The 576,716-nt window shown below is 45.1% G+C and overlaps 1 protein-coding gene and 1 pseudogene across 1 annotated transcript; both read right to left on the bottom strand.

Moving 5' to 3' along the window:
- Positions 1-54,204: 54,204 nt before the first annotated feature.
- Positions 54,205-55,108, bottom strand: LOC147724538 (large ribosomal subunit protein uL18B pseudogene; annotated as a pseudogene).
- A 150,669-nt stretch (positions 55,109-205,777) lies between these two features.
- Positions 205,778-552,964, bottom strand: BAALC (BAALC binder of MAP3K1 and KLF4). Its single transcript, XM_086967031.1, has 3 exons — positions 552,530-552,964; positions 233,645-233,817; positions 205,778-208,364 (listed from the first exon to the last, which is right to left on the bottom strand). The coding sequence occupies exons 1-3, from the start codon at positions 552,711-552,713 to the stop codon at positions 208,254-208,256; spliced, it is 468 nt and encodes a 155-aa protein (XP_086823157.1). The 5' UTR covers positions 552,714-552,964; the 3' UTR covers positions 205,778-208,253.
- Positions 552,965-576,716: the final 23,752 nt, after the last annotated feature.

Raw genomic sequence — 576,716 nt, 5'->3', positions numbered from 1 at the left:
CTAAATGTATTTTATTCTTAGGTGGTGGTGTTTTGCCTAGTATAGTTATACTAGAGAGGTTATGTGTCCATGCGTGATCTAGGCCTATGGTTATTAGTATTGCGTAGTGTGTACCTACCTTTTCCAGTAGTTACTGGTTGTGATTTATAACTGTTATCTTGTGCTATACTTATTCTATTTCTAAAAGTGTTGATTCTGACAGTGGCCCATGTGGCTCTGTCCTGTACATAATCCCTTGTGAATATTGCCCGTGCCAGTTGGCACCATGTATTTTGTGTGATACTATCTGATGTGTTTTTACAATACAAAAGTTATTTTATAATCTTGTGTGGAGTTCCTTTTGTGGTGTGCCTAGGATGTTGTTGCTGTTGTGTGCTGGCGCAAATGCTTTACACATTGCCTCCGAGTTTAGCCTTACTGCTCGTGCCAAGCTACCAAGGGGGTGAGCAGGGGTTATCTTGGCGTGTGACTCCCTTGCCCTGACTAGAATGGTAGTTTCTGCCTGGCTTTGGCGTCAGCCTTAGCCAACCAGAAATAGCCAGTTCTAACAGGGGCAGAGAAGATTTTGTGGATGGCAACAAACATACACGTTTGTGGGCGTTCACAAACTGAAGGAAGACATCTCCTTAACCTCCTGTGCCTCACCCTGTCATGGCGTTTACTATTGCATAATTTACTCAAACGCGTCATTCAATTGTGCAGTTGTAAAACCATTTATGCCTAGCAGGTAGCCTGTATGAATTTCTAATGATAGTAAATGGGACAATTCTTGCCCTAAACGCAAGTGCATGGCTATCAATGGCTCTGTGAATGGGGGACCCTGGCCTTCACACAAGGTCTCCCTTAGTCTGCCCCCTTCCCCCCGCCCCCCCCCCCCCCCCCCCACAAACCCCCTGCCCCCCCTCCAGCAATTCAGGAAGGGGCAAACGACCGTCCTTGTAAAAAAAACTCCTGCACCTTATCTCGAACCCTTCCGGCTTGACCATTGATGTACGAGGCTTCTGTAAACGACCCTGTGTGTCCTCCATAACCAGTCACCCCTAGGCCTCTAGCGCCAATGATCTTTAAACACCTGCACTGCTCCCCGGACATGCCTGCTTGATACGAATAAGTTGAAATACAATACATAACGTCCGTTTTGTCACATTTGTGCTGTACTTTCGACTACAGGCTGTTTTTATTTCCGTCACTAACCTGTGGGAACTACACTTTCCATTCTATTTACCTACCTCATAAAATAATTTCAGTTGTTTACGTGTAGTGCAAACTGAAAACGTTACAAATATATTGTCTGGCAGTTGTAAATTACCCTGCAGACATTTTGACATGAAGTCGCATGTCTGAACCAAGCGTTAAAACGGTGACAATATAGAACCGAAAGGCAGGGTTGTTTCCGCGGGGCTGGCATTTTATCATGTGGGGAGTCGGAAAGAAAGTTAGATTAGAGCGTTTCAGCAGCTGAGCGGGTTTACATATGACAACATGATGATACATTTAGCGCGAAGTAACTGAGCGATAATAATGTAACTGTTTGTGCAGTGTTCACTACTCTTTGGAAGAAAACTCGCTAGCCAAACAAGCAGTGATAGCGGTAGAAGCAGGGGCGTAGGAGACACTAAAATTCTGGGGGGGACAGGGACAACCTTGTGGATTTTCCATTGACCCTATACAAATCACCACCCGTTAAACAAATACATTCGCATCGTTTTGAAGTGAAATATTGAGAAAAGCAGGCATGTAGTCACAGTTTGCATGTATGCTTTATTGTTGTTTACATTCACATAGTAATCAGACCAAATGTTAAAAAAAATGTATATAAATCTTGCATCTTCATGCACCAAGCAAAAAAGGATGCTGACATCGGGTGAGGGCGTCATGGTTTTAAGTGCATTATGGCTTGAAAAGTACCTGCTGCTGCATTCCATTTCCTGGTCTCCAGAAATTTTCAGGCAACAATAAAAATGTGAAGATAACTTCGGTGATTAATGATCTTTATTGAGAGAGATCAGAGGTCTGAGTACTGGAAGTTTTGACTCATGGTAAGGTAGCCACAGTGGGGTAATATGCCCGCTACAAAGATCGTGTACCACGCAGATCACAAAATGCATGTAATGTAAATAGGTCAGTGAGTTACTGCTTTTGTCTGAGAGATTCTTTTGCTATTTGCAGTTTATAAGTTAAAATCCTAACACTGAACAGTGAGATATTAACCGTCATCAAAGAGCTGCATGAAAACTGCAAGGTATAGATTAGAACGTTATGATTTTTACCCAGTCTTTCATTATCCTAAAGTTTGAAAATGGGATCATTAGGATGGAAATCAATTCTGATTATTAAAGAGAACCCCCAACCATGGTGTTATGTTTTAAATTCTGGGTTTGTGCTTCTCTAGTGTTGCAAAGCCATCTGTGCCCTGGGCACTCCCCAACTTTTTGCTGACTGGTACTGGTGGTACCTGACTCTGACTGACCCTGGCCTCTGACTAACCAGGCCCAGGGCCAGTGCTATGTTGAAAGAGACGCTTACAAATACAGTAAAAACACCTACATACACTAGGGTGCACTATGGGTTAGGGTACCTCCATGATTGACATGACCTCCCCTATACGGCCCTAGTACATAATAGGACATGGGGATTGAAACTACCTTTAAGTCCCTAGTATATATTAGGGCATAGTGGATTAGGGGCCAGAACCCCTTCCTGCTCTTGCATATGTGCACTGCTGTAGCCTGAGGTCAGTTTAAAAGCAGACCCGTGTTGGAGGACTCCTTTTAAAATGCAAATTGTGCCCAATCTTGACTTTTGGGTTTAGGGCACTTACAAATTGATAGACTACAATGTTGGGCCATATTAGGTATCCCCAGGGGTTCCCCTAGGTGTCCTAGGGGTTAGAGGTCAGGAATCTACAAGGAGGGCCCTTATAAAATTAGTGTTATATGCCCTGGGTTTACTGAAATTGCACATTTCACTGCCTACATTGTAGTATAGTGCTTCCCAAAATCGGCTTTTGTGCTAGGAGCACTGTGAAGTGAGGATCTGCAATATTTTGATATAATCAGAACCCCTAAAGTCTTTCCTATGTATTCTAGGGGTGGGGGTCCTGTAGGTATAAGGAGGATCCTTATACAGGCCCTGCTATTGGAGAAATTGGCCAGTTAATTTTTCCATTGCAGATCCCCAGCCCATAGGTTAACATTGCAAGAGGTTATTAATTAATAACTGGAGAAAGGAAAGCCATACAACTAGGATTAACCTCATGCGCGCTAGCGGAATTCCGCTCGCACGCTGAGATTTTTTAAATCGCATGTTACGTGACGAGCTGGGCTCGTCATCAGCGTGCGAGGAGGCTACGCCATGATGAGCCCAGCTCGTCATCAGCGTGGAAAGGGTTAAAGGACTCAGAAGAATGTTAATGATAAATGTAACAATGTGGTATTGTTGAATTTATTCTAAAATGTACAGACAAGAAGTTATAAGATTTTCTTGTCTGCAAGCCACAATTCAGCCCTTAGTGCCCTGCCTTGATTTGTCAGAGGTAAATGGATTGGACTGGCTGTTTGAAGAGGTGATAAATGACCCCTGGAGTTAGGTGGCCTGTCTGAGAGTAGAGGTTGCTGGGCATAGGAACGCCAGAGCCAGGGGGAGTGGTAGTAAACTCTTCAAGAGAAGGAGACAAGCTGCAAAAATCACTTTCATTTACACCTCTCCCACAGCCGGATGGGGGGATTAAGGAGGAATTCCCAGATGTAAGGGGAGTGGACCTAGGTATATGAAGCCATCCTGTAGGCTGGTTGAGTTAGTTCTGCTCCCTCTGCTGGAAAACCAGCCATGATGAATTTTGGAGAAATGATGCTCTCTTTGGGAAAATAATGCCCCACTTTAGAGGATGTGGTCATACCCTGGAGCATTGCCCTGCACCTCATTGGACAAGAGTGTCCTCCTTCTTGACCCAGAGAACTTGGAATAAGTATCTGAAAGGGACAAAGCCTCTCAGATGATGCTGCTTCAAACTTGGGAGAAGAAGGGCCCCTGCTGAGGAGTTTGATTTGAACCAACCAGGCTCTGGACTGAAGATTGTGCCTGTTGCACAATCTGTAATTACAGTCCTATGTACTACCTTGCTTCAAAAGGACTAAAGAGTGGACTCCCTGCAAGCTGAAGGTTAACAGAGCTAACCTGGCCCACCAAGAATCCCCAGCCTAGAGAACTACCAGTGAATTTGAAAGGGTTTTGTCCAAGTGGATTGTGGTAACTGAAGTCCATTTCAAGGACCATCTTGGAGATTCCAGACCCGTGGAGTAAGTTTTGGACACTTTGAGACCCTTTGGAAAACTTCAGGAAGAAGTTCCAGAGGTTTGGAGAAGTTTGAAGCAACTTTGGTAAAAAGCTCTATAAGTGGACCGACTCACTCTGGCCAGCCAAGCCGACAACCATCAACCATGAGTTAGCCTGTCACCCAGGTTCTTCTGGCTGAAAAGCTTCAGGGGTCCGACTTCCAGAGTTTGATCAGGCATAGGTAGAAACCCAAGCTGGCGAACCCTCACCGAATCCGGCCTAGTGAAAAGCATTGAGGGACCCTGCAAGAAAAAGGTCTGCAAACATTTCTAATTCTGAACTTAGAAAAGGTGACCGGGCCAACCATGAGATCCAAGCCACCCACCCTCAACTGTGTGCCAGCCTGCATCCCTAGCTCGTACCGCTGGAAAGCTCCGCAGGTTGGACTTCCATAAGTTTGACTGGGAGTTCGTTGCAAGACAAGCTGGCGTACCCTCACCGAATCAGGGGTGGCTGAGAGCTTCGACGGACCCCGTGAAGAAAAGCTCCAGAAAAGTTTCTAAGTCAGAAGGTAAAAACTTTGACCGAGACCTACCGCAAGGAGTAGCCCCTGCAAGGCTTCATCGTGGTCGGCCTGAAACTTTGACTTCGAGCAGGTCCAGCATGACCAGATGTACCAAAAGGGGATATACGTTTCTATGTGCTATATCGTGCAAAAAATGTTAAAAGTCATATTCCCGTTTCCCTGCATTGGATTTTTTTCATTTTAAAGAAAAAAATATTTTTTAATTTTATAAATTGGTGTTGGATTTTTATTGTGTTGTGTCTTAATTATTTACTGAATTGGTGTTTTTAAATGCTTTACATACCTGCTAACAGCCAAGCTAGCAGGGGTTGAGCATGAAAATAATTTTCAAAGACTGGTATGGAGCTACATATTGAGGTAGTGTCCTTATTGCCGGGGATAGATATACATTTGCCCCTACAAAGTCCAGGGGCCTGAGCTGTGGTGTTCCGCAGGGGTCGGCACTAAGCCTTTTATTATTAATATTTATTTGGCCCGCTCTTCACATTAATTGCTAACTGGGGGGTCACTGCAATATCTTATGCAGATGTCACCCAGTTGGTTTTTCCCTACTCAGAAGTGTCAGAGGCAGCCTTTGCCAGCTTTAAGGGCTGTCTCGGTGATGTGGCAACCTGGATGAACACGAATAAATGAAAGTTAAATCCGAATAAAACAGAGGTGATCTTTTTCGGGAAAGGTACTCCTCCCGCGGCAGAGCTATGGTGGCCCACGGAGATGGGGCCTGCACCTCTCCCTAGCCATTCAGCAAAAAATTTAGGGGTTAAATGGGATGATAGTCTATCCTTTTCTTCCCATATTCAGCAGGTGACGGGGTGCTGCCTTAGTAAACTGAGGAACCTGCGGAAAATTCTTAAGCTGCTGCCAGAGAATTGTCGGAAAACGGTGATCCATGACACACAATTACATCTAGGCTGGATTATGCGAATGGCCTTTATTTGGGTCTCCCGAAATACCTGATCCAGCGTTTGCAAACCGCGCAGAATGCTGCGGCTAGGCTGCTAAAGCATATACCGTTTAAAGACCACGTTGCTCCACACCTCCGTTCATTGCACTGGCTGCCGGTGACCAGTAGAATAAAATTTAAGGCTCTCACGCTGGCTTTCAGAGCTTTGCATGGAAACTGTCCACATTATTTAAGATCTCGGCTGCCTAGATACTTCCAGGCCCGCTCTCTCCGTTCGAACTGCCGGGTCCTGCTGCTCGATCCACGAGTGAGAAGGGCTCGACTGGGGGGCTGGACGTTTTTGGCAAATACGGCTCGGCTCTGGAACACTTTGCCTCCGGGCCTCCAGAGTGCATCCTCGAAATCCAGCTTTGGAAAGCAGTTAAAATCTTAGCTCTTCACACAGGAAAGTTAGATACTTTTTTCCTGGGGCTCTTAGCTCTGCTCTGCTCCTACAGCGCCGGGACACCTCCTAGCTGAGGTAGCTGTTCGCGCTATACAAAAGTCTGTATTATTATTATTACTATTAACCCACTTTCCAATATCCAGACCAAGCACTCTTAAACAATACTGTCTACAAGTATGGATGACATGTGACTCCTACACCCTGTAGTTTTATTTAACATTTCCTATACACAGATTTACACACCTATGATTGACTGCCTCTGTGTGGTGTGAATGATGTAAAGTGTTGACACCCTGCACTGGAATGAGTGGCGCCATATAACTAATTGAATGCTTCTGAGAGAGTAGGTATGGAGACTTGGGCAGCACTATTAAAGGGTGGTAGTGAGTGAATCTGTGTCGGAGCTGGGTTGTTGAATACCAAGGCTGTCTATCTGATTTCATCTCCTGCCTCCTTTATCCACCAACATATTCTCCCTCCACATTATCTCACTCTTCCAGGTTCTTTCTCATCTTTGCTTTCTCCTTATTCTCTGTTTTCCATATTTCCCTTCCTCCTTCTGCCAACAACTCTTGATGCCTTTCTCTTGTTCAGTTTTACAGTCTGATGGTTTAAATAATGTACCGGTCTCTAACAAAGAATACAGTTCGCCTCACCTGCAGACACCAACTTAAATAAAGCATCATTAGCTTGCAGCCCACAAAGGAAATGCCAGAGTGGCTATTCCGGCCCTTTCTGCATTGTATATCCTTCCTGAAAAGCAGATACACCCTTTTCTCTCCTTTCTGCAAGACACAAGGATCCTAGCCTTCTCCCTTCCCTATGGAAGGGAGAAGTGTGCGTGGCGATCGGTCTCTCCGAGTGCCAGGGAACCACCCGCCATTGGATTATGGCGGGCAGTAATACAGTCATCAATAGTGGTGGGACTGTCAACGATGCGGTGATGTGGCAGTCCCACCACCATTATAATCACCCCCTGAGTTTAATGTGCATGCAAATCCAACATTACCAACCCCTGGTAAGTTGCACTACTAGTGCTGAAAAAGTCCAATGGAGGTACCACTGGACGAGGTGGACTGACCTCAAGGGTCTTGTGACCTCAGTGACAGAGTCACTGTCGCTCTAGTGTGTGCCTCTTCGTAAGCCTGCTCGCAAGACTGGAGATGAACTGCATGGATTTTGGTGGACAGGCCTTCAAGGTTGACCCACACTTGCCACCGTTAGGGTCCACCTGCTGGTGCTAAGACACCAGGGCTTCTAAGGTCTATCGGGCCTTCTAAGGTGTAGCATCGGAATGAGCTCTGTCCGGAGTGTGGACTGGTGGACTGGTCATGAAGGCTGAAAATGGTGCTCCAGTTCCAAATTTGGCAGCTCTGGCCAGAGTGCCCATCCTGTCCCCCACTGAACACCATACTGCCCCACTGGGTTAAACTGGCACTGCCTTCAGCTACAACCCAATTGTGCTGAGACTCAATTCAAATTATGCATTGGACAAGAGTAAAATGCTGCCTGAAAAAAAGTAACAACACCCTGTAAAAAGCAAACACTGAATGCAAGGATGAGCAAAGCATGTGAAATGTAAGCAGGAACAACAAGGTTACCTTAAATGTTTTAAACTCATTATTCAGAAATCAGTAAGTGATTTTGCTTGAAAAGTTTTGGACGTGACTACAGGACTAGGAAGGGCCGTTTCAATGTCCATTGCTTATATCATTATAAAATATAAGCAGTTTGGTTTAAAAAAGACCAAATCCCTCAACACAGAGCTGTGGTACACATTTTATAGGCTAAAATAATTAAAACAGTTGAAAACGCTCATATTAAACGTTTTCTTGTCCACCCCTCAACCAGGTATTGCAGTCCCTTTATGAATGGTGCACTTCCCCACCCTGGGAAAACAATGTTGTTCAAAGAAAGAAGATAAAAAGAAAGTAGCGCTTCACTGGAAAACTCTGTAAAGCAGTGCTAAGGTGCATGGGTGTAAATACCAATCTGGCCTGTCTGCTGACCACTCTGTATTGCTTTATTTGGTTACTAGCAGCCCACCCCAGCATTGCCTGGGGCAGAAAGAGGCTTGGGGCAGTACACCCGCTCCCGCCCCGACCCCCTACCGCACCGACTCCCTTCCCGCCCCGACTCACTCGCGCCCCCTCCCGCCCGACTCACTCGCGCCCCCCTCCCACCCCGACTCACTCATGCCCCCCTCCCGCCCCGACTCACTCGCGCTCCGACATTTTCATTTACTGCTGCCTCCTTCTTGCCTCCCCCTGCATCACACAGTCTCACTTTCCCTTTCCTTACCTGTGCCGCCGCTCCTCACTGCACAGCTGCTCGTCACTGCACCGCCCTCCTCCTTCGTCATCACGCACGTCGCGTAGCGGCCAGCGCTAGGTCCCGGCCGGCGCTACTTTCAGGGGACTACTTTGTTTACAAACGTAATTTTTTAAATGTACTTTTTAAAAAAAATTATATAGCCTATGTCCATCTACACACCCTGAAGTAAATCAAAAGAAGACTAGCTTAAAAGGGAAGGGTTTATGACCAAAAATAATAAATTTTTATTCAAAGGACTCGAGTATGCTTTGTCAGGGGTTAGTGGCACCTTGTGAGTGTGCTCATGAAGCCCTCACCCACCAACCTAGTTGGTGGCATGCTTCATCATCGGGCCCACCCAGTGACACCTAGCGTGTCCCGGGTGTGCTTCGACGCCTGAATACAGCGGAGCAGGTATGTCGCTGAGTGTGCGGTGAAGAGTGTTATGGTAAATGAGATTAAAACGGCTTGGCCGTGGTCCCAGTACCCGAAGGTAAATTAGACTTTAATACCTGGGCCACCGTCAGCGGTTAAAAATAAGGCTGTGGGATGTTAGAGGCGAGTTACGACCTCCTACATCCTTTGTGGGTCAACATGTTTCAGCCAGTGCCTTATGAGTGTTCTGGCTTTCTTCAGGACGAATTAAAAAGATGTGTGTGTGATTAAAACTAGTGGTTGTGTATTACACACTATGTGTTTTACACGCCCTAAAGTGTTTTTCTATGTGTGAGAGGGGGATTCCCTTCTCAAAAACACGCTAGTTTAAGCAGAATTCTGCTTCAAGGTTGTGAAGTGGCAAGGGTTGGCCAGGATTACTGGACAGAGCCTGCTTTAGACCTGTAGTGCCTCCTTCGCAGAACCGCTTCTAAAACACATAGTCTGTAATACACAACCACTAGTTTTAATCACACACACATCTTTTTAATTCGTCCTGAAGAAAGCCAGAACACTCATAAGGCACTGGCTGAAACATGTTGACCCACAAAGGATGTAGGAGGTCGTAACTCGCCTCTAACATCCCACAGCCTTATTTTTAACCGCTGACGGTGGCCCAGGTATTAAAGTCTAATTTACCTTCGGGTACTGGGACCACGGCCAAGCCGTTTTAATCTCATTTACCATAACACTCTTCACCGCACACTCAGCGACATACCTGCTCCGCTGTATTCAGGCGTCGAAGCACACCCGGGACCCGCTAGGTGTCACTGGGTGGGCCCGATGATGAAGCATGCCACCAACTAGGTTGGTGGGTGAGGGCTTCATGAGCACACTCACAAGGTGCCACTAACCCCTGACAAAGCATACTCGAGTCCTTTGAATAAAAATTAATTATTTTTGGTCATAAACCCTTCCCTTTTAAGCTAGTCTTCTTTTGATTTACTTCATATAAACTTGGGGATTTGGACTAGCTTTCTGGTCCTCTCTCTCCCTCTTGATACACAATAACATCTACACACCCTGACATTTTCATAGATGTATCGGGTGTGTAGATTGGCGATGTGGTTCCCGAGTTTACCTGGCCAAAAGGTGCAAGTTCTCTCTTTATAATAGTAGTATAGATTTAATAATTTTTCTTATTTTGATACTTTGTTCTCTCCGTCCCAAGGTTGTACTTTGGAATAGAACCAGGTCAGAAAATTCGGACATTTCCAGCTTTGTTCTGCTCATTTTTGGATCCATTTCCCGGGGGAACAAATAAAGAAAATGAGAGGCAAGAGAGAGTATGTAACAGCTGTCTTTTGAAAACTGCACATAAAGATAAGCGAGACAGCGACAGAAAGAGATGGAGGAATAAAGATAGAGAGAGAGAGGGGGGAGGAGGGAAGCTACCAGAGGCTGAGCAGGAGAAGCAGACACTGCCCTTTCCTTCTCTGGGAATGACGGAAAAGAGACAAGAGTTTTTTCCCTTCTCTGCCCTTCCCAGACTGGCCAAGCCTTACGGCAGAATAACAAAGGGCAGAGGGCGGGTGGCCTCTTTTGACTGCAGGCAGGTGAATCACACGTCAAGTACTTGGCCATTAGGTAGCGCTTTCGCACGTTAATGGCCCTGTGCATAACAGAAGGGAGAGGGGAAATTCTTTTGTCCCCTCGTCCCCCCCACCCTTGTCCCCCATGTCCCCCCCTCCAAAATCTGGGGGGGATATGCCCCCCACGTCCCCCACAGTTCCTACGCCCATGGGCAGAAGCTAGATTGTTAAATTTACATCTGTAGACTTGCAACTGAACGCTTCACTGTTGTAGGGGGCAACATATACTGAGCCACTGGTGTTGACATTTCAATACTAGTACCACAGCTTGTATTCTGAAATGTTTTTATTGTTATTCAGCACCCAACATATAAGGAAAGCATTTGACACACATGTAAAATGAGCACATGGTGAACATAAACCCCCAGACCACCGATGCCACATTGGCGTCTTCAGCGTGATTGCCTGGAAGACCCCGTCTTCCATGCCAGGCAAGGCACCCAGATTCAAACGTACCTTGCTGACAGCCACACCGCGGCATCCACTAGACCGGTCGAGTGGCATGCATTTGAAGTGATGATTAGAGGGGAACGCATGCAACAGATAGTGGGGGTCCGAAGGTCGCTCGATAGGGAAATGACAGCGGCCGAACCACAGCTTGCAGAAAGCGGGGAAGGCAGCAGACCCCGATCCCGTGTTGATTGTACAACTCCATACAGCCAAAACATCATATGTTGAATTATTGGAGCGACTCTCGTGGTTTCATTTTACCGCTCACGTGGCAAAAGTACTCAGGGAGAGCGACAAGTCCAGTCGACTTCTCGCCTGGCTGATACAGCAGGATCGCATGATCACCACAATCACTGAGATAACATCCCCTAGCGGCGACATGGTCCGCACACAGGAGCAGATCCGCCAGTCCTTTTACATAGTGCTTCAGCACACTCTCTACATGAGCACTTGCTAAGCTTCCTCGCCAGGATTTACCTGTCTCGGGTTCCCACCAATACACGGTCAAGCCCTTGATGCTTCAATCACCATGGAAGACGTAGTACAAGCTATAGGAGATCTTGCCTGCAACAAAGCACCTGAGCTAGACAGTCTACCTCTAGAATATTGTAGCACCTGCTCGACACTCTTGGTCCCCTGATGTATGAGGTTTCGCTGCCTGCAAGGGAGCTCCCCACTCACTGCGTGAGTCCCTTCTGGTCTCTCTGTGGAAACCAGGCAGAGATCCCTTGCAATTAACGTCCTATCGTTCAATAGCAACACAGAGTGCAGATTACAAAATACTTGGGAAACTCCTTGCTTAACTGGAACTGATCAATGTCGACCAGAATGGTTTTGTCCCTAAGCTCAGTACATTACAAAATATGTGCAGCTTTTTCCATGTCCAAGACCACATACAGGGTCGGTTCCCACAAATCACCTGCCTGATACTGGACCTGGAGAAGGTGTTTGACATGCTGACATGGCCATACCTCTTCCTTGTACTTACTCATCTGGAAGTAGGCCTCAGACTCTTGAGCTATTCCTGAATACTATACACTAGGCTGAACTCTAGAATGCGACTGGGTCGAGCCATCTTGGCCTTCTTCCTGGTACACCAGGGAACCAGGCAGGGGTGTCCTCTATCATCTTTGTAATTTCCTCTTGCGATGGAGCCCCTGGCAATCTGTTTGCAGTCAAAAGGGCGAGACTGAGGTATACCACTGGCAGATGAACCCATTCTGTGTCATTATATGCGGACAACCTGCTGATGTACCTTAGGGACATTACATTACATCACTCCCTGATATGAAATACCTTGAACAAGTTCACTGTGGTCGCTGGATTGAACCGGGAGAAATCTGCCATATACCCCCTCAATCTGGCCCAACCTGCGTGCTCTTTCTATCTAGACGAAACACCCCTTCGTTGGCAAGGAGCGGCAATCCGGTACCCTGGAATATGGCTCTACCATACCTTGCTAGACTTGTACAAGGGTAACCTTCATGCTGCCTCACCTGGTATCAGAGCCAAATACTTTTCTGGTATTTCCCTCCTTTAGCCCCTATAGGCCGGATAGCCCTTGCTAAAATGGTTCTTTTACCTCAGCTAATATATTATTTTGTTAATCTGCCAGTTGTTCTATATCATCCATTCTTCAAAGAATTAAACACACTACTATGCAACCTTATTTGGAGTACCTCGAGACACCAAGTTGCTCTTTGGAAACGGCAGTTACAGGTGGACTGCTGGGGTTTCAGCGTTTCTTCCCTTGAAGCCTACTTTTTATCAGCTCAACTTCAATGGTTGTCACGAAAGACTGTCGGTTGGTTTACGGGAGAGGCTAGTGGTGAAAAGGGAGTTCTTCCATTTTTCGCTTTTGTCTCCTCTGTGTTTGCTGGTGTTAGATGCTCTGGGCACTGTGCCACTGCCATTCAGGTACATTGTGCATCACTGGGTCGCGTGCACCCCAGCCTCGAACTAAATTTGTTCCACACGCTTTTTGAGTGCCTTGATTGCTTTTGAAGTGAATCTGTAATTATGTGCATTGTAGTTTCTTTAGTGCTTTTAAGCCTCGTATTTAGTCTATATAAAATTAACTATTTTTCTATAACTACTTGTGGTGTCCGTTTGTAGAATCCTTTCTGCGTTATTGTGTATGGTCATAAATGCTTCACACACTGCCTCTGAGATAGGCCTATCTGCTCATGCTACGTTACCACAGGGTTGAACAGGGTGTAGCTCCTTTACTCTGACTTAGGAAGAAGGATCCCTGTTAGAAATGGGGGTCTCTAGTTGGCAATGGCTGGCCACTGTCCTAGTAGGGACCCTTCTTCCTAAGTCAGAGTAAGTGGGCTACACCCTTTGATAACCCCTCCTCAGCCCTGTGATAATGTAGCAGGAGCAGCTAGGCTAATCTCAGAGGCAGTGCGTAAAGCATTTATGACCATACACAGTAACACAGTGAGGAACACTACAAAGGGATACCACACAAGTAGGTATAAAAAATACGTGTCTTTATATATAGACTCAACACAAGACCAATAACATTAAAAAGCCATCATACTGTTACATATGGTTATCCTTGAAATGCTGTAAAAAGAGTTCAAAGAGTGCAAATAGGAGTTCAGTTCAAAGCAGTGGTCTCTGCGACCCTTTTACTTACAAAGTACCTGGATTTTCGTAGCAAATCAAACAAAATTTCGCAAACGAGCTGTAGCGCTGATTCTCTTCACACGAGGCCGGTGATGCGTTAAATCCTTGCCGCAAGGGAGGATGATGCGCCGATCTGGGGATGTGTGCGGGACACAGCAACAAACTTCTTCACGCAAGGCCAGCGATGTGTTGAATCCTGGCCGCAAGGGAGGGTGATGCGCAGAGCCTGTTGCGTGTGCGACCTTCATCCCCGGAACCCCTATTATCCGACTCCCATCTATAGGGCCTCAATGCTTCCAGTGTGGTGGGATAGGACATATTGCTCGGTTTTGTCCCCAAAAGGAAGAGCCAATGAAAATAGGGGTGGCCCGTAACTACTATTGTTCCCCCTTGGAAAGAAAACCACCTCCCTATCGCTGCAGAGTATCCGTGTAATAATTGGTCCAATCGATGGAACTGTAGCCATACGTTGTGTTCATGGTGATACAAAACCGTAACCCACAGCACAAGTGCAGATACAACATCCACATGACCCGGGAACCACTCTGACGGTTGGACTCATACCACGTTTACCCGAACAAGCCATCCTCGGAAACGATTACCCAAACTTATCAAAGTTGTTACAAGATACCACAGCCGAGGAAGAAGAATGGTGGTCCATGGCACCTTTTTCACAAGAAGTAGACAAGGAATGGCCACCGTAAAAATCCAGGAAAAGCAGAAAACAAAGGAGGGCTGAAAAAGGGAAAAATATTTACCCGTCCTACAGGATGAGAATCCCTGGAAAACTGCTAGACGTTTCCATGCAGCACAAAGAGAAGACCCCGTACTACAAGAAGCCTGGAACAGGGCCCTAGAGGGCGAAGACCCACACCATGTAGGTCCCTACTTTTTAAAAAAAGAAATGGGTTGTTATATAGAAAAGGGAGCCCCACCCAAAACCCCCAACTATTGATTCCCAGGTCCATTTAGGGAGAAAGTGTTATATCAAGCACACAGCAACCTATTGGGGGGACACTTTGGTACAAATAAAACAGAAAAACAGATTATGGAACGTTTTTATTGGCCCGGCATATACCAGCACGTGAATAAATACTGTAGAGAATGCCCGATATGCCAGAAAAACAACAGGTATCATCCTCCCCAAGCACCCCTTCAACCACTTCCCATCATAGGTGAGCCATTCAGCCGAATAGGTATGGACATAATAGGTCCTTTGTTACCATCACAAAGTGGGTGTCATTATGTTCTTGTTATGGTCGACTACACCACCCATTTTCCAGAAGCCATACCCATACGTCGTCTGGATGCCTCTAATATAGCCAAGGCCATGATAACCGTTTTCTCACGGGTTGGATTCCCGAAGGAGATTATAACAGATCAGGGGACTCCGTTTGTATCCCGACTAATGAAGCATGTCTGTGTGCAGTTAGGGGTTAAACAAATAAGGACCGCTGCCTATCATCTCCAGAGAGATGGGTTAGTCGTACGATACAATGCCACCATTAAAGCCACCCTCAAGAAGCTCCTAGCCTTAGAATCGAGGAAATGGGAAGACATGTTGCCCTTGGCATTATTTGCCATCAGGTGGAAAGAACAAAAAAGCACTGGTTATTCCCCCTTCGAGTTGTTATATGGTTATCAACCACGTACATTTCTAGAGATGGCCCAAGAGAAATGGGAAACCAAACCAAATGATTCCAAGCCTCTGATAGAGTATGTCTCCAATCTACGTACACACCTGGGACAAATCAGGGCTATAGTTAGGAATAACTTGGAGGAAGCCCAGATAGCACAAAAGGGACAATACGATAAAGGGGAAAAAGAAAGATCCTTCGGTGTAGGTGACTCTATGTTACTAACGATGGCTTTATCAGGACATGAGTTATTAGGGCAGTGGCAGGGTCCCTATACGATAGTTGAGAAGGTAACTCCTATGACCTACCGCGTCGAAACGGCCCCAACTAGGCGTACCTCCCAGATCTATCACATCAATTTGCTGAAGAAATGGGAGGGGCCCTTGCCGGCGCTCGTGAGCGTAGCGGAAGCACGGATTCCCTTATTCAACCAGTGTATAGACCCTGATCTCCCCCTTCTGAATTGAGGTGTACCTTGTCGGAGATACTCAGTCCCTTTCAGGATAACTTCTCTACCTTTCAAGGTAGGACCAAGCTCTTTGAACATTCCATAAAAACTCCACCTGGAAAATGGATACGTCTTAGACCTTACCATATTCCTGAGGCTCACTGCCAAAGCATTAGAGAGGAAGTCCAAAAGATGTTACACTCACCCCATGTTCTTGTACCGAAGCTGGATGACTCGATACGTTTCTGTATTGACTTTAGAGAAGTCAACAAAATCTCTGAATTCGGCACATACCCCCTTCCTAGATGGATGAAATGGTCAAAAGAATATGCCGGGCTAAGTATATAAGTACTCTGGATTTGTGTAAAGGGTACTGGCAGATTCCCTTGAGAGAACAGGATAGAGAGAAGACAGCGTTCTCTACTCCTGATGGATTATATCAGTTTAAAGTGTTGCCCTTTGGGTTACATGGGGCCCCAGCCACGTTTCAGAGAGCCGTGAATGTGATACTACGACCCCATGAGAGATATGCCGGGGCATATATCGATGACATAATCATCTATAGCGATACCTGGGAACAGCACCTGTTACATCTCTCCCAAGTGATACAGACCTTAGGGCGACATGGTCTCAAGATAATCACAGCTAAAAGCCACCTAGCAGCCCAGACAGTTTGCTACCCTAGGTATCTGTTAGGGGAAGGAGTTATAAGACCACTAAACACTAAACTTTCTCCCATCTCCCAGATACCCCTATCTCGTTCAAAGAAAGACCTCAGAGCTTTCCTGGGTTTGCTCGGTTATTACTGTCATTTTATCCCTAAGTTCTCACAAATAGCAGCTCCTCTTATCAATTTACTCCAGAAAAACGTTAACACTGAAGAGATATTGAAGCATCCGCCCTCTGAAATAGTCCATGCCTTTGAGTCCCTAAAAACATCTCTTACGTCTGATACTGTGCTAGTTAGTCCTGACTATTCTCTTCCTTTCATCCTTCAGACAGATGCCTCAGATCAGGGACTAGGGGCTGTTTTGTCACAGGCAACAAAACAGGGAGAGAAACCTATCCTATATATCAGCTGTAAGCTTTTCCCAAGAGATAGGAATAATGCCACCATAGAGAAAGAAGCACTAGCCATCAAGTGGGCCATGGACACCTTTAGATATTATCTTGAAGGTCGTGGATTTACATTATACACAGATCAGGCCCCCTAGAATGGCTAGCCAGGAATAAAGGCAGCAATGAGAGATTCCTTAGATGGTCAACCATACCGGTTCCAAACCAAACACCGGAGGGGAAGCGAACAAGGGAATGTGGACTACCTGTTTAGGTTTCCCCAAGACCAAAACCCTAGTAGAAAGACAGCAGAGGAAAAGGGAATATGAGAAAGTGAACGTAGGGTTCACATTATTACCTGCATATGAAGACCTTCCCCCTAGAAACCTTGGTTCTCTCGACACCCAATTCCCAAGAGGTGCATTTCGAAAGAGAGAGGCCAACGTAAAACTACGAAACACACCCACCTATCCTGACTCTCCACAGGAGGCTACAACCCGAGAACGGATGTAGGCGGAGATGAACCAGGAATTCTTTCTCCGAGTCCAATGAAAGGAGGGCGGCACGAAGAGTGTAGTGTAGTTGCTATATTCCCAATAGGCTCTGCGCATTGGAATAACATACACTATAGATTAGACGTAGGACTGAGGTCAACTAGGTCTCTAACGTATATATTAAACTTAATTGTGAGTGCCAGCTAGCTCAGAGGTCACTAGAAACTTTCTCGAATAAACAAGAAGGGATTCGTTTCTGACAACCGCATAAACATGACAACTTTGTTTCCCCAGGATAAGAAACGTATCTCTAGAGTCGCAGAAACAATAGATAACTATTTTATTCAGTCAATCGTGCATGCTTCGTTTCACCAGAGGTGCTGAGAAAATAGAGAGACAGGCGTTTTTCAATAAAAAGTATTTATTGAACAGTCTTCTTCTCAAGCATTAGAAATGTACTGCTACAATCGTAATACTGGTTATAAAGTACAGAGTATATAATACGAAAAGTATTCTAAAGTAGTACTGTAAAAGCATGATATGGTTTCTAATCCATAAGTTGCCTAAAACGTATAAAATACATACAGTAATAAAATAATGACTAAAAGTACTCAAATGGTGCTTCTAAAATACGCCTACCCCGGTGTACCTAACCTAAGTCTAGTACAAGAGAAGAAGTAAGTGAGGTGTAGCTTAAGTTTAGTATTCTTTGCCAAGAATCAATTCCAAGAATTCTCTAAGGGTCCAATCAGCTCCGTACCTTGGTTTTAGAATGAAGGAGGTCTTGTATCTCTCTCTCAGGACTCGATTTCCCAGCAACCCGCAAGGGGCAAGCTGGATTTCTCGGCAGGAGAAAGGACAGCGTCTCTCAGTGCGTCAGATGGAGGGTCGGCTTCCTTCGGCACTTGCTGCTGAAGGGCGTCGGGCAAGTAGTTAGTTGATCTGCTCCAAACCACTGTGTGTCTGTCTGGGCAAATGTAGGCAGATTTATACTTTGAAGGTGCTGAGTTTGCTGTATGATTGGACTTAATAACGTCACTCAAAGACCCAGTTCTGTGAAAACTCCATGATTTCCTAGATAAATTAGTATTCAGGTGAGGGGAAGTCCCTTGCTGCTGAAGGCTGGTTTCTCTAAGAAATCGTTGTTGATTCTTGGAACTTAGTGGAAGTGGACATGCCGTATTTGGGCTGCATAGGCTCAGTCTAAATATGGTAATGATTTCTATGCCAATATAAGGATCGGGTAATTTATACCTATATAAGGGCATGAATCAGGAAAATTACACTAGGGTCCTAGATTCATTTACAACACCCACTCCACGATATTAAGTTCAATAAACTAAATGTATAAGCACTGAACATATTTAAGGCATGTGTTTACAATCCCTCCCCAAAATACATGAAATGCACTTGAAATGGTTGTACACAGAAAAACTAGCATTTCTACTGTACGCATTTAAGGAAAATGATGTCATTCTAAGCTTAAGGTATGATATCTGAAATGCAAACTGAATGAATCATGTAATTACATTTTTGAAAATGGCTCTTAAATACAGAAGAAAGGTTGAAACCATTTCATAACATAACATAGCATATCAATAGTTTATAGTATTGAGGACAAGGCCAAATATTTCCTCTAGGAAGTGGTCAAAAAGAATTTCTTGTACTCTAAGAATAATTCTACTTTAATCAGATTAGTCTGTGCCAAAAGTTCAATGTTTTGGCGGAGAAAGAAAATGCAATCGTTTGAGAAAAATAGAGTTCCAAAGTTAGAAGTCTTTGTTTTGAAAACAGGAAGGCCGAATTTCAGAGTTCAGGGAACGCTGTGTGCATCAATCAAGAGTTATTCTTGGTGTCAGGAGAAAACATCAGATCATCTAGGCTGGCAAAGAAATCGTCTACCACAGTAGGTGAAAGTGGAACTATTTCATCAAGTAGATCAAATATGCACAGATGAGAATTATTGCCGTCAGCGCCAAGTGCCGCGTTAGCAATGTTCATATCAGATGGTGCCTGTGTGCCTGTTGATCCTCGTATCTCACCATCAGTTAGACTTACTAGTGAGACCTCAATGAATGCCGTCATCAGGATTGGTAGCCGTTGGGGACAACACAATGCATGAGTCGTTACCGGACCTAGCAAGGCATCGACATCCGATGGCAGGACTGATGGAAGTGTAAGACAAATGTCCAACAAGCATTCCTCTCCACAAAGCAGGCATCGTAGAACAGGTAAGATGCAATCTTGCCAGATTTGTCTGAACGATAGAAACCAATTTGTGTTCAGATCTCTTAAACGAGCCAAGCCAAGAATCTGTGTAATTCTCCCACGATACCTCATGGCAAGGAGGCATTGTTCCATGGTTTTCTGGGTATCGCTGGTGACCGGACTTGCCATATCGGAGCAGAAGGAATAAAAATAGAATTCATACTACGAGTCCCAAAATGAGAGGCAGACCGCCGAACACAGAGTGCACGAAATTTGGAAAAATCCAGAGGACTGCTTCAAATGCTGTTAACAGTCCCGAAAAAATCGTCTTAAATACATGTGTGATGCCACTGGTATCAGACATGTTTAAGATTTGACTTAACATTTCTGCGAAATGTATTGGGCAGTTTGTTGATAATAAGGCATGTATCTCTGCAGAAGCCCTTGCAACTTGCAGATCATACGTTTCTTTAGATGAGGTCAGTGGCACAGTCTTTTGAAAAAGAATGACTTTCATTCTGCTAAAAGTATCAATTTGTATAGAAGAGATATTCAGTGAAGCCCATAATGCCGTCCCACTGCTGTCTTGCTCTTTGGATACAATACTTGCATACAACAAGTGACCCTGGATGGCACACTAACGAGATAAAGTTTTTCTGGCAACATGCCACAACAGCTGTGGTCATTGAGCATAACGTAACTGCCATTGGATAGCTGCCTGAAAATGTGTTCTATCACTGTGGAGGGTGTACCGTGCAGGTGGCAAGAGAGGTTATTTGCAGAATCTTCGCAGACTCCATGTAAATTAATACCTTGGCATAAAAGTGTACCACTTAGTGAGTTCTTACAATTTTTACCACTAAGGAATACCTCCTTTCCCTTATTCCAACATTTGTGTGTGTAAGGTAAAGTCCAGGTCGACTTAATGTATTCTTTACCCAACCTTTCATACAGGCCCGCTGGTATATGCTGTAGACAATACTGAAATTGAAAAATCGTCACTGGTATCGTATTGGTGCCATGCATTATCCATTTAATGACAGGCTTCTCAGAAACTGTCAATGGTAATCTTTCCAATTTTTCAATGCTCAGCACTGTATAGTCTGCTCCTCTTTGTGCCAAAGAGATTTGTTTATCTGTAAGGTTAAATACAGCAAACAATGACGTTGTGTTGATTAGACGCCATGGCACATAGCCTGAATGAAGATTTTGCAACGTCCTGCCTAACTGCATTATAGAACCTAATTGAGACTGGCCATGTTGTAACATTCCAAAACAATCAGGGAAGTGTAGAGGAGTTGATAGAATCACCCTCCAAAGCAATATATCTAAACAAAGAGATTCTATCAATGTGTGGACATGTATTTTATTTCTTAGTTTTTCAGTGATGAAAAGATGGTGAAAGTACTCTCTCTTAGGGTGATAAAGATGAGAGCACAATGTGCTTTTTAAAATACCCCTCACACACTAAAAAAATCCAGTAGTGTCATGCTTCATCATTGGGGTCTTCCCGTCCCTCTACGGGGCGGGGCGTGCTACGACCTGACCGACTACGCGGGAGCACTAAAGTGGTGACAGGACTATGTGATGGTGCAAGGTGTCAGTGAAAGTGTAGGGACCTAACAATGTGTGTGAGTACAAAAATTAAAAATCCTCTGGCTAGTAGAAAAAAACAATTTATTAGCTTCTCTAGCTGGGGACATTAAGAAGGGGGTTTTGGGGTTGAGCCGATCGCTACAACCTGGTCTACATGTTTCGTAGGCAGTCCCCTACTGCCTACTCATCAGGACCTTCTACTGGTCCCTACGGGAATAAGCTCAGTTGCTAAGTATTGTCAGCCTGTCTTCCTAAAAACTAACAGTAAAATTCCACTGCTAGTTTTATGCTTCAGGGCATGAGCTGGCCCCCTAGGAAGCAAAAATTGTCAAAAATAGGTGACCCAAATATGGTCCCTGTAAAGAAAAAGGGAAAAAGAGGACACAGATATTTACATTTATAGCTGTGAATTATGCGCTTTCATTCTTGTTTGCGCCACAATTTCACTCATCAAATCCATTCACCCATTATACAGAGAATGACTTTTGAACTTTTATGGACAGAGTGATGGTTCAATCTGCCATCCCCTGGCTGTACGTAGGTGATACCTAACAGTGGACAAAAAACACACAGATGTTCATAGTAGGAACTGTGGTTTGTCACTGCGCTTACATAATTATCTGCGCCACAATTCTTCATTTCAAATTTCATTAGACCATTGCCTAAAGCCCTAATACAAGACTTTATGGACAGAGTGATGATTCAATCTTCCATCCCCTGCCTGTCCGAGTAAATTCCCGAACTTGTACGCGCCCACTGTAATTTGGGCTGGTTCTATCTCCACACACACACATCAAAGCGACTCAATGCATACAACAACATTTCACAGGATTAAAAAAGAAAGAAGAGGAACCCGATCTTTCATATTAGTCATAAGGTTGCGGTCAATGAGACAAAAAAAAAAAAAAAAAACAAACAATGAAAGTCCCCACAGACCAGGGCGTACCCCTGCGTTAGAATGGTAACTATACATACTGTTGTGGCAAGTACGTGGTGCCCCATGAGCTGACAATCGGTAGGATTTCACCGCGGCGCTCTGCAAGAAAGAGAGCCACGCCCTTAGCGTTTTGGTCGAACTGCTTGGGAAGTGGAAAAAAAGTGTCTCAAAACCCACTCGTTTTGAGACCTGGGGTAAGGGTCTATAACTTACTTTGTCCGCATAATCACTAAGTCTTACTTCTACCGATCCTGCCGCTCTGCTGAATGCTCGCGTGTTAGGAGCACTGGATCATTTAAGCGTCAATGCGCGCTGGTGCCGGGTGTGTCTAAACACTAGCGCGCTAACCCAAAATGGCTACCCGTGATGGGACATTGGAGGGTCAAAATGCGGAAGTCTCCCTTCTATGTCTATCGTTACCCACGATGAAGTTAATTTGATAGCTGTTCATGAATTATGGCAGGGAATTTCGTAATTATACTGCACATGACAATCTTAATGCAGGACAGATCACTATTCATAAATAATGACAGAGGAAATTATTCAACTAAAAAATAAAGCGGAAATCATAATATTATAAAAGGGTCACTAGTGGTGGACCTAGATTGGGAGGTATTGAAGTTCTGGAAACATGTATGAAGAGTAATAAAATTTAGCTTCGTGTTTTTACGCAGTTCTCTACCTTGAGTTATTAAAGGTGTAAAAATTAATTAAACAGCGAAATTCGCTGTGGAATATCTTTATGAAAATCATAATTGTTAGGTGGGTTGACAGTTGACCCCTGTGCTAAGGTTAAGCACAGTAGTCATACACCCCTAGTACTGTATTCCAAAGGGGGTGGGTTCCACATACCAGTAGAGGACCTCTGTTATTATCTTTGCCACGGTTGGGGGTGCCTTAGAGAGTGGGGGTTCTTTAGAGGTACGGGGGTTCTATAACTGACCCCACGGAATTTCATCGTTCAACCCATTTTTGTTGGACTGGACACGAAAAACCCATCTCTGTTCTTTTTCAAGGAGATGTCTTTCGTTGTCAATCTGTTCAATTACAGTCCACAGTATGTCTTCAGGTTTGTGACCACTTACCAGGAAGTGGTTTGTTAATTTGGTACTGGATTTCTTGCACTTGATTGTGCTTTTATGTTCACCTATTCTTAACTTCACTGCCCTGCTCGTCATGCCAATGTATTCAAGTTTGCAGGGGCATGTGATAAGGTACACAACATTGGAACTGTTGCAATTGCTGAATGTTCTTTGTTCCCATGTAGTCCCGTTGTTGAAGGTCAATTTCTTGCTTTTCCTGGTCAGGCAGCATACCTTGCATCCACCGCAGGGGTAGTGCCCTTGTACAAAGTTAGGATTACCAGTGTTGTTCACCCTGTTGGCCTTTGGCCTAGTGTGGACCAAAATATCCCTGACACTCTGTGCTCTTTTGTGCGAGAACATTGGTTTTGGAATTTCCAGGCCCCCGCTGTTAAGGATCTTCCAGTTTTTGTTAATTATTTTGCTCACCTGGTCAGAGTTGGTGTTATACGTGGTCACACATATGGGTCTCTGCTCTTCCACTTTTTTGACTTTCTCCTCCAGGAGGCTTTCTCTGCAATTGTTCCTTGCTCTCTTATAGGCTTGATCAATGATCCTTGATGGATAGTTCCTCATTTTCAATTTTTTCTTTAGCTCTTCTGACTGAGTTTTGAAATTGGCAACTTCCGTACAGTTCCTGCGAAGTCGCAAGAACTGGCCGTAGGGGAGGTTATCCCTCAGGTGTCTCGGGTGAAAGCTCTGATACATCAAGAGACAGTTCTTGGAAGTACTCTTAAAGTGAGTTGTTGTCATCAATCTGCCATTCTTGGGGAAGATGTTCAAATCCAAGAATACCAGGTTGGTTTTTGTTGTGACACTGGTGAATTTGAGGAATTCATCCTGATAGTTGAGCCATGTCAGGAACTGTTGGGCACTCTTATCATCGCCATCTGGGATGGCGATGATAAGAGTGCCCAACAGTTCCTGACATGGCTTTCACCCGAGACACCTGAGGGATAACCTCCCCTACGGCCAGTTCTTGCGACTTCGCAGGAACTGTACGGAAGTTGCCAATTTCAAAACTCAGTCAGAAGAGCTAAAGAAAAAATTGAAAATGAGGAACTATCCATCAAGGATCATTGATCAAGCCTATAAGAGAGCAAGGAACAATTGCAGAGAAAGCCTCCTGGAGGAGAAAGTCAAAAAAGTGGAAGAGCAGAGACCCATATGTGTGACCACGTATAACACCAACTCTGACCAGGTGAGCAAAATAATTAACAAAAACTGGAAGATCCTTAACAGCGGGGGCCTGGAAATTCCAAAACCAATGTTCTCGCACAAAAGAGCACAGAGTGTCAGGGATATTTTGGTCCACACTAGGCCAAAGGCCAACAGGGTGAACAACACTGGTAATCCTAACTTTGTACAAGGGCACTACCCCTGCGGTGGATGCAAGGTATGCTGCCTGACCAGGAAAAGCAAGAAATTGACCTTCAACAACGGGACTACATGGGAACAAAGAACATTCAGCAATTGCAACAGTTCCAATGTTGTGTACCTTATCACATGCCCCTGCAAACTTGAATACATTGGCATGACGAGCAGGGCAGTGAAGTTAAGAATAGGTGAACATAAAAGCACAATCAAGTGCAAGAAATCCAGTACCAAATTAACAAACCACTTCCTGGTAAGTGGTCACAAACCTGAAGACATACTGTGGACTGTAATTGAACAGATTGACAACGAAAGACATCTCCTTGAAAAAGAACAGAGATGGGTTTTTCGTGTCCAGTCCAACAAAAATGGGTTGAACGATGAAATTCCGTGGGGTCAGTTATAGAACCCCCGTACCTCTAAAGAACCCCCACTCTCTAAGGCACCCCCAACCGTGGCAAAGATAATAACAGAGGTCCTCTACTGGTATGTGGAACCCACCCCCTTTGGAATACAGTACTAGGGGTGTATGACTACTGTGCTTAACCTTAGCACAGGGGTCAACTGTCAACCCACCTAACAATTATGATTTTCATAAAGATATTCCACAGCGAATTTCGCTGTTTAATTAATTTTTACACCTTTAATAACTCAAGGTAGAGAACTGCGTAAAAACACGAAGCTAAATTTTATTACTCTTCATACATGTTTCCAGAACTTCAATACCTCCCAATCTAGGTCCACCACTAGTGACCCTTTTATAATATTATGATTTCCGCTTTATTTTTTAGTTGAATAATTTCCTCTGTCATTATTTATGAATAGTGATCTGTCCTGCATTAAGATTGTCATGTGCAGTATAATTACGAAATTCCCTGCCATAATTCATGAACAGCTATCAAATTAACTTCATCGTGGGTAACGATAGACATAGAAGGGAGACTTCCGCATTTTGACCCTCCAATGTCCCATCACGGGTAGCCATTTTGGGTTAGCGCGCTAGTGTTTAGACACACCCGGCACCAGCGCGCATTGACGCTTAAATGATCCAGTGCTCCTAACACGCGAGCATTCAGCAGAGCGGCAGGATCGGTAGAAGTAAGACTTAGTGATTATGCGGACAAAGTAAGTTATAGACCCTTACCCCAGGTCTCAAAACGAGTGGGTTTTGAGACACTTTTTTTCCACTTCCCAAGCAGTTCGACCAAAACGCTAAGGGCGTGGCTCTCTTTCTTGCAGAGCGCCGCGGTGAAATCCTACCGATTGTCAGCTCATGGGGCACCACGTACTTGCCACAACAGTATGTATAGTTACCATTCTAACGCAGGGGTACGCCCTGGTCTGTGGGGACTTTCATTGTTTGTTTTTTTTTTTTTGTCTCATTGACCGCAACCTTATGACTAATATGAAAGATCGGGTTCCTCTTCTTTCTTTTTTAATCCTGTGAAATGTTGTTGTATGCATTGAGTCGCTTTGATGTGTGTGTGTGGAGATAGAACCAGCCCAAATTACAGTGGGCGCGTACAAGTTCGGGAATTTACTCGGACAGGCAGGGGATGGAAGATTGAATCATCACTCTGTCCATAAAGTCTTGTATTAGGGCTTTAGGCAATGGTCTAATGAAATTTGAAATGAAGAATTGTGGCGCAGATAATTATGTAAGCGCAGTGACAAACCACAGTTCCTACTATGAACATCTGTGTGTTTTTTGTCCACTGTTAGGTATCACCTACGTACAGCCAGGGGATGGCAGATTGAACCATCACTCTGTCCATAAAAGTTCAAAAGTCATTCTCTGTATAATGGGTGAATGGATTTGATGAGTGAAATTGTGGCGCAAACAAGAATGAAAGCGCATAATTCACAGCTATAAATGTAAATATCTGTGTCCTCTTTTTCCCTTTTTCTTTACAGGGACCATATTTGGGTCACCTATTTTTGACAATTTTTGCTTCCTAGGGGGCCAGCTCATGCCCTGAAGCATAAAACTAGCAGTGGAATTTTACTGTTAGTTTTTAGGAAGACAGGCTGACAATACTTAGCAACTGAGCTTATTCCCGTAGGGACCAGTAGAAGGTCCTGATGAGTAGGCAGTAGGGGACTGCCTACGAAACATGTAGACCAGGTTGTAGCGATCGGCTCAACCCCAAAACCCCCTTCTTAATGTCCCCAGCTAGAGAAGCTAATAAATTGTTTTTTTCTACTAGCCAGAGGATTTTTAATTTTTGTACTCACACACATTGTTAGGTCCCTACACTTTCACTGACACCTTGCACCATCACATAGTCCTGTCACCACTTTAGTGCTCCCGCGTAGTCGGTCAGGTCGTAGCACGCCCCGCCCCGTAGAGGGACGGGAAGACCCCAATGATGAAGCATGACACTACTGGATTTTTTTAGTGTGTGAGGGGTATTTTAAAAAGCACATTGTGCTCTCATCTTTATCACCCTAAGAGAGAGTACTTTCACCATCTTTTCATCACTGAAAAACTAAGAAATAAAATACATGTCCACACATTGATAGAATCTCTTTGTTTAGACATGTTGTAACATTAGCAAGTCCTGTTCCATTATGTCAATTGCAGAGAATACAATGCTGTCCAATGAATATATTCTAGAGGACAGAGTTGTTAACCCATTGTCCACTACAGAGAGAGCTTTCTCTAAATGAATACGACCAGTTTCTCGTATTCTTTCTGCAGTTTCCATTTGCGTTATTTTCCAAGCTTCGTTGTACGCAGCGTATATACCGGCGTATATGAAACGTTTTTGACGGGGTTTGCATGGCCCCATTAAGAAATCTCGCAAATCATTGCCTTCTTTAAGTAAAGATAAGTGTTGTTTGATTTCTGGAAGTGTGGATGTCTGTAGCCACTCAAGGCATAGTTGTCCTACACTGTATGTTGTTACTATCCCTGGATGTTGTCTCTGGGAATATATTTGATCTGGCCTGTTCATTTTTATCCCCTGTGTTTTGTTCAGGAATCTATCATGACAGTTATTAGTGTCTGTGGGCCAGATTAACCATTTTCTCCAATCAGGATAAGTTCTGTTTTGTTTTAAAATATATGGTACGTCTACCTCCTTTTCTGTAGTATCATTACTCTCAGATGTGGGTTTAGGTATAGACGGTTTATTTAAATCTTTTATCTTAGCCAGGCCAAGACAAGAAGTCTGTTGAACAGTGTCATTCAAAAACATTATTTGTTCTGGTATACTGCAGGCTCTGAACAGGGCTTCTAACCCTTGCACCTGCCAATCTTTCGTGCCCCAGACAGTTTTTGTCTCAATGTTGTCTTTCCAAAAGTCAAAACCTAAAGTAGACAGCTGAGCATAAAAGTTTGCAGAATAAATTTGTTTAGTATTGGTCAACATCGTTTTCATTCCTATCTTATTCATATTTTTGAAATAAAACATTTCTGGATTTGTAACATTAAACCCTGAGAAGTACGGAAAATTTTCATAAAATGTTTTTGAGCTGCCCTTTGGTGGCGTTGGACAATGTTCCCATTGATTATAAGTAAAAACATTCCTAGGGCTTGCAGATTTATGCAAATAATGGTAACCATAGTGATTAAAACAATACATTTGTTCATAATCTGATGAACCTTCTGAGTAATCATGTTCTGTAAATTTTGCAGACATTTCTAAATCTGACATTATATTATAGTCTCAAAGTCCCAATCATCAGAAAACGTGCTGGGTGATACAAAGTCACTCAAAGAAATCTTGAACTGGTGTGGAATCTTCAGCAGCTCCACCGGGCCATAGATATCATACTCAGTTCTGTCCCATGCTATACCACCAGGTATAGGAACGGCTGTGATGTTCACTGATGACAGGTCTCTTTTTTCACGATGGGATGATTTGTGAGGTTTCAGGACCAAGGTGACTTTCTGACTTGCTGTGTCCATTGTACTGTATTTTCCATCTATCATTTTTCCCAAGCCTAAAACCAGAATGAGCCAGAACAGGAGGAAAAGTACACCTAACACAATCCAAAATTCAATCCATGGTGAAACCAGATATGTTTTTTCAAGTTGATGAAAGAGTTCTGTTATTTTTTCTTTGAAAGTTTTATTTGCTGGTGTTTCTTCAGGTTCACTGGGCTCCTCAGAAAATGTATCAAAGTTGATAAAATAGCCAGAGACGGTTCTGTCAATTGTTGGAATTGCATCAGGATTGTTATTAATCATTGGAGTTGCTTCTTCCTATGTCATATTGGTATAGTCGGAGGCTACATCATTGTAGACAGGTGTTCCTCGACGAACTGTTATTTGGGTCTCAAGAGGTACGAGTTCCATGGCTTTGTTACATAGTCCTTCTTTTCTTCCTGCAGCTTTATCAAAGATGATAAGTCTTTCAGTTTGAACCTCTTGGATAGTAGCATATTTTGGTCTTCTGCTACATCTTGGGAGTCCACTGGGCCTACTACGTATTTTGGCCACATGTTGTGGTTTGACCAGGTTGATAGACACAACTCTGGTCTACCTTTTACCAGCAAGGGGCGATAGTACTACTGATCTTGTTCCTTGGATTGCCAAGACAGGTACTGCTTTTCTGTAAGAAGGTCCAAATTCCTTCTTTACCGCGATCTTTTCCCTGACTAGATCCCCAATCTTTGGAATCCAGACAGGTCTTGCTGGGACAGGTGGTTTTTCTTCAGTGGTCGTTGGCTTCTGTATCGTGTTACTCAGACTTCTTCTTGTTTCATTTAAGTCATGTAAAACAGCCAAACGATCTTTGACATCAAAGGGTTTTTGTTCCACCACTGAAGTTTGACAATCGAGGTCTTCGATTATCATTCTAGTACCAAATAGTAATTCATATGGAGTGATTCCACCCAGAGAATTTCTTGGGAGATTGTTAAGACTATGTTTGACACTTATTAGATGTTTGACCCACCCATCACCCGAACTTAATACCTTAGCTGTTATGGATTGCTTTATGTCACGTTTTTTTCTTTCCACTACCGCATTACCCTCAGGATGGAAGTGACTAGAATACCGCAATGCAACGCTCAAGCTAGCCATGGCCTCTTTGTAAGCTCGAGAGCTAAACGCATGACCCTGGCCAGAATGTAGCGTGCCGATTGCGTATGTGCCGATAAAGACTCGCAAATCCTTTATAACAGTTCTGGCGTCAGCCGAGCGCTGGGGCCACATCCAAATAAATCTTGTGCAGGAAACCACTGCGACCATGATATATTTATAGTTGCCGTCCCTTGTTAAGGGACCACAGTGGTCCAGGTAGATGCACGCTAGAGGTTTATCTGAAATCAGAAGGGGCGTCTGTGCAAGACGTTTTACTGTAGAAACTTTCATTTTTTGGCAGATCTCACATTCTAGAACTATGGCCTAGATTTAGGTAATAGCAAATTACCGAATAGTAAATACCGAATTTTACCGATTCGGTATTTACGATTCGGTAATTGCTATGTAGGTAAAAAATTCGGTAAAAATACCGAATCGGTAAGATTCGGTATTTACCGATTCGGTAAATACCGAATCGGTATTTGCTATTGAATCCTATGGGCCTTGAAGCCCATAGGATTCAATAGCAAATACCGATTCCGTATTTACCGAATCGGTCAAAATACCGAATTGCAAAGGGGGACAGGGTGTCACTTTGACACCCTGTTGCACCCATGTAACTGGCTTGTGCGCCATGTGGCACACATACATGCCCTTAAGGCATGTCTGTGTGCCACATGGCACAGGTGTACATGCACAGATGTGCATGTACACAAGAATTCGTTATTTACCATGCAATTGTATTACATGGTAAATAACGAATTCTAAAGGCCCGGTAGCACTGTTAGAAGTGCTACCTACATAGGAAAATACAGATTCGGTAATTTTACTGATCGGTAATTTTACCGATCTGTAAAATTTACAGATTCTGCAATTTTACAGAATCGGTAATTTTACCGATTTGGTAAAATTACCGATTCGGTAAAATTACCGAATCTGTATGTTTTCAGTGCCCCTACATACCAATGTCAAAATACCGGTCGGAAACGGCCGAAAATCTGTATTTTTGGACGATTCCGACCGGTATTTTGACACCTACATCTGGCCCATAGTTTCTAGTTTGTTTCCTCATGCGTGGCCACCAATATCTCTGTTTTAATAAGGATACTGTGGCGGAAACTCCTGCGTATGCAGAGGCCAGTCCTTCATGTGCTGCTAAGATTAGTCCTAACCTATGTTCCATGTTTGGACTTGCCCTATCCCCCACTCCAGGGATTTGAGCAAAAGGAACATTATTCGCATCAGTTATATATGAGTTCTTTACTGGAAAGCCTTTCGGGAGTGTCTTACCACTGTCTTTGGCTGAAGCAGTGACAACTTGCATTATTTCGCTGTCTATTTTTGTTTTTGACCTAGTGATTGCTGCTACGGAAGCCGTTTGCACAGCTGCCTTTGCGGCTTCATTAGCCAATGAATTCCCTGCAACATGAACGCCATCACACTGATGACTCAGTGTGAATCACATGAGTCTTTTGTAGTTCTTTCTGTAAAAGAACTATTTGTTCCCAAAGCGTTTTATGCTTAATTGTGCCACCTTTTGCGTCTTTGAAACCGTTTTGAACCCAGTTCTGCAGATACTCATTGTAAGATTGTACGCAGTAATAGGAATCGCACACTATTAGTGTGGGGAATTCGCGATCAGTATTTTCAAGCGCCATCTTGAAAGACTGTAGTTCAGCTCGCAGAGCTATACAGTCTCTGAGTGATTGAGTTTTAGTGACCATAGGTCTAAATTTGCCTTCGCGCCAGCGACATTTAACAATCGCGCACGCAGCACTATAGGCTTGTTTACCCCCAATTGCGGGCTGTGCTGAACCGTCTGTATTTATTATACAGCTGTAATGTTCTAGAGGCAGAATCTTGGTCGGCATAGGACGTGTTCGTATTGTAAAAATTCTTGTGTCTTCAAATAGGGGTCAAAGACGTATTCAACGTCTATTGCAGCAAGAGAGTTAACTCATTGTATCCATCTCGGATGTAAAGCTTTTGCATTTGGAATGCTCGCTTTTGTCACTGCCTCTAAGGCAGGTATAGGTGTAACGATCATTATTCGTTTTCCCTGTGCGAGAGCTCTCTCTTTTGCTACTGCAGTTTGAACCGCTGTCAGAATTTTTTCTGTAGAAGTGAATTTTATTTCAGCTTGTGTGTACAAGTGTGATTTGTATGCTATTGGTACCTTTTCACCATGATTAAAGGTCAGGTATGTGAATCCACATCTTCCTGGGATGATTCTGATCACAAGGTTGCGCACATTGTCGCGTGTTTCTAACTGTGTTTTTGCTAACATGTCTGTTTGCACTGAACGCAAAATTTCTGTATGGTTTTGAGTCCAATTAGTTGGTTTGAAATCATGTTTGATTAGTTCGTTGAGAGGTTTAACCCTTTCTGCGTAATTCAGAACATAAGTTCTTCCAAAATTCAGAAAACCTAGAATTGACTGTAAGTTTTTCAGCGTCTTTGGAGGTTGGAGCAGCGCACATTGCTCTAGAAAGTTAGCTGCCAGACTTTTGCCTTCACTTGATAACTTGTAGCCTAGAAATAGGACGTTGAGGTGGGTAATTCGTGATTTCCTAAAATTTAATTTATACCCTTCAGATGCGAACCCATGTATTATGGTGTTCACTCTTTTCAAGTGCACGTCCAAATCATTGTCTGTAAGATAGATGTCATCGACATAAGATAATGCCTCATCATCATACATTTGTAGCAACTCTGTTACCCTGGCTGAAAATAACCCTGGACTATTCTTGAATCCCTGGGGGAGATGGCAAAATTGTCGCTGTGTATCCATAATTGAGAAAGCGGTCAAATGCCTGCTTTCAGTTGCAATGCTTTGACAGAAAAACCCATTCAAAATATCTAATGTGGTTTTATATTTTTCCGCACGATGTTATTCATCAGTGCTGCACTATGTGCATTTTGTACTGCAAAAGTTTTGCAACTAGAAACTTTCTCGAATAAACAAGAAGGGATTCGTTTCTGACAACCGCATAAACATGACAACTTTGTTTCCCCAGGATAAGAAACGTATCTCTAGAGTCGCGGAAACAATAGATAACTATTTTACTCAGTCAATCGTGCATGCTTCGTTTCACCAGAGGTGCTGAGAAAATAGAGAGACGGGCGTTTTCAATAAAAAGTATTTATTGAACAGTCTTCTTTCTCAAGCATAAGAAATGTACTGCTACGATCGTAATACTGGTTATAAAGTACAGAGTATATAATACGAAAAGTATTATAAAGTAGTACTGTAAAAGCATGATATGGTTTCTAAGCCATAAATTGCCTAAAACGTATAAAATACATACAGTAATAAAATAATGACTAAAAGTACTCAACTGGTGCTTCTAAAATACGCCTACCCCAGTGTACCTAACCTAAGTCTAGTATAAGGGAAGAAGTACGTGAGGTGTAGCTTAAGTTTAGTATTTTTTGCCAAGAATCTATTCCAGGAATTCTCTAAGGGTCTAATCAGCTCCGTACCTAGGTTTTAGAATGAAGGAGGTCTTGTATCTCTCTCTCAGGACTCTATTTCCCAGCAACCCGCAAGGGTAGCCTGGAAACACTGGGCTGGATTTCTCAGCAGGAGAAAGGACAGCGTCTCTCAGTGCGTCAGCTGGAAGGTCGGCTTCCTTCGGCACTTGCTGCTGCAGGGCGTCGGGCAAGTAGTTAGTTGATCTGCTCCAAACCACTGTGTGTTTGTCTGGGCAAATGTAGGCATATTTATACTTTGAAGGTGCCGAGTTTGACATATGAATGGACTTAATAACGTCACTCAAAGACCCAGTTCTGTGAAAACTCCATGATTTCCCAGATAAATTAGTATTCAGGCGAGGGGAAGTCCCTAGCTGCTGAAAGCGGGTTTCTCTAAGAAATCGTTGTTGATTCTCAGAACTTAGTGGAAGTAGCCATACCATATTTGGGCTCATAGGCTCAGTCTAAATATGGTAATGATTTCTATGCCTATATAAGGATCGGGTAATTTATACCTATATAAGGGCATGAATCGGAAAAATTACACTAGGCTCCTAGATTCATTTACAACAAGAGGAGAGTTTTTGACCGATGTCGGAGTGGAAACAGGCGAGAAGGTGGATGAGGGTGTGCTAAGGAGAGAAGACGGCGACTACAGAAGAAAGGACAAAGACGACACGAGGAACGAAGACGCCCTTGGAACTAGACGAGCGGTGGAGCGAGGAGTGGTGGTGCCCACCGGAGGAGGCTGGAAAGTGGCCGCAACTCAGGAGAGTTGCAGCAAAGCCAGTGAGTGACAGCGTCTCTGGAAACAGCGGGGAGGGTTCAAGGCAGGTGGTAGGTGAACACAGTAAAGGGCACGGGTAGAGGAAGTAAGGATCTCACGACCCTCTTTAGTATCGGCACATGTCCTGAACATCGTCGTCTGCACTAAGTCTAGTTTTCTTTTGTATTTGTAGCGCTAATCCTGATTAAAGGTCCAATTGCGTTTGTTGTTTTCCCTCACATACCTAGAACTCACATCCTCTGAACAAGTGGTTTAGACAGAGTTGTTGAACCCTTAAAAAGAAGCAAGCACTTCCTGGTGGGGTGACGGTTAGACTTTAATTACATTCCCACCACTGTGATTGACAGCTACCTTTTTCTCCTCTCTTATGAGCCTCCGGGGTGACACCAACGAGACCGAGGAGCCAGGACCAACCACCTCCAATTCCCAGCCAAGCTCAACGAGGACGGAACAGAGAGAAGAGAAAGAAGGAATACCAGTCGTACCATCTACCGCCCCTATCACTGAAAATAAAAAGCACACCTTTGGAAAATATATATTCAGCCTCCTCCTCGTTTGTTTATCCGACCTGCCCTCCCACAAGCACTCACCTTATAGTGGTGCTCTCCAACAGCCCCGCCACTAGAGACCTGGTATGGAGCAGTACGTAAATGGGCAAAGGTGGGAGAAGATTCCCTTTGTTACGAAGGATTGCGACATTTGCAAAGACAGCCTATTTCCCCATAGTGGGTGACCCTCCTAATACAATTCATACAGCTCACCAAGATCGATGCCCCCCCCCCCCTGCATGGTACCCCTACTTCTGCTACGACTGGCATCTCCCACAATTACATCGTATATTCAACACCACTATTTGGCTTTCATACCCTTCCAGCTTAGTTGCTGGGTCTCTCCCACTGTACTCGTCTCATGTCTACCCCCCAACCAACTTCATCTACTGCTGAGGCCTGCCACCCATGCTTGTTGTTCCTCCTTTCCTTTTTTTCCAGTTAAAAGAGGTTTGAAAGTATATAGCCCCCTCTCGGTCAATTACGACAATTGTCATGGATAAACCAACAGCACAATCCAGCAACTTGTGGATGGGGAAAAACAGGTCTTTAATGTTCTTTTATATACATAATATTTTGGGAGCTCGATTCATAAAGCTTTCTTTGCAGAAGGTAGACCTGTGCATGAAAAACATACAGAAGCTCCTCGTGTAAAACAGACAGGTATTTTACAAAAACAGTTGTGCACGCAGAGGTGCCACTTGACCAGGCAGAAATTCTGCAACTAGAAGAAGAGCTGCATAGGGGTATTCAGGAAAAAGGAATGCAAATGAGTTGGGCACCCATATAGGTGTAAGGATAGGCGCTTGTAAGAGGGCTTTATGGGCCCATATGTAAGGTCCAACCTGTGGCTTGTCTGCACTAGAACTCTATTCTTAGGGTGAAATGTCATCAGTCTCCTGGCATTGGGTGTACCTTCTTGCACATAAACAATTATTAAACAAATGACGAGTCACAACTTCTATGTGTGCTGCAGAATACAGCACACACAGAAGTTACAAATCGCCACTCTGGATTGTTTATGTGCAGGGAGGAACACCTTCATGCACATAAAAATCATTCCATCAACGCAATCACCCTTGCACTATGGTGCAAGGGTGCGTGCGTTGGCTCTAGGCAGCTAGATTTAGGGCCAACGCAGAGTGAAACACAGAGTGCACCTTATTATTGTAAATATGGTGCATCCCTGCATTTCTCAATTGACGGAGAGTGGCATTAGCTATTTTAGAGCTAACCCGTGCTCCACAACTTTACTATAAATATGCCCCAATCAGTGTAATAATGTGTCTAACTCTAAACTAAAGGATGTTCTCCTTTACATTGTATTGGCATAGCTGAGTAACCATCCTGGAGCTTTCTTTAACGAGCTCCTCTCTTTACAATAGATTATTATTGAAAATAGACCCTTACACTTGCAAAACTGAAATTGCAATGGTAAATATTTATGGCCCAACAAGCTAATCAGATGGCACCAAAACGTGATTGATCTAACACACATTCATTATTTTCAACATCAAACATTTTTTTTAAAACAGTAGACTTTTGAGTCTTTTAAACTAAAGACAAGATCTCCTCTGGAGGGGTCTCTCTTCATTCCAGGCTTTCTGGCCGCTTGTTTCAAGGCAACATGTTGGCAAGTGCTTTATAACCTTCTTGCCTTTTCACATTTGGTTTAAAATACACCATTTGCTGCTTTTTTCAAAATCTTCTCAGAGGAGAACACCCCAAATCCACCCTTTGTCGGTTATGCTCACTCACTTTACTCGCGACATAACACTCATCCACAACTTTTACGCCTCACCACTTTCAAATGTAACCAGCCGCCACTGCACATCCACCATCTTATGTCATCACAAGCAACATTTTAGGTCCACACACTCACCATCATACTTGCATACAACCACTACTGTACACCAACAAAGCTACCACTATGCATCCGCACAATCAACGTAACACTCCACCACACCCACCATCATCATATGACCAAACCACAGCATTATACATCAATACCACCATAATCATACTCCAATAGTTATGGCATGTTATGGGTAAATTGATAACTGGCGAATGTGAGTAGTTTTACGTTTTGTAGACAGAACTATAACTCAGTTTTTAACTGTATTGTTTTCAGAAAATACACACACACATATCAAATCTTAACCTTTGAATATCTTAATACTCTTAGAAAGAGAAGGGGAAAAATAATGGTGTTTGTTTGTGAATTCTGCAAGCTGTTGCACCATAGCCTCCAATTCATTTTATTAGAAGAACAATAGTTCAGTATACTTTTCTCCCTTTAAAATTTTAGCAACCTTCTCCTTTTGTTGAATTTGTAAGCACAATTGAAATAAATAAATAAGTCTTTTAAAAAAACCAAATCATTATGTATATTTGAGAATTCATTGCTTCTCTTTAGTCAAAGTTTACTAAGTTTAGATTATATACGGCAGCCTCCGCTTCAGATAAGCGTGGTGGGGCGGCGGGGCGCGGAGCGGCAGGGGGAAGCCGACAGATGACAGAATAGGTATAATTTATTTATTTATTCATGCCTATTCCTTCGTCCGCCTACTTTCCCCCTTCCACCTCTCCCCGCTTCAATGCCCTTACCTGAGCCGGCCGCAACTGATTATATACAAACAAAAAAGGATGTGCATACCATATACTGTACTAGAACTTGCAGTATTCAAAAATAGCCAGACACAAAAAAAAATGTTAGGCAATACACAAGCAACCCAATATGTCCAAATAGAATCCTGGTTATAGACAGTGAAGATGTGAAAAAAAAATGGTTCACTAGGGACTTATTTAAAAAGAATTATTATTTTTTGTGCATAATAACTTAAACCAGTGCTTACTAAACTTAATATGACGTCCCAATTTTAAGAATGGCAAACGTTCGCCACCCACCTAGTTTTAATGGACATGAGGTGTGTGATTTCTTATTCCTAATTACAGTATTGTGTGATAGAGCAGTGTCATTTACAGACAGAACATTTTACATTGAAATGTCCACTAAATTTGCAAAGACATACAGTTTTACTGATACAACTATATTACATGCAAATGATAATGTTTGGAAATCGGTTACCAGTGAATATTTATCATTTGTGTATTTCCAAGTAAAGTATCTTGCTTTGTTTTGATCCTATTAACATGTTTGTTTCCTACACACTTCAGATTTTTACATGCTGTGTATTACAAAAAAGGATATTCTACAGCCTTATTTTCACTTTCCCTATACCATAGCAAAATTGCCACATAAATCACTAGGCTTTTTTTTAAACAGTAATTCCCATGTTAAAAAAGATAAGCAATAATTTGTTGAAAGACATAATCTGACATTTAACCTCTGTATTTGAAGTACAACTAATGTTAAAAAATAAATGTAGAATTTAAAGAGTTCTTAATTTATTGACTGGACTTTTGAGACCCACCAGAAATCAGCTGGCAACCCACTAGTGGGTTGCAACCCACAGTTTGGAAAATACTAGATTCCAAAATAAAATGCCAAACTATGGTCACTGACGAAAAACTAGGCTCTCACTTGATGCAAGTGACTTTTAATACCCATCAGATAGTTAAGATAAAATGTTCTCAGCATGTATACACATGAAATAAAGTACCAAAAATGTGCTCACTGTCCCTGTATTTACAAAAAATAAATAACAATATCAGTGAGTCAAAAAGTGTATAAACAAAACATACAGAATATGAATGTGTTGTGTATTATATTCAATCAAACAGTCAGTCAGTCAATATAACTTTTATTTGATTTCGTTAAAAATCATAAAAGATTGGAAAAAGCACATAATACATATTAGTTAAAAATAAGAGTCTATGAGGTATAAAAGAATGAAGCGTTACACAGTCCTATGCTTCAATCGTGAACACTGGATAAAACAAGAATATAAAAATTGTTATCAGTACAATTTAAAAAAAACTACAAATATGGTGTCAATGCAGATAAAGAAGGCCAGGCAGTCATCACGGTCATCACATGGCCATACAATTTGCTTATTTTTTTTTTGTCCAATTCTTTGGCTGCCCTTTTCCAAAAGCCGATGGCTCGACAGGACAGATGAATTGACAGGCCACCAATGCAATGTATGACTGCGGCTCTGCATGACCTCAAATGGTTTTTCCAAAAAAGCTCACGGAGGACTGTTTTTTGAAATTCTAATAACGAGGGGCAAATCCATAGAAGGTGAAGTAGCGACTCTTCTCCTTGTTCGCACAGGCGGCATTCTTTTGTGGGCCACGTAGACTTCCATTTCGGGGTCAAGTCCTTCGTAGGAAATGAACCCAGCCGCAGCAGCATCAAGTAGTGCTTTATGTAATGGAAGACGTGTTCAGACAGGTACGGTTGAGGTTTCAGAAGCTGATAAGATTGAATCACTGCCCATGCATGCTTTTTTTTAGTAAAGGCAGTTTTGTCCATTAACAGTGAGATTCGTTTAGTTGCACTGTTCTCCATATTTCTGAACCCAGAATGAAAGGATGTTGTGAGCCGGGCCTCTTCAAGGTGTAGGTCCTCAAGTGATTCTTCTAAAACTGCAACGATAGAGTTCTTTTGCCTTGCTTGCTTTTCAGTTTCTTCCCAGCGAAAGTGGGCTAAAGTATTGTCTTCTGCTTGCCTCATCCGCCAGTAATATTTGACCATCGCCCCTTGACTGGCAGGTCTCTGATTTTTAAGCCTGTATTCCAGTCGAATTTGTGCCTGAGAAATATGTTGAGGGATTAAAATTAGGCTCTTAAAGAAACTAGATTGGGCTAGGTTTAAGGGGCTGCATCATTTGTGTTTAAGATTTCCGACCCATACGATATGGTTGGTATAAATTTAGTGGCCATTACCTTAAGCAACTGACCTGTTGGGCAGCCTTTTAGCTTCTTCTGTAGGATTTTGAAAGCATAAAGGAGTTGTTTTGCTTTTATTTTTCCTTGGTCCAGGTGTTGCTTATAGTTGATATTATGGTCAAGTTAGAACCCTAGGTATTTATAGGAATCTACCTGGGATATTGGTTTATCGTCCAATTTCCAGGTGAATTTACCTTTTGACCCTGTTTTGTGATGTCTGGAAAAGCATAGCTCCTTGGTTTTCTTAAGGTTTATTATTAGTTGAGTGGAGATGGTATACGCTCCTAGTTGGGTCATTGATCGCTGTAGGCCTATGAGAGTTGGTGCTAGAAGAACAATGTTGTCTGCGTATTGGAGACTGGTGATTGGTGTTTTGCCAAGTTTTGGGGGGTCAGTTTGAACTTGTTGGACCTGTTTCTCAAGATCGGTGGTGTGGATATTGAATAGACAGGGGGCCAGCACGCACCCCTGTTTTAGCACGTTTTTAGTTGGAATCCTGTTCGTTATGGTGCGACCATCGCCTTTCCTTATCTGCACCCACGTATCTGGGGAGAGGTTGATTATCGCCTCCAGAGGTTTCGTTGGTGTCCCCCAACTTTGCATTTTGGTCCATAACTTCTCTCTCGGTACTTTGTCAAACGCCGCTTTGAGGTCGATGAAACATGCGCACAAGGTACAGGATTTTGCAAAAGCTTGATTAGCTAGGAGTGTCACCGTGGAGATGTTAGTGAGGGTATTCATTCCGGCCCGAAATCTGGTTTGCGTGTTTGGTATCAGATTTATATTGTTGACCCAGTTCTCTAGTTCTACCAAAAGGTTTGAAGCTTACATCTTGGCTTCAACGTCGATCAGTGCGATCATTCTATAGTTACAGGATCTGAACGAGCACCCGATTTATATATGGGATTTAAAATACTTCCTCGCCAGGAATCGGGGATCATGCGGGATGCTAACGGGTGTGTGAACAGCGGGGTGCGGATACCAGACCAGAATGGAGGGTCATGCCAGAAAAGTGCATTTGGCAAGCCGTTTGGTCCTGGTGCTCCCTCAGGTCTTAGGTTTTTTATTATTTTGAGGACCTGATCATGTGTGATTTGTGGCAAAAGTCTGGATATTCTGCCTTTAGTGTCTTATGGGCTATGCCTGGTATCGCCTAAGAATGAAGTAACATTATATGTATAATCGATATGGGTTCTCCAGGTGTCCTCCATTATTTCTGAGTTGAAATGCCGGTTCTTGCCATTTGATAACTGATTAATAACTTCCCAGAAAAGCTTTGAGTCTCTCTGTTTACTGGCATGGAGCAGTTTCGCCCAAAGATGTTCACTGAAGTCTTCCTTGGACACCTTGATACCCCTTTTTAGGTCTTTTCTTGTTTTTGATATTAAGGAGAGAATATCCTGGGAGGGTTCTGAGCCTCGAATTCGAAGTTGTCTTAAATATTTGTTTAATTGATTTTTTTGTTTCCTTAGGCTGTTGGTGAGCCATGCTGCCCCTACTGATCTTCCTCCTTGAAGACCGTTGCCTAGAGAATTCATTATTTAAATCTTGAGTGAAAGATGCCCAATCCTTTAGGCATGATGGTTCGATTTTAAAATTCTCAAGGAGAGCAATACATGTAGCCAGATTGTCTACAATTTTTTCCTTTTTCCAGGTGAGTCGTTTTAAGTTGTAACATTGTGTTGGTAGGGACATCGCATTATCTGTTATAAGGATTGTCGTACTTATAAGCAAGGTGAAGGTTTGCGGCTGATGATCACTTTCTGCCCTCTCTTTTATTAGGTAATTTGCAATGTATGGAAGAATTTCCTGATCTGTGAATGTTTAATCGAGGATTGAGCCTGTTTTTTGCGTAACCCTAGTATATGACGGAACTCGTCCATTTAGCACACACATTGCGAGTTCTTTCAGCAGGAGCGCACACCTGTTACCGTGTGTATCACGTCTTTTGCTTGATTGTGTGTGGCCTAATGGTTTTTATTTCCTGCCATTTAAAAGGTTCATGTTAAAGTCTCCTGACAGAATGATGTTAGCGTGTGGGTGAGCGAGTTTGAGAATGGCTAATGTTTCTGTGAAATTCTCAATACTTGACCTCTTTTGTTTGGACGAAGGATGAATATAGACGTTCAATATTATCAAACTAAAAGAGGACAAGGCCACTAGTTTGATGCATGACATCCAGGTTGAGTCTAGATCTACTTTGGAATCTTCCCATGAGAGGTCAGTCGAGACAAATATGGAGAGACCTCCTTTAGCTCTTACGTATATGATATCTCTCTGGCCAGATTGAAAAATTCTTTATATCCTACAATTGGTGTAAGGTTTGTCTGCCATGTCTCTTGTAAGAGGTGTAGATCGTACTGAGTGATGAATTCCATGAAATCAGGATCTTCCAATTTTGGGCTTAGGCCATTAACATTCCAGGAGCAGATGTTGCAACAGTTAGCTGGTTTTGATGGGTTTGTTCATGCCATACCATAGCTGGTTCTGGGTATGTTCCTCTGCCTGTAACCCGGGGACGTATCTGGTTCGGGGTGAGCGATGGTGATGGGGATTTTCATTCAATTTTGGGCTATACCATTGATTGAGCTATGTTGATCGGGACCTTTCGCACCTCTCAGCATGGCCTTCGTTGGATTTGTTTGTTGTAGCGGGGTTGGGTAACGGGGGGGGGGGGGGCAAGCTTTTTTATCTCTATGCCCCATTTGGCAAATGCATCCTGCTGCTGCTAGAATTATATTCAATTGATTTTCCCAACCACATGTGAGTGAAAATAAAGAATGTCTGGTTATATTAATGTATATGACGTTTCGACTTTCTATTTTAGACCTGGGGCCAAAGTGTCAATCACCAGTGAGGTACAAAAAGAACACGTACAAGCAGTAAGTAATACTGTAAGTGAAGGAAACAATAGAAGTTAAAATGGTTCATAAGTGGATTCCCAAGTAAATGGTATGATCAAAATAATACTTACATGTTTTAGGTGGAATCTGTGGGTAATAAAAACTCACATTGGGTAATATTCCGGATTAAATAATGAGATTCGAAGAAACATGGATCAAAGTGAATTACCCTTATCCAGAATGCTCAACCATTGCACACTGTCCCTGTCCGATACCTATTCCTGAAGTGAGTTAGAAAGTTCATCTTAAAACACAAGTGCAGCTGGTGCTCTGCTTTCACCTCTAATTGTCGCGTTTGGTGGGGTGCCCACACCGAAGTGAAGAATCAGAAGAGCAACAGTCATGGCCTCAGTGCAGACCGGCCATATATCGACTCTACAACAGACGCTATGTGCATCTGAAGGGTTACTGTCCTGAGAGTGAGGGGCTACACTGCGGACCTGAATGGTGGCAATATTTATTTTCCGATTCTGCTTCTCAGTGTCGGCACCCTGCCACGCTTGACGAATTAAGGTGCAACTGCACGTGCATATGTGCAAAGAACCATAACACTCTGAAAGGAAGATACATTCATTTGTATCAAGTGAGGGTTTAGTTATTTGTCAATTACCATAATTTGACATTTTGTTTTTGTAATCTATTATACACTAAAAGTAACAATTCTTTTTTAAACGAGACCATAGTGAGCCATTGTTTCTCTTATTACCAGGTATGTAAAACAAGCAGATGAAAATATTTATTTGAAGACGTAAAGCACAAATGCTTCAGACAGTTAACTAATGACAGGTCCGAAACAGAGATGTAGCTAGAGCTTGTGGCGCCCAGGGCTATCTTTCAGATTTCTGCCCCCTGGGATGCTGCTGGGGAAAAAGGGCGGCGAGCACCTGAAAGAAGTCAGAGAGACACGTAGTATTGTCGCTAATAGTTACCTCGGTCATGCAAGTTACATGCACATACATGACACGGTCCAGGACTAGACAGCCAGTCCCCAAAATAGTACCGCCTGGGGCGGAACCTCCCCACCTAGCTATGTCGCTGAAGGAAAAACAGAAGGAAACCCAAAACTTACATCAGTTCTACCAACCCTGTTTGTTACATCTCACTCATAACATCACAGCTTGTGCAGGGCCCATGTCCCCTGTCCCCTATCTGTCCCGTCCATGACCTCAGCAATGTCTGCAGACCGGTCCACCACACTGGGTTTGAACACGATTCCCCTGTCAGCACCTTCAGGATACTACAAGTGAGTTACTTACTTGTGTTCTGCAGTTGGGGCAGTACCAGGCCGGATGAGGGAGAAGAGGGCTGGGAGGGCAGTAAGGTAAAAACAAAGCTGGAAGGACAAAATATGTTTATTCTGTCCCAAGTTTCGATTGTCTTCACTTTCAGGTAACAGCTTATAAAAGAGAGGGACACTGTATGTTTAAAGATGAATCCAAGTTAAAGTAATCGGTAGAAAATGCATTTGTTTCCATTATGATATTTTATTGATTAATTCAGTCACTATAGATGAGCGTAACCAGACAGTAAAGGAACAGATTCCTGGTGGTGGTGGGTAAGGAGTGATGGTTAACGACTTCTGTATTTAAAGTGCTACGATGTCCCAGCCTATGACTTAAAGCACAATGAATATGCAACTCATTATTTTAACACAGTATAAAATGTTTTTGAAGTGTCACATTTTGCGGTGGAATGTCTTTCATAAGTCACGTTAGCCATGCGAATACTTGGCAGCTATGATATTAAACACCTTCGCTACCTCACACAAATGAAACCTGCCACTAGATGAAACTCCCATCTCTATCCAGCAGGTAAATTAATCACCAGAGTTTACTTGACACTGTGTGTTTCCCGAAAACTGCTCAATATACAAGGAACATTGTAGTACTTTTAACACCTCCGTACTGCTACAAAACTGTGAAACAAAAGTTCTATTACTCAAGAGAAGAGTATTTTGAAGTGCAGGCCCATTTAAAACACTGCCCCTGTTACTGTGACGGTTTGTCCCTGTGTCCAAGGGCCAGAGCCTGCAACCCACTCCCTCTACACATAACAGAGAAAGCACCATAGCTGCCAAAGTTTCAGACTGCTATGTGTGACGTTTGTGACATTTCAATGACAATGATCGACACCTTCATGAGAGTAACATTAAGCAATAAAGACGAGGGAAACACGCTGGGGTTGAATGAAAAAATGCAACATAAATGAGTAGAAATGTTTTTTTCCAAAAGCTAACGGGACTCCAACCGTAATGAAAATCATTAACTCTGACAGGTCTGTGCCCACCCCTCCCCCGGTTGGGGAACCTCTATCTACCCAAGGCACAGATCACACCATGACCCCCACATGCTGTCAGAGCTACACTAGGCTCTATTGACTTAGGTGACACAGTGTGGCTCTGATAGTCAACTCAGGGCGACATAACATTCCCCCGCCCCACATACCCAAACCCGCAAAGGAAACACAGACAATTTATAAGTTTGGGTAAAAACTGCTGCAGGATTTATTTACATACAACATATGTAAAGATGGTGGGTTAGCTTACGGGCGATCCAGGACAGGCCGCATTCTCGCCACCTGTCCGCCTGATTGAGCCAAACAGCACAGTGGCGAACCACCCAACTGCTGTATAACATAATAAAATACTGACACACCCATTTGCTGGGCGTGCCTAGGCAAACCCCCGGCTGCACAGGCCCACAACCGCCCGAAGGACTACTGGGGTGCCGACACGGATTCCTGCACCTCCCATGAGGTTACAGGTAGGCTCTGGCACCCCTATGTGCCCACTGAAGTACATCATTTGCACCTCTCTTCTTCCGGATCGCCCCGTAACTCCGCCTGCAACGATAAACAAACATATTACAAAAACCCCCCAACCCTTACCAATAACACTCTGGGTAAGCGGAAGGGAGGGAAAAGAGTGTTCAGCGAGGTCGCGACGGCGTCCGGGCGGCAAAGAGGATTCGGGGAAGGGGCGCCGCAGCATAAGTACACCACAAGCCCCTCCCCGCCGCCCGGACGAGATTCTCGGCCGGCCGCCTCCTCCAACCGGTGAGGTGGAGGTGCCGGACATTACAGTGGGGGGCGGGACCGCCCTCCTTGACTAGGTACCCGCCCTCTTGATGGCCACTGCGCGGCCTCGGGCAGGCGCATAGTCAACTCAGGGCGACATAACATTCCCCCGCCCCACATACCCAAACCCGCAAAGGAAACACAGACAATTTATAAGTTTGGGTAAAAACTGCTGCAGGATTTATTTACATACAACATATGTAAAGATGGTGGGTTAGCTTACGGGCGATCCAGGACAGGCCGCATTCTCGCCACCTGTCCGCCTGATTGAGCCAAACAGCACAGTGGCGAACCACCCAACTGCTGTATAACATAATAAAATACTGACACACCCATTTGCTGGGCGTGCCTAGGCAAACCCCCGGCTGCACAGGCCCACAACCGCCCGAAGGACTACTGGGGTGCCGACACGGATTCCTGCACCTCCCATGAGGTTACAGGTAGGCTCTGGCACCCCTATGTGCCCACTGAAGTACATCATTTGCACCTCTCTTCTTCCGGATCGCCCCGTAACTCCGCCACAGCCTGTGCGGTGGTAACCGCTGCCGCACAGGCCCCCCACCAATGTCACCTATACTACCTGCATCCTCTGCTCATGAGTGCCTCCTTCAAGTCCAACAAAAAGAGGTCTAAGCCCACAGGCGTGAGGTGGACACCATCCTCCTCGAAGTACCCCTTGACCCTTTCCTGAATCAAGTCATGTTTAATGAAACCAAACCCTCTGTGCTGTGTGAACTTTCTCATGGCCGCATTTACGCGTCTTCTAGTCCTCTCGATTGCCTCACTGGACTGAGCACCCCGCCAGTGCCTCCTGGGCACTAATTCAGACCACCAGACCTCGCATTCGCGCAACATGTTACCAATAATACCCAGGTCCGTTTTCATCCTGAGAAGCAGAGCTGACTTCCCCACTGAGGTAATGTCATTGCCACCCAAATGGATTATTAAATGCTGAGGAAGAGGCCCCCCCCGGGAAAGGATCTCCTTCAATCGAAATAGCAGGCTATGCCAGCGCATACCGGGGAACCCCCACCACACACACTCTATTTCTGCGAAGGTACCAGTCCACTGTCGGATGGCAGCCCAGCGCGCCAATCTGCTGACCATAGAATGCCCCAAGACCCACACGCGAGTACCTGTCAAAGAAAGACGCGATATGTTCAAGGGTGTTTATTCCAGACACATGTATACAAAAGTGAAGCACAGCAAACAAAATTGTGAAGCACAGCAAACAAAGTCAACAACACTGAAAAAGAGGGGGGGGGAGAGCTCAAGGCCTAACATAACGCCTATAACAGGCAGATTCCCAACGTCCCACCGACTGCACCTGCCCTGGGGACATCCCCGCGCGGAAAGCTGAAGTGGCCGCCCCTATGCGGAATGAGTGACTCGAGAACTTCTTCCCTTCAACCAACAAGCCAGCCCTGTCAAGGCAAGCCAACATAATCTTGTCCAGTTGGTATTTTGTTAAAGGGCAGGAATCGGCATGCACCAAGAGGTAACCAGGCCCCGACGGGCGTAAAGCCAGGAAGGCTTGCAGCAATGCCACGGGGCAGTAGCGGGGATCGAACAATCACTTGGGGGTATAGGGGGAAAGGGATAGGTAAGGCAGCCCCCCACTCGTACAGTATTTAAACAATTAGAGCCTCACCTATATGTGTACACATCCACATCAAAAACCACCAGGAGTAGGGACCCCTCCTTGTTAATGTCCCCAGGGATTTGTCAATGACATAGATCCAAAGGTTAGGATGTGTGTAAATACCAAAAATCACACAGGACCGCTCTTACTTCATCCACCAGAAAAGTGTGAAAGATAGAGAGAGTACCTCACGGTAGCACCACCCGAGGGGGTTCCCGGTTAGTAATTACCGGTATACCCACTTCTCATCATTGGCCACTCTCTCTATGTGAAAAGACAAAAGTGCACTAAGGAAGATAATAGTGCAGACGTGAGAATAGTGATGTGAAAAAACACAAATAGTGACAAACGTCTCACCACTAACACATAATTTGAAGTGTACAAGGAAGATGTACAGACCCCTAACCAAACACACAAATAATATATAAAAGTGTGGTAGGGTTATGCTTGCTTTACCGTTTTATTCTGATGCAGCAGAACCCCACTTCTTAAAAATGGTAAATATGTACCATAACTCTTTTCAATCTCAAGCCGACATGTTTCATCGCTGCTAGTTTAGCGATTTCATCAGGGCAATGAGGGGTACACAGTTCTCAGTCTTTTCATGAAGTTTGTGGACCTTGAGGGTGCTACGTTAGCACATACCAGCACCACTCAAAAGGGGGCACCGTGTTAAGCATCCACGTGTCCCAACATGTGACCGACAATAATCACAGCCACTGTCGCCGAGTCCCTCCGGCGCTTCCGACGATCCCAGTAGCGGGGATCACCAAGGGGGGAAAGTCTAATCAGGGCCCCCCTACCAGACTGGTCAGTTTTGGATCTTCTCAGCTTAACAGACAACCCACCCTCGAGATTGATATCTGCCACACCCAGGGCATCCATAGAGGTATCGGACTTAGAGCGCGCCACCAGCTCACTACTCCTGAATGCACCAAAGAAAGCTAGGGCGAATGCCGCCGCGAAGAGAGACTCCTCGTACCTGGAGTGCACAACAGCTTGCAACCTCTGCAGCATGGCCTGGAGGGAAGGGAAATCAATGGGGGACCTGTCATCTGGGGCCCTAGGATCCTCCCTCGCCCAACCCTTCAAGGCAACCCTAATTGCAAAAGAAGAGGTGGGGTCAAGTCCCCCACACAATCTAGCCTCATGCCCAATTGCCGCTAGGTGTCCGCACACCCAAGAGTGCGATTTCAACTGCCGTTTGGCCCACACTATAAAAGCATGAACTTTCTTCTCTAATGGCAATGTTTGCAGACCCAGGTCAGAGATCACTTTAGTGAACGTAGCACGATGGCTTGCGTAGCGCTTACGTGTACTCAGTGCTAATGATTTTTCGCCCAGTTCCCTCATGTGCTGCTCCACTCCAAGATGTGCCAAAGCCTTGGCGCAAAGGGGGTCATCTCCTCTCTCGCCTGAGGGCAGGCTGCCCGGAAACGGTCCAGCTGAAAACGAGAGAGAGCGTCAGCTGCGACATTGGTGACCCCCACAATGTGTCTGGCTCTAAAATCGACATTGCAAAACAGGCACCTGCTAGCCAGTTCCCGGAGCAGAGACAGCACCATGGGGCAGTTGGCGGACAAACCATTGATCGCCTGCACCACTGCCATGTTATCTGACCAGAACAAGACTTTCCTGTGGGACAAGGCCTCCGGCCACAGGTGTAAGGAAATGACAATCGGGAAGAGTTCCAGGACAGCAATATTGGAAGTAATGCCTCGCTTGCGCCAAGAGTTGGGCCAACGCTGCGCGCACCACTCATCTCCCAAAATGACCCCAAAGCCCTCGCGGCCCGAGGCGTCGGTGTACATGTTTAACTCTGGACTCCCCACCCAAGGGGACCTCCACTTCACAGTCCCATTAAATTCCGCCAAGAAAACATCCCACATCCTCAAATCCTTCTTGAGACCGGAGGTCAACCTGACAAAATGGTACTGTTTGTTAATTCTAGCGGTGGCTTTGGCCAGGCGCCTAGCAAAGACGCGCCCCACAGGAATCACTCTCGCAGCAAAGTTTAGCTTACCCAAGAGGCTCTGGATGACCCCCAGCGGCGCCTTGTCTTTGCCCAGCAAGGCCTGGATGTCCCCCCTCAAGGCCCCCACCTTCTCTGCCGGCAAACGGGACACCCCCTGTACAGTGTCAAGCTCAATCCCCAGGAAAGTCAGCACCTGAGCAGGGCCTTCGGTCTTACCCGGCGCTAAGGGCACCCCCAAGCGGCCAGCCAGCTCCACAAAACAGTCCAAGCCCTCCTGGCACTCCTGCGTGCCCTCCCTCCCAATAAACAGGAAATCATCCAGGTAGTGAGACACCGCATACACATTGTATTCCTCCTCGAGGGCCCACTGCAGAAAGGTGCTGAATGCCTCAAAGAAAGCACACGAGACAGCGCACCCCATGGGCATACATTTGTCAAAGTAGTACCCCCCTTTCCATTTGAATCCCAAGAGGTGCTGACTGTCGGGATGGACCGGTAGCAAGCGGAAAGCCGCCTCAATATCTGCCTTGGCCAGCCAAGCTCCTACCCCTGCCCTCCTCACCAAATCTATGGCCATGTCCAGGGAACAATAGGAGACCGAACAAGCTTCTTCAGGCAACCAAGAATTAACAGAGTCCCCCTCTGGGAAGGACAAATTGTGAATCAGTCTGAAGGCCCCAGGATCTTTTTTGGGGACCACACCCAAAGGGGACACAACAAAGTCGTGGAGGGGGGGAGACAGGAAAGGCCCAGCCACCCTCCCCAACGCTACCTCCTTGTTGATCTTTATGTCTACAACCTCTGGGAGCTCCCTTACTGATTTTTGGTTATCAGCATCTCTGCTGACTCTGGGGCCCTGATAGGGGATCTGGAAGCCTTCGAGGAAACCATGGGACAGGGTATCCCTATCTTTCACATTGGGGTATTTATGAAGGAGGGCAAGTAACCTGGGCAAAATGATTGGCGATGGACCTTTGGTCCCAAGATTGGGGCAATCGCAGACCGGCAACACAGGTGGACGATGGGGAGGGCTGAGAGGCTCGCGCTGCTGGGAGACCACAGGAGCTGGGGGAGGGGGGGTGGGAAGGTCCCTGGGAGTACTACTTGTCTTTGTTGGCAGCATTGGGGGCAGGGGATCTCTTCTCGCAGGAGGACTCAGGGTGGGGGCCACTGCACTTGCTGCACGCATGGGAGAACTTGCAGGCTTTCCCCCAAGTGCAGTTTCCCGCATTAAACATCCTGCAGGTGGCAGGGGCATATTTCTTGGCGAATTGCTTGTTGGAACCGCCCCCCCCACGCCCCCCACGAAAGGACTGGCGAAAATTACTCCTCTTCTGGGTGAACAGCTTCTCGTTATCTGACTTCCTGGCCTGGACCACACTGTTACCACTTTCTACTTTACTTTTACCCATATGAGCAATCCACAGTCTGACCTCAACCTGATCCCACTCCAGCTCGGGGCAGACAGACATCTTTTTTCGGAACTCGCAGTCATAAGAATACCACCCCATCCCAGTTGTTGCTTCCGCTTCATTAACTATGATGCTATTGTATTGAAAAAGACCCTGTGCTTGGTCCGGAAAACGTTCAGTTATGACTGCTGCCAGGATGGCAAAGGCCTGACGCCAGTTTCTAATAGACTTCTCGGGCCAGGACTGGAAGCGAGCTTTCTTCTCCTCCTCTTTAGACCCCATCCTACGCACATCTACCCCATCCGCCCCCAACATGAGGAGCGAGAAAATGTCAATGAACTCCCTCCTCCAAATGCCTTCCTTCGCCGCCTGGGGAACCTGCCAGGCCAGGGAGCATTTGCCAGATAGAAGGGGCGCCATGGTCATGAGGGCTGTGGGCGCAGGGATGGGCACCAATGATGTCGGTGGAGCCACCACACTGGTAGTCGGCAGAGGGGGGGGAGTGGCAGATAGCCCCGCTAGAGGCTGGGCAGCGACACCCGCCGGCAAAGGGGCCACCTGGGGCACCCCCTGTACTGGCGGCAAAACCTGCGGAGGAAAAGCACCCGGCACCTGACTGTCTATCACGCTGACCGTCTGGACAATAGGTAAAGTGACGGGACCCACAACAAACCCCCCTTGTGCAGGAGCACCACCCCACACTTGAGCAACATCTGCCTCCCCGGCAGAAGACAAAGGGGCCACTGGCGAAGATGGCAGAATAACAGGTAATGCAGAAACAGATGATCTGGACTGGGCAGGGCACAAACTGGCTCTTATTTCAGACATAAAAGAGGCCAGCGAGTCAGTAATCTTACCCAGGTCCGCCCGGGTAGCGAATTCCGCACTCGGGACCGCCAAACGTGGAGGAGAGGGGGGGCACACCCGGACCACCGCTGGGGGGGATGCCGGGGCATGTACTATCACGTTTCTGATCGGTTCAGGCGCCCTGGACTTTGCGGGGGGCTCCGGTGGGAAGTCTTTGACTGTTGGCTTCCTCGTGCGCTTGGACCTCCCTGTGGTAGTGTCCTCAGCCACCTCTATTTCAGTTATTAGTGGGGCAGGGGCCGGCCCCGGGGCCCTAGGGGGGTTGGCTAGTAAAAGTCCACTCGCCCACGCCACCCCATTGGTCTTTATCGCATCCAAAAAGGCTTTCATCTGGGGGTCCTGCGACGTTCCTAGCCCCGAATCCTCAACCTGAGATGTCTGTGAGAAAAGAGCGGGGGACCCCTGACTCTCCATGCCGCAGTCGAAAGAATCCTGCAAAAGAGATGACCGTGAGGACGTATTCACACGAATTTGATAAGCGAGCAGACATCACACACCCCCGAAAGCTCTCACCCAAATCACCCCCAATACACTCGACCAAGAGGGCGAAACACTTGTCCCGCGGGCAACTCCTCCTAGGGGAGGCCCACTCGTTTCAAAACATACCTCTGGAAAAATTCCTCGTGACCTTGAAAGTAACGCCCCGATGCCGTTCCTCAAAACGAGTAAAGTACCTGAAAACAACATAATGGGCTGTGAAACACATGCATCCCAACATTGAATGCCCATTCCCGGGACACTAAGAGCACCCTGATTCAAAACCACCGGTAAACGCCCCCGGGGAAGCGTGCCCCAACATGCAGAACGCGTGAGAAATCACCACAAAACAGCCAATTGCGCGCGCTTGTAAACGTACCTTGCACTATCCCTGCGTAAGCGTGTGCGCACTACGGGCGATCGGCGAAGCAGGGGGGGGGGGGAGTGGAGGGGGTGCGGAGGCTAGAAAGCGCGGCAAGATGCACCGATGAAGGCCTAGGTGCGAAAGCGACTTGCCCGCAAATGTCCGGAATCTGAAAGAAAAGGAACAGGGACATGTAAATAACGGGCCCCAACGAGGCCGCACAGCCAGCGCGTGTGCCAAAACAGCAAGAAAGCCCAAGCGCCGCCTCAACACGGCTCCTGCAAGGAAGAACGAAAGATTAGAAAATTACGCAAGAGAGGAAAGCCTGGCGTCCGGCAGGAACACCCCAACAGACCCGGGACCCCGGGACGCAGGCCCCCCCCCCTACTTCCGGCAGTGAATCACTCCGCGACCCCGGGGAGGGGTTACCAAAGATAACGGGCTAGCTGCGCGCCCGCCAGGTCACCCACCTTGCTCCTAACCCCGCCCATCTCCAAAAACATGTAAGCCACACGATGCGCCAAGGCATAAACAGCGTGGAACCCTACGTGGATGCCATCCCCCCCCCCACACTCTGCAAACATAGCAAAACCGCCTTGCTTAAAATACCAGCAGGCGTACGAGGGGGGGCGACGCTAAAACATTAAAACAATTATAAGTCATCATTGGGAAACATCCGCCGCGCGAACACGCTACATGCATTAAAACAGTTATACGGTATCGTACGAGAGAAAACATCCGCCGCGCCATCACGATACATACATTGAAACAGTTATCAGGCATCATTACGAAAACATCCGCCGCACAATCAAAACAAAGCAAGCCCTCGAGCATAGCGAATTTACTAGGCAACACGCGCATCGAAGTGCATAATCAGACAGTTGCTATGATAAAGAGACGAATGTGCCTGCAAAAATTGTTGGCTGGTTCCCCGCAACCCCTCGAAACATACCCCGCGCCATCATGAAAGGTAACACAATGCTTAAATCATCGGGGGATAAATTGCACTATACGTGAATATGGCATTCACTTGAACATGGACCACAATGCACAAACCTGAAATGATTCGACACTACGAACATGGAGAATCTGCACACTTAGAAAGAAAAGCGCTAAATGCACTTTGAACGGCAATCATCCCATGCGCGACTGGCAGGCAGTGGGGGACCGGACACACGAGGAAACCACACATTATACCGTAAATCCACGCGAACAGCCCCCCCCTCAACAAATAACACACCGATCAGAAAAAAAAATGGTCACCCCGACGGGAGAACTGGGGGGGGCGGGGAAGGCGAGCGGAGGCAATACACCCCCGGGAATACAGGCCCTGTCCCACCCGGCCACACAAATTACATCGATCACTATGGGGCCACATCAGGTACCGACCGATACCGCATTGGCCAGGGGACAGGGACCGCAACGGCCCCGGACGTCCTCCCCCCCATAGCAGCCCGCTCTCACGGGCCACCTCGCCAGGCTCGCACCTCGCCACGAGGGAGCCGGCGGAAACGCAGGAAATGGGGGGGGGGGGGGAGGATGCTAAAGGCCCGAGGCCACACTCACCTTAAAACGACGAGAGACGACGAAAAGAGTGTTCAGCGAGGTCGCGACGGCGTCCGGGCGGCAAAGAGGATTCGGGGAAGGGGCGCCGCAGCATAAGTACACCACAAGCCCCTCCCCGCCGCCCGGACGAGATTCTCGGCCGGCCGCCTCCTCCAACCGGTGAGGTGGAGGTGCCGGACATTACAGTGGGGGGCGGGACCGCCCTCCTTGACTAGGTACCCGCCCTCTTGATGGCCACTGCGCGGCCTCGGGCAGGCGCATACCCCGAGCGGCCTAACACGATTTTAGTGCGGCTGTATGTGGAGTGGCGCGTCTCGTGAAAACGAGTGATTCAACAGACACAGGCTGTGAGTGACAGCAAAACTACATCTTGTATCAGAGCAGGCAGCTGAAGATAATCATGACTGTGCACTAGGCACTGCTAGTTTAAAAGGCAAGCACATCTTTAATTTTATTAAAAACTAGCAGAGTGAGAGATACAATGACCTCACTCCAGGCGAGCGGTAATTCGGCACGGCCCGGCATCCTCGTGGTCCCACTGACTCCCGGGGCAAACCATGTCACCCAGGCATTATTCCGTTTCAGCAGCAAAGCTGGACAACGGTATGCCCTGGGCTGCGGAGGCCTCTGCGATCCTTGGCGTTCGGGTCGGGTGAGTCCGGTCGCAGAAACACATTTTTTTTTCTCCATTTTTTGTTGCATCTTTATTTTTCGATTGACAAAGTGTAGAAATGTGGGTAGTTCTGCGCTTTCAGTCCTCCGTGGACGCTCTTCAGTTTCCAGCCTCTGCCTGCTGGGCTCACAGGAAGCTAGCCTTTTTCTGCGCCACTCGATCTTGACACTGGCTGCGAGACAACTTTGCCTGATTCCAGCGTTTCACCTTCACCTCTTTCGGGGGTTTCTTTTCCATCACTGGGTTAGAGCTGATACCAGAGTGGGCCGTCTGGTACATTGCCTCCATCATGTCAGCAGCGATCCCATGCTTCATGTATTGTGAGAATTGCTTTTTGAAGAGTTCCTCTTCTTCGTCCGCCAGCTGCTTCATGTAGTCGTTCACATTCTGCCCGTAAATGTGGCACTGGTGCATGTCTGTGTGAAACTTCTTGATCTCTAAGTCGTAGCCAGGGAACCTCTTCATGCTGTGTGGAATGGAAAGCCCTACATCCACTGCCCCTTTCAGAACACTGAAGACCCTGTTCCCAGTCGAGATTCTGGTCAGCCCAGCATCCAGAAAGCAGGTAGAGGCACCTGGTTGGCCATCAACATTCTCAACATTGTACTCATCCCCTGTGATCTCCACCTGTCCCTCGTACACCTTGTCCAGTCCAAACTTATTCAGTAGCCTGCGGGCCAAGAGGAGGCTAGTGCAATAAGCTGCTGCATAGTTGGTCAGCCCAACTTTCACACCATATCTGGGGAGCTCATGGGAGTATGCAGTGCTTACAACCATGTCTCCCTCAATTCTGGCGAATGCTATATGGCTAATGATATCCCGGTTCGTGATCCGCACAATCAGTCTGTACTTAGGGGTGTTGTATTTGTTCTTGTCTTGAATGACCAGATGTTTCCGTGCATAGTAATCAGTCTTTCCCTCCCTGCGATGGCGGAACTTGACCTGGTACCTCTTGAAGTAAGCCTTGCTCTTGACAACTTTTACAAACCTCATTTTGCATGCTTGTACCGCTCTGCCCGGGACTCCTCAGGAAGTGACTTCAGCTGCGGGCCGTGGGCAGCCAAAAAAGGCAGGAACACATTTTTGAAAATAAATCCTGTGGTGTGAGGCGTGCTCATTGCCCCTGGAGCCTCCCACAACTTCATTCTCACTCAGGCACTGCAGACACCCGCTGACGCCGCATCAGGCAGCAGCAGGAAGTCACGTGATGTGCAGTGCTGCTGGGCAGTGCTTCCACTTCAAACGGCGGCCGCGCTGCACTGGCCCGTTGCAGCGGCCTTAATAATTTATTTGGGTACACTGATACGAGTGAGAAACTGACAAAAGAGATACGAGTGAGAGATGGACGAAGGAGACCAGTGAGAGATGGACGAAGGAGATACAAGTAGAGATGGACGAAGGAGATACCAATGACAGAGGAATGAAGGAGATATCAGTGAGAGATGGAGAAAGGAGATATGAGTGAGAGATGTATCAAGGAGATACTAAGCTGAGTAAAAAAGAAAAGCTGGGACCCCGAGAATAAAGGACTAACAAGGAAAGCAGGGACATAATATCATAATATTGAAAGCGATGGGATGGGAGATGAATAGAAAAAAGATATAAATAATGAAAAGCTGGAGGCAGGAGAGAGGGAGGAAGGAGGGTAATCGATCATAGCGTGAGAGATGGAGAACAAATGCAGAGGGCAGAGAAAGAAAGAAAATGCGAGACATGGAGGTGAGGAAGGAATAAGGGAAAAATAGAGAACAGGGTATTAAGTGAGGGTAAAAGGGGATGGGTGAGTAGTGGAAATGAGAGGAAATGGAGAGAGAGGAAGGGATAAGAAACAGGAGAAGGGACTAGAGAGGCAACATGAATAGAGGTAGAAATAAGGATGACGGAGAGAATAGAGGAAGAACACAGAAAGACTAGACAAGGTGCAAAAAGGAAAGGGAGAGGGGGGTTACATGGAAGTGGAAGGTGATAGGGATGAAAGAGTGAAGGGGTAAAGAGAGGAGAGACATCATCGCTGTGGTTAGGGCAGTAGGTGCTGTGGCACCGGTTCCAGGGGTGCCCAGTGCCCACTGTACCCCAGTCATGGCTGGCTTTTATTCCCGACCAGCGGGAGGTCAGAGGGATAGATTGTTTGTTGATTCGGTCCAATGCTATCCTTTCTACGTCATTGATGACGGGGCATGGGGGATCTACACAAAGCTGTCAGCTTACTGAGTGGCCGCGGCACGCAGGAGCCCACCTTTGTTTCACCTTATACTTGGCTGGGGTGGGGGCGCCCCATGGCGTCTCATCGCCCCCCTCTCAAGCCGTTTCGCCCCTCCTTGGTAGCCCCCTGAACAGTGATATTTCAGGTTCGCCCTAATGGCGCATTGCTGTCTCTTGTTTTCTGAGTTACGCCAACAAGACCCACCCAGCCCTGCTGCCAGCCACTTAGCAGCCATGAAGCTGAGCCTGCGCGGCGCTGCTCATCTGACCTCATCTGACCTCGGAGGGCAGGCCAGTCGCTGCTGTGTGAGGCCTGCAGACTCCCTGACCGGCCCCCTCTCCCCTCGTGCGGAGGCTTGTGTCCTTGAGTTAAGTGCTTGTTCATTCTACGGTACAGCGGCCGCCACCTTCAAAATAGTGCCACCTGTGGCAGAGACCGCCCCCCCCCCCCCCCACCCAGCTACGCCGCTGGTTGAAAAAATTCTATCTCTTTTCAAATCAGTTACAGGATTATAAAATCTTTCCCCCCTTCTATCTGCCATAACATTAAGGTTCTAATATGCGTTAATGCAAATTAGAACATTGGAATGTTGGGAGCTTCATTGAAGACAATGGAGTGCTCCCTGCTTGTACGGGCCGGTAAAGGCCTGCAGAGCAACATTCCAATGTTTTTCAAAGGCCTCTCGGAGCTCAAGGGGATTTAAATCTCTTCAAGCTTCGAGAAGCCTTTGTTTGATTTGTTAGAACATTCTGCCCTCTAGTGGCAGAATGTTCTAATAGCCTTATAGCCCTTCATAGCAGGGCTATACCGGCTATTAAAGGTCCCGTCTCTTGTTAAAGTCCCTCGCCTACGGCTTGGGCCTTTAACGCGGGAGCGGGCCTTTAATAGCCGGTATAGCCTGCTACGGCGGGCTCTAAGGCTTAGTCATTGTTCAGACGACTTGTTGTTGGGCTTGCGGGCTTCCAGAATATGTGGCTCTGGCTTTGTTGTTCTGGATGTTTCCTCTAATATGCAGTACCTTTACGCCCAAATTAATAAAAATGTATTACACTCCAAATGTTCTTCCTATCTTTCCCTAGTTTCCCAGAGGTCTGACAGTTGTATTGTAGACAAAAGTACATCGAGAGTCAGCTAAAACCATCCGTTGGCAAGGCCTGAATAGCAAATGGCTAATGGCAAATCATGGCCAAATCCTATGTAAGAGGAATTCATATCTTCTGCTTATGAAAAAAGAGACATTCTTCAAATATTAAAAAGCGAAACAATGTGTTGACTTTAGAAACAATTGCTAGCTCTTACTGGGAGATCTTAAGTTGCTCATTTCCCCTTATGAAGCCACCTAAATTAGGGCTCTATGTCCCACCAATAGAATGCAGTTTTGAGTAGAATTTATGAGCTAAATATTACTCATCAGAGACTTCAAGGCCTTCTCAGACAGAGTTAAACATATGAAGTGGGGCTTTTTGAGCACTGGCAGTAAAATGGACAAATAAAAGGGGTTCCCGCTCACTGCACACACTGACAATTGAAGACCTTGAAAGAAAGGAGGTGGCCTGAATTGAGAGATTGGCACGAACAGGGGAGATAAGAACTACCTCACTGCAGAGATGTGTAGGGGGGCTAGATTTTCCCCTGCTGCTAAGACCTTTTGGGGGTGGGAAATAACATGGTTTATAGACCTTGAAGGGCTCCTCAGGCAAAGTGAACTGAAATCAAACACAGCAATATACTATGTCATAAATGATATCATTTTAGTGGATAACAACATGAGCTATGTACTATAAATAAATGTTTCTTCATTCCCTAAATTTTGTAGAAGAGCCAATGGTTAATCCAAGCAGGTAAGCGATAACTATAGTAGTATCTGTTTTCTTAAATTGTAGCGTTTAACACTTTCGAAATTAAGCTCATGCTAATTTGTCAATTTTGTGCTTTCATTCTTTTTGGATGTAAAATCGTAACGTATCATGTGATCACTGTCACTGTTTTTCACTGTCATAAAGAATTGTGAACTTTACATTGGAAAGTCTAAGACTTTCCAAGTCGCATTCAACGTGATGTGCCTAATCAAGGACAATTTATCCATTTCACTGCTGCCTGTTTGGCTTCTGAGTAAAATGGCAGCTATTCTGTTTCGCAGTTAAACTGGGGGGAGGATTCCAGCAGGAGAAGTCTCCTGTCGGCTGTCAATTACTGAAGTGGGAGGGAACTCGCATAGCTGATTGTCCAAAGGTAAAGGGTTGTAAAGGAGTGTAGTGTGCTGCCAAGAGGAAATCACTGTCTGGCCTGGCAGTGAAACATCCAAAGGAACTAATACAAAGCTCCCCCTTCTGGGGAGAGAGCACCTCTGAGCACAACAAGGGGGGACCAACAGGTCTTATTCCATAACACGTAGATTGATCAAAAGTTCATGCGACAGCGACAAAATTATTCATCCATCTTTCAAGATTTATTTGGTTGGTATTCAGTGCATACTTTCAATTTAAATCATTGAATTAACTGAGTTCATAGAATGTCTTTGTCATTGACATGTTGTAACAAATAAATCACACATCCCGATGCATTTCGGGCTCCGCCCTTCGTCAGGGGATTATTCTACAACAAAATCAGAAAAAATAACTCACTAACTGTTCCTGTTACAAACGGCTAAAAACATGCTAAATCTGTAAGCATTTTTAAATTAACATAATATAAAAAGTGACAAAAATCAACATAAGATCATAGGGAATAAGCAAAAGGGAGAAGTGCGGGTAGAGTCAAAGAAATCAGCTGTATCCCGAGTTAGCCCGGAATCACCCAGTGTATGAAGCCATCGTGAGACAGAAACAAAGTTCTGTGATATACAAGCGGTAGCAGAAAAATGAAAAATGAGTAGGAGCGTTTACACATTAAAATGACGGTGACGTGACGGAAGTGGTCAAGTAAGTGAGGGCAAAGACGAGGTAAAACATGCACAGGTAACGGATTCAAAAACGTCCCCAGGTAGGGTACTTACATCAGCGTGACTACGCTCAAACTCCGCGGAGTTCCGAGCGGGAAAAGATCAACAGAGTGAACCGCTGGTCGACAGGGTTTAAAGCGTCCAGCGAGAGTAGACATGGAAAGAGGACTAAGAGGTAAATGGTCAAAGAAAGAGTAATAGTTCGCCATATTGGAGTGGGTAAAAAAGGAGGCAAAGTTCATGCAGAAGGAAGCAGAAAGACAAACGTGTTCAAAACATGGTAATGAAAAAAGTAGTGAAGGCAAGATACACGAAGGAATGAGAATGGAAAATCATGATAATGGTTACAGGTAGCAAAGAAATTCCATGCGGTCATTGAGCCCATGGGGCACCATCGTGGACATGTTATGTTATGTTATGTTATTTATTTGTTAAAGCGCAAACAGCTGCCCCAGCAATGGAGCGTCCCGGCGCTGACCTAACCAGTACCTGAGGAGAGGGGGGGAACCAACAGAGGAATTAGATGACAGAGAAGAGATGGGTTTTGAGTTCCTTTCGGAAAGCGATCAGATTGGTTTGGGTACGGATGTGTGGAGGTAGGGAGTTCCATAGCTTAGCCCCTAAGACTTTGAAGGAACGTCCACCCGTTCTACAGAGCTTAGTTCAGGGGACCATCACGAAGTGTTGTCCCAGTGAGCGCAGGTTGCGCTGGGGAGTATAGGGTACCAGAAGCGGGCGCAGGAGTTCAGGACAATCAGAGTTGAGAATTTTAAATGCCATGAAACGGATCCAAAAGTTCTCACCCTATTAAAAAGTTCTCTCTTTTTAATAGGGTGTTCTTGTTGTTAGAAGTAACTTTGACTTGCTCCAATATTTGGTATTTTAACCCCTTCCATGCTCATGACGAGCTGAGCTCGTCATGAGGCACAGTTGAGCTGTGCTGATGACGAGCTGAGCTCGTCATGAATAAAGCCAAATTGCAGTTTCCAGCACAGGGTAAAAATAACCACAGCAGCGATGTGGTTAACTGTGCCACAGTGTGTCTGTTCTCAAGGAAATGAGTAGCTACAGTGGATTTGAGGTTTTGGGTACAAATGTTACTCTTATGTTCTAAGATCCTGAAACGGATCTTTCTTTCAGTGTGGCCGATGTAACATTTGCCGCAGGGACATTTCAATAAATAGATGACATTGCTACTGTTGCAAGTTGCATTCACTCGAAGTTTGATCGGATGTCCTTTCATGGGGTGATTAGTGGTGTTACCAAGAATACAATTGTTGCAGTTACTGCAGTTGAAACAAGGTTTTAAACCCGTGTAGGTGATATGTGTGTCAAGTTTACTGGGTTGGCTTAAGATTTCTTTCAAATTCCTGCCTCTGGTGAAAGCAAACATGGGAGGTTGGTTAAACAGTCCCTTGAAGTCAGGTTCCATGGTCAACATGGGCCAGTGTTTGCGAATGATATGTTGAAAGCGATTAGATGTCTTGGAGTATTTGAAGACCACAACCATGCGGTCAGAATGTTTCTTGGGTTTGGGTTGCAATAACAAGTACTAGCTTCATCCGATTTGGATCCTGATTTAAAAGTGTTTTTGATGCAACTCACTATTTTTACCCTCTATCACAGCTATTTCACGGTGCTGGACAAATGGATATTGCAATTGAATTGCACGGCCATGGGAAATTCCGCAGCTCCTTGCTACGCCAACATTTACATGAAACAATTTGAGGAGTCACACATTTTATGCCAAAACAGCTGGCTGGAACATGGAAAACTATACTTGACCTGGCAGTTGAGAGATGTGAGAAGAGTATTAGGACTGCTTTATTGCAACCCAAACCCAAGAAACATTCTGACCGCATGGTTGTGGTCTCCAAATACTCCAAGACATCTAATCGCTTTCAACATATCATTCGCAAACACTGGCCCATGTTGACCATGGAACCTGACTTCAAGGGACTGTTTAACCAACCTCCCATGTTTGCTTTCACCAGAGGCAGGAATTTGAAAGAAATCTTAAGCCAACCCAGTAAACTTGACACACATATCACCCACACGGGTTTAAAACCTTGTTTCAACTGCAGTAACTGCAACAATTGTATTTTTGGTAACACCACTAATCACCCCATGAAAGGACATCCGATCAAACTTCGAGTGAATGCAACTTGCAACAGTAGCAATGTCATCTATTTATTGAAATGTCCCTGCGGCAAATGTTACATCAGCCACACTGAAAGAAAGATCCGTGTCAGGATCTTAGAACATAAGAGTAACATTCGTACCCAAAACCTCAAATCCACTGTAGCTACTCATTTCCTTGAGAACAGACACACTGTGGCACAGTTAAAATACCAAATATTGGAGCAAGTCAAAGTTACTTCTAACAACAAGAACACCCTATTAAAAAAAGAGAACTTTTGGATCCGTTTCATGTCCACGATGGTGCCCCAAGGGCTCAATGACCGCATGGAATTTCTTTGCTACCTGTAACCATTATCATGATTTTCCATTCTCGTTCCTTCGTGTATCTTGCCTTCACTACTTTTTTCATTACCATGTTTTGAACACATTTGTCTTTCTGTTTCCTTCTGCATGAACTTTGCCTCCTTTTTTACCCACTCCAATATGGCGAACTATTACTCTTTCTTTGACCATTTACCTCTTAGTCCTCTTTCCATGTCTACTCTCGCTGGACGCTTTAAACCCGGTCGACCAGCGGTTCACTCTGTTGATCTTTTCCCGCTCGGAACTCCGCGGAGTTTGAGCGTAGTCACGCTGATGTAAGTACCCTACCTGGGGACGTTTTTGAATCCGTTACCTGTGCATGTTTTACCTCGTCTTTGCCCTCACTTACTTGACCACTTCCGTCACGTCACCGTCATTTTAATGTGTAAACGCTCCTACTCATTTTTCATTTTTCTGCTACCGCTTGTATATCACGGGACTTTGTTTCTGTCTCACGATGGCTTCATACACTGGGTGATTCCGGGCTAACTCGGGATACAGCTGATTTCTTTGACTCTACCCGCACTTCTCCCTTTTGCTTATTCCCTATGATCTTATGTTGATTTTTGTCCCTTTTTATATTATGTTAATTTAAAAATGCTTACAGATTTAGCATGTTTTTAGCCGTTTGTAACAGGAACAGTTAGTGAGTTATTTTTTCTGATTTTGTTGTAGAATAATCCCCTGACGAAGGGCGGAGCCAGAAATGCATCGGGATGTGTGATTTATTTGTTACAACATGTCAATGACAAAGACATTCTATGAACTCAGTTAATTCAATGATTTAAATTGAAAGTATGCACTGAATACCAACCAAATAAATCTTGAAAGATGGATGAATAATTTTGTCGCTGTCGCATGAACTTTTGATCAATCTACGTGTTATGGAATAAGACCTGTTGGTCCCCCCTTGTTGTGCTCAGAGGTGCTCTCTCCCCAAAAGGGGGAGCTTTGTATTAGTTCCTTTAGCTGTCAATTACTCCCATATTCCCTAGCTTCGACTTTAATCCTATGGGGGACCTCGACTATCTGGTTACGTTCTCCATCAGATTGGGTGCTCTTATCACTCCTTACTCCTTCACCCCTGTCTCTTTCTGAGTTTTCCCAGGTTTCCAGGACCTCTCTCCAGAGCCCTGTGATCCAGCGGGCCAAAGGAAATTCAGTCTCATATGAACAACTCTACACCATGATACTCACCAAATTTAATATATCCAATACTAGGCCCATTAATGTCTGAGACATGAATTGACCAACTGAATCTTATGACTTAATTAATCAGAAACACTTTATATACACATTATTAAGTCAAAATCATAGGCAATGGATTAACTATTGGTAACTCAAGAAACAAACAAGACCAGCTTGTCATTTTAAAATCTATTTTATTATCTTTATTTACGGACAAAATGCATTTTTAAAGCTTAAATCTCTTTTATTAGCAATTTTAATAAAGCAAATTATTTATTTGAAAGGCACATTTGGCTGTCAGCTCAAATCAACATCAGCATGAGAAGTGCTCAAACATTAAGTAGATTCCCTAGACCCTATCCCCTAACTTTAACTAAGAAAACCTGAGGGGAAAAAGTAAGTTCCAAATGAATCTTACCTGAAACGAAAGTCCAACAGCATCTCTGGAGCACAGGAACGAGCCAACAGTGCTCTTTCCAAGGGGCCATTTTTATACCTTTTTCCTATCTAAAACTAACTAAAAGAATACAAATATCCAAGCAACACGAAGCATGATTGGTCAAGAAAATCGTCCGATGAAGTCATTTGCCTTTCGCATAGCAAAAATCATGTTTCCTCAAGAGCGGCATTGTTCATAGCCTAAGAGTGTCACAGGCTTTTCCGTGATTCGAAACATTAGGTAAAATTATCCATTTGCTTCCTCCGTTCAAGCTTTTCCGCCGCTGCTCATCCTGTCCTTGACCATGAAAGCTTTGTCAAAGGAACATTTTACTTTCACACAGCCTTGCTTTTACGAGCGACTTTCAAAGAATTATTGTAGAAAATATATTTTCCTTTTCAATATGGTGCTGTGCAAGGCCCAACTTTGACAGAACTTCAGACTTCCATTTTAGAAATAGGCCACAGGCCTCTTTTAGCATGACTCTAGTATGCAAGAAAACACAAGACAATAATTAATTCAAGAAATGATAATTATTCTGTTACCCACCCCCTTTGCTAAAGTTAACCCATTAATCTATGTTACCTAGCTTTGCATACAGAAGACAAACATAACACAGTCCCATAAAATGACACGACATAAACAAAAGCGCATTTAAAAAGAATGCACATGCTAATATTTGAAACAGCTACAATTAATTTTGGACAAAACGAAAGACAAGATAATATTATTTATAACAAAATGGCAAACACAACAAGAGCACATATAATTAAACCTGCGTGTTCGTGTAGGTGTACATTACTCTAGGTTGGTTTAGTATACAAAAACATGCAACACTCATTAGTACTTTAAAAATTATGGTAGTTTAAATCTGTGTGCTAAAACTAAACTTATCTTTAAAGTCCGCTTCATCAACTCCCTCATCTGGTGATTTTAAAATCACCAAATAAACCCAAAAATTTACTCATAAATTTTACTTTTTAGAAATGTCATATAATGATCTCTGTGTTAGTGATTCTAAACTCCTGTTTCATCAGTCTGTCCAGTCTGTCTAGAGCTCTCATATTGAGCCCTGCGAAATTCACCCATTTCTAGCTCCTTCTCCTGAGCCTTTCTGAGTTTGTATATGCGTCTCTTTTCCCTCACATGCTTCTTTCTCTTGTGAATCATGCAACTGATTTTTAACAAAAGTGTCACTATAACAATGATTATTACAGGATAAAGCACTTTGCCAATGATTGAACTGCCAATGTCTGCAAACCATTCTTTAATTGCCTCAAATCTTTTTGCCAAACGTTCAGAAAAACTGTCACTTTCCATAGGTTCTATTTCTGAGTGAAATTCAGTGATATTCCTAATCAGCAATTCTATGTTCTGACTTTTGTCTGGGATATATGTGCCCTACAACAAAAGACCCTGTCGAACGGACGTCCACAAATGTCAGTTACTGAGAAATAGAACAGTCTATATGTACTGATATCTACTCTAATCCCTTACAATTTATGAGGGGATAATTCACTGCACTGCGCCCAAGTTTATGTTAAAAAAGGCCCAACTTCCTTGTTGACAGTAAGGGGGTCATTAGGATCGCGGACGGACTTGAGTCCGTCCGCGACCCCTGTGTAGGAGGGAACATCCGCATGGGCTGCGGAGTTCCCTCCTGTGCAATTAGGATGTGACCGCCACCCTGGCGGTCACATCCTCTATTTTTAACATTGCGGCGGGTGCGGCTTCAAGCTGCACCGCAGCAATGTTAAAAATGCACGCATTGCATTTGTATGTAGTAAGTGGCAGGCACCGCGCAGTGCCTGCCGCTTACTGCATACAAATGCTGGGGGGTACCATAGGTACCCCCCATGTGCAACCCCACCCCCCCTTCACCTAGGCGGCCCGCAACGGGCCCCCGCAGTGAAGTTACACATGCTTTTCTACGGCGGAAAAGCCGCCGTGGAAAAGCATGTTTCCGAGCACATCCTAATCTGGCTGACAGTGTCTGAGAGACACCGTCACCATATTAGTGCTTTTCCGCCGTGGTTGTAAGCCAGCCGCGGCGGAAAAGCTGCGGACGGAAACCAGGACCCACCAGCCATCCTAATGTGGCGGTGGGTCTTGGTGGGTCCGCAGAGGATTTTCCGCATCCTCCAGGCCGGCGGTGGCTTCCCCCGGCCCGGAGAATGTGGAAAATCCTCCATCCTAATCAGCCCCTAAGTCTGGATGTTTTCGTTTTGAGGGTGTGAAATAGTGCATTCTTTCATGCTCCTAATAACGAGATAGGTTTTGAATTCTTTGAATATTCTGACATTGGAAACTCTGTTTGTTTACACCATTAGAAAGCTAATAAGCTAGGTGAAGGCGAGATCTCACGTTTGGAGTACTCCAGCATCCCTTTCAACCCCTGGGCAGCCGGTATGAGCAACTAGGCTGACTCTGGGTAAATATTGGTTACATATGGCATCACATATACGGCTGACAATAAGTGTGTTTACATGCTTTTAACTGTTTTCATGTGCCTTTTCCTTGGCAGTTAACACAGAACAAGTGTCCAAGAGTGGAGTGGCAGCATATAGTGCAGCCCTGATGAAACTGCCAAAATTAAGGTGGCAGTGAAACATGTCGGCATTTTAAATAGGTAATGGTATGCAGGAATAGCTACCAGCCTTTTTATATGTACAGCATACACCTATTTCCCTATGAATTAAATTTATATAAGGGATCTGGTTGCTGTGTTGTATGCACTGATTTATGTTGTGTGTTTGTCACTAGCAGATGCTTCTGCTTTCCACTGTTTGTTACACGTTTTTGGTTGTTTGTTTTGGACACTTTCTTTCTCATTTCTTTGAGAATCAAGTGACTACCGATGATGAGACAGGGGCTTGTCTGGAAATTACATACCAGTTACCCCGTTGGTGGTGTTTCCGTGAGGTGTCACTTGTCTCTCACACATTTTTTCTAAGCAGTTATTTGTCCAACATTGTTGGTGTGGATATATGTTATTGACCTAGATTGGTCAGACAAGTTGCACTTGTTGTTCTGTGTATCTGTCAAGGAAGTTGGGCCTTTTTTAACATAAACTTGGGCGCAGTGCAGTGAATTATCCCCTCATAAATTGTAAGGGATTAGAGTAGATATCAGTACATATAGACTGTTCTTTTTCTCAGTAACTGACGTTTGTGGACGTCCGTTCGACAGGGTCTTTTGTTGTAGGACTATGTTTGAGTGGAGGGCGACCCTGTCTGATTCCCTCTGAGCTCCCATTGAGAGTTTGACTGGGATATATGTGCAACAGTGCTGAACATGTAAAATCCCACAGACTCCTCCCTCTTTTCCTAGGAGAATGTCTAACGCAAGCCGGTTTTGCATAACCTTGCTTCTGGTGGCAATGAGCTCAGTGTTAACCAACTGGAATCCACTTGCAGTATCAGTGGACAATCTGTCAACAATCGTGGAAACTTTTCTGATTTTGATTGCATTCAGAGTGATTCCTACCATAGGAATTATCACACCAAATATATCTCCCATGATCTCAGAGAAGCTTTCTCTTTTATATCTATTCAGGTGTTTGCCAATTTCAAATGAACCTTCCTCATTTCTGTCAACATGAAAAATTTTAGGGAAGACAAGACCAAGATAACATGTACCATACCAGTGGTCTGGGAGACTGAAATATGCTTTGTTTCCACAAGCAAAATAGATTCCTGGGGAAATTGGGTCTTTTCCACGTTTAAATCCCCATCCCCCTACAATCCGATATGTGTCCTCACATTGGCTAGCACCGACAAAACAATTGTCGTAAAGCATGTTATCTCTTCTAATACAGAACTTTCCACTAACTGGATCATCTATATGAATAGCAGCAAATCTATTTTCACCTTTAAGCTTCTCATCTTCAAGCTGCCAAAACTTGGATTTAGTCTGTTTCAGCATCTCATTTCTTTTGTAAATCGCCCTCCTCTCCTCAACTTGATTGAGAAAAGATCAAGAAGGCAAGATGGCGGCAGCGTGAGCAGTCGCAGTGGCAGCGCTCTGCTGTGCTGGGCTGTTTTAAAAAACAGATGCTTTCTGCATGCTGCTGATGATGATAAAGATTCCACATTTCCGCATCTCGGACCCGCTGTTTTGACCTGCCTTTTTTGACCTGCTTACATCTGAAAATTTCTGGGGAACATCGGCCTGGACTTTGGCCTGTCAACTGCAGTTAACTGTTGCTACAAGATATCGGAGTTCTGAGTGTGCTGTTAAGTGTGCTGCTATCGGAGGAGAGGTGAAGTGAACGACGAGCTGAACCGAGCGGCGCCTTACATGATAGTGCACGACACCCATACTGGATCAGACAGAGGCCGCAAGTGATTCTGTATTTTTCTTACATCTGACATTGAATATACAATGTATGACTTTGCTTTGTTTTGCTTGCTTGCTACAAGTCGCGAAAAGTTTTTTTTCTAACAGCGTAGGAAGCGCTTTTAAAAATTCACCGGCTGGCCACATCTACGGCACCATCCGGTGCGCTACCCAGAGCTCTTCTGGACGACTGGTATTCAAGGACTATTCAGATACAAGACTTTCGGGCTTAACTTATCTATGCTAATCACAGCCTGTCCTTGCCGCACTGTAAGTCAACTCACCTCCCTTTCCTTTTTGCCGCTATACTACTGAAGTTTCAATCCATTGGCTGCTCATCTTAGGTCATGGGCGTCATCTGCAGACACAGAATTACGGGCCTATAGCTTTACAGTGTGTACCAGCGCGTACCACGTGTCCCGTTGCCAAGGAGACACCGGCACATAGGGAGAAATTGGCAGAGCGAATGGTCTTGCTTAGAAACAGAAATTTAAGCAGGGGGAGAGAGGTTTTTCTGTCATTTGTCCTTCGGAGGGGAAATCGGAACGAGAGTTGTGACTGGTCCATCGGTTTTATCTGCTTTAAATGTATTATCCGGATCTGCGATTGTCAATTAACAAGTTTCTCTAGCTGTATTTATACCTGATATACATGTAAAGCCTCGAATAAATCAAGCAAATCATCAAGTAATCAAGCGTCACTCTCGCGCCACTGGCCTCTCACATGGCGACTTAACTACCTCAAAGACCTCAGTGAAAATTACTTGCTTAAAAAAAACTTTTAGAGATACGAAATTCCGGAGGAGAGGTAACGCCGTTTTGAAAGAATTCTACTATAGGCACAAGAGTAAATCTCAAGGTGGAATTCAGCAGTGCTTACAGACGCCAGTAAATTGTATTGTGACGCCCTATATAGTTACAGGCATGGAAGGGGGTACCAGAGAGGATGAAGGGGCTACTTTACCGAAGGAACAGAAAGGACAGAAATCCAAAACGGGTGCAGCAATAAATGAGAAGGGGGGTGAAGTAGGTGAGCTTTCATAGGAAGAGGCACCGACACTAACCGAACAATATCTGGAGAATGAAGAGATGGAGACGACACCTGTCCAACACACAACTAATAGACATAAAGGGCCGGAAACTAGAGGGACCCGAGCAAAGGAGAAAGACCTGGTAAAAGATCTGGCACGAGTTGAGCACCAAGAAAAAGAAAAAGAAAAGGTAAAGATTAAAGATAAGAACATTGAAAAAAACTGGAAAAGGAAAGAGAAAAAGCTAAACGAAGAGAGAAAGAGAAAGAGAAAGAGAAAGCAACCAAGCATAAGGAGGAGAACGAGGGTGAAACAGAAGATAACGCCAAACTGGAGCTAATGGACAAAAAAGCACAGAGATTACAGACTATAAAGAATTTTAAAGCATCCGCAAAGAATACCGGCATACATGTGTCATCCCAACCAAGAATCTCAAACATATTTAGCCCTCTACATAAGGAAGGCCAGAATGATGCAATAACTAATGGAAAAACACAGATTGTAATCCAAAACAAGGCCTCCAAAGAGTGGAGTGGTAGCAAGAAAGATGTCCAATGCATGCCCTCAACCAACTCGGAGGAAAGGCAAACTACATGGCCCAGCGAAGGTACTAGGAATGCTGACCCAAATGTTGAAACAAATACAAGGGGTAAAGAGACAAGGGCATCCATAGAAATAGATGCAAATCTATCTAACCAGAAGGAGCATACTGAGCAATCTAATGAAAAAAATACATCCGATGAGTTGGGGGACCTAAACCCTTCTCCAAATCAGGTCGCATCTTCAGCTGGGAAAGAGTTGCATTTAGTAAACCATTCTCTCTCAAATGAAGACTCCGAATCTGATCTATACGAGACAGGGATGTCTATCTCAAGCGACTTAAGTGAATCGAATGGCTCCAGCAAACTGAGCGATTCAAGAGAATCTAGCCCAAGCGCATGAATGGACATAGCACTACAGGAGATCTCTGGCTCCAATGACTCGAGATTACTTAGCGAAATCAATGTAAGGAAAAAAAAGGAGTGGGGGGAAAAAACGGTCAAAAAACAAAAAAGAACAAAACTTGCTGAATGAGAAAACGACAGATCCTGGTAATAATACGGATTATACCAAAAGCAGACCCAATCCTCCCCGAAGGAGTCCAAGGAGCAAAACATCAGGAGAAACACCACGTCAAACTTCGAAAACACAGACAGATATCAAAAAACAACGGAGCCCACACTAAGCCAGGTGCTTAGCTCAATCAAAAATGTTCACACGGATGTGAAGAAGGACAGCCCAAAAAAATGTTTGGCCATTGAAAAACTACAAGGTGCAGTGAAAAAAGTGGGCAGTATCTGTTCTGAGATCTCTGAGAGAATGGTCATGGTTGAAACTCGCACCGAGAACCTTGAAACCGATTTCGTGATGCTTCAGAAAAAAGAAAAAGAACAAGATGGAGTAATAAGAGATCTTATGCTCAAAATGGAAGACCAGGAAAACAGATCCAGAAGGAACAACCTGAGGTTCCTTGGAATTCCGAAGAACTTGGAGGGTAGCGGCGCCAGAGGGGCAATGATTGACATTCTCAAAACATCATTTCCGGAGTTGGAAGCCTGGGATATGGAAAAGGGAAGTACAGCGGGTCCATCGTTTTCCCTTAATGCTATCAAAGCATTCCAACAAGCAAAATCAATATCCCAGGGCAATGTTGGTCTGCTTTGGTAATTTCCTTCTCCGGGAAAAAATTTATGATCTAGCAAGACCCACTGCCCAAAGAGACTACAAGGGGTTCAAATTTTTTGTAAGACCGGACTTTGCCCACGCTACCGTGGAGCGAAGATGGAAAATGTGTCAGCTATTTGAACCTTTTGAAAAACTTGGAGCAAAAGTATTTTTGCAAAATCCGGCACGCTTGAAAATAATATTGAAAGGCACAACAAGAAGCTTTAACAGTGAAATACAGGCAGAAGACTATCTAGGTGAAATTTCCGAGTCTGGCTCTCGGTACTCAGGGAAACAATCTTAACTATATTAAATGAAGCATGCTAGAAGGAGCGGCTAGCTTGAATTAACTATTTCAATGTACAGTGGGAAATGTGGGCAATAAACTGAATGGCTGGGCAGCCTTTGGAAACTAAGTACGAGACACTATCAGAATAATCAGGTTTCTTGGCTGAACTAGCAACAGATAAGCATGTCAGTTATATTTACAATCTAGCCCAGCACACAGGGCCCGCTTGCGCGGAGGTCACACCCCTGGTCCAGACAGGCCCAGGTAACCTTCAAAGGTGGTGGTGGAAGGCAGGACAGGTTAGACATACAGGGTAACAAATCTTATAGGGAAACATATACAGGGATCATAGGAAACCAGAAAGCCCAGGATAAATATTATGGCACCTTTCCATTAGCAGTATGGCTGGGATAAAAATATTATCTCTGAATATTTGTGGTCTGAACGATCCTAAAAAAAGACAAACAGTTGCAATTGGGCTACAAAACTGGGGAGCTAATATTATATGTATGCAGGAGACGCATATTGAAGGGTCCCAGAGCCAGCTGTTAAATACATTAGGGTATAAATTGGTGTGTGCTACCACACAAGGTGCAAAAATCTGGGGGGTTGCTATTCTGGCTAAAGAGAGTGGAATGTTGTTTAATAAATCCAAAACTGATAAGTTTGGCCGCTGGGCTATCACCGAATGCAGCTACCAAACAGGGCAGAAATTGACAATTTGTGCTATTTATGGGAGTAATACAGATGACCCTGGGGTTTTCAATGAGGTCTCCAATGATTTGTCACATTGGTCTCTCCCGGTGATGGTCTGTGGGGACTTCAATATAAACCTCCCGACAAACTGGTCCCTGAATGATGACTGGGTGTATAAAGGCCGTAAACCCAAAGTATTTCGTTCTCTCAAGGATCTGTGTCTCGTACATGGACTTGTGGATAGCTGGCAAACTTCTAATACTAATATTGGTGACCCTGGCTACACCTTTTATTCAAATCCACACCGTACGCATGCCAGAATTGATTACATATTACTTTCAAATTCACTAATTAAGAATTGCCATACAGTCAAAATGCCTAGGGTATTATCTGACCACAACCCCCTTTTTTGTACACTGACTATTTTACCAACTAAATTAGAGCCTAAGCATTGGACATTCGAAAAAGCATTACTGAATGATCCTCAGTATCGTCTCCATATGAAAGATTGGATCCCCAAGTTCCTAACCGAAAACATTGGTAGCATGTCAATAGAGGTTGTTTGGGACACCTTGAAAGCCGGGGTTCGGGGCGAGACTTTGTCATATTCACTTAGATCCAACAGGCAGGAGAAAGAAGAAATACGGAGGCTGCAGGATGAGCTTATGTTAGCAGAAGTAGGACTCGTTAATGCCACCGGCAATAGGGACACTACTGGGGATATCTCTAGCACCTTAGCCAAAGTAGCAATTGCAAAGGCAGCGATCACGAATATATTTATAGATAAGGCAATACGGAAAGCCACGGCACCTTTCATTTGAAAACGAAGACCCGATACGAACAGACGCTTTTGCTGTAGCAGGGGATACGATTATACCATTTTTTAAGAAACTACCCCAACGCTCACAAAAGTAAAGGCAGCTCACGCGCCTCTATTATTCCTTCTACTGCGAGATCTCTTTTTGACCATTATAGAGAGACTCGTTCTGGTCATTGAAGCCAACCGCCATTGATCTTGATATTCATCCCCGCTACAAGTCAAGAACAACTAAAGAGTAGTGACATAGAAGTGTCTGAAGATTTACAGACTTTGAAAAGTTTTCTAATCCTTATCGGATAGGAGAATCATTAGTAACCTCCAGATAGTTACCGCCCAATAAGAATATCTCCTCACATCCTGAAAGAATTTTTATCTCCTACATAATAAGGAATCCCACCAAACAGGACAACCATAAGGATCCATTAACACGACAGACAACAAATCAATAGTCTTGATAAAGGTGGCACATAATAATACGCAAACCACCGAAACGCGTCGACGCAATTTTCTGTACAATTCATCTTTTCCCCCCCCCGGTGTATATAAGATTGTAAGGTTATAAAACCAGGGGTCGTTGAAATTTTAATTGTGAATGTACGCTTTGTAATCTCTAATTTGTATGTTTTACAATTGAGTTTTGTCTGTCCTTCATTTTTGTGCTGGTCACAAAATTATATAGTATTTTAATTGTTTTTTAACATTTTTTCCAGTGTAATTGTAAATTGTCTTTTTATTGTTTCAATAAATTGTTATGTAACTTCATTTTTGATCAATTTCTTTAGTTAGTGTGTTTATATCTGATTGTGGTTATAGCTAATTCCAAGCTTCTCCTGTACACGACCCAAGGGAATCATTCTGTTTGATTTAGGTTTAACACCCCAATTCCCTTGTTGACTTCAAGGGGTTCCTCTCTCTTTTCATAGTAATACAGATGACCCTGGGGTTTTCAATGAGGTCTCCAATGATTTGTCACATTGGTCTCTCCCGGTGATGGTCTGTGGGGACTTCAATATAAACCTCCCGACAAACTGGTCCCTGAATGATGACTGGGTGTATAAAGGCCGTAAACCCAAAGTATTTCGTTCTCTCAAGGATCTGTGTCTCGTACATGGACTTGTGGATAGCTGGCAAACTTCTAATACTAATATTGGTGACCCTGGCTACACCTTTTATTCAAATCCACACCGTACGCATGCCAGAATTGATTACATATTACTTTCAAATTCACTAATTAAGAATTGCCATACAGTCAAAATGCCTAGGGTATTATCTGACCACAACCCCCTTTTTTGTACACTGACTATTTTACCAACTAAATTAGAGCCTAAGCATTGGACATTCGAAAAAGCATTACTGAATGATCCTCAGTATCGTCTCCATATGAAAGATTGGATCCCCAAGTTCCTAACCGAAAACATTGGTAGCATGTCAATAGAGGTTGTTTGGGACACCTTGAAAGCCGGGGTTCGGGGCGAGACTTTGTCATATTCACTTAGATCCAACATGCAGGAGAAAGAAGAAATACGGAGGCTGCAGGATGAGCTTATGTTAGCAGAAGTAGGACTCGTTAATGCCACCGGCAATAGGGACACTACTGGGGATATCTCTAGCACCTTAGCCAAAGTAGCAACTGCAAAGGCAGCGATCACGAATATATTTATAGATAAGGCAATACGGAAAGCCACGGCACAAAAAGAATTAATTTATGAAGTCAATGAGCAAGTGGGTCACCAACTGGCTGTGCGATTGAGACAACAGGTCAATGCAAACTTGATTAGGGAGATTTTAGATCCTGTGGTAGGGCAGCTGAAAGACTAATCAAGCATTTTGGAGGTTTTATAAAGAACTATATACGGAGAATTGCAAAGGGGACACAATCAAAATTGAAAGGTACCTAGAGAATTGTGAGGGTGTAAGCCTTGAGATAAATACACAGCAGACACTAGAGGAAGCTCCTAGTATGGAAGAGGTTCTGACCGCAGTCAAGAGCCTCCCTAAAGGGAAGGCAACAGGACTGGATAGTATCCCTTCAGAGTTCTATGCTACATTCATAGAGGAAATTAAATATGTCTTAAGGGATCTAATTATTCATATTTTCTCCGTGGGGGAACCGCCCAACTCTTGGTCCAGCGCCAAAATTGTAATTTTCGCTAAAAAAGGGAAACCCCCAGAACATCTAGGGTCATATCGCCCTATAACTCTAACAAATGCCGATTCGAAAATATATTCTAAAATCTTGGCAAATCGAATTGCACCTATAATACACCAGGTAATAGCCAAAAGTCAGCAGGGTGTTGTTCCTGGAAGGTCAACGATAAATCATATCCACAGGGTGCTTACGCTCTTTGACGGAACAGAAATTACAGGAGACCCTATGGCCCTAATTCTGCTTGATGCAGAGAAGGCTTTTGATAGGGTCTCCTGGCAGTTTCTCTGGAAAGCAATGGTGATAATGGGATTTCAAACTAAATTTATACAAGCGATACAAAAAATGTATATCAATCCTAGGGCTGTTGTATCTGTTAATGGAAGTTTAACCAAGGAAATTATTATTTCCAGGGGAACTCGCCAGGGGTGCCCATGCTCTCCATTGCTTTTTGCAATATACATAGATTCCTTTATTCGCTATCTGGAGAAAAACAACAACATAACACCTATCACATCACAGGGATATGCAACAAAAACATTAGCATATGCTGGTGATATTGCCATAGTCACGGCAGATCCCATAACAGCAATGCTGACTATCGAGGCTGAAGCCAGGAAATTTGGGCTGGTTTCTGGCTACGCGCTAAACGAAAGTAAGACACAAATTGTTCTGAACCCAAAAGTTGCGATGGATGATCCAAGGGTGGTGAAGGGAGCGATATACTTGGGAGTTACAATTTCCTCATATAGCCATTGTCTGACCTAGGGTGGTGTGGAGTGCAAAAAAACGATGGATTTAGGCCCAGATCTTTGTACTGGGGTGAATGTAAGACATTGTTCTGCATTCTGTCCATCAACTGTGTTTTTTGCAATTTTCACCCCTTGTGGGCTGGGTATGCTCAGACGTGAGTCTCAGGCTCTCCACATCACTGGAGTCAAGCTATCCAGGCTGAAGAAAGCTGATAGCCAGAAACCGGTCCTTGGATGCTTGATTCCGGTCTAGGAAAGACATGGCTTGGTAGTTCGGGCTGGCCTGTTCCCATGAGGCACAGGGTCAAGGCTGATTTGCATATAGCCATTGTCTGACCTAGGGTGGTGTGGAGTGCAAAAAAAACGATGGATTTAGGCACAGAACTTTGTACTGGGGTGAATGTAAGACATTGTTCCGCATTCTGTCCATCAACTGTGTTTTTTGCAATTTTCACCCCTTGTGGGCTGGGTATGCTCAGACGTGAGTCCCAGGCTCTCCACATCACTGGAGTCAAGCTATCCAGGCTGAAGAAGGCTGATAGCCAGAAACCGGTCCTTGGATGCTTGATTCCGGTCTAGGAAAGACATGGCTTGGTAGTTCGGGCTGGACTGTTCCCATGAGGCACAGGGTCAAGGCTGATTTTCATATAGCCATTGTCTGACCTAGGGTGGTGTGGAGTGCAAATAAACGATGGATTTAGGCCCAGATCTTTGTACTGGGGTGAATGTAAGACATTGTTCTGCATTCTGTCCATCAACTGTGTTTTTTGCAATTTTCACCCCTTGTGGGCTGGGTATGCTCAGATGTGAGTCCCAGGCTCTCCACATCACTGGAGTCAAGCTATCCAGGCTGAAGAAGGCTGATAGCCAGAAACCGGTCCTTGGATGCTTGATTCCGGTCTAGGAAAGACATGGCTTGGTAGTTCGGGCTGGACTGTTCCCATGAGGCACAGGGTCAAGGCTGATTTGCATATAGCCATTGTCTGACCTAGGGTTGTGTGGAGTGCAAAAAAACGATGGATTTAGGCCCAGATCTTTGTACTGGGGTGAATGTAAGACATTGTTCTGCATTCTGTCCATCAACTGTGTTTTTTGGACATAAACCTTAAGCCAATGTTGAACATAATACAAAAGGATCTACGACGCCTAGATAATCTCCACTTGTCCATTATTGGGAGGGCAAATGCAATTAAAATGGTGTACTTTCCCAAAATACTATATTTATTTAGGGCTATCTGTCTAGAGTTCTCTAGCCAGTGGTTCACTGCAATAGAACGTACCTTTTCTAGGTGTATATGGTCATATGCACAACCCCTCCGGGCGTATAAATATCTTACCCTCCCTAAGAATAGAGGCGGGTTAGCTCTTCCCAATTTAAGGAGATTTTACTGGCGATGTGTATTACTTTACAGTAAGGAACTACTGCGAGGGGGACAAAACTCAGAGGAACATACCGCTTCTATCTTTCAGCTACTAATGGGGAATGCTAGCTATGGCTATTTTTGGAGACAAATTCACGACAGCTATCACAAAAAGGTCAAATTTAAGACACTCTATAGTAGTTTTAAGGCATGGAAGGTCGTAAAGAAAATATTAGGAATAGGACCAATCTCATATTATACTCCGGTTCTGAATAATCCTATTCTTCCTCCAATAATTTTTAGGGATAACTGTGTAAACAAATGGTATAATCTAGGAATAACACAATTAGGGGATTTCTACACTACTCAGGGGATTAAATCTTTTAATACTCTGAAGGAAGAATTTGATTTAGATAGGCGGGACTTTTTTAAGTACCTCCAAATAAGGGATTTTTTAATTCATAAACTTAGGGCTAAAACACCTGTTGAAAAATGTACGGTAGTAGAGACAATTATACACTCCAAGAAAGACTCAATAGGTGGGGTTTATGGTTCACTACTGGATACGCTCCCGGACGATTTAGATAAAATTGTCATGAAGTGGCAAAGTAAACTTAATATCTCAAAGGAAGGTTTTTTATATTCCTATCAGCTAGCCCAAACCATTCTTATCTCCACCAAACTCCAAGCACAATTTTACAAAACCTACTTCCTTCTCTACTATACACCGGATAAGATTGCAAAATGGGGAACTGGCAAAGGGACTTGCTGCCCGAGATGTAATTTATTTAAAGCAGATTCCGTTCATATTTTTGCCTCTTGTCCAGTGTTATTACCTTTGATACAAGAAATAGAGAGGTTCTTAAGCTCAGTTCTTTGCAGAAATGTTACTTTGTCACATGAAGCAATAGTACTTGGGGCGGAAGATCCAGACAACCTTGAGAGTGGTCACGGTTTTATATTCATTGCCATGGCTGTTCTGCGGCTATGCCTAGCCTCGGCATGGCTTGATCCGCAAACACCCTCCTTTCAACAGTGGTTAGCCAGACTTTTAGCTGTGTATAACATCGAGATAGCTATATACAAACGAAAAGGCAGATCGCGACGCAAAAGAGGTATGAAAATCTGGACCGCTCTTACACAATGGCGAGACGCACAAACGAATTAATATCAATGCTGTCATGTATTTATGTTATTGTTTTTTTTTGGTTTTTTTCCGTGATGCTGGGAATATATTTTTTCAAAAATTCTTTATAACGATTATGTATGTATGATAAGAACAATGTAAAACACATGTTGTTAATGTGTAGAATGTCTACCTGTCCGGGGGAGGTGGGGGGAATAAATATGTTAAAAAATACAATAAAAATATTTTTTTTAAAAAGGAGAAAAGATCTTTCTTCATCTCTCATTTTGCAAGTTAAATTATTCTTGAAAGCATATTCGTATGTAAGTTCATTAGTTACCAAGAAAAATTCCCTCATCTGTTTGGCAGGCCTAACTTTATTAAGACTATGCACAACTTTTAAGTTAGCAAATATCTCATCGAAGTCTGAATAAAAATACTCCAGTCGACCTGTTTGATAAAACAAACTTGATATAACACTGCATGTTATTCCATAAGTAAGGGGAAGCATATTATACTTGACCCCTTCAGAAACTGAAGTAGGAAGCTTAACACACACGTAACAATCTTTAACATCCATGACTCTAACATACTCCGATAGGAGTCTGGAAAAAGAATTAGTAGAAAAATCTCCAACAGATCTGTCCTGATGGATCTCTGGTCTATGCTCAATAACCCTGTTAGTTTTGCCTGCAACATCATGAACAGCTTGTTTAGATTCAGCTTTGCTTGTCATGTTCACCTTGTAATCCTCTTTGTCAAAACCAAGAGGAAAGATGACTGCTAAAATTAACCAAACTAGAATGATTAGAATCACACAAATGGAAGACATTTTACAGCACCTCCTAAGAATAGCACACCTTGAATTGTCAGTATTAGGCATTTTTTATTTCTTTTTTTTTTACTTCTTTTTTTTAAAACAAAAATTTTAAACTAGTAACTAGTATTTAATTGAATTAATTAAAATAATACCCTCCCCTTTTAAAAATTTTTTTTTAGTAACCCTCTAACAGCTTTTCTTCGACCTTGCGTTCATAAAAGTGAATCCAGCTAACACAATTTCTTCGACCTTGTGTCACCTAACACAATTTCTTCAGCCTTATGTCAAAAATAAACCTCAACTTAAAGAAAATTAAACCTAATCGTTGTCACTATTTTCTTCCAAGTCTTCCTGACTGCTACGGCTGACCTCAACTACTGGTGGGATAATTATATAGGCCCACTCTTGCTTTTTCTGCTAATTACTTCCATTTTCTTTCCTCCTTGTTCTTTTTTGTCTATCTCATTTTTCTGACTAGATATCTCATTTATCTGCTCTTTTGATTTTTTCACTAACTTGAACTTCAAGTCTTCTTTTGGCCAAATATCACCTTTTCTCAAGAGTTTCTTCGTATGCTCAATTGATTACATTCAGCTTTCGAAGTCCTTTTTCTGAATTTTCTTATTTCAGATTCTTCATCACTTTCATCAGAGTCAGTTTCAGAGATTTCAATACTGTATCTAGGAACTTCTTTACTCGGCAGCTTCACTCCGTTAGGAACAACATCTCTATAGCTGGTACTTGGCAATTCGTCCTCTTCTTCCGGTATTGCTTTTAACTTCCCAGTTCCAGATTTCCCGTTCCTGCTTTCAGAGCTTCCAATCTGCTTTTCAATACTCTCCTGATCTTGAATCTCTTCCGACTCTGTCTCTTTTTCAGTTCTTTTTCTTAGAACATCTTCATCATTCCCTGCATCAGCAACAACAATGTCTAGATCTTTTTTATTTGATGCTTGATCAACTTCTGAATTTTCCAGATGTCGACTTCCCTGTCGATCCTCAGAATCTGGATTTTCAGGTTCACCTTTTGAATCTGAATCAGCTGTAGTGTCGTCACTATCTTCATCAGGGTTATAAGGTGCTGGTACACGAATTGGATGACTTGGATGCACCCACCTTTTCAGACCCTTACACTTGAAAGCATTTGTTGTCACTAATATCACAAACCTTGCCTTGTACCACCTGGGTACCAAACAGTTCCTCCTCCGATGAACCTTTGTCCTGACCCAATCTCCTGGCAGTAGATCATGAGCCTGCTCCTTTTCTTTTGAAATCACATCTGTACCCACATGATGGAATACAGAAGTCACGACATCATATAGCTGCTTACAGTAGTCTAAAATTTCACTATCATTTATTGCTAACAGTTTTCCAACTGGAACAAAAGCCTGTCTCATCACCCTTCCCATGAGTATGTCATGAGTGCTAAGACCTGTTCTTTTATCTGGAGTGCTTCTCAAAGACATCAAAACAAGTGGAAGTGCATCAGTCCACTTTATTCCTGTAGCTAGACACATTTTTGAAATTCTGTTTTTAATTGTGCCATTGATTTGTTCAACGACACCTGATGCTTCTGGTCTGTAAGCACAGTGCAGTTTGTGTTTAATGCCAAAGGCTTCACAAATTAATTCAATCAGTCTGGTTTCAAAATGTGTGCCACGATCACTTTCAATAGTTACTGGAAATCCATATCTAGGTATGATCTCCCTTAAAAGCAATTTTGCCACAGTAATTGAATCATTGTGACGTGTTGGAAATGCTTCCACCCATCTTGAAAACAGACAGACAATAACAAGGACGTATCTTAACTTGTTATGTGGTGGCATGTCAATGAAATCCATTTGCAATCTGGTAAAAGGACCACCCTCCCGTCCTATGGTTCCCATGCTTACAACTGTTTTTCTGTTTGGATTGATTTGCTGGCAGATCAAACAACGCTGGCAAAGTGACTGCAATAACCCTAAATTTTGGATTATACCAAGTCTCCCTGAACTGTCTGATCATTGTGTCTCTTCCTAAATGACCTGGACCATGGTACATCGGTGCCATATCAGCAACCATGCAACTAGGCATAACAGGTCTGACATCTTTGTACACCCAAATTTCATCTTCCTCTTGCTGTCTGCAACCGTCTTTGAGCCATGTGTTTTTCTCCTCATCGTCTGCCTCATCTTGTAAGTCTTTCACTCCCTGCCATGTTTCTACCATAGATATTAGCATGAGAGAGTTCATTATATGGTCCTTATTCTTTTCCTGATTAAGTGAAAGATTATTTTTCGCACAGTAACGTGCGGTTTCATCTGCAAAGGCATTTCCTTTAGTTATGTAATCTTGTCCCTTTTTGTGCGCTCCACTTTTAACAACAGCTATTTTCTCTGGTAACTGAATGCCATCAATCAATCTTTTGATCAACTTTGCATTCCTGATTGGAGTTCCCGCAGAGGTCAAATAACCTCTTTGAGACCAAAGCTGACCATAGTCATGGACTACGCCATATCCATACTGACTATCAGTCACTATGGTAACTTTCTTCCCTGTTGCGTTTTCACAGGCACAAATTAAAGCAACTAATTCTGCCACTTGTGCTGAACGAATTCCTTCAAGAGTTGAACCCTCAACTATTTCAAAAACTGTGCAGACTGAATATGCTGCTCTCAGAATGCCTTCATCTGTTCTTAAACAGGAGCCATCAACAAAGTAAACAATGTCTGACTCTGGTAAAGGCACATCTTTAATGTCTTTTCTGGGTTTAGTACAGTATTCTAAAACATCCAAACACTCATGATCAACATCATCAGCTTCATTATCAATTTCAGAAACCACAGTATCTGGTAAAAGTGTAGCTGGATTGAGATTAACACATCTTGCAATGGATACGTTATCTGATCCCAGAATACATTTTTCATATTTGGTCAACCTGTTACTCGACAGGTGCTGTGTTTTACTTCTAGTAAGAAGTGTCTCAACTGAATGAGGTACTTACACTTTTACAGGAAATCCCATTATGATCCCCTCACTTTGCTCAAGGCTTACACTTGTTGCAGCCACTGCTTTTAAGCAACCTGGCAATGCTTTTGCAGCAGGATCAAGAACAGCTGAAAAGTAAGCTATAGGTTTTCTCATTTTTCCATGTTTCTGAATGAGAACTGATAATGCACAACCTTCCCTTTCACTGCAATACAGCTCAAATTCTTTGTCGTAATCAGGCATGCCCAATGCTGGTGCTTCACAGAGACTTTTCTTTAGCTTCTCAAAAGCCTCCAATTCTGTTTTTGTTAAAACAAACGGGTCTTTTATGTCTGCTTTTGTTAATCTTTGCAAAGGTTTTGCAATTACTGAAAACCCACAAATCCATTGCCGACAATAACCAACCATCCCTAGAAACATTGTGATCTGTCTTTGTGTTGTCGGTGGTTGTATTGCTCGAATCATTTTTATTCTCTCAATTGTCACTTGCCTGATTCCCTTTGCAATTCTGTGACCAAGGTATTTAACCTCTTGTTTGCAAAACAGTAGCTTTGCAGGTGACACCCTATGTCCTTCATCTGGCAATCGATTCAAAAGTGTAATGGTGTCAGTTACACAATTTTCTCTTGTTTTCCCTGCAATAAGGAGGTCATCTATATACTGGACCAATGTTGATTCTCCAGGTAATTTTAAATCTTCCAGGGATTTCTTTAACAACTGATTAAAGATAGATGGACTCTCAGATACCCTTGAGGGATACGACACCATGCTAATATGTGATCTTGGAATCTGAACGCAAATATTTGCTGGCTATCTGGATGCAGTGGAACTGTAAAGAAGGTGTTACACGGGTCAATGACCGAGTACCATTCTGCATCATGTGGAATCTGATATAGGATTACTGCTGGATTTGGTATAACTGGACAGCAAGGAAAAACTATCTTATTAACCTTTCTCAGGTCCTGAACTATTCTGTACGTTCCATTTGGCTTTTTAATTCCCATAATCGGTGAATTACATGGGCTGCTTTCAATTTCTCTTAAAACACCTTGCTTAATGAATTTTTCAATCACAGGAATGACACCCTCAATAGTTTCAGGCTTCATTTTGTACTGGGGAATGTTTGGAAAATCCATTCCCTGTCTCACAGTAATTTTTACTGGGTCCACATGCTTCATTAAACCCATTTCATCACCAGTTAGATCCCAAATTTTCGGATTCACTGTTTCTTTCAATTCTTCTGGCAAGTTATTTTTATCAAAAACAGGGAGCATTTTATTTTCTTCATCAACCATTAGCAGTGTCAATTTATACAGACCATCTTCTTCGAAAGTCTGAAGCTCAATACCTTCCGGTGAGCAATAGATTTTGCAATTCATCTTGCATAACAGATCACGTCCTAAAAGATTAACAGGACTGCTGTTACAGACAACAAATCTGTGCTTGTCTTTGTAATTTCCAATTTCTACATCAACTGGCTTTGTCAGGTTTGTTTTAATCTGCTGATTAGCTACACCAACTACCTGGATGATTTCACCCGAGAGAGGAAGATTTTCAATTTCCACTGATCTAACAGTAGAACGGGTAGCACCAGTGTCCACTAGAAAAGTGATATATTTTTCATTCACTTTACCATTTACAAATGGACCTGATTGATCTACCTCAAGATTGGCTCCAAGCACACACTCTTCCTCCCCTCTCACGCACCGTCATGAGTAATCCTCTGAATCACTAGTCTTATTTTCTTTTAGCCAAAATTGCTGAGAGACATTTGACACATTTACTTTTTGTGATCTTTTTACCTGTTCAGCTCCGCAGAAACCCGTCTCTGGACTGTATCTCTGTGTATTCATGCAATTTGGCAAGGGTGGCTGTGGAATTTGGCTCTGCTGAATCAATTGGTTCTGCTGATTCGCTAACTGTCGCTGTAGCTGCTGCTGCTGACTTATTTCATTTAACTGTCGCTGTAGCTGTTGCTGCTGATTTTCCTCCCTCTGCATCTGTGGATTTAACGATTAATTTTTAAAATTTCTGGGCGGATTTTTACACTCCCGCTTCCAGTGTCCAATTTCGCCGCAATTAAAACAAGGTAGCTTTTGTTCTAGCTCTTCAACATTTATGTTAAATTTAGGCTTATTCGTAAAGTTCCCTCCTTTGAACCTTCCTGGATTCTGCTGAAAATGTTTATTTTCTGAGGTTGCTATCTGCTGTTCAGCTACCTTCACTTGTGCCCACATTGCCTTTTCCTTGAGTTACTTTTGCTTTGCATCCAACTCATCACTACAGTATTTTGCCTTTCTGAGGATGTCATCAACTGAGAGTGCTTGCCAACCAACAATTCCGTTCTTAATCATTTCCCCAATCTCAGGTCTTAAACCATAAACAAACCTGTAAATATAATGGCTCATGTCACTTTCACTTAATTTTTCATAGCCACTGTATTGTTTAAATACCAGGAGTAATCTTTCATAAAAGGAATGAACTGATTCTTTAGGTTCTTGGTTTGTCCTGTCTATTTTAACTCAATCTACTTCTTTTGGAGGAATCTTGTTTTTCAGCCAGACAATTACTTTGTCATAGAAATCCATGACAATGTCTGAAGGAGCATCTGTTATTTTATGTCGAGCTGGTTCTTCTTTGGGCCAACTGACAGAAATTTTACACTCTGTCCAAAGATCTGACGGGACAACAATGTCAAAGAAACCATCAAGATCAATCCACAGAACTTTTGAGACTTTAATGAACCTGTCAACCTGACGGTACCATTCCACCGGCTTTTCTCTCAGCCGAGGAAAATCATTTGTAAAGAGAAGAATATCCTGTCTTGTCCATGGGACGTGAACATAACCCCCACCAGCTATTCCCCTCATAGGAAATTCACCAAAAACTTCTCCTCTTTCTCTCCTTTCTTCTGCTCTTTTCTTTGTCCATTTAACTCTCCATTTACTTAAATCACCTAATCTTTTTAGAAACACAATTAATTCTTTTACATGGGTTATTCTGCCTGTGGTATTTAGGTTCTCAATATCTTTCTCTGTAAAATCCACTCTGTAATGTTTTTGCAATTGTTTTTGACGACTCAAATCTATTTCTAATTCAGCAGCCACTTCTTCAAACTGTTCATATTTATTCTTAGTTTTCTACAGAATGCTCTTGCAAATAAACAACAATTCGTCATCCTGATATTGCTTCAAACAGTCAGTACCAATTGTGCCAATAATTAATTCTTCTAAATCTGCTTTTAATCTTGTAACATCAAGTTGTTTAGACTCAGGAACTTGTTGAGGAATTTGTGTTAAATCTGTTTTATTCATGGAACCAGAATCTGAATCTGCAGCTGATGGTGTGACATTTGATAAACTTTGATTTAAAGTTAAATTTGGCATTGTTTTATCTTTGTGAATTTCTGTTAACTCAGAATAAAAATGTTCAGCCACCTTTTGGATTTCTGCATTTAAAGGATTTGCTACAACAGAATGTTTGTTTCCACTCTGGTCAAAAACTGGTACAACAGGACCAATTGTAACTGGAACTGCTTTCATGCCTTTTGTTAACTGTTGAATTAATTCTCACTTTGCTTTTAAATACTCTGAAATATTTGGTATATTACCAGGCAACTCTGTCTTTTTATCATTTTTCGGGAAATTATTTCTCGAATTCGAACTTTCTCTTGGGGTAGTTGTTCTGCTACCTGATCCCGCTCTTTCAGGTAATCTCATAAATCTGGGTGAATCTTCAATCTCTCTAGGTGCACTAGAAGAAATATCTGGAAGACTCCTTGGGGTAGAATGTGAACAACCTGGCTGATAAAGTGGAGGACTATTTAAGATATCCTCTAAAACTGCATCATCTAATTCTTGATAAAGATGACCCTTTTTCTGAGAATTCTTTTGACCTGATTGTCCTACAACCATTTCCAAAACCGGATACAATCCTTCATACATGTCTCCTTTCCCCCAACGATGCACTTTATCTTGGTGGGTTTCCCTATCTATGCCTCTTGGTTTTCCCCAATTTTCTCGCTCAAGTTCCATCATTTCAACTTCCCATTCAGCTAAAGCTTCAAATTGAGTGGGTCTGGATCTTGGTGAAAGAGCCATCATTTTATCTCTCAAGTTTCTCAAAACTTTAACATTAAATGATCCATCTTCTGGCCAGGCTAAAACACCATCATCTTTAGTATAAAGCATCCAGTTTTCAAACCAGAGAACAGTATGATAACCATATTCTCCTTCCATATATGCCGCGGGTGTCTTGTATTTATGAAGTAATTTTCCACCACGCGCTTCAATTTTCTTGTCAGGATTGAATACATTTTTCATTTTCTGAAACCATGAAGGCTTTTTCTCTTCTTTCTACCAATAACTCATGTTTCTAATCGATTCCGTACAATTTAGAAAAGATCGTAAATATTTCCTGTTGTTCAGCTACTCTGACCAATCCATGTGCGAAACTTGCCAACAAGCCAATCAGGTTAAGCCACGTCACTACCTTGCTCAACCAATGAGAATCCTGTTTTCAGAAGGGACCAATCAGCTAACAGCTCGTCACGATCACGTGAACCAATCAGTGCGCTCACTGTGACGTATGTCGACCAATCGCAGCGCGAACCCTGTGACGTATACTACCGCTGCAGCGAAGCTGCGCGTATCAGTATCACTCCGTAAACTCACCCCCTCCTTTACAAAATATTTTCACAGCGCCATTTTAAAACAATCCTTTTCAATGGATTTCAGTTAATAACTACAGAAAAACAAACCATTTGTCCGTTTCGCTAAGCAAAGTGATAGTTTTACCAGACATTCAGGAATTCCCTCTCGTCAAATAGACGACGCTATTTTCACAAAACAGTTTTACAACTTTTAAACGGAAAACCCTACTCATGCATACATGAAATCTTCGGCAGGACTCTAACCAACCAATAGAAATCCAGGAACGCCAGTAAGAATAGACGACGCTACCTCACCCTTCACACAAGCTCGGAAAAATCCTATTTCTCTTTTCGCAACGAGTTTTAAAACGGGCCCTTTGTCCCTATACTCAGAGCTACGATTTCATAGGCAAACCTCACTATTCATGCAATGAACTGTGTAATTTCACCTGTCACACTACTCTGCCGGCACATAGGATTTTTCTCACTGCTGGAAAAACCTTTCAACAACATATAACAACTAGACAAAACTTAACATGTTTTAAACATGTATCCTATGTAATTACCATGTAACATGTCAGTTACCATAGTAACCGAACTCTGCTACCAGAGATTTGATCCAGCGGGCCAAAGGAAATTCAGTCTCATATGAACAACTCTACACCATGATACTCACCAAATTTAATATATCCAATACTAGGCCCATTAATGTCTGAGACATGGATTGACCAACTGAATCTTATGACTTAATTAATCAGAAACATTATATATACACATTATTAAGTCAAAATCATAAGCAATGGATTAACTATTGGTAACTCAAGAAACAAACAAGACCAGCTTGTCATTTCAAAATCTATTTTATTATCTTTATTTACGGACAAAATGCATTTTTAAAGCTTGAATCTCTTTTATTAGCAATTTTAATAAAGCAAATTATTTATTTGAAAGGCACATTTGGCTGTCAGCTCAAATCAACATCAGCATGAGAAGTGCTCAAACATTAAGTAGATTCCCTAGACCCTATCCCCTAACTTTAACTAAGAAAACCTAAGGGGAAAAAGTAAGTTCCAAATGAATCTTACCTGAAACGAAAGTCCAACAGCATCTCTGGAGCACAAGAACGAGCCAACAGTGCTCTTTCCAAGGGGCCATTTTTATACATTTTTCCTATCTAAAACTAACTAAAAGAATACAAATATCCAAGCAACACGAAGCATGATTGGTCAAGAAAATCGTCCGATGAAGTCATTTGCCTTTCGCATAGCAAAAATCATGTTTCCTCAAGAGCGGCATTGTTCATAGCCTAAGAGTGTCACAGGCTTTTCCGTGATTCGAAACATTAGGTAAAATTATCCATTTGCTTCCTCCTTTCAAGCTTTTCCGCCGCTGCTCATCCTGTCCTTGACCATGAAAGCTTTGTCAAAGGAACATTTTACTTTCACACAGCCTTGCTTTTACGAGCGACTTTCAAAGAATTATTGTAGAAAATATATTTTCCTTTTCAATATGGTGCTGTGCAAGGCCCAACTTTGACAGAACTTCAGACTTCCATTTTAGAAATAGGCCACAGGCCTCTTTTAGCATGACTCTAGTATGCAAGAAAACACAAGACAATAATTAATTCAAGAAATGATAATTATGCTGTTACCCACCCCCTTTGCTAAAGCTAACCCATTAATCTATGGTACCTAGCTTTGCATACAGAAGACAAACATAACACAGTCACATAAAATGACACAACATAAACAAAAGCACATTTAAAAAGAATGCACATGCTATTATTTGAAACAGCTGCAATTAATTTTGGACAAAACGAAAGACAAGATAAATGTATTATTTATAGCGAAATGACAAACACAACAAGAGCACATATAATTGAACCCACGTGTTACTGTAGGTGTACATTACTCTAGGTTGGTTTAGTATACAAAAACATGCAACACTCATTAGTACTTTAAAAGTTATGGGAGTTTAAATCTGCGTGCTAAAACTAAACTTATCTTTAAAGTCCGCTTCATCACCTGCAATGGGGCTTTGCCTCAGCCCCTCATTTCTTCTCTGCCCAGGACCCTACCCTCCACTCCTGCCCAGTGAGTTACATCTCATTTACATGTTTCAACCATGGGTCCAGTTACAGTTTTCCAGGCCATTGCTATCTTCCACTTAGCTAGGACCAGGGCGAGATCCAAAAATCAATTTCCCACGTTATGTTTAGGTGGCCAGGGGAAGAGCCCCAACAGGCAGACATCAATTATGGGTTCTAGTGTACGCCCCACTGCTGCCCCTAGCAGCATGGAACAACCCTAGGTCAGTGTACAAAGTCTGCGTCATAGTAATTACATCTCTAGCACTTACGTATTTCGCCACAGTAGGTGATCCTGAGCTGTGAGGCGTCATATAGGTCATGTGTATATAATTAAAGTGCATATATTTTAGTCTATTGTTGCGGGAGACCTTCTTGGGATAAGATGTTACTCCACCCCATTCTGAGTTTGAAAGTTCCCTATATAGAATAGCCTCCAAACGCTCATGAAGTTTTGACTGGGGGCACGAAACACCTCCAACTGCGAGGTGTAAACCCCTTTTCCGTGGTGCCTCGCAGCCCCAGGTGTAAGTATAGAGTGCAGGACTGCGTGCGTCGTGGGTTCTTCCCGGCCTCCGCCCCACATCTCCCTGAAAGTCCACACCATGGCTTCATATAACAGAAACGGACCAGGCTGAAGGCCAAAACTCTCAACCAGTTCCCCAAAGGGGGCCTGGGCAGATTTTTGGTAACAGTCTCCTGCTGCCTCCAGCCCCACCTCGGTTTCATTTGTTCAAGTGTGAATGTCGTCTTGGGGTTGCAGTGCAGTAAGCCAACCAGAGGCAGGATTGGGGTATGCAAAGGGACCCTTGCCACTTTAACCATACAGCGTTTCCAGCATTATAGTGCTGTGGTCTGTACAGGGATTGCTCGGGGATGACCACCCCTGTATCAAGCATTTTGGCCAAAAGCAATCTGTTCGGGTTCCAGAGTTTGTCCTGTCTATCCCCATCGGGCCCGTTCCCTCCAGTCACTATCCTAGCCACTGTAGCTGGGAGGCCAGGAAATAGAGCTCGAAGTTCAGCACCCCCAAGCCACCCTCGGTCACGGGGCGCTGCAATGTTGCCAAGGATACCTTCCTTTTATCTTTCTCCCATATGACGTCCCGCAACAGCGTGTCCAACTGTTTAAACAACAAGGCAGGTATTGTGGTTGGAGGAATAATAAAAAAGTATAATGGGCATGGCAGCAAAACCATTTTAGATAGGGAGATCCGGGCAATAATTGGTAACCAAAGGGAGCACCAGAAGGGGACACATGACCGAAGCAATCTGAGAGTCCTTCCGAGATTTCCCTCATGCAGGTCATTAAAGAGTGGAAGGTGTGAATCTCCAGGTATCTAAGAGTGGAGGAGGCCTTGTTGAGGTCTACAGGGAGATCTAGGGGGCGGGGCAGCCCCACCTCTGCGGGGAATAAAGTGGTCTTACTCCTGTTAACTTTTACTCTCGATAGGCGCTCACATTTTTCCAGCAGGTCCAGTGCTGTTGCAGAGCCCGTTACTGCATCACTAGGATAGGTCAAGAGGTTGTCTGCCTATAGGGAGATAATGTGGGTCTACCCCCACACAGTTAGGTATATCCCCTCACCTCCCTGCCTCAACAGTGCCACGGGGGCTCGATCGCCAGAGCAAACACGAGGGACGACAGTGGGGAACCCTGTTGTGTGCCGCAGAATATCCTGTATTGTGTGGATACCATTTTTTCTGTCTTGTTGTACGATGTATTCCGAGTGGGATAAACCTGTTCTGATCTGCATGGATCAGAGTAGGCATGTAAGGGAGTAAACGGAGCGCCATGATTTTGCTAAGTATTCTAAAACTCATGTTGAGCATGGAAAGCTGTCAAAAGTCGGCAACCAGTGCCCCTGCAGTGGTCTTCTTGTTGACTGGGATCACTAATGTGTCCCATGTACATTCTAGAAGGTGTCCGAGCCTTAGAGATTCTGAGTATAAGGTTTCTAAATGAGGAGCCAGTTATGAGGCATATACCGAGTAAAATTCTGCAGGGCGGCCTACTACCTATGGCACCAATAATCTCTAGTACCGTCACAGGGCTACCCAGCGCCTCCCTCCCCTGCCGATCCAGTGCTCGAAGCTCTAACGCTGTCAAGAATTCTCTCTGTTCTTCCAGAGAATTTGGCGGGTGCCCCGTAAAGGGCTACATAATATTCTCAAAAGAGTCAATTAATCGCCTAAAGGTCATGGTCAGAGTCTCCAGTGCCAGTCAGACATGTGTAATCAGGGATCCACGGATCTCAGGTCTAATCAACCATGCCAACATCCTACCAGGCTTCCCCATCTCCTGTACTTCAGTAAGATACCCCTTATAGTCATGGCACTGCAGCCGTTCAAGGGTCTGGTGGCAAAGTACGTGCACCTCTCGTAAAGCATCCTGCACACCTGGTCTAGTTCCCTGTGCAATATTTAGCTCATGTAATCTATTCTCCAGTTCCCCCATTTCCTGGTGCAGCTCTTTCTGTGCCCCTATCATTTGTCCCAGACAGTGTCCCCTGATCATCACTTTGAATGCCTCCCATTCTACGTGCGCTGTGGATGCCGTTTGTGTATTATTTGAAAAATAGGTATCTATTACAGCGCCCGTGATTTCCGTAAAACAAGTGTCTTCCAACATCAATGGGTTAAGATGCCATAGTGGGATACATGGGTGTTTCCCCACATGTTTGAAGGTCAACAACAGGGGGCTATGATCTGAGAGCATACACCCCAAGTATTTCATGTGGATGACAGAGCTGCCCAGGCCGGAGGTGCATAAGAAGGTGTCCAGCCTTGTGTACAATTGATGTATGGGAGAGTAGTATGAGTAATATCTGTCCCCCACATGTTGGCCTCTCCAAATGTCCACTAGCCCCCAGTGTCTATGTCTATATCTATGTGGGAATATTTATAGAGTGCTCTGTTACTCTTAGGAGTGTTCTGGTGCTAAAAGCTGAAGGGTAGAAGCGGGGCAAGGAAGGGTACGGGCATGAATAGAGCCCAGTTTTCCATTTTGTCTGGAACAGAGGTGTAGATTCATTGTTTCTCAGATCGAGGGGCAGTTAGTTCCAGAGGGAAGGTCCAAGGAAGGAGAGAGCCTTACCCCCTGTCCTAGACTTTTTAATACGGGGGATGTTGGCTTGCAGCAGGTTGCAGGAACAGAGATTTCTTCGTGGGGCATAAAATTAAATCTTGCGTTTGAGATACCCTATATGGGTCAGGACCCATATAGGGCTTTCTAGGTAACGAGCAGAGTCTTAAAGATAACTCTTTTCCTTACTGGGAGCCAGTGGAGATTCCTCAGAAGGGGGGACACATGCGCATTTCGAGGGAGCTCAAAGATGGTACGGGCTGCTGCATTCTGGACAAGTCAGAAGCTGTCCAGCAAATAACTAAGCATGCCGATATAAAGGCAATTCCCGTAATCCAGTCGGGATATAATCAGGGCTTGAATCACCGGTTGTCTGGCAGCTCTAGACAAAAGGAATAAAAATTTCCACCGAAGATGCAACAGAGCAAAACAGGTGCCTACTACTGCGTTAACTTGGGCGCGGAATAACAGCTGGTTGTCAAATTTGAACCCCAGGTTGTTCACCAGCAAGTTGTTCGCCGTGGGGGTTGGACATTAGCTGTCCAGAAGACATGCAGCGGGGTCTCTGCACCCTTGCCAAAAAAGAGTAGCTGTGTCTTTCCTGCATTACATTTCAATTGGTTCACAGCAAAAAATCCGAAAACAGCTGAGAGGCAGGAACTAATTAACATACCAGGACAGGGCTAGTTTTTCTTCCACGTAAACAACAGCTGTGTGTCATCTGCATAGGACACAATTTTGACCCCCAACGATTCAACCATGGCGGCCTGGGGTGTGAGGTAGATGTTAAACAGTCTCGGAACCCTTCTGTTGTGTGATGAGCCTGGGCGCCTGACAACTGGGGATAGGAGTGATCCAGTGTGGTACCAGCGACACAGTTAAAATCACCCCTAATAGCAGATCTGTCACTTCCATCTCGGCCATAGGGGTGAAGAGGTCCTGGAGCAAGGACACCTGGTGCTGATTAGGGGCGTAGATGCTGCCCAATGTAATATCATGCCCGAACAGTTTACCCTGCAATAGTACATATCTGCCCTCTTTATCTATGCGTAGGGGTTTGAAGGATACTCCAGCCTGTATCCAAATTAACACTCACCAGTATGAGGTTGCAAATATTTGCCCTCTCCATCTTCTGCGCAGTTTCCCCACTTCATTGTTAGTCAGGTGTGTCTCCTGCTGCAATGCTATCTGAACCTCCCTCCTCCGTAAGTACCTATGCAGATTGTGTTGTTTTGTGGCAGAGACCATCCCTCTAATGTGCCACGTGAGGAGTTTCAGTGAATCATGTGGGGACTACATCAGCAGATGTCTTTTTTAGCATTGCATCGCCTCCCCCAACCCACCCCGGTACAAAGATCTAGCACCTCCCTTGCAGTTATAACATAAATGTGTCAACAGAAACTCCAGCAAAACAAAACTCCCTTTACCCCAGAGCGGCCTGGCAATGACCAGCCACCCAAACTGCAAACAAATCATTATGGTCGTCTGGAGACTCCAACCTGTCAAAGGTATGGCCCTCCCCAAGGGGACTGGCTGCAGTATGAGTACAGTCAGTTAGAGGTCATTTTGCTATAGCCCGGCCAGTAAAGTCCCCAGCTCGCTTTGTTCAAGTGGTAGTAAAATGTTTCATATCTTCTCGATGAGTGACCCCACGCAGGGGAGTCCTCGCAGTTAAAAGATCATCTGCTGTTCTTGGGGTGATCTTTGGCAGCGTGATGCTGTCAGCGCGAGAGGCATCTGACTCCGAGTCTCTGCTCTTCTTAGCTGCACGAGAGCCTTTCTTTCATTATTTCGGCCACTGCCTGTAATGCTTCCTTCTCATTGTGGGAGGAGCCTGGCTTTTTGGATGGTCTCCGTTAAGACTTGTTCCTTGTCCTCTGCCTGAACTCTGGTTCTCTGGTTCAGAAGGAGTTTCTCTCTTCCGAGGTGGTCCCCCAGTTTTGTAGGATACAAGCCATTCTCAGGCCGCATCAGGGCCATCACAGAAGTGTGCCTTCCCTCCAGGCATTATGTGGAGCCTGGCAGGAAACATAAAGGAGAATTGCAAATTCTCTTCGCATAGTGCTCTTTTGACTTCAAAGAACGAGGCCCTTTGCCTTTGCACTTCTGCAGTGTAGTTGAGGAAGATGGAAACATTGCTGTTGTCTATTACAAATGGGCCATCTGAGCATTGTTTTTGTAGGAGAGCATCTCTATCTCTATAATGAAGGCGTTTTGCCACCACAGGTCGTGGTGGGCAGCCTGGCGCAGGAGTGCGAGCTGGGATACTATGTGCCTTTTCGAGTGTGTAGAATGCCAAAAGGCTGGTTGGTGCCACTATATTATGTAGCCAAGGTTTTAGGTAGACAATCGTATCTCTACCCTCTGACCCCACCGGTATTTCAACTACTATAATATTGTTCCTCCTGTTTCGTCTTTCCGCATCTTTAGCCTAGCGTTCCAATATGCGGACCCGGTCAGTAAGATCTGTAATCTGACGTGTCAGTGTCTGTTGTGTGGGAGTAAGTTCTTCAATGAAGACTTCCACAGTTTTCACCCTTTCCGCCAGTTTGTGGTGCTCAGCTCTGAGCAGTCTCAGAGCTACTGCCACAGTACTAATGTCTTGGTGGAGGGTAGTCTTGATGTCTGCAATGGTTTCTAGAATTCTGGTCAGTTGTTTTTGCACCGGGTCCACCAGGACCGTCAATCCTGGTGGCTCCTGTTCTTCCGAGGGCACTCCTGTTGTCTTCACCTTGGCCTTTCCCATCTTGGCCAGGTAGAAATCTTCTGGACCACCGCCCGAGGCCAGGCAAGTCCCACGAAATCAGCGCAGTACACCAACCAGGGGGAAGAAGGGGCGGCCAATTGACACACCGCCAAGATCTCTAGATGATCCACACCGCACCCCGGATACGCCTGAGGCGTGATCAATTCTTTGCGTGCGCAGGGGGAGTACACCAACACGCCTGCAATCACGCCGCCAGTGGGGAATCACAATCAGGTCCTACCTAGGGCCCCAAGATGCAGTGGATATCCAGGGTGTCCTCCAGTGTTGGACGATTCCTGCCGCCCTATTTGCTGGGGCATTCCTGCCATCTGCAGCCCACAAGGCCTGCCAGGCCAGCCGGGGTCAGCGATCCGTTGTTGTCGGCTGCCAGCACCATTAGACTAGTACTGTCTGCCACACATCCAGTCAGGCCGGTCCACTGACAGTCACTTGGGAAAGTCTGTAGACTTACCCAACTGTCCTCTCCTGCAGCACTGATGGGTTGCAGCCAAGGCCAAGTTCTGGGCTCCTCCTTACAGTCTCGGCTGCACACGCAGATATGAGGTTTGGATTTCGCCCCCAATACTGGATCACTCCTTTGTCAATCTCTGTGGGGGCCCTCTCGTCTGCCCTCCGTCTCCGTGGAGGTTCCGGAGCCTTCCTCACTGTTCACTTCTCAACAGGCCCGGCTGCCATCTTGGGAGCCTGGCCCTTCGTGGAATCCATCTTCTCTGCTGCTGTCTTATGTGCTCCCTCCAGGCTTCCGAGAAGTATGATCCTATCCCCCGGACTGTCCCTCGGGCAAGGCCACCCATATTGCAGTATATCAGGCAGGCTGGACTGCTAATTTTCAGGATTTAATGCGGGCTGGTGCGAAGCCGACGGTTGCGATGTGCTGTCTGAAGCTTCAGAATTTCTACTTACTAAGATTTATGAAACCAATGACTCCTACCACATAACGCCCACACGTCGTCTCCCCACACAGCGGTACTGGGAAACATTCTCACAACCCAATCACAGGATTGAATATTTAATTAAACCAATTTAGGATTGATCTACTATTGGCTACTCACCTGACACATCCCTTGATGCCTCTTGTCCCCGTCCTGAGGAAAACCTGCCGCTGAGGACTACATTAACCCTTATGCAACAGGGTTGAAACGTAGACGCCCCCGAGTAGGCCGACACTCTATACCTGACCCCCTACAGATGAGGTTAGACTGTGAAAACAACAGTCTAACAAAATGTACTATATCTAACTGTGTATATAGGGGTAGGCCTGAATTTTTATGAGAGACTATTTCTACATGTACTGGATCTCATATGCTGGAAGTTATTTGAATCTTTTCTACTCTCTCTCACATGAGCACTGATCGTTCACACATCCCTTCCTTTCTGATGATAACCATGTGGATATAACTTTTTCTGAATATTTGTGTGGTTTCTTTGGAATAATTCCTAATATTATTGAATAATAAAAAAATTGTTATGAATCATTATCATAGTGACCTTGAGGATTACTGATTTTTCTATTGCCTATAACGCTGTATGTGCCTTTTCGGAAATATATTCCTTTAGCCATTCAATGCTACGACTTTAAATTCTTGCCACGTTAGTCTAGGACCATTGTTTCTTTTGTACCGGTGTGAAGCAACAGGCTTACGCGTCTGACATCGGACTGTTTACAGCTTCATCCAAATGTATGAAATGTTATTAACAAAGAGACAGGTCAATGGGGGAGCACCAAAGACTGTTGGGGACTACACAGCTCCCAGTCCAAGCAATCGGTGCACATGGGATGAGTAAATGAGCCACTATTTAGCACCGACAAATCTGTTAGCAGTGATGTTGGTTCCGAGAGTATCTGTCCGGTGCTGATTAGACCTAGTCAGATGAGGTAAATTGACCATAGAACCAATTACTGTATCTTCATGGTTCAGGTGTTTTTGCCCTGAGACTCAAACTGACTTAGCCCCGGAAAAACCCTTATTCCTGAAGATGGTAGGGAGACGAGGTGGCTGTCTCTGTAACCCAGAAAGAACGACCGAATAGGAATTTAGGTATAGGGATATGTAGATGTGCGGAAGCTGGATGAGAAGCGAGGTAAAGCAGTGCATGTTGAGGCTTGTAGTTTAAAAGGTTGTGGTGAAAGTTAGTGGATGGGCTTTGAATTCAACTGTTATGTGGCATAGGTTCTTGGACTTTCGGCTATTAGAGTTATTGTATTCTTAATTATGTTTTTGACTTTTGAAAATGACAGTATATGAATTATTTCAGAGGAAAGACATGTACAGCATAAATTGTAGAGAGAGGCAGGTAAGTTTGTTACGATTTTGAAGTTGTCTGCTAAGGTGAGGTGTACTGTGAGGCTCGATCAGTCACACCAGAATAGGGACATAACATTTCTGTTATGTGTATGTACTAAACAAGCTTGGTGGTTGTTCATTCTTTGGTGCACAAGAGTGAGCGCACTTGGTATGGTAGACACCCACAGGTGAAGGTTTTACTCTGTGTGAAAGTAGATAGTATTCTCTTTTTGTGGAGATTACTGTTTAGAAGAAGCAGGCAAACACTTACAGTGAGAATGGTAGCTAGAGTTTAAGAGAAACTGGCAATATACTGGTGCTTACGTCTTGAGGCGCCACGCAGGGATTGTCTGGCAAACGCTGTTATTGGTTGACCTTTGACTGAAATGCTCCGGTATTGGCAGGCGAATTGTGAATTCAGCACAGTAGAGGGTGCTTTAGGTTTGAACCAGGAGTGATTGAGAATATTGACAAAATGGGAAATTCCTTTTTGAAAAAAACAGAAAATGCGAACATGAAAGAGAAATTTCTGCTCAAAGGTACACCAGCTAGGAAAATGGAGGAAAAGAGAGGGTTACAGACGTGCACATAGCTCAGACAATGGCGTGGATACACAGCAAAAGATGGGAGATTACAGTTCCCACTAAGTGGCACTATCCACATGCCAAGAATATGAAACTTAAGAAGGAGATTGTATGACTTGAGACCCCAACCTAGACCTTCACAATTTGAGGCCCTGAATCTCTGAGAAAAAGTTGTAAACGAGAAGAAGAGAAAGAAATTTGCAGTAAAGGTCTTTGATAAGCCCACATAATGATGAGAGGCAGAAGAGATGGATGGAGGAAGTGATTGAGAAGCTTACCCTCTGATATTGTATTGTATTGTATGCCGATTTGTAGAGCGCGGTTGATGCCCGGGGGCGTCCAAGCGCTAAGAACCGTCATCATATCGAGAGGGGTGACCGGAGAGTTTATTGAGGGAGGTTGAAGAGGAATGTTTTAAGCTGTTTTCTGAATGAGGAGAGATTTGGGTTAGCTCTCAGATGGAGGGGGAGAGTGTTCCATAGCTTGGAGGCATTGTGAGCGAAGGTCCTACCGCCGGTTCTTGATTTCTTTATTCTAGGTGTTGTGGCCATATACGTCTGGGTTGATCTGAGGTTCCTAGTAGGTTGGTAGTGCGAGACTAGGTTGAGGGTAATAAGGGGGCCCGTTTTCCAGAAGGCCTGGTGGGCGATGCATAGGGCCTTGAATTGTATTCTTTGGCGGATGGGTAGCCAATGTAGTTTAGTCAGCCCAGTTTTGGCTGATTGACGTCGGGGGATCTGGAGTAGTGTGCGGGCGGCGCAGTTCTGCACTATTTGTAGTCTCCGCAGCGTATATTCTGGGGCAACAAGGTAAAGGGCGTTGTTAAAATCCAGTCGAGACTGGATCAGGCCCTGGATGGCAACCTGTTTTGCCTCCATCGGTAGAAGATGGAGAACCTTCCTTAACGACCTAAGGAGGCCGAAGCAGGTGGCTGCAAGTTTGGTGGCTTGGGTGCTAAAAGACAGAGATCTGTCTAGCCACACCCCAAGGCTCTTGATGTTGTCCTTGGGGGCTGAGGGTAAGCCCAGGCAGGGCGGCCATAGGATGCTGAGGGAGGTGGGGTTAGCAGGGCCCAGGAGCATTAGTTCTGTTTTATCCCCATTCATTTTGAGTGAGGAGGCAGACATCCAACTTTTGACCTCCTCTAGGCATTTCTTGAGCCCTCCCCTAGTAGTCAGGTTGGCTTCCTGCGCTAATGAGACCACCAGCTGAGTGTCGTCAGCGTAGGATATGATTTTAACTCCAAACTGACGAACAACCTCAGCCAGGGGCCTCATATAGATGTTAAAGAGCGCTGGGCCTAATGAGGAGCCTTGTGGAACTCCGCATCTTAATGGTCTGCTGGTTGATGATGATTCTCCATCAAATACCCGGAAGGATCTGTCCTTCAGGAACGAATTAAACCAGGACCATGCTTTGTCTTTTATGCCGATGTCCGACAAGCGGTTCAGCAGTATGTTGTGGCTAACTGTGTCGAAAGCCGCGCTTAAATCAAGGAGGATCACTGCCACTGATCCTCCTTGATCCAGGATGGTTCTGGCTTCCTCGGTGACCATGAGGAGCGCAGTTTCGGTGCCATGTTTAGGTCTGAAGCCTGTTTGAGTGGGGTCCAATAGGTGGTGGTTTTCTAGGTAATTGACCAGCTGGCTGTTGATATGTTTCTCCAGGATTTTGCTCAGCCAGGGTAGTATGGAGATTGGCCGATAGTTACTGAGGTCTGAGGGATCCAGGTTTGGCTTCTTTAATAAAGCTCGAACCATGGCTTGTTTCCATTTCGGCGGGACTATGCCGGTGGTGATGGAAGAGTTAAGGAGGTTCATTATGATGGGGAGGGTGATTTCAGAAGCTGGCATAATAATGTCTGGTGGTGATGGGTCGTCAGGAGACCCAGATTTAACTTTCCGTGCCGCGGACTCCAGAGTCGTGAGGTTGAGGGGGGTGAAAAGCTCCAGTGTGGGGGGAGGTTGAGAGGAGGGGGGTGTCGGGCCCGAGTCGCTCAGGGTGGGCGGGGTGCTGAGCACGGGAGGGAAGGATTCATAGATGTTGGTGATTTTTTGAAGGAAGAAGTCTGCCATCTTGTTGCAGTGTTCTGTGGACTTGGTTTCACCCAGGCTGGGTGGTAGTTTGGTGAGGCTTTTCACAATGTGAAAGATTTCTCTAGGTTTGGATTTGGCGGCGATAATTTCTTTTGAAAAATATGCTGTTTGGCTGGCCTTGATTTGTTCTTTATACTCCTTAAGTAGCTGACGATATTGCGTTTTGGTTTCTGGTGAGGGATCCAGGCGCCATTTCCTTTCAGCTTGCCTGCACTGGCGTTTCTTTGTCCTAAGGGATCCTGAATACCAGGGAGCAGATTTGTGGGGACGTTTTGTAGTGGTTTTCCTTTTAGGTAGGGAGTGGTCGAGTGAATGGGTGATCCATTCTTCGTATGTCAGGTTTGCGCGGCATGGGACCTCATTATGAGGAGGTTGGGTTGCTGGCCAATTTAGTGGTCCATTTCTCAGTTTACAGGCGAGACCAAGGTCTGCCTATTCTTACCGTGGGTGTAGCGGCTGGAGGTTTAGGAGTAGACCAAGAGAGGGGGACCAGTAGAAGGTCAGTCCATGGGAGGGGGTGTGGTACACCGGTTTTCAGGTTAGGACAGTTGCTGAAAACTGGATCCAGCAGATGGCCTTGAGTGTGGGTATGAGAGCTGCCCGATTGGTGTAATTGCAACGCCGCAAGATCGTCTACAATAAGGGTTGCCGTGTGATCTGCTTTAGAGTCAAAGTGAAAATTAAGATCACCTAGCAGAGTGAAGTTAGCGGAGGTGCTGACTCGTTCGGCCACGATCCGTGATAGAGAGTGAAGACACAGAGAAGGAAAAGCCTAGTGGCAAAAAGCAATCTAGGGATAAGACAGAGGTAGAAAGTGAGGAGGAGGACACCTTCATAGATGAACTCCTGAGTAAGACCACCCCCGTGTAATGTAGCACCGGTACCAAGTGCTGTAGCTCAGACAATTGCTGAGAACGGAGCGGCTGCCATGACCTCTCTGGAAGCTAGCACATCTTCAGTTTATACTGATACTACTGTGTCACCCCCCATCCTGATCTCGACACCTTTTACATTGGGTAAGTCACAATCTTCCTATAAAACAGATATCTCCCCCATTACGGCAGTCGCTAGCACGCCCCTTCTGAATGTCCTTCTCAAATCGGTAGATGTATTCTTTTTTTTTTTCAATTTTTTTTATTGAATTTTGTTTATACCAGCAGACAGACAATAAAAACTAAATACAAAAATACGCTATAGCGTCATAAATTATAACACATCCACAGCAAAGTACACTGTAATACATACACCAGTATAAGCAACAGAATCATTACTGCCCCAACCATTTCTCAATTGGTGACCATATTTTGCACCCAAACATTTTCCGTCTAATACCCTTTAGTTTGTACAAAGAAGATTCAAGATGATATATAGATAACAGTTTAGCTTGCCATTTTACAAAATCTGGTGGTTCCGGGTCTATCCATTGCGACGTAATACAAAATCTATATACAGACATGCTTAAAAAAACAAAAGCCTCTTCTGCTATCGACCATTTATATACTGGACTCTCTTCTACACCGAATATGACCAGTTGTGCAGTTAATTTTACCCCAATGCCCAGACTGTCCTTAAAAAATCTCTCAACTTCTGATATAAATTTAGAAAGTTTTGGACAAAGAAAAAACACATGAATCGTATCTGCAGCCACTGAATTACAACGGCTGCAGTTGGTCTCCCGTCCGGACTTCCATTTTGTTAATTTAGCTGGCATGTAATACAGATCAAACACCGACATATAATGTTGGGATTGAAGAGAACCATTTAGTAATACACTATTGGCTATCTCCAGACTTCTTTCCAGCATAATTCCCTCTACACCCAGCTTGTCTTGCCATTTCTTCTCTATCACCAAAAGATCATCTTCCTCCGTTGCCAAAAGCAGTTGATATAGAGGACCCATTTTAGGCCTTCTTTTGATTGCTTCAATAATCTCTATTTTGTCCAAAAAAAGCATATTACTTGACAGCTTCTCTTCGCAAAAGCTTCGAAGCTGAAGGTATTTAAAGAAGTCTGCAGGTTGTAATTTAAACTTGTCCATTAAAAAATCGAAGGAGACAAAACTTTTCTCCTGAAACAAATCGCCCAAGACCCGCACACCCTGCTCTTCCCATCTTGCCATCACCGATCTTTAAAAATGTCAGGAAAAATAGGGCAATTGGTGTATGCAATGTTAACTTAGTTATAATTCCGAATTTCTTCTTCATTGCCCTCCAAACAAAGCAAGCCGTATGAAATATTTTAAATTTGGTCTTTTTTTAGTAGCTTGGTTCCACAATACTATTCAGACATTGCTTAGCCTGCTGACCCAAAAGCCTCTCGTAGATGGAAGGGGCTGAAAATTCTTCAGTAGGATCATCTGGTAAAAGCAACACCCCCATATGTTGAAATAATGCTATCCAATGATAAAATTGGAAATTGGGAATACCCCAGCCTCCTCTCTCCCTTGGTAGCATGCATTTTATGAAAGATCGTCTAGCTCGGTGATATCCCCATAGAAATCTTTAGCACATTCTATGTATGCGAACAAAATAATGAGAGGGTATTAAAAAAGGAATAGCACGAAATATGTATAAACATTTTGGGAAAATAAGCATTTTCAGTATATTGGTACGTCCAACCAATGAGAATTTAAATTATCTAATCTCTCCAATATTTTATTTGAAGAGTGAATTATTGGATCCAGATTGGCTGCAATAATATTATCAACGTTAGCCTTGATTTTTACGCCAAGATATGTGGCCTCTTGATCGCAATTAATATTTTCTGGTCGGCCTGCTACTGAGTGTATAATTTGGGTCTTGGCTACATTTAGTTTATAACCAGAAATCCGGCCAAAAGTTGCTGCAGCTTCTATAATAATAGGAAGGGAACCTGTAATATCATTGGACACAACCGCAATATCATCTGCATAAGCGCAGATTTTAATTTCAAAATTTTGAATTTGAACAGGTTTGATTGCAATGTTTTTCTCTAATGTCAAAATAAAGGGGTCTATATATAAAGCAAAAAGAAGGGGGGAGCAGGGGCAGCCCTGTCTCGTCCCTCTTTCTATTGAAACCTTCCCTGATAATCTCCCAGCTATCCTAATAAAGGCCGCTGGATCTTTATATAATGCCTTTATTGCTTTAATTAAAGCATCTGGAAACCCCTTCTTTACCAGAACCTGCGACAAAAAGTTCCAAGAGACCCTGTCGAACGCTTTTTCAGCGTCCAACAGGGCCAGTCCCACAGGAGAATTTTCTCCCTGTGCCCAATCCAGCAAAGAGACAATTCTTCTAACATGGTCCTTGGTTTCCCTTTTTTGTATAAAACCATGTTGTCTCAAAGACACCAGGCCCGGGATCATAGCATTCAACCTATTAGCAATCACTTTTGAATAGATGTTTTTGTCCGAATTCAAAAGAGATATTGGTCTATATGACCCCATCTCTGTATCTTTTTTTCCCTTCTTTTTGAATACTTCTATAATAGCATTAGACCAGGACTGAGGAGGATTCCCTTTAAAGGCCTCTTGACATATTTCAACCAGCTCTAATTTCATACTATTCCTGAAAAACCGATAACATTCTAAGGGTATATTGTCGGGGCCCATTGCTTTCCCCTGGGCTAGTGCTAATATGGCACTCTCTATTTCCTCCCATCCTGGTGGCTCTTGTAAGCTATTCTTTTGTGTTTCATTCGGTAGATGTATTCAGTACATTAAATTCAGGCACCCTGTGGGGAGAGGCCATAGGAACTCCTATTACAGGAGGTACCATAACTACCTTGACTCCACAAAGGACCCCGCAACCTAAGGAACAGACTCTTCAAAGACTCAATGTTGCCCAACTAAAAACCGAGTTTGAAGAAATTTTAAAGGGCAACATACGGCTGGATTTCCTGGACCACCCTAATGAGAATGAATTGCTTTACCTGAGTAAAGAGGCTGCGTATGCGAGAATGGAAAGTATGTCACATGAATGTGGATTTGATGAGATGCAAAGAAAAAGACTGTGAAAGAACGTCGAGATGATGATTGGTCACAAAGAATTGAGACTGTTACAACTGAAGGGGTTGAAGGCGCACATGAAGCAACTGATCATGAGCGTCAGAGAGTGGAATGATGTGGAGAAATGTAGGGATTGTGGTCTATGATTGAAAAGTCAAAGGAAGAACACATCTACATGGGACTAGTAAAGGAATAACTTCTGAAGGAGATCCAGGGGCTAGCATATGTATATGTTTCCTGGTATCGGATAGATCTTTACCATTTCAAAAACTCCCCCCCAGACTGAGGGAGAATCCCGACAAGTGATACACACAGATAGAGCAACCTCTGGTGGACATCTAAGATGGGCAACCCTCACCCGTCTCTTGTGGTCAGAAATCTGGGGGTTAAATTCAATGCTGAGCTTACCTTTAAATCTCAGATAAAATCTATGTCTAGTTCCTGTTTCCTGTCTCTCAGATCTCTGAGACATATGTTGCATTTTATTCCAATGGTACAGCAGAAAATCATTGTACATCCCTCGATCACTTTTACTCAGGACCTTTCTTCAGATGATTCAAAATACTCCTGCCTGACTGATCATAAAACTTCCTCCCCAGTACCCTATCGCTAATCATTTGTGTTAGTTTCACTGGTTGCCGATTAGCAAAAGGATCCAGTTTAAGGCCCAAACTTCAAGATTTTTAACTCCAGGAGTCCTCTATATCTTAGACGCTGGTTCAAATTTTTATCCCAAGTGCGATCCCTTCTTTCGAACAATCTTAAGCTGTTTCAAATCCCTCGTATTGCCAGATCCAGAAGAGGTGGTCATCTGTTTGCCTATTTGACAGCCAGACTAAGGAATGCCTTACCTGTGGCCTTGAGAAGATGCCCATCTAAAACGGTTTTAAGGAAAAAGAATAAAATGCTTCTGTTTGATTCTGTAATAACCTCCTCCTAAAACATGATTTATAGCCCTGAAGAAGCCTGTATTGAGGGTGAAACGCGTTGGCTGTGTCGAACTGTCTATACTAATACACAATGAATAATAGAAGTACAAGACTTTAAAAAGAAAACAAGACCTCTCTCATCGTATTTTTTTGTTCCTTGACATTGATTTTGATTGTATTTACTGTCGAAAATCTTGGTTACTTGCCTCTCTATTTTTGTAAATAGACTGATTAATGAAAGGTCAATGATCGTAGCTGGCCTTTAGAGGTGGGCAAGAATCAAGGGTCTTAAAGAGTGATGTAGTCTTTTATTATATACAACACACATAGGGGTGCCGCACAGAGTTCCCTTGCTGCCACTGCCTATCGAAATGCCAAACGTGTTTTAAGCAACATTTCTGGACCAAAGAGACAGTGTTTTTGCATTATATGTTACTGGGGTGTAGAAAGGGGTGGGAGCGATATGTCTAGTGTAAAATCTAGAACACTATTGAAGTTGCACCCAAGTATACCTAGTATGAGCTCCAATGTTGTTAGTTGGCTGGAAAGTTGATGAAGAAAATCTTACTACTCAATGTTCAGGGCATAGATGGTACCAATAACTGGGCCACCATGCAATTTACCCTTGACCAAAACAAATCTACCCTCCTGATCTGTGACAATCGAGCCGACTTCGATTGGGAGTCCATCGCTTCTGGAGCCTCACCCCCTCAGCGAGGGTCAGATGAGATTTCTGGAGCAATGCACATAAGTAAGGATTGGAGTATGCATCCCCCTAATGTTACATGTTATCACAGGAAAAACTTTAAGGAGCTCTAAAGGGTCGATAATAACCTAAGTGTCTGCTGCTTTCAGTGCCTCCCTATCCCCCCTACCTCCTTGAGGAAGAGTTTGCATGTCCTCATAAAGGTAGACTCCAAATATTGTCCTTCAGCCCATATCGACTCTAGCCAATGGATCTCAATTATGGGAACTAACAATGATAATTTTAGGGACAGAAAACACATTTCTGACCCCATATAAACAACCTTGAAAACCCCGGAAAAACAGGGGCACTCTGAGTGACTAGTTTAAGACTGAGACTGTAGCACAAAGCTTTTGATCCAGGTCTCTAAGAGCTCAACTGTATCTTACACTTTGGCACCCTCTAGCGTTCCAGCAATCCTGATGTTACTGCAGCCACTCCAACCTTGAGGAAAAATATTTGGGGGAATATTACTAAGGGCTTTATATCCGCTTTTTTGGCTTTAAAAGCCAAAGAAGCGGAGATAAAAATATTTCCCTATCAACAACAGGGTGCTAACATGCAAAATCGCATGTTAGCACCCTTTTTCACTACGCTTCCCTTTGCATCTAATGAGGTGCAAAGTGGGCGTTCCAGAGCAAAATAATATGAGAAATGTCGCTAAGCTACATTTCTCCTATTATCAAGCTTCACGCTAACCCTGTTAGAGACAAAAAAGCAGCGCTAACCACGGATAACGCTGCTTTTTTACGTCTGCTAATTTTCAGACTTAGCCATATAATCCAATGGGAGGTAAATTACATGGCTAAGTCCACCATGGGCTATCAACAAGGATATCCCTATCCTTGTAGTTTTATCGCTGCATTACCAGTGATAACCTCCCAAAATGCCACTATCGTGGGATTTTTATTTCCTAGGCGGTTAGCGTTGTTAATAATGCGATAACCAGGCGATATTATCCAGCGATAGCGGGCGTTAAAAAAATTAACGCTAAGCGCCCTTACCGTTCATTTTCCCTGTTCCTTATTAATGTGCCCCATTTGGTCTGCCGGATCTTGTTACTGCAGTTCCTGAAGAGACTTTTCTGTTTAAGTAACCCTTTCCATCAGTTTCTTATGGTCATCTTGTACTAAGTAGACATCAGTGGTAATATCATCAACGTTTGCTTCTAAGGAAGTTCTAGATGTCTCACTTGCTTTCAGCATAACGTCTAGTTTGTCTTGTTCAACTGCTAAGGATTCTACTGCTGGGAGATCACCATTCTCCTTCAATGACTGGGCTTCTGCCCTTTTTGGTTCTGTTGGTTTCGTTCTGCCCATTTTGTGGAGATGTGTTACAATCTCACACGAGGCAATTGGTGTTATCACTCAGCTACGGACAACAAGCCAGCCATTGGTTAATTAGAGTAACAGTGAATCTATGTTGCAAGAATCGTAGCTTGAGGGTCTTCATAGTCCGCTAACCACCTACGTAACTGCAGGATGTACCAGGCTTGCGGTGGCAGCACAAGCAGCCTGGCCATGCAGGAAGGTGAGTAGAGCTCCGCGCTAAGAATGGTTGGTTGTTTGGAAGCTGGTGTCGAATCAAGACACCTAGTGGGCATCAAGTTCCCCAGTTCAGAAAGTTTGATGATGTCAGTGTCAGGGTACCAGTCTAGTGTAAACTCACTAAATTAGTGTGGAGAACCAAGGAGTCAAGGGGACCAGGCCCGCTTATGACCAAACCCCTGCACTTGCAGGCGTCCCAGCAGCGGCACAGCACTGTAGTTTGGACCCAGAAAATAATATGAGCACAGTTTGTCTGCTTATCTGTACCTCCGGCGTGCAGTGTACAGGGGTCGAGGAAAGTGCTACATCAGTGAATCATGCTCTGCGTGCCTCCAATGACGTCAGACCCTTTTGTGAGTCATAGCACTGTCAAGTCTTCATCCAATCCTAGTCCCTATGCCAGTGTGGGGCTAAGCCTGCACACACGCCTGAAGGGCACCTGTGGTCAGGGACGGAGATAGGGGCCTCCCTGAAGGAGACATTCCATTGTTATGTTATGTTATGTTATGTTACGAGCATTTATTACGCGCGCAGCTGCTCCAGCAAAGGAGCGTCCCGGCACCATTGAGTGGGGAAGGACCGCAATATTAAGTCGGTAGGCTCTCAAGTCTTCCCAGATATGTCTTGTGGCTTGCAATATGGTTGGGTACCATATAATCTCTAAAGTCTCCTCCAATTCCTCTTACTCAAGAGAGCAGAGATCAGTGTGGAAAACTGTACATTTTTTAAAGCATGGATAAGGCAGAATTAAGTACAGAATTATCAGATTTCACTCCTCTGGTATTGTGAAAGTCCTTGGTACAGTGCTTTCACTATCCCAGTTGCAGCAGAATGCCAGTTGGGAAGGTGAATTTATTTGTGATTATAAAATATATGTTAATTAAAGCTACGACTTCAAATATTGCATGCATTCATCTTATTTTAATACTATTCACTTGTCCACTAAACTCCACCAAGTCAACCTTATTGTGTATTTACTATATCAACTTCCATATAAAATGTTGTTGCAAAATCTAGGTACAAGTGCAAAAAGAAAGACATGCTCAAGCTTTCTGTTTGTATTATTAGGCCAGTGAGTAAGTAAGTAAATTTATTATGCATGATTAATTAAAACCGTTGCATTCAGAACATTAAAAGTACATTTAAAAGAAAATATTGTATTAAAACAATTTAAGATAGAATACAAGGTAAAAAATGCTTTGGTATTGTGTTTAAAAGACATACATATTGTTTACAACTCTATTAGTACTGCTGGCACAGACATGAAGGTCTGTGTAAGGTCAGTTATGGAAACTTTCTTGGTTGACCAGGGGTGTGGTCCAGTTCGACATCTTTAAATCTCTGTAATGGGTCTTAACTGTTGACAGCAGGTTTTTTCAATCTTAGTGCTGTTAGATCGAAGAATTTTGTAAGGCGGCAGTTTAGCTGCACTAAGGTAGGGTTAAAGCATAGCATCACTGCCTGCCTGGAGGACCTCACTCCATACTGGTTAAATGTTGGTTTTAACAGTGCCTTCCGAATGTCCTCTAGTTTCTTGCATAAGCATATGATATGGATCAGAGACTCAGTGTCTTTCGCACACAGACGGCAGATCTGATCGCTCCCTCTACCTTCCCATGGTGGCAAAAGCGGACTGATCGGTCCGACTCCCAATAGAAGCCTTAGGAATTTTTCTTTGATCACAATCTTGGATCCGACCTTGAGGTAGGGCTGGGGATTAAGAGGTACATAATTGTTAAGCACGACCCAACCAAGAGCACGCTTGGATACCGCTTCCTTATCCTCTATTACCGATATGAGTCTTGTAGTTTTTGCGACTAGTCTTTTGAAAACCAAGTGGGCCATTGGGGTGTTCCAGGCTTCTGTCAGACCAAGAGCCTGCAAGGATTTCTGAAGGTAGTCATTAGCTGACAGCTTTCTGGTACGGGTCAGCTCTTGCCAGAGCTGATAGTTCAGGGACCCTGTGTCGGCAGCTCTGATTTTGTGCTAGCTCTTTATAAAAAAGGCGCCCTGCCTTTCTACTTCCTGTTTTTGAAGACCGAATTCCAGTCTTATTTGGGCAGGTGAAACAAATTTGGGGAGTTGGAAAATCGCACGATAGGAGGTTGCAATTGTGCAATCGAGGATAGCAGCATCTCTTCCTGGCGTGGATTCGCTCCCATAGGTGACTGTTGTTTGAAGTTTCGCTCGCAGGACTTTAAAAAAGGGTTGAGTGTTAAGTCCGGAAGCAGTTTCTTCAGGGATTTTAATGCCAAGCAAGTCATTACTCCCTTCCTTTTTAAGGATTCTAGCTGTGGTTTAAAAGAATAATTTTTTTTTTTTTGTGTAAGATTTTATTGAAGTTTGCCATCATTACAATGTCAGTACGTCGCATCATAAATAATCGTTACACATTCAATCGTATTTCTGTACTGTTACACAGCTATTCAGCCGACAACCTTCCGGTCCGGCAGCAAACGTTTGGTATAGTGCAAAATGCAATAAGGATACAGTGATAGAATATATGGCATCTTACTTTTATGTTATTTTTTGTTTTAAAGTTAACAAGAACAGAAAAATTAGACTCCTGCATAATGTATAGTCACAGTGAATCATCACAGTTGAGTTCAGTGTCGTTTGCCGGTTCCAGGTTCCCAGGCTACTACCCCTCCCTCTCTGAGCACCAAACTAGGTGAAGCCCCCATCAGACGAATCCCATCCCCCTACACTCATCTACACCTATCCCCCTGTCTCATTCATCCAGCTCGTCATCATCTTCTGAGCTGTCGTCCTCTTCTTCCGGCAGTGGCTCACACAAATCTCCCCTGTATCTGTTCCATGCTTCCCAAACCTTGTTCCACTTGTGGGGGTTGGCCCTCATTTTATACACTGTGAGTTCGGTTAGCATAAGTCTATCCATCGTCCTACACCACAGTGCTAGAGTAGGTGTTTTTGCCACTCCCCATCTCTGTGCAGTGTCGCGTTTGGCCACCATAGTCCCAATAGTGACCCATTGTTGTTGTGGAGTGTCAGATCAGTCCCCTCCCACACATTCAACAAGCACATACGTGGTTCCGGTGTCAAGGAAGTGTCAAGGGTCTGGGAAATGGTGCGCATGACTTGCTGCCAGTAAGTCGAGATGGCCGGACACTCCCAAAGCGTGTGCAGTAGTGTTCCCTCCTCCCCACACCCCCTGAGACAATACGGGGTTTACGCCCTGTGCATTTTGTGAAGAGAGGTCCTGGTGTAATATACTCTATGCAGTATTTTAAGTTGTATGAGCCTAAACCGGGCTGAAACCCCCGCCTCCCTTGGTAATGCTAATGCGGCATTCCAATCTGTCTCGTCCATAGCACCTAATTCAGTTTCCCATTTCTCTTTCAATTGTTGTAAGGGGTCCGGGAGATTGTTCAGTAACTTGCGGTATGTAAGCGAGGTAGCGCGTGTTTGCATAAAGTCTGTGAGAAGTCTGTCTTCCAAAGGTGAGGACTCTGGAACAGTGGACCCTGGTTCAATTACTGCCATTAGTGCGTGTCTAATTTGTATGTATCTATAAGTTTCAGTGGGGGCTAATGCGTATTGTTGCTGCAGTTGCGGGAAAGGGATCACCCCTGTAGTGGTCCATAGGTCCCCCACCGTCGAGATTCCAATAGTATCCCATTGGGTAAAACCTTTACTGGATCTAAGACAGCCTAGTTGTTTAGTGTCCCATAGTGGAGTAAGCTTGGTTATGACTCCCTTCCATTTAAGCCGTGTCAGCGCCCTATACCATATTGTTACTGTGTGTTTGGTTGGGTAAAAGAATAATTTTTGTCTAAAAGCACTCCCAAGCATTTGTAGGTTGTTACCTGATCCAGACATTTGCCGTCCAGGTGCCAGCGAGGATTTGACTTCTTGCAGTGGTTTACGGCCATAACTTTTGATTTTTTGAAATTTATTTTTAAGGCGTTCCGGTGTGAAAAAATTTTGGGTGGCATCTCGAAGGTGCTGGAGACCTATCGGGGTTCTACTGATCAGCACTAGGTCGTCAGCGTAGAGTAGATTTGTCAGTGTCATGCCACCTAGCTTTGGGGCATGTGAGGAGCAAGCATCCAGTTCTGCCGGCAGGTCGGCCAGAAAGAGGCTAAAAAGCAGTGGAGCGAGAACGCATCCTTGCTTTAACCCCTTTGTGGTCATGATTTTGCTTGAGACGTGCTTTCCAGTGCCTAGTTTAATTCTTATCCATGTGTTAGTATGCAGCTGTATGAGTTGATCTAGGAGTAGTGGAGGTATCCCCCAATCCTTCAGCTTTTGCCAGAGCTTGAATCGGTCGACATGGTCGAAGGCTGCTGAGCAGTCTATGAAGCATAGGTATAGGGGATATTTACCTTGCTTTGCTGCGTCCATGAGCATCGTTAAGGCCATAATGTTGGTTATGGTTCCTTGCCCTTGCCGGAAACCTGTTTGTGTTATTGGTATTACGTTATTTCTTGTGGACCAAGCAACCAAGACTTTGAGTATAATCCCTGCATAGTATTTTGCCTCGGTGTCCCTCAAGGCTATCAGGTGGTAATTGTTTGGATCAGATTTTGCTCCTTGCTTGAATATAGGACTGATGATTGAGCCTCTCCATGACTTTGGGATTGCTGTAGTTCTTAATGCCTGTCCTATTACTGGGACTAGTGCATTGCTCCAGAAATCAGAGTCCTGTTTGTATAACCACGGAGGTATAGGTGTGAGAAAAAATCCTAGGACATCTGAGAAAATTGTGTGAACAACCAAGTCAGACCAGTGGTCAAGAAGGAATAATCAAAAGATTAACAATTTTTATATAAAACGTATATTTTTAATCAATATATTAAAAATCATATTGTGAATGACCAAAAAGTCAAACCATATGATAGGGGTAAAAGATGCCTCAATTACATACAATTATAATAAACAAATAGCATAAAACTCATATTCAATACAGTGAAAATTATACACAAAAGCACATATTTAATAACTCAAGTAATGAAAAAAAGCATAAAAACTCGACGCGCGTTTCGGCAGTGAACCGCCTTCTTCAGGAGACACAGATTAAGTCAACAGTGGAAGCTCTATCCATGCAGTAAAATGATGGAAGGTGAAATCTTCAGATATCTTTGGTAAACATAGTATGGTTTTAAAATTGAAGGTAATCCTGATCTCCACGGTAATATTCTATAAGCCGAAAATGGTGCTAAGGTCAAGCGATGTCTTAGACAGGGGCAGCGAGCTCATTCCTGTTCGAGGTTTAGCACTATTTAACTCCCAAGCGCACTCTCACGACTGAATATTCCCAGATGGAGCAGGCGATGTATGTTGTGAAGAAGTTAATTTTTCAAAAAACGTTGGTGGCAGTATTGCTTTGAAATAAAAATGTGGTATGTAGTATCAATCTTGATGCATATCAACAGGTAATGATGCCTTGAAGCAAAGATAAAAGACGCCTCTTGAATAAGTAGACGGTAAACGTACAGCAAGATGGTGCTGCTCCGACGTTCGTGGTGTGGGGACCCGTCCTCCACACGAAAAAGAAGAACAGGGGGTCCTTGTTGTTTTAACCACGGAGGTATGCCATTTGGGCCCGGTGCTCCTGCCCCTCTACCTCTAGATATTTGTTTGCTTATTGCTTCGACTAGAGTTCCTTTTTGAATGTCTTCTATACAGGATGGGCGATCATGACTTGAGGGGGGAGCTGACTCTAGCTGCGGCGGATTATGCGGTTCGATGCCCACAACATTTAGACGGTTGAAATTACTTCCCACCCCAATTAAATTTATTGTGTCCACGTAAGTCGATGAAGCCAATGCGACTACTGTTTCTGGTTCATGATTGTTGAAGTGTTTAAGTAAATAGTCTGTCCAGGAGACTTCACTGATATTGGAGTTGATCCCATGGTGATTGGGATGCTGCACTTTGTTTACTGTTTGCCAAAATTTGGCACTGTTTTTCAGGTTTGCATCGTGTATAAGTTTCGCCCAAAGATTGTTATCATTTGTTCTTTTTTTCTCTCATCTCCTACGTTTTAGTGAGGCCTTTAGCTCACGGAGTGTTCGTTGCAGTCTCAGATTGTTTGGAGATTTACGCTGTTGATTTAGAGTGCTATTTATAGTTTGCTTTAGTTTTTTAGTGATAGGACTATTTTGTGAGTCAATAGTTGCAGCTGCCGCTTTCCGTTGTTTCAAGCCATTGTTATGTGAGTATTTGTCACCTAAAGTTTTGAGAAATATTTCCCAGCTTTCTGTTGGTTGTGTTGAATTGACTTGACATTGGCACATGCTGCTATTTCATCTATATTGGTGGAGTTGCATCTTATTCTTTTAAGTTAGTTGTTTCCTCCAGCAAGATGGATTTGCTGATTTCAGGAGTTTGGCTTGGGCTTATTTGAAGACTCAATTCTTGTGGGAGGTGATCACTTAATACGTTGCTGCCAATCTTGAAAGTGGCGATTTTGTTCAACAAAATCAGAGTTGTGAAGGTGAAGTCTATGTGTGATGATATTGTAGATGAGTGATATGTGGCTGCTGGTGGGCTGTCGTCCTTAAACCGTTCGTTCAAAGCTCTCATATTTAAGGATTCTAGGCCCCTTAGTACTTTCTTTGCAACCCTAGGCGGCTTGATGGAATGAATTTGGCCTTGTGTTGGTATTCCCCATGCACTTGAGAGTTCCTGCGTTGAATCTTCTTCCTTAGTATACCCTAAGAGGTGGATGTTGAAGTCGCCAGCCAAAATTATGAGGTCTGTTGATTCTTCTTCCATAACTCTCTGCAACTCCAGTAGCAGCCCCTTAGCTTTGAGCGTTTATTACTATAATATCCTGTTTGGACTGATTAAGCTTGAGTGTTAACTTTGTGGCTTGGATTTCGCTCGGTGGTCTCAAATGTATGGTAACAGGAAGTAGCTCGCCTATTTTGGTTATTGAGGCAAGAATTTGTAAGCCCCCGAGTGGCGGCCAAAGGCGGATGCCTTTGTTGCCGGGAGCGAGTAAGTGGTGTAGCCTTGCAGGTCAAATGGCTTATCTTCCCAAGTCTGCTGTAGCAGAATTATGTCAAAGGAGGTCAGGTATTTTATGAACTCTTGGTCTTGCTTTTTGGAGGCTAAGCCATTGATGTTCCGTGCACATACCGCAATTCCGGCGCGTTCTATTTGTGAAAGCGTTGCTGTATCTGGCAGATGTTATTTTGGACATGCCAGTGTTGTTTGCCGATGTATCCCAGTCCAATTGTTAAGCGTTGAAGGGGACAGCGAGTCTGGGGGGGCGTGAGTCAATTGCAGTGTGATTGTCAAATTTTCCTTGGTTGTTGCGCCTGGTTCTCTGCTTCTTGCTCCTTTCAAGCCTGAGTAAGTCGTCTGGCGTGAGTTATTTACTTCTGGTTTAAGAAAGGGAGTTGGGTATAGCGATTTGGGGATTGATTCCAGGCCTATCTCCCAGTTTAAAAAGTTGTCTCTTTCCCGAAGGATTCTACCTGCAACCGCGGCTGTTCGCCATTTTGTTCTAGTTGCTTCGGTGCACTGACTGTTGTTTGTTGACAGAAATTCTACTGACAATAAGTCAGTGCTTTCGATGGTTGCTAAAGTTGTGGTGGAATGTAATAGCAGTAGAATATTCCCTCTATTCGGTGTGTCCACTCGGCCTCTGGTTTTATATTGAGGGTAAAATATTATTGTGTCTGTCCCTTCAGCCTTAGTAATGGCCTGGTCTTGTGGTTGTGTGTTATTGCTAGTGTTGACAGAAATTTTACTGACAATAAGTCAGTGGTTTCGACGGTTGCTAAAGTTGTGGTGGAATGTAATAGCAGTAGAATATTCCCTCTATTCAGTGTGTCCACACGGCCTCTGGTTTTATATTGAGGGTAAAATATTATTGTATCTGTCCCTTCAGCCTTAGTTATGGCCTGGTATTGTGGTTGTGTGTTATTGCTAGTGATTAGTCTATAAGCAAGAGGGTCTTGGTTTTGAGATGGTCTGCTTGTGTTGAAGTTTATGCTATTAAGAAGGAGCCCTTGATCGAAATGATTTACTGTGAATCTTTCAGTGTTGTCACTGTTGTGGGAATTTTCCCTATGGTCAGGTAAATTCCAGTCTGCTGCATGCGCTGTCACCTTTTCCTCGTGGTTATGACTTAATGATTGTTAGCACTTATTTATGACCACCCTGTCGATTGAGCCAGGCAGTTTACTTGTTTGATCTGATCCATTGATTAGTGCCATTCTTTCTGGTGGGGTGGTTGGCGACTCGATCCCTGTGTTTGCGCTTGTTTGTTTTTTCTCCTGGGCGAATGCAGTTGGTTGCGGAATCTTGTCAAATTGATTCCCTTTCTGTTAGGTCTTGTCCGCTTGTTTGTTACTAGGGCTAGCTAGGCTGCTATGTGTTTTTTGCTGCTGCTTTATGTTTTTGGTGTTTGCGATCAAGATCTTCGTGCTGTTTGCCATAACTAGCTCGTCTGCACTAGATGTTTTGTTGTATAGCAATTCTGTTGTAGATAAACCTGTCGGAGAGCGGTATGTTGAGGGCTGGGCCTGGACTGTTAGTTTCTTCTCCCTGCCCTTCCTATTTTGCTTTCGCCCTGGTCTTTTCGATAGAGCTTTGTTTCCGGAGGGTGTTGATTTTCATCCTTCGAGGGAACTGTTGCATTCCTTTAGAGTGTCGCTGTTTAGTGATGTTATCACTATTGGTTGTGTGGTCAATTGTGCCACGTCTTCCCTCTGGATGCAATTGTTGCCTGATTGCTGCGATGCGGTTATTGGTTTCAGAGACAACAACAGGTCAGCCATTGTTGTTGGTAGCGTTTGTAGCTTGTCCACGATTGGGGCGCATAGGCATTCTTGTTGCACATGCTGTGTTTTTATGGCCGCAGCCTGCCCGCTCTTTATTAGACCGTTCAGCTCGCCTAGCTGTTTATCGATCCCCGAAGTAAAGTCGGCAAGCGTCTGCAAAACAGTGAGCTGGAGGTCCATTTTATGGGATTGATATTGCAGGGCCACAGTTGAATATTGCATGGAGCTTAGTAGTGATTCCCAGATTATAATTTTGTTGTTGTGACCCGAATTACTTCCACCAGTTTGCAGGTCATTGGGGTGATCACTAGGACCGTGGGTATATGAGGCGACTAGGTCTTCCCACTCTTGGAAAGCTAGGAAGGTCATGTCGCAGTTGGAGGCAGACTGGTCATTGATTGGTGGGAGCTGCCCTTGCACTGATTGAGCTGATTGAGCTGATAGGTTGTCAACTAAACTGGTGATTGATAAAGTAGGTGATACATTCAATAGGGGGGGATTAATTGTTTGCTGTATCTGTTTCATCTGCTTTCGGGCGTCCGACTTGTCTGGAGTAGATATTGGATGTAGATGGAGTCTGGTCCCTTATCAACTATTGTTTGTTGAGGAGAGAAGCTGGCACCTTGGCCTAGAAGGTTCTCGGCGAAGAAACTGGAAAGATGAGCGTTCAGAGGATCTGGACCTTGTCCTGAGCATTCTTGCTGGTTAGAATTTAGTGATGGCAACGATGAAGCCACAGTTGTTACCCTAATTTGTTGAAGATTGGGGATGCTGATTTGGGCAATGTTTGTACTTTCCACTGTGTTGTGTTGTGATGGGTTAGAGTAGTCATTAGTAATATCCTTTTGGAGGTTTTGTGGGGGTTCCAATAGTCCCTGTTGTTCGGAGTAGTCAACCTTGGTTCCACAAGATAACTCTGTGTCTTTGGTTGCTTGTTTGGATCCCAGATAGTCTTGAGTTGTGGACTCATTTGAGACGTTCCTTTAGAGTGGATTTGTGCTACGGTATCCTTCGCTGCCAGTGAGCCTAGTTTATGATTTAGGCTGTTTGTAGCAAGTGGGAAGAGAGGTAGAAGAGGGGATTGCAGTCCTTCTATACTAGCGCTTTTAGAAAATATTGCTGTTCCAGGGTCTTTTAGGAAGGAGAACTTTGTGTAAATTTTTGGTTGGAATATACAGGGATTTTTCCTTTTCAATGCTCGTTCTCCTTCTAGCCCAGATAAGTCCTGGTCCACCAGTCTTGCGCTCATTGTGGTTTCTTCATCCCTTGATTGTGCTGTAATTCTGTCATCCTGGGGCAAAAGGTCGCTGTTGATTTGAGTAGTGATAGAGTGCGAGTTCTTCAGGAATCCGGTTACCTTATCTTCCATTAAGTAACTTTGTATATCTTCGTATTTTTCGCTGTTTTGGGTAACTTCAAGTTTTTCGCGTTTTGTCTTGTGGCTTACGTGGTCAAGATCCTGTGGGCTGCTGCCCCTAAAACATCTTGTGCCCTCACTCTTCCGTTTGATTGGCTTGGATTGCGGTCTTGGTTTGGGTTTTGGTGGAGCTTTTCTTACTCTGCCAGATCTCATGTCTCCTAACTCCTAATCCCGATGTTTAGTTCAGTTGATTCAGCCGATTCGATCGATTGGTCCTTGGTTCTTCACCCTCAAAGTGGGAGGCGAAGTAGTTGGAGAAGGAGAAAGTTGGAATAGAAACTATATGGATGGCACAAGTTGCTGGCTGTGATGCTACTGCTGACATACTCAAGCTCTACTTCTATGGGGAAAGACTGTTTACTGACTGCTGTTGAGAGAGCACGGGTACGCTAGTGCACTAATATATGTTGGGCTTGTGAGGGTACTGGATTGGAAGACCCACCTTCTGCCCTTACCCCTGTATATAGGGTGTGCGAGGGGTCTATAAGACGCATTCACTTACTCACACTGAATGGAGCTGGGGCGCAGTTGATACCGTTGGACCTGCTGCACCCACTCGCAGAAGCCACTGTTTCTGCTATTTTCTAGTTGCAGCAGCTTTGACACACCGAAGTGGGGCAAAATAGGGCGATGGTTGGTTGGGTGGGAGGGGCAAAGAGGGGACGGTGGAGCAAAATTGAGGCAAATCGGAAGCCACTCTGCGCCACACCCCTGCTGCACCCACCTTACTCCAGTCTGTAGTTGGGTGGTTAGGTGTTTAGGCAGTCCGCGGAAGGCCGATAGCAGCAGGCCAATACCACCACTAAGTCCAGGTGGTGAAAAGGAGATGGGCAATGCAGGCTAGCACTGCAACGCTGGCCAGATCGAGCCTTGGCCCTTTGGGCCTGCCTGCATCCGTCCTTACCTCCTCCTCGTCACAGGCCCCACAGGCTCCACTTGTTGCCCCTGCCCCTGCCTCTGCCCCTGTTCTCAGTTCCACTGTGCTTAGTCCTCGGTGCTGGCACATGCACAGGCAACTCAGCCCCCTTTTCAGCTCCTTACAGCTCCTTGCAGTGCGCGCGGAGCCAGTGCCGGTTTGACAGGAGCGAGGTGGGGTGAGACTCGCTGAGACTCGGTAGTGCTCTACACTTGGTCTCCCCCAGGCACAATTGTGACAGTATAGAGGTCGGGGGCGAGGATCAAAGAACGGCATGCAGCAGGCGTTAACCGTCAGGCTAAGAGCAGGGGGCAGCAGATCGGCATCCTCCTTACCTGCCTCCTTGCGCACACAAGCTCAGGGTCCGGCTGATGCGAAAACGCGGCAACTGGATCAAACCCAGAGGTTTAGGAGCTCAAGGCTTCCCCCGTCTCTTGAAATGAGCTCCGGCTGCAGCGCTCCTGGCCCTGGAGCTCACAGTACTGCACCCGGTACTGTTGGGGCCATCCAGAAGCTCCAAAGCGTCCAGAAGCACCCAAGCCGAGCGAGGCCGACCAGGGTTGCAGATTTCCAAGTTTCCAAGTTTTCCGAGTATCCAAGGCAGGCAATGCCGCGGCAGGACAACCAGCAACCAGCCGCCAGCAACAGGCAGTCGAAAGTGAACGACCGAGCTGAGCCGCCACTGCAAGCCACGGGAGAGCCGCGGATGAGTTGATCCCTCACCAACGACCCCGCCACTGCCAGAGCCAACCTCCAGGAAGGAATGAAAAACGTCACGGAATGGATGAAGCTCAGCCGCCTGAAACTGAACTCAGATAAGACGGAAGTCCTCATTCTGGGAACATCACCCTTGCCTGGGACGACTCCTGGTGGCCACCCGCCCTGGGCTCTGCACCCAAGCCAACGGACCAGGCTCGCAACCTGGGCTTCATCCTGGACTCCTCCCTCACGATGACCAAGCAAGTCAACGCCATCACATCATCCTGCGTAAACACCCTGCGCATGCTCCGATAGATCTTCTGCTGGATCCCCACCGACACCAGGAAGACGGTCACCCAGGCCCTCGTCACCAGCCGACTGGACTACGGAAACACCCTCTACGCCGGAACCACTGCCAAACTACAGAAAAAACTGAAGCGTATACAGAACGCCTCAGCACGACTTATCATGGACACCCCCCGCTTCAGCCACATCTCCCCCCAGCTGAGAGACCTAAACTGGCTCCCCATCAGCAGGAGTATCCCGTTCAGACTCCTCACACACGCACACAAGGTTCTCCACGACATGGGACCCGCGTACCTCAACCACGCCTCACATTCTACCCGCCCACCCGCCAGCTACGCTCCACCAGCCTCGCCCTCGCCACCGTCCCACGCATCCGCAGGACCACCGGCGGAGGAAGATCCTTCTCCTACCTGGCGGCCAAGACATGGAACTCCCTCCCCACCCACCTACGACTGAGCGGACCTAAACCTCCCTCCCCCAGCGCCTTTAGACCCCACGGGTGAGTAGCGTGCTTTACAAATTCCGTGATTGATTGATTGATTGATGATTGATGAGTGAGCCACAGTCAGCTGCAGCGGCGGTGGAGCGATGTCCGCTCACCTCTATCGATTTCTGCCACTCCTGCGCCCCTGTGTGTTTTCCCGGCTCCGGCACTGGTCGTGGCTCCTGTGTGGCTCCTGTGCGGCTTTTGCTGGATACCGCTACAGCCACAAACCGCTCTCCTCGCCTCGCCCTCTGCTTCGACGGACAGCGGAACTGTGGAACTGTGAATCGCGTCTCGCTCCTCCTCCCACTTCTGTGAGTCAGTGGATAATGGGCACCGTGTGTTATCGGCTGGTTTTGCATGCTTCGATTTCTGAAAGTCGTGTAATTCAGAATTGTTTGACATGTGGAGGGCTTGAATTAGCTAAAAGTGAGGGATACATTTAACGCGATGCCACAAAATATGTCATAACACGGGCCCCCTAAAAAATTAAGGTTTCACTGTGGCTGACAGCTCCTAACAAGGACGGACTGGCCATTCTTCCAATCTGGCATTTCCCATTGGGGGAAACGGCCTGTAGAACGAAGCACGTATCCCGCTGTGCCTTCACAGCATGAGCAATAGAACAAACACATCTTTAGTGCGCATTTGTTTAGCACGCAAGTCATTATAAGGACTTGCTTTTTGGGGGGCGTGTTGATGGAATGGTGTTGGATTTAAAGTCCATCACCTTCCCTAATGTTGATCAGACTGGAGTTGGAATTGTAAATTAACCTATTCCAGGGCACAAGTCCTAAAAAAAGCAGTGGGGGGATGCTGATGTCACAACAGGAAGAGACGTCACGAAAGGTGGCTTGCACCATCAGACTCATTGCCTCCCGTTGCTCACCCCTTAGATGTGTGATTGCATCAGAGAAGCCAGCGTGAGCAGCGTTCTGAATGAGCTCCGATCTCGCCCCAGAGAGGCCAAAGTGTGAATGTGTGGCTCCATTTGCTCCAGTTATCGAGCTCCAGGTAAAATAAGTGGGGGACGTTGTCCACCCGTGTAGTACCCCGAATCGAGCCCTGCCTATTCCAATATCCAGGCTGATTTTGGTTTCCATTCCCGCCCTCGTTCGTATCATCTGATTTAGCTGAGGCCTGGGTAGAGTGAAGCACTTAGTTGCCCTAATTGAACCACCATCACTGTGCCCTCGGTTCATGCTCGGTTGCAGAGTGTGTGGGAGGCTAATGTTGTCTTTAAGAGCCCTAGATTTAGGCCCTTTTCAGTAAATAAATAAAACGTGAACAGCAGTAAAATCAGGCAGGGCATTGTTCAGCTACACAAGGCGCATTAGCTATTGTTCTCCCACACCCCCATTGCTGCTTTTCACAGGAGTGGAAAAAGCAAACAAAAGAAAGCGTTGCTTAACCCAATCATGAGTTCTAGTTCTAGGACACCCCCGCGCCGCACGGCCACCAGCTGCTGCGTGTGCCTTCCCGCATTTGTGCCTCGTTGCCCGGCAGCCGCCGCGTGGCCACGCCCCCTCCTTCGAGCGGCGTGGTCCGCTTCTCTCCCTGTGCCCCTGCTGTCTGATTGCTTAAGAATTGTTGGATAATTGTATTTTTGCCTTCTGTTTCTCGTTTCTCGCTTAAGAATTGTTGTATATTTGTATTCTTGCCTTCTGTTTCTCGTGTTTTCTTCTGCCCGCGACTAGCCTTCGCCTTCCCTCCCCGCTCCCCCTTCCCGCCGCTAACCCCGCCCCTTTTTCTCTTCTGTACCCTCCCCGCTCCCGCCTCCCAGCTGCTCCACCCCCCCGCGCACTTGGCCATATATGGCGACCGTGCGGCGCAGGTGAGTGTGACCTAGTTCTAGGACACCCCCGCGCCGCACGGCCACCAGCTGCTGCGTGTGCCTTCCCGCATTTGTGCCTCGTTGCCCGGCAGCCGCCGCGTGGCCACGCCCCCTCCTTCGAGCGGCGTGGTCCGCTTCTCTCCCTGTGCCCCTGCTGTCTGATTGCTTAAGAATTGTTGGATAATTGTATTTTTGACTTCTGTTACTTGTTTCTCGCTTAAGAATTGTTGTATATTTGTATTCTTGCCTTCTGTTTCTCGTGTTTTCTTCTGCCCGCGACTAGCCTTCGCCTTCCCTCCCCGCTCCCCCCTTCCCGCCACCGCCGCTAACCCCGCCCCTTTTTCCCTTCTGTACCCTCCCCGCTCCCGCCTCCCAGCTTCTCCGCCCCCCGCGCCCTTCGCCATATATGGCGACCGTGCGAACGCGCAGCGGTCACGCGCAGCGGGCGCGCCGATTGTGCGCTGAAGGCGCGCCAAAGGTAAGCCCGTCTGTGCCCATCCGCGACCGGACCGCCCCCAGCGCCTGGACCCCTGGCCCCCGAGGACCCCGGCCGACCCGCCTGACGTACACCGCCGCCACCCTCATCGCACTCAACACCGGCCAATTCCCAGGATGCTACCGAGCCACACCACGATGCACCCACTGACCCTTCAGCTGCCACGCCTGCAAGTTCACCTACATCCGGACCTGCCTCGCACCAGCACCCGCCAAGTCGAACACCAGCAGCACCCACCTCAAGTGCATCCTGCTCAACACCCGCTCCGTCCACAGACACGCCATCAAACTCCGGAACCTCCTCGACACCACAGTTCCAGACGTTGCCTTCCTCACGGAGACCTGGATGAACACCTCTTCAGCTCCCGACATCGCCATCGCCATCCCAGAGGGCTACAAGATCACCCAGAGGGATCCCACCGCCAACCAGATGGGAGGAGGCATCGCCATCATCCACAGGAACACCATCTGTCTCACGACCAGCACCGGCAACACCCTGACCACCGCCGAACACCTGCATTTCCAGATCCACACCGACCCGAAGACCACCCTCAGAGGCACCCTGATCTACCGACCTCCGGGACCACGCACCCAATTCAGCAAGGACATCGCCGACTTCGTCAGCCCGCATGCCCTCCCCTCCGCTGACTACATCCTCCTGGGAACCTCAACTTCCACCTGGAGAACAACAACGACCGCAACACCAGCACCCTGCTCGACAACCTCGCCAATCTTGGACTCAGCAGCTGGTGTCCGCCCCCACAAACCTCGCCGGACACACACTCGACGCAGTCTTCTCATCCAGCACAGACATCGACTTCAGCCACGCCACAGAGCTTCAATGGACGGACCACAGCTGCGTCCACTTCACCTTCAAAAGAACAACGACCCACCACCACCAGCAACAGGCTGCCCGCAGAAGCTGGAACAAGATCACAGCCGACCAGTTCGCCACCTCCCTGAGCCAGCACCCTCCTGCCAGCTCAGCGAACCCCAGCCAGGCCGCCGACAACCTCACGAAGTGGATCAGCAACTGCGCGGACGAGCTCGCCCCACTGAGGACCCCGCCCAGCAGACCCGGCAGCAAGAAAGCCCCATGGTTCACCGACGAACTCAAGAGCTCCAAGAAGAACTGCCGAGCCCTCGAGAAAGTCTGGAGAAGGGAACCAACACCGGACAACATGACCACCTTCAAGCTTGCCACCCAGAAGCACCACCAGCTGATCCACGCCGCCAAGAAAACTGCATTCAAGGACCGGCTGGACAACAACGCACACAACTGCAAGGAACTCTTCAACATCGTGAAAGAGCTTTCCAACCCCAGCGCAGGAAACAACGACATCACCCCATCGCAAGACCTCTGCAACTCCCTCGCCTCATACTTCCACAACAAGATTGCGGACATACACAACAGCTTCAACAACCAACCAACGCACACCACGACCGAACAACCACCCCCCACCACCACCCTCCACGCCTGGACTCCGATCAGCACCGAAGACACCATCCGCACGATGAACTCCATCCACTCCGGATCGCCGACCGAACCCTGCCCTCACCACGTCTTCAACAAGGCCGACGCTGTCATCGCACCCCACCTGCGAGACATCATCAACACATCCTTCGACACCGCCACCTACCCGGAGAGCAGGAAGCACGCCGAACTCAGCGCTCTACTCAAGAAACCCACAGCGGACCCCACCGAACTCAAGAATTACCGCCCCATCTCGCTCCTCCCGTTTCCAGCCAAAGTCATCGAGAAGACCGTCAACAAGCAGCTGGCCGCCTTCCTTGAGACGAATGGATCCCTCGACCCCTCACAGTCTGGCTTCCGAGCCAACCACAGCACCGAGACCGCCCTCATCGCCGCCACCGATGACATCCGAGCCCTGATGGACAACGGAGAAACAGCGGCCCTCATCCTCCTAAACCTCTCCGCGGCATTCGACACTGTCTGCCACCGCACCCTAGTACAGCGCCTCAGCAACGTCGGAATCCAGGAGAAGGCTCTGGAATGGATCATCTCCTTCCTCGACGGAAGAACACAGAGAGTCCGCCTACCACCATACAAGTCAGAGGCCACCGAAGTCATCTGCGGCGTCCCTCAAGGATCCTCGCTGAGCCCCACCCTCTTCAACGTCTACATGAGCCCCCTCGCGGCCATCGCAAGCCAACACAACCTCAGCATAATCTCCTACGCCGACGACACCCAGCTGATCCTCTCCCTGACCAACGACCCCGCCGCCGCCAGAGCCAACCTGCACGAAGGGATGAAAGAGGTAGCCGAGTGGATGACGACCAGCCGCCTGAAACTGAACTCAGACAAGACGGAGGTCCTCATCCTGGGCTCTTCACCCTCCGCCTGGGACGACTCCTGGTGGCCCCCCGCCCTGGGCACCGCACCCAAACCAACAGACCACGCACGCAACCTGGGCTTCATCCTGGACTCCTCCCTCTCCATGACCAGGGAAGTCAACAACGTCTCCTCGGCGTGCTTCAACATCCTACGCATGCTACGGAAGATCTTCTGGTGGATCCCCATCGAGACCAGGAAGACCGTCACCCAGGCCCTCGTCACTAGCCGACTGGACTACGGCAACGCCCTCTACGCCGGTACCACCGCCAAGCTCCAGAAGAGACTCCAGCGGATCCAGAACGCCTCAGCCAGACTCATCCTCGACATCCCACGAACCAGCCACATCTCCGGACATCTGAGAGACCTACATTGGCTCCCCGTCAACAAAAGAATCACCTTCTGCCTCCTCACCCACGCACACAAAGCCCTACATGACCAAGGCCCGAGCTACCTCAACAACCGAATCAACTTCTACGCTCCCAAACGCCACCTCCGATCAGCCAACCACGCCCTCGCCGCCGTCCCCCGCATCCGAAGAGCGACTACAGGAGGAAGGTCCTTCTCCTACCTGGCCGCCAAGACCTGGAACTCCCTCCCGACCGACCTGCGCCTGACCCAAGACCACCTCTCCTTCAGGAAGAAGCTGAAGACCTGGCTGTTCGAGCAGTAGCGGCACCCCCCTCCCCCCACCGCCTTGAGACCCTACGTGTAAGTAGTGCGCTCTATAAATGTCGCTGATTGATTGATTGATTGAGCACCAGGTCAGTTAGTTGTTGTTGAAAGCACGCCAGATGTGCGCCATGCAGAGAAAATCACAGCTAACGACATCCAACACCTAGAGAGTTTATATAAGAAGGACCTCAAAAAGATCTAAAAAGCTATGTTATAGTTTCACTAAAAGTAAAAAAAAAACTTTAAAAAAACGGGAACCTGAATTGCTACGCTTGGCCGTAAAGCGCAACACTGATTGACTGGTGAGTAACCCGAGCAACAGATCATAATGTCTGCGTAAGGAGTCACATCTGTTATTTAACCCTTGTGAGAACTGCACCGCCTTAAGCGTTTCTTCACAAACAGTTTTTGTTGTGAAGACAATGTCTGTCCTTTCACTTCAACACTTACCTTTCTGATAAGCTTGTAGCTCCGTAAGACAGACTTGGAGCACTGAAGCGGAGCATGTAAAGCGCTGTGAGGTTGTGAGGACAGACTTGAACACTAAAACACTCATTCATTGCTCAACACTCATTCAAGGGGGGATGAGATAGGGATGTCATGTTTCTCATAGACACTGTACAAGAGGCAACACATTTACACTCTGATGGTGCTGCTAGGCGTAAGAGACCGCCTGGGGAAGGCACTGGAGTTGTATTGACAGGTATCTTATTCACAGAAACTGTACTGAATGTACAGAACTGTCTCGGAACAGAAGCCATGGAGATGACCCTGTAAATGAAACACGAAAGGCGCGTTTCAGCATGAGCAAACAGTAAGTATTAAGCAGGACTGCACGGAGCTCAATTTCAAGGTAAGATTCGAACGATGAGACATGTCCCAGAAACCAAGGCCCAGAGATGTCAGACAACTTGAACTTAAAAAATATGTAGTGTGATACATTGTATTTAATTAATTTCTACATGTAGTTCCTTTTATGCAAACAAATTAGAGGTTTATCGACGTAGCATGACCTCCACAATAGTGCATGTAGTAGAAAAACTTTTCACAATTTGACTAGTTTTGAACCAGACCCAAATTCAAGAATTGGAGTAGGCACGCTGACTGTTACGCTGGGGAGATAGCATGCTTTTCAGAATGGCAAAGCATGACGATAAGCAAACATTGCTAATGCTTCACTATTCTGAAGACGCAGGGATACGCTATATTCACAAGAGTGGGGGCCACCCTGCGTTTCCTCTAGCGCTGGTGCTAAATCTAGCTTCCTATCGCCAACGCAGGCACTGTTCCACCGCACTGCAAGGGTGTCTACATTGGGGGGATGTAATAATCACATGGCACTCTTGGTACACAAGAGGTTAATTCATACAGAGAGAAACCCCACACCACAGTCATGGCAAGCGCAGCTATCCACCAACTGTCAAAACGCCCAAAGAGTTCCAAATTATCATCAGGGCTCTGGGTTCTGGTATTTGACAGTTGGTGGATAGCTGCGCCTGGCATGACTGTGGTGTGGGGCTTCTCTCTGTATGAATTAACCTCTTGTGTACCAAGAATGCTGTGTGATCATTACAATTTTGGCCGACGAGGGTGGAGTAAAAGAATCTGCAGCCCCAGCCTAGCTGAAGCTGCCTAAGTACACTACAACAGGGGAAGGATTGTGTATGTGGCTGATAGAGCGCAATGGTGCTCTTTAATTTGTAGGGGTGCATTATAATCACAAAATAGTTTGCACCGGCATCTATTCTCTTGTCATGTTAACATTGGGTTATTAGAATGTGTAATGTAATAATGTGTAAAGTGAAGTGATAAAGACATTATGTGCAACGTGGAGAAATTAGCATTGTAATTGTGTTCTATATGATGTAGGTTTAATGTTTGATTTTATACATGACTAATGAGAACTTAATTTGCTGACATGTAACTAACTGATTTATATTTGCACAGTAATAATGTTCATGTATACGCGTGATTAATGAAGTTCATATTTATTCTTATGGTAGCCTAAAAAATTGTAGGCCTCGTGTATTTTTCCCTAGCTCTCTAGGCAGCTTGTTTGTAATGTTCATGTGTATGTAGAATCTTTTCTTTCTCACGTTTCTGTTGCAGGTTGAGAAATTCATCTTTGCTAGCTAGAATAACGCTTTAGTTTTAGGAGTTAGGTCTAGGTAGGAGAGGATACTTTTGAACAAGTGGTGCTGATAATGTGGGACGGTGTTCTTTCTCACTGGAGAAGGCCTGGGAATCAAGGTAATCAAGCCAGAGGCTTGGAGGATGGAAGCCGCCTGGAAAGTTACCTATGAGGAGGTGTCTAGTTGGATGAGTCGATCCCGTGATGTGATGATGGGTGTGTCCTGAGATTTGGTTCTGGAATTAGGGACATTGTCCCCAGAATAGGGGGAAGAGACGAGAGGAGACTGATGGAGAGGAAGGAGCATCTTAGATCGAGCTCTGTAGCTTTATGCTACTTGACCCATTCAACTTGAGTGCACTTCTTAGGAAGTCTTCACGCTCTGACACCTTTTCCTGAACTTGCCTGGGGAAATGCTAAGTAGGGATGTCACGTTAGTGGTAGTGTAGGAACAGACTAATGCTTTTTACTTTTGAACCTCCAATGAAGAAGACTCTTGATGTTGGCGCAGTTATCTTCCGCGTCTTGATTCTCGAACTGGTTATTCTTTGTATGCTTCACCGACTAAACTTTGCACATAGATTTGTCTATGTACTAGTTCCAATGTATTTCTAGACCCTCGTCTTGAGATATTTGTATGTCCATTGTTCTTGGCTTTGTAATAAACTAATTGAACTGAGAACCTCGAGTCAGTGATTCTTCTGAGTCATTGTTTATTGGAATTGAAAAATCTGATTGAACAAGATATTTCTCCTCTCTACTCTTTTATGCAGGAACGAAGATCCATCAACCAGGGGTTCCCGAGTAAATCTAGAAAGTGGAACCCAGCCCCATCAGTTTGTAGCAATGTCGGATGGTTTCCTCTTGAAGTGAAGAGAGAATCTAGAAAATTCTAGAAAGATTTACACACAGAGAGCCCCAAAAAATGACAGCCCAAAAGATCGAGAGTGGAGAACGATAGACTTTAGCGGAGACTGACGGTGCGGCGAGAACAGCTGTGACTGGCAGAGTGAGTATGAATAGAGATGTTGTGTGTTAGATTGCGGTGATGAATTGATTGTGTGATGTCTTGCGGAGTTGGAATGAGAGTTGAGTGAATGTGGTTTCAAGCTGAATGCGTGCGATCCATGAGTTTTGGTTTTGATTTGATGTCAGGCTCAAGAGTAGCCTAAGATCCCGGGATAGATTTGTGGTGTAGAAGACACTGATTTGTTGTAATTGTCTGACCAGTGGTTTGTTGGGAAGTCGTGAAGCACTATTGACAATCTGCCTGAGACAGGGAAGTTTGTGTGAGTGGACTTGTTAGGATCGTGTGTGAAGCCTTGTGTACAGGGGTGGAGTACAGCGATTCGAGTGGCCAGTGCAGGTCGAGGGTCATGGTGCTTGAATGTTCTTGAGTGATTGAATTCTATTGATCTTGAAGAAAGGCAGACAATTACTTGTTTATGCGGCTGTCCGGTCGTTTCGTGGATAGACAGTTAGTTGGTTTTGGTTTATGTGGCTATCCAGTCATTTGGTGGGCAGACAGTTACTTGTTTCTGTGATTTGCAACTTTGAATGCGCAAAATGAGATTGTGAAGGAGGGTAAACTGCTGTGAGGGGAAAGAGTGACATAGAAGGGTGCAATGCTGCTATAGGTCGGCTGGTGCAACTCCACTCTGGGATTGGTGGATTGACTTCAGGAAGTGAAAAAGAGGAATACCATTGGGAAAAAGAATTGGGGTAATCATGCAATGCTTTACAGTATTACAAGATCTTTGCAGGGGAGATAGAGGAGTGGTAACTCTGAGGATATGCCAGCACATTACATGGCAACAAATGTAGGGCTCCATACTATAGTTTAGCTTCAAAATTGGCACCAGATTACTGAAAAGGAGGGAGATTTGGCTTTTCCACACTTTGGGTCCTTTCGGTTGGAGGTTCTATATTAGTTGATGGATGCGATGTCTTCATTACGACCTCTGCCTAGGCCAACACAGTTCGAAGCATTAGATGCTTGGATGCGAGCAGCACAGGCGAAGAGCAGGGAAAGAAGTCAGGGGAGGATGAAAAAAGCAATGAAGGCATACCAGGATGTGCAATGGGACACACAGTTGAAGAAGTGGAGAGTAGATACCAGCAAGGGAGAGATATTGTACCCACTATTAGTGAAAGAGGGAGACACTCGGAACAGGAAGGAAGATGATGATAGTGACACAGATGACAGCCTGTTAGATAGATCACTAGCAGAGTGTCCTCCACCAGGATGTGCAATTGGACACACAGTTGAAGAAGTGGAGAGTAGATTCCAGCAAGGGAGAGAGATTGTACCCACTATTAGTGAAAGCGGGAGTCACTCGGAACAGGAAGGAAGATGATGATAGTGACACAGATGATAGCCTGCTAGATAGATTACTAGCAGAGTGCCCTCCACCATATAATCCAGATTCAGATGAGGGGAGAGGGGAATTGGCAAATGCAGAGACCAGGGAGTGAATAGGCATACCGCAGACAGACCCTAGTGAGAGGGTAGTGGGGAAGATTTCAACTGGAGTGCAAGGAACGGGGAGACCAACATCGGGAGATACAGAGACGAGTGGAGTTAACGCTGCTATGCGGTTACTGGAACCCCTTTGGTACCGGGCTCTATTGGACCTATAGTGTCCGTGTAGAACGCAAGCAAAGGAGAAAACAGCAGTCAGTCACAGTCAGCAATGGGGGAAATGGTCAATTTAGTAGGAAATGTTACCACAACCGACAGTGGTCCCTGTTTGGTGCAGGTAGAGGCTAGTACTCCATTACCAGCCACCACAGATCCTTCTAGGGTGTGTGTGGGGTCTTGCTATATACAATCAGTGTCATTGGCAAATTCACGTTCAGATTAGAGGATGTGGGAAGCTCCAGGTAGAGGACCCATTGGAAGGATGTCAAGTAGGAGTTGATCAGGGAGTTTCTGGAGGTCAGCATGCCTCACAGAATACAGCAACTAGAAATCATCACAGGAATCAGAGCAGCAAAAGAGAATAACAGAGTAGCATGTTAAGTCAGGGAACCATCAAGGCTGCAGTAAAGGCCAAAGTGCTGGACATTGTAAGGGTGGACACAGAGGTGGATGAGATAATCAGTGGAAGTCTGCCTTTGGAGAGGATAGAACTGTATGAGCAAGACAAGCTTTTGTTTGTGGCAAAGGATGTTACTCGTAAAGGTAAGATGGGCACACAAGAAACTGAGAGAATTGGCACAAAAGTATGACGTGGATTTGTCGAAGACGAAAATGTTATAGGGAAGTCACAGGTTAAATTACAGTGATCAGGAATTGGAGGAGAAAAGAGTCATACGTTTGGAAACACACATTCGAGAATTGGTTGTAGGGATACATGCATGGAGCATGCTTGAGAAGTGGCAGGAAATATAGTCAAAGAAAAAGAATGTCAAAACGGGGATAGGAGATACACCACCTCCGGGAGGGAGGACAGCAGGAATAGAGGCTAACCCATTGCGAGAGGTACAGAGTGGAGGCTATGTGCATGTGCCTTGGAGCAGGGGTGATTTGGCAGCATTTACAAATTATTTTCCTCGGCTGAGGGAGTAACCTGCTGAATGGTACAAAAAAGATTATCGTTTTGTGAAGGTTTCTAAGGTGTTGTGGATGGATTTGAATACTCTATTTGACATCGTAGTACCCAGTGATTTGTGGTCAGCTTTCAAAATTGCTGTTGACTGGCCGTCTTCAGAACCAATTGGAGACCCGATAATGCATGGTCCTTCACCCTTGGTTATGAAAAAGCTTGAGCAGGTAATCACATGGTTACAGTCCAAGATCTCACCAGAAGATATTGATTGGGTTAAGAGAGATTGAAACACTCAAAAGCCTAGGGACACAGTACACGCTTATTTTGAAAGGCTCTTGCAAGCCTTTTAGCAGTATAGTTGGCTGGATACCCTGGATTTTAAGGACATGGGACAGTTTGTTTCCAAGTTTGTTTTGGGATTGAGACCAGAAATTAGCTTTATGAGCCAGCAGCATTTGATTTGCTAGCAGAACAAGTCAGTGGACGAGATCCTGTTGTATGCCAGATACTGCAGTGACAAAGTGGATTCTAAGCATAGGAAAATAAAAGATAAACTGATGCTAGTCCAGATGAGGAATGCAGATAAAGTGGACCAAGCGCAGATGAGTCGGAAGCAAGGAAAAAAATCATGGAGGGACTCAGAACGAGTCGATTCACGTGGGTCAGGGAAGAGGAATAGATCTCTAGACAGGAATAGAGGTTGGGACCTTAAGGAAACCCACTGCATGTCATTATTGTCACAAATCGGGCATTGGAAGCGCAAGTGCCGATTAAATCCAGCAAATCAGCTTCAAGATGAGGAGATAGTGCAGGTATCTGAGGTAGCAAATACTGTAATGGACCCAGGTCCATGAATGGAGGGGGTCTGAGTCAGCAAGCGCACGTTCCCCAACCTCCCAGAATTCCACAAGGGAAGTGAGTATACCAGCAGATGCCCTTTATTGAAACAATTGATGAGTTTGATCCAGACCCGTTGCAATGACGGTACTTGAGGGGGGAGGAAGAATGTACCCTTGGAGCAGTCTTGGAGGTAGACCAGAGAGGACCGTATGTGGAGGTGGATGTAGATGGTCATCCTATTACATTTTTGATTGATACTGGTGCTACCCGTTCTACTTTGAGGTCCGCAATAGACCCACATCTACCCCTCTCAAGACTATCGATCCAAGTTGAAGGAGTTGCTAACAAAAGAATGACGAATACATTGACAGACAAGATACCCGTGAGAATAGGAACATTTCAGGACCTACACCAATTTATGGTGTGCGACTCGAGTCTGGTTTATTTGTTACTTTTTGTGTAAATTGAATTGTACTATCTATTGCACACCCAAAGGAGTAGAGCTGCAGACTAATGATGACGTCATCGCATTCAAATTACAGAATCAGAATCTCTGCATAGAGATGTTCCCCTTGCTAACGGTGGAAGACCTACCATATGACTTGAAGATCTCTGTCACTCAAGTGGTGTGGGATTTCAGGGGAGAAGAGATAGGACTGATTTGGGGGTTTGAGCCAGTTAAGGTACAGATGAGACCGAATGCTGAGTTTCCAAGAACACCCTAGTACAACCCGACACCAGAAAAGGTGGCAGGAATTACACCTGTGATGGAGTCGATGATCGAGCAGGGCATTCTGAAGGGAATAATTAGGCCTGGGCGGTAAAATCCACTCCACTTGCGGATTTCACAGAATGTTGGCAGTTCCGCGGAGAACGCAGAATTGCTGAAAATTCCGCAATCCGCGGCGTAGTGGAATTTTTTCTCTGTTTCCGCTTTCAAAAAGGTGCTCGCGCACGTGGTAGCAACTTACTCCTACCTATCCGTTTGCATGCATCACAAGATTTTGGTAGCCGGCTGCGCGATCCCGCGAGAGTGTGCGATCCTGAACACATCATTCAGACGCGCCATCGGACATCCACGTTGGCGAACAGGAAACAAGCATCGCGAATGGGCGGGACAAGTAAAACAAGATGGCTGCCCCAATTGGTGACCACATGGGCAAGTTTGTGAGATAACCCCCCCGAGCATGCAAGCAGCGTCCACGAACAGGAAAAATGCATCGCGAACGGGCGGAACAAGCAATTCTGGGAGCTTGCAGAATTCTGCGTAGCTCACAGAGATTTTTTACATCTTCAAGGAATTTTGGTAACGCTATTACGCAAATTCTGCCCAGGCCTAGAAATCATGGGAAGCCCATGAAACAAGTGGGAAGTACTGGATTGTACAGGACCTGCGAAAGGTCAACACAATCGCAGTTCCATGTTGTCCTGTGGTACTGAATCCATCTGGGATCTTGTTCCAAATTCCTTGTGAGGCTGAATGGTTTACTGTGATTGATCTATGGCAGTCGTTCTTCTCGATTTCCTTACACGAGGAAAGGCAATTTTTGTTCGCTTTGCGACTGGAAAATTGTGGTGTCATATCCCTCAACGGTATACTGAGAGTCCGTCAATCTTTAATCAGATCTTGAAAAAGAACCTTGAAAGTCTAGTACTACTGCAGGGTTCAGTGCTCGTGCAGTATTTTGATGACCTCCTGATTGCATCAGAGACCGAGGAGGTTTGTAGGATGGATACTGGTGCTCTGTTAAATCACCTGGCAGAAAATGGACACAAGGTTTTCTTAAAGCAAACTTCAGCACCGTTTGCCTGAAGTCCAGTATTTGGATCATGGCATTGAGAAAGGCAAGAGAAAGGTGTCACCAGACCGTTTTGAGGCGTTCATGAAAATGTATGCACCTACTATGTAGAAGGAGGTCAGGGTGTTCTTGGAAATGGTTGGCTACTGTGGTCAGTGAATTCCCAACTTCTCATTGAAAGCAAAACCTTTGCAGAGGTTGACACACAAGGGTATGAGTGATCTGGTGCCATGGGATAACAACTGTTTGGTTGCCTTCCTGAAGCTGAGAGAAAACCTGTGTCGCACACCGGCACTAGGAATGCCCGATTACAACTAAGCATTCTTGTTATTTTGCTGGGAATGGGAGGGTTGTGCACTATCTGTTCTCACATAGGCACGAGGGGGTGTCCATAGACTAGTTGCTTAATTTTCAGCTACAGTGGATCCTGTAACTTTAGCGTTGCCTGGATGTCTCAGATCCGTTGCCGGAATAGGTTTCAGCATTTAAAGGTGTGAAAGCATTGTGATGGGTCATCCACTTACTGTTTATGTTCTACACTCAGTTGAGCTCCTGATGATGAGAACCAAAACACAGCACTTGATGAATAACCGCTTCACACGCTATGAACAGGTTATTCTTGCCTCTGAAAATGTAATGTTGAAACGATGGGATGTATGACGTTACAACGCATACCATTACAACTACCTACCATTACAACGCGACCATTACAACGCATACCATTACAACGCATAGCGCTTAGAGGTGCTGGATAGTGGTAAGTATAATTTACTATTCCAACTCCAGTCCCCGTGGACACTAGGGAAGGTGTTGGATAGTAAATTAAACTTATTCCCTATCCTAGAGCGCCCCCAGCGCAATGCGTTGTAATGGTATGCGTTGTAAAAGTTGCGTTGTAATGGTAGGTAGTTGTAAAAGTTGCGTTGTAACAGGTGTATACCAAACGATGTTCTGTGTTGAATCCTGCTACTTTGATGCCTCTTCCAAACACTTAAGGGGAAGATTGTGAGGACCATGACTGTCTCAATGTGACTGAACTTTTCACCAAATTGAGGCCTGACATTGTTAATGAACCTTTGCCTGAGTCAGACCAAGTCCTTTTTGTTGAGGGTTCATGTCTAAGAGACAATGAAGGATGTTTGAGAGCAGCATTTGCTGTCTGTATGATTTCTCAAGTTGGTGTGGCTGCTTGTTTACCCAGAGTACACTCCGCACAAGTAGCTGAGATCATTACCTTGACACATGCATGCCTTGTTTCTGAATAAATCTGAGTCACCATCCACATGATAGCCAATATGGGTTCAGTGTGGTTCATGACTTTGGACAGCTATGGTCACAGAGGGGGTTCCTAATGTCATAAGGATCTCCCACCAGGAAGGTTTAATATGTGAGACAATTGTTGGAAGCCGTGCAACAACCAAAAGAAATAGCTGTGGTCAAGTGGGCCGCCCATGGGGAGGGGAGGATTTAATTACACTAGGCAATAGGTATGCAGATGAAGTGGCACGTTTTTGCGCTGAACAAGGTTGCATTTTTAATGGGAACTACACTGGAGAGAGCACAGAGGGAACTGAGTTCAGTATGATGTTAGCCATAGTCGACACTTGGGATGAGGTCAAGCGTCTGCAGGGAGAGGTATCAGACCAAGAAGAAACTGGTTGAATTAAGGCAGGATGTGTGAAAAGCAATGATGGCATTTGGGTTTCAACTGATGGTCGAGCAGTGTTTTCGGATTGTTTACTGAGCCCTCTGGCTAGGCAGATTCATGGAGCAGTTCATATTGGGAGAGATGCCATGGTGCAAGTCTTCAGACAAAGGTGGTTCAATCCACGGTTCAGTGTGTTTGCTGAAGCAGTGTGTCACAGATGTGTTACGTGTCAACAGATGAATGCTGAAAACAGTGGTTGCACTGGGTCACATTGGAAGGTCCGGGGGTCATTTCAACAGAACCCAACTCAACTTTTTCGTGATGCCCCGGTGTAATGGATTGAGATACGTGGTGTATGTTTTCTCACGGTGGGTGGAAGCATATCCAACATGAAGGTGTGGTAGTCTCACAGTAGCAAAGCTATTGCTCAGAAAACTCATACCACACTTCAGATTTCAAACTTCAATGTCGGATAGAGGAACACATTTCCACAGGGGAGATGATTAAGTTGTTGTGTACTGCCTTACAAGTTGATCAGAGATTGCACTGTAGTTACATGCCGGAGCCTTCTAGCCTTGTGGAGCAAGTAAATGGAACACTCAAAGCGAGGATGGCAAAGGTGTGTTCTTCAGCATCTTTGAAATGGCCTGATGCTTTGCCTTTGTTGTTAATGAGTTTGCACAGCATTCCTGATAGGGAGGACAGGGCTCTCACCCCATGAGATATTGATGGGGAGGGTGATGAGCTTGCCAGCAGTGCCATCTACAGCATTGATAAACATCACAGATGAGTTGATCCTTGATTATTGCAAGGGACTGGCTGACATGGTCCGTTCTGTGTCTCACCAGGTTGAAGCCGCAACTGTACCGACCTCGAAGAACCTTTGTCACGACTTGTGTCCAGGCAACTGGATACTTGTCCGGAATCATGTGAGGAAGAACTGTCTTGATGCTCACTTGAGAGGTCCGTACCAAGTGATTGTGGTGACAAATACAGCTGTGAAGTGTGGAGGCTTGCTGAATTGGATTCACACCTCCCACGCCCTCAGAGTTTCTTGAAAGAAACATCTCCTCTCCCTGGAGAAAATCCAGCCGTGGTTGTGAGGCCACGGCTGGATGCCAAGCCAAGCTGTGGGGATTCCTGACGAGGCTGGTTACCCACCAGAGCAAGCTGAGGGGGATTAAGCTACACTAGTTCCAGGTTTCGACTCTGAGGGAGACTGTAAGGTGCAAGTGGTACAGAGTCAGGCTCAGCTGAAGAGACTGGTGTGGAAAGTGGTCGGTTGCAGAGAAGTAGAGCAGAAGTTGCAAGAGAGTCGTGGCCTGTGAGACAGAACCTGAGACTTGCTCCTGAAAGAGACCTTGCTCCTATATCTGAAACATCTGAATCAAGTGACTCAGAGCAAGCATAGGAGGCCTTAAGGAGATTAAGGAGAGTAAGAGTGAGCGCCAGAGATACTTCGCTCTTGAGTGGACTTATCTGATTACAGATGCCAGCAACAGTGAGGACCCAGAGGGTGACGTCTGCATGAGTGACAAGCAGAGCTTCAGAACTGATAATTGAGATTGAACTATTGGTCCCTGTAATTAAAGTCAATGGAGTGCTGACAATCACTGTCTAAATCCTCCGATACTGAGCAGATTGCGAGGTTTGATCTTGCGAAATCTTTCGTTTCCGACTTTTGGGTATCAGCCACCACCTCAGGAGATTGCAGAAATTCGTCTTGAAATTCTACAGCGTATCATTGATGAAGTTGGCTCTGATCTTGTGAGCGATTTTTGATTGAAATGCTTTGATTTAAATCAGATAACCTAGGCCAGAGTGGAAGAAAAATACATTTGGGATTTACCACAGTGGAAGAAAGAGGGCTAAGGAAGTCTTTTTGAACTGAGTAAATAATTGTACAACAAACTCAAATTGGTTTCCAGGACTCCAAGGAACTGTGCATGAACTTTGTTGAGCGGCAGAGAAAGAGACTTTGCGTTGATTCTCATGCTGTACCAACCCAAACTCAGTCAAGAATGGAGTCTGGAAATCCGAACCTTAGAGCAAAGTGCATAATAGGTACTGTAATCATAGCAGTAGTTATTATCATGCCTGTAAAAATTTAACATGAAGCAGAATCTGATAGAGTGGGAATACAAGGGACATCCACACCTACTACTTCTAGTGTAAAAAGAGGGTATATTAGGAGCTAATAAAGCTATGATAGATCAAAGTAGTCGCTTGTTGCATGTGGATTTGTCTAAAAGTGATTATAGATGAATGCTTATGCATAGTTGTTGTATGAGTATGTGAACACGATAGATGTGTGAGACTGTTATGTGTGTATGTAGTTGCCTGAGTCAGTGGAGAAGGGGATTTGTTACCATCACCTGCCTCTGACGTATGGTATTACATGTAGCTTATTCATTATCATGTTTTATGGTAAGGGCCATTATGCATATTATTTCTCCAGCTACGATGTAGTGCTTTCAAAGGTTTCAGGTTACAAGCACCTGAAGAAGTATGATTATTATAAGGAGGAAGAAAGGATAGGGAAGTATTTCATACCTACTATAATATAAGACATAGCATTCGCGCACCACCACATTTTTTACTAGTATATTGACTGATATAGAGAAGAATTTTGTAGATCAAGTAGAGGAAAGAGATAGGCAATTGACAGTAATGCTTAATAGAAGAGAAGGTAAATTTCAGTAGACCAAGGAGGAATTAGAACACAAGGCGAAAGGGAGTTAGGGTCCAAAAGCTTTAGATTTTGAACAGCGAGGAAAACACAGGTACAGACCAACAATGATAAGATCTTTGTTGGACATAGTGTGTGTGATCACGGGGCGTGGCTTGGATGCCGAGGAGGTAGGCTGCGTGAGCCCCGAGCTCCGCGCCCGATCCCAGATATCATGCTGATTATCCACGCGAATTCCAGCGAAAATTGAAAAATCCGTGATTTAAAGGCACCACGGAGGCAGCGGCGTTCAGAGTGGGCGACCTGGAGCTGTTCCTCGTCCTGAAAATCGACCTCTAGCAAATGCATTGGGTGTGATAGACATTGATCTGAGATGGCGCCCTGAGGCCTGGACGATTGTAGCAGTCGGCGGAGGTGGCTTGAGGCCCGGTTCTCCTGTTGATCCAGTACTAGCGGTGATTACCGGACCGGAGGGCCTCTCTCAACCCTGTCAGCAAGTACGGGAGGCCTTTCCTCGCCCTGGTGGCGAGTTGACGGGGACACGAGAGCACAAGCAGATTCTCCGGGGAGGCCCCAAAATGGCGGCCGCTTTGTGACGACGACCCCGACTCTCCGCGCATAGATTGGCACCTCGAGACCCCGTTGTAGCAGTGGACTTCCGGGAATTGGCCCCACGGGTGAGGTCAGAGCAGTGTTCAGTGCCCTGCGGGTGTCTTAGATCCCTGCTCCTATCGTTTGGGGGGCTGTCCAGTGGCGAGGTCCTGCAGAGTGGACGACCGCGAGGAGATTAAAAAGGATCCTAGGAGCCAGTGCCTGCCGCAGCCAGGATGGTGAAACCAAAAAGGGAAGGGGGACGGAGCGGCTGACTCGGAAACGTTGGATGGAGCGGACCGTGACCACCCTGCTCTCCAGCGCATGCAGGACCGTATACTAGAGGCCATCACGACCACAAAAGACGCCCTGCAGCAGGACATCGCCCAGGTGGCGACGGGTCTAGGCCTCCTGAAAGCGGACCATGGTAAGTTTAAGGACAGAGTCAAGAGTATGGAGATATCTATTCAAGAATTGGCCCCGGATCACGCAGCGGTGAAGGCACAGATGGCGGATGCTCTGGACAGGCTGAAGGTGCTGGAGAGGAGAGCCGAGGATGCGGAAAATAGGAGTAGGCGCAACAACGTTCGCCTGGTGGGCCTTCCGGAAAAAATTGAGGGCGATGACATGGTGGGCTACCTCGATAATTGGCTACGCACCGAAGTTGCGCCAGAAGGACTATCTCCTTTCTTCTCCTTGGAGCGGACAAATAGGGTTCCGGCCCGACCACCGGCCCCGGGCCTGCCGCCTCGCCCGGTGGTGATTAAGCTGCTTCACTACAAAGATCGAGACTGGCTACTACAGAGGGCGAGGGAAGCAGGACCCTTCCAAGTTGACAATAACAAAGTCACCCCGTTCCCGGATTACACTTTTGAGACCCAGAGACTCAGGGCCAATTTCCTGTCGCTCAAGCGTGAGCTCCGTGGGGAGGGCATCAAATACTCCCTTCTCTTTCCAGCGAAGCTGAGAATAGTGGTGGACGACAAGTCGCTTTTCTTTACCACCTCGGCGGACGCTTGGGCCTGGTGGGACACATACAAGGCTGGTACGGATGGGGCTAGAGCCAGGGCGGAGGAGGCTCGAGAGAAACAGCCGATCAGGAAGTCACAACGTATTCGCAAAAATCGGCGGAGGACTGGGAAACCATCGGTGTCACAGACGGAGACAGAGAGGAAGGCTGCCCTACAGGCGGTGGTGGACCTCTCTGGTACGGCGAGGAGCCAGTCCGGGAAGGGCACGGACTCGGAGGAGCAGGGCACGGGATCGGAGACTGAACTTTCGGAATTCGGAGGGACCAAGGGCCCCGTCGTCACGCCTCAAACATCTGGGGAGATAGTCGAGGCCTGAGACGCTGGACTTGAGGAGCGGCCTGATGGTCAGACACTGGGGCGCTGTGCCCGTGTGCGCAGTTTTCCGCTATATGGGACTTCGTGAGTTATTCATGGGGGCATCATGGGGCGGGATATGCGGGACTGCTTTGTTTTGACGAACTCCTCTGGCAGCGTTCCGCGCCCTACTGGCCCTTACGGTCATCGCAGTGGAGACTGCGAGTATTAGTGCCTTTCTTTGAGGGGATATTTAGTTGTGTCAGTTTGGATGGGTTCACTTCCATTTGTGGGGGGTCCTGTCCTGGGGGGGGTGGGAACCGAGAGTAGTTGGGGGTGCTCAGGTTGGGTTCGGAGGGATGTGTTTTTTTTTTGTTTGGAGAGGGAGGAGGGGTCAGTGTTATGTTGGCATGAGCGCATGGTCGGCGGCTGTTATTGTTCTGTCTGTGGATGCAGGGGGGTTTGGCTAATACGGGGGCTCTGAAATGTGTAACCTGGAATGTGCGGGGTCTCCACACCATGGTGCGTAGACACAAGGTCTATGCGTATCTGAAACGCAGGGGAGTGCATATAGCTTTTCTCCAAGAGACACACCTCACCAAGCAGGAGGGAGTAGCGCTGCAGAGAAGGTGGAGGGGGCAGTTATTTCACATGACATATTCGGCCTTTGCGAGGGGAGCCTTGATTTGGATACGGGCTGGGGTTCCCTTCCAGGTCACTAAAAAGATAGTGGATCCAGAGGGTAGATTTGTGGCTGTGGAGGGGAGACTTAGGGGCCGAATAGTGTCTCTTTGTAGTGTGTATGCTCCGAATGTAGATTTGCCCGCTTTCCTGACAGTGCTCTCGGGCAAACTGGCGAGTTACTTGGCAGGGCCGATGGTTATGGGAGGGGATTTCAATTCGGTGGTGGATACTGTTTTGGATAGATCCCATCTCCCATTGCACTCTTCCCCAATACACAGAATAGCGAAACGAAGATTAGATTGGTAGGAGAGTTGGGACCTGGGAGATGCCTGGAGGACACTACACCCTACCACGAGAGATTACTCCTTCCATTCTACGTTACATGACCTGCATGTTAGGTTGGATGTGTTTCTGTGCTCTTCGCATGTGCTTTCAGCAGTGGGAAGCGCGGAGTATCTGGCCCGCACGTTGTCGGACCACAACCCTCTGTTGTTGTACCTGAACTGGATGGTGGAAATCAATTGTGTCCCAACATGGCGGCTACAACCTGATACCCTGGATGATCTGCTTTTTAGGGAGGCCTTGGAGGAGCGAGTGACACGCTATTTTGAAGAGAACAGTGGCTCCGCCTCCACTAGGGCTGTGGAGTGGGATGCGTTTAAGGTGGTGGTCAGGGGTCACTGTATTGGGAGCGTTGCAGGTGCTCGTAAGACTTTGTTGGATGACCTTGACAGAGCGGAGCGGCGGCTGAGGGAGAAGGAGAGAGTGCGCCCGAACCATCCTGAGCTCCAAGAGGGGGTTAGTGACGCCAGAGAAGCAATGGCGGTGGAACTAGAAGCGTTGCGTAGTTTCGACCACAAGGTCTATCTGACGAGAGCGCATGCGGAGGGCAATAAGGCGGGGACGATGCTGGCGTGGCTTGCCAATCCGATCAGGCGGGGTGCTCCAATCATGTCTATTCAGGAGGAGGGGGCGGGCTTTGCCACACCCAAGCCGGGATCCTGGATAGGTTCAGAGCGTATTATGAGGGTCTGTATGAGAGCGGGCTGACGGGCGGGGCGGAGGAATCGGACACCTTCCTTGGAGGGTTGCAGCTACCACAGCTAGAGCAATCGGAGGCAGAGGAGCTGGGTCGGCCTATAACGGTCGGAGAGATAGGGTGTGCAGTGAAACAGATGGCCAGGAATAAAACCCCGGGGCTTGACGGTCTGCCGATCGAGTTCTATAGCAAATATTTGGAGTACTTGGCCCCGCAACTGCAACTGGTTTACAACGAGGCACAGTCGCGAGGTAGACTCCCGCGATCAATGTGTGAGGCCCTTATGATCCCGTTGTTGAAACCTGGGAGACCGAGTGACGCCCTCTCATCTTACCGTCCATTATCTATGCTCACGACGGATTACAAGATACTGAGCAAAATCCTGGCGAATAGATTGTTAACTCACATGACGGGCTTGATCCATAAAGATCAGTGCGGCTTCATCCCAACGCGGAACACCACCCACAATATCCGTAGGTTGACTAGGCTGTTGGGAGCTCGGTTGCCGGAGGGGGCTACTCCTTTCGTGCTCTCCATAGATATCGAGAAAGCCTTTGATAGCCTTGAATGGGAATATCTATATGAAGTGATGAGGCGTTTCGGACTAGGGGAGGGCTATATCAACTGGACCAAAGTCCTATATACTGAATCCACGGCTAGAGTTAGAGTGGGTTCACTGATCTCGAGTCAGTATCCGGTGCGACACGGCACTAGGCAGGGGTGCTCACTTTCCCCCCTTTTGTTCGCGTTGGCAATGGAGCCTTTTGCAGTGGAAGCCAGGTCCGGCCGCTATTATAAGGGGTTGGTCTACAGGGCCAGGCGCATGCCATCTCGTTGTATGCGGATGACTTGTTGATGTTTCTGGCCGATGCGGAGGGGGAATTGCTGGGTGCGAGACGTTTGCTAGACTTATTCGGGCGGATGTCGGGCCTGAAGGTCAATTGGACCAAGTCTTGCCTGTACCCGCTAAGACGGGGAGAGCCATGCCCCCTCACGGCGCAAGAACTCCGGTGGGAGCTTCATTGCCTGCACTACCTGGGCGTCTATGTGTACCACACCCCAGCAGATATGTTGGATGGTAACATCACTCGGTGCATTAACGCCTTGAAAGGGTGTATGGATTTCTGGGCTACTCTCCCACTCTCATTGGCGGGTCGGGTCTCCTTGCTTAAGATGGTGGCATTGCCTAGGCTATTATATTATTTTAGGACTCTCCCGATATGGGTACCCGGCTCAGTCTTTCGACGCCTGAGATCGCTGATCATAGCGTTTCTATGGGGCACGGGTCGGCGGCGAATAGCGCTAGATACCCTTTTGCGACCCAAGGATGAGGGAGGCATGGCGGTGCCAGATTTTGAGTGCTATTACCTGGCGGCTCAGCTGCAGACTTTCACCCAGGAGGTCGCGAGGGTGTATCGCGGACCGGAGCACACTAGAGATGAGGGCACTCCGCGGCATGTGCTTGCGTATATCACGCTACATCAGAAGTTATTGCTCAGAGATCTAACAGTGGAAGAGCAGACGTTCCGACTTTGCTGGAACCAGGCGCGCAAACGGGCGGGAATCCGCCGCATGTATGCTCCGGAGATCCCGTTGGGAATGGTCACAGCCCTGCCTCATGGTGGGGACTGGTCGAGACTGCTGGGTTGGGAAGAGGCTGGGGTCCAGATGCTGGGTGATTTGTATGAAGACGGTGCTTTGCTTCCATTCCAAGAGCTGCAGGAACGCTTCGACCTTCCACGAGGTGACTATCTCCTACACGCGGCGGTAACGGGCGCCATGCAAGACCACTAGGGAGAGGGACTGCAAGAACCCGCGACCTCCATGGCGTGCCAATACGCGATGATGGCGGCGGGAACTTTCTAGGCGGTGACCTGTTTGTACTCCAGAATGTTGCGGGAGGCCCTGCAGCCGCTCACGGCTCTAAAAGCTAAGTGGGAACTGGACCTCCAAATGGAGATTCCTGACGCCACTTGGGGCCAACTATTACGGAGGGCGCGGAAGAGTACGAGAAACGCTAGATTCCAACTCATACATTTTTATATTATTCATAGGGCATACCTCACGCCAGGGAAACTACGGCAATACTTTGGAGTGGAACAGGCAGCCTGCCCTAGATGTGGCACACTGGGGGCGGATTTGGGACACATGCTTTGGGATTGCCCTACACTGGGGGAATACTGGCAGGAGGTCGGGAGGGCTTTAAACAATGCCACGGATAGGGAGATACAATACACTAAAGCAGTGGGGGTGCTGCACTGGTTTCCACACACGTCTAAGAATAAGACGACCAGCAGATTCATAGACATGGGGCTGATATTGGCGAAGAGGGAAATAACCAGGAATTGGAAATCGAAAGTGGGTCCCACATACAAACGCTGGTATGGTGAATGTCTGAGGTGGGCAGCCTGTGAAAGCACGTTACGATACCAGATGGCTAGGAGGTCTGCTGATGAGAAAGCCATGGAGAGGGCAACAGCATGGGAAATGATGGTGCAGGCCCTCCGGGATGATAACGATGAGGAGGAGGGAGAGGATGCAGACTCTGAAGCGGACGGCCCCATTAGCGCACCAGGAGCACACCTTTAGCGAATGTTTAACTCCTCCTTGCACACACCAGACCTTACTTTTCTCTAGGACTCTATTATAGCGCTGCCACGGGGGGGTGTTGGGGAGTATGGGGAGTTTGGGGGGGTGGTCGATAGGGGGTGGGGGAGGGGTGAAAACTTAAAAGCAGTCCGCGTCTTCCTGTGTTTCTGGAAATGGACATTGGACAATGAAGCAGAGAATGGACTCACTGTGCTAGTTGCTTGGTCTTCTACCTGGAGGCTCGAGTAGCATGTTAAGGGAGGCGGAATGATTATGTGCCATACTGCTGTACTGCTATGCTATTCACAAATGTGTTGTCTATGCAATTATTTTGGTACTGCAATAAAAACGATGTTAAAAAAAAAAAAAACAGTGTGTGTGATCACATTTTCACAATTGAAGCCACTGCAAAGACGTTTTTTCTGGAAGCGGTACAAGTGGTACCGAATGTGTATTTTGTGTGGGAAAAATGCGTATGTACGATTACCACTGAATTCGTATTGCAAATGTTATGTGGCTGTTGTGTTTGCCAAGATATACCACGTTGAAGATTTGAGACCCTTGGATGGGGGGGAGTCACACCAATCAAGGTACAAGTGTAAGAGAGATTGTTGTAGATGTATTTGGAGAAATGATACCAAATTTGGGAGTGTTTTGAATGAAAATTAGAAGGTTGTCGACTATCATGGATAAGCTGTCAATGAATACAGCTCAGTCCTTGTTACTTGTAGGCAGAGAGATGGTGTTGATAAGAGCTATGGTGATGCAGAACTGTCTTGCTTTAGATGTGGTGTTAGCAAAGGAAGGCGGAGTCTGTAAAATTCTGAGGGTTCAACAGTGTTGCACTTATATCCCAGATCATAGCAAAGATCTGAGGAAATATATAGGTAACATTACTGGGATAAAATGTAGTACATGGCTTGGCAACAGAAGGTGTTTGGGAGAAGGTTGGCAAGGGATTTGGAAAGATTGGAAATTGGTTTGCAGATCTTGGGAAGGGTTTCTTGGTAACATCTTAAAGCCAATCATAATAGTTGTGATTTCTGTGATTCTCTTGCTGGGAGTGATAAGAGCATATAAGTGGCATAAGGCAAGACAGGTTGAGAATTCTCTTAGGCAAAGTGAGCAGAGAATGGAGAGACTGCAGGACAGTCACTATGAGAATCTCAAGAACCTAGAAATCTGTTGACAGGGAAGACTGGCTACAACTTCTGTTTAGGTCGGTTCTTTCTACAGGAAGATGTAACTGATGGTGATAACACTAGTCATCGGGGGGAGACTGATAGAGCGCTCTTTAATTTGTAGAGGTGCATTATAATCACAAGTAGTTTTCACCTGCATCTATTCTCTTGTCGTGTTAACATTGAGTTATTATAATGTGTAATGTAATAATGTGTAAAGTGAAGGGATAGACATTATGTGCAACATGGAGAAATTAACATTGAAATTGTGCTCTATATGATTGAGGTTTAATGTTAGTTTTTAGACATGACTAATGAGAACGAAATTTGCTGACATGTAACGCACTGATTTAAACGTGCAAAGTAATAATGTTCATGTATACGCAGGATTAATGGAGTTCATATAGATTCTTATGTTAGCCTAAATTGTAGGCCTCATGTGTATTTTTTCCTGGCTCTATAGGCATCCTGTTCGTTAAGTTCATGTGTATGCAGAATCTTTTCTTTCTCATGTTTCTGTTGCAGGTGGAGGAATTCATCTTTGTTAGCTAGAATAACGCTTTTGTTTGAGGAGTTAGGTTTAGGGAGGAGAGGATAGATTTGAACAAGTGGTGCTAATATTGTGGGATGGAGTTCTATCCCACTGGAGAAGGCCTGGGAATCAAGGTCATCAAGCCAGAGGCTAGGAGGATCAAAGCCGCCTGGAAAGTTACCACAGAGGAGGTGTCTAGTTGGATGAGTCGATCCCGTGATGTGATGATGGGTGTGTCCTGATATTTGGTGTTGGAATTAGAGACAGTGCCCGAGGAATAGGGGGGAGAGAAGAGAGGAGACTGATGGAGCGGAAGGAGCATCTTAGAACGAGCTCTGTAGCTTTATGCTACTTGACCCATTCAACTTGAGTGCACTTCTTAAGCAGTCTTCACGTGCTAACAACTTCCTGAACTTGCCTGGGGAAATGCTAAGTAGGGGTGTTACGTTAGATGGTACTGTAGGGACATACTAATGCTTTTTACTTACGAACCTCCAATGAAGAAGACTCTTGATGTCGGCACAGTTATCTTCTGTGTCTTGATTCTCAAACTGGTTATTCTTTGTATGCTTCACAGACTAAACTTTGCACATAGATTTGGCTTTGTAATAGTTCTGATGTATTTCTACACCCTCGTCTTGAGGTGTTTCTATGTCCAATTGTTCTTGGCTTTGTAATAAACTAATTGATCTTAGAACCTTGAATCAGTAATTCTTCGGAGTCATTGTTTATTGGAATTGAAAAATCGGATTGTATAAGATATTTCTCCCCTCAACACCTTTAAGCAGGAACCAACGATCCATCGAACAGGGGTACCCGAGTAAATCTAGAAAGTAGAACCCAGTCCCATCATGCAGGAACGTGTCCCTTCCTGTACATAAACAATCCTGAGTGGCGATTTGTAACACCTATGTGTGCTGCATTGTGCAGTACACATAGAAGTTGCAAATCTTAATTTTTTTAATGATTGAGTATCTATAAGGAAGGTGTCCCTTCCTGCACATACACAATCCTTCATGGCGATTTGCTGTTTCTATGTGTGCTACAATTATTTATTTATTTATTAAAAGTTTTGTATAGCGTTAGCTGGACCCAAGGGTATCAGAGCGCTTCACAGCAGGTACAACAATGTGCCTTAACGGCGATGGAAGGTTGATAACTAGAGAACTTAAGGGCATTGCAAATAGCGTAATCATACAGATCATAAGGTCTACAAGGGTGAGGGGTACTAAGATCGAGAGTCATAGAGTTCAGGTGGCCTCAAGGAAGAGGGCTTTGATGTGGTGTTAGCAAAGGAAGGCGGAGTCTGTAAAATTCTGAGGGTTCAACAGTGTTGCACTTATATCCCAGATCATAGCAAAGATCTGAGGAAATATATAGGTAACATTACTGGGATAAAATGTAGTACATGGCTTGGCAACAGAAGGTGTTTGGGAGAAGGTTGGCAAGGGATTTGGAAAGATTGGAAATTGGTTTGCAGATCTTGGGAAGGGTTTCTTGGTAACATCTTAAAGCCAATCATAATAGTTGTGATTTCTGTGATTCTCTTGCTGGGAGTGATAAGAGCATATAAGTGGCATAAGGCAAGACAGGTTGAGAATTCTCTTAGGCAAAGTGAGCAGAGAATGGAGAGACTGCAGGACAGTCACAATGAGAATCTCAAGAACCTAGAAATCTGTTGACAGGGAAGACTGGCTACAACTTCTGTTTAGGTCGGTTCTTTCTACAGGAAGATGTAATTGATGGTGATAACACTAGTCATCGGGGCCCGGGGGGAGACTGATAGAGCGCTCTTTAATTTGTAGAGGTGCATTATAATCACAAGTAGTTTTCACCTGCATCTATTCTCTTGTCGTGTTAACATTGAGTTATTATAATGTGTAATGTAATAATGTGTAAAGTGAAGGGATAGACATTATGTGCAACATGGAGAAATTAACATTGAAATTGTGCTCTATATGATTGAGGTTTAATGTTCGTTTTTAGACATGACTAATGAGAACGAAATTTGCTGACATGTAACGCACTGATTTAAACGTGCAAAGTAATAATGTTCATGTATACGCAGGATTAATGGAGTTCATATAGATTCTTATGTTAGCCTAAATTGTAGGCCTCATGTGTATTTTTTCCTGGCTCTCTAGGCATCCTGTTCGTTGAGTTCATGTGTATGCAGAATCTTTTCTTTCTCATGTTTCTGTTGCAGGTGGAGGAATTCATCTTTGTTAGCTAGAATAACGCTTTTGCTTGAGGAGTTAGGTTTAGGGAGGAGAGGATAGATTTGAACAAGTGGTGCTAATTTTGTGGGAAGGAGTTCTATCCCACTGGAGAAGGCCTGGGAATCAAGGTCATCAAGCCAGAGGCTAGGAGGATCAAAGCCGCCTGGAAAGTTACCACAGAGGAGGTGTCTAGTTGGATGAGTCGATCCCGTGATGTGATGATGGGTGTGTCCTGATATTTGGTGTTGGAATTAGGGACAGTGCCCCAGGAATAGGGGGGAGAGAAGAGAGGAGACTGATGGAGCGGAAGGAGCACCTTAGAACGAGCTCTGTAGCTTTATGCTACTTGACCCATTCAACTTGAGTGCACTTCTTAAGCAGTCTTCACGTGCTAACAACTTCCTGAACTTGCCTGGGGAAATGCTAAGTAGGGATGTTACGTTAGATGGTACTGTAGGGACATACTAATGCTTTTTACTTACGAACCTCCAATGAAGAAGACTCTTGATGTCGGCACAGTTATCTTCTGTGTCTTGATTCTCAAACTGGTTATTCTTTGTATGCTTCACAGACTAAACTTTGCACATAGATTTGGCTTTGTAATAGTTCTGATGTATTTCTACACCCTCGTCTTGAGGTGTTTCTATGTCCAATTGTTCTTGGCTTTGTAATAAACTAATTGATCTTAGAACCTTGAATCAGTAATTCTTCGGAGTCATTGTTTATTGGAATTGAAAAATCGGATTGTACAAGATATTTCTCCCCTCAACACCTTTAAGCAGGAACCAACGATCCATCGAACAGGGGTACCCGAGTAAATCTAGAAAGTAGAACCCAGTCCCATCATGCAGGAACGTGTCCCTTCCTGTACATAAACAATCCTGAGTGGCGATTTGTAACACCTATGTGTGCTGCATTGTGCAGTACACATAGAAGTTGCAAATCTTAATTTTTTTAATGATTGTGTATCTATAAGGAAGGTGTCCCTTCCTGCACATACACAATCCTTCATGGCGATTTGCTGTTTCTATGTGTGCTACAATTATTTATTTATTTATTAAAAGTTTTGTATAGCGTTAGCTGGACCCAAGGGTATCAGAGCGCTTCACAGCAGGTACAACAATGTGCCTTAACGGCGATGGAAGGTTGATAACTAGAGAACTTAAGGGCATAGCAAATAGCGTAATCATACAGATCACAAGGTCTACAAGGGTGAGGTGTACTAAGATCGAGAGTCATAGAGTTCAGGTGGCCTCAAGGAAGAGGGCTTTGAGTAGAGTCTTGTATTTCGGGAAATGGGAGGTCATTCTGACGGGGGTTCTGCCTCAAACTGTATCCCTAGGGGCAGCTCTCAGCCACACGCTGTCAGGGTGAGGTGTTTACCTCTGACGTCTCCCTGTCTCCGCCGCTCCCCGGTCTTCCATTAGAGCTCTCCGGTGTGTGGACAGCTGAGGCACTTGATTGATCATTAGAGGGTCTCCCGGGGTGTTCTGCCGGGACTTCTTTAAACCAGGAGATGTTCCGGGACACCTCTTCCCCATCTCTCCGGGCAGTTACCATGGTTCCATGGTTTTCGGTGACTGTCCAGGTACATGGTTCATAGTTTGTTCTGAACTTCCCAACCATACGGCGGTCTTGCAGGAGGACGGTGGCCCCAGTGCGGAGCATCCTTGGGTGGCAAGGCGGATGCTTACTTGTTGGTTCCGGAGGGCTCTCCGATCCTGCTCGTCTTCTGCTTCCAGTGGGGGTGGTCACCACCCCGGGCAAGTCGGTATCAGGTCTCTTCTCGGACCATGGAGCATGAGTGCCCACAGGCTTCCCTGGGTTGTGCCGTGGGGTGTACTCCGGTATTCTCTCAAAAACTCGTGGAGTCTCTGTTCCGGGTCTGCCTGCTCAACTACTGCGATGCGGAACATCTTGTTGAGGGTACGCATGAAGCGTTCAACATCGCTGTTGGCCTGTGGCCACTTTGGGGTGACTCGTCGGTGATGGATCTCCCACTGAAACGTGGCGACCTCAGCACCTTGAAACGGTGGCCCGTTGTCGCTCCGTACTTTGTGAGGGAAACCAAACATGGCAAAGACTTTCTCCAGAACTGGTCCTGCATGGAGGAAAGCTGTGGACACGACTGGTTCTACTATGGGTTACTTTGAGACAGCATCCACGATCACTAGCGTGTGCTTCCCTCCAGGAAAACTCTTGAAGTCCACGCTTACCTTGGACCACGGGACAGTTAATGCTTCTTCGGTGATCACAGGGATTGGTCTCTCTGGGGCACTGGTCAGTTGGCACGGCGGACAGCGGCGGACGTTCACCTCGACCATGTCCTCCAGCTCAGGGAACCAGACCGTTTCCCTCATCCGTGCCTTCATTTTGGTCACTCCCTGATGTCCTCCATGGGCTAGCTGGACTGTCCTGTACTTGAGTGCTTGCGGCATCACCAACCGGGACCCTCTCAGCAGCATTGCGTCACTTGTCGTGCTAGTTCATGCCGTATACGCCACTTCTTCGTTAGGTTGTCACGATCTTCTAGGTCCCAGGAATTGGCCCGAAGCAGGGAGTTTGTCCACGACCCCTTTTGGACAGCTCGCAGGGTCCTGGTGTACACTACGTCAGTGGCGGCGGCCTCCTTGACGTCATCCAAAGTCATGCTCTGTGGGCATGCCGCTAGGGATATCAGGTGGGCGAAGTGTTCGACATCATCGGTGTCCTCTTGCGCCTCCGGCGGAAATGGGTGTCTGGATAGGAAATCAGCTGGGTTCTTGGCTCCTGGCCGGTATACTACCTCCATTTCGTACGGTTGCAGCTGAACCGCCCAGCGCTCAATGCGTGGAGGCTGGTGAGGCGCCGTCCCCATGAAGAGGGGAATGTGGGGCTGATGGTCGGTGACCATGGTGAACGGCTGTCCTTTGTGGTACAGATGAAAATGGTTGCAAGCCCATTTGATGGCTAAGGCCTCCCGCTTGATTTGAGCTTACCTCGTTTCGGTGGGTGTTAACGATTTTCTGGCTAAGGCTAGGGCCGCCCAGCGCCCGGGTTTGTGCTCCTGAGCCAGCACTGCCCTAAGTCCTACTTGACTTGCATTGACTAGTACCTCTGTTCGTTTTGCTGGATCGAAGTATGCGAGCATTGCTTCTCCCAGAAGGGCGTTCTTTATGCCTTGGAATGCCTCTTCTTCTCTTTGGCCCCACTGCCAAGTGGCATCGGCTCTCGTGAGGGCCCGCAGCGGTTCAGCTCGGGTGGCCAAGCCGGGGATGAACCTCCTGCAGTACCTGGCATTGCCTAAAAAGCGACGTATTTCCGTTGGTGGTGCTGGCACGGGGGCATCCTTGATGGCCTGCAACTTCCTCGGGTCGACTTGGATGACTTACTTCCTCTGGTCGACTTGGATGCCTTCCTGGTTGAACACATACCCGAAGAACTCAAGGGATGGCTGGAAGAACTGACATTTGTGTTTGTGCAGGGTTGCTCCATAGTCGCTGAGGCGCTTCAGTGTGTTACGGAGATGTTTGTCGTGGTCCGCAGCCGTCGCGGAATGGATCAGAATGTTGTCGCTCATGTTTAAGACTCCGGGTAGGCCCGACAGTAGTTCTCGTATCGTCTTCTGGAACACTTTGACTGCTGAAGATATTACGAAATTCAACTGCTTGTATCTCCGTAGTCCTAGATGGGTGCTGAAGGTGGTGGTAATGTAACAGCTTTCCTCTGATAGGGGACGTTGGTGATATCCTGCGTTCAAGACAATTTTTGAAAACCATTTGGACCCATTGACATCTGCGATTATGTAATCCATCATCGGTATTATATGGCGCTCCCTGCGAATGGCCTTGTTCGGCAGTCTCATGTCCATACAGAGACGTATGGCTTCAGGCTGCTTCGGCTTTTCGGCGATGAGCATTGAAGACACCCAGGGCATGGGCCCGCATACTTTTTCAATGACACCTTGTTTCTCTAGTGCCTCTAACTCTTTTTCTACCAGCGGCCATAGGTGGAACGGGACTCTTCTATGTCGCAAGGCGACCGGGGCGACTGTCTTGTCAATGTGTAGTTTGATGGGGTCGCACTTGATGTGCCCGAGCCCCTAGAAGAGTTCAGGGAATTGGCAGAGTAGCTCTTCTACCTGTTGATTCTGGATCCCCCTTGCGAAAGAGATGAGTCTGAGGTCTTCAGCGGTGTGGCTGATAAAAGGGTATCCGCCTTCCTGTCTATGACATAGATTGTCGCCGTTACTTCGAGATCATCTGCCTTGATGGGTACAGAGATTTTTCCTTTTAGCAGAAACGGTGTGTCTGCCCCGTACGCATAGATTCTGGTTTTGGATGGCATCACTGGAGGGCGTGGCCGCAGACGGCGATATTGTTGGAGGCCCATGACGTTTACTGTTGCTCCAGTGTCGATGACTGCCTTTACATCTGTTCCCGCGACGGGCACCATACACGTTGGTTGTGGCCGGCGGCGCTGTTTGAGTTCCCTCGCAAAGGATACTATGTAAACCTCTTCGTCATTGTCTTCTGAGGAGTCTTCTACTGTCTCCAGGTGGCTCCTGCTTTTTCTCTGGGTATCTCCGGATGGTGCGGTTTCTGTCACGGACAGTTGTCGTATCGCCCGTGTCGGAGCTCTTTGGTTTCGGAAGTCCCGGCCCCTGGTGTGCCTTCGGCATACCGTGGCAAAGTGGTTGGGTATCCCACAGGTGGTGCAGGTCTTTCCTTATGCCGGGCAGTCCTTCGCGGCGTGTGGTTCATGTCCGCAATATCCACATCTTGATTTGGAGGTATCTGGCTTTGGTCTCCTGAATGAGTCTCCCTTTTGCTTGGCTCTGAGGGCATCAGCTCATTCTATCTTGATGGCGCCAGACCTTCCTTCAGGCTTGATTAGTGCTTGGTCCATTTAGTTCCGGACAAGTCATGTGATCTCGCCAGTATTAGCATGTCTTCGAGTGCGATCTTTGGTTGGCCCAGGATGAGGCCTCTCAAGGTCTTGTCGCGGCATCCCTGAATTAACTGTGCCCTGATCTCTTTCGGTTGGTCATCTTCAGTGCCTGTACTGGCAAGTTTGCGAATGCAGGTGTATAATGTGTCCATAGACTCTCCCTCTCTCTGGCGGGCTTGGCGTAGCTTGAACCGTTCGAAATCTGGGTTGAGCTGTGGGTCAAAATGGGCATCTAGAACAGTCACCGCCACGTTATAATCTGTTACCGCCCCTGTGTTGGGCAGGTGCTTGAACAGTTTGAATATTTCGTCTACCGCGTAGTGTAGCAGTAGGGATATTTTTACTGCCTCATCCCTCTCTCGGGTCTTGACTAAATAGTTATTGAGGCGTTCAATCCAAATTTTCCACCGTGGAGGCAGTTGCGGGGTCTTCCAGGTCGCTGAACGGCGGTAGGACTCCTGATGCTTCGTGTTGAAATGGTATGTGGGCTGGTACTGCTGCCTGGTCATTGTCCCCCATGGTGCTTGGAGGCAAGCGGTGGTAGGTGTGCTGAGGTAGGTGCATCACCTTTTGTTTGCACTATGGTCTTGGCGGAGATAGTCTTGCACCTTAGCCCTCACATTATTTGAATGGGCCTAGCTTCTTTGCGACTCAGGGGTGCCCCCTTCTTGGCCTCTGGCACTTGGAGTGGTGTTCCTCCTACAGGGTGTGGTCCCTGGGCATGGCCGCCTCCTGCCAGCTCTCCTATGGGCTTCACGCACTGCTGGGGCCTCTTGCGGGACGTGGCCTAGCTGTGACTGCAGGCTTGGTTTAAGGCTTTATGTGAAGGGCTGGCGTGGTTGCTCACTAACCTCTGTGCCTTCCGTTGCAGTGTGGCAGGGTTTGTCTCCTCCCAAGGGGCGTTCGCGCACACTCTTCGTCGCGAGGCTGGCGGCCGCATCACGCAGCTCTTTGATCAGCCGCGGTGAGATCGCGGCGTGCAGCGAACAAGGGTTGAAATACCACTCTCAGTCGGCAGTTTTGTGTGGGGACATTAATGGCCTGGGCAGGCTTGTTGCATACGCGCGGGCAGGAGCAGAGCGCGCAAGGAACCAATCGACACTGGTGCTCTGTGCCGGAAGTGACGCCCCAAGCGGGCGCTTCCATTTATTCCGACCCCGCAGGCCACGATTGGCCTGCAGATGTAGCGCATGAACACCGCAGCATCTAGACCGCTAACTATTACAATAAGGATGCGAAAATAGCACGCTAGTCTCGGTGGAGAGGACAGGTGATGGAAGGTCAAGTTGACCCCAACTATAGTTAAGAAAGCACAAGAGGTGTAAAGATGCTGCAAACCCACCTGTTAAAATAGACATAGTTTAAACTGGTATCTGTTCATTGGTTGTATTGAGAATAAGCAGACACCTCAATAAGGTGACTTTGTCACAACAAGGAGCGTCTATGTGTCTGGTCTTCCTCCCATTCAAGGTAACCCAGGAGATGTAAGACCAACGTCTTCCGGGTTACGGTGCTTTGTAGGGCAGGCAGGAACACACAGGAGCAGGAGATGCAAGAGCAACGTCTTCCGGGTCACAGTGTTTTGCAGGGCAGGCAGACAGGAACACACAGGAGCAGGAGATGCAAGACCAACGTCAGTCCTTTCTGGCAAAAGTACAAATCTACAATGCGGACTTCCATCTGCCCTCCTGAATAACATAACAAGTTTGTCTGAGGAGCTTCATTACAGAAGGAGGGCAAGAAGATAGAAGAGAGAATGGAGATGTATGAGAAAATAGAAGATTAGAGAAGGGGGAATACTGTTGAGGTGTGAGGTGAAAGGGGCGAAAGTAAGCAAACAAAATGGACAATAAATATTGGGAATATTATGTTAATTGAAAGTTGTTGAAAATGATGTAATAAGGGTACAGAAATACTGCGCTAGTCTTGGGGGAGTAACATGCGATAATAGTTCAAGTTGATCGCGAGACTATAGTTAAGAATGCACAGGTGGAGCATAGACACTTCAACCTCACCTGTTAAAATGTGGACATTGTTAAAACTGGTTTCAAAGATATGCTGAGTGGTTGAATTGAGAATAAGCAGACACCTAAAAAAATAACCTTTTCGCAACAATGAGCCTCCATGTGGTTGATCTCTGCCCCCTCCAAATTTGTGTGCCTAGGACTGACACTAAATAAGCATGGGTAAAGCCAGAGACCATGTAAAAACTGTATGTAGGTAGAAAGTATTGTGATGAAGACTGGATGTATGAGAGGGATCTTGAGAGTTATATTGGACTGTAGTGTAAACAAGTAAATGGTGCTCCCACACCTGCCACTGGTTAAAGGGTCTGAACTTGAGATTCCCCTAGCAGGCTGTAGAGGTGGGCTGCTTTCCGAGCAGGATGGGCTTCCATGACCCAGCTGTGTCCCCCATTCTAGTTTCAGTCTCATGCAGTGAGGGACAGGATTGAGCATGATTGCAAGGGCTGATTTTGATTTTCAGTCCAGCCCTGACTGAGTTGTACAGGCTTTTTGGGTGTCTCACCAGCCTAAAACATCCAAGCAGCATTTTAGATATGCAGATTATAAACCTGTGATCTTTATTACTCTGAATTTGCTACTATGATACATGTGCCACGACCCTTACAGGCACCACATGATTTAGCTAAAGAAATTAAATGAAAATCTGCAGATATCTTGCTGAGATGCCCTAACAGACGCTGTCCTCAAGGCCACCAATCAACAAATGGCCTTAGCCTAGACAACACTGGGCAACCTGAGTAGCATAGATATGTAATTTGGCCCAATGCCTAAACAAAAAAAGCAGAGGCTTTACATCATTGCCTGGAGACACCAAGCACAAAAATAGACAAAGAGGGGAACAACAAAAAGGTGCATAACATCTTCCTTCTTGGAGGTAGTGAGTAGTGAAAATGAAGGAAGCAAGATTTCCTGTTTTTGATGAAACATTGAAACTAGTTTAGATTGAAACCCAGGTCCGAAAACGGTGAACCAACATGAAGGCAACCACCAAAAAGAAAGACTTTGGAGGCAAGGGCTTAGGATCTTCTTTCAACACAGGTTCAAAGAGTAAAAATTGCAGTGCTTTAAGACCATAAGGCAAGTTTAAAGAAGGGACCACTGTCTTGGAAGGAATCTTTTCCAGAGATAAACCATTTAAGAGACAGGCATCCAGAACCTCCATATTGGAAAGCCAACCCTTTAAATTAGACAGGGGAAACTGTCATCTCCGCTTTACCGGGGCTAACATGTACAAGGATCTAAAGCCTGACTCCAGGAGTAAAAAGACAAAGAGCCGTGTTTCTAGCACCGAGGCAACTCCTAAAATGAAGCAGTCAAGACTGAAGAAAGGCCTACCTGTTGATGGCCCATTCTTTCTACCGCCCAATCAATCAATCAATCAGTCAATCAGAGGAATTGTAAACAGGGACCAAGTGGAGGTTCCACGGGTGTTGGGTGATGTGTTTGTGTCGAGGGATGCAGAGGACAAGTCTGGCAGTGGTATTGTGTAAGGTCTGGAGTTTGCAGAGCAGGGACTTGTTGATTCCGGCTTAGAGGGCATTTACTTAGTCCAATCTGCTGGTTATAAGTGTGTGGGTGACATTCTCCCTTGATTCTGGGGGATCCATTTGAAGGTATTTCGGAGGATTCTGAGGGTGTTAAAGCAGCTGGAGGCAACGGCGTTGACCCGTCGGGTCATGGAGAGGAAGGAGTCGAGTACGATGCTGAGGTTTCGGACGTGATCCGTGGGGGTGGGAGGACTGCAGAGGCCGGTGGGCCACCAGGTGTTGTCCAATGCAGAGAGGGAGGGTCCGAGGATGAGAAACTCTGTCTTTTCCGAGTTGAGCTTCAGGCAGCTTCTGCTCATCCATAATGCAACGTCCTTCATTCCTTCCTGGAAAGTGAGTTTGGTTGTGACCGGGTCCTTGGTGAGGGAGAGGATGAGTTGGGGATCGTCGGTGTAGGATACTATGCTGAGTCCATGCTGTCTGATGACGGCGGCGAGGGGGGCCATGTAGATGTTGAAGACCATGGGGCTGAGAGACGATCCTTGGGGTACTCTGCAGTTGATTTTCGTGGGTTCTGAGAAGAAGGGTGGCAGTCTAATCCTTTGGGTTCTGCCTGTGAGGAGGAGCGGTGCCAGTCGAGTACGGCTCCCCGTATGCCGGCGTAGTGGAGTCTGGCGGTGAGTGCGCAGTGGGAGACGGTGTTGAATGCTGCTGAGAGGTCGAGAAGGATCAGGGCAGCGGTGTGTCCTTGGTCGAGGAGGGTGCAGATGTCGTCTGTGGTGGCGAGTAGAGCAGTCTCGGTGCTGTGGTTGCTGCAGAATCCGGATTGGGAGGGGTCGAGGATGGAGTTTTCTTCGATTAATTTTGTAAGCTGGGCATTGACTATCTTCTCCGTGACTTTGGCCGCGAAGAGGAGGAGGGAGATGGGTCAGTAGTTCTTGAGGTCTGTGGGGTCTGCTGAGGGCTTCTTGAGCAGGGGCCTTACTTCTGCGCATTTCCATATGTTGGGAAAGGTGCCAGTCTTCAGGGTGGTGTTGATGGTGCATCGTAGTTCTGTGGTGATGGTGGTGGTGGTGCTGTGATAGATATGGGCAACGGTCCCCTGAGTGGATTCCTTTCATGGTGGAGGTGGTGTCTTCGGTGGGGTCCAGAGGGAGATGGTGGACTGGCTGTCGTTGCAGGAGGTGGGCTGGTTTTGGGTTCGGAGTCAAGTGTCTGGTCGCTGAAGTGGTCTTGGAGGCCCTTGATTTTTAGGTGGAAGTAGGATCCGAGCTTGTCGCAGAGGTCCTGGGAGGGGGTGATGTCTGTGGTTTTGCTGTGGGGCTTGGTGAATTCCTGGATGACGCTGAAGAGTTCCTTCGAGTTGCTGAACTTGACGAGGATCTTCTTTTGGATAAAAGTCCTTTTGGTGGTTCTGATGCCTTGGTGGTATTCCGTCATGATATTCTTGTAGGTAGTGCGATTTTCTGGTGTTTTGCTATTTCTCCAGTTTTTCTCGAGACATCTGAAAGTGCGTCTCGATTCTAGGATGTCAGTGGTGAACTAGGTGGCCTTCCTGGGGCGCTGTCTGTCGGGGTTGTGTAGGGGTGCGAGCTCACCTGCGCAGTTGGAGATCCATCCGTGAAGTTCTTTGACTGCACGGTTGGCGTCTTTCGAGGTGGTAGAGGCGTCGGAGTTGAGGACGGAGTTGAGGTGTTCTTTAGTGATTTTGCTCCAGTACCTTCTTGGACGGCGTGGTGCAGGTTTTCGGGTGGTGGGTCTGTCGACGTTGAAGTGTACGCAGTGGTGGTCCGTGGTGGTGTTGCGTGTTGTGGCTGAAATGGATGTTGTTACCTCCTACGAAGATTGGGTTGAGGGTGTGTCCTGCCTTGTGGGTGTGTGGTGATGAGCTGTTTCAGGCCAATGTTGGCGAGGTTGTACAGGAGTGTGGTGGAGTTAGGGTCGCTGGGGTTGTTGAGGTTCAAGTTCAGGTCTCCGATGAGTATGTAGTCCATGGCGGCCATAGCGTGGGGTGCGATGAGGTCGGCAATGGTGGTGGCGAAGAGTCGCGAGGTCCGGGCAGTCTGTAAGCGAGGGTACTGAGAAGTGTGGTTTTGGGGCTGGTCTGGATCTGGAAGTCAAGGTGTTTGGTGATGTAGAGGGAGTAGTTTGTGGTGGAGGTGGAGAGTCGAGGGGAGCTCTTGTGTGCAATGGCGAGTCCTCCCCCTGGACTTTTGGGGTGAGCTTTACTCTGGATCTTGTATCCGTCTGGTGTGGTGGTGGCAATGTTGGGGCAGAGGAGGCATTGGTCTAGGTTTCCGTAAAGTAGGCGACATCTGGAGAAAGGGTGTCGAGGAGGTCCCAAGTCTCAACTTCATGTCTGTGCAGGGAACGCACGTTGAGTAGGATGCACTTCAGGGTGTTGGATTTGTTGGTGTTCGGTGCGGTGGGGGTGGGGTGGCTGTGGGGATGCAGGTGGTGTTGAAGGTCTGGTGGCAGTGACTGCAGGAGAACTGTCCGTGAGTGGTGCTTGGTGTGGATAGCTGGCAGTAGTTGTTTCTCCCGGGGTTGAGTGCGAGGAGGGTAGCTTAGTCGCAGCCTTGGATGCTTGGAGATCCAATGATACTGGCGCTGGTCGGGTCGTGGGTGAGCGCAGACAGGCTTGCCTTAGGTCGCCCGCTGCGCACATCTGCGCAGAGGCCGCTATTAACCCATTGGCTGCTTCGAACGTTCTGCGCCAGTGCTGAATCTTCGAAGAAACAGGTGGGGCCGCGTCGGCCAACGGACGTGCGCAGCACTACAGAGGTAGTGCTTGCGACGACCGTTGGCTGACGGAAGCAGCCAATGGGTTAAATAGGGGAAGGGGGAGGGAGGAGCATCTGGCTGACGGGAGTGGGCAGCTGGCGGGGAGCCACAGGGGCAGCAGCAGCGAAGAACAGGCAGGAACCGGGCTCAGGGTTAAGGAAGGTAGGGCAAGAAAAGGACAAGAATAGAGGATCAGGCAAAAGAACACAGAGTCAAAAAAGGCAGAAATAAAAATAATCACGGTAAATAAACAGATAGTGCACACAGAGAATGGTGAGTGCCACAGGGAACGATCACCTCAGAGGGACTCGAACCTCCGACAGGCGCTGAGGTGGAGGCACAGCAGCAGGGAGGCTGAGTCAGCGGAGCTGCACGGGCGGCGAGCTGGGTCTATGACCAGTAGGTCACAGGATCTGACAGGTGATGCCCCTTGCAAGACAAGCGAGACAGAAGAGGACTTTCCAGAGGTCAAGAATCCGATGGGGGCACCGCTATACTTGTGAAATTTTATCTGCATGGCAGAGGTATCCAGGAGTGGCAGATACTGATAGGGCGTGCACTACACATACATTTAGGGACACAAAAGGGTGGAGGTGCTTATTATTTTACCTGCCGCTCTCTATAAGTTTTTGAAATAGAGATGTTGGGGTCTTGGTGCTTGAAATTCAAATTTAAAGACTAAAAGTAGAAAAAGAAGGGACTATCAGTACTGGTCTTGATTGATCGTCTTTTCAGGGAAGACTAGAAAATTAGAGGGGTTTGTGCAGAGAATAATATTGAAGGATGACGACAATCCATGAGTTGTTAAGGTGAGTAATATGCCAATGGTAGTCAGAGAAGAGGTGATTGAGGAATTGAATACATTGAAAAGTGCAGAAATTAGTAGAGCCAATAGAGACATCTGAATGTGTGCCACCCTTGGTGGCAGCCTAGTGTGCTTATGGAAAAGTTAGATTATATATTGCCCTGAGGGACCTTTTTTTTTTTTTTTTTTGTAAGACGTTTATTAGTGCTTTAAAGAGCAGTACATATAGCAAAGCCTACAACCCATCGGGCCGGCTGCAACAATATGGTGCATCGTGAGGGTAAGGGAGCATGGGGATAAGTGCACCATTCTCGCGATTGTGCCCCCAGCGAGTGGGGTTAAAGTACCATTTTTATGTCCAACTTGCTCACTAGACAGTTACATCCGTAAGTGACGTCTCATTTTTCCATTTTTTCTTTAACTTTTAGAAATAAACAATGTAACTCTGCAAAACATAACAGTTCAGTTCTCATTGGTGTGTCCCTAACTTCGGCTGTGTTGTCGCGCATCTGACCAGTGTCCACAACACTGAACCCCATAGAGTGAAGTGTCAAGCCTTGGGGGCGCGGCATTGGAATGGGGCTATCAGTGCGTGTGCGCGGCTTGTCGTGGTTGTAGCATATAACAGCCATCGAGAGCAGTGAGGCCCCGCAGGCTGTCGAAAGAGTGCGTGACGCGCCTGACTGGGAAGTGGTGCAGCCATGTTGTGAGTTCGGGAGATGGCGCCCCAGTCCGGGCCTATGGGCGGTCATGGGGCCTGGCACATCTTCCAAGTGCGATTTGTAGTGCAGTCATAGCTGCATTCGGGAAACATGAGTCCAAAAACAGTGAACATGGGGATGTATGTGGGATGGGGGCGGGAAGGGAGAGTGTGCCTGCGGGAGCGATGCCTAGGAGAGGGGCCAGGAGTATGTTCCAGTCCATCACGGATGCGTCCGGGGGGGGGGGGGGGGTGGGGGGGGGCTGCTACTTACAGGCCGTGTGCGCTTCGCCTCCAATGCGCTCGGTGGGCGGGGGTCGTGTGAAAAAAGGGGGGGGGGAAACGGCCTGCGTGTCTCCGCCACTGCTACCCCAGCATTGCTATCTCATTCGTGGCGGTCCCTATGCGAGTCCTCTGGCCGTGCCCTCCCCCTGGAGGGACCTCAGGATGTCATCCCAGAGTTGTGCTATTGGGAACTGCCGTAAGCCCGCTATCTCCTCCCGGTGTAGTGCTGTACTTTCTGCTCGAGCCCAGTTGGTGAAGGATGCATACCAGTGTTTGGGGTGTGGCGGCTCCCTCCGTTTCCAGTGTTTGGTGAGCAGACGTTTTGCTGTGATGAGGCCTAGATCCCAGAACCTAGCCTGTGTCCTGTTGAGTTTGGTTCTCTTGTATAGCCCAAGTATACAAGCCTCCCACGTGTGTGGTAGCCCCGGGCCCGTTTTGTGTGTCAGGAGAGATGTCACCTCCCCCCAGTAAATGGCTAGTGAGGGACACTGCCAGAGCATGTGCAAGATGTCTGCGTCCAGCAGGTCACATCTAGGACAGGCGGCAGTATTAAGCGCGAAGTACCTGTTGATTCTATCTGGCGATAGATATGCCTGGTGCAGGATGTACAGCTGAATGGTGCGGAAGCGGGAGTTACGAGGGATGTTCACGGGGCTGGCCAGAACCAGTGTCCATTCCTTGTCCGTCCAGTCCCTCCCTCGGTGGGCCGCCCATTTGTCTCTAAGTGATTGTGTGGGTTTTTGTGTGTGCATGAGGAGGGCCTGTGCCAGCCAGCGAATGATGTGGGAGCCGTTGCCCATGACGTGTAGGTATTGCATGAGATGGTGAATCGGTGGCTCCTCCTGGATATCTCCCCAGGACCCCGTGTATTCCCGCAGTATGGACGCGTGGAGCAGGAATTGCCCCGCCGGCAGGCCCAAGCTCTCCGACAGCTCAGCAAATGGGAGCATGGCCCCGTCTGCATAGAGATCACCCATGGTTTCCACCCCAGCCACGGTCCAGCTCTCCAGAACCCGGGATGTCACTGTCCCACCCCTCCGGGGGGTGCCCATCAGGGGGAGTGCAGGGGCATATGGCCTGACCGCCCGGTCAGTTTTAGGCTGCGGATGAAGCACTTACGGGCCACGGCCATATGCAGGGGCAGAGGGCGGGGCCCCTTGGTCAAAGGATGAAACAGGGCGCAGACCTGCGCGTGGGTCCATTGATAGTCGGCAGTGGCCGTATCGTCAAGATGTGACCCACTGAGCCAGTGCGTCACCCACTGCAGCTGCGTAGCCAGGTAATACAGCTCCATATTAGGGACGGCCAGCCCTCCCTCCGCAGTCGGCGAGTACAGCTTTGCCAGGGCCACGCGGGGGCGCCCAGTGTTCCAGATCAGGCTGCGGAGCATTGATTCTAGGTCGCAGAATATCTTGACGGGAACATACAGTGGGAGGTTTGCAAAGTGATACAGGAGCCTGGGCAGAGCTATCATTTTGGATAAAGCGACCCTGCTGGGTACGTTCAGCGGCAGAGTTTTCCATAAGGTCATCTGGGCCCGGAGCGAGGAGACAGCGTGCACCAGATTGCCCTCCAGTATGTTTTATTATTATTATATTATTATTCCGAGTTTTGTATAGCGCCTGGTTACCAATAGGCATCCCCGCGCTTATTTTTGTGGGTCCCTATATATATACATCCCGAGGTACTTGAAGGCAGTGGGGTACCATGTGAGTCGAGCGCCTCCGAGGTGCACACTACACTCCCGCAGGCCCGGACTAAACGAGTATACCCCGGACTTGGTCCAATTGACCCTAAGACCCGATGCTTCTTCAAATGTCTGGAAGATGTCTGACAGTGTGTCCGGTACCGCGGTAAGATCCCGTACATACAGCAGCAGGTCGTCTGCGTAGAGTGAAACTGTGTGCACCCCGTCAGCCAGTGGGATCCCCCAACCTGCTCCCCTATCCCGCAACAATGCCGCCAGGGGCTCTATGGCCAGGGAGAAAAGAAGGGGTGACAGGGGGCAGCCCTGCCGGGTGCCTCTGCGCACCCTCACCGCCTCCGATAACAGCCCGCCCGTCCTCACTTGGACACTGGGCCGCTGGTAGAGTAATCCGACCATGTCCGCGAAGGCATCGCCCACGCCAAATCTGTCCAGCACCGCCCCCAGATAGGGCCACTCCACAGAGTTGAAGGCCTTCTCTAGGTCCAAGACTAGGCACCCCGATCTCGGCCAGTGCAACGTGGCAGCTTCCTGGACTCGGAAGAGACGGCGTATGTTACGGGAGGTGCTTCTCGCTGGCATGAATCCATTCTGGTCTTCATGCACCAGATTCGGGACCTCTAGGGCTAGGCGTCGGGCCAGCAAGGAGGTGAAAATTTTGTAGTCGGTGTTCAACATGGCTAATGGCCTGTATGACCTCATGCATGTGCCATCTCTGCCTGGCTTCAACAGTGAGACAAGATTGGCCTCATTAAGCGTGTCCGGGAGCGCCGATTCCTCAATAGCAGCGTTATAGACCTTAAGCAGTTCCGGGATCAGTGTGTCCGAGCATGCTTTGAAAAATTCGGCGGGCAAGCCGTCTGGGCCGGGGGATTTGCCATTGGATAAGGCGAAAATGGCCTCTCGCATCTCCTCCTGTGTGAACGGCACTCCCAGGTCCCCCTGTTGTGCGTCCGTGAGGGAAGGCAGTTGTATCTCTGCAAGGTAATCTGCAATGTGCGCCGAGGGGACCCCCAACTGGGACTTATAAAGGGCTTGGTAGTGTTTCACAAAGGCTTGGTGTATCTTATTCTGCAGTGTATACTGTCTCTCCCTCAGTGTTTCGGATGGCTGACACCGGCTCCGTGCGGCTCTCTTGCCTGACTAGCCAGGCCAGCAGCCTTCCGGGCTTGTCACTGTGTTGGTGTACGCGCGCCGAGTGTGCCGCATAGTTGATGTGTCTCAGTCGTTCTAGTAATGCCTCGTGTTCCGCTCGGGCCTCGTTCAATCTGTCACCTGGCCCGGCCACCGCTTCCTGTTCCCAGCGGAGCAGATCTGCCTCCACCCTGTCTAAGTCAGCTTCTAGCGTTTTCTGCATGCTCCCCTGTGTGCCCAGACAGTGTCCCCGTATCACCACCTTAAAGGCGTCCCATTCAACCCATGGGGAGGACGCTGTGCCCGAGTTGTCTATGAAGTATTGTGTTACGCAAGCCTGCAGGGAGTCTCGGAATGGGGCGTCCAGCAGTAAGGCAGGTTGCAAGCGCCATGTGGGGATGGGCGGGTGTGGGCGTTCCCATGCTATGTACAGCGTATGTGGATTATGATCTGAGTGTGTTCGGCCAAGGTAGTGAGAGTCTGTGATGTGTGGAAGCAGTTCTGATGACACCATGTACCGGTCGAGGCTGACGTGTAGCGTGTGTGCCCCCGAGTAATAAGAGTATATTCTGGAGTTAGGGTTGTGTGCGCGCCATGCATCTTTCAAATCCCACTGCGCCGCCCATTGTGTGAGTGCTCTCGTGGCCCCCAGAGACGCTGCGTCCGGCCTGGATCCAGTACCGTGTTGTAATCCCCCCCCCCCCAGTATCCAGGGGGCACCGTGCCAGGGCGCCAACTTCTCCGAAATACGCGCCAGAAAGCCCCCTTGATCCGTGATTGGTGAGTAAATGGACGCCAGAACTACTGGTTGCCCATCCAGGCGGCCTCTCACCAGCACGTATCTCCCCTCCGGGTCTGTGAGGACATCTGTCATTGTGAAGGGAGTACCCGGTTTCACCCACAGTAGCGCCCCACGGGCAAACGAGGAGTATTCTGTGGCATACAGCTGACCCTTCCATCTACGGCGCAGCGCTGTCACCTCCGCCCCGCTCAAATGCGTTTCCTGCAGGAGTGCAATGTGCACCCGTTGCCTTTTCAAGTAGGAGTGCATCTGGTAATGGCGCGAGGGTGTGTGCATGCCTCTGATGTTCCAGGTGCATATCGTTATCGCGGCCATTTGAGCAATGTAAACTCCCCCCCCACCATATTTACGAACAGCCGCCCCCCGAGGGCCCAATGCATCCTCTGTCCCAGCTCTCCCACAACCACCCCCCTCAGCACACTCTGCAATGTTCAGGAAGACATTAGGGAAGGGGAAAACAAATAACAACAAAAACCAGCTGTGGGTAGGTCCCACTAAAATACCAAAAGGGCAGTGGCGAAACGGGCCACCGTCCATACTCTCGAGCGAGAGGGACAACTCTTCTAATCTATGGGGTAACGTGTACTAAGCACAGTCTCGGCAGTTCAAATGTGCGGTCAAGGAGAGGGATCAAGTTCCTTCCCTGAGCCATATGAGATAGGCGACTGGCAGCCAATGTCAAAGTTCCGGAACGTGGCGCCATCCGATCCATGAGGGGCCTCGCTCATGCCGGTCCCGGCAAGGGGGGAATATGAGGCCGCCCAACGCGCCTCCCGGGCCCCCAACAGGAATGGTTCCCCATTGACCGTGGCCGGCGGTCTGTGGTGGCACATGATGTATACAGGTCAGGAGACAGCCCCACCGCCCCCACACCCCCGGGCCATCAGCACCAATTGGAGCAGTACTCACTGTTCTGGCTATCCTCTGTCCAAGCGGCAGGCAGGGGGGGGGGCGCAGGCGTCCCCAGCGGCGTCTGGCAGCAGCCTCGCCTCAGTATCCTGTCAGTTCCTGCCACCACCTCCGCCGCCACGGCAAGCATAGCACAGATGACTCCCACCGGGTCAATGAAACAGGTCAGCAGTTTGCGGCGTAACGTTCGGTAGGTCCACTGATATCTGTGAGTTCGGAATCACATATATGGCTTCATCTTCATCACTAGGAATTGTCTGTTGACCGTCTTCCAGGGCCGCTTCCTGGGATGGCGAAGCACTCAGCTGGGTGACCCTCAGGAGCGCGTCCCGCTGTTCCTGGAGCATTTGGTCCATTGGAGGAGAATGTCGGGACCCCTCTTCATGGCGCTGAGGTTGCTGCGCCCTAGTCCTGCGGCGGCTCCGCGGCCCGCGCGGCCTTCGCCTCTCCTCGCCCCCCCGTGCCTGTCTGGGTGTCGTGTCCGTGCCCTCATCCAGCCACTCAGGGACCTACTCGGGGGTGCTGAAGAAGTGAGTCTTGTCCCCCGCCACCACTCTCAGTTTTGCCGGGAATAGCAAGGAGTATTTAAGGCCCGCGGTGCGGAGTCGCCGCTTCACCTTCATAAAGTTGTGCCTTTGGCGCTGCACTTGGATGGTGTAGTCAGGGAAGAACATTATTGTGGCATTGTCTATCCGGATTTCGCCCAGGCGTCTGGCTTCCCTCAGCACCGTGTCCCGGTCCCTGTAATTCAGTATCCGGAAGAGCAGCGGTCTTGGGTTAGAGCCGGTTGTGTGGGGCCTCGTCGGCACTCGGTGCGCCCGCTCCACCACAAAGTGGGGCGAGAGCGTGTCCTCGGGCAGCAGGGTCCTGAGCCAGTCCTCGACATGCTGGGCAGGGTGGTTTCCTTCCCATTTTTCCGGGACCCCTACGAGCCTAATGTTGTTGCGTCTCGCCCTCCCTTCCGCGTCCTCGGCCCGATCCTCTAGGAACTCCACTCTGTTGAGGAGGTCCTGCACGTGCCTGTCCGTCTGGGTGACTTTGGGTTCAATTTCCTTCACCGCGCCCTCCAGAGTTTTGGTCCGATCGGACAGCTTCCTGTGATCATCTCTGAGGTGGGTGAGGTCCACGGCCACACCGTCGATCTTGGACTCCAAGGAAGTTCTAGTCAGTTGGAGCGACTGTTCCATGCGCTCCACGGCCGCCAGCACGCTGTCCAGCCTCGCGGTTAGTTGGTCGGTGGCCATTTTGTTTGGCAGCTTGTCCGTTTTTCCCTTCAGCGGGGCACCTCCGGTCCCAGTGCGGGTTCGCACCCCTCCGGACATGGGCAGGGTCGCCCGGTCTGCAGCACCTCCGCCCGGGCCGCCCCGGCAGTGCCCCGGGGATCACTCCGCCGCCAGGTGGGGGGTCTGTCTACAAGTGGCCGCCTCTCCGGTCGGAGCCCTCTTCGTCTTGCCTGGGGGGAGGGTCCGCCAAGCGGGTCCCCGTTCTCATCCGGCGTGGGTTCGCCGCCCCAGTCCAGTTGTTGTTGGGGATAAGGCCGCCAAGGCAGTTAGGGCGGCCCGCTGGTCCACAGTGTGCGGGTGCGGCAGGCAGAGCCGGCCTTCAGGTCTGGGCCTAGGACGTGGCCCCTCACGTGCCTCCCCGTCCCCCAGGCAGCCGCTGTCCCCACAGGGGGTCCTCAGGTGAGTCCGCTGCGGAGTGCGCTGATATGGGCCTCCTGCACAGGGGGGCCGGCCCGGCTATCGCTAGTTGTGACGCGGCGGCCAGTCGGGGGGGCCGGGCAGCTTCTGGACTGGCAGCGGGTGCGCAACGCAAGTCCCAGGCGGTTGCTCCGCGCAGTTTCCGTCACACCTGCAGCCGCGGGAGGGACTCACTGGGCGGCTCCGGTTCTCTGATCTGTGTCCCGGAGTGGAGCCCTCGTCAGCTGGATCCACCACCCCTCCGGTGTCTCGCCGGTGGTGGCCCCCGTATCGCGCCTGTCCCGGGCGCAGCTCCAGGAAGTCAGGCAAGGCAGTGCCGCTCACGGGGCCTTAGGTGCACGATGGCCGCGGCGCGAGGGCCGGGCGGCCGCTCCTCTCGCTATTCAGTCCCCCCACAGGCGTCCAACATCGAGGGGAGGTAGTCTCAGGGCCGCCGGAGGGTGAGTGCAGCCTGGCGGCAGTGGGCTAGGGGGCCGCAGTCCGCGTAGCAGGGATCGCCGGCCGGGGCCTGTGCGCTGGGCCCGGGCCGCGACCTCGCGTGAATGTCCTGCCGGTCAGGAGGCAGCAGGTCCCGCAGGAGGGCCGTGGGAAAGGTCGGGGTCGGCCTCGTCGGAGCCCCAAGATGAAAATCGGCCAGGATGCCGAGTAGTGACCCGGGAGGGTCCGCCCGCAGTTTCGGGCGGCTGCAATGCAATTTGGCGGAGAATCGGCTCAGGGAAGGGGAGCTTCGCACGGAGCTCTACCCTGGTGCGACTTTCGCCATTGTGTGCTTAGCCACGCCCCCTTGCCCTGAGGGACCTTAACAGAAATATGTTTGTACATAGGTTTTTACTACAGAAGATAGGTGTACTGTTGTCACAAAGAATTGGGATTACTGGTTCTTTTCCATAGACATAGGTGTCACATACCGCTAGTTATGGCTCCACACTAAAAGCAGAAGGTTAACAACATTTATCACTTCAGTAGGCTGCAACTAGTTCTTAAAAGTTCTGTATTGCCTGGCATCAGCAGTTTAATGTATTAGATTCTTGAGGGAGCTAAATGTGTGATCTTCTTTCAAGATGACATCATTGTGATTCGAAAATCTAGGAAGACACACAAATCAAAATTGAAGGATGTTTTGAGCATCTTGAAAAAGAAACAGTAACAGCAGAATGTTCTTGAAAAAGAAAGGACTAACAGCAGAAATTTCCAAGTGCAACTTGTCAGACAGAGCGTAATAGAGGAGGGACATGAAGTGGGAAGTGATAGAATAAATCCCAAAAAAATAACGAATTGAGGTCATCAAGCATGCACCAGCTCCCACAAATCTATTACATTGTAAGACCATTTTTAGAGTTAGTGGGCCTTTATTTGAAGTTCGTAAACAACTTTGCTGAAAAAGTATATTCCCAAATGCAACTATTTAAAAATATTTCCACATTTCAATGGACATTGGAATGTCAAAAGGATCTTTGTGAATTTAGAAAACAATATAGATACACCACTCTACCCCTTAGTGGACTTGATATGGCTAATATATCAGTGGTAACCACAGCTACCAATGGCAAGGGACTAAAAGCAGTCTCAAGTGAAGAAGGAAGTGAAAGAAGTCATCACTTTTGGTTCAAGATTATTAACTCCTGCAGAGGAAAAATATTGAGTAATCGAAGGGAAACAGCATATGTTTGGGGGTTAAAACATTTTCGGCAGCAGGTGTTTGGCTCACCAACTATTTTGAGAAGCGACCACACGCTTTTTACAAAAGTTTTTACAACCAGTGGTTTGTTGAGAGCATCTCATGGAAGCAAAAACAATCTAATACGGATATATAATATAATATGTTCCTGGTGTCAAAAACAAGGTGGCTTATTTTTTAAGCTGTATGCTGTATGGAAAATGAGTGGGATGACTGATCTGTGGTGGGATTGTGAAATAAAAGGTACATTTAATTAGTGAAGAGGAGTGGAAGAATGGTTGGAAGATGGCGCCAAACTAAAGTAAGTCAAGAAATTTGTGAAGGGAGAATGAAAACAGTTGCACACCCATGCGTGGGCGTGTCACCCTGGGCACAATCCAAACCCTGAATAGGGTTATTCAGTTTTTCATTCAAAATAAACAGGTTAATCCAAACTTCATGCTCGAGTTTCTTTTATACTTCTCATCTTTACTTCAGCCAAAATATGAATGGTAATATCAATCCAGAATTTCAAATTTGTTACAGAATCATCCACAATGCATTAATACATCCTTTTTTTGAATTTCAGATTCCCAAGGCATTTCGGGCACTTGGACCTTCATCAGGGGAAAATCTATGATATACACAAATTAAGACGCCATGAGGTTGTCGTCCAATAGGCAATATGTACATGCTTAGTAATCAATGGTGAAAACGACAGACAATAGTTATGATGACCAGTTAAAAAAAATCCAAACCAGTGTGTGAAAAATAACAATAAAAGATAATTAGTTAGTGTCCATTAACAATGTAGGAAAGGTAATTCACATAGTAGAGTAGTATTAGCAATGTGCATATCATTGCAAGCGTGACGAGATTAAAATGGCTGGTGTCTCATATGATAAAACGGTTATGGGAATGCTTGTGCTCACTGCGTTTAGGAAGGTGAATGTGACAAAATTAATAATAACAAAATTAAAATGGCCGGTATCTCAGTTGATAACACAGTTGAAGACATCCTTGTGCACACTGAGTTATAAAGGTGAAAAAGGTGTGTGCCCATTATTCGAAGCAAGTGATAACAAGTGGACTAAGGTGTACGCTTGTCTACGTGTAATGTAAACAAATAAATTGATGTGCTCCCCGGGTGGTAAAAACACCAATTTTAGCAATAGTGATAATTTGTTAGTAAAGATAAAAATAAAGGTGAAACCGACCCGGTTCCAAAATAAAAGGTATACCCGGAGTACCTAGAGTTGATACTTACTGTGCACTTATGCGCAAAGGCATTCAGTGTTCGGTGATGGCATGCTGCATTAGCCGGTGGTGGCGAAACGCAGTGTTCGCATGTTCGTCAATTATTAAAGTTAAAACATGAATATAGGACTATAACCGGAACGTGTGTGGATTACCAAGAGCGGCCATATTGGATTGTGGAATTGAAACCGTAAAAACATAAAAAAGTGTAAGAACCAATCACCATATATCATAGTGTCAAACGTATAGCTGAGTTGTGATCAAATATGTAGAAAATGTTTGAATAACGTGGGTGACTAAAAAAATTGCAGAACATATAACAACACAGTTTGATATAGGAATCATGTGTGAATAATGAAGATTATATAATCAATCAATCTATCAGTTAACAGAAGTACAATAACACAAAAATGTTTTAATGATTGTGTGGTCAATCAATCAATCAGTAAACAGAAGTACAATCTATAGATAACACTGGAATTCCATCCTTTCATTCATCCCATGTGTTTTTAGTGCATCTAGATGTCTAATCCAGAAATTCTCTTGTTTCAGCAAATAGTTACGGTTGCCTCTGCCCTTGTGTTTTTCAACAAATTCAAGAACAAGGCATTTCAGTTTAGTGATGTTGTGGTTCTGTTCTAGGAAGTGGAAAGTTACAACTGATTTCATGTGTTTTGTTCTGATATTCCTTTTATGTTCATTGACTCTAACCTTGATTTTTCTTTCAGTTTTGCCCACATATATTTTGCCACATATGCACTTTAATAAGTAAATGACGTTCATAGTGTCACACATGTTGGCGACCTTAAAACCAATTTTTGTTTCCCTCCTGAGGTGAGTAATAGTGGACCCTTGTATTATGTTATGGCAGTTATTGCAGTTATAACACGGAAGAGTTCCTTCGCGTTTAAATGGTTGTCAACATCTCTCCTAGATTTTTGCTTCTCTTGTATGCGAAAATGGGATTTTCACTAACCAATTGCTTAAAGTCAGGTTCCAGTAATAAGATCTGCCAGTGTCTTTTAATTATTCTCTTATATGGACCACTCATTGTAGAGAATTTGGATACTATAACCATGCGATTTTGTGCTGGTTTGGTTTTGCTGAAGAGTAATTCACTGCAAGTTTTCAGCAGGCAGAGGAGTTTGGCATGATCCAAAACTGTTTCAGGGTAACCACATTCTGTGAATTTCTTTAGCATGTCTCCCATGCGTTTAATGGATGTCTCAGGGTTGGAAACTATTTTTTCTTTTGTTTCTGTCTGTTTTATTTGGTGAAAATGTCAGTTCCCAACCCATGTTGTATTTTTTAAATGTTATTAATCTCAACATCCAACAGCCAAAAAAGAAATGTGGTGTTCCTGTATCTCATGTGTGAATTGAATCCTTTCATTGATGTTGTTGAGTTCACTTATTGCATTAGACAATTCTGTGTGAGAACCGTTCCATAAGATGAAAATATTGTCGATATACCTTAGGAATGATTTAATGGGAGTTTTCCAATGAGATAAGGATAAAATATATTCCTCCTCAAATTTTCTCATGAATAGATTTGCATAGGCTGGTGCACCACAATTCCCCATAGATGTACCAGTCAAGTGAAGGAACCACTGGTCCTTCCATTTAAAATAACTCTGATATAGGGTAAAGTGAAGAAACTCCATCAGGAAAAGTTGTAATCCAAGTCCAAAGCTGTTTGAAGAAGTGTATGTTCAATAGCTTTGATTCCCAAGTCATGAGGGATTGAGGTATACAAAGATTTTACATCAACTGTGCATAGTAAAATTGTGTCATCTTCCTTAAATGAGACTTGATGGATCTTAGACCAAAACGCAGTGGTATCCCTTACGTAGGTACTCATCTTTACCACACTTGGTTGGAGATATCTGTCTAAGAATTTTCCTATGGGTTAATGCATGCTTCCTCTCGTTGGTACTATTGGTCGGAATGGTGGGTTATACAGATCTTGTGTATTTTGGTAGCATGTGTATTGATAGGCTTTTGGGATTGCTGTGTATAAGAAATATTTTAGCTTTTGTATAAGAAATCTTTTAGCTTTCTCATTAAGCACACCCTTCTCTGCCACTTTGTTGACAATGCTTTTTAGCAAGTTCAAAAATTGCTCCATGGGATGAATGTCAAGTCTGGCATAATGTCTTCATAGTTGATGTGAGCCTCAACTTGAGTTTCATAATGAGTTGTGTTCAAGACGACTATGGCGCTTCCTTTGTTTGCTTTTTAACACATAATGGCTGGATTCCTAGCAATTTTTAACAATGTTCCAAATTCTTTGTTGGTTACATTCATTTGTTTTTCCTGAAGTTCAGTTTGTATAGGTCTTGTTTAACCAAGTTTTCGAAGATATCCAAGCTTTTGTGGCTTACCGTTGTCATGCGCGTTATCCTGGGTTTAAAACAACATAATAAATCTTGCCCAATGTTTTGACGATCTTCTAAAACGTTTTTAAAGAAATGTCTTAACTGTAAGTTTCTCATAAGTTTAAAGAATCTTATCTCCAGTTTTAAGCAGTTAGTTTGGCTCATTGGGACAAAAGAAGTGCCTTTCTATAAGGTGTTTAATTAAAAATCGGTAAAGTGGTGATCCAAAATATTTATCACTAGGTTCTGTTCTAGCTTGCTTTCTTCCCTTTGTCCTTCTTCCCAGTAGTGGTGATGCTTCGAGTTTGAGGATGCTCCTTTTCTTTGGCCCGTCCGGGGTTGTCTTTGTCTCCTTGGCCGGACACTAAAAAAGAGACACCAGATGTTTGAGGTAATTCAGAGGATGATTGCATAAGTATGTCAGGTCTTCTCCGTGATTGGTTGGAAATGTCGCGTAAATTCTTTTATTGTATAGGTAATAAAAACTATTACAAAAATAAAATGCAGTAATGTTTAAAACTGATCAAAAGATACATACATAATTAAGAATTAAAACCATGGGTAAAATATGATATCCTTTGAACTTCGAAAAGCCAAGTCAGTTATGGAAGAAACAGTTACGAAGATGCAAGATCAGGGTATGTGTTGGATCTTTGCAGAAGTTCCTCTTTTTTTCTCAAACTTGGTGATAAATTTAACTGATCTACAGATGAGTTGCGGGTTTGCTGAGCACAGGACTTGTATGATCGCAGAACGGCAGGTGCGAATTCCGTATTCATTGAATTTCGCTTTTAACCTGTTCTGGCGTTCCTGGTCCAATGCAGGACAAATGCAAATCAGATGGATAAAATCTTGTTTTGCGGCACCACATAAGTCACACTCCTTGGAGCCTTGGGACCTCCAATTAGGTTGATCGGCATTTGGTGGCAGGTTGCCCATCCTTAAGCTGAGGTATTTGAGTTTGACATATGATGAAAAAGCAAGTCCTAGATAGGCTGCCGGGGTGGACTTTTTGTATGATTGTATTGTCATCCAGGCATGTGAGCGATGGCTCAGGGTTGTCTTATCATTGATCAGTGAGTGCTTATTGGCCGCCTTCTTTACTGTCAGCTTGAACGTGGATACAGGTAGCTTGGTTTCCCACAGTGCTACTAGTTCGGTGGTTTCAAGGGCGAGTTTTAAAAACTTGGCGTACTGGGAATTGGGACTGTTTTGCATTGCTTCCCACATGGCGCGATTGACCTCAATTTCCCGATTCATCCAGAGGTCATACCAGAATTTAACTGTCTCATTTTTTTTTGCAGTACTTGAGACTGCAGGCCGAACTCGAGTCGGACCTGCGCAGGTGAAGCGTTGTGCGGTAAGCCGAATACACGCTTGTAGAGTCTCGTTTGAATTGTGTCTATAAGCTGTGCACTCCTTCCGTGATGTAGCACGCTGCCATAGACTATTGTTGGGAGTAGCTTGGCTTTGATGACGGTTAGGAGGGGGTTGAACAACGGGCCTTTTAGTTGGTTTGATCAACTGCTAAATGCGTGTAACAAGGCTTCTCCCTTCTTTTCGATGGCGTCGAAATGCAAGGAAAAACTAAGGCGCTTGTCCAGTTGTATCCCCAAGTACTTGTAGCTTTCCACTACTTCCAATTTATTGTTGTCTATTACAAAGGTTGGTGATGCTTTGCAGCGTCGAGTTATTATCATGATCTTTGTTTTCTTGCTATTTATTTCAAGAAGCTTCTGTTTTGTATATCTGGCCAATTCTTGCAAGAGACGCTGCAAGCCTATTTTCGTCTGGCTGAGGAGGACCACATCGTCGGCATAGGAGAGATGTGTTAGATGTAGTGTTCCTAGCCGCAGTGGATGAGCATAGATCCTGTCTAACCTTGACGTCAGGTCAGCCATTAATAAATTGAAAAGATGGGGGGCCAAAACGCAGCCTTGTTTTAGTCCGTCATAAGTACTGATCTTCCACGTTAGCCGCTGCCCATTGTCAATCTTTACCTGCATCCAGGTGTTGGTGTACAGGTCCATTATTGGGTTTAAGATTGAATCCGGCAGGCCCTGCTGCTTTAGTTTAGACTAGAGTAGGTGCCTGCTGACACGGTCGAACGCCGCCTTAAAGTCTATAAAGCAGGCGTACAGGGCTTGATGATTTTGCAGACTTTTTTCGGCTATTAAGCTTATCGCCATGGCGTTAGCCATAGTGCCTGTGCCGCGGCGAAACCCTGTCTGGTTTATCAGGATTTTATTATTGACTTCGGACCATTGTGCAAGGTCAGTTAACACCAGGGATGCATAATACTTGGCTTCAGCAACGATGAGTGCTATCAGGCGGTAATTAGCTGGATTTTTACGATCTCCGTCTTTATAGATGGGATTAATGATCGCCCCTCTCCAGCTTTCTGGGAGCCGACTTGTGTTGACCTAAACAAGAGGTTGAAGTTACGGGCCCAGTAGTGGGGGTCCTCCTTGCAAATTGCCTGGGGGACGCCATTCGGTCCTGGTGCACTGTCTTACCTACTTCTCTTTATTATTTGTAATATTTCAAGTTCCTCGTATGTCCGCGGTGTTTGGTCTGGACCTTGCTGTTTGTTTGTTTGTTTGTTACCTGGGGTGTTTGACTGAATACAGACAATGCTCTTCAGGGTCACTATATTTGGTGATTTATGTGCTGTAGTTGCTTTTGTTATTGGAGGCGTCAATGATTTTATTGAAAAGGTATCAACTAGATACTGGACCCATGCCTTTTCCGTGATACAGGTCATGCTTATTATTTGTGCTGGTCTGTTCAATGAATTTACTTGCAACCAGAATGCTCTGGAATCGGATTTTTTTATATTGTGTAGTATTTTGGTCCAGATGTCAGTGACTCGTTTTTTTTTTCAGTCCAGATTAGTTTCTTGTATTGTTTCCTTATCCATCGCACTACTTGCCAGACATTTGCATTTACGCTGTGACCCTGGGCTCGCGTCGTGAACTTTCGCAAACGTCTTCTTAAGAAAAGTGTGGACTTGGTGAAATAGACGTTGTTCTTTGGGTTGTGCTTCTTTTTATGGTTAACACCAGTCTAGGGTAGTTTGTTCAAGAAGGCAGACCATGTTTCTGCGTACAGTTCGTTTTCCTGAGTTAGCGTCCTGTGCTATTTGTGGTAGTGAATTACTCGTCCACCTTAGGCGCTTCAGATTGATTGTTGAGGTTTCCCCTGCAGTTGTTGGGGCTTGTAGGAATTTGAGCGGTGCCAATTTTATTTCGATGTACTGCATTGAGTGGTCGCTATCTAGAGAGCATATTATTTGGAACTTTATGATTAATCCTAATAGAGAAAGCAAGACTATGGTATAATCTAGGATTGTGCTTGTGCTATGGCCTATGTAGGTAGTAGAGGGGGGTTTGTCCTGCTTGGTTCTTCCATTTAGCACTCGCAACCCTAGGTGCTCGAGGTCCCACATCAACTGCTTGTCCAATTTTTTGTCTATCTTCTTTGCGGGCGGGATCTCCTGGGTTTCAACGCCCCAGAGTTCGTTAGCAGTGATGATATTGTCCTCATCTTCCGGACGATGTAAGAGATTAGCGTTGAAGTCGCCTGTAAGGATTATCTCCCATGTTGGTTGTTCAAGGCGGAAAACAGATATGACGTTAATAATGCATTTGAATAGCTCTTTTTTACTTTGTTTCTTGGGTGAGCATATATATTGATTAAGATAATAGTTCCAGTTTTTGCCTGTGATACCCTTTCAAGTTTGATGATTTGCATGTCTGCCGTGGGTGAGGCCAATTGGTCGGGCTATGCAGTGTTTGCATAGTCCGACAGACCCCCCCTTCGCACGCCCATGACGCTGAGTGCGGGTTGCACTGACATGAAAGCATAATCTGCCTGGAATGTCGATTGGCTCTATTAGCCATGTTTCCTGTAGAGCTATGATGTCGTAGGTGTCCCAAGTGCCTGTTTTTCTGTTGTCATTTAGGATTTCTTTTGCACCAGCGATGTTCCAAGAAAGAACTTTTACTGAGTTTCGATCGATTTTGGCTGCCCGGCTATAGATTCAGTCTTCGTTTGTACCGTGATTTTGTCTATTCAGGTGTTCGTTATTAACGGAATCCGCACCCCTGGCACCTTGCAATACCGAATAAGTAGGTTGACTTGCCCATGTGTGATCTTCTCTTTTGGCACGCTTCTCTAATAGGGGGGATGGATAACCTGGTGTTGCCTCTTCTTTGAGAGAAATTCCCCACTCTTCAAATTTGGCGGTTTCATTGAGTATTTTCTTGAGAATTTCCGCGTTCCTCCACGTTGCAAGGGTACCTTCCTTAGCTGTGTTGTTGCTGAGGTTGATAAATTCTATTGTTAGTAGGTCAGTGGATGTTATGTGGTTAAGGCTCGGGATTACAGATGTCAAGTGAAGGATATTTCCTCGGTTTAAATAGTCTTGTATGCCTTGTGTTTTGTAGTTAGGGATAAAGAGTAACCTTCCCACTTTTGCTATTATCGTATCGTACGATTGCTCACGAGTGAACTGTGTGTGGTCATTTGTCCGAATTCTCCTCATTTGGTTGCTTCCAATGTCCTTTTCATCATCACATGAGTATTTTGCTTTTTGGCTGTGGACATCGTTCTGTGGTTGCTCAATTAACATTCTTGCCTTAGCCTTTAATTTCTGACTGGCTCCTTTTTGACCACACAGTTCTATGTTGTGCGCATGTTCACTGGCGGCTATCGCGGGGTGAGGACCTATCCTTGTTGTTATTATTGGTCCTACGCTTTGTTGCTGAATATACTGATTTGTGATTATCTTTACTTGTAGTTGATCTTGAGTGCTCTTGTCAGCTTTTGCTGTAACTTGTCTGGCGTTTTTTATCTCTTTTGTCTGATGTGGGGTTGGCGCTTAAGGTTGTGTGCTGGATAAGAGTTATTTTATGTTTGTTATCAACGTCTTTGATGACCACCCTTTGGCATCCCTGCTTGCTTGCCTCGTGCTTACTGTGTTCCTGCTCCTTGGTACGGTGTTTAATATCCTGCTGAGGAGTCCGTACTTTTTGTTGTGACTTGTTCCCATTGTTTTTTGGTTCGCACTTTGGACTCCCTGGAATTCTGTTTGATTGTGTGAAGTCACAATCGGCAATTTCCAGACTCCAGTCTGCGCTACTTGAAGCTATGGATAGAGTCGCTTGCTCAACGTTGGTTGAGTCCTCAGTTCCTAAACTTGTTGCGTGGACAATCTCCTCTGTTAGTTTGGGTGTTTTTGATCTTACCATATAGGCTAAGTCATTTGCTTCTGTGATCGTGGGCTGTTGTCCTTCATATTTAGAGCTGCTCTTCAGAGTTTTACTTAGGAGCTTTGTCATTGTGGGTAACTGATGTGACCTCTCTTTAATATGGGTTTTGATGAAATTTTTGAACAGTTAAAGATTGGAAAGTTGTTCAAAGCCTGCTTGTTAGCAGGTATGCAGTTTGACAGTTGTTTTCTGTTTTTTCTTGCATGATTTTTCTGCCCTTTGGTTAGAACTTGCTGGTTGGATTTTTTTTCCAGTCCTGTTCAAGTTGTTCTTTTTCTGATGATTCGTGGCTGTTGTTATGCCTAACAGAGGGTTTGACCCCTATTAAATTTAGTTCTTCTATTAATTTATCGGTTCTTATTTTTATTAACTTATTTTGCTTCGTTTTCTGATCTATTGTTTGTTGTACTACTACTGGTGTTTGGTCTTCCTTCCTTCCTCTTTTCGAGTTTAGCTGTTTCTTCTTTAGGCGTGTCTTTGTAGTGGGCTAAGGTAATGAGATCACTTCCACTTAATATACTATTCACTGACCTTGTTGCTGCCTGAAGTTTTTCATCTGGCCTTAAACCCTTCGCTGACCTCCAGTAACCACCGCGGACCCGCCCGCCTGTCTCCCGCCGCCCGGCCGCTCATTTGTCATCCAGAGCGGGGCCGCCGAGAGGAGACCGGCGAGGGGCGGACTACACCACCCAGCAGCCCTTGCGGCGATCCGCGTCATCTGGAAGCGCCAGGAGGCGCTTAAAAACGTCACCAGCCCCATCGAGTGGGGGAACTTTCACTGACCTTGTTGCTGCCTGAAGTTTTTCATCTGGCCTTAAACCCTTTGCTGACCTCCAGTAACCACCGCGGACCCGCCCGCCTGTCTCCCGCCGCCCGGCCGCTCATTTGTCATCCAGAGCGGGGCCGCCGAGAGGAGACCGGCGAGGGGCGGACTACACCACCCAGCAGCCCCTGCGGCGATCCGCGTCATCTGGAAGCGCCAGGAGGCGCTTAAAAACGTCACCAGCCCCATCGAGTGGGGGAACTTTCACTGACCTTGTTGCTGCCTGAAGTTTTTCATCTGGCCTTAAACCCTTTGCTGACCTCCAGTAACCACCGCGGACCCGCCCGCCTGTCTCCCGCCGCCTGGCCGCTCATTTGTCATCCAGAGCGGGGCCGCCGAGAGGAGACCGGCAAGGGGCGGACTACACCACCCAGCAGCCCTTGCGGCGATCCACGTCATCTGGAAGCGCCAGGAGGCGCTTAAAAACGTCACCAGATCCGTCTCGCGGGACGCCGGGCGTGGCCCGGGCCAAGGGCGGGCCCGTTTAAGCCCGTTCAAGACCGGGTAAGACTGGACTGGGCTATGTTATTTGCATTTTTGTAACTGTGCTTATTTGCCCCATCCTGAAAATTGCATCACTTGACTGTTTGCCATCTTGACATTGACGACAATACTCTATCATTTGTTCCCTTCCCTGTTTGGCAATGACAAGAGGGACAAGAAGTAAAACTGCGCAGAATGCCGCACAGATAACTGGCCCCATAGACCTTTTTATCACTAGGACTAATGAGGTGATAGATCAGAGCATAATTATGCTTGAGCGCAGGGTTTCACAAGAGTTGGCAATAGCGAGAAGGTCCTCTATGGGCCCTCTCGCCTCCGCCCAAACCCCAATACAGCCAGGGCCGATTACTCCCCTCGTAATGCGAGCCGAAACCACAGCAGAGATCCATACCGTTCCTAGCACGGTTGATCTCTCTGTCTCCTAGTTGTCCCTTGATTCGCACTTATCTGATGACTTAGAAAAAACACCTGATTTATAGCAACGTCAAACCCATGCTGAATCATCGGAAAAAAATGCTGAAGGGGGGAGGGAGGGTGCCATAGCAAAACGGACAAAGAAGAAAAAAATGACTAAGTCCAACTCAAATCAACTCACACCTTCCTCAATTACTCACATATCTGGTACAAATCATTCCTTACAGTGCCCACAAAATGATAGTAATACCCCCGTGATTAATATCTCGGGAATTCCTGAGAATCTAAATAGCATGGGGCTAGCTGGGGGCACCTGTAATACATGTGCATCAAACGCCCAACTACTAAATAGCGTGGGAGAGCTTCTCAAACGTTATTTAACCAGTAGAAAAAAGCTTAATGAACATCGAAAAACAACTAGCAAAGCTAAATACACTACCTTTCACCCAGAAAACCCTAGGCCCCTTAAATGCAGGGGGGGGGTAAATCCAAAGCCCTTGGTACACCAGTCAAATTAGCCCAATCTGATTCCCGAATAACATCTATACAAGTACCAAAACCGCTGACGTGCATTCTGAACGGAAACCTACGCAAGTGACCACCAACACTACCGTAGGAGCCGTGAAGGCAAAGCCCAACACAACCCAAGACATCTCTAAGGCCACTCCAGGTTCAACAAAAGGCCCATCCAAGTTAGCCAAGCCGAAACCTACACCACATCTACCTCCTAATGGGTCGGCTTCGCAATCTATGGGAGATGACAAGAAGGGAGCAAGGGTTAGGCGTCCTATACATCTTCCCCCTGAGGCGACCCATTGTACTGTTATCCTTTCTGGGGTCCCAGAGTTGTTGGAAAATATGGACGAACCTCCTTGGTCCCTTCGTAATAAGGTGCTGCAGTGGTTAAGCATAAATAGACCTCTCCAATCCCCAAATTCCAGTAGAATCACCTAAGTTCGAAGAGTATCCTGGATTGGGGACTCAAGAAAAAACATACAGGGCGATTGCGTTATAGTCAGCTGTGGTGATTCTGCCACGGTTGATTATATTTGCTCCTGGCCTGCCTTGGAAAAAAAGGGGGGGATTGACGCTCATCGTCTCTCCTTTTTTACCCACCATCGAATTTCTACAACAATGGAGAACCCCCAAACTGGGAGGAGGTCCCAGACTGGTCTTGGAACCAAGTGGGTCACTGGAACAGTAATAGACACAGATTTAGAGACTGGGAACCACGGCCCTGGCCTCCCAGAAGAGAACAGTTTAACCCGGAAGGATGGAGGGGCATTCCCTTGAGAAACAGATATGAATGTCTAGATATGGTCGATTGACCATTAGGGCACTCACTAAGGGCAAAACAGGATCGTATCACCCTGTCCGCTTTTTCAACCTTAGGCAATACACCTGACTTGTGTAAAATAAAACTCCCCCACAGTTACATCAGCTCTACCCCGACAACCACGAATTTAGATTCTCCCTGTCCATTAGTTACCTTGGCATCCCCCCCTTTAAATCAATCAGCCACAGGCGCCACGCCTGAAACGCACGATGTTAAAATACCCCGCGAGGCATATGATACTTCCACACATGTTAAAATAAATAAAGGACCTTTAGATCTGATAGGGCATAACGTGGATATAATTACTAGCCCACACCATCCTGAAATACCATCAGCACAAACGCGAGGAGAGCTAGCTTGGCTCTAACCTCGTGGAACATCGCGGGCCTATCCAAGAAATTGAAAGACCAGACATTTCTATCCTTTGTAAATAAATTTGACATAATATGTCTCCAGGAGTGCTGGGACCAGGAGGAGTCGCATATAGAGGGTTTTAGTACCCTCTTTACTCCGTCTACCCAGGGTAATCGAGGCAGGGGCTCTGGCGGCCTTTGCACTTATGTTTCCAATCTGGCAAACGTGACAGTGAAGAAATGAGTATGGGAGGGGGCAAACAATAGTGTGTGCAAATCCTTGCAAGGCTTTTCTGTCAAAGGGGAAGGGATCAATCTTCTTCTGATTAACTTATACAATAACATCTTGAAAGAAGAAGCTAAAGATATCATAGACGACCTAACCCATATCTTAAATACGGGTTCAGGAAAGGCTGGTTGCACCCTCATAATGGGAGACTTTAATTGCCATTTATGCCCTCATAGTGGCTTGGATATCTGTGGCATAACCGACCTTAAGGGGGAACCTAGCACGCACTTTGAACATACCATCTTAGGCAATATGCTAAATCAATGAATGCATGACTGGGATCTAGGCCACGCAAATGAACTTTGCGAGCCTACGGTCGATTTTCAAACAACTTTCTACGGGCATGGGTCAGGCACCATCATTGACTTCATGCTGTTATCTAATAACAAATAAAACAGGTGATGGACCGAATGTGGATCAATGTCACACACTCATCCCAGTCCAAAGATCTGGGCCCAAATCCATCGTTTTTTTGCACTCCACACCACCCTGGGTTAGACAATGGCGATATGCAAATCAGCTCTGACCCTGTGCCCCATAGGAACAGTCCAGTCCGAACTACAAAAGCCATGTCCTTCCCAGAACGGAATCAAGCATCCGAGGACCGGACCGGTTTCGAGGTAACACCTCTCATCAGCCCGGCTAGCTTGACTCCAGTGGTGTGGAGTGCCTGGGACCCACGTCTGGGCATCCCCAGCGCACTTAGGGCGGAATATGCAAACACAACAGGTGATGGACCGAATGTGGATCAATGTCACACACTCATCCCAGTCCAAAGATCTGGGCCCAAATCCATCGTTTTTTTGCACTCCACACCACCCTGGGTTAGACAATGGCGATATGCAAATCAGCTCTGACCCTGTGCCCCATGGGAACAGTCCAGTCCGAACTACAAAAGCCATGTCCTTCCCAGAACGGAATCAAGCATCCGAGGACCGGACCGGTTTCGAGGTAACACCTCTCATCAGCCCGGCTAGCTTGACTCCAGTGGTGTGGAGTGCCTGGGACCCACGTCTGGGCATCCCCAGCGCACTTAGGGCGGAATATGCAAACACAACAGGTGATGGACCGAATGTGGATCAATGTCACACACTCATCCCAGTCCAAAGATCTGGGCCCAAATCCGTCGTTTTTTTGCACTCCACACCACCCTGGGTTAGACAATGGCGATATGCAAATCAGCTCTGACCCTGTGCCCCATGGGAACAGTCCAGTCCGAACTACAAAAGCCATGTCCTTCCCAGAACGGAATCAAGCATCCGAGGACCGGACCGGTTTCGAGGTAACACCTCTCATCAGCCCGGCTAGCTTGACTCCAGTGGTGTGGAGTGCCTGGGACCCACGTCTGGGCATCCCCAGCGCACTTAGGGCGGAATATGCAAACACAACAGGTGATGGACCGAATGTGGATCAATGTCACACACTCATCCCAGTCCAAAGATCTGGGCCCAAATCCATCGTTTTATTGCACTCCACACCACCCTGGGTTAGACAATGGCGATATGCAAATCAGCTCTGACCCTGTGCCCCATGGGAACAGTCCAGTCCGAACTACAAAAGCCATGTCCTTCCCAGAACGGAATCAAGCATCCGAGGACCGGACCGGTTTCGAGGTAACACCTCTCATCAGCCCGGCTAGCTTGACTCCAGTGGTGTGGAGTGCCTGGGACCCACGTCTGGGCATCCCCAGCGCACTTAGGGCGGAATATGCAAACACAACAGGTGATGGACCGAATGTGGATCAATGTCACACACTCATCCCAGTCCAAAGATCTGGGCCTAAATCCATCGTTTTTTTGCACTCCACACCACCCTGGGTTAGACAATGGCGATATGCAAATCAGCTCTGACCCTGTGCCCCATGGGAACAGTCCAGTCCGAACTACAAAAGCCATGTCCTTCCCAGAACGGAATCAAGCATCCGAGGACCGGACCGGTTTCGAGGTAACACCTCTCATCAGCCCGGCTAGCTTGACTCCAGTGGTGTGGAGTGCCTGGGACCCACGTCTGGGCATCCCCAGCGCACTTAGGGCGGAATATGCAAACACAACAGGTGATGGACCGAATGTGGATCAATGTCACACACTCATCCCAGTCCAAAGATCTGGGCCAAATCCATCGGTTTTTTGCACTCCACACCACCCTGGGTTAGACAATGGCGATATGCAAATCAGCTCTGACCCTGTGCCCCATGGGAACAGTCCAGTCCGAACTACAAAAGCCATGTCCTTCCCAGAACGGAATCAAGCATCCGAGGACCGGACCGGTTTCGAGGTAACACCTCTCATCCGCCCGGCTAGCTTGACTCCAGTGGTGTGGAGTGCCTGGGACCCACGTCTGGGCATCCCCAGCGCACTTAGGGCGGAATATGCAAACACAACAGGTGATGGACCGAATGTGGATTAATGTCACACACTCATCCCAGTCCAAAGATCTGGGCCCAAATCCATCGTTTTTTTGCACTCCACACCACCCTGGGTTAGACAATGGCGATATGCAAATCAGCTCTGACCCTGTGCCCCATGGGAACAGTCCAGTCCGAACTACAAAAGCCATGTTCTTCCCAGAACGGAATCAAGCATCCGAGGACCGGACCGGTTTCGAGGTAACACCTCTCATCAGCCCGGCTAGCTTGACTCCAGTGGTGTGGAGTGCCTGGGACCCACGTCTGGGCATCCCCAGCGCACTTAGGGCGGAATATGCAAACACAACAGGTGATGGACCGAATGTGGATCAATGTCACACACTCATCCCAGTCCAAAGATCTGGGCCCAAATCCATCGTTTTGTTGCACTCCACACCACCCTGGGTTAGACAATGGCGATATGCAAATCAGCTCTGACCCTGTGCCCCATGGGAACAGTCCAGTCCGAACTACAAAAGCCATGTCCTTCCCAGAACGGAATCAAGCATCCGAGGACCGGACCGGTTTCGAGGTAACACCTCTCATCAGCCCGGCTAGCTTGACTCCAGTGGTGTGGAGTGCCTGGGACCCACGTCTGGGCATCCCCAGCGCACTTAGGGCGGAATATGCAAACACAACAGGTGATGGACCGAATGTGGATCAATGTCACACACTCATCCCAGTCCAAAGATCTGGGCCCAAATCCATCGTTTTTTTGCTTTGCACTCCACACCACCCTGGGTTAGACAATGGCGATATGCAAATCAGCTCTGACCCTGTGCCCCATGGGAACAGTCCAGTCCGAACTACAAAAGCCATGTCCTTCTAATAACAGACAGGGATTTGTACAGGGCTTTAAAACTGAAGACCTAGCAATGAGCGACCATTTCCCAATCAGTATTAGTTTTCATATGGACAATCACGATAGCCATGCTTCGATTTTACCTGATAAATTATATTGTCACTCCATTGCTCTGTCTAAAAGAAATGGTTATGCCATCAAGTGGGCTAAGGTTGACCCTAAAAATTTTCTAAAGGAGATAATCATAAAAGATCAGAAGCACTTTATGACGTGCTTGGAACAAGATCTCAATCCCAATACGATTAAGATGGCTTACGGTAAGATAGTTGCTACCATAAACGAAAAACTGACTAGGAAACGTAAAGACGTGGAAACGATTAGATTGCCCCGTTGGTTCAACTCTGCCTGCACTAAAGCCCATACATCCCTACTGTAGGCTGTAAAGACTCTCCCGAAAGATATCAAGTTAGTCAGAGCAGCGAGGTTATCTTATAAACAGGCACTTCTAAATAGGAAAAATGAACTCAAAAACCATGCATGGGAAGCATTAATTAAAGCTAGTGCCCTTCGTGATAACATTTCTTTCTGGAGAGAAGTTAACGCCCCGTTCTTTGTAGAAAGAAAGACTGACTCCCTGGAAGTAGCCATAGCCGAGGACGTGTGGGTCAATTATTTCACGGCATTATACAAAAAGGATGAACTACCGGAGATAAACTATCGTGAAACTCCATTATACATCCCTATTGACCCACAGTCCGAAGTAACACATATCACAGATACGTTTCCTTTGAATATAGCCTTTTCCTCAATAGAAGTCGAGCAGGCCATACGAGAGAGCGCAAACTCAAAAGCTCCAGGCCCAGATGGTATCCCTATTGATCTATTTAAAGACAATATGGATCTCTGGGCCCCGCTCCTCACAAACGTCTTAAATGCCTATAGCCAAGTAGGCTTTCCTGTTACGTGGCAAGAAGCCATTGTAATTCCCATTTTTAAAAAAGGCGACATGCAGGACCCTAAATGCTACAGGTCAATCTCCCTGCTTGATTCCTTGATGAAAGTAGTTTTACTTACTAAACTACAATCATGGGCCAAATCTGAAGGGGTTCTTTCCAAATTCCAATACGGGTTTAAGAGTGGACTGGGTACAGTTGAGCAGGGCTTGAACCTAGCTTTAATAACTAGTAAATATGCGCTGGCCAAAAAAGGGAACTTATACATGACATTTGTCGATCTAAGCTCGGCTTTCGATTGCTTGAATCACAAATTGTTATGGACTACCTTGACTAAGATAGGGATAGATCCCCCCCATGTTGAATTTTATTAAGGAACTTTATAGAGGCGCAGGAGCAACGGTCCGCTATGGTAAAAGCAGAGAATGCACTAGGAAATTCCCCATAGAAAAGGGTGTTCGACAAGCATGTATCCTTGCACCCTTTCTTTTTAATTTGTATATCAACGAAGTGGCAGACTTTTTAATTAATTTGGAAGTTGACTATCCCAAAATAAACGGCTCGTCGGTACCAATACTATTATACGCCGACGATGCCGTAATAATGTCCCGAACCCAGGTGGGCCTTCAAAAGGCATTAACTGGTTTTTCAACTTTCATGGGGTCCAGAGGCTTGAAGATAAACGTGGGAAAAACCTTTACCATGTGCTGTACCTCAAAGAAAAATTCAAAAATAGACTGCAAAACCTTCATTAATCAGACTAAGATAGGCTTGACCAAAACCTTCTCATACTTAGGTATTACTTTTAATAATAGAGGAACCTGGACAACAGCTATAGCTACACGTAACCTGGCCTTCTCCCGCACCATTGGCGCAGTAAAACAATTTGCCAAACGTCTGGGAGGAAAACCTATAGACACCCTGATTAAGATCTACGCAGCTAAATGTGTCTCGACTGCGACTTATGGCACTGGCATATGGGGGACGGCCGACTGCACACAAATCCAATTAGCGGAAAATGCCTTTTTCAGATACCTGCTAGCTGTCCCAAGATCTATCTCTACTACTATATGTCACAAAGAATTAAACCGAGTGCATATCACAGATCTAATTAAGATAACACCTGTTATGTTGTGGTACAAGATATGGTCTTCTGAAGATACGGCTTTTAGCAGGGATGTGATCCAGGATTGCATGAACCAATCAGCGGCCATGAAGTTTATCTGGCTCCAATATGTTAAAAAAATCATGAATTCCATTGGTCACCCAGAACTTTTCGCAACCCCCAGCTCATGTACACTAATATCGAAAAAGTCCTAAAAGAAATTTGTCTTGAGTTGCTAGAAGACAGACGGTGGTACCTGTATGGAAACAAGTCTACAATCATCTCCCATCGTCGCATTCTACATGGTCCAGGCTTACATCCATACCTGGCCCCGGAAATCGCTAGTTACTCAAGAATGCTTTTAACTAGGATGAGAACTGACTGTTTTTACAGGTTGATAACATTTCCCACCCCAAATGACTGATCCGCCATATTAACAAAATGCCCTTGTGACGATATATCTACTCAGTCAAATATCCACAGCATCTTTTTTTGCAACTACTATGAGTGGGGGAGAAAGAGGATCTTGCTACCCCTTTTAAGGTTGTGGGGTCTGCGACAATGCAAACCAGCACTAATCAGACTTTACATGTTACAAGATGAACTTACTGTGGATGTAGCTGCTAAATATCTGAAATATGTGGTTAGAACCAGAGGTACTATGACATAATGCTAGCACTGGACTGTACACCACCATACTTAACAGTATATTTTATTAACCAGGTTTTCTCTGATGCTTTTTAACATGTTTTTTTTTTAATATTTCTTAACTTTTAATGTTTCCTTTTTTTGTAATATAGAAATACCAAATTGTATTATTCTATGCAACATGAATTTTTATGTGCTTTTATGGTCTTTTTAACAAATACCGAATAAAGCTATCTTTGATTTGATTTGATTTGATTTGATACTATTGGTGCCCTGGTTTGCGTGCTTGCATTCCTGAAGGTTGTCTTTGAGTATTAATGGCAAATCCTTCAATTTTTCCAGTATGAGGCTACAGGTACATTTCCGGGGCGGTACCCAAGGGCGAATCTGGTCCTGAAAAATGTCAAATGTGTTAACCATGGTGTCCAATTTTTTATTTATACTGGAAATATGATCAGCTATTGTACTCATGAGATGTATTTGAATGTCGAGTTAGTCAGACTGCAAGTTTAGAGTTTTAATTGAGGTTTCCAGTATGCTGCCCAGTGCGCTGTGTAGAGTAATTATAGATTCCAAGTTTTCATTGAGACCATGCTTTCCTGCTTGCTGGCTCTGGTTTACTTTATTATTGTTTATGGTGGGTTTCCGGTGTGAGTGTTCTTTGGGTGTCATAGTGGTTCGGTAATCCACATTTTGTTGGTTTGAGAAACATGTGTTTCCAGAGCTTTTTGCGGTTACTGGGTCGGACAGGGCTGACGCACTTGAGATTTCTATTACTGATGGTCCCTTACGGCAATCAACATCAGGGCCATTGGGTAAATCTGTATGCGCGTGGACTTCTACGTCCTGATTCGACCCACTGGATATCTCAATTAGGGTTTTGTTTACTAGCTCCAGGATCGATAGGTTGTTTGGGTGCCGTCCATTTAGGGTTTTTTCCTGTACCTCAGTTATAGTTGTTATTGACTTATTATACGGTTTTATTTGCTTGCAACCACTTGCACTTGTTTTGCTGTCTTGTTTTGCGTTATGTGATGTTGTGCTTTCTTTCTTATCTGGGAGGATTTGGAGCTCCAACCAGGAGTTACACACCTCACTCTTTTTATTGGATTTTAGCATTACTTGATTTAGACGTGACTCCAGCCTTGGGGTTGAATGATGGTTTGGATTTTCCCTATAAGCTGCGTCTTGGATGCTGATGTTATGAAATCACACATTATTGCCTATGACCTGTGGGCTTCCAGCCATTGAATGATCTAGATTTATGCCGCTTATTGATGGAACTGACGATATAGATATCCTTGTAGTTCTTTTTGGATTTTTGTGCGGTGTGCTTTTTTCTGAAGATTCTTCCCTGGGGCTGTCCATTGTTCTAATGATGACACTTGGCGGTGTTAGATGTTTTACTTGTTCTTGTACGGAATCATGACTTCTAATTTCCATGTGAACTTGAGCTTGTGTTTGTATTGTATACTTATTGTTCTCCTGAGCTGCTTGCATGCACTTGCCTGATTCTTCTGTTCCTGTGCCCTTTCCTGAGTTAATATTAAGACAGGGCAGGAGGGTCTGTGAGACTGTTAACTGTGTAACTACTTTGCTCGGGTACATCGGTTTTTGAAGTCCATTTGGAGTTACTGGCATTGTATAGATTGCAGATACAGGGTCCTTCAAAAATGAAAATTTGCCAGTAGGGTTCATTGAGCCAAAGATGGAATAGATTGGAGGTATTATTGTGGTGGTTGGGAGGTTGGCTGCACTTTCTTCGGAGGAGCAAGTGAGTGTTTTAGTTTTGGATTTTCTTTTCGTGATTTGTGGGGGATTCCTTCGAGTCCTCCCAGACCTCATCGTTCCAACCGGCTTGATGTCGGGCCCTCTTGCTGCCCTTTAGGACCTTTATGCTTATTCCTGTGCAAGGTGAGGTATCAGGATGGCAGAGACGGGGGGGCTTACCTTAAGTGTTAACCGGAACAAAAGGTGGTGACAGTTAGATTGAGAAGAAGGGTGGAAAAGGTGGAGAAGGTGGCAAATAGTGAGCACAGTGTTTCTGGCCTGAGCTGTGACGGAGGCCTGATCCTGTCGTTACACAATTTGTCCACTCACGGCCCCTCCACACTCCACTTCCACCCTAAATGGCTGCTGCACACCACCTCTACCTCACTCACTTTTGGTTGTGCCTGCTGTCGCTGGAAGCTGCTACTCCTTTGTTGGGTTTGGTATTGCCTTTGTCGCTGGCGCTGGCGTTGGTCGTTTCGGCCCACAGCTGGCTGCTTGCCACGCTCGGCTCCACTTGCCACCAGCCTCTACTCCATTTCAAGCCTCAGCCCCAACTCGAGCTCCGGCTTGGGCTTGGGCACAGCACGGCAAGGCGCCTTGGGCCTTTGGCCTCTGTCGGCACCACACCAGATCGTGTGCTCTTCGATGCACACTGCACAATGGACACGGCTTACTCCTGTGTGCTCGTCAACACTCGTCACTGCTCTTCTGTGCTGGTCTGTTCAATGAATAGAGATGGGAAGGAACAGGATAAGCAGAAAAGACACTCTCAATTGGAAGGAAACTGGAGTATACTGAGGCGATGATTGGAGGCGATCTACACGACGCAGAGGAGTGAATTGAAGTTCGGAACCACTCGCATGGGCTTGGATCCTGGTGCATTGTCATGTCGCTATCAGAGGATTAGGTTTCAGTATTCTGTGAATATGGTTTATTCTATCACCTCCTGGCATAAACTTCCGCCCAGCTACATACCTCTTCTAGTTTGAAGTCCACAGTGTCTCTGCGGAATTTCCTGATCTTCCTCTTGTTGATTTCCTGAGAATGTTTAGCCAATTGACTTCTCAGACACATTCATAGATCTGATAGCCATGTATGCCCTGGCAGCAACCAAATTTATAGTACTTGGGGATTTTAACCACCATGGGGAATTAAATTCCCTTCCAGAGGTCAACAAACTGCTCTTAGATATGGAACAACTGGGCCTGCACCAAAGAATTCTAGGGCCCACGCATGATGGCGGTCATACCCTTGACTTAGTCTTTACCAATATCGAGGACTTCAGATTTGATCATTCTCAGCCCCTGGTATGGTCGGACCATCTGATGATCAAGTTCACCTCCATCCTGTCAGCTCAGGTCCCCTGTAGACAGTCCACTAGCAGGTGCCCTACGGTACACAGGCAATGGGAAAAACTTACTCCCCATGCTTTTGAGAAAGCCTTCCAACTAGTTGAATGATCTGAGGACCAGGATGTAGATGGCAGGCTGACAGAATTTAATAGGGGGATGAAGGAGGTTCTGGATATCATCATCCCTTTGAAACATAAACCCAGAGCCACCCCCAACCGAAAGTCGGCAAATTGGTTCACCTCAGCTTTAAGCCAGGAAAAGTCGGCATGCAAAAAATTAGAAAGACAATGGAGATGCAATAAAACAGCGCAATCAAAACTTCTATATAAAGGAGCACTCCCCACAGAACACCGGAGAACTTTAACCCAGGCCCTAGTGATGAGCCGTATGGATTATGGTAACGCTCTGCTTGCAGAAGTGGGAGTGACTGCCTTGCAAATATTACAGGTCATTCAGAACACGGCAGCTAGACTGGTTTTGAACATGCCGGCAGGTACCCCCACTCGACCACTGTTGAGACAGCTGCCTTGGCTGCCGATCAAACAAAGAACCTTTTTTAAGATCTTCTGCCTCACTTTTAACACACTCCAGGGTCATGGCCCTCGGTATCTCCAGGACAAACTGGATAGATATGCACCTTCTCGCCTTCTAAGATCTGGCAAGCAGCAGCTGCTTCTGGTGCCTCGCATTAGACGCCAGCGTTCAGGAGGCCTGGCTTTCTCGTATATTGCTCCTAAGTACTGGAATAACCTCCCACAAGCACTACAAGAATCCCCTTCTTATCTTAGTTTTAGGAAACATTTAAAAGCATTTTTGTTTTAAATATGCTCCTGCCTCCATCTCCTCCTCGAGGAGGTGATCCAGAGTTAAGCGCCGAGATGCCCCCAGGTGATTCAAGCGCTATACAAAAGCGAATAACATAACATAACATAACAATTGACTGTTGATGTCATCTAATACTTTAGACCATTCATCTGTGGACATCGATTTGTAAGCTCAGTTTTGATGTTGGTTATTTCTTTAGATAGCTCTTCCAGGATGTTTGATAGGTCTTTGATGATTAACAAGATCAAATTGAGAGAATATTTATTTAGTACTGCATAACGCCGACCCTTAAATGTTTGAAAATTTTACATAAAGAAGGTTTCAAAGGAATCCCTAGGCCTCTTGGTATGCATTGTACTTGTGTGTAGCCGTTGATTGATCTCCCGTTTGGATAAATATAACAATTGTCTGATGTTTTGTTCTTTGTTGCGCTTGTCGAAAATTGGGCGGCCTCCTCGTGTATTATTGCTGCGTCGTTCACAAATGCCAAGGTATCTGCTTGTAAATCAGTTGAGTTCGATATTTCTTCATAGGCCATGTTGGCTCTCACTGTGTTCACTGTACAATGATCGGATCGTAGTATTAATTAACCCTGGGCGTAGTGGGGCTACGCCAAGCATCACGAAGTGGGGGGAAATCTACGCACACCCACACACTTCGTTTAGCCCCACTACGCGCTGCCCGCCTCCCTCCCACACTCTTCTAAATGCCCTTAAATCATTTAAAACATTCTAAAACTAATGAAAATGACTTACCTGAGACTTACCATGCGCATTTGTGAGGAAGAAGTCGACGAGAAACCAGGAAGAGGGAGCCCCGGGACGCCGCATCTCAGGTAAGTCGTTTTCATTAGTTTTAGAATGTTTTAAATGATTATAGGGCATTTAGAAGAGGGCGGGAGGGAGGCGGGTGGCAGGCAACTTCGCTCCTCCGTGGCGTGTGCGTAGTGTTGCCTACTTTGCGATTCGCGAAGTAGGCAACACTACGCACACTCCGTGGACGGAGCTGAGCACTACACCCACCCCTAGTAATAATAGTTATTGGCTTATTGGGAGGTTAAAGATGAATTGACTGTTGGGAATGAGTTGTATCACCAAGTAAATTGAGCAACAAGATTTTGGAAATATGTCGTGAAGGACACTTGGTATTTGCAAGACCAAGAGAAGTGTTAAGGGTACTCATTGGTGGCTGGGTGTTGATGGAGATGTTAAAGGGAGGTTAGAGACTTTGGGGTATATATAAAAGGCCAGTGCACCACCGTAATGCTAATTTTTGTGATGGTTCATTGGTGCACAGGGCTTAGCCATATTTACAAGGCCACGTAAAGCCACCCTGTGTGGCTTTTCATGGCCTTGTAGATAAGGAGTAAGGCGAGGCTGCGCAAGTCACTGCCTTGCTTTACTATGCATGAAACAAGCGTTCCATGGGTGTTGTTCTCGCTGTTCCCCCTCAACACAACAAATGTGATGCTGCTCCAGATTTACAACATCAGGTAAACCTGGGGCAATGCCAAAACTTTGCGTCTCCCTAGAGCAGGCGTAACAAGGAAACATTTTTACATTTTTCCTCTTTCTTTCCTCTTACCATGTGTGCTCTATTCTTCCCCTTCCTGCAAAAAAACAATTGTGGCAACAACACAGACACCCTTGCACCATGGTGCAAGGGTGCCTGGGTTGGTACACGGCTGCAAAACGTGCGCTGGCTGAAAGGACAGGAATGCACCATACGTTAGAAATATGGTGAATTCCTGTCCTTTGAAATTGGCGTATGGAAGCGCAGCAAAATTATTTGTGATGCTGCCCTATGCTAACTCCTTGTAAATATGCCCCTTTATTTTGTGTGAGAAATCTGACGTATCAAAAGTCACATTCTGACCTCCCTTCTGCCATATTACTAGTTGAATATGATGTGGGAAAGAGCAGTGCTTGATATTAAGGGCCTAGGGCAAGAAGAAGATTGTGAATGTAAGCGTCTAATTTTAATGGTTGATAATTTTTCGAACTGGCCAGATGTGGAAATTGTTAAGAAAACTGTCGCTAAAGCAATTACGTGGGTCTTAGATAAAGGTTTTTCGAGGGAAGTCCTGTTTAAGGGTACAGTGAGTGATAAAGAGCACAATTTAAGTCGAGTGTATGAAGATTTTTTTTAAGAGAAATAGAGTGACTCCTAAACCTAGATCTGGGTATTAGGATGAAGATAACATATATTTTTTAGATGTTTAGTAGAGTTTTTAAAGGAGTGTTTCAATTGGCAAAGAACAAAAGATTAAAATGGGAAAGTAAAGTACAAAAGATGGTATTGGCATATAGGACCACCCCTAGTGATGTAACAGGCCTTTGTCAATTTGGTGTAATGAGCGAAGGGACACCATATAATAAGGACAAATTAGGCTTGATGACCAAGACACCGCGATTCACAGGTCACCCGAAGAAGTTAGGAAGAATATCCTGAAGGCTCAAAAGATGTGCAAGATTTGGTATGACTGTAAATGTGGCGTTAAGGAAATTAATCTGGAAGATGGACAATGGGTCAGCGTTACGAAAGAAAAGAAAGGCAGGCAGGGAGAAAGTGTATTTTCTGGTCTATTATGTATAAGGGAAATGTGCAGTTCTGTGTTGTCGAGTGGTAGATAAGTGTGGCATTCGAGTAGCCTCTCAAAATGCAAACAAGAAGGGGGTTGTGCGCAGGAGAATAGGAGCTATGACTAACTGGAGGAAGCAGATGGTCAGAAAGGAGAAGAGTTGCACCTGGAACTCCAGGAGCTGCTTCTATTGGAGTAGGGAGGTAGAAGAGGAGAGTTGTGTGACCAAAGAGACTGGAAGATTTTGTGTGTAATAATAATATATGTTATATGAGTTGGTTATGATATTAACAGCTTAATCTCGGATTGGTATTGTCCATTCACTACTTCTTATAGTATGTATATTGTTTATTTCCTCTGCGTTCCATGCTTATGTCCTTTGTCATGTAAAGGAGGGCGTATGTGTTGTATTAGACTGAATTTTGTAGTTTAATGTTACACTCATGATTAGGTCATGGAGTTCTGTGTTCCAAGTTCTGGTCCCACATAGAGCCATCGGATGTAACCAACAGAAGAAGTGGTTGGAGCTCTGTGGGACCAGCAGTTCATGTAGTAATAGCTGCAATAAAGCAGTTACTTATATACAGTGGACCACCCAACATGTTGAATACGTGACGCAACCTCCAAGTCAGATCTTTGGAGCCAGACAAAGCCACTTTGCATGACTCCGAGTGTTTTCATAAATCTGGAATAATGCAACACAGGGCAAATCGATGTGTTGCGGCTTTTACCAGGGAAGGCGTTTTGTGGACGTTGTGCGGGTGTTCCCATGCAACCCAAATGGATTGTGATGCCTACTCGGATTTACAAGAACTTGTAAACCTGGGAATGTGCCAAAATCGTACACCTTCCCAGCTGAGGCGTAACAAAGAGAAATATGTCTATTTTCCCTCATTTCTTCTTATGTATGTTGCATTCTGCAGCACACGTAGAGAAAGGAATATGCCTCCCAGGATTGGTTTTGTGCATGAAGATGCCCTTCCTGCACAAAAACTATCGAGCATGCAACACAGGCAACCTTGCACCAAGGTGCAATGGCGCATGCATTCACAAGGGCGCCAGTGCATAGAAAAGAACAGAAATGCTCCATTTTGCCCTAAATACTGCACATTCCTGCCCTTTTCCTGTCACGCAGTGCAGCAATTTGACTTGCTGCACTGCACTGCTTGACTTCTTCATCAACTAGCAGCCTTATGTCTTGCCTTTGTGAGTGCACCTGCCCACAGCCCTGTAGAGGTTTCACTGCACATATTAAGACTAGGCCAGGGCTCACCAGACCTGGAATTAACAAGTCCAAAGTCACTGGGATACCTGGAATGGTGAAGATCAGTATCCTACCTGGAGTAAACACTCCAGATATGATACAACAACTTGTAATGAGTGCGAATCAAACTCTGGTATGTCTTCCTCTCGACCTACCAGAGTATCTTGGTTAAGGCAGATGCAAAAGCATAAGTGTTTCTGAGTGGTTTCACCTATTCTCACAAGTAGCCCCGGGAAAAGCCTGCAAGGAGACGGTGCTGCATGTCATCTACATACACAATGGCAACCACTCCAGGGGTGGCTCCTCCACTAAGGAGGAGGAGTGGCACACCACTGCTCAAAAGGAAAAATGAAATTATAATAACCTATTATTGTTAGCATTCAGTCAGTCAGTGGCTCTCGGGCGGGCTGGACAGAGCAGTGAGAGGAGTGGTTTGCACTCCTTAAGTGCGCATGACTGCGTGGCCGGCCCTCTTGCGCCGGCCAAACAATCCTGCTCACTTTGCATCTTCCCCACCAGGCTTGCTTTTCACAGCCTGGTGAGGAACATGCAAAGCCTCCCAGTCCCAGTCTGAGTGCCCAACCAAGGCGCTCGGACCAATCACAATGCTGCATTGCAACGTCATGATTGGCTATGGGGAGCCCGTTAAGTGGTTTTTTTTTTACCATTTTCATCGGCACCAGCCTTAGAGAGCTTTTCTATGAGGGGAGTAGAGAGCAGGGTGAGGTTCAAAAGTGCCTCATTGGTACGTCTTGCCACAAGGCCCTGCCCCTTTCTAACTCCCCCCCCCCCCCCCCGCCCCCTCAAAAAGTGATATTGGCCTTCAAGTTGGCAGATATGCTGTGTCAACCCAGCAAGATGTCTGTTACCAGTCTGCGTGGTGAGCAGAGCCTTGGCTTCAACCTACTGTCTGCTTAGCTTCATCTGTGTACCAGACCGGAGTCCTGTGTCTGCGATGATCACTTTTGATGTGCACATTCAGGGGCTTAAACTGTGCCGTCATCCTATCGTCAAAACATTTTTCCTCGCGCTTTTCGGTCTCTATAGGTCAAATTAATGATAGAGTGGGTAATTTGCTTCCCGGGAAAAGCAAATGTGCTATCAGCGGTCAGCTGAATGAATGTCAGTGGAAAGCAAGTGGATTTCCTCCAGATAGTTTTAACATCAATAAAGGTGGCTAATCCCGGAAGCAAATGTGATGTAAAAGGAAATGAGTTACTGAGGGCCACGTTCAGAGTAGTGGCAGGCGGCATGCAGCAGGTGGCAAGCTTTTTCATAATGGGAACTGTTTTCCTGACGAGAACGCAGAGCAGTACGCAGGGAAAGCAACTTAATTAATGTATCTAAAAGGGAAATGGCACTGGTGAACTTAAAAGGGTGTTACTTTGAATTTCTGGTGGGAAAATTACAGAAGCAATGAACAGGAGGTGATAATTACTTGGACTCATCTACGTAGTGATGGCCTGTAGTTACGAATATGTTAAGAAAAGTCTATTAAAAGTGACACTCTACTAGCTAGCTACAAAACAAGATACAGAGAAAATGAGTTGTGAAATAGTGTTTATTTATTTATTTATTGCTTCTGCATTGGGCGCCACACAGTTTGCAATCAGTGGGCAGGGTATGGAATCAGTAACAGGAAGATTTTCCATGGACACATGGGCAAATTTAGGAGGAGTCCCAGGGCTTTTCTTAAGGAATTAAGGTGCCTGAGGGATCTGATTGGTGTGGGATCTTGATCCATGGTCTAGGGTTGAGAACAGACAGACAGAGAAGCCTCTGCCGTCTCTGCCAGTGTACCTGGAGCAGGAAGCTCAAAGGTGAGAATGTAAGTGATCCTTCTGTGCCACTGCAAGTGTACCTAGTAAGCTGCTTACAGAGTGTGTGGGTGCCATTGTCTTGAAGCAACTGCATTTAAGGCTGTGGACCGTGAGACCAGTACTCCTACTGACTTGCAGCCACAGCTCGGAATCCATGAAGTGTTGTTCCTTCTTGAGTCGCACAGTGGTCCTACTTCCGTATTCCAGACTTTCTGGAGTCTAATCCTCTGGTAATCTGGGCTGGTGGCATACGGTGAGTCTTGGTGTTGACCAAGTTGCCAAAGACAGCAGCGTGCAGTCCTTGGCTGCGGTAAAGAGGGGTCTTACTAAGCTGTCAGAACTGGAAAGACTAGTATCAGAGAGAGCACCTTCTTAGAAGTTCAGTCAGTGTCAAAGTGTACTCTTGGGTTTTATGGTAACATGGAGGATGTCATTATGCATAACACCTTTTAATGCCACTCCTCAGCAGCAAATGCAAAGCCTCACCAACATAGAACATCAACGAAAAAATATTGTTCAAGCAGTTGTTTAGGTGGTTAAAAGAGTAGCCAAGGTCAGAGCGGTTGTTGGAAATGCACCTTTTTGCAGTGTTAACCTAAACTTTTTGCCTTCTTCCTTCTCTGTTTTTTACTTTGTTTTTGCTGGCTTTAGGACTTTGTGCACTTTTTCACTGCTGACCAATGCTGAAGTGCATGTGCTCTGTGTGTAAAATGTAATGGCATTTGGTTTCTCCATGATTTGCATACATGATTTACTGGTAAGTTCATAGTACAGTGCACTATCTGTGAATTAATTAATACAAGAGGGACTGCAGCACTGATTGTGCCACATATATGAGTAGCCCTTTACAACATATCTCAGCCTGCCACTGCAGAGACAGTGTTTGCAGTTTCAAACTGCCACTTCGACCTGGCAAGATTGCCTGCTTGTCAGGCCTAACCCTCCCATTTTATTACATATGTCACCTCTAAGATGGGTTCTGGGTAGCCCCATGGAGAGGGTGCACTGTATTTAAAAGGTATGGGGGTTTTACATGTCCTGGTAGTGAAAGACTCTAAATGTGTTTGTCACTACAGCAAGGACTTTCTCTCTCATAGGTCAGCATTGGAGCTGTCTTGTAACACTTTGCAAGTGTAACTTCCAATTGGGAACAGATAGGAATAATATGTTTGGTATTGCTGGAGTCACAATTTAAAACCACATATTTTAGTGGAGTTGGTTTTTAAATTGCAAGTCTGAAAATGCCACTTTTAGAAAGTATCTGGTTGTAATAGTTTGTTAACACTTATTTCCAGAGACCCAGTCAAATCAATTGATAACCTGTGTATTTATTTCACATTTAACCATACAAATATTAACACATTAATTTACTGTAGTTAAAGATATGTCCTGCAGAACAACTCTTCTCTTTTTTAATCAAGACATTGTTTTAGTAAAAAAGAATAACAAATATATTCAATGAATGTGAAAAACAAATAAATCAACATGCAAACAGTTATGATGATCATAAAAAATCAACCACTACTACCAAATTACAAACATTCACAACATAATAGAGTTGATAGAGCACAGGAAATGTGCTTGACTCCTCCACGGTGCAATAGGTGGGGAATAGCTGGCTTGGCGATGTCCTTGATGTCATCTCGAAGCACCTTCCAGTGCCTCTTGGTGCTCACTTTGCCGAGTCCCTTTCCTCCTTTGCCATTTCTAGATATGGCCTACACTTGCTTAGAACAGAACTAAGAAAGACAAGTGAAAGACTTATGTTGAAAGAGGTGGAGTCCAAGATGGACCTATTGAAAGCATTGTAAGAGGGAGGACTAGCAGAATTCCAGAGAGGTAGGGATTGGATTGTGAGCAGGGTGTCATTGTCCAGGGTCAATCTCAAGAGAGGTCAAGGAGGGTCAGCAAGAACAGTGCGTACATTAACATGGCACATGTTGTTGTCCCATATGTTTAGAACCATGGGAGAATGCAATTATGAAACGTTTTCTGCATAAATATGAGTTTGCCACCACTGACTCGATTATCAGCCACATAATTTGCAGGTTTTACCAGAGAAAAATAGTTTGTAGCTCAAAGTCTTCAACAAATATCAAAATTGCTGCATGTAGGGGTGCAATACCGTGAAAATAGTATCTAATGTGCGCAGTTGATTGCAGGTGGTGGGCACCCACACTTGTGTGGGAGCCTTGCCTGATTCTGCAATATTGGATTTTGACCCAAAGCAAGAGATATAATGGTTGAAAAGGGAGAAAACATGAGGAAACAAATATAGTTTAACAGTAACAAAGAAAGAAAGCAGAGATTAAAAATAACTTGTAAATTTGAGATAGAGAGACAAGGGGGCATATTATCAAGAACAGCAATAAAATTATCGTCGCTTTAGCAGTAATAAACTGCCGCTAAAACGGCGATAATAGGCTTGATAATATGCCCTTGTGAATTCCCATAGCAGCCCAGGTTAACACCAGAACCTGGGCTGCTTTGGGAATTCACAAGAGCATAATATTAAGCCCATTACCACCGCTTTGGCATCAGTTTCCTGCCGCTAAAGCGGGATAAGTTTATCGCCGTTCTTGATAATGTGCCCTAAGATGTTTAGGGTGGTGAAAGAAAGAGGCAGGAGGTGGAATTAAAACGAAGTAGCCTGGATACTTGGCAACTCCATCATTCAGCAGCACCAGCGACTGGCTCCAGAGAAAACCTTTGCGTCCATTCACTATTTTTATTAGGTACTGCATGCCAGACTCTGTAGGAAAGTTAGTTGGTCATCTTAAGTTATTGTTTGATATAATTAGCCATTTAAAGAGGTGATCATGCTGTTTAGATAGTGTAACCCCTACCCCATATGCAGGACTGGCCTATGGGCTTTTGTTTGTAGCTGGAATAAAACCTTCAGTGCTTAAATGTAAATCAAACAGGATGGATAGACAGGATTCAGATTTGTCATGAGTTTCTACAATTAAATTAAATTCGTTTGCACAGACACCTTTCTTAAAATTGAAATTATTTCAATAGAACATTCAAACTATAGAAGAACCTCAAATATGTGGCACCTCTTGCTTAGATCCTGTGTCTTGAATTTTAAAGTACCTTCAGGTGAGACGTAAGCATAATAATTGTGAAATGAATTATAGTTTTCCACACAGCTGTTTTCTAATGGAAAGAGGTGCAGTATATTTACAGTTTAATTTGCCTCTCATTATCACAAAATGTAGTCAACCCTACCACACAATTTGTTCCTGTACAGCTGTATAATTTATTTGACCTTGCATAGGGTGAGTAGAGTGGTTTTAATGATGTGGCACAATCAGAATGCTGATTGTCTCACGCCGGCAAGGTAAATTTTGAAGCTGCATCACTGTTGCCAATTTGAGGACTGTGGGAGGCTGCTTTTAGAGTGGTAGTTACTGAGGATGGCAGGACTCAATGGAGTTTTGTAAGAAGGAAGCAATGTTTGGAGAGAGAATGTATACAGCAACAGAGAGGGACAAGGGCTTTAGCCTACGTAAAAGGAAAGGCACTGGTGGTCACATTCAGGGGGCACAGAAAGTGCTGGAATGGTTTGGTCGGTGCACAGTTTTAAATATCGACCTACAAAAATATCGATTTGGAAATATCGAAAGTACAGAATATCGAGGTCAAGAATATCGTTGGACAGAATATCAACCCTAAGGTAAGTAATATCGATTTTTTTATATCGATGAAAGTAATATTGAAGTTAGTAATATCGATAGCATATATATCAATGTAACTAATCTTGATGTTACTAACATCGATATTTGTATTATTGTTATGTATTTATTATGTATGTTTAATATGTTTTTTGTTAAGTATTTTACTTGTTTTAAATTATATGTGTACTATTTTTATATATTAATAATGTTGTTTTTAAGTACATTTTATGTGTTAGTACCGTAGCGGGTTGTGGGTTTATAGGGGAATTGGATGGAAAGAAATTGAATTATAATTAATTAATGATTTTTTTTATTGGTATGGAAAATTATATTATTTTTAAATAATTAATAATTGGCAATTAATTGTTTTAATTGATAATAATTTTTTTTAATTGTAATTAATGTTTTTAATTGGCAAATAATGTTTTAATTTGTAATTAATACTTCAATTGGTAATGAATTTTGTTAATTGGCAATTAATTATTTTGGGGTGATTAATTTTTATCAATTGGAAACTATTTTTAATTAATTGGTAATCAATGTTTCATAAAAAGTATTATTTGGTATGAAAAATAATTGTATTGTTTAATATTTCTTAATTGTGAATTAATTTTAAATAATTAATATTTTTTTAATTAATTATTGTTCAATATTTATTATTTGGTGACTAATATTTATTAAGTAATATTTATTGGTATTTATTGTTAATTTATTGTTAATTAATCATTCAATTGTAATTATGTTTTTAATAATTATTAATGGGTATTTGTAAATGATGTAGAGTTATTTAAAAATGTTATTATTTATTATTTTAGATACAAAGTTTATTTATAAGTATGTTATATTTAAATTCTACGCTATCCAATGTGTCCCCTACTGTTTCACTCGCTGGAGTTGGACTAGTAACTTTTACCCCTATGCTAGCTAATGCTTTTCCTACTGTAGCACCCTCTGGAGTTGGAATAGTAATTTTTACTCTTAAGCTATCCAACACTTTCCCTACTGTTGCACCCTCTGGAGTTGGAATAGTAATTGTTACCCCTACGCTATCCAACACTTTCCCTACTGTTGCATCCTCTGGAGTTGGAATAGTAATTTTTACCCCTACGCTATCCAATGCATTCCCTACTGTAGCACCATCTGAAGTTGGAATAGTTATTTTTACCGCTACGCTATCCAACGCTTTCCCTACTGTTCCACTCTCTGGAGTTGGAATAGTAACTTTTACCCCTACGCTATCCAACGCTTTCCCTACTTTTGTCCCCTCTGTAGTTGCAATAGTAATTTTTACCCCTATGCTATCCAACGCTTTCCCTATTGTTGCACCCTCTAGAGTTGGAGTTGTAATTTTTACCCTCACACTATCCAACGCTTTCCCTACTGTTGCACCCTCTGGAGTTGGAATAGTAATTGTTACCCCTACGCTATCCAACACTTTCCCTACTTTTGCACCCTCTGGAGTTGGAATAGTAATTTTTACCCCTACGCTATCCAGCGCTTTCCCTACTGTAGCAGCCTCTGGAATGGAATAGTAATTTTTACCCCTATGCTATCCAACGCTTTCCCTACTGTTTCACTCTCTGGAGTTGGAATAGTAATTTTTACCCCTACGCTATCCAACGCTTTCCCTACTGTAGCACCCTCTGGAGTTGGAATTGTATATTTTACCCCTACGCTATCCAACGCTTTCCCTACTGTTTCACTCTCTGGAGTTGGAATTGTAATTTTTACCCCTATGCTATCCAACACTTTCCCTACTGTTGCACCCTCTGGAGTTGGAATAGTAATTTTTACCCCTACGCTATCCAACGCTTTCCCTACTGTCGCATTTTCTGAAGTTGAAATAGCAATTTTAAGTGTTACGCTATCCAATGTTATCATTACTGTAGTTTTTTGGGGACTTTGAATAGTATTTTTATTTATTTAGCTATTTGATAATGTTATTATTCTTTTTGATAATGTAGTATATTATTAATTTTAAAAATATTGAAAGTATATTTAATGTTTTAAATGTATTAAATATAATTATTTACTTTTTATTTATGTTATTGTTTTATGTGTGTAGATGTATTTGTAATTTATAATATTTTTTTATAATTTATAAGGTATTAAAATAATTATTAAAACGTATTATTAAGTAAGTACATATTATATATTGTATGTATATGTTTAATTAATGTTATATTATTGTATATGTATTATTTATTAATTTTAAACATTATTACATATTTTTACCTATGTTTATTTAATTTATAAGTATTATTTACTTTATTTTACACTTTTTTTATTAAAAAAAACGATATTTTTAATTATGATATTTTTAACATTGATATTTTGATTTCGATATTTTTGTACTTACCATGTTGTAGATAGGATGTCGATATTCTTGCCTTCGATATTCCAGCGTCGATTTTTCTGTAGGTCGATATTTTGTCCGTCGATATTCTGTCAGTGATCCGGTTTGGTCTGCAGGGGATGCTTAGATTAACCACTTGATTGCTAAGCCCTTTGAAGGATGCTTTGGGCAGTATCCACTTATATCTTCATATCCTTTTTTACACAAAAGAAACCATGCTAGATTTGCACCCTTTCTCCAATACTCTATGGATTGTAAAGGTATCTAGGGATTGTAGAGTACTCCGGAGGCGCTGAAAAAAAAGCCCAACTATAGCTAACTTACTTTTCTGGGTAAAAATGGTAAAAAGTGCTGTGCAGGAAAGTGTATGCTTTTTTCCATAAATGCATCAACAAAAGCTTTGCTGTGTTAGGATAACCATCGTCCCGTTCCTCAAAAACAAGCATAGCTGTATCAAAAACAATTTGCTTACCAAAGTTTATGATTTTTCTAAGAAGTAGTCAATTTTTCCTCATTTTTGCGGTTTCAATCTATTTGCACTTTGTAACGGAAAAATTATGAAGCCCTTGGGTAATCCCAGAAATTATACATTTCTGAACAGTAGACAAAGTTCTGAATTCCACACGAGGTAATTTGCATACATTCCTCAAAGTCTTTCAAAAGAAACTAATCGTCAAAATAAAAAAGAATGAAAACGAGTAGGAAAAAATAGAGATTGGTGACAATGTTGTCATATGTAATTTTTTGTCAAGAAGGCTGATTTAGAAAAGCATTATACGTGTGTAGGATTTCCAATACCATGCAAATCCCAGAGCCAACAACTAATCTGAAGCTTATAATGATTTTACGTCATGTACCGACCATGCACCAATTCTTATTGTAAAATCTAATTAATGAAAATTGTTATGAAGCCAGCCTATGTATTTCTGAAATGCACGTAAAATTCTGAGGTTAGGAATAGTGGTTATTTGTATACCACTGAATTTGGGGTCACCCATAACATGTGATTTGGAGTGCATTTTTCAAAATGCATTGTTTCTTGCACATAAAATCAAATGTTTTTTACCATTTTGTATTTCACACTTCCCCTGATAAAAACAAAACACCATTTGTGTGGCTATGCCTATCTCCCACGACACAAAAGCCCCAAAACACAGGAGAGAGTTTTCAAGTGGAAAAGGTGCTCATTTTGGCAAAGTGGGTTGCTGCTGTATTTGGGCCTGGGCTCTCTGCCACCCAGGGAAACCTACCAAACTCAGACATTTGTGAAAACTACAGTGAGAGTACCAGGGGGAACAGCTTTGGTCCCAATAGGTATTCTTTCCCAGAGTGCCCTGCCTACCTGATTTCACACGTTATTCACATGTTTCTGTGAGAGAACGTTCCATAATTTGTGAGTATCCACAAAATGTCTACCATCCTGTGGTTTCACACTTCTCCCGACTAGAAAGGGTACCCCACTTGTGTGGCACAGCCTACCGCCCATGAAAAGAAAAGCCTCAAAACACAATCTGGCGATATCAAACTTTTGCCTCCCAATTTGACCTTTTTTGGCAATATAGCTAACTGAGGTATTTGGGCCTGAGCACAGCCGCTAGTTAGGGAAGACTACTAAACTCAGACATTTCCAGAAAACTGAGGCCATGGGAATTGAGGGTGGTTAGCATGCATGGATCGCACTATATTTTCTTACCCAGAATGCCCTGCAAACTCAAATGTTGGCTAAATCATGCATTTTCCTTGCATTTCTGTGAAGGAAAGGTTTGTAATCCTCTGGGATCCCCAGAATCCCTCCCACCCATTGTTCCCAAACTTCTCCTGAAAGAAATGGTACCCCACTTGTGTGGCTGGGCCTAGCGTCTGCGATATGAAGGGCTCCAAAATGCAAGGTGGAGACATCAAAATTTCACCTTGAAAATTGACCCATTTTGGCAATCAATATTTAGTCTTGGACCTGCCCATGATAAACCTGATAAATTAGATACCCAAGGGAGTCCAGGGGGTGGGAATCAAGGGGCTGCCACATTTTTTTTTACCCAGAATGCCCTGCAAACCTCAAACTTTGGCTAAAATCATGAATTTTTGCTTGGATTTTTGTGAGGGAAACTTCTGGAATCTACAGTGACCTACAAAATTTGTACCACTCCGCGTTCTCACAATTCTCTTAATACAAACAGTGCTGGGATGAGTACCTGAGAGAAAAGCAGGCTAAACTATGGACCATGAGAAGACCACATAAACTTGGTTTTGTTACAGTTTTCATCTCTTCTCGTCACGGGAAATAGGCCCACTTAAAAAGTGGGTTACTTTTTCATCGTGAGAAGTGTGGGCCTGTGGCAAATGAGACATTCATGTCCTCTGCATTCCGGAGGTAAAGCGGAGGAGGTGAATATCTCATCCTTTGCGTTCATTTGGGTTACAGGTAAAGTAACAATCTTGTATTGACTGAACTAGTAACTAATTCTGTCTGTATGCCTGGCTGGCAGGAATATGCACACATTTATAAAGTAGTGATTGTAGAATATGTATCTTAAAAGAGTTAAATTGTATATGCAAGGCAATTTAAGGTATTGCCTAAGTAGTAGCTTACTACTACTTACTACTACTAGTTTTGTGTTAATTTGTTACAGCTAGGTGCATCATAAATTACTTCACATTGACTACTACTTACTACTACTAGTTTTGTGTTAATTTGTTACAGCTAGGTGCATCATAAATTACTTCACATTGACCCTCAAATGCAGCAGTATGTCAGTAAAGTATTTGATCTCTTCTGTACATATTAGCATAAAGTTGAACATAAAAGATGTGGGCGGTCATTTAAACCTTGGCGGGTGATCTGTGGGTCGTCTAGGGGATGGCCACCCTCGTGGAGAACTATTCATTCTCTTTAGACTTCTGGCTGGGGTCTCTATGCTGTGAAAGAATATTTAAAGAAACCTCTTATCAAATGATTATTATTTAGAGAAAAGAAGCATGGGTTTGTTTTCTCTAAACAAAAAAACAAATGAGCCCGAAGCACAAGGAGATATCTCTCTTTGCATGGGGCCATTCTGCAATTTCCCCACCAGTTTTGGCAATGCATTGCTTGGGGGACATGAACAATGAAAACCATTAATGGTCACCAGTAATTGGTGTCTTCTTGATGAAGAGGCTGCCATTTTAGAGGTTTACACTGCTAGAGCCAGCGGAGGCCCCTCCAGTGTTAACCTGGTGCTGCTCCTGATGCTAAATAGAGGGGAAGAAACTGCAAGTTTGATGAGGCCACAGAACAGCTGAACTCCCACTTTGTCAAAAACTAAATTAGTTGCATGGTCTAGAGATTTTGTTGCTTAGGGTAAAGTAGCCAAGTACATCCCAACAAACCTTCCCCTTTCCAACAGATATGTACAAACCCATACACACGCGCACACACACACACACACAGACGCATTCACACACACACACAGACACATCCGAACGCAACCATGAACACCCAGCAAGTTATTTATTTAACATGTACATTGCATCCAAAACTAGGTCGTACCCAGTAATACGTTTTGTAGTGCGCATAAAGACGTCATAGATCTTTACAAGGAAGCATATACCCAGATTCTCTATTAGGGTAAAATTCACAATAAAAGTGAACTTAAGAGTGAATTAGGTAATACTATTATATACACAGCAGATAATAATATGGAACGCCAGACAGAAGACAACTGCATGTGAGCTTTAAATATATTTTAATTATAACTGATGAATTTAATAAATTAAGGTATTAAGAAATTGTCCTTGCAATCTCAATATTTGAGTTTCACAGTCGACTTATCTCAAACAGCAGAGAAACATATATCAAAGGGTAAAGCAGTAAAGTAATTGAGAATGGCATGCATCGTGTAATTCTCAGCTAATTAGTGGTCAGTAAATTTAGTGGTCAGTTATTCATTTATTTCACAGTTTTGACTGCATACAACTTTGCCGAAGACGTAAAGCAAGTGGGTTTATATTGTGACTTAATCAGTGTGTTTCCAACAAAGGTACTGCTGACCTGCAGGAATGCATAATCAATGCACACAGGGGCTCAGAGCAGAAAGGAAAGTAGTCCCTTTCAGCCCAGCACATGCACAATAAAAAACAGACTATACATGCATTGTAAATAAAATTGAAAAGAGAGCATATTAAATAAAGATATCTTTAGAGTGGCCATTGATCATTTCTAAAGAAAGTGTAAAACAAACAAAGCAAATATTTTATCAATGCATAGATTTGCAGCATTAGTGCCCCCCCCCATGGAAAAGACTTCTTCTGAAACATGAACTGTGATGGGGACAGTGCGGGATACAGCAGTGAATCTTAACCAACATTTGATATACTGTTACTTGACAAGATATGATGGACTACATCTGATAAGTGATTGTACGGGTGCAGAGACGCTGAAAAAAGGCAAATACAAATATGGACAGTTGGTTAACAGATTCTGTACAGGTGCTAATTAAAAGACATTCACATAGGTGCTCAATAGATCAGTCATTTTGTTTTAGCCCTTTTGTGTCAAGGTGTACTCAGGTTTATCAGTTGATTCCTTAACAATGAATATAGCTGAGTTATAAGACTGTGCAAATCTTTGTTAAGGCCAATTTAACAACACATTGCCTGGATTGTTCATCCCAAAACAAAACCTGGTTGAGTTTTACATAGCCTTCTTAAAATTATACTTCGAAAATGCACAGCGCCCAGCAAACTGGTCAATTGTAGCATGGTTGTTACTTTAATATAGCAAAATGGATTACATTCAATAAGCATTTCCAAACAGTTGTAATTTCCTATTAATATAAACTATGAAACCATCTCTTAAAATTCCAGAAATCAGCCATGAGTGTAATCGCATTACTTTGGGCCTGCTCTGTGAGATAACCTACCATACTTTGCTAGGGAAAAGAACAAATGGCAACTGCAAAACTAAATATTTCACTTTCTTTAATACACGATAACCTAAAATGTAGAAATAAATGCTTTAAACAGCTATAAGGCAAGGGCAGTCTTTATGGAGTTCTACAGTTTAACTTGTTTTAGGCATAATTTGGAACATACCCATGAAGTAGCTTAACACTGCCATCAGTGTAATGATAGCATCTACACATCATGTTTGCAAACAAGGGAATACAATCTTGCTGATGGCCTCTCAAAAAGTATAAAGGCATTTGGATAGAGGGGCCTGTTTAACAATTCTACAAGGAAGGTTGGAAAGACTGTAAACTTACTGTCCCATTGCCAGCAATGGAATGGTTCTACAAGTGTCCCAAAATCAGTTAGGGACATGTACAACATAAATCAGTTTCTATATTTTTCTTAATGAGGTAAGGAAATGTTTCTATGCTAGGGTATAGAAGTCAGAACATCAACCTCGTTTGACTTAGACATAATTATTAGCCCTTCAGGAGAAGCTGTTGTACCTAAGTAAGAAATGCTGGGAATGGTCAACAGCAAATGCTTATAATCATTTAAAGCAGTTTGGACCAAAAGTTATTACACAATATTATTGGTTCTCAGTAACACAAGCTAACTGCGAAAGGCTTTTTAGAAAATCACCTAGTGGTATCAGTACTATTGCATGCAAAGCCACAGCCCTTTTGGAATTGAAATAGAATTAAAGCGGGAATTAAACAAAGACATTTGATTTAACATATATAATTACTGACATCGGAATACTTTAAACATCACAACACAATTTGAGATTTAATTTCAATAAATGCCACCATGGACGGGATTTAGTGAATTGAAGGTAAACAGAACTAGCAAGATAGTTTAGGCCAAAGAAATCAAATATCTCAAACACTTTTTGATCCATTGAGCTTCTTGACAATGATGGTTGGTGTGAATTGGATTTGCTGCTCTTTGATGAACTGAAGTAAAGCAAATGTTTTCCCGCACATCCAGAAGATAACACTAAAAAAGTAAAAGCCTGTCACAAATCCATGCTTACTTGTCTATGTACGCAGGTTGCACATGTGTGCCATCCTACTGGGTGTCAAATAGCGTTTGCAGCAAGCCACTGTTCAATAGAACAAGTCACTCAAGGCACTCAGCAGCTTATCATAGCACTCCTTGAAGAACATGTTAGGGTTTTCAGTTCTTCTCAAGTGAAATATAGGTAATAAAGTGCACACCAGTAATAAGTCCTTCTAGGCTTTTGAGATTCATGCTACTTGGCACAGTTCTCTGTTATTCGTCCGTCACTATCGATTTTTTGAAAGCTTTTCTGAACATTGATTGTGACTTCCTTCTTGGAGAGCCTTTTGGATTCCCGTTTTCCCTGTTAAAATGATTAAAAATGTTAAATAATAAGTGCATCAACATTACGTATTTAAGCAGAGATAAAGAGTGACATTTCAGAAAATATAATTTGAAATAATTAGCAAAAAATAGAACAAGACCAGTATATACTCTGTATTGGAGCTGTGTGCTCTCTTGTGTGTGCTCTCTCTGAATTGTTTGTTCTGTCTCGTGCTATAAATATATATATCATCCAAACACAAGGTTGCCCCAGTAAGATATATATATATATATATGTACGAAAATCCAGTGAACTCTTACCCACCAAGAATAGAGCAATCAGGAATGTTGATCTGAGCTACTCTATTGCACGACACTGGATGATATACCATAACAAGGATTTTAACAGCTTTTCCTTTTTTGGTGTTGACAGGATTGCAGCGTACCCCAGGGGGGAGATTGTGAGAAACAACTGAGAATTCTGGAGTCGCAGTATATTATACTCCTTGAAACTAACTACCCGTTCGGGCTGAATGAAGATGAGGAACTGTTTGTCCACATTGGATGAGTACCCCTACTGATTTATTGACTTTCATTGCTTTCAGTGTGATCCATGATTTTTCTGTATGTACTGTCCTGTGTGTCCTGGAGGAGGGCCCTCCACCTTGATGCAGTATCAGCAGGTTGGAAAACTTCACAGGAAGCATAGCCTGCATCCACCCCCTTACCAGTGTAACTTAACACTAATCATGAAGACTTTATCACATTTTAATTTGAACTGCACTTTTGGCTTGTACAGTACCTACTTTATGTCTCTATCCGCTCGCAACAATCCATTATATTGGTTCAGTGGCACCCACGAGGGAATCCTATAATCATGTTCAACCTTCCAGTTAGATTGCTGTGGCACAGTCAACTTGCCTTCCCATTGCCTTCCCCTGTTGTGTCTGTAATGTTATTTACACCTTTCACCCACCCATCACTGTGTCTGGAGTGTGGCCCGCTTGTAGATAACCACCTCACTTTTGAGTGTTTATATAGTTTTTATCTAGGGTTGATAAAGTGGTATGCACATAGGTCATCTTATTAGAGTTATAGTAAGATTGACCTATAGCACTATTGGTTGAGGATGTGAACTATTGGATTCATTAAAAATATAGGCCAGAATTTCAAGGTTTCATATGAGGCCACTTGGCCATCACCGCAAAGAGCGTACAAGCTTGCACCAGGCTTAGCGACCAAAGCAAATTGGAAACGTGTGAGTCAGATACCATCCTTCATAATCCACACTATAAAAAATTATTTAAAAAAAGATATATATATATATATATATATTTTTTTTTTTTTACTCATGTAAATTAACAGTTGTTTTACTGCATTTTAGTATACAATTTTATATGTTGATAAGGTGGTGTGTACAATCATGCATTATAATCAAACGCCAAAAGGTATCTCTCCTTTTATGTGCATAGCTCAGGGAGTACACACAAAATGTTGAAAGTCTTTCTTCATTGCCTATGCATGAATCAGTCCACATTGGTCCTTCTTCTATGTTCTGTAAATACATGTTAAATGGTGGATTTGTAAGTTGTAATGTTGGCTTGTAAAAAATACCATTCCAGGTGAAACGCATCGCCAATAACACCTTTTTTGCTTACACAGACCCTGGTGTGCGAGTCTTATTCTTTGTGGGGAAAGAGCTCACTGGATTTTTGTGCATTTTGAGCCAGGTTTCGACACTCGGATCTCGCACCGACCCAGGGAGCAGAGGAGCTGGTGTTTGTCGGAAGCTTTCTTACCATAGATATATATATATATATATATATATATATATATATATATATATATATATATATATATATATATGAACAGAACAATCTTCAAGTAAACCACACTCCTGTTGTGGAAACGAAGACACGGACCCAATGGATGCAGTCAAGGAGATTTTTAATAAAAACCTCGCTGGTTACGCGTTTCGAGCAACTAGTGCCCTTGGTCACACACCGCGCACCAGGTCAGCTACAAATTTATACATTTTTTTTACCAGTGATGCTCCACCCATTGACGTGAGTTACAAGGTGTAGACATAGAAAAAACACGTATTTCATTATAAACTACGTGCACACCTCTATTTACAATCAAAACAAATACCAGAGTTGGTGGCATTTAGGAAAAATTATATCTGCATGAATGCAATTATAATAACATGTTAAACCATAGCCATGTACAAAAAAATACATATATATATAATATATATACATATATCAGTCCTATACAAAAATATATATATATATATATACAAAAAAGGAGACAACTATGTGTAGTTCTCAAGTTTAGGTGGAAAGCAGCTCCTGTTAGAGCACTCTCAACACCAGCGACACTCTAGATCTGCTCACCTCAAATGTCTGTTTTTCTATCAAAGTCTTTAAGCATAAGATTAGCACAGTGCTATCCACGCCGAGATAGAAAAGGACAAAGTCTTTTGCCATTTCTACAGCAAAGTCTTTAAGCATAGGACTAGCACATTGCTGTCTTTCCCGAGCTGTAAAATGACAAAAGCCATTTATCACTCCAGGCACAGTATTACAGCTTTCAATTGGTAAAATATCAACTCAAGCCAACCTAAAATGAGTAAAATCAACTCCTGACACAGTGTTTCGCTCTAATTAGAGCTCTTCAGAGAGGTACAGCTTTGTACAGACAGAAGGGAGCACCCAGTATAAGTTAAAACAAAACCCTTTCAGGCATAGAGTGACGCATACATTATGCAAAAAAGAAGGAGAGAACTCTGGGTAGTTCTCAAGTTTAGGTGGAAAGCAGCTCCTGTTAGAGCACTCTCAACACCAGTGACACTCTAGATCTGCTCACCTTAAATGTCTGTTTTTCTATCAAAGTCTTTAAGCATAAGATTAGCACAGTGCTATATACACATACATATATATATATACACACACACATATATATAGATATTTATTCCACAACAGCAGCCTCATGATGACCAAGAATCGAGGCGCACACCGGGAATATATTTTGTATATATTAATTGTCAGCACATTAAAACAAACAGACTTGTTTCAGCACGTTCGCCTTCCACATTGTCCCCCCAAAAATTATATATATACATATATATATATCTCAAAATCTTTCTCCAATTCTATCCCCTCTTTCTCCGTCAATCTGTCTAGTTTATAAAACTTCTTGCCCCGAACCTCTTTTTCACTATACTCCTTGACTATCACACCCTCTCTTTTGCTCCCTGCCTGTCTTTAGCATGCTCAAAGTTTAATGAAGCATAGTGCCAGAAATTGTCCACCCACACTGCAATTGCATTTAGACATGGAAGTTCCACATAGAAACCTAAAACACTTGTAGTTTTCCAGGCATACGTATTTGTATCTTCCAACCTGGTGTGTTGTGAGCCAGTGTTCTAACCATTGATGCTGAAGTTCTCCCTTCTGTTCATCTTACTGATTGTTCTGGCATTTCTTTGCTCCCCTGAAACTCTGAGGATACATTGAAACCTGCCAAAGATGTATTATTTACTATTCCAACTCCAGTCCTCAAATATCTGTGGAAATTGAATTTTTTGAAACATATCCACACTTTCACTAGTGGGTAGAGTAACAATACAGCCCTGTCTGTACTCCTTCATGGAATGTATTTGCATGCACATCATAAGCTGTGAGGGATGACAGATGGGGGCTACTCCAACAGAACACCATCTCCTGAGAATTTTCAACACACGGATACCTATTTTCTCTGTTGGGGTAACACATGAAAATTGAAGGTGATCTCTGCATTTCCAAGCATGTAATCATACTTCTAGAAACGTGCTGTTTGTGAATGAATGAAATGTGACTTGTAAAGTGTATGGATACTCCAAGATGTTTTGCATTCCAGGGGTGCAAAATATTATATACTTGGGCTTCCTTTTGATACAGGCACAAACTGGATTTTGTTTTACTTAGCCTAGGAGTGCTCCAATTCCAAAGGTCCATTGTCTCCGTCTTTCGTTTTGCATCAAGACTAAGCCATAAACCAGTAAACGAGTTAGACAATATTTATAAGAGCAAAGTTGTTGCAGTAAGGAGCCATGGTGACGTGGTATGGAGGTATGCAAATGGATGCAAAGGGTGGAAAACAGTTTTATACAAAGACTGTACCATAATGTTTGTCCACCTTTATCTGTCATTCTGAGGTTGGATTGGGCTATGTGGAAGACTTTATTAATCTAAGTCATTTTTATGGTTTGGAGGAATGTACATTAGTGTACATTTAAACGTGTTTTCAGCAAGGTAACCTATTTGCACAGCCATCATGATTCTTATACAGCTATAGACGTTTCCAGAGTTCATTTGAGACCATTTCCCCTATCTTATTCCTTCCCATTTCATGCTCATACTCAAATGGAAATGTCCTACAGGTAGGCAGAGTTTCTAAAGAGTTTGTTTCTTAATTTTGTAATGATAACCTAATTAATTTACTGGAATATGTGATGAAGCAATTATATACCAAAAGAGGCTTCTTTGTGTTACCTGACAAAACGTCTGGCTAACAGAAACTATTCTGCTGCTGTATTCAGAAAATACATCTTATAAACAACCTGTCTACAAAGGTGGACGTAACCACTATGGTAGCAAACAATTTCAAGCAGTGAATCCAGCTAGTCAATTCAACTTTAGTTGACTAAAATAGCCATAAAAATGCATGAGTGTAGAACACATAGGTACAGTGATACATAAAAAACATTCTCATGCAGTTTTAAGATAAAAAACACTCAGGACACTCTTTCGGTCGCGTAACAATAAAAACCTACATACAACAATGAGAACCATTTAAATAATGGACAGATGCTCCGTACTTCTTCCTCATACTCAATGGGGATCTTATATAACTAGTCACCGCATGACATACTCGCGGACAGTCTAACTCTTGCAAGAAAATAATAGCTTGTTTGTATTGTCTGATATTTGCATCATGTATGAGAGGGACTAAAAAGTCTTACCAGTGAGATGCACACAAATAGCAAGGACGAGAGGCAAGATGGCGGCCGTGTGAGACGGCCGGAACGCAGCTCGCGTGAGGAGGGGTGCAATGTTTGAACGGTGACCCCATAATCCCCCTACCGATGGCTGAATCAGGGTGATGCGATCTAATGGCAAGCGCGAGGTAAAAGACGCGAGACGGAGGAAAAGAAACGCGCACATTAAGGTGGAAACGGCTTTATGAAACTGACCTGCCGCCAGCCGCTGAAGCAGCTGTTACTGGACGTGGTGCAGCTGACGCGGAGGCTTAGAGGCGAAGCAGCTATCGGATTGCAGGCGGAGGTGGAGGCAACGGAGTTCGCAGAGTCAGCCTTCAAGGACGAAGCGGTGCGGAGCCTGCTGCTAAGACGACGTTTTCAGCGGAGAAGGAAGTCCCGCGTTGGTGGGCACAGGCAAGCAGAGAAACAACTGCATCAGGAGACAAATCTCCCAAGAGACTGGGAGGAGGAGAAGCCTTACACTCTGGAGGGTGCTGGGGAGCTGAAGGCGGAGGATACTGAAAACGAAAGTATCCCAGGCGGTAAGGAGTTATTTGGGCCAGAGGAAAGGAGGAGGGCAATCATGGCCCCCAAGATGAGGGCTAGTGCTAAAGCGGCGGCTAGGAGGAGGGCAGCAGCGGAATTAGCGGAGTCAATGACAGACATTGATGGAAGTAAGAGGAAGAAACAAGGCTCCCCTTTGGCTAAAAAAACGGCACAGCAGCAGGGGGCTAGTAAAGGGAACCCTGATACTCTGGGCACTACCCCAATATCAGATATCTTCCAAAAAATGAGTAAAAACAAGGACTCCAAAGATCTGAAGATAGATAACATACAGGCTACTCAGGATAATGATGAGGCAACCCCCGACCTTACAGATGAGGGTCTTGCTGAACAGCTAAATACTGTCGTAACTATGGAAGGGGAAGAGCAGCAAGCCGAGAATCCAGCAGCGGATCAGGTGGTCAATAGCAAGGCAATACATCGAGGGTTAGAAGAGATCCTGGAGGATGATACTGGGGAGAGCAACTGCGGTAAAAAAGAAGCTCCAAGTGAGGCATTTTTCTCTGTATCTGAGGATGGTGAATGGTCGGAGGAAGGAGAGGATAGCTTGGATCAAGATATCAGTGACATAGACACGGGCAGCGATTTGGAACCTGAGGAAAATAGCCCCCCAAGCACAGCGGTAAAAATGGTGGTGAGAACGAAAACTCATAGCCAGAAAAGAGAGTTACCACAGTCGAATGCTACCCTAGACAGCCCAGATGGGGAATCAGCACAAATGTCCCTCCTGGAGGTTATTCACCAGGAGATACTGGCGCATAGAGAGGAAGCAAGACAAGAGAGCCGTAAGTCTCAGGCGGCAGTTAGAAAAATGCAAGGGGTGGTTAGAAAGCTGACTATGGCCTGTGTGAATCTGGGAGAGCGAGTTACCAATCTGGAAGACAGAGTGGTCTCCACAGAAGCTGAATCAGCAGCCGCAGCCAGTAAAGTTGATACGCAAACAAAACAGCTTACCGATATTCAGTGGAAACTGGAGTCATTAGAAAATAGATCACGTCAGAATAATCTTCGTATTCTTGGAATTCCTGAAGGGGCAGAGGGTACAGACATGAAATCATTTGTCGTTAAACTTTTTGAGTCTGCCTTCATGGATCTGAAAGACTGGGATTTTGACAGGGAGATTCAGAGGGCACATCGTACCCCAGCCAACATCTATAAAAATGCGAAAGAGGGAGACAAGCCCAGGGCAATTTTAATTTTTCTGGGCAACTTCAATTTGAGACAAGCAATCTCTGAGAGGGCGAGACCTGATAAAAAAAAGACAGTTGATGGCTATACCTTTTTTGTTCGCCCTGACTTCTGTCATATCACAGTTGAGAGACGTTGGAGATTACGGCAGATGATCAAACCATTTCAGGACAAGGGTATGCAGGCCTATTTGATTAACCCCGCTCAACTCAAGATAATTAAAGATGGAAAAACATTCTACTTCTCCTCGGAGATTAAAGCTAAAGAGTTTTTGATGTTGTAGATGGAGCAGTTGGATTGTTAAACTGTTAAGCCCAGTTGGGAATTGGGGCCGTTAATATACAATGTTTATATATATCTGAATCGAGTACAGGGGTGGTCTTGATAAATATTCTTATGTTTGAGTCTCATTAATGGTTGAAAATTTTGGAAAATCACGAGATGGAAAGGAATAGTTTTCGGGTTGATATCAGTCTTTTGGATAATAGTCAATGTAGGAAAGGTAAATACTCAAAATATGTCAGACATTAGAATTTGCACTATTAATGCAGGTGGTTTAAATGATTGGAAGAAGCGGCAGAGATTGAGCCATTTGGTTAGAACAAATAATATTGATATAGTCTGTATTCAGGAAACCCATATTCCCTGGAATAAAAGGAAGATCTTGGAAATGTATGGGTATACCCTGATTGGATGTTCCACTCAATCATCAATGATCAGAGGAGTGGCGATATTAGCTAAAAGTCATCTGGGCGGAGTGAAATGCATTAAAACAGATGGTTCAGCAAGATGGTTATTAGCGGAAATGAATATGGGGTTCACACTATGTGTAATATATGGTCCGAATGAGGATGACCCAATGATCTACGATAAATTAGAAGAGGAACTGGCTAACTGGGCTACCCCAATGATAGTTTGTGGTGATATGAATATTTCTGCAGACTGGCATCAGGGAAGTAAATATATAGGTCGTAAACGGAAGGTTAACGCAGCCATAAGTTCCTTGATCCGGTCTCATGGCTTGGTAGAGGTATGGGGAGAAAAGATGCCCGGTGATCGAGGGTATACATATTTCTCCCATCCAGCGCAAAAGTATTCTAAGTTGGATTATTTTTTTGTTACAATAGGGGAGATTGGTAAGGTCAATATTCAGAAATTACCAAGAATAATTTCCGATCATAATCCTCTGATACTCTCATATAAAGTTCCCAATGTACAAAGGAAAATATCTAGATGGACATTTGATAGGAAATTATTAAATGATGAAAGGTTTTTAAAGCACATGAAAAGATGGACAAAGGAATTTTTTGAATGTAATAGATATAGCGCCTCCAGAAATGGTGTTTGGGAGTCTTTTAAAGCTGCATTAAGGGGAGAGACGATTAGCTGTGCAGTAAGAATAAGGAAAGAGGATAAAAGCAAGATAGATAAGCTTATCGCAGATCTGGCAGAAATAGAGAGATGTCACATTGATGAAATAACATCCGGTAAAGATAGTGGGGAGACTATTAGAAATATGGCCAGGGTCAAGGGCGACGTCTTAAAAATAATCACTCAGAAAGAGATATGTGAATATCAGCCACAAAGAGCAAGGAGATATGAGACCGGTGAGCAGGCTGGTAGAGCATTAGCACTCCGTATTAGACAAGAATCGAACCGAAATAAAATTGGCAAGATCAAATATAATGGGAGAGAATATACTGACCCAAATTCTATAATACATGCGTTTCAGGAATTTTATCAAAAACTTTACGGCCAGGAGTGGTACCACTCATGCGAGACCAGTTTCTTATAACACCAAGGGTGGAGGAGGGGGATAGAGCTCGATTGGAATTGGATATAACAATCGAGGAGATAAAAAATGCTTTGAGTGAATTGGCATTGGGTAAAGCGGCTGGTCCAGATGGGATCCCAATCGAGGTTTATAGGGCTGTGAGTGATGAAATTCTTCCCATACTCGAAGATCTTTTTAATGGAGTTATCTGCTCAGGTATTATTCCGGATACGTGGAAACAGACCAATATTGTGGTATTTCACAAAAAGGGAAAGCCAGAGGAGAATCCCGGCTCATATCGGCCGATATCATTAATAAATACAGATGCGAAATTATATTCTAAAATATGGGCTAAGAGACTAGGAGGGATTATAGGTCAACTTGTCTCACCCTGGCAGCATGGGTTTGTCCCAGGGCGAGGTACTACTGAACATACAGCTAGGGCTATATCACTATTTGATGCTGTCACCGCTGCAGGGGGTGACATGGCTATGATTTTATTGGACGCCGAGAAGGCGTTTGACCGTGTGGTTTGGGACTTCATGTGGGAGGTGTTGGACAAAAGGGGTTTTGGAGAAAAATGTAGGAAAGGTATTAAGGCAATGTATATGGACCCAATTGCCAGAATCACTACAATGGGGCTTCAATCGGAGGAGGTAGTGATTAGAAGAGGCACACGCCAGGGTTATCCCTGTTCTCCTATACTTTTCTCATTATATATCGACCCGTTAATTAGGAAGATTCTTGCTTCAGATAAAATATCCCCTGTTATATCTCACGGACATACTACTAAATTATTGGCGTATGCGGACGACCTGGCAATTGTTACAAACAAGCCGGATATGGCAATACAGGAACTAATTAACTTGGCTCAGCAGTTTGGGACATATTCAGGTTATAAACTCAACACTGAAAAAACTATAATAATTTGTACAAAGAACATTCAGAAAAGGGATCAAAGATATGTTGACTCTGCAGTTTATTTAGGAGTAAAAATCAATGCTGATGTGGGTAAAATCATCCAGGAAAACTATTCGCCGGTACTAGCGTCAATGGATAAGGATCTGAGAAGAATCGATGTACTACATCTGTCTTTGATCGGTCGAGTGAATGTTCTTAAAATGACAATGTTCCCAAAATTATTGTATTTATTCCGCGCTATTCCCTTATTAATTGATGAAGCCTTGATGAAAAAAATGGAATCAGTGTTCTCACAGTTCCTATGGCAATACGGTAAAGTGAGAAGATCGTTAGCTAGACTCTCAATACCACTAGAGGGAGGAGGGCTATCGGCTCCTAACTTAAGACTGTATCATTGGGTTTGTTTATTGTTGCATATGAAACATCTATTGTGCTATGACACTCCCGCACTGTTGCCTGGTACTCTCAGAATTCCCACAATATACAAATTATTAATCGGTGAAAAAGCTATGGGGATTTTAACTCGGGAAGTTAACGTGCGGTATTACAAGAGGAGTAAAAGTAAAGTGATATTAAGTGTTTGGGGTGTATGGAAGTTGATGCTGAAATTTCTTAAGATTCCTAAGATCAATGGCACTTTAGACCTTTGGAACTCAAGCCCATTCTTACATCTTGGACAGAACAGGAATAGCGCCCTTTGGAAAAGTTTGGGTATCCGATGTTTGGGGGACGTTATGTGTAAGGATGACTTGTTAGGGTTTGAGGTCCTGCAACAAAGATATGGTATCCCAATGAATCACTGGATGTTGTATAACCAGTTAGAACAAACAGTGAAATCTTTAAGACCTAGGATTTCTATTCAGGAGTTAAACCCGATTGTTCAATATATAAGGAATGGGGGCAGAAAGATTAAAATAGGGTATGGTCATCTTTTACAGGGCATGGAAGAGGATGTTGTGCAAGTAGAAAACGCCTGGGCTCTTAGAATAGGGGATCCAAATGTAGATGTGGACTATGCCCTGGCATTAAATAAGAAAATATTAAGAGCAACCAACCTAAAAACACAACACTACAAGATGATCTTTAATCTCTATTACACCCCCGCAAAGTTGTTTCAATGGGGTAAAAGGGATACAGACAGATGTCCAAGATGTAACCATGGTCCAGCAGATCTAACTCATATGTTTTATTCTTGCCCAAATCTTAAACCTGTTTTAACTGAAATGGAGAAGTTTTTATCGGGGCTGCTAGAGTGCCAAATCTCTCTATCCCCAACTACTGTGTTAATTGGCAGGGATGAAAATCATAAAATCGCACATGAAGCCGAAGCTTTTATTTTTCTGTGTGTTGCAGTGTTAAGAATTCTAATAGCGGCGGCCTGGAAAGATCCAGTAGCCCCCTCATTTCAGATGTGGCTAACTAGACTGCTTGGGACCCATAATATTGAGGAGTGTTTATATAATTTCAAGGGAAAAAGAAGAAAGAGTAAGGTAAAAAAATCTGGGCACCTCTTAGTAACTGGAGGAAAACAAGATGATGAAATTGAAGAGTCCTTGTCCGTATGTAACGCACGTAAAGATAATGTCTTTTATCTTTTCTTATAATCTTAAATGTATTCTCCTTTAAGCTGATCGTTTTATAGTCCATAAGAAATATGTATTTTTGTATATGTGTTTCTTCTTAAATTCTCATGTCTGTATTTTGTCATGATATCTTTTTATCCAGCTGATATCTCAACTGTATTTATGATCTTTTTTGTATTCTAATCCATCTCAATAAAAAAAAAAAAAAAAAAAGAGATGTACACAAAGTGCAAAATTGCATAAAATGAACAGTGCTTTGCTTTGAGGCGTTATCATAGGGACACCTGGGGAGATTTGAAAACCAAGATCCCTGCATTGAAAATGCCAATAAAAAGTGGATGCTGGTAAATTGTAATCGAGTAATGATTAATCTGTACTTAGTGTTAGTGATGACAGTTAAATAAAGCTCTGGTGCAGGTGACAAATTTAGTAGCCAATGATAACATCCATACTGTAATTTAAAAAGCAGGTTTCTGACTATATATTTTGAATTATTTACAATACTATTTGTCTTAGAGTACAGTTCTGGGACCCCTGGTGTAGTAAATGCTTGTTGATTTATGCCAGCCATATTATCCAGAGCTAAACAGAAATAGATCTTGAACATTTTTGCTTCAGGATTCCCCCAAAGCACAAAAGGGACTTAGATTAATAAAATCTTCCAAATAATCCAATCCAACTTTAGGATGGCACATAAAGGTGGAAGACAATTGTGGGTCAGCCTAAGTATAAAGCTGTTTTCCACTTTCTGCAACTATTCAGCATATGCATACCCTCAAACCCCGGCTCCCTATTGCAGCACCTTTGCTCTTATAAATATGGACTAGCCCCTTCACTGTTTTATGGCTCAGTATTAATGCAAAACGAAAAACGAAGTAGATGGACCTTTGGATTTGGTGCAACCTTAGGTTAAGTAAAACATTCCAGTTTGTGGCTTTATCAAAAGGAAGCCCAGGTATTTAAAATTTTGCAACCCTGCAATACAAAATGTCTTGAATTTGGTATATTGAGGCCTACATTTCATGATGAATGATTTAGTTAGGTTGGTCTTAAGAACCAAATCATTCATGATGGTGCCTAAGGCATCTAAGAGGATTTGAAGCCTGTTCGTAAATCTTGGAATTAGAATGGTGTCATCCACATGTAGGGGTACTGGAACTGGGTGGTTCCCAAACTGAGGCATATCTTATGCAGGTAACTCTCTAGGCCTTTAATATATTAAAAATAGAACAGCGGCCATGACACAACTCTGGTGAACCCCTAAGGTGGAATAAATGTTGGGAGACTTGATCCAAAACTTACCTTGGCCAATGTATGCCTGGGTAGTCGTCAAAACCAATTAACCAGGGCTTTTTTCAATGCCCAGGTCCTTCGTTATGTCCCACAGTTTGGTGTGGTACACAGTGTGAATGGCGTAGGAGAAATCCATAAAAGCTGAGTCTCCTGGCCATGACCTATTTCTCAATAATGAGTTGTAGATAAAGGCATTGCTTCGCTGTTCCCAACCTCACACGGCAGATAAATTCCATATCGAATAAAACCTTATTTTTCTCTGCCCACACCTCAAGTCTTGAAAATAGAACTCTCCCTAAGATCTTTACTGTGTTGTCCAATAGCGAGATTAGATGGTAGCAACTTGGATCATTCCTATTGCCTTTTGTAAATATTTGGACTAAAATTGCCTCCTTCCATGTAGGGACTACTGAGCCTGCAATAGCAGCTCTTAAAACATTTGTTAGCAGAGGGGCCCAGAATGATATATTTTCCTTAAATTGGTCCATTGGAACTCCATCTGGGCCAGGTGCTTCGCCAGGGGCCTCCTATTGATCGCATGAATGACGTCCTCAACGTCACTAGATTCACTCAAACTAAAGGCAGCATCTTGGTCATATGTTACTTCTTCAATTTCAACTGAGTCTCGCTCAAGGCAAATAGGATCCAAAACCTTTGTTAAGTGTCCAACCTAGGTTTGAACTTGAATCATTCTTAGGAACATGGCGGTGGCAGGCTAACGGCTGCTGCGAGGCTCTGCACCTGAGCACCCCGAGACGAACGTTTTGGCCGGTCTTTCTACATTCAAACTATGGACGATTACGTTTAAACAAACGGTGAGACGGATGATTACCTCTTTTACAGATTCTCTGTATGTGCCGCTGAGTTTTCTCCCGTTTCTTGTTTTGGAGGTCAGGACTGTGGAGGCAAACACGGAAGCGTTAGGACCCTGCAGGGATGCGTGAAAGGCGGTACGCAGCGAAGTCAGAGACAGGGCAGCTGTGTCGAATCTCGAGAGGCGAGAGCGGTGAGTCACGGAAGCAGGTCAGCAGTAGCAGCCGTTTTGCGGAGGGGAAAATTGAATCCAGTGGACTTTGGGTAAGCTGTTGTGATCTATGGTTGAGCTCAAGGGCAGCGCTTCTGTTTCGAGTAAGAGCTCCAGTATGCCGGGAGACTTGCACAGCAGAGTTTAAAAGCGGTACGGTGGCATTCAGAGGGGAAGACTGCATGGAGGCAGACAGACATACAATAGTCCCCCAAAGCAAGTGTGTTAGTGCAATAGAAGATACTAAGAAAAGTGGAATTACAGAGGGGGTTGCTTCTGCTGATCATTCTATAAAAGAAGGCATAAAACAGGACACCAGCTGGGAGACGTAAGGAGCCGTTATCAATTGAGATCAAAACAAGACCTCAGGAAGCAAGGGGTTTGGAATCTAACTGATACTGCTGAGAGAAGTGGTCCGATACCCATTTCTCCCCATAAACAAAACAGGAAAGGAGGGGCTAAAAGAGGTAGGTCAGCCAAAGTGACAAAACAAACGCAAGTACCCAGAGGGACTCCTTCGTTAAAAAGCTACTTTAAAATTATGGAACAGGCGATGAACTCCAAGGAGGATGCCACAGGAATTGCGGTGGTTAATATAGGCTCTAAAGTAGCTGAGATACCCACAATAGACGAAAATACTAGGTCCACTAAAGTATCTGCTCCCTCACTCCATTCTACACTTCCTTTAAGCAATAAGTATGCTATATTGGATTTAACTCCTGGTGGGGAAGGCTCAGAGGTAGTAGCGCAGAACATCTCAAGGCAGAATTTGGAATCGGATATAGACATCCCATTGAACGTTGTACAAACTGTCCCTCCTTCATTGGAAGAGTCGGTGACTTTAAATCCTGTTGAAATTCCCCTAAATAGTAATGCTAAAATACAGTCTCTACCTCACCCAGCCTTTGATATACATGGTCCGATCCCTCATCTTGATGGGGCAGTTGGATTACCTGGGATGGAAAAAGAGGAGGATAGACTTGGCTCTCTATTTCATACACTGAGGGATGACTTGCTGGGAAAGTTAGAGATTTCTGAGAAAAATCTGAGGGGTTTGCATGATAGATTTGACCTCCTGGAGGCTAAATTCGAAGGTATCAATGCCAGAACTAGCGTCTTGGAGGGTAAAGTGACGGCACTCTCAGAGACCTCTAAAGGAAACTCTAAAGATATAGAAGCCTTAAAGGCGCAGAATCGCACCCTAACAATGGATCTGGAAAGGTTGGAAACCCAAAGTCGACGCAACAATCTTAGGATCCTCAAAATTCCTGAAGGAGTAGAAGTGGAGGATATAAAGGGGTTCGTATGCAGACTGCTCCGTGAGGATATTTTAAAGGACCGACCGGATATCAACCTGGAAGCTGAGATCCAGCGAGTACACAGGGATCCATTTAGGCTGCACCCTGACCGTAAAGCACCCAGGAAGATTCTGGTGTATTTCCAAACATATAGTGTCAAAGAGCTGATCCTTAATAGATGTCTGTCACGCACCTCTCTACATTTTCGTGCTAACCCCTATCAGATAAGATCAGATATAGGGGGGAAAACCGCTCAAAGACAGTGGGAGTTTGGCTCTAGGATGCCAGAATTGCGTTCAATGGGAGCGCAGGTACAAATGAAATTCCCAGCTCTGCTCAAAATAATGTGGAACAATAAAATGTTTACCTGTCCCTTCCCAGAAGAAGTTGATGAGTTACTAGCTAAAATGAAGGATTAGTTAATTTTTTTTCATCAATTCTTTACGAAACTAAATCCCTAGAGAGTGTTTAAATAATAAAATGGGGGAGAGAAGGGGAAAAAAAGGGAAAAAAATAAAATAAAATGAAGAAAGGGGGGAGAAAAAAGAAAAAAAAAAAGAGGAGGAGCCCCATCTCATCTCACCTCATCTCAAAAAAAAAAAAATGGGGGATTAAATAAAATAGGGGTTAGAGAGAACCATATAAGAAATAGCAGTAATTACTGATAAAAAGGAAAAAAAAAGACCAATGTTTAGCCACATGTAATGGGGGTGTTAAGGGTATAGGGCCTCTTAAGGCGTATCTATGCCAAACAGGAGGGTTGGGTTCCTCGGGGGGAGGGTTGGGAGGGTTCACAGGGGAGAGGGGAAAAAACAGATACAAATGTCCTCATATGCCATAAATCTTTATTCTTTTAAGTTCAAATGCAATCACAGGTCACTATTGGTTGTAGGCGAAGGGGTAGTTATATCACATGATGGCCTCGTCTAGCAGTAAAATCCTTTCCTGGAACTTGAACGGTTTGGGGAGCCGCAAGAAACAACAACATTTCAGTGAGTTTTTGAAAAATTCTGAAGCATGTATATCTCTCTTACAGGAAACTCACTTGGAAGCAAAAGAATGTAGGAAAATATTTGTAAGGCACAATTGGGTTCAGGAAATTCTGTGCTCGAAACAAACTGGTGTTACCAGAGGGGTAGCAATGGTAGTGAGCGCTAATGAAGGGATTAGGATCCATGACTGGAGTACAGACCAGTCAGGAAGGTGGCTGGCCGCAGTTGTTTCAATTGGTGATGATACTACATTTTTGTGTGGGGTATACTATGGTCCTAATCAAGACAATGCTTAATTCCTACAAAAGTTAGAAAAATATATGTTACAGCACACAATTCCAGTCATATTAGGGGGTGACTTTAACCTATTGTTAGATCCTCAAGTGGATCGCACCTCGAAAGCCAAGTATAACCCTCCAAAAAAATCCCTTTTAGCCTTAAAAAATATCATGAAAGACTACACATTACGAGATGTTTGGAGAGTCAAACATGGTAATACAAGAGAGTACTCTTTTTATAGTAAAAAATATCGCCAGTTTTCAAGAATAGATTTTTTTTTGTTAGATCAGTCTTTTGTAGCTAATATCACTTCTGTTTCCTACATCCCGGTGGGCCTGTCAGATCACTCTGTGGTCGAGTTAAAAATAACTTTCAAAAACAATATCTCAGAATACAGGTGGACACTAGACAGGACCATCCTACTAAATGATGAGCTTAGAAACAAAATTAAGGAAAGCTCAGTGGAATTTTTCAGGTTTAATGAGAACACCGCTTCAGACCATATTATATGGGACACATTCAACTCTTACATAAGAGGAATATATGGCTCCCAAATGATTTTAAACAGGAAGCTTAAAAAAGAAAGAGATATTCAAGAGCTCAACTTAATTAAAGCCAGATCTATCTCACACAAGAAATCACCCCGAGCACATAAAGAAGTCAAGGAGCTCCAGAAAATCGTAGGAAACCTGGCACAAAAACTCGATGAAAATATCACAGACAATTGGAAAAATCTGGGAGATGGCGATAAGTACGCACACCAAGGTCTCACACATTCAGAATCTGGTACTCAGACCCAACAGACCTAACAGGACCAAGCCCTTGTCAAATGAAGAAGCTCTGGCCTTACTCCGATCCTATGAACAAACTGCCCTTGGCAGGGAGGAGAATATCAAAATAGTACCTATTGACTCTAATAGAACGTCCAGAAAGAATGACAGGAAAGCAATTCACCAAAACCTACAACACATTCAGCTAACAGCAGCCGAATCTGATAATGGAAAACTCGTTAAATCACAGAAACCCCTGAAGTGCCTACTACTTAACTGTCGGTCTGCAACTAAACATGCATCAGACATAGCTGCCCTCATCATTAACAAGGAAATTGACCTGGCCATCCTCACCGAAACATGGCTCAATGAATCATCATCGCCTACCATGGATCTCTTAATACCACCACAATATAACATCGTCAGGTTAGACAGACCAAGGAATGTGGGAGGAGGCATAGCTTGCATTCACCGCTCAGAGATTGAGGTCTGCCAATTCCAATCTGACCCCCTAGAATCCTGTGAATACCTTGGTATTAATGTGAGAACACCAAATAATCAAAGCTGCAACTTGCATGCATTCTACCACCCACCAGGAGAGAACGCAAAGTTCACAGAGCAACTGATAGAGATCATAACGACCAACTCTAATTCAGATGCCAATAACATATTCTTAGGCGACTTTAACCTCCACTGGGACGACGGCAATGACAAACTGGTTAACTCGCTTAAAGACTTCCTCAGTGAGCTAAAACTTACACAAGCATGCAACCAACCCACTCACACACAAGGAGCGACCTTAGACTGGATTATTTCAAGAAATACAGAGACATCAATCCTCGCTATAGACCCATGTGATTGGTCTGACCATCACATCATAACCTTCGCGATACCTACAATGAAAAAGGGAAAGACCGTGCAACCACGCAAGCTCAAGAAACTGATCCGAGACACAAAAGAAGCTAATATTGAACTACTGGTTGAAAGGTGTGAGAAAGACCTGAAGCCACCCAACAATAAGCAAAATGTCAATGAGCTGACGGATCACTACATAACCTCGATCGGTAATATCGTCAATGACACCATGCCCCAAAAACTGAAAAAAGTCTCAGAGAAGCCAAAAAATCCTTGGTTTAATGAGTCACTGAACGAGGACAGGCGCAAACTGAGAATGGCCGAAAGGAAATGGAGACAACATCCCTCTTCCCCTGAGATGAAAGCCCTCAGAAAAACAAGAAAAGAATATAACAAAAAGATAATCAACTCCAAAAAAGAATTTTTCAGAGCTGAACTGGACAATGCCATAAACAGACCACGAAAACTCTTCCAGATCTTAAAACAACAGTCAAATAAACTAGCCAAAACGGTTCAAGAGAACACAAATACTCCCATAAGCTGCGAGGAATTCTCCTCATTTTTCACGGAAAAATCAAAAATGCTAGAAGTTGAACTCACAAATGCAGCAGCTAACCTTATGACCCTTCCTCCACCGAAAAATGAGGCCAATGTGTGAACAGAGGGTCTCCAAACAAAAAGCAATGCAAACTGGGACACATTTGAATTATACGACCAGGAAAAGATCGCCAAAACGCTGGTGGAACTCAGACCAAACAACCACTATCAAGACCCTCTACCGGGAAAGTGTGTAAGAGAAATCAGCCACACTCTAGTTCCAATCTGGACTGAGATAATAAATGCCTCACTGGCACAAGGGATCCTCCCTGACTGCCTAAAAACAGGGCAGGTAGTGCCCATCATCAAAAAACCGACAGCTGATGCAACAGACCCAAATAACTATCGACCAGTGACTAACATCCCTCTACTGGCCAAACTCATTGAGAAATGTGTGCAGGGCCAATTAAGCCAACACATCGCTAAGTTCTCGCTACTAGATGATTGCCAATCAGGTTTCAGAACAGGGCACAGAACTGAAACTGCGATTCTGCATATTGTCGATGACGCCCTGCAAGCCCTAGACCGAAATCAAACATGCCTACTGATCCTTCTAGACCTGTCATCAGCATTTGACACGGTAAAGCACGAAGTACTAATGACCAGGCTACAAGACAGGATGGGCGTGTCCGGAAACGTGCTGAAATGGTTCAATTCTTTTCTAAAGAACAGGACCCAGCGATTCCAGGTTAACCAAGCAATCTCTTCCCCGAGCCCCAATACAATCGGGGTCCCACAAGGCTCAACGTTATCCCCTGATCTATTCAACTTGTATGTAGAACCTCTCACAGAGATCCTTCAAAAATCACAGATATCCTATCATATGTATGCAGATGACACGCAAATTTACATGAAGATCGCCTCCCTTGAGGACATTGACCGAATAAACAAGACACTAAAGAGAGCCTTGCGATAGTTAACAATGAACCATCTGAAACTAAACGCCCAGAAAACAGAATTCCTGCTAATCTCACCGACAAGGAGCCAATCTGAAGTTAAGGAATGGACTAAACTGGTGACGGCGCTAAATTGCACCCCGACCCTAGTTAACTCAGCTAAATCACTAGGAATCACGCTAGATGAAAACCTCGACATGAAAGAACATATTAATTCAATGGCCAAGAGCGCCCGCTTCCACTTGAATTACTTAAGAAAACTGAAACCCTTTATCTCAGCGATGGATCTAAAACTGGCTATCCAATCACTAGTTATCTCGAGGATCGAATACGGCTGCACCACATTAGCTGGCCTACCGAAAACCTCCACAGCTCCACTAAAAGCCTGCCTCAACGCTGCGGCTAGACTCATCACCGGAACGAAGAAATTCGATCACATATCTCCTCACCTGAAAGCACTAAACTGGCTACCTTACGAGGCCAGAATTCAAATGAAGATGGCCTGTATTACACATAAAGCGGTTCACTACAACATGCCTAAATACCTAGCCAAGAAACTTAAGCTATCAGGAGGTAACAGACCAACTAGAAGCGCAAAAGAGTTACTATTGCGACCAGCCTTTTTCCACAAGATAAAGACCTACAACAGAGCATCCCCGGAGCTGCCCCCAGAATCTGGAACTCACTCCCTCCAAACATCAGGAAAATTCTAAATACAGTAACATTCAAACGGGAACTGAAGACTCACTTGATGAGTAAATACCCTACATAGAGAATCCGACGGATTACTGGGATGATCATTTACGCTACCAGAGGGTTGTCCTCTTCATAAAAATTGGAAGATCGATTACTGACAACTGACTGTTTTTCATGGTCAAGCCGAGGCTTGACACGTTACTGCTACCTCATATACCTGTGAACTTATAACTCTATCTCACAGACATAATCTATATAACCGCTACCTCACCATATTTATTTATCCATATTATCCTTGATATGCACTGAAATACTTTATAACCCTACCTCTCCGAGCTTGGATTATTACCATGACACAAGCTAAGCCTTGTTCGTCACCTAATGCTAATTGCACAGACATTAGGAAGTATATATCTAATCATGTCTATACAGTATATTACCTTCTACCTCATAACTATGTTTTTGTTACTTACTGCGACTATAATGTCTACATGTTATTCTTTCCTTGTTAAGCGCTCTGATACCCACGGGTCTTGTCCGCGCTATACAAAACTCTATAAATAAATAAATAAACTTCAATTTGCTGCCTTGGATGATAGAGCTAGTATTCCAAGACTTGAGAAGGAAATACTAGAATTACAAACAGACTTTAGAACAAGAGCTGAAAAAATACTTAAAGATAAATGGGAAGTAAGTAAGCTACGCAACTTTGAATACGGTGAGAAATGTGGGTCACTGTTAGCATGGAAGGCTAGGACGGAGAGGAGCAGGAACAACATTAAATCCTTAATACAGCGTGGGACTGGATTGCTCTTAACAGAGGATACAGAGATCAAAAGGGAAGCTAGAACTTTCTATGAAGAATTATATCAAGATAAGATCGAACCGGTCGGAGAATTGGATAATTGGTGGGCTTTAAGAGAGTTGCCGCAGTTGAGTGATTCAGTTAAAGCTTTCTTGGTCGCTGAGATAACACAGGGAGAGGTTAGGTCACAATTGAAAAAGATGACCAGAAATAAGGCCTCCGGACCTGATGGACTCCCGACAGAGGTCTACAAAGATATTGTGGAAGAAATTTTAGTCCCATTACAGAGACTCCTCAACAAAATATTCATCCAGGGAGAGCAAATTCCGTCTTCCTGGCTAGATGCCACAATTTCTTTGATAGCTAAACCAAACAAAGACCCGGAAAAGATAGAGTCATATCGCCCTATCTCGCTTTTAAATTCAGACTCAAAAATCTACTCTGGTATCCTGGCGTCCAGGCTTGCTAAAGTTATTAAGTCAATTATCCACCCAGACCAGAGGGGATTCATACCAGGCCGCCAATTGAATGAACTGACTTTTCAAGTCATCGGAGCAATAGATATTGCAATTGAAAAAAAGGTGCCACTTACCATTGTAGCGATAGACGCGGCTAAAGCGTTTGATCAAGTGATCTGGCTCTTTTTATGGAAGTCAATGATAAAATTTGGCTTCCCAGAGATCTTCGTTAAGGGAATTGAAACTTTGTATAGGGGCCCCAGAGCCAAGATTTCGTTTAATGGCAGTCTGTCTGAATGGCTGAGTATTTTTAGAGGGACAAGGCAGGGTTTCCCCCTATCTCCTCTTTTATTTGATATATATATTGAGCCCTTCGTATGTTCCCTAAGACAAGACCCAGAAATTAAACCGTTTAAAATAGGAGACTTAGTACTCAAGACAGCTCTCTATGCAGATGACCTCCTCCTCTATACATCTAATCCAGTGGAAGCAATACCAAGATTATTTAAATTGGCCGAGGATTTTGGTACAGTATCAGGGTATAGTATCAACAGAGACAAAACTGACATAATGAGCTGGAATAACCCTGTTCCTATCCCAGAAGCAAAATCCAAAATCAGATATCTCGGGATCCATCTCACTCAAAATCTGGAAGATACCCCTAAAACCAGCTGGTTAATAGTTGTAAAAGAGGTCAGAAAACTCCTGACTAGATGGAACACCCTACCTTTAAACATCTATGGTAGGGTGAATCTAGTTAAAATGATAATCTTGCCAAAGGTAACGTTTCTATTCAATTCTATTCCCCTAATCTTTAATAAAAAAGATATCTTTAACCTGCAAGGTAGGATAGGTTCTTTTATTTGGACTACAAAGTCTCCTAGAATAGCTTGGAAGAAGTTGAGGAGAGGACTAAAACTCAGTGGTTTGGCACTTCCAGACTTACTTCTTTATTGCTAAGCCTTCCAATTCAAAAATGTTAGACTTCTAGCTAATAAGCTGGACTCTACTTCACACGGCAGACTTTTTCAGGCTATGTTGTTAGACCTCCCATATAGTGCAGATTTTTTTTGTTCAAGTTTGGTGATCAAAAGTTTTTTTTTTTAATTCGCCTGAAGCTCCTATGGACAGCCCTAGATAATTGGCATCGGATACGGAAAATTTTAGGTATCCCTTACTACCACTCTCAAGCCCCAATTTGGGACTCCCCGGCACTCCGGAATGCTTAATGGATCAATTAGCTCTTCCATTGAGGCAAGCTGGCCTTACAAAATGGGGGGACCTTTGTGACGCTTCGACATTATTAAGTTGGGAAACCCTAGCAAGCTTAACAGAGGGTACCATCACAAGATTCAAGTTTTACCAACTGTCTGCCTGGTGGGGAAGTCAAAATTGGAATACAGAAGAAGAGAGCCTTCTGTTTGAACTAATAAGTAGGAAGAAGGGATGGAAGGGCGAGATTGCCGAGTGGTACAGAATCTTAGTGGGAAGCAAAGATAATCTAGAGGCTGAAATTATTAAATTATGGGATACCTCCACAGTTCAGATTTCAGATGACATAATAAAAGTTTGGACAGATTCTTTCATAATGTCTCAAAAAATTATTAAACCATCGAACTTGAGAAGAAACCACCTATTTACAGTGTATAGGGCTTATTGGACCCCGGCGAAACTTTCAAAAATTTCAACAGTACAGTATTCTTGTCCAAGATGTAAGCTTCCAGCAGCAGATGATGCACATATGTTTGTCGAATGCCCTGAAATAAGTAGTTATTGGAGACAGGTGTGCGGTTTTCTGGAAGAGGTACTGTTATCACCAATCATATGTACCCCCAGATTAGTCTTCTTTGGTTTTCTATCTGATTATGACATTAACAGCTATATATCACAGTTTATTTTTTATGTGGTTGTCATCGCCAGAAGAGAGATCTGTAAAGAGTGGAAGTCAGAACTCCCTCCAAAATTTGCTGACTGTCTCAAAAATATCATGGCGGTGAGTAGATTAGATACATTATGTGGAGGGGTAAAGTCTGTTAAGCTTTGGTCTGCCTTAAAAACATGGAGCGAGAAATAATAACAAACGTCCAATGATTATGCCAGAGGTTAAGTGGTCCTGTCCTCCCTATGTAGCAAGTAACATCGCGAGAGGGAGTTGGACTGGAAACAACCCTACCACTGGGCAACCTTCATCGGCTATCCACAAACACAAGGGCAGGAAAGGAAGGTTTGTGTCAGTGGCCTGAAGTACGCCCGTTTAGAGCTAATATCTACTGGTGGCATATATGAGGACAACATTTTTTTTTTTTTTTTAAAAAGGTTTGAACTTGAATATGGGACTCAGCCTGTGGCCTTTCATAATCAGAAAAAGGAAGATTGACAACTTTCCAGAATACCGTGCTGTCTTTTCGTTTCTCTGCAGATTCTAAGTGCGCCCAATCTTTCAACCTAATCTCCGCCTTCCTTGTGACTAGCACTTCCTTATACAGACCCCCCAGGATATAGCGGCATGCATTATCTTTTGTAAAAATGCTGCCATTTCTACAAAAGTGCCGATTTCGCGGGCACTTTTGTAAAAATTGTGGCATTTTTACAAAAGTGCCGATTTCGCGGGAAATCGCGAAATCTCGATATCCTGGAGGGTCTGCTTATAGACTAGCCTGGCAGTGACTATTTCACCCATGGAGCATGGGTATTTACTGAGCGCTAATTTAAGTTATTTGTGGGCAGCAGTGCACGCATGGTTAAACCATCCATTGCTTTACTCTTTGGGGCTTTATTCATGACTTAGAAAGAGGAGATGGAAGAACACAGTGAGTTTAACACGTTTAGAATAATCCAAGGGTCTTCTCCTTGTCTGGGCTCACTGTGATTGCATGCTGGTTAACTCCTAATAGCTCTCACATAAATTACTCTTTGTCAACCTTCTCCCACTTAACTCTAACCCCTTTGTTCTGTCTCTATTCAAGTTCCCCAATCATAGCCTGGGTGCTAGTCTCTGAAAGATGGAGCTTGAAAACTATTATAAGCAGGTTATGTTTAATAATGCAACTAGCAATCACATTTAACTCTGTCAGTAAGGATGCAAGATCAAAAGTTAACAACTTAAAATCATAAAAAGCAGTGAATTCAAAAGCATAGATGATTAGATCCTAAAAGCTATTGCCCCAATAGAGTCTTAGGGCCCGAATCACAGAACTAACTTAAGACAAAATCCTAAACTTTCTACTTTTGGTAGTCACAGAATGCACTTACTACTTTTGGTATTCACAGAATGCACTTACAACTTTTGGTATTAACAAAATGGATTTACGACTACTAACTTTACGTCCGCACTTGGGCTGGAGATTCCGTCCCAGAGGCGGAGATTCTGGATCGGAGGTGGGGCTTCTGGCCCGCAGGTCGAGATTTCGGCCATGGCTAAATCTCCGCCCCTGGCCGGAATCCTCACTTCCGGGCCGGAATCCCCACATCCGGGCCGGAATCCCCACATCCGGGCCGGAATCCTCACATCCGGGCCGGAATCCCCACCTCCGGGCTGGAAGTCCCACCTCCAGGCCGGAAGTCCCACCTCCGGGCCGGAATCTCCGGCTCCTGGCCGGAATCTTCGGCCCGAGAGGGGGCGTAAAGTTAGCAGTCGTAAATCCATTCTGTGAATACCAAAAGTAGTAAGTGCATTCTGTGAATACCAAAAGTAGTAAATTCAGGATTTTGTCTTAAGTTAATTCTGTGAATTGGGCCCTTACTTGAGCAGGGGAAACATGTTGAAACCTCGTCAAACAAATTTGGCTGTTGTCTAGCATGTCCTCCATGGCTAGGCAAATGTTTTTAATATAATGGTCTAAGATACCCGTGCAGGTAAGCCAATCTCTTAGTAATGGACTTGAGTTGATCAGTGTTTGCGGTGACTTTGAAGGCCTCAAGATAATACCAACCTAGTAGACGAGCTGCAAAGCAAGCATGGCCCCAGTCACCATGGTGAGCTTAGATCCCGGAAGAAGACGAAGAACTCATTTTGAGCATCTGTTGTTGATAGTGGCTGGCCCGTGTCTTAGATCTCATTTGCAGAGCAAATGAATGTTTTTCATCACTAAGAGCCAGGGTTTTCAAGGGAAGACCTGGTCTGGTTCAATGTCAAGGAAGACCGAGTTCATAAACCAACAGTTGCTTTTCACCACAGTAGAAGAAAACCATTTTGTTCCCATTAATGTTGTTGCACCCAATTCAATATAATATAGTACATATGCAAAGTAAAAATTGCATACACGTAGGTGGGTCACCATCTTACAAAACAATGAATCACATACCTCTGTGTTTCTAAAAAGGCCTTTCTGCTTCTGTGCCTTTGTTCCGGTCGAAAAGACGGAAGGTTTGCCGCACTGCGTGCCAGAGTTTGTCTTCTTCAAACCCTCAGTGCTAAGTTTTCTTGCTGTAGTTGAAGACACGGTGACAGCAGGTGGCTTGCCATCCTCCAAAATACCTGCACAGAAAACATCAGTTGTTACACATCTTATAGTGCTCATTTTGTAGTTACATCAATTTTTGGTTACTAACCGGTAGATGCATCAAAGTTGTCATTTGCGATTCCTTATTTGCGAAAAATAAGGAATCGCAAATAAGGAATCGCAAATGGCAATGCATCAATAATTTCGCAATTTTATTGAGATTCGGTAAAAATCGCAATTTTTACCGAATCCCAATAAAATTGCGAGTTTCAAATAGCGAATTCGCAATTCCCATTCATTCCTATGGGCTGAAATGCCCATAGGAATGAATGGGAATTGCGAATTCGCAATTTGAAATCGGAATGCAACAAAGCCTTTCAAGGGTGGAGAGGGGGGTCCAAAGGCCCCCCCCCCCTGCACCCATGAAATGCACTTTTACATGTGAGTTACATACACACATGTCCTAAGGACATGTGTGTCTGTAACGTAGACGTTTAAAAAATGCATTTTTATGCGTTTTTACACATTTTTGCAAATTACCACGAAGTTCAACTTCGTGGTAATTTGCATTTGCAATTTGTAAAATCGCAAATGTTGTGAGGATGATGCATTGCATTTAAGGAATCGCAAATTTGCGATTCCTTAAAAGCAATCGCATTTTTGGAACTCGCAAAAAATAGCGAATTTCCAAAAATGCTTGATGCATCCCAGAAACCAATTTAGGAAGTGCAAACGGCCGATTTTTGCGATTCGCACCGTTTGCACTTCCTAAAAAGGTTGATGCATCTAGGCACTGGTACACTCCTGTAATTGAATACATACATCTATGTTCCCATCTTCATCACTGACTTTCAACAATATGTTACAGTATTTCAATACTTAAAAAATCACACTGGCTAACAGTATTTGAAAAGAATAGAATTAATGTATTAATATTCATTATTTTCCTAATTGATATTGCTGGTTTGTTTGAATTTTGTGGCTACAGATACCCTGAGCCTCATTTGCAGAAAAATGATACATCTCTGGATATAAAGACTCACAAAGGGGTTTCATGTACACATTGTGTTACTTGCAACTTTTACATCTTACTCCTATTGTTATAGGGTTTCACATATATTTTGGGCTTACGCTCGTTGTCAATCTAGTTTTATACTGAGATTGAAGATTGAGAATATCAACAGCCATTATTTGGCAATCCTCAAGAAATACATTTGAAAATCATGACTTTGGTGGGAAGTGACAGGGAGAGAAATATTAAATCTAAAATACCAAAAATCTCAAAGTTAAAAGATAATTATTTTGTAATTTGTCATTTATATATCTTCAAAAAGCAAATCACAAATTCGTAACGTCCATTACAAATAATAGCTTTTTACATTTTAACCAAAATTCCAAACCTCTCTACATGGTATCCTATCCTAAGGCGTGAACAGGTTGCTGCTTATTCTTTTTATTTTAAAGTCAAAAATAAATATTGGATTCATAGGTACAATTCCTGGTACTTTCTGTTCCCCTCCGGCAACGCTCACTGTCCACCAACAACGTTTTATTTTATTGTATTTTATTGTTTATTATTTTAATGCCCACAGATAAATTATAGGGACCCAGCTCCTATGAATCAAAATCAGTAAAACTTAAATACAACTTCTAATTAACAAGACCTGGGAGGACAGGTTGTAGATGGGATTCCTCGTGCTGGCTTTGGTGCAGAGGCAGCGGAAGGCATTTTATTACTTAAGCCTGTACCCTAAGCATATGCTACTTTAATTTACAATTAAAGTCTTAGTCACTAAATTAGGTCTTTGATGACACTGTTCAAGAGTTTTGACCCTGACACATTCATGTTTGGACAAGTGCCATGTAAGAAATCTGACAGGCATTATGGGGCTTTCCCATTGCCTTCCAGTTCGAGCATAACACTTCATGTGGGATCTGGTGAGCCAAGTCAGGGAAGATCTCATATCACAAAAGTAATAATTTTTCCTCACGCCATAAATGATGCAGGTGAATGTCTCTTGCACGAATAGCACATTCTGAATTTTGTAGCGAAGACTGAAATATGCAACCATCGGATTTTCTAAAATGGACAAATCCTTAAGGCCAGTTATAGTACTTTGAGTTCAATTGTTAACAAGGACAGATTGTTTTTAAAAGCACCTATACTGAAACTAGTAGATTTCACCTGTGGTGTAGCAAGAGGAGGGGTCGAGGGTGGTCCGCCCCAGGCGGCACAGGTTTTGGGGGCGGCAGCCTCTTCCCCCACTCTTACCTCCGGCTGTTGCGGATTCACATAACACAGGTTCACATAATACTGAACCATAGTGGGTCACAATCCCACCTAACTCATAAATATTACTGAAACATTAATGAAATAGGACGTAAATTGTGACCCACTACAGTTGCCTACAATCACAGGTCTGCTGGGGTCAGCAGACCACCATGTCTGTGATTGATTTTCAGTAAGGCATTCTTTTTTTCTAAATTGCTAAACAGGATGCAAATATAAAAGGAAAATGAAATGTTTTACAAACATGTTAGTGGTCGCATAAACCTTTGCCTACCCCCTCCCAAAATGTTTTTTTAATCATTCATAAAAGGGAATATGTAGCTCGGGAACCACTTCCTATTTTTGAATGGGTTACCACCCCCTTTGAGGTAGTAGGGACTGTCATAATATGCCAGGGCACATCACAGGTAAACACAGGGCCACTGGAATTCGGCCGCTGTGCAAAATCAAATTAGAAAGCAGATCTATCAATTCTGGGGAACAGAAATGGCAATTTGTGCAGCATAATGAGGCACAGTTTGTTGCTGTATTATTTCTCTATTTGGTAATTTTAACAACTATTAGTAATGTCTGAGCAAAGTTCCAACACATTAGTACCAGTTTAATACCCGAATACACAAATAAGCAACTGAAAAGTGTCACATTAATGTTTGTATAGGGTCTACCACTGTGCAGAACTGTGAGTGGAACATTTTATTTAGTAGCCTTTGATCTGTTTCCACTAGAAACAATGTGGTTTGGTGAAATCTGCTAATTATTCAGCAGATGCTGGATTATGTGGCAAATACATGATTATATAGAAAACCGCTGCCGCAGAATTGCATAATCCCATAATCACATTTTCCCTGAATATACAAGTCCAATGCCCAAATATGACTGTTTGCTAACAATCATTATTCAGGATTCAGGTTATGCACAATGTGTCAGCCTGCCAGGGGTGATCGGTGCTGTATAAATTAGCTAAGCCTGCTCATTATGCCAGGAGTCTGCTCTTGAATGGAGTTCTGAGTGTTCAAGATGCGAGGAAACGCTCAGATTACTAATCCAAAAGCACAGGCAGTCGAATGATTCAACAAGCTACAGATAATGCTACGCTGCACGTGTGTACTGCAGACACCAGTGGCGGCTCCTCTGCTAAGGCGGAGGAGCGTCGCCCCAGTGCTCAAGGAGCAGTGTAAAAGAAAAAAATAAATGATAATAGTAGAAGTTATTATCATTTTATTTTTAGTATCACCAGGTTGGGGCGGGGCATGGCTTAGTTCCCGTGATGTAGGGGAGGAGCAGTGGTTGCTGCCCTCTTAAGTGCGCATGACGGTTTGGCTGGCCACCTCGGCCTGGCCAAACTGTTATGCACATTTTGCATGTTCTCCACCCAGGCTGCATTACAGCCTGGGTGAAGAACATGCCCAGGCTCCTATTCGCAGTTTGAACGCCGAACCACGGCGTTCGGACCAATCACAGCTCCTCGTTACAGCCTTGTGATTGGCTTAGGGGAACCTGGGTGCTTCCTGGTTGAGGAGTGGAGGTCAGACGACGTGGGAGAGACAGAGGGGAGACGTGGTGATAAGGTAAATGCTGGTCTATTCCTCATGCTCCTCTTTGTCGTCCTTTTTCACCTCCTTCTCTAAGTCCTCCTACTCCTGCTCAGAACCATACAGACTGAAGGAGAAAAGGAAATGTTGAAAGAACACCAAGTGCCGGACGCTTCAAATCTTGTCAAGGTCATCAGACTTCAGAGTATTCAAGACATGGATGTGGGGCTGACCTGCAGGCTGTGTGGTTTGGTCCACTCTTGCCTGCAATCTCTTACCAGACCAGCAGAATATCCTTTTTCAAGGTCATCTGGACTCTGACCTTGAAAAGTACAAGCCTCCTAATGTTGCAACGTCAGTGGCCCATATTGTTGAAAGGTTGCTGCCAATGACCGATCGCTGACAGCTCCTGGAGGTTCCACCATCGGTCAACAAGCAGCTCCCTCAGCCTAAATGGAGTGAGGGAACTCTACTTTGACTGAGCAGGTGTTCTGCCAATGTATGGCAGTTCCAGCTTAGTCAAACCCTAAATGATCATTAGGAACTTGATGTAGAGTTTGATTGTAAGACCTTCCATCTGCCAATGTGAGAGAATTTCACTCATGTCAAAGCTATGATTAAATTTAAAAAACACTACATTTAGGTATTTAAGGTGTTCCACGAGGCCAGAGGAGATTTGCTACCAAAATTGCTGTAACCTACAAGAGGAGTCAAATATTTCATTGAAGCTCTAATCACTGTGAGTGGAATTTCTGGCACTAAATGTGGGCACTGGAAATTCATCCCCAAAGAGAGGAAACATTTTCAGTGCTCACTTTGCTGGACTTCCTAACATTTTGGGTTCTTATAATGTGTTAAGGTGTTAGGGTCATTGAAAGTGAGCCACCATTTCTATGACATTTTTTTAGATTTTACTTTTCCAGATTTGGCTGCAGACAGGTTATCTTGTATTGGGGGGATGACCAGTCACCTTATGTGATGGAGTAAACTCTAGGACTTGGTCCAGCTGGCAGGGATGTCACTAGTGTTTCTGCTAGTGGCAAACACACCACTTGGCAAACAATAGAATATGGTAATTATACCAACAGAGTGACACTTACAGAATCCTGGGTTTTCTGGTTAATTATATGCTATCTGTTACGGTCCGTGCGATAAGCAAATTTTGCTCTCTTTAGGTGCCCCTATTCATTGCAGAAACATTCACTGGATCCGCCCCTCCCCATTCATTAGGTTAGAGACTATGAGTGCGATTACCTATTATGCCGTGTTCTTGAATGATTCAAGGGTGGTGAGCAAGTTTCACTTAAGAGTTCATGGGGGTCACCTATTTGTTTTATTTTTCTCCTCTCTGATTTCTTTCTGTGCTTCTTTACAGATAAAGTGCCGGGCCACACTGTGAATGGCGGCACGGAAGTCACATGGCTGAGATGCACGGCTACCAGGTGATCAAAGGTGCATCTATCAGGTGACAGGTCTATTTCAATTGCGTCCTCCCTACCCTAAACACTTGGCTTTTTTCCTGTTTTCTTATTTGGTAGGATTTCAACCCAGGCTCCACAGCTCTAAAGTTCTTGCCCGCTCTGCTTGGTCCGTCCCGTTCAGGTGGCCCAACAGAGTCTACCGCCTTGCTTCTCTGCGGAGTTCCGCTTTACCCCAGACGGCTTGACTGAGTTCTGTTTTCCCTGTTGATTGGACCTGCTTTACCCACCACAAATATGCAAAGAAGCATAAGAATGGTCAAGCATTTCTTCATTGCTTATACCTCCCTTTTACCAATCCTAGTCAGTGAACTGTACCATAGTCTGCCTCGCTCTTCATTGTTTGTTGCTCGCTCCTTCAGAGCTGCACTATAGCGATTCTCTAACCTATTTGTAAGCCCTTTACTCATTTCCTCCTTTTATTTTTTTTCCTTTGTCAGGTTTAAGCCTGTTTAAGTTCTCCTTTTTGATTGCCTGGTTGAGCTTGAGTGTTTTGGCATATCGTCCTAATTCCTAAGTATCCTACGCTGTTAATAGGGGCCATGTATGGAATCAACGCCTATGGATTAATTGGCGCCTGATGGTGATTGGCTTTTCCTAAGGAATATATTGAATGTTCTTTGGGAGGCTTTGGATTGCATGTCATGGGTGAGCATATTCCATTGATATCAACTTTTTGAGAGTCAGATGGCATTTATTTTGAAAGACAAATGCATGATTGTAGATATACACACTACCAATTTCGTTTTGTTTTCTTTAAAAGGAACACATTCCCTGTGGTTTAACATATCCTGAGGGAACCCATACCGAGTACCGATTGTGGTTGAGTTGAATCACGTCAGGAAAAATCCTTCCCCATCTCTACCCTTTTTCCCCCTTTCCCTCTACCACGTACCACCCACGTCTGTTCTCTAGTCAGTGTGCAGGGTTAGTTCTGAGGCGAGAAGACAGGCCATCGTCATGTCCATGGTACCTGGTCTATACTAAATATCTACACTTCTGTATGTAACTTTTTTCACTTGATCTTATTCATTCTCCCGATACGACCTCATGGACTTTGGACATGACATGGACCTCATGGACTTTAGACATGAAGCTCTTTTGACCAAGGTCCCATTAAAAAGGTTTTTAAAAGACCATTCATTTTACACTTCCCCATTGACGCACAGTGAATTACAAGTTTCCCAGTTTAAAGGTTTCTTCCATTGACTTTTCATTTGAAGGGTTCGCCCATTTTTTCACTTTCCCTTCAATAAGCAGAATGTAGTGTTTACCAAGGGCTGCCACTCTTGTTCATCAGTGCCCATACCAACATTCATTGAATTTACTTCAGAATACATTTTGGGACTGGGAAATGTAGAACAATATTATATTAACATATATGAGTACAATATCGACATTAAAATCAGTCAACTATTTATATTGACATTTTAGAACTGTAACAGCATGTTGTGCTGCCATCCAAAGACTACTGTGTTATATTCAAATTCAAGTGCCTTTATTCTGCTTACAAGTGTAACAAATATCACTAAGATACGGTATGGATTGGGTCTCTAAACCGGTCCTGGAGGGCCGGATCCATGCCAGATTTTTAAAATAACTACATGTATCTCAATGGGGATATCCCAAAAATCTGGCATGGATCCGGCCCTCCAGGACCGGTTTGGAGACCCCTGGATTAGAATGATGTGGTATGGTTTTGTATTGTATTGTATGGCACAGGCGAGGTGGTATGTTATGGGATAGAATGATGTGGCATAGCATTACATAGCATGGCATGGTATTGTGTGGTGCTGTGGTACGGTATGGTGAACTGTGATGTGTTTTGGTTTGATGTAGTATGGTATGGTATGGTAAGTAATGGTATAACAACCTGACTCATGGTCTTAGTGCAACTTAATTACCAATTGGGAAATGTTAGGTTTGAATCTAGGAGTACAATTACCCCACCTGTAGGGTGTGTATCTTTGACCGGATATTTGCGCCAACTAATTTATGTTCTGATAAACAAAAAAAAACATCAGGCAGATTTAGCAACACTTTACACTGCTGCAAAGTTGTGCAGAAAGTTAATAAAGTATTTACTTTCAAGGGCAACCTTTTTTTTGCCGGAAACTACCCCTCAAAGTAGAATAAATAGTGCTTAGAACTACTTTGCATCAAAGCGGAGTCTGGTGTATATTACATGGGCATTAGCATGCTACCACCCATGGTTTTTGATGCAAAACCCTATCTACTAACATGTTAGTCATGGCTTTGCCCCCAAAAATAATGGCTCCTTGAAGCAGGAGCTAGGTCGGAAAGGTTTTTTGAAATGTCCCAAACTTTTCACACATAGCCTGTGTATTGCGAACAACCAATGTTAGAAAAGTTTAAAAGTTTCTCTAATCAAGGTATTCTTTCAGTACAAAATGTTTACTAGACATCACACACATGCACACCTTAGTACTATGATGCATAGATTGTGTGGCGCTAGACAGAGTGTTTGTACAATAGAAGTGGGGAAGAGGGTAGCAGTGTCTTATCTATCACGTTGCTGCTCTTTGTCCTTGAGGAACACAGCACGGTAACTCTGGTTACTGCACTGCATTGTGTTGTGCTATTTGTTTAGTAAATCAATGTCTGCTAGGTAAGGATTATAAATAGAAAGACAGATATAGCTGATTATGTTTTACAGAGACGCAATGCCATATGAAATTTTTATTGCAAAACTACATAGACTTTGAAACTATAATAAATATTCCTTGTCCCATTCTCGGTCTTCCTCTTTTTTGCAATCTGTAGCAAAATGCAATATGCACTGCCATTGCTAGGCGACGCCATCTTTCATGGAAAAGACCCTCTGGCATGTGCAGGTAATACTGGAGACAGAGCCTGCTAGTCTGTCAGATGGGTAGGGTATGCAATGATAAGGTCGAGGATATTGCAGGGTCATATTTACTTCAAAGTGGCGGAGCACAGCGTTAGCCTCCTTGGCTTAATAATGAGCTCTGCCATTTCTGAAATGCAGGGCTGCACCATATTTACAACGGCCTAGCGTTTCCTCCTGCACTGGTGCTAAATTTAGCAGCCTAGCACCAACGCAGGTACCATAGTGCAAGGTTGTCTGCATTGAGGGGTAGATTGTTTGGTTTAGGTGCCACCTCAACACCCATTGACCACCCCTTTCACGCTAAGTATAGAGTGAAAGGGTACTTTGCTTACAAGGCAGTGTTAAGTCATGTTAAGTGGCTTAACGTTGCCTTGTATTTAAGGTGAAACCCCTATCACCACTACAACATCCTGAAAAGTGACATAGTGGTGGCGATAGGGGCTTGTAAATATGACCCTTTGAATATTAAATTTCACCAACCTTTCTACTTGAATGACTCAGCACCTACATGGTGAATGATCATGGGTGTAATAGAGACCTAAAGTAACCCCTGAGGTGCAGGAGTGGTCCGACACTTCAGGGGCCACCCCAATAATTTAGGGGTCCCCGTTCAGTCCAATACCAAAGAATATCTGTGAAATGTGGGAACCTCATGGGGCCACATTCTGCAGTGGGGGTACAATCACTTTGCATTACACCACTGTGCATGATTGTAGGAGGCACAATTCACTCAAATATAGGACACTGTAAGGTGTCTTTATTATATGTCCTGTATTGTAAAATAGAATATGTGGCAGCTTTGACATCATGGCACATTTGTGGTCCAGAAAATGGGCTCCACTCACCAAACACAGCCCTATAGGCATAACACAAAAATGTATTTAAAATGTGAGGTGATGGGTGGGCAAATCAACCCAACCATCAAGAAACATGTTAAAGGCTGTACACCCCAGTCAAGGTGCTCAGAGAACAGTATGAGGGTAGACGAGGTTAGACCAAGGATACCCATCTTCAAAATGGCAGTAACTTCTTCATATTACGCTTCCTGCACTGTACACTCCCAGAAGTCACCTCCTACAGCAGGCCTTGCAGGATTGTAGGATTGTAGCACACCAGTTGTTACACATGATTGAGAGTTTGATGAAAGCAGTTCTATTGACTTTACTTTATCAGTATATATGAAATGGTCAGCTTAATAAAGGAATAATATTGCTACATTGCCATGAACATGGCAGCCCTAGCCTTAAGTGGAGTAAGAGCCATGGGCACTGCTATTGTGGGATGTGGTCCTCCAAAGCTTCTTGCCCTTTTCAGTAGTTCCTGCTGTCTCTGAAGAGAAGACTCAGGACTCAGAAAGACCTCATTAATCACTCATTTAGGGTGACCAACTATACCACATTTTGCAGGGCTGTCCTGCAAGTGTGGCTTATGTCCTGCTACCCACAAAGAGGCAATGAAGGACATCTATTGTCCTGAATATTGGTTCTCAGAAGATAACCAACTCTCACTGTCTCAAATGTTTATAAGCTGCAAAAGAGGTGCCTGTCGGTGGCTGGACGAGAGGAGCCAAAGCACAGGAGGGGTCCTGATTGGCAGAGTTTCATTTGCAGGTTCATGCCACTTGCCTAAAAACAGCCCCAAATGTGTGAATGAAAGCCCTAGTGAGGGCCTGTATTGGGAGTATGCTCTTGGTCTTTATTTATCATTTTAAGCATTTTTCAAAGTGCTGACAAATTGTCAGATCAGTGGAGAGGGGGGTGGGGGGGGAGTATGATTTTCCCAGGATCAAGCAGTTTGTTAAAATTGTACACCTGAGACTGTGCACACTTCTGCTTGCTGCAAAGGTTATACATTTACCACCTGTTACACCAGTCAGCCGTAGAGTAGTTTTCCTAAAAAATGTTTGCCTTCGTCCTCCATTTTTACTGATCTCCTTTTTGCTGGCTTTATGACTCTCTCCTTAAGCATGGTAGAATTGGCGTATAATTAATATTTAATTTACTTTAAGTCCCTAGTAGTAAAGTGGCAGTACATGTGCCTACAGTCTGTAAATTAAATTATACCAGTGGGCCTGCAGCAAAGATTGTGTGACTCACTTAAGTAGCCCTTTAAACATGCTGCAAGCTTGCCATTGCAGAGCCTGTGTGTGCAGTTTAAACCGACATTTCGACCTGGCAAAATAAACCTTTTACGAGTCCCAAATCTTCCATTTTTATACATATACATCACCCCTATGGTAGGCCCTGGACTGTCCAGATGGCAGGGTGCAGTGCATTCAAAAGGTGGGTCATGTTCTTTTAAATTTTGCATGTCCTGGTAGTAAAAAAATCTTGAATTCGTTTTTCACTTCTGTAAGGCCCATCTTTCCCATAGGATAGCATTGGAGATACCTTATTAAATTTTATGATTTTAATTTCCGAATGGGAAGAGATAACCAGTTTATGTTTGGTGTCTTTAGAATTGAGGTGAAAAGCCCCATTTAGTGGTGAAATCAGGTTTTCTATCACAATTTTAAAAATACCGCTTTTAGAAACTTGCCATTTTCTGCCCTTAGCATTTTTGTGCCTATAGCCTGGCCTGGGTCACATGACTGGGTGTAACTGAAAGACCTTGTGATCATTGTTGTCCTCCCAGACAGTCACTCAAAAGAGGGATTAGGTGTGCCTGACTGGGCCATTTGTTGGCAAGATGGGGGGACGGAGCTGATTATGCCCCACTTACACCTGAATAGCCTGTGCACTGCCTTCACACAATTGGCCTAATGACACTGTATTCTCAATTCGGCCAGCTTGGAGGCAGGGCAAGGGAGGCAGGAAATTCCATGCACTTCAAAGCTAATGTCTAGAACCTTCTCCCACCTTCCAGAACCAGGGCATCAGAACATAAAAAAGACCTCAGACACCATCACTTCAGTGCACTACTGGACCTGTAGACATTTCTCATCTCCCCTAGGTAATATCCTGTCCATTTTGTAAACACACACTTGCTAGCAGCTATTACATTCATTTTAAATACCCACAAACTTCCCAAAGAAAGCAGAGAAGTAAGTTCAAAAGATGATTTCTCCAAGAACAAAAATGATTTGGCCAAATGGGATTCTGGCATTAAAAACTGTATCTCCTGGTTCCACATTATGAAACTAGTCCACTACACCAGGGTTCTCCAAAGTCGGTCCTGGAGGGCTAGATCCATGCCAGATGTTTAACATAGCTACCTGTATCTAAATGGGGATATGCTAAAAGTCTGGCATGGATCCGGCCCTCCAAGATCAACTTTGGAAAACCCTGCACTAGACCATGACTGGGGGCAGTGATTCTGTTACCAAGGTGAAGAAACTCATTTCTTAGGGAAACTCTATTTACCATTTGTGTTTCAAATCTTTATATTTTCTTAATCCTTGTGGATGCCAGAAATGTTCATTTCGAAAAGGTTCTACACCGCTCATAGCCTCCCCTAGTCCCCCAAAGATTTTCCCAGATGCGTGCAAAGTCTCCACGCACACCAGTGGCATAACAAAACTTGCAAAGTACATGGGTGGGGCCCCCACTCTCCAGACCCAGCCAGGAACTCTTAGGCCAGGAGCCCATCAACTGCCCGAGGGGGTCCCTTGGAGCCTGAGGCCCTCCGTAATTTGGGGGCTATTGTTATGCCACTGACGCACACTTTTCTACAAGTGCAAAGTGTCTTGCGAAGTGATGTCCATCCTACTCTCAACACCTGTAGTCTCTTCTCTTCGCACCTCCTCTGATGCCACACTGTGCTGTTAATAGGGTTCATGGAGTTGGCGTAAAGTGGCTCCGCTGGACGCTGCAGCCTGTCATTGTCCCTGAATCGTCGTTTCAAAGCTTTGCTTTTATTAATCTTCTTTGGAGAGTACAATTTGATTGCATTTTTTCCTACGTGCAAGCTTGCCAAGAATTTCAAACCAGCATTTGCTCACAATGCACCTTAATAAGCTGGCGACGGTGCTTTCATTCCAAGCCAAATAGTCACAATAAGCAGTTCTTGAAATTCAACATTGGTATTTGTTCCAAGAAACTACAGTAACTTGTGTAGTTTGTGCCAGCAGAAAAAGTCCACAAACAACAAGGAATAATCATCAAGAATTTCCTCCCCAAAAACTCTTTTGTAACCTCTGAGGACCTCCAGTATTTCTGAACTGAGACCATGCAAAAGAACACTAAATATTAGAACGCTTTTTGAAAATGAAATAATTTCTCAGCATCTCAAAGTGTTTTATTGAATCGCGACCAAATGAGTCAAAACACTTGAGCACGTGGTCCACACAGACATTCAATGTTTGTGAAAGAAACGTGGGAATGTTACCATGCTGAGGTGGTATAAAAAGCTTCTGAGAACATTGAAGAGTTGTTTGCCTCTTTGGCATAGTACTCTACTGCGCCGGTTGAGAAGAGTGTTCTCCTTCCTCCATTTTCTGCAAGGAGAACCTTGGTACAAGCGTTGGTCATCAGTTATTTGGATTATGGTAATATCCTAGTAGTTTGGCAAATTAGCCGTTACTTTCCAAACTCCAAGTAGTGTAAAACACTGCTGCCCATCTCAACTGTAATCTTCTATCCGGTACTGCCTCTTTACCTCTTTTACAGGCATTCCACTGGATGATCTTTAAAATTTGCTGTCTGATGCACAAGTCCTTGCTTGGAAAAGGTCCCAGTTACCTATCGGCTAGACTATCACACCATCGCCTTCCTGGACTGCTTAGATCCAGTGACAAAGCGCTACTTACAGTTCCACAAGACAAAAGGACCCGCACAAGAGGCGGATCTTTTTCCTACTTAGCCCCTATGTACCGCAATAGGTTACCTCTGCTCATCTGCGGGTGTACGGATCATCTCCAATTCCAAAATTGACTGAAGACAGTGCTCTTGTAATGCAGTAGTCTCTTGCCTGGCTTCGTGTTCTGTTCTTGGCACCGAGATACCCCTTTCAAGGTGATTCATCCACCATATATAAATTATTTGAACATAACATTAAATAGTGTGACTGGAATTTCCTTAACCACAGGAGATGTCATCAACACAATAAAAGCCGCCAGGATATAGAGAAAGTTGGTGCCCGAAGAACACGGGCGATCATTTGGCCTAGCCTGAAAATGCACTGGAGCCCCAGAAGCCACAACCTTCTCTTCAACAACCTTCCCCTCAACTACCACCACCGCCTATTGGCTGCACGGTCCATCCCACCTCCCCAAATCCTTCCGCAAAGGCACAAAACTGTCAGTATTAAATGCTGCACCGGTTAAGCCCCGTACGCTGTTGTCAGTCCCTCCTGACACCCCCTATCAGCCTCTCCAACTAAAGTCAAGTAAGAAACAGGAGTACAGATAAACACTTTATAAAATATGTGAACGGACAGCAGTATTCCGACTGCCGCGGGGGCAATCGCTCACAATTTTCAACAGGTACTTATATCACAAATGAAAATTTTTTGTCTGATGCATTCACTGATTTTGTTCTATCAAACAATGTAAGGCACCCGGTGGGTGGAGACATTTCCTTCCTTTTTCCCACACCTATGAATTCCTGAACTGTGGAAAGCCTTCAGGTTTTTGGGAATCTCCTACTAGTATTCTAGAAGACAACATGGGCCCCGTTTATGTGCGGGCCGGAGGGAAGGTGCACAGTATTCCACCTGATAAAATCCAACTCCCCGGTGTTTGGAATTTAACAATTGTGACAAAACTGCATCTATTTGTTTTTTATGCGGCATGACAGGAGGAGGTGGGTACTTATTACGCGCCACAGTAAATACTGTATGCTTTTCCCCTTTTAAATTCCGGAAGTTTTGGCATGCTGAAATTGAACTAAGAATGAGGATGTTATTGAATCTGGTAAAAACCAGGAGCAGTGAACCTTGGAAGTCCAATCCCTGTCCCTGTGTAACCAGGAGTGCGCACACATGGGTCAGAGAAATCATAACGAGAGCCATAGTGTCAATTCTGAAGTGTAAGCAGCTGTCAGTGGATCTGATTACCCTCCAGTGTTGTGCATTTCAATGGAGGGTTGAGCCTAGCTCAGAATGTTGATGTGTCAAACAAAAGCTTCGAGATTAGAAAATGTGGCACCGATGGACGTCATTGCGAGCGAGAAAGGCATAAGCGTGGGAGTCGGGCGCTTCTCGCCACATTTTACTTTTGAGCACATTTTCTGGTACAGCAAACTGTGAAAACTGAATTACATGAGGGCACTGTCCCATTTTGGGCAGGCAAGGAAATGAAATTGCAGAGGTATAAAGTGTTGTGCACAGGAGCACACAGACTGATCAAGGTGCTAGACCAGAACTCAAACCCTCCCTGCTAAACCACACACCTGCAACCAAGCACTAATGTTATTCATATCCAGCCAGTTTTTAATGATTACATATTATTGTGAACACAAAACCATGGTTTTCTGTCTCTGTATTTAGGTGAGTTTATTCTTTAAATGGATTTTGATAATGTTGCAATTTTATGTTTTACAGATCACTAAATATGGCTAATACTGGTAAGATGAGCAACAGAAATCAATCTGAATACATGCGGACAGGAGTGATTAAAATGTTATGATTGCAGGATCTACATATACTAGCTTGTTTAGTGTTTTTCGTCCAGTCACTCCATTGGTCAAGCTGTGTCTCCTCTTGTGCTAATGAAAGCACCCTGTCCAGAATGGGAGGGATCTTTTAGTCACATTATAGCCCTCCGAATAATGGGTCCTTCCCTTCCCTTCTCTAGATGCCTCTCTGCCTAGTGAGCTTAATTCGATCATTCTGGATGGGTGCTTGTGCCCGCTATAAAGGCGCCATGAATATACACATATAGCGTACAGATGACAAGCGAAGGCCAGAAATGCTCATTCCTGCCCGGAGCCAGCCCAAACCACAAGAAAAAGTGGCAACATCGCCGATTCTTCAGAAGCAGGCTTCCAGACGAAATCCGAGACGTCATTTTCATTGAATAAATACGGTTTTCTCAAAATGCTTGAGAAAGGATAATATTTTAAATGGAGACGCATTGTACGCTTTCACATCAGAGTCTACAGAACTCGACATGCCGCGCCATGCCGCAAGGCCCCGGAAGTGAGAGTCGATCCTCCTCGCAGCAGGATGCAAGGCAGGTCGAGCTGCAGCCACGGAAGAGTTAACGACGGGCCACGTCTGCACAATTTGTGCATTTGACGCGCTGGCAGACTGGAGCCCAGGGAAATCCCACAACACTTGGCAAGCTGACGTCCTAAGGAATACAGAGACGTCAATGGTATTGATGGCTTCACTTTCATACGAGCTTCCCATGGGGGAGTGCACGGACGCTGCGGCTTATTCACAGCAGAAAAAATAGCCGCTAAATAACAAGCCCTTTACTGCTTAGCCCTTCTATTATTTTTATTTAGGAAAACAGTTTCAAACTCTTTCAAGAGACGCAACTTTAAAAAAAATGTTTTACAATTCCTCCAGGTAGGTCTGGTATTGCACATTAACTTTGATGGTTTTTCTAGCATCACTGCTTTTAGCTGAGGGCATTAGAAGGTGTTCTTTCACGCAACGCAGCGCTGCGTGGAAGGGAGAGGGAAGGAATGTGCCATATACTATTAGTATAAGGCACATGCCTGCTATCAGCCTGCGCTCACAGGCACCCTTGCACCGTGGTGCAGGGGTGCCTGCGTTACAGGCTGGATTGTTTTTGTGCAGGAAGAAATCCTTCCTGCACAAAAACAATCCTCTATCCCACAGATGCATCAAGAACCCATTTTGCTATTCCTTAAAAGCGATAACGATTTGCTATTAAGGAATAGCAAAATGCAATGCATGAAGAAATCACAAAAAAATTGTGATTTCTTAAAATTCCTTTATTGCGACTCGCAAATTGCGAGTGGCGATTAAGGAATACCTCCCCATTCATTCCTATAGGCCTAGAGGCCCATAGGAATGAATGGGAAGACAATCTCAATTTGTGAATCACAATTAGCAAATCGCAAATTGAGAATGCGATTTCAAGGGTGCAGGGGTGTCCAAAGGACACCCTGTTGCACCCCCTGAAATTTATCTATGCACATATGTTGCGCACACACATGCCCTTTGGGCATGTGTGTGCGCAACATGAAACTTTGAAAAATGCACTTTAGTGCATTTTTCAAAGTTTTTGCAAATTACCAGGAAGTTCAACTTCATGGTAATTTGCGAGCCCTATTAGCGAAATCGCTATTTTTTAAACTTTAATGCATTGCATTTAAGGAATCTCAATTTGAGATTCCTTAAATGCAAGTAATCACAATTTTGCAATTTCTTAATTTGCGATTTTTGCATTTGGGATGATGCATCCCAAATGCAAAGATACCAGTCGCAAAGGGGCAGATTCTGAGAATCTGCCCCTTTGCGAGCTGATTTTACCTTGATGAATCTATGCCTATGCCTTTTTCCTCTTTCCAGAATGCAGCACTCGTAGAAAGAGGAAAAATAAAGATATTTCTCCTTGTTACGCCTCCTCTGGGTCGGCACAGCATTCTGACTCATTTCCAGGTCTACCACTATTTGTAAATCTGTGATCGCTTCAAATCCATGGGTGGATGGGCGGCAACACCCACCCTTCACCCATAGAACGCCTTCCTAGGGCAGAGTAACACAAGGCAGCAACTTTCACTACCTTGCATTACTCCAGATTTACTTGAATCCTTCCCTTCCCAACACAGCCTGCTTACACTTTCAACCTCTTGAGAAGGTCCATACAAAGAGCATCCTGTTAAAGTCCCAATGCACCTCCATGCAAAAGTTATGGTGAAATGTCAACTAGTTTTTGATCTGTCCTGTTCCACAGAAGCCCTCAAAATCAACAGCTCATTCTATGTCTTGAGGCACACGGCTTCGTGAATTTCATTCAGACCACTCAAACCTCCTTAAAGGTTGTCAAAGAAGAGCTGCTTCATGCCCGAACGAGGTTTCTGTCTACAATAATCTGACATACTATCTCTTACTTGACCTACCTTCGATCACCATATGCATTTCCTCCACCTTATATAATCCATGGGTATCAAGAGCACCACTGAAATTGTTTTTTCCTTCGTCTCTGGTCAAATCCACTAAGTGAAACTGGGATCCTTCTTGTGTTTTGTCACAGATATTCCACTTGGGTTACCCCTGACATCCACCCTTTCATCCCAGCTCTTAAAATTATATGTATACTTTATGAAGCAGATTTGTACAGAGAATTCAGAGAATTAACATCCCTGCATGTTTAATGCAAAAAATCTGTCCTCTGAGGATCAGTCCCAGTACTGATTTGCATAAGGCGGGACTTTGTATAGAGTGGCACAGTGAGTGACAAACCATAGGTTGGAAAGCTACTCAAAGAGATTGGCAGCAGTTTATAATATTTGCAAGCATTCCTCCCAACGCCTTTTGCGTGTGATGTAAAGCCCTTTGTGGCCAAGGGTATGGCCAGATGTGGGTCGCTGTGCCACAGGTTCCAAGCTACATCTCACTGATGAGACCCATCAAGGTCAAAACTGGTCTGGGGTTGGCTTTGGTCCCCTCTGGAAGGGTCTTTACCTGGCAGTTTGTGATGAAGTTTCCTCATGAGGAGCAGGCTCCGTATTGATTTGCATAATGCACGCCTCTGTATAAGGCCTGCCCTATGCACATCACAAATCCACAGTGGGTGAAGAATCATTGGTTTTAGTGTGGCTCAGAGAAATTGCCAGTGGTTTAGAATATTTTGGGTATTTGATGTAAGATCCTAAGCGGCCAAGGTTATGCCCAGAAGTGGGTCACTTGCTCGCTGTGCCACAGGGTCCCAGCTATACCTGTCTGACATGGCGGACACCAGGCTGGCGTTCCCATTGGTCCCTTCTCGACGGGGCCTTGAGGGGCAGTTCTGAATGGAGTCACTACTGACTTGTATAAGGCGCGCCTCTGTCGTGAGTGGCACAGGGGGTGATAAATGATGGGCTGGTATGCAGCCCAGATTTAGACTGTTTGTAAATATTCCTTCTATTCCGCCAGCGTTCGATTGTCTTGCTGTACCATAGTACCTTTAGATTATGGACCGTTCATCCCTAACCTCCTGTCTCCCTGCTGCTGCCTATCAGCTCACTGGTACATTATCAGAGGCACTGCTATGCCTGCCATGCCTGCCATGCCTGCCATGTGATGCATTCGAGAAACTGCACAAGCATTTGCAGAACACTCTAATAAACCCTTTCAAATCTAACAAGCCCTTCGGTGAAAGAAGTGCTATTTGCAAACAGACCAATGCATCAGGTAGTAACGGGTTAACCCAGCAGTGTGTTTCACTTGGCCAAATAAAGCGCATTACACATGAAAGCCAAACTCATTAGTCACGCGCGGCCTGAAATCCCTCCAGGGTCATACTTTGGAGGGGTGACTGATTATAATCCCGCGCTCGTCATGCATTACAAAGTACGTCTACCCCTTTTGCAGTTACACACTTGGGCTTCGAGTCAGCCATCACAGCTTTTTTGCTTTTTTTCGTAACATTCTGTAATTTGCATGTGTTCTTCTTCCCTGCTGGCCTTCAATCTGTTTTATTTTCATTTTTTTTTGCAGCAAGCATTGAGTATGCAGTCCCTAAAACATCTCAATCTATTTTTCTTCTTGAACACGGTGTTTTATTTTGTTTAATCTCTCTCTTTGTTCTAAGGTCCTGCCAGCATTCTTCTCTATACCCAGCTATAGTTTCTCGGTGGCATGCATTGCATGTGCTGTGCCTATTGATTGCGGGGCACCCTACCCTTCCAGAGGCGAGTGAGTACAGGCAGGGCACCCATAGCTCCTCCCACTCCTCTCCAGTTCTGGGCTCTGCGGGTAAATGTGTCATATGGGTGGGGGTGCAGGACTAGTCTGTTTATCCTTTGAACCTCTCCATTTAGAGTTCAGGAGACAGGCCACCAGTGGAACTGGGAACAAATGCACCATAGCATATTGAAATACAGGTATCCCGGGTACAGTAACTCCCACTTAGACATGCGGCCGGGGTCACTGGACCATTGGCTAAAGGAGTATCACATCGCAAAAGTTATTAGCTGGAGATCAAACCCTGAAACCCCTCCAAGAGCACGCCATCTGAATTCTTCAAACAGCCCTCTCTGAGCCAAACACCGGAGACAGGAGTCCCGGGTCAGGGACATGGGACTGGAGTAGTGTGGCTCACTGGTTAGAGGCGGCAGACCCGAGAGCAGAGGACGGCCCGGGACCAGGGTTCGATTCCCGACGCGGCAGGTTTCTGGACCAGGGTCAGCGGACTCGATAATTCTCTCGCCTCAGTGCCCACTCTGATCAGCGTTCACACTCGGCAACTCTGGGCATTAGCTTGCCTCATCTTCACTAACGGCCCCACCAGACCGCCGGGGATGCCTGGTCTCACCCTGGAGATACCCATTAAGGGACCATCTCTCAGGGAAGCCAGGAAGGGTTTCGCAGCGGTCGAAGCGCCTTGGGACCCTCCGGGTAAGTAGTGCGCTATATAAATGCCTATACATACATACATACATACATACATACATACATGGGCAATGGGTCAAGCACACACTGTCCAGACTCAGCTGCACAGAGCCTTTAAGAATCCAGCTGACAGGGACACATACACCACATGCAACAGTAAAGTCATTGAAGCAGCCAGCATGTTTCATCTCAGCGTGCTCACACTCGAAACAGCAGAACTCCACCCCATGCACGTATCTATGGTGATAACTAATAACTAAAGGGTGGCAGTCAGTGCCACAGGGACCACATGGAGAATGAGACTGACACACAGCCACCACGCGGCCTCCATTAAAGGGGCAGGTTGTTTTCACAAGGATATTAGGGACAGTCTCTCAAGATCAGACAGGAGCAATGCACAATTAAACCATGGGGCAAGAGTAGAACAAGCATTTACAATGCAACGGTTTCGCCTTCGGAAAAGTTTGAGCCATTGGCATTCTAAATGGCAAACTTTTTATTTATGTGTTGGTTTTGAAAACAGATAAATAAATGGCATTCTCATTTACAATGCCAATACACACACCCACACAAGAGCCCCCCACACACACACACACACAAGAGCCCCCCACACACACCACACAAGAGCCCCCCACACACACACACAAGAGCCCCCCCACACACCACACAAGAGCCCCCCACACACACCACACAAGAGCCCCCCACACACACCACACAAGAGCCCCCCACACACACCACACAAGAGCCCCCCACACACACACGCAAGAGCCCCCCACACACACGCAAGAGCCCCCCACACACACGCAAGAGCCCCCCACACACACACGCAAGAGCCCCTCACACACATACGCAAGAGCCCCCACACACACGCAAGAGCCCCCCCCCACACACACACGCAAAGAGCCCCACACACGCGCAAAGAGCCCCAAACACACGCAAAGAGCCCCACACACACGCAAAGAGCCCCACACACACGCAAAGAGCCACACACACACGCAAAGAGCCCCACACACATGCAAAGAGCCCCACAATTAAGAGTGGAACTACGGATAGATAGATTTTTTTTTTTTTTTAAACGAGATAGAAAATTACTTTCATATGTAAACCTAAGGAGGCATGCAAGACTACTCCCCGGTGACCTACGGTTATACTAACGCCCTGTATATAGAGTCTAAGAAAGGCTAACAAATCAAAGAAGCTGTCTGAAGGAGAACATTTTTTAAAGAAGCAATAAAGCTAAGGATAGAAACATGGTAAATGTTGACTCCATGGCAGGCATGTGGTATTGAAAATAGGTAGGGCAAAGTGTAAAATAATTTGACATGGCAAACATTATCTGCCCTAAATTTATCATACGTAATAAAAAGTAAATCATTAAATACCTGAAGGAAAAACTACACCAGTGTAAAAAAAAATATTTAGATAACAGAAAGCAAGGTTCCAAGTAAACCATCACTAAATGGGTGAACCTATGTGGCACAAATCAAATAAAATTGTTTCAGGAGCACCATTACATATCTCCTTGGCATCCCTTTTATGTACAACTCCCTTAAACATGTATCTACTCCATACATTTAATCACCTTATTATCTACTTAGACTCCTTTGAAACCTCAACCCTCCTGTCTGTTTATCGAAAGCAAAGGTTAAATGGAGGGCAAGGGAATCTACTTTCACTTGCTAGATAGACCTACATCTAATTTGACAAATAGCAGTAGCAAAACGTGGACATTATATTTTGTAGACTCTGGGGGGAGTTAATATCATTGAGGTCATACCAGAGAAAGATCTCCATGTTCAGCACAATTATTTTGGCATTATGGTACCCACCCTCAAAGGTACTCATCTGCTCCTTGTGCCAGCTCCGATTCTCTTGATCTAACCACGAATGTTTGACAACCCAACTACCTTCACAAAGTAATCACAGCACCAGATAGGTCCTTCTCCTCAACTACTACCTAAGCATCCCTGACATACTTACTGTTATTTTCTTCAGCTTCGTTCTCTGTTCTCATCGGAGATGTTTTAAGGCTGCCTTTTTCTTTAGTCCCTTTAGCGGACTTTTACATAAGTCCATTGACTACCAAAGGATTCTCCACAGGACGGCCTTACTTATATATCCCTCTGTTCTTGCAACCGCTGTAAAATCTTTTCCACTCTTCAAGACCACCGAATCTGTTTCCAGGCTCCTCTACCAACTTCATCATATTCGACGAAAATGTCTCATCGTCAGAGCGCCTCCGAAACTATTCACCTCCTTCTCTTGTGGCACCAATGCTTTATGTCTAGCTCAAGCCCAGCCCACTGCCCTCTGCTCCCCCGTCTCCTCATTTACAATGACCTCTCTTAACCTCCCAAAATGTACATTTCAGTTCACTTCACCTAATCGCCCACCCCTTCCCTCGCACTGTACACCATCAGCTGGCCACTTTTCTCCATGCTACATTTACACCTTCCCCTGGTGAACTGACGGCCCCAATCCCGCCCCCATCGCCCCACCCTTTTAGAGGTTATCCTAAGCTCTTGGTTATCCTGGACCCTTTCTCCCCTCCATCTATCGCCCCATAGCACCATCACACCCTCCGCCCCATGTGACCTCTCACCTCCTCTTCGCTCTCGCTCCTGAAGCACAGACAGGCCGCGCGTTTCTTGTAGCCGTCCCCATCGTAGGTGCGCGTCTGGTTGGACTTCAGCTTCATCATTCTCTAGCGGCGGGGCACAGGCTGGTGTGAACGTGGAGTCCAAGGGAACACGGGCAGGGCGTTCTAGGGGCGCGGGTTTAAAGAGAAAGGGCCGACAGCAAAGGCAGGAAGGCGGACTGGGGACGAGTAGGCCGTTATAAACAGGACAGGGAGGATGGGTATGGAGCTCCAGGGGCTGAATGGGGCGGTTACAGAAGCAGGCACAAGGTCGGGAAAGGTGGCAACCAAAACAAAAATAAAAATGGGACAGACGCCGGCACTAGATTGGGGTGTGGGGGTCGTAAACCACGTAGAAGGGCAGGACTGCGATGATTAACGGACGAGGGCAGATTCAGGCCTGGCGCAATGAATGCCGTAATAAGGGTGACAGGTCAGAGGGAGCACGAAGTAGTAACAGGTTAAGGGGGTTTACTGTAGGCAGGGACGGTCCAGTGGGTGGCGACAGGCCGAGGGAGAGGGTAGGAGCAGCCGGGGGAGCACTGGGACCGGACAGGTGGTAGTACCTCACTGGAGCCCCACGGGGAGGCCTGAAGGCCCCGGGGGCGCTAGGTCAGGCTCGGCCCTCCTTGCTGCTCTCTCTCCGGCTTTACCGCTCTTAACGCTGCCTAAGCCGCCGCCTGGTCTCCTCCGCCCGTTCCTCCTCGCTCAAACCCGCCATCTTGGGTCGCGCTACGTAAAACACGCATATGCGGCGAGCCCGCCTCACCAGATACTCCTGGGACTCCTTGTTTACTGATCACGCTCAGCCTCGCAGCCCCGGTGGATTTAGGCGCACCGCGCCTCACAGAGCACACTCGCTCCTTGCCCCGGCCGGTCCCAGCAGCCCTCCGCCCGCTCTCGTTTCCTCGGGGAGCGGCGGAGGACTAGCGCTGCGTTCCAAGCAGGGACAGGCAGGCCAGGGGCAGGGGGCACTCACGGCGCTCCCTCGGCGAGGTCGGGTCGGTCTTCCCCGGCTTCGTCACTCCCACGCAGCTTCCTACCAAGCAGGGCGCCGAGGACCAATCCGGTCGCGGCGTTCACGCCAAGCCTCCACACACGCCCGGGAGTCAGCCAATGACAGCGCGGCTCCCGGGACCTGCCCCTGGATGATGCTGAGCCGGCAGCCAATCAGTGCGCGGCCTCGGCGATGACGCGGCGGCGCTGGGCCAATCCCAGCGCGGCGTTACTGGAGGGGCTCGTCTTGCTGGGCCAATAGGAGCGCGGCGGCTTCGATCTTTGCTGCTGCAGCTCCTGGTCACGAACGGCCGCTTTGGAGGGTGTTTCTGGCCCCGGGCCGCGACGGTGATTTGGCGGCAATAGATTTTCGGGGCCCCAGGTCGCGGTTAGACCGTTTCTAACCAGCAGATCAACAGGGGGGATCCTGGGCGCAGGGAAACACCGCGGGCCTCGTTTCACCCCTGAATCTGTGCCAGCAGCAAGCACGGCCCGGCCGGACCAGACACGGGGGCGTTCCCGGCGTCGCGTGACGTCGGCAAAAGCCAAAGAATCTCGGGAACGCCCCCGTGTCTGGTCCGGCTTTGACGGACGCCTCTCTGTTCCAATGGCTAGCCTCCATTTATGGAGCTAGCCAATGAAGCAGAGAGGCGTGTTCAAGTCACCCATACTAGAAACTACAGATTTCTCTGGAGGAGGAGCCTAACGGCTCCGCCCCCCAGCGAAACCTAAAAAGGGGGAAAAAGGGGATTTTAGTAAGCTCCAACATTGCCTCGTAGAGCCAAAAACCATAACATGGATCACTCATATGTAGTGCATTAAAACGTAACCCTAGTCCTTCTAGCTTCCCACAGAGGTATTTAGTATTGTTTTGTGGTCATATTGCAGATATTTTGTTGGTACACATTTTAACCTAGCCTTCATTTTCTAAGTGATTGTCAATTTTCCTCCTCATTTATTTACAAAATGTTAATCCTAATAAATCTACGGACTATATTGTTTTACTATTTCCCCTCCACGCAGTTCTTGCTGTTTATTTTTTTTGTTGGTGTATTACGTCTCTTTTTCTGTCAAATGGCTTCCTGTTAAGGGGTTTTTTAATATTCCGCCTCTCTTCATCTGTGCTCCAATAGGTCACCACAATTGACTCCAGTGGATTTCCATTCCTGTGGGAAATGTGTTTGGGATCTTAATGTGTGAGTATTTGACAGTGTGTCTACTACTTGTACAGCCACCACAAGGGACTTCCTGCCTCAGGTCTTTTTCTTTGAAAGCAAATCAACTCCAAACACTAATGAAAGGCCAGGAATTGATTTTACAGAAATGGCCGGGCGATGGGGCGGGGCTCGACATTTCTACAACTTGTGTTCCTTTCTTTATGAGGTTGTATGAGGTGTGGGATTGAGGATTAACACCTGTTTCTTTGCTGCTCTCATATTTTCTTGTATATTGTGCACTGTTTACATGTAAGTTGGTTCAGTGATACACCTGATGGACATTGTTATAAATCGAAGGATTTGTTAGTTGTTGAAATAGTCTGTCTTTATAATTGTATCCTACTGCCAGCCTTCTTCTTAATTAAGGGTCTGTTATCTCCCTTGCTTCCCCTTTTATGTGGCAACTGTTTATTTTGACTTACTGACAAATATATTTCACCTTGATGACCAGGCACTCATGTTAGCACAAACGTGAAGCCGACTCTTGTTAGGGGCTTGGCAGCAACACTAAGGTAGGAGGTCGTTTTATTCGAAACTTAAGCTAGTTAGGACTGAGGAGAAAGACTGCATTAGGACAAGTTTGAGTTTCTAGAATTTAACAACTGAACATTTTACACTGCTTTGCATGTATAGCATCATACAATACCTTCTTATTAAATGTTATCTTACTAACAATTGATGAAGATTTTGTCTCTTTTCCCTTCTTATCCTTATCATTTGCTTCACGTGTTATAACCCAATTTTTCCTATTTAATAGTGCATTGTATTATTTTACTTACACACTTGATTGATGTCCCACTAAATGTTCACAGAGTTTGTAATTTTCAATCTAGGTGTTGGCCTTGGCAAGCACTGCATTGAATGAAAAAATACATACAGTACTCTTTAAAAACGGAATATTTACACCTTCAGCAAGGATGCCTTCTTTCCAGGTAGGTAGACAATTAGATCAAACAAAAAATGAGTGGTTAACATCTGCTGTACAGAAGGTTTTCTTCAAACCTCTTTGGAAGGAATGAAATGGAAATTGACTTTTCTCACATTTATTTCATCGACGGACTGGGGAGCTTCTGATAGCATCCAACACATAATGGTCCCCTCCAAAGTAATCATGGTAACAATTTCTGTAGATGAACTGTCGATGAAATTCTCAACCTCTTTCCATTTTCAGATTTGTAATAATCAAAGCTATTACTCTAGTAACAGGTGGAAAACTTGAGGCAATGCACTTGGAACCGAATGAGCCAATCCCAAGCATTTGCAAAGGTAAAGCTATGAAGACGTAGAGCGATCAGTCCCATAGAATAATCAGATATACCTCAGAAAGTTAATATCATCTCACATAACTGACTCCTAGAGACACTTCGTCCTAGAGTGAGCTATATAACTATCTTAATTACCTACCTAGTTATAACATAACTTAAATTATAATAACATAACATCTTGCAATAAATAGATTTTTATGTACCAGATAATACCACACTTATGTCATTTCAAAGTGCTGAACAATAAGTGATGTTACTAGTATCTAATTACTGGTACTCAATTGACTGACCTCAGAAGAATGGAGGGCTGAGTCAGCCCTGCTGGGTCTTGAACTCACAAATTACAGCCCACTGAACTTTTCAGCAGTTAGCGTTCAACTCATAGATTCTTCCTACCCATTCATGATAGGATAAAAATCCCTTTCGAGTCTGAAAGTTCACAATCTAGCAAATGCACTGAGTTACTCTAATATCATTCACTTCTGCGGAGCCCAGTCAGGGAACAATACTTTGGTTTCACCCTACCAGGATACACCATATAAGAGCAATAAGATTTAGAAATCATTTAGGAAGTCCCAAGACCAAAATCTAGCAGATATTGTGGTAGGTTTTATCAACTTTCACAAATCCTTCAACTTGCATAGCTTTTATCAGCTGTTCCTACCAGGTTACTGAGGCTGATTTACATGAAAGTTATCCTAATCTATGGTGCCACAATAAGCAAAAATGAGGTTCTTTAATGTTGCCTACAGTAACTTCCAATTAGTTGAAGGGGTTCCCACTGGCAACTGCAGGATGAGTGGCTCTATCCAAAATGATTGTGCTCCTCTCTTATTATATTACTTTGCCAAGCTTTCCCTCTTCTCATCCCTAACATAAAGTGTTTCCACAGGTTGGAAATTATGCTAAGCGGTCTAATCTGCAGTAATGTTTGACACAGGGTAGAATTGGCAACATTTCCATTACCAGTGGATAGTGGGGGGGAGTGGGTTGCGTTCCTCCCTTTCCCTTTTGTCCCTCCCCGCTACCCTTGGCTCTGCACCCCTACATATGAGCAATATTACTGGGCCACCCAGCTCCATTGGGTATCCTGCTGGTGGTCAGTGACCTGCTCGAGGCATGGTCTGTTGTCACCTGAACTTCTGTTACACATCTTTCTACTGAGTGTCAAACGCAGCGGGAGTTGCCACCCCTGGGCCCAGATTGACTAACCCCTTTTGTTGTCATTGTGTCAAACAAGGTGACTCAAGGCAAAACAAAGGGCTTAAGTGATATAAGCCACCATGCATGTCTCTGCATAGTTTAGAAATCTAGAATAACGCAAGGAAGTGCAAATCAATGCCTTTTGTTACTCTGCATTAGGAAGGTGTTCCATGGGTGGAATGTAAGCATTCTGCTGCATTTCCAGAAATATTAAGGGTAGAAACCTGGGAATGCATCAAAATGGTATGCCATCCCAACAGAGTAATAACAAGGAGAAATAGCTTTGCTTCACCTTGATATGTCCTCTTTCTACATGCGCTGCATTCTGCAGCACACATAAAAAGAGGAAAATTACTCTGAGAATTGTTTTTGTGGAGGAAGGTGACTGTGTTACCGGCAGGATTGTTTCTGTGCAGGAAGACCTGCCTTCCTGCACAAAAACAATCCTGCCTGTAACACAGGCACCTTTGCACCATGGTACAAAGTTGCATGCATTGGCGCTAGGCAGCACTCAGCGCGCCAGCTCAGAGAGGGAACAGGAATGTGTTATATCTTAATAAATATGGCACATTCCTGCTCTCTCCATTTAACACTGTGCAGCGAGTTATCTTGAAAAGAAAAAAATAATGGAAAAAAATCATCCTAACATCCACAAGAAAACAAAGCACCAAAAAACAGGCAAAGAAGCTGGATATGAAGTTGGCGTGTGCTGCTCTGGTTTGAGGAAACCAACAAGTCCAGACAGCAAGCATGTACAATTGACGTTACATCCTTTTTCACAGATGCCTGACTTCCACGAGCAATAGATCTCACAAGAAGACGCTTTGTCCAATGACACAATCAAAATACGGGAGCGCAGGAACAATGGTGAGTTCTCTCCCATCTAAAGGAATGGATTACGACAGTACAACCCGCCTTAGTGCCTGAAGCAGGGTTTGGTCTGGTTCGATATTTTTGATGGCACTAATGCATCAACACCGAAGTGTGTATATGACATGCATGCTCCCACAACTGTTCCTCAGGGCCACATCCTTTCCAATCAATCAAATATATCAATGTATCTCTAACTCTTTCTGAATCCAAACATTTTAAACTTTCGTATTCAGGCTCATCATCAATGATCAGTGGAGGGTCAACTGGGATAATTTATGCTCCAGAGGTTACAGCTTTTAACGGAGATACATGAAACACTAGAGGAAGGTGTAATGGAAAAGGAAGATCAAGTTTCACTACCACCAGATTTACAAATTTACAAACTGTATATGTACCAATGTATCAGATTGGAATTTAGTACTCTTTCAATTTAATGTTTTTTGGTGGACAACCATACTTGATCTCCCATCATATATTCCAGTTCTGACCTTCTAATCAGTTTCTTCTTTATATTTTTATTTTACATTTTCAGTGTTTCGTAAAGTGTTATTATGAATGTCTTGAAATGGCTCAAACGTTTCCTGAATAGTTGGGAAATCAATTTCTCCAATCTTTCTGGAATGGATCATATTTGAACAAAAAGGGGACATCCCAAAGAGGCATGTGGGTAAATATTATATGTAAACTCTGTGAGCCAAAGATAGCCCACTTAGACATCAGCTTGAAAAGATAATTGACAACGCAAGTACTACTTGTAAATGTAAATGTATAGGCATTTATATAGCGCACTACTTACCCGGAGGGTCCCAAGGCGCTTCGACCGCTGCGAAACCCTTCCTGGCTTCCCTGAGAGATGGTCCCTTAATGGGTATCTCCAGGGTGAGACCAGGCATCCCCGGCGGTCTGGTGGGGCCATTAGTGAAGATGAGGCAAGCTAATGCCCAGAGTTGCCGAGTGTGATCGCTGATCAGAGTGGGCACCGAGGCGAGAGAATTATCGAGTCCGCTGACCCTGGTCCAGAAACCTGCCGCGCCGGGAATCGAACCCTGGTCCCAGGCCGTCCTCTGCTCTCCGGTCTGCCGCCTCTAACCAGTGAGCCACACTACTTCAGACTTTTGTTCATTGTCTCTGTCTGGCCATCTGTCTGCGGCTCTTCACTTGCCAACAAATCATAAATCATCTTCTAAAATTGGGAAACAAATTGTCAGCCCCTGTATGAAACTACTATTGAGAGTACTCATGCAGCTAAACAATATTTTGCACGAAATGCATAGCAAATCCTGAAGCAGAATGTATCCCTGTATGGATACTAACATCAGCCATCTTAGTAAACTGATCCATCACTATAGGTACAGAGTCAAAGCCTCCGTTTGTTTCTGGCAACCATACAATGAAGTCCAAAGACACTTTATGCCAGCAGCCAGGAGGTACCCATAAAGTCTGTAATAACCCTGCTGGACTCTAATGAGAACTTTTATTTCTAGCACAGATCTCAAACCTAGCTACAAAAGCATCACTAGTTATTGAAGGCCACTAAAATGTATTTGCAATAGCAGAACAATTTTATTAATATCAGAATGACTGACACCAATATAGCGCTCTGCCTTGAAGCTGTTTGGTTGGAACATATATCTTTCCATGAATTAATCTCATATTATTCACAAATTGAACACAATTTGAATATAACTAGTCTTTATCAATATTTTGATCAACTTCTTGTAAACTCTGGCTGAAATCTTGTAAACTTCCCCTATTCATTTTATCTGATGTAATAAACAAATGTGGAACAGTTTAAGTGTCTGTTATGCCATTCGAATGACCAGGCTGAAACTGGATGATAAAGTCATAGGCCCTGAATACGAATTGGGCGGTCAATTCCGTCCCGAGTGCAAACCCCTGTGTATACACCGGACAGAATTACGAGTTTGGTTTTATTTAGCACATCCAAAAGTTATCTGGTGCATTAAATAACTTAACATTCGTTACATTTCGGGCAGGTCAAACTTGCCAAAATTTAACAGGGGAAATGTGTTAGATATTTAATGTACCATGTGGATTTTGGTATGTTAAACACCAACATGCATGTTGTCTACAATAACTCATAGTAGGTGCTATTTATCGCACACGATAAATAACAAACCTCAGGATACCATTATTTCCCAGATGTGATAAATATAGGCGTGGGCGGAAAATCCGTTCCGCTCGCGGATTTTGCGGATTTTCGGGAAATCCGCAATCCGCGAGATTTGCGAATTTCCCGCAAAATCCGCAAATCCGCGAGCAGCGGATTTTGCTCGCACTGCTCGCACTGTTCGCGTGAGTTCGCGCCCTGCGAATAAGTGCAAAATTGCAGAAATACGATTTTAGCAAAACTGAAAGTAACTACTTACCAGGTTCAAAAGTTCAGGCTCATCATTAGTAGCCATTTCCTGGAGTGCTTCCTGAGGGGCCCCTCCAGAGTTCAGTTGCCAGTTGAAACTAGTATGTGACCCTGCTCTGAACCTCAGAATAGTTACACATATGCCACAAAGGTCCTGAATTACAGCTAAGGGAGACAAGCAGGAGCCAGGCTGGAAGTTAAAATCCATTAATCAGCCCCTAATTCATTATTGTCAGTTGGGGCAGGGCAGGTGTTGTAACTAATTTTGCAACAATGAAAGCACTTAGCAAGTGCAAAAGATCACTAATCAGGGCGCACTAAGGAAGCAGGTGCCAGCTAAAAAAATATTCTGTGACACATGAATCAGCCCCAAATTAATTCAGGTCACTTGAGGCAGGGAAGGTGTGCTTTGCTTTGCCGAAAATAATGTACACTGGACAACCAGAGGGTGTGGTGATGAAACAGAGGGTGGCATGGGTGGGCCAGAGGGTGGCATGAGTAGTCAGAGAGTGGCAGTGGTGACAGAGAGTGGCAGTGATGAAGAAGAGTGTCCCAAACAGGCTGGACACGTAGAAACAACAAGTTCGCGAAACTTGCGACCCGACAGGTAAGTTCGCAATTTGCGAAAGTGTACAAAACCCTCGCGAACTGGCAGAAACACGGGCGAACACAAAAAAAAAAAAAATCCGCAAATTCGCGGGAATTCGCGGATTTTGCGGATTGCGAATCCGCAAATCCGCAAAATTCGCGAACGCGAGATCCGCAAAATTCGCTCATGCTTAGATAAATAGCACATTTACTTGTAGTCAAGCTCATAGTCACATGGGCCCTAAAAACTGTAGCTTCCATGATCAGTGAGAATAGTTACAGTGTGCTGTGCCCTCACCAAATAATATCTCAGCTCCTGAAAAGCTGCATCAATAGCAAATCATTCTTTGGCAGCTATAGGGTAGCTACTTTCTGCTGGAGACACTTTCTCGATAAAAAGGCCACAGAGTGCAAAAGTCCAGTTTCGGAGTCTTGTTGAGTCAACACGTCCCTTATTGTAACTTGATGTGCATCTGCCTCAACCAAAAAAGGTTTACTTGTGTCAGGATGTCACAAAACAGGTGAACTTGTGAAACTTTCTTTCAACTGGTTAACAGTTTTTTTACTCCATCATTCCAGACAAAATACACTCCTTTCTTTAACAATTGAGGTATTGGGGAAACAGTTGTAGAAAAATGATCTATAAATCATATATACAACTTCACAAATCCCAAAAAACTCTGAACCTCCATCACTGATTTAGGCAATTTCCAGTCAGTGGCTGCCTTTTCTTTCCCTTAATCCATACCTACTTGATCTGGGGGGATCACAAAGTCTGAAAACTGTTCCGTTGTCACATGAAATCACACTTTTCCAATTTTGCATGCAAATGGCTCTCTTTCAAACACTGCATAATAGATTTAACATGGCCAACATATTCTTTCTCTGAATTTTAGAAATCAAAATATCATCAATATATACCGCTGCAAAACTTTATTAATAAAATACTAAAAAGCTGCAGGGGCATTACATAGCATGAACAGAATAACTGTACTCTAGCAGCCCACACATAGGGGCCGATTATGATGGCGGACGGACCTGAGTCCGTCCGCCACCATAGAGTAGGAGGGACCGTCCGTCCTGGCGGTCACATCCTGTATTTTTATCATTGCGGAGGGTGCTGCTTGAAGCAGCACCCGCCGCAATCATAAAAATGTAAGTTATGCATTTGCATGCACAAAGCGGCAGGCACCTCGTGGTGCCTGCCGCTTTGTGCAGGCAAATGCAGGGGGGTACCATAGGTACCCCCCATGTGCACCCCCATCCCCCCTTCACCCCTGGGGGCCCGCAACGGGCCCCCAAACACAAATCCGTATGCCTTTACACGGCGGAAATGCCGCCGTGTAAAGGCATCTTTCCGCAGACATCCTAATATGTCTGGCAGTGTCTGATAGACACCGCCAGCCATGTTAAAGCTTTTCCGCCGTGGTCGGAAGGCGACCGCGGTGGAAAAGCTGTGGACTGAAAAACGATCCCCCAGCCATCCTAATCTGGCGGGGGTCTTTTTCAGTCCGCAGCGGTTTTCCCGCATCCTCCGGGCCGGCGGTGGCTTCCGCCGGCCCAGAAGATGCGGGAAAACCGCAATCGTAATCAGGCCCTTTGTTCAAAAGGTTTGACATCCATTCATCTCCCTCCTTTACTCCAAAGATGATAGGATCTACTTGAGGAAAAGTTATATATTGTTAGATTTGGGGGCTCTAGTTGGCATATGCAGCGAGCATGCAATGAAGTTTGGGTGCAAAGAAATAAAGATGTCATCTTCTGCTTGGTGCGATACGATGCGAGTCGCGACAGGCCCTGCGACACACTTCCCGGCGATGTGGCGGCTTCTGCTGTGACGTCGATCCTGTTCTCCGGCAATGCACGGTGCTTCAACAACGATGCGAGCCACAACAGGCCCTGCAACACGCTTCCCGGGGATGCTGCGGCATCTGCTGCAACGTCGATCCTCTTCTCCGGCGATGCGAGGTGCTTCGGGGGCCCTGCGATGACTCAGCAGTTCTTGGGGGCCGTAACAGACCCTTGACACGCTTCCTGGTGATGCGGCAGCTGCTGCAACGTCGATCCTCTTCTCCGGCGATGCGAGACGCTCTTGTGTTGTGAAGCGGCAGCGGCAGTTTGGCGTCACTCTTCTAGCTCGTGAGTGGCGCTTCCAGCTCCTTGCGATGCGCAGTTCCTCAAAACGTCCCCCACAACTGCAGGCACTTCCAAAGAACTCTTGAGGAGCAGGTGGGTGAAGTCTGTTGTCCCTGAGACTTCAGCAGGAGGCAAGCTCTTTTTTCAAGTCCTTGGAGATCCTTACAAGTTGATGAAAGTACACAAAGTTCGTCTCTCCTTTCTTTGGCAGTCATGCAACCACTGCAGGACAATCCTCCAAGCAGCACTTCAGCTTAGGGACAGTATCGCCTCATTCTCTCTGGTTCCACTCCTCAGCAAAGGTTTCTTCTTGTTGTCCCAAAGTGATCTAATTCTCTGGGGTCTGGGTCCCCTCTTTTATACATAGTTTATCTTTGTTCTCTGAAGGCAGAGAGGCCTTTGCCTAGTCCAAACAAGTTCTGCTCAGTCGTGGAGCACTCTTTTTACATGACTCCTTCGTTCCTTTCACAGTGCAGGGCAGAGACATCAGACGCACAACAGGAGGTGGGGCCAGCTTTGTGGAGGTAAGGTAGAGCCCTATTCAGGTCCCAGGTGCAACTCCTCCCTCCCTCTGGCAGATCTCTCTATTCAGCACTGTGCTGACTCACCCTGTCTTCTGAAATCCCCCAGCCCCTGTCACTCAAGCTCCAGACAAGCAATACACAACCTAGCAGAGGCAGGCTTGGATATTTAGACAAGAAAATACCTCCTTTCTAAAAGTGGTATTTTCAAACACAGAATGTTAAAACCAACTTCACTAAAAGATGTATTTCATCATTCTGAGTTCAGGCATACTAAACTTGAATTTCTACCTAGTTCCCTGAGTCAGTTAGGATTATAGGATGTCATAAAAAAAACTGCCCATTCTGGCCTATGGGGCATAGGTAGCCTTGCAATAGTGTAGTTCACTAGGCTGTAATTCACTATTAGGACATGCCACACACATCAGGGCCTGTCCTACCCTATACTTACAATGCACCCTGCCCTTGGGCCTACCATGGGGTGCCTGATATGAAGAAAAGGGAAGGTTTAGGGACTGGCAAGTGGGTGCACTTGCTCAGTCAGCATAGCAGAACCAGACTGCACACAGGCTCTGCAATGGCAGACCTGAGACACCCATTTACAGGCTGCTTCTGTGGGTGGCACAACCAGTGCTGCAAGCCCACTAGCAGCATTTGGTTTACAAGCCCTGGGCACACTCAGTGCACTGTACTAGGGTCAGACAAGTAAACCAAATCAGCCAATCATGGAATCACTAATCTGTACAACAATTTATAATAGGGGGCACTTGCACTGTGGACTGGACAGCAGTGGCACAGTGCCCAAAGCATCTAACACCAGCAAAAACACACAAGGCTACCGCAAAAAAATGGAAGGGAGACCCACGCCACGGTGCCAGGTCTAACATATATAAATAACGCATTGTACACCTGATCCAGTCTGATATTAAAAGCAGTGAGTAATTTGGTAGCAATGTGGTTCGAGGTTTGGTAATCAATTCAACTCACCAGTCTTTTTTGGAACATAAAAGAAGTAACGAAGCAGTGTGGAACAGTTGAACAAGGTTGAAGATAAATGTGGCACACACATTTCATATGGGGAGGCAAAACTGTAGCTTTCACTTTGTCAAATACTTCACTTGGGGGCAAATTATCAAGACAGGCGATAAAATGATCGCCGTTTTAGCAGCAGAAAACTGCTGCTAAAACTGCGATAATGGGCTTGATAATATGCTCTATGGCATTAAAATTGAAGCCCATGTTAGATGTCCTTTAACATGGGCTTTAATTGGAATTCATAGAGCATATTATCAAGCCCATTATCGCCGTTTTAGCGGCAGTTTTCTGCTAAAACGGACTTTTGATTCACAAAAAGTCAGTGTACAATTTACTAGCACTTTTTTAGAATCAGCTCTTAGTACATCTGCCCCCTAGTTCTCCTCCCAAGCAATTATGTAATAAATTCATGTTTGAACCATTAAGACAGAGCCTGATTTTGATTGATTGTTATTGAAAAGTTCTTTGATTTCTAGAGTGAAAGCTTAAATTGAAGAAGAATTCATAGGTGAAATTACCTTCAATATAGGTAGAGTATGTTAGAGGTAAATTCACTAAGGGATTCTCCACCTATTCTATCATTTACTCCAGAAATCAGAGCTTTTTCTGTCCCTAACAACTCAAAATCAGATAATGACTTTTTTGCACAGCTAGGTTTCTCTTAAATATTCAAAACCTTTGTTTACTGGAGCAATATCTTTACCCATGAAATAAAAGGTTTCCACTGGGTGATATAGCCTCGTTTGTTGCCCTTGCCAATCATTTAAGAAACCCTAAGACCAGCTTACTACATTTCTAGTAATCTTCTCAGTAGATTGCACTAGGAGGGATATGGATGAAAAATGGCAAATTAAAGTGGAGATTGGATACAGTAATCCAGATTCTCAAGTTAATTCCTCACATATCAGGGGATTATCGGGGGGAATGTTGTTAATCTGTAGTATTACTGCCACCCAAAATGACTGATTACAGTATTGTAATTTCGGGTGTAGCAATACCACATCAGTGCTTGTGGCCCACCTGGAATGGGGGAATAAATTACATGTGATAGGCTTGGGACAGCGATCATATACTGGTTAACTCGCAGGTAAATTTATAGTTGTGAATAAAGACTGGAAAACAATAGCAGTGGGTTTTTTAAGAATTGCTAGTGAATATATACCTTTACATCACATGCCTTACATTGCATGGCTTTACAACACTGTCATTACAACGACCGCATTGTTACAACGCAAACTATTACTCGCAAGTTGTTTCAACGATTTACTGTAGGGGGTGCGCTGGATTTAGGAATAGTATAATTTACTATTCCTACTCCAGTTTGTGCAACAGCAGGAAAGGTGTTGGATTGTAAATCCAACACCACCAGTGCACACCCTACAGAAAGTCGTTGAAAAGACTTCATCAGCATTAAAAATCTTTATTCGATTCAAAGAATCAACAAAGCTTATAAAACAGGTCTTGGTACATATTGAAATTTACATTCATCTTGAAACGACATGTGATGTAATGGTTCACATTGTAACATCGCAGCCGTTGTAACAACCGCATTGTAAAGGCATGCGATGTAAGGCATGCAATGTTATGGCTGTTTCCCATTGCTAGTTGGTCCAATAATACATTTTAGGGTATGATTTATAGAATGGTGTCTGCTGTTAGCATTGGCCTACCACAGCACTGTTGTGTCAAGTACACCATCACTCAATGAGGTGTTAATAGACCTTAAACATCTACTTTAGGGGTTGTGCCAAACTACAGATGCTATCTGTATCCCCAGAGAGTCCTCTTATGTACTAGTGTCCCAGTAAAGCCTCCTACTAACAATGTGCATTTCAACCCTATGGCACCTTACTATCCATCACGGGCACTCGCCATGCTAAGGCAAGGCTGTGTGAAATAAAAATTTTACAAGCATAGTTGTGGAAAGATTGCATCTTAACAAAATGGTGAAATTGTGAGGTTTGTGATGATGGCACGCTTTTACCCACAGGTGAAGTTTTCACTCAAAAAAGCAGGACAATCTTTTCAGGAAAATTTATTTTGAGGGAAAATGCTCCAACTAAAATTAGGTTTTGCACTCTTGGATTTGGATTGTATTAGATTTGGATTGTATTGGATTTTTTCTCCCACGTTTTTTAAAGCTTCAGAAAGTTTGCCAGTTTGAACTCTGCTGTTAAAAAAAACATTGTGCAGTGGGGATTGATGGATTTGGACAAGTGTGTCCTCTCCTATTCAAATTCTCTTCAATATCCATAAGATCTGCTCCAGCATCACCATCCACTCTATTGTTACCCCAATGAACCCTTTAGATAGGCATGAAATGCCTATTATAAACAACATTTTGGAAATCCATCCAACTCTGCACATCAATGTGTTCTTCTTTTAAAACCATTGCTATTGACCCCCAGAAGGTACCTATTACTTTGGAAAGGGGTGAAGTCACCCTCCCTTTGCAGACACAGGATTCACCATGTATTCCTATATCCAACTTGTCTAACTGGGTCAAAGGGAGAATGGTGTTCCTGTCACAGTTGGCCAAGTTTGAAAGATCCCCTGCTCCTTTCTCATTCCTTCACTCCTGTTTCTGTCTTCAGGAAAAGTGTTTGGCAAGCAATGTTCAGCCTCCGAAATTCCCTTTTGGAAAGGAAATCTCCCATTGCTGAACACCTGAAAGCTAAGTGCCCATCAGGAATTTTCATGAATTAATGTACCACACCTTCCATGAATGAGGAGGCGATATGGTCTAATGGCAAAGCCCCTGACTTGGACCCCGTGTACTTTGTTTCTAATAATAGCTTTGCACATGATTCTGGACAAATTGTCTGATCTACTTCTGTTAACAATTTGAGATATGAGAATTCTAATGCAATTGTAAAAATGTGTATCTGAGTGAATAATTCAAAATGTATAACACAACATGTTGTATTACATCCAAAGGAAAGAGCAACCTCCATTGCTCTCCAGATAGGTCATTACAGAACTGACATGAACACATATACATACATGCATCTCAGAAACCTTACTCTGAATGTGGCTTCAAGAAACTTTAGGAGAAGTCCAACTATTTGCTAGCCTGTAAAAATCCATGTGTTTGGTAAATATTGGGCTGCTTTCATGCAGAAACTTCTACATGGAGAAGTCTACGATCCCCGAATAAGGGCCGATTCCGATTCCGGTCCAAGGGCTCCAAACGATGTATGGAGCCCTTCCGCCCGCTTCTGAATGTGCCTGCCGGATTCCTTTCTGACCGAGCCATTCCGATGGGCTCGGTCGGAAAGGAATCCAACTCGGATTTCCGGATGGCTGATGGCAGGCTCAGAGAGCCCGTCCGCCGTCCGGAAATCCTTTAGTACTCCCCTGACCGCCTCTTTACGACCGAGGGAGTATGATGGCAGTTTCTCACTGCCTTTTCGTGCTGGTCTTTCTGGCATGAAAAGGCAGTCAGAAACTGTCTTTGGGGGCCCCCAGTAGGGCCCCCATGGGTGCGAGGCCACCAAATTGCCGCCTGGGGGCACCTATGGTGCCAGTGTGTAGATTCCTGCACCCGGTGACAGGCACCCTATGGTGCTGGCCACAGGGTGCAGGGATGGATTGCACCCCTACACTGAACAATGCAGGCATGCATTCCGCCCGGAATGCATGCTCCCATGGTGTGGGATACCATTGTGACCGAACAGGGTTCGGTCGCATCATACTTGCAGGGCCGTGACTGATGACAGTGAGTCGGTCAGTCACGGTTCCTGACCAATGTCGGACAAACTCAGGTCCGTCCAACATCGGAATCGGCCCATAGTATGGAAATTTCTGCACGAAGACTAAATGCTGAACATGATATGGACAACCAGAGTCATTAATAGATTTTGCCAATAGTTTTGCTTAAAGATCTCATGGGAGTTACACAAGGTAGTACAACCTCAATGCTGTTTCTGCTTTGTGAGTAGAACATAACTACAAAAAGCAACATTGTGGGTGTTTGTTACCACTGAAGATCATCTGAGTAATACACTATGGGGTGTTGGGTTGATTGCATCAGATCGCTGTGCTCATAGCTTACTTCTGCAGTGCTCCAGTCATAAGAATTGCTTCAGCAGCTGCTTGAAACAATCTAGCTCCAAATCTTGCATCTCATTGTAAATATGGGTGCCAAAACATCTTGGCACAGATAATGTTTTCACTGGATATCCCGTGAAATGTTGTGCCTGACTGGTGAAAAATGTGGACAATAGAATGTACAAACAGCTTTATCAAACATTTTTGTACATCATCTCCAATCAATCAGTCAATCAATCAGGGGTTCATATAGCGCGCTACTCACCCTTGAGGGTCTCAAGGAGCTGGGGGGAGGGAGGGGCTCCGGATCAGTCAAAGAGCCATGTCTTGAGATCCTTTAGGAAGGTGTGAAGGGTTGGAGAGCGTCTGATGTTCGGGGGGAGCTTATTCCAGGCCTTGGCTGCGATGTGGGAGAAGGCTCTCCCACCTGTTCTACTTCTGCGAATGCGGGGGACCTCTGCCAGGGCGAGGTCGGTGGAGCGGAGGTTCTTCTTGGGTACGTGGAAAGATAGTCTCTCATTGAGGTATTTGGGTTCAATGTTGTTGAGGGATTTGTAGGTGTGGGTGAGGAGTTTGAAGGTGAATCTTCTCGACAGGGAGCCAGTGGAGGTCTTGTAGGTGTTGGGTCATGTGTTTGTGGCATGGAGTTTCAAGGAAGAGTCTGGCGGCGGCATTTTGGATGGTCTGGAGTCTGTGTAGGAGGGATCTGTTGATTCTGGCATATAGGGCGTTGCCGTAGTCCAGTCTGCTGGTTATGAATGCGTGGGTGATGGTCTTTCTATAGTCAGTGGGATCCATTTGAGGGTCTTCCGGTGCATGCGCAGGCAGTTGAAGCTGGTGGAAGCGACGGCGTTGACCTGGTAGTTCATGGAGAGGGAAGAGTCGAGGATGATGCCGAGGTTGCATGTGTGGTCTGTAGGAGTGGGTGGGTTCCCAAGGGCGGGGGGCCACCAGGTGTTGTCCCAAGCGCAGTTGTAGGATCTGAGGATGGGGACCTCGGTCTTCTCTAAGTTGACCTTAAGGCAGCTGTCGTTCATCCAGGTTGCCACATTCTTCATTCCCTCTTGAAAGCACAGTCTGGTGCATCCGGGATTCTTCGTGAGTGAGAGGATGAACTGGGTGTAGTCTGCATAGGATACGATGCTGAGCCCATGCTGTCTGACGATAGCAGCAAGGGGGGCCATGTAGATGTTGAAGAGCGTGGGGTTTAGTGATGAGCCTTGGGGCACTCCGCAGTTGATGTCCGTGGGTTCGGAGAGGAAGGGAGGGAGTCTGATCCTCTGGGTTCTGCAGGAGAGGAAGGATCGGATCCAGTCAAGGGCGGCTCCTTGTATCTCGGCGTCATGAAGTCTGGCTTCAAGGGTGCGATGGGAGACGGTGTCGAAGACAGCGGAGAGGTCTAGAAGGATGAGGGCCTCAGTGTGTCCTTGGTTGAGTAGCAGGCGGATGTCGTCTGTGGTGGCGAGGAGAGAGGTCTCGGTGCTGTGGTTGTTGCGGAATCCGGACTGGGAATCATCTAGGATGGAGTTCTCTTCGATGAAGGTGGTCAGCTGAGTGTTCACGAGTCTTTGAGTGACTTTGGCTTTGTTTGTGTTATGTTCTTGCTGTTTTAGGCTGCTACATTAGTGGGTTTTGAAAGGGAGTGAAAATAAAGAGTAATGTCTGCTCTCATCCTTGGATCAGTGCTAGTCTCAAACTAGTATAGATGTTTCACCACTTGCATCAGGGCTTAAAGGTGGGTCTTAGGCACTTTGAGTAGGGACTTGTAACAAGTGAATATCTGGATATTAGAGACACCTAAGGCAAACAAGGTAGGGCCAGAAATAGAAAGAGAAAAAAGTCAACTTACAAAGACAAAGGTGAAACAACACAAAATGAAGTAAGATATGGAGATTTCAGCTGCATAATGTCTTTGACATAAAGATCAGATATAGGGAAATATAAAATGCTGTCTGATGTATGATATTGCCACGTCTAATCCAAAGCAAAGCCGCACCCTGCTTCAGGTTACAGATCTTCAAACAATTCTTGAAGTTAAAAAAAAACCTATTATGACAAAATAATCACATGGAGAGGAAAACTGAAACTTTTCTATCAATACTACCGTGTAGATATTCTTGGGACTTTTTACGTAAGTCAAGGCCCAAAATGACATTGAATGTCCATCCAGTTAGCAGTTTTGATGGTCACGAATTTAACACTAACAAGGCACATGTTCATGAATGTATGTATGTTCCCTATTTATAAGGTGCAAAGATAACTATAAAGCAGCGGACAACAGTACACAAGAGACCAAAACAAAGAAGTCAATGGGAAGCAAAGCTCGGGTGGAGACAGAGAGAAGGGACTGTAAGTCGGGTAGGCACGAAAGAGTACTTCTAGGGACAAGGAGGGGGAGTTTCTGGGAGTAGGATAGGGTGATCTGCAAAGCTTATTTCAATGTACCCCTATTGGTTTAAACTCTGCATCATTTTACGTTGTTCAAGCACACCAGTGCTTGCTTCTTTATTGAACAAACAAAGTGCATTGTTGCTGGCTGCGAAACTGCTGGAGTCGAGGTGTACTCACCTGCTGAGGTCTTTGAAGAGATTTCACCTTCCGGGTTAATCTAAAAATTGATTCTGCACAAGACAGTGATCATGGAAAAACTATAGATATCACTGTCATTATTCAGCCATCGGAAAATGTAATGTTTACTGTAGGGGAGATAAGAGCCAGTAATGCACCCTCTCATGACACAGGTCTGGCGCTTCAGATATAAGCATCACATGGAAAACTGCACAAACACCATTGATCTTTTTGTTCGACCCACTTGTCAGATATGGTATATTTGCTTATTAAAACAGATCACTGACGCAATATTGTGGTAAACCATATCACTGAACAAAAATATTGTGTCAAAAAATTAATTCACCACAATATCGTTCTCCTATACTTATAATGAGGAGATAGACAAAACAATCGATTTTTTAATATAAATAGAGTTTAAAGTAGTAAATGTTAAATATTTTAATATATAAATGCAATTATGTAAATAAAATATATTCCACTAATATTTAATACTATGTACAACTATATACTTATATACGAGGCAAGAAAAGCTCGAGATCACCCTGGCAGATGTACAATCTGCTATTACTAAGCTCAAAGCCAGTAAGACTTTAGGACCCAATGGGATTCCTGGAGAATTTTATAAACAATGTTCGGACCTTTTGGGACCCCATCTCTTAAACATGTTTCTTGAAGCAGGAAATCGGGGCAATCTCACCCCAGATTTGTGGCAGGCGGTCATAGTAGTTATACCTGAAGACTACAGGCCTAGGGACTGCTATAGTTCTTACTGTACGATCTCATTGCTTAACATTGAGGTTAAAACCCTGGCCACAATCTTGGCAGCTAGACTGCTGCAAGTCATAACGTCCTTGCTTCATAGAAACTAGTCGGGGTGTATGCCCAGGAGATCCACCTGTTATAATCTCTGCAGAACACACAACTGGCTAAACAAAGTCCGGGCCTGACCCCCCATGTATTCTTTGCATTGGTTGCTGAGAGGGCGTTTTATGCAGTAGATTGGCCCTTCTTGGATAGCACTCTGGTTAAATTCGGGTTTGGTCTCTTTTATATTCGGTTGGTGTAGTTATTATATCAGGCCCCAGTGGCAGTAGTGTGGTCTCCAAGGAATTTCCCATTGGTAGAAGCACTCTGCAGGGCTCACCATTGTCCCCTCTCTCTTTTGTTCTGACAATAGAGTCTATAGCCTGTGCGGTTCTGAACCACACCAAAATTTGGGGCTTCCAGTTCCTGGATGAGGTAGCGGAAAATAATTCGCTCCATGCAGACGAAATCCTCTTGTATTTGGCTAAGCTTTCCCTGTGTCTGCCTGTGACATTCCAAGACTTTGAGGATTATGGGAGGCCTTTCGGGTATTGTATTAAATGGAATAAATCAGTGTTTTTTTCTCCCACAAGATGGTTTGGAGATGCCCCCACCACCCTGACGGTTAACCACACTTCCCTAGCATTCAAATACCTGTGTATATTTACAACATTAGAGCAAGCAACCTTGGGAGGGTGGTCTGATCCTGTTGAGGAGGGATGGAGCAGGCTGCCCCTCACACTTATGGGGAGGACGGCTATGTTCAAGATGATCTCTTTACCAAACTGCTCTATATCCTACAAAATACCTACTATGGGATCCCCATGGTTTTTCAATCCATAGAGAGCGACATGAGGAAACTATTGTAGGAGGGTGGTCACCTCAGAGTCGCTCTAAAATACCTACAATGCAACCAATATAATGGCAAGCTATCCCTGCCGGATATACAAGCTTACTATTGGGCCGCCCACTTCATTATTATCAACAACTGATTATTTGCCCCAGAGAACCCCTCCACATTTAGGTTGAAATGGACACAATGGAGGGGTGGGTCACATCTCCAATACCTATATGGAGATGGAGGGGCAAGGCATGTCCTACCAGGGACACAGGTTACATTGGTGGCAAGAGAAAAGGCATTGAAATCGATTGGGTGTAATGAAAAGCATACCAGAGAAACACCTTTGTGAGAGGGGAAATGGCTCCCCAAAATGCGGAAGCTGCGAGGATTTTGGCCCTGGGACTTGCTTGGAATATCTAAAGTGGGAGATCTGCTGGAGTGCGGAGATATCATGCCGTTTGCATTGCTCCAGAGGGAATTTGGGATAAATGCCAACCAATTTTTTTAATACGCACAAATACAACACGCCTGGTATGCCGAGGGACTTCCAGGGGATGGTATCCCAGAGTGGTCTCCACTTGAAGTCTGACTCCTAACTGAGGAGCTGGGAAAGGGGGCGATTTCCCGGACTTATAGGGCCCTTAACAAAGACACAGTCTGCAAGCCATGGGATACATGGGAAAGAGACCTAGATTGGGAGGCCGCCTTGATGGACCCGCGGGAGGTGGCAATCAAAACTCGACTTGCACCTTGTACAATTTAAAATACTAGATAGATTTTATTATGACAGGCGTTACTTACATATCATGTGAAGGGCTCAGACATCTATTTATTTATTTATTTGTATACTTATAGAGCGCAACCTATCACCCAGAGGGCATCCTGGCGCTTTGAACTTCAGTGGGAACACCACTCACTGCTCAGACAATTTTCGGAAAATCACAGTGTTTGAGATGTCTGGGAGAAGAGAGGGGCATATTATCAAGGGGGTTTATCTCTGCTTTTTTGGCTTTAAAAGCCAAGAAAGCGGAGATAAAATTATCTCCCTATTACCTAGCTGTCGCAAACACAAGTTAGCGACAGCTAGTAGGAGATAGCGACCATCTTGGGCCCCACTTTGCATGTCAGTGATATTTATCACTAATGACATGCAAAGTGGGCGTGCCAAGATCGCTATCTCCTATTACCAACTTTTGGAGATATTCGCGCTAAGCGCGAATATCTCCAAAAGCTAACACCTGCCCTGAGCAGTTCTTAGCCATGTTATCCAATGGGAGGTAGATAACATGGCTAAGAGCATTAGCTCGCTAATGCATGAATATCGCGGACTTTTCAGCGATATTCATGCATTGCGGCCGATTTTTATGGCATTTGCGATAAACCTTGGTAATACCAAGGTTTATCTGCGATAAAAATCGCCGCAGCTCGGCGTTAATTTTTTCACGCTAACCAAGCAATAGCGATAATTATCGCTATTGCTTGGTAATATGCCCCAGAGTTTCTTCTTTCATACAATATGAAGCTATTCACCTCCCATTAGACCCCAAATTTCTTTGCCTTGGGATCCGCTACTATGTAGACCTCCTTTGAGTGCAGTTACCATTTTGTGTCCTTGGTCTAGTGGTAGCCAAAAGAGAGATTGCTGACATTGGAGGTCACAGGTTTGCCCCATCAGAGATGAGTGGAAGTGAGGAATGGCCATGTGTATAATTGCTGTAAAAACCACGTATGCCAGCAAGGGATGCCTCAGAAGATTTAGTAAACTTTGGGGAAAATGGTTGCAGCATTACTCCTTAGAGGTATCAGATGTCACTGGGCAAACCCAAATGGTGGTACACTGGAGAAACAAGGACATATTCTTACCAGCTGTTTGGTGGACTATCTCGGGGTAAAATGCTAATGAAGCAACAGGTGCCGTGTTTGTTGTGTCTGGGGAGTGGATGGGGGTGGGAGGAGGATATGAAGTTAGCTGTTTGAAAACACCAATTGCACTGTATGAAAATTGCCCCTCGATGACTAGGTGAAGGGAGGGGGTGGGGGGTGCACATGGGGGGTACCTATGGTACCCCCCTGCATTTGCATGCAGAAAGCGGCAGGCACCGCGCGGTGCCTGCCTCTTTCTGCATGCAAATGCAAAGCGTGCATTTTTAACATTGCCGCGGGTGCAGCTTGAAGCTGCACCCGCGGCAATGTTAAAAATAGAGGATGTGACCGCCAGGGTGGCGGTCACATCCTAATTGCACAGGAGGGAACTCCGCATGCCATGCGGAGGTTCCCTCCTGCTCTGGGGACGCGGACGGACGCAAGTCCGTCCGCGATCCTAATCGACCCCAATGTTCGGACCTTTTGGGACCCCATCTCTTAAACATGTTTCTTGAAGCAGGAAATCGGGGCAATCTCACCCCAGATTTGTGGCAGGCGGTCATAGTAGTTATACCTGAAGACTACAGGCCTAGGGACTGCTATAGTTCTTACTGTACGATCTCACTGCTTAACATTGAGGTTAAAACCCTGGCCACAATCTTGGCAGCTAGACTGCTGCAAGTCATAACGTCCTCGCTTCATAGAAACTAGTCGGGGTGAATGCCCAGGAGATCCACCTGTTACAATCTCTTCAGAACCCACAACTGGCTAAGCAGCAGGTGCCGTGTTTGTTGTGTCTGGGGAGTGGATGGGGGTGGGAGGAGGATATGAAGTTAGCTGTTTGAAAACACCAATTGCACTGTATGAAAATTGCCCCTCGATGACTGTATTATCCTCATACTGTTCTGTATTGCATTGTCCTCAAAATAAAAATACATTTTCAAAAAAACATATGTGTTTGTAATTGTATTTATTCAAATATACACACACACACACACACATATATAGTGTACAATTAGTAATAAAACAATTATTTTACATTATATTGTTTTTTATATTTTACATTTATGAGCATGACAATATGTATATATGTGTATATGGTGGAGGTGCGGGCGGTTGCCAAATAAACCTGTTTTTGCACAGCAATTTGGGTCTGTCTTTCGTTTATTCTGGGACGGATTTGAATGGGAAATCGTTCCATGAATGGGAGCAGTTGATGTGTATATATATATATATATATATATATATATCTCCAAAGAACAGTTGCCTCTCGAAAGAGGAGCCCACACAGGTGAGTATCTGTAGCCAACTTCTTTAATGGAGAATAAACCGCAGGCAGTTAAAAGGAAAATCCGCTGAATATCAAGCCCTTCCCAACGCGTTTCATGCGGAGCACTTCATCAGGGGCTATGGGCTTCTGAAAGAGTTCAAATCTCGGCAGTTTTTTGCAGCGTGAGTTCAAAGACACAGTCCCCGCCCAGGTGGGCGTGTCCACTCTCGTGGCATGCTGGACCTCGTAGTGCTGTTGTCTTCCCCATGTGGGTCGCCTGGATTAGACAACATTTTCAACATTGTTCCACAGTCTGCAGCGTTGTGACCTCTACCACCTGGCGATACACTTTCATATTCCACCATTGGGCACACCTGTTCCTGACGCCATCACGCTAGGTAGCGCAATAGCAGGACTGTACAACGGTACAGCGGGGCCATCCTCGCGGCTTCAGGCTGTGCCGCAAAATCTCCAAAGAACAGTTGCCTGTCGAAAGAGGAGCCCACACAGGTGAATATCTGTAGCCAACTTCTTTAATGGACAATAAACCGCAGGCAGTTAAAAGGAAAATCCGCTGAATATCAAGCCCTTCCCAACACGTTTCATGCGGAGCATTCATCAGGGTCTATGGGCTTCTGATGGGCTTCTGATGGACCGCCACCACCCAGGGCTTTCTTTTTAATGAGTGGGGGGAGCCTCCAAGACCCCCCCAGCCCCGGGGACCGCCACCCCCGGAGTTTTTAAAAAAATAAATAAAAAATAACCTGTGTGGGGGGCTCGAGCCCCACCACCCGCTTTGGGGACCGCCACCTCCCCGGGGCACTAGGAATGCAAATGTGGGGGTCCATTACGTACCCCCAAGCTCCAGGGACCACCACCTCCCCGGGGCTAATTGAATGGAGGGGGGCCACGCGGCCCCCCTCCTGGAGCCCTTGATGGCCCTGGGGATCACCACCCCCCAGGGCCGGCTCCTGCAGTGTCCCAGGGTGCCCACTCCCGGGACACTGCTGTTTGCTATGGCAGGACGGGAGCCTCGCGGCTGCCCCCCTGCCATAGCAAACTTGCTTTGGATTTTGGAAGAGAGAGCAGGAAACCTGCTCTCTCTTCCAAAATCTAAAGCAGATTGCTTTTCCACACGGGGAGCTGCATCTTAGCAGCTCCCCATGTGGAAAAGCAATGCCAGCTCCCGCAGGAGGCGGTGAGCCGGCAGGGACTGTGAGGTCATTGGGGCTCCCCCCACGGTCCCCAACGAGTGGCCGGGCCCGGGGGATGGGGTCTCTGGGGCGGGGGGCCACGCGACCTCTCTTCCCCAAAAATGTTTTAAAATTAAAAATAAAGGCCAGCCCGGGGGCCAATAGAGGCCTCCGGGGGGGCATGCAGCCCCCCGCTTCCATAAAATATTTTTTTAAATGTTGCCATGCCCTGGAATCGGCCACCGGAGGGGGGCTACGCGGCCCCCTTCCTATTCATTTTTTTTATTTATACAAAAGGGGACAGGCCCTGGGGGGTAGGAAAAAGGAGCCCCCTTCTAAAAAAGCAAAAAGCAAAAAAAGACGCGATTGTGCGTCAGGCACCGCCTCCTCCCTTCACCACTCTGCAAACGCGCCCTGTGGCACGTTTTAAATTGGGGAATTTATTCCTCTTCAATACTGGGGGTCCCTGGGTGCCAACTAGCCCACCAGGAACCTCCAGTAAGGGCCAGGGAGCTGCCTTGCAGAGGGGTGTTCTGAGGCCACGCCCCTTTTTACACCTCTCTGCAACGCAGCTCTGTGGCGCTTCATGGAGGTTCCTGATGGGCTAGTTACACCGCAGGTACCCTCAGGATTCAAGAGGAGTTAATCCCCCAACTTAAAACGTGCCACGGGGCACGTTTGCATAGTGGTGAAGGGAGGGGCTGGGGCTTGAGGTGACATGTGTGCAAAGAGGCCCTGTCATGCACAGTGTTGTCATCAATGATTTTATTTCAGATGTTGCAGTTCATGTTATCAATGATGTCATGAGTGATGGAATATGGGAGGTAATTAGCAGTGCATGGTGAAGGTGTGAGGTATAGTTACTTTAGGGCATGCGTTACAGTTACTTGAGATAGCTTTAAATGTTGCATTTCAGTGATTTTGTTTATTTAAAATGGTACATTCTAACTCACATTTTCACCTAATTATAACGTCAACCTTTGTTTTTTCAGTGAATTTCTAAGGTGTTTTTAATGCTAAGTAAAATATTGTTACCATGCCTAAGTATACCGTCACTTTAATCTTTGTTTTTTTGCAGTAAATTCCTAGGGTTTCTGCAGCTATGGGTGCATCCAACCTCCTGCTCGCAGCCAATGCAACACATGCCCTTCTGCTGTGCCTGGCATGGAGTGGCTATGAGAGAGCGCAAACTGAACAAAAATGCATGAGTGCACCATAAGTACAAGTTAGTCGCACAAATATAATAGAAGTGCTTGTAAGTGTTGAAGATACATTCACCTATACTTAGACGTGTGTAGTTAACATAGAGAATTCATATAGAAGTGGGACTGACACAGAAATGTGTGGAAAATGTATTCTTATTAGACGTGATTAATCATGATCCATGTTATGTAGCTGCTAATGGAGGAATGTCATGCTGCAAAGCATAGAAGGGAGCAGGCCTCATGGCCAGGGCAGAAGGGTTTAGAAATGTACACTTATACATAATCATGGATTGCACTAATGTTATAGTGATTCTGTTTATTCGTTAGATTTATATTCCATAGAAGTGTTTCTTATAATCAAAGAATAAAGTGTTAACATCTTATTTTAATTCACGAAAGGATTTGAAGAGAATAAAACTTCTGCGAGAAGGGTTGTAGGCCTGAAGAGAGAAAAGGGTTTTTCTAATTTGCACGTGCTGATACATGCCGAGTTGTGTTGGGAAATAAGTTGCAAACTTCTGTTAGAAGTCTATGAGAATTGGGATTCAAGTTGCGGATGTCTGTCTGCAGGTGCGAGGGGGGTTCCAATCAAAAGTTTGATGAATAGAACTCTGTTCGAGTAGACTGGTACAGACATGGAGGAGGATTCAGGAATGTTTAGGGGGTATCAGCGGGCCGGAGAAGAGCCTGAGAAGCAAGGTCAACGCTGAACACGAGGCCCAGAGGAAGATCATCATGGAAAAAGCCAGAACCGACACCACGTGAGGGGCGTCTCGTGAGGGGCGTTTCAACTGTAATTGTGTTTTTGTATTAGGGACAGCACCCCTGGGTGGAGTTAGAGCAGATGCCTGAGGACCCTTCAGAGAGCGGATGGGTAGGCAGAGAGGGGTCATGACTGGAGATCATAGGTTTTCACCTAAAGACTAAGAGTGGGTGATCTTCTTAGGAAGACATTCACAGCTGACACCTTTGATAGGTTGGGACCTGGTTAAGTAGGGATACCATCTAGTACAGGGTAGGGACAGCCTAACCTGATTCCTTCCTTCCTTTGTAAATGACGGATAGATCACAATTCGTGTCTATGCTTGCAGCCCTGCTGATTTTGGAACTAGTTCTAGTAGTGTTCTTTGCTCGCCTAAGAGCTTTTAGAGAACATATGTTTGTATTAGTGCCTCTATATCTTTTGAATCTCATTTTGAGATGTCTGTACTTGCAGTTATCAATGACTCTGTAATAAACCTTTAAAACTTAGAAGTAGTATGTGGTTTTTCAGAGTCGAGCCCATTATTGATCAAACTAACCTGGTATTGGATGCACTTTCTTTCCTCAATGACAGGCAATAAAGATTCAATCGACCAGAACGGGGTTTAGATCTAGAGTGATAAGATAGAGATCAAAAATCCCGCCCTCCCAGTTGGTAGCTATAGAGGATGGATGCCTTCTTGAGGAAGGTGATCTAGGCCAGGTTAGATTACCCCAAGGCCCCTAGTGATCGATGATCGGAAGAACCGCCCGCCGAAGAGGGTGCTGACGGCGCGAGAAAGAAAAGCAGCAGTAACGGTCGAGAGTGAGTATAAAGGGTCATGCGTGTTAGATTGCGGTGTTTTTGTGTTGCATCTATGTTGTAATGTTTTGCGGAGTTGAATGCCTGTAGAGTGACTGTAGAACAGGTTGTGAGCGCGCGCAACCGGTGCAAATCTTAAGTTCAGAAGAGAGCTTAAGTGGTTCGGGTGTATCGGACATCCAGAGTAATTGTCAACCAAGTGTGAAGGGGGTCATGAGGTACCATTGATCGCCCGCAGGACCGTGATAGGGGGAACGTAAGAGTGAGTGTGTGAGTAACGGACGCTGGTCGGAAGTTACTGTGTGTAAGCAACCTATCAGAGAGACGATTGCCTGGAAAGGCATTTCGTCAGTTGTGGTGACAATTACAGATAGACTGTGGACGTACAGTCAAGAAAAGTGATCGCTTGGTCGGAAGTAGTCATTTTTCAGTGTATGAATGGGACGCACGCGTGACCAAGAGACGAGCTGAGAAAGGAGGGGAACTGCTGCGAAAGGGAGACGAGTGACGTCAGAAAGTGCCGCGCTGGGATTGGCCGGTAAGGGGGAGACCGCGCCGTGATAGGAGTGACGTCAGAAAGTGCCGCGCTGGGATTGGCCGGTACGGGTGAGACCGCGCTGAGATAGGCCAGCTAGCAAAGCCGCGCTAGGATTGGCGGATTGTCACCAGGAAGTATACAGAATAGCGAAGCAGGAAATTGTGCGTTTAATCATGAAATGTTTTAAATGGTTAAGAGCGGCGTTTAAAAGAGAGAGGCGGAGATCTTATGATGGGGAAGAAGCCCCGCCGGAGGGTACGCCGGCAAATTATATGGCAACGAATGTTGGGTTGCATACTATATTGTGGATTTCAAATTGGTGTAAGATTACAGAAGGGAACGAGGAGGAAATGACGTTTCCAAAGTACGGGACGTTTAGATTAGAGGTATTACATCGATTAAAAGCAGTTATGACCTCAATGAGACCTCTGCCTAGACCGACTCAGTTTGAAGCCCTCAATGCATGGATTAGGGCGGCGCACGATAGAAACCAGAACAGGCGCCAAGAAAGGGTGAAAAGATCGGTAAGAGTAGTGCAGGATGCCAAATGGGATGCGGATGCTAAAAGATGGAGAGTGCATAACCTTGAAGTAAACAAACTGTACCCAGTGATAGAGGTGGCGGAAAACAAGAGCCCATTCGAGGAAGACGATGAGAGCGAGACAGAGGACAGCCTGATAAATAGGTTGCTAACAGATAGGCCACCCCTGTACCATAAAGAGACAGAAAATGCCGAGCCCAGCAGAGAAGGGGGGGCTGGCATAGGGGAGTATAGACCGCTTCCTAGCACAGATTGGGATCCCACTGCAAGTAAAGAATTGCCTCAACCTAGTCCGGTGCAGAAGGTAGTCGGAAGGTTTGTGGTACAAAAGGCGCCAGAAACGGAGCGTGCCACATCCTATGCACTGCCAGACGCCCTGCAAGTACCTGTTACTATAGGTCCTATAGTGTCGATTTATGACCCAGAGAGAGCCAGAGGGGAGGAACAGGTACGACTGCTGATACATGCCGAGTTGTGTTGGGAAATAAGTTGCAAACTTCTGTTAGAAGTCTATGAGAATTGGGATTCAAGTTGCGGATGTCTGTCTGCAGGTGCGAGGGGGGTTCCAATCAAAAGTTTGATGAATAGAACTCTGTTCGAGTAGACTGGTACAGACATGGAGGAGGATTCAGGAATGTTTAGGGGGTATCAGCGGGCCGGAGAAGAGCCTGAGAAGCAAGGTCAACGCTGAACACGAGGCCCAGAGGAAGATCATCATGGAAAAAGCCAGAACCGACACCACGTGAGGGGCGTCTCGTGAGGGGCGTTTCAACTGTAATTGTGTTTTTGTATTAGGGACAGCACCCCTGGGTGGAGTTAGAGCAGATGCCTGAGGACCCTTCAGAGAGCGGATGGGTAGGCAGAGAGGGGTCATGACTGGAGATCATAGGTTTTCACCTAAAGACTAAGAGTGGGTGATCTTCTTAGGAAGACATTCACAGCTGACACCTTTGATAGGTTGGGACCTGGTTAAGTAGGGATACCGTCTAGTACAGGGTAGGGACAGCCTAACCTGATTCCTTCCTTCCTTTGTAAATGACGGATAGATCACAATTCGTGTCTATGCTTGCAGCCCTGCTGATTTTGGAACTAGTTCTAGTAGTGTTCTTTGCTCGCCTAAGAGCTTTTAGAGAACATATGTTTGTATTAGTGCCTCTATATCTTTTGAATCTCATTTTGAGATGTCTGTACTTGCAGTTATCAATGACTCTGTAATAAACCTTTAAAACTTAGAAGTAGTATGTGGTTTTTCAGAGTCGAGCCCATTATTGATCAAACTAACCTGGTATTGGATGCACTTTCTTTCCTCAATGACAGGCAATAAAGATTCAATCGACCAGAACGGGGTTTAGATCTAGAGTGATAAGATAGAGATCAAAAATCCTGCCCTCCCAGCTACAAAACCCCTCTGGTGCTCAACGCCCCTCTCTGCGTCCAAGACATGGGCATAGGGCCTTGATGTCAATTCAATAAATGGCGGACCTACTGACTTTCTCAAAGGATTAGAGCTCCAAAATATAAAGAGTGGGCCTATCGGCTTTATAAAGGAGTCAGGATATCAACATATGTAAAGCAAATGTATTGTCTTTGTTAAAAAATGACCAATAATTATAATGAAATATATATTAAAATAATTCATACAGTGCAATGTTTAAAAAAGTGATTGTCATAAAAAAGTAGTACAGTTTAATTAACATTTTTGAAGCTACAAAATGCAGCTATAGAACCCACAACTAGAGGGTCCTGCACTCCAGCTGAAGAGCATAAAGTTTAATCTAGGAGCGCTTTAAGAAATTATGGTTAGGTCTCCTAGGGTCATGGTTTTAATGACAGACTCATCTGCAGATCACCGCAAGCAGGGTCATAATCCTCTGGGTGAAGATCCTGCTGTGAAGGGGGGCTCTGAAGAAAGGGATCAATGTCGGAATCTGCCTAGAAGAAGAATAAAGGGATAAGTATGCACCTCAAATCCTTCATCACGCCACCTTGAATCAGGCGGTCGAACCGCCTTGTTTCGCTCGTGGAACATGCAACATGTAATATGGACAGCGGAGCAGCTCCCCTGTACCGCCCTATGGTGGCTGCCTTTCCCCGACAGCAAACCAATTGGTCAGCGGTCTGCTGGGGGTCTCGGTGGTCCAATGGCGGTCTTTGTAAAGTCAATCCGCCCAACTCATAATACGCCAGTCAGACTGCTAAGCTCATCCGCTTGGACTGCCACTCCAATACATCGGGGCATGAGACCACCAAACTCGTAAAAAGGCCCTTACTCTTTATTTTCTTTATTGTTGCTGGGGGGTTGCTTCACTCCTTACAGCCACTCCCACAACATAAAAAAAGCTTGGTGGTGTACCTGCCTCTACTATGGGCAGCAACAGCAGTAACAAATTTACTATAAAAAAACATAGGGCATTACGGGGTGCACCTTGCCCGAGCAATAATAAATGAGAGGCTCTGACTGCTAATTTATTATTCACTTTTTCTTTTTATAACAATTTTTGTGGGTTTCCTGGTGCCTATGTGGGACACTCACATCTTTAATTCCAAAGGGAACCCTAAGGCCCCCAAGGCCCGAGACGTCAACCCAGCCAGAACCATATTGGTGCTTGAGGCAGGCAGCTCCATTCTTTTGCTCCAGCCTGGGCGGGCGCAACATTTTTTACTGCAGTGTCCCTGCTGAGGTCCCAGGAACACTGCAAAGTATTGGGCCAAGGGGGATGGGGTCTCCGAGGCTGATGCCATCTCAGGGATAGGGGGGCTGCTTGCCCCCCTCCCTTACATTAGAGAACAGCTCTCGAGATGTGGCCCCCAGGACTTCATCAAGGCTTGGGGAGGGAGACCATGTGCCTCCCTCCCCTTATTTATAAAAATCGGCCTTGGGGAATGAGGTCCCATACCTCCCTCCACTTTAAATATGTATGCCCCAAAGGATGGGGTTCCTGGGGCCTAAACAATGCTGGGGAAGGAGGGCTGCATGCCCTCTCCCCTTTTTAATTGATTTGTCCCTGCGGAATGGGATTCCCGAGTCCTGAAGAAGGATCAGGGAGGGGAGTCAGCATGCCCCCCTTTCCATTTAAACCCACTCTTTAGGCCCTGGACCACTCCAGGGGACTCATTTTTAAATGCATGGGGCCCGCTCATTTTCTTTCATTCTGCAGTGGATTTGTGGATCAACTGGGAATTTGAGGCACAATTTAATAAATATGTTTTATGCCCCAGGGGCGTTCCTCTGGGAGCCCCTTACCAGGTACAGGGTATTGCTGGAATGTACTGCCATGGAGTCTGACAGAAGAGGATCTATGTGATTCAACTCATGTGATTCAATCAATAAAAGGGGTTCATGACATCCCCCAAAGTTCTGGAGGCACCCCCAACATGGGGATTTTTTAGTCAATGAAGTGCAATTCGCTATTTGGTAATCGTTATAAATCAAATTAAAAGAACTTTATTCGGTTATGGCATCAAAAATAACCATAAAAGTACAATTTATAAATTACACATACATTCCACAGATATATTAAGCATTAAGAACAAGATTAAAAAAAAATGTAAGAATCATATTGCAATTGATATACGATATTTAAAAACATTTTTAGGAAGGCAATGACAGAGGCAATAGTAAATACATTGTTCAAATATTGCATTGCAAGAAATGCGGGCGACATCGTCTCAAACCCAGCCTTTTTAACACGGGAAGAATCCATCTTTTTCTAGGTTTAGAGTAGAATGTGCACAAGAACAATATATGCATGGACGACTGGGCTGACGCGTCGTCACATGGGCAATTACAAAGTGTTCTCGACCAGTCATTTACTACAGGGAAGCTCAGAGATCTATGTAATATGCTCAAGCTGAACTGCGTTAGCAGAAGTCTGTCATAATCACTGGTAGTTAGCAAAATATATGGTTGTATCGTTACAGAAGTCAGAGTGAGGTGGTGTGTTAAGACCGTTGTCTTAGTCAGTTCGCTCGTAAATCGCATTTCACTCAAGAATACCATACAACTAGCTTTGAGGTCCTTCCTCGATACCTTGCACATCGTTCAGTGGTCATTATAGTACTCTACATGGCCAATTTTAATTAAAAAAGTTTTGACATATGTTAGCCATCTTATATGTTTGGCCCCACCCGTTCCTTTAAAATATGGTGATTAAAAGTGAGTTCTTCGCTATAGCTATCGCTATAACTATTGTACTAAAGTTATATCTGGCCCTTATTTCCTAATTAGCAATTTGTAGTGGGTCACAAATAGACCTACCTCATGAATATTAATGAGGTAAGTCACAATTTATGACCCACTAGGATTCGCTGCCATCACAGAAATGGTAGCCTGCCCATGTCTGAGATTGCTGTTAAATTAAGCTATCTTTTTTTTAAATGTAGCCCTTTTTCCTTAAAAAAAGAAAAAAAGGATGCATTTAAAAAAAAAAGATTTTTTTATTTTTTAAGAGCAGGCAGTGGTCCGTGGTATCATTATCTGCTCTTCAAAAACCTTTTTATTTTTTAAATAAAAGTCATTATTTGATCCTAAAAAATATTTTTTTAAACATTCACAAAGGAAAAGGTGTCCCAAGGGGACCCCTTCCCATTTGCAAATAGATTACTGCCAACTATGCTTTGGGGGTAAAGTATGAATGATTTGCGACTGCATTTCAGTCGCGAAACCTTAGTACATACCATTCAGATTCCCTCTTTTGGAAGGGACCCCCTGAACACACCCATTCCAGATAGTGATTCTGTTTTTGGTCAAAAATCTAAATTGGGTTTCTGTAACTTGTTGCTGAATCGCAATTTGTGGTTTGTAAATTCAAAAAAGCAGCTACTTCATTGGGTGCGGGAGGGCAGCCATGGACAGATGCATGGGGGCTGAGGATGCGCTGTATCGGGTGCGTTGCTTCCCAAAGAAAAATAGTAAAATATTGTCCCGTTGGGCGACATATCAGGGCATTGACTTACTCCCCTCCAGCCATCAGACCAAGTATAAATCGGGCAAACCCATCTAACTGGTCAACATACAGATGAGTGGAGTCGTTCTGTCATCTCCACACACACGTAGATACATTACTCCAAGTGACACACACAGCACCCTGTGACAAGTTTTAGTTATTGGGTCTGTATTTCTCAGGCTAATCTATTACATGGATATAAATGTGACTGTCTCATTCAACCTGCTTCTGTTACACTCACACCAAGCACCGTCCAATACATACCGTTAAACTCAATAAAATGTGTTACTAAAAATAAAAAAACAGCTACTTAAATCTGGCCCATAGTGATTGAAAGTAATTTTCTTGTAAGCAGTAATGCTTAAAGTCAAATACAGTTCATATTCTGAAACTTAAAAGCCTGCCCAATTCTGGCCATAATGTAAAAATGCCAAATCAGAGTGATTTCCATATGACACTTTTGAGATGATTACATGCAGTGTAGTAGCAATCTGCTGCTCCTTTCCTCCAGCTCTGTTGCTTTTCTATTTCTATGTGCCATTCTTTTTTTATTTTGAGTGGTTTTAATGGCTTAATGTGTGGCAGGGAGATCAGGGGGTAGATGGAGGTAAAATAAACAATATGAGCTGTACTCACACTGTTATAGTACTAATTGGTATGCCTTTTTTTCTACTGCAAGGTGCAAAGAGAAATTAATGTATTTTGGTCTCACAGCTATTTTACGCATTCGACAAAATGGCAACTCTCAATTTAGCTACCTGATGGAGAGGAAGGTCTTATTTTAAACGCCCATCAGCATCCGCAATGGGCCGCTAACACAACAAGCATTTGGTTCATAAAATCACACCCAAGAGAATAAGGACACCCTACTTAAAAACACACTTTGCCATTGCTTATTATCAACACTGTTTATGTTCACACTATTGGCTGATAAAACCTTTCTGTTCTTTTTCACCTCCATCGAGGACGGATAAAGGGTTAATCCTATAGTGATCTTTTCATTTCAGGCTTCTGGGATTATAATTGTTTGTAGCCATCTCCAACACAAAAGCTCTAAGTCTAAGATGCAAATTGTTTGTAAGGACATCAATACATTCTGACACCCAAAACCGTCAGTAAAGGAATCCCTATAGAACAAATGTATATTATGCTTGAATTTAAACAAACAGCAACAACAAAGCATTGTGGGCTATTCCACAATCCCACTAGTATAAATATACACATTAATTTACTAAATTAAAGAGCTCAACTGTTTACGACCCCACCACCCAGGAATCGTCATACAAGCATTCTTATTTTTAAAAACCATTAAGCCAGGAGTGCATCACATCACAATCATATATCATTCCTGGTAATATGGAATCTTGCAAAACTCTGTCTTTCAAGCAGTGTCTTTGGATCAGTCCCTTATCAAAAAAGGTAACACATGGAGTCAAGTGGTCCAGTTGAACATTCTTGATTTATTAGTATTCATAATGGACATGATTAAGTCAGCCAGCCAACGTATTTCGTTTATTCGGACTTCATCAGGGTTTGAATTATGGCAAAACAATCCATATAGCCTGACACTATAGTTGAAACATTGGTGTAGCACTGTGTTTATCATAAGATGTTCCGCAAAATACCCAAATAACCTAAATACACCAAAATCTAAAAAAAAATCTTTGTAATTACATATGTGTAGCATCATCAAAAGAGTATATCTGCAATTAGCCTTCCAAATAATGTAATCAAGCCTGCCTATAGGATTTGTATCACCAAAACGCCCACAGAATAAAAGCCACTGTCTAGACTAGTCAATTTGTTGCAGAACCTAGAACTAATTGCAATACAATTTCTGTGAGTGGATTCTAATTGAAATTTTTCCAGAGAAAACGATGGTGAAAAGTCTACCACTCTATCATGACGCGTTAATCCAATATGGCGGATTTTTCAAAATGGCTGCCCATTATTTGAGATATAGGGTATAACTTTTTATATGCCCATGTGTGGTATCATTTTATATGTTTTTAGGGACAGGAAAGTCAAAAATAACATTAAAATCTGTTTCTGATTACCATAATATTAAATAATCGCAGAATATGTCAGATAGACAAAGTTTGTATCATTTTTTCATTGACATATGACAAAGTGTGAAGGAACGTAAATATTACAATTAACTTTTGAAATAAAAATGTTGCTATTGTTTGTGTTTTGTTTTGTAACTTTGTTGTTATTGTTTGTTTTTTTGTCAATCAAAAATGTTTCATTTATGTGTTACAGGTTCTTGCGTGTTGCTGTGAGATGCAGTGACGTAGAAAAGTGTTTCATTTGTGATGTGGTGTTTCAAGAAGATGATGATGCATCTGTACTCACTGAAAGAGAAGTGACTGGAATTCAAAAAACATGCAAGGAGAGAAAAATATCTAAGTTTCATGTTTGTGTTGGGCAGAAAGTTCACAAGAAATGTAGAGCGCGTTTTGTTAACTTGAAAACTCCGTATCAGGGGAAAGAATCAGATCCCACAACTTCTCGTGTTCTACGGTCATGTGAAACCCGGTTTGATTTTAGAAAAAAATATTTTTTCTGTGGTACTGAGTTAAATTTATACTTCAGGGAGAGGAAAATAAAAAGAGTGGTTTAATGCACGAACAGTTGAATTCAAATCATCAGTTTAACCAAAATGCAAGAAATGCAATGATGAATGGGCAGACAAAGTTAAGAGATGTATCCAAATGTGTCTGATTTACATGCTGTAGCTGCATGCTACTACAAACAGTGTTCCGTCAATTTTTATACTGGAAAATTAATTCCCGGGCAGTTCACTGATAATCCTCCAATATCTTCAGGTCGACCAGAGTACTCAGTTCGCCAGGAAACTTTTCTTCAAGTAGTTAAATACATGGAGGAGAATGATGAAGAACAAACTACTGTTAAAGAACCTGTTAATAAAATGCGAGAGTTACTGCCAGAAGATAGCGAACCATACAGTTCGAAGTATATGAAACAAAAACTCAAAGAGCATTTTGAAGATGAAACCTTCATATGAACAGTTGCAGGGACTGCTGATGTCGTTACTTTTAAAAGTACAGCTGCTCATGTATTGCAAGAGTACCACAGCCATAGCCATGAAGATGTTGAAGAGGATCGAAACAATCTCCTTATGGCAGCTGATGAAATAATAAGAAATGATATTAAAGACATCCCTGTAGAACCAGAAATATATCCACCCATTGAAAACATGAGTAGTGTTGACTATAATGTGAGCTATATTCCTGATTCGTTAAGGCTCTTATTATCAGTTTTTGTTACTGATAAAACCAAGAGAGAGAGAAAAGTAGCTTCTATAGGACACGCAATCATGCAAGCTGTGCGCCCACGAGTCTTAGTTGCACCGTTGCAGTTAGGGCTGGCAGTTCAAATACATAACAATACAAGCTCGAGATTTGTAGTTGAAGCAGTAAATCATATGGGATTCTGCAGCTCCTTTTCAGAAGTTCTTCGATTTGAACATCCAGCTGCAGCAGAAAGAGGAAATACTATACCTGTCCTTGTAGAACCTTCTGAAAGTCCTCCGAAATTCGTTCAATATGCAGCTGATAATATTGATCACAATATTATTACAATAGATGGCCATGGTACTTTTCATAGGATGGGCATTATCGCCACTGTGACTCCAATTGGAAAATGTTCAACGGTCATTAAGACGGGGTGTCACACGACCGTAGAACACGAGTTGTAGGATCTGATTCTTTCTTCTGGAACAGAGTTTTCAAGTTAACAAAGTGCGCACTACATTTCTTGTGAACTTTCTGTCCAACACAAACGTGAAACTTAGATATTTTTCTCTCCTTGCATGTTTTTTGAATTCCAGTCACTCCTCTTTCAGTGAGTACAGATACATCGTCATCTTCTTGAAACACCACTTCATAAATGAAACACTTTTCTACGTCCATTTTCATTGTATCTCACAGCAACTCGCAAGAACCTGTAACACATAAATGAAACATTTTTGATTAACAAAAAAAAAACAATAACAACAAAGTAACAAAACACAAACAATAGCAAAGTTTTTATTTCAAAAGTTAATAGTAATATTTACGTTCCTTCACACTTTGTCATATAAGTCAACGAAAAAATTATACAAACTTTTTCTATCTGACATATTCCGCAATTACTTGATATTATGGTCATCAGAAAAAAATGTTGATGTTATATTTGACTTTCCTGTCCCTAAAAACATATAAAATGATACCACACATGGGCATATAAACAGTTATACCCTATATCTCAAATAATGGGAAGCCATTTTGAAAAATCTGTCATATTGGATTAACGCGTCATGATAGAGTGGTAGTCTGTTCATCATCGTTTTCTACGGAAAATGTTCAATAAGAATCCACTCACAGAAATTGTATTGCAAATAGTTCTAGGTTAGCCCATTTTTTTAAAACTAATTTGACTAGACTAGTCTTCTGAATTAGAATCTGCAAAGGGTTCAAGGGTCGAGTAGTGGGGTTTCAGTTTCCTGAAAGAAGTCTTTTGAAAGAGGAAAGTTAAGAGCATCCCAAAGTTTGAAAAATTAAACATTGAATTGTGAGAAAATGAAAGGCCATCAATAAAGGGAGAAAAAAGATTGCAATATGCGTAAAGAATAGTGGGAACAAAAATATCAAGTGAACAGACTTTCTATGTAAACTACAAAAATATTAGAAATAATATTGTGTACCAGAATATTGTCAAAATAAAATGTAAGTATTCTGAAATCTATCTATCTATTTATCTATATATATATATAAATAGATATTTATATATGTATATATAGATAGATATATCTATATGTGTGTGTGTTCATGTACACAGGCTCTAGGTTGTGCAGTGCTTTGTATGTGTACGTGAGTAGTCTGAAAACAGCACATTTGTGGATTGGAAACCAATGGAGATGTTTGAGGTGAGTAGATATGTGGATTTAGGGTGAGAAGCTGAGTCTAAGCCTGTTCGCTGCGTTCTGGATGACCTGCAATCTCTTGGTAGGTTGAGTGGAGATTCCTGTATAAAGTGCATTTCCGTAGTCTATCTTTCTGGTGATTACAGCTTGAGTGATGGTGTTTTCTAACACGATCCATAGTTCTAGCTTGGTTTGATAGGGGTGGGGAGGAGGTGGGGGGCAGGTCCTAGGTCTGATGGCCACCAGGCCCAGGACTAGGGTGAGGTGTTTTTTCCAGAGTACCACCTCGTCCAAATTGAGGTTCAGGCAGTTGACCTTCATCCAGAGGGCAACGTCTGATACCCAGTTGATAAACTTTGCTTGGGTGCTGGCAGTGTCATCTGAGAGGCGGAGGATGAGCTGTGTGTTGTTGGTGTTGAGGCTATGGAAACAGACAGCGTTATTGATCAAGGCCTTGTAGATATTGAAGAGCATGGGGCTGAGAGATGAGCCTTGGGGAATGCCACAGATAAAAGTGGAGGGTCAGGCTGACACCCTGCACGCATCCTGTAAGGAAGGAACTGTTTCACTGAAGAGATGAACCACAAATTCCTGGATGGGAATGGGTGGGAGACAGCATTAAAGGCAGAGGAGAAGTGGAGAAGAGGAGAGGTTGTCGTCCGATCCATAATGAGATAGATGTTGTCTGTAGCGGCAATGAGGACAGTCTCGGTGCTGTGGTTTGGTATGAATCCTAATTTGGTTGGGTCCAAGAGGTGGTTGTCATTGAGGTGATTGTCCAGTCAATTGTTAATGAGTACTTCAAAGACTTTCATCAGGTAGGTTAGCAGGGAGATGGCTCTGTAATTTTCTGGTGTGTTTGGATCCAATGTAGGTTTCTTCAGTAGTGGAAGGATGGTGACATGTTTTTGTGTGTCTTGTAAGGTAGTGGTGGTGAGAGAGTTTTTGAGGATCAGGGTGAGATCAGTGCAGATGGGTTCAAGTCTTCGGTGTAGGGGAAGTGCAGACAGAGATCCGAAGGAGCTCCTGAGTGGATAGAACTCAAGGTGTCAATGGTTTCCATGAGTGCAATGGTGGGCCGGCAGGTTAAGGAGGTTTCTGGTGTATTCTCATCATCCTATTGGAGGACTGCCAGAGTGAAGAGGTCTGGTTTGGGTGCAAAGTTGTCATATATAGACAGAGTGAGTGGACTCAGAGATTTTTTGAGAGGGTGATGGTTGTGGGGCTAGCAGTGGAGGAAGATGGCCCTTCGCTATGAAGAAGATTTCCATTGAGTTATTGGTGTTGTTGATCTAGTAAGGGCTGAGGGCTTGGTGGCCTTAAGTTGCTGATGGTAGTGTCGAAGAGTAGATTTGTAGATCTATCTGTCATTGTCATTGTCATTGTCGGTGTGTCTCCTCCGGTGCTCCAAATGTTTGCAGTGGAGCACCGCAAGTCATGAGGTCTTGTCAAAGAAGTAGTGGTGGTTTTCAGTGGGGCCAGGGGGTGGTTGCAGGAGGTGATCCATTTGATGAAGTTGTCAATGCATTTGAAAGGGTCTCCTTGGTGCTTTGGGTGCCAGGTTTGGAGTTCTGTGGTCCAAGTTTCCTGTTCCAGTTGAGTCATGGGGGTTTTGGTGAGGCGGGTCTTCATTGGCAGCTTGGGTGTAGGTCTAATCAGACAAAGGAGTGGCCTGTATAGGTGAGGAAGGTGGGCTTGTCCACTGTGATGTCAGAGAAGTTTGGTGAAGATAGGGACTAGGAGATGTCTAGAACTGGAAACAGAAGAGCGCACTCCTGTGAGGCAATCCAGGTAATGTAGGGTGAGAAGGTGGGTGGTGCAGTAGGGTTGATCCTCCTGAGTATGAGGAATAAATGAGCAATCGAAAAAGCACTCTCCTTGGGACAAGACGAGCATCTCCCTCATGCACTCAATACGATATTCAATCCTTTACTCTGTAATAAAAACTTTTCTCGAAACTTTATATTCAGTGAACTATTTATTTATCCTTTGTTTTCAAGTTATTCTTAGATATTCATCAAATCAGTTATTATTACATAATAATAACTGTAGTTGTGGACCAAACAATTCTTTATGCCCAATGCATTTCGGGCACAGATGCCCTTCTTCAGGGGGATATACACTGAAATGTAAAAGAAACGCGGTGTCAGCACAAGACACTAGATTGTGTTTACAACAGTTGTGGGGGTGACAATAAACATGATGGAGTGTGTCCCAGTGTAAAAGTATAGTTGAAAAAATTGTGTTATATGCACAGTGAGTATCTGTAACTGATATGGTAAATCTGTGCTGTTACCTGCTGTGCAGTGGCAAGCGTGACGTGGAAAAATTGGATGTGGGTCGATAATTGTCCAAGCAAATCGGAGTGTACAGAAAAAATGACTACCGTGTTGGTGATTAGGAACATGAGTTAAATCAAACGTTGTGCCTTGGTTTCAACAGAAATCGTGCCTCTGGTGCGTGCATAAAACTTAAGAGTGCTCGTGACATAACTCACATGAGTTTCATAGCCGGCTCATGTATTTAAGAAACGCTGTGAACCAGACATGGAGGATGGTTAATGCAACTCACATATGGATCGCGGTAAACAGAAAAAAATGTGATAGCAGATAGCCAAGATGCACTCACTCGACAGGGTGTCGGTGAATTCTCAGAACACGGACACGTGGTGCTTCAAAGTGTGAATCCGGGCCATTATCACCCGGAAGTATATATAGGTCCACACGCGGTACTTCAAAATTTGAATCCGGGCCGCTATCAGCCGAAAGTAAGTGTAAGTTCATGCACGGTGATGGCGTGAACCGACTGCTTAAGGTGATATCTGGCATTGTGGGTAGGGCCCTTCACTCATTGGGCGAGTCTGAGTGTGTTCAGGTTTTCAAGGAGGTTGCTGGTGTTTGGGTTGGGGTTTCCTACAGGTGGAAATTTGGGTCACCGAAGAGCATTAAGGAGTTAGATATGAGCACAAGGTGGGAAATGATGTCTGCAATGGTATTTTTGATGTCAACCCTTGGTATGGGTGGTTGGTAGAGTAGGGCTATTTCTCAGGTGGTGTTATTCGACATTCTGAGTTTGAAAGTCAGGAGTTTGAGTTGGTTACAGAAGTTGGCCAAAGTGAGGGAGCATTGGATGTTTTTCTTATAGATGATTGTGATTCCTCATCTGGGTTGCCTGGTGCTGTCTAGGGATGGACGGCAAACTCCACTCCACTGGCAAAGTTCGTGGAGTTTTTGGCACTATGCGCTGTGCTTGAAGCACAGAATTCTTTTTTTAAAGGAACATAGGTCCCTTCGTCATTAAATAGTACAGCATAGAAACATAGAAGTACATTGAGGTTTATGTAAAATATCCAAATGGACAATTAAAATTGTTTATTCAGTTACAAATTAACAGCACGTTATTAGAATGGGAAAACAAGACACTTAGGAAGTTAAAAATGTCCAAACTCAGGCATTAGTTCATGTGACTACAATGAAAACATAATAGTTATGTCACAAGTAATTTTTAAGTACTCTTGCACATGTGAATCAATATAAATCAACAATCTAAGTCATGGTACTAAGGTCAAGGAGCACGGAGTTCAACATTAAAATGCTGCCATTCGCAAACAGAGCGGAATTTGCCAGTGTGCACCACTCACCCCATGAGCACATGACATAATAAGGCATGGCATGCTTCATGTACCAAGAGATGGGACCTCGGCGTCATCATGAAGGTCTAGCCGTGCACTCTGCCTCAGGCAGCGCCAACCAACCTAGATCTTGCGTCAGTGATGCACGCCGCAGTTTGAGATAGGATTGTGGTCATAGGGCGTGGTGTGTGCTGCTTTGTCTCGTGGGAAGAGGGGGGGGGGGGGGGGGGGGGGGGGAACATGAGGAGACTACTATGCCGCCATGATCACCGGAGGGGGCGGAATAGGCCCCAGAGCCCAGCTGCACCCCGGATTGTGGAGCATGCACTATATCAGTGAGTGTGAAGGCAACTGGGGATCTATACATTAGCACCTTCAATTTGGGTTGTGACAAACCTGTCAATTAATTTATGGGTCTGCATCCCCTGTATCGGGCTAAATTATATAGATAAAACCAGACCTGGTGCAACTTTGAAATAATATTCCAGTTACAGATTGCTCCATATGGCAGTGCCACGTATGCACACATTTACATGGAAAGCGGGTGACAAGCGCAAAATCATCACTTTCACCACAATCTTTATAATCCAGAAATGGTGCAAAATTGCACCAACATTGGTGCGTCCTAGGTTATCCGGCACCAAGTTCTATATTTTTTAAGCAGTTTTATCAGTACAGTAAAGTAGACCTTGAGGGGTTAATCCGCAACACTTTAAACAGACTCCGCAAATTTCCCGCCCCTACAAACTCTTGGCATTCTGTGCATTATTTTTATGTGTCTTTAATCAGACTTGTAAAACACTCCCAGGCACTTTTTCATGAGAGCATCGATTTAATATAATTGAGTTGTACATTTTGTCCCCGAGATTGCATGGCACGCCTAGGCAAATGGGTGTTGTGTTAAGGTATTCAGGCAGCACACAACAAAACATAAATTATGCTTCTGGAAATGTACTGTAATGTTTGTCCTTAAAACCGAGAGGCCAATCAGCGTGGTGACACTAAATGCCACGCCACCTCATGCATCTTTCCGGGACTGTCTGTGTGTCAGTCAATCTGGTCTGCAACTTCAATTATGAGGTAAACCAAGCAGCCAGTATTTCTTCTGCCTCTGTCATTTTTTAATAGCACCCAAGAGTTTAACTTAGAAACAATGATTGCGGCGCGGCGGTGTTCTCACACCCTGGTATGCGTCTGGGAAGAACACAATAAAATGGGTCACTGTGTAGGATGAGCATGTTTTATGTGTTTGGGACAAATAATTAGTCGATAAATCAGGGATCTTGAAAGTTTCGAACGGGTGCTGCTAAAATGGCTTCCTGGGGACATAGAACGTAGGAGCTGATCTAGTCTGCATTCATTGTGATGGCCGGCAAGATAGCGCAGCGGGTTATGGCGATTGCTCGGTAAATGAGTATACAGCAGTCCCAGAAGTGTCCGACCTGAGTCACCTGCGCCTGAGTGGGATATAATAATGGGGTATATAATTAAGTAAAACAAAAAGGGTTGCACCTACACAAATTGTGTGAGTGTCTCCTGGGGCACAGCGGTGTGCTAAGATTCTGCTGACAAAAGTTCTTCAAAATTAATTAGTAAACGCTTTAAGGGTATGTCTTCAAAGTATTTTAATCATACTTCTTTTTCATTTCCATATAATCTTTTTCAATTCCTTAAATAACCTTATTTTCTAGTGATCAAAAACGACATTGGTAATCATCATTCCATGATTTTCAACATAATATTCCATTCCATTCCAATGCATTTCGGCAACTAGGTGCCTTCATCAGGGAAATCGCTTATGGATGAAATATCGGCAACCTAGAAAATAAGGTTATTTAAGGAATTGTGGCCCAGGAGACACTCACACAACTTGTGTAGGTGCAACCCTTTTTGTTTTCCGTATCTACTCCAGTGCAGGGAGTATACCTGAGGAGCACGCACTATCTGAATTAAATTCATCATTAAACACCGTAGTGAGCAGTCACAACATAGAATGTATATAATTAAGTAAACAACAGTGCCAGGACCGTCTGACCTGAGGCACTTGCATTTAAGCACTATATTATAATGTAAACAATAGTGCCATGAACTTCCGATCGTAGGCACCTGCGTCAGAGTGCTATACGGCGATGGAAACATCAGTACCATGAGTGTCCGACCTTACGTGCGTGCTTCTGAGCGCTATATAATGAGAGAGCGCAAATTTGAATGAAAATTATGTATAGGCTATATTTACAAGCACATTGTATAAACGTAGGAATGAAACGTATATCGTAATGTGAAGTGACACTTATAGCATATAGAAAACTGATATAATCCAAAGTAATATAGGAAATGTAACTGTATTCACTTTAGAATATGTATCAGATTTAGAAGGCCCGTATACGTAGTGGGCTGATGTGTAAAAATGCTTACGAATTGTAGAACGTGCAAAGTAGAATTCATGTACGTGTGAAACGTTAAATGGAGAAGCGGCGAGAAATGTAACGTGGAGAAGTGCGCAGAAAGTATACATACGACGATGTAACAAATAAGCATATAACTTCGTACTCTATATATTATATATATTCTATGTAAAATGTATTCAAGTATAATCAAGACTTTGCTAAATACGAATATATAAATGTGTGCTAAAGGTTATACTGTGTAGAAGGCTTTTTGTGAAAATGTTAGAAGGGTTTAGGTCATTTGTGATTCTAACCTGACTGACCAAGGGTTAGCAAGAACACAGTCCGATGTATATAATTTAGCGGACTTACAGGAGTCGTAAATAGCTTGATGTGGACGTGAGAGCCAAGAAGTCTAGCACTTGTTAGATTTAAGGTGACAACGCTGGACAAAGTTTATGGCCTGAACGTGATGAGAAGCGCTAAGAATTTGAGACTTGTTTTTGAATGACCATTCACAGGACCTAGAAGGTCAAAGAATAGCAGTTGTAAGTTAAAGTCTTGTTTAAGTTCATATGATTTCTGATCTGAAAGTGTCAATTGAAGTTGCCAATAGGAAGATGAAGATGACATCTAAAGAAGAAAGGTCAACTTAACGGACGACGAAAGAGATGAAGCAATGGAAGAAGCCAGAAGCTGACATCATCGGGGAAAGTCCGTGGTGGGCGTCAAGGGGCGTTCCATCCACACTGTGATTGTGTATTTTAGGGACAGCACCCCGGGGATAAGATAGCGAATAACCCAGCAGGGAGCTCAGAGAGAGAGAGAGAAGGGCGAAGCATAGATGACTTGAGCAGATGCGCTGAGAGAGATCAGAGCGCAAAAGAGCAGTAGGCCGAGGACCCTTAAGAAGAGCGGATGGGTAGGCAGAAAGGGTACTGCTTCTTAAACTTAAGTTACCTTTAGAGGCTAAGAGAGTTTGATCTTCTTTGGAAGTCAAACTGCTGACACCTTTTTAGGTTAGGAACTTGCGAAGTAGGGATGTCACATAGCATAGAGTAGGGACAGAGATAACGTGATATTTTTCTCTTTTCTGTAGATGACACCAAGGAACCACTTCACATCGAAGCTTTAAATTGCCGAATGTGGAATTGATTTTGTATTCTTTTGTATACTTTGATTCCAAGAGAATTGTAATTCGCATTTCAATTTGACTTTTATATAAAACTTTCAAACTTTATCAGTTGTAAGTGGTTCTTCCGAGTGGCGTCAGTTAATGGGGTTTGTCTAAACCTATACAGGGGTTGTCTTTTACTCAATGACAGATACTAGCGGTCCAAAATAGATGAATGAGATACGTTATTAAATTATTCATAAATTGATATCAAAATCTCATTCCCTGCAGTTGGTAGCAGAGAAATGATGGTTATCTTCTTGAGGAAGACGACCTAGGCCAGGTTTAGTTTACCCCAAGGTCCCTAGTCATCGACGACCAGAAGAAGAATCCCTGCCGAAGACAGTGCTGACGGTGCGACGAGAGAAAAAGCAGCAGAGTCGGTCGAGAGTGAGTATAAGGGTCATGCGTTGTAAGATTGCGGTGTTTTATGTTGTTCCTGTGTTGTAATGTCAAGCGGAGTTGAATGCCTGTAGTGTGATTGAGGGAAGGTTGTGAGCGCGCGCAACCGGATGAAATCTTATGTCCAGAGGACTTAAGTGGTTCGGGTGTATCGAACACCCAGAGTAATTTGTCTACCACTAAAAGGGAGTCATGAGGTACCATTGATTTCCCGACAGACCGATGATAGGGGGAGCGTAAGAGTGAGTGAATGAGTAACGGACGCTGGTCGTACGTTTACTGTGTGTAAGTAACCTATCAGTTGAGGCGATCGTCTGACCGTAAGAGGGAAGACGTTTCGTCAGTTGAGGTGACAATTACAGTTAGACTGTGGCCGTACAGTCAGAGAAAAGTGATCGCTTGGACGGAAGTAGTCATTTTTCAGTGTATGAATGAAAACGCATACGAAATCGTGAGACAATTTGAGAAAGAAGGAGAATTGCTGCAAGAGGAAACGAGTGACGTCAGCATAGAACCGCGCTGAGATTGGTTAGTTTGTCAGACGTCAGCGAAAGTCGCACTGAGATAGGCCGATTAGCGAGAGCCGCGTAGGGATTGGTTGTTGGTCGTCATCGGGACATAAACAAGGAAGAGTAAAGGGAAAAGTTGTAGTTTATCGAAAATGAAGTGTTTTAAGAGTTTAAGAGCACTCTTTAGGAGAAATAGAAGAAACTTATATGCCGGAGAGGAAGCTCCACCAGAAGGCACACCAGCTTATTATATGGCAGTGAATGTAGGCTTACACTCGATATTATGGATCTCTGAGTGGAATAAGCTAACTGAAGGGAGTAAGGAACTGACGTTTCCGAGATTTGGAACGTTTAAACTAGATGTGTTGAACCAACTGAAAGCGGTAATGCTTGCAACAAGACCTCTACCGAGGCCAACACAGTTCGAAGCACATAGTGTATGGTTTAGAACAGCACACGAAAAGAGCGTAAAAAGGCGCCAAGAAAGAGTGAGAAGATCGGTAAAAGCAGTGCAGGATGCCAAATGGGATGAGGAAGCTAAGAAATGGAGGGTGCAAAAGATAGAAGCAGACAAACTGTTCACCATGATAGAAGCCACGGGAGAAAAGAAACCTCTAGAGGAAGAAGAGGAAAGCGAGTCAGAAGAGGAACTGATAGAGAGGCTATTAACAGATAGACCACCTCCGTACAGCGGAGGGGCCGCAAGTCCTATATTACCACAAGAGGACGGAGCTAGATGGGGGGAATATAAATCGATCCCAGTAACGGATTGGGATGCCAAGAAAGAGGAGGAAGTACCTCAATCTAGTTCCGAACAAAGAGTAGTGGGAAGATTCGTGGTCCAGAAAATGCCAGAAACACAACATGCAAGGTCTTACCAAATGCCAGATGCTCTACAAGTACCGGTTACCATAGGCCCTATTGTGTCAATCTACAACCCAGAAGGGGTCCAGCAGGAGGAACAGGCACGATGGGACAGGGACAGGGCAGAGATGGAGAATAGGGATCAGAGGCAGATATTAGCACCGATGAGTCGGAGTACCCCATTAGATGCAGCAACAGGTCCCTGGGTAGAACAAGGGCGCCAAAGAGGGCCAATGGACTTAAGGGGACCAAAACCGAAAACCCATAAGGAATTAAGGGAATACCTGAAAGAATGGGATACTGCCGAAGAGGCTCGGAATAAAAGTTTAGAAACTGGAGCAGAGTGGAGAGACCAGGATAACAGGATCCTCTCTCATTGTGGAGCTGGCGAAAGCAGCCCGCAGTGGGAGAGAGGGAGTCAAGAAAGCAGAGGAAATAATTGCCCTACTATTAGCGGCAATAGGCAAATGTGCGACGACAGGAGTACAGGGTGTGGCGAAGTGCCTCGCGTCACCTTTAGTGAAGGAGAGCAAAGGACGCAGGAGTATCGTAATACTTTCAGGTGCACTCACCATACCCCGGGTGAAACAGTGCAACATTGGAATCACGGAAACATGGAGAGTCGCGAAGCGTCTCGACATGCATCCGGCGGTAGTAGACAAATTCATGACAATGTAGGGAGTCGCGAAACGTCTCGCCATACTTCTGGTGATCAGGATCGAGATCGCGGGAGCATGGGGAGCCATGAAGGACCTTATCGTTTATTGAGCGACACCAGACAGCAAGCGAGTTACAGTGATGTTGAACAGAACGGCGGATCCTATCTCGTATCTGGAGAAACCGAGCCAAAAAGGCGCAATGTAGGGATGGGGGATGGAGTAATGTTCCACCACACCCCACGGGAAGATGGAAAGGCTTGGGATCTAGAGAGGTGGGAACAAAGAGATGGAAGGAAAACTCCTCATAACTCACCTGTGTTCAGGCGTAGGGCGCATAGTGGAGGTGAGAGGGGTATGAACGAACCACCTAGGACTGACATACTGAGAGCTGAAATAAAAGCAAAACGGCTCGATGTAATGAGTTTAAAGTCAGACCTAGATGAAATAATTGACGGCACAGAGAAAATAGAGAGATTAGAATTGTACGCACCAGATGAAATATTGTTTATCTCCAAGGATGTTACTCGGAGAGCGAGGTCAGCTCATGAAAATTTATCGAATTTAGCAAATAGATATATGATAGACCTATCACGAACTAAAGCTTTACAGGGTAACCATAGGCTAACTTGCTCGGATCAGGATCTGGATGAGCGTAGAACGATCGCGCTGAAGGTACACATAAGGGAATTGATTCAGAGTATTAGAATATGGAGGGATCTGGATAGATGGGAGGAAAGATGGTCTAAGAAGGGATCCGTAAGAAGGAGTTCACTTACAAGGTCCCCGGATACAGACCTAATGCGAATGGAAGCATTCCCTTTGCAAGAAATCGCGAACGGAAATTACGTTCACGTACCATGGAGTAGGGGGGATTTGGCGGCATTTACCAATTCCTTCCCAAAGCTTAGAGAAAATCCCGTCGAGTGGTACAAGCAGGTAGAAAGATTTGTGAAGATCTCGAAGGTACTGTGGATCGATTTGAACACATTGTTCGATATCGTAGTACCCGGAGATTTGTGGACGGCATGCAAGCTTAGTGTTGAATGGCCTACTTGCGAGCCTCCGAGAGATATTCGGACAAATGGTCCATCAGACAGAGTTATGGAAAAATACGAAAGAGTAATAACATGGCTGAAAGAGAAAGTGCCAGTACAAGACATAGATTGGGTTAAGATAGATCGAACAACTCAAGAGCCTAAAGAGACAGTTCACGAGTTCTATGAGAGGTTACTGAAAGCATTCAAGCAGTACAGTGGGTTAGATGTAATGGATCCTAAGGACATAGGACAGTTTGTGTCGAAGTTTGTTCTTGGACTAAGACCAGACATAAGCCTGATGATACAACAACATCTAATCTGTTGGCAGAACAAGCCTTTAGATGAAATTTTGAGGTATGCAAGGTACTGTAGCGATGAAATAGATTCTAAAGCGAAGAAACTCAAGGAAAAGTTAATGCTGGTACAAATGCAAGCAGCTGGAAAGGGTGGACAGCGGCAACAGGGAATAGGAACGCAAGCAAAGAAGCAGAATAATCAGAGCAGAGATGAGGAAGAAAGACCGAGACCGAGAATGGATATCGCGACACTGAAAAAGACAACGAGGTGTCATCAGTGTAACGAAGTGGGACACTGGAGACGCGAGTGTCCTTACAATGTTGAGACAGGGGAATTAGAACAAGAGGAGGAAGAGGTACAGAATAACGTGGTCAAGGGAGCCGCAGCCCCGAAGGGAAAGTTTATCAAAGGGGGGACTCAGACTCCTCGAGCCCCGTTTCCTCAACCGCCTCGCATCACGAACGGAGGGAAAACCTATAGACAAATGCCATTGTTTGTAGGAGGAGAGGAATGCTATTACGTTGATCCTCTTACAGGACAACGAGTAAACAGGGAGGAAGACTGTACTCTAGGAGCAGCCCTGGAAGTAGATCAGAGAGGACCATACGTAGAGGCTGAAGTAGCTGGATGTCCTACAACCTTTTTGGTAGATACGGGTGCTACTCGATCTACGTTGAGATCAGCGGTAGTCCCAGGTTTGCCAATATCGGGAGAAACGATTCAGGTGGTAGGAGTCGCAAACAAGAGGATGACTAATCCTCTGACCGAGCCAGTGTCAGTAAAGATAGGGAATTACAGTGACGAACATCAGTTTGTGATCTGTGATTCTAGCCCTGTGTGTTTGCTAGGAAGAGATCTATTGTGCAAACTGAATTGCACAATACATTGTACACCTGAAGGAGTAGAAGTGCAGACGAATGATGAGGATGCCGATTTTAAAATTGTAAACTCGCAAGAGTGCGTGGAACTATATCCTACCTTAACAGTGGAAGAACTTCCACAGGATTTGAGGGAGAAAGTGTCAGCTGAGGTGTGGGATTTTACCGGAGAAAAAATAGGACTGATTAAAGGAGTAGAACCAGTAAAAATCTTGGTAAGAGCCAATGCGGAGTATCCAAGAACCCCACAATACAAGTTGACTCCAGAGACGATTGCAGGAATAAAGCCTGTGATCGAATCCATGATTAAACAGGGAATACTGAAGGAGATCGTGGGAAGTCCATGTAACTCCCCGATTATGGGTTTGCAGAAGCCTAGTGGAAAATACAGAATAGTGCAGGATCTTCGGAAGATTAATAATATTGTTGTCTCATGTTGTCCAGTGGTACCGAATCCATCAGTGATATTATTTCAGATACCGTTCCAAGCTGAATGGTTTACAGTGATAGATTTGTGCCAGGCTTTCTTTTCGATACCTTTAGATGAAGAGAGCCAGTATCTTTTCGCTTTTAAGCTGGAAGATCGCGTCTTAACATGGTGTCGTATCCCTCAGGGGTATACAGAAAGCCCATCGATCTTTAACCAGTTATTAAAACGAAATCTTGAAAGTCTAGTACTGCCCAAGAATTCAGTTCTAGTCCAGTACATAGACGACCTCCTAGTTGCGTCAGAAACTGAGGAAGCTTGCAGAGAAGACACTATAACCTTGTTAAATCACTTGGCCGAGAACGGACACAAGGTGTCTCCAAGTAAATTGCAATATTGTAAAACTGAAGTGCAATACTTGGGCCATAGGATTGAAAAGGGAAAACGGAAGGTGTCTCCGGACAGAATAGAGGCGATCATGAAAATGAACGCGCCTACAACACAAAGAGAAGTCAGGATGTTTCTAGGCATGGTCGGTTACTGTCGACAGTGGATAGCCAACTTCTCACTGAAGGCAAAACCGTTATTACAACTGACGCACAAAGGAGTAAGTGATCCGGTACCATGGGACAAAGATTGTTTGATGGCGTTTTTGCAGCTGAGGGAGGACTTATGTCGTGCCCCGGCTTTAGGAATGCCTGATTACACAAAACCATTTTTGCTTTACTGCTGCGAAAGAGAGGGATGCGCTTTAGCAGTTTTAGCTCAGATCCACGGAGATGCGCGTAGACCAGTGGCGTATTTCTCGGCTACATTAGATCCAGTAGCCGCAGCGTTGCCCGGATGTCTCAAATCCGTAGCTGCAACGGGTGTCAGCATTGAACGATCTGAAAGCGTAGTCATGGGTCATCAGTTAGAGGTGTATGTACCACATTCTGTAGAATTGTTAATGACCAGGACTAAGACTCAGCATCTGACAAATAGCAGGCTCACACGCTACGAGCAAGTCATACTGGCTGCCGAGAATGTGACCCTAAAGAGATGCTCCGTCTTGAACCCTGCAACTCTGATGCCACTTCCGAATGAGGTGGATGATGAAAATTGTACAGATCATGACTGCCTCGATGTGACTGAACTATGCACCAAACCGAGACCCGATATTGTAGATGAGCCATTGACTGACCCCGATGAAATTTTCTTTGTTGATGGTTCATGTGTAAGAGACAATGTCGGTCAGCTGAGAGCAGCTTATGCAGTTTGCACAATTACGAGAGTTATAGAAGCCGCTTGCCTGGAAGGAGTACACTCCGCTCAGGTAGCTGAAATTGTTGCTTTGACTCGTGCTTGCTTAGCGGGCGACAAACTTCGAGTCACAATATACACCGATAGCAAGTATGGTTTCGGGGTAGTTCACGATTACGGGCAGTTATGGTCTCAAAGAGGTTACATGACCTCCTCGGGTTCTCCTATTAGGAATGGAGAATTCGTGAGACTTTTGTTAGAAGCATTACAAGGTCCAACAGCCATAGCAGTGGTTAAATGCGCTGCGCATACAAAGAATGTTGACTTTGTGTCACTAGGAAACCGCTATGCGGATGAAGTAGCGCGTTATTGCGCAGAACAGGGATATTCTCACACTGATGTAAAAGTGGGGGGAATCCAGGAAAGAACTGAATTGACAATGTTGTTAGATACGGTAGATACGTGGGATGAATTAAGAAGTGTTCAGGAAAATGCACCAGATGATGAGAAAAAGAGTTGGGAAACAGCTGGTTGTTCTAGAAGTGAGATGAATTTCTGGATATCTGCAGATGGGAGAGCAGTTTTACCAAATGAACTTGTTAGTCCAATGGCAAGGAAATTGCATGGATCAGCACACATAGGAAGAGATGCTATGGTGAGAGTATTCAGACAAACATGGTTTAATCCCAAATTTAGAGTAGCGGCAGAAGCAGTGTGTCAGCGATGTACGATCTGTCAGCAACTAAATGTGGGCAAGAAAACACCAGTTACATTGAGTCATATTGGGAGGTCTGGGGGGCCTTTCAATAGAATGCAGCTTGATTTTATAGAAATGCCTAAATGCAACAGACTCAGATACGTTTTAGTGATTGTTTGCATATTTTCTAGATGGGTTGAAGCTTACCCTACACGTAGGTGCGATACACTTACAGTAGCAAAATTGTTACTTAGAGAGTTAATACCGAGGTTTGGGGTGCCATCCTCTTTGGAATCGGACAGAGGAACTCATTTTAACAGCGAAATAGTGAAGATGCTATGTTCAGCTTTGAGTATCGATCAGAAGTTACACTGCAGCTATCGACCAGAAGCTTCAGGGATTGTAGAACAAATCAACAGCACGATCAAGTCCAGACTTGCCAAAGTTTGTTCAGCAACATCCCTGAGTTGGCCAGACGCACTTCCAGTGGTTCTTATGAGTATACGTAGCACACCGGATAGGAAAACAGGTCTCTCTCCTCATGAAGTGCTAATGGGGAGAGCCATGAGATTGCCATCGGTTCCGACTGCAGCTCTAGTGAACATCACAGACGATTTGATCTTGGACTACTGTAAGGGACTATCTGATGCCGTTAATTCTGTGTCCCTCCAGGTCCAGGCTGCAGAGGTTCCATCAGCACAAGATTTGTGCCATGACCTGAGTCCGGGAGACTGGGTCCTGGTGAAGAAGCATGTCAGAAAAAACTGCTTAGACGTGCGTTGGAGAGGACCGTTTCAAGTTATACTTGTGACGAATACTGCAGTAAAGTGTGGAGGTCTGCCAAACTGGATACATGCCTCACACACCCGAAGAGTGCCAACACCTCTAGAAGAAACAGCTCCTCTCTCGGATGAGAATCCAGCGGAAAGCGGAGAAGCCATAGAGGGGGAAAGCCAAGCTGTGGAGGTGAGCGAAGAGGCTGAGATTGAGACGGAACAGGGCGACGAAGGTCAAGACACCAGTGGGACCGAAGTCGCCTCGGGAGAAGAAAGTAATTGGGAGTCCGATACAGATATCGAACAAACTGAGAGTGACCAAGAGACTGGTCCAAGAACAAGGAGCAGGAGGACAAAGAGAGACGAAGCCAGTTGGCCGGAGAGAAAGAAAAGGCCAAGCTCAGAAGAAAAGCAAGAAAGAACTCTTGTTCCGATTGCAGAGGAATCAGACCAGGAGGAGGAAACTACAGATTCAGGAACTGAAAGTCCAAGGAGATCGAGGAGGGTACGTGTGCCCTGCAGAAGGTACGCCACCCCAGAGTGGACTTATCTAGCAGATGTCTTGGGGACAGAAATCTGGGAGAGTGAAGAAAGTGAAAGTAATCGATCACGATCCATTTGTGGCAGTGGAGATATGGATGTTGACGCCTGGACTCGAGACTGAGGGATTACTGACTTTCACACTTCCCATACCCCCATATTTGAGTCAAATTCAAGATCTAGTACTAAATAGATTACAATTTCCAACTTTTGGCCAGCAAATGCCAGAAGAAGAAGAAAAAGTCATTCGGTTTGAATTATTAGAAATTGTTATGAAAGCTGCAGGTGCGAGAATAATTGTTGATGCATAAAAGACTTTGTGTATAAACTATAAAGAAGAAGATAACTTAGCACCGAGTGGAAAGAAGAACAAAATTAGGGATTACATTTAGAGGACGGAGAAGGGTTAGGGTTGTCCGTTGCTAAAAGAGAAAAGACATTATTGCGAGAAAGAGACTTTGTTATTAAAAAGCACTTTAAAGACTGAGAAAGCGAATAAAGCAACCAAAGACTGCAGAAGGAAAAAACTTTTCGCAAAAGAAGGAGCTACGCTGTTTTGATAACATGGAGAACGGCAACCCAAACCGAAAAGCTAGATGTATAGTAGGTACACTTATAGCAATAGTAATATTTCTCATAATTACAGTAGTGACAATATCATACATAATAGGACATGAAACAGATAAAGAAACAGCAAATGTACAGCCTATAACGACTTTGAGACCTGCTCTTGTGGGAAAGAACGAAGAGGGCAAAGTATTACGTGAAAAGGCGTTATTGGCAGATGAAGCTCGTAGGTTACACATAGACGAGTCACAGGGAAACTTTAGGTCAAACGCATATGCTAAATTATTGTACGAGTATATCGATGCCATGGAGGCCAAAGATTGCTATGTTTGTATGCAATTGCCGGCTTCTGTAGACGAAGGCATTAGATATCATCATCTCCCATTGACTTATGGGATAACATGTAGTTTACTGCTTAGTATATTTTATGGTAGGGAAGGATTTGAGTACTACTTTTCAAATTATGATTCGGTACTGCCTGAAGTTCCGAATTATAAGCAAATTAATAAGTGGGACTATTATAAAAAGGAGGATAGACTAGCCAAATTCTTTCTTCCTTGGGATACACTAGATACATCATATGCACGCAGAAATAATCTAACTTGCAAAGTATCAGAGGTAGAGAAGAAGTTCATAGGACAAGTAGATGATAGATACAGAAGGCAGAAGATTCTAAAAATGTCAGGACAATGGAAAACGGATTGGACCGAAGAAGAGAAGGCACATAAAAAGAAAGGTAGCAATGGTCCAATAGCATTGGATAGGACGCAGAAAGGAAAGTTATGTTTAACTCGAAGCAAGACATATTATGAGAGTGTATTTGTAGGTGAAGTGGATTGCGAACATGCTTTTCGTTTAGAGTACTATACGAAAGATTTTATGAAAGGAATGCAAGCGATTCCGAATGTGTATTTTGTATGTGGAAGAAATGCCTATGTAAAACTACCTGATAATTGGTATGGTTCGTGTTACTTGGCAATTGTCTTCCCCAAAATATATCATGCAAAAGATGTAGTGATAATAGAAGGAAAGGCTTCGAAGAGAGCGAAAAGGGAAGTAGGAGATGCAGAAGTAGTAGGAGATGTATTTGGAGCAATGTTTCCTATGTTAGGTTTAATACTCAACGACGTTAAAATCAGGAGACTGGCTACAGTTGTGGATAGATTATCTGCAAGTACTGCAAGGTCATTAATGTTGGTAGAAGGTGAGATCCAGTCGATTAGAGCAATGGTTCTTCAGAACCGACTTGCTTTAGATGTACTGCTAGCAAAAGAAGGCGGAGTTTGTAAGGCTTTGAAGATTCAGGAATGTTGTACTTATATTCCTGATAATTCAAAACCACTTGAGAAAGTCATACGGAACATTACACAGATTCATCAAGAGATCGAAGATTTATCAAAAATAAATGTTTGGGAAAAAGTTGGTCATGGAGTAGGAAAGGTTGGGAGTTGGTTTGCCAACCTTGGGAAAAGCATGGTATGGTATATAATAAAGCCTGTATTGATAGTATTGATTTGTATAATCACATTGTTAGGTTTAGTAAAGTTGTATAAATGGTATAGATCGAACCGGTTACAACGAACAATGAGAGAGCAAGAAAGGAGATTAGCTGCTTTACAAGATCAACAGTATAAAAGTTTAAAAGCTCTCGAGACGATGAAAAGAGGGAATATTGTAACTAGTTCTGTTTAGAGATGTTATTCAAATTGCATTTAGTGATGACTCCTAAAAGTCATCAAAGGGGGGACTGAGAGAGCGCAAATTTGAATGAAAATTATGTATAGGCTATATTTACAAGCACATTGTATAAACGTAGGAATGAAACGTATATCGTAATGTGAAGTGACACTTATAGCTTATAGAAAACTGATATAATCCAAAGTAATATAGGAAATGTAACTGTATTCACTTTAGAATATGTATCAGATTTAGAAGGCCCGTATACGTAGTGGGCTGATGTGTAAAAATGCTTACGAATTGTAGAACGTGCAAAGTAGAATTCCTGTACGTGTGAAACGTTAAATGGAGAAGCGGCGAGAAATGTAACGTGGAGAAGTGCGCAGAAAGTATACATACGACGATGTAACAAATAAGCATATAACTTCGTACTCTATATATTATATATATTCTATGTAAAATGTATTCAAGTATAATCAAGACTTTGCTAAATACGAATATATAAATGTGTGCTAAAGGTTATACTGTGTAGAAGGCTTTTTGTGAAAATGTTAGAAGGGTTTAGGTCATTTGTGATTCTAACCTGACTGACCAAGGGTTAGCAAGAACACAGTCCGATGTATATAATTTAGCGGACTTACAGGAGTCGTAAATAGCTTGATGTGGACGTGAGAGCCAAGAAGTCTAGCACTTGTTAGATTTAAGGTGACAATGCTGGACAAAGTTTATGGCCTGAACGTGATGAGAAGCGCTAAGAATTTGAGACTTGTTTTTGAATGACCATTCACAGGACCTAGAAGGTCAAAGAATAGCAGTTGTAAGTTAAAGTCTTGTTTAAGTTCATATGATTTCTGATCTGAAAGTGTCAATTGAAGTTGCCAATAGGAAGATGAAGATGACATCTAAAGAAGAAAGGTCAACTTAACGGACGACGAAAGAGATGAAGCAATGGAAGAAGCCAGAAGCTGACATCATCGGGGAAAGTCCGTGGTGGGCGTCAAGGGGCGTTCCATCCACACTGTGATTGTGTATTTTAGGGACAGCACCCCGGGGATAAGATAGCGAATAACCCAGCAGGGAGCTCAGAGAGAGAGAGAGAAGGGCGAAGCATAGATGACTTGAGCAGATGCGCTGAGAGAGATCAGAGCGCAAAAGAGCAGTAGGCCGAGGACCCTTAAGAAGAGCGGATGGGTAGGCAGAAAGGGTACTGCTTCTTAAACTTAAGTTACCTTTAGAGGCTAAGAGAGTTTGATCTTCTTTGGAAGTCAAACTGCTGACACCTTTTTAGGTTAGGAACTTGCGAAGTAGGGATGTCACATAGCATAGAGTAGGGACAGAGATAACGTGATATTTTTCTCTTTTCTGTAGATGACACCAAGGAACCACTTCACATCGAAGCTTTAAATTGCCGAATGTGGAATTGATTTTGTATTCTTTTGTATACTTTGATTCCAAGAGAATTGTAATTCGCATTTCAATTTGACTTTTATATAAAACTTTCAAACTTTATCAGTTGTAAGTGGTTCTTCCGAGTGGCGTCAGTTAATGGGGTTTGTCTAAACCTATACAGGGGTTGTCTTTTACTCAATGACAGATACTAGCGGTCCAAAATAGATGAATGAGATACGTTATTAAATTATTCATAAATTGATATCAAAATCTCATTCCCCGCAATAATAATGTGAACAGCAGTGGCAGGGGCGTCCGACCTGAGACACCTACGTTTGATCGCTAAATTGTAATGTAAATACTAGGGGCCTTATTTATAAGCCCTTTGCGCCGCCGTTGCATGACTATTTGTGATGCTGCAGTGGCATAATAAATGCACCACGTTGCGCCATATTTACAGAGTGGCTCATCTACGCAGATGTGTCACTTTGTAAAGCCCTGCGCTACATTATACCTGCGTCATGTATATTGAATGCAAGGTGGGCGATCCCCTGTAAAAAAGGGTTGTAGAAGTGGCGCAAGGAAATTTTTGATATTTCACTACGCCATATACGCCAAAAGATGTTATTAGATACTCAAGCCAAAAGAGGGGGCCCAGCCCAGCCTCCTCCTGGCTCTGATGAGCGCAATGGGCCCCACCCTTGGCTCAGGCATGTCCCACACAGCGGGCCTCACCTACCAAGATATACTGCAGGTGAGGCTGATTGATGGTCCTGCAGGGGGTTGTGGGGCACGTAGTCCCCAATAGCCTGGTCTTATGACGGATCACCCCCTGGGCGTGCATGAGTTCAGTCTGCCCCCAGATGGAACTATTCAGGCAGAACAAGGGTTGTTTCCGCTCAGTGCGAGCTACAAGGCAGCTTCTGAAGGAGTCCCCAGCAGCAGATTTTTGGCACACCAGCCGACACAATCCCCAGCGCAGTGGGACTCAGCCTCCAAGATATACTGCAGGTGAGGCTGATTGATGGTTCTGCAGGGGGTTGTGGGACACGCAGTCCCCAGCGGCCATGGTACTATGATGTCTCACCCCTTGCACATGGATGGCTTTGGTATGTCCCCAGACAGAACGAGTGTTGTTTCTTCTCTGTGCGGGCTCCATGGCGGCCTCTGAAGGAGTCCCCAGCAGCAATTTCTCGGCAAACCAACCAACACAAAGGCAAAGTGTTGTACTTTGGAGGAGTCACATTTTACTACCCCAGGTCCAATCTAAACAATACTAGGGAAAGTGTTGTACTTTTGAGAGGTTAGACTTACTGTTCCCCCTTTAATTTTAATTGATCAGTATAGAAAGTGTTGGACTTTGGAGTGGCTAGATTTACTATTCTCACTTCAATCTGTGCAACAGTAGGGAACACTTTGGATTTAGGAGGGGATAGAGTTATTATTCCCACTCCAAACTGAACAATAGTAGGGAAAGTGTTAGACTTTAGAGGAGTTGAGAATACTATTCCCACTCCAGTCTGAGAAACAATAGGGAAAGTGATTTTCTGGAGACTTTGGAGGGGATTGATTTACTATTACCATTCTAACCTTAACAACAGTTGGTTAATTTTCTAAACTTCAAAATAAAATAAGTATGAAACAAAAACATTTACCGTACCTTTAAAAAATATATATATTCACTAAAGGTAAACAAAAAGGTATTAATTTCAAAATACAAAGTTTATGATACAAATAATACAAAAATGATATCCAAAAATTTAGAATATTTAAAATAAAAAGAATTCCCTCTCTGCTAGCTAAATAAATACAACAAGCAAAAGAGATAAAAAATATAAAAATCAAACATTATTAATATTGAATTAATTATTGAATAAAAAATTAGAAGGGAAACAATCAATACATTTAAAATTCACTAACGAAATCTAATAATTAAATGAGGTTATCAACCAAACAATAATTAAAACAACAAATAATCAGAATGATAAAAAAAATCTGGAGTTTTATATAGAGAAAACTTGACCCAAAGGTATTGGGCATTGGAGCGTGTTACATGAGCACCAGTTACGTTACACAAGGACACATTCATTTTTGTTATGCACAGGAAGGTTTAGTGATTTGTCCAGAATCACCTTATGTTGAGCCGCATTGCTGAGACTCGAACCCGGTTCCCCTGATTTGAGATCCACCACACTAGCCCGTTGACCCAAATCCTCTCCCCTTAATCGAGTAAATCATTTACATAATAATTATCAATTAACAATTTAATTTACCTATAAAATTAGTTGCAAGCTAAAACCAGTGATTTATATAATAATTAACTTCCACTCTAATGCCCTACAAACCCAACCTCCTGCAAAATTTAAAATATCTCATTAAATAAAAAAAGTTACATTTCACTATAAAAATTGCAGAATATTCAAGAGATAAAATACAAATATTATTATTACACAAATACTTTACAATAATGTAATAACACATTTATATATAAATTAATTTAAAAAATAATTTATAGAACAATATTAAATACAAAGATATTATATACAACAAATATTAGAAAAAATATATTATGTACCTAAATAAACAGTTGTCCTACTTTTTACATTCTGTCTCTCAATATTTTTGAGTTGTCGATATTTAGACAATATTTTTGCATCACAATATATTCTCCAAGTTATTTTGATGGAATACCACTAAAACGACATACTTGAAACCTTTCCAAAAAGTGGAGAGCTTGCCTGAAGCACTATAAACATCTCTTAAGTATTGTGAAAAAAACTGAATAACGTAGAACAATATTTATGTTTCTTAGAGGTCTACTCCCTGCCCCCCTGCCCCCATCCCCATTCCCCGGAGGCTCCTTTCAGGTTTGCTCAATACACTTACTTGCAGTAGCCAACATTTTAGCCTGAAGATATTAAAATGAGAGTTCAAAGACAACAAAGATATGTGGAATGTAACAGAAGTATGAATTCACAAGCAGTGGACATAGTAACTATACAATTGATTGTGTTTTTCTTTAAAAAAAAACCTCATCGCTGGTCTGGCATCTTTGTGGTATAGTTCGTAATTTGACTCAGAACAATGATAACCATGTAGTGGAAAGAGGTATGTCCCTGATTTTGAAGTCTCACAAAGTGCAGGACATCGGTCTGCACTGGTCAGTTTGATTGTTGATTTAAGGGGAATTTGGTCTTTCTTCTAAAATATTCAGTTCTTATAGATTTCTACTTTAAACAGATACGCTTAAGGCCCTCTTTAGATTTTGATCTGGAATGCTGATCTCAAGATCAGCATTACAGCGTAAGAGAACAATACCCTACAGAACCGCTGACAATGGAGCTGGGGTTATTTCTTATAGCAATATGAGTTATTAAGCTTAGAATCCATAGGAAATTAACCTACAAAATGTTGGTGCTCACTCTCTTGCAGTTTCTAAGAGAAACTCTGTAGCCTCCAATTATCAGAATGGAATGTACTTTTTAATTTTCAAGACATTCTGAGAGGCAGGCTGGGGATATTCTGGTGTAGAGGGCTTTAAATAAGATGTCATGTAAGAAAATCTCTGATGAGTTAAGGTCAAAAGCAACCAATAGCATTAACACTACTTTAGACTTTTCTGATGACGTGAACCCCCTTTTAAAATCTTCATATGTTGAATCTCCTGTGATGTAGAGTTGTTTACACCACTGCAGAGAAATATAAAACACAACTCACGGCACTCAGCCTGGGCCGTCTGCACGGGGTTCTGGGACGCTGTCACACGATCCAGGAGGATGCGGTTGTGGTGTCACTGGACGCCGCAATGGCGTTCCACACTCTGGAATGGCCATATATGATGGCAGTCCTCCAGAAACTGGGCTTTGGTCCTAGCATCATCGGATGGGTGCGGCTCCTTTACTCTGAGCCTCTGGCCCAGGTCACGGTAAACACAAGACCTCTGAGGTTTTTACCTTAGGGAGAGGGACACGACAGGGGTGTCCCCTCTCACCACTGCTCTTCGCCCTTTCTCTGGAGCCACTTGATGCCTGGATCAGACAGGATCCCTCTCTGAAGGGGCTCCTATGGGCTGATGGATGGGAAGATAAGATTTCGCTTTACGCGGACGACATCTTTCTATACCTCACAAAGCCTCGAAAGTCCCTCATTGTAGCCCTGGACATTTTCTCCAGTTTCGGAAGGAACTCGGGGTACAGTATCAACTGGGGCAAGTCCCTCCTTTATGTTCTTCACAGAGACCCTCCAGTTGTCCCACGTGACTGCCCGATTAAGGTGGCCACAGACGGGTTCATGTACTTGGGAATCTTTATTTCCAAAGAGAAAACCACTAGGTATGAGAAGAATCTGCTGCCGCCTCTACAGCGGCTTAAAAGAGACTCTGCCACTTGGCAGAAACTCCCGCTGTCCTTCCTGGGCCGGGCAGCACTCTTCAAAATGATGGCGCTGCCGCGAGTCCTTAACGCTCTGCAAAACTACCCCGACTTAATCCCGCAGTCATACTTTGCGACCATTGAAGCCGTGCAGAGAGAACTTCTGTGGACTGGAATGCCCCGCATATCTTTGGAGAAGCTCACACGGGGGTGGTTTGATGGGGGCATGGCGATCACAGACATCCGGAAATACTATTGGGCTGCGCATCTCTCGGCCATAAACCCGGGTACCTACTGCTATGGAAGCGACCCGGGATAAGGCATGGATCGATGGCTCCTCCATGGCGGCAACTTCGAGGCCGCACTTTAATCTCGACCTGGCAGGTACTCACGCACTGGGCTCACGAAACACTCTGTCCAATTATGGCACATACCACAGCGAAAACTGGGATGGGCTAACACACTAATAATGGCCACCCCGCAATGGGTCTCAGAAAGGCTGGGCAATCTGGGTCACACCAAGGGGTTCTGCAACTGGGACCTAATAGGGATTTCCCACATTAAGGATCTATGGGGTCCAGACGGGGTGGTGCCATTCGCTTCGCTCCAACGCACCTACGATCTGGCACAGACAGAATATTTTTGATACCCCCAGGTTAGGCACTCCCTTCAGACTAACATCACCTCAGGGTCCTCCCCCCTAGAGGATAGGTTGCTATATGGCCACCTCCCAGAGCGCACCATCTCCCATACATACAAGAAACTTATCAATCACTCCCCAGATCCATTGTCAACTCTCAAAGGGAAATGGGAGGCAGATGGGCTCGAAATAGACGAAGAGGAGTGGAGGGAAGTGCTGGCATCCCCAGTGAGGTAGCGATATCAGCCAGACTTAGATTGATCCAACTGAAAAATCTCCACCGGGTTTACCTTTCTGGCACTAGGCTGATGCGGATGGGCCGTAGTGTGGATGGACCCTGCAGGAGGAGGTGTGGGGAGGTAGGAACCTTCTTCCATATACTGTGGGAGTGCCCGGTGCTACAAACCTACTGGAAACGGGTACTCAATTGTATGCATGAGATCTGGGAAGTGGAGTTGCGACAGGAGGAGAAGAGATGTATTTTGAATATCTGGGAGCAGGCGGACCTGCCACCGAAGGGGAAGCTTTGGGTCACGGTGGGATTGGCAATCGCGAAGCGAAATATTGCGAGGCTGTGGGGAACAGGAGCGCCTCCGACACTCAGTTCCTGGAAGAAGGACATGGACTGGTGCATGCTGCAGGAAAAAACAGTGTACGTGGCACTGGGTTGTCCCCGGAAATGGGTGGCGGTGTGGTCCAAGTGGAATGACTATCGAGGTACTATATTTGAGCCCCCCCGAATTACACCCATTGACGAGCTGATTACGTTGTGAATTGATTTTGAGATTGTCCTGCTGTGGAATATCTTGTGTTGAAAAGACTATGTGTATACTGAGTTTCTGATGGTACGTATGTGGCTAATGTATTTCCTGACTGTGCTGACCACCACTTTATTTTTGTTGCAAATAAAGAGTTTAAAAAAAAACAAAAAAAACCACAACTCAAAAATGAAAGACTTGGTTCTTAAATTGTCTATCTGAAGTGAGAAAAAGAATGTAAGGAAACCTGAAAGAACTTAAGAGTTTAAAGAAGTCTCCCCATGCTCTCCCAAGCCTCAAATCACATACAAGAAAATAACAATCTGACATCAAAGCGGCCACAGCTACATTTATGCAAAAGAAAATAAACAGCTGTATTAACCATCCCATAAAATTGTCTACAGGGCTGAAATCAAGCTCAATCACCACTGACATTACCTCTTCACATTCAGGTTGGCTTACATTATCTTCAAGGTATCTCACCCAAGCAACCCTGCACATCTACTCTCTAACATCAAACTCCCTGGAGAATTTTCAAGTACTAGGGTTCAAAGGAGCTCACAAAACCATACCGTGGAAACCAAGAGCTTTACTACTCCAAAAGTAGCCTCACAATCATTCTCTAATGCAGGAATCTCTTTAAGGTACTCACTATCAGTTGAGATAACAATAGCGGAATTTCTACTACTCTTTTAGAAAAAAAAAATGAAAATTATACTATTCACATAACATCTATATTAAGACTGTTCTCCTCTCCCCATCAATGTACCTTTAATATAGGATCCCGTCTCAACTATCTCCTCTCTAATCTCTCTGCGACTCCTATCCGACTCCTCTCCCCTCATTCATTTTACAGTATAGCAATATCTATCACATTGTAGCTAAATGTTATATCTTGTTCTACGCATTGCTGAAGTATATAAACGTTACCTTTTTGTACCATGCACTGATACCTTCAGGTAGGGCACACAATATAAGAATGCACAAATGAAATAAAATAAATAAATACAATAGGGCTTACAAGTTAACATGAGAAATGGATTTTAGCTCAACCTCAACAAAGCAAGCGACTACCTCAAATTAATAAGTGTCAGGACCCAAACCATATTCAACTTTTATTTCCCTCCTTGAACCTTGTTTAGAAAGGGCACGACAGACACAGATTTGGTCAAGATGATGACGGGTCTTTGAGAATGGATTCCAGGGAACAATGCTTAGGTAGATGTGACGTGCAACATGAACACACTAATATTAGTATGGAGCTCTTTTGATTGTATGTTAAGGTGTCAAGTGCTGCCAGATTGTGCTGGGAATGAGGTTGTATGGCCACTCTGAGAAAGAACAGTTATGGTAACATTGGTTACAGAGCCTCTTCAGCTATCCATAATATGATACAGCTCATAAAACAGGGTTTTTCCCAATGGGAGTTACCTACCACCTTAATATGAGAGTTATCACTGTAATAACTGTATGATGCCATCACCGTGACTCTATTGGGAACAGCATGCACGAGGCCAGAGCCCATATCTAGCAAGCAAGTAATACCACAGAAAAATGAATAGACTTACAAGATCTGACCTGCTTCACTAGAGCTGACTATAAGAGTCTGAGCCACTATTGGTGGGGACAACTCTGCCAGGCCCATGTTCAACAATGGAGCGCAAGAAATGCAAAGATAACAACACAACAATTAACAAGCAAAATGCCAAATTACACAGGAAGAAGCAAATTATGGATAGACAGAGGGACTGATACTAAAGGGAAACCATGTTACAGACCAACGATAACTGGAAGAGTAAAGATAGGAGCCAGACTTACTTTTTCTTAAACAATCTAGAGCATCAGTCAAATTTGCTGCACTGCATTGTACGAGTGGGGAGTAACAGGGCAGCATCATATCTGCTAATATCGGTCTTGTGTTGCTGCCACCTCCTGTGCTGGTGCTATTAAGGGCTGCCTTTCGCAATTTTCAACCTCGCACTATGGTGCAAAGCTGGGTGTGCACTGTCTAGCATAAGATTTATACGGGAATCATACGCTCCTAGTAAAAATTCCTATGCCAGACAAACGCATTAGGATCCCTCGCATTAAATGTGTGCTGTTCACTTCTCCCAGAGTACAAGTCCTAAAAAAAGAAGTGGGGGAACGCTGTCACCGGAAATGACGTCACTACAGGAAGTGACGTCACGAAAGGTGACGAGCTCCTCTTCCCAGAGAGGCCAAAGAGTGAAGGACAGCTGTTTGGCAGGGGGGACGGCGTCCCACCTGTAAAACAAGTGGGGGGACGCCGTCCACCTGCGTGGTACCCCTACTCGAGCCCTGACTTCACCACACATGCAACGTGTGGCTTTTTTGAGAAATGAAGATAGTTCCCCTTGTTAACACCTTCTCCAAGGAAGTGTTCAATTTTTAATGCAAAGCCTGGTTTGGCAATCTTAGTTTATCCTATTTTGCATCAAATCTATCGATGTTTGCACCAAGTAGCACCCCAGTAACGCCCCCTTCATGAAAAGCAATGCAAAACTGCACAAATTACTTTTTGAAATGAGACTAGGGCACCTTTCAAACCAGAAAACCCTGTGTGCTGTAAAGTAAATTTCAATACTTCACTTTACATTGCTTTGCGTCACTTTGCATCATTTTGAAACAGTGCACATCCATATCAGGGCCTCCGCGTGGAACTAACAGTAGACATACATGGATCTGATACTGACTGAACTGCTGATATTGACCTGGAACTAACTGTTAAAGGAATAGTCAGGCTGAAAGTACGGAGAGCGAATGGGATTCTTGGTGGAGTACCACAGCATCTGAACAAACAAGAAAGAGGCCACACTGCCATTGTGAATGTACAATTTCAAACAGCGAGTGGCAAAAATAATGTACAAGTAAATAATGTACAGTTTCGGGGAACTTTCAACTGAATTAATGTGCAAGACATGGGCAGCATTAGAAACATATCGTTTTAGAAACATGAATTCTGTATCCCGCTTTCGATCCGAACCAAACCAAAACTAGGAACTACTCAGGTCCTTGAGATGATTTTTACAACAAACGTGGAAGCCAGAAGCAACCAGCCCAGGGTACAGAGTGAACACTGCAATCATGAAAGTTAGTAATAAAGCACAGCTCTTTCTCTCCATTGCTTATGGTCATTAATCCAGGCAGTGGCAGATGCTGCGATACGAAATGGGAGGGAGGGGGCAGCGCAGGGGCAGCATGGGGTAAAACAATAAAACAAGCATTTACAATGCAATGGTCTCGGCATTATTAAAGGTAGAGCTATTGGCATTGCTCATGACATTTTTTTTATTTTTTAAATCATAAATAAATAGCATTGTCATTTACATTGCCAATAGCTTAATCGTTTTCTATTTCTTTTTCTATAGTATATCCTCACTATATCGCATGCGTTATACCGCAAGATAAAAAAAAAAATTGCATCCAGTAGGTCAACCTAATCAGAACATTGCAAGGTAAGTCTAGGTACACTTCAGAGATGTGGAGGTAAAAATAGTGACTATATACGGACTACGACAATGTACTGCAAGGTACACATTATGGGCCTCGATAATGTAACACAACCTTTTCCACCTCCGTCAGAATGTAAATCAATGAGGAGCTGCTCTGCTGCCGTGTTGGCTGATCTGTCGATCTGGACCTGGATTCTAACTCAAGTCTCTGGCACATCACTGAGAACCGTGTTATCCCCGGCAAATCACTTGATCTCACGGTTTTCAAAGCTCTCACTGTGTGTAAGTAATGTTATTCAGCCTGAGTGGCTCTATTGTTACTCGGCTTGGCCGTGTATTACACATACAGTACTTGACTTACAGTGACAGCTATCTTCTGTAAACGAGCAGGCACAAAAAACACACCCTTTTTGAAATGTCCCTTGTTGCAATTTCAAAGCATAAGTGAAGGAAAGAAGACAACAGACTCATTAGCCGCTGCTGGCCATGGCTGCCCTGAAGGTAAAGCATTTCACCAATGCACAGCGAGGCGTGTTCAGGGCCTTCATTTCCTCAGACAGTGCCCCGGGCGACACTACATTTGGCGTCTCTCCCGATCTTCCTGAGACAATGCATCCCCATTGCAGATTTCGGGAGGGTGGGGGGTGGGCTCACAGGTGAGGTCCTGGCTGAATACACAGATGTGCATGCTGTTCCCTCACCGACATCCTCTAGTCCGTGTTAAACTGGAGGTGAGAGTCCCCGGTAGAGAGATTGAGAAAGAGGTAATCGGAGGGAGGCTACGAAAGTAAAGAAAACATTTTAAACACAACCTGAAGTGACGATGACCCGGCGGTCTGCAACAAATTCTTTCTTCGTGGCAGCTCGAGAGGTCAACTACCTGTGTGTCCCTCTAAACGGAGGCGCCCCGGGCCATTGCCCATGACAAAATCCCGACCCTGCTTGTGTACTAGGACGGCTGCTGACAACTTTGTGTGAAAGCGGCACCAACAGCATTAATAGGCTTCCTGCGACTTTAAAGTGAGGATTCCAAGTAGCTTAAGAGCAGATCCTGCGCACACGTTAGTCACACCTGGCGCTGTCCGCGGGTGGCGCCGCCGCCCGCGAAATGAAATGAAAACAAGAGTGTAGCGCGAGTCGTGGTGACCTTCTACTGGTGGAAGCAGCTCTGTGCCGGCCGTGCCCGAGCCTCACGTACAGAGAAGAAGCTAACCCGGCCGGTCAGGAGCCCCCTGTGCTCTGGTGGATCATCCGAGAGCGGTATGAAGAAGGGCTGCGGGAAGGGGAGTGGGCGTGGGGGGGCGGGAGGCGAGCGGAGCCGAGCAGCTCCAGAAAGAGCTGAAATATCTTTGGTACGCTACAATGGACAAGGTGTGCACAGGAAAAAATAAATAAACAAACAGCCAGTCAAGTACGGTGCGTGGGGGAGAGCAGGACAGCAAGCACGAACAACGAGGGGGGGCAGGACAGCAAGCACTCACCTGAGGACGACTTCTTCCGGCAGTGGTCGGGAGAAATGGCAAAACAAAAGCGCCGCCCAAAAAAAAAAAAGTAAACGCCCACCTCCGAATGATGAACAAAAAGGGGCAGGCTTAAAAAAAGCAAGAAACGCCCACGAATCTGCTCCAGCCCTGAGTGACACACATCTCTTCCAATGGCTAGCCTTCATTTATGAAGCTAGCCAATGGAAGAGAAGGCGGGTTCAAGCCCCAGTACTGGGAAAACATAAGATCTCGGCTGCGCGACAGTGCTGCGCATTGTACGCTAGGCCGAGCCCTAAAAAAGTACACTTGCCTCCCTGCTGCTGACCGCCGCCTCTGTGATCCTCTGCTTCCGTTCCTCGCCTTGGAGCTCCCCTGCTCGAGGAATTGCAGTCCCCATGAGCACAGGCTCCCAGACTCCCCTAGGGCCAATCCCAGTGCTTCTCGAGAAGAGCTGTGAGCGGGCTTGTGTTCTGCTCCAAAGGGGATTTGAAGCCTGCGCATGCTATTCTCTCCACCCGGCAATGCAGCTCGGGCCCAACCTGAGAGAGCCGGCCGGCCAAAGAAACATGCGCAGTGACAGCAGTGCCCTGTGCCCACCACTCCTGATGCCCCCGCCCCCCAAGACTCTGGTTCCTACAGTTTAAACAAAATGATAATAACGCAGTTTTATTAATTGCGTTATTATCGTTTTATTTTTTACATTTTGATCTGCTGCTTCCAGCAGTGGGGCAACGCTCCTCCACCATAATGGAAGAGCCGCCCCTGAATCCAGGCCCATCGAAAAGGGGGTGCAAGTGGGCCCTTGTTCCTCATGCCCTGTGCTTTATAAGGGCCCCACATTATTTATTTATAGATTTAAGGTACGCCTGCTCTATTTATCAATAACAAGGTCTCTAGTATGGCTTCGACCAGTACATGACAAGTACATGGCTAGATGCTGTGAGTTTGCGGCCACAGACAAGCAGAACACTGACATGACTGCTTGAAACAAGCACACTCGTGCTACAAGCAAAGGCTGTGATAACCTGCAGAGACAAGGAACAGCAATGCCCACCAACCTGCACCGCAAGATAAGCTCAGATCTTCATTCAGTAATTATTCCAATCTATAGCACTGCTTAGAATACTGCTCTAAAACACAGGTCGTAGTTTTACACATCCTTGCAAGCCACTTGTGCTCTAAGCTTTCAGACAGGAGATTCACCCTCCAGCCACGAGTCTGCTCGGTTGCTGCCTCAGCCTGACTCTGAGTTCAATGCATCTTGATAGCTGAAGTCTCCAGTTCCATCAAGAAGGTTGAAGCCACAAGTTTCAGTTCAGATGGTAAATGTAGCTTTACTGCAACATATCATGAGAGCTGATATTCACAGCAGGCCTGATCTGTGAACTGTAGATGAAGTCCAAGCTGCATGCTTTTGAGAATCACATCAACAGCTAATCTCTCCAGCTCCAGGTCTTCTAGTAGACCAGCACAGTGCATTGTGGAAGATGCAGTCTTTTTACAACACTGACACTTGCTCAAAAATTACTTCCTAGAAGCAGTTATCTTAAATCCACAGACCAGATCTCAGTGACTCACAGGGAAGGATGCTGTGTGAGTCATGGATTTGGCGCACGGCATAAGGTGAACTGGAAACATTTTTAAAAGCAGCAATTACAGTGGCAGGTGTTAGAAATGTGACTACTAAAATGACATTTCTGCTGGGTCATAAAACTACTATTATTGACATTCCTTCTGGCAGCCTGCATCATGAATATTACTTTAAGAGCAACAGGACACATCAATATCAGTAGCCTTACCACGAATGTCATCAGGTGAGTGAAACAAAAAGGCTGTGCCCAATCTAGAGGAGCTCCCTTCATCCCACCTTCCTTCCATCTACCTCTTTAAGATGTTCATGCATCCATCAATCCATCTTGTCATGTTTCCATTCAACCACCCTTTCACCATTCCATCCTTCATTTACCATTCGGTCTATCAATTCTTTCATTATTACACTCTTCCATCAATTGCTCTGTCCTTCCACTCCCACTTCCAGTCATCCATCCATCCATCCATCCATCCATCCATCCATCCATCCATCCATCCATCCATCCATCCATCCATCCATCCATCCATCCATCCATCCATCCATCCATCCATCCATTATTTCACCCTCCTTTTATCAATTCAGCCACCCATCCAGACTTCCATTTGTCCATCCACTCATCGTTCTGGCCTTTTTTTAATTCCAGTCATTCTTTCACCCACCCATGCAAATCTTGTTTTCAACTCCCATTAGTCCTTTCAGCCGTGAATGTATCTTTTCATGTGTATTGGCCTTCTTGTCAGTTTCTTTCTTCTTGTTATATGCCTTTCATTTCACTCTTCCTTCCAGCTCTCTTTCTCTCTCTCTTTCTCTCTTTCACAGCATGCGTAGCATGGCTAGTGTATTGTGGGCCTTAATGCAAGAAAAAAAGTCCCCCAGCTGGCATTTTATTGTTAAAATACAGCAAATATCAGCATTCAGTGGGCCCATTAAACCTCTTGGCCTCGGTGGCACTGCACCTGCTGCACCTATGAAAGCTACACCTCTGCAAAAATTGTTTCTCTCTTTCCCTCAACATTTCACCTTTTGGGTCTCGTTTTCGCTGAGTGGATTTGCATCCTGGACCTCGGGTTCAGTTTCCTTTATACTGTGTTTTTAAAATCTTCTGTCTGAAGAGGTGCAGTCAGACAAGGCTTGTAAATAATTATGTGCGAACACCACCCCGCTTAAGCTGAGAAAGTGGGGGGTTCACTACGCAACTGAGCTGAAACAGACCAGGCTACTTGCCACTTCACAATATAAACCAGCACAGGAATGAGTGGAGTATCAAAGATACAGAGCGAATACTGTACATCTAGGGTACATAAAGCATTTGTTATCTCTGCTGTAATTTGTTTCATTGGTTTGCTCTAATACAGGGGTCTCAACCTTTTGTGTTATAAGAGCTACTTATGGAAAATGAAAATTATTGTGAGATACTATTATTAGTTTTGTAATAGCGACCACATCAGACAAGATTCCATTAGTGACCACCATTTGCAAGTTTGCCAGCAGTGCTGTGAGCACCTCAGTGCATCAGTCAGGGTTGCCAACACTAATTAAAAAATGTCTTTGTCAGTTTGGAATGCCTCTATGTAGGTAATGCATGCCAGCCTCAGCTGCAGTGCTCTGGGAGGAAAGTAATAACATTGGTTATTAGTCTCCCCACATGAGTTATCAATCAAAAATCTGTGTGACATTTTTTGGGTAAATTCAACCATTTTTCTTCAAACATCAGCTTATGAGATCTGCAATTACACATAGCTTTGGCAAGCATATATTAATTCAACCAATCAAAAGGTTGCAATTCAGTAGACTGGGGTGCACACAGGAGAGCTACTTACAGGTAGCAGGAGAGCTACTTACAGGTAGCTGGAGAGCTACCAGTAGCTCCTGAGCTACTCGTTGGAGAAGCCTGGTTTAATAAATGAACTAATCAGCCTTTTCTTTCAGTGCAAAAAGGATAGAGTCAGACTTTTTCTGTAGCCATCATCAGGTAACCGACTATTAATGTAGAGGCAATTTGTGGTTTGGCACTTCTACAAAAACTCCAGATTAAGAAAACTATTAACACCTTAATTGATTGTCTGCATTAGACCTCGCTAATCACAGTGATGACTGGGAATGCGGTATCAGATGTTCAGTTCTACCGTATCTGTGTATTAGACTCCACTGTGGTGGGATTGCACCAGTGGATAGAAGCATCTAGGGCCAGATGTACTAAAAAGTCAGTTTGCGATTTCCTAATTGTGTATTTTTGTGATTCGTAATTAGGAAATCGCAAACACCCATGTACAAATGTGTCTTAGACACATTTTGCAATTCCCAGTGGGTCACAAATAGACCTACCTCATTAATATTCATGAGGTAGGTCTCGCTTTACGACCCATTGAGAATGGACTGCACTCACAGGGGTGGTGGCCTGCTGAGGTCAGCAGACCGCCATGTCTGTGATTGCTTTTTAAATGAAGCAATTTTCTTTTGCAATGCAGTCGGTTTTCCTTAAAAGAAAACAGAATGAATAATAAAAATGAAAAGCTACCTTTTAATTTTTTAAGAGCAGGCTGTGGTCCGTGGGATGACTGCCTGCTCTTAAAAAATGTTTGTGCCCACATTCACAAGGGGAAGGGGTCCCTGACCCCTTCTCGTTTGCAAATGAGTTACCACCAACTTGAAATTGGTGGTAACTGCGAATGTTTTGCAACCCCATTCCTGGTCGCAAAACATTGCTACATACCAGTGTGTCGGAAGGGACGTACTAAATACACCCATTCGTAATAGAGACTCGCAAAGCCTTTTCGCGAGTCGGTAAAAGGTTACTGACTCGCAAAATAGGGTTGGTACATGCCACAAAGCATTTTACAACTCGCAAACAGCCCATCTCCAAGTCCCTGCACAGAATCCTGTTATCTGTATAGTGCCTGGGCTACAGCATACTTCAGGGGAGTTAATTAGTAACATCCAACTACTGTGAGCTTTGTGTTTTAAAAATATATCAGAAGAATAAATAGTATACCAATTTAATCAAGCAGCTATTGTAGACAACAAAAAAGATTCAAATAAGAAACATAATCAGTGGTTATTCAGGTTGTAGATTGCTGCCCAGACCTCTTTCGTGTGAGAAAAGATGAAACATCATCATCTTTACCGAGTGTACACATTTACTGGAAGAAGGTCAGCGCTGCTAGAAAGCATGACAATTAGTTTCTACAGCACAGGAAACTAAAAAGCCTCAGGCATAAAAAACATACAAAAAGCAACAAAAGCGCGAGAGCAAATGAAAACATCAAAATAATAGATGGAGGATGAAAAACATTTACCCTGGAATAAAAGTAGAGAATCACATGGTGTGCCAATGCAAAATAGCTTTTTTTTACAATATACTAAACCCTCATTGTAAGTCGGACATTTATTTCCAGTCTGAAAAATGGGTTTCACGACCGTTTGGAAATCATAGTTAAGAAGGTGGCGTTGTTTCCTAATTGCAAATCGGTATAGTACCTTTCAATGGTTTTCCCATAAACCAATTACTGACAGTTCTTGTCATCGAAGTAGTACCCTTTGTCAGGCATGGCAGACCACCTCGAGAGAATCAGGCAGTGGGCCGGATGTCTTCCTGTGGTGACCTCCAGTCACTGTAGAGAGGTGAGGCCTAGTACCAAGGAATACAGGGTTAAGGGGCATATGAAGTGATTGGACACCTACACCGGGTTTGCTGGTATCGGCAGTGCTTTAAATGGGAAAAAATAAGTGCAGGTACTCATCAATTTAACCAGTGAATGGGGAGGGGCAATTATGGGCGGGACTAGTGGCGGAGCTTGGAGGCAGTCGTTTAATAGGAGGCACATTTTCTTGGTGCTAATTGGTCTTGATAATATAGAAGTATTTTTGCTATCAGTAGATGTTAGACCTGGTACCAATGGCGTGGGTCTCCCTTCCTATTTTTGCTGTTGCCTCCTTCATTTTTAGGTCTCGGCCTGCGTAGGCTGCGCTTGCGCAGTCTCGCTGGGCGAGAAATTATGTCTTAGAGTAGGGAGGTAAACGAGCCAGCTCTTCTCCATTGGCTGGCTTCCTAAACGGCGGCCAGCCATTGGAGAAGAGCTCTGCCTGTCACTCTAATCCCCGTCCGTTTCAGATTGAGGGGCGATTATTTTGCTGTCCTTTCTATCCGTGACGTCATCCGTCACTCAACAAAAAACACGCCCCCCAATCCGAAACGGACGGGGCTTAGAGACAAAAGGCTGTCCCATGGCAGGCTCTTGTTCTTCATGCAGTTTACGACTGCTGCTTGGAAGAAGCGCTTCTTCTGCACACTGGTGTCAGCTATATTATAACATTGGTGTGAATTTCATAAACTAAATAAAATAAAGGATTTGAGTTCTGCGACAATATGGTTAAGGAATGCATCAAAATTAGATGTTTGCCTAGTTCAGACAGCGTACATTAGTTGCAGATTGTTCTCCGTCATTCATGTTGCTGACCCGGAAGTACTTGATCCTGCTCTCAACGTTGAAGTGCGTTGGTGTTTATCGAAGACGTTGCCTGGTCTGACAGAGAAATGTCAGTAGCCGGCCGCGCTTGCGTTATTTCAGCGACTATGTCTAGTGAATCCATGGCAGCACTTAATAATCGGAGCCAACGCATTCAGAGAGAAGGTATTTTTGTGTTCGCGTGGGCCCATAGCCGCGTTTATGCAGCGAGATGTCGATGAGTTCAGTCACATTTTTAGCTGTGTTCATACTTAAGAGGTGTTAGCTTCTGAGGGGATTGAGGACCTTTCAAATAAGGAAGAACTTGGTGATATTTATTTGAAGTTGGTTTTATATAAAGCCTTTGTCAGAAGCCCGTTCTTTAATGGTGCCCCCATAACCCCCTCCTCAATGAATTTCCTCACCACCACACCCCACCAGTGCCAAACAGCTACAGTGGGTGCCAGTCTGCGCCCCCAGTGGAGTGACACCCGATGTTTGGCAAGAACTAGGAGCATGGCAGTCAGCTTACGACCATCGCAGACCTCACTTCCCTCTCTCCTCCTCTGCTCTCGGCCCTCCCTCCCTGCCTCTCTCGGGCTCTCCCTCTGGTCAGTGCCTCCTGCCTCCAGACGCTACTCCCCGGGACCCTCAGGTGAGCCTGGCCTCCGACCCCCTGGCAGCATCCCCCTGGGGGGGTGGGTCTCACTTCCGGTCACTGTGGGAGAGTGCCTGGGTGGGATTGGAACTCGGGGTGGGTGTGTCGTGGGGGCCGCCAGCCTCCGTCACTGCTCTTCCGTGTCTGGTGCTTTTGAGGTGGTGGTAGTGATTGGTGGGGGAGGGGAGAGCCTTGGCCCACTCTGTCCTATGGGTTCTGGCGGGCAGGAAAGATGACAAACCGGCAGCCACTTTGGGAGATGCAACAGAAAGGACCACGGAGTAGGATAGATCCGGGGAGGGGGTAGAATGCAGTCACTCGTTGGACTGCAATGTCGCTGCGTGGCAGGGGAGATTGCGAAGTTGTAGGCAGCCAGGAGGGAGTGGATACATCTCCAGCGGGGGATGAAATGCTCAGCCAGCGACCACTGTTGATGCAGTGCTGGCAGCCAAGGGCTTATGTAACGGGTTACGCGATGTACGGATACGGAGATGCTGCCGGGCGGCAACCACAAAGCTGGAGATGAGCGGGCTACAGAAAGCACCAGGGTTGCTCGGGGGCAAGACACACGTTGGGGGGTTGTGGATTGAAAGTATAGTAATCACTCCGGATTCAGGCACCCACTGAATTGGAGAAGAATTGCCACAGATCGCCACCTAAGTGCAGTGAAAGAGGATAAGGGACACGCATTTTTGTTTTTTTTGTTGGGGGAGGGAATATTTGGCAAATTCACGGCTCCAAGAGAGTGTGAGCCTAGTGTTTCTTTAACGAAACTGTTTGTCTCCGCTGGGTTTAATGAACTTATAAAGCTTGCATGTTGCTTCAGGCCAAGCAGTAACCCAGCATCCCCATGTAGCTTGACCTTCCAGTCATAAATTAAAGAGATGGAGAAAGGTTACTGGTCTGTCTGTGTAGGGGTTACCAGTGATTGGTAAATTATACTCCTTTAGGATTATTCAAATGAAGAGACGCCCTCAGTATGAAGCGGCAAGGCCACCAGGCAGGTACAAAGCTGCCTCCTGAAGCGAGATGCGGTGTCTGGACGAGCGCACTTCTTCATGCCAGGAATGTTGACTGTTGATTATGTGAATTTATTCCTCTCTCATGAATGGGGTGAAGCCTGTCTGAGCAGAACTGCTTTGCGGCCTCGAGACGTCAGGCGACATCGCCACCCGGCCTTTGGAAAGTGAGGCAAAGTCATGTTGCAAGGGCTGAAAAAGCAAAACGTTATTACTGCCTTGGAGATGAGGCAAAACCAACTTGTCGTTTGCAAGGAGGGTTGCAAAGCTAATGTGATGTCTGGATGGAGCACTTCAAATCTGGCTTGCCCTGCAAATAGCGAGGTCCACACATTGTGCTAGCAGTGAAAACATGCCTGGTACTTGTCAATAGTCAATAAAACAGCTGGCTTCGAGTTGAGGGGAACTGCGAAAGCCCACTGGTGTGTGACGAGCAGTGGAAGGAACTTGGAAGGAAGACCTAGGCCACTTCTTTGTGGGACAGAAAGCCTTGGGCCCTACTCTGGGAGGGTGGGGAGATGATCCTGTCGCTACCTGTGGGCTCAGAATCCAAAAGTCCTCTTTATCAAGGTGGGAAGACCTGGTGCAAGCACTTCAAGACCTGATGATGGGCTAAGCTGGGAGGGGGGTGGATGGCGGGCAGGTTCCTGTTCCCTCGTTGTGCTGCCACCCCCTGTTCCCTCGTTGTGCTTGCTTTTCTGCCCCCCATGTTCCCTCATTGTGCTTGCTTTTCTGCCCCCATTCCCTCGTTGTGCTTGCTTTTCTGCCCCCCCTGTTTCCTTGTTGTGCTTGATTTTCTGCCCCCTGTTCCCTTGTTGTTCTTGCTTTTCTGCCGCCCCTGTTCCCTCGTTGTGCTTGCTTTTCTGCCCCCCCTGTTCCCTCGTTGTGCTTGCTCTTCTGCCCCCGTTCCCTCATTGTGCTTGCTCTTCTGCCCCCCGTTCCCTTGTTGTGCTTGATTTTCTGCCCCGTTCCCTCGTTGTGCTTGCTTTTCTGCCCCTTGTTCCCTCGTTGTGCTTGCTTTTGTGCCCCCCTGTTCCCTTGTTGTGCTTGTTTTTCTTCCCCCGTTCCCTCGCTGTGCTTGCTTTTCTGTCCCCCCTGTTCCCTCGTTGTGCTTGCTTTTCTGCCCCCGTTCACTCGTTGTGCTTGCTTTTCTGCCCCACCCCGTTCCCTCGCTGTGCTTGCTTTTCTGCCCCCTGTTCCCTCGTTGTGCTTACTTTTCTGCCCCCTGTTCCCATGTTGTGCTTGCTTTTCTGCCCCCCCTGTTCCCTCGTTGTGCTTGCTTTTCTGCCCCCGTTCCCTCGTTGTGCTTGCTTTTCTGCCCCCCCCCGTTCCCTCGTTGTGATTGTTTTTCTGGCCCCTGTTCCCTGTGTGTGTGTGTGTGTGTGTGTGTGTGTGTGTGTGTGTGTGTGTGTGTGGCTCTGTGTGTGTGTGGGGGGGCTCTGTGTGTGTGTGTTGGGGGGGGGTTCTGTGTGTGTGTATGTGGCTCTGTGTGTGACTGTGTGTGTGTGGGGCTCTGTGTGTGTGGGGGACTCTCTGTGTGTGTGGGGGGGGGGGCTCTGTGTGTGTGTGGGGGGCTCTGTGTGTGTGTGTGGGAAGGAGATCTGTGTGTGTGGGGGGCCTGTGTGTGTGTGTGTGGGGCTCTCTGTGTGTGTGGGGGGCTCTGTGTGTGTGTGTGGCTCTCTGTGTGTGTGGCTCTCTGTGTGTGTGCCCCTCTGTGTGTGTGGCTCTGTGTGTGTGTATGTGTGTGGCTCTGTGTGTGTGTGTGGCTCTGTGTGTGTGTGTGTGGCTCTTTCTGTGTGTGTGTGGCTCTGTGTGTGTGTGTGTGGCTCTCTGTGTGTGTGGCTCTCTGTGTGTGTGTGGCTCTGTGTGTGTGTGTGTGTGGCTGTGTGTGTGTGTGTGTGGCTCTCTCTTTGTGTGTGTGGCTCTCTCTTTGTGTGTGTGGCTCTTTGTGTGTGTGTGTGTGTGTGTGGCTCTGTGTGTGTGTGTGTGTGTGGCTCTGTGTGTGTGTGGCTCTGTGTGTGTGTGTGTGTGGCTTTCTGTGTGTGTGGCTCTGTGTCCGCTAATACTCTCTACTACTCTCTAATGCTCACCTATTGCCATTGTAAATGACAATACCATTTATTTATGTTTTACAAAAAAACAAAAAATGAAAAAAATGCCATTTGCTAAATGTTAATAGCTCTAACTTTAACAAAGCCGAGGCCATTGCATTGTAAATGCTTGTTGCTATGTGTTTTGCTGGTCTAGATAGTGTGGGCATGTTGCCACTGCTATTCAGTACCAAAGTGCAAGTGCTCCCTATTGTAAATTATTGTCCTAAATTAGTGACTCCATGATTGGCTATTTGATTTACTTGTCAGACCCTAGTAAAGTGCAAAATGTGTGCCCAGGGCCTGTAAGTCAAATGCTGCTGGTGTGCTTGCAGCACTGGTTGTGCCACCCACAGAAGCAGCTTGTAAACTATGGCTCAGGCTTGCCAATGCAGAGCCTATGTGCAGTCTGGAACTGCCATGTCGACTTGGCAAGTGCACACACACGCCAATCCCTAAACCTTCCCTTTTCTACGTGTTGATCACCTCTAAGTTAGGCCCAGGGTACCCCCATGGGCAGGGTGCATTGTATGTAAAAGGTAGGACATGCCCTGATGTGTGTGGCATGTCCTGATAGTGAATGACAGCCAATTTAGTTTTTTTACTATCACAAGGCTATCTGTTCCCATGGGCCAGAATAGGCAGTTTGATTATGACATCTTATAATCCTAACTGACCCAAGGAACAAGATAGGAAAATAACGTTTAGAATGCCTGAACTCAGAATGCTAAAATACATCTTTAAGTGTGGGTGATTTTTACATTCTGTTTATAAAAATACCACTTTTAGAAAGTAGGTATTTTCTAGCCTAAACATTCAGTATGCCTCTGCTAGGTTTGTATATTCCATGTTTGGTTTGTGAGTGACATGGGGCTGGAGAAGGCCTTGGCTCCAGCAGTCTGATGGGTCAGGGCTGGGCTGACTAGGACCTGCATTGAATAGAGAGTAGGGGGAGGGGATTTCCTTTCACCAACATGAGCCCTCATAGAATAGAGAGTAGGGGGCGAAGATTTCCTTTCACTGACCAGAGCCTTCATAGAATAGAGAGTAGGGGGAGGAGATTTCCTTTCAGCTACCTGGGCCAGGTCTGCTCTTAAACAATGCTGTCTCCACCTCCTGCCAGGAAGCTACACCCAGGTGGACAGAACTGGTTTTGACTAGGTGCAGACACCCTCTGCCTTCAGAGGACAAAGGATTTTGCTGCATAAATATTGGGGCCCAGACCACAGAACTTTAGATCACTTCTGGGAATCAAGGCGAACCCTTTGCCAAGGAGAAGAACCAAAGAAGCTGAAGGAGGAGACTTCCCCTGTACTGTGCAATTTCTGGAGTTGGCCTGTAGTGGTTACTTATTTGCCAAGGAAAGGGGAAAAGGAACTTTGTGAACTTTCATCATCTTAAAGAAGAATCTCCAAGGGCTTGAAGTGTGCTTGCCTCCTGCTTGAAGTCGCAACGATACAAGACTTTACTACCAGATCCCCTGAATTCCCTTGCTGGTAATTCTACCTGCAGAGAGGTGCCTGCTGTTGTTTGGGCCCTCTGAGAAGACTGTGTGTCGCTGGGAGCTGGAAGCACAACACAATGAGGAGAAGCGTGTCACCGCCGCAGCAGTTGCCGCCACATCACCGAAGAAGCATGCCACCACAGCTGTTCATCGTTGTATCACAGACAAAGCGTAGTGCATCACCAGGAGAAGCGTGCAGCCGCCGAAGAGGTTGCCGTCTCATCACTGGAGAAGCGTGTCGCAGGACCTGTCGTGGCTCCAAAGTGCATCGATTTCGCCACATGGGCGTTGGGGGTGCACGCATCGCATCCACGTTGTCACATTGCATAAAAGACGCCATTTTGTCTCATCGCATCGCGTAGAGGCACCATTTTGTCGCATCGTAACTGGAACTCAGAAGAAACCGATGCATCACCTCCTCTCCGGTAAGGAACCGACGCATCACCTCCCCTGCGATCCAGTAAGGAACGTATGCATCACCTCCCCTGAAGCAGGGAACCGACGCATCACCTTCCCTGCAACCCTTTTGTTTTGTTTTGCATGATGCATCCAAGGTACTTTGAGAGTAAAATGTTGCATTTACTATCCACATTGAACTAAGCTATTTCTACCATTTTAAAGTCATGTTTTGATTACTGTATTGTGGATTTTTGTTGTTTGGTCTTGTGTTAAGTCTATTAAAGATTACTTATTTTTCTAAACTGGTGCGGTGTCCATTTGTAGTGTTTTCACTGTATTACTGCATGTGTTCACAAATGCTTTACACACTGCCTCTGAGATAAGCCTGTCTGCTCGTGCTAAGCTACCAAGGGGGTGAGCAGGGGTTATTTTAGAAGTGTAGCCCCTTACCCTGACTAGAAGCAAGGGTCCGTATTTGGACAAAGGTGAAAACCATTGCCAACTAGAGACCCCCATTTCTAACAGTAGAGTATTTGTTTTTTCCTCCCATGTGCAAAAGGACACATTTATTATTTTGGTAATTTGATACCAATGCAGAGTGTCTATGAGCCTACTCACATATGAAACATAAAAGTAAATAATGTTCTCATTGTGCACAACACCAGCTATTGTAGGCAATTTGACTAAGAACCTGGATAACGATAGGTCTATTTCTTCTGTCCTCCATTCTTTAGGGTACACCATCCACCTTGCATCTGTACATCCCTTTCTTCTCTGTTGCCTCCTTCACTTTTCACACAGTAAACATCAAAACTGAAGTCACAGAACCAACCCAAACGAAAGAGAACATTTTCAATCTGGCCTTCAACACAATGCAGACTACAATACTGTCTCAATGATCATTATGCAGCAGGCCCCTGCTATGATCAATAAAAATCATCCACAGCTCCTTCAATGAGAGCACAAGGTGCCTGACGTGAGCAGTGGGTAAGTGAAGTTATTACAGGGAACTAGAGTGGTTACACGTGTGATGAAGGGCTTAAATAAATGGCTGGGATGAACGCAATGGGATGAGTTAAGCCAGCATATGTCAATGTAAAGTGAATAAAATAAACAACGAGTTACACCTGAGTAAGCAAGGCAAGCACAGGGCAAATGTGCCTTAAACTGGCTGGGTTAGGTGAGAATTTACTGAGTAGAGAAAGGATGGGTCAGTTCAGGTAGGTTGAGTAAATCAAATAAGGTGGGTCAGTGCAGAGTGGAAAAGTCATTCACATCTTACATGATGTAAGCAAGGGCCGGCAAGGAAAATAAGGGGGGGGGGGGGTTAGTCAAGCACAGGTGAGCACATGATGGTTTAGATGATTACCAGCTAAGTAACACAAGTAATCTGAGTCTGTGGGAGAGGCAAGCACAGCTTCCATAAGAGAAGATGTGCAAGGAATGTACAGGCTGGATAAATCCTGCATATTGTAGGTAAAGTGGGCACCTAAAGATCAGGAGACCATAGGATTTTTAAGTGTTTTTTGTAGGGTAGACCAGGTCTCCTGGGCACTGGAGAGATGCAAAAGAGATGTTAGTACAATTTTCTAGCATTTGGGTGTCCCCTAAAACATCCCTCAAGATGGTACATGCGTAGACATTGGGAAAAGCATTTTAGTTTCAGAAAAGAGCTTTATATGGAAGGCATGTGCAAAATAAAAAAGTTTCACCCCTGATTCTCTTCTTTCTAAAACAATGGACCACCAACAAAAGCTTTTATGAGGGGTTTGGACTTTTTGCGTGCTCTTAACTTTATGCGCAGTCTGACTTCCTCAGACTACAACAGAGAGACTGACTGTAATACTGTCCCAGAATGCAAGGACTGTGTTGCTTTTCACTAAATGTAATTAAAGATTTGCTTCACTGCAATATGAAACACAGGCAAACTCACCTCTGTGTCTTGATACCTCTCATTGAAAAACAAATTAAAGGGCCATCTAATGAATAATGTCACACTAGATCTCAAAACCCCTCCTGACATCATCAAACACACCAGTTTTTTTAGAGAGAGATGCTCGCCTGGGCTACAGAATTGTGTGTTTTCTTAGGCTAGAAAGTCCCTTTGAAGGGGTATGAGGTCATCAGATTTTCAAACATCTGACAAGACCACACTTAATCCATAATCACAACAATTCAAGATCACCTACGTTGTGGGAATCTCAGTTAAGACAAAATGGTTTTATTTTAAAAGGGGGTTTGAGGAAGTGCCTGAACAAGAAGACAGAATGTGAGAGGGTTACACCTGGACACAATCACACTAGTCACAAAGATCAAAGTCAGTATGTATCATGGAAGTGTGCATTATTTTGAAGACCAAGGTTTGTCAAACCACTCATTCCCCTTTGTTTTTTGGGCCATCACCTTCTGTCTCTCAAAATCCATGAGATTTTATTCAGCATCTCTATTTCAGTGCCCAGGAAACATGTTTATTATCCACTGTCTTTTCAATTCTAGCATCCATGCCTGCCCCCACTCCAACCTCTTGCATTCTCACCTGTTGTATTCATTGACTGCCTGCGCAGGGACACAGAGACCCTAACCCAAAACATAATTAGAGATATTTTAAAGATGAATAACCACGTCAGGATTAGGTGGTTGAAATATGTGAAGCAGGAGTTAACCACCCTGGGCTCAGTGGAGCTTTTTGAAATCCCTACAACGTACACAAAGATGTCCAAACAGAAGTTGGTGGACCCCTTTAGGCGCCGGGCTTAATATGTCCGATAGGAAAGGAATTATTGTAAGCAGGCAGCCCTCATGTACCAATTAACACCACCATTGGTAGAGTGAGGATATTTTTACTTAGAAGATATTCCCACCGCCCACCACAAATTCATCCTGCTGAGGTTCCGTCTGAGCCTAGTACCTTTAATGTTTGGGTTCCCAGAGAGGACTTTTAAACACTCAGAATTGTCCCACTGTTCTTGTGACTCAAAATCTCCTCAAAGTTACCTCCACATTTTAAATCAATTTATTGTACCCATTTTAAGACAATACCATTTTAAGCAATGTCGAGTTGCCTAATACTTTTTAAAATCCTTGCCTGATCCTTTAGTGTGTTTTTCATTAGCGTCATTTCTGAGGGCTTGTAGGAACAAAAGGAGAAATGTGCAACTGTAAAAAGGTTATGGATCGTTTTTTTGTTTTTTTTTAACTGATATGGCTCAAAACTTCACTGAAGAATGGATAGGTGGGTAAAGGTATACCCACTTGAGAGATAAAATAATTTTATTGCTTTCTTTTTCTCATTAGTGAAATGTTTATATAACTTTTTTATCTGTAACACTGTGTATACCTGCCATGTACTTTTATGATCTTAAATGCAAAGATCGAATGAAGTTTTAGAACGAACGAACGACTGCCTGCACTCCTATGCATGGGGATCTTTATCTTGTGTCCTACGGGGCCTCTGCCTCTCACCATCAGTTTGGCAAACCCAGTAGTATGGACTCATGCTGCCTCTGGTTCACACACACATAGCTGGACTCTATTAGGAGGTTGTGAGCTTGTCTTCCCACACTAAACACATTTATGCACAAATACTCACCTATCAATTTGATTCAGGTCATTAGCTTGCACATATTACCTCATGTTATAGATATAGTTAGTAGAGCTAACTATAACTTCAGCCCTCGCAATGCACTGCTGATGACGTCACATATTACATCTCTTATGACATGGTCAGTGACATCACTGATGACATCACTGATGACATCTCAAATTACATCACTGATGACATCATCCATTTTCTATCTGATGCACCTCCTCACACCCTAATATAATGTTTCATTCACCTACTCAAAAATACAGACTAACATTCTCGAAACCATAGACACACCAATACCAGTTAATACATACCACCTCAGTGATTCACAGGTGTACACACACATCCACTCACGCATACAGTGACTCATACACACAGTCACTGATCAATACAGCCACGGATATATGCACTCAAACACATATACAGATACACACACACCGCCACTCATCCATAGAGTTACTCACCCACTTGTCAGTCAGCCAAAGAATCAATAACACTTCCATTTACTCATTATACAGTTATACACACACACCACCTCACTTATTCATACAGATACTAACACATACTTAATCTCTTATACAATCACTGACACAATCACACACTCATCCATACAGCCACTCTCACAATCACTCACTCTCACATATAGTCACTTATATACTCCAACACTCACATATACTGGCTTTCACATATGTGGTTACTCATACATGTACCATTGAGACATCCATTCACTCACCAACACAGCCATACACACACTCACCCACCCATACAGCCCCCCACAGACGCACTCCTGAACCCATACACCCAGTGAATCACCCACTCACACATCCATGCAGGGAGTCAGCCCCCCCCCCCCCCCCACCCATCCACACAAACACTCAGGCACCCATGCAGGTAGTCAGACAACCAATCATTAATCCATATAGACACTCATGTAGCTATTCACCAACCTATGCAGCCACTTACACACCAACTGGCAAACTGATACAGTCATTCACACAGATCAGTCACTCACTCATGCATTCACTAAGACACATTTAATCACTCAATTATACAGTCACGCGCCCACAAAGTCATCTATACAGAGACGCATACACCCATTCATTCTTGAATACACCTTCGTGTATATATAGATAACATTCTTAAACTTTTCAGAAACACTCAGTCACTGGATGTTGTCATCAGTGATGTCATTTGAGAAGTCATGATTGATGTCACTGACCATGTCATGAGTGATGTAATATGTGACATCATCAGCAGTGCATTGCAGGGGTGCGAGTTCTAGTTAGCTCTACTAACTATAGATGCCGAATTTCTCTGATTTTATACAAGTGAAATGTCCAACTAACTATAACGTCCCTGAAACCTGTGTTTTTTTCAGTATATATATATATATATATATATTACAAAGTGGCACTTACCGCTCTGTAGATATAATTAGGATTCTCCGATATATAGCGATGATTCAACTTTTTTGCTTGCTAAGAAATTTGTCCCAGTTTGCAGAATTTCTTCACCTATAGCGTTTTCGACATTGGAGGAGGTATAACTATAACTTTAGAATTTGTAATGTCTGTGTAGTGTGCATTTGGTTTGTATAGAAAGAGTAAATAGAGTTTTAATAACTATACCAAAGTTGAAACCCTCTTTTCATGTCAGGCACACATGTGTGTGTGTGTGTGTGTGTGTGTGTGTGTGTGTGTGTGTGTATATATATATATATATATATATATATATATATATATATATATATATATATATTGTAGGATTTTTTCTATGTCTATTACGGAGATCATTGCACGCTGTCACTTTAAATTGGTATCCAACAAGTTGTAGTGCTGTCATGTGATCAAGGCAGGGATCTGCTGAAACGCATCATGGTATATAGACTTTTGGTGTAAATAAACCAGCTTACATGAGTGTGTGTGTGTGTATATATATATATATATATATACACACACACACACTCATGTAAGCTGGTTTATTTACACCAAAAGTCTATATACCATGATGCGTTTCAGCAGATCCCTGCCTTGATCACATGACAGCACTACAACTTGTTGGATACCAATTTAAAGTGACAGCGTGCAATGATCTCCGTAATAGACATAGAAAAAATCCTACAATTACTTTTTTGTATCCTTATCGCCAATGTCTGCAGCAATGCAAATTTTTAATTTTCTTTTTAAGCAAACCCTTCTAATATGTGTTTTTTTACACCATGATTTTATAAATATACAGTACATACTTCTGTATGAAATAACCATAATATTCTCAACAATGAATGCGTAAATGCTTTTTGGATACAGTGATTTTCCCTCTGTTTCATATCGTCCAGACCATATGTAAACTTATTTCAGTGCATAATTGTTCAAAAGTGCTACCAATAGTGCAAAAAATACATGTAAGTGCAGATACTGCATAAACAAAGTTAAACTTACAAGGGTTATCTATTAAGGATTTAGTATCTTTTTTGGGCAAAAGATGAACCTTGAAAAAAGTGCAAGTGTGCAAGCATATATGTATATGTATGTATATATGTATGTCGGGTGAGGATCGAGCAGGTAATACCGAGCGGTTTCGCCGATAGGAACAATGTTTCCACGAGGTGATCCCGCCCTCGCCTGAGACCATGAAGTGCAATTTAGCACCAATACATATACGCCATTAAGATACAAATCGTATGTATGAAAACGCATGTTTTAAAATTAACAGCGCAAAGAAAAATATCAAATCAATCCTATTTATTTAAATATAGGAGTGGTATATACAGGGCTGGACCCTGTATGGTCCTGATGAAAAGCTTGGGGAGCTTGAAACATGTCGACCACAAAACACTGATCTAGCCCAATTCAAGGTTAGATAACAGTGTTACCCCATTTTAATATACCAAACTAGGAGCAGAATAAATTGTTGAGGCCCACTAGCACGGTATTTTTAATCACACAACCACTCCACCACCACAACACTCTACACCACACATAGCCTTTCACAAATACAGTGCTCCTGTGTAGTCCGCTAGTCGCAGTACGCCCCTTTTCGTAGAGAACTAGGATGGCCCCAATGATGAAGCATGTCACCGTGGGGAAACCCCGGTGAGTGAGGGGACTCTAGAAAGAAATTTTTCTTTCTCTTTATGGCAGATACTGACAGAATTACGCAGTAACCATACATACAAACTAGGTCTCTGAACCCATTACTGTGGGTTCCTGACTTTTTGATATAGACTGGAGGCTGACCTAGTTTTGTTTATCCTCCTCCCCCATTTCTTTTTTATATATATTTATATACATATATATATATATGGAAAGCAAGGGACGCTGTTATGGCAGTCTGTGACTTCACGGATGGTGTTGGTGCACTGTTACCGGCACACGAACCTGCGGAACCGTGACCTGTGGGTCGAAGCGAATGCGGGGACTCGAGGGGTCCTTAAAGTAATTATTTAATGTTTGAAACTTCGCCCAGCTCTGCTCACGCCTGAAAACACAAGGAGTAGACTTTGGTTTCCCCACGCAATACAGCCCAGGGTGGAAGCATTCTGGGATTTGTAGTCCAAGAACTCGATACTGCAAATGACGATCACATGGTTGGGGGAGGTGCGCACTCAACAATTAAGGGTGCTGCAGAGACTGCTGTCAGCTGGGCGCATGAACATTCAGTGGGGTAGTGGCGTCTGAGAAAGGCTCACGCCGAAATGCATAAGCCCGTAGCTACGTACTAATAAAGAACCTCTCTACGTACCCCCGCTTGTGGCTCCTTCCTTCAGCATTGGTGGAGGTGTTTGGCTGAATATTTTCCTGTCGGCCAGAGGCACGTTAAGGAGTCCACGCTTCTTCAAGTCAGCTGCCTGTCATCTGGTTTTCTGCGCCAGCAGTTTCTCAACTTCGTCAAGGGATTGGCAGGAGGCAGTTCACCCACAGCGAGCAGGAAAGCAAGGGACGCTGTTTTGGCAGTCTGTGACTTCACGGATGGTGTTGGTGCACTGTTACCGGCACACGAACCTGCGGACCCGTGACCTGTGGGTCAAAGCGAATGCGGGGACTCGAGGGGTCCTTAAAGTAATTATTTACTGTTTGAAACTTCGCCCAGCTCTGCTCACGCCTGAAAACACAAGGAGTAGACTTTGGTTTCCCCACGCAATACAGCCCAGGGTGGAAGCATTCTGGGATTTGCAGTCCAAGAACTCGATACTGCAAATGACGATCACATGGTTGGGGGAGGCGCGCACTCAACAATTAAGGGTGCTGCAGAGACTGCTGTCAGCTGGGCGCATGAACATTCAGTGGGGTAGTGGCGTCTGAGGAAGGCTCACGCCGAAATGCATAACGCCGTAGCTACTTACTAATAAAGAACCTCTCTACGTACCCCCGCTTGTGGCTCCTTCCTTCAGCATTGGTGGAGGTGTTTGGTTGAATATTTTCGTGTCGGCCAGAGGCACGTTAAGGAGTCCACGCTTCTTCAAGTCAGCTGCCTGTCATCTGGTTTTCTGCGCCAGCAGTTTCTCAACTTCGTCAAGGGATTGGCAGGAGGCAGTTCACCCACAGCGAGTAGGAAAGCAAGGGACGCTGTTATGGCAGTCTGTGACTTCACGGATGGTGTTGGTGCACTGTTACCGGCACACGAACCTGCGGACCCATGACCTGTGGGTCAAAGCGAATGCGGGGACTCGAGGGGTCCTTAAGGTAATTATTTACTGTTTGAAACTTCGCCCAGCTCTGCTCACGCCTGAAAACACAAGGAGTAGACTTTGGTTTCCCCACGCAATACAGCCCAGGGTGGAAGCATTCTGGGATTTGCAATCCAAGAACTCGATACTGCAAATGACGATCACATGGTTGGGGGAGGCGCGCACTCAACAATTAAGGGCGCTGCAGAGACTGCTGTCAGCTGGGCGCATGAACATTCAGTGGGGTAGTGGCGTCTGAGAAAGGCTCACGCCGAAATGCATAAGCCCGTAGCTACGTACTAATAAAGAACCTCTCTACGTACCCCCGCTTGTGGCTCCTTCCTTCAGCATTGGTGGAGGTGTTTGGCTGAATATTTTCCTGTCGGCCAGAGGCACGTTAAGGAGTCCACGCTTCTTCAAGTCAGCTGCCTGTCATCTGGTTTTCTGCGCCAGCAGTTTCTCAACTTCGTCAAGGGATTGGCAGGAGGCAGTTCACCCACAGCGAGCAGGAAAGCAAGGGACGCTGTTTTGGCAGTCTGTGACTTCACGGATGGTGTTGGTGCACTGTTACCGGCACACGAACCTGCGGACCCGTGACCTGTGGGTCAAAGCGAATGCGGGGACTCGAGGGGTCCTTAAAGTAATTATTTACTGTTTGAAACTTCGCCCAGCTCTGCTCACGCCTGAAAACACAAGGAGTAGACTTTGGTTTCCCCACGCAATACAGCCCAGGGTGGAAGCATTCTGGGATTTGCAGTCCAAGAACTCGATACTGCAAATGACGATCACATGGTTGGGGGAGGCGCGCACTCAACAATTAAGGGTGCTGCAGAGACTGCTGTCAGCTGGGCGCATGAACATTCAGTGGGGTAGTGGCGTCTGAGGAAGGCTCACGCCGAAATGCATAACGCCGTAGCTACTTACTAATAAAGAACCTCTCTACGTACCCCCGCTTGTGGCTCCTTCCTTCAGCATTGGTGGAGGTGTTTGGTTGAATATTTTCGTGTCGGCCAGAGGCACGTTAAGGAGTCCACGCTTCTTCAAGTCAGCTGCCTGTCATCTGGTTTTCTGCGCCAGCAGTTTCTCAACTTCGTCAAGGGATTGGCAGGAGGCAGTTCACCCACAGCGAGTAGGAAAGCAAGGGACGCTGTTATGGCAGTCTGTGACTTCACGGATGGTGTTGGTGCACTGTTACCGGCACACGAACCTGCGGACCCATGACCTGTGGGTCAAAGCGAATGCGGGGACTCGAGGGGTCCTTAAGGTAATTATTTACTGTTTGAAACTTCGCCCAGCTCTGCTCACGCCTGAAAACACAAGGAGTAGACTTTGGTTTCCCCACGCAATACAGCCCAGGGTGGAAGCATTCTGGGATTTGCAATCCAAGAACTCGATACTGCAAATGACGATCACATGGTTGGGGGAGGCGCGCACTCAACAATTAAGGGCGCTGCAGAGACTGCTGTCAGCTGGGCGCATGAACATTCAGTGGGGTAGTGGCGTCTGAGGAAGGCTCACGCCGAAATGCATAATGCCGTAGCTACTTACTAATAAAGAACCTCTCTACGTACCCCCGCTTGTGGCTCCTTCCTTCAGCATTGGTGGAGGTGTTTGGTTGAATATTTTCGTGTCAGCCAGAGGCACGTTAAGGAGTCCACGCTTCTTCAAGTCAGCTGCCTGTCATCTGGTTTTCTGTGCCAGCAGTTTCTCAACTTCGTCAAGGGATTGGCAGGAGGCAGTTCACCCACAGCGAGCAGGAAAGCAAGGGACGCTGTTATGGCAGTCTGTGACTTCACGGATGGTGTTGGTGCACTGTTACCGGCACACGAACCTGCGGACCCGTGATCTGTGGGTCGAAGCAAATGCGGGGACTCGAGGGGTCCTTAAAGTAATTATTTGCTGTTTGAAACTTCGCCCAGCTCTGCTCACGCCTGAAAACGCAAGGAGTAGACTTTGGTTTCCCCACGCAATACAGCCCAGGGTGGAAGCATTCTGGGATTTGCAGTCCAAGAACTCAATACTGCAAATGACGATCACATGGTTGGGGGAGGCGCGCACTCAACAATTAAGGGTGCTGCAGAGACTACTGTCAGCTGGGCGCATGAACATTCAGTGGGGTAGTGGCATCTGAGGAAGGCTCACGCCGAAATGCATAACGCCGTAGCTACTCACTAATAAAGAACCTCTCTACGTACCCCCGCTTGTGGCAGGCTGTAATTTTCGCTAATTTGCATCTGGATGCTGTGCTGACAGGCGATGGCAGTTTTGATCGTCACAGGCCTCAGATACGTGGATACTTGTTCCTATACTGAAGCGGAGCTCCTCTCCCCGACCCAGGCAGGCCGTTAGAACAGTGGAAGAGCAAAATGCGCAAGCGCTTTGGAGAGGGCTCACCGCAGCCTCCAACCATCCGGTTTCTTTATGGCTCCAAAGCAAAGATTGCAGACTCCCTCTTTGTTTACTTGAATATCCGACGCGTTTCGGGGCCTGCCTGGGTCGGGGAGAGGAGCTCCGCTTCAGTATAGGAACAAGTATCTACGTATCTGAGGCCTGTGGCGATGAAAACTGCCATCGCCTGTCAGCACAGCATCCAGATGCAAATTAGCGAAAATTACAGCCTGCCCTCGCGTCCTACTCAAGGACACTAATGACAATATTATGTGCAAGGAGACACCAATCTACTCAAGATTCAATGACTTACTCGACTCGCAGGACTACAAACTCCAAGGACTACAAGCTCCAGGAGTCCTGGTGCCGTAACTCCACCCGCTCACGGCGGACGACGCACTTTTCTTGAATAAAATGCATTTGAAAAGCGCGAGCCGAGTATGGTGCCTTTCTTCTTGCAGTCCATGAATAAGGGGCGGGTTTTTGGCCCCGAAACGCGCCGGACATTCAAGTTAACAAAGAGGGAGTCTGCAATCTTTGCTTGGGAGCCATAAAGAAACCGGATGGTTGGAGGCTGCGGTGAGCCCTCTCCAAAGCGCTTGTGCATCTTGCTCTTCCATATATATATATATATATATATATATATATATATATATATATATATTTTGGATACGCTTGATTTGAATGATTCTACACCTAAGTGTTTGCCTTCTTTGTCATTCATTCATAGTGGTCATGCAATTTTCATGTCAATTTTCCACTACTACAAATGTATCATGGTGAAATGGTTACCTTAGCACACGGGTACTCATAGTACGGCCCGGCAAGCCTTCCGTGGCGGCCCGCGGACCTTGCAGACCTCGTACCCGTGTTTAAACAAACAAAAAAACATTTAAAGGGTGTCTGCAAACACTGTGCGCGACAATGAGATACTCTGCTGCTCTGTGGGGGCCCGGCGAAGCTGTCTCATCCCGGGCACACACAGGCAGGGTGAGATGACACAGGGAGGAAGAGGGAGAGAGACAGAGGAAGGGAGGGAAAGGGAGGGAGACAGAGGCAAAGGGAGGGAAAGGGAGGGAGGAAAAGGGAGGGAGACAGAGGCAGACAGAGGGAGAGGGAGGGAGGGAAAGGGAGAGAGACAGAGGGTGAGAGGGGGAGAGAGAGGGGGGAAAGGGAGGAAGAGAGAGGCAGACAGAGGGAGAGGGAGGGAGACAGAGGGAGGGGGAGGGAGGGAGAGGGATGGAGGGAATGGGAGGGAGAGGGAGACAGAGAAAGGGAGACAAAGAAAGGGAGAGGGTGGGAGACAGAGGGAGGAAGACAGAGGGAGGGTGACAGACAGAGGGAGGGAGACAGACAGACAGACGGAGGGAGGGAGCTAGACAGAGGGAGACAGACAGATGGAGAGAGACAGAGGGAGGAAGACAGGGGGAGGGAGACAGAGGGAGGAGGGAGACAGAGGGAGGAGGGAGACAGAGGGAGTAGGGAGACAGAGGGAGGAGGGAGGGAGAGGGAGGGAGACAGTGACAGAGGGAGACAGGGGGAGGGAGACAGATGAAGACAGAGGGAGGGGGACAGAGGGAGAGAGAGGGAGGGAGATGGAGACAGAGGGAGGGAGGGATGGAGACAGAGGGAGGGAGGGAGGGAGACAGACGGAGGGAGGAGAGAGACAGAGAGAGGGAGACAGACAGAAGGAGGAGGGAGACAGAGAGTGGGAGACAAACAGAGAGAGGGAGACAGACAGAGGGAGGAGGGCGACAGAGGGAGGAGGGAGACAGAGGGAGGAGGGAGACAGAGGGAGGAAGACAGAGGGAGGGACTCAGAGGGAGGGAGACAGAGTGAGGGAAACTGAGTGAGGGAGCCTGAGTGAGGGAGAGGGAAGGAGAGAGAGGAAGACAGTGAGGGAGAGAGGAGGAAAGAGAGGGAGACAGAGAGAGGGAGACAGAGAGAGAGCGAGGGAGACAGAGAGAGAGAGGGAGTGAGACAGTCAGAGAGAGTGAGACAGAGGGAGACAGGGGGAGAGAGAGAGGGAGTGAGACAATCTGAGTGAGACAGTGGGAGACAGGGAGAGAGAGGGAGACAGAGGTAGAGAGACGGAGGGAGAGAGAGAGAGAGAGAGAGAGAGAGAGAGAGAGAGATAGAAAGAGAAAGAGAGAGAGAGATGTCTGGTGGCTCAGTGGACGAAGGCGTCCGCTGCAGGGACCTGTGTTCAACCTCATGGTCACAGTTTTTTTTGTTGCTCTAACCCCGTCCCCTCCCCCACTGACCCGACCCCCACCGGTGCAGCCCTCGGACACAAACCACACTGTAAAATTGGCCCCGAGAGAAAGTTTGTGAGTACCCATGCCTTAGCATATGCTGTTGTCATTGCAACCATTTTCGTTCAAAGACTCACTATGTCACAACATTGTACTTGGCTGTAATTTCGAAAACATGACTTTATGTTGGCATGAAGCCTTATCATTTAATGGGTGCTGGTCACGATGCACTTATCGACTCCCTATGCAAACATTAATTATGTGTATTTCATGCATATACCCTGTGACAAAATGTAGACTGGGTTAACCTTGCCTTTTGCAGACTCTGTGAGCCCTTTGTTTATGTTGCAGCATTATTGACTCAAATTTTGTTTTCAAACTAATCAGAGGGTGCCAGCTACCCACCTGGGATCAAGGGGATTAGTTCGTTGAAAAGCGTTGGGAGCCTTGTAGTGCTGACCTACACTGTCCGTGGTGATTGGCATTAAATCTCTGGTGCAACCTACTTAGAAGTGCATGTTTTCTTTCCTTTGCTGAGGGGAGCTGCGATTTGGATATATATATGTGTGTGTGTTTGTGTGTGTGTGTATACACATACATACATATATTCAAATATTTAAAAAAACAAAGGAAATGATTATTCATAGTTCGGAGAACATTATATTTTGTCCAAAAAGGGTAGGGTCACGTGGCCCCCTCCACAAGCCTTTGCATCCCCCTTACCGAGTCACTACAGGCCCAAAGGACCCCATCCCTTATGAGGACAAAGGCCTCCATGCTCTGGTTCCCTCATGTACATAAAGCATGTACCACATAGGTGATATACACTTTATTTACACCCAGAGGTATAAGAGCACTGTACACACTGAAAGAAAGAAATGGCAAACCCATTATAGTGCATGAGATCGATTAGTCAGTCCTTTACTTGCGATATGGTAAACCGCAGTCCCCACAGAGACACGTCAGAGAAACAAAATATTAATTGACTTCAAAACAACACCCTTTTTGACGGCGAAGCAGCAAACCTACAGGCTCACCAGGATACTCCAAGGGTTAAGGGTGATCTTCAAATCAAGCCAGCTCTTACAAAATTGATTCAGGAATATGGTTAGCAGAATCTTCCTCACTTCTTTTTAGAAGGAGTGTGTTACTGGTTTAGACCAAATCTTTGATGGTAGCGAGTTCCATATTCGCGGTGCTGAGAAAGTGCAGGCGTAAGTCTACTTTTTCTGAATCTTGGATGTTCCAGCAAGGACTCCTTGCGACATGATGCGTCATACTGTACATTTGACACATCATTAGTGTCGCAGGAAGGGCGCAATGAAACGTGGGCCCATTTTATTGGGTCGAGGTCTATTACTAAAATCTGCTGCAATATATGAATTGCAATTATTAACCTTTTAAAGCAGAATTAACGTTATATGTTTACAGCACCACTAAAACAAGAGTCTTATGCTAACGTTATGAGATTCGCACTGCAGTTTCTGTGACCTGTCTTTTCATGCAGAGATAGCACAGCATGTTTCAGGCTTCTAGGAACTATGAAGCCGATCTGCAGGCATCTGGAAGCCACGTTGGAGGAGAAAAACACAAGGGTCCATTCCAGGAAGAACGGGGGGAGGAGGAAACCTGGATTTGGAAAGTTTGAGGCTGGGTATTGCCTATGGTAGACTTCAGGCCGGGAGTCAGGCACTAAAGCGCATGCCTCACCCCTTTGAGGCACTATCCCCAGGTGGTGCGGTGATGGGCTTGTGAACACTGTGTAAACACTGAGAATGCTGCCACGAATCAACTTAATATTACAAAATTACATTTTAAATAACCCATACAAAGGAATGGAATGAATGACAAGCCTTCACTCGCAGGAGGGTTATATATGCTATTAGTGCATATATTGCTGCCTATAATTGCAGCCTGTCGAAGGCATCGTGAATTATGAATCGGCGGTTCTTAGAAAAGGAAAGATGCATTCGAGCGCTGTAATGCAAGTTCTCAATGGTAACAATGTTTAATCCGAAAAGAAAGGTATTTCCAAACAGCCGATAGAGTTTATTCATTCCATTTATTTAATAACAGATGTGAGCAGCTCGTTGGCAGGGGCACACTTCCAAACCTGCCAAGGCAAAGGAAGGAGAGCAAGGAGATTTATGGGTGGATGTAATGTAAGTGCCAGAGGCAAACAGGGCTTCGATGGAAGACTGTTCTGACTGTGGAAACTGGACCTATCTAGGGAACGTCAGAGGGTAAGGAGGGCTGAATCCAGAGGCGTCTTTAAGGCACACCAGGATGCCAGGAGGGCAGGACCCATGCTGATGCCAGGGAGCAGAACCTTCAAAACAAGGAACCCAAACCAGAGAAGCTCTGAGGATGATCCCAGCGTTTCACTCTGTGGACTATAAGGCAAAATGAGGATGTGTTCTGGTTACTACCGGCTACTCTGGCGATTATTACCTCTTCTTGGTAGTACTGTGTAATTTTTTTTAAATAATAAGAGGATGGAAATCATTTTTTCTTAGGACCGTACTCTGGTGCTGCTAAATGAGCTGCCATATACCGAGGCTGCATGGTCTTGGTTCCACCTCTTGCTTCTTTATTACACCACCTTATAATTCCTACCTCTTTATCTCACTGAGGAGGGTCTTATTTAGCCCTACTTTCTCCCTTTTGTTTGTGTTTTCCTATCTTTGTTTTTCCTTTCGTTACTCTGTTTCCACCTTTTTGCAGTCTCTTCTCAAACAGCTTCAACTGTCTAACGCAGGCAGCTCTGCACACAATATTACATTAAATGGACTTTATGTCAGCCCCGCTCTTGATTCTTGCGTTTGTCCCACCCTGGAACAGTTCTTCTTTACCATAGCTTTATTTGATGGGTGGCATCTTCCACTGATAATGTCATGGAATTGTATTTACATGTTCGGGCTGGACTGTTCCCATGAGGCCCAGGGTCAAGACTGTTTTGCATATGGCCATGTCTGAACTGGGGTGGCTTGGTGAGCAAAATAACGATGGATTAAACCCAGATCTGTGACTGGGGGTGAATGTTTTGCCATTGTGCAACATTCCGTCCATCATCTTGTGTGTTTTATTGTATTTACTTTTCCATGCTTTTACAGCATTATCCTTTCAGCACTTGAGAGGGGCACATGGCACTGTGCATGATTCTGTCTCTTTCCCCTCCTTCCTTTCCACATCCTACTCCCATGCTTCAGTACCCCTCTACTGAGTGTTGGGTGTCTCTCTGTCCTCTCGCCCATGCCTCTCTCCCTCCCACCCCCTCCCGAGTACTGTTGCTCAGTCTGTCTCTTTCTCCCTCTGACACCGAACAAGTAGGGTGGGTTGGTTCTCTCCCACCTTCCCTCAGCCTCTCACTGCTCCACACTGGATCCTGTGCCCCTGTTCACCCCCACATTCCGTGGCACCTTCGGCTCTGTGATGCATCTAGATCCAGGCTCTATTGCCACTCAAGCTGCATTGGCAATAGTAAAAGGCCCATGCTGCTGAGGAGCTTTAAGAGATACCAGCTGTGCTGTAGCACAAGGCGTGATGCGACTGAGACCCTTTCTGATTTGAAGTGGCTTGAAACGTGCAGTCTGGTTGCCCAGTGGTTGGCTTTGATACAGTGCAAGCATGGCAAAGCCAATGCTAGCAATGACAAAGGAAGCCAGATTTGCTTTCCCAATGCTTGTTCCGAATCAAAGTCCAATGATAAACAATTAGTATTGGCTCCTCAAAATAAGTGTCATTGCCCATCACCTGCCCCACAGGAATAAATTAAGAACTATTTGAAAGAAGGGTATAAGAAAGTCTGACTGAGAGAAGATTTTGTATCAGACATAGGCGTTCTGGGTTGCCAATGAATTGAGGGGTAATACTGTAAGATAAATGCAAGCGCAAGCCAACGTGAAGTCAGGAGTCTTTATTAACATCAATCTCCAAGCTCTCTTCAGGATGATCTGAGTTTGAGCACAAACATTCTGAACTGTCAAAATATTGTGGAACGTACCATGAGAGGGGCAGGAGTGTCACAGTGGGGGCAGACCATTTGGCAAGATATTTACATGCAATTGTGACGAATAGAAAATAACATATAATTACAACACTGAGAGAGCGCAATTTGAATAAAACGTATATCCGAGCCATATTTACAAGCATATCGTATAACGTAGGAATGAAATGTATATCGTGACATGAAGTTGACACTTATAGCATAAAGTTAACCGATGTAACCAAAGTAATATAGGAAATGTAACTGTATTTACTCTTGAACATGCGTTAGATTTAGAAGGCCCGTATACGTAGTGGGCTAATGTAGAAATGTGTAGAAATGCTTACGAACTGAAGAACATGCAAAGTAGAATTCATGTACATGTGTAATTTTAAATGGAGAAACGGCGAGAAATGTAACATGGAGAGATGTGCAGAGAGCATAACTTTATATTCTATGTAAGTTATATTCTAGGTAATTCATATTCTATGTAGAATGTATTCACTTAAGCAAACGATTTACTAAATACGATTATATATAAATGTGTGTTAAAGGTTATACTGTGTAGAAAGCTTCTTGTAAGAATGTTAGAAGGGTTTAGGTCATGTGTGATTTTAACCTAGCTGACCAAGGGTTCGCAGGAGTGTAGTCCGCTGTTTGTAATTTAGTGGGCTCACAGGAGTCGTGAATAGCCTTGATGTGAACGTGCGAGCCAAGGAGTCTAGTTCTTGCTAGATTTAAGGTGACAATGCCGGACGAAGTTTATGGCCTAACGTGATAAGGGGCGCTTGGAATTTGAGTCTTGTTTTGAAATGACCATTCACAGGACCAAGAAAGGTTATGCATATAGTTGTAAAGAGTAAAGTTCCGCTGAGGTGATAGACTTTTGCTCCGAAAGGACAACTGATATGTCAATGAAGTCACCAGCAAGAAGACGAAGATGGCGCCTAAGGAGAAGGGTCAACTTAACGGACGACGGAAAGAGATGAAGCCATCGAAAGAGCAAAGAATGAGATCATGGGGGAAAGTCCGTGGTGGGCGTTGAAGGGGCGTTCCACCCATACTGTGATTGTGTATTTTAGGGACAGCACCCCGGGGAGAAGATAGCGAAAGGCGAGAGCGAAGGGGAAGGCGAACAGCTCAGAGCGAAGGGCGAAGAGTAGATGACTTGAGCAGATGCGCTGAGAGAGATCAGAGCGCAAGAGAGCAGTAGGCCGAGGACCCTTAGAGAGCGGATGGGTAGGCAGAGAGGGTACTGCTTCTCGATAGAAATTACCTTTAGAGGCTAAGAGAGTTTGTACTTCCTTGGAAGTCAAACTGCTGACACCTTTTTAGGTTAGGAACTTGCGAAGTAGGGATGTCACTTAGTATAGAGTAGGAACAGATTAACTTGATTATTTTTCTCTTTCTTTAGATGACGCAACGGAACCACATCATATCTATGCTTTTAATTTGTTGATTCTCGAGCTGACTTTAATTGTATTCATTTGTAGACTGAGGTTCTTTAGGGAATATATGTTCCTTCTAGTTCCTGTATATTTGATTAACCTTATCCTGAGAGGATTGTATATGCAACTTTTCTTAATTTTATATTAAAACTTTTAAACTTTATCAGTTGTAAGTGGTTCTTCAGAGTTGCGTCAGTTTATGGGGTTTATCTAACCTATGCGGGGTTTGTCTTTTACTCAACAACAGAAAACAAGCGATCCAAAATTGACGAATGAGATAAGTTATTAAATTGATCATGAAAAGATATTAAAATCTCATTCCCCGCAGTTGGTAGCATAGAAAGATGGTTTTCTTCTTGAGGAAGACAACCTAGGTCAGGTCTAGATTATCCCAAGGTCCCTAGTCATCGACGACCAGAAGAAGAATCCCTGCCGAAGAAGGTGCTGACGGTGCGTCGAGAGAAAAGCAGCAGAGTCGGTCGAGAGTGAGTATAAGGGTCATGCGTTGTAAGATTGCGGTATTTTATGTTGTACTTGTGTTGTAATGTCAAGCGGAGTTGAATGCCTGTAGTGTGATTGAGGGAAGGTTGTGAGCGCGCGCAACCGGATAAAATCTTAAGTTCAAGGAGAGCTTAAGTGGTTCGGGTGTATCGAACACCCAGAGTAATTTGTCTACCATTGAAAGGGGGTCATGAGGTACCATTGATCGCCCGACAGACCGATGATAGGGGGAGCGTAAGAGTGAGTGTATGAGTAACGGACGCTGGTCGTACGTTTACTGTGTGTAAGTAACCTATCAGTTGAGGCAAGCGTCTGACCGTCAGAGGGAAGACGTTTTGCCAGTTGAGGTGACAATTACAGTTAGACTGTGGCCGTACAGTCAGAGAAAAGTGATCGCTTGGACGGAAGTAGTCATTTTTCGGTGTATGAATGAAACGCATGCAAGATCGTGAGACGAGTTGATAACGGAAAGGAACTGCTGCGAAGAGAACGAGTGACGTCAACGTAGAGCCGCGCTGAGATTGGTCGGTCAGCGTAGAGTCGCGCTGGGATAGGCCGATTAGCGAAAGCCGCCTAGGGATTGGTTGGTTTGTCATCGGGACGTAAATAAGGAAGAGAATAGAGGAAAATCGTAGATTATCGAAAATGAGGTGTTTTAAACGTTTAAGGGCGATTTTTAAGAGAGATAGAGGAAACTTGTATGCCGGAGAAGAAGCCCCACCAGAAGGCACACCAGCTTATCATATGGCAGTGAATGTAGGCTTACACTCGATATTATGGATCTCTGAGTGGAATAAGCTAACAGAAGGGAATAAGGAACTGACGTTTCCGAGATACGGAACGTTTAAGTTAGAAGTATTGAACCAACTGAAAGCGGTAATGCTTGCAACAAGACCTCTACCGAGGCCAACACAGTTCGAAGCCCTTAGTGCATGGTTTAGAGCAGCACACGAAAAGAGCGTAAAGAGACGCCAGGAAAGAGTAAGGCGATCGGTAAAAGCAGTGCAGGATGCTAAATGGGACGATGAAGCCAAAAAGTGGAGGGTGCAAAAGATAGAAGCAGACAAGCTGTACCCGATGCTAGAAGTTACGGGGGAAAAGAAACCTCTAGAAGAAGATGAGGATAGCGAGACAGAAGAGGATCTGATAGAGAGGCTACTAACAGATAGACCACCTCCATACAGCGGAGGAGCCGAAAGTCCTGTATTACAACAAGAGGACGGAGCTAGATGGGGGGAATATAAATCGCTTCCAGTAACAGAGTGGGATGCCAAGAAGGGTGAGGATGTACCTCAATCTAGTTCCGAACAGAGAGTAGTAGGAAGATTCGTGGTCCAGAAGATGCCAGAAACGCAGTATGCAAGGTCGTATCAAATGCCAGATGCTCTACAAGTACCTGTTACCATAGGGCCTATAGTGTCAATCTACAACCCAGAAGGGGTCCAGCAGGAGGAACAGGCACGATGGGACAGAGAAAGGGCAGAGACAGGGGGAAGGAATAACACGACCAATTCCCAAAGGCAGTTGTCAGGACCAATGAGTCGGAGTACCCCATTAGATGCTGCAACGGGTCCCTGGGTAGAACAGGGGGGTCAAAGAGGACAGATGGATTTAAGGGGACCGAAACCGAAATCCTATAAGGAACTAAGGGAATATTTGAGAGAATGGGATACTGCCGAAGAAACTGAGAATAAGAAATTAGAAACAGGAGCAGAATGGAGTGATCAGGATAACAGGATCCTCTCTCATTGTGGAGCTGGCGAAAGCAGCCCAGAGTGGGAGAGAGGGAGTCAAGGAAGCAGAGGAGATACTTGCCCTACTACCAGTGGCAATAGGCAAATGTGCGAAGACAGAAGTGCAGGGTGTGGGGAAGTGCCTCGCGTCACCTTTAGTGAGTGAGAACGAAGGACGCAGGAGTACCGAAATACTTTCAGATGCACTCACCATACCCCGGACTCAAATGCGCAACATTGGAATCACGGGAACATGGAGAGTCGCGAAACGTCTCGCCATGCGTCCGGTGATCAAGAACGAAGTCATGAGAATGTAGGGAGTCGCGAAACGTCTCGCCATGCATCCGGTGATCACGAACGAGATCGCGGGAGCATGGAGGGCCATGAAGGATCTTATCGGTTGTTGAGCGACACCAGACAGCAAGCGAGTTACAATGGTTTAGAACGGCACGGTGGATCCTATATCGTATCTGGAGACACCGAACAGAAAAGACGGAATGTAGTGATGGAGAATGGAGCAATGTTCCACCACACCCCAAGGGAAGATGGAAAGGCTTGGGATCTAGAGAGGTGGGAACAAAGAGATGGAAGAAAAACTCCTCATAACTCACCTGTGCTTAGGCGTAGGGCGCATAGTGGAGGTGAGAGGGATGTAAGAGAACAACCTAGGACTGACGTACTAAGAGCTGAAATCAAAGCAAGACGGATTGATGTAATGAGTCTAAAATCAGACATGGATGAGATAATTGATGGCACGGTGGCTATAGAAAGATTAGAGCTGTACGACCCAGATGAAATACTGTTTTTATCTAAGGATGTGACTCGGAAAGCAAGGGCAGCTCATGAAAAATTATCTGAATTGGCAGATAAGTATATGATAGACATGTCACGGACTAAAGCCTTACAGGCCAACCATAGGCTGAATTGCACAGATCGAGATCTAGAGGAGCGTAGGACGATTGGGCTAAGAGTACACATAAGGGAACTGATCATGTGTATCAGGATATGGAGAGACCTGGATAGATGGGAGGAAAAATGGTCCAAGAGGGGATCTGTTAGAAGGAGTGCACTTGTGAAGTCCCAGGATGGAGACCTAATGCGAATGGAAGCTTTCCCTTTGCGAGAAATCGCGAACGGAAACTACGTTCATGTACCTTGGAGTAGGGGGGATTTAGCGGCATTCACTAATTCTTTCCCCAAGTTAAGAGAGAACCCCGTAGAGTGGTACAAGCAGGTAGAGAGGTTCGTGAAGATCTCTAAGGTGCTGTGGATTGATTTGAACACTTTGTTTGATATCGTAGTACCCGGAGATTTGTGGACGGCATGCAAACTTAGTATCGAATGGCCCACTTGTGAGCCTCCGAGAGATGCCCAGACAAACGGCCCATCCGATAGAGTCATGGAAAAGTACGAAAGAGTAATTGCATGGTTAAAAGAGAAAGTGCCAGTGCAAGACATAGACTGGGTTAAGATAGATCGAACAACTCAGGAACCTAAAGAGACAGTTCACGAATTCTACGAGAGATTGCTGAAAGCATTTAAACAGTATAGCGGGTTGGATGTCATGGATCCTAAAGACATAGGACAGTTTGTGTCGAAGTTTGTTCTAGGATTGAGACCAGACATAAGCCTAATGATACAACAGCATTTGATTTGTTGGCAGAACAAACCGTTAGATGAGATTCTGAGATATGCGAGGTACTGTAGCGACGAAATAGACTCAAAAGCCAAGAAACTTAAAGAAAAGCTGATGTTGGTGCAGATGCAATCAGCTGGAAAGGGTGGACAGCGGCAACAGGGAACAGGAACACCAGTAAGGAAACAGAATAATCAAAGCAGAGATGAGGAAGAAAGATCGAGACCGAGAATGGATATCGCGACACTGAAAAAGACAACGAGGTGTCATCAGTGTAACGAGGTGGGACATTGGAGACGCGAGTGTCCATATAATGTCGAGACGGGGGAATTAGAACAGGAGGAGGATGAGGTTCAACCCAGCATAGTAAAGGGAACAGCAGTCCCGAAGGGAAAGTTTATCAAAGGGGGGAATCAGACTCCTCGAGCCCCGTTTCCTCAACCGCCTCGCATTACAAATGGAGGAAAAACCTATAGACAAATGCCATTGTTTGTCGGAGGAGAAGAATGCTACTACGTTGATCCTCTTACAGGGCAACAAGTGAATAGGGAAGAAGACTGTACTCTAGGTGCAGCCCTGGAAGTAGATCAGAGAGGACCCTACGTAGAGGCTGAAGTAGCTGGATGTCCTACGACCTTTTTGGTGGACACGGGGGCCACTAGATCCACGTTGAGATCAGCGGTAGTCCCAGGTTTGCCAATGTCAGGAGAGACGATACAGGTGGTAGGAGTCGCAAACAGGAGGATGACGAATCCTTTGACAGAACCAGTATCAGTGAAGATAGGGAATTACAGTGATGAACATCAGTTTGTAATCTGTGATTCTAGCCCTGTGTGTTTGCTAGGAAGAGATCTGTTGTGTAAATTGAATTGCACAATACATTGCACACCTGAAGGAGTAGAAGTGCAGACCAACGATGAGGATGCCGATTTTAAGGTTGTAAACTCACAGGAATGCGTGGAACTATATCCTACCTTGACAGTGGAGGAGCTTCCACAGGACTTGAGGGAGAAGGTGTCAGCTGAGGTGTGGGATTTTACTGGAGAAGAAATAGGATTGATCAAAGGGGTAGAACCAGTAAAGATCATGGTAAGACCCAATGCCAAGTATCCGAGAATACCACAATACAAGTTGACACCGGAGACGATTGCAGGAATAAAGCCTGTGATCGAGTCCATGATTAAGCAGGGAATACTGAAGGAGATCGTGGGAAGTCCATGTAACTCCCCGATTATGGGTTTACAGAAGCCTAGTGGAAAATACAGAATAGTGCAGGATCTTCGAAAGATTAATAATATTGTTGTCTCATGTTGTCCAGTGGTACCGAATCCATCAGTGATATTATTTCAGATACCGTTCCAAGCTGAATGGTTCACCGTGATAGACTTGTGCCAGGCTTTCTTTTCGATTCCTTTAGATGAAGAGAGCCAGTACCTTTTCGCTTTTAAGCTGGAAGATCGCGTTTTAACATGGTGTCGTATCCCTCAGGGGTATACAGAAAGCCCATCGATTTTTAACCAGCTACTGAAGAAGAATCTTGAAAGTCTAGTACTGCCCAAGAATTCGGTTCTAGTCCAGTACATAGACGACCTCCTAGTTGCGTCAGAAACTGAGGAAGCTTGCAAAGTAGACACCATTACCTTACTAAATCACTTGGCCGAAAACGGACACAAGGTGTCTCCAAGTAAATTGCAGTATTGTAAGACTGAAGTGCAATACTTGGGCCATAGGATTGAAAAGGGAAAGCGGAAGGTGTCTCCAGACAGAATAGAGGCGATCATGAAAATGAACGCGCCTACAACACAAAGAGAAGTCAGGATGTTTCTAGGCATGGTCGGTTATTGTCGGCAGTGGATAGCCAACTTTTCACTAAAGGCAAAACCGTTATTACAACTGACGCACAAAGGAGTAAGTGATCCGGTACCATGGGACAAAGATTGTTTGATGGCATTTTTGCAGCTGAGGGAAGACTTATGTCGTGCCCCGGCTTTAGGAATGCCTGATTATACAAAACCATTCTTGCTTTATTGCTGCGAAAGAGAGGGATGCGCTTTAGCAGTTTTGGCCCAGATACACGGAGATGCGCGTAGGCCAGTGGCGTATTTTTCGGCTACATTAGATCCAGTAGCCGCAGCGTTGCCCGGATGTCTCAAATCCGTTGCTGCAACGGGTGTCAGCATTGAACGTTGTGAAAGTGTGGTAATGGGACATCAGTTAGTGGTGTACGTACCGCATTCTGTGGAGTTGTTAATGACCAGGACTAAGACTCAGCATCTGACAAATAGCAGGCTCACACGCTACGAGCAAGTCATACAGGCTGCCGAGAATGTGACCCTAAAGAGATGCTCCGTCTTGAATCCTGCAACTTTGATGCCACTTCCAAATGAGATTGATGATGAAACTTGTACAGATCATCACTGCCTTGATGTGACTGAACTATGCACCAAACCGAGACCAGATATCGTAGATGAGCCATTAACTGACCCCGATGAAATTTTCTTTGTTGATGGTTCATGCGTAAGAGACGATATCGGTCAGCTGAGAGCAGCATATGCAGTTTGTACAATTACCAGAGTTGTGGAAGCCGCCTGCCTGGAAGGAGTACATTCCGCTCAGGTAGCTGAAATTATTGCTTTGACCCGTGCCTGCTTAGCGGGTAACAAAATTCGAGTCACCATATACACCGATAGCCAGTATGGTTTCGGGGTAGTTCACGATTACGGGCAGTTATGGTCTCAAAGAGGTTACATGACCTCCTCGGGTTCTCCCATTAGGAATGGAGAATTTGTGAGACTATTGTTAGAGGCATTGCAACGTCCGTCAGCCATAGCAGTTGTCAAATGTGCCGCGCACACGAAGAACGTAGACTTTGTGTCGCAAGGCAATCGTTATGCTGACGAGGTAGCGCGTTATTGCGCAGAACAAGGTTATTCTCACACCAATGTAGAAGTGGGGGGAATACAGGAAAGAACTGAATTGACAATGTTGTTAGACACTGTAGACACGTGGGATGAGCTAAAGAGTGTTCAGGAAAATGCACCAGAGGATGAGAAAAAGGGCTGGGAGACAGCTGGATTTACTAGAAGTGAGATGAATTTTTGGATCTCTGCAGATGGGAGAGCAGTTTTACCAAACGAGCTCGTCAATCCAATGGCAAGGAAATTGCATGGATCAGCACACATAGGTAGAGATGCTATGGTGAGAGTATTCAGACAAACGTGGTTTAACCCGAAGTTTAGAGTAGCGGCAGAAGCAGTATGTCAGCGATGTGCGATCTGCCAGCAGCTAAACGTAGGAAAGAGAACACCAGTCACATTGAGTCACATTGGGAGGTCTGGGGGGCCTTTCAATAGAATGCAGCTGGATTTTATTGAAATGCCCAAGTGCAATCGACTCAGATATGTGTTAGTGATTGTCTGTATATTTTCTAGATGGGTTGAAGCTTACCCGACACGTAGGTGCGATACACTCACAGTAGCGAAATTGTTGCTTAGAGAGTTGATACCGAGGTTTGGGGTGCCATCCTCTTTGGAATCGGACAGAGGAACTCATTTTAACAGCGAAATAGTGAAGATGTTGTGCTCAGCTTTGGGTATCGATCAGAAGCTCCATTGCAGTTATCAACCAGAAGCTTCAGGGATTGTAGAGCAAATCAACAGCACGATAAAGTCCAGACTCGCCAAAGTTTGTTCATCAACATCCCTGAGTTGGCCAGACGCACTTCCATTGGTTCTTATGAGCATACGTAGCACACCCGATAGGAAAACAGGCCTCTCTCCACATGAGGTGCTAATGGGGAGAGCTATGAGATTGCCATCAGTTCCGACTGCAGCGTTGTTGAACATCACAGACGATTTGATCTTGGACTACTGCAAGGGACTATCTGATGCCATTAATTCTGTGTCCCTCCAGGTCCAGGCTGCAGAGGTTCCATCAGCACAAGACTTGTGCCATGACCTGTGTCCGGGGGACTGGGTCCTGGTGAAGAAGCACGTTAGAAAGAACTGTCTAGACGTGCGTTGGCGAGGACCGTTTCAAGTCATACTTGTTACGAACACTGCAGTAAAGTGTGGAGGCCTGCCAAACTGGATACATGCTTCACACACCAGAAGAGTGCCAACACCTCTGGAAGAAACAGCTCCTCTCTCGAATGAGAATCCAGCGGAAAGCGGAGAAGCCACAGAGGGGGAAAGCCAAGCTGTAGAGGTGATCGAAGAGGTTGAGCCTGTGTCGGAACAGGTCGACGACGGTCAGGACACCAGTGGGACCGAAGTCGCCTCAGGAGAAGAAAGTAATTGGGAGTTCGAATCAGATACCGAACAAGCTGAGAGTGACCAAGAGATAAGTCCAAGAACAAGGAGTAGGAGGACAAGGAGTGACAAAGCTAGTTGGCCGGAGAGAAGGAGAAGGCCAAGCTTAAAAGCACAACAACAAAGAACTCTTGTCCCGATCGCTGAAGAGTCGGACCAAGAAGAAGAAACTACAGACTCAGGCACTGAGAGTCCAAGGAGATCGAGAAGGATACGTGTGCCCTGCAGAAGGTACGCCACCCCAGAGTGGACCTATCTAGCAGATGTCTTGGGGACAGAAATCTGGGAGAGTGAAAGAAGTGAAGGTAATCAATCTCGATCCATTTGTGGCAGTGGAGATATGGATGTTGACGCCTGGACTCGAGACTGAGGGGTTACTGACTTTCACACTTCCCATACCCCCATACCTAAGTCGGATCAAAGATCTAGTGCTAAACTGATTACAGTTTCCGACTTTTGGTCATCAAATTCCGGAAGAAGAAGAAAAAGTTGTTCGTTTTGAACTATTGGAACTTGTTGTTAAAGCTGCAGGTACGAGAATAATTGTTGATGCATAAAGACTTTTGTATATAAGCTATAAAGAAGAAGATAACCTAGAGCCGAGTGGAAAGAAGAATAAATTTAGGGATTACATTCAGAGGACGGAGAAGGGTTAGGGTTGTCTGTTGCTAAAAAGAAAAAGACATTGTTGCGAAAAGAGACTTTTGTTGATAAATAGCACTTTATAGATTGAGAGACCGAACAAGACAATTAAAGCAAAGACTGAAAAGAAAAACTTTCCTCGCAACGGAAGGAGTTACGCTGGTTTGATAACATGGAGAACGGCAACCCAAACCGAAAAGCTAGATACATAGTAGGTACACTAATAGCAGTAGTAATTTTTCTCATAATTACGGTAGTGACCATATCATACATGGTAGGACATGAAAGTGATAAAGAAATAGAAGATGTAAAGCCTGTAACGACTTTGAAACCTGCTCTTGTTGGGAAGAAGGAGGAGAGCAATGTCATCCGTGAAAAGGGGTTACTGGCGAATGAAGCTCGTAGGTTACACGTAGACGAGTCACAGGGAAACTTTAGGTCAAATGCATATGCCAAGTTATTGTACGAGTATATCGATGCCATGGAGGCCAAAGAATGCTACGTTTGTATGCAATTGCCGGCTTCCGTAGACGAAGGCATCCGATATCATCATCTCCCACTGACTTATGGGATAACATGTAGTTTACTGCTTAGTATATTTTATGGTAGGGAAGGATTTGAATACTACTTTTCGAATTATGATTCGGTACTGCCAGAAGTCCCGAATTATAAGCAAATGAATAAGTGGGACTATTATAAAAAGGAGGATAGATTAGCCAAATTCTTTCTTCCTTGGGATACATTAGATACATCATACGCACGCAGAAATAATCTGACTTGCAAAGTGTCAGAAGTAGAGAAAAAGTTCATAGGACAAGTAGACGACAGATACAGAAGGCAGAAGATTCTAAAAATGTCAGGACAGTGGAAAACGGATTGGACCGAAGAAGAAAAAGCACACAAGAAGAAAGGTAGCAATGGTCCAATAGCTTTGGATAGAACGCAGAAAGGGAAGTTATGTTTAACTCGAAGCAAGACGTATTATGAGAGTGTATTTGTAGGTGAAGTGAATTGCGAACATGCTTTTAGGTTAGAGTACTACACGAAAGATTTTATGAAAGGGATGCAAGCGATTCCAAATGTATATTTTGTATGTGGAAGAAATGCCTATGTAAAACTACCGGACAATTGGTATGGTTCATGTTACTTGGCAATTGTCTTCCCCAAAATATATCATGCAAAGGATTTAGCGATCATAGAAGGAAAGGCTTCGACAAGAACGAAAAGGGAAGTAGGAGATGCAGAAGTAGTTGGAGACATATTTGGAGCGATGTTTCCTATGTTAGGTTTGATACTTAACGATGTTAAGATCAGGAGACTAGCTACAGTTGTAGATAGATTATCTGCAAGTACTGCAAGATCATTAATGTTAGTAGAAGGAGAGATGCAGTCGATTAGAGCAATGGTTCTTCAGAACCGACTTGCTTTAGATGTACTGCTAGCAAAAGAGGGCGGAGTTTGCAAGGCTTTGAAGGTCCAAGAATGTTGTACTTACATTCCTGACAATTCAAAACCACTTGAGAAAGTCATACAGAACATTACACAGATACATAAAGAAATCGAAGATTTATCAAAAATAAATGTTTGGGAAAAAGTAGGTCATGGAGTAGGAAAGGTTGGAAGTTGGTTTGCCAACCTTGGTAAAAGCATAATATGGTATATATTAAAACCTGTATTAATAGTATTAATTTGCATAATCACATTATTAGGGTTAGTGAAATTGTATAAATGGTATAGGTCGAACCGGTTACAAAGATCCATGAGAGAGCAAGAGAGGAGATTAGCTGCTTTACAAGATCAACAGTACAAAAGTTTAAGAGCTCTCGAAACGATAAAAAGAGGGAATATTGCAACTAGTTCTGTGTAAGGGTGCTATTCAAATTGCATTTAGTGATGACTCCCAGAAGTCATCAAAGGGGGGAACTGAGAGAGCGCAATTTGAATAAAACGTATATCCGAGCCATATTTACAAGCATATCGTATAACGTAGGAATGAAATGTATATCGTGACATGAAGTTGACACTTATAGCATAAAGTTAACCGATGTAACCAAAGTAATATGGGAAATGTAACTGTATTTACTCTTGAACATGCGTTAGATTTAGAAGGCCCGTATACGTAGTGGGCTAATGTAGAAATGTGTAGAAATGCTTACGAACTGAAGAACGTGCAAAGTAGAATTCATGTACATGTGTAATTTTAAATGGAGAAACGGCGAGAAATGTAACATGGAGAGATGTGCAGAGAGCATAACTTTATATTCTATGTAAGTTATATTCTAGGTAATTCATATTCTATGTAGAATGTATTCACTTAAGCAAACGATTTACTAAATACGATTATATATAAATGTGTGTTAAAGGTTATACTGTGTAGAAAGCTTCTTGTAAGAATGTTAGAAGGGTTTAGGTCATGTGTGATTTTAACCTAGCTGACCAAGGGTTCGCAGGAGTGTAGTCCGCTGTTTGTAATTTAGTGGGCTCACAGGAGTCGTGAATAGCCTTGATGTGAACGTGCGAGCCAAGGAGTCTAGTTCTTGCTAGATTTAAGGTGACAATGCCGGACGAAGTTTATGGCCTAACGTGATAAGGGGCACTTGGAATTTGAGTCTTGTTTTGAAATGACCATTCACAGGACCAAGAAAGGTTATGCATATAGTTGTAAAGAGTAAAGTTCCGCTGAGGTGATAGACTTTTGCTCCGAAAGGACAACTGATATGTCAATGAAGTCACCAGCAAGAAGACGAAGATGGCGCCTAAGGAGAAGGGTCAACTTAACGGACGATGGAAAGAGATGAAGCCATCGAAAGAGCAAAGAATGAGATCATGGGGGAAAGTCCGTGGCGGGCGTTGAAGGGGCGTTCCACCCATACTGTGATTGTGTATTTTAGGGACAGCACCCCGGGGAGAAGATAGCGAAAGGCGAGAGCGAAGGCGAAGGCGAACAGCTCAGAGCGAAGGGCGAAGAGTAGATGACTTGAGCAGATGCGCTGAGAGAGATCAGAGCGCAAGAGAGCAGTAGGCCGAGGACCCTTAGAGAGCGGATGGGTAGGCAGAGAGGGTACTGCTTCTCGATAGAAATTACCTTTAGAGGCTAAGAGAGTTTGTACTTCCTTGGAAGTCAAACTGCTGACACCTTTTTAGGTTAGGAACTTGCGAAGTAGGGATGTCACTTAGTATAGAGTAGGGACAGATTAACTTGATTATTTTTCTCTTTCTTTAGATGACGCAACGGAACCACATCATATCTATGCTTTTAATTTGTTGATTCTCGAGCTGACTTTAATTGTATTCATTTGTAGACTGAGGTTCTTTAGGGAATATATGTTCCTTCTAGTTCCTGTATATTTGATTAACCTTATCCTGAGAGGATTGTATATGCAACTTTTCTTAATTTTATATTAAAACGTTTAAACTTTATCAGTTGTAAGTGGTTCTTCAGAGTTGCGTCAGTTTATGGGGTTTATCTAACCTATGCGGGGTTTGTCTTTTACTCAACGACAGAAAACAAGCGATCCAAAATTGACGAATGAGATAAGTTATTAAATTGATCATAAAAAGATATTAAAATCTCATTCCCCGCAACACCATCTCCCTTCCGATGAGATGGAGTTAGGCTATAACAAATTCATCATGCCATTTTAGAATTTGTCGAGATCTAGTTTTGACGGTCCTTGTAAGTTCTGATTCTCTACTGGACAGACTTGTAAGTGCCTGTCCTTGGTAAAGAAGCGGCAAAACCAGGCATGGCCAAGCCTGTCCATTCTCCATGTCTGCCCATTGTCCACGACAACTATGGTGCGCTTCAAGCAGAATATACCCATGGATTTAGAAGACACAGATAGCTTTCCTTTGCCATTTTCTGATCTCTTGAGTAATGTCCAATCACCAACGTTCTTTGGTTGACGTTTGACTCCTTGACTTTCGTCACATCTAATTTTGCAGTTCTTTTGGCGAGCCAACACTTTTTTGTTCATCTCATTTCTATCGACCCTTAGTTGGTCTCCCCCCTTTAACTATCAAGATGATAACGTGGTGCTAGGACGTCTTCTCTTCAAAGCCATAAACAGAGCTACTCCAGTCATATTGTTGGGAGTTGCACAATAAGACTATATGAATCCTTGAATGGCTACCTCACAGGCGCTCTGGATACACCCTTTCAACATTCTGTTTGCTCCTTCTTTTTTTGTTGTGACTGTTTATTGAACTTTATAGTTTTTTTGTTTAAATCTCTTGTATTAAGTTTATAAAGAAAGAGAAAGTATTAACAAACACCAGGCAATTGGTAATTGTAGTCAGGCAAGAACACAGTGTATACATTGTTAGTCCACATCAGTGAAGTTATATAACATACAGCATATCACTTAGCCATTAAATACAAAAACAACATGAGGACTCGGTGTGACAAAATGGATAGGAGAAGCCCCCTCTCAGCTCAGAAACGCCAATACCAACCAAGCAGAAAGGGGTCCCTCAGTTACTCGAGCCTAGAATACCTGGGCGAATACATTTGCGTCTATTATAGATCTGTGGAGAGTGTAGTGCACTGATTACGAAAGCTGCGAAGACAGCAGTGTAGCGCCAAGCAATGAATACGACAAACGAATAAGAACATGGATAGCAATAATAATTATAAGAAGAAGGGAGTCCTGACTGGGTTATCACTGCAGGCCCTGGTGGTATGTAACATATCATTGAAACCCCATAGGCTTGTCGCGATCTGCTAGCACCCAGCTTCTCAAGGACCAACAGCTGCTAAAGGCACAAAATGCAGCCTGCAACAAGGTATCGGGGGACGCCCCCATTTCTGCTAGCCTGTGAAGAAGGAGAGAAACGAAGAGAGCCCAAACAAAACATTTATAGTTTTTAAATAAAGAGACAGTATACACCAAGACAGAGTTACAAAGACAGTCAGGATGGTTGGTGACAGTACACGTATTACACTGAGCAGATTCACAATATATTCAACAAATTTCGAGTTATTGCGTGAGGAATTTACGAGCAAAGGAAAAGGACGGCAAGGGATGGAAGGAGATCGGGATCCGCCCAGGGACTCTAGCAGTGTGGGGAGAGGGGACAGTGTTGGCCCAAAGGTTTGCTAGACTGATGAGAAGTAGGTGGATTTGGGGGGGCACGGTGTCCAGGGATCCTGTCTGTGTGAAAGCCAAATGGGTCCCTAGAGAATACCATTGGATCCCAGGGTCTGATATGTAAGTATTCACACTCGGGTGAAGGGGAGGGCTGCTCCTCCCAGCATGCAGGGCTGTTGCTCATAGGGTGTGCATGCTAGGGAAGTGTGGGAATAGGAAAGAGAACCGCTCAGCATGGATGACCAATGTGGTAATTAGGTAAATAGGTGGCTAGATTAAGAGTGTTAACCCCTTCGACGCTGATGACGAGCTGGGCTCGTCATGGTGTAGCCCGCTCGCACGCTGATGACGAGCCCAGCTCGTCACGTAACATGCGGTTTAGAAAAACTCAGCGCAGGAGCGGAATTCCGCTAGCGCGCATGGAGTTAAATAATGTTGGGGAGAAGCGCACTCTGGTACTACGATAATTCAGTCTTGTTTGATATGTGTTCTGTGTTGGAATTATGCCTGCTGAGCATATATGTATAAATCAATGAAAGTGGCCTAGCCCCTTGGTGGCAACTAGGACTCCTACACGCACCATTTGCTTGGCACATCTTGTTGAAGGTAGCACAATTGATTGGAGAAATTACGAACGTTTGTCTGTTACTAACAAACCAGACCGACCACTCATATGCAACGTTTGAACATGTTTTCTTTTCCCTTTCCAACAGAAAACCCCTGACGAAGGGACCGAGTGTCCCGAAATGCATTGGGTTCCAAAATTCTGTGTGAAAATGTCTGCTTTCAGTACTTTTGTACTTGTAATTTGATTTATTCTGTTTATTATTATGCAACTAATCAGATGTTATGATTAGATAAATTCTATGAAAACGAACTTTACCATTCTTTGGAGAAAATGTGGAAATTAAACTTTTGTTAAACATGTATACTGTTTAATTTGTTGGTGCATGTTGGAGTCCTAGTTGCCACCACGGGGCTAGGCCACTTTCATAGGTTAAGAATGTTGGCATACCACATTGGGGAACACTCCCCAAGCCTCCTCTCTCGGGCATACCTTACCGCCAACTGCAGCGCCCATGCCTAGCTCAAATATCAGTATGTCTTGATCCACTCCATCCCTGCAATCCAAGGAATTCTGTCTAACTGAGGCAGTTCCCTTATATCGTGTAGAGTCTAGCATGGGATGCTCTGGTAGGGATAACTAGGAGGAAATACTGATAGGATGGGGTTGAACAAAGAGGAGAGTTGGTGATAGGTAGACAAGGAGTCTGGTTAAGAGGATGCTGTTGGGTTATCTCTGATCACGGATCGTTGTGATGCGAGGGCGACCAATATTGAAGGAAGACCTCTGTTTTGCCCTGTAAATTATAGTTTCGCTTCTCGTAGGCAGCTATCTTGCACTTTTCTGTGAGCCATTCCTCATGTGTGGGTGGATGCAGGGAGCACCAGTGGCAGGATCCAGAGCTTGGCTGCTGTGAGGGACGTGTGGAGCAGTTGTTGTTTGGGGTTGGACAATGAGGGGCAGTGTGCTGTGTCATGAAGCATTATCAAAAGTTGTGGCAATGGGGTTGGGATCACTCCTGTTCATCTTAATGTGTGTCCCACTGCAATCCAGAGTGCATGCACCGCAGTGCAGCCATGAAGTGCGTGCACTATGTCTCAATGTTTGTGGTCGCAGCAGCAGCAGTCAGAATGGTGCAAGAACCTTGCCGTCTTGAGTCACAGGTGTCCAGTGCCTGTCTTAGAGCATTGTGAAGATGTAGAATTTCATTTTTGCCTCTCTTGCTCTGTGTCCAATATCTCAACCCATTCTTCCTTCTCATATTCCACCAGGTGTCGATTTTGTAATATGGTGTGTAGTCTCTCAACCTGTGACTGGGAGGACAGGTGTCGTATCAGGAGACTATATTGACCCGACATTACTTCTTTGAAGCAACCCAAGGTAAGTTATCACAGGGGATGTCGGAAGTACCCAAGGCATTGCCCACAGCAGACTGGAGAGAAAATGAATTGAGTGTATCTCCAAAGCTGGGACAGAGGTAAGTGGAATTCATCACAGAGCATCTCAAAAGATTTGAGAGCCCCTTGTGCTTTGACTTGATGCAGGGATAGGATCCCCGCTGAGTGCCACATGCCCCATTTGAGCATGTTACCCCCTATGCATATCTTATGCCATAGTGGCACTTTGTTGTGTAGGTGAGTATCCACGGGAAACAACCATTACAAGGCATAGCGATTACAAAGCGGTCGCTACAACGACAGGGTTGTTACATCGCAGTACCATTACAACGCAAGTTGTTACAACTACTTGCTCCAGATGGCGCTCTGAACTAAGGAATAGTATAATTTACTATTCCAACACCTTCCCTACTGTTGCTCACACTGGAGTTGGAATAGTAAATTATACTATTCCTAAGTCCAGCACGCCATCTAGAGCAAGTCGTTGTAACGACTTGCATTGTAATGGTACTGTGGTGTAACAACATCGTCATTGTAACGACCGCGTTATTATCGCATGCGTTGTAAATGCATGTAATGTAAATGACTATATTCGTATCCACTAAGAGCATCCTCTGAGCTGGTGTCCAGTTTTTAATCATGGTCTAGATAATAGGATTCACGTTCACAAGCGCAGAAGTGTCATACTTATGGAGCACCTCACGTCCCAGTGGGCTTTCTATAAGGGCGGGGAAGCTCGTGGGCCTACATTTAAGTTATTTGCACCAGATAGAGGGGTGTATAGTAATTCTCAAAAGAACAAAGACCTAGACCACCACATATCTTAAAGCAATTAATTAAGGTATGGTCAATCAAGGTATTGTGGCCCCCCAGATACTGTCATTGATACTTTTATCAGCTAATCTCAACTTTAAGGGTATCAGCAGTGGTAGTATGCCCAGGTTATAGCTGAATCTCAGGAGTGCCACCATTGTTACTGCCTGTGTCCTGCCCCATAGCAATAGATTTAACTGCATCCATTTGGCTTAGTCTAGTTCAGCGCACTCCACAAGCGGTTTGAGGTTCTCCAGTACCATGTATTCTAATCCTCTATTGATGTAGATGGCCAGATATTTGAAGCACAACGGTTTACACTGAATGTGGTAGCCTGCAGTGGCTGCCCTAGTCGTTATCCAGGACAGTGAGGGAGGGAGGGGTAGCTTCCCTCTTTCCCCAGCAGACCTTGCAGCTGCGTTTTGTAGCCAAGTCAAAGACGATTCTCAGGAGAGATGTAGAAAGAGGAGTGAGTGTGGAAAGGATATCATCCCCAACCATATTTATGGTTGACGGGCCCCTGTGTTTGCGATACCCACAACCTCCTCTCATTGATGAAGTGCCACAGCCAAGGGTTCTAGGGCCAGGAGGAAAAGAAGAGGGGACAGCGGGCAGCCCTGTTGCATCCCCCTATTGATTGGAAAGGGGCCTGACAGGAAGTTGCCACAGTTGACCTGTGCCCAGGGGGAGCCATAGAGCCAGTAATCCTTGATTATGAAATCGGCGCCAAGACCAATCTTATGCAGTGTTGCAAAGAGGTATCCCCATTCTATTCGGTCGAACGCCTTGTTGGCGTCAAGTGAAAGGGCTAATGCCTCCCCAAGGAGGTCTTTGGTAATCCAGGGGGAGTGGGCCTGTATGCGGAGGTGGTTCCAAGAAGATCCACCCGGGACAAACCCTACCGGGCGTACTATGTTTCAGCGTGGGGATGACCCATTTAAGGCGGGCAGCCAGCATCTGTAAGAATATTTTATGTCCCCATTGAGGAGAGAGATATGCCTGTAGATACCACAAAGGAGGATGTCTTTCCCTGAGTTGGAGAGGACATGAATAAGAGCCTTGTTGGAAAAGGATTTAAGAGTCCCGGTCTGTTTAGCCTTTTTGAATGCTTCATACAGGGAATTTACAGTCTTGTCTTTAGAGCATTTATAGAACACCGCAGGGAAGCATTCCTTCCTGGTGGCCTTGAGACATGGGAGATTGGAAATGGCTTGGAGTATCTCCCCATTGGTAATTTTCCCGGTCAGCAACTCCCTGCCTGCCCCGTTGAGGTTTGATAGCCATATTTTGCTGAAAAGCCATCTATCCATCTCAGGGGCATAGAGGACCCAGAGGTAGTCAGCAAATGTGGAGGCTATCTCCACTGGGTGTCTATCAGTTGGCCGGATTTAGTCTTGATGGCTGGGATAGTCATCCTTCTTCCCTTTGTCTTAGTTGTTCAGCATGCAACCTTCCCGCCTGTTCACCTATTAAGGGCAGGCATTCAGTTTGTGAAGCAAGTATTCAACGTATGTGGTGAAGAGGGTGTGAAGGATCATCTGCGCTACTCGAGCTGCCATCTGATAGAGCTAGAGGGGCAAGCCATGTATTGGCACGTCCAATCCAAAATTTCCATTTCTAAGGAGTCCTGCCTTTCCACCCTTTGCTGGTTGTTTAGGGTGGCATCTCTCATTAGCTGCCCCCAGAAGCTCAATTTGGCTGCCACCAATATCATTTCACCGACGTGACCAATCTTTTATTTTGATCTAGGTAGGTAATGGTATATGATTTGAGCAGGGCCTTGCATTTGGGTTTGTATTGTGGGATATTAAGACTCCAGGGTTTGTAAGTCGGTGCCCCCAGTCAGATATATAGTGTCAGTGAACTACATGTAATTGCGGTTGTGGGCTGGGAGATAAGAAAGTAGCCCAACCTCAATTGGATACCATGGACCGGGAATACATACATGTACTCCCATATGTCTCTATTTACTCTTTCAACCAGACTATTGTCTGTAGGACAATAAAATGCAGTTCTCATGTGACTAATAGACATAGATAAGCAACATTTCATATCTCCTGAAGTGACTTGCACTCCATTTTCTATAATCGGAATCTGGAAACTCCTTCCACATAAAAGGTATCACATAAAATCGTAATTACTACTTCAGTATTAATATGATTAACCTGGTGAGTGACAATCCAATGGATATGGTAGTCTACTAAGATGAAGACTAAGTAAGTTGAGATGTCATCTTGATGTCATGCATTATGTAATAGAGCATGTTATGAGTGATGTCATATGTGATGTCATAAGCAGTGCATGGCGGGACGCAAGTTATAGTTAGTGCTCGAACTATAACCGTTGAATTTCTTTTTTTTTTGTTCAAACTTTATTGTTGTCACTGAGAAATTCACCTAACTATAACGTTACTTTAACCTTTAGTTTTTCAGTGAACTTCTAAGTCTTTTTAAAAATGAAAACAGATCTTTTTTAACATACCTAACTATAAATTTACTATAACCTTTGTTTTTTCAGGGAATTTGTAGGCTTTATTTAATGTAAAGTGATACTTAATTACAAAATGTAAATGCATAGTTGGGTGCAGGGGGGGGGACTGACCTCTCCTTTCAGACCCCTCTCTCAGGTGACAGGTGTGCATTGTAGTGTGTGGGGAGGGACTAGCCTCTCTGCTGAGAGCTCTCTTTTGGATGACGGGTGTGTATATTAGGGTGGACCTCCCCATTCAGTCTCCTGTATCAAATGACAAATGAGCGTAGTAGGGTGTGTTGAGGGACTGACCTCACTGCTGAGACCCCTCTCTTAGGTGATGAGTGTGCATAGTAGGATGTGTGGAGGGAATGGCCTGTCTGCTAAGACCCCTCTCTTAGATGGCAGGTGTGTGTAGTAGGTTGTGTGGTGATGGACTAGCCTCTCCCCTGAGACCTCTCTTTTGGATAATGGGTATGCATAGTAAGGTGCACAGAAGGGCTGGACTCCCCATTCATACATCCCTCTTGGATGAAGGGTGTGTATAGTAGGGTATGTGGAGGGACTGGCCTCTCTGTTAAGACTCCTCTATTCTGAATGACTGGTAAGCATATTAGGGTGTGGAGAGAGACTGGTCTCTCCTTTCAGACAACTCTTTGAGATGGCTGGTGTGCATAGTAGGCTGAAGGAAGGGACTGGACTCTTCTCTCGGATGACAGGTGTCCGTAGGAGGGTTCGTGAGGCACTGGCCTCTCCACTGACACCCCTGAGCCTGAATAAGAAGTCTGCATAGTAGGATGCGTGGAAGGTCTGGCCTCTCTTCCAAGATCCCCTCTCTCGGAGGATGGGTGTGTACAGTAGGGTGTGGGAAGAGCCTTAACTCTACTCACAACTCTTCCCAAGCCGATGAGCGTAAATTGTAGACACTGAAAAATACCATCACCAGTAACACTACTTCATACAGTAAAAAGTGTGCCAATACCAGAGTGTATTCAAAGATCACCTACTACTCACGAGATCATAACAATAAAAAAAAAGAATTAACGTTCTACTCATCACACTACTTATGTCTTACACACTTCCTTGCAATAAAAAGGGAGACAATATGCATTTCTACTAGTAGATTGGATTGAGAATTTATCTAATCCCCACACTACTCACAATCCCGTAAGAGTCCTAAGAGGTTGTAATTTTTCCTTCAAAACAATATATATTTATATTATTCACATGCATTATGCCTTAGAGACCTCCTCTACAAATCTAGGGAAACAGGATATTCCCTTATATCTTTTTTTCCCTTAACTTCCGCAACACCAGCAATTTTTCACAGTAAACAGTTATGACGGCCATTTCTTTTCTAAAACTCTAACAGCCAGTCAATCAAAGTGCTCACTCTTGTGAGACTCACACAAGCTTTCACACTCCCGCGAGAGAGTGAAGGCTCATGGAAAAACACAGGGCTCAATTTTTTAATTTGCACTCTTGAGGGACACTCATGAAAATCTCGTGAGCCCAACCATCCAAATATCTAAAGTTTTGACCTTCAATATCTCAAAAACTACCAAACGGATTTACACCAAATCACAAACACCACTCTGTGGACCCTGATCTAGCTTCTGCTGAATTTGGTGTGATTCCATTCAGCAGGTTTTGCTGTAGCAGGTCTTAAAGAAGTCTATGGAAAATGCATAGGGATTTTACATTTTGGACCCCCCCCCCTTTTTTTCTCAGCCCCTGCTTGACGGATCTCCCCAGCACTTTCCAGGAAGGAGCTTTTATGTTTGAGAGTTTTGTGAAGATTGGTCAAATGGGGCCAAAATTATTAGCAAACTAGAAAACGCTCCTTCTATACAAAAGCAGCCCTGACATATACATATATCTATATACCTATATATAGCTATCTATATCTATCTGTGTCTAACTCTCTCTAAGTATATATATATATATATATATATATATGTATATATATATATATATATATATATATATATATATATATATATATGTACATATATATATATATATCCAGAAGGTCGCCATTCACAGCTGCTTCGCGCAGAATAACGAAAGGAGCGGAACCACCACGTAAGTGCAGCTTTTAGTGCTTTATTTGCGCCAAAGTATTAGCCTGCAATTCACCATGACGCGTTTCGCCTCCACCAACGAGGCTTGAGCACATGACGTGTCATGAACACAAACAAGGGCATTTATAGTTCAAACGTTCAAGTGGGTTCAGCTGAGTTAGTAACACGCATAAACAGTGAAAAAATACTTCATATTTCAAACGAAAGTCAAGGGCATAGTGCCCATAAGGTTCAACTAATAAATATTAGTCAATGGATTTCTGGGTTATTTCTAATTATAAAATGCATATGATTAAATTCATGTATTTACATTTTAGTTAAAAACCCAAACCCATTGAAAAAAATCATATATGTACATTGCATTTACATGTAAACTATCTACAAAACAATTTCGATAACATAAGATAAAGGAACCTTATAATAGTATTCTTGACCATATTAAGAACCAATCAGAGTTATCACTGTTGTATATATATATACTTATACAATACAAAACTTTTAATAAATGTTAGATAGAAAGGACTAAATAGATGATGTTAGGTAACTGGTGTGTTATGTAAATATAAACCAATATAAAACCAATGTAAATATCAACAGATGAATTAACTGTGCCTTCTGAAAAGAATTTTATGAATCACTTGGTGTATACATCATCCTTATAATTTGTTAAATGTATATGCTTTTTAGTTAACAATGTGTGTATCACAGTGGTTTAAATGGTAATTGAAGCTTAACACTGGTGCACTCTTCACCGTTATGATATGCTAGTTCCTCGAATCAATGAGCTTGAATTTATATGAAATTATGGTGATAAGGTTTCTCTTTAGTGTATCAGTTGTATTTTAGTGCAATGTTTTCAGAAACACCCATTTTTGCATCTATCTGTGCAAAGTCCTTTATGAAAGTAATTAAGAGTGAACTAGTTTGCATCTCATCGTTGCACCACACTATAAAGATGTAAATGATGTGTGTATCACAAACTAAGTGCTGTTTAACTTCTATTGTTAACGGTGTGCATCTCACCATGATTAAATCGCAAATGTGATGTATAACAAGGTGTAGGCATCACTGTTTATATACACACAGGGCCAATTCACAAGGGTAAAGTTAGACCAAAAGTCTAACAATGACCAAAAATCTAGCTTACAACTAGCAAAATTACAATTTACTAGTAGTAACTTACATTTGTTAATACCGAAAAGTAGTAAAGTTTGACTTTTGGTTTAAGTTCGACTTTTGGTCTAACTTTACCTTTGTGAATCGGGACATAAGTTTAGATGTGAAGTCTAACTTTAAAGTAAGACTTCAGGTGTAAAGTTAGACTTTAGGTCTAAACGTAGACTCCAGGTCTAAACTTAAATTTCAGGGCTAAGTTTACCTCTGTGAATCAGGCCCTCTGACCATAAGTCTAACTTCACTACTTGTTGGTATTCAGAAAGGTAAGTTACAACTATTAACTTTACTACTAGTAATTTTACTAGTGGTAACTTACCCTTATGAATACAAAAACATGATTTGGGTCCACAATCTCCAAAGAGGAGCTTGAATCCTTCTGAAGTACGGCATCTCCATTTTCTCCTCAGTGCAAGCGAGGACGTGAACCTGAACATGCCTGTCTTAGCGGAGTGAATGCACAATCACAAGGGCAGAAGAGGAAAAAATCACAGATATCCTTTCGGGATTGTTAAAAAGGAAAACACAATTATAAATTGAATCATTTAACGTAATGCAGGATCCAGTGCAGAGTGCCACACCAAAGGTATGACAATAGCAATATAGAAATTTGTACAGATGAAATGCAGAAACAAATGATTAATTTAAAATATGTAGTGCCAACAGGAAGATGGGCTGTGCAGAGAAGAATCGTTGTTGCTCTGCCATTGAGGCAACTTTATATGCGCAGCATTTTAATAGAAATCAGTGTTTTAAGTGAAAAAGACGCTTGATGAATGTCAGACGTCTTAGATTAAATGAGATTTCAGAGGCTTAGTCATTATGTATCCTTTTGGGTAGCCAGGCAATAGTTATATGCACATAGACCCCTCACCTTGAGTGTTGTAAGAACATGTTTAAACTCACATTTTGCACACGTGGTAAAGGAGAGAAAATCCTTATACAAAGGTGAAAATAGATCGCCGATGTAAATGTAAATGTAAATGTACATGTATTTATATAGCGCAAATCGCCCACATCTCAGGCATCTATGCGCTTGCTTAGGGAACCCGTCCTGGTATTCCCCTGTGAGACAACCCGGCAGGGTATCCACAAGGTGAAAGCCAGGCATCCCGCCGCGAGGGGCCGTTGTGGAGATTAAGCAAGCTATTGCCCAGAGTCGCAGAGTGTGAACCCGTGAGTCGAGTAGGCACCGGAGCGAGAATTATCGAGTCCGTGGAATTATTGAGCCCAAGCCCCGTCGAGGCGGTGAAATGAACCTGGTCCAGGACTGATCTCAGCTTCCGGGTCTGCCGCCTCTAACCCCTGAGCCACACTTGTCCCCATGGCAGCCTTTGATTCTTGTTGCCAGTGATAAATGCAGGCTGAGGCCAAGATGGAGTAGAGAAACTTTATTAATATCTTTCTCCAAGCTCTCCTCAGGAAGATCTGAGGTAGCGCACAAACATTCTAAATGGCCAAACGTTGGAAAATGTACCATGAGAAGGGCAAGGGTGTCATATTTGGGGTAAGCCATTAGGGGACATATTTACATGCAATTGGTAAAGACATAAAATAACAGACGAGTAAAACCCACCATTTTACAGGAGGGCATTGCTGTCAAAAGCTTAGGTGAGGGAAGATGGCCAATGTAAGGGCATCTAGTTTTACAAAAGGGTACCTAGTGAAAATATCAATCTCAAAAACAGGACCACGAAAACAAAATTTCCAAATATTGTTGCACCCCTTATCAAATGGTATGTCCAAAGTGTATTTTTTCTTCATCTTGTTTTTTTTTATATTCCCCAAGTCAAGCGCCTCTTCAGCAACCTGGTTCAGAAAAGGGGGTGGTGATGAACAGAGTGTCTGAATTAAGCAGACCACTCTTACCCAGTCCAAAGATCAGGGCTTGATCCATCACCGTTATTTATCTCACTGCACCATCCCAGCTCAGAACCTGGCTATATGCAAATCAGTCTGTCCCTGGCCCAGTGCATCATGGGAACAGGGCAGACTAAACTACCAAGCCAATTCTTCACCAGAAAGGAGACAAGCTACCGGGGACCGGTTTCTGGCATTTCAGCCGTCTTCGGCCCGGCTTGCTTGAATCCTGATGGTGCAGTGAGAAAGGGACTCATGTCTGAGTATACCCTGCCACACCTATAGTGGCCAAAAACGATTCAGAAAAGGGGGTGGTGATAAACAGAGTGTCTGAATTAAGCAGACCACTCTTACCCAGTCCAAAAATCAGGGCTTGATCCATCACCGTTATTTATCTCACTGCACCATCCCAGCTCAGAACCTGGCTATATGCAAATCAGTCTGTCCCTGGCCCAGTGCATCATGGGAACAGGGCAGACTAAACTACCAAGCCAATTCTTCACCAGAAAGGAGACAAGCTACCGGGGACCGGTTTCTGGCATTTCAGCCGTCTTCGGCCCGGCTTGCTTGAATCCTGATGGTGCAGTGAGAAAGGGACTCATGTCTGAGTATACCCTGCCACACCTATAGTGGCCAAAAACGATTCAGAAAAGGGGGTGGTGATGAACAGAGTGTCTGAATTAAGCAGACCACTCTTACCCAGTCCAAAGATCAGGGCTTGATCCATCACCGTTATTTATCTCACTGCACCATCCCAGCTCAGAACCTGGCTATATGCAAATCAGTCTGTCCCTGGCCCAGTGCATCATGGGAACAGGGCAGACTAAACTACCGAGCCAATTCTTCACCAGAAAGGAGACAAGCTACCAGGGACCGGTTTCTGGCATTTCAGCCGTCTTCGGCCCGGCTTGCTTGAATCCTGATGGTGCAGTGAGAAAGGGACTCATGTCTGAGTATACCCTGCCACACCTATAGTGGCCAAAAACGATTCAGAAAAGGGGGTGGTGATGAACAGAGTGTCTGAATTAAGCAGACCACTCTTACCCAGTCCAAAGATCAGGGCTTGATCCATCACCGTTATTTATCTCACTGCACCATCCCAGCTCAGAACCTGGCTATATGCAAATCATTCTGTCCCTGGCCCAGTGCATCATGGGAACAGGGCAGACGAAACTACCAAGCCAATTCTTCACCAGAAAGGAGACAAGCTACCGGGGACCGGTTTCTGGCATTTCAGCCGTCTTCGGCCCGGCTTGCTTGAATCCTGATGGTGCAGTGAGAAAGGGACTCATGTCTGAGTATACCCTGCCACACCTATAGTGGCCAAAAACGATTCAGAAAAGGGGGTGGTGATGAACAGAGTGTCTGAATTAAGCAGACCACTCTTACCCAGTCCAAAGATCAGGGCTTGATCCATCACCGTTATTTATCTCACTGCACCATCCCAGCTCAGAACCTGGCTATATGCAAATCAGTCTGTCCCTGGCCCAGTGCATCATGGGAACAGGGCAGACTAAACTACCAAGCCAATTCTTCACCAGAAAGGAGACAAGCTACCGGGGACCGGTTTCTGGCATTTCAGCCGTCTTCGGCCCGGCTTGCTTGAATCCTGATGGTGCAGTGAGAAAGGGACTCATGTCTGAGTATACCCTGCCACACCTATAGTGGCCAAAAACGATTCAGAAAAGGGGGTGGTGATAAACAGAGTGTCTGAATTAAGCAGACCACTCTTACCCAGTCCAAAAATCAGGGCTTGATCCATCACCGTTATTTATCTCACTGCACCATCCCAGCTCAGAACCTGGCTATATGCAAATCAGTCTGTCCCTGGCCCAGTGCATCATGGGAACAGGGCAGACTAAACTACCAAGCCAATTCTTCACCAGAAAGGAGACAAGCTACCGGGGACCGGTTTCTGGCATTTCAGCCGTCTTCGGCCCGGCTTGCTTGAATCCTGATGGTGCAGTGAGAAAGGGACTCATGTCTGAGTATACCCTGCCACACCTATAGTGGCCAAAAACGATTCAGAAAAGGGGGTGGTGATGAACAGAGTGTCTGAATTAAGCAGACCACTCTTACCCAGTCCAAAGATCAGGGCTTGATCCATCACCGTTATTTATCTCACTGCACCATCCCAGCTCAGAACCTGGCTATATGCAAATCAGTCTGTCCCTGGCCCAGTGCATCATGGGAACAGGGCAGACTAAACTACCGAGCCAATTCTTCACCAGAAAGGAGACAAGCTACCAGGGACCGGTTTCTGGCATTTCAGCCGTCTTCGGCCCGGCTTGCTTGAATCCTGATGGTGCAGTGAGAAAGGGACTCATGTCTGAGTATACCCTGCCACACCTATAGTGGCCAAAAACGATTCAGAAAAGGGGGTGGTGATGAACAGAGTGTCTGAATTAAGCAGACCACTCTTACCCAGTCCAAAGATCAGGGCTTGATCCATCACCGTTATTTATCTCACTGCACCATCCCAGCTCAGAACCTGGCTATATGCAAATCATTCTGTCCCTGGCCCAGTGCATCATGGGAACAGGGCAGACGAAACTACCAAGCCAATTCTTCACCAGAAAGGAGACAAGCTACCGGGGACCGGTTTCTGGCATTTCAGCCGTCTTCGGCCCGGCTTGCTTGAATCCTGATGGTGCAGTGAGAAAGGGACTCATGTCTGAGTATACCCTGCCACACCTATAGTGGCCAAAAACGATTCAGAAAAGGGGGTGGTGATGAACAGAGTGTCTGAATTAAGCAGACCACTCTTACCCAGTCCAAAGATCAGGGCTTGATCCATCACCGTTATTTATCTCACTGCACCATCTCAGCTCAGAACCTAGCTATATGCAAATCAGTCTGTCCCTGGCCCAGTGCATCATGGGAACAGGGCAGACTAAACTACCAAGCCAATTCTTCACCAGAAAGGAGACAAGCTACCGGGGACCGGTTTCTGGCATTTCAGCCGTCTTCGGCCCGGCTTGCTTGAATCCTGATGGTGCAGTGAGAAAGGGTCTCATGTCTGAGTATACCCTGCCACACCTATAGTGGCCAAAAACGATTCAGAAAAGGGGGTGGTGATGAACAGAGTGTCTGAATTAAGCAGACCACTCTTACCCAGTCCAAAGATCAGGGCTTGATCCATCACCGTTATTTATCTCACTGCACCATCCCAGCTCAGAACCTGGCTATATGCAAATCAGTCTGTCCCTGGCCCAGTGCATCATGGGAACAGGGCAGACTAAACTACCAAGCCAATTCTTCACCAGAAAGGAGACAAGCTACCGGGGACCGGTTTCTGGCATTTCAGCCGTCTTCGGCCCGGCTTGCGTGAATCCTGATGGTGCAGTGAGAAAGGGACTCATGTCTGAGTATACCCTGCCACACCTATAGTGGCCAAAAACGATTCAGAAAAGGGGGTGGTGATGAACTGAGTGTCTGAATTAAGCAGACCACTCTTACCCAGTCCAAAGATCAGGGCTTGATCCATCACCGTTATTTATCTCACTGCACCATCCCAGCTCAGAACCTGGCTATATGCAAATCAGTCTGTCCCTGGCCCAGTGCATCATGGGAACAGGGCAGACTAAACTACCAGGCCAATTCTTCACCAGAAAGGAGACAAGCTACCGGGGACCGGTTTCTGGCATTTCAGCCGTCTTCGGCCCGGCTTGCTTGAATCCTGATGGTGCAGTGAGAAAGGGACTCATGTCTGAGTATACCCTGCCACACCTATAGTGGCCAAAAACGATTCAGAAAAGGGGATGGTGATGAACAGAGTGTCTGAATTAAGCAGACCACTCTTACCCAGTCCAAAGATCAGGGCTTGATCCATCACCGTTATTTAACTCACTGCACCATCCCAGCTCAGAACCTGGCTATATGCAAATCAGTCTGTCCCTAGCCCAGTGCATCATGGGAACAGGGCAGACTAAACTACCAAGCCAATTCTTCACCAGAAAGGAGACAAGCTACCGGGGACCGGTTTCTGGCATTTCAGCCGTCTTCGGCCCGGCTTGCTTGAATCCTGATGGTGCAGTGAGAAAGGGACTCATGTCTGAGTATACCCTGCCACACCTATAGTGGCCAAAAACGATTCAGAAAAGGGGGTGGTGATGAACAAAGTGTCTGAATAAGCAGACCACTCTTACCCAGTCCAAAGATCAGGGCTTGATCCATCACCGTTATTTATCTCACTGCACCATCCCAGCTCAGAACCTGGCTATATGCAAATCAGTCTGTCCCTGGCCCAGTGCATCATGGGAACAGGGCAGACTAAACTACCAAGCCAATTCTTCACCAGAAAGGAGACAAGCCACCGGGGACCGGTTTCTGACATTTCAGCCGTCTTCGGCCCGGCTTGCTTGAATCCTGATGGTGCAGTGAGAAAGGGACTCATGTCTGAGTATACCCTGCCACACCTATAGTGGCCAAAAACGATTCAGAAAAGGGGGTGGTGATGAACAGAGTGTCTGAATTAAGCAGACCACTCTTATCCAGTCCAAAGATCAGGGCTTGATCCATCACCGTTATTTATCTCACTGCACCATCCCAGCTCAGAACCTGGCTATATGCAAATCAGTCTGTCCCTGGCCCAGTGCATCATGGGAACAGGGCAGACTAAACTACCAAGCCAATTCTTCACCAGAAAGGAGACAAGCTACCGGGGACCGGTTTCTGGCATTTCAGCCGTCTTCGGCCCGGCTTGCTTGAATCCTGATGGTGCAGTGAGAAAGGGACTCATGTCTGAGTATACCCTGCCACACCTATAGTGGCCAAAAACGATTCAGAAAAGGGGGTGGTGATGAACAGAGTGTCTGAATTAAGCAGACCACTCTTACCCAGTCCAAAGATCAGGGCTTGATCCATCACCGTTATTTATCTCACTGCACCATCCCAGCTCAGAACCTGGCTATATGCAAATCAGTCTGTCCCTGGCCCAGTGCATCATGGGAACAGGGCAGACTAAACTACCAAGCCAATTCTTCACCAGAAAGGAGACAAGCTACCGGGGACTGACAGTGGGTAAACGAGGCGGGCCAAACACTGGCGAGCACCAGAGCAGCTGACTCTCAGAGTATGGAGAGTAGGGATGGACCTATACATAGCAGTGGAGAGGGTCACATACAAGGTCACAGGTTGCCTGAGGAAGTTCTGTAAATTGTAGGGCCCTTAGATGAAATACTATGATATAGACCTGGGAGATAATGAAGGTTGGTCTCGTCCCACTAACCCCCAACCCACCACAGACTCAGTGCTTCAAATCATACTACTTATAGCTGAACTGATCACCAACATCAAATCTACAGAATGTTCTGTATTTATACCACTTGGTTTGAATATATCTCCCTTCGATGCAGTTGTAGTTGTTGGTGTGTCGTTGAGCACCTTGTAAAATACACCATAAAATCAATAAAAATAGTCCCACCAAAAATCTACACATTTTTCTTAAATCACTGTATTGTAAATCGAAAGCAAATGAAAGAACATTAAAAGTTTTATTCCAATGATATTACCTTTGAGAAATTACGTTTTTTTACCCGTATGTTTTTTATGTTCCTGAAACCATTCTTTGTATGTTTTCATTTAACTTATTTACAGTGCAATGAAGAGTAAAATACTTCCGGATATATGCATGTTTGCTGTAATTATGCTGAAACAACTTTGGCCAATTCTTGAATATCCCATCCAGACTGGCCTTGTTTGTCTGTTTTTGTGAATATATTGTTCTGCGTATGTCATTGCTATTATATAAAACTAAATGATAATATTTTGAAAGTCTTTTCAATTATTCAGTGATTTCTGTGTTGCTGGATATTTTTTCTACTTTCTGTTGTCTTTTCTGGCATGTTTTCCTTTTTTGAACAGATGGAGTCTGGGTTACCAATTACAATATAACTACATTTGTAAGTTCTTTTGATTTTTAGCCAGAATTGTTAACACAATATTTATTATTTCATTATGTATGCGAAGTATGGTAAGGGTTTTCAATCCCAACATTGTTCGGGCAATAATTTTGGCTGATCTTTTTGTAAACTATATATTTGACACAGAACCACATGAAATGCTTGCGTTTGTGTGGTATATGGAGTAGGACATTTCCTATGTTTGTCAATGAAATCTTGAAAAGTGAGAAATATTAGACCTTAGAACAGTTCTGACGATTTAGCAGAGCCTCTGATTTTGTTAAAATGCCCTGTGGAGAATTTCGAAATGACTATTATTGAATACTACTTGGTGATGATAATGATAATGATGATGATAAGGATAGTGATATTTATAAAGCACCAGAAATTGTGTCTCGGTGCTAGAACCATGAGCAGAACCCCGACCCACACCCCTCACTGGAACAACTGGTTTTCAAGTTTTTTCTACAGCTCAAAAGAGAGCTAGCCTTCCTAATCTCAGGTGGCAGCAGGTTCCACAGCTTAGAAGTACCATACTGAAAACTCCGGCCTCCCCAATGCAAGGTCCGAATTTTTGGCACTTTTAGTAGCTTTGCACCCGTAGAGCGGAGTGATCTGCCTTGCTGGTACCACACGAAAAGCTCCTGCAGAAACAACGGACCCTGTGTGTCAAGGCTTTAAAGACTAGCAAAAAAATGGTCAGGGGTTCTGGCCACTTAACCCTCCCATACCTGAGCAGGAGACATCCTAGGATGAAAAAGGTACAGAAGGAATTGATCCAAATTTAATTCTCAAACAAGAAACAATTAATTCTCTTGTGAATCAGAAATTAAACATGAAGAAAACACATATGTAAATTTATCAACACACATATGAGCGGACATCAAGGGAGCACAACAGCCGACAGTCTATATACAAAACGTCACATATACATATATACAAATATACATCACATTTACAGTATCACGTTTCTATGTACCCTAAACACAAGATATATATAAAATATATATATATATATATATATCCCAATTCAGAACAATGCCTCCACTTAATTTACAATAGAGAGCACAACACAATGGTAGTCCCAAAAGTAAAGCACCTGGGGGTTAGAACATCAACCCAGTCAATATTTGTATTGGTGCCAATCAGACAAAAATCAAACACATTTTTAAAGATAACAGGGGACTCCAATCGAAGCAAGAGGTGTCGACGCAGTCGCGGTCGCGTCACAGCCAGAGGATGTAGGCTTCATCAGGACAATGGGGTACTCTAGTAATAACAATTATGTACATATATTATACCTTATTATTTGCCAAACAAAAATACATATACTCAAATCACATTACAGCTGCACTGGTGACATAGTCTCCCCCATGCGTGGAAATGTAAGGTCTACTTATAAATCCATCAAATAAGGGGAAAAAAAGAAAAAGCCAAAGGAAGGCAGAAAATAGGGAATATTATCCAACAGTGTGCAAATAAAGATCAAGCATACTGAGGAAAAAGAATAAAATCAAACAACGTGTATATCAGAGGAACCCTCCACCACATCTCTATGTGAAAAGCAAACGTGTGAGGGAGTGAAAGGGACACCACAAATATGTACCCATTATCTCCCACAGCCAATTCTAGTGCCTAGAAATCCAGATCCTGTCATCCGTCAGTAAAAAATATATATACCTATTCTTCAGGGTCCTAGCAATATCTTGGACCAATGTCGGCGGCCAGCAATCAAACCCACCCACACAAGGGTGGGGGGTGGGGCAGAAAACACTTTCTCACCCCAATACACCGAATAACTCCTAGAAAGAACATATAACAAACACTAATGAATCATAATCCAGATTCAAACTCTGGATAGAGGCGTCTCATCACAGTAGCCATATACATGGACTCACTCAAAATAGTCTAGCATACCTTTATATATATATATGCAGAGGGTCCACTCGGATGAATCAAGGGGAAATCAGGCGTGGTTTAAATTGCACGTACTGTCTGTCATCATCACACGGTCATCAGGAGCAAGAGGAAGGAGAGAGGGGAATAATCCATTAAAAAGCCACCTCTAACCCCTATTCCTACTAGTTCTTAATCACAAGTCTATTAAACAAAATAAAAGCGCACAAAGGTACAAAGCAACAATCAGTAGTCAGTTATGTTATGTTATGTTATGTTATGTTATGTTATGTTATGTTATGTTATGCGTTTTTATTTGGCGCATAGATGCTCCAGCTAAGGAGCGTCCTGGCGCCCGAAAAGGCAGCTGCACAACACAACTAAAACAAAAACAAACATATGTATACAAACTAAGGGAATAAAAAGGTTTTCACCGCGCGGTGAAAGGAAAGCAAATCTCTCATAGCGCGAATCGCCGGGGGCAAGGAGTTCCAAAGGGCAGCTGCACTCACTCGAAACGAGCGTCCTCCGGCTCTACTCCGCTTGAAGCGCGGCACAACGGCCAGTTCAAGGTCTGCAGATCTTAAGGGTCGCGCTGGGATGTAGTTGGCAAGGAGGGCCGTGAGGATCGTTGCTGGGGACCCCTTCAGGATTTTATAGGCGACGCAGAGGACCTTAAACTGGATCCGCTGGGCCACCGGAAGCCAATGCAGTGACCGCAGGGTACTGGAGGTAGGACAGAATCTTGGGAGGCCTACCACCGCTCTAGCTGCGGCGTTCTGAATCCTCTGTAAGCGCCCGATCTCTGCCTGATTCAGACCAGCCAACAAGGAACTCGCATAATCCAGCCTGGAGATGACAGTAGCTTGGATCATGAGTTGCCTGGTGGGGGCATCGAAGAACTTGAGCACAGGACGGAGCCCGCGCAGGATGCCAAAGCAGCATGCTGCCGTGCGTTTGGTATGGCACACAAACGTGAGGAAAGGGTCCAGCCAGACCCCGAGGTTCTTAAGCTCGGCGACTGGGATGGGAGCAGGACCCAAATCCCCCGGCCACCATCTCTCTCCCCACAGCTCCGGCTGTCTGCCAAAAACCATGACCTCGGTCTTACTAGCGTTCAGCTGGAGACAGTTGGACGTCATCCAGCTGGCGACCGCCCGCAGTCCTTGTTGAAACCTGGGGGCATCGACTCCGGCATCCCCGCTGATCGTAACCGCTAGCTGGGTGTCATCGGCGTATGACACCATGGTCATACCCCATTGCCTGACAACCTCAGCTAGCGGCCTTACGTACAGATTAAACAGCGTAGGGCTCAGCGAGGAGCCTTGGGGGACCCCCAGGTTTAACGGATGGAATTTGGACTGGTAAGGTGGGACGGTCACGCTAAAGGCCCGGTTGGTTAGAAACGACTGGAACCACTCAAGAGCGGTACCGGTGACACCAGCCTCCTCTAGGCGCTGCAGAAGGATAGGGTGCGAGACGGTGTCAAAGGCAGCGCTTAGATCTAATAACACAAGCGCTGCCGTTTGTCCCGCGTCAAGCACGGAGCGAAGATGCTCCACCATATAAAGCAGAGCCGTCTCCGTGCTATGACCAGCCCTAAACCCATTCTGTGTTGCGTCGAGGATATCTGCGCGGCGAAGATGTTCCGAGAGGACGGCATTTACATGCGCCTCCATAACCTTAGCCGGCCACGGCAAGAGTGAAATCGGCCGATAGCTCTTCGGCTTGCTACCGTCCAGGCTGGGTTTCTTAAGAATCGGCCGAACCATGGCTCGGGACCTCGCCAGATGTTAACAACGAGTTGATCAAGGAACATAGCGGTGAGATATCGTGTACCGCTAGGTCCTTGAACACATCAGGGCAAAGTGGATCCTCTGGGGACCCAGACTTCACTCTGCGGGCCAATGTGTCTAGGCTATCTGATGTTAACATAGGTAAGGAATGTAGTCCCTCAGATGGTAATGGCTTAGAAGATGGATTAGCCGAGGGAGTGACCGAAGGAAAGGCCCGATAGATGGCATTCACCTTTTCCAAGAAAAACTCTTCCAATTTTTCACAATGCTCAACAGAGCTCTGGTGTGTCGTTGTGACTTTTTTGGCAGTGAGGTCTTTCAATACCTTAAAAATAGCCTTAGACGGGTTCGAGCAATTCCTGAATTGTGCAGCATAAAATGCGGCACGAGTTCTACATACCGCCCGATGATACACTTTCACAGTCGACAGATATAGAACTTTCTTCGTGCTGTTATAGGCTTTACGCCAAGCCCGCTCTGCACGCCTGCAAGAGACCTTCAGAGCCCGCAGTGAGTCGTCGTACCAGGGGCTGGCTCTACCAGCTCCAGTTTTACAGGTTACCAAGGGAATAAGGGTGTCCAAAGCCCTGGATACCCAGTTGCAAAACCTGTCATAGACCTGATCAGGCGATCCCAAGATGTCAGCCGATAGGAGGTGGAAAAACTCATCCAGCTTAAGTTTGTTCCAGCGTTGTCTTGGAACCGAGCACATCACTGGCTTAGGTTGAATAGCCACAATAGGGCAGTGGATCTGTATCAAATAATGATCAGTCCATGCCAGAGGTGTGTAGCTGGTGACGCAGGCTTCCGTAAGATTAGTGAAAAACGGATCAAGGGTATGACCCCCTGAGTGGGTGGGCTGTGCCACCAGCTGATTCAGCTGGAGCGCCTCGAGGTCTGCCACAAAACTGGATACCGAGGGACTGATGGAGTTGTCAAAATGCAGATTTAAGTCTCCAATGATGGAAAAATTGGAGCATCCCGTAGCCAGTTCACTAATGGCGTCAGGTAGCGCCGCTCTGAAGGCCACTTCGCTCCCCGGGGGCCGATAAATCAATAGGCCCGACAGGGTGAAGTTTGATGTAATGGCAACCTTAAACAGAGCGCTTTCGCAACCCGGGATATTTTGCCCATGCCATGTACAGGAATAGCAGGATTTAACAGCGAGAGCTATTCCACCGCCTCTTGAAGTACGGTTCAAGATGAATACAGAGTATTCCGGCGGGAAGGCCAGATTGACAATGGCCGTGTCAGCATCCTGCAGCCAGGTCTCTGTTACACAGAATAGGTCAGGCAACTCCCCACCTAGCAGATCGTAAATGTCAAGATGATGTTTAACAAGCGACCTAGCATTAAGATTCCATACACTGATACTAGGCTGTGGGCTTATGGACGCACGAGGGGCCTCCCTGCAGCTCCTGCTTACGGGGGCGGACAAGGAGAAACATCCGCAACCACACGAAAACGGGCCGCATAAGAGGTCCACCCGAGATGTCAGTCAAGACAGGGTATTTCTATATCTCGCATGAGCCTTACAAACGCTAGGGGGCACGTGTGAAAACACAAAGTACATCCAAAAGAGAAATACATAGGTCCAGAGGCAGCGGAGAAACATTGAGAATTCATATATTCCACACTCCCCCGCAATATCATAGTCTTAATGCACATTAAAAACAAGGACAAGATTATCCCCCCTCCCTATAGCGGCAGTTCACGATAGTAAGGGAGACAAATATATCGCACTGTAAAACCTATTGTACCGGCTAGTGTGGTAGTGTATCTATACCAAGGCCAAATGGTCGCCGCATATAAAGTGCCAAAGGACGCCATGCGGGGCACAAAGGGCAAAAACGAATACCTGCAGTCAAAGGCGCAGAGTGACACGGACAACCGGTGTTCGCTACGGTGAGATTCAAACTCCAGTGAGGGAAGGGCGGCCCTCCTCACGCATATAGATGATGCATCTGGACCGTCAGCACAGGCGTCAGTCCCGGGGAACACTAAAAAAGGACTAATGCACCCACGGGGAAATCTAGGAGTATCAGTCTCCATACTTCTCGGATGAAAACCGGCCTACCCATTCCAAATTCTCTCATACTGTAGAAGGCTCGTGCGTACATACACGAATAGGCACACGCATGAAAACAATGTGAATAAAGAGAGAAATCAATCATCATCACACGGAAATCAATACAGACGTACTAAAAGTATGGAGAAGTGTGGCTCAATGGTTAGAGGTGGCATACCCGGAAGCTGAGGTCAGACCCGGGACCAGGGTTCAATTCCCGACGCGGCAGGGTCTGAGACCAAGTTTCCACGGACTCGATAATTCTCACTTCGGTGCCTACTCGAATCATGGGTTCACACTCTGCAACTCTGGGCAATAGCTTGCTTAATCTCCACTACGGCCCCCCGCGGCGGGATGCCTGGCTTTCACCTTGGGGATGCCCAGTACGGGTTATCTCACAGGGAAAAGCCAGGACGGGTTCCCAATGCAAGCGCCGGGACACCCCGTTGGGGTAGCCGTGCGCTATATAAGATACACTAAAAAAAAAAAAAAAAAAAAAAAGGGGGGAAAGAAATAAGAAGAGTGTAGTTAAGAAAAAAGACTCCTACATTTCCACTACTTGGGTTCCCATTCTCAATCTGACATATTTGCCCTATTTACAAAGGAGAACAAGCATTAATCCAATGAACAATGGCTATTCAAATTTGTCAAGGCTTTAAAGGCCACACAAAGCGCCTTGAATTTGATCCGTTGCACCACTGGAAGCCAATGCAGCTTCCGAATTTCCTCTGAGATGGATTTATGCCGGGGTAGGCTCAGCAAAAGGCCGATGAGTTTTGAACTGCCTGAAGTTTCCTCAGGCACTGCTTCTGGGCATTCAAATAGAGCCTGTTGCAATAATCCAACTTGGACTGTATGAGGGAAGTGATGACCACTTTCTTGGTTTCAAAGACTAGAAAAAATGGTTAGGGGTTCTGCCCACCTCACCCTCCCGTACCTGAGCAGGAGACATCCAGGGATGAAAAAGTAGAGAAAAATGGTACTGAAGGGATCAATCCACTTTTAATTATCGAACAAGAAACAATTAATTATCTTGTGATTGACAAATTAAACCAAGGATGAGTATATATTAATTCATATACACATATATGAGCGGACAGCCAGAGAGGCACAACAAATAACAGTTTATATACAACACATCACATGTACATTATATACAGATATACAAAACATTTACAATATCAAAAACACTTCTATGTACCCTCAGGACAAAAAATATATACAAATATATATATACACACCAATTTACATATGTACCTCCTCTTAAATTAGAGTAGAGTATACACTTTCTTGGTTTCCTCAGGAATATAGGAAATTACCTTCTAGATTTTTTTTATCAGGAAATAGGAAGCAGACACGGTGGCATTGGTTTGTTGAATCAACGTCAGTCTGTTGTCAATCAGAATGCCCAAATATCTAGCCTTTCTGTTGGAATGGGTGGCAAGCCCATTTCTGTAGGCGACCAAAGATTGCTCCAGGTAGGTTGTAGATTGCCAAAAATCAACACTTCCGTCTTCTCGGAGTTTAATTTGAGGCAGTGACTACTCATCCAGATGTTGATAGCGGCCATGCAGTTATGGAATTGCACAGCAGCAGAGCTCTGTTTTTTATGAGCTGCAACCACAATCTGAGAGTCATCTGCATACGATGTTAATGAGAAGCCATACTCTCTGACCAGCACCACCAGTTCAGTGACGTAGACATTAAACAACAGTGGACTCAATGAGCTTCCCTGCGGAACCCCACAAGGCAGCATGTAAGGCTCTGAATTAAACCTGTCGAGCGACAGCGTTGATCTCCTCTCCTGTAAAAAGGAGGCTAGCAGAGCCAATGCCATGCCTTCCACACCTAAAGTTTTTAATCGGTGAGTCAGTAGGGTATGATCCACAGTGTCGAACGTGGCGGAGAGGTCAAGTAGGATTAGTGCAGCGGTACCTCCACCTTCCATAACTGCTCTAATTTCTTCGGTCGCCTTAATGATTGCTGTCTTGGTACTGTGTTCCTTGCGGAAGCCAAACTGAGAATGGTCCAACAACCCATTGTCATCAATAAACTGAGTCAATTGGACGTTCATAATTTTGCCCACAATTTTGGCTGGAAGAGGAAGGCGTGCAATGGGGCGATAATTTGATGTCATGGATGCATCTAAGGTAGGTTTCTTGAGAAGCGAGAGAACAGAGGTCTCCTTCCAACTAGTGGGAAAACTGCCTGAGGAAAACATCATGTTGAAAATGTCTGCCAACACAGGACTCACCAGGTCTGCTAGTTCCATCAAAAAGGCTAACGAAAACGTGTCCAATGGAGAGCCTGATTTAGAGGCCAAAATATAATGGCTCACTGTGTCAGCCGACACAGGGGAAAACTCGAGAAACCTGCTCATGCCGGCAGCTAAAGCCTGCGTATTACGGACCGACTGAGCACCTAAGCCGTCTTTAAAATTGCAGACAATATCCAGCACTTTGCTTTTGAAATTGGACGCCATATCATCAACAAACTGTTGACTGCCCAGTTTATTCAAAGCCTTGGGAACCGTTAGTTTATTTATAACTGCAAACAGCTCTTTTGAAGAATATTTCACAGAGTCAATCTGAGATTTAAAATATTTATTTTTCTCTATGATCACAAGTGCTTTATAGAACCTGAGGGCTGTCCTGTAAATCTGTTTGTCAGAGCCATGGGAATTCATACGCCAACGGCATTCCATACAACGGCATTTCTGTTTTTCATTGCGAAGGAGATCAGAGAACCAGGGTGCGGATGGCGCCGCCCGGTTGCCTGAAATGTACTTGATAGGAACCACTACGCTAATGGCATCGGATAACCAGCTATTGTAATTGTTGACTGCTTTGTCCACGTTAGCACAACCTGGTGGAACGGAACACAACAGTCTAGTTCGGAGAGCAATTTTGTCCACTTTACTAGAGGCTCTGCAGGGGGCTGCCTGAAGCGTAGCCTTACTATCCTGCCGGCGAAAACTCTTAAGGAAGGTGAAACTAATGAGTGAGTGATCCGACCAGGGAAGTGGAATCCGTTCTTTAACTTTAAGCCCGTGAAAAGAAGAGAATATCCCATCCAGCGTGTGCCCCGCTTCGTGAGTGGGAACACCAACCAGTTGAGCCAACCCTGCTGCACCCAGGGTGTCCAGGAGCATAGCAGTCTCTTTATTTGCAGGGTCCTCAAGATAAAAATTAAAATTGCCCAAAATGGTGAATTCCTTGTTAGCTAGTACTGTTTCAAGCATTTCGTAAAGATTATTTAAAAACATGGCTTTAGCCCCAGGTGGCCGGTACACAAGAATACCCTTAAATGAGAGATTGGCACTAAGTTTGGCAGTGAAATGTAGTGCTTCAAAACCAGAGAACTGAACAGGAAGGACCGTAACAGTATAGCAATCTCTAAATATAATTGCTACTCTTCCTCCTCTCCTACCCATAGGCCTATCCATCTTAACAAAGCTGTATCCATCTGAGGTGGCGGTCATAAAATCAGGGTCTGAAGCAACATCGGCCCATGTTTCTGTTATGAAAAGCATGTCCAGCCTCATATTTTCAATTACTTGGGCTATTTCATACCTGTGTTTCCCCAGTGAACGGGAATTAACAAGCCCTCCCTGCAGTAAAGTCTCGAATCGCCGGCTGCCCTCTACAGTAGGCAGAGTAGCTGCGTGAATTGTGTTAGAGGTCGAAAAAGCAAAACCACAGCTAAGGCATCTACAGTTGGCATTTATAGGACATACCTCACATCCCTCCTTTGATTGATTGAGAGCGTAGAGTTCCTCCATAGAGTATATTAACCTAATTTTGTGAAAACTGGCAGCATTCTGTGGGCTCGGCGCGGGCCAGGCGCAGACGGGCTTGCCTTCGGCGCGCCCGTTGCGCGTCCGGTGCATGTGTGGCTAAATACCTTCCTTCCGGCGGAGGACTAGACCGCGTCCTGCCGGAAGTAGGGATTTTGTGGGAAATGGCGGCAACCGCCCTCCGAACAAACGGCACAGCAGCCGCGGCGGACCGGGGTCGGTCCCAAGAGAAGAACAGAGCAGCGGGTAGGTTTTAAAAGTGCCCCAGATTCAAGTAACAGTTTAAAAAATGCCCCAGATTCAAGTAGCAATATACAAATGCCCCAGATTCAAGTACCAATTTAAAAATGCCACAGATTAAAATATACACAAGTTTTAAAAACGAATGAAATCGCTCCAAGATTGCGGAGCCAGGAAGACTACTCACAGTCCGTGGTGGTGTTTTTGAATGAAGGGATGAGAATTCTGTACTGGAGGGGTTGTGCTTGAGGAAGGATAGAGACACAACGTTCACTCAAGAAGTGATATGAATTTAGCTTGTAAATGTTGGTGTGACAGGAAACTAGTATGCATTGCTTATTTTCTTATGTATATGGGTTGATTTAATGATCAGGAAGAGGAGTGCACAGAGTTTGCTTGAAAACTTCAAAGAGCAGGGAAGATACAATCGAACCACAGAGCAGGCGAACAGGGATAAAGATTAGGCTACAAGGTTTGGAGATGCAAACTCCATTGAGGTCAATCATCAAAACACCTAGGGTAGTGAATGTGACGTCATGCATCTTTTGACTGCAATGGCAACAAAGAAAGTAATATCAATTTATTTGACCCTTATACATCACAGGGCAAAAAACATACACCGTTGTTCATCTCTTCATTTTCTCATCTCCTCGCAAACCATCTTTTCCAATTTACCCAGATATGAACTGGTTGCCCTTTCTCCCCTGATGTAGCCTTATAGTCTTGTGTGTTTCTATTAATTTTTTTTTTGCTATATTTTTAATGATGATTGTTAGCCTTAGTTTTCTTCTTGTTGTGATGGAAAGCACACCTATGTCATTGGGCCAAGTTTGTGCAAAAAAAAACCTCATAATTAAAAACATAAATAGGGGAAGTGGCTAGCAAGTGAACGAAATGGCCACCGCCTAAAGCAGCTCCGGACCCCCACAGACATCTCCGACGATCCGCACGCTTATCTGCCCTTTTCCACTGCATATAAGCGGTGGTATCAGAATCAGAAGGTCCCGGGTCCTAGATAATTGACCGGCAACGTGAAACGGTTGATCACAGCGGTAACAACACTGTGGGAAGTGTCTGCGGCCTGCGCGCGTGGAGGAATCCAGGACCTCAAGTAAGCCAATACCCCGCAGCATTGAGTGTGCCTGCCCCATGAGCTCCACGACTGGCATAGCGGCACAGGACAATGAACGCAGCTCCCTGGAAATCAAGATCCGCATCCGGTGAGTCTGCCTGCATACACCGGCGGTCCTCCCCTCCGTGCTTACTGCACTCGTTTCAATCTCCAAAGCACACGGAGGAATTAGCATGGGCGTGATGCGCTGTATGTGAGCGCAGACACTTGGACCCATTTGGGTGAACGGCTGGATTGTGACATACTGCTGCGAGCGGTGTGGCGAGACTGCCTGTGTTTCTTCCCCCCAGCGTGAGGATTGAAGATTATTTAGGTGCCGCAACAATCACCTCAAGCGCCTCCCCTGTCCAACGCTGAAGCGACATTTACACAACGGTCCTGGTGGAACATTCTTCAACCCTATAGAGTGCCTCCCAGAGGTGGGGGTGAAAACAGAAACACAGCAACTATTACTGGCAGCATCCGGTGGGACTCATTGGTTTGAGAGGTAAACGTACTCCGCAGTAAAGACCTCAGAGAAAGGATATCACCAACAGTGCACGCTCACATCCCCTTTGGAGGGGAAACTCTCCCCCCATCTTCAATACAAGTGAAACAACATTGTCCTCATCAGTGAAGTGCAACACCTGAGTGTCCCAGATACATCACTCCAGTGGCCTACAGCCTGCGACGTGTGCAAAACGACGCCTCCACCGAGGGGTAGGAAACCAAAAGGCCGCGGGTGACAGTGCCTTACCCAGGCAGGCAGCAGTGAGTACTACCGACCAAGTGGTTCACCACAGCAGAACATGACCTAGATATACAGCGATGGGGGGTCGAGGACAACGTGCTGCGCAACAGACAAAGTTAGATAAATACGCATACACCAAAACCCAGCAGGAAACACTGGACCAGCCGACTGGGCATAAATTCGATACGGCTGCGAGGGAAGGGTCAGAAGTCACATTGAAAGACATTCTCTCTACCCTTAATAAAGTGCATACAGCTCTTGACTCCCGGATTGGCACAATATCGATGGAACTCTCCCTGATCCGGGCCGACTTTCACAACCTGAGCGCACGAGTCACAGAAGTTGAAACCACTACAGGGTCTCTGGGCGATTATGCCAATGGACTCAAACGTCAAATGAGCCAGCTTGAAACCGAAAGAAAAGTAATGGCTGCAAAATTGGATGATTATGAAGGCCGATCCCGGTGCAACAACCTCAGAATAGTTTGGGTGCCCTTTTTGTTCATGATCTTATCAAGCAACATCTACAGCCCAGAGGTCTATCCCACTGCTTTGCAGAGGAGAGAGCACACCGCATTCCGTTGGTAGACCCAAGCTGGGTGCACCAACTAGGCCGAACCTCGCCCGCATTGTTAATTTCCAGGATCGTGACCTTATTCTACAAACAGCGAGAGTAGCCCCACCTGTACGCTATGAGAACAATACGATTACTTTTTTCCCTGACTATACACCAGCAGTGACAAAGCAACAGCACCGTTTTTTTTACATCAGAAGAGAATTGAGCAATAGAGAGTTAAAATACTCCATGCTATTCCCAGAGGTTACGGGTCGAAGCCGAGGGGAAATCGTGGGTTTTTACCACACCGGAGGAGGCCCAGGAATTGCTTGAAGGATGGCAAAGAGTCGCAAAACCTGGAAAGAGGAATAACACACTGCACCAACTTCTGACTGAAAAGACACAACCTACACCAGAAGAAGCAGCCTCGACACAAGCCGAATTGCTTGAAAGATGCTAAAAGGGTGGCAATTCATCCAAGAGACTAGTAGCTGAAAAATGGAATCTTGCACATAATGGACTGTAACGCCGCTGTACTCGGCAGATCACCTAATCTTTTTTGAGATTGCCGACCAGATGGTTGAAAGATACCCAATGTTAACAAGTAATACCGTTGTATGCTTAATTTCCTATACAAAACGAATAATTTTTACTGTCATATACTACTTTTGCAGAGATGGTCTGGAGGGCTGATGGAGTGCCTACCCCCTACAAAGGTAACAGGAAATGGGAAATAGGAACTCTGCATTGTTTGGGAGGCGGGTAGTTCTACATATGTCATGCAGGGAAGGGGGAGGGACGGGTTACAGGTTATGTTAAACTTTCTTCAATTTGGTTTCTATCGTTTAACTGGATTTATAACGCGACTTGCAAATGTCTATGTAATGTTTCCACTGTTCTCATCTATAGCAGCATCACACAGAACTGGCCCAAATGACATTTACGCCTACTACCCCTGGTATTCCTAAGACACACCCCACACATGCACCACCATTATCACACATCTCCTGGGTTGTCAATGGCTTGAGGGACAAGCTAAAGAGAGGGCTTGTGCTGCAATATCTTAAGCGCAAGGCACCAGCAACAGCAGTGCAACAAGAAACTCATCTGGTCAGATCAACATGTAAGGCCCTAGACCGATGGGGTTTCAAGTTGGCGGTGCACTCGGAATCCATGTAGGGTTCACATGGGGTAGGAATCTTGATTAAAAAACAATTTCCTCTGATTGTCCAACACACCTACACAGAAGATCAAGGCCGCTTTGCCGCGATCTCTTGCCAATGGGAAGGGCAAGCAATTAACTTGGTCACCGTCTATATCCCCCCTACACACCACTCTCTGGCCATTCCAGCGCTTAGAAAATTTCTGCTTACACTGCCAGAAGTAGAACTGATAATTGGAGGTGACCTCAATGCTACTCTAAATGACACTCTAGACCGAACGCCCCCTAGACCGCAACACCACACACGCTCCAGCTTTGCTGATTTCCTTGACACATTCGGCCTGATAGGCACATGGAGCTTTAAATTCCAGCAGAAGCCCCAATTTACTTACCACTCAGGGACTCACAATAGTCTCTCTCGAATCGACTATATACTCACATCCACAGATAATATAGGCAGATTACGGGGAATATCGCATCTACCCAGAGGCATCTCTGACCATTCTCCCGATTCCGCTGAATACGCTTTACAGGCCTCAACACGCCGTCGCATATACCTGATATATCTTGGTTACTTAACACCTTGGCTGCTAGAGCTATTTTCCTCCGGTGCTGAATTGTTGTAGAGCCCATAGTGCATGACGAGCTCAGCTCGTCATCAGCACAGCTCCACTGTGCCTCATGACGAGCTCAGCTCGTCATGAGCATCGAAGGGGTTAAATAACCCCAAGATCCGGAACGGATTAATCGCCTCTACAACTCACTACTTCGCAGACAACGAATCATCAGTATCCTCCCCACTGATCCTTTGGGAGGCATACAAACCTGTCCTACAGGCACAAGCCATATTCCTGATCTCAGGTCACAAAAAGGTAAAGTGAAAAGTAGTAGAGACCCTAAAACAGGAAGTGACCCAATTAGAGACACTGCATGCTCAGCACCCGTCAGATGCCAAAACACGGCAGCGTACAAAGCAGCAAGAATATAAAGAATACCTATGCAGACCCTCCAGGATTTCACGATTTCGCAGTTTGCCGCGAAATCGGCACTTTTGTAAAAATGCCACAAATTTTAGAAAAGTGCCCGCGAAATGGGCACTTTTGTAAAAATGCAGCAATTTTTACAAAAATGCCTGCAAAATCAACTCATAGCTGCTTGACACCAATGCTCGCCAGTGCTAGCTTAACTGATTCCGTAGGTTGGGGTGATCTCCATAGGGTTGGGCTGTTTTATTCATGATGCCAATCTGGTCACTCTTGTATGTTTATGCAGTCCATTGAGTTATTTTGTCTAATTTGTGCGTTACACAGCGTTGAGTATCTTTGTTAGATAATTTTAGGGGGTGGTGGGTTAGGCTGGTATTTTGGTGTTGTGCCAGAGGGTGCCTAGTTAGTTGGCGCATGGCCGGGATAATTTAGATGGTTTACTCCAGGTCAGCTGGGTTTGCTCAGAGTTATTTATGGTTAGGCTTGTCTGTGTGTTCTCAGTTATATCAGGTTTCCTCCTCCTTGCTGTCTAAAGGGTTGGCCAAGTTTGTTCATGCATTACATTAGGTCGGGTTGGTTTACTTGTTCTTTACACAGTGTCTGCCCTCTTGTCTTAGTAGACGTCCTTAGGTTTGTTTAAGCAGTTGTGTTCAATTTTGTTTTGGTTCTCGAAAGGGAGAGGATGTGGCGTAACGACCAGAGTTGTCGACCTTGAAACTGAGGATCCAGGTTCGAGCCTCGGCGTCGGCTCAATATCCTGTGATTTTGGACAAATCACTTAACGCCCCCCTCCCTCTCGGACCAGCGCCTGGATACCCTCACGGGTAATGAGCCGCTCTCTAAAATTCCAAATATTTTTTTAATTCATGTATTTGTGCATTGCTGACTTGTTATCCAGATTGTTTTCTTTTTAGATCTGTTTTTGCTGTTCTCGTCACAACCCTTCAGAACAGCTCAAGATAGATCTAGTCTTTGCTAATGTTAATGTTAATGTTAGTGGATATTTATAAAGCGCACTTATAACGGGTGGCTTCATTTGCTCTCTTCGTCCTCTGTACACCACACAGAGTTTCACCTCTGCCTCTTTTTCGTCTATGTCCCCTCTACCCCACTCACTCAGGTGTTAGTTCACCACTCTGCTACTTTATTTAATCTGCCTTGCGCTTCCCACCCTCCTCACACATCCACCAGCCTTCCTCTCTCACCCTACTTAGTTTCTGGCGACCTCCCTCAACACATTTAAATATAAAAGCCGCGCATGCAGGCCTTGCGTGGCTGTTGCAGAGCTCTGGTGTTTTCTGTGTAAAAAAAGTCAGGGGAGCTCATCCAGTCCAGGGTGTGCTCTGGACGCTGGTACCTGCAGTCCTGGTTTTATCATTGAATAAAGAGGACTCCATCCCACAGGATGTAAAGCAGTGACTCGGTGGCCTATCACTAATTTCCGAGAAAAGCAAAAAAAGGGCTCCTACCTTGGCCAAGACGGGGGGCATGTATGTGTACTCACCCTTTGGGTCACCTCTGCTTAATAGAAATATCGTTCCTGGGCAGAGATAACCTGTGTCTTTAATTATTCTACAGTATAACTAGGGGTTACTAGGGATTGTGTGCTAAATTCTGTATATTAGCTTGTTACAAATTGAGGCAAATGTGAGAGGATTTTTTACAAATATTATTTCCTTCTGCAAATCAGGAAGTTAGCTTTAGGATGTGGGAAGAAGAAACCAGAATCATTTCGAGCTTTAAAATAAATGGGCAGAGGTAAGATTTCAAAAGGTTTGCATACTAACAAAGTCAGTTATTTTTCTCACAGTGGGCCTTCTCGGACCTATTGAATGGGCCATGGCCTGTCCACGAAAGTGGTGTCCAGCCGCCCTCAGACTCTCAGGCGAGAAAAGCGTTAAGGATGTGCCAAACACTGGTCCCGCAATGTGTCAAAAGGTGTGATAACTGCTACCAACCTATACTAAAGCAAATGGAGAATTGCATTTCCAAGGGATAACAACCTTCACCTGTGGGCTGCTTCCTCTGTTCCATATCCCAGGTTGCCTATTCAAAGTGGAATACTCTGCTAAAACAGTTTCCATTGATTTAAGGCTGAAAATGAATGATTATGAGTAATATAAAGTGCCACAAAAATGCCACTAAATTTCCATATTTGAGCCGCTAAATTTCCTTATTTATGTCGCTAAATTTGAGAATCCATGCCGCTATATCCTGGGGGTCTGCCTATGGGCAGTTGCTAGAACCAGACTCACAGCAGTTCGACATAGGATCTAAGAAGCAGGGGACAAGGCAGACAAGCTTCTGTCATGGCTCGACAAACGTACACGGGAGGACAGATGGGTGACAGAACTCCGGTTAGAAGACGGAAACACTACGTTAGACCCACAGGAGATAGTGGACGCATTAGTGAGGCACTTTGAGCGCGTTTACACTCCCACTACTACAATCGGATTTCAAGATGCGATCACATTTCTTAGAGATATACACTTACCAGCACTTACAAAGGAAGAGGCCCAATTACAGGAAACTGACTTGACAACGGACGAATTAACGCTTTCCATGAACAAGACACAGTCGGGGAAAGCCCTAGGTCCCAATGGCATACCTTTAGAACTATACAAGCGAGCGTCTACTAAACTGGCCCCCCACCTCTTAAAGATGTATGAAGCCAGCCTAGAACAGGGAGAACTCCTCAAAGACCAGCGTATAGCCACCATAGTAGCCATTCATAAACCGTGTAAACCACTCTCAGAAGGTGCCTCCTACCATCCCTTTTCCTTGATTAACGAAGAAGCCAAGATACTGGCCAAAATGCTGGCTCACAGACCCCCAGTTCTCTCCAACAAGTCCATCCGGATCAATCTGGATTTATGCTAGGAAGAAACACAGCACTAAATCTCAGACGCTTGCATAGCGTCCTAAGTCGTAAACTCACCATACAAGAAGAGGCCGCCATATTGTACCTTGACGCACGGATGGACTTTGACTCGGTCGAATGGCCGTTCCTTTTTGCAGTGCTTCAATATCTAGGGTTCTGGCTAAATTCTGCTCATGGGTTCGATTACTTTACACTAACCCACTTGCACATGTAGTAGCTAACGGACATATCTCCAATGAATTCTCTCTGGGACGCGGAACGCAGCAGGACTGCCCCCGATCACCACTCCTTTTTGCATTAGAACTAGAGTCATTGGCAACCTGGATAAGAAAAGATGCAATTATCCGCGGACTCCGATGGACAGAGGGATGGGAAGACTGCATATCTCTTTATGCGGACGACATTCTGCTATATATAGCACCTCCAAAACACTCCCTCCATAGACATAAACATATGCGAAGTATACGGGACAGTTTCAGGATACACCATCAACTGGGGAAAATCGGTACTGTATATTCTTCATGGGCCCCCTCCAGTATTACCGAAGAATTGTGCAGTAAAAATATTCACAGACAGTTTCTAATACTTGGGGATTCATATCACGCCCGACTCAGACGACTTCATGGCGAGAAACCTCCAGGAACTGCTGCAGAGACTACGACGAGACGCCAAATACTGGTAATCGCTACCCCTCACCCAACTGGGTAGGGCGGCACATTTTATGATGGCACTCCCCAGATTTCTTTCTTTCCATAACACTCCCTTCTGTGTCCCCACATCATACTTCAAAGCAACAGATTTAGAGGTGAACAATCTCCTATGGGATGGGAAACCCGCTGGAATAGCCGCGGCGAAACTGGTCAGGAGGTGGTATGACAGCGGTATTCTACTTCCAAATGTTCAAACATACTAAGGTGCCTCTCAATTAGAAGTGATAAATCAATGACTCCACTCGCCCCAAACTGACCCTGCATACCGCCTAGATAGACATACCCTGGGAATGGGAGGGATCAAATGAGTACTCTATAATAAAAAGTGAAAATTGGACCTCTTGGGCCCGACTGCACATACCGTCCACATATGATGCGCGGTAACACAACACTTGGGCTGGACTGACAAGTTAACACAACAAACCCCGCTATGGGACACAGGCAAGCTGGGCAAACTGGGCAAGAGTAAGGGGTTCAAACAATGGGACGCAATAGGGATCTCATGACTGGGTGACTTCTGGAAAGGGAGGAAAATCCTCACCTTTGCCCACTTACAAGACCAATACAAAATGGCACCCACTGAGCTGTTTCGATACACACAGATTAAACACACACAAGAAGCGGCCATCTTACCAGATACGATCCTTCCAGAGGCCTCTCCATTAGAAGATAGACTTCTGATGGACTACATAGACAAGAAGAAGATCTCACTTACATATGGAAGATCATCAATAATCAGTTAGATCCTATGCAAGTGTTGTGGGATAGGTGGCAGACTGTGGGCGAGTTAGACGACACTGACTGGCAGGAGGCACTAGCATCCTCTAGGGTGGTGGCAGTTTCCTCTAGGTTGCGTCTTATATTACCCAACGTGCTTCACAGGACATACTTTACCAGAGTGACATTATGCAAGATAGGGAAGATCAATGATAAATCCTGTCTGCACCAATGCAGTAACATAGGCACCTTCTATCACACACTTTGGGAATGTCCTGCAATTAAACTGTATTGGACGTCAGTAATGAGCACCATCACACAGGTTAGCGCCAGCCCTGTACCACCTGAGCCTAAGTAATGTCTCCTAATTATTTGGGAACCAATAGACATGAATCACACAGCCAAAGCTTGGGCAACCCTCGGTATGACAATAGCAAAGCGGAATGTTGCCAAACACTGAGGGGTGGCTGTTGACCCAATCCTCGAAGACGGGTATAAAGATATGAATATGGCATTGGCGGCTGAAAAAGCCACGTATGTTCACAGAGGGTGCCCTAAAAAATGGGGGTAAATGGAATACATTTCGGGGAGGTATTTGCGCCCCCTCCGGCAGTGGAGCCGGTCTCAGAAGATGATGAGTAATAAGAAAATTGTTTAGCCACTACAACCTTACAATGTATGCCAGATGTGTCATATACTTATATTTTCAATGGAATATGATGCAAACTACTGTTACATGAATGAGTCATGCTGTAAATGTCACTATTCAAGTCCCATCTGCAATAACAATACTTTTTTAAAAAACATAAATAAATAATAGCCATCTATCAGCATAGATTCCAAAAGCAAGCTCACTCTTGGACATTTCTGAGGGATTGCCAGGGATGGCAGTTGCTATGGGGGCTAACCTTTTCGTTTCTTGGTATTTCTCCTTTCACTCCTGATTCAAACATCCCAACATCCATCACAGACAACAAGTAGAGCTCTTTGTACTTCCATATTAGAGCTGCGAAGAATTGAAAAGATAGCTCAGAGAGTTGAGTGCTCACTGCTGACATCCGTGGGTGGCTTGCACAGGTCCCAAACTGAAATCTTGGCAATGCCAATTCAACCATTTATCCAACCATGATTGATGTCTTGAGTACCATTTAATCAGGTAATTCAAATACGACTACTATCTGATCTGCCTTAATTAAGTTTATTAAGCTGTGATTAGGCATTTTAAAGATGAGCTATACATTTTTATGCACCATCATTTAATGAAATCAACATGATTTTTTGGAGAAACCATTTACAAATATAAATATAACCCATCTGCTCGTGATTTTTTTCTACTTTTGCTTGTATGTGTGTTAGCGTTTTTTTATACCGGCATGAAATTGTGACACTGTGACAACCTTTATTAGCAGTGCTTATAATGGGCAAATAAATGGCAAAAGTGTGATATTAGAAACTATACAAAAACATGTTTTATATGCAGCTCCTGTGTTGAACAGATATTTAATAACTGTGGTGCACGTAGTTGACATCCAGAAGTCATATTGGTGAATTGTAGTCCATGTAATAATTGCCTGACTACTGAAGAAAATGCTGATGCTGATGCTGATAATTTGTCTAAGTGTAGAATTTATAAGAAATATGCCACGCCTGCAATCTAAGTCTTCATGCATGCTGACATTGTTGCACCTTTTGGCCCCATTTATATGAATGGGATCGGCTGTCCGAAATGGACTAACAACCTCCTTGCGCAACTGCATGTACCAAGTCAAAATAGGACCCACGTCTTCACATTTGGGCTTTGTCATTGATCCTCTTCAGTGTGTCAATCATTCCCCTAGTACTCTTTCTGGAGAGTCATAATGTTGGATTCAATACACAGTCAGATGATACCCAGACTTCCCTTAAACTAGAGAAGAGACATGTGGAGCAGTACACAGTTGCAAACTGCCTGCAGAAGTCAAAGTTGTGATGCCTCAGTGGATATAAAAGTGACCACACTCAACAGGAATGATTATAACCACCTATACATATCACAGGGTGCCTTCCACATTCCTGTAGCTTCCTTGCAAAATTGTCCTAATCCTTGCGGTAGTTGTTTTCTATCTAGATGGCTATAAGAGGAAAGACACAAAATTCCCAAAGATTACACTAATCAAGCTCCTGGAAAAAATCTACTAAAATGAATAATTACATTAGCTGGCATGAAAAGAAGTCTTACAAGGATTGAGGATCTGAAAGCTTCAGATGACTTGAGAAGGAAGAACTCTTACAAGGATTAGGATTGGATTCCATCAAATGGCAGCATTCTTATAGGGTTTAAAGATCTGCTTGCATCATATGACCGGGGAGAGAATAGCATTTATTGGGATTGAGAATGTGCTGGCATAAAATGGTCTGACAAGACCCCATGCAACTAATTAGGAGCTGATCCCATTAGGTGGCCCAACAAGAACTCTAACAGAGACTGGGGAAATGAATCCATTAGATGTCCTGATAAAGAAGAATAGAGATTGAAGATCTGGTTAACCCGAGAAGAACTCTTAAAGAGACAGAGGATCCAATGGCATCTGATGGCGAGAGAGAGAAGACTCTTTAGGGGGATTGAGGATCTGATTGAGTCAGATGGCCTAAGAAGAACATGTACCCGGCTGAGGAGCTGACTCCATTGCCTTGCCTGAGAAGAACTCTTGCAGAGTGGATAATAATAATGCTCAGTAAGATTCAAAGACATATCGCTCAGCTTGGAACAGATTAATCACTGAGATATTACACAAGGGCCTATGCTTCCATATCAGGCGATGCAGTTTTCAAGGACTTATGCAGCACAAATACAGACCCTAAAGGTGGTTTCCTGATCATCTTCAGGTAATCAACAATGTCTTCTTTTATTGGTTGAGCAACACATAGTGTCTCAAAGATCTCCCGATAAACAAGTCTGCCAGTGGGGTATGGGTGCATTTAGCCAGCCAACTTACACATTATCTGCCATAAAGAAATCAAACCACAAAAAGATATATTCGGATAACTCCAGGGCCTTGCATCTGTGAGAGGATCTCACCCCTACCTCTCCTCTTGCGGAAACCCCTCAACACTGTGATTTTCTCAAAGAAACTTACAAGGTACAGCATTTCAAAATGCCTGTAAAATGTTGTTCCCAACAGGAAATGCTCAAAGCCGAGGGGCAAATTTACTAACATTTTGCACCAGGTTTGTAAGAGTGATGCAAACAAGAACAAAAATGTTTATTATGAATGTACTTTTCAGTGTAAAATGTGTTTGTGCAGGAAAGTTGCAATAGTAGACATGGTCTTGCACCAAAAACAAGCGCCTCTTTCAGTCAGGCATAAAAAGGAAAAATGCTTTTATTTCTCCAAACTTTTCCAACTTTGCATGTGTGCCGCACTGTACAGCACACATACAAAGTTGAAAAGGTTTGCCCATGCATGTACATTTCCAGTACAAAACCTATGCAAGCCATGATGCCGACAACTTTGCACTCTGGTGAAAAGGTGTGCATGTGGTGCTGGCAGCATGATTGTTTGCCAGCACTAGGGAGAGAGAAGAACAATGCAATATAAGTGGAGAAGCGTGGCTCAATGGTTAGAGCGGCAGACCCTGATACAGAGGTCTTGCCCGGGACCAGGGTTCAATTCCCGCCTCGGCGGCTCTTGGACTCAATTTCCCCGGACCTGATAGTTCTCGCCTCGGTGCCTAGTCTAATCATGGGTCCCACTCTGTGACTCTGGGCAATAGCTTGCTTAATCTCCACAACGGCCCCAGCAGCGCTTGGATGCCTGGCTTCACCTTGGGGGTGCCCAGGAGTGGGCACTTCACAGGAAAGCCAGGATGGGTTCCACAGCGGTATGAATACAGCGCTACAAGGCCTCCGGGTAGAAGTGCGCTGTATAAATACTCTACATTTACATACATGAGGAGCTTTCATGCACTTTCCCTCTCAAGAAATGGCGCACAGCAACTCTGGTTGTGACATATTTGTAAATCTGGGCCAGAGTTCCCTAAAGAAGCCTGGGACTATGAGCAGGGCAGCGCTGAACAGCTGGATGAGAGCTGAATGCAAACCAGAACACCTTTGTCGCTCACACATCAGAGACTACTACTCTCACTTCTACCTAACCAGCCTAAGTAATCTAAACCCTGTGGGATATATGAAAAAGACTACTCTAACCACACTAACGCCCCACACGACACCGTACAGCAATCCTAAGGCAGCTAATGCTTGCAAGCACCACTATAAGCAGCAAGGTTCCAGGAGGTGGTGGAAAGGCAATTTATTTGGCTTTACAGAAAAACATTTAAGTACATAATAAACACATATTCAATTTGATTAATAAAGTTCAGGTAAACTGATCTTTGCTTTCCAGCTGCAAAATAGAAAGTGGCCTATTTGTAAACCCATTGCAATTTGCACAATGTACATGGCATACATTCCAATGCATGTATTGTTTCCAGCAGTGAAGCAGGCTGAACGTTTCTAGACTCAGAAATAATTCTTCAGATTATCATTTGACACTGATCATATTTATAGATGATCTCTCGAGAGTGCAGCTCCATTGCGTCACTCAACTACAGCAAGCTAAAAATATGTACCTGCGCATAGAGCAGAATTGTATCACCCAGCCGTTCCAGCAAGGAGCACAATCATTGGTTGAGAAAAGGCTGGTGCTTGAGAAGAACAAAGTGACAGTCAGAAGTGCAGGTGCACTTCAAGCTTCTGACAACGCCATAGCACAGACATCAGCAAGCAGTCCCCGTCTCGCTCACTATGACCAGGGTTTCACAAATGTGGCATTATTGCCAGAGCTGCCGACTTTGGAGCTGGGGAACCAGGTTTGAGTGACAGCGTCAGCTCGACATCCTGTGATTTTGGGCAAATCACTTAGGGTCTGATTATGACTTTTGACGTGCTGGAATGGGCGGCACACAGCCTGTGCGCTGCAGCCCGACCGACAGCCAGATTACAAGTCATTTTGTGGTCTGGCAGGCGGGCGGCTTGGTGGTCCAGTGGTGGTGCTGTTCAAAGGCATATTAGGAGTCTTAAACAGCACCATGGCCTGACTGCCAGTGCACGTTCCTGCATGGGAAGGAATGCACCATGTTGTGCATTCCTTCCTGAGCAGGAACTGGGAGTACAAAACTACAGGGGGGACAACATGTGCCACCTGCATGCACCCCCATGAACACGGGGCAAGAGGGGGCCCTATAGGGCTCCGTTCTCTCTTAATTGCCAGCTGTAATATGGCGGAAGACCTCCATGACACCGCTGGCGGTGAGGAAAGTCGTAATATGCTTGGCGGCGCCTCAGGGAACCAACAAGCACATTGTGATGTTCAGACCGCCGCAGGACTGCCAGGGAATATGGTTCCTTGACGGTTGTGGGCAGTGGTTGCCGCAGTGCAATGGCGGTCCGACTGCCAATGTCCTAATAGGGTGCTCAGACCGCCGGTGCAGAGGTGGCTGGACTGCCACGTCCTCGCGAGTCTGGCAGTCTTAGGACTGCCAGACTCGTAATCAGGCCCATAATCTCCCCAATTCTACGAAAAGTGAATGTGTCCTTGTCTAATGTAACTGGGGCTCGTGTAAAGTGCTCCAATACCTTTGGGTCGTGATTTGTAAAACTGGAGCAAAAAAAGAGTTGGTTCTGCCTAGCTCCAACTAAATGCCCAGGAGTAAAGCATGGCGAACTCCAGTTCATCTGATAAAATCCGACACTGATGCGTTCAGATTTAACTGGATGCAATTGTCATCCCCTATTACAAGGTTTGCCCTTGAAATGCACCAAAACAAGCACCAACATCAAAATATTTCAGGTCATGTTGAATTCTTTTGGCCTAAAGTTGATAGTATGCGTAAACAGAGCAATGGCTGGACACGCAGGATTGGGCACACATATTCAGAGCACATTGAGCAGTTGACCGAGTATCATATAATATATAGGTCTAACAATACAGAAGATTAAAGCTCGAATGCCTCAACAATGGAGCAGAACCATTGGGAACTATATTGGTTGAGCATTACAAGGAACAGGGACATCTTCGCTGGTAAGTTCTGGAACTTATTCCTCCCAATGTACGGGGAGGCAACTTTGCAGCCCCTCTGACGTCCAATGAAAGTACATTGATAGACCAGGTGAAGTCCATTGAAATTTATCAGAATGAACTCGAAGAATGGGGCTTTTATCAACATTGCAGTCTTGGTTACACTGTTTTTTCATGACGTCTCTTTTTACAAGTGGAAGCCCTCTCTGTATTTATGGGTCAAGCAGCGGCCCCCCATTAGGGCGGAGGAGCGTGGCCCCCGCTGCCAGTGCCGCAAAGAGGAAAATAAAACGGTAATAACATTAATTACCATTTTATTTCTCACTGCTCTCAGGCCAAGCAGTTTGAGGATGGGGCCATTGCTGCTGACTGGCAGCAGGGGAGTGGTGCTCACTCTAGTTTAAAGTGTGCATGTTACTTTTGCCAGCTGTCTTGCGACAGCCCTGGTGTGCGCACTTTAAACCTCTCGACCTCATGGAGAGCAGGCACAGGTCCCCAGTGCCTGCAGGAGCATCGAGGCAATTCTGTGTATCACAAGACTGATTTGCTTATGGCTGGGTCCAATGGTGATATGGTGAGCAAAAGGACAATGGTTCGGGATGCTACCCTGAGCGATCACCAGTGGTTATAGAAATTGCAAACATTCATCCTATCACCTTCTGTGTGTTTCATGTACAGCCCTAAGTGGCATGTGGATGCCCAGACATGGGTCCTGTACTCACTGTGTCACTGGAACCAAGCTGTACCCAGCTGATGAGCCTGTAACTAGGGCAAAACCGGTCCTGGGTTGCTTGTTTTCCGGTTTAGGGAGGACCTGGCCTGGCAGTTGAGGCTGGACTGTTCTCATAAGGAGCAGAGTCAAGTCTGGTTTGCAAATGTCTGGTTCCAAACTGAGATGGCATGGTGAGCAAAGTAACAATGCTACCCCAAGTGATTGCCATTGGTTAGACAAATTGCAAGCATTCTTCTCATCACCTTTTGTGTGTTTTATGTTACTTTCCTATTTTGCCTCAAAGTGTGTAATCTCACTTTTTTCTGGTCATTTGCACTGCATGGTCACATGGATCACTTACTTTATTAATTTTTGTTTGTCTGATTTCATGCATGCTCAATTAGCTACATTCAATATAAATTCTACTTTCTGAAAATATTCTCCCTTTATGCCTTGTTTTGAGGTTCGAACATTCGGGCTCCTTTCTGAAGCTATTTAATTTCTTATTTAGTTAATCCGAGGGAACTATTGTAGTTGATTACTAAGAGTATCATCTGTGGCCATCATCTTCATACATGTCGGAGACACCCTGCACATATCTGCATTAGTTCCAACAGATATAAAGAGAACAAAGGTAAAGAAAGGTGAAAACAGACGTACAAGGATAGAGAGAAACCCCACTATTTCCCCCTTGATAAACAAAAAGGTACAATATACATCCATAAATGACAAACGACAAGCACTAATGGGGTGTAAAACATAGAGATTTTCGGCCAGGCGGCGGCGTCTGCTTCCACGGGTTACTCAGGTAGTTTTCGCGGTCTGGCGGCGGGCCCTGCACCGTATGGGTTGGTGGGGTAGGCTGACGGCCGAAACTCCGTTGTGGCGTAATGGACTGCTACCGGCGTTGGCGTCTTTGTCTGGATTCGACGGCTGGGACGCGATCGGGATCTCATCCCTCGGCCATGTCCTCTCTGGTGCTACCCTTAAGTCCTTCCAGGACCTCAGCTCTGAATTTAACATGCCTAGGTCCCAGTTCTTCCGATACCTCCAATTTCGCCACGCTCTTGCTCCTAGCCTGGTGGGCCTAGAGCAGCTCCCTGACTTTAGCCCCATTGAGGCAAAACTTTTTATGGGAGACCTGGGTGACAAGAAGGTCTCTCAGATATACCGTTCCTTATTTTTATTTAGGCGATTTGTTAAGCGCTCAACTACCCGTGGGTGTCTCGGCGCTGAGTGAGAGAACTAGCTCATGAGGAGTTTATTGCTTGAACAGCCAGGTTTTTATCTGTCTGCGAAAGGAGAACAGAGAAGTGGAGGTTTTGATGTAGGATGGTAGACTATTCCAAAGTTTAGTGGTGGTCACTATGAAGGATCTGTCTCCCCAGGAAACTTTCTTAGTCCTCGGGACTTGAAGTAGTCCAGCGGTTGATGATCGTAGGGATCTGATAGGTTCGTAAGGACAAAAGGAGTCTTTCAAATAAGCTGGTCCTTGATCATGAATTGCCTTATATGCAATGCAGAGAGCCTTGAACTTGGCTCTTTTCTTCACTGGCAACCAGTGGAGCTCCCGGAGTGTTCCGGAGATAGAGGCGTACTTGGGACATCCAGTAATCAATCTGGCCGCCGCATTCTGCACCAATTGCAATTTCTTTAAGACACCTTCTTGAGCATTGACTAGCAGGCCATTGCAGTAGTCAATGCGGGCCATGATAAGTGCGCTGATCAGAGTTTTTCTTATATTCATTGGTAGGTAAGGTAGAAGTTTTTTTATCATTCTCAGAGTGTAGAATGAGGAAGATACTACCGTGTTGACGTGAGACATGAAGGTGAGTTTGGTGTCCAATATAACTCCCAGATTCCTGGCCTTGGTTACAGGGGGAGGGGGAGGTCCCAAGGCGACAGGCCACCATGTAGGAGACCAGGCAGGGGAAAGATTTCCGAACAACATTACCTCCGTTTTATCGGAATTCAATTTCAAGCAGTTTTGTGTCATCCAGTTACTTATTGCCAGCATTCCCAGATTGAAGTTGGAGGCCACTTCGTCTCCGTTTTTGTTTATGGCTAGGACAATCTGGGTGTCGTCGGCATAGGATGTAACCGCCAGGTGATGGATTTTTATGGTCCTCGCCAAGTCCGACACATAGATGTTGAATAATGTCGTACTTAGCGAAGATCCCTGGGGAACACCACAAGGAAGAGTGAAAGAAGGTGAGCTGAAATTGCCGAAGGTAACAGATTGAACTCGATTGGTGAGAAATGAGGTAATGAGATCCTTCGCTGAACCCGTGATGCCAGCCGATTCGACACGGTCAATCAAGGTGGAGTGATCGACCGTGTCGAAGGCCGCAGACAGGTCCAGCAGAATGAGCACCGCCGAACCTCCACCATCCAAAGACTTCCTAATTTCCTCCGTGGCCTTGATAAGCGCAGTTTCCGTCCCGTGTCCTTTCCGAAAGCCAAATTGTGTCTCGTCCAGACAGTTGTTATGCTCTATGAAATCGGAGATTTGTCTATTCATGATTTTTTCTACAATCTTGGCGGGGAGCGGGAGGCAAGCGATTGGACGGTAGTTGGCAACTATCGTAGGGTCAAGTGAGCTTTTTTTGATAAGAGGCTTAACGATGGCTCTTTTCCAGATGGAGGGGAAGGTCGTGGACAGGAACATAGCATTAAATATCTCAGTGAGTTTAGGGCTTAGGATTTCAGGGAAATTTTTGAGGATAGAGGGGGGGCATGGGTCTTCTGGGGACCCGGAGTTCGTGGTGTTTAAGAGATGGGACACCAGATCAGAGGAGATCTGGGAGAACTCCTGGAAGGAATTAGAAGGGATTGTTGGCGGGGGAATGGTGGAATTCGAGGCAGAAGGAAGTTGGTCGTTAGAGACACAGTGAGAATGTCCAGTGTCACTAGCATGAGCTTCGAATTGGGAGAAGATGTCAGTGACTTTTTTTTGGAAATGATTAGCCAAAGAGTTGCATAGTTCTTGGGTGTACGTGACTGGGGTAGATGTTGTTTGTCCGGAGAGACGCGTCACTACCTGGAAAAGTTGTTTGGTCGAATCTTGCGCAAGATTAATTTGATTGGTGTAGAACTTACTTTTCTCTGTGATGATAGATTGTTTGTATTTCAGCAACATGGATTTATAGAGGGCTTTTTGCTCTGGGTCGTATTCACGTCTCCATTTGCGTTCTTGACGCCTACACTGTTGTCTCTCTAGTCTTAGAGTATCATTGAACCAGGGTGAAGACTTAGTGGTTCTGTTGGAGGATTGTCTCTTAAGTGGTACTGTCTGATCGACAGTGTTTTGAATCCAAGTTGTATAGTTATTGGCACTTAATTCAGGGTCATCCGCCATGGGAGGTAGGGAGGCCAAGAGTGAGGACTGGGAAGCAGGAATGTCGATACTTTTCCAGGCTCTGAATTTATTCACTGGTGGTGTCGTATGGGCTCTGGGTGGAGTAGGGTGAAGTGAAAAGTTAAAAAGAATGGCAGAATGGTCCGTCCAGGTGAAGGGAAGGAGATCTTTTATCACTAGGGATTTCTCACTGGAGAATAGGCCATCCAGGAGATGACCCGCAGTGTGCGAGGAGCCGGTGACCAGTTGGGGGAGACCTATATTATTTAGTTCGGATAGCAGAGCAGAGGTATCGGGGTTGTCCAGAAGCTCGAGATGAAAATTAAAATCGCCCAGAATGGTGTAGTGACTTTCACCTGCCAGTGGTTCTAAAAGCAGGGGTAAACTGGCGAAGAAAGGACTGCGAGGTCCTGGTGGGCGGTAGATAAGTATACCTTTGAAAGGAGGCGCGTTTGGGACAGCAATCGAGAAGGACAGAGCTTCACAGCTAGAGGTGGGAATGGTTTCTGTTCGTACTGTTAGGTTTGAACGGTATATGATAGCTAGTCCGCCTCCCCTTTTAGGAGGAGGTCTGTCCAGTCTAACAATAGAGTATCCTTCAGGAGTGGCCGTAGCGAAATCTGGTCCGCAGGAGAGATCGCCCCACGTTTCAGTAATGAAAAGGAGGTCGACATTGTGGGTCTCGATGAAATTGGAAATTTCATATTTATGTTTTGGGAGGGAGCGCACATTTAGCAGAGCGGCTAAATATGGTTTAGGTAATACTTTTTTGATAGTAATTGTCGTAGGTAGAGGTCGATAATTATTAGTGACAAACAAGCATTTTGGACAGGTGTACGGAAGGTGGAGTGGTTGATTTGCTAGATTGATACGCTGGCAATGATGAGAGGTGGAGTTTAGCGCACGAAGGCATAGGGAGTTGTATCTAATGGGGGTTCCAGGATTGTGAGTGGAAAAACGGGCAGGGGAGGTGGCCCTAGGCCCGGTCCAGGCGCGGACGGGCGCAGACGGGCCCGCCTTAGGCGCGCCTTCGGCGCGCTGACGGCGCGCCCGCTGCGCCCGTCCGCTGCGCGTACGTGTGAAGCACATGCTCTTACAGAGTAGGCGGGGGGCGTGGCCTCGTGCAATGGGCGTGGCCTAAGGCCCGGCTCGCCGATGGCGGCAATAAGGAAAACGAAGCCTGTCTCTGGCAGTGTTTAGCTCGGCTGCGCAGGGTCAGGGATGGCAACAAAGACCTCTCAGCTCGAGGTAGAAGTGAGCAAAGTAAAATCCAAATTACACACAAGTTTTAAAAGTATTTCTTAAAAGCAGTATTAGCGCGATAAACTACCTCCCGGCTGCGCCTCAGGAGTGTCTGAATCTGGGGAGCTCTTGATCAGCTCTGTTTATCTAGTGGCGGGGGCGTGGCCTCGTGCAATGGGCGTGGCCTAAGGCCCGGCTCGCCGATGGCGGCAATAAGGAAAACGAAGCCTGTCTCTGGCAGCGTTTAGCTCGGCTGCGCAGGGTCAGGGATGGCAACAAAGACCTCTCAGCTCGAGGTAGAAGTGAGCAAAGTAAAATCCAAATTACACACAAGTTTTAAAAGTATTTCTTAAAAGCAGTATTAGCGCGATAAACTACCTCCCGGCTGCGCCTCAGGAGTGTCTGAATCTGGGGAGCTCTTGATCAGCTCTGTTTATCTAGTGGCGGGGGCGTGGCCTCGTGCAATGGGCGTGGCCTAAGGCCCGGCTCGCCGATGGCGGCAATAAGGAAAACGAAGCCTGTCTCTGGCAGCGTTTAGCTCGGCTGCGCAGGGTCAGGGATGGCAACAAAGACCTCTCAGCTCGAGGTAGAAGTGAGCAAAGTAAAATCCAAATTACACACAAGTTTTAAAAGTATTTCTTAAAAGCAGTATTAGCGCGATAAACTACCTCCCGGCTGCGCCTCAGGAGTGTCTGAATCTGGGGAGCTCTTGATCAGCTCTGTTTATCTAGTGGCGGGGGCGGGGCCTCGTGCAATGGGCGTGGCCTAAGGCCCGGCTCGCCGATGGCGGCAATAAGGAAAACGAAGCCTGTCTCTGGCAGCGTTTAGCTCGGCTGCGCAGGGTCAGGGATGGCAACAAAGACCTCTCAGCTCGAGGTAGAAGTGAGCAAAGTAAAATCCAAATTACACACAAGTTTTAAAAGTATTTCTTAAAAGCAGTATTAGCGCGATAAACTACCTCCCGGCTGCGCCTCAGGAGTGTCTGAATCTGGGGAGCTCTTGATCAGCTCTGTTTATCTAGTGGCGGGGGCGTGGCCTCGTGCAATGGGCGTGGCCTAAGGCCCGGCGTGGCGGGGCGTGGCCTCGTGCAATGGGCGTGGCCTAAGGCCCGGCTCGCCGATGGCGGCAATAAGGAAAACGAAGCCTGTCTCTGGCAGCGTTTAGCTCGGCTGCGCAGGGTCAGGGATGGCAACAAAGACCTCTCAGCTCGAGGTAGAAGTGAGCAAAGTAAAATCCAAATTACACACAAGTTTTAAAAGTAATTCTTAAAAGCAGTATTAGCGCGATAAACTACCTCCCGGCTGCGCCTCAGGAGTGTCTGAATCTGGGGAGCTCTTGATCAGCTCTGTTTATCTAGTGGCGGGGGCGTGGCCTCGTGCAATGGGCGTGGCCTAAGGCCCGGCTCGCCGATGGCGGCAATAAGGAAAACGAAGCCTGTCTCTGGCAGCGTTTAGCTCGGCTGCGCAGGGTCAGGGATGGCAACAAAGACCTCTCAGCTCGAGGTAGAAGTGAGCAAAGTAAAATCCAAATTACACACAAGTTTTAAAAGTATTTCTTAAAAGCAGTATTAGCGCGATAAACTACCTCCCGGCTGCGCCTCAGGAGTGTCTGAATCTGGGGAGCTCTTGATCAGCTCTGTTTATCTAGTGGCGGGGGCGTGGCCTCGTGCAATGGGCATGGCCTAAGGCCCGGCTCGCCGATGGCGGCAATAAGGAAAACGAAGCCTGTCTCTGGCAGCGTTTAGCTCGGCTGCGCAGGGTCAGGGATGGCAACAAAGACCTCTCAGCTCGAGGTAGAAGTGAGCAAAGTAAAATCCAAATTACACACAAGTTTTAAAAGTATTTCTTAAAAGCAGTATTAGCGCGATACTTGGTCACACACTGCTCCCCTTCACTCTCGACGCTCAAGGCTTCTTGGGAAGGTGATGTTGGTCCCCTGGATGACGACGACTGGCGCGAGGCCCTTGAATCTCCCCGTGGTGCGGCTATAGCCATCCGCCTCCGCTTCATCCAGTTCAAATACCTCCACCGAGCTTATTATACTAGAGACCGTCTATGCGGGCGGGCCTTATTGCCACTCCGGAGTGCCTGAGGTGTGGTTCTGAAAGGGGCACCCTTTTTCATACTGTGTGGACCTGTGTGAGACTGACTCGGTTCTGGGCCGGAGTTTGGGACTGTTTGTCCGAGGTGTTGGGATGGGATCTGCCCCGTACCCCTAGGTTGGGCCTTCTCCATGTTTTAGAGAACGTTGGGGGCAACATTTACAAACGCCATCTGTTGTTGTTGGGGCTTGTGGTGGCGAAGAGAGATCTGGCACAGGCCTGGAAGAGCGAACGCGCCCCCCCACTCGGGGCCTGGAAGGCGGGCCTGGACTTCCTCATGGGCCTGGAGAAGCCTGTTTTCGAAGCTCGGGGGTGTCCCCGCAAACATTACAAAATATGGAAATGGTGGGCAGACTACAGGGGCCTGTCCCTCGAACCCCCCCATGGACATCGATAATCCACTACCGCTGGATGCGGATCCCGCACGCTAGGCTACTGGCCGGCTCCACCTTTGTATGCCATCTTATGTTGCTGAACTGTGATCACGTGCACTGGGTTAGGGTGGGATAAGGGGTGGGTAGCTGCAGGCGGGGTTGGTGGGTGTTCTTGGAGTTGGGTGGGCGGGGGTTGTTCGACGTCTTCATTCTATAAAGCTGGGTTCAATGCTATGCTAATGCTGTGTTTTCTCCTGTCTGTCGTTGACAGTCTCCTCCTGACTGTGGAGGGCTGTGCTGAAACTTGCTTGAACTCATAATAAAATGGTTTTGAAAAACATAGAGATTGATCTGGTACAGCAGACATTGTAGGCTGGAGAAAGGGATTCACAGCCAGAAATCTTCAGGTTAGTTCGTCCACATTCAAAGAAGCAATCATAATGGTACAGAACAAATCCGAAATGAAGGGCCACATGAGTCTCTTAAATGCATCTCTGCACCACAGTAACCTCTCATGGTCGTGCCCAAACAGCAAAGGAGATGTGCACAGAAACCAGTCCTGGAAAGCATTTAGGTGGTGATGAGCAGTGATTAAAATTTGGAATGGTTCAGGACCAGCCATTTGAATAGGGGTAGAATAGAGCTGTTTTACACGTCAAAAGAAGAGGAAAGCTACTGCAGTATCATGGGTGCAGGGAGGATTGGAGCGTGAGCAGTGACTATTTGCTCAGAATCTTAACATTTCCTAACTCTAGAGACCTACAGGCAATAGCTGACCACAATTGACAAGAGAGAGTCTCCTGTCTAGAATCTGTCACAGATGACTGCTCCCAAAGATTGGGTTAACTGGCACAATCCTGGAATCATTTTTAGGTCTCGGCTAGCATAGGCTGCGCACATACGCAGACTTGCTAGCGAGATTTTATGTTTCTTAGTAGCGAGGGAAACCCTGCCCCTCTACTCCATTGGCTGGCTTCCTAAACGGCGGCCAGCCATTGGAGAAGAAGTTTTACTGACGTCAATTTTTCCAGCTAAGCCCTATCTTTTACGAATTGAGGGGGCGTGTTTTTTAACGTTCTTTCTCATTCTTCTCCAATTGCTAGAATGTAAAAACAACAGCCAAAAACACGCCTCTTGTTTACATTCCGTCCAATGAGAAGAGGGGAGAAAGAAAAACACACCCCCAGTCTGAAAAGGACGTCATGGCCAGCACTTGTTACTCACAGCGTGTAGCTCCAGGTGGTAGGCAGTTGTTTCCCAGGCAGCGGTGCGCTCGCGGGCGGCCAAGCTTGCTGCCCCGCGCTTGTTTCCCCGCCCGGTTAAGTTTCTCCGGGCCTCCCGTGGAGGCACTGCTTTCGGCCTCGCATGCGGACTGTGGGCGCGACGTGGTCTAGCGGGCGGCCAAGCTTGTTACTCACAGCGTGTAGCTCCAGGCGGTAGGCAGTTGTTCCCCAGGCAGCGGTGCTCTCGTGGGCGGCCAAGCTTGCTGCCTCGCGCTTGGTTCACCGCCAGTATTGTTTCCCCGGGCCTCCCGTGGAGGCTCTGCTTTCAGCCTCGCCAGCTGTGTCGTGGTCTAGCTCCTGCGCCCGGGGCTGTCGCAACTGCGGGCCCAGGCGCCGGGGCCTGTCTCGCATGCGGGTGGGGGGGGGGCGGGCTGAGGCCTGTCTCGCGCTTGGCGCTCGCCTGCGGCTGTGGTCCCGGAGGATGGCGCATGGGGCCGTGGGCCAACTTTTGCCATTACCCCTGCACCGGGGGGTGCGGGCTCGACCTTGACTGGCGCCCAGAGCGCCCCTTTGGGCTGCGGGCACGGGCGCCGGTGTCCGGCGCTTCAGGACAACGGTGAAACCGTTTTTTCTCTTCATGGCATGCGGGTGGGGGGGGGGCGAGCTCAGCCTTTCCTGCGCACAATGCTCCCTGGTGGCGGCGGGCACAGGCACAGGGCCTGGCGCATTGGGTCATGTGGCCCAATTTTACTAGAGCGTGCATGCAGGGGTGGACGGGCTGAGGCTTTCTCCAGGCTCCCGTGCACAGGTGCTAGGTCCTTTGTGTCCAGATGGGGAGGGGGGATCCACAAGGCACGTGGCGGGTGAGGTGGGGGGCGGGGGGCACTGTTGGTGTTCTCGGGTAGTTTCGTGGCCCATTAAAAGATCAGATTTTCCCGCACGGTCCGTGAAGGCGGACACCCGGGCTGCGTCGGCGCTCCCTCGCCTTGGTGCGGCCTGTGGTGCAGGTTGGGGGGAGGTGCGCTCCTCGGGGAGGGCTGAATTCTTGTTTTCTGGACCTCCACCCGGACCGGCGAGGAGGGGGTCTGTTTCCTCATTTTATTGCCTGGTCAGTGAGGGAATGGCATGCCAGTGGGGAAGGAGTGTGCTACAAGTGTGATAATGGCCATCTGTGCCCTGCAGGGGGGGAGACTGACCTGTCAGTGGGGAGGGCAGACATCTACAAGAAGAATGCCCCTCAGTGTTAGCAGGGGGGAGAATGCCATGCCAGTGGGGAGGGCAGTGTGCTACAAGTTGGAGAATGCCCTCAGTGTCAGCAGTGCCCTGCAAGTGGGAGAATGCCATGCCAGTGGGAGGGCAGTGTGCTACAAGTAGTGTCAGCAGGAGGGAGAATGCCATGTCCATGGGGGTGGCAGTGTGCTACAAATAGGAGCATGCCCCCAGTGTCAGCAGGCGGCAGAATGCCATGCCAGTGGGGAGGGAGGGAAGTGTGCTGTAAGTGGGAGAATGCCCCTCAGTGTCAGCAGTGCCATGCAGGGGGGAGATTACCTTGGCAGTGGAGGGAGCAGTGTAATCTGTGGAATGCTCCGACAGTGTTGAAAGTGCACCGACAGTGGAGAGGGCAAGAGGGGGAATGCTTGATCAGCGAGGGAATGCCATGCCAGTGGGAGGGCAATGTCTTGCAAATCAAAAAGCAATGCACGATGAATAGCCATTTATGATGTTATTTTAACATTGCACCTTAACAAAAAAAGATTTCAGAAGGCTGTGTGTGTGTGTGGCTCTGTGTGTGTGTGTGTGTGTGTGTGTGTGTGTGTGTGTGTGTGTGTGTGTGTGTGTGTGTGTGGCTCTGTGTGTGTGTGTGGCTCTGTGTGTGTGTGTGGCTCTGTGTGTGTGTGTGTGTATGTGTGGCTGTGTGTGTGTGTGTGTGTGTGTGTGTGTGTGTGTGTGTGTGGCTGTGTGTGTGTGTGTGGCTCTGTGTGTGTTTGTGGCTGTGTGTGTGTGTATGTGTGGCTGTGTGTGTAGCTGTGTGAGTGGATGTGTGTGTGTGTGGCTGTATGTGTGTGTGTGTGGCTCTATGTGTGTGTGTGTGTGGCTGTGTGTGTGTGTGTGGCTGTGTGTGTGTGGCTGTGTGTGTGTGGCTGTGTGTGTGTGTGGATGTGTGTGTGTGGGGCACTGTGTGTGTGTGTGGCTTTGCGTGTGTGGGTGTGGGGCTCTGTGTGTGTGTGGGGGGCTCTGTGTGTGTGAGGCTCTGTGTGTGTGTGTGTGTGGCTCTCTGTGTGGGTGCAAATGCAATAGGTCTCGCATTTGCGAGAGATTAAGCTATTGGCATTGTAAATGACAATGCCATTTATTTATATGTTTTAAAAACAAAAACATAAGCAAAAATAATGTCATGAGCAATGCCAATAGCTCTAACTTTAACAAAGACGAGACCATTGCATTGTAAATGCTTGTTATTGGTAGATCTAAGGAACGCAGGCTGTTGTTGATAGCTATTTCAATAGGTTGTTGTCGGTCAGGAAGTCACTTTTTTGATGACTGCTGCTCCTTTTTGTGGATTGATTCCAAAGATAAAAATAATATATTGCATAAACAACATCCTGTCGTACATGACAAATAGAGGAACAACGCTGAAGGCCAAGTTCTTTTATACGTTTATGGAACTTCAAAATGACTTGAAGTCATTATCATGTATCATTATCATGTACAACAGGGGGTACTTTATTCCTAAAAATACATTGTCACACCATCGCTTTTCCCACAAACAACTTAAATCCTTGTTCCGTAGCTCTTTCATATAAAAGAGAGAGCTTCTTTACAAACATAAAGAACATAAATAACAGGCCTTATTCATGAGAAGTGATGCATTGCTGTGTGAAAACATTGATGCGTAACCTCTCAGTGAGCCCTCCTTCAGACATGATGGATGCGTCATATTTCCTGCATCATGTCGCATGGAGTTACAGATACATCATCATTTCTGACATAGCTGTGGGTGCAAAAGTGATGCATTGCTAGGGTGTCTGCAAACAGACACAACTCCAGCAAGCCCCGTGTGAAAGGTCATGCATCATTACACCTGCTGTGAAGCAGGCATAAGATATTGACGCAATGGTGTCTTAGAAGTGGAGCACTGAAATCTCATACATTTCAATGCGCCACTTCTATGAGGCTTTTTGCGGAGGAACGCCCACCCTGCATACAATATACCTACCTCAGGTATAATGTGGCGCAGGAGTTTACAAAGTGACACATCTGCCTAGATGCATCATTTTGTAAATAGGGCGCAATACGGTGCATTCTTTCTGCCACCAGTGCTCACAAAAAGTGATGCACTGGCAGCGTAAAAGTGATGAAAGGCCTCATAAATAAGGCCTTTAATCTGTATTGCAAAATTAAACAGATCAAGGATCAGAAGATCAAAAACACAGTGCAATAGGTTAGTATAGATTTGCTATTCTTAACTCCACATCTATGTACCTTGAAGCTATATACATCTCATCAAGGTACATATATGTGGAGTTATATATAGTAAAACTCTACTTTATATAAACTTACCATCACAATATTTTTGTTCTCGTTCTTTTTTACATCATATTTTGTACCCAATATTTGTGTTACTGATATCCTGTCTAATTATCAAATTGAACATATCAAAAAAAAATTAAATATTTGTAGCAAGAGAGGGGCGAACGTAGGTGCTCATCCCCAGAAGCAACAAACAGGCTCAGAGCAGGTGAGGCACAGTGGTGGAGTAGCTAGGTATGGAATATAAATAAAGAGGTGTTCACAAAAGTAGACAGGGGGTGAAGACGAGATCAGTGGGTAAAGGAGTAGGTATGGATCCAATGCCAGAGGAAGCAGCAACATCAGTCAAAAAAGGTAAAGATGATGGGAAAGGAGAGAATGAAAATACATGTGAAAAAACCAGTGACACATCAAAGAAAACAAAAGCTAAGGAAGAGAAGACGGGGATGAGGAAATTAAGATTAAGGAAGTAGGTTTGAAGAGATTATCATACATGGGTATGTCTGTGCCTCTGGGGGCACATTTGAATGATACTACAAAAACAACATTTGGAAAGGGGAATTTGTAGATGTGTACAAGTTAGTACACAAGGAAATGCAATCTAAAGAAGGTTGTAAAGAAGAAACTTTGTAATTAGCTAAGAGACCCAGGGTGCCCACAACAATCAACAGTAGAATGTCAGCATTTCTAATATAAGCAATTGTGGATACCCTCCGTGGTGATTAGTCACACCTTATAAGTCCTCTTAGATTTGATTTGATGCAAGTTTCACTTTTGAGAAAATTTCAGCGATTGGTGCCAATATTTAAATAAATGGACACCATCAGGAAGGCGCACATGGATTTTGTGGGGTTTGCCTGGTTACACTACGATGAAGAGTTCAGGGTTAGAATAGTTCCGAAGTTGTATTAGTGATGAGGAGAAGAGGACAACGAGCTATGGGTGAAGTGAATGTATCCACAGAGGCATCAACTGACAATGCATACAGCAAGTGGTCTAGCAATAAAATATCAGCACTTCCTCAGTAAACCCACCTCGGGGGAGGGGGAGTATGAAAGGGGTCAAGGGTTGAATCAAGGTGTAGGTAGGATTTTCAACAGGGTTTATTGCCAAAGGAACCAGTGCAAATAGAAGCATGAGTATGCACAATATGGAGGTAAGCACTCGGTCCTACAGTGTTTTGGAGAACAAACACATTTTAGTGGCAGTGGCAAAGCAGAGGCGGAGCGTCTATCCAGCCTTGAAAGAAAGGCTTCTATATCAGTTAATATTGAATGTTTGAGTTATTGGCTCAAATTTTATCCCAACAGAGAGGAGGTGCTATGGCTGGAATGTAGGTTACGCAAAGGTTTTTGCCGATATTTATCAGGGCCCCAGAAAAAGGGGGTGTGCCGAGAACTTGAAATCAGCAAAGGAGCAGCATCATACAGAGAAGCAAAAGCTAGCAAAGGAGGTAGCAGAAGGGAGGATGCCAAACCCATTTACAGTTTGGCCTTTGCCAGAACTGATGACTTCTCCTCCGGGGGTGCTACCTAAGAAAACTGCAGGTGAATGCTGCATGATTCACCACCGGTCCTGGTTTGCCAGAAAACAATTACATTACTAGAAAGAATGCTGCAGTGCAGTTTGCTTCAACTGATGTGGTAATGGGTTTGGTGAGAATAGTGGACCCTGTTGCTGAGTTGGCTAAATATGACTTCAAGTCAGCCTTTAGACTGCTTCCAGTTTATCCAATTGATTTTTCTTTGTTGGGTATCCAGTTTGAGAACAAGTGTATGTTTACAAAGTTTTGGCAATGAGCTGTGCCCTTTTCTGTAAATTATTTGAAACTTTCAGTACTTTTTTGCAGTGGTGTTTTACGTTCAGGACTGGTCATGAGTTGATTACGCATTACTTGGATGATTTCTTGTTTGTGGGTGCAAGAGGCATGAGTGAGTGCCAGAAAGAGCTAGGCAGCTTTTCTGACACAGAAGAAGAACTGGGGGTGCCGCTGCCCCCTGAGAAAACTGAAGGTACCAGTACATGTTTCATCTCATTAGGCATTGAAGTGGGCACAGTAAAGATGGAGGTGAGCCCACCTGAAAAGAAGGTCAAAGAGATTGTTGCTATATTGGAAGAAGCGGTTTTAGCAAATAAACTCCAGTTAAGGCAGATTCAACAATTGCTCAGTCATCTTAACTTTCCATGCCATGTTGTAAAAGCAGGAAGGGAGTTTTTTTTGTCATCTTGATTTTACCATGGCAGGGGCTAAGTTACCACACCACAACATTCAGATTACAGCAACAATGTGAGTAGATTTTCAAATTTGGTTAATGTTTTTGAAAGGTCTTTATGGTTTCACTATGTGGTCTCTGGATTTGGATTTCTTTTGGACAGTATAGATATTCTCTGATGCCGCAGGATCAAAGATTTTGGTTTGTTTTGGGAGGGTAGAAGGTGTGTGGAGAGGTGGCTCGCTAAGTGGATGGAAGAAGGTAGGAGCATTGCATCCTTTGAATTGTTTCCCTTTTTGGTGGCCCTTTCTGTATGGGGAAAGAAGCTTGAGGATAGAACAGTCATTTTTTATGTGGATAACAGAACTGTGGTGGATTTGGTCTACAGACAGAAAGCAAAAGACAAACGTCTTTTAAGGTTGCTGCATCTACTTGAGCTAGGCTGCTGGATGTATAACATTGTATTTAGAGTCTAACAAGTGGCAGGTGTGGACAATAACAGTGCAGATGCATCGTCTCATTCACAGTGGCAGAGAGTGCATGGTTTGGCGCCCGGAGTGGACCTGCAGAAAACGTATGTTCCACAAAAAGTCTGGGAACTAGTGGATTGAGGATGCTGAAATTGGTAGAAAAATCGATTGCCGTGAGCACTAGAACTTCTTACAGAGGAGCATGGAAAGAATTTTTGAATAGTGGTGCGACATGCAGAAGTCAGGATGAGCATGGTTTAATACATACTGCGTAGAGAAGATGTATTAAGTTTTATTAAGAACAGAATAGGTAGAAAGATTTCAGCCTCAACAATTGCTGGAGAGTTAGCAGCCTTATGTTTTTATGGAAAGCTTTTCTGGGGTTATGAACCCTCAGTTGGTGAGATGGGAGGTAGGATGTTAGAAGGTTGGGTCAAGGAGAATCAGCCAATAACAGGGACCCTATTTCTATGGTAAAAGGACTTGCTGTAGTATGTTTTTCCCCTTTTAAAGAATTACTGTTTAGGTTATGCAGGTCATGGTTATTTTTTGGTGCTTTAGTGTAAGAATTACTGGGCAGAATAGGAAGGTCGAGAACATCACAATGACAGGTAATGTGTTAAGAGAAATTCTTGAATGCTCCAAAACAGATCAAACAGGTAAAGGGGCCAAGGTCCAATTTAACAGGATTGGTTAGTCGGTATGCCCAGTGGTCGCTTGGCAGGACTTTAGGACAGTGTGGGGGCCAGGTCGGGTCTAGTTTTCAGGCATGAGGATGATTCTAGGTTGCTAGCATCTCATGTACTCGGGGTCATGAGAAATGTTTTGCGGAAATAAGAGAAGACCCTTTCCGTTTTGGTACTCACTCTTTTAGGAATGTTGCTGCTTCTAAAGTCGCCAGTTTGGTGTTTTCTTTATGGGTAGTGAAATAATTCGGTAGATGGTCATCTGACTGCTGTTAGCGTCACATAAGAGAGCTAGAAGACGCTTAGTTGGTTCCAATTTATAACTCTTGTTTCTTATTTCAGGTTGTGTGGCGAGACCTTCTTTGGCATTATTTACTATTTGGATTGTCAGACATTGATTTGTAAAATGTGCTGCAAAACAAGCAGAAAATCACACTTTCAGAAACAAACTTGGTTTTCATTGTGATGAAATCAAGGTAGTCTTGTGGGGCAGGGGGAGAATGAAATGGGGTCCATCATTGCCATATTTGTCAAATTTGGTGTTGGTGAGAGAGGACCCAGACATTTTGGTTTTGCACTTGGGTGAGAATGATCTGGTGCAATTGTCGGGATTGGGTTTAATGAAAGAAATGAAGAAGGACCTTAACTTGATTGGTAAAATGTGGTTTGGGACGCATGTTTTCTGGACATATTTGGGTCCCTGAAGTGTTTGGCGCAGGGAATTCAGAGCAGTGGAGAAAGCTAGAAGAAAGGTCACTAGAGAGATGTATTGCTTTTGCAGGTCTGGGAGAGTAGGTTGGATAGAGCACATGTATGTAAAAAAATGAGAATTTAATGTTTTTCAGGTAGGATGGATTTCATTTATCGTGCATGGGGATTGAATTGTATATACTGAAGTCTAGATAATGTCTGACTTTGGCGATAAAAAAGATGGTGTTGCCAAAATTGAGGCTGTTGGGGTTACAGCCAGCTGTTTAAGCTCCAAGATGAAGCAGGGGCTGCCTGGTGTGGGGACAGCATATAGTGATGAATTTCTCAGCAAAGAAAAAAGTGCAGGGGGACAGGAAAAACTCATTGACAGGGTTTTTTCCTTGTGGTAGCAATGGACGAGCTGGAGACAGGCCAGAAGGGTTAGGGTTTTGCAGAGTAGTCCTTGGCAGATGGAACACGTGGGAGCGGTGGTTAGATCACGTGTGAAGGTCAGTGAATGAAAGAAAGGGGATGGTGAAGAATGAATGGTTGAATAATGGTTTGGGGACTGTTCTTGTTGGGGGGAGGTTAAGTATAGGGGGGTCAGGGAATGTTTTTCGATTAGCAGGCCAGGGTTTAGGCAATTGTTCAAAATGTCAGTAAGTTTCAGAACTGCCTGTCTGTCCTAATAAAGCAGCATTTTGCTCTTACGTGGGCTTGGTTTTTCTGCGCCGTTTTGCCCGATGACAATGCTACGAATTTATTTCAAAATAATGAGATAACCTGAGGAGAATAATTTGAGGTTGGTTTAATTTACTTTATCGAAGCCATTATCTTAAACCATATATATGCAATATAAACAAACAAAAGACTATTGTCTCTTTGAGCCTCGCCTTTGTTTCAATAATGGGTTACTATGCAACAGTGGCGAAGACGAGAGCTTGGAAACGCCATTATATGTTATTGTTTTTTTTAATTTCGCTGCTTTGTTTGCTGTTCCTTTCTTCCTCGGATCTCACGGAAATAAATGAGTTTCAGATAAGGCTACACGGGTTCTGCCAGGAAGTGTGCACGGCTGTCATATTGACATTCGCCAGGCCCAGTGCGCACGTATTTCATTTCATCAAATCTCTGACGTTACCCGGGATGCTGAGGATGTTGCTTCCTGGGGAGGCCTGCAATAATTCACAGTACGCATGTGGCTCCTGTCAGCAAATCCCCAGGCTAAGCCGTCCCTGAAGCGTAACCATGTTAGGCGTGTTCAGACGCCAGATGAAAATATTAGATTGCTAGTGATTGTGCTTGAGAAATGCCTCCATGCTTTGTCACTCTCCTCTCTATGGCAATTCGGTTTTTGATGATGCCGGAGTTGGTTTGACCCCGTGTGGCCATTCCGCGCCAATTTGAGCAGGTTGGTCAAAAAGTAGAACAAAATATGCATGTTTATCGTTCCGAGACGTCGTATTATTATTGCATTATCTCCCTTAAAAGCTGACTTTTGGGAATTTCTGCAAACCGAAAGCACTCCTGTAAAACAATTTTGTGAAGCAAATCCTTCCCCAGTATAGAATCCTAAAAAAATCTGTTCATTTCACTAAGATTAAAAAAATCAAATTAGCATTGGTCTGGACAAAACGTGCACGACGCAACCAAACTTTGTCCCCAGTCCTCGCCCACATCCAAGTAACAAGCACCAGTCCACCCACAGGTGTGGTAGAGACACTCATTCATGACCCTTCATCTCCCCAACGTACATTCTGCCCGTTTGGCCATCACAAGCAGCTCTCGGAGCCCACCCTTGGGAGAAACAAGGAAAAGTAAGCGCCTTAACCTTCAAAGTATCCGCTTCAAACTCGAAATAAGACCACACCATGCAACAGGCGCACAGGATCAGAAGAAACCTCTTTACCTCAGGTATGGGTGAAATAGCTCCCTCAGAAAGAAAAGGATGAAACTGAAACAGCAAATCTTTTAACGGTAGCTTAACAACCTGAAAAGAATGGCCCATGATTAGGATGGGTGATGGCATTAACTCAAACAAATATAGACAAGACAGCTGCGGCAAACACAGAGGGAGTAAAAACTAAAGCAGATAAAAGGGAAAAATTTGCAGCTGAATCGAGAAAGAAGTAAAGTTGTTAATGTCAACAATTAACACACTCAAAATAACAGAAAACCATTGACTATGATAACAAGGACAACTTCCATACTCTATAGTTTTCATTAACTCTCTCTAAACTTACGCACGTGGATGAGGGTCTGAACCCAACAAATGCTAATAAAGCATACAGCCTGCATGCCAGCACGACTGCGCACAGCATCATGCATCATCAAGTTCTTTCCTTGCCATCCGCCCGTGGCTTATCAAGCGCAGGGTTCATAACTCCTCCACGCCATTCCAAATGTCCTCGTTCAGCAACCCACAGCAGACCCCAAAGAGCTGGCAACTTAATGGCCTAGTTCACACATTGTTAGAAATGGGATTTCTGGTTGGCTAGGGCTTGCGCCTAAGCCAGGCATAAACCACCACTCTAGTCAGGGCAAGGGAGTTACACACTGAAGATAACTCCTGCTCACCCCCTTGGTAGCTCGGCAGAGCAGTCAGGCTTATCGCAGAGGCAATGTGTAAAGCGTTTGCGCAACACACTCACATAGCAGCGACACACTAGGCACACCATCAAAGAAACTCCACACAAGTTTATATCACAAGTAGCCTTTGTATTACTCATAAAACACATTAGAACCTCATCACATATATACTCTGTGCCACCTGGCACAAGGTATGACTTTACAGGGGATTATATACACTTACAGGGCAAATCGGGCCACTGTCATAAGACCACAATGCACAGTTAGCAAAGCAACGAGTATTTACTGGTCAGTGTACACTTAGCACAAACACATTATGCATAGCATTTTAGGTATACATCCTAATTAACAACAGTGCACTAACACTCCCAACAGACCCTTGCGTTCCTCTTCAGCTCGCTTCCTAACCATTCCTCGTACAAAGAAATCATCATGGGGAGATAGACGCTTTACAGTTGCTACGGCAAGACAATGGAACAACCTCCCTTTTCACATCAAAGTCAGTCCTTCCCTTCTGACATTTAGGAAGCTAGTAAAAACTTGGCTTTTCAACCAGTAATCACTCATTCCAACTGTCTGCTCTATCATTTTTCAGCGCCGAGACACCTCCGGGTATTTGTGCGCTATACAAATTGCATAAAATAAAAAATAAAATAAACATACCCACTTTCGGAGGGCGCACCATACCACAGCAGCATAAACACATTATGCATAGACATCCTCAGTATAATACGCCACGGTCAGCACTTGCCCCAGTGCACATCTCTGTAGGAAGGTCCCTGGCAATGTGGCATCCAAAGCGTACTTATATCAGAGCTTAACACAACCCCTGGGGCAACTCCCAGGTACATGACCCGTAGCCGGGTCTCCCCTCAGTCCCTGGTGATGGCACCTGACATGTACCCCAATACTAGGGCACAAATGTAGCCAGTTGGGGTGGAGGAGAACCACGTTCCGCCCTGCCAGCTCTGAGAGAATGACCCGCCGCCCAGTGCCACAAGAAAGGGGGCAGGGGTGCAACTCACCCGATGTCCTTCAGTGGAGAATGCCCCAGATGCTGTGATAAGAATGCAGCTGCCGGCGATCATTCATGCGACGCAGCTGCGACCATCCAGGAGCGGTTAGGACTTCTGCTCAGGGGCCTCCGCCGAGGTTTCACCCCGAGCTCCTTTTTCCATTCGGTGGGAAGACCCCTCCTGGGTCTCTCGCCTGTAATTTTATGGTGGGGCCATCCCGCCGCTCACGGTGCCGTCCTTGTCTCTCACTGCACAGGCCGGTGACAGGAAAACTCCGGTCAGGCCGAAAAGCCACCAAACAATGTCTCCTTCACCTCGCTGGGCTCTCCCTTTCCTCACAGGAGCCCCACCCACAGCCAGGCTTAGCCTTTGCCTGGCTTCCGAATGGGTTCTGCTCTCGGGCCGTGCCCCCAATCATACCCAGCGCTGCCTGACTTCCGGCGGCTACCTTGTAGTATTTTGTGCTAGACGGTTGCCCTTCCAGTACAAAACCTATACTAGACATAACACAAAACTCTTTGCACTGTGGTGCAAAGGTATTGCGTGGCACTAGACAGCCTGAGTGTGTGCTAGCACTAGGGTGGAGAGCAGGACTGTGCCAAATCCCTGTGATCTGGCTCTGTCCTGCTCTCCTTCTCACAATCAATGCAGCACAGAACCTTTTTAGTGTTGTGCTGTGTTGTGTGCCAAATTTGTAAATCTGCCCCTGCTTTCTAACCATTGTAAAAGGGCAGCAGCAGTCACAGTGTTGCAGGGTGCTAATATCTCTAGAAGAATTAGGACTTCTAATACTTGCCCTTGTCTGTGCTTTTATGAGGTTTTTGTAAATTTCCCTTAGCAATGACTTGGTTTTCCTCTGTGGTCTGTAGTCAGGTTTGTGACCATGTATTGTGTCCCTCTTTTCACAGGATTGCCTTATTTGATGTTGGGGAATTTGCCTTGAGTAACATATTTTATGACTGTTATAATAGTAAAGACTATGCTGGTGATCCAGTAGGATGGGACCATTGAAAGACTATATGGATCTATGATTTAATCTATGATTTAATTGACAGATCCGAGCAAAATATCTTAAGAAGCCAGTATTTAGATGCCAGCTGTGGAATATGCAATGACTTCTAGACATCTGGAATTATTACATACCCACACCACCTACGTAGCCCTAGACTTGTCGTGAAAATAGATATTTTATGAATTGACAGAGTTCTGGGCTGATATGAGGGGAAGAAGGAAATATTGTGTTCTCATGTTGTTCCAGCAAACCTCCTGTTAGCTACTCATGGCTTCTGGATTTCAATACTCCACAATAACTTAACCTTAGCAGAGTCTGCCGCAGGAAGTGGTGGTGGCCATCTTGGGACTAGGACTCAGCCAAGTCACCGGAAAAAAGGAAAAATAAACAGAAGGGGGCAGGGTAGGAATACCCAGACCGTCTAGGGCTTGCGGTGGGTTCACAATTTTTATTTTTATATTTACCACGGAGGATCCGCATGCCCCCCCTCCACAATAATTATAGAAAAAGAGTGTCCTGGGTTGGCACTGGGCCACGAAAATTAATAATAAATGAGCATCAAGAGTCTCCCTTTTATTATTCTCTGTTCTTTTGACAGAACGCATCATGATGCACAACAAGGGCTTTTTGGTTGATATTTTTGGAAGCTTGATGGTGCCAAGCATTTTTTTAATGTTGGCGAAACTGCATGGAGTGTAGCAGCCCACAGCAACTTTTAAAAGAGAACAGTAAGCCTCCTGGGTTATTAAATCCATGACCTGTGTAGAACTTACCATATATTTTAAAGCACTCCCAGCTGGAGATCTATTCTCTTCAGTTTGAATGTTAGGCCCTCCTGTGCTTGTTTTTATGATTGCAGTTTGTTTGGCTATAACCTCATAAGTGCTGCGCCCAGTCCAACGGCCGACGGCACCACTACCTCGGGAGTGCTGCCGTCGGCCGTTGGACGTTCCAGCTGCACCTGCGCAATGGAACGTTCAGCACTGGAGCTGGACGTTCCATAGCAGCTAAGGTGTTAAATGTCAAAAGAAAGACTTAGAGGCATGTTCAATTTATTAAAAAATATATGTATTAATATGTCTCTGAGTCTTTCTTTTTACTAGGTGTGGATGGCAAACTTTGCTCCGCCGGCAGAGTTCATAGAGTTTTGCCACTCTGTGCTCCACTTGGAGCACAATGTTTGGCAAAAATTCTGCCATCTGCCGTGTGGCAGAGTTAACTGGCACCGCTCACCCCTAGCTTCGGTTCAGGTCACAAATGCATGCTTTCCCCTTCAAACAGAGAGAAGGAGAGAAGAACTGTCTCAGAAGCCAATGGGAGCATGCCTCTGAAACACAGCCCATACTTTGCTCGCTACAGCTAATCACAAGCCGCCTTGGAAAAGGGAAGAGGCTTAACTATTGAAACTTAAGGAACACTCCAGCTTAAAATCAGGATAGGTCCCAGAATCAGGCAGAAGTCTAAGCTATTGCGGCTGAGTGATAAAAAATACTGGAGCCGATTCACAGAGCTAATCAGAGACAAAATCCTAAACCTACTACTTTTGGTAGTCACAGAAGACACTTAGTAGCAGTAAAGTTCGGATTTTGTCTTAAGTTAGGATTTTGTCTTAAATAAAACTTAAGTTTGTCTTAAGTTTTGGTCTTAAGACAAAATCCTAACTTTACTACTACTAAATGTCTTCTGTTACTACCAAAAGTAGTAAGTTTAGGATTTTGTCTCTGATTAGTTCTGTGAATCAGCCCCACTGTCTGTAAGGCTTTCTTTTAACATAGTGCATATCGTAAGCTGGTAGGTGTCTGCCCCCTTGCTTGGGCCTCTGGAGAGCTCAGCTGTTTACCTGCACCACGAAGTCAGCCGCCTGGCCCTGGGCCCTGATCACTCAGCCACAGCAATAGCTCAGACTTCTGCCTGGCCCTGGGCCGGGCGGTTGAGTTTGTAGTGCAGGTAAACAGCGGAGCTCCCCGAGACCCAGGTAGAGGGGCCAACACCTATCAGCTTAGCAGAACACTGTCCAATGGGAAGCTGCAGGTGACTGGCAGCAACTGGCCGGTCGGTGCTACCTGAAGTACTGCTGTGCAGCTGCGGGTCCCACCCTTGCCCCCATGAAAGGCACCATGACCGTCAATGCCCCCAGGGCACAAGTCGTAAAAAAAGAAGTGAAAAGTGGGGGAACGCTGTCACCGGAAGTGACGTCACGACAGGAAGTGACGTCATGAAAGGTGCAAAGCTCCTCGTCCCAGAGAGGCCAAAGAGTGAAGTCTAGCTGTTTGGCAGGGGGGATGGCGTCCCCCCGGTAAAATAAGTGGGGGGGACACCGTCCACCCTCGTGGTACCCCGACTCGACCCCAGCTACCCCCAACAGGTAAGGGACAGTACGTTTAAAAAGAGATAGTCATTTGTTTTTGCAATGTATTTTGGCCAGCTCTTCATTGTATCGACATTTCCTCATCCGTAAAGGATGCTAGAATCCCCCATCCTTCCCAGAGACTTGCTGTACTCTGCATTTCACCTCAATTATGTCAATCATAACGATGGAAAACCATGTCTCATGTTTCACCCGTTCCTACGTTTAATGAAGATTGAAGACATATATTTTTACAATGAGTGCATTATACGGCTTAGCCAAATTAAGTCTCAACAGCGAACATTACTTTGAGAATACAAAGCAGGGCGGGGAGCAGCCCAGGCAATCAGTAGCACCAAGTAAAAGCAATTATTGCCAAATACCTGGGGGAGCCGTTGCGAGCTGCTCCCCACTATAATGACAAATTCTATTTCACTAATACTGCCCTCCGTGCAGCCTGATTGAAGTTCCTCCTGTTCGGCGAGCCTGCCTACAGAACACTACGCTGATACAGCTCTCCCTCTTCAGTAACCCCCTTGTCGGGGTAGGGGTGGAGGCCTATGCATAAAAACAAGTGATAGCTTGTTCGGTTTATAAGACGCATTGTAGGTGCGGAGATGGAATGTAAGTGTTGCATAGAGCTAAGAGGATGTGCAGTGTTTAGTTTGCCTTGTTTTCAGACAGGTAGCCTGGGTCCAGGTCAGTCTACATCAGCTATGCAGTAGTGCTTCAGGCGGAGTCCTGGATTGGCCCTGCAGTGCGGGGAGGAGGCGACGATTTGGGCCTATACCATCACGGAGGCCCAGCGGCAGGCTGACTTTACGGAGTTTGGGCAGAGATAGGCTGATACAGGCTTGTAAAGAAATGCTCCTGCCTCTGTTGTGGTAGTGTACCTATTGCACCCATTGTTCCATGACTTGGGGCATCTTACGCAGCCTTAGTTTTTAATGCATTAGGGGGTGACCGTGACACTACTCCACCCGAGGGCGGAACTCCATGTGCTTAGGCAGGATATATTTCATTCACTCCGCGGAATTCCGCAGAGCGAAACTCGGCAAACTCAGGCCTACTTTTAACATTTTTCAGCCCACAAAATGAAATGCAATATTAACAACTTAAAATCAGGATAGGTCCCAGGACCAGGCAGAAGTCTGAGCTAGTGCTGTGGCTGAGTGATCAGGGCCCGGGGCCGGGCGGCTGACTTCATAGTGCAGGTAAACAGCTGAGCTCTCCAGAGGCCCAAGCAAAGGGGGCAGACACCTACCAGCTTACGTTATACACTATGTTAAAAGAAAGACTTACAGACAGTGGGGCCGATTCACAGAACTAATCTGAGACAAAATCTAAAATTTACTACTTTTGGTATTCACAGAAGGCATTTAGTAGAGGGGCTCTCCCACAGCTGGGCCAGCCGTATCCAAATACCAAAAAAAAGAGTTGCCCCTGAAGTAGAGCCCAACACGAGTGGTGATACTTCACTACTTTTATTGGAGGCTTATTTGAGGCTTAGCAGAGTAGTGAGCACGCAATCGCCTGCCCTTTTTAGCCTTTTAACCGATGCGTTTCGGGCTACCCACCCTTTCTCATAGGCTTATTTGAAGTTGACAAGACCAATGAGCGCACTTTTATTCCTTTGGAACCCGCCTCAGTGGGCGTGACCGAACCCGCGGCCGTCTGGTATCTGTAGTGCATTTAGAGTTCCTCTAGTGAGTTTGGCTTGTGCTCCTGGTTTAAAGTGGCATTAAAATCCCCAGTGGGTTGACGAAAGATCATACCGCAACTGCCACAATAAACACCTCCAACAGGAAAACCTCTCGTCCTGTCAAGTGCGCGCTGGTTGGCGCCATCTCAGGTCTGCTGCTGTGCAGAGGGGCTCTACCACGGCTGGGCCACCCGTATCCAAATACCAACAAGCATTTACAATGCAATGGCCTCGTCCGTGTTAAAGTTAGAGCTACTGGCATTGCTCATGACATTATTTTAGTTTTTAAAACATAGAAATAAATGGCATTGTCATTTCTAATGCCAATAGCTTAATCTCTCTCAAATGCAAGACCTATTGCATTTTTACCCAGACACACACACACACACACACACACAGAGCCAGACACAGAGCCACACGCACCCACACACACAGAGCCACACGCACCCACACACACAGCCACACGCACCCACACACAGAGCCACACACAGAGCCACACCCACACAGAGCCACACACACACACAGAGCCACACAAGCACACACACACACAGAGCCACACACAGACACACAGAGCCACACACACAGAGCCACACACACACATACTGAGCCACACACACACACACACAGCCACACACACAGAGCCACACACACACACACAGCCACACACACACAGAGCCACACGCACACCCACACAGAGCCACACACACAAACATACACACAGAGACACACACACAGAGCCACACACACACAGAGCCACACACACACACACACAGAGCCACACACAGAGCCAGACACGGTCATCATCAGGACTGAAATTCATTTGAGCGTCCAAGGATTCTGTATGGTGTAAAATACATATAGATCACAATAAACTAATCTATAAAAGAGGGTATCTTATAGAGGTCAGAGCTAGAAAGAAATGATAATAATAAGGGTCAAGAAAAGCCAGTGATCAAAAGAAACCATTTCAACTAAAAAAAATCACACCCAGAAAACAGTGAAAAAAGAAATACCACCACTTGAGGGCCAAGGAATTAAGACATCACCTATTCGGATTATCAATGCAACCCGCTGTTTACTTGCATAGGTTGACATACAAATCCAAAATTTTGCTGAAAGATAAATGAACCAGGAATTAAAAATATATTCCAAGTGTCAATTCGAAACACAAAACCTACTCAATATAGTGACTACTTACTTAAAACATAGGTTGGGCAGGCGTGAAAAATTAGCCGTCCACAGATATTAGGAAATTTCCAGAGGGCTGCATCCATCCATATAACTCAGTGTAACATGCCCGATCAAGGGTGACTCAATTACCAAGATACTTCATTGCCACATTGGGGTAGAACAATACAAACAGCGTCTGAATCAGTATAGTCCCTATGCCAAGATTATCTACCAAGGGACAAATCAATTTGTTCATTGCAATAGTTATTATTATTATTTATTATTATTATTATAAACCATTTTATAGCGCGCTCTGCTACTGGGGAGTATCCTGGCGCGGGGGGAATAAAAGAGGCAGAAAGCAGACCCTCACAGAGGTAAGGAACTCCTACATAGCACTGTTAAACAAATAAGTCTTCAAAAGTTTTTTAAATGCGGCTACAGTGGGTGTGGAGCGCAGGTGAAGAGGAAGAGCATTCCAGGCGCGAGCCACGACCACCGCAATCGACTGGCCACCAAGTCTGGCACGCTTGAAACGGGGGAGGGACAATTGAAACATAGTGGAGGATCTCAGAGTCCGTGCGGGAACGTAGCTGATGAATCTTTTTCTCAGATACTGGGGGCCCTGATCATGGATAGCACGAAACGCCAGAACCAGTGACTTAAACCGGATGCGCTGTGCAACCGGGAGCCAATGAAGTGTGCGCATCTCCGCACGAACGCTCTTCCATCTAGGAATGTTAAATAAAAGACGGACTGTCGCGTTTTGGATGATTTGCAGGCGTTTGACCAGGTAAGAGGGGATTCCACTGAACAATGCATTAGCATAGTCCAGCCTGGACAGTATAAGTGCTCGCGCAACAGACTCCTTCGTGTCCTTATGTGTCGAAATGTCAATCCCTAAATATTACACACACTATGCACCTTGATACCAACCATTCGGATGTAAATACTGGGTAGGTGCATCTCTAGTATGTATAGACGATCACCTAATCAGCAGGACCATACTGCTTTGAAATCACAGGTCACTTTAAAATAGTCCGGCAAATGCCGATATATAAATGCCAAAGAGAGTTCAACAAGTGACAACTCGTGGTATATTTTAAAAAAGCCCATTAAACTAGAGCTTACCAAGTAAAAGGAACAGTTGTCCTTTTGAATGGGCAAATCCCGATATATAAATGCCAAAGAGTTCAACAAGTAACCCCTTGTGGTGTAAAAAAAAAAGCCTATTAAACTAGAGCCTAACAGGAAAAAAGAAACCGTCGTTATTTGGAGGCTTTGTTAAACTAATCCGGTGGGTCACATTGTAGGAGGCACTGGTGCCTAACGCTTCAGATATCTTAGCATTTAAGGGTGTAATTAAGCAGAATGTCCAGTGTACTAATGCCGTTATAACAAAGCAAACAAAGCAAACAAAGCAAACAAAGCAAACTACAAGCGGCAAAACACGCACTTTCCAGAAATCGCCCCTTGTGGGACAGCCCAAGCAGATAGTCGTTCAGTGCCACTGAAGAACACTTTAAATAGTAAAGGGCTCATGTGCGATTGGTGTCTATGAAAAGTAACGAAGGACTTGCAAGTAAATCCAAACCTAGATGGCCATCTTTGAAAGTAACAGGGGACTTTAAATGAAGCCCAATCTAGACGGCCAGTACCAATGGGGGTCATCTTAAAAAGACGCATTGCGTGCGCTTTGCGAACGTGATCCCCTCAAGAACATCTCTTTGGTGCGGTGCCTCGCCACACTGTGCACAAGACCGCCTCTTCCAAAACAGCACTCGAAGGCAAAAGTATGCTGCTAGAGCTGAACTCTAGCCCGAAAGTATATTCTGTGGCTACAATATTCCCACTCTCATACACTTTGCCGAGTTTGTTCCTCGTACAGCTCTTCAGGCCACCTCAAAAACACGGAAGTCAGGGGAGATGGAAAGATGGACCAAGAGAGAGGGAAGGAAGGGTTAGAGATAAGCATGGGTGGAAAATCCGTTCCGCTCGCGGATTTTGCGGATTTTCGGTAAATTCGCAATCCGCGAGATTCGCGAATTTCCCTCAAAATCCGCGAGCGGAACGGATTGGGTCAAAAGTTCAAGCTGACTTTTGTAACTCTTTTAGAATGGCGCCGGCAAGCTGCCAGAGCCATTCTAAAATAGTTACAAAATTCAGCTTCAACAGGAAGCTCTAATAGATAAAGTAAAGCAGGTGCTCGAGTTGAAGGTCAAATTCAGTTACACAATCATTAATCACCCCAAACTTGGGGTGATTAATGAATGTGTAACTTAATTTGACCTTCAACTCGAGCACCTGCTTTACTTTATCTATTAGAGCTTCCTGTTGAAGCTCTTTGTAGCTATTTTAGAATGGCGCTGGCAGCTTGCCGGCGCCATTCTAAGTGGGGCTGAGGGCAGAAGGGCACAAAAGTGGGACAGAGGGCAGAAGGGGATAAAAAATGAGTGGGGCAAAGGGCAGAAGTGCACAGAAACGAGTGGTACAGAGGGCAGAAGGGCATAAAAAACGAGAGGGTGGCAGTGATTAACCAGGCAAAAAAAAACCCACAAACACGCAAAGTACCCCGCGAACACCTGCGAACACGCAAAGTGCCCCGCGAACACGCAAAAATAAAAAAATCCGCAAATTCGCACGAATTTGCGAATTTTGCAGATTGCGAATTCGCAAATTCGTGGATCACGAATTCGCAAAATTCGCCCATGCTTAGTTAGAGAGAGGGAAGGAAGGGTAAGAGAGAGGGAATGAGGGAGAAGTCTTGCTGATAGAGCTGCTGTCCCCAGAATGCTACAATTTCCACCGAGAGAAGCCTTAGATACCTGGTCAGCACGCAATGAGCAAGAGATGTGTGGGGGAACAGAAGGCAAGCTGAAGACGCCATGCACACCACCATCTTTCTCCGAGGCAAAGCAGAAATGCCTCGGAGAAAGCAGCGTCATTTTCGGATTTGGGGGCGTGGTTTTCTTTCTCTCATCTTCCCATTGTCTGGAATGTAAAATTCCAGCCAATGGGAAGAGGAGAGAAAGAAAACAGAAAGAAGCGAAAAAACACCAGCCAATGGAGAAGAGGGGCGGGTTTAAGCCCCCATACTGTAGCCATAAAGTCTCGGACGAGACTGCGCAAGTGCAGCATTCGCTAGTCTAAAAACTTAAAAAACAGAGTTGCCCCTGAAGGAGAGCCCAACATGAGCGGTGATACTTCACTTCTTTTATTGGAGGCTTAGCAGAGTTGTGAGCATGGAATTGCCAGTCCTTTTTAGCCTTTTAGCCGACCCGTTTCAGGCTACCCGCCCTATGTCATAGGCTTCTTTGAAGTTGACAAGACTAATGAGTGCACTTTTATTCCTTAGGAACTCGCCCCAGTGGGCGTGACGGCACCTGTGGCCTTCTGGTACGTGTAGTGCACTTAGTGTTCCTCTTGTGAGTTTGGCTTGTGCTCCTGGTTTAAAGTGAAATTAAAATCCCAGTGGCTAGATGAAAGATCATGCCGCAACTGCCACTGCCACAATAAACACCTCCAACAGGAAAACCTCTCGTCCTGTCAAGTGCGCGCCGGTTGGCGCCCTCTCAGCCAGTGATCAAGGGCAGAGTGCTGCCCGAAACGTATTTGGCTCGAGTTATTGCAACAAAGGAAGGAGCTTCTTCTATTTGCAGCCCACAATAAATGATGGAGTGTAACTCTCTTGTGTGAAGGAGTTTTCATTAGGGTAACCTTTCGTTTGTGGATTTATAGCGGCATTGCTCAGCCGCGAAAACGCCCCTCTGTCCAAAGAGGATCTGCGGTGCCTGGACTTCTGGGGAGCCGAGAGGACAGAGAGTCCTTGGTTGTGAGTCAAGGTAATGGCAGCAGTAACCCTGTTCTCCTTCTGGAAGTAACCCACATGGGTAAGAGACAATTAATTTCACCACAGCTTGGCTTGCACCTACTGCGGAAAACAAATGGAACTACGAGTACCATTAGGCATCGTGATCAACGCCCACAGGGGCGGGACTCTGTAATTGGTTTATAATGAGTTCCCTGCATGCTTGCTGTGACTGTGTTTTTTAGCCAGTGATCAAGGGCAGAGTGCTGCCCGAAATGTGTTTGGCTCTAGTTATTACACCGAAGGAAGGAGCTTGCACTGTTTGCAGCCCACAATAAATGATGGAGTGTACTCTCTCGCCTGAAGGCGTTTTCATAAGGGTAAGATTTTGTATATATATATATATATATATATATATATATATATATATATATATATATATATATATATATTTATATATAAATTTATATTATATATTCCTCAATATTATTGGAAGTATATTCTTCCACACCCTCAATAGAGCCTCCAGTTTTGTCTGTGTCTTTAAGGCAGGTACCTGACATCATGGCGGGAGGGTGGAGTTTCATGTCCCTTTCTGGGTCCTGGCCCCAGAAAGAGGAGACACGCAAGGCCTGGAAATGCAGCTTCTTCAAGAAGCTAGAAATCATTTAAGAGGACACACCTGCTTCAGGGTTCTCCAGGTTAATCATATGCAGGCTGTCCTACCGATTTGCCCTTGGCCTGCTGGTCTGTTTATGCTTGATATGTTGATTGGACTGTATCCCTGTGGACAGCCTGTCGGCCGTTTGTCTTTGCAACTGAAGGTGAACATGTTGTTGTTAGTGGTCTTGCATCTTGGGCAGCCGACCTCCTCACATTGGCATGATGAGATGTAAAATAATATCTTTCCCCCACAGCACATCCCCTTGCCCCTGGAATCTGAAGCTCCTATTCTCTGTTACCCTATTTACCTTTTCTTTAGATTTCTCTATTTTCTTTCAAAGTATTGTTTTTAACTAAATGTAACCTTCAAATGGGCAAAATGTACCCATCGTATGAAAAGTATATATGATAACTAATAGATTATATGTTGTTGTTTTCCCATCTTAACTGAAAATCAGCTTGTGACAAAAAAAAGAAAAAATTGGTTGCATAGGTTCCTAAAGAGTTTGACCATGGTGGTCAATTCTGATATCATAACTTCCATGTCATTAATTGTAACAAAGTCTGGCTTTTTGATTGAGCAAAAATTTTTAGACTTAGTTTTTAATTGTATGTTTATATGTTTTTATGGCAGCCCTGAAGAAGGCCCTTGAGGACGAAACGCATCGGCTGCGAGCACCCGTGTTTTGACTGTACACCCTCTTTTTGGAATAAAGAAAATCACAACTAAGAAAAACCTACGTCTGTGATTATTGATATTATACTTCTGGAATTGTGTGGTGCACCTTTGCTTTTATGTATCAATTTACTGAGTTCTTGGATGAACTATCACTGTGACAGTGGGTGTTAACCAGTGTGCACACACCTCGCCCATACAAACTATCTAGGGCGTTTCAAAAAATGTTGGGGGTGATTTGGGTTAGGTGCTGCAATCAGGAAGTTTCCACTGTCTCCTCTGTCTTTTGAAATATGCTCAGTCTATGGTCTTTTTGCTTGCATCTACCCAAGGCTGTTTCAACAGGTTTCCATTCTGGAGGTCTGTTATGCAGCCATTTGGGATTCTCCTGGTACCTTTATCAAACATAATACACTCCAAGGTCTTCCCTCTAGAGCTGAAATTAAGTACATTTTCAAGTGTTATGCAATACCGCGATTATATATGTTTTGAATACGTTGCCCTCTCCACTGCTTTTCATGTCCTTACTGATATCAACTGGGATGAGGGGGAGGGACACATTAGTAACACTTTAATTCTTGGCTGGTAATCTTCATTATACGGATACCTTCTCCTCTCGTCCCAACCCTACTCGTCACCTTTCCACCATGAGAATGGTGGTCATGATTACTGCTTAAATATCCAGGATCTTCTGTTGAGGGTGTGGTCTATTATACCTCCCTTAATAGGGAGGGATCTAAAAAATATGTCTCTTTTAGGGCTTGGTAGTGCAGGTGGGTCACCAGCCACAAAGAAAGACAGAGAAGAACTGATAAGGACTGGGACTAAGAAGGCTAGAGCTCAGTGTAATGAATGGTATTGATAAGTAATGTAAGTTTTAACACAATTCTTAATAATAATGCAACAGGAGAGGAGTATGTAGCTCCTGGATATTATCACGCAATTCAAATGGAGATGCTTCCCATTCTACTCCAGGCTGCTAAAAGTTGTCAGAAAGATGCCAATATGCCACCCTCCGGGAACCAGGCTAAAACAGTGACAACATGTTAGTGAATCATTTTACCCTACGACTATCTATTGAACAACACAGCTTAAGTTTTTGTTTGCAAACCCTCAAATTATATAGAAATAATGTTGTTGACCCCTCTCTGTCACGAACAGCCTTTCGCCCCGGCACTTCTCTATGTGAGGACCTCTAACAGACTTTTAACACAGAACTTACATTTGCCAATATCCTTCATCAACTCCATGAAATGCTTATATATCATTTCAAATGGCAGTGTACATGTGAGTCAGATCGTGTCAAGTAAATTCTATATTTTGAGAAGCATCCATCAGCACTGTCCATTCTTACCTTCTCTTTCCATCATCGACTTAGAACCACTGATTTCTATGATTAAGTTGGACCATGCTGCCATGCTTTTTTTCACACACTGGATTGTCAACAGAATTATGGCTTTTGCTGATTAAGTGGAACACAAATGGAAAGTTCAGACTCCATTTTAAGGAACTTGGTTATGGGCTGGATGCCACCAGAACTTATTGAATTGTGGCTATAATGTCACTTAAATATATTGTCCCTAAATTAGGGCACAACCAACTAGCTGGGGGTTAACCTTCAGGTCTGCTAAGAGTTAATCTATTTTGTGAATTTTGATCCTTTACTTCATAAAATCCGTGCTCTGTTCAAGGGATGGCAAATTTACCTCTAACACAGAGGGACCGGTAAATCATTTACGATGTCAATTCTACACCAATTTCTCTACTTCTTCTGTGCAATGTTGTTTGCTAAATCTACTCGCTTTTTTCTATACAATCACATGTACTCAACACCAGTTTTTTATGGGGCAAGTGTAAAAGTGGCTCCATCTAGTCACTAAAGACGGCGGATTAGATCCACCTTTTCTTGAATATATTTTAATAGTTTTGCAAGAGAGACATAGAGTGCACATCCATTACCATGTAAAGTCCATTGTGAACATGCAATGAAGTTTCCAGTTTTCCGCGGCTCAAAAATACTAAGTGAGTTCAATAGTCACATGTTTACAAGCTATTTTATCTACAGTGATAATACAACTACCCTAAAAAAATAGTGGAGTACTAAACTGCATCCACCTCCCTAACCTTTTGCCACCTCACCTGTCCTCACCTTGAGTAGCTCAGCTCTAAACAATCTGTAAACGTGACAAACGTGAACCTGCATGTGCTACTAGTAAAATTACAAGCATTGGCATAGCCATTAGGTCTTGCCTTTGGGACCTTATAGGTGTTTAGCCAGAGCTATTGACTTTGCCAATGTCTTTAAGCTATGTTGAAGAGCACTGTGGCAGCTGTGCAGCATATTGAAAAGTTATAATGAAAAAGTGCTATAACCAGTGCTTCAATGGAGGTGGTGCTGTGCTGAGATGCTGCTGTGCTGATGCTGAGGTGGTGCTCTAGTGATGCTGAGTAGCATCAGCGCAGCATGCCCTTAGCATCAGTGGTGTATTACCTCAGCACAGATCAAACTCAGCATCACTCAGCACTACCTGAGCACCAGCTCAGCACCACCTAAGCACCAGTGCAGCAGCTCCACCACAGCATCGCTCAGCACCGCCTCAGAGTCCCTTAGCATTTCCTGAGCATCACCACAGCATCAGCACAACACCATATCAGCACCAGCAAGCGCCACCTCCTCATCAGTGCACACCACCAGAGAAACACCAACTCAGCAACAGCAGAGCACCAGCACAGCACCATCTCAGCACCAGAGTAGCTCTACCTCAGCAGCAACTCAGCATCAATGCAGCACCACTTCAGCACCAGTGCAGCACCACCTCATCATCAGTGCAGCTTCACCTCAGCACAACACCAACTCAGCAGCACTCACTGGTGCTGAGGTGGTGCTGTTCTGTTGCTGAGGTGGTGCGCCACTGGTGAGGAGGTGGTGCTGTGCTGATGCTGAGGTGGTGCTGCAGTGGTGCTTAGGTGGTGCTCTGCTGATGCGGTTCTGTGCTGATGCGGAGGTGGTGCTGTGCTGATACAAAGGTGGTGTTGCGCTGATACTGTGCTGATGCTGAGGTGGTGCTGCACTTGGGCTGAGTGATGCTTTGGTGGTCCTCCGGTGATGCTGTGCTGGTGCTCAGCTGGTGCTGCACCAATGCGAAGGTGATGCACTGATGCTGAGGTGGTGCTGTACTAATGCTGAAGCGGTTCTGCATTGGTGCTGAGTTACTACTGAGGTGGTTTTACGCTGCTGCTGAGATGGTGCTTTGCTGAAGCTGTAGTGGGGGTGCGCTGGTGCTAAGGTGGTGCTGTGGTTTGTTGAGTGATGCTGAGGAGATGCTGTGCTGATGGTGAGGTGGTGCTGAGTGATGCTGTGGTAACGCTGAGTGATGCTGTGCTGGTGCTGCGCTGATGCTGATGCAGTGGTGCTGCACTGATGCTGAGGTAGTGCTACACTAGTAGTAAGGTGGTACTGCACTGGTGCAGAGGTGGTGCTGCGCTGGGGCTGAGTGATGCTGAGGTGGTGCTGTGCTGGTGCCCAGGTGCTGCAGACTGATGCTCAGATGCTACTGCTCCTGAAGTGGTGCTGAGTGATGCTGACTGGTGCTAAAGTGGTGGTGCGCTGATGCTGAGGTGGTGCTGCGGTGGGGTTGTATTGTCTACATGCAGGACATATTGTTAAGTAACCTCACATTACATGTCATGTTTGAAGAGCAGGAGGAGGCATCCTTTGATATTGGTTTTATGTCCCCAAAGATTGAAACCTATAAGAAAGCATCAAAAGTTGAAAGTGCTCAAGTTAATGCTGCTTCCATTTTCATAAAACTGAGCAATAACAGCATGTTTACCTCTTTAATCCTATCTAAATAATCATGCAGTCAAAAGCACAACGTAAATAGGCTGATCCCACTGTCGGACATCTTCTTAAACTACACTTCCATTAAGTAAGTATATTATTTAAGGGTTGAACATTTGAGCTAATGAAATCAAAAAAGGTACAGGATGAAAAACAACATAGCCTGCAGCAGAAAAAGCGCTTGTGAAACCAAAAACAGTAGGAAAATAACTAAGGACATGATTTGCAGCCCTCAACTGAACGCATTCGGAAAGCCAAACAAGCCAAAGCAATAGAAAAAGTAGTGCACCAAAACTAACATTTATGGCCAAGAGTGAAGTGATCTATGTAACATGGCCAGTCTCCAGGGTGTGACCAAAACAGCAAGAGGAAGGACAAATGTAAACTATTCAGCAACAAAAACAAAGGAATTTTGATAGGCACATGAAGGAACGAATGCAAAAGAATAGGCATGCTGAAAGCCCATCCAGTCTCAAGAGACAGCGCATGCACTGCCTAGGTGAGACATAAAAAGCAAGACCAGAGAAGCCCCCTCTTTGATGGACAGCAACTATTGATATTCAGCTAAAACAACAACACAAATATATACAGAAAATGAATGAGAATCACCAGGGGTTCAAGAGTAAACCGTCCATGGCAGGGGCACATTGTTTTTGATTTCAGAGCTTCCACCATCACATCCCAGTCATGAGCGATAAATTATCGCCTGAGGCCAGCATGCTTTTCTCGTTGCTCTCATCTTCGAGCTATTGTATAGCAGTTGTTTGCCATCTTGTAGTAGATGGGGATACACAAAGCTAGAAGGATGTTCCTGCAGTGGCCGTATAATTCAATATTGTGAGTGCATCTCTAATGAATAAACACAAGTAGTGACAGAAAGAGAAAAGGTACCAACGAAGTTCCTTCAAAAAATATATATTTTTTATTTACTTATTCTATTTTATTTTTATGTGGGTATAAATACATATAAATTATTAATCAGCGAATCTTCTTTATACAATTCATAAGGAATACACAAAGTGTTTGAAAAAATTCATAAAGGAAGACAAACAGTTATAAAATCCATAACAAATTAATGGGAATTCCCCTGAAAGACAATCATACACAGCAACTCACTTACGTGCTAACAATCATACTACATTCATACCACTATTATTATAAGATAATGTGACCCGTTACTCAGGAACTATAGAACATCTTGCTTTTATACTATTAGATTTCTCTGGCCTCTTGCCTAAGAAGTAGATTTTTTCTTTCTCATTTGAGTAATGAACCATGGGTTTTACCCAACAGTGAATGCACTAATGCTTATAAAGAAAATTGTGTTGTGGATGTGATAGTGACAGACTTGTTCTTTCTTTTTAGGCCAATTACTTTCTTATCTGATCCCCTGCTATCTGCACTAATTCGATGTACAAGGTCCTGATGAAGGTGGCTTGCCCACCGAAACGCGCGTAGACCCGCCACAAGGGCCAACAACTACACCTTGGAGCCCTTGCACCACATTAGCGCAGCCATCTTGCTAATTGGAATCCAGTTCCTTCTCTCATCTGTGTATGTGGTATGAATGTAGTATGATTGTTAGCACGTAAGTGAGTTGCTGTGTATGATTGTCTTTCAGGGGAATTCCCATTAATTTGTTATGGATTTTATAACTGTTTGTCTTCCTTTATGAATTTTTTCAAACACTTTGTGTATTCCTTATGAATTGTATAAAGAAGATTCGCTGATTAATAATTTATATGTATTTATACCCACATAAAAATAAAATAGAATAAGTAAATAAAAAATATATATTTTTTGAAGGAACTTCGTTGGTACCTTTTCTCTTTCTGTCACTACTTGTGTTTATTCATTAGAGATGCACTCACAATATTGAATTATACGGCCACTGCAGGAACATCCTTCTAGCTTTGTGTATTCCTTTTCCCCTCTGTTCCTGGGCCACAATCTATTTGTTTGAGGGGGTCCCTTTGTTCATGTTGTACATATTCGCGGTTTTTCAACCGTGGGATTTTCATTTGTGACTTTGAGATTTATTCGCTTTTTAGCTTTAAAGACATTTTTCACTGTTGTGGTTCTTCCTTGTGGTTCTTACTTGCCTTAGAGTACCTCTTCTTGGCATTTTCTTTCCCTGTCTTTCTCCATTTAAGTTCTCACACTTTTTCTTCATCTTATCTTTCTGTTTCTCCTTTCCAAAATGGATTCTTTTCAGACATTTGGGTTTACAGATGATGACTTTAACACCTTAATGGGAAAATTAGCAGGTGATGGCACTCCTACCGCCCCCCAACAACTAGGGAATAGTGAATGGCAGAACCTCCTGAATATGCGTAAGAGGCTTAAACGAATTGAATCACATGCCTTTTACATGTTCAAATACTTAGAAGCAGGGGTGATCCCGACAGGTTTGAGAGTACGTAATGCCCCAGCACTATTCATTGACATCAAAAAGTTCCTGGAGCGGTGGTCACTCATCTCCAACCGCTGCTCCAGGGACTGGATGATGCTCATTATTGAAACTGCGAAGGATGTAGCTTCTACCCTCCTGCGGGAAATTAATGATCTTGAAGAGAAACTGAGCACTTCCACAGCTGTGGAAGATGGTAAGAACTGCCTGGAAAAAATCAAATCAGAGATGAAGGATTTTGAAACCTACCTTACTAACAAAAAAATGGACAAACTCAAAAAAGATGTGAGGTGGTTTACCAAAGAGAAAATCTATCCCTACCTCACTCCCAATTTTTATCAAGAGACACCACAAGGCAACTATAATCCCAACTACAATCCTAATTATAACGGCTATCAAAGGAGACGATACACTAACTTCTCCGACACAGGGTCTTCAGGCTCTGATGGAGACAACTACCAGGAGACGAACTATGGTCAGCCCAACCAGGGACCCTTCAGGGGAAGACCAAACCAACGTCCATTCAATGGGAGGGGTTTTTTACACCGAGGCCAATACAGAGGGAGGAATGTTCGCTGGCAAGACCAAGCGACCCATGCCCAAATGGACCCTCCACCTCCTCAACAATACGTGAGGACTCGCAACCAGCAGTACTGGTGGTAGATGCAGGCAAGGAACCAACAGCTACTAATGACTTACCTGTATACAATTTGTCCTCAGCCAATCTTCAACCAGAAGACATTAAAGTACTCAGTAGAGGTTTATCATTTGTCCCTAGTAACTATGTCAATAGATTTAAATTGCATGAAGACTTGTTTGCCTTCTTCCGTAAGATTAGATTGAACAAATTCTTTCAGGATCGTCCACCCTGTGAGGAAGTTAATAATCTTTCGGGCTGTAAACCAGCTTCCACTTTCACACCAACTTTGGACATGGTGGGTGCGGAAGTACGCATCTTTGAACAGAGCGTCCTCCAAGATGTTGCTAAGGTCATGAAACACACCTATACCCCCCCTCCAAATCTCTCCCATTCAGAAAGAAACTCCTTGAACGAGCTTAAGACTAACTCTACCATAGTTATCAAGCCTTGTGATAAAGGTGGGGGCATCGCAGTTTTTGACAGAACGAACTATGACGAGAAGATGCTAGAAATGTTAGCTGTGACTGAACATTATAGACCTGCCCAACGTAAAGAAATAGATCGCTTGAACAAACACATCCAAGAAATAACTCAGTTGGCCTTCATAGATGGCTATATCTGTGAAGAGGAACTTACCTTTCTTAACAAAACTACTCCTACCACTTCTGTTCTTTATGGTCTGCCCAAGACACACAAATCGGAAAAAAATCCACCCATGCGTCCCATTATTTCGACTATTGGCTCATGTACTGAGCCACTATCTAAATATGTGGACCGTTTCCTGTGTCCATTAACCCAAAAATACACCTCTTATATCTGCGACACAGGTGATATCATCAACAAAATAGAAGGTTTACCATTCAACCCCGACACAGACATCTTAGTAACGCTCGACATTGAGGCACTCTACACCAACATTCCTCAAGGTCGAGCGTTACAAGCAGTTTCCACCCTGCTCAGGAGATACCCCTCTGACCGCCCTGATGCCTTCATCATCCAGTGTTTGGAGATTGTCCTCATGAACAATTTCTTCGACTACAATGGGAAAACCTACAAGCAGATCAAAGGGACATCCATGGGGGCTTCTTGTGCCCCCAGTGTAGCGAATACCTTTATGGGTGAGTGGGAACTGACAAACATCTTTAATGAGCTTGCACCTTTTTTTGAGAACGTTTCTGTCTGGAAGCGCTTTATTGATGATATTTTTTTTATTTGGAAAGGGTCGGAAGAGGAACTACAGACCTTCTACCTCTGGCTCAATGCCAGTGATACGAATCTGAGGTTCACTATGAACCTGAGCACTCAGCAGGTAGACTTCCTAGACATCAGCATTATGGGCACTCACGGACAGATATCGGTCAGTCTTTTCAGAAAAAGTACAGCCAAAAATACCATTTTAGAATTCTCCAGCTTCCATCCTAATTGCCAAAGGGAATCTATACCTTTCGGCGAATTCCTCAGGATTCGCCGGAACTGTACAGATATGAGTTCATTCCATCGACACGGAGATGCCCTAAAAGAACGACTACTCAAACGAGGTTATCCACACCGCTTAGTGCGACAAGCCTACAAACGGGCTAAATACTTCAATAGATCAGCACTCCTACAAGGCAAACCCCAAAAGAAGCACGACCGGATCACCTGTGTGATCAACCATTCTACCCTGAATCACAAGTTGAGAAACATCATCAACAAAAACTGGAAAATTCTGAACTTGGATGACAGTAGCACTGCACTTCCTCTTCCTATGTTAGCCTACAGAAGAAACAAAAACCTAAGGGACATGCTAGTCCATGCGAGACCCGTGACCAGAAATGCTCACTTTAATAACCAACTCTCGATCACTGGTCTCCCTGCAGTTGTGGGGAATCATAGGTGTGGCGGTTGCCATGCCTGTGACTCAGCCCTTGTCTCAGACGTGGTAACTTATAATGAAAAAAAGATTAAATTACGCCACCTCACTAACTGTCGTAGCAGCAACATAGTGTACATCCTGTTTTGTGACTGTGGCCTAGCCTATGTTGGCGAAACAGGACGCGAGTTTCGCGTCCGTTTCAGCGAACATAAGTCCGCTATCAGGACCAGGAAACTCTCAGCCCCACTAGTAGTACACTGCATGGAGAAACTACACAAAGAGGATGAGATCAGATGGTCTATCCTGGAAAAGGTTGTTCCGAAAATGGGTCAGCCCATTGAAGTGACACGGAAAAAACGTGAGACTTTTTGGATTTTTTGGTTGGACAGTGTCAAGCGAGGACTTAACGAAGAGATATCTTGGTACGTCACCAAGTAAAGAATTCAGATATCCTATCCTCGCCCCACTGTCCTTAAATTGTACCTTGATATGACCTGTTCTAGACTTAATTCGTGAGCTGTAACTTATTTGAGAATTCTCTCTTCATACTATTTCTTTGGTACGCATCCTGTTTACCTTCGTCTAACTTGCACCCCTTAGTCTTTTTTATTTTATTAACTGATAGCACTTGACTCTAACATATTCCATGATGGGCCTTAATTGAATTTGATGGGCTGAATTGAACTTTATTCAATATATAACCCTTAATAATATTTGCATTTACGACTCCTGGACGCGACTCTCCTTTATCATATCAGAACACATGTGTCTGTGCTCTTAGATCGATTTTGCACGAGTTCGTCAGGCCAGGTACACTCAATATGGCCGCCACCTTGTAGTCCCTTGTCCTTTACCACGCTACCAGACTAATACACGGGGTCGATAGGCCAGGCACCCTCAACATGGCCGCCACGTTATAGTCCCTTGTTTATTTCCACACTACCAGACTCTCGCGGCCTCTGTCTTTCTTCCGCGATATCTCAAACCTGTAACCATAGTATATATAATGACGGGCGTAAACAACGTCCGATGGAGATCCCTGTGGACGCGTAGCTGCTTGCACGCCACTCGCCGAATTCAAAGGTAATTATTACAGAAACCGCATGTAGCAACAGGGGTATGACGTAGTCTCTCACCCGTTATGTGAGATGGATCGAGCTTTGACACGATAGCGCTGACTATCCACTTAGTGAACTTAGATCAGTGGACCAGTTGCTCTCTCATGCGTTTATCCGCATTACCGGGGTACTCACTACGAATATCCCCCTTTCCGAACAGCAATCCCTAGCCTTATCTATTGATGTGTCTTCCATTCTACTCTTTGGTAACATTAATAAATTAGTGCACGTCACTCGACACCACCGTTTTTCACTTTGGTACTGAATCCCATATATTACCTTTGTCTTACAGGGTCGCGTTGGACTTAAAGTATCCAATTACCTCGCAGAGTGCCTGCCCTTCGGAAAAATAATCGCCATTTAGAAATGTAAGTGCGGTATACAGCCTCTCTAGCCTAAAAATGTGCATTTTAACTTAATGACACCCTTGCCGTCCCTATATAAACGTATCGGTACCTCTTTCCTTTATCAGAAATCGAAATAACATTGGAATTTATGCGCTACGCGGACCTCAGTACCCTGGGACTCTATATTTAATAGGAGTACTTCTACAGAACCCACCATGTAATGGGAACATCTTGCCCACTTCGGTATGTCTGTTCCTTTCTCTAGCACCTATTTTGAGCAGCCCAGCTAATTTAGAAGACTAAGGTCCCCCCCAAAAACGACTCTTACATGGGATCTCATACATTTCTCTCTTAACCTATACAGAATCTGATATTTAAAAGACATCAAGATGAAGCTTTGAGGGTCACCCAGCACCTCCGACTTGGCAATTGGGTAAGCCCAGCTACTAGGGGCCATGCGTGCACACCATGGTTTTCTCTACATCAGAACCTATTTTAACAGCCTCCCCTGGCCCTTTTTATAGATGCAGTGCCATACGAGTGACCCCACCATTCTACTCCTTCAAAAGAACCTGTTTTCTGATGATAGCTGATCTATCACTTTGTGAGTATGACTAAATGACTATACATGCCCTTGTATGGAGCACTTTTATAAGTAGCCCGTGCAGAATAAGACATCTTATTGCACAACTGGTGCCCCATTATAAGATAATGTGACCCGTTACTCAGGAACTATAGAACATCTTGCTTTTATACTATTAGATTTCTCTGGCCTCTTGCCTAAGAAGTAGATTTTTTCTTTCTCATTTGAGTAATGAACCATGGGTTTTACCCAACAGTGAATGCACTAATGCTTATAAAGAAAATTGTGTTGTGGATGTGATAGTGACAGACTTGTTCTTTCTTTTTAGGCCAATTACTTTCTTATCTGATCCCCTGCTATCTGCACTAATTCGATGTACAAGGTCCTGATGAAGGTGGCTTGCCCACCGAAACGCGCGTAGACCCGCCACAAGGGCCAACAACTACACCTTGGAGCCCTTGCACCACATTAGCGCAGCCATCTTGCTAATTGGAATCCAGTTCCTTCTCTCATCTGTGTATGTGGTATGAATGTAGTATGATTGTTAGCACGTAAGTGAGTTGCTGTGTATGATTGTCTTTCAGGGGAATTCCCATTAATTTGTTATGGATTTTATAACTGTTTGTCTTCCTTTATGAATTTTTTCAAACACTTTGTGTATTCCTTATGAATTGTATAAAGAAGATTCGCTGATTAATAATTTATATGTATTTATACCCACATAAAAATAAAATAGAATAAGTAAATAAAAAATATATATTTTTTGAAGGAACTTCGTTGGTACCTTTTCTCTTTCTGTCACTACTTGTGTTTATTCATTAGAGATGCACTCACAATATTGAATTATACGGCCACTGCAGGAACATCCTTCTAGCTTTGTGTATTCCTTTTCCCCTCTGTTCCTGGGCCACAATCTATTTGTTTGAGGGGGTCCCTTTGTTCATGTTGTACATATTCGCGGTTTTTCAACCGTGGGATTTTCATTTGTGACTTTGAGATTTATTCGCTTTTTAGCTTTAAAGACATTTTTCACTGTTGTGGTTCTTCCTTGTGGTTCTTACTTGCCTTAGAGTACCTCTTCTTGGCATTTTCTTTCCCTGTCTTTCTCCATTTAAGTTCTCACACTTTTTCTTCATCTTATCTTTCTGTTTCTCCTTTCCAAAATGGATTCTTTTCAGACATTTGGGTTTACAGATGATGACTTCAACACCTTAATGGGAAAATTAGCAGGTGATGGCACTCCTACCGCCCCCCAACAACTAGGGAATAGTGAATGGCAGAACCTCCTGAATATGCGTAAGAGGCTTAAACGAATTGAATCACATGCCTTTTACATGTTCAAATACTTAGAAGCAGGGGTGATCCCGACAGGTTTGAGAGTACGTAATGCCCCAGCACTATTCATTGACATCAAAAAGTTCCTGGAGCGGTGGTCACTCATCTCCAACCGCTGCTCCAGGGACTGGATGATGCTCATTATTGAAACTGCGAAGGATGTAGCTTCTACCCTCCTGCGGGAAATTAATGATCTTGAAGAGAAACTGAGCACTTCCACAGCTGTGGAAGATGGTAAGAACTGCCTGGAAAAAATCAAATCAGAGATGAAGGATTTTGAAACCTACCTTACTAACAAAAAAATGGACAAACTCAAAAAAGATGTGAGGTGGTTTACCAAAGAGAAAATCTATCCCTACCTCACTCCCAATTTTTATCAAGAGACACCACAAGGCAACTATAATCCCAACTACAATCCTAATTATAACGGCTATCAAAGGAGACGATACACTAACTTCTCCGACACAGGGTCTTCAGGCTCTGATGGAGACAACTACCAGGAGACGAACTATGGTCAGCCCAACCAGGGACCCTTCAGGGGAAGACCAAACCAACGTCCATTCAATGGGAGGGGTTTTTTACACCGAGGCCAATACAGAGGGAGGAATGTTCGCTGGCAAGACCAAGCGACCCATGCCCAAATGGACCCTCCACCTCCTCAACAATACGTGAGGACTCGCAACCAGCAGTACTGGTGGTAGATGCAGGCAAGGAACCAACAGCTACTAATGACTTACCTGTATACAATTTGTCCTCAGCCAATCTTCAACCAGAAGACATTAAAGTACTCAGTAGAGGTTTATCATTTGTCCCTAGTAACTATGTCAATAGATTTAAATTGCATGAAGACTTGTTTGCCTTCTTCCGTAAGATTAGATTGAACAAATTCTTTCAGGATCGTCCACCCTGTGAGGAAGTTAATAATCTTTCGGGCTGTAAACCAGCTTCCACTTTCACACCAACTTTGGACATGGTGGGTGCGGAAGTACGCATCTTTGAACAGAGCGTCCTCCAAGATGTTGCTAAGGTCATGAAACACACCTATACCCCCCCTCCAAATCTCTCCCATTCAGAAAGAAACTCCTTGAACGAGCTTAAGACTAACTCTACCATAGTTATCAAGCCTTGTGATAAAGGTGGGGGCATCGCAGTTTTTGACAGAACGAACTATGACGAGAAGATGCTAGAAATGTTAGCTGTGACTGAACATTATAGACCTGCCCAACGTAAAGAAATAGATCGCTTGAACAAACACATCCAAGAAATAACTCAGTTGGCCTTCATAGATGGCTATATCTGTGAAGAGGAACTTACCTTTCTTAACAAAACTACTCCTACCACTTCTGTTCTTTATGGTCTGCCCAAGACACACAAATCGGAAAAAAATCCACCCATGCGTCCCATTATTTCGACTATTGGCTCATGTACTGAGCCACTATCTAAATATGTGGACCGTTTCCTGTGTCCATTAACCCAAAAATACACCTCTTATATCCGCGACACAGGTGATATCATCAACAAAATAGAAGGTTTACCATTCAACCCCGACACAGACATCTTAGTAACGCTCGACATTGAGGCACTCTACACCAACATTCCTCAAGGTCGAGCGTTACAAGCAGTTTCCACCCTGCTCAGGAGATACCCCTCTGACCGCCCTGATGCCTTCATCATCCAGTGTTTGGAGATTGTCCTCATGAACAATTTCTTCGACTACAATGGGAAAACCTACAAGCAGATCAAAGGGACATCCATGGGGGCTTCTTGTGCCCCCAGTGTAGCGAATACCTTTATGGGTGAGTGGGAACTGACAAACATCTTTAATGAGCTTGCACCTTTTTTTGAGAACGTTTCTGTCTGGAAGCGCTTTATTGATGATATTTTTTTTATTTGGAAAGGGTCGGAAGAGGAACTACAGACCTTCTACCTCTGGCTCAATGCCAGTGATACGAATCTGAGGTTCACTATGAACCTGAGCACTCAGCAGGTAGACTTCCTAGACATCAGCATTATGGGCACTCACGGACAGATATCGGTCAGTCTTTTCAGAAAAAGTACAGCCAAAAATACCATTTTAGAATTCTCCAGCTTCCATCCTAATTGCCAAAGGGAATCTATACCTTTCGGCGAATTCCTCAGGATTCGCCGGAACTGTACAGATATGAGTTCATTCCATCGACACGGAGATGCCCTAAAAGAACGACTACTCAAACGAGGTTATCCACACCGCTTAGTGCGACAAGCCTACAAACGGGCTAAATACTTCAATAGATCAGCACTCCTACAAGGCAAACCCCAAAAGAAGCACGACCGGATCACCTGTGTGATCAACCATTCTACCCTGAATCACAAGTTGAGAAACATCATCAACAAAAACTGGAAAATTCTGAACTTGGATGACAGTAGCACTGCACTTCCTCTTCCTATGTTAGCCTACAGAAGAAACAAAAACCTAAGGGACAAGCTAGTCCATGCGAGACCCGTGACCAGAAATGCTCACTTTAATAACCAACTCTCGATCACTGGTCTCCCTGCAGTTGTGGGGAATCATAGGTGTGGCGGTTGCCATGCCTGTGACTCAGCCCTTGTCTCAGACGTGGTAACTTATAATGAAAAAAAGATTAAATTACGCCACCTCACTAACTGTCGTAGCAGCAACATAGTGTACATCCTGTTTTGTGACTGTGGCCTAGCCTATGTTGGCGAAACAGGACGCGAACTTCGCGTCCGTTTCAGCGAACATAAGTCCGCTATCAGGACCAGGAAACTCTCAGCCCCACTAGTAGTACACTGCATGGAGAAACTACACAAAGAGGATGAGATCAGATGGTCTATCCTGGAAAAGGTTGTTCCGAAAATGGGTCAGCCCATTGAAGTGACACGGAAAAAACGTGAGACTTTTTGGATTTTTTGGTTGGACAGTGTCAAGCGAGGACTTAACGAAGAGATATCTTGGTACGTCACCAAGTAAAGAATTCAGATATCCTATCCTCGCCCCACTGTCCTTAAATTGTACCTTGATATGACCTGTTCTAGACTTAATTCGTGAGCTGTAACTTATTTGAGAATTCTCTCTTCATACTATTTCTTTGGTACGCATCCTGTTTACCTTCGTCTAACTTGCACCCCTTAGTCTTTTTTATTTTATTAACTGATAGCACTTGACTCTAACATATTCCATGATGGGCCTTAATTGAATTTGATGGGCTGAATTGAACTTTATTCAATATATAACCCTTAATAATATTTGCATTTACGACTCCTGGACGCGACTCTCCTTTATCATATCAGAACACATGTGTCTGTGCTCTTAGATCGATTTTGCACGAGTTCGTCAGGCCAGGTACACTCAATATGGCCGCCACCTTGTAGTCCCTTGTCCTTTACCACGCTACCAGACTAATACACGGGGTCGATAGGCCAGGCACCCTCAACATGGCCGCCACGTTATAGTCCCTTGTTTATTTCCACACTACCAGACTCTCGCGGCCTCTGTCTTTCTTCCGCGATATCTCAAACCTGTAACCATAGTATATATAATGACGGGCGTAAACAACGTCCGATGGAGATCCCTGTGGACGCGTAGCTGCTTGCACGCCACTCGCCGAATTCAAAGGTAATTATTACAGAAACCGCATGTAGCAACAGGGGTATGACGTAGTCTCTCACCCGTTATGTGAGATGGATCGAGCTTTGACACGATAGCGCTGACTATCCACTTAGTGAACTTAGATCAGTGGACCAGTTGCTCTCTCATGCGTTTATCCGCATTACCGGGGTACTCACTACGAATATCCCCCTTTCCGAACAGCAATCCCTAGCCTTATCTATTGATGTGTCTTCCATTCTACTCTTTGGTAACATTAATAAATTAGTGCACGTCACTCGACACCACCGTTTTTCACTTTGGTACTGAATCCCATATATTACCTTTGTCTTACAGGGTCGCGTTGGACTTAAAGTATCCAATTACCTCGCAGAGTGCCTGCCCTTCGGAAAAATAATCGCCATTTAGAAATGTAAGTGCGGTATACAGCCTCTCTAGCCTAAAAATGTGCATTTTAACTTAATGACACCCTTGCCGTCCCTATATAAACGTATCGGTACCTCTTTCCTTTATCAGAAATCGAAATAACATTGGAATTTATGCGCTACGCGGACCTCAGTACCCTGGGACTCTATATTTAATAGGAGTACTTCTACAGAACCCACCATGTAATGGGAACATCTTGCCCACTTCGGTATGTCTGTTCCTTTCTCTAGCACCTATTTTGAGCAGCCCAGCTAATTTAGAAGACTAAGGTCCCCCCCAAAAACGACTCTTACATGGGATCTCATACATTTCTCTCTTAACCTATACAGAATCTGATATTTAAAAGACATCAAGATGAAGCTTTGAGGGTCACCCAGCACCTCCGACTTGGCAATTGGGTAAGCCCAGCTACTAGGGGCCATGCGTGCACACCATGGTTTTCTCTACATCAGAACCTATTTTAACAGCCTCCCCTGGCCCTTTTTATAGATGCAGTGCCATACGAGTGACCCCACCATTCTACTCCTTCAAAAGAACCTGTTTTCTGATGATAGCTGATCTATCACTTTGTGAGTATGACTAAATGACTATACATGCCCTTGTATGGAGCACTTTTATAAGTAGCCCGTGCAGAATAAGACATCTTATTGCACAACTGGTGCCCCATTATAAGATAATGTGACCCGTTACTCAGGAACTATAGAACATCTTGCTTTTATACTATTAGATTTCTCTGGCCTCTTGCCTAAGAAGTAGATTTTTTCTTTCTCATTTGAGTAATGAACCATGGGTTTTACCCAACAGTGAATGCACTAATGCTTATAAAGAAAATTGTGTTGTGGATGTGATAGTGACAGACTTGTTCTTTCTTTTTAGGCCAATTACTTTCTTATCTGATCCCCTGCTATCTGCACTAATTCGATGTACAAGGTCCTGATGAAGGTGGCTTGCCCACCGAAACGCGCGTAGACCCGCCACAAGGGCCAACAACTACACCTTGGAGCCCTTGCACCACATTAGCGCAGCCATCTTGCTAATTGGAATCCAGTTCCTTCTCTCATCTGTGTATGTGGTATGAATGTAGTATGATTGTTAGCACGTAAGTGAGTTGCTGTGTATGATTGTCTTTCAGGGGAATTCCCATTAATTTGTTATGGATTTTATAACTGTTTGTCTTCCTTTATGAATTTTTTCAAACACTTTGTGTATTCCTTATGAATTGTATAAAGAAGATTCGCTGATTAATAATTTATATGTATTTATACCCACATAAAAATAAAATAGAATAAGTAAATAAAAAATATATTTTTTTTGAAGGAACTTCGTTGGTACCTTTTCTCTTTCTGTCACTACTTGTGTTTATTCATTAGAGATGCACTCACAATATTGAATTATACGGCCACTGCAGGAACATCCTTCTAGCTTTGTGTATTCCTTTTCCCCTCTGTTCCTGGGCCACAATCTATTTGTTTGAGGGGGTCCCTTTGTTCATGTTGTAGTAGATGGGGATACGCCTTTTTCCAGTTTATGGTAAGATTTAAACAAGCTAATATGAATGATAAGTTGATAAACTTTCTAGTGGCTTAGCCTGGTTTGGGTTGCAGGAGGATACATAGGATGCATGTTTACAGAGGGTTGGGTATAGCGCGGCCAGAGAACTGCACAAGTGCAGCTGTAATAAGTATGCAAGGATGCACAGAGACAAAATGTGCGTGGAAGATAAACTTTGAGCACCTTACAAAGTGAAGAAGCTGAGGAGTTCTCAGTATAGATCCTGTTGATTCCCCATGGGGGTAAAGTAACATTTGTTCACTATATTAAACTGAGTCAATTTAAACCTTGCGTTGCATGAGATCGTAGAAACAGATGTTAAGACTCTCCTCCATTTCAAATCCTGCAGTGACGTGGCTAAATCAGATTCCCACTGCGCGCAGAGTTTATATCTAGTGATATTGAGATCATGTCTGAATACTCTATACAACCATTTAATGAGATATCTGCCATCAACTATAGGATGTAGAGTCTGCACGACTGCATGTGTAAATGGTTCAGTATCATGTATCTGCCATAATTTAAGTAGTATTTGCCTGCGTAGTTGATGTGGGAGGAACTGTGTGATGTCGCTTCAAGTAAAAGACAAGACTTGAAAGAGGTAAGTATTGTTTATTGTAATATAAACCTCATCCAACGACGGTGGCGCAGCAACTGCGAACTCTCAGAATCTTCTCACATTAGAGATCTCTGAGAGTTCTAACAGAGACCTCATTATCAAATTAGGTGACACGGCAGACTTCTCCCTTCCATACAAGAAAGCACATTGCAAAATCCAAATAACAAAATATATGATAAACAAAGAGCAAACAATGAATAAGCAAGACAAATTCATGCTACAAAATCCTTGAGGTAAGAAGGTTTCCTGATCACTCTGACACTTCGCCTCTGTATTAGTGGCACACCATTAGTACAACCATGCAAACCTGAAATACAAGACCCACCTACTACTGGCAGTGATTTCAACAATGAATGATCAATGGAATTAGATGTTTTGCGTGTGACAGTAATTCGACTTTTATTCCAAATTCGACTATCATGAATCTTAACAGCATTCTTAAAACATTTGATAACTTGAAGTTCTCTGGTGAACTTGGACCACTCTGCACAACTTTTAGGACCTTTTACTTTTACAAAATCACCCACATTGACTACCACATCTCTCACACTCTTGTGAAAATCAAATTCTTCTTTTATTTTGCTCTGAGAAGCTATCTCTTTCTCTCTCCACAAACCCAGAGTATTATCCACACAACCTTTGCTCCACTTCATCCAACCCTGACACACAAAAGTAGATGCTGATCTTACTTTGAATAATTCAAAGGGAATTTTCCCTGTAGAGCCATGAGGTGAAAATCTATTGCCCATAAGTCTATTGGATAACTCCTTTTTCCAATCTAATCCATTCGCTCTTGCTAATTGGATGCCTTCCTTCAAAGTTTTGATTACTCTCTCAATAGCACCATTTGTCTCAGGGTGATATAGTGCTGATTTTTTATGAACTATGCCACATTTCTGTAAAAAAAGATTCCATCTCACGAGAACAGAATTGTACACCATCATCTGTAAGCAGATACCTGGGAAAGCTCTCTCTCTTAAACACACCTTCCAAGAATGTAACAATGGCTGAAGAAGAAATGTCTTGAATGCACAACACTTCAACCCATCTACAGTACAAATTCATAAGCACAATACCAAAAGGTATAGCATGTTCAGTTCTTAAAGGACCAAGAATATCCAATGCAACTTCTTCCCAAGTATATTTGGGTAAGACTCTGCAGACCATAGGTAGCTGATTAGTCTTGAGCCCTTTATCTGAGACCGTGCATTCCACACAACAGTTAATCAATCTTTCAACATCATGATCGAGTGTAAGCCACCAAAAATCTCTCCTCAGTCTCCCTTTTCTCTTCACAATACCCATGTGCCCTTCATGTGCCAGGCATAACATTCTACCTCTCAAATTCTCTGGAGGAATTAATCTTGTACCTCTCAGCAGAACCCCTTTGTCAACTGCAAGCTCATTTAACACCTTTTCCCAAAATCCTGTAAATTCCTTGATCTTAGATTTATCTCTCAAACCTGAAGTAACTATGGGCTATATGTAGGAAGCCTAATTGTGCTCGCAAGCATTTGCGATCGCAATTAGGGCAGTGTGCTATGTAGCACACAAATTAGGATAGTGTGCTATGTAGCACACAAAAACCCACATGCAAAGTAAGGAATCGCAAAATTAGCGATTTCTTATTTTGCTACTGCATTTAAGGAATCGCAAATTGCTATTCCTTAAATGCAATGTAGGAAGCACCCAAGTTTTGTGAATTTTGGCTTATGGAATCACAAAATACCACCAACTTTAAGTTGGTGGTATTTTGCGATTTCTTTCGAAAAATGCACTTTTTGGCATTTTTCAAAGTGCCATGTGGGTCACATAAATGCCCTCAGGGCATGTATGTGGGCCACATGTGCACACATTTTAATTTCAGGGGTGCAAAAGGGTGTCTTATTGACACCCTTACAACCCTGAAATTGCATTCTCAATTTGCTATTCTCTAATTGAGAATCGCAAATTGAGAATGTCTTCCCATTCATTCCTGTGGGCCTTCAGCCCATAGGAATGAATGAGAAGGTATTCCTTATTTGCGAATCTCAATTTGCGATTCGCAAATAAGGACTAAGTGGGATTTGCAAAAAAATGTGCTAATCCTACCTAAATTTCGTTTTGCGATTCTCTAATTGCGATTCCCTAAAAATCGCAATTTGACAATTGCAAAACGAAAATTACCTACATATGCCCCTATATCTCTAATTTTGCACAGTGACATGCTTGCCTAGACCGTCTAACCACTCTTCTTCACTAATGGATCCTTCAGTCACTTCACACATACTCAAACCCTCTTCTTGATCAAAATCATCACAATCATTAGATTGAACTATATCCAAATTAATAAGTCTAGACAAACAATCAGCTGAAAAATTGCTTGCACCTGGTACATATTGAACAGAGAGCGAAAAATCTTGTAGTCCCACTCCCCATCTACGACTTTTGTTGCAAATATCTCCATTAAAGGCTTGTGATCAGTTTGCACATCAAATTTGATGCCCCATACAAATTGTTTAAACCTCATTATCGACCAAAATACAGCCAATGACTAACGTTCAATTACAGAATAATTATGTTCTGCATCTCTGAGTGTTTCTTGATATAAAAGCAATAAGATTTTCTTTACCATTCATGGTCTGAATTAATAATGCACCTAAGCCTTTTCTGCTGGCATCACACACAACTTTAGTGTCAGATAAGGCTTCAAAAGATTTCAGAGAAGGTGCAGTGCTTAACTCTTGTTTTATACTGACAAACTCTTGTTTACATTCTGTCCCCCACACAAAATCAGTGTTTTTCTTCAATAACATCCTCATTTGAAAAGTCTTACTGCCAAAGTCTTTTATGAAGCGACTGCATTACTCCACCAGTCCCAAAAAAGATGAGAGTTCTTCATTTTTTGAGGAATATTTCAAGCTTTTTATGGTATCAACAAGTTCTCTCTTAGGTTTTATACCAGTATGAGTGACATTGTAGCCAAGATAACTTACTTCATGAACACTGAATTTGCACTTTTCTGCTTTAAGTGTTAGACCGGCATCCTGAAGTCTTTGTAAGACCTGACGAACACGGAGATCATGCTCTTTGTTGTTTGATGCATGGATAATTATATCGTCCTGATAACACTTCACCCAAGGTTGACTTTTTAAAATGATTGACATAGCTCTTTGAAACACTGCAGCTGCAGAAATGAAACCAAACGGCATCCTCTTAAATCGAAATATACCAAACGGAGTTGTGAAAGCTGTGAGATCCTGCGAACTCTCATGCAGTTCAACCTGATAGTAAGCTGACATCAGATCCAGAGTGCTGAAGACTTTAGCATCAGAGAAGGTAGAGATCATTTCCTCTGTGTTGGGAAGCGGAAATTGTCAACCACAACCTCATTGTTCAACGCTCTCATATCAACACAGAGACGAATGTCTCCATTCCCTTTACGGACTACGACAATGGAAGCCAACCAATTGGTAGCTTCAACTTCTTCAATGACCCCACTCTCTACCAACCTCTTAAGTTCTAATTTAACTGCTGACTGTAAGTGTATCGGAATCCTCCTTACCATAGCTACTACATGAGTGGCATTGTCTCTCAATCTGATTTTATGCTTATAACCAATTAACTTTCCATGTTTATTTTGAAATAAACCATCAAACTCTTTAATGAATGTGTTTCCTTTGTGATCATCTTGGTCAACCTGTACCTGTGGATTCTTACTAGGATGAAAACTGACACCCAATTCTTCTTGATGAGCCCAACCCAAAAGATCATCACCTTTGCAGGATACATATATCTTCCCACACATGCTCTTGCCATAAACACCAATTGTTGCTATGAAATAACCCACCATGTCAATCTTGATCCCCCATACCCTCCAGGTCGTATATCCAAATTGTTTAGAGATTTACCATCAGGGAATTAATTCTCTAATGTTTTCCTCAAGATGATAGTTATACGGGAACAAGAATCGAATTTCATTATTATTTCTTTCCCATCAATATTGACTGTTTCTGTTGGAAAAGCACTCTTATGTTCATTAACTTGCAAAACAATCTCCTGGAAAGATTCTTCCTCTTTACCCTTATAATATTTCTTATTTTTGTTCCTACAACACTTGCTAAAATGACCATTGACACCACATATATTATAGGCCTGTGACAAAGCTGGACAGAATCTGTCATTGACTCTATGACCAGCATAACCACATCTGAAACATGTTACACTAGAATTTTGTTCTCTACTTATTCCACCTCAAACTTCAGATAATTGTTTAACTTCTGGAACAATTTGAGATATTGCCCCAGAAGATTGTACAACACACACCTCAGCAGTACTTTCCTTTGCAGTGGAATTAGAAACATGTTCATCCTTTTCAACTTTAAGTTCACTAACACACCTCCATCATGTGTTCCACTTGCTTGGCAACAATAAGCACTTCATCAAGGGGAGGCTCGTCTTTCATCAATAGTTTCTCTCGTATCTTATCGCTGTTGCAACCAAGCAGAAACTGATCCCTAATCCTCTCTTCTGTTGCACCCCCAAATTTGCACTTAGAAGCCAATTTCCTTAAAGAAGTTACAAAACCTTCAACAGATTCATCTTTGCCCTGACACCTCAAACCAAAATGACACCTTTCTAAAATGGTATTTACACTTGGCAAATAATGTCGATCTAGCTATGTCAATGCAATTTCATATTCATTTAAATCTCTTGCTTCAGCTTGTGGAAGATCAGGTAAATTCTCCAAAACATCCTGCCCCTAAACAATGTAGCAACAAAGCATGTTTACGTTCTGCACTCAAATTGGTGCCACAAACTTGTGCATAGTTGCTAAACACTTTCTTCCACTTTTGCCACTCAATCGATGGTTCCCCAGGTGAAGAGAGAAAAAATGGAGGTGATGAAACATTTTGCATTATCACTTTAAAATGTAAATTGAACTTCTCACCAAAATTAAATTGCTAACGTATCCACTCAATTAACTAGATCTTAAATACACTTATGAAACACACTAATAAATAATTGAACTTGAATGCATAAAAAAACTAAGCTTTTTCCCTTTTTAAATTCCCTTTCTCTACCTTTTCCAAATTAGAGTGTCAATCTGATGTTCTTCCGTTCTTATGTATTTTCAACCAGTTATGCTAAAAAACTAACTAATAAAATAACATATTATTTTTAATTAGAAGTTCCTCCTATCCTTGTTACTTCTTAAAACCATTAAAATTCACTTCTAAATGAACTGTTCTTCTTGTCAAGTATTTTATTCAATAATAGTGAGTAATGCTGCAATAATGCTTTACTTATAACAACATTAAAGAGGGTGAAGTGTTGTTCCTCTTTACTCTGAATCACTCATCCATTGTTTATTGTGACTTTCAAACTAGTCAGTAAGATGTGCACGAACACAATTAAACTTGACTTCTATGAAGACTTAAAGAGGGCGAAGCATCGTTCCTCTTCTCTGTGTTGCACACAAGCTCTTTTTTTTAAACTCACTCACTTCCAAGTGATACGTGCTCAAACGGCAATCTTCTTCCTGCCGTTAGCGCACTGTAGTCGTGCAGTATTTAGGGAGAAAAAAAACACTCCCAGGCAGACCACGCATGCGCCAGTCTCAAAGGAAAATATGACATTAATAAACGAAGCGTTGTACCTCCTAACCAGTCTATAACATTTTACAGGTTAGAGGGCGAATGGTCGTTCCTCTGAACCTATGTTATATGTTACACGTACCTGGATCAACTTGATAGCAGTAGGCACGAACCAGGCTTATGCAGAGACTCAAGACCAAAGACATCACAACTCTTAATCGCAGGAAGACTGTGGAACCTTTGAAGTGGACCCACAACTTCCACAGTTGGACGGAGCCGACTTCTCTTTCTTGCGATACTTGCCGGACAAGCGACAGCCAACACCGCCTTAAGAATCTCGCTTCAACTACCCGCCTTGTTGAGGTGTCACCACTGCAATCATGAAGCATCCCATCCAGCGTCGCCAAATTGTGATGTCCCTTCAAGTAAAGACCGAGACTTGAAAGAGATAAGTGGTGTTTATTGTAATATAAACCTCATCCAACGATGGTGGCGTAGCACCTGCCAACTCTCAGAATCTTCTCACATGAGAGATTTCTGAGAGTTCTAACAGTGACCTCATTCTAAAATGAGATCACACGCCATGAAATGACCATTCGGTACACCATAGTCTTGCATAAGTCTTGCACCAGGAGCCATCAGAGAACAAAACACCAACAGTATCTATACCCTTAGTAGTCCAAGGGCGAAACTGCCATGGAGTCAGCCAATGAGAGTGAAATAGAAGCCCAACAAAGGTGTAAATAGTGCAGAAGAAATTACTCGTTTGATCAGAGTGAGTGTAAATGTAAATGTAAATTGATACTTGTATAGCGCACTACTCACCCGCAAGGGTCACAAGGCACTTGTACGAATACCGCTGTGGAACCCATCCTGGCTTTCCCTGTGAGGCGTCCACTCCTGGGCACACCCAAGGTGGAAGCCAGGCATCCTTAGCGTTGTGGGGGCCGTTGTGGAGATTAAGTAAGCTATTGCCCAGAGTTGCAGAGTGGGACTCCATGATTGGAATAGGCACCGAGGCGAGAATGATCAGGTCCGTGGAATTTTGAGCCCAAGATCCGCCGAGGCAGGGAATTGAACCCTGGTCCCGGGCTAGACCTCTGCATCAGGGTCGGCCGCTCTAATCATTGAGCCACACTTCTCCACTGTGCACATTTTAAGGATATCAAGGCTATGTACAACAATGTCGGCTGCAATAGATTGCAATTTAGAGTGTATTAAGTTTAGCAGGGTGCATTAAATGAGTCCCCTTTAAGCCCGTTTCCATCAACTATTGTCCCACAAGCCACCTGCTAAGCCACTGCAGTTGGGTTGCCAGATAGTATTTTTCAAATTTTGGAAGACCTACTTCACTTCCCTCCATTTGCAATTGGAGTATAACCAGGTCCACTCTACGATAACCACCTACCCACATAAAAGTGGTGAACCATTGGTCCAGGTTTTTGAAAAAGGAAAGTGGTAAAATCATGTAACTAAGGACACTAGACCCATCACTGAGAGCAGAAGTGAGGACTAGAATAATATTTATGTTGTTAAGTTTTGCACAGCTTTGACAAGATTACTATCCCACAGGTCGAATGGGGAATGGTCTATGTTTACACTGAGATAGCGAAAAAATGTTACTTCCCACTGCAGTTGGTCATTCAGTGTAGGACCAAGCGGGGAATTAAAATGCATTCTCAAAAGGAAAACACATGATTTAGCCCAATTGACTTTAAGCCCGAATATCTTCTCAAAGTCCTTCAATATATGCAAGTTAACAGAATGGTCCATTTTGGTGTCCATGACATAAAAGATGTTGTCCATGTATAGGGAAACTGATCTATGCTCTCCATCATGTAGCAATCCTCAATATACCCCAAGAGTATGAAGACAGGCAGCTAGTGGAACTATAGCCATGACAAACAGCAACAGCAATAGGGGACAACCTTGCAGAGGACCCCTATGGATAACACCGGAGTCATAGATACAGCGGACGATCTTCACCCTGGCAGCAGTGTTGGTATAAAGATCCAAATACATTGGTCCACATAAGCACAAGTCCCTACAGTTCAAATATCAAAATGGCAGTTCAAGGAATCAAAAGGCTTTACAAGCCGCTTGGAGACATACCTCAATGGCAAAGGAAATGGTATTGCATAGCCTACGTAATTTAAGGGAAGAGGTGCAGCCAGGAATAAATCCTGTCTGATCACAATGGATCAGAATGGGCAATATCAGGAGGAAAGGATTGGCTAGAATTTTAGCAAGAACCTTGTGGTCAGCATTTAACATAGAGCGACCTGTAGGATGATACATCTTTAGCATCTCTCTTCAGTTTCAGAATAGCTGTGATTAAAGCCTTGTGCATAGTAGGGGGTAAAGCACTTGTGCAATAGGCACACTCATACAGTTTAAAATTACATTAGCCCAAAGACACCAGGGCTCTCAAAGAGGGTTCTGGGGCTGGGCTGCGATAAGCAGCTTTGAACAACGTCGTCCATTGCCTGCCGCAGTTCAGGGGGCACAAACAAATCCTTCATCTTTCTCTCCTACCGTTGGAGCAGCGTAACATTGATCCCATCCTGAGATATTGAAGGAGCGCATCATAATCATGATTAGTCAGCACTTGAATATATTCTGTGTGATTAACGTTTCTAAAGAAAATGGAGTACCCTATACTTAAAGGGTTTCCATGAGTAACAGATACAATATTATAACTTGTGTTTTTAAACGTGACTAATAGAAGAAGCTGAAATACTTACTAATTAATACTATAAATGGAATCTAAGCTACTGACATGATTTACTTTGAGACTAATGAGATGAAAAAATGTGTAACTGATGTTTAGAATGAATGTGTAATACGGCAATATATTCACTTGAATGTATTTTAATTAATATTTCCTACTAGTCTCTTGCACAGTTCATGTGTTAACCTCATCGCTGCGGCGGTAATTTTTGCGCTACGCGGCTTTTTTCAAAAAGCTGCGTTAGATGACGAGCTCAGCTCGTCATCCGCACACGCCCCCCGTGGCTGATGACGAGCTGAGCTCGTCATCAGCATCTAAGGGGTTAAGATGCTTCATTTTGTTATGCATATACAATTGTGCAAGTATCTGTAACCAAGTTCACTGTCCATTTCTAAAGTTGACAAATTATAAGGCATCATGTATAATTTCAGTGCAAATTCATGTTGCAGAATAACATTTGATTCACATTTAACCTTCAATGTGGAATGTTTTTGTTCACGTTTTGTTTCCACTGCAGGTGTGGACAAAGCCTCATTACTTAGCATAGAAGTGTTTTGTTTCCATTAGACAGTAAGGTATGAGAAGACAAAATTTGGCAGGGAGAAACATGGTAACAAGCAAAGAGACAAGTTGTTATTCTGCTGCTGCTCAGCCTTAGTGTCTGTATGAGAGAATGTTAGTGAATGGAATGCTTGTGTGTGAGTGTCAGCTGGAGATGGGCTGAGCAGCAGTGAGGCTGCTCCTGGTGAGGCTCTCTGTTAACATCCTATCTGAATAAAGAAACATGAAGATACAACATGGAATCGACATTACTCTTAATACAACACAAGTTCTCATGGAGAAGAAGAATGGTCAAGACGAATTAAGTTGTAACTTGAAGTAGGAAAGGTGGTGAAAGTATCTAATTCTTGCTGGTGTGATGGAGGAATGCTAGAAAGGAATCATGTGGGATCGTCTACCTTGGATGCAACTAATATTTTATTCTGTGACTTAGTGAGGGATAGGAGAGAGATATTAGGACTTCATGGGATACAGACCTCTGCTTCTGCTTTGAGTGGCTTCATACTACTTGCCTCATGGCTGGAGTGCATTTAGTGAAGACTCTGTCGGCTGACACCTTTTTCTAATCTCATGCTCATGAAAAACCTTTAGTTTAGGGCAGGGGCGGCACCTCCATTTGAGCAGAGGAGTGTCACCCCACAAGCCCCAGAGCTGAAAAATAAAAGGGTAATAATGTTTATTTATTACTGTTTATTTTTTCAGCAAACCATTCTGAACTGTCAGGACGGGGCGGGTCAGTGCTGCTGAGTGGCAGAAGCAGGGTGCTATGCACTTTAAAATGCGCATGTCTCTTTTAGCCAGCCAGCCAGACAGACATGCGCATTTTAAACTTCTCTAACCTAGCTGTCTTAGACAGCTGGGTTAGAGAATGCACACGCCTCCAGTCCTCCTAGGAGCATTTGATGAAACCTAACTCTCAATTCTTTTTTCTGATTACTTACGAATCTCATATTTCATTTGTGCACTGGATTATTGAGTGAGCCAATTGGTTAGTCTGGACAAACTTAAATTATGAGACTGAGTTTTCCCTCTTACCTCTCATGCAGCTAAAAAAGGTCCCTGGGTTGAAGACAAATGTCTAGTTTTAGGCCGAGCTCCCTCGCCCCCATTCAACACCACACCAGCTGTCTTGCTGAATAGGTTCAAAATGTCAGCAGTCTTTCACCAAAATGGTGAAAAACTGCTCTGAAAAGCAATGGTAAATCCAGGTGAGAGAAGTTATTCACCATTTCAAAAACAGAAAATAATGGCTGAACTTTGCAGCAGGGTACTGGTCAGTAAACGTAATTCCAGCCCTCTGATATCTCCAATGCAAGTCTGGATGACTAATAATGAGTATTTAATAATTCTCCAAGCTTCTACACACGTCATGCAAGACCAATCTCCATCTTAAAAGATTTCAAGTAGATGATGGTGGTCAAGCAGTTTTTTTTTTCTCTCAGACGGAGCACTGATATCACTCTTCCTCAGCAGAAATCTACTACACAATATGGAATTACACTTCTAAACTATAATGGCCCACCATTGCTGTCGTGGGAAGTTTTTCCCAGTCCTGGGTGAGTTACTTTGTGTCTCCCTTTCATTATTCTTAAGCCCTAAACAACCTAACATGTAATTACCAATGTCCTTTCAGAAAAATAGCTTAGTATTAATAAGGGTTGTGATGCCTTGCATCTAGTTCACTTTCCAGGTGGTACTCGTGACTTGGTTCTACGCAAATATCCACACTGTTCCTGGATATACCGTTCACTCGTGAATAACGGCCCTGCCACTCTGGACTCAATACAAACCCGTTGGAAGGATTGGGTGGGTCCCCTGGAGGAGGCAGATTGGCGCAATGTCCTTATGGCCCCCAAAACTCTGACAACTTCCTCAAAACTACGTCTCATCTAACTCTACTACCTTTACATGGTAAAGGTAAAAATACAAATAAAAAGACAGCTGGTGTGGTGTTGAATGGGGGTGAGGGAGCTCGGCCTAAAAATAAAAATAAAAAGGTAATAATGTTTATGTTAATGTTTATGTTTATGTTTGTTTTTATTTTATTTCATTTTTTATTTTTAATTCTCACTCCTCCTGCGCTCCTCCCCAGACTGCACACGATGCGGCCATGCTCCAGTCGATTTCTACCACATGGTTTGGTTATGCCCTGCCCTCGCTCCATTTTGGTCGGCCATGGAGTCTGAGATTACAAAGACTCTTGGGTGGCAGATCCCTCGCGATCCTATATGCCTTCTTCTGGGAGTCTTCGATGGCCTAGACGGCTCCAGAGCCGACAAAAGCTTCCTGGGCACAGCGGTGGCGGTTGCTAAGCGAGACATCGCAGCAGCCTGGGTTCAGGCCAAACCTCCTACCGTACAAAAGTGGCAACAGAGGGTGAATTGGTGTGCGGCTCAAGAAGAACCCCACTTTGAGGCCCGGGGATGTCCTGAGAAATTTCATAAGATATGTGGCAAATGGATGAATTTACTGTCTTGAGTTGTGTGCCTTTCTCCTTTACTGTTATATTGCTTTTCCAATGATGGGACTGGCTTGAAAGATGTAAATTATGGCTTGGATGTTTGCTGTCTGCCGAAGATGGACTTTGACTTACTGTGTAATCACCTGCTGTCTTTTGTTTGTCTGTTTCTTACAAATGCAAATAAATTTGACTGTCAAAAAATATATATATCCACACTGTTTTTCAATGCAGTTAATATGCTGATATGTCATTCTAAGAATGAATTAAGAGCTGGTACCCTTTACAGCTTGCACATACCATGCAAACTTCAGAATCGCTTGAGGGGCAGTCTACAGACAGTTCATCACCCCAGTCGTACTAAACTGAGTTCTACAGCTTACAGCGAATGAGAAGCCGAAATAAAAAACGTGAGACAAGAACAACGCCCTTAAGTTCTGCGGGCTGAAGTAGCATCTGACCTCCACATCTGACATCCTTGCAGCTGCACTCAAGCAAGAGTGCCTCCTTAGAGATGAGTTTTGGCATTGAGTAAAGTGATCAGGCTCCATCCTGAGGTTCTTAGAGAACAGTGGTCCTTCACAGGCAGAGTCCAGTACAGAGCAGAGCGGTAGTCAAATGGAGATCAAATAGTCCAATGTAGGTAATATTAATTTAAAATAGAAGCGAATCCCTCAGACAGCAATGCATATTTGATAGGGTGGCCATGGTTTGCTTAAAGTGCAAAAAATGAATCACTATTATCACATTTTTTGCACAAGATAGAGCTTCCTCATCCGTCCAAGAGGAAGCTCTGCTTATATATTGTATCCAGGGTCTAAACATGTTGCAGTCCATAAATAGGATAGGAAGGGTCTATAGTGTTTCAGACATCAGAGAAATGGGTGTGTGGGATTTTTCTGTTAGTCATCAACAGCTGTCAACATTCAGACAGCTGAGATGACCTTGTTCCAATGACTCAAGATCTCAACTCAACAAGAGAGGGTGTAACCCTGCAGCAAACCCAAGAAGAAACAAGGGCATTTTTGCCATATATTTCATATGATATGTAATTTGAAGGTTGTGGATAAAAAGTAATTCCAGATTATGACCTTGAGCTCTAGGAGAGCTTGGATGCCTTTTACTAAGTAGGCAATCTCAAAATACTCTTGAATCAGACAGACAATCATCGCTAAATTTGTATTACAATTCAGCTTCTCAGACTGACAGGGATGAAAACTGAGTTGGAAAGATTAAAGAAAGTTAGCCTCAACCCCTTAACATATACTTAAAGCACCTCCCCAAAGGGCTTTGTTTCAGTGCTGCCTCGGTGTGTCTAAGGATGCTAGTTAGTGGACAACATTGGGGGTATTCTACCTCTGAGTGGTGCATGGGATGAATCGCTTTCACCGACCATAGTGTAGAGTCATTGGTACACAGAAGGGAAGGCTCTAAACACAAGGTATACTTGCAAATTTAAACACCAGAAAGTGTTTTTAATATAAGGGAAATCAACATTAAAACAAGCACATTTGACCATAAAACAGGCCTCAAACAGCTCAAATACCGACCCGTATACTCACCTGTCAGACCAGCCCGATGGGCACTGCCTCATTGCCCCATAGACTACTCCCACCATGTGCTGTTATCTTTGAGGGGCCAATTCACGACACTTATACAGCACTTAAATTCAAACTAGGCCTGCAGAAAGTGCTATCTGTGAGCATCACTTCCTGAGTTGTGTAGAATTAGGATCCATGAAGATTGGTGGCTGCAGATGGAGTTTACGACTGAAAAATCTGAAAGTGTGCTAAATATTCTGAAGTTGTACGTTTAGTGTTGGGATTAATAGTGTCCCAGGAGAATGAGTGGGTGGTTGGTGAGTACTATTGTTGAGAATGTGTTAACCGCCTGCAAGGTTGCAACCCCGATCAATGGTTTTCACACCTAACTTGAGACTTAAATTTAGTGCCAAAAACAAATGGAGTATTTATGCAAATTTGATGTGAAAAAAGTGCAAAACCATAATTTCTATAGAGGCTATGGGAAATGATTACTACACCTTTTCTGCATGTGTTGGTGATTTCATTGATAGTGTTGGTATAGAACTTTGCTTTGGCTGATGTGATGAGCTGCCTTTGTGTTGCATGGAGGGACTTCAGTTTCATGAGTTAATCTGAAATTGTGCTTTCCTTCTATTTTGTTTCCTGCCTGCAGATGGATTATTTGTCTGCAAGGTAATTAGAGTACTGGGTGCTAAAGGTTTTGAAGGTTCTTGTTCTGAAGGTGGGGTTCGGTCCTTTGAAGGTCTGCAGGCTCAACAATTCTACCATCACACTTGTCAAACTCAAATTTGCTCTGTAGGTTTAGCTCAACCTACATCATAAGTTTGTGGGTTTAAAGAGATCCAAGATGGTGGCTATGACATTACTCATATTACTAGCACCCACTTTTTCATGTTTCTTCTTCCGGTTCACAAAAGGAAGCAGTATCATATAACTGAAATAAGGGTAGTGGTCATTAGGTGTCCATCAACTAGTCGTATTGGTTGGCTCCTTCCCTGTCACTTCAGAAGCAGCTGTCTTGACACTCCATTTTTACTTTTGTTATTTTCTTGCATCTCACCTGTTAGTAGCATTTCATTGTGCCAGAGCATCCCCTGCTGTCATTGCTTTTCTTATAATCCTTGTTTTGTGCTTTGCTCTCTTTTGTGCAGTTCCTTTTGATCTGCTGCTAAGAAATCAACTTCTCCATGGATCACTCCTTTTCCATCTCCAGATTATTGGTTTACTACACGCTGTGTGTTACTATTAATATGCCTTAAAGGACAGAAACACATAGCAAAATGGTAAAGCACGTATCAATGTTTATGCCTTGCCCATTTGAGGCATCTATTCCACACAAAATATTCAGCATACACCAGTGGTTCTGGTTTAGATTGGACCCGGGGCCTGAAGAGTGGAGGGCAAACGGAATGACATGGAGGTAGGTTTGTGCATATCACTAGGCAATAGATGGTGGCCTCCTACACTTGATCAGGCTGTACACCCATAACTCTGACAAGGCCACCCACTTAGAACACATGTCAAAACTGTAGGCCAGCCTCCCTTTGGATCCATGCATTATAGGGGGAATTCTCTACCTGTGTCATGGATCCCATCCCCCAGTTCCCAGTGCTCCAGATAGAACATTTGCTGAGAAACTAGCAGTATGAGTAAATGCTGGACCCAGACAGATTCCTTGTGATCATTTAATCAATTGAACAAGAACTACTGCCATTTCTCATCCCTACATGCTCATCACACTCACATCAATATATTCCTTATAATACCACACTTTAGTCCATGAATTATTCAAACAAATACCTTTCTAAGACTCTTTTGGATCACAACCCACACTTTCAAACCCTTAAAAGGGATGCTTATGCACCAAAATTCAGATGTGGCGCCTGCAAACCCTGACGCTCAAGGACGCTGAATTCCAAGTTACATTGACTAATAACATGTATCCACTTCTTTGAAACCAATGAAGGGTCGGTAGATGATGCACTGATAACATAAGATGCTATTAAGGTTTACATGTGTGGAATTTGCATCAAGAATGCAACAGGGGTGAGATGAGTGATGCAGGATCAATTGCTCAAGATAGTATCTAATGTGGCTACATTAATAGGAAATAGAAGTGCAATTACATTTAACTGACTTCCCCAACTACTCCTAACAAAAAGACATTGGCATAATGAAGTGCAAGATTGCCTTCCCTTAGCTGATAAGACTATTGTGAGTACTTGACAATAAAACACGCTGAGGAAGTCAAGGGGTGTCACTTGCTGGCCAGACTGACCTGAACTGACTTTCTGTGTGTGCAAATCACAGCTCTTCTTAGTTCTGACAGTGACCACACAATCTGATATCAATGACTACTTTGTAATGTTCTTTGGTGGCCTGCACAGGAAGCTAGATCTCCTACTTGATGATGTAGTAATGTGTTATGTGCAGGAGCTGACACGGCCTAAGCTGATGCCAGAATAAACCGCTGAACCGAATGATCAGATCATACTTGAAGAAGTGAAGGCTGCTGACCTGCAATAAGCTTCTAACAAAACACTGAGTAGAGGTGTATTCCTTTGGAATTGAACAAGGCATTTAAAGGAACCGTGACTGGAGATTAGCATGATATGTATCTAGTAGCCTTAAAATCTGGGCATTCTCCCCCTATGTCTAGATATGCAACCAAAGTGGTGCAAATGAAGGCTGACTATGACCCATTAGAGGCAGGTTTATTTAGACCACTCTCCACGTACTAGGGAAACTGCTATCCAACAGGCTTATTGAGGGTTCTTCCTGACCTGGTCAACTCAGACCAGAATGGGTTTATACCTAGTAGAAATACCACCACCAATGTTGGTAGTTTATTCCAAGATATTAATACCAACACCATACGATGGCCTCGGGCCCTCCATCGATATGGGAAAAGCCTTCAATACACTTGACTGGAATTACCTCTATGGAATGTTGATAGGAATTGGATTCGGCAGCAAAATAATGTGATGGATTCAGCTACCAGATACAAATTTCACTGCAAGAGTTAATACAGAGGGAATAGTGCCAAATGCCTGGTTGGTTCAGCGTGGCACCAAGTAGGGTTGTCCCTACACCGCTGCTATTCGCACTGGCCCTGGAACCCCTTTCACATCACATGCAGACTACAGGGCATCAAGTCGGCATTACCATTAAAAACTATTTGCAAACTCTCGCCCTGTGCTGATGTTATATCATAGAGAGGCTAGTAGTGGATTGCCTCTGCTGTTGAAAGTGCTGGGCAGGTTTGGGGGGGAGGGTCTCTGGTATTATGATTAACAAAAACAAATAACACCTGTTTCCCCTGACTGAAAACAGTGCTAGGAATCTTGCCCCAAATAACTCACAGGGACTAGCCTTGGAAAGTCACATTGATGTACCTGGCAGTCTGGATTTACAGAGGCGAAGAAGGTGGTGTTCTTGGAATCCTGGTCAGAGCCGCAACCATGGCTCGGTACTTAGTGACCTTCTAGAGAAAAATTACAATTGTTTGTGATGGGATGAGTGCATTGTTAAAAATGATACTGCTACTCAGACTACTTTACTTCTTTGCAAACATTTCCTTTATGCTCAGAAGGCCCCTCTTCCAACAAATAACTACCCTATTGCTTCAGCTGATGTGTGTTGGGGGGGCAGAAGATATAGAGTGGAACTGGAATCTCTATCTTCCTGCAATTAAAGGGGGCTGGGAGCTCCAGGTTTTGAATCCTAATACCAGCCTGTGCTTAGCACAATACTTTAGCCCATGTACCTTCTCAGAATTTACATATGTGGGACCTGAATTCCCTCAGATGATTGTCGAAGAGTATATCCTTAGTAGTCAATCGCGGTGGCTGCCTAGATCAATTATTTTGACAGCAGAGTGTAACTGGAATTGCTATAGAGAAAGGCGGTCCAGAGGAACGTCTTCACACCCTTAGCTTCCCCTAGGGGACCTGTTTAGATCTAGGCGAACAGCCAGCTTTGTTGATAATGCTGAGTGGAGGAGAGCTGATCTCAGCACTGTTGGTAAAACGTTTGAATCTGGAACACTTGCCACATATGATGAGCTGAATACAAAATCCGGAGACCCCTTGGGCCAATAATTTTTTTAATTTATATCTTTTTATTCATTGTTAAAGCAACATATATACATGTAAGGCGAGAATTCGCGTAAAGTATTACCAAAATAAACAATGAAAGTAATCAGACTGACATGTGCCCCAATCAACCTCGTAATAATTTGTCTAAATAAATCAATGCATACCCCTCTCCCCTCTATCCCCCCTCACCTACCCCACGGAGCTTCCATGGTAGGTACATTATATCTGAAATGGTTGGGATACATGTCCATTAATCCTCACTTTCACCTATGGATATTTTGGGATATAATAGGGAGTACCCCATTTCTTTTTTGCAAAGCCGGAAAGCAGATGGCCTAGCTATACGTGATCTATAGAATTGGGCATTTTCTTCTGAGTCAAGAGGGAATATGTTCAAGTAAATGTTGGACCGCGGTGTAAGAGCAAATTATGCAATACTGCGCTCTGACTTTTTCAAAACACAGGGATGCGTTGTATTTACAAAAATACAGCACACCCCTGCATTTACCCTAGCACTAGCGCTAAGCTGGCACCCTTGCCCCATGTTGCAAGGATGCCTGCGCTGCAGGGTTGAGTGTTTATGTGCAGGAAGGGACACCTTCCTGCAAATAAACAACAAACAATCTTTAAAGGCGATTTGCTGTTTCAAAATGCAAAATGCAGCACACATAGGAAGAGCAAAATATGAGGAGAAATTAATAATTTCTCCTCGTATCGCCACCCTAAGACCAGAAGGGATATGTACAAGAAAGTGCTGGGCTCCGATTTTTTAAAAACACAGTGATGCACTGTATTTATAAAAATACGGCGTACCCGTATGTTCCCCTAGCGCTGGTGCTAAAAAAGCTGCCTAGCGCAGGCTTGCTTGCACCATGTTGCAAGGGTGCCTGAGCTGCACAGGCGATTATTTATGTGTAGGAAGGGACGCCTTCCTACACATAAACAATCTTTAAACGCAATTTCCTGTTTCTATGTGTGCTGCAGATTGCCACACCACCGGGTCAACAGAAAAATTGATGTTCCAGTGGCGTTAGGGCAATGTAAATATGCCCCCTGGTTTTACTTGGCTTAGTTTTGGGGCTGCCCCATCCTTGTAAATATGTGGCAGCGTCAAAAAGTAATGGGTGTTGCAGTAGAACGCCCATTGCAACACCCATTGCCCGCCCCTTTGCTGCAGAGGACTGCTGCGGAAAGGGGCATTTTACAAGGTGGTGTTTAGCCACGTTAAGTGGCTTAAAGCCACCTTGTAATTATGGGGTATGGAGCAATGCCACCGGAGCGTCAGAAAAAGTGTTGATCTGGTGGCCCAAGGTGTGTTTCCTGTAACATAACAATATTCCCTCTCAGTCTATCACAGTAATCTGCAATTTTCCTCCATTTGGTGGGGTGATTCAGGCATTTGGTATTAAGTGAAAAATTCTTGAGTGTTTGAGCTGACATTTTTGTGATTGAATTAAAGGGAAAAGCAAACCAGCAAGAAAACCCAACCCGGACACTGTGGGGCTCCATTGTGTGAGAGCAGTCATGTAAGAGGGATTGTGACCAATGCGTGTGAAACAGGTATGTCGTACCCCTAAACGCATTTCTACAATCAGCTGTAGTGTGCGAATGGCAAACAGGGATGTAGCAGGTGTAAGGTTTGAGATGGACTCACTACTATTGCGATAGGAAACAGTAGAGAAGGAAAGACGGGAAGTAAAGGGCAAAGGGATAAAGGGAAAGAACGACCATAACAATAAAAAATAAAAGAGAAAACACTCCATAATTAAAACCAACCCCAGAACCCACCCTCAGATGTGGTAATCTCTCCCCTCGACACACAAAATGGTACTTGAATACGAGATGGCCCGAGAAGGCAAGCCAAAATCATGCATCACCGCCACCTGGCCACAGAACAGTTCAAAACAAAACACAAATCAACAATAAACATGAGATAGAAGTTTAAGCTAGAAATACCAATGCTGAAGGGAATGGAACCCAAGTACAAGTAGTAACCATGCTAACATGCTTGTAGACAACATGTGTACTGCTGACAGCAATTATTACGCCAATCTATGTTGTGGTGAGCATGAGGTGCCGTGGGAGAACTGAACAGGATGAGGTGTCACATCCCTGTTTAGGGTAAATTGCTGGACAGCAAGAGGTGTGTGTGGGACCCCTATGGACCAATATTGACTGACAGTCTGGTCTGAGTAAATTGTGGTAGAGTGCGAGACACCTTAGAGGCTTATGGGAAGGGCGACCACTAATAATGTTTGTGTGGTGGATGATATAACTAGTTGTGGTGGATTAGAGGAGTGAATGTAAATAGTTGTGGCCATGTGGATGAAGGTAAAAGGGTAAAAAATATTAACCCTCATCTCCCATTTCAATGCATAAACCTGAGGACATAACACCTCAAAACAGGTAATGTGATAACATGTGGAAGCAAAAACAAACAAAGCACACTATATCAAAGAGGAGCCACCAGTTGCCCCGCTTCACAACCGAGGACACAAGTGTGGTAGACAACCTAACACAGCCAGTGAGAACAAATAGCTGCAGACTCTCTTCAGGTTACCAGCTCCGATTGGGTTGAGGGAGAGATATAAATTGGTAAGTCAGCTGACTCATAGAAAATCAGTGGTTTCCCTTTGTGAATTATTCAGAATTTAACCTGGGCTTATAATTGAGAAGGGAATAGATAGGTCTCTGTCTTGGGGCCTTTCCATTGAATGTGCTGCCCTTCTGTGTGATAGTATAGACTTAGTGTGTTGTTATCTTAAGGGTCTGAAGAACAATGTCCTTGGGATTTTCTGTGGGTTGGGCATCATGCTCAAGGATTTGCTTGAGAGGATTGCATGCACCTTTTTGATCTTGAATCCCTTCTCAAATGTGATGCCTAAGGTTTTGGGTATCTAAGATTCCAAGAATTCTGCACATGAGTTGGTGTCTTGTTCTGCATGCTCTGTCATCCTGAAAAATCTCAGATCGCCTCTGCAATTTCGGTCCTCAAGTTCCATTACCTCCTAGCATAGCACATTTATTTTGTGTGCAACCACACTGGATTGTTTCTTCAAAGACATGGTAGCATCCTCCAACATGCAAATTCTAGATTTGGCTGCTGTGATCCTACCTGGAAGCTCCCTGTAGTCCTTTCTGAGTGCCTAAGTGTCATGCTACATTATGTTAGTGCTAGTTTTAGGGTCTTAAGCCAAATCATGGCATGCCCCCAAGCATTGCAGATAAGGTCCTTATTTGCGTCAGCTTCTGATTTGGATTTAATCGGCAAGTCAGGAAGTGGTGGTTCCACCTTTGAGCATTTCAAGCCCAAATTGGTCTCTTTGATATCTCTTGAGTCTTTGCCCCCTTTAACCCTTAGCCATTGTCAATCGATTTAGCCATTGTCAATTACCAGGAGTAATCAAGAATGAGGAGCGACACCAGTAGTATTTGACAGGGGTATTGCAACTTGTAAGACAGTGTGTTACCAATTATATACGTATTTGAGTCCCCATACCCCATAGCTGAACACATATACATGTGAGCTAGCCTGCAGCCAGATCAAATTATCGAATTATGTCCCTACATCCATTTTTATACTATGGGATGTGTTGCACTCCCTGTGTTTAGCCATGGGTAATGCAGACTTTCTACAACATTTTAAGTTACCACAAAGTGTAGGTTACTACAAAAGAGCAGTATGTGAATACCAAAAAGTAGTAAACTTACTCAAAAGTGTAAATTTACTCGAAAAGTGCAGTTTGTGAATTAGGCCCAAACACCCACATGCATCAAGGTATTTAGGAGTCGCAAACGGTGCGAATCAGTAAATTCGGCCGTTTGCAATTCCTAAATATCTTTTTTGGATGCATCAAACATTTTTTGGGAAAATCGCTATTTTCAGCGAATTCCAAAAATGCGATTGCTTTAAGGAATCGCAAATTTGCGATTCCTTAAAAGCAATGCATGATTGCTTTTTAAATTGCGAGTTCGCAATTAGGGGGTGCAAATTACCACGAGGGTGAACCTCGTGGTAATTTGCGAAAAAGTTTTAAAATGCTCAAAATTGCATTTTAAACACTGTAATGTTACAGACACACATGTCCTTAGGACATATGTGTGTGAAACATGCACTTAAAAATGCATTTCAGGGGTGCAGGGGAGGGTCATTTGGACCCCCCCTGCACCGATGGAATGCATTAACATTTTGGGAATCGCTAATAGAAATTTGCGAAATGTCAATACCTTCCCATTGATTCCTATGGGCCTTTTGGCCCATAGGAATCAATGGGAATTGCGAAATCGCAATTTAGAATTCGCATAATCCTTGCGATTCGGTAAAAATTGCGATTTTCACTGAATCGCAAAAATTATGCGAATAAATTGATGCATCCCATTTTGCGATTCCTTATTTGCGATTCCCTATTTTTCGCAAATAAGGAATCGCAAAATGTCCCGATTATGCATGTGGCCAAAAGTGTCTTAGACTATGAAGAAGCACTTGAACTGCTGCCTGCATTCAATCTGTTGAGATCTGTGGACAGTAACATATCCTCAGTGGGGCACACTGTATTAGATGGGCTCTGCATCTTCTAATTCACAAATATGCACCAGCTTTTTCACCCAATCCTTACATTTCACACAGATTGTCTTTAAATGTGTTTTTGAAAATCTATTTATGATTTTATAAAGTGCTCAATCACCACATGTGGCAGTGAGAAACTGCAAAGCTTGAAATGTCTAAGCACTGACATAGCAACAAAGGAGGAAATAACTGCAAACAGCTAATAGGACAGGTTTATGGAAAAATAAAGATTTTTAGCTTTTTTTCTGAAGGGTAAAAAAATATTAGTAATCTTTGTATACTGTGGGATGGCTTTCCAGAGTTTAAACACAATTTTGAAAAGCGCTGTCACTGCTCTTGCCTTATGAGACATCTTGTTGAGGAAGAGACAGGAATCACTTGACCATAAAGTCCTGGGAGGATGAAAATGTTGCATACAATCTGTTAGGAGCTCGGTACATTAAATGCTGAAAATCTGATGTGAGGGAATAAGAATCTTAAAATACATTTGGTGTTCCACCGAAAGTGAGCGGACACCCCTTAACAGAGGGACAGTAAGAGTCCTAGGCTGAGAATGAGTGCAAGTCTGGCAGCAATATTCTGAATACCTTGAAGATTCTACTAGAGGTCATAGTTTGGTAGGCCATGTTATTCCATTACTGCTACCAGGCTTGGAGCTTATCATTGCACCTGTTCTCCAAAGTAGTTGGGTGTAAAAAGAACTTGGGAGAATAGTAGGATTTCACGACTGAGTCGATTTGTGGACCTAAAAAGAGCTCAGAAACTGTGGGTCATAGTTACAAGCCCCTATCGCCACCACAGCGTCACTTTTAGTCATTTTGTAGTGTCGTTGTAGTGGCGATAGGGGCTTTGCCTTACTCACAAGGCAGCATTAAGCCACTTGACGTGGCTTAATGCTGCTTTGTGAATAAGGACCCCTCCTTACACGCTATACTTAGCTTGAAAGGGGTAGGCAATGGGTGTTGCTGTGGGCATTTCACCGCTACACCCATTGAGTTTTGTGGTGCCCATGCAGTATAAATATTGGGCAGTACCAGAAATAAGACCAGGGAAAACCTGGTCTTAAACAGGTACAATGAGGAGAAATGTTTTATTTCTCCTCATTTTCACCGTTTCTATGTGTGCTGCGTTGGGCAGCAAACATAGAAACAGCAAAAGGCCATTGATTGGTTATGTGCCAGAAGGGACACCTTCCTGCACATAAACAATCAATAAAAAAAGTTTGCAACTTCTATGTGTACTATTTGATGCAGCACACATAGAAGTTACAAAATGCCATTTCCAGATTGTTTATGTGCAACGCAGACACCCTTGCACTATGGTGCAAGGGTGTCTGGGTTGTTGCTAAGCTGCTAAATGAAGCGCCAGCGCAGGGGGAAATGCAGGGCTGAACCATATTATTGGAAATAAGGTGCAGCCCTATGTTTAAGAAGTGACGGAGCATGGCGTTAAGCCAAGGAGGCTAATGCAGCAATTGCCACATTGTAGTAAATATGCCCCTGTATTTTTAAGATTTCTCACCAATAATCTTGGGGTGTGTAGGACCCTTATACACAGCAGCGGTCTGTGCAGGTAACAGCGGTGGGGCCGTGGGGCCGTGGGGACGTGGAATGGGTGATTTTGAGGGACAATGCAGAGGGAATATTAATGATTTATTTAAATTTCCCTCAGAATCGACCCTTGGAAGCCCCCTTTACATGGCCCCACCGCTGTTACCTCCACGGACCGCGGCTGCTTATACAATCAGGCCTGAAGTCATCTGACCAAACATTCTATGGCAAGACGCAAAGGCTCCTATTGTGCACGTCAGATTGTTAATTTAACGTCATCCAGAAAATATCAGTTCTTCTTTGTCAACTAAGCAAGCCCTCACGTTTCTCATTGTTGAACTTTACTAATTATCTTATAACTATAAGTGTGTGGCCAGTAGGCCATTCTTCACCTGGAATCTGATATCTTGTTTGGAATCATATCTGATCCAGACCAGACAGCTTGAACACCAAAGCGCCCTGTCGGACCCAAACTGACTGGAGAGGGAAGACCCACATTGACTCAAGAGGGAAAGGCTTGCACCGTCCACTGTGGGGTTGGTTTGGATTTATTTTTGCCTGCTCTGGTTTTGACTCCCAGTCCGACCCTCAAACCTTTACGAAAATTAGAGATAGCGTTGTTACCTCTCCGATGAGGCAGGAAACGAGTTAGAATGTACTAGAGTTCTCTGCAGACGCTTAAAATGTAGGGAATTGAAAGATAGGAGAAACATTTTTAGAATATGTGAATAAGATAAATGGCACAGTGCTCCAGCGACACTGAAAACTCAAGAGGACCATGATAGAACACGTTCTGGACCGGAAATACACAGTGCTTCATTTGTAAATAAAAGAAAAGTTAAGTGCCAGGACCCAAGGTATTTCTAATGGGGCAACTGCATTTGGTGCAACCCAAGGTTTAAGTCCGAGTTTTATAATTTTTTTAAGATAATTTAAACAAATGCTCCACTGATGAACTTTGTTTATAAATTAAACACACAGCACCACCATGTGGTGGATTCTCATTAGTAGGTGCCGTATTTCTAAAAAAAGTGCCAGTGCTGAACACCAGAAAACACTGGCACAAATTAAGTACAAGAAAGCATTGACAAAGCCAAAAGGTCAGGTCCTGGCAAGTTTGCTATTGTTTTATTTCTTTTGTTTCCAACGTGTGTAACAGAAATTAAAAATGTAAAAGTAACAAGAAGCAAAAATGCTACTTTTTAAAAGTGGTGTGCATATCTATGCAAAAATAAGTAAGTAAAAAATAACCGAGTGCAAAAATAAATAAATAAAACACTGTTTTAAATGGATATGTAAATATGCCAGAGAAAATGCTGCCTCTCAAGAGTGAAGCGGGACAATGGCTGAAGCGGACTGACTCACTGTCCCAAGCTTAGATTCTGACACCAAATTCCTGTGGCACAGAGTGTGTGCTCCTATTGGGTTATTTTACTGATGATAGCATACATTCCATCCCATAATAATGTGTGTTTGATATAAGGGATAAAGTTCCCCTGCTGTACATTATAAGGATGTGGCATGTCACCGAGGAGTTCTATAACCATGTAGAGGAGCAAGGCCGAGTTTCTTTATAAGGTTATAGAACTTCGAGGTGACTTGCAATATCCTTATCATATACACCGGAGGTACTTTATCCCGCATGATACATGGTGACACCATCACATTTTCCACAAACCACTTTAAACCTTGATGCGCAGCTCTTTTATACGAAAGAGCAAAAATATTTGCAAATATGAGAAAGAAAATAAGAACCTCTGGTGCCAAATTAAACACCTCGAAAACCTGTTAGTTATTTGTTGCGAACAGATATTAGAAACATTTCAATATGTCAGTTAAAAAAACTGCAGTAGCATGGAACGTGTAGAAACATGCAGAAAGATTCTAGCTTTTCTCTATCTAAGGAGTGCAAAAAGAAAAAGAATTCTCTCTTCTTGTCATTATAAGCTATTAAAATAGAGCAGAAGAAAGAAAGGCAAAGTTCTGGTTGGTGCTTTAAACAGCTGCTTTAATTATGCTTTGTGACCCAGTCTGCCTTTCACCTTGGCAGCTGGCTGTGGTTGCAGGCATTGTGATCTCAGAACCCGACTATAATAACCTTATAATAGTTGAGTTCTGACACTGCAACTTGGTGCCAACCTACAATAAAGAAATCAGTGGCTGTCGTTTATGCAGGAATCACAGAATACCAAGTATTATATGTTTTCTTTAATAGGTCTAAGCTTTGTTTTAGTCCTTCTTCAATGCCTATGACTGAAGAGTGGGTTGTTTCGTGTATATGAGTGTAGCATATAGGATATTGACGTAGCCTCCTGTCTCCTCTTCTTATTCTGCTCCCCACCTCCCATAAAGTTTTATTCCAGGGCTGAGGGTTGGTGAAAGTGTGTTTGAGGATTACGGTTTCTGCAAATCCTATTAGGTCATCTGGTGTCCTGCCTTTTCATTAACGCCTGTAATCTGTTTAATGAAAACCCCATCCAGCCTCCCAGGGCTAATTTTTCTTGCAAAGAGGAAGATTAGTCATGGTAATGTGAGATGTAATGCATTTTCCTCAATCATGATTTTGAGAGTGAAAATCGTTTAGAGGTTTTCGTTTCCCTCTTTTCCTCTTTTTTTAAGAGGGGAACCCCCTACCACATTGACACCACTTCCTCATCTCCTCCAGTAAATCCCCTTTAACCTGCTTTTTAAATTGAATTTTACCACATGCATTAACTGTCCTGGCCTCTGCTTTTTGTTGTAGGGCTTCTGACATTCTTTCCCCAAGTATCAAGGGTCTTCTAATGCAGTTCAACATATAAAACGCACTTTTGCATTTTTCATGTCACCTTTAATGCAGTTATCTGGCTATTAGAGTATGACACAGCACTCGCTACCTCCAGAAGCCTAATCTCCCACAAACACACATGATACTCTCAAAATAATCCTAATCCCAATATAGCTAGAAAATCAGTTGTAGTGCACTCCTGCACCCTCATACCAAAAAGCCTTATTTAGAGTTATTTAGAGTGTCTTCTAGAGTGACTAGATATGCTCCAGTTGCTTAGTCTGTACAAAGAATGTTTAAGATTGCTAATGAATGTGGCTCCTTTTTGACTGCTCTGTATGAAATTTTCAAACAACGGTATACGGTCACAATAGAATTTTTGAAAATTTGCATACTAATTGGTCAAGTGTTTGGGGACTCACATTAAAAGTTCTCTGAGGAATGTTTGCTCTTGGCCTCAGGAAACAATACTGGACAATTTACAATATACTAGCCGAGATAGGAGTTTTTGTTCTATATGAAATCAGTTTGACCTTGACTGTAAACCTGTAAAGCAAATTTTGAAATATTGAAATGTAAAAAAATTAAGTTTTGTTAACAGTATGGTCTCCAATCCAAAATATGAATGAGAAATCAAATTTCAACATCTTTTACAAGATTTGAGACCTCAGCAATCCTCTACAATCTAATTGGCCATCAGCAGCTCCAATCTAATTTACCAAGAAGAATTGATAATATTAACTGAAACAGCCATTACCAGGTTCAAATTCTCCAGTCTCCCCATAAAAATATCCTTGGCCACGTGGGGGAGGGCGTGCACACCCAAGCCTTTGGGGATGCAAAACACCCTTCAGAGGCTGGAAATTATCCTTGGTCATAAAAAATATAAACCAAGTGAGTAGCTCATGAAGTAGCGGCTCCTCTGCTAAAGCAAAAGAGAGTCGCCCCACTGCTTTTCAACAGTGTAAGGAAAAAGAAAATTATAATAGCTCTATATTATAATTTTTTCTTGTTGTTTGCGCTGAAGCTTTGCGAGGCAGGCATGGCTGCTCTGCCGACAGAGCAGGGGAGGGGAGGAGAGTTTTTCACTCCTTAAGTGTGCATGAATGTTTGGTCGGCCGTCTCGGGCCGGCCAAGCATTCATACTCACTTTGCATGTTCTCCACCCTGGCTGCATTACAGTCTGGGTGGAGAACAAGCCCAGGCCCCCAGTCACCATCTGAGTGCCGAACCAGGGCGCTCCGACCAATCACAATGCTCCATTGCAGCATTGTGATTGGCTCAGGGGAGCTTGGGTGATTCCTGGGTGCTTCGTGTTCCAGCCGGAGGGAGGAGTAGACAGACACGACGAAGAGGATGTGGCAAGGACGTACGTTTAATAAAAAAATGTATTTGCCTCCTTTATTTACCCCCACCACCCCATCACCCCGGATCCGTGCCGACGGCCAATGAGCTTATGAACAAGCAATATCAGGTTGCAAACCTCACTGATGATTTTCTTTAAATATACATATTTCCCTCTACATCCTGAACTTGTGAGTTGGGTAAAGAACCCTCACCTTGGATCATGAGTTGGGGACACACTAACAGCTGTGCCCACTGCCTGCTTACCTAATGAGTATCACTAGTTATGAAATAATGACAAGGAGGGTTTTTTAAAATAACTCCCACCCCCTTGGCTTGTCCGAGACCATAGGAAGTTAAATATGCACTCCCAAGCCTGGACCACGAGCCAGGGAGCAGAAACCTTGCCCCACATCTTTCACTGCTGCTTACCAGTCTAGACCAGGGCTGGTGATTGGCAACCCCAGGTCACTGTCACACACGTGTCCCTTTTCCCAAGGCTAAGGAGGAAGGTTTTGTGGCCCAAGTCTCTATTTACAGCCCACCCCTTTTGTCCATTTGATGGGGCAGCTGGAATCAGTCCCACTCACACTTCCTTTAGAGGTGAGAGGGTGTAACTGACAGCACAGCTGAGCGGATGAATGCCTCAGCTTGCAGCCACATACCTGTGAGGCTTCCATGTGCAAGGTCAGCTGTCAACAGTCTGATGACAGCATCGCCCTGTTCAGCGGAGTATGGCAGAATGGGGATCGGCTGCTGATCAGCCAGTTGGGCTTATATAATGGCTATGCAGTGTGATTTCGGTTCAGAGGGCTGGGTGCAAAGCATAGCCACAACCACTACGAAACAAGAACTCATTAGGAACATCCAAAGGCTGTGCCCCATAAGCTCTGGGGAACAGAGAATCTGGAAATAGAGCATGGCCATGTCCACACTAATTGGGCTTGCAAGCCACTGCCGAAGGCTATGCACTGTGGTTTTAAGGGCGAAGAAAGAGGCAATCAATCAATTAATCAATCAATCAGGCTAATCAACCGATAGGGTATCCAGGTGCTTGTAGGTGCCAGAGGCTTATTCGAATAGCCAGGTCTTGAGGGCCAATTGTAATTTCGGAAGTGAGGTGATGGTCCCGAGATGGGTGGGGAGGCTCTTTCAGGTCTTTGCTGTGATGTGGGAGAAGGAGCATCCTCAACTTCTGTTTCAGTAGGTGCAGTACGCACAGGCAAGTGCTGCATGGTCGCACTGCTACCTGCATTAAGTAGGTCCTGGGGTGTGCTGGGCTTCGGTTGGCGGGAAGAATGGTGAGGGGGGAAAACCCAGTCGGGAAAACTCGGGCAGCTGTGGTATCACTGGATCAGTCTGGAACAAGCAGGAACTGGAGGCCACAGGCAAGTGGCAAGCTAAGTGTCCAGGTGCCTACTGATGTGGTCGCACTGCGGCCTGCATTAAGTAGGTCTTGGGGTGGGCAGGACTTCTGTTGGCAGGAAGAAGGGTGATTGGGAAAACCCAGTTGGGAAAACCTGGGCAGCTGTGGTGTCACTGGATCAGTCTGGAGCGAGCAGAAATTGGAGGCCATAGGGAAGTGGCAAGCTAGGTGTCCAGGTACCTACTGGTGCCAATGGGGCATGCCCTATGCCTACAGCTCTCTGAGCAAGGGCTGTGCCAAATGGACTCAAGGGGCAGGGTTTGGTCATTTTCACCCACACCTTGGTTTAAGGTCATGTCCTTGTGGATCAGGTATCCGGGCATAGCTGAAGTTAATTCTAGTAGCAATATACCAAAATGGTGCAGTGTCATCTTAATGATTTGGGGGTGGGGGGAGGAACAAGACATATTATGGGGCCCATGTACAGAAATGTGAATCTCATTGCTCATTTCCTGCTAATTCAAGGCCTCATGACTAAATTAAATGTTAAACTTGAACAGGATCACACACAATAACAGCTCAAATTTGTTTTCCATAGGACCCTACAAATCCTTAAGATGACACAGGGTAGAAAGAGTATAGACAGAGATTAAATAGAGAGAAAGTTCACTTTTCCAGGGGACGCCGTGGAATGTGGGAGCACTGGGCAATTGCCCACTTTGCCCATGCCTCAAAACATCCTTGAAGTGATGTTGTTATAGGACCCCATCCCACAGCCAAAGCTGGATGGGCAATGTTCAATAGACACTTAGACCAGAGGTTCTTAACCTGTGGTCTCGAAACCCCTGGCGGTTCGCAAAGCATACTCAGGGAGTCCGCTACTGCTTAGAAAATTAATGAATGTTAACAAATTAAAAAGTATATATAAATAAAGATGCAAAAAGTAAAATTGAAAATTTAAATAGGAGGGATTTTGAAATTGGAGATTAAAAATTAATTTAGGGGGGGCGTGGCCAGGATGGCAGGCTGAGTAGTCGCACTCTCGGTGAGCTCCGCCATCCCTGGACCCTAATCCTGCTGTACATGTGCTGATCCTCCCCCCGGGACGCTGCATTACACAGAGCGGGGGCCCGCTGCACCGGAGGAGCATCTGGGAGATCACCGGACCCCCCCCTGGGGCACTGAGCGGATGCCGGACGGGGCGCCGTTGCGGAGAGCGAGCGAGGCCCAGCATACGGCCTGGTAGAGAAACGGACCCTGCCCAGCCATAGACGTCGGCCGGGTGATTGCTGCAGCGTCGCTGACCCTGCCCGCTTGCACCGGATTCTTGAGCCTCTCATTGCAGCAGGAGCCGGGGGTCTGGGCTGCCGGACCGGGAGCCATAGAGACTCCGACGCCAGGCCGGCATCGGACATCACGCGAGGCCGGGGCTTGGGCCTGGTCCTAGGCCTCGACCACTTCAACGGCCCCTAAGCGGGTTGACGAGCACTGTGGGCCTTGCCTGACGGACCCGGTCGGACCTGCCTGGTCTTGCGACACCCCGTCGGAGCGTGGACTGGCTGGAGCGGGGGTACAGAAAGAGAGGTGCCGGACTTGGGGCCTCCTGCAACGCGAGGCCGTGGCTTCGGCCTGCGCTCCAGGCCTCAGAGACGCTGCACAGCAGTGGCCCCCCGGCCCCCCGGTGGACATTGCGGAGCACGGCGCGGCACTCCTGGGCGGAAGCGGAACCCTGTGGTGAGTCAGGCAGCTGGGGAACAACGGAGAGGACTGTGGCGGCCATCGCCCCTCGAGACCACCGGGGACCGGGAGTTGGGCTTCTGTGTTTCTGCCCGCCTTTGCACTTGGCCACCGGGGTAGAACAGGGACAGACCCCTTCCTCAAGGGGATCCCTGGTGGCATTCTGGGCCTGACCGTGGGAGACGGGAAGAACCGCCCGGACACTACTGCAACCCCCACGTGGCCCCTGAGGGTCTGCTGCGGTCTAGCTTGAAGGGCGATCCCTCGGTGCCGTGAGTGACGCCGAGCCCGAGGCCGCGAGGCTTGGGCAGCGAGAGAGGAGAGCAGAGCCGGGCGGATTGGTGCTGGAGGCCCGGGAGGGTGGTCTATCGTCGAGGAAGCGGACCACTGGTGGGAGTCCGGCAGCGTGCTTCCGAAGTTGCACCTGGGATTGAGCTGTTGGTTTTTCAGGGGAGCACCTCGAGAGCCAACATGTCGAACAACAAGGGGACCCGGAAGGGGGACCGCACACTGCCAGAGATGCTGAGCCGGAGCAATGCAAGACAGGACCGAGGTCACCCATCCCCACCCCACTCGAGCGGTGCCCAAGGAGCGAGTGGAGGAGAACCCCCAGTTACGAGGTCCTTCCTAGAGTCCCTCTTCAGCTCCTTGAGGGACGATTTTCAGACGCTTAAGCAAGAGGTCGCAGGTGAGGTCCGTGAGATACGAAGGGAGGTGGACGGTCTCGGTGGCAGAGTGTCCACGGTGGAGGAAGCGGGCCACGCTAGGGACGAAGAAATTACACAGTTGCAACAGGAGGTCATCCGACTCCGGGAACAGCACCTTGACCTGCAGACGCACACAGAGGACCTTGAGAATCGCTCCAGGAGAAACAACATCCGCGTCCGGGGCGTGCCGCCCCGGGAAGAGGGGGAAGATGTGGCGGCCTACCTCGGGGAGCTGTTCAGAGAGGTACTGGGGGAACCGGCTGACTTTGCCATTCGGATTGACAGGGTGCACAGGGTCGGCCTGCAACGCCGAACTTCAGCGCCTCCCCCTGACATCTTGGCTTTTCTGCCGGACTATCCCTTGAAGGAGCGGATACTGAGGGAGGCCCGGAGGAGACCCTCCCTGGAATTCAGAGGCCACCGGATAGCTCTCTATCAGGACCTGGCCGAGTCTACTCTGCAAAAACGCAAAGCTTTTAAGATTGCGACTGACTTTCTCAGGGAGCATGGCACTCAATATTCCTGGGGACATCCCTTCCGGCTCATTTTCAGGTGGAACGGAACCTTGCACCAGTTGCGTTCTCTTCAGGACACGTGTGGAGTGCTGGGGATCACAGCCACTGAGGACGGAGCTCACACACCGCACCGGAACCGTATTACCAGAGACGGTTGGCAGACAGTCCCCGGCCAGCGATCATCTGCTTCCTTGTTGCGGCCGGACTCTCCTATGGCCCGAGCGGAGTCGGATGTAGCAGTGCAGGATGGAACTGGAGCTGATACTACAACTGTGGTGGCGCTGACAGCATAAGTGAACTCCGGGGGGAGATCGACATCGCTGTGGTGGAGCTGCAGGTTTGAGGGTCTTAGGGGCTTGGGGGGAATGGGGGGTGCGAGGTGGCTGGACGTCCACTTTTTCTGACTTTCCGCGGGCTTGTCCGATAAGGACCGGACTGGGACAATGGGTCTAAAAGTTTTTGGGGGGGTAGAGAGAGGGATGTTTAAAGTTGTTGATCTGGTCCCAGTTGTGGGAGGGGGCTGGATGCGAGAGGGTGGGTGGGGAAGACGGGGAACAGTTGGGGGGAGCAAGGGGAGTTGGGGAACAGAGTGGGAGATGGGGGCTGGGGGTTGGGGGTGGGGAGGGAGGGTCGTCCAGTGCACACAGGGGTTCCTGGTCCTTTTGACTTTGTCTGTGCTTTTTGATCTGCTTCTGATTGGCTATGGCTTCAACAGGGCGATCTGCCTCTCTGCTTGGCATGGATGCTGGGGAGAAGAGGGAGGGGTTGCCGGATGTTTCTTGAGGGCGGTGAGCTGCTGGTTAGGTGGCCTGCTTTATGGTTTGCCTGGAACTGTCTGCTTTTTGTGTCAATACTCTATGCATGGTACTCTGCTGCACCACGGGCTGAACGACGCTCTTGTCCTCCTGTTTCTGCGGTGGGTCCTTGTTGCTTTCTACTACAACACCACTCATGCCTCCAACCACTTGTAAGGTACTGACCCTGAATGTCCGGGGTCTGAATAATCCCGTGAAGAGGCGGGCCGTCCTTTCACTTTTAGAGAACACACAGGCAGATATCTGTCTCCTCCAGGAGACGCACTTACTGTCACAGGACACTCATAGACTCCGCTCACACAAGTTCCCCTCACAATTTTTTTCCTCATGCACCACTAAAACAGCTGGGGTGGCGATTCTGGTGGCGCGGCGTTTCCAGGGGGAGGTTCTCCACAAATTTGCTGAACAAAAGGGTAGGTTACTGGCTTATCGATTTCGAATTGGGGGCCTCTTCTTCACGATAGGGTCCCTATATAGTCCTAATGACCGTCAGGACCGCTTTCTTTAGGCGGCGATCGAGGAGGTCACGTCTTCCCAGGATAGACATGTCATACTCGGGGGAGACTTCAATATTGTCTTCGACTATGCGCTGGATAGGTCGGCGCAACGCTCCCCTCAGGTTGGAGAACTCTCGGCGGACCGTAAGGCTCAGCTGGACGAGGTGGACCTACTTGATATATGGCGACATCTGCACCCGACGGGTAGGGACTACTCGTACTATTCTCATGCCCACAAAACGTACCCACGGTTAGATCACCTGCTGGTTACCTCCCCAGTGAAAGCGTTAGCATCTGGATCAGAAATGGGTGTGATCTCCCTCTCGGACCATGCCCCGGTCGAGGTCCTGTTAACTATGCCCCCGACGGCGCTCCGCCCACGGACGTGGCGCCTTCGGGATACGCTGCTGCATAGGGCAGAAGTGGTGGCTCGCATTGAAAAGTCGATTCAGGAATTTCAATCCCATAACGATAATGCAGACACTAGTCGGGCCACGCAATGGGCGGCATTGAAGGCAGTCATCAGAGGGGAATTTATAGCGATTTCCTCGGCGGACAATAGGGAGCGGCAGGCCAAGAGAGATGAACTCACAGATCGTGTTAGGGAACTGGAACAGATCCATCGCAGAACCGGGGCCCCCCGAATTTGGCGGCAGCTCAAGGAAGCCAGGAAGCTCCTGGCGGCCCTGGACCTCGATCGGGCGGAGTACGCCGCTTTGCGGTTGCGACACGCCTTTTATACTGGAGGGGACCGCTGTGGCAAGTTGTTGGCAAATAGGCTCCGTGTGGCGCGGCAGAGCCAGCTGGTCAAGGAGATCTCTGGCCCGATGGGCATGCCGGAAACTGAAGACGAGCGGATAGCTGCAGTCTTTAGGGGCTTTTACAAAGACCTCTATACCGGGGATCCCCCGGATGAGGAAGCGATGGACACTTATCTGGCCTCGATCACACTTCCCTCGCTGGACCCTGTGCAGGCGGACTATCTGGACAGGGACATTAGGATCGAAGAAGTAGTTTCTGCCATTGCCCGACTCAAGCACGGGAAGGCACTGGGCCCAGACGGCTACATTGCGCTGTATTATAAAACATTTTGCATGACGCTGGCACCCATCCTGACGCGCCTCTTCAACTCCTTTGCGGAGGCCGGGCCATTCCACCTGATCTGCTCAGGGCCTCGATCTCGGTTATCCCTAAGCCAGGTAAGGACCCGAGGCAATGTGGATCCTACCGGCCGATCTCCCTTCTGAATATTGATTTAAAACTGTATACGGGGATACTTGCTGCTAGACTGCCCGGCCTTATCGATCCTGACCAGGCGGGTTTTGTCCCGGGGCGGCAGACAGTGGACAATACGAAACGAATTGTTCATTTGCTGGAGAAGGCCTCTCGGATTCCGGGGGAGCGAATGATGTTGGCGGTGGACGCAGAGAAAGCGTTCGACCGAGTCCACTGGCCTTACCTGGAGCGTGTGCTCATGAAAGCGGGTATAGGTGAGAAATTCCGCACCATGATCCTTAATTGCTACGTTCGTCCATCGGCGGTGGTCCGCGTTAATGGGCACGCTTCTACCTCCTTCGACATTGAACGGGGCACCAGGCAGGGTTGCCCGCTTTCACCTTTGCTCTTCGCGCTCTACATGGAGCCTTTTGCCCAGCGGGTGCGAGATAACCCGCGAGTAACCGGCATCCGGATGGGGGCCTTCACACACGCTGTTAGCCTTTACGCTGATGATGTTATATTGTCCATTGACAAGCCTGCCGTGGCTCTCCCGGCATGCATGGAGGAACTATCCTCTTTTGGCGCGGTGTCTGGATTTCGGATGAACATGGGGAAATCGGTAGCGCTGGATATCTCCCTTGACCCGGTCACTAGGGCCTGTTTGCAGCAGCGGTTTCCCATGTTATGGTCCTCGGGAGCAGTGCCCTATTTGGGCATCCAGATTGCACCTACCGTGGCGGCGATGGTGTCGACAAACTATCGAGCCCTGGGGGCCAAGATCAAGGAGGAACTGGGCCGATGGAATCGAGGCGCTTTTTCCTGGCTTGGCAGGATAGCTGCTGTCAAAATGACGATTCTACCTCAGGTGTTATACCTCTTTCGGGCCTTGCCGCTCCAACCGCCCGAGGGATGGATCTCGCAATTACAGGCCGACGTTTCTCGGTTTGTCTGGCAGGGGAAGAAGCCTAGATTGCGTAGGGCCCTCTCGCTGCTGGCCCCGGAAGCGGGTGGACTGGGAATCCCAGACTTCCGCAAATACTTCCAGGCAGCACAGCTGCGTTTCCTGGTGGAATGGAGTAGGTGGGAGTCTGATAAGCATTGGCTCTTCCAGGATCAGGCGGTGGCTGGGAGACCGCTGCAGGAAATCCCCTTCCTGCGTCGCCCACATCGGCCCAAAAATCTCTATGCCTCCTTTGTTACGAGGGTGCCACTGCGGGTGTGGGATGCTACGAGCGTTCTACGTGACCTCACCACGTTCCCGTCACCGCTTACCCCACTGGTGGACAATCCAGACTTTACCCCGGGGATGGAAAGGGGAGCGTTTGCGAGGTGGCAACAGGCGGGGTGCAGAGCCTTGTGTCATCTTTATGGCCCAGATGGGGTGGTTCCTTTTCCCCAACTTCGCCAGGAGTTCTCACTTCCAGAAACGGAACGACTTCATTACATGCAGGCCCGCCACTGGGCCCTCCACCCGCAAGTACGAGAGACGGCCGATCGGCCTTTTCTCCCTTATGAGCACTGGCTCATGACACGGACTTCGGATTCCAAACTTATTACTGACTTGTACAAGCTGCTGCAGCCCCCGGCAACACACTTTTATCACCCTGGGAGAGAGCGTTGGGAGAGGGAGCTAGGGAGGACGCTGAGCCCTAAGGAGTGGGAACACATAGCCTATAGAGCGCGGCACTCAGCCTACCACATGGGACTCACTGATACCTTGACTAAAATCTCTACCTATTGGTACTACACACCGGAACGAGTGCATGAGTTTGACCGTAGTAAAGCGGATGCGTGTTGGCGGGGGTGTGGACATAAGGGGACTCTTACGCATGTACTGTGGGATTGCCCGCTCCTAGAACTTTACTGGAAGGAAGTGGTGGATGAAATTGATTCTGCTTTTGAAATTGAACTGCCACGTTTCCCTGCCTATACCCTGCTGGGACTTCCGAATGATCTGATGTATCCCCTTCGTTCCCGCAGAGGAAGACAAATAGCTATAGCCCTGGGCTCCGCGGTTCAGAACATTCTGATTCATTGGCACACTGCTACAGTCCCGTCTATCACTGGCTGGCTCCACAGGTTGTGGCATGTGTTGGGTATGGAGAAGCTGTCCCTCACGGTGGCGGGTGATGTGGACCAGTTTAGGGAGCTCTGGCAGCCATTTCACTCCCTATTGCTTACTGAATTTAAGGAACTTACCTGCCCCAAATATCTCCGCCTTTTGAGGCTTCCAGCCCAGGTGGAGTCTGCCCCTTGATCTTCCTGTGAGTTTCTCTGCTTCGTATTGTAGCGCTGATGTATGTTGAGCTCGGGGACTGTGCACTGGACGGGGGTGGGATTGGGAGGGGGGATGGGAGTTCGGGTGTTGGGGGGGCATGTTGGGTGGGGGGGTTTCATGGGTAATGTCATAACATGTTGAGGCGGCTGGAGCCTTCTATCACAGCGCAGGCGGAGTTAACGGATGGCTATTCATTAACGGTACTTTTGGACACTTGCTTTTCCGCCCTGCTACATTCTCTTGAAATGTTTGTTTGTCCTTACATGTTATCATGAATAAAATACTTTAAACCTAAAAATTAATTTAGTGTCCTCAAATTGATTAGTGGGATCACTATAAGTGCATCAAACAGAATATAGTTTGGAGGAAAATGTACACTAACATAGTCACACACCACACAGGGACATGTGTTCGCCCACTTCCACTCACTCAAAAGCATACTCAGAGGCACATGTAAGGACCTACAACCCAGAATCCAATAGCACAGAGACACACTCAGAAGCACACATTGGAATATATATTCACACACACACACACACACACATACTCAAACCCCAGTGTACTGTGACATAATCAGAGGTAAACTCAGGTACACTATTAGCACAAAGCCCGAGATTCAGAGGCTAACATATGCATGTGCGGTATACTCAGGGACACACGTGTACCCCAGTACTCACTGAGATGGAAGCAAAAATAAAAAGAAGGAAGAACACAAGTGAGCATCAAAACAAGCACACTGTAAGGGAAACAATAAAACCAAGAGACAAGAACTCTAAAACTCATATTTAGAAACAAGCAGTCACCAGGAGAAACAAGGCTATGCGATGAATAAATCATACATTATAAATATAACCGACAGCCACACACAGGACTCATAAATATGAAATCACTGATATATAGACACACTCATTCACCCACACCCACATACACAGACTTACAGGCAAAGTAAGACACACAATTAAATACTATTTATATATTTAAGATATACAGTCAATTATACTAAATGTGACCCTAACACTAAGAACCACACAGTCACAAACTCTGATATAAATATGCATCTTACAGAGAGCAGGAGTGTTTCAAATGAGACAATAACTATGCCTTTAACTAAAATGTAAGTGCAGCAAAGGTAAGAATCTGAAGCACTGAGGGAGGGACATAATGCAAATATGTGTCTGTCTATATCTCTGCACTTTATAGTGACTTGCTGTATCACTGGACTAATATTAGGAAATACATATTTATGCATCCGTCGACCTTTCACAATGAGAAGGCACCAGTAAATTTCTTATAACATAATAAAAATTGGGTTACTGGTAGAGGGGGTGAAACCCTATTCAAGCTACAACCACAATCCTGGTCAGATTGAGGCTCTAGCAAACACAAACTAACCTATGTTCAACCCTCTGATTGCTTGGCACAGAGCAGTCAGGCTTACCTTAAAGGCACTGTATAAAGTATTTATGCAGCACTTCAAACAGTAATAAAGTGAAAATACAAAACAAGAAAAATCCCACATGAATTTGGACATTAGAGCAAAATGTAATAAATAAATCAAGACCAAAATGAAAAAAATCCAATCAATAGAACCAGAGATATGGAATTTTAAAGATTTAAGTGAAATTAGCGCAAAAGAGCCAAAGATTGTCTTGTGGATACTTTCAGTATGAGACCAAAACCTTGACATACAAACCATCTCTCCCTTGGACTACTCACATCACTCGCATAACTCCAACAAGCTTCATTTCAATATAAGGAGGACATTCTTTTGTTGAATTGAGAGAGTGGGTTACCAGTACATTGTCAGATGCTAAAAAGTTAAAAAAGATTTAAGCTATGCTCTGGACAACACACTGTCAATGTACTATGAGCTATCATTCATTTTGAACATCTATATTTCTTTTCTTGTTAATTTCAATATAATCTGTATATGCATATACACCCGTTTCTGTGATTTATTCAGCATTTCAATTTAATGTTTTTCCCTATAAGGTGCAACTAATTAAATTGCAATGTCACTCTAGGAAATCACTGAATAATCCAAGTATTATTACTATTGTTTTTTCTAAATTACTCTCTTGTTGGCACCTTTATTTATCTTACCATGGATACCCAAGCCCACAAGGGAATATTGGGTAACCCTTTTGTTCAATAAAGAGCCCCAAGTGGCACCCGTTGCTATCTTGTTGTGCAAGACTGGGAGAAAGTCACAGGTTCAGGCCCACCGCAATAGAGTGCGGGTTCGATACAGGGACCAGGTTAGTCTTACTGAAACGTTATCTTCTCAGTCCAGCGTAAAGAGTCCTGTTCTGGGTAGAGGGGCCCGCGAGGAGGAGGTAAGCATTGTGGACGGTCATCTATGTAGCATGAAAAGCAGGCCTGGGGTCGCGTACGGTCGTCACTGTAGTGCAAAATAGCTGCTGTTGTTGCAGTCTGGCCAAGGCTTCATAGTGGTGTGCTCCACAAGTGGTTGTTGCTGTAGGGTGCAGGGTCGGTTGATGGAACTTCGTGTTGGTAGGCAGTGAGAGTAACAAAGTTTTGGCACCAACAGGCCCGTTTATGGTTGCGAAGAGCCCAAACACTTCAATTCAGCTCCACTGAGGCCACACCAAGGGTCCAGGACCTGAGGGGCACCACTTGGGGAGCAGGGGCTTACTACAGCTGGATCTGGGTGCTAGTTCAGGTAGTTGGGAGTCTGTTATATTCCTGTGGCCAGCAGATTAGCCCTTGAAGTCTCTCTGAGAGTCCTGGGTTACGGTGCAGATCAAATCCCGCTCACCCAGGCAGGAGGGCAGCAGGGCAGCAATCCAGTAAGGCAACAGTTCAGCAAGGCAGTCCTGTCAGCAGCACAGCAGTTCTTCTTGCTGGCAGAGTCTCCACTGGTCCATAAGTGTACTGAAGAGTTGGTGTCTGAGTTTAAATGTTTATATCAGGTGCCTCCTTTGAAGTTGGAGCAGCTTCTAGAGGTCTCTCTTTGAAGTGCACAGATTTCCTGCCTCCCCTGTCCTGGCTCCAGACTAACTACAGAGGGTATGCAGCCCTCAGGACACAGTCTCTTTAAGTGATAGTAGGGATGTGCGCGGCTCCGCCCTCCTATCCTGCCAGTGATTGCCCATCCAGCTACACCTAAGCCCTCTATTGTGTATGGCTGTCTAGAAGGAATACACAAAGCCCAACTGTCAGCTACACCCAGTCATGTGACCCAGTGACATGATGCAAGCACTACATGGCTAAGGTAGGAAAATGGCAACTTTCCAAAAGTCAAACATTACAAACGGTTTGCCCGACCCTGATAATACAGTTCACTTTGTTGCAGTAAGTTTCAATTATCAGTCCCATATTTCAATAACTGTATTTTAAGAATGTTTCATTATTGATTATTAAGCAGTTATCAGTATCAAAATGAGCCTATATTCTTCATACGACTGTTTGAATATTAGGCAACCCTTATGTGCACATACCTGAGGTTGCAGAGTAGCACTAAATATAAGTACATATTGATTTGTGCCGGATTGATTTAAATTGATGGTAAGAAATAATGGTGAAAAGCAAGAAATAAGCTTATGCTTTTAGTATAAAGTGTGAATTTTGATGATTTAATTTGTTATGTGCTAATCTAAACTTATGATTGGAAATTATTGTTGAAATGTATCACATACAAGATATTTAATTGTGTTATTGTTTTCTTCTGATTTTATCACACTTTCCACCTGACGAAATGCCTCCAGGCATGAAATGTGTTGGGGATCGGGGACCAAGGGATTGTAATACTATTTGTTAATAATGGAAATTAAAGAATGAAGTGGTTACATACTTGGATGTTTGTCACACTGTGGAAACAAAATACTAATAAAAAGAATGATTCATTAAAATGTGAACTTTTTGGGTATTTTGACGGATGGAATGAAACTATGATAATATTGATTAAGAGTGGAGTCCCCTTGTAGTACCTGGAATAGTGCTTAAGGGGATGTGTGTAGTTTTCTATACGTGAATATGGTGTTTGATTTTGCATCACCCTTGAGCTGAGGGTGATAACCACAAGAACACTAACCAGTGGAACTTTTATTAACTATTTATAAATTGGAATATATTGACGAGTGAGTAGGTTTTCTTCTAATTTTGAATGATCTACAAGTGGCATTTTTAACATTATAATTTTTAATCTGGCTTTACCATAAGAGAGGATTTCTCATTACAGTTCCAAAGACATCAAACATGAAATTGTTACCTGTTCCTCTTTGGAAGCTAACACTTATTGAATGTAATAAGGTAACTCCAATGTTATCTTATGGGAGATATAGGCGTTTCAGAAGTGTAAAATGAATTTAAGAGTTTTTCACTACCAGGACATGTAAAACTAAAATGTACATGTCCTACATTTTAAATACACTGAACGCTACCCTCCGGACTTTCAGGGTCAACCCTAGGGAAAACATATTTATTAAGAAGGAAGGTTTGAACCTGGCAAGAGGTTTATCTTGCCTGGTCGAAAATGGCTTTTTTAAACTCGTACATACAGGCTGAAATGGCATGCCTGAGACATGTTTAAAGAGCTACTTGAGTTGGTGGCATAGTCTGTGCTCCGTGTCCACCAGTAGCATTTAATTTCCAAGCCCTGGGTCAATGTAGTACCACTTTACTGGGGATTTAGAAGTAAATTAAATGTGCAAATTTGGTGTAAGCCAATTCTACCATGTTTTAAGGAGAGAGCGCAAACACTTTGGTACTGGTTAGCAGGGGTTTAGTGTGCAGAGTCCTAAAAGCAAACAAAAACAGGTTCAAAAAACAGGAGGGTGAAGGCAAAAAATGTTTAGTGATGGCCATGCACAAAGGTCCACGCCCAACAATAATTTCCTATGTACTTCACTAAATAAAAATATATATTAAGAAGCAAAACTGAAGGGGGAGGAGCCGCACCAGCAACCAAGATGGCCGCTTGAGCCTCGGCTCCGCCGGCTGCCACATCCTGACCAGCCATCTGGCACATTATCCTGAACCCCGTCCCAACCATCGGGTGGGGGACCAGCACCTGAGTCACTAGGTGAAATTCTGGTTCGTTTGGGTGCTTCGGTGACAGATTATCGTCGTCCGAAACTATGGGGCCTACGGGCGTGGACACCGGGACCCCGAGTGTGGCGCTGTCCGCAGTGGAGTGCGACAACATCGGCCTCTTGGACCGGAAGTGACTGTTTGGAACCTGGTTTATCGCAGGAAAGTCGCGGCTGGGCCGTTCTGAGTCCACCTATCCTGGTCTGAGATCGCATTTCTGAGGAAGCTGCCTGGACCCGATCGGTGGTGGCAATGGCGTCGAGAGGAGACCTTGAGAAGCCCCAGACGAAATCGACGAAGAATACTCGCCAGGTCCAGTCTAACAAAATGGACAAGTATGCCATCTCCAAGGGGTCCCCAGCTGATGCAAAATGTACCCTGACGGGGGGTAGGGATAGTGATTTAGTCGTGGAGGATCCTACTATGAAAGACTTGATGGCAGCGATCACCGGGGTCCAATCTTCCTTGGGTAAGATGGACACTAAACTGGACTCGGTGTCGATTGAAGTGGGCCTCATAAGGGTTGACCTTACTAAAACGACGGAGAAAGTCAAGAACTTGGAAATTAAGACGATGAGTCTCATCGAGGATGTGTCGGAGCTGCAGAAAGAGTTGCGAGATCTTAAGGCGGCCCGGACTCAATTTGACTGAAAGCTCGATGAATACGAAGGACGGGCGCGCCGCAATAACGTCCGCATTCTAGGAGTGCCGCAGAGGTCGGAGGGGTTGACTCCGGATCTCTTTGTCGAGGAACTCGTTCTGCAACATCTCAAGCCTAAGGGCCTCAGTAACTTTTTTACAGTGGAGAGGGCCCATAGAGTTCCCAGTGGTCGTCCGAAGACGGGGGCGCCTCCTCGTCCCATAATTGCCCGGGTCCTGAATTTTCGGGACCGAGATGCTATCCTGCAAAAGGCAAGATCCTCGGGCCCGCTGGCTTATGAGAACGCTTCGCTGTTGTTCTTCCCGGACTTCACCCAGATGGTACAGAAACAGCGGCAGAACTTTATGTCCATCAAACGGTGGCTGAGGGACCGGGATATGAAGTACTCAATAATGTTTCCGGCTCGTCTTCGGATTGAACATGATGGGAAGACTTGGTTTTTCGATAATCCTGTGGTTGCCGCGGACTGGCTGGATCGAATCGAGGGTTCGGGCTCCGGGGCTCAGGCCCGGACAGATAGTGAAGAACAGTGATTTGTTGTTGTGTCTGTGTCGAATTAACATTATTGGTGGCGTAGTGGGACTGGTTGGGGTTGTTTTTTCTTCCCCCCCCCTGGACTATTTTTGTTGGGGCCTTATTTGTATTTTACTGTGGTTGGTTTGGGGTGGTGGGGGCGGGCGGCCTGTTGTAAGGTCCTCCTCCGTTTTTTTACTTTTAGATACTTTTAGTTAGATGGGGGTGACAGGCACACTGTGAGTTGGGGATGTACGTATGCTACATGCAGGGGTGCAGGGATGGGGGTTGGGGGATTGGGAATGGGGGGTTTTTGTTTGTTGATTTGTTTGTTTTGTGTGACCAGAGTCCGCTATGGGTGCCTATGGATATCCTGTTCTTTTTCGGAGATATGAATGGCTTCCGCTAGGTTGGGTTTGGGGTTTTCCGTCCTCAGCTGGAACCTGAATGGCTTGGGTGATAAGATCAAGGGCACTATGGTGAGTCAGCTGATTAGAAGGCACTCGCCCGACGTGGCGTTGCTGCAGGAAACTCATCTCATGGGTAAACGTTGTATGGTGCTTCACAGAGGGGGCTACAAATTAGTGGCTCATGCTGGCTTTACTTCTGGCTCTAGAGGAGTGGGGATCTTGGTGAAAAACTCCTTTCCTCTCACTATCCAGTCGACGTGGTCTGACAATAGAGGCCGATATGTTGGAATATCGGTGCTTTGGGAGGGTAGGACTGTCACGTTTCTGTCTATCTATGTCCCTCCAGCGTTACAGGTGGACACTTTCCGTGATTTGGGCCAGGTGTTTCTGACTCTGCCTATCGGGACAATGGTACTGGGCAGGGACTTCAATGCAGTACTGGATGGTGAACTAAACAGGCACCCCACCCATGTGCTTTTGCCTTCCCGTAGATGGCTGGCATATTTTATCTCTGCGTCGAGTTTGGTGGATGGATGGCGACTTCGGCACCCTAGTGATGTGGGTTATACACACGCCTCTGCGGCGCACCACTCACTTTCTAGAATAGACTATGTTTTATTACCAGCGTCTCAGGCGGCCTTTATTCAGGAGGTGACTCATTTGGCACGGGGAGTGTCTGATCATTCGCCGATTTGGCTTCGACTGCGGATGGGACAGGGTGATGTGGGTAGGGTTGCACCGATTAATGCGTGGCGTCTGAAGGACCCTTCTGTCAGGAAGGAACTTGTATGTGTCACAGATTGTTATTTTCAGGAGAATGATGGGTCGGTTAAGTCGAAGTGCTCCCTGGGGAAGCATATAAAACTGTAGCAAGGGGGAGGTTCTCTCCCTAGTATCTGGGCAGAAGAAGAAGAGCAGGGCGGAAATAGATAGGGTGGAGGCAGAGCTATTGGTCTTGGAAGCTGCTGTCTCCTCGGGGAGCGACCCTGGGGCAGGGCACCGCCTCGGATTTCTCCGGGATGAGTACAGGACCCTGACACGTGACAGAGCAAAGACACAACATGCTACTATGCAGGGTAGAATATATGAACATGGCGACAAGGCCAGGAAGTTGATAGCATGGTTGGAAAAGGGTGATTGGGGGTCTCGGTTGGTGCCGGAACTGCGTATTGCAGGTGCGGCGGCTTCGTCGGATCTTCAGTTGATTGTGGATAAATTTGCCTGATATTTTGAAGAGGTCTATACCTCGGCAGGGGACTTTACGGAGGGAGAAAATGCTGATATGATTCGGGACATCCCGATGCCGGTTCTGTCTGTCGAGCACAGGGAATTTCTGGACTCTGCCCTCACGAACGATGAGGTGGCGATGGCCATTAGGGGGTTCACTCCGGCAGGGCTTCCGGCCCGAACGGTCTCCCCATTGAATTGTTTAAGCTTCATGCCAACAGTTTGGCCCCAAACATGAAAGAAATGTATCTTGAAAGTAGAGACCGTGGCGAGTTGCCTTATGATCAATGCCTTGCGAACATTGTGGTCATTTATAAGGACGGTAAGCCGTGTCTGGATTGTTCGTCGTATCGTCCGATTTCCCTTTTAAATGTAGAGCCTAAAGTGCTCGCCAAACTGCTTGCCGCCCGTCTAGTGAAGGTTATCACGACGCTGGTGCATCCGGACCAGTCCGGTTTTATGCTGCGTCGGAACACTGCCCTTAATCTCTGTCAGCTCCACGGAGTGGTGGCGGGTGCGTCCCGCATCCATGAACCGGCGGTGTTGTTGTCCCTGGATGCCATCATGGCTTTTGATCATGTGGAGTGGCCGTACCTCTTTGCGGTCCTGGAGAAGTTGGAGTTTGGCCCCGAATTTATTGGTTGGGTTCGCCTTCTCTACTCAGCCCCCCTGTCTAGTGTGGTCATAAACAATTATAGGTCCCGCGATTTCTCACTTGGGAGGGGCACTCGTCAGGGTTGCCCTCTCTCACCACTCTTGTTCGCCCTTGTCCTGGAACAGCTCGCGGCCTGAGTACGATGGGACCGTTCTATTAGAGGACTGCGTTGGACGTCGGAATGGGAGGATAAGATTTCGCTATATGCTGATGACATCCTGTTGTATTTGACCTCCCCTCACAGTTCCCTGTTGGTTTTTATGGATATCCTTGCTATCTTCAGGAGGCACTCGGGCTTCGCTATTAATTGGGCGAAGTCAGTCCTCTTTGTGTTAAGTGGTGAACCACCCAGAGTGCCAGTGAATTGTCTGGTGAAGCTGGAATTGGTCAGTTTTCGTTATTTGGGGATTCAGATATCGAAGGACCCCAAGGACCCCAAGGTACACTTTAGTTTGAATTTATTACCCCCATTGGCCAGACTGCGTGGTGATGTCGCAAGGTGGAAAGCATTACCACTCTCCTTGGTGGGCCGCGCGGTCCTCTTTAAGATGTTTGCCCTCCCGCGCCTTTTGTATGCTCTGCAGAATTCATTTGACCCGGTGCCTCCGTTGTATTTTAACGAGATCGAATCTTTGCAGCTCTGCCTTCTGTGGGAGGGGAGGCCGCGTATCGCATTGTCAAAATTGATGTTGCCCTGGTACGACCGGGGTATTGGTCTGCCTAATATCAGGAAATACTATTGGGCGCCCCAGTTGGCTCCTATTAATCATGCAATTTATGGCTCGCCGGTAGACCTGGGCTTTGCGATGGACCATGGCCAGGTGCCCGGGGGAGAGTATACTAGAGTGTTGTATGCGAAGAGTGGTCGCTTCCCTTTGGTGGGTCCTCCATCGACGGCGACGAGGGTATGGCGAGGCACTAACAGGGCTCTTAAATGGGCGGGGCGAATAACACTGGCTACGCCTTTGTGGAGTTCGGAGATATTGGGTAATCTATGGAAAACGAAAGGGTTTGACCGTTGAGATTTGATTGGAATTACACAGGTGGGAGATGTGTGGGGTAAGGATAGGGTGTTGACATTTGAGGAGTTGCAGGCCAAGTACCAGCTGCATGATAATGAACGGTTTAGATACCTTCAGGTTAGTCATGCTTTACGTGCTGTAATCCCCAGTGGCGAGACACCTCCGGTGGCCTCCCTGCTGGAGGACCGACTGTTGGAGGGTTATTTGCCTAGCAAAGCAATATAGTTGACCTACAGAAAACTCATTAATCATACTGAGGATCCCCTGGTGCAGCTTAGGGAACAGTGGGTGGTGGATGTATTAGTTCTGGATGAGGAAGATTGGAGGGAGGCGGTGTCATCCCCTAGAGTAGTGGGGGTCCCAATGAGACTTCGTTTGGTCCAACTCAGGATTCTGCACCATTCCTACACCACGGGTCCTGGTTTGTTGAGGATGGGGTTGGCCGTGTCTGCAGATTGCCGAAGAGGGTGTGGAATGCCTGGAACGTTCCTTCATATTCTGTGGGAGTGTGAGAAGGTCGTGATTTTTGGACGAGTATACATTTGAAGATGAGTGAAGTATGGGGTGTGCAGATTGAGTTGGAAGCGCGTAGATGTTTTCTGAATGTTTGGGAGCCCTCCGACCTCTCGAGCCATGGCAAACTCTGGGTCACTCTTGCTTGTACGATAGCCAAACGTAATATTGCACAACTCTGGGGTGCTGTTCGGGCGCCTCGGGTTGGGAAGTGGGTGGAGGACCTCGACTGGTGTATGTTCCGGGAGAGGTCTGTGTATGTGTTGAGGGGGCGACCCCGCAAGTGGGGTAAGATCTGGGGAGTTTGGAACGCTTATCGTGGGGACATCTGTACACCACCTGATGTAGATCCAGCCAGTGTTGAATCGGAAGACGCCGAAGCCCATTCTTTACATCTTGCTTTATATGTCTTATATGGAGGTCTATGTTCTCTATGTGTATATTTGCAGGCACTCAATGCGCTCTGGTCATTTTTGAGTTGTGTAATGTCCCTTTCTTTTTGTTCAATAAAAAGATGTTTAAAAAAAAAAAAAGCAAAACTGACAATAAAATACACACTAATTCAATTTTCATGGATTACTATAAAACCACAGATTAAAAACTTGGAACAGATACAGATTTCACATGAAAGAAATTAAATATTAAAAAAGATCACATGCTATACAACTAATTTTAAAAAGGGAAGAAAAAATTAAATAAGCAACCATTGACACTAAGCATAGGAGAAAGACACTGTCAGAATAGCATAGTCCTCTACATGCTAACATCATATATTGTTCAAACAACTTAGTACTCTGATCTCTGTGAACAGTTGAAAAATTGGCTTAACTACAGTTTTTAGACTAACCACGACCAGCTCTCAAAAATGTATTTCAGCATATTTAGGAAACAGTCCAGACTTCAGAACTAAAATATAACAATAGCTTTTAAGAAACGTATGACAAAACTCATTGTAACAAAGAGCAGTGATGCCATTGGTGATGCCATAAGTTATGTCATCAATAATGTCATACACAGAACAAGTGTTTGGCCCAAGTTATGGTTTGTGCCGCAAACATAACTGGCACATTTCAGGGGCCTCAGCCGTTTGAGCCAGAGTCAGTTTCTAGCAAAGTTCTTTCAGTCAAAATATATATTTAATATATAAATATAGGCCAGGTCCTATAACAAATCCCCCTACTGGCCACCAAACCCCTGCGAGCAGCCAATCATTCGCCAGCAGCCAACCTCTTGCTGCGCAAGGTCACTGGCCATATGCAGCAAGGGGTTGGTCGCAGGGCCTGGCTGGCCCCACCACCTATGGGTGGTCAACCCCTCACTGCACATGGCTGATCCAGCAAGGTCCTGCAGCCAACCTCGTGTGAATGCCCATCCTCCTATAGACACTCAATCACATTTTGTTTTTATTTCCTTTTTTTAACTGTGTTTTATTCCAGGCATATCCCCACAGCCGCGTGCCTCAACTTTACCTCCATAGCACCGCAGTACAGTGCAAGCTCCCCCAAGGTGAAGTTGGTGAAGTACTGCTGTGCCATGGAGGTGAATCTTGCATGTCAAATGGTGCCAATGTTATAGGTGAAACAATAAATGCTCTTGGAAACTGATCTAACTATAACCACAAAGTGGCAATTGCCCTTGTTTAATATATATGGGTGTGTGTGCATGCATGCTTGTGTGTGTGTCCAGGTCTTGCAGCAAAGTGAGGTAATACATTATTTTTAAAAAGTTGATTGTAGTCTATCATAAATAAATTAAAATTGACTAAACAACTGTTAAAGTGATGTAATGAGTATACAAAGCCTAAGAACCAATAAAATGTATCTTTTGCTATTTGGTGAAGGCTGCCTCACGCCGTGCAAGGACCCCCATTGTGGACCTGCATTTCCTCGATTCCCGATCCTTGGACCAGGGCACCGTTCCCTCGGATTCCTCTCAATTCACGCTGGCCCCACCTTTTGAAATTCACTCGAAATATTGCCCACTGTTTGCTAAGTGATTTTCAGCTTATCCCGACCGTGGTTTCAAGCTAAATTGTTAATTCTTTAGGCAATCATTTCTGTCCTGAGGATGAACCGATAATTTGTGAGGTTCGAAACGTCGTCGACAACAAATGCACTAAATGCATAGTTAACACACAAATTGAACATGCATATGTGTATACTGTGGATTATCTTCTTATGATTTTGAATTGTTAGATGACCCGATTTTGCCTGAATATTTCCTTCCCCTGTTTTTGTTCCCCCAGTGTGTTAGCCGGACATCGGCTGGTGTCCCACGTTCATCACACTTCGTGTTTTATTCCCTTTTTGTATCATTGTTATTAAGAAATTAAAGTGTCCGGCTGGGCATTCTTAAAAATATAGTCCTATTTAGTCTATATTCATTGTCTGAACTTTCTCCTTCCTTACTAAGGACCCCTGTTTTTTGAAAATATGCAATCCATAACATGCACACCAAATTGTTTGCGGGAAACAACCTTTACAACGCAGTCATTATATTGCACTACCTTTACATAGCAGTCATTACATCGCAACATCCTTTACATTGCATGTCATTACAATGCAGCCTTTACATTGCATGTCACTACAAGGCATGTCATTACAATGCATGCCACTACAAAGCAGGCATTACATCGCAGGTCATTACAAGGCATACCATTACAACACATAGTACCCTTACACTATCCAACACTTACCCTACAGATGCACTCACTGGAGTTAGAATAGTAATTTTTACCCCTATACTATCCAACAATTACCTTAATTGTTAGGTAATGTTATGTATTGTAATGGCATGCATTGTAAAGGTATAATGCGATGTAATGGAATGTGTTGTAAAGGTAGTTTCTGAGATTGTGATGTAATGGCATGCTATGTAAAAGAATGTGTTGCAATGTAAAAACTGAGTTGTAAAGGCATGCATTGTAAATGTATGCGTTGTAACGTCATACATTCACAGGCCTGTGAGCTCATGCTATTTATACCAATATGTAACAAGAATTTATTAAAATTGTTAAATACTACATTCATAGTCTTCCATTTTGTAGTGTTAATGGTGATGTGATATGTAATCTTGTCGGCAAGATTATTTATGACATTTGTTTTTTTTTTTTGTTTTTTTTTTTTTGGTTCAAGACATTTATTGAGCATTGCCAGGAGTACACAGCGTCTCGCCAACATCCCGGAGGCCGGCCGCTATCAATGCATATATAAATACAAATCATCTCAGATATGTAAGAGTGCGAAAACAGTCTCGCCAACAGTTCCATCCAAGTGACAAGTGCAGCGTTTTCACAGCTAGATGAATGAGTCTTGAATTTTTTTAATTTTTATATAACCATTAACATGTGCAGTGTCTATACGAACTCAGGAAGGATAGGGGGGGGGGGGGCATATGGGGCAACTAGGCGGGCACATCCAACCTTGGGAGGCACGGGGCTGGCAGAGCCATGAGACCACAAATGAGGGAAGGAGGAGCCACAGCATCGGAGGCAGCGGGCTGTCAGGCACCCGGGTGACGTCGTGGAAGGTGGAGTTCCCCACAGAAGTTCCTGAAAGGGGGAGGCAGGGGGGGGGACAGAGAGGGGGGGGGGAGGGGAGGGGGGAAAGGGGAGAGGGGGGAGGGAGGTAGCAGCGAACACATCATGCCACACACGGCAGTCCAGGAGCTGCATTGCAAGACCAAGAAACATCATCTAAGGACCTCTACTTCCCAACTTCAATTGCTGTTACCCTCGGGCGGATCAGTTATCAAATAACATTGTAACGGGGCCCATATATCAGTAGGCCTAGAAGCAGGCGGGAGTAGTTCGGAATAGGTATGCAATTGCTCCTGGCAGTACACCATGTCACTCATCCAATCCTTAAACTTGGGCGCTCTTCCCCTCCCCCATCTACAGGCCACCCTGCGTTTAGCCAGAAGCATAGCCAGCGCCACATATTTGCGGTGAGCCGCTTGGAGAGGTGCAACATATCCCAGAAGGGCCGACATGTGTATCATTTTGGACAGCGCCTGAAACTCTTGAGTCCAGTATCTATTCACTTCGGGACACCCCCACGCAAGGTGAAGGAAATCGGCCCCCGGGGCCCCACACCTGTCGCATGTATCTGTAGGTCTAAGCTGGAATCTGTGTAGACGCGCTGGAGTGTGGTACAGCCTGTGTAGGAATTTATAATGAATTATCCTATAACGGCTGTTAGATGATATGCGCTCAGTTTGCTGTAGGCAAAATTCCCATTGTGTGTCCGTGAGAGTCAAGGCTAGATCCTGTTCCCATTTTTGCCTAGCGGGCAGAGCAGCGTATGTCATGTTAGCCCGGAAAGATTTATAGAGTGTGGATACCAGTTTAATAGGAGTGTCGTGAAGCAGCATGTTTTGTAGGGGAGGAAGCACCGGGGGCTCGCAGGGGAAATCAGGCGTGATGGCTCGTAGTCCGTGTCCGAGCCTGACATAGTAAAACAGGTCTAGAGGTGTTGGTTGTATGCCTTCGTATAAATGTTCCCTAGTTCGGAAGATGCCATCTAGGTACAAGTCTCCCCATGTAGTGACATGAATTTTTTTTAACAATTTTTGAAAGCCAGCCTCTTGGAGGAGCGGCAGCTGTGGGTGGTAGGCCAGCGGCAGTCTCGGTGCGTATAGGAAGTGCAAGTCAAGCTTAGACACAATGGAGCGCCACGCCGTTACCGTGCTCGACACCGTGGAAGGGGTCTTGTCCCTACCTTCAACCTGGGAGTAGAGCGCGCCTTCAATGGGGATCGGGTGTGCCAGCCAGTGCTCAGCCGCCAGTTGAGGCATATATCTCTGTTGGCGCACCCAAAAGTACGCATAGTGGGCCTGAGCAGCTCGGTAATAGAGCTCAAAGTCAGGGATGCCAAATCCCCCTTGCGAGAATGGCCGGACGAGGATCTCCCATTTGAGTCTGGGCGTCTTACCACCCCACACTAGCCGGAGCAATTCCGAACGTAGTAGTCGAAAGAAATGGGATCCGGGATGGTACGGAATGTTCAAAAATAGGTACAAAAGTTGAGGGAATATGACCATTTTGACCAATGAGGCACGACCCGCCATGGAAAGAGGGAGCGTGATTCATCTAGATATATTGTCGCTCATCTTGTCCATCACAGTGCCATAATTAGCACGAATCAGCTCCTCTCTACTCTTTTCCACATGTATGCCCAAGTACTTAAAATCTCCTGTGCTCCAGGCAAGCGGGAATTCCAGCGGGAATTGACCCGTCGAGGCAGTAAGGGGGAAGATACACGATTTCTTCCAGTTGATTTGAACTCCCGAAAGAGCACCAAACCGTATGAATTCACGGAGTATGGGATGTAAGTTATCACTTGGGTGGCGAACATAGAGGGTGATATCATCAGCATACATAGAGACGAGTAATTGTCTCTGAAAGCAGCGTAGTGCACTGTCCTGATGATGCTGTCGCAATTTAGCCGCCAGGGGTTCAGTGGCTATGGCAAAGAGAAGGGGGGACAGGGGACAACCTTGTCTCGTCCCCCTGGTGATCGGGAAGTCCGACGACAATTTCCCATTGATGAGTACTCTGGCCGTTGGACGCGTATACAGTAATTTAATCCAAGAAATAAATAGAGGTGGGAATCCCATTCGCTCAAGAACTTTGAACACATAGTCCCATTCGAGCGAGTCAAATGCCTTGGTGGCGTCTAAAAAAATGGCTGCCATTGGGAGGTCTTCGTGGACGGAGTCATATACCGAGAAAAAGGTACGGAGATTATGTGATGTCGCCCTGCCAGGGACAAATCCGGCCTGGTCCGGAAGGATAAAAGCAGGCAGGAGGAGGCTGATGCGCGTTGCCATCAGTTTCGCGAACATTTTAACGTCGCAATTTAACAGTGACAAAGGTCTGTAGGAGTCGCAGCTGGAGGCGAGTTTTCCTGGTTTAAGCAGCGACGTAATGAGGGCAACTCTCATGGAGGCAGGGAGATGGCCCACCTCTAATGCGTCCTCAAAAACTTCCCGCAGTACCGGTGCCATGAAGTCAATAAACGTTTTGTAGAATTCTATAGGTATGCCATCTAAACCAGTGGCCTTACCCGATTTCATGCCCATGATGGCCTCTCTGACCTCATCCAATTCAAAAGGGGCGCTCAAGAAGGCTCTCTGCGCATCACTCAACCAACCTAAGGAGACATCCGTCAGATAGTCGTCCAATGTGAGTTCGCTATGTCTGCTAGTGGAGTACAGTGTACCATAATGCCGCACAAATTCGTTAAGGATTTGGGTGGTGTCCCTGAGCACCAGCCCCTCCGCCGTCTCAAGTTCTAGTATTATTGTCGGCGATCTCATCAGTTTGACCGTCGCCGCCAGAGCCTTCCCAGGTCTCTCACCTTCTCCATATCGCCTGGCCACCCAGTATTTGTTCCTAAACTTCACCTCGCGAGCAGCCTCCTCAGAGAATTCCGACAGTTTGTCGCGAATGGTAGCGAGGGTTGCATTGTCAGGGTTTGCCCTAAGGCGGCCCTCAGCACTGCGTAGGTCAGCCTCTATACTGCGTAATCGAGTTAATATGCTCTTGAGCACTCCCGAGCCCTTCGATATACATAAGCCTCGGAGTGTGGCCTTAAAGGCATCCCATATGGTCTCAACGTCTTGGACAGAGTCTTTATTGCGTTTGAAGAAATCTAGGCATTCATCACGGAGTTCCTCCTGGAATACCAAGTCCAATAACATAGCGGGTTGCATACGCCACGCCGTCACCGGGGGGCCAAGCTCAGAACCAGTCAACGTGATTAGAACGGGGGAGTGATCGGAGTACGTCCTGGGGAGATGTGACGCATGTATCAGCGCTGTATATAGTTGTGAGGTCAGGAGGAAATAGTCAAGCCTCGCCCATGACTTAGCCTGCGCTGTAAAGTGTGTACCCTCCCCTCTAGTCCCGCAGTGTGAACGCCAGGCGTCAATGAGATTGTTACCGGCAATGGTCGCTCTAAGGACGTCACGCCCGTTGGTATAGTGGTGCGGTGCGGGGTGTGATCTATCTAGGGGGGGGTGCAGGGTCATGTTGAAATCTCCTCCCCATATGAGGTGTTGTGGTCCGTCTCCACTATTGCCGCCCACAAAGAGGTAAAGAATTGCGGGTCATCTGTGTTGGGCCCATAACAACATACAAGTGTCACTGACATATGTCCCAGTCTACCCCATAGCAAACAATATCTCCCCTGGGGATCCCCCCTGGAGCCAGCCAGCCGAAAAGGTGTGGATCTCCTAACTAGAATGGCCGTACCTCGTGCATATGAGGAGTAGTCAGCAAATATCGAGTGAGAAGCCCACCTACTCCCAAAGGCGTGCGATTTGTGGGGCGCAAAATGTGTTTCTGTAGGAAAGCAATGTGTACATTATGGCGATCAAGGTAGCTCAATATTTGTCTCCTCTTCCTATGATCCCCCAGCCCTCTCACATTCCAAGTAATCACATTTAGGCGTGTGTCATCCATGTGATCGTGTAAAACAATAACCGCAGGATTAAAGCGTGGAAGGCGGCCAAGCCACTCTTAGCAACAATCAGATCATCGTCCACTCGGACCAGTCCAGCGACTTCAAGCTGGAACAGAAAGTGGAACATAAAAGAATCGCCCCCAATCCCTGTGCCACGACTCAGCCATAAGTAACGTGCAGCACACCCATCCCGCCCCCGCATCCCCCGGCCATAATCAAGGAGCCCTCCAAAGGGCAAATATGTGAGTTCAAAACACAACATGCACATGTCAAAACTTGAATCCCAACAGAATCCCCAGCAGACCCCCCCCCCCCCCCATCCCCCTCCTGACAACCCCAACAACCGGGCCTAACTGGAAGAAGGACAAACAGTTCTCAGTATGTAACCATACATAGCGAATCACCCCAGCACTCCTAAAGGAAGTTCTACATCGCCTAGTGCTAGTCCGTTCTGCCCTATAGTCAGTCCACCACCCCCCACCCACTGAAGCCACCCCAACTCGCCAGTACCCCATTCCCGCCCCCCACCCATAAACCAAAATAGTGCTAGATAGCAACCAACAAACAAGAAACCAAGTCAATGTCATTGGGGAACACCCAGTAGGGGTCATCAGAGGTGCACGTTCTACCACCCCCAGCCATCCGACTCCGTGCATGTCCATCCTTGGGGTCACCCTCGGAGCAGAGAGGGAGGAAGGGGGTGGGGCCTGGCATACATTACCGCCTGCAGTCCAACACCCGTCCATGGCACCCCAGGGGCAGCCGCAGCCATCACCGAGCAGGATGAGTCTCCCCGAGCAGAGAGGGGAGTGAGGACGAACCAATCAATTGCAGGAGTATGAACCGAAGAGAGCCAGCCTCTACCTATTCGGGGCCAGATGCATTCAAGTTTTCAGCGTCCGCAGGCTGTTTGGGCCTTTTGGGCAGGGTCTTAAGGTAGTCTTCGACCTGTTGTGGGTTAAGAAAGAAGTGCTGTGTACCCTGGTGAGTGACTCGCAACTTGGCCGGGTACAGGAGAGCATAGTCAATGTTTAAATCACGAAGCTTCCTCTTGACAGCAAGAAATTTTCGTCGCTGTTCTTGGACCACCGGGGTAAAGTCAGGGTATATCGAGAAGGGCACGCCATCATATGTCAGATTCTGGTTCGCTCTGGCTGCTCTGAGCGCCACATCGCGATCTCGGTAGTTTAGCAGGCGTGTAATTATGGGTCGCGGTGGGGCTCCAGGTTGGGGTTGAGGACCAAGGGAGCGATGTGCGCGTTCCACAATAAAGTGAGCTGAAAGAGCTTCTGCCCCAACTGCTGCCGTAAGCAGTTTCTCGATATACAATTCCATCCTCCCTGTGTTGGTCGATTCCGGAATGCCCGTGACGCGAACGTTATTCCGCCGGCTCCTAGCTTCCAACTCTTCGTTTTTGGCAGCGATCACCCTCAGGATATTGTCCATTCTGGCAAGGCGAGTGTCATGTGCCGCGTCGTGTCATCATTTTCCGATATTCTGTGTTCCACCTCAGATATGCGTTCTTCATGGACGTCCATCTTTTGGGCTATTCCGTCCATCCTAGATGAGAGTCTATCTACTTTGTCGACCACCGTCGCAAAGCCCTGACGCATTTCTTGCAGGATAGTGGCCATATCTGGGGTCAGCAGGGTCGATGTTGAGGCCTCCGTGACCGGGCTTCGGGGTGGCACCGCGTCTCCTGTGTGTCGTGTCGCCTTTTTCTGCGACGCGGTTTCAAACTGCAGTTTGGGTTGGCGACTGTCTGGCTTCCCCATGCCAGCAAAGAGATGTATGAACCCTTTGCGTCTATGCGCTATTTGTACCGCCGTCGAAGAGGGGCTGGTGGAGGATATAGTAAACCCGCCCTATGCAGTGCGGTGCAGCAGCGCCTCTTTTGCAGCTGAGGTGTCAGGTGGTGGGGGAAGCTCAGCAAGTATTTGCGGGGTGGCCCTCAGTGAGGAAGAGTGCAGTGTAGGTGTAGACAGGCCTCGTAGGAAAAAGCGCGAGAACTTTAGCCAAAGATGTAGCGCCCAAAGGATAGAAGCAGGGGCGCCAGGCAATCAGAGTCGTCCGCTTGTTGTGACATCGGCAACAGGCAGGCTCCGAGGCCGTGTATGGCGATAGTAAGGCAGGTCACCGGGCGCCTCGGGTCTCCCTCCGGTGTTTCGCAGCCTGTCTTTTATGGCGCCAAAATGTCTCGCCTAGCTCGGCAACTGTGGGGTTTTCCAGTAGTGTGAGACCAGTGGGGGCATCCCACCTTCACTGCCCCCGTGTCGCAAGTAGTGCGTGGTGCACGTACCTTGTAGCCCCTGCTCGATGTCGGCTTCAGCGTCAGTCCCAGCCGCTCCGCAGACAAAATGTTCGAGGCCTACCTGCCTCGTGGTGATCCCCGGGCTCACTTAGGTCAAGGGGCCGACAGCAAGCTCCGTCGTCGCAAGACCACGTCGGCCGGGGGGGCTCCGCAGGTCACAACTCCGGGGTGTTTTGGAGTAGAGCCACCAAAGTTTCACCGAGTGTGAAGGGTGGCCAGCTGCCCCTCCGTGGGGATTTTCAGGCGGGTGCGTGCAGGGAAAAGAGGATAAATGCCGGATTACGATGCCAGGCTGCTGGAGCCTCACGCAGGTGCGGCCATTCAGCAGTGCGCCCTCTAGCGCCCCCATATTTATGACATTTGTCTATGTATGTATGCACTTGATAAATACAACCTGCTTGACACCTTCCAATCTGGATTTAGGAAAGAATGCAAAACAGAGACTGATATACTAAACATCATGGACGACCTACACAGTACTTTGGTCGAGAGCCAGACCTGCCTCCTAGTCCTCCTAGACCTCTCGGCCACCTTTGACACTGTCAACCATCTCCTGAACACACTCTCACAATTTGAAGGCATCAAAGGGACTGTCTTTCCGTGGTTCTCCTCCTTTCTAAGTCAACACTTGCAGCTAATCAAGCTCAACAACTCAACCTCAAAAACAGCACCAGTCTCCCAATGAGTCCTTCACAGGTCAATCCTGTCTCCCACACTATTTATTCAAACTCTACATGGAACCCCTTGCAATTATCCTGAGGCAAGCTAGAATAGACAACCATCTATATGCAGATGACATCCAACTCTACATGAACATTTCATCAGTCAAAGACATCTACCACCTAAATAACACTCTCCTCACTGTTCAAGACTGGTTGATCAGCAACCCCCTCAAACTCAACCCCAGCAAAACTGAACTCCTTCTCATTCATCCCAAAGAAATATCAGTTCCTGTAGATTGCTGGCTGGACAACCTCATGTCCATCTCCAACTCTGTTAAATCCCTGGGGATTACACTTGATTCCCACCTAAGTATGAAAGACCATATCAATGTCTCTGCAAAAAGAGCATTCTACTCTGAAAAACCTCACAAAAGTCAAACCTTCATCCCCAGAAAAGACCTAAAGATGGTGCTGCAATCCTTAGTCTTACCCAAGCTAGTCTATGCAAAGCAATGGTTACAGGCGCCCCAAAACCCTACCTAGCCCCACTGAAAGCCACTCTCCACGCTGTGGCTAGACTCATATCGGGGGAAAGGATCTTTGAACACATTACTCCCACCCTCGAACAACTCAACTGGCTCCCAATCGAGGCAAACGCCATATTAAAAACTGCCTGCATAACTCACAAAGCGCTATATAGTGAAAAACCAATCTACATCACAAAATCAAAAGACACCACTTCAAAGCTCAAACAGACTACTCTTGACTCATCCAAAATTTAAGAGAGAGATATCATCCAAACGCTCCTTCTCCGGGAATGCTCCAAAAATGTGGAACTCCCTTCCCCAGGACCTGCGGGAAAATCAACTCTTCCCCCACATCAAAAATAAACTGAAGCTTTACCTCTTTAACAAATACCTAAACCAACTTCCTTAAAGCTCCTGACTAGCCTGTGTGCTCCCTGTCCACAACCTCTGACCAAATCTGTGAACCACTCTACCAGGGAAATATGTGCTTCTAATTCCCCCATCCGCAAGAGGCCTTACCCCAGCTACCTCAGACCTACAACACCTGTCTTTACTTCTGTTCACCCTGTTTTGACGTGCTATGATGTGTTTTTCTGTTTTTATTTTACTTCACTGTTAATTTTCTACAATTGCAGCTGTGCTCTAGAAAGCGATAAGTATTTTGTGTACCGTAACAACCTCAAAATTGTATATGCGACTTCCCACAATGTTTTTTACACCTCGTCACATAATGTCACCATGTATCTTTATATGCCTCAAATGTATCTGACATATTTTCGCTTATGCAGTTTCATGCCTCGTATACCTCATCACTTGCTGTCCCTATTGTATCTGTATTTACTTCAAATGTATCGCAAGTATATGCTGCTAACTCGCGGAAGCACTCTGATGCCCTCGGGGCAAGTCTGTGCCATTTGAAACTCAATAAATAAATAAAAATATTGTAGTTCAAAAATATATTCCTACTATGCCAAAAATCTCATAGGACTGCTAGCTTGTCACTTTTACTGGAGCTAAAGACTCTAATGATTAATGAACCATAACTGGAAATTATACAGCCAGAAAATAACAGAAACCTTTATCTGAAATGTAGGTTGATTTTTTTTAGCAGCCTAACTTTATACAAAAAATTGCACACAAAAAGGAACTCTCGGGTCTCTGCCCCTACGAGTCTCTGCCCTGCAACCTCAGTGGACTAGAGACATTGAGACATTCTATGTTACTATGTGCAAAAATCCTGATGCTAAGAAAGTAACTGTTTCATCCTTTGTTTCGGAAGTACAATATACGACACTGCAATGAGGCCATGACTCTGTCCTTTGGACTGATTTTTCAAATATTTCCCTCTCAGTTGCCTCTGACATTGCTTCAGCCCAGAACCGGAGAGGCCTTTTATTCCTTCAGGCATTTCCCCAGTGGGCTGGCTCCCTTGGAGGCCTGCTTTTTCTGCCTCTGTTACTTTCCACAGCTCCCCTACAGTAATTTAAGCAGGCACATGGTGTTTCAAAGGAAAGAAAGAAAAAGATGGAGGGGGGTAGAAAGGAAGCAATCAGGAGAGAAGAAGCAAGAGAGAATGGATGGATGGAAAAAATAGTGAATGGAGACAAAGAGAGCGGGCTGGTTTGAGCATTTTAGCCAGGGCTCTTAGTTCCCCAGTGTGCCAAAGATCTGCTTTGGCCTGATGACTCAAGAGACACAGTTAACATTATACCATCTGTGAGTAAATGGTGTGTATTATATGGTGTGGTTGTGCAACCTCACCATGTAATACACTTACCAACCCTGTTAGGGCCCTTAGGTTTCATTTGTCACACCTTCAGCTCAACCCTGGGTGGAGGTGGCTCGGAGCAGCAAAGCTTGCACAAAGGAACAAGTGAAAAGCATTTCAACAGCACCAAAACAACTGAAGAAGAAATCGACAAGACACCACAGAGATCTGACACTAATTTATAAAAATAGACAGTATTTTTAGACACCACAACGGAAAGGATCCATCAGAGGGTTCCAGAGATTTTAAAAAATAGTATAGTAAATCAAAGCATTTCACAAAACCACCGACAAGCATTGGCAAATTCAACAAATCTGACACTAAGAAACTTTTTCACTAAAAGGTTTGGACTAGTTGTAATACAGTAACTTGGAGTCACTTTAGGCGACCAACTCCAGGAGGGAGCCAGTCACGGGGAGCAGCAAGGTTATCAGAAACAGTTACCTCAGCAGGTGCAGCAGTTTTCAGTCAGTTCCAGGCATTTCTATCTTTTGCTGGGCTTTCCTATGAAAGTGGTCCTGATGCAAGGGATGAAGAATGCTCAAGATGCTCAAAGGATTCTATGGATGCAATGCAGTTGACGGGCGTCTTGCTGCGATCACTCCTCAGTCTACGAAGGTGGGGAGGTATTCCTGGTACAGGGTGGCACCCCTCGAAGTCCTCTCTGTGCTGGCAGCAGTCCAGTCACCACTGGACTACCGGTTGCCCGGTAACACATTCACAGGCCAATCCTTCCTGGGTTGATAACTCTGATGGTTCCAACTGCACTCTGACAACAGTCCAGGGCTCAGCAAACTCGGATGCAACTTTGTGCATCGGGTCCTGGTACCTGGTGCAGATGGCGGCGGGTTCATGACTTTAAGCTACCTACTTTCCCCAGCAGACTTCTTCATCTGTTGTGCCCCTGTGCTGTGAATAGGAGGCCAGTCAGTTGGCCCTTGGAGTCTCTTGGCTTTGACTGGGCTCAAGAGACCATCACATTCCTTTGCTACCTGGTGGTGCTGCAAGGGCTGTCCATGACGCTGCAGCCTCTCTTTCTTGATTCCACAGTGCATCCAGGCAGTCCTTCATTGGTCCTTCTTCCAGTTCAGTCGAGATCTGAGTTCGGAGTTCCAAAGGGTGACCCAATTATTCTGAGAAATGCCCTCAGGGCAGGCTGCTGTTAGTAGCCAATGGGCTAACAGGCTCCTCCAACCTGATGGCCTCTTCCTGCTAAGTGTGTCATCTGGGCATCCAAAGCGGTACCATTCTTCCCACTTCAAATATGGCAGAAACCCTCTGATGTGTTGTGCTCCATAGCCCAACCCTGAGATGTGTCTGCCAAGGGGGCTACACTTCCCTGGAAAACCAGTTTGGCAACTGGTTCCCCTATCCTATCCGTAGTCCCAACCTGTCTGCCTGAACAATGCAGCACCCCCCCTCACAAGTGTTACACATTGGCCCTTCAAAGGTGGCTTCTCCTTTGAAACTCACCTTTTGGGATAATACCTGTGCGGCTTCCTGCCTGTGAGAGGCAACACCTCCTCCAGTGGCGTGCCCCTATTGTTATCTTTCCTGGAAGTCATTAGCACGTCTCCCCATGAGGGCAGAAAGCTGTCTGCAGAACAGGCCCCGAGTAGAACAGTAAATGAGCACTGGAAAAATTTAGCAACTTCTAAAGTTGCACTTTGCCCATCAGTAACATTATTTTTGATTTAGCCATTAAATCAGATTTAATGCACTGATTCTTTTGATAACTTACAGTACCAACTTTAGTAGTCCCATTCAAAAGTTTGCAGGTCCGAGGTGTCAGCCTTTAACCCTGCAACTGCCAATGGGCTACTAGCCTTTCCACAGTAAAAACGACAATTTAAGGTTTTTTCTGCTGGAACATGTAAGAGAACATATTCCACTTTTTAACATACAGTACACTGCCTTAGGGCTTGATAGACCTACCTTGGTGGTGACTTACATGTATTAAAAAGGCGATTTGGGCTTTGCCATTACTTTAAATGGCAAAGTTGAATTAAGCAGTTTAAAATTGCCCTTCCTGTCGACAGTAGCAGAATGGGAGTCATGTACTACTTTGTGCCCCCCAGGGTGGCACCACATGTGCTGTAGTCCCTGGGGGACACTCTAACTTACACTCCTGGTACCATGTAATAGGACTTACAAATAAGTTAGGCTATGCAAACTGGGGACAAGCCAATTAAACATGCACCATTTTAGGGTATGAGCACATGCACTGTGTCCTGTTTAGGAGAGCTCAGTGTATTTTAGAACATTTACACCAGAACCTAGTAGTCAAAATGGGGGCAAAAAGTGGGGTAAACCTGCAAAAAGCATGTTTCCTTACACCATCTATACACTTGACAGCTCTTTGATTGATCTTTTTGTCATATTTGAATGATCTGTATTTTAGCTGAATTACATAAAAAGATTTTAATCTATTGCATGGCTTTTTGGCTCAATTATTAAAGAAATACAAACATAAAATACCTGTTATTCCTGTAATATTCTTCATATTTAATTGTGATTTTTTAAATATGTGTATTATCATCATGTTTGTCAGATTGTTTCCAGTTTCACAATAGACCATTTTGGGGACCAGTTACGAATAGTGTTGCAAGCGAGCCCAAGAGGCTTCTGCCATTCAAGAGCACTTAGTAAATTCCTCATGTGTATCAATAGGTGGGTGAAAAAATGTGCAGTCAAGGGAGTTGGACCTGCTGCTCCACAGGATTTATACTTGATAGATTAGAATGACTTTCACCCTGAGAATCATTATACTTAAATGTGCTGAATGTTTTTCACTGGAGCGCCCCCTTCAGCAAGACTAACCGCACTACGGCGACATGGACAGACTCTAGAACCCTGATGAAACGCTATTTGAAATGAAGCCAGTTAAGAACCTCACCTATGACTACAAAGGTAGTTCTCATGATCGTATACACCATACTCCAAATACCATGAAGTCCAGAGTTTAAGTCACAGACTAGAAAAATTGAAAGCAGAATTCCCAACCTGCCATAGGCATAAAACTTAGGCTGTTATCCTTTAGGACCTTAAACAGAGCCAGTAGGCACTTCAGTCATATGCGTTGACTGTCATGACTCCTTGACTTTGATCCTCTTTCTAAGCCTTGAAAAAGCCCCAGGCTTGCCTGCCAGGAGGGGTGAAACACGTGTTGGCTGTCTTCTTACTTGCAAATGCCTACTCCATAATCAGGGCCTCTGGAATTAGAGGGTCAAATGTGTGGCAGAGTTGAATAAATTATGTAGCAAGATAAGGCAAATTATGTGGCATAATGCAGCACATTTTGTTTGAATATATTTTATTGCATTTCTTTCATTAGAATACAGGAAAACAGAATAGTACAGCAGTAGTATTGATGAGATGCGTCATCATACATCTGTTATCTACATATGAATACATAAAGAAAAAAAGAGGAATTTCACGAATCAGTTTAAAACATAGACTGACAAGGATGGGAAATGCAGCTGTACAAAGATACTTCTAAATGACAACAGTCTGATGGTATTATAGCTCTGCCCAGTTTCACCCGGTAGAAAACGAACATCTATATGGCAGGACATACATAACAATAAAGTGTCTGACAAGAAGTGTCTGAGTGCGCCAGGTGACTGATGAAAGAACACTTAACAGGACAGGTGTAATGCGTCGCTGGTAGTAAAGAATATCCATGCCTCAAGAAGCGTTATATTGGGGGAAAGTCGGGCAGGCAGGGTGCTACCGCACTGATGAAACAAGTATAGCGTTAGGCATCGTCTCCCTGTCACAGGGCGTGTCCCGTACGTTATATCCCTGAGTGTCTCACTCATCCCAAGGGTGTTATACACATCTGAGAGTTCAACGTCGTTCTGTAGGCACCCCGCAGAGCGCTAGAAAGAAATCTGCGAATAATCAACATTCAATATCATTTACTCAGAACATTAAACAGTAATCGAAGAACCTGTGAAAATAGGGTCTGTAAGCCAACGGAAGGGGAGAAAATAGTAGTAGGGAGGAAGGGGGGAGTATTAACAAAAGAAGAGGCTTGCATTTAAACAAATGGGACGGGGCTGCGTGTAGGGGTAAGTGCATGTGCAATTTTGTCTGCAGTGGGTGTCATCCAGTGTCGCGCATAGTGGCCGCAAAGGCGGCGGCAATATGGGGGAACTCCCAAGGGCGGTCCCCGTCTGAGGGAGGGGGGGGTTGACACCAGGAGTCAATATGTAACCTAGAGGAAGGGAAGGAGGGAAGGAAAGAGGAAGGAGGAAAGAAGGGCGGGGGCCAGGCGGCGCCCAGTAAGTAGAGACTCTCTGTGATCCCACTTTGAGTACACACTTTGTGAAAGGCAACAAGGTTGTCATCCCAAGTCTGAGCTATCGGGTACATGCGGGTCCCCGCTGTTTCCTCCCTGTGCAGGGCCACGCTTTCTGCCTGCTCCCAGGTAGCAAATGAAGTGCGCCAGTGTATGGCCTGGGGAGGCTCACTATTCTTTCAGCGCTTTGTGAAAAGTCTCTTTGCCGTTATTAACCCAAGGTCCCAGAATCTAGCTCGGGCTTTCAACTGTTTCATCCGTTTGTATAGGCCCAGCAGGCAAGCCTCCCATGTGTTAGGTAGGCTTCCCCCGGTAGACGCCGCAAAGGAAGTCGACACTACCAACCAATAACTGAGCAAGTGTTGACATGCCCAGAGCATATGCAAAAAATGTGCATCCAATAGCCGACACCTGGGGCACGCCGTTGCGGTAAGGTTAAAATAGCAATTTACTTTATCCGGGGATAGGTACGCACGGTGTATGATGAAATATTGGATAGTTTTGAAGCGGGAGTTGCGCGGGATGTTTAACACTCCCGCTAATACCCTCGCCCATTCCCCATCAGTCCAGTCCCGTCCCCTATTCTCAGTCCATTTGTCATGCAAGCGCTGTGAGGAGAACTGGGTGTGCGTGTGTAGGGCCTGTGCCAACCAATGAACAATGTGGGAACCATTCCCCATTACGTGCAGATACTGCATCAATAGGTGGGTGGGTGGCTCCTCTGTGAGATCGCCCCAGGCCTGCGAGTATGTGTGTACGATCGCTGCATGTGTAAGGAATTGTCCGACCGGTAGCCCCGAGGTGGCCGCCAGTGTCTCAAATGACAGCAGTGTACCTTCAGAGAACAAGTCCCCCAGTCCCCCCAGGTCAGCTCGCTTCCAGCTACTCAACGTAGCCTCTGTAAGAGCGCCGCCTTCCCAGGGCAGCCCCAACAGAGGTAGATTGGGATTATAAGGTTTAATGGAGTTTGTGAGCTTCAAACACCTCATGTAGCATTTCCGCGCTATCGCTAGGTGTATTTGCTTTGGGCATCTGACTGTGGCTAAAGGGTGGAACAGCGCATGAACCTGTGCCGTTGTCATGATTATGTCCTCAGTAGCAGTATCGCCCAGATTTTTCCCGCTTAACCAGTAGGTCACCCATTATAGCTGGGCCGCCAGATAATAGAGTTCCTGATTGGGAACCGCCAATCCACTACTCTCCACCGAGGCAAACAGTGTCTTCAGGGCTACCCAGGGTCGCCCCTTGTTCCATATCAGACGCCTGGTTAGAGTCTCCAAATCCCGAATATCTGGTCGGGACATAAATAGGAATGTTGGTATAGTGATACAACAGTTTAGGCAGCACTATAATTTTTGTCAGCGTGATGCGACTTGGGACATTGAGTGGGAGGGAGTTCCAAAATGTTACCTGAGCTGAGAGTGATGAAATTGCCCGCACCAAATTGCCATCCAGCATATCCGCGGGGTTACGATACACGTGCACCCCCAAGTAGCGGAAAGTGGTCTGGTACCAAACAAGTCGTTCGCCTAATACCTCTATGTCACATTCTGGCCTGTCAGCAGCAAAGGAGTATACTCCATACTTTGCCCAATTAATCTTAAGGCCCGACATTTGCCCAAATTCGTGAAATATATCGGAAAGCGCCCGCGGGAAGCAGGTCAGATCCTTAAGGTAGAGGAGCAGGTCATCTGCATATAGTGACACTGCATGTAGCCCGTCGGCAAGAGGGATGCCCTAGTCTTCTTTGGAGGCTCGGAGCTGCGCCACCAGGGGTTCCATCATGAGTGCGAATATTAAGGGAGAAAGAGGGCACCCCTGTCTGGTGCCTCTGCACACTCGGATAGGGTCCGAGAGCCGTTTCCCCGTGCGGACTCGCACTGTAGGTTCCCGGTACAGGAGTTCCGCCATCTGGAGGAAAGTATCACCCAAGCCAAACTTCTCCAGCACTAGTCGCAGGTAGGGCCACTCCACAGAATCAAACGCCTTTTCGAGGTCAAGAACCAGGCATCCCGAGGAAGGCCATTGGGTCGTAGCTAGACTTTGGATTCTAAACAGGCGTCTGATGTTATATGACGTACTGCGAGTTGGCAAAAAAACGTTCTGGTTCGTGTGTACCAAGCCTGGCACTAGGGGGGCCAATTGTTGAGCTAGCATGGACGCTAGGATTTTTTAATCGGTGTTGAGGAGAGCCAGTGGCCTATATGAGCCCAGACTGAGCTCATCCCTGCCCGGCTTCAGTAGGGACACTAGGTTCGCCTCGTTCAGGGAAGGCGGAAGGGCAGAATCCGCAATTGCCCCCCTATATATGCGCAGCAATTCGGGGATAAGGATAACGGAGTACGCTTTATAGAACTCCGCGGGCAGTCCGTCTGGCCCTGGGGACTTGCCATTGGAGAGGGAAAAGATAACCGTCCGCAGTTCTTCCGCTGGGAGCGGCGCTTCCAATTCTCCCCGTTGCTCACCGGTGGCTGCCGGCGATGGCCAGGCCAACAGATACGCCGAAATATCGTCAGGTGAGTGACGAAGACGAGAGCGGTAAAGGCCCTCATAGTGTGACGTGAAGGCCTCGTCAATAGCTCTCTGAGTGTACACAATGGTGTGTAGGTTAGTGCGTATAGCCATCACCGGTGTGGTCTGAGTGTCGCGCCTAATAAGCCATGATAGCAATTTACCGGGTTTGTCGCCTGATCGATGTGTTCGCGCCGAGTGGGCAGCATAATTCAGATTCTTCAACCTGTCTAACAGTTGTGTATGTCGTTCCCTGGCTGTCTGTAAAGCCCCATCGTCTCCCTCCGCCGCTTCTCGTTCTCCCACCAGTAGCGCAGATTCAGTCTGTGTCTGGTCTGTCTCTATCTGCTTTCGCATTCTTGCCTGCATGCCCAGACAATGGCCTCGGAGGACTACTTTAAATGCATCCCATTCGAATTGTGGGGTGGACGCCATACCGTTGTTGTATTAGAAGTACTGCAATAGGCGGTGCGACAATGCCTCCTTATACGGGGCGTCCAGCAGGACGTCGGGTTGGAGCCGCCAGGTTGGGATCGGTGGGTGGGGGCGCACCCAAGCAAAGTCAAGGGTGTGAGGATTGTGGTCAGAGTGAGTACGACCGAGGTAACTGGTGTCCCTGACGTGAGGCAATAAGCCACTGGACGTGTAGCGTGTGGGCGCCTGAGTAATACGAATATACCTTTTCCTGGGGATGGTGACTGCGCCAAGCGTCATGCAGGTCCCACTGTATCGCCCAGTCTGTGAAAGCCCTCATCGCCCCTACTACAGGTGCGTTGGCTAGGGGGGGGAAGGAGCGGTCTAAGGCAACGTCCAAGACAGCGTTATAGTCACCTCCGAGCAGGAGTGGCGTGCCATGCCATGGAGCTAATACCGTGGATAGGGGAGTAAAAAAGTGACCTTGGTCGGTATTAGGGGCATATAGGGAAGCAAGGACTATGAGTTGGTCGTCCAATCTACCATGGAGTACCACATACCTACCCTACGTGTCTATTGTAGAGTGGGAAAGTGCAAAGGGGACCCAGGGTATCCAGATTAACGCCTCCCGTGCGAATGCCGAATAACCTGTTGCATGTAATTGCCCCCGCCATCTACGCCGTAACATTAACACCTCCGGGGCAGTCAAATGTGTCTCCTGCAATAGTGCGATTTGGATATTATGTTGTTTGAGTTATGAATAAATTTGGTAGCGACGGGAGGACGTATCCCCCGCACATTCCAGGTGCAAAATTTAATCGCAGTCATTGCAAATCCATTTCCTCATCCTCCCCCCCATCCAACCCCCCCCAGCACCCGGGCAGACCCACCCAGCATGGCAAGTACTCACACATGATGTCCAAACACTGTTCCACAAGCCCGTACGTCACAAGTAAAATGCAAGGGAGAAAGAAAGAGTCAACCAACCCTGTAAACAAGGGAAACAAAAACATAATGCCAAAAGGTCGACAGCGAAACATGTTGTCGTCCAAACACTCCTATGAACGAAAAAGACTTTGAGTTCAATGGGGATGTGCTGAGCGCCCGGCTCCGATTCTACACAGGCATCTCGTGGTCAGGTTGAGGGTGCTTCCCCCCCACAGGCAGGTCCCGACAGTCAGCCCAATCCCAGCAAAGCCTCCCAGTACATGGGGGCCCCAGAGTTCCCGGGTCCGCAGTTCCATCACTCTATAATGTTCCAGATCGGATCCCAATGCTGCACTCACCTTCAGGGGTTCGTCCACCCCTCCAGTGCCACCCCTCAACTCACCGGCGGCATAAGCACTCAAGTCACAGCCGGGCAGAGGGAGCTGGTTTCGCAGAATCTCCATCTCCAGGTCCAGTCTCCCCTTCATGGGCAGGATGGTGCAAGTTCCGTCTCAGAGGTGGCACAACAGAAACAAAAGCCTGAGGTCCCAAAGTGAGGTGACGCCCCCGGTCACGCCGCAGCCTTGATGACATCTCGCCAGGGCTTGTATCCATGCCCGAATCCAGCCATGCCTCAACCGCTTCAGGAGTATTGAAAAAATGGATTTTGTCCCGGGCCACCACTCGTAGGCGCGCCGGGAAGAGAAGGGAGTATTTCAGTGCCAGGCGGCGGAGGCGTTGTTTCACTGCCAGGAAAGAGTGGCGTTGACTCTGGACTTGGATCGTGTAGTCAGGGAAGAACATGATCTTAGCGTTCTCTACGCTAATGTCCGACAGCTTTCTAGTCTCCCTCAAGATGGCATCACGATCTCGATAATTGAAAACGCGAATAAGCATGGGCCTGGGGTTGGAGCCTGCGGGAGGAGGTCTCGTCGGCACCCGGTGGGCCCGCTCAACCACGAAGTGCTGAGAAAGGGAGCCTTCTGGTAATAAGTCCATGAGCCATCTCTCCATACGCTCCGCCACCTCTCCCCCTTCCCATCGTTCCGGCAGTCCTATGATGCAGACGTTGTTCCTCCTCGCCCTCCCTTCCGCGTCCTCCGCGCGGTCCTCCAGGAATTCCACTCTATTGAGGAGATCTTGAACATGTCGGTCAATCTGTGTGATCTTTGGCGTGGTATCAGCCATGACGGTCTCCAGGGCAGTTGTCCGTTCTGATAATTTCTTATGGTCTGCTCGAAGGTGTGTTAAGTCAATGGTTACACTATCAATTTTCGTCTCTAAGGACGTGCGTGTCGACTGCAGCGATTCCTCCAGTGGCTCCATCGCCGCCAGCATCGTGTCTAATTTGGAGGCGGTTAGGTCAGGTTCGGACGCTTTCGCCATCTTGCCCTTTCCTTGGATGCCGCTAGCACCAGCCCTCGTCTTGGGTCCCCCAGACATGTGCAAAGCAGTATTGTGAGTCGCCAATGGCTCCGTGGAGGCCTTCCAAAGCTTGTGTGAAGTCACAACATGTTGCAGAGCCGATGTGTATCAGCCCCAGGGGGAATGTAGGGTTACCACTCCAATGCCTCACACCCACGGTGCCACCTCTCGCTAAGAATGTCAACCACAATTGAGGAGGGGAAGAAAGGAGAACAGCGCTTATTAATTCCGTCTGCGTCCTGTATCAGTTAGTGTGTGTAAACGGTAGGTAGCATTGCACTGGGGGGCCAAGGCAGGGATTACTGACCGGTAGCAACAGTCCCCCCGAGGCGGTGCCTCGCGTGGCAGGTGATAGGCTCTGCAGCTCACACGGTGCCTCCACCAGTTGCACTCGAAGAAGGGTGTCCTCGCCAAGCGGAGGATAACGGGGGTCAAAACCCCAGCAGTGCACGTGGCCTTAGCACCCCGCCAGTTACAGTTATCACCCACAGTCTGCCAGTAAATGGGGTCCCCCTGTAACACTCACTGCGGGCGTCTCACAGGCACGGGTAGCGGTTGATGGCCATGAAGTAGTAGGGGTGCAGCGTCTCCGTCCCTCAGGGCTTCTCGACAGTGTACAGGTCAAGGATCCAGCAGCAAGTGTGTTGGTCAGTAGGTCCCCCAGAGGAGCGCACAGTAGCAAGCCCTGGGGAGTGCAGCAGGTCTCCAGTGATTGCAGCCGGCAGTGCGGCCCACCGCAGGAAGTCCGGATAGGCCGCAGGTCACGCAACTCACCCCCGCAGCCGGGCACCCGCCGGGGCCCCCCCGAGCCATGCCAGTGTCCGTAGGTAAAAAAAAGAAAGGATCTCCGCAGCCGTGCACCAAAACTGCCAGATCTTCTACACCAGTCGGTTCCTCTCTGTGCCCCAGAAGCGCTGTAGCGACCCAGCCAACCTAAAATGCCAGCCGGGGGGAGGCAAGTAGTCGCCGGGGCTCCGTCGTGCCCGACCGGCCTCTTCCAGCCATTTCCGGATTACAGGGGTCTGGCGCACACCTCACTGCCGCTCCGGGTGAGGAGGGGAGCGATGTCGCAGGTCTCGAGGCCCCAGTGCCTCCGCCGCGTCTCCTCCAGTGGCTGGGCCAGGTGGGCGCGGCTCAACCCCGGTCTCGCGTGAGCAGGCGCGCCGACCGGGGGAGCCCGCCAGGGAGGGTGACAGATCTCCGATGATTTTGGGGCACTCACAGCACCACAATCCGCTCCAGGTTCAGGTGGGAGGTCGGGGATCGCCCGCAGGAGCTCCGCTGCGGTCTTGGGCCCACTGCGGATAACAGTAACGGATAAATGGCCTGTGAACGGGGAGCTTAACACGGAGCTCTACCCAGGCACGTCCGTCGCCATTGCGTGCTCCATGCAGCACATTTTGTGATAGTATTACTTCATTTATTTGTCATTTTTAAACTTGGTAACACTGCCTGGGCATTGGTTGCACCCCATTAGTACAAATTTAACACCCAAATTTAGCAATATGCAACAGAAAGTTGACCATTCTGGCTTTGCAAAGGCCCTTCCACCATGCTGGAACATGTGTCCCTGCATTTTTAGTAACTTTTTTACCGTCTGAGCTAGATTATGTGGCAGATGACGGATTATGTGGCAAATGTGGCAAATGCATAATTATGCGAAAATCACTGCAGCCGCACAATCGCATAATTCTAGTGGCCCTGTGTATAATAAATGGAAAGAATTTTGTATTATTGAATCAAACTATGGAACCTGACCAATGAAAAACATACAACACAATTAAGTGTATTGATTCTCGCCTGAATGCATTCTAACCTACCACAGTTACAAATAGAATCTTCTAGTGTATATATAATTGTACAAACTAGCCAAGACTTCGCAAAGGGGGCACACACCTGAAATCCTAAAACGGCAACCTGCAAAAGGCGTGTGCTTCATTCAAATAGAAAGAATAGAAAGTAAATGTTTCAAACTGGGCAGAGTAGGACAGTGTCTGCATTAGCACGGTGCGACCTGTGCTGCTGCACCGGGCGACAAGCTCCAGGTGCGCCCTTTGCATGGCAGGCTGAAGCGAGATAAGAGCAGCCTGCAGAGATCCCTGCATTTTTAAGAGAATAGCAACAGCATGATTACTCTAATGGATGATGCACTTGATGGAGAGATCTGTGATTTGACAAGCCATAGTTTTGACTCATAATAAAGTAGCATAGTTAATGTTCCTACTGAAAAACACAATGTGCAACATGCAGATCAAATATTCATTTTATATGTAGATAACGTACAGGGTTTCTGCTTTTGTCGCAGACATCCTTTTGTTACGTAGACTTCGTGAGTTAGAGTTTTTCAAATATAGAACATTAAACCAGGAACTGGCATAAAATCGCTCCATGCAAGTTGAAAGCTTAAGTTTAGAACCTTATTGTTTTTTCCTCAATATTTCGCTATTCTAAGAAGGTTTCTTTTGTGCAGTAATATAATTTCGTTTGTATAACACTCCTAACAATTGTGTTTTGTTTCAAATCTGGAGCTTGTGGTGTGGATTTTCTAACACGTTGCCCCTGGTTTCCATCAGAAATGTGACATAAACCTGGCATATAGTGTTGCTTTGGGGTTTACTTTCCAGCATAAATCCTAAATTGCATTGGAATGTAGCCCTAAAGTAACAGAAAGTAGCGCTGTGCTCTACTTTGCATCAAGGAGATGTATCACAGGTAGTACATGGACGTTTCTGCGCACTTATACGTGGATTTTGATGCTAATCTCTCTCTACTAACTTTGGTGGAAAGGGATTTGCATAAAAAAATTATGCCTCCTCGAAGCAGACGTAAAGGTGGACAAAAGAGTTCTTTTCTCCAAACCTTTCCAGCGTTGCAGGTGTGCTGCACTTTACAGCACACATACAAAGTGGTAAAGTAGTAAACTTTGCAAAGCACAGAATGTTGTGCTGGAAGGGTACCCTACTAGTGTAAACCCTACCCTTGACATCACACACACACCACTGCACTATGGTGCAAGGGTGTGTGCGCTGGCACAAGGCAGCCTGAGGTACCCCAGCACTAGAGGTGAGAGCAACAGCACCATATCTGCATAGATAAGGTGCTGTTGTGCACTCTCATTTCATGCAATACAGCCCAGTAATGTTGGTTACTACACAGCAGCAAAACTTGGCAAATCTGCCCCTTCACTTCTCCCCACCAGGCAGTCACTCAGCATATGATCCCTGCAGTGTGGATGATATTGTAGCTCCTACACCTCACAGTCCTCATTCCCTTGAGTAATATATCCTATCCATTGATTTACACACCTGTGTACTCATTGTCTCTGTGTTTTGTGATGCAAAGCGCTCTGACACTGTACATTATTATTGTGAGTAGAACTATAACATAAATAAATGTGAGAGAGGGGATCAGGGGAGATGAAGAGACCAGTGGAGGGTGGTAGTGAGGGAATCTGTGACAAACGAGGTCACTGCGGGGTTAGCGAGGCCAACAAAGATTGTCGCACCAGGCGCCACCAATTCTAAAGCAGGCCCCGGTGCAGCAAGCTGTGAGGAATAACGGGCTTGCAGATACTAGCCAAGGAGACAGAACGGAACAAGAAGGCATATTACTGAGGTGACGCAAAAAAAATACAATTTGAGGGTTAAGACAAACATATCGGCCTATAATAACTTGGAGAAAGATAGGCTGTAGAAACGAAGATAGCATCAATGACGAGCTGTTTGTTGACAACACCTTGGTTAGCTAGAAAAATAAGAAAAGGACGGCGAATGTTCCTGTTTTTCAGTTACAAATAGTTTCACTCAATGAAGCTGCTGGCATATGGTTTTTTTTTAAATATCGATCGCGCTTGAACATAAAACGTTCACGTTGCAAAATGTTAAGTCATACACTGCAATCTGATGCAGTAGAAGATATTTGTAAGGGACCACCTGGAATTCCCCCCAGAGTGAGGGAGAGAATACTGAATTCCGATTAAAGAGCGGCGATGCTTCATGGATCATCTTTCTGAGCCTGGTGGCTGTGCGTTCTCAGTTTCCAGGACTGGCTGCAGCTCTGCTCGCGCCTGCAGGAACGGGAAGCCCTGTAAGAACCAATCCCCTGTCCGTTGTTGTCATGACAACCAGTATTCAAACAGCCCTACCGTCCTCTGAAATTACTCTTGCCCCTGACTCTGCAGAGACCCCTAGGCCCGGGAGAGGACACTGGCCTCACAACCACAAAAGCGTGTCTGCGCCGACAGAGGGCGCTCTTTAGACACTTCGCAGACGCCAAAACGCCACTACACCTGCCATATAACTAGTTTGTATTATAATTTATGATGCACCTCCATGCCCCCAGCCAAACAGCTACTTGTCAGATAAGGACCCAAAACAGCCACCTTCTCTCTGATTCTCCATTCACGAATTAAAGATCCCGACATTGATACTACAGGTCTCTTTAGGATTTACAGCTTCAGGAGTCGTCTTGAAAACACCCATAGCATATTATAATAATGCCTTCATTTCAAAATAAAAGTCAGATGGACCACCGCCCCAGAAATCCTACTTCCGAGACCTGCAACTACCGCAAGGGAACAAGAAATAAACTAACATAATCCTCAGGCCGGCCAGGGTGAAACTAGACCCGAAGTTGGGGGCGGGTGGATGGGTTGGGGGCGGGGGGGGGGGGGGACGGTGCTAGTACTCCCTGATAGGGCCGCCTCGAGCACTGGTGGCGGCCATTAGGACAGTCTTTCTTGCCTTACTCCTCCCGGCTCCCCCATATCCTCCTTCTCCATGAATTCCCTCTACACCACTCTCTAACAGTGCAGCTCATCTCTCCATAGCATCATTCTAACCTACATTTCATTTTCTTTTAGTGCTTCTCATAGTTCGCTAACACTTCAGGGCTGATTAGGATCGTGGGTGGACTCACGTCATCCCGCCACCCTATCGGAACCCGGAACCGCCCGACAGGCTGTTGGCGGTCCAGACATAGGCATTTTGATGCGACCGCCACCATGGGGGTCGCAATGACTATACTTTGCATTGCGGCGGGTGCTGCTGGCTGCAGCACCTACTGCAATACAAAGTAGGGACACCTGCAACGAGGTGGGCACTATGTGGTTCCTGCCACATGGTGCAGGGATATGTAGGGGGGCACCACGAGTACCCATATTGGGGGGAAGGGGGCCCGCCATGGGCCCCCAAAGTCCCCTTCCGCCTACCTTTTCATGGCAGGTTCACTGCCATGAAAAGGCGAGCAGAAGGCGATGCCAGAATCCCTACAGCAGTACCTGGTAGGCACCGCCACCGTTGTAGAGATATGATCCCCCTCCAACTCACCAGCGGGCTCAAGGTGCCCGTCGGATGCGTGGCAGTTGGTCTTTCTGACCGCTACCCATCCGCCCACCATTGTAATTTGGCAGGCAGATACCATGGGTCCGATGGCGGTGGGACCGCCACTGATGGGCTGTCAGTGGAGGTCCCACTGTCATCATAATTAAGCCCTCGGTTCTGTGATCTGCACGGTACACATTCTTTGCAGCAGGCACATTGACCCTCTGTGCTACTTTACCTTGAGCAAAAACTGCAACTAGACAAAATTCAGAACTCTCACTGGTAGCAACATTAATCACCAGAGTTATCTTGATATTTTTATTGTTACCTTTAAACTATCTGATGCGCAAGGAAGTTCACCTGCTTTTAAACCAAAAATTATTTTTAAACACACGCCCCCTACCAAGTTGCACCGCCCTAAAGCCAGTCCTGCTCCCAGTTATGGGGCAGGACAAGCATTTCCAGAAATGCGGTGGGAGCTAACCTCATACCCATTATATGAGGAAAAATATCTATGTAAATGGTGGGGTGTGATAGTTCCCCCAAATTCCAGCAATCAAAACAAGTTAATAGATTTCTTGTAGATGATTTAAGGGAGAGTAGTCTTCTTCCCTGGAGAATATTATTTTACTTTTGGGATCAAATTTGCTCAAAAAGCTGGAGGCTCTTATGGGCATTCATGTTATTTTTCTGTTCCTTCTGGCTGCACCAGGGAAGCCTGGTCTTTCCTTAGACTAGATTGTGTTTTTTTCAAATGTCTTAAGTCAGGAATGACTTCCACTATACCAAAGTCATAATTTTTTCATGGGTGAGCCCCTTATGCCAAGGAGTACATTTAATGTTACAGTGCCAGAAATGTTACCACGGATACTACAGCCATGGGTACCTCTAAAAATTCCCTACAGTATACAATGGTCAGCATTTTACTATTGACAACCTCTATAAAATGAGTGCAGGAAAACTTATGACAAGAGTTACCTCAAATATCAGTTCCTACATTTTGCTACGGATCCACCTCAGGCCCAGACTGGCTGTTGCGGGCACCGGGCAATCCCCCGGTGCGCTGCATGGGTGAGGGCCCCTCGGGCCCGTCTTTGTAACAGGGCCGTAATTGCAGCATAACTACAAAATCGGCCCTGTAACAAAATCGTCCGAAAACCGGCACTGGCAATGAGGTCAGCCGCACCCCGGACCCCCCCTCCTTCAGGAGGGGGGCCGGCCGAGCACTTTGCCAGGGCCAGTTTTGGTTCGCAGTCCGGCTCTGATCCACCCAATATGTCAGGCCCTTTGGCCAGGTGTTATTTGTGTCCCTGCCACTGGGTATGACTGAGTTAGCAGCTTTTTCAATTAGTCATTTAAAGTCCCCACAGCCAATGATGGTGTCTTAATACAAGCCTGCCATGGCCTGAAGTTTGCCATCTGTATTCTATTAGCACCCTTGTCCATAAGGCAAGGATAAACTCCAGAATGCAAGACCAGCAGCACACTTGCACACATAGCACACATACACTGACCCACACACACACACATTTTCACTATATCTCTTGCACTCTTTCTGAAATGTGTACCCTGTCACACTCGCACACAGACACACTGCCCCTCACGCTTCCAGTAGTCAATCTGCTTTTATTGTGTTAGAAAAGCTTGCTTCTGCTATACCTGCCTTGCCTTTTAGTGAAGCTTAACAAAAACATATTCTCTATACGCTATTCAAAAATGATAATATATTGCCTAGTCAATGTTTGTTACAAGTGTAACAAGCATTGTGGTGAATGGAAAGCCAGGAATGGCTGAAGGTGTCACACAATCCTCAATCCATCACCATACCCCAAAATCCGAGCCCTAGTCTCCCTCCTCGCACCAACCCACATTCTCTGTCCACTCTCCCCTCTTGCACCAGCCCTGTTGTTGCAGATCGAATTAAGTAGGCATCTAGTACTACTGAAGGTGCACGTATTCTGTGGATCCCTTTGTGGAAATATGCTTATATTCATGACAGTTGTGTTATTTTTATATGTGCAGGGTAAGAGGTGTGCTCATGTAAGTGCTGGCTAATGGTAAATAGTGTGAGTGAGTGCAGAGTGAGTGGTGTGAGTGTAGGGTGTAAAATGTGCCAATGTGAGTGTCGGGTGAGCTGCATGAATGCAATGTGAGAGGAAGGCCCATGTGAATGTCGGGTGAGAGGTGTGTATACAGAGTGAGAGGAGGTAGCAGGGTGGTGTGAGCAGAGTAAATGTAGGGGGAGTGGTGTGCCTGTATGTGGTGCAGGGTGAGCGACAAGAGTGATGGGTGATCTGGGTGAGTGACTGGTGAGTGCATGATGAGAGGAGTTAGTGCAGATTGAGTGGTGTGTCCCTATGAGCTCTGGCAGACCATTGTCCCTGTGTGCAGACAGGATGAACAGAGTGCCTGTATGAATGTAGGCTGAGAGGTTTGTCCATGTGAGTGCAGGGTGAGAGAAGGAAGTGCAGGGTGAGTGGTGTGACTTCAGAGTGAGTGCTGTGTTTATTTGTGTGGTGTGAGTGCAGAATGAGTGATGTGCCCATGTGAGTGTGAGTGAAGGGAAAGCTGTGTGAGTAACAGGCGTGCCTATGTGAGTGCACATTGAGTGATGTGACAGTGTGAGAGTAGGGTGAGAGGAGTGACTGTAGGTTGAGTGATGTGATATTTCAGTTTGGGTGCAGATTAAAGTGCAGAGTGGGAGGAATTAATGCATGGTGAGAGATGTGCTTGTTTGAGTGAAATTGCAGAGTGAGAGTGATAGGTGATTGTATATTACTTGTATGTGTGTGTGCAGGTGGGCATAACCTGTTAATGGACATAAAACCTCGCTCAGCCTAGGGTGACATGCTTCATCATTGGGTTCCTCCAAACACACTGGGACTGCAAGGTACCCAGTGTGGGCTTCAACTTCCCCTTAGGGAAGGAGCGGGAGTGTTCTTACCAAGCACATGAGTGTGTCTACACCTCTGAGTTGTGAATGTGGGACAGAGTGCGAAAAGAGAAAAATTGTAATGTTTAAGTCTAAAACGATCTCAGTAGGTACTAATAAACTTTATTCAAATGTCTCACTGGATAGAGTTAAAAAGTAACAGGATACAGGGTTGGATGTCTACCCTGCGTGGTGGTCAACATGGTTCTGCCCTAGCTGACAATACTTAGTTCGGTCAAAACAACGAACAAGGGCTTTGAATCACCTACAGTAAAGCAGAGTCTATTACTAGAATCAACAAAGAAGATGCCAATACTGAGTCCAATTCTAAACAAACCTTTTTCAAAGCTAACAAACAATCAATTATTAGCCATGTATTGGAATTTAACCATCATTATTTATTTCTTTTATGCAAAAGTTATTTAGACAACACAACCACAATGAAAAAACTTTTCATATATATATATATATGTATAAAGAACAATCAAGAAGGAATTTTTGGGGGTAAGACATACACTCCATACAATAGACACTTGAGACATATATTCACCCTCACTCAAAAAGCATCCGTTTTCCAGTCATACTTGCATTCCTTTCAACTTACAATATACCAAACATATAGCACAATAGACAACATGGGAAGCAGAATGGTCAATGACTTAATCCATAAACTGTTCACAAAAAACAAAAAAGCAAAACTGTTTTTTAGAATACTTAATATATAACAGTTTTTTAGTACAAATATATACAATTATTCTGACAACAAGCCAAACAAACAAGGTCGACGCGTTTCGAACCGGACCCTTTGTCCGATTCTCATCAGGACCAGATAGAAAATCTGAGTGTTTCAAGGCTTTATGGTGTTACTTCTCAAGAAAAAGGAAAAGATGTCTGCAAAATGGTCTGTGTGAAAGCGTGTCTCCTGGGGAAGTTATTTTCGAGAACAGCAGCAAGTCGCCGTATAGTTCAAAGTATCAGTAATGTGGCTTAAATGTAGCCTGGCGGTGGTTATTTTCAACCCTTAACTTGGTTTCAGCGGGGGACAGAGAGTGAGATACGCGGCAGTATGCCACAGGCTTAATCAGGAATCTCAAGCTGCTTCAAACGGAACGCCGCTCGGAGGTCCGTGCGTACCGGGCACCCGGAGGGTGAATATATGTTTCAAGTGTCTATTGTATGGAGTGTATGTCTTACCCCCAAAAATTCCTTCTTGATTGTTCTTTATACATATATATAACAAAAGTTTTTTCATTGTGGTTGTGTTGTCTAAATAACTTTTGCATAAAAGAAATAAATAATGATGGATAAATTCCAATACATGGCTAATAATTGATTGTTTGTTAGCTTTGAAAAATACTTAGTTCGGGGCATTCATCAGGACCATGGTTTCGAGTCACTCTGCTTAATTGTGAAGAATCTAAAAAAATGTTTTTAACTCTATCCAGTGGGACATTTGAATAAAGTTTATTAGTGCCTCCTGAGATAGTTTTAGACTTACACATGACAATTTTTCTTTTTCGCACTCTGCCCCTCATTCACACCTTTGAGGTGTAGACACACTCACATGCTTGGTAAGAAGACTCCAGCTCCTTCCCTAAGGGGAAGTTGAAGCCCACACTAGGTACCTTGCAGTCCCAGTGTGTTTGGAGGACCCCAATGATGAAGCATGTCAACCTAGGGTGAGTGAGGGTTTACACACACACCGTCTTCTTTTTGCTCTTTATTTAATTTATAGTAAGTTCATTATCCTATATTTAGTGTGAGTTATATTGATTTGGACGTAACATAGGATAGGTAACACCAGCCCTCTTTTTTTATGTGCTACAAACTTCCATTTGACCCCCTGTGTGAGTAATAGGATTGGTGATTGAAATGTCACATGAGCACAGGGTGAGTAGTGAGCTTGTGTAAGTGCAGGGTGAAAAGCATCAGTGCATGTGAGTGGTGTGATGATTGTAAGTGCAGAGTGAGAGGTGTGCTCATGTGACCGCATGGTAAGTGGGGGGAGAATAAAGGATAAGGATAAAGGATAATTACGCACTTATATAGCGCACGACTACCCGGAGGCATCTCGGCGCTTGTACGAATACCGCAGAGGAACCCTTCCTGGCCTTTCCCTGTGAGGAGCCCACTCCTGGGCACCCCCAAGGTGAAGTCAGGCATCCTCAGCGTTGTTGGGGCCGTTGTAGAGATTAAGCAAGCTATTGCCCAGATGTGCAGAGTGGGGCTCATGATCAGAATAGGCACAGAGGCGAGAATTATCAGGTCCGAGGAAATTGAGCCCGAGACCCGCCGAGGCGGGAATTGAACCCTGGTGCCGGCCAGACTACTGCATCAGGGTCTGCCGCTCTAACCAGTGAGCCACACTAGTCTACAAGTGTAGGGTAACAGAGTGAGTACAGTGTGATCGTCGCTGTGAGAGTAGGGTGAGCAGCAAAAGTGACAAGTGAGTGGAGTGTCATGTGCCTCCAGGGTGAGCAGTGTGCTCGTGTGAGTGCAGGTAAGGAGGAGGGTGAATGGCATGAGTGCATGGCGAGCCGTGCGAGTGTAGTGTGATCGCTGTGAATGCAGGGTGAACATAAAAGTGAAAGGGGTAAAGTCTTGGAGCCTTGAGACCCTCACGGGTGAGTAGCTGCGCTACATAAACTCCTGATCCAATGATTGATTGAAGGGGAATGGTGACAATGAGGAGGGAGTTGTCTGGATGCAGGATTTATTCTCTAGGAAACCTAGAGTCACTCAGCATTGTAATGACGACTGGTGTAGTGTTTTACTTACAAGTTAAACTATTGCTATTATGGCATCAATCATGAATGGAGGATGGAGGAAATAAATAATGTGCTGATCCTACAACAAATTTTCAGTCTCCTGACAAAATATAACACACACAGCAGCACAACAAAATCTCTCACGCACAACATCTCATAATATACTACAAACATACACCCACTCCCACCTTCCAGACTACACACGCTACACATCATGAACAAACTCCAATACCAAGCTTTCTCTCTTCCCCCACACCTAACACATAAACAGCAACACAGCAACTCTCTTTTAACCACCTCTTATCCTTTGGACAATTTAGAACCTTACTACATGACACATATGCTGCACCACCATCACTAACTCATACACCTTCCTCCCTAAACAGACGCAAACAAAATAAGCAACATGCCCTTCCTCATACCTTCACTGCTCCATGTCTACTGCACAATAAGGTTACACTGCAAAAACAACACAGCTCACTAACTCACTCTCAACCACCTTCTCCCCCACCTACACACGCAGACCCATCAAAATGCCTTCTTAGCCTGCTGGATGAGGAGCACGATACAGAACAGCTACACAATTGCTATCCTCATACATCTAATACTGACACTAAGGGCACACCTGCTACAAGCCCACAAAATACTGCTCACTCTTCTACAAAACAAAATCCCTCTATCACCAAAGCACATTCTCTAAACTGTCTACTAATAAATGCTCAATCGCTCTCAAAAAACAAACATCACATCTACGACCTTCTCACTGACACGAAACCTGACATACTCTTCATAACTGAATCATGGTTGGGAGACGATATGGCTCCAGTCTTGCAAGAAGCGATTCCTCTAGGCTATCAAACTATCACGCAGAATCGTATAGGCAAAAGAGGAGGTGGCCTAGCTGTGTGTTCAAGAAAACAGTAAATATCAGTAAAACAGGAGACATCTCCATACAAGGTTGTGAGACCCTCTTCACCAGATGCAACCAATCATCATCTTCCTCCTGTGACGCCCGGCTCCTTTATAGACCCCCACCTAGCAATGCAACATTCCCAGACACACATCTAGACACAGTTTCAACCCTGATAGCACTACACTCCAACCTAGGCATTCTGGGGGACCTCAACATTTGGTTTGGCAAATCCAATATGCCCCATCTAAAAACAATCACTGGCCTGAACGCGCTGGACCTACATCAGATCTGGCAAAAACCCACACACATTGCTGGTTGCATCCTAGATGTCCTTTTTGCAAATACAGAACTAGTTACCTTTCAAATAATAACTCCACTCACATGGTCAGACCACCATTTGCTTGCTTTCCAACACAATACAACACACAGCAAAGCACCTAAAACCACCTTACGTGCACCCACTTACCGACTGTGGAACAAACTCAATTTGTAACACTTAGAAACAAAGCTAACTTCCAGTACAGATCTCAACACAACATGTTCTGTTCACAAACTATATGAGTAGCTACAGGAAGCTTTTGATATCCTAATACCACTAAAAACTACAGAACAAAATAAAAGAAAACAGGCACATTGGAGAAATACAGAGATAAAAGAGATACAACAACAAATTAGAAATCTGATATGTGCCTGGCCCAAAACAAACACCAATCAAGACAAATTTCACCTACAGAAACCTAACAGATTATACAAGTCAGCTACCTAAAAAAAACTAAGAAAAGGTACTATTCAGACAGAATTCCAATTAATAAATGTGCAAATAAAGAATTCTACAAAATTCTCACTAAATGTTATAATCCAAATTGCCTAGAAGGAGCTCATCCCATTACTCAAGATTTCATAGACTAACTGGAAAGTCATTACACAGCCAAAGCAGACACATTGGACTCATATTTAAAACAAAGAATAAACACCAGCACTGACCCTTTTTTTAAAACAACAATCCGAGAATGCTCTAACCTAGACACTCCATTCCTTCCAACAAATTTCACCCATTGAATTTATGGACCTGGTCAAAGCAAGCAGGCCTGCCAGCAGTCCTTCTGACCTGTGTCCACCACAAACCTTCAAGAGAATTCTTTTAACAACCTCTGCTGCCACACCAGTAAGAAGAATCATCAATAATTCCTTAACTACAGAACATTACAGAAGAACTAAAAAAGTTACACATATGCCATTATTAAAGAAAACAAACCTGGAACTGCTTAACCCTGACAACTACAGACGGATTACTAATTCACTTTTCCTGGGCAAACTGATAGAAAGAGCAGCATTCGCACATTTGTCACAATTCATTGAAGATAATGTCATTCTTTCAGACTACCAAATGGGATTCTCTACAGGAAGAGGCACATAATCTGCCCTCTTTGCCATCTGGGATGACCTTAGAACATAGTTGACCTCATCGAGATTGCTGCACTATTTCTCTTGGACCTCTCAGCTGCCTTTGACAAGGTTGACCATGGCACTTTGATACAAAGAATCTATGCAGCCTGCATAGAGGGGACTGCTCTAGACTGGATCACATCCTACCATAACAACATAACTAGAGTCACCCCTACCCCCTGCTTTCTCTTCCAAACCGTACCTCACAAAAGCAGGGGTCCCTCAAGGTTCTATCATCTCACCAATGCTTTTCAATATCTACATGAAGTCATTACTGTCACTGATCAATCCATTTCACATAAAGTGCTATATACTCCTTCAACTGGAATGCCCCAAAGACATTGGAAACTCACCAATTATCAGTTGTCTTAGAGCCCTGGATCAATGGATGACATGAAGTCATCTCAAATTGAATGCTTCCAAAATGGAAATGCTCACATGTGGCGATTGGAAAACATATGACCCACTCGCCGCATTTCTGATGATCTGGGAACAGCGCCTAAAGTATCAAAGGAAGTAAGAAACCTTGGAATGACCATGGACTCCAAGCTATCAATGAATGCCCAAGAGGATGAACTAGCAAGATCCAGCTTCGTTACTATAAAAACACTGCAACGCATCTTCCCCCACCTTAGATTTCCACACAAGGCCCAGGCGATCATTTCTCTTGTTCCGTCCAAACTCGATTACAATAATAACCTCTACAATGGATCACCTTTAACTACTGGGAAAAGGCTACAACAGATTCAGATTCTGTGCCAAACTACTCTTACAATTTAAAGCTGCTGTTGTTGTTTTGCATATATTGTCATAATTGAAGTCCTTGTAATCCAATAATCTCCTTTTTATCTATTTAGATTATATTTTTAACAAAAAATTGTATTTTGCTGGTATTTCTAGACCTGTGCTTTATGGATATTTTATATCCGATTAAAGATTATTGAATTGAATTGAATTGAAATTAAAGCTGTAAACCCACATCTCCCCTGCCTTGAAAGCCCTAAATTGGTTACCCGTTGCCAGAAGAGCCACATTCAAGCGATACATGGAACAGGACTACTCTTCATCAGGAATAAAATCGCAAAAATACATTCAACAAAGGAACCTCCACTCTAGAGTGGCACCTCGCCTCAAACTCCCACCATACATGAAAAAAAACATGGATGGAACATCTTTCTCTGTTTAAGCAACCAAACTATGGAACTCTTTACCCCCGAACATAAGATCCACGGATAACCACCTTATCTTCAGAAGACTACTCAAGAATTGGCTCTTCCCCCATAACCACCATGTAGCAAACAGAAATATACAGCATATACCTCTGTTTATAAGCATTTATTTGTACTTTTGATGTGTATCGCTTTGTATAAACATGTATATAATTACGCTTTTAAAGATATAGATAATCATTAGTTCTGCTTAACACCTTCAGCGGGGCGTGAATTTTCGCGCTGTGCTGAAGGTTCTAAAAAATAGGCGTGGTCGTGACGGAACGGTTCCATCATAAGCACAGCCCAACCGGCGCTCATGACGGAACCGCTCCGCCATGAGCGTCGAAGGGGTTAAAAAATGTACATATTACTTATAGTTACATTATTATATGTTTAACATGTTTATAAGTGACTGCATAAATAAGTAAATCTTCTTATCATAACTATTTATTCACAATTACTTCACTATTGAATTACTAAAAATAAAAACAAATAAATGAATTTAAAGAACATCAACACTTGAATGTCTGAGTATATTAAATGTAACTTTAATCTACATATATTACTTTCCTTATGCATATATATACCTTCCATGTACTTATGTATCTTTATATTTATTACTTTGCTTCTAATTCCGCATATCCAATGTACAACCCTATATCTCACTCTATATCTCTCACAATGTATTCTCTACATCCACTCTAACTCATCTCAAACCTCATCCTACTACTCGCTCCAATGTACTATGCTATTTCTCACCCTATACCACTCTTAATATATCCCCTTCCTCAACTCTCTGACTCATCTCAAACCTCATTCTACTACTCTTTCCAATGCACTACACAATTTCTCACCCTATACCTCTATCAATATATCATGACCCTCCACTCTCTCATTTATCCCAAACCTCATACCACTACTATGATCCCCAAAATAACCCTTTCTAGACTCTTCTCTCCTCTACACCTCCTTGCATCATCTCATACCTCTTTAACTTTTCATATCTCCCGAACAAGCCTTTCTAAACCCTTCCCCCTGACTCTTCACCCTCCACCTCCCAATTACTCATCGCACACCCCTCCTACAACTATGAACTCCAAAAAAAGAGCACTTTCTAGACCCTTCCCTCTTCTATCACTCCACTATTCCTTTTCAATCCAAATAGACTAACATGTCCATCACTAAAATAAATTTTATATTTCCCATTACTAATTCCCCAATAATCCTGTTTGGGTTCTGGAGTAGCGTGCTACCCACCAAAAAGCACTTAAATACCCAATCAGGGGTAGCAAGCACTATATAAATGCAAACCCTTCCCTCTTCCATCTCTCAACTTTCCTTTTCAATCCAAATAACAGACTAACATGTCCACCACTCAAATTAATTTCATATTTCCCCAGACTATATCACCCCTAGTCCTTTTTTGGTTCTGGAGTAGAATTATACTAGCCTAAAAACGCTTCAACACCTCATCAGGGGTAACAAGCGCAACATAAATGCAAACCTTTTCCCTCTTCTATCCCTCCACTATCTTTCTTAATCCAAATAACAGACTAACATATCCACTGCTCAAATTAATTTCATATTTCACTATACTAATTCACCACTAATCCTTTATGAGCTCAGGAGTGGCATGCTACTCACCAAAAAAGTGTTTCAATGCCTGGTCAGGGGTAGTAAGTGATATATAAATGCAATTACAATACAATACAATACGGCTACGTTTACTTCACCCTCTTCTGGGCTGTGGACACTACGCATTCTTCTGGATGTTAGGTGAGTTAATTGGGTCTGGCTTTACACCTAAGTTGTCTAACATGTATTGCTACTAATTCTCTAAACTTTGCAATGTTGCATAGAGTGGGTTTGACTCCACCCATAAGAGAATTCTCTCACTTCTTTCCTATTTGGTGCAGTGCTGAATCTCAACTTTTTGAAACGGTGCAGCACTGAGGCTGGCATTGCACCGCTTCTGGTGTGTGTGCATCCAAACCACTTTCAGAGTTGGCACCTGTGTGCTTGTCTAAAGCATAGTTTTTTTAGGGTGTGGTTGGACTGCTCCAAATAACGATGATCCACTCGGCAATGTCTACTTCTCAATATGTGGAAATCCAAAGAATCAGCACAAACTGCAGGCTTCCAAGTAACAGCATCAGGGCCATCAAGATGCTCACGTGGAATGCCATTTAAATGAATAGTGTCAGTTCTTGCATCTTCACGCACTCATCCACCTATACATGTGAGTTGAGCACCTGCAGAGGTCTGTCTGTAACCTACATGACATTCATGCTGTAATTTACATGTTCTCTGAGCAAAGAAAACGTGTACTAGTCTGCTCTGTTGGATCTGTTCTCCGGGGAAGGAGAGTTTGCACTTGCTGTGATCTACGAGAGAGAAAAGCCTGCTTTGCTACTGCCTTGGTGCACCTTTTCTGCGCGGAAGGAGAGCTATCAATGCTACTGCCTCATTTTTAATTGTCCTGTGATGGAGAAAGCTTGCACCACTTCCACCATAGCTGTACCTGTTGCTTCTGAAAGAGGGAAACTTGCAGTGTGTTGGCCATGGTGTACCTGTTCTAAGACAAAAGGGTGTTTGTACTGCTGTTGCCCCATCTTATAAAAAAAACAAAAGATATATTGAATGAACTTACAAAACCTGCCCTGTGAACCGGGGAATGTTTTTTAAAATCTAATTTGAGATATCTATAGTCCCGAGGAAGGTGCTTGACCCATACGGGCAATATGCAAGTACTAAAACTTGTCAATGGAAAAGAGAGGTAGGGTCGGTTACTCAACCTCCTATTTTTAACCTTGTGGTAGGTTGTGTTATGTTACACAGATTCCTAGCGTGCACTATCACCCAGGAACGATTTCTAGAGCTGAGCAGGTGTGAGTCTAGCCAAATCTAGGGCCTAGTGGGACTAGTGGAAAAGCCAGGTCTTCAGATCCATGCGGAATTCAAGAAGTTAGGAGGAGGCTCTTATGTGTAGTGGCAGGTCGTGCTACACTTTAGGAGCAATGTAGGAGAAGGCTCGACCACCAGATCTGGTCTCCCGTATGCGCAGGATGTGTGCAAGTAAGAGTCCGGGCGAGATGATGTGTCTGGAAAGTTTCTTATAGGATATGTGATTATTGAGGTATGCTGGGTCAGTTTTATGTAGTGCTTTAATAGTGTGAGAGAGGAGCCAGTAGAGCTTCTTCAGGGAGACACCAATAAAAAAAAGTATCCCACCCACACACAATCTTAATATTGTCTAACATTTTAACAAAAGTAGAATAAAAATGCCGTTATAAGAGATATAACTCACCCAAACTCAGGAATACATTACTAGGAGACTGGACAACTAGTATCCCTGTTTTTTTACAACAAAGACTGACAATTGCTATTCAGTAAGTTAATATCCGCTATATTATTCCTTGTCTGGCGTTTCTCACAGGTCCCTTAATAACAGAATTGTCGCTTGATCCAGCTCCTGAGATAAATTTCCATAAGGGTTGGAAATTCAATATGAAAAATTAAGGTATCCACTGTTTGCCTCTAGTGTCTGTACATTCAGACTTTAAAATCATTAGTGACAAGATACCCAAACAGGGATGCCACTATATGTTCATTTTTACTTATTTTTACAGGACCAATAAAATACCTCTATGTATCGCTTCGGCTATTGAATTCATTTTCTTCACTGTGATAGACTATCAGCACAAGAAATAAGGTACTCGCTACTTACACTAGCTATTCATAATCTTCAGGCCTATAATTCTTGGGCCTCTATATTCTTGGAGAATGGCTCTTCCTTATTGTATATTCAGACACACTTCTCTTCCTCTCAGTCACATTTGGGCTCTCTTTTCCTTTCAGTCACTCTTTGGACCAACACAGTTTCACAAGCCTTCCGTGTGTTCACTGCCATTGACAGGAATGACTGGATAATCACTTTTCTGTATATATCACCATAAGAGAACATCACTGCACTGAGTTTCCCTTAAACACTAATCAGCTACATATGAATTGTAGAATGTTTCTATTTTGACATGCACACCAAACAAAGTATTTAATGAGCGCTATTTCTTTGCCAACCTCTGTTCACAGCCTTGAGAAAGTTACGCATAGTAACGAAACACGTGTCGGCTGTCTCTGGCTGCTTCCCAACTACCATCACTTGGAAGGCTCTAGGATTAGGACCTTCATTCTGGCTTACATATTTGCTCACAGTGCTCAAAGCGAAGAACATTCCAATGTAACATCAAATTTTCAAACTATGCATTGAATTTGAAACTATATGTACTGTGCTTTGAATTTGAAACTATATGTACTGTGCTTTGAATTTGAAACTATATGTACTGTGCTTTGAACTGTATATAGTATTTGAAAAAAGAAAGAATTTTGGGTCGAATAACATTATACCATACAGAAAATATATTCGCTGATGTTTTCTTCTCTCTAAATGATGTATGCTTGTTTCATGCTCTCCTACCTGTGAGATAACTCATTAAAAAAGTAATCTTTGATGTAGGATCTTTCAAACAGGCCATTTGATTAAATTCAATTACTATACAAAAAAACTGCTCTTGTTAAATGTTAAAGTGCTGAGGTACAATTTTTTTAACATTTGTAACAACAGGTTTTCTAGAAACACCTGTTGACTCAACATCCTTGGTAGTGGGATGTTCCTGTTACCTTGAATGGCACCGTAATTTCAAAAAATGAGATACTAGAAGCAACAAAAAGACAAAATAAACTATAGAATTTGATGTGCGACTGTCGAAACCACCACTACCGCTGTGTGATATTGTAAAGTCCCTTTTATTGTTGTAGGTGCCTGTGTTGCATATGTGATATACCTGCATGATGTTACTTCAGCTTCTGCCGCTTGTGTTAGGGAAGGTTGCACTGCTACTGTCTATATTGTACCTTTTCGTACTGTGAAACCTGGAATAACATTTTCCACTACACAAAAGGCAAGCAATTTGAATTGCCCATGTTTATTTAATACAGTATGTGAAAGAAAGAGTGAGCCCTCGCAAAATAAATGTGCAAAGTTTACCTTGGGTTTTATGTGTGAACAAGCAGTTTTTAAAATGGAATATGTGACTTTATAAAATCTTAAAATGTAGCATGAAAGTGGCTTCATTGCATGTATATCACATTTGACTAGTCCTGGCACTTAAGACAACAGCACTTTGCATGCTGGTGTTTTGAGTTCATAAAGCAAATGTTAAAATCAAAACTACAAGCTTCACAGGGCAACATACTGTTGCTTGAAAAGCCAGAAAAGGCCGATGGTATCATATTCCTTAGTGCCACTGGGCAGATTTGTGAAATGTAAAATAAAATGCAGTTTCTAACTTTCTAACTATACCAATTTTAGGGATTAAGGCAAGGCATGCACCACTAATAGAATACCATTCCTCAGTCCAGATAGAAGGTGCTAGAACCAGGGACGTAATCCCTATACGTCCCTAACAAAGAAAGTAGAAAGACTCTACTTCCTCGACAAAACTGCACTGGGGATTCGGACTGCACCCTTCAAAATAAAGTTTCAAGTTTCAATCAAAGAACAAGTATTTCATATTAGCATCCTTAAATACATGTCGAGGTTGTTTTCCCAAAGAGACAACAATAAAGTCTTTTCTTCAATTTTCAGTCTTTTATTCAGTTTTCTTTAGTTAAAATTGCCGAAAGCCAAATAGCCAACGCGCTTCGTCCGTTACCGGACTTCTTCAGGGTTAAAAGTATATATTTTGTCGTATGTTAACTTTTAATTGAGAATTCCCAATGACGTGTAGATCACTGAGACATGGATCTTAGTCAGGCAAACAGTAAGCCTGAAGCGCCGCGAGGTCCCAAATAGCAATGTGCAAGGTATTACTGCATCACTCTATAAGGTATTTTCAAAATACAATGGTCGTCTGTTTTCTTTGTCATTTTTACTTTAATTGCATGGTCTAATTACGTATGCGCTCTGATTTTGCACTTACACGGGTGCCTAGAAGCCTCAGAAACATTCGGAGTGGTACAGATGATTTTTCCGCAGAGGGTGGCGGGCGGTCTTCTTTCATTTGTGGAGGCTCCCCCTAACCCCCCCCCCCCCCCACACACACACCTCTTGCACTCTCATGCCATGGAGAGGACGATACCCCCGGTCAGAGCGGGCCCCAGAGGCCGCAGCTGCCCGCGCTACGCCGCATAAGTGGGGTCGGTCGGGTGGGCGCTGTTGAGATTCTATCCCGTGGTACCCTGCCCACAGGCTGACCTCTCGCGAGGGGTGTGCGTCACGTGCAGAGGGCAGCGCTGACACTCACCAGCCTGCTTCACACAACCCCGGGTCTCTGCGTGCACTGTGGCTCGTCGCACCCTCTCTGTTTCCCACAGAATGAGTTCCAGCAGCGTGCGCAGAATATTTGTAATTTAGATGGCGACAACGGAGCGCAGCTTCTCTGTGAGGGGCGCCCGCGGGATTCCCACAGAAGCACCCAGGGTTACTAGCAGTGGGCAGGGTGCCATGGGTCCGGGACGGTGGTAAAATACAGACAATATCATACTTCAATAGGCCCCTAAGGGCTCTCGGTCCTGGCGCCACTGCACCTGCTGCACCAATAGTAGCCACACTCCTGGGGTTGAAATCGCCAAGATGGGGTGACAGTGGCGGTTGTGGCGGGAGGGTAGTGCTCGCTTCTCGGCCCATTTGGCTCCGAGGAGTAGGGCAGGAACCCACATTCAGTGGGCATGAGTGAGGCGCGGGCGCAGGCCAAGGGCGGATTCACACCAAGTCCAAAAAGTCAGCAAAGCAGGCCTCTGTCTGACGCCAACGTGCTGGCAGCCACATTTAATAACAGTAGCAGCAGGAAGGGGGGGCTGTGGTCCACCCTCAAACACCCAAAGCAACAATTCGATATCAGCTTCTACTTTTACCTAAACAGTGTGATTCTAGACAAGTAGTTTATAGCACCCCTGCGACACCTTCTCCACCAAAATAGGAGCGCTAAGAGGGTCCTATTTAAATAAAAGCCTACGAAAAGAGAGGTAAGTAAATAGGGTATGCAATGTGATGAGTGCTGTGCCTGAGCGGCGGCGGCAACCACTGGGAGGCTCCCCTTACTCCGAGGTGGTCCTGATGCTGCTGCGGTCCTCGCGGCCTGGTCGGCTGAGAGCCGCCGCTCTGCCCTCAGTGCAGAGGCTGAGTGTGGACCCCGAGCCGCCGGTCACTGCCCGGCAGCCGCACTTCCGGCTTCTGGCAGGGGGAGTCGAAGAGCGGAGTGCGGGCGTGTGTGAGGAAGTTTCTCGGCCTCGCTAACCTGCACACAAGCAACAGGTGCATGCACCGGCCGAGACACGAGGCACTTTATGTTTTAGAGAACTGTCTTTGGCATCAAGTGAGTTGCTGTCTGAAGGTGTGCGTATGTGTGTGTGTGCTATAGTGTGAATTATAGTACGGGGTAGGGTGTGTGTTAGTCTGTGTGGCAGGGTTTGCATGTGGGGTGGTGTATGTAAGGGTTTCTTACAGTATTCGCTGCATTTGATGTTTAGTATATGATATGTTGTCTAACATATGTTCTGTCTGATGTGTGAAACTTAAAGTGATGTGTAATGTATAAAGGAGGGTCGTAGCCCCTGTCCCTACAGCTCCTGTGGCGAAGTGGGGCTCCTCACCCTCCAGGGGCCCCATCCCAGCCAGGTGGTCTCCGTTCAGCCCAAGACCAATGAATCTCCACGAGTTCGTGGATACTCCGGGGGCCCCTCTGCACATTCTGCAGGGGCCCCTAATCATTTTGCGTTACACCGCTGGAGTAAAGTATGGTCTGGTGTATGACATGTGAGATATATGGTAGCTGGTGTGCTCTGTATCGCCCTATATGTAATGTGTAGCACTTGATGTGGGCTGTAGTGTGGTATATGCGTGGAATATAACCTGGGCCACTGGAACTATGCAATTATCCGGCCGCTACTATTTTAGTATAATTATGGAGCTGCCGCATTTGCTACGTAGTCCATTATCTGCTGCATAATCTGCAGATTTTAACCCCCCAAAATGTTCTAGGTCCAATGGATCAAAAGTTACTAAAAGCGTGGAGCAGTGGAAGGCCTTTCGCATAGCTTAACTGTCATCTTTTAGGCGATCGTTGCTGTATTTAGTAGTTACAACAGCAATATTAACGTGAAATATTTGCCCAGACAGTATTATCATGTGAAAAATTATTTCTTGCTGCATAATTTAGTAAACCCTGCCACATAATATGATGCTCCCCTGCCCCATAATTCCAGGACCCTGAATATAATATGCATCCTGGTGGTTGGCATGTGGTGTGGAGTATAATGAGTGATAAATATGTGGTATGGTGTGTCATGTATACATGATGGTGTTTTATAGGGCACCTAACACCAGAGCTTATCCAGCGGTACTTGCAGACGGCCAACGCGGCTTGATCCATGTTTGGGGAACAGGGAGCACACGTTCTAAACATGTCCTGGACGTGTCCCATTCTTGGCGTCTTTTGGGGGAGGTCACGACTGCAGTAGCAACATCTGTAGGCAGAGAGGTCCCTGCCTCGCCAGCCACTGTCTCCTGGGATGGTTCCCGCGCACTGCTAGAAAGAAGATCACACATTTCAAGACCAGGCCTTCACCCTGGCCAAAGGGAAACTGCGAGGCACTGGAAGGCGCCGAGGGGACCGCACATAGCTGCACAGAGGAGGCGGATGGAGAAGTGGGAGGGATGCGAGGGAAGACTACTCTTTAGGGAAGCCAGACGAGGGGTGGCACTGCTGACCCGCCGAGCCTGGGACACACTAGTGGATAGCTTTACCAGTCCTGACTCTGACACTCTCACCACATCACCAGCGGGGTCAGTAACAACAACCCCTCAGAGAGACCCTCGGATAACTGAGGCTGCTCCAAGACGCTACCGTAACCTAGAGGGACTCAGTCACTGTAGGGGAATCACACGACCCCCGCCTCGTCTCAGCCGACAGTTAGCACACGCAAACAGTGCGATAGGCTTCACACACAAGGCAAAGAAGGGGCTCAGGGAGGGGGGGCTGGGGTTGTTTTATTATCAGGGGTGACTGCAAATGACCGTGACTAAATGTTGAACATTAAAGCTTGCTAAAGCAGTAGAGCGCGAGTATCTCGCTCATCTGTAGTGTGTAAAATCCCAATAAAGTTTGTTTGAAAAAAAATGGTGTTATATAGGGAATATGGTGTGGCTATTTGATGTACAGTATACCATGTGCATGAACCGAGGTAGGGTGTTTGGGATACATTTGATAAGTGGCATATGATGTTTGGTATATGATGTGTGGTATGTGATGAGTAAAATGTGTGGTGTATGATGTGTGTAATGTGTGGTGTATGATGTGTGTAATGTGTGGTGTATGATGTGTAGACTGATGCTGTGTTGTATAAGTGTGTGATATGCGGTGGGTTGTATGGAACACTGATATGTGGTATCTGATGTGTATAATGTGTTGTGTATGATGTGTAGACTGGTGTGTGGTGTAAGTGTGTGGTATGCGGTGGGGTGTGTGGAACACAGGATATGTGGCATCTGATGTGTGGTATGTGATGTGTATAATGTGTGGTGTATGCTGTGTAGACTGTGTGTGATATGCGGTGGGCTGTGTGGAATGATATGTAGCTAACGGCGTGTGCTATATGATGTGCCCTGCATGACGCGTGCTAAGCGAGGTGTTGCATATGAAGCATGGGGTGCTTTGCATGCTGTGCGGTGCCCTGCTGTGGGCATTGTCTGTGGTATAGGGGATGCTTCATCCATTGCAGTATAACGCGGATCTGCCCCAGACTGCCCCAGTTCACAGCCCACCCCTGGCTCCGCTGCGTCCCTGCTCCAGAGCCGCGCACACCGCGCTCCGGTCCCCGGACCGGGCTCCGCTCCCCGCGCCGCGGCTCCCGGACCAGCTCTGCGCCGCCGCACCTCGCGCTGCTCACCCGGGCAGAGCGCGCTCTGCTTCTTGTCCCTGGGGCTGGCCTCCGGGGTGCTGCTGTCCTCCTGCGGGCCTCCCGCCGGCACCTCGGTGTCCGTGCTGGTCAGCCAGGTGGACTCGGTCTCGCGGGTCCAGCTCTCGTAATAGCGGGGCTCGATGGCATCGGCTCGGCTCCCCCCGCAGCCCATGGCGGTGCCCGGAGCGCCGCTGGCTGCAGGGCCTGGTCACCGCAGCAAAGGCGGCGGCGCCGTGCACCATGCACGGGATCCGGGGTCCCGCTCCCCGGACGCAGCGCTGTCAGGGGCTGCCACCGAGGGGGACTCCAGCGCAGGAGCAGCCGGCTCCGCCTCATGGGTTGGAGGAAAATCTCTGTGCTGCTGTACGCCGTCCCCTCCCTCCCCCTGCAGCCCTCCCCGCCTCCTCCCCTCACCCCTCCCCTGCTCCTGGCACCCTCACCTTCCTCCTTTACCTTTACGCCCTCCGCTGCCCAGTGCTCTCCTATCGTCCCACCTGCTCCTCTCAGTATTTCATCCATTTCTTTGTCTACTCCTTTCTTCTCCTTTCCCCCTTCTCACTACTCCTTTCCTAGATGAAAATTCACAATCACCATTTCGACTGTGCTGGTGGCTGACCAAACCCATCTTTCTATGTTTTCTCGCTGTTTTATGTCACAGGTTTAGCCTCTCTCTGTTTTAAATATTCATTGATTATTTTAGCGTTTGGCCAGGGCTTTAAGTGGGATGAAAATGTGGTGGACTCAAAAAGGGGCGTGGCCTATGTGATCAAGGGCGTGGCTTAACACGCAGTCTACATTTCTGTCATTCCCACAGTGTGCCACCCAACTAGTATTTTGATTCTTCTTTGAACTTCCTATTATTGCATCCATATATATATATAACACGACACCTGTCACACCTTTAAATGCCGCCAGGACTATTGGCTTTGTCAATTGTTGTTAGCTGTTGAAGATAAATGACTGACAACAATGCATTTGTTGTAAATACTTAATATTGAACATTTTCAATTCTGACATTGTGAGCCTGTGACTTAAACATTACTGGGGTCTGTGGAGAGGTTAGTGGTCTTTAGTGTCTCTAAATAGTAAGAGACAAGGGACACCCAAAGGTACTAAGGGACCAAGGGCATAAGTATTTCTAAAGGACAAGAGTCCCTTGCGTGCGAAATTACAAAACACATTGATAATATAGCTACAATGAAGTCTATGTCTGGTATCCAAAACTGAAAATCATATGTATTTAATACATTAAAGTAAAAGCCATTGAAGTGGGAGAATGCACAAGAGAGAAATTCTGAAAACTTCTAAGCTCAGGCTTTTTCTATGTGACTAACATGAGAACAAAACGGCCACGTCACAAGTAATAAGTACCTATGCTCACATGTACGGATTACAACAAATTGAGTCAAGGTACTAGGGTCTAGGACGTTTCGATCCCTTAACTAGATGTAGGAATCACCATCAGGACATAAGGGGTTATGCCTGAAACAAAATGCCAGAAAACTGCACTATGTGCGCTTGTAATTATGTCAAGGCCCTTGTTTCAACTCACACCTCATTTGGTTCTGACTTGTTGACTTGTTGTTTACTACTTTTGGTGACACAGTGGTGTCCCTTTTTTCCTGTTTGTCTCAGCTTACATTGATCACCCTGATGTGCCCTACATGCCTTTCAATTCAGGCTGTTCCACTGATGTGCCTATCTAATCGACCCTCACCTGTAAGCACTGCACATTCCTTTACTGTCTCCTTGTTAGTGTACCTCTTTCACACACATTTGGACAGAATCACAATTGCAACAGAGACCATTCCTCTGCAGAGAGGACAAGGAGGCCAATGATTTGATGATCATGTACTCTGAACACCTTTTTGACCCAGTGACAGGCACAATGACAAACAAGCACTACCTTCAACCGCAACACCAGAACTCTATAGCTAACACTATTAGGCAATGCAAGATTAAGTAAAACGTGAAATATAAACAAGAGCTAAATCGCTGACTTGGATAATGTAAAAATATTTTGCATTCATTGTTCTAGAACAGATCTGTGTTTATGCCCCTAAAGTTAAGGACATGGCTATAGAGCCCAATAGAAGCCCAGTGCTTAATTTGAGCAGGTGATTTCCAGTGCTCAGCACCTGCACTTAATTGTCAACACTGGCACTTATGACAGTCTGCCACATGGTGGCACTGTCAGTCGAATTTAGAGATGAGTACAACAGCTGTTTATTAATTCAATACACAATAAAAATAAGCATTGGCATAGCCAATAGGTCTTGCTTGTGGGACTTTATAAGTATTTAGTTATGCATGTACTTTGGCAGGGAAGTAACATGGGAGTCAAACTGAAGTCACTGTCACAATAACACATTTAAGAATATTGGGTAGGATATTGTCCAGAGGGAATACATTTGCTACCAAAAATGTGATAAAAAGGGAATAAATAGCTTCCACACAAAATACCTACTCACTAAATAATGCAGATGACTGTGCTTGAGGACATTCTCGTCGGTTAGAAAAAATTATGACATCCTACACTGTAAAACACGACAGAATCAGGGTATTAGTATATGAGACATATTATTATGGACCTTCGCTGTACTTCATGTAGAGATTAACCCCTTCGACGCTGATGACGAGCTGGGCTCGTCATGGCGTAGCCTCCTCGCACGCTGATGACGAGCTCAGCTCGTCATGTAAAGTGCGTTTCCGCAAAACCCAGCGTGCGAGCGGAATTCCCCTAGCGCGCATGGTGTTAATGAGGTACTCCTGGTATACTAAAATAAAACTCCTTTTAAACTAATTTAGAAACAAAATGAATATTTAATAAAAAATGTGTAGGCAAGTGCACTGAGCCGACACAGACACTTTCTCAGTGGTACTTTGGCCTGGACACTTTTGCAGGAAGAACGAGCACATTGAGCCCAAAAATTTCCAAAGCACTTTTTAAACTTCTCCGGATCGGAAAGAGTTATTTAATAAAGAGTCTTGGTGAAGTCCAAATGGCAGAATATTTCTTTTTAATAAATCGGTTTATGGTGTATTGCATGTTTTAGATTTTCAGGTGAGGCACAGTACACCCCAATTAAACAGCAGGTCATCTAGGTTACAGATTCAGCATTACAAGAACAGCAAGGGTTTTTGGTAGCATTGGTGGTAATCCTACAACAGGGGTGTCCCATGCGAACACAACTATGCTACCTCAACACACAGTCAAAAGTTAACCCGCAGTTTCCCGCCGAGGCAGACTGTGGTACAAGCTTTACAATAAAATGCACCTAATTGCCAAATAGAGTCTGCAGAAGGCCATTGAATAACCAAGTCATTCACATTATTGGACTGTTCAGCGAGTTGACTCTGTGTATCATCACCTTACAAAATACCATCACTCACAACCTACTCGTTCTGCGAAATCATGTTTTAAGGTATGGATTACTGACGCCTGTTAAGTGTAATAGAGCACATTGTGTTAAGTTAATAAGTTTAGCCCGAAGACTATCACCTTGCTCCAAATAGCTAGCATTTAGTAGTCATACACCAGCACAACACAACAGCTCCTCTTGGGACCTGGTAGATCTTGCTGCACCTTTGTTTTAATACCACAGAGCACACGAGATGACACATTGAAATCAATGATGCAACAGCAGACCATAGAAACGCAGGAAAACAAGTCACCACAACACGTGTCCTGATGATGGTCTCGATGAATTGTACTATATGAGACCGAAACGTCGACGATACAACACTTCTTTGTAAATAGCCTCACTGAATTTGAATTGTACATAATTGTTGAATGATGTATATATGGTAGATATGTAAATACTATCCATATTTTGTACAAAAAGTGTCAGTAAGTACTGTACATGTCAAAGAACTGAGTAACACTACATCTTTTTTGTTGCCGTACATGGAAGAACATATGATTTACACTTATGCAAATTAAATAGAATATGACATAATGCAATAAAATAACTAATGAATTGTATATATGTCTCTCGAGTACTGTGAAATTCGTGTTCACTGTCGTGACAAATTTTAAAAAATTGTAAAAATAATATTGAATGACTCCTTCAGGAACATTTTTTCTATTGTGTTATTGATTATACCCAGTTCCTTGAGAATATTAGGTTACCCTATTAGTTTTGGCTATTTTGAAGAGCGTCTTTCATATAAAGCTACAAACGGTGCAGAATTCTTCTAAGCTGTGAGAATTGCGAGGGTGCTGTGATTTACAGCGTGAAAAACAAGAGCGTGCCTCAGCAGCAGGGGAGGGGGCCTGTGCGATTCCCTTACGATAGCGTGCGACCATATGGACCCACCATATGGCGCAGCGCGCTCCCAAAAGGAAATCGCCAGACGTGCACGCGTTGCCATTGCAAGCAATGCTACGCGTGCACTTTTTTGCCCCCAAAGCTGTGACGATGGCATTAGGTCTCTCTTCTAAGCAGCGCATGTGCGCTGCGTAGGCGAGACCTAATGCCCAGGCTATTTTTGTAGATTTGCAGCCTTGAAATTGTCACACTTTTAAGAGTGTGAGGATTAGTAGTGTGTTGGTGTTGCCATTGGCAGCTCTGGCAGGGGCAGCAGGCAGTGCAAGCTGCAGTGGCCTCCTGACCAGTTTCCTGGCACTTATATTTTTTACAAATTGAGCACTGCTGAGACCCACAGGGACATGGCCCACTTATAGCCCAGCATATGACCCATAACAGTAAAACATTTCACTATTTGCAAAAATGTGAGGGACATTTTTAGAACCAAGACTATGGCATAGCAAATACATTTGCTCAGTGAAAATAAATCTAACCAAAAAAGACCCCAGTTACGTTTAAAATTCTGGCACACATTAATTAGGCTTGGGAGGAATATGACAAAAAAAACTCCACCGCGCTTGCAGAGTTCCGCAAGTGGTGGAGAGAGGTATGTCACACTGCTTGCGCAGATTTTTAGCGCTTGGAGTTTGTCTCTTGCTGTAAAATCAGCATGAATGGCATCCCGCACAGGGCAAGAATGTGCACCTTCTTTCTGCTGCTTGAGTAGGTGTTCTACTCGTGAGGCAGCTTTCTCAAAGCGGGTGGCAGCTTTCTCAACGCAAGTGGTAGCAACCTGCCGCAACCGCCCGTGTTGAGAAATCTCACCAGGAGGTGGTCTAGCATTGGATTTTCCTCACTCACAATCACCAACTTAACATTGGAGAAACAAAAAGAGAAGAAAAACTCTGCTATGCGCCACTATGTGGAGTTTTTCAGAACTCCACACTCTACCTGAAGCGCAAAATGGGAAAAACCCTGCAAACTCTGTGAGTAGAGTTTACCACCCAGGCCTAACAACTAGTAGTGCCATAGATTCTTGGGATTTCTACTTGGCTAGCCTGTGTGGATTCCTCAGAGCCAAACGCTACAGCTGGCTGTATATTGTACTTTCATAAGGGTGTCTGGCAGCCTACTGCGTAGGGCCAGGGAGCAGTAGAAGCCCGGACAGCACGCTGTTTGTACAATACACATTCTCACATGGTGCCCTTCTGCTGCTTCAAGATTGACCCATCAAAGCATTTACTATGGGTGGCTGAATAATGGCCATTCACTTGTGGGCTTCTCCCTGCCACACCCAGGTGGACTATTCAGGCATTTACAAAAGCTACTTGCACAATTGCTGGTCTTCTGTTGCTCCACTGTGGACCCATAAGAGACTATACTATAGTTGGTTGGATAATGCCCATTCCTATGGGTTGTTCCTCTGCAGCTTCGGTGTGTATTTTTCAGTCACTTACTATGACTAATCACATAATTGGCTGCTCCACTGCACCTCATGTGGACCCATGAAAGCACATGCTATGGCTGCTGTATAACGCCCATGCATGTGGGTTTCTCCCTGCCACACGGGTGGCCTCCTCTGCCAATACTAACGCTGATTGCACAATGGTTGCTCCTCTCTTGCCCATGTTGGTCCTATGAGAGCACATACTGTAGAGGGTTGTATAGTGCCCATTCTTAAGGCATGCTCATCGACCTCTCCTGGACGGACTCCTAAAACCACATTCCATGGCTGGTTGCAGAGCCGGACTGGCTACCAGGCCGGCAGTGCGGAGGTTTTTTCCACTGTTGTGGGGGCCAGTTTTGTTGTTAGGGACTTGTCGGCTTTAAAACTTTAAAACCATTTGTCTTTGTATTACTTGTTTAGAAAAGCCAGATAGCCAGTACGGCCCTGGCTGGCTGCATATTGACAATTACTCTGGGATGCTCTTCAGACTGATACCATCACAGCCCATGTGATGGTTGCTTGTCACTTTGCAGTAGGCCCATCACAGCATATACTTGGCTGGTTCCATAATGCCTAATCCTATGGGTTGCTTCTCTGCATTCTATGCACACAAAGGGTCTATTGGGAGTGACAGTTATTAGAAAAGATGCTGTCCATTTTCCAAATTCCTTCACTTTCCTTATATTCTTATCCACTGCAGGCACCAGCATAAAACTTACATTTAGCATACCAGGAGATAGTTTTAAATTCACCTCATTGCATATGTTTGGACACCGGCTCTCACCTATACCTAGCGCTCTTTCAAAACTAAAACCCCTTAAGCTCCTCTCCATTGCAGAGTTGTAGCCCGCACCAGGTACCGTTTGGTCCTGATGTGAGAAGGGAACCCAATGAATAAGCATGGGCGGTTACTTCTCTGCTGTCCATTGTGGGCCTCTGACTATAGGATATAGTTGATGCAAATTTGCACTGCCAAGGATAGCATCCTTCATCTCTGTGCACTGCCAATGCCCATATTCAATGTGGTTTAAATCATATTCCACAGACAGTCCTATACATGCTTGTATATGTGTTTTTTTTTTTACACTTTTCTTCTATATCCATGCATTTGCACAGCTGCGCAACGACGGTCCCCCCATTAGGGCAGAGGAGTGTCACCCTCCTGCTGCCAGTGCCACAGCAAAGGTGAAAAATCAAATAGTAATAAAATACATGTATCACCATTTTATTGTTCCCATTCGCCAGCCGAGCTGTGTTTGGCAGCGGGGCCACTACTGCTGACTTGCAGCAGGGTAGTGGTGCTCACTCCACCTGTTTACACTGCACATGCCATTTTGGCTGGCTGTCTTGAGAAGGCCAGCCTGACATGGGCAGTGTAAACTTCTCCACCCAGTTGTCTAAGACAGGTAGGTGGAGAGCAGACACAGGCCATTGCCTCAAGGAGTGTCGAGGCAGCCTGCTCCAACCCTTCCTGGTGCTGCTCTCATGCTGCTTATCTGCAGCATGAAAGTAGCATCGGGATTTGTGTGGGGAATTGAATTGCTGCGGTCAGAGGACCAAAGTACTTACGAGGTACGGAGGAGGTGAGCCAGCAGAGGTAGGTGCATTTTTATTTTTTCCTTTTTATTTTTCGATGTTATTTCATTTTCATCCTTGCCCTCAACGTCAGCGCTGTCAGTTGTGATTTGTTATAAACACGGTTTATAACGAGCCATGACTGACAGCCACATGAGGCTGGTACCCTAAATATTTGGGTGGTTGCCCAACCAAATGTTTAGGGTACACACCACTACTGCAGCTACACACTTAATGTAGCCTGGTTTCAGTAGTCTTCTCCTTAAATGTAAAACAGTAAATGACAGAAATATTGTGTGACATGAGTATTGGGCCAAAAATGTCTATACCACAAAAATATAATGGAACAGATTATCGAAGGTAAGAATATTGTTTTTTATGTATATATATTGCTTTTAAGAATTGAGAGCCTCATTACGATGTCGGTCGGAACGGCTTCGAACAGTATTTGAATTTTCCTAATCCGTGCCAGAACCCATGTTTCTGACTGACTCAAAAACATTTCCGACCACCGATTACAAAGGAAGGTAACCGTTCTGTCATTCCAGATCTCCCTCCCCGCAGTACCTTCCCTAAAACGCTTCCCCTAATATGGCCACTTTGAGCTTCTGGTGAAATACACCCAACCCCATTCCCTGATGTTCAATTCAGAAGAGCATTTCTCATATCTTACGTAAGTGGTGATGCTGGTATGTGGGCTATACCATTGGTGAATACGGATTACAGTACAATTAGATACATTTTAAGTAAGAATTCAAAAAGGTTTTTGATAGACAGGGTCTGTGGAATGAGAATTTTTTGGAACTCAGGCAAGGTACGTAGGACTTAGTGCATTACTTAACACAATTTAATCAGCTAGTTGCCAAAACAAGGTGGCCCAAGGAGAAGCGGTCAGTTCTTTACCAAGGGCTAAGAGATGTACTCAAGAACTTGATAGCCCAGATAGATCCACAACCATAAACATGCGAGGATCTTATCATTCTCACTTTATGTCTTGACCTCAGGCTACTAAACAGAAAGGGGGGTCGATGCAGATATGACTAGCGTCCTGTCAAACGTCCAAAAAGAAAGAAATGCAAGTCAAACAACAGAAACTAGTGAGCCCATGGCAATAGGAGGAATAAGAAAACCATCAAAACAAGAGGAAAACGACCTAAGGAGAGAAGAAGGTCTTTGTTTATATTGTTGGAAAAAAAGGGCACATTGTCAGGGAATGTCCTGACAGCCTAAAAACAGCAGGGCCAAGACCCAGTTCAAGTAACGCCACAGTCCAGGGAAACTAACAAGCTCAAAAGATAAACAGGAGAACTCCTTGATCATGGTTCCTATGTCTCCTGACCAATCTATAGCCAATACCTTACAAAATTCTGCCTCCCACCTTTCTTTTCATGCAATTCTTTTGGTAGGTGATAAACAAATCAAAGTAGTAGTTATGATAGACTCAGGAGCCACTGGCATATTTATTGACACCAAATATTGCATGCAGCTGAATATATCTACAGTAAAAAAAGAGAAACCAGAAACAGTAAGAGCAGTCGATGGCACTATGTTGACGTCTGGTTTAATTACTCATCTTACAGTGGTTGTGGATCTCATATTTCAACAAAACGTAAATGAACATAAAGAATTTTTTTTATTTGACCTCATCAATGCTCCTCAATTTGGTATCATTCTTAGTCTGCCGTGGTTAACAGAACATAACCCCAGAATTGACTGGGCCTAAAGAACAGTCCACTTTGAATTGGTGTGGGGCGCTCAAGTATGTTTGATGCCACAACCTGCAACAAGACCCAGCAGTGCTATTACACATTATATCACCACTGCAGCAGAACAGGAGGTAGAGTTATTACAACAGTACGAGTAGTATAGAGATGTGTTTAATGAAACTAAGGCTTAGACCCTACCACCTCATAGAACATATGACTGTCAAATCAATCTCATACCCATGTTGTCATATCTATGCATTAAAGGAACAGGAAAACCAACATCTCAGAGACTATTTAGATAAACATTTGAAAAACTGCTTTATCCAGCCATCAAAGTCTCCTGTTCCCTCACCACCTTTCTTTGTACCAAAAGCAAATGGGCTGATTTAAACTTGTATTGACTACAGGGCCCTAAACAGCATAACCATAAAGAATCGTTACCCGTTACCACTCATTGCCGTACTCCTTGATCAGGTAAAGACAGCCACCATTTACACCAAGTTAGATCTTCGAGGTGCCCATCATCTCATACATATCAGGGAAGGGAATGAGTGGAAAACACTGTACCGTACTCGCTATGTGCTGTTTGTGTATAAGGTTATACCCTTTGGGCTCTGTAACACTCCCGCAGCATTCCGATTTCTGGTAAATGATGTGTTACAATCATACTTAGACAAGTTTGTGAAAGTCTATATAGACGATATCCTCATGTATTCACACTCCACCGAAGAACATGTGAAGCAAGGAGAAACCATCCTTCACACGTTAAGGCAACACAGTCTTTATTGTAAACTGTCAAAATGCACTTTTCATACCATTTAAATGGAGTTCTTGAGCTTCATTCTAACTACACAAGGGATATCAATGGCTGACAGGAAGATACAAGCCATCACCAACCTGGCCGCAACCCCAAAATGTAAAAGACCTACAACGTTTTTTGGGGTTTGCAAACTTCTATAGAAAGTTCACAGATCATTTTTCAACCAAAGTGATCCCACTGACTAAACTGCTTCGCAAAAAAAGTAACCTTTCAATGAACACAAGACACCGAACAAGCTTTCCAAGACCTAAAAAAGGCACTCACCTCAGCTCCTGTCCTCAAACATCCTGATACTGAGCATCCTTTCATTGTAGAAGTGGCCACATCTGATAGCGCTATAGGTGCAATCTTATCCTAACAAGATACTGTAACAAACAAATTGAATCCAGTAGCTTATCTTTTAAACAAATTGCTACCAGTGGAATGCAATTTTACTATTGCAGAGAAGGAACTCTTAGCTATTAGGTTAGCCTTCAAAGAATGGCGACACTATTTGTTAAGTGGTAAATATCCCATCCTAGTATACACAGATCACCAGCATTTACAGTTCTTATGTTGTGCAAAAGCCTTGACCCCTAGACAATTGAGGTAGACTTTAGTTTTTGCTGGGTTGAAGTTCCAAATTACATATCACCCTGGAACCATGAATAACAAGGCAGATGCCCTGTCTCATACTGATAGCATTATCATGCCAGGTGCTTATAATCCACTGTCTATAGTAGCCCTAGAACAAACCATAGGACTTACCTTAACTACAATAACTGATACCTTCTTCGATGAAATACAAGAAACAATGCCTATGCCTAATTAGATACAATTCAGGAATAAAGACAAAAAGAGACCTATAGTAAATAATGACCTTTTCAGGGTGACTTATTGTATGTTCCTAATCTATCTTGGGAAAAACAAGTCTTACAATGGTGGCATAATCATCCTTTCCCCGGACATGCTGGATGTTCCAGGACAATAGAACTAGTTTGTTGTTAGTTCCAGTGGCCTACTTAGAGACAAGATATTGCTACATACTTTTCAAATGGTGACATACGTAATCGAATACAAATGATCATGCAAAGAACTAGCAATTGCAATGCAATAGGTCTCGCATTCACGCACGTTTGAGCTATTGTAATTGACAATGCCTTTCATTTATGTTTTGGGTTTTAAAACATAAATAAAAGGCATTGTCATTTACAATACTAATAGCTTAAACTCTTGCAAATGCGAGACCTATTGCATTGCAATAAAGAGCCTTCTCGACCGCTTGTTAGATTGTAAATATCAGAGGAAGAGACCGGCCTGCAATGTCTTCAAAGTAGTGATAAATAGTGCAGTGAAGAAGATGTGTAAGTGTTGTAAATTACACCGACACAAAGTGTGAAGTGAGAGTTACATATGATCCAAGCTAAAAACACTAACAAAGCCTCCAACACCTTTCACTCTGTGATTACACTGCCGCAGCTCAGGGGGAAGAGCGGCAAAGGGGGGCTATTTCCTACCTTCTCTATGATTTGAGTGTGCAGTGTGGCATTGCATAATGTCATTGCTATCTTTAGCCTAATAAAAAAACACTCAAGCTGAAGTAGGGCCCTGGCTTCACCTCCTGGTGCGGGGCGGGCTGTGCTTTATAGAAGGCATGGAGGGAGGGAGGGAGAGATGGTCTCGGCTGCAGCTCCAGGCCCGTACAGTGCCCTGCTATAACTAGTGAGCAAGAGGCACTGGGTGGTGGTATTGGTATTGGTGGTGGTGGCATTGGTGGTGCTGGTATTGGTGGTGGTGGTTTTGACATTGGTGGTATTGGTGGTGGTGGTATTAGTGGTGGTATTGGTGGTGGCGGTATTTCTATTGGTGGTGGTGGTATTGGTATTGGTGGTGCTGGTATTGGCGTTGGTATTGGTGGTTGTGGTACTGGTATTGATGGTGGTGGTATTGGTATTGGTGGTGGTATTGGTGGTGGTGGTATTCATATTGGTGGTGGTGTTGTTAGTGTTGGTTGTGCTTTCAATGTGATTGGTGGTGTTGGTGGTGATATTGTTGGTGATGGTATTGGTGGTGGGCATTGGTGGTGGGGTATTGGTGGTGGTATTGGTGGTGGCGGTATTGGTGGTGGTGGTATTGGTATTGGTGGTGGTATTGGTACTGGTATTGGTACTGGTGGGGTATTGGTGGTGGTATTGGTGGTAGTGGTATTGGTGGTGGTGGTATGGGTGGTGGTATTGGTGGTGGTGGTATTGGTTTTGGTTGTTTTATGTGGTGGTTTTATTGGTGGCTGTGGTGGTATAGGTGGTGGCATTGGTGGTGATGGTATTGGTGGTGGTGGTATTGGCGGTGTTGGTATTGGTGGTGGTATTGGTGATATTAGTTATGGTATTGGTGGTGTTGGAATTAGTGGTGGTATTGGTGGTGGTGGTAGTATTGCTGGTGGTGGTAGTATTAATGGAGGTATTGGTGCCCTATTGGTGGTGATGGTATTAGGGGTGGTATTGGTGGTAGTATTGGTGGTGGTATTGGTGGTTATGGTATTGGCATTGGTGCTGGGGGTATTGGTGGTGGTATTGGTGCTGGTGGTATTACATTGGTGGTGTTGGTACTGGTGGTGGTATTGGTGAAGGTGATATTGGTGGTGGTGGTATTGGGGGCGGTATTGATAGTGATATTGGTGGTGGTATTGGTTTTGGTGCTATTGGTGGTGGTGGTATTGGAGGTGGTAATGGTGGTACTGGTGGTGGTGGTGGTGGTATTGGTGGTAGTACTGGCGGCAGTGCTTTCAGGTGCTAAGTACCGGCTCTTCTTTAACATGGCCGGGGCTATTTAATTTTTTCCCAGTGAGATGAGCCCAATATTTATTAAAAAGAAAAGTACCTATCTGGCCTGTGTTCTGTGTCGTCCTCCTTCCTGCAGGATGGCCCACCCAGGTCCAGGCATGATGACTGCATCACGTTAGTGAAGTCAGTAGTGCACGCATGCCTTTCAAGGAGCGTTTTCTTTCTCATTGGTTAATTATTACAGTTGAGGGCGGGCTGATGGGTGAGCTGTGGGCAAGGCAGACTGGGTCCTGGAAAGTTCTGGTCTTGGCAATAACCTTAATACGACATTGTCAAAGTAATAAAAAAGTGCGTAGCTGCTTTCTGTTAACAACTCGCATGCACTGAAATGAAAACCCAGCAGAACCAGGCCATTAATTATTCCTTTTGACTTGTCATTTGAATTGCATGCTGTTGCTTTTGGCCTGGGCCGGGGCCCACCAAAACACATTATTTGCCAGCAATCTAATGGAGCCAGTGTCAAGGAGACTGCAGGTCACATGTAAGTAGTAGATAGTACTACAACAAGTAGCTATAAATTAATCTGGAACAGATTTACTATAGTGTGTCCTCTTCACCAATTTCTTTGCAGCAAATAAATGTATAAGTTAACTGTCAACTCTGCTTTTTCAAGCTCAGTACCTGGTGACTCAACGGCCCCTTTCCTCTGCCACACCTGACCTCCCAATTTATGGGTTACCAGAGTAAATTGCCAGTGCCAGTGCTTTTCCGTATATGTAAACCATCATGTTTTTCTTTTTGCAGAATCTGCAAATTAAAAAGGGCAGTTTACAGCACTTGTCTGCAGCTGCAGTACAAGTTTTAGGCAGAACTCAGTGACACATGTATGGACAGACGTTCCTGCAGGTTATCTATGTTTGTGTTTCTAGCACAAATTGGTCCACTGTAGGACCCCTGGCTCTAGCATCTCCATTCTTGTAGTAACCTTAGATGTAAATGACGCAGTTGAATGATTATCAGACAGGCCTTGTGTGTGAACACTCACAGATATTTTAAATTTGGGCATTCATCTCAAAGGCCCGGACTGTGTCACGTTTCATGTGGCAGTTTTCATCTGCACTGCTTCCCCGCCAACACAAGGCAACATCAAGGGAATACTACACTCTCAGGCAAGCTGCTTGGAGAACCTCCAGGCTCCATGGCTGATGGCGACTGATGGAGTTAAAATGAGATTGACTTTTTCCAAAAACAAGGGGTAGTTTCACATTGAAAGATTGATCTTTTGAGCTTGAAACTAACTGAAACAGTAGAATGTAAACAATGCACGCTATATTATTTGTGTTTTGGCCCAATAAAAAAATATCACTATCACTCTCGCGCACACATTTTTCGCACACACTTTGTGCCCCTTTCACGTAATTTACACTAGAGCACCTACAGTTATCTACTGGCTGCCTGGCCACATCCTCGTTCGGCAAAGGCATGAATTAGCACTGATTCTGTTTGAAATAATCTGTAGCTGCTTAACTTGGGAATTTCTAAGGAGGCTGCAAGGGAGAGGGTTGGTTTGATGTTGCCTTGAACATTTATCACCACCTTTTCTCACAGTTTACCTGATTTGAAGCTTGGAATGGTTAGAGGAGACTGGAATGTTTTGTTTATGTCCATATGGGGTAATGCTAAACAAAACCGGACGTTGCATGCCGATAAACAACTTAGAGGACTTTATTAAGCAGGAAATTAAATATGAACAGCAATTGCAAAAAGAGCTCAACTGCAACTTTTGTCTATGAAGTATTGGTGTGGTTCACCTAAAAATTCATAGATTGTATAAATATTATATATAATATCACAATGAATTATGTCTTGTTCTCTGTGGTAGGGCCAATGCTGCTGCTATATTTAGGGTGCAGCGGTTGCGAGACATTACGATATGATTGTATATTGCGACTGCGAGCCAGCGTTCCTGCACCTGCATTGCATTGCATGATGCTTCTGTTTTGGAGGGTCAGGTCTGGTTGCATCTAAGGAGCAATCAGGTGTGAATAAGTGACATTCCAGAATAAGCATCATCAGCAAGGAACAGCAGGGCTTTAATTTCAGAGTTTACCCGGGTCCGCTCGCTGCAGCACTGGATTCCAGACTGGAGCTCTCTCCTTCGCATGGCTCTCTACCCACTGCCAAGCACCTGCAGGGTTTCTGCAAGTCAGATCCTGACAGCCTGTGTATACAGGAGCTAATGGGTCCTTGATGGGTTCCTGTGGGCTAGGGATGTGGAGGTCAGATGTCATGGGTGTGTGGTGCTTAGTCTTCCACTCCTCTGGGTGGATGTGTGGTGTTTTCAGACTTACACCCATGTGGGTGACAGGCACCTCCTCAGGATCTTGCTGTGACACAGGGTGGCCCATCTGTGCTTCGATGACATGTGGCTAGTGACTGACCCTCAGCCACAGGTGCACAGTACAGGGTACAAACTGTCCTATAGTGCATCCTTATGGCGATGCACATGGCCAATTTCCTGACCTTTCAACATGTAGATTTTGGTCTAACCCTTGTTATTGCACGTTCAGCAATACTTGTTCTGGGTGTGGGTGGGTGGAGCCAATAGAGGTAGTGGGTGGAGTCAGTAGAGTGAGTGGGTGGAGCCAGGGTGTGTGGGTGTGGCCTCCTTAAAAAAATTTGCACCTGCACTAAATATTTTACGAATTAAGCACTGACTGGCGGTGGTATTGATGGTGGTGGTGGTGGTATTGGTGGTGGTGGTATTTGTGGTTGTTGTATCGGCGGTAGTGGCATTAGTGGTGTAGGTGGTGGTGGATTGTGGTATTTGTGGTGATAGTATTGGCATTGGTGCTGGTGGTATTGGTGGTGGTATTGGTATTGGTGGTGGTGGTATTAAATTGGTGGTGCTGGTTTTGGTGGTGGTATTGGTGAAAGTGATATTGGTGGTGGTGGTATTGGTGGCAGTGATGGTATTGGTGGCGGTATTGGTGGTGGTGGTATTGGTGGTGGTGGTATTGGTGGTGATGGTATTGCTGGTGGTGGTGGTATTGGTGGTGGTGGTATTGTTGGTGGTAGTGGTATTGGTGGTGGTGGTATTGGTGGTGGTGTTATTGGTGGTGATTGTATTGTTGGTGGTGACATTGGTGGTGTTGGTGGTGGTATTCGTGGTGGTGGTGGTATTGGTGGTGGTGGTATTGGTGGTGGTAGTGGTATTGGTGGTGGTGATATTGGTGGTGGTATTGGTGGTGGTAGTGGTATTGGTGGTGGTGGTATTGGGAGTGTTGGGTGAATTGGTGCTGGTGGTGGTATTGGTGGTGGTGGTATTGGGGGTGGTATTGGTGGTGGAATTGTTGATGGTGGTGGTAGTATTGGTGGTGGTGCTATTAGAGGTGGTGGTGGTTTTGGTAGTATTAGAGGTGGTATTGCTGGTATTGGTGCTGGTATTGGTACTGGCAGTGGTATTGGTGGTGGTGGCAGTGGTGGTATTGGTGGTGGTGGTACTGGTGGTGTTGGTATTGGTGCTGGTATTGGTGGTGCTGGTATTTGTCAGGCGCTGAGCCGATGCACCTACCGAAACATTGTAGAGAAAGACTTAAACTCCCAGAAATCCTGCCGGTTCAATGGGAGTGGGATTCTCATCATTATCCGGCATGCGCGAGCAGTTGGTGCGCGTAATTCTGAACATTGTGTTCAGTCGGGAGGATTCTCGGCTTCTTGTTTCTGTATTACAGCGCCAGCTTGGGTTTCTGCTCTCTTCTGGGTTCTCGAGGCTTCTCATCGTAGAGCCAGCTTTGTTCTAAGGATCTAAGGACCGTGCTGAAGGAAGCGCCACTAGCTGGATTGTGTTCGCCTCCATCGCCCTGAGGTAAGCGCTGTGGATCTGAAGACCGCGTTAAAGGAGGTGCCACTTGCTGGACTGTGTTCGCCCACATCGCGCTGAGGTAAGTGCTGTAGTTTCGGGGGGAATTTCTTGACTTTGGTACCTCCCCTGCTGGAATAGGGAAACACGCTGTAGGTAACCGTTGTTCTTTTCCGCTTCAGCCTCAGTGAGGTTGTGTTCTTTCTGCAGACTCGAGGGTCGAGTAATATACTGACTTAAAAGCATATTACCCCGTTCTGGTTCTTCTCTGGAAACTTGTTCTCGCTTCAGCATCTGCCATCCCCCGCTGTGGGAACAATTCATCCCATGACTTTGAGCATTTTATTTTCCTTTCTTCCAAACTGGTAAATAGGGTTACCTGTGGATTACTTATTTTTGATCGATTTTCTGTCCCTGTTATCTAAGAACAATGGGTAGGGAAGCATCCTGGGACTACTGAAGTTATGTTTCTCATGAGCATAAAAGTACTTACCTTGGGTATGTATGAGCATGTGTGTTTGTGTTTTTGACTGGTAGCAGGTGTGTTTCGGTTTCTAATAATTTCCTGCTTTCTTATTGTTGGTATACAAATATAGTATTGAAGAGAAGTATCTCTATTGGATCTATGTTTATATACAGGAGTACCGATATCTCCCCTATCAAGTCCACAGGTATTAGCCAGTCGTAGTGAGAACATATGAGAAAAGCAGAGAGATATAGAAATTGTATTAACCTTGTATTCTTTTGTTACAGGTATCCTGATCCCTACTGTTCCTTCCCTAATTCCTTTCCCTCACCTGATTGCCTTATTACTCTGTGTTACATTATCCAGAGTTGGGGACATTGGGAGGTGGACCCCTTTGTGCATCATCCGGAACCTAAGGAGTATATGTGGATCTTACAGTATTGGTGGTGGTGGTATTGGTGGTGGTGGTTTTGGTGGTGTTGGTGGTATTGGTGGTGGTATTGGTGGAGGTGGTGGTGTTGATGACAGTAGTATTGGTTGTGGTGGTATTGGTGGTGGTTGTATTGGTTGTGTTGGTGGTGGTGGCATTGGTGGTGGTGGTATTGGTGCTGGTGGTATTGGTGGTGGTAGTGGTAATGGCGGTGGTGGTGGTGGTATTGGTGGTGGTATAGGTGAAGTTGATGGTGGTGGTGTTATTGGTTATGGTGGTACTTGTGGTTGTGGTGGTATTGGTGATGGTATTGGTGGTGATGGTGGTGGTATTGGTTATGGTGGTACTTGTGGTTGTGGTGGTATTGGTGATGGTATTGGTGGTGGTGGTGGTATTGGTTTTGGTGGTGTTGGTGGTGGTATTGGTGGAAGTAGTGGTGGTGGTGGTATTGGTGGTGGTATTAGTGGTGGTATTGGTGGTGGTGGTATTGGCATGGATGCTGGTCATATTGGTGGCGGTATTGGTATTGGCGGTGGTATTGATGGTGGTGGTGGTATTAGTGGTGGTATTTGTGGTATTGGTGGTGGTGGAATTGACATTAGTGCTAGGGGTATTGGTAGTGTCAGTGGTATTGGTGGTGGTGGTATTGGATTGGTGGTGGTGGTATTAGTGGTGGTATTGTTGAAGGTGGTATTGGTGGTGGTGGTATTGGTGGCGGTATTGATGTTGTTGGTATTGGTGGTGGTAGTGGTGGTTGTATTGGTGGTGGTGGTGGCATTGGTGGTGGTGGTGGCATTGGTGGAGGAGGTAGTGGTGGTGGTGGTATTGATGGTCATATTGGTGGTGGTATTGGTGGTGGTACTGGAGGTGGTGGAGATGGTGGTTTTGATGGTGGTGGTGCTTTTGATGGTGGTATAGGTAGTGGTATTGGTGGTGGTGGTATTGGTGGTGGTGGTGGTATTGGTGGTGGTGGTAGTGGTATTGGTGGTGGTGGTATTGGTGGTGGTTGTATTGGTGGTGGTGGCATTGGTGGTGTTGGTAGTGGTATTGGTGGTGGTGGTAGTATTGATGGTGGTGGTGGTATTGATGGTGGTGGTATTGGTGGTGGTAGTGGTGGTGGTATTGGGAACCAAAAACTGAAACAGTATGCTCGTTGTTATTTATCTGCAGCTTCAGGCTCATGGGTGAATTTTTTTGTGGGAATCTGAATTTGCATATAACTTGTATCATACCACAATACAAATGTCTTCTTTTTATGTGAATTACGGATATCATCCCCACTACATCCCTCTGTTACAACTGCACTTGCCAGTTGAGTTACCAACTCTTGATCAAAGTCTTAAGAATTATCCACTATGGACATGTGGTTACGTCACAATGTTTTAAAAGCCAAAACAATGTATAAAACTTTGTAGATCGTAAAAGACAAGTTGTTCCTAGTTATCAACCTGGAGATCGTGTGTGGTTATCAACATGACATATACACTTCAAACAACAGACCAAAGATCGACCCGCTACATTGGACCATTTCTGGTAGATCATATGATTAATCCTGCTACATTCAGGTAATAATTACCTCTAACACTTATAATAGATCCTGTATTTCTCATCTATTACTACAGCCGGCTGGTGCAACAGCTCCTTCTCGTCATCCACCTCTGATTTTAGTAGACAATTGTTTGGAGTTTGAAGTGAGGGCTCTAAAAGCAGCAAAAAAATGCCAGGGCAAGTGGCGGTAATTCATCTCCTGGAAAAGATATGGCCCAGAAGAAGTCTCATGAGAGCCTTGTGAAGCCATCCATGCCCCCGCCTCTTGCGGCAGTTCCATCGTATGCACCCTTTGCCATCCCATTAATGACGTAAACTGGCCTTACGTGGGGAATACTGTCATGACTGTCATGGTTATGCTCATTGGTATGCACACAGATCAATCACGTCATGACATGCATGACGTGATTATGGCCACAATAAAGCTGTTGCAACATGTAGTTCTATAATTATCCCTAGCTTGTTGTTCTATAATTATCCCTATCTGCTGTGTTCTATTGCGCTGTCATATGGTATATGCTAAGCATATTGTTACATTCCCTTTGGGTGGATGGAGAGTTTGAAATACTGGTAGCTAGCACGATTATTGAATGATTTGAGAATGTGGTAAGGAGGTCGAGTTGATTTTGTGTTGTGGTCCAAAGGAAACCTTCTTTTTGATATAGTTGTATTGAACCCTATTCCTTTGGCTTGAAGGGGTCCCTCTCTTTTCTGACAACATCAGACAGCGATAACAATTAAATGCACTGTTATGTTAATAAGTATCATTATGTTCAAGAGATACAGCAAAAATGAAAAGTGCAATAGAAGGATGTGTTTCTTTTAATTTGATAACATTTTTCCAAATGACGCATGAAGCATAATAGTACACTCTGCATACAAGAGTGTTAAGAATTAACGTCCTGGGGCGTGTCCAAGATGGTGACGTGAGCGGGCGGTTTCACATCTCGCTTTGCATCATACCGCCAAGTATCCTGTCCCTGTTCTCAGTTCTCAGGACACCCCCGCGCCGCACGGCCCCCCAGCTGTGTGTGTGCCCCTCGCTGCTGCTCACAGTCACGATCTGCCGTTTTGCCTGTTTTCCCTAGCTCGTCTTGCTGGTACTGCCTCACTGTTTTCCACTGCTGAATCTTTGTAATTTTTGTGCATTGTATCCCGTATTGCCTGTTTCCCCTGGTTAGCCCCGCTCCCCGCTTCCCGCCGCCGTGATCTCGCGGCCACGCCCCCTTTTTCTCTGTGTCCTCCCCGCTCCCGCCTCCCAGCTGCTCCTCCCTCCCACTTGTCCTTAAATGGCGACCACGCGGCGCAGGTGAGTGTGACCTGTTCTCAGGACACCCCCGCGCCACACGGCCCCCCAGCTGTGTGTGTGCCCCTCGCTGCTGCTCACAGTCACGATCTGCCGTTTTGCCTGTTTTCCCTAGCTCGTCTTGCTGGTACTGCCTCACTGTTTTCCCCTGCTGTATCTTTGTAATTTTTGTGCATTGTATCCCGTATTGCCTGTTTCCCCTGGTTAGCCCCGCTCCCCGCTCCCCGCTTCCCGCTGCCGTGATTTCGCGGCCACGCCCCCTTTTTCTCTATGTCCTCCCCGCTCCCACCTCCCAGCTGCTCCTCCCTCCCACTTGTCCTTAAAGGGTGATCGTGCGGCGCAGGTGAGTGTGACCTGTTCTCAGGACACCCCCGTGCCGCACGGCCCCCCATCTGTGTGTGTGCCCCTCGCTGCTGCTCACAGTCACGATCTGCCGTTTTGCCTGTTTTCCCTAGCTCGTCTTGCTGGTACTGCCTCACTGTTTTCCCCTGCCCTATCTTTGTAATTTTTGTGCATTGTATCCCGTATTGCCTGTTTCCCCTGGTTAGCCCCGCTCCCCGCCGCCGTGATCTCGCGGCCACGCCCCCTTTTTCTCCGTGTCCTCCCCGCTCCCGCCTCCCAACTGCTCCTCCCTCCCACTTGTCCTTAAATGTCGACCGCGCGGTGCAGGTGAGTGTGACCTGTTCTCAGGACACCCCGCGCCGCATGGCCCCCCAGCTGTGTGTGTGCCCCTCGCTGCTGCTCACAGTCACGATCTGCCGTTTTGCCTGTTTTCCCTAGCTCGTCTTGCTGGTACTGCCTCACTGTTTTCCCCTGCTGTATCTTTGTAATTTGTGTGCATTGTATCCCGTATTGCCTGTTTCCCCTGGTTAGCCCCGCTCCCCGCTTCCTGCCGCCGTGATCTCGCGGCCACGCCCCCTTTTTCTCCGTGTCCTCCCCGCTCCCGCCTCCCAGCTGCTCCTCCCTCCCACTTAGCCTTAAATGGCGACCGCGCGGATGCGCAGCGGTCACGCGCAGCGGCGTGCCGATTGTGCGCCGAAGGTTCGCCAAAGGCAAGCCCGTCTGCGTCCGTCCTCACCAGGACCGCGCCCAGCGCCAGGACCCCTGGCCCCCGTGGAGGCCAGCCACACGACGGACTTACGACTCCACCACCCTCATCGCACTCAACGCCGGCCGAAACTCCGCCTGTTACCGAGCCACCCCGAAATGCACCCACGGACCCTTCACCTGCAATGCCTGCAAATTCTCCTGCCTCCGGACCTGCACCGCTCCCACCAAACCGAGCCACAGCAACAACCACCTGAAGTGCATCCTGCTCAACACCCGCTCCGTCCACAGGCATGCCATCGAACTCTGGAACCTGATCGACACCACATCTCCAGACGTCGCCTTCCTCACGGAAACCTGGATGAACGCCTCCTCAGCGCCCGACATCACCATCGCCATCCCGGACGGATACAAGATCACCCGGAGGGACCGCGTCAACCAGATGGGAGGAGGCATCGCCATCGTACACAAAAACACCATCCGCATCTCGACCAACTCCGACAACACCTTCACCGCCGCCGAACACCTCCACTTCCAGATACACACCGACCCCAAGACGACCCTCAGAGGCACTCATCTACAGACCCCCGGGACCTCGCACGCAAATCAGCGAAGACATCGCAGACTTCATCAGCCCACACGCCCTCCCCTCCGCTGACTACATCCTCCTAGGGGACCTCAACTTCCACCTGGAGAACAACAATGACAACAACACCACCACCCTGCTGGACAACCTCGCCAACCTCGGACTCAAGCAACTTGTGAACACCCCGACCCACTACGCCGGCCACACGCTTGACCCCGTCTTCTCTTCCAGCAAGCACATCTCCTTCAGCCACTCCACCAGACTTCATTGGACTGACCACAGCTGCGTCCACTTCAGCTTCAGAAGAACGACGACCCACCACCACCCGCAACAGATTCCTCGTAGGAGCTGGAGCAAGATCACAGCCGAGCAGCTCACCGCCACCCTCGACCAGAACCCTCCCACCAGCACAACGGACCCCAACGAAGCAGCCAGCAACCTCACACAGTGGCTGTCCACCTGCGCCGATGACCTCGCACCACTAAAGAACCCTCCCAGCAGACTCGGCTGCAAGAAAACCCCCTGGTTCACCAACAAACTCAAGGACTCCAAGAAGAACTGCTGCACCCTCGAGAAGGCCTGGCGCCACAACCAGACCACAGACAACAGGACCGCCCTCAAGCACGCTACCCGCAAGCACCACCAGCTGATCCCGCCACCAAGAAGAAAGCTCTCAAAGAACGACTGGACGACAACGCCCACGACAGCAAGGAACTCTTCAGCATCGTCAAAGAGTTCTCCAACCCCAGCGCCGGAAACAACATCACCCCCTCGCAAGACCTCTGCGACTCACTCGCCGCCTTCTTCCACCGCAAGATCGCCGACATACATAACGGCTTCGGCGCACAGACCAAGCACCCAACCACCGAACCAACGCCCGCCACCACCACCCTCTGCAACTGGACCCCGGTCAGCACCGACGACACCACCCGCACGATGTACTCCATCCACTCCGGATCCCCCACCGACCCCTGCCCCCATCACGTCTTCAACAAGGCCGACGCCATCATCGCACCCCATCTCCGAGACAACATCAACGCCTCCTTCCTCACCGCCACCTTCCCGGAGAGCTGGAAGCATGCCGAGCTCAGCGCCCTCTTGAAGAAACCCACAGCGGACCCCACCGACCTCAAGAACTTCGGCCCCATCTCGCTCCTCTCCTTTCCGGCCAAAGTCATCGAGAAGACCGTCAACAGACAGCTCGCCGCTTTCCTCGAGACGAACGGATCCCTCGACCCTTCACAGTCCGGTTTCCGAGCCAACCACAGCACCGAGCGCCCTGATCGCAGCCACCGATGACATCAGATCCCTGCTCAACAACGGTGAAACAGCGTCCCTCATCCTCCTGGACCTCTCCGCAGCGTTCGACACCACACCCTAGTGCAACGCCTCAGCAACATCGGAATCCAAGAGAAGGCACTAGAGTGGATCATCTCATTCCTCGCAGGAAGAACCCAGAGAGTCCGCCTCCCCCATTCAGATCCAAAGCCACCGAAGTCATCTGCGGCGTACCACAAGGATCATCACTCAGCCCAACCCTCTTCAACGTCTACATGAGCCCCCTCGCAGACATCGCACACCAACACAACCTCAACATCATCTCCTACGCCGACGATACCCAGCTTATCCTCTCCCTCACCAACGACCCCGCCACCGCCAGAGCTAGCCTACACGAGGGGATGAAAGACATCGCCGAGTGGATGAAGAACAGCCGCCTGAAACTGAACTCAGACAAGACGGAAGTCCTCATCCTGGGATCATCGCCCTCCGCCTGGGACGATTCCTGGTGGCCCCCTGCCCTAGGCACCACTCCCATACCTACGGACCATGCACGCAACCTCAGCTTCATCCTGGACTCCTCCCTCTCGATGACCAGGCAATTCAATGCCGTCTCCTCATCATGCTTCAACACCCTGTGCATGCTCCGCAAGATCTTCGGATGGATCCCCACCGAAACCAGGAAGACCGTCACCCAGGCACTCGTCACCAGCCGACTGGACTACGGGAACACCCTCTACGCCGAAACCACAGCCAAACTTAAAAAAAGACTCCAATGCATCCAGAACGCCTCCGCACGACTCATCCTGGACATCCCACGACACAGCCACATCTCCGGCCACCTGAGAGACCTGCACTGGCTCCCCATCAGCAAGAGAATCACGTTCAGGCTCCTTGCCCACACACACAAGGCTCTCCACGACCTGGGCCCAAAGTACCTCAACGACCGCCTGACCTTCTACACGCCCACCCGCCAGCTACGATCAACCAGCCACGCCCTCGCCTCCGTACCACGCATCCGCCGAGCCACCG

Source organism: Lissotriton vulgaris, chromosome 4_1 (assembly GCF_964263255.1).
Source record: "Lissotriton vulgaris chromosome 4_1, aLisVul1.2, whole genome shotgun sequence".
In the NCBI taxonomy this organism is placed as follows: Eukaryota; Metazoa; Chordata; class Amphibia; order Caudata; family Salamandridae; genus Lissotriton; species Lissotriton vulgaris.
This window is presented reverse-complemented; position numbering and strand designations above follow the sequence as displayed.

Bases quoted from the DNA above. Each gene is read 5' to 3' on its own strand.
- BAALC (XM_086967031.1), bottom strand. From the start codon at position 552,713: ATGGGCTGCGGGGGGAGCCGAGCCGATGCCATCGAGCCCCGCTATTAC. The intron at 233,818-552,529 runs GTGAGCAGCGCG...TTTTCTGTGCAG, and splicing joins GCAGAGCGCGCTCTGCCCGG to GTATTTTGGAGGATGGCAAG. The intron at 208,365-233,644 runs GTATGTGATTCA...TCATTTTAACAG, and splicing joins GCCTTTTTAGAAACACAGAG to GGAAAACGGGAATCCAAAAG.